The sequence below is a fragment of the Bolinopsis microptera genome, chromosome 1 (assembly GCF_026151205.1).
Source record: "Bolinopsis microptera isolate Bmic1 chromosome 1, MBARI_Bmic_1.0, whole genome shotgun sequence".
Taxonomy (NCBI): Eukaryota; Metazoa; Ctenophora; class Tentaculata; order Lobata; family Bolinopsidae; genus Bolinopsis; species Bolinopsis microptera.
This window is the reverse complement of record NC_087072.1, coordinates 8686743-9198136: the sequence shown is the minus strand read 5'-3', so window position 1 is coordinate 9198136 and position 511394 is coordinate 8686743. Positions and strand designations below refer to the sequence as shown.

General features: G+C 39.0%; 29 protein-coding genes and 5 long non-coding RNA genes across 46 annotated transcripts; 21 read left to right on the top strand and 13 right to left on the bottom strand.

The window, feature by feature from the left end:
- Positions 1-11758: 11758 nt before the first annotated feature.
- LOC134820134 (uncharacterized) lies at positions 11759-12647 on the top strand. Its single transcript, XR_010160852.1, has 2 exons — positions 11759-12298; positions 12427-12647. It is a non-coding gene; the product is annotated as an uncharacterized LOC134820134 (long non-coding RNA).
- Positions 12648-38954: 26307 nt separating this feature from the next.
- LOC134812960 (uncharacterized) lies at positions 38955-45479 on the top strand. The gene is made up of 6 exons (XM_063820631.1): positions 38955-39888; positions 40068-40074; positions 40211-41656; positions 41801-42495; positions 42631-42689; positions 45219-45479. Exons 1-6 carry the CDS (start codon positions 38955-38957, stop codon positions 45477-45479), a joined length of 3402 nt encoding a protein of 1133 aa, XP_063676701.1.
- A 7685-nt stretch (positions 45480-53164) lies between these two features.
- LOC134819563 (uncharacterized) lies at positions 53165-54053 on the top strand. Its single transcript, XR_010160785.1, has 2 exons — positions 53165-53704; positions 53833-54053. It is a non-coding gene; the product is annotated as an uncharacterized LOC134819563 (long non-coding RNA).
- A 649-nt stretch (positions 54054-54702) lies between these two features.
- LOC134811976 (ATP-binding cassette sub-family B member 6-like) lies at positions 54703-176834 on the top strand. The gene is made up of 22 exons (XM_063819148.1): positions 54703-54731; positions 123827-123940; positions 124082-124233; positions 125681-125791; positions 130396-130553; positions 130725-130935; positions 140656-140777; positions 140985-141076; positions 141223-141300; positions 142219-142327; positions 142522-142611; positions 143325-143446; positions 143594-143741; positions 143987-144144; positions 144403-144572; positions 144709-144792; positions 144927-145058; positions 174178-174251; positions 174687-174787; positions 174962-175131; positions 175400-175506; positions 175698-176834. The coding sequence occupies exons 2-22, from the start codon at positions 123910-123912 to the stop codon at positions 175801-175803; spliced, it is 2526 nt and encodes an 841-aa protein (XP_063675218.1). The 5' UTR covers positions 54703-54731; positions 123827-123909; the 3' UTR covers positions 175804-176834.
- LOC134812050 (multiple coagulation factor deficiency protein 2 homolog) lies at positions 70164-120898 on the top strand. The gene is made up of 5 exons (XM_063819240.1): positions 70164-70184; positions 119047-119155; positions 119535-119638; positions 119863-119973; positions 120174-120898. The coding sequence occupies exons 2-5, from the start codon at positions 119049-119051 to the stop codon at positions 120266-120268; spliced, it is 417 nt and encodes a 138-aa protein (XP_063675310.1). The 5' UTR covers positions 70164-70184; positions 119047-119048; the 3' UTR covers positions 120269-120898.
- Positions 72081-76115, bottom strand: LOC134812061 (uncharacterized). Of its 3 annotated transcripts, none has more exons than XR_010159888.1 (3): positions 75560-76115; positions 73435-73539; positions 72081-73272 (listed from the first exon to the last, which is right to left on the bottom strand). It is a non-coding gene; the product is annotated as an uncharacterized LOC134812061 (long non-coding RNA). The 3 variants fall into 3 exon arrangements; XR_010159889.1 differs by having other exon boundaries at positions 75780-76115; XR_010159884.1 differs by lacking the exon at positions 75560-76115 and adding an exon at positions 75134-75435.
- On the top strand, positions 111440-113987 carry LOC134812876 (juvenile hormone epoxide hydrolase-like). The gene is made up of 7 exons (XM_063820512.1): positions 111440-111470; positions 111621-111791; positions 111965-112096; positions 112220-112353; positions 112811-112836; positions 113600-113746; positions 113891-113987. Exons 1-7 carry the CDS (start codon positions 111440-111442, stop codon positions 113985-113987), a joined length of 738 nt encoding a protein of 245 aa, XP_063676582.1.
- LOC134812040 (juvenile hormone epoxide hydrolase-like) lies at positions 115077-118825 on the top strand. The gene is made up of 10 exons (XM_063819229.1): positions 115077-115173; positions 115565-115776; positions 115935-116105; positions 116271-116402; positions 116656-116789; positions 117084-117295; positions 117432-117532; positions 117701-117839; positions 118116-118262; positions 118405-118825. The coding sequence occupies exons 2-10, from the start codon at positions 115569-115571 to the stop codon at positions 118499-118501; spliced, it is 1341 nt and encodes a 446-aa protein (XP_063675299.1). The 5' UTR covers positions 115077-115173; positions 115565-115568; the 3' UTR covers positions 118502-118825.
- Positions 145789-239519, top strand: LOC134811988 (uncharacterized). 2 transcript variants are annotated; one of them, XM_063819168.1, is made up of 7 exons: positions 145789-145798; positions 236241-236396; positions 236568-236699; positions 236994-237114; positions 237368-237591; positions 237783-237962; positions 238121-239519. In XM_063819168.1, exons 2-7 carry the CDS (start codon positions 236250-236252, stop codon positions 239063-239065), a joined length of 1749 nt encoding a protein of 582 aa, XP_063675238.1. In that variant the 5' UTR covers positions 145789-145798; positions 236241-236249; the 3' UTR covers positions 239066-239519. The 2 variants fall into 2 exon arrangements, with proteins under 2 accessions (XP_063675238.1, XP_063675230.1); XM_063819160.1 differs by lacking the exon at positions 145789-145798 and having other exon boundaries at positions 234566-236396.
- LOC134816404 (uncharacterized) lies at positions 148978-161399 on the bottom strand. Its single transcript, XM_063825239.1, has 18 exons — positions 161300-161399; positions 161041-161145; positions 160710-160878; positions 159684-159806; positions 159350-159513; positions 158182-158312; positions 157885-157991; positions 155921-156023; positions 155631-155743; positions 155315-155469; positions 155090-155182; positions 154686-154826; positions 154323-154574; positions 153978-154192; positions 153666-153815; positions 150235-150406; positions 150004-150096; positions 148978-149685 (listed from the first exon to the last, which is right to left on the bottom strand). Exons 1-14 carry the CDS (start codon positions 161394-161396, stop codon positions 154119-154121), a joined length of 1827 nt encoding a protein of 608 aa, XP_063681309.1. The 5' UTR covers positions 161397-161399; the 3' UTR covers positions 148978-149685; positions 150004-150096; positions 150235-150406; positions 153666-153815; positions 153978-154118.
- LOC134821423 (solute carrier family 35 member G1-like) lies at positions 192426-195519 on the top strand. Its single transcript, XM_063832167.1, has 5 exons — positions 192426-192646; positions 192969-193158; positions 193388-193811; positions 193958-194028; positions 194736-195519. Exons 1-5 carry the CDS (start codon positions 192499-192501, stop codon positions 194986-194988), a joined length of 1086 nt encoding a protein of 361 aa, XP_063688237.1. The 5' UTR covers positions 192426-192498; the 3' UTR covers positions 194989-195519.
- LOC134821410 (thymidine phosphorylase-like) lies at positions 195472-200025 on the bottom strand. 2 transcript variants are annotated; one of them, XM_063832157.1, is made up of 10 exons: positions 199891-200025; positions 199236-199506; positions 198962-199062; positions 198648-198764; positions 198318-198470; positions 198007-198199; positions 196977-197075; positions 196694-196824; positions 196065-196193; positions 195472-195883 (listed from the first exon to the last, which is right to left on the bottom strand). In XM_063832157.1, exons 1-10 carry the CDS (start codon positions 200008-200010, stop codon positions 195830-195832), a joined length of 1368 nt encoding a protein of 455 aa, XP_063688227.1. In that variant the 5' UTR covers positions 200011-200025; the 3' UTR covers positions 195472-195829. The 2 variants fall into 2 exon arrangements, with proteins under 2 accessions (XP_063688227.1, XP_063688223.1); XM_063832153.1 differs by having other exon boundaries at positions 195734-195883; positions 198624-198764.
- Positions 202822-221940, bottom strand: LOC134812022 (uncharacterized). Of its 3 annotated transcripts, none has more exons than XM_063819202.1 (11): positions 221674-221940; positions 221090-221199; positions 207110-207215; positions 206675-206782; positions 205415-205489; positions 205017-205247; positions 204544-204720; positions 204185-204316; positions 203863-203983; positions 203611-203699; positions 202822-203456 (listed from the first exon to the last, which is right to left on the bottom strand). In XM_063819202.1, exons 1-11 carry the CDS (start codon positions 221758-221760, stop codon positions 203352-203354), a joined length of 1341 nt encoding a protein of 446 aa, XP_063675272.1. In that variant the 5' UTR covers positions 221761-221940; the 3' UTR covers positions 202822-203351. The 3 variants fall into 3 exon arrangements, with proteins under 3 accessions (XP_063675272.1, XP_063675282.1, XP_063675289.1); XM_063819212.1 differs by having other exon boundaries at positions 204577-204720; positions 221674-221939; XM_063819219.1 differs by having other exon boundaries at positions 202822-203444; positions 204577-204720; positions 221674-221938.
- Positions 226099-227713, bottom strand: LOC134812081 (uncharacterized). Its single transcript, XR_010159890.1, has 2 exons — positions 227558-227713; positions 226099-226825 (listed from the first exon to the last, which is right to left on the bottom strand). It is a non-coding gene; the product is annotated as an uncharacterized LOC134812081 (long non-coding RNA).
- Positions 239520-239696: 177 nt separating the features above from the next.
- LOC134812013 (U3 small nucleolar RNA-associated protein 18 homolog) lies at positions 239697-246124 on the top strand. Its single transcript, XM_063819190.1, has 5 exons — positions 239697-239872; positions 239974-240143; positions 240309-240977; positions 241114-241320; positions 243707-246124. The coding sequence occupies exons 1-5, from the start codon at positions 239698-239700 to the stop codon at positions 243893-243895; spliced, it is 1410 nt and encodes a 469-aa protein (XP_063675260.1). The 5' UTR covers position 239697; the 3' UTR covers positions 243896-246124.
- Positions 244254-246124, top strand: LOC134812002 (beta-catenin-like protein 1). Its single transcript, XM_063819179.1, has one exon. The coding sequence runs from the start codon at positions 244254-244256 to the stop codon at positions 245898-245900; it is 1647 nt and encodes a 548-aa protein (XP_063675249.1). The 3' UTR covers positions 245901-246124.
- A 123-nt stretch (positions 246125-246247) lies between these two features.
- On the top strand, positions 246248-252555 carry LOC134811955 (putative pre-mRNA-splicing factor ATP-dependent RNA helicase PRP1). Its single transcript, XM_063819126.1, has 13 exons — positions 246248-246356; positions 246496-246673; positions 246955-247090; positions 247323-247447; positions 247686-247850; positions 248016-248165; positions 248313-248823; positions 248952-249143; positions 249625-249747; positions 250120-250168; positions 250306-250447; positions 250555-250724; positions 251684-252555. The coding sequence occupies exons 1-13, from the start codon at positions 246259-246261 to the stop codon at positions 251793-251795; spliced, it is 2151 nt and encodes a 716-aa protein (XP_063675196.1). The 5' UTR covers positions 246248-246258; the 3' UTR covers positions 251796-252555.
- Positions 251365-266184, top strand: LOC134811965 (cyclin-J-like). Its single transcript, XM_063819137.1, has 9 exons — positions 251365-251392; positions 261721-261790; positions 261960-262128; positions 263181-263338; positions 263730-263876; positions 264924-264988; positions 265197-265275; positions 265440-265599; positions 266085-266184. The coding sequence occupies exons 3-9, from the start codon at positions 262013-262015 to the stop codon at positions 266182-266184; spliced, it is 825 nt and encodes a 274-aa protein (XP_063675207.1). The 5' UTR covers positions 251365-251392; positions 261721-261790; positions 261960-262012.
- A 1547-nt stretch (positions 266185-267731) lies between these two features.
- LOC134811947 (uncharacterized) lies at positions 267732-268373 on the top strand. The gene is made up of 2 exons (XR_010159877.1): positions 267732-268123; positions 268195-268373. It is a non-coding gene; the product is annotated as an uncharacterized LOC134811947 (long non-coding RNA).
- Positions 268374-278172: 9799 nt separating this feature from the next.
- On the top strand, positions 278173-280713 carry LOC134816519 (zinc finger protein 436-like). The gene has a single exon (XM_063825396.1). It carries the CDS (start codon positions 278197-278199, stop codon positions 280033-280035), a length of 1839 nt encoding a protein of 612 aa, XP_063681466.1. The 5' UTR covers positions 278173-278196; the 3' UTR covers positions 280036-280713.
- Positions 280714-284244: 3531 nt separating this feature from the next.
- LOC134814538 (UNC93-like protein MFSD11) lies at positions 284245-287856 on the top strand. The gene is made up of 10 exons (XM_063822704.1): positions 284245-284462; positions 284688-284765; positions 284958-285100; positions 285320-285431; positions 285590-285702; positions 285833-285965; positions 286166-286283; positions 286551-286677; positions 286810-286927; positions 287081-287856. Exons 1-10 carry the CDS (start codon positions 284327-284329, stop codon positions 287299-287301), a joined length of 1299 nt encoding a protein of 432 aa, XP_063678774.1. The 5' UTR covers positions 284245-284326; the 3' UTR covers positions 287302-287856.
- Positions 287857-287956: 100 nt separating this feature from the next.
- Positions 287957-292550, top strand: LOC134814546 (UNC93-like protein MFSD11). Its single transcript, XM_063822713.1, has 10 exons — positions 287957-288088; positions 288451-288528; positions 288732-288874; positions 289882-289993; positions 290203-290315; positions 290431-290566; positions 290781-290898; positions 291340-291466; positions 291637-291754; positions 291938-292550. Exons 1-10 carry the CDS (start codon positions 287983-287985, stop codon positions 292165-292167), a joined length of 1281 nt encoding a protein of 426 aa, XP_063678783.1. The 5' UTR covers positions 287957-287982; the 3' UTR covers positions 292168-292550.
- An 850-nt stretch (positions 292551-293400) lies between these two features.
- Positions 293401-299114, top strand: LOC134814529 (UNC93-like protein MFSD11). Its single transcript, XM_063822692.1, has 11 exons — positions 293401-293530; positions 294235-294336; positions 294569-294680; positions 294928-295070; positions 295619-295730; positions 295953-296059; positions 296895-297012; positions 297206-297323; positions 297610-297736; positions 298046-298163; positions 298304-299114. The coding sequence occupies exons 2-11, from the start codon at positions 294235-294237 to the stop codon at positions 298600-298602; spliced, it is 1356 nt and encodes a 451-aa protein (XP_063678762.1). The 5' UTR covers positions 293401-293530; the 3' UTR covers positions 298603-299114.
- Positions 299115-304387: 5273 nt separating this feature from the next.
- Positions 304388-308014, top strand: LOC134812791 (uncharacterized). Its single transcript, XM_063820396.1, has 8 exons — positions 304388-304743; positions 304859-304944; positions 305103-305298; positions 305552-305698; positions 306095-306183; positions 306370-306455; positions 306962-307066; positions 307312-308014. The coding sequence occupies exons 1-8, from the start codon at positions 304455-304457 to the stop codon at positions 307733-307735; spliced, it is 1422 nt and encodes a 473-aa protein (XP_063676466.1). The 5' UTR covers positions 304388-304454; the 3' UTR covers positions 307736-308014.
- Positions 308015-308384: 370 nt separating this feature from the next.
- Positions 308385-381555, bottom strand: LOC134811922 (chromatin complexes subunit BAP18-like). Of its 3 annotated transcripts, none has more exons than XM_063819088.1 (7): positions 381537-381555; positions 314710-314790; positions 314461-314564; positions 314107-314211; positions 309312-309381; positions 308931-309046; positions 308385-308792 (listed from the first exon to the last, which is right to left on the bottom strand). In XM_063819088.1, the coding sequence occupies exons 2-6, from the start codon at positions 314785-314787 to the stop codon at positions 308957-308959; spliced, it is 447 nt and encodes a 148-aa protein (XP_063675158.1). In that variant the 5' UTR covers positions 314788-314790; positions 381537-381555; the 3' UTR covers positions 308385-308792; positions 308931-308956. The 3 variants fall into 3 exon arrangements, with proteins under 3 accessions (XP_063675158.1, XP_063675149.1, XP_063675167.1); XM_063819079.1 differs by lacking the exon at positions 381537-381555 and adding an exon at positions 380936-380965 and having other exon boundaries at positions 314710-314795; XM_063819097.1 differs by lacking the exons at positions 314107-314211; positions 381537-381555 and adding an exon at positions 380936-380965 and having other exon boundaries at positions 314710-314795.
- LOC134811891 (X-ray repair cross-complementing protein 5-like) lies at positions 314896-380955 on the bottom strand. Of its 2 annotated transcripts, XM_063819036.1 has the most exons (2): positions 380922-380955; positions 315013-317326 (listed from the first exon to the last, which is right to left on the bottom strand). In XM_063819036.1, the coding sequence occupies exons 1-2, from the start codon at positions 380930-380932 to the stop codon at positions 315370-315372; spliced, it is 1968 nt and encodes a 655-aa protein (XP_063675106.1). In that variant the 5' UTR covers positions 380933-380955; the 3' UTR covers positions 315013-315369. The 2 variants fall into 2 exon arrangements, with proteins under 2 accessions (XP_063675098.1, XP_063675106.1); XM_063819028.1 differs by lacking the exon at positions 380922-380955 and having other exon boundaries at positions 314896-317339.
- On the bottom strand, positions 318885-319823 carry LOC134811938 (zinc finger protein 84-like; the record flags this gene model as incomplete). Its single annotated transcript, XM_063819108.1, has 1 exon — positions 318885-319823. A coding segment is annotated over one exon (885 nt), but the record flags the coding sequence as incomplete, so codon positions are not given.
- Positions 321514-322548, bottom strand: LOC134811914 (zinc finger protein 34-like). The gene has a single exon (XM_063819068.1). It carries the CDS (start codon positions 322474-322476, stop codon positions 321541-321543), a length of 936 nt encoding a protein of 311 aa, XP_063675138.1. The 5' UTR covers positions 322477-322548; the 3' UTR covers positions 321514-321540.
- Positions 322571-327820, bottom strand: LOC134811900 (E3 ubiquitin-protein ligase TRIM71-like). Of its 2 annotated transcripts, XM_063819057.1 has the most exons (9): positions 327623-327820; positions 326033-326148; positions 325711-325894; positions 324961-325513; positions 324597-324719; positions 324302-324414; positions 323933-324168; positions 323534-323753; positions 322571-323131 (listed from the first exon to the last, which is right to left on the bottom strand). In XM_063819057.1, the coding sequence occupies exons 1-9, from the start codon at positions 327774-327776 to the stop codon at positions 322935-322937; spliced, it is 1896 nt and encodes a 631-aa protein (XP_063675127.1). In that variant the 5' UTR covers positions 327777-327820; the 3' UTR covers positions 322571-322934. The 2 variants fall into 2 exon arrangements, with proteins under 2 accessions (XP_063675127.1, XP_063675119.1); XM_063819049.1 differs by lacking the exon at positions 327623-327820 and having other exon boundaries at positions 322635-323131; positions 326033-326178.
- Positions 377095-379774, top strand: LOC134821611 (uncharacterized). The gene is made up of 5 exons (XM_063832316.1): positions 377095-377977; positions 378306-378417; positions 378646-378778; positions 378986-379164; positions 379431-379774. Exons 1-5 carry the CDS (start codon positions 377233-377235, stop codon positions 379480-379482), a joined length of 1221 nt encoding a protein of 406 aa, XP_063688386.1. The 5' UTR covers positions 377095-377232; the 3' UTR covers positions 379483-379774.
- Positions 381556-382062: 507 nt separating the features above from the next.
- On the bottom strand, positions 382063-434850 carry LOC134811887 (sushi, von Willebrand factor type A, EGF and pentraxin domain-containing protein 1-like). Of its 2 annotated transcripts, XM_063819001.1 has the most exons (39): positions 433003-434850; positions 432693-432786; positions 432345-432575; positions 431784-431970; positions 431174-431353; positions 430507-430600; positions 430175-430290; positions 429842-429981; positions 429576-429652; positions 429232-429416; positions 428802-428996; positions 422017-422199; positions 421316-421507; positions 420852-421043; positions 420243-420434; positions 419664-419855; positions 407053-407232; positions 406788-406864; positions 395468-395573; positions 394878-395020; positions 394320-394401; positions 393362-393438; positions 393147-393227; positions 392746-392900; positions 392516-392637; positions 391541-391716; positions 389853-390003; positions 388039-388215; positions 387801-387880; positions 387533-387638; positions 387235-387356; positions 386872-387111; positions 386534-386688; positions 386274-386389; positions 385887-386071; positions 385582-385735; positions 385273-385394; positions 384818-384940; positions 382063-382217 (listed from the first exon to the last, which is right to left on the bottom strand). In XM_063819001.1, exons 1-38 carry the CDS (start codon positions 433134-433136, stop codon positions 384824-384826), a joined length of 5508 nt encoding a protein of 1835 aa, XP_063675071.1. In that variant the 5' UTR covers positions 433137-434850; the 3' UTR covers positions 382063-382217; positions 384818-384823. The 2 variants fall into 2 exon arrangements, with proteins under 2 accessions (XP_063675071.1, XP_063675082.1); XM_063819012.1 differs by lacking the exon at positions 384818-384940.
- Positions 407402-419510, top strand: LOC134823022 (creatine kinase, flagellar-like). Its single transcript, XM_063834339.1, has 5 exons — positions 407402-408472; positions 410890-411946; positions 416273-416305; positions 416451-416675; positions 416953-419510. Exons 1-5 carry the CDS (start codon positions 407412-407414, stop codon positions 419089-419091), a joined length of 4515 nt encoding a protein of 1504 aa, XP_063690409.1. The 5' UTR covers positions 407402-407411; the 3' UTR covers positions 419092-419510.
- A 12546-nt stretch (positions 434851-447396) lies between the features above and the next one.
- LOC134812711 (uncharacterized) lies at positions 447397-449289 on the bottom strand. The gene has a single exon (XM_063820279.1). The coding sequence runs from the start codon at positions 449287-449289 to the stop codon at positions 447397-447399; it is 1893 nt and encodes a 630-aa protein (XP_063676349.1).
- Positions 449290-456942: 7653 nt separating this feature from the next.
- LOC134818830 (uncharacterized) lies at positions 456943-510980 on the bottom strand. 2 transcript variants are annotated; one of them, XM_063828514.1, is made up of 15 exons: positions 510872-510980; positions 510685-510727; positions 510495-510544; positions 470518-470854; positions 468311-468507; positions 464932-465019; positions 464478-464630; positions 463812-463979; positions 463521-463679; positions 463290-463360; positions 461451-461561; positions 460855-461311; positions 460398-460708; positions 460190-460280; positions 456943-459995 (listed from the first exon to the last, which is right to left on the bottom strand). In XM_063828514.1, exons 2-15 carry the CDS (start codon positions 510718-510720, stop codon positions 458880-458882), a joined length of 3345 nt encoding a protein of 1114 aa, XP_063684584.1. In that variant the 5' UTR covers positions 510721-510727; positions 510872-510980; the 3' UTR covers positions 456943-458879. The 2 variants fall into 2 exon arrangements, with proteins under 2 accessions (XP_063684584.1, XP_063684592.1); XM_063828522.1 differs by lacking the exons at positions 470518-470854; positions 510495-510544; positions 510685-510727; positions 510872-510980 and adding an exon at positions 468671-468726.
- Positions 510981-511394: the final 414 nt, after the last annotated feature.

The window sequence follows — 511394 nt, the reverse complement described above, 5'->3', positions numbered from 1 at the left end:
TAAAAAGAGCGTATCTATAATTATCCATCCTGTTAGTGTTGTTAATGTTGATTAGTATAATCTGTAGCTGTTCATTAATTGATAATTAAAAAAAAACATATTTTGATTAAGCTTTGTTATTTACTTAGCCCACAATTGCATGAAAAAATACGTTCACACCGTAGCAGATGTATTTAACTAAGCGCATAAAAATTGTTATCATTATTTACTAAGCCCTAGATCGCATCTAGTGGGTACAAACGAAATGAAGTACAAGATAAATTGTTACTTAAGACATACTTGTCAATATATGGAGTACTGGGAGTAATCAAGTATATATCTTAAAGTCCTGGTACATGAAATAGGCACATGAAAAATGTCGTTTGAGCAATAGCAAAAGTATTCACCTAAGTGCATTGAAGATAATATGTGGACACGTTCATTTGAGTTTGAGAATATTGGTAAATATTAGTGGCCTTATTAAAAGGCACGGCATAGTTGAATTTGTCAACTATGAAATTATTTAAACCCTTCATGGTTAGGATAATCGTCTTATCCTCTAGGCAAACTTTGTCACATAACGATATCCTAAACAGGTGATAGGATATCGCCTAAATATGGCCGGCACGGAAATGTCTACTTTGTCACACTATAAACATGTGACGGACATAAAAATGAGTTATTATGTGGTAGTAATATGTCATTTCCTAAAAAGTTGTCTTTTCTCTTTAGGGCTGCAATCGATAGAAGAACCATCACATTATAAGTTCGAAGGGTTCGAGTACACCTCACAGTAAAAAAGAGGTATCGTATTATGAGTGTGACAAAGTTATCCAAATATTGCCGTATGACAGCTTAATCCGTGCAGTGGTGTAACCATCTTAGGGGGGGGGGGGGGGGGGGGGGGGCACAAAATCGTCGTTTGAATGTGGGATAATTTTGAAAAACTTAACTGAGGTACTAGCAAAACTGCGTGTTTTGCTGTAGAAACAGGATTTTTAGGATTTGTTCATTTTAAGGGAGAGGCGCCAAAAGGGGAAGGGGCGCCAGCAGGTGGGCGCATTTTCAAGGGGGGGGGGGGGGGGGGGGGGGTCGCTAACAAGCAACGTTACGCCACTGGATCTGTGCCCTTTAACCAATGTTATATCACAATTGTTAGATTGACTATATTTAAGACCAAGGAATGTTAATTGGGCAGCTACAGTTAACTAAGTCACAAAAATGTGACATTTAAAAAATTATAGTGCCTTACAACAATACATTTTATTTCTGAGCAGTGCACATGGGAGTATGGGTCACGTGGATAATGTTCAGAACTTCAGAGCTGGGTTAATAGATTCGAAAATTAAGTCACTATCGTCGAAAACACTCTCATTTTTGTTTACCAATATTCTCAAACTCAAATGAACGTGTCCATGTAAGTTGAACTACCAATCGACCTCCACCTATTTCAAATACCAGCACTTTGATCAGACATCCCTTCAGAGAAGCCAAGACGACAGTCAAGCTCTGATTCAACAAAAAATAATTTGCTAGGGAGATGAAGTTACCCTGTTAAAAGGGTACCTGGCAAATCAGAGTTAGAATAGTTCTAGTTTATCAGCACTTAATTTATCCAGGTAAAACTGTGGGGGGGGGGGGTGTAACCCAAAAAAACCCAAAAAAACCCAATCCCAGTATGACCTTTTTCAGGGTAGGAGTTGGGTTTTTTTGGGTTTTTTACAAATTTTTCATTTGAAGGAAATAAAATCATATAGGCACCTAGCAAAACAATTATCAGTACAACATCACTGTTGTTGTTCATCACTACAACATCACAATAGATATAATCGCTTAAATATCACCCAAAAGCAGTATTTTATTCACTGATGTGCTCAGAAGAAGTTGGCCATCCAGATATGATATCAGCCATATGTAATGCTCACTTCGATGGCCATGGCAAACTGAGTTAGTAGGGACGCAACTCACTGATGACCCCAACCCTGACCGCAACTGGTACGAGAGGAATAAAGCCTTTCTTCTCACCTTCACGATCTCTGTTTCCGTTTTCCTGATCATCCGCTTAAAGGCTTAACGAGAAACCATGCTCTATCTCCAACTGAAAGAATCTTGCAGTTACCATCAGCTGCATGATCACATGTGATATTAAGTGATATCTTCGCTTGTTTATGGCCCTGGAGTCGTTAAAATCTTGACTGGGATGGCATTCGATCTCGCCCTCCATTGAGGCAAACCTCAACAGCCGTATCATGATGCAGAGCATCACCATACACAGTTACTATTTTCGCCCATTCCTCTGATGAGTCAATATCCTCCACTTCCTCTTCTTCGTCATCTGTTTCCGCTTCGTCACTCTCTGCTCCGTCAGAAGATGGTTGGAAAGCCTTTCCTTCAAAGTTACAGTGTTCTTATCGCATCATCAACATTTTTACAAGTAGGCAGGTGGTCTTTCAATGGTTGTGTGAAGCTTAGGTGGCCCAAGGCGTCACCGCTGGATAGAAGCTGGGTGGAAGCCCTGGTCTGATGTGAGGCTCCCAGAACTTTGAAAAGGGGTATCCTGCTGGTGCCCTCTTCCAGACACTCATCGGACAGCATGATGAAAGCCACTACCTCCACGTGGTGAAGACTGGATACTGGACAGGGGGTCCAGGCTAAAGGCAGGACGGTCGACGGGAGACATTGAGCCCCGGAAGTTCAATAATTTGATCTATTGACTCCTTAACTCTTGGTCTACAAGAGGCTTTGAGACTCGTAAATCTTTACTGTGGATTGCACAGTAGCTAAAGAGGTGTTGGCTGTTACCCTGTTCAACCTAGTCTACTATGACCCAGCTAGACTGGACCACACTCTGGTAGTCAGAATACGGCTCCCTATGCCCGGGGTACCGGGTAACGAGGTAGTCAGGGGAAGGGTTAGTCCCCGCTAAAGTGTAGCTCTGTTCTCACTCTAACCTCCTTATGCTTTGGGATAAAATCGGAACGTCCCACACTGGAGCAGGTGACGATTGGGTAAGGATTACAACTGATGCTGTTTGGTAGAAAAAGGAAGTGTCACATTTGTCTTGTATAGCATATGTCCGTGCAATTACATGCTCAAGATACCCAAGATATTATGGTGAGAGTTAAAGATGGCTTTTGTTCAAGCGGATTGCCTTAACCTTTTACTCTTTTAGTGGCGCAAGAGTTAAGAACACAATCCACTGCCAATGTGCAGGGGACTGCACAGGATTGTGAGCCAACTGAAAAGTCAAGATGAATCTTATCAACAGCTTAAGGGTTAAAGCCCCTTATTTTTCTAGTGGAAGTGGTTGCGGGGGTAATTACGCTGCTATTACAGAAGCTGATAACTCGGTCTCCACAACACGACAACCTATTTCTACAGAAAGTCAAACAAGAAAACATCAAAAAAATATGAACATCAATTGTATTGTATCATGTAAAAGGACTGCTAAGGTTAGCACATTTAACATAAGAACAGCCAGAGAACAGCACAAACGCATCGAACTTGCAGAACTATTTTCTCGAATCAAACTGCACATCCTTGGCCTGCAAGAACATCATGTAGTGCATTCTGAGCCTACCAGGATAGAAAAGATGAACAAAGGGATTCATCTAGTGACCTCATCTGCGTGGAGAAACGCAGCTGGCGCTTCTAATGGGAGAGTAGGAATCATATTGACGAGGACAGCATATGAGGCTATTTAAGTCTAATAAAATCTTACAGCGCAAGGATCCTCACCATGTCTTTCAATGGAAAGCGCAGGCTCACTGTCATCACATGCTGCAGTCCTACAGAAGCCTCATCTGATGAGGAGGCAGAAAATCTCTTTTGTCTAAAACCAAGCATCTTACTGTTAATTTAGTAGAAGAGGAGCCACACACAATAACTTCTAAGGACGGACATGCCTTAGAGGAAGTTGAGGATTTTTTCTACCCAGGAGCCTGGATAAGTACAACAGAGCACGACTTTAGGGTACGCAAGGCCAAGGCATGGGCTGCCTACCACAAAATGAAGGCTATATGGAGGTCCAATTTGAGCCGAGATTTAAAGATCCGTCTGTTTCAAGGCTACAGTTGAATCAATCTTCATGTATGGAACGGAAACGTGGACAATGACAGAATCTTTGAAAAGAATAGACGGATGTTACAGTAAAATGCTTTGGATGGCCCTAAACGTGGACTGGAAGGAACATCGCACCAACAAAGAGGTCTTTAAATCACTCCCAAGAGTTAGTTCGAAGATACAGGCCAGAAGAATGAGGTCGGCTGGGCACATCCAGAGATCCAGCGATATGATGACCTGGCAGTACACCAACTTCTCCTTCGCGAACCTAGCCATGGGACCAGAGGGAGGGGCAGACCACCGCTCACTTTCATCGATAACCTAATAAGTGACACCGTACTCAAGAACACTGGGGAGATTAAGGAGCTTATGGCGGACAGAAAGCTTTGGAGACACATCATTGAGACTCGGACTCTGAAGCCGCCTTAAGTCAAGTAATTTAAGTCATGTGCTTTGACTTGCCCTTGACCTTCGTCATAGCCTCCTTCCATAATCCATGACAGGAGAACACATTTGCCACATTTGGCACATTTCCACTTTGTGCATTCATATGGATTATATCTCGATGATCGAGACATCCTGTTTGCTATCGTGATAACATACTATCAATATAAACACACTCATATACTATGTAAACTATCTATTAAGTTAAGACATGAGAACAACACGTAGGTAAGACTCAGTGGGAAATAATTCACATTCAATACAATTAATGAAATGGCTAGAATTTTGTTTAAATTTTGTTTAAAAAACCCAAAAAAACCCAAAAAAACCCAATCCCAGTATTACCTTTTCTTGGGTAGGAGTTGGGTTTTTTGGGTTACACCCCCCCAACTGTTATATATTGTATTATTACTATAATTGATATTGTTATATTTACTAATCATATTTACTAATCAATGAACTTCCCTAGCCTCTTATGGCTAGTTCCAAATAGACTGTTCCTTGTTATATCAACTGGCGACGAGGATGGCAAACAAGTTGGAGAACCTGTCACTAATGGCGGACGTGAAAAGTTGGTTAGAAAGGTTTGATTTTCACGCCCTGGCCAATTCTTGGATGGGGACAGTGCCGGACCTAGCAGAAGACAGCAGTAACGCAGCAGAGCGAACCTTGATCATAAAAAAGAATGTAGCGGTGTTCATATCTAAATGTGATGCTGAAATATTCAAGCTTTTAAAAGCTTTGTGTGCGCCGGAGAATGTAGCTGACTCGAACCATCCAAGACTGAGGAAGTTGTTATTGGACCACCTGGCACCGGCACCTACTAAATTCGCTCAAAGGCACAAATTTAGGAGTGGACGTCAGCAGTCAGATGAGTCTGGAGCCAGCTTTATATCAAGATTAAGGTCACTGGCAAATGAGTGTGAATTTGGCACAAACTATAACGAAGCTTTGCTAGATCAGATTCTGTGCGGTCTGAAGGACGAGAAACTGGTATCGGAACTGTTGGTCAAAACAGATTTGGATCTGGAAACAGCCATAAGAGAAGCGCTCAACAGAGAGCAAGCTCAGAAAGAGGCTCAAGGAATGCATGGTAGTATGTCTGCCACAGTGAACAGTGTTAAGTATAGTAAACATCCAACATTCAAGAGAACAGTAAATAACCCTTATCTGAAGAAGGGGGAGTCATCTCAAATGGACAAAAAACAATATCAGCCGGAAAATTGGGACTCAAACAACAAATCAAAAACCAAGTGTAAGAAGTGTGGTTTAAGGGGTCATGAGGCTGATAAATGTGAGGTGAGATGTTACGAATGTTCGGGACTTGGGCACATCAGTAGCAAGTGTAGGAATAATTGGAACAAGCGAGATGTCAACAATGTAGACAGCGATGCAGAACTACAAGAGTTTGACGACAACTGCAACAGCATTCTCGACGAGGAGTTTTATGGGCTTCAGTGTAACTTCATAGAAGTTAATGAGCGATCACAGTTGCATGATAATTGTTCCATAATTGTAAATTCTTTGGGGATTTGTACGATTTCTCGGTTGCATGAAAATATTGCTGATTCCAAGTTTAAATTGAATAGTGCTGAATCTAATTCTAATTCCGATAAATTGATTTATGATGTGAACCAGTTGGAAGGTAAACCGACAGTTGATGTATTGATTAACGGTAAAATCTTAAATATGGAATTTGATTCTGGTTCGGCGGTATCTGTTGTCAGTAAACGTGTCTTAGTGTCCTGTGCTGTGGTTTGTCAAGTTTAACATTACAACCCAGCAGGAAAACACTGAGAGTGGCTAGTGGACAGCAGGTGATCGTGGATGGCTATGCAGTGGTGGATGTGACAATGAATGGTAAAAAAGTTCCGGACTTGCACTTGTATGTAGCCGAGGATTTCCCAACTTTGTTAGGGAGACCCTGGATAACTAAGTTCTGTGGTGAGAACTGGCTAGACAAGCTGCTAAGTACCAGGTTGGTCAACCGTTTGGCAATTGAGACAACCCAGCGTTCTGAAGATTCTCAGCAGGTGAACAACTGTGAGAAATGTGCAGGTAGCGACGGTAGAGGGGGACCAATGATGCAAACTGATGGGACCAACGTGAAGAATGATTTAAAACTGAATGATGACTGTACCAGAGTGGATCAGTGCAGAAGTTTGGAGGAGCTCAAACTGAGTGATGTGTTAAAATCGGGACTTGGACTAGTGAAGGATGTGGAGGCGAGTTTGGTCCTGCGAGACGACTCCAAGCCTATAATGTTGAAGGCTAGAAACCTGCCGTATGCCTTGAGACACAAAGTTGAGGATGAACTTAACTCAATGGTTGAAAGCGGTATCCTGTCCAAAGTAGATGATAGCCCGTGGGGGACTCCTCTAGTTCCAGTAAAGAAAGACGGAGGTGAGTCTGTTCGAATATGTGGAGACTACAAGTCAACGTTGAACAAGTGTGTGAGCACCCGACAGTACCCTTTGCCCACAGCGGAAGAGTGCTTTAATACAGTTCGGGGTGGCCTTAAGTTTTCAAAAGTGGACATCAAGAAAGCTTACAATAACATCCAGATTAGAGAGGAGGACCGAGTCTTGACGACACTTAACACACACAAAGGACTGTACCAATGGAATAGATTACCCTATGGTATCAGTAGTTCTGCAGCAATCTTTCAGTCAATAATGGATGATACCCTATGCGGTGTGCCGATGACTTGTTGCAGAATAGATGATATCCTAATATCGGGTAAAAATGACGAAGAGCACTTGATTAACCTGAACAGAGTGATTTCTCGCTTGGAGAGACGTGGATTCAAGTGCAAACTCGAGAAAACCTGCCTTATGGAGAAAGAAGTGATTTACTTGGGACACCGAGTATCAGCAGAGGGGATACAACCGGTACAGAGTAAAGTAGACAGTTTAAAGTTGGCTCCTGAACCCAAAAACGTGGACCAACTGGTCAGTTTTCTGGGTGCAGTGAACTACTATCGACGATATTTATCGAACCTGTCATCTGTTATTGCTCCCCTAGATAGGTTAAGAGCAAAGGGAGTGCCGTGGAAGTGGTCCAATGAGGAGCATGAAGCGTTCCAAAGTTTGAAGAACTTGTTGTGTTCTCGTCGTGTGTTGACATTCTACAACCCTAAGCTACCTCTGAAACTCGATACGGATGCGTCTAAATCTGGAATAGGAGCAGTATTATCTCACATAATGCCTAATGGAGAAGAACGCCCGATCGAGTATGTGTCACGAACCTTATCGTCTGCAGAAAGGAACTATGCACAAATGGACAAAGAAGCTTTGGCAATAGTATGGTCAATAAAGAGACTGCATATCTATCTCTATGGAAGGAGATTTAAACTGGTCACGGATCACAAAGCTTTAGTTCGAATCTTTGGAGACAAACCAATTCCAGAGATGACAGCTAACCGGATAACAAGGTGGGCCTTGTTCCTGATGAACTACCAATACGACATCGAGTATCGCACCACAAAAGATCACGCAAATTGTGATATGCTGTCGAGACTACCAAAGGAGGTGAGACACCCAACTGTGGTTAAAGATGACTGTTTGGATATGTTTTCTCTGACAGTGAGTGAAGCCATGCTCAACGCCGAGTTGGTGGCTCGAGAAATGAAGAAAGATCCGATACTGAGCAAGGTTTTGTGTTATATTCTGGAAGGATGGCCAGATTACCTGAAATGTGAGGGAGAACTAGCATCTTTTTGGAGCAGGAGAGACGAGCTGACAGTGGAACTAGGCTGTGTGACCTGGGGAGCTCGAGTGGTCATCCCTGTAAAGTTGAGAGATACTGTGATACGTATATTACATTCGACCCACATTGGTATGTCAGGTATGAAGAGCTTAGCTCGTTCTTATGTATACTGGCCTTGTCTTGACACACAAATCGAGGATACTGCTCGGACGTGTGAGACGTGTGGCAAGTACGGTAAGAACCTACCCAAACTGGTAGATCATCCGTGGGCTAGAGCAACAGCACCATTCCAACGGGTCCATACGTAGACTTTGCTGGGCCTTTCTTAGGCAGTATGTGGCTCTTACTGGTAGATGCTTATAGTAAATGGCCTGAAGTAATTCAGATGAATGCTAATACAACATCTAGAGCAACAATTCGTGCATTAAGATCGATATTTGCACGAACAGGTATTCCTATGACACTAGTATCCGACAATGGACCCCAGTTTGTGTCTGAGGAAATCGAGAGTTACCTGCGCTCCAACGTTGGGGACTCACGGACCAACCTACCTGGTTGCTCCACAGGTGAAGCTGATCGAGCTGACTGCTGAGGAATAACATTTGTTGTCATGTGGTCGGAAACAGGTATATGTGACTCCGCTCTCTGTCGTCTACGTTCCAGGACCTCGTTTAGTTTTTGACCCTTCATCATTGAATATCGGTCCCCGTCCTCTGTCAACCGTCGTCTTTGACTCCCCAAACGTTAATGTGGCTCTTGCTATGTGTTGGTTCAGCCGAATTAATTATTATATAATCAAGTTTATTTTTCTCGTTAGTTGTCATCCGGCCAAACATTAAGCAACTTATATTGCAGTACCATTTATCATTTAGTACATCAAAATATGTCATTGTAACTTTGCATGGCTGAAATGTAACGCTTGATTTATATATATAATGATTAATTGAATTTTCAAATAAAAAAAATGGAGTGAAACACGTCACAGTTCCGACCTATAGCCCAAAGTCAAACGGAATTTGTGAACGCTTGGTGCAAACCTTTAAAGGAGCTTTAAAGAAAATGAATGAGTCGAGTAAAGACGTGAGTAAAAATCTATATGATTTCCTGTTAACATATAGAAACACCCTGCATTCGTCTACTGGACAAACACCAGCAGTTTTAGCTTGGAACAGATCGCTGAGGTTTAGTCTACACCAGATAAAACCAGCCGACCACATGAAGGTTCAAGCTTTACAGACAGAGAAACTGCAAAAAGTCGTAGATGAGCAAAGAAAGACACGAGAATTTATGGAGAACCAACAAGTTTTTGTACGAATGGACAATCGAGGACCGTGGGTACAAGCTCGAGTGATCAAGAGATACGGTGATAACTCAAACAACTACGCAATCCAGCACGAAGGCAGAGTGGTTAAGAAACACGCAGATGTGCTAAAACCTAGATACTCACCGGTAATTAGTATGAAGAGAGATGATGTACCCGAGAGTCAAAGACGACGTAGACGACAGAGAGCGGAGTCACATATACCTGTTTCCGACCACATGACAACAAATGTTATTCCTCAGCAGTCAGCTCGATCAGCTTCACCTGTGGAGCAACCAGGTAGGTTGCAGAACGACTCGTATTTGGAACGTAATTGTGCCTAAGCTTGGTATACGTGACTACTGTCTAAGTGTGGCCTGCCTGAAGTCTAGGATGAAGCAATCACTGCTCGTCAACCAGCATAACCATGCTGATCTTGATTGGACAAACAAAGATTTCGAATGCTCTAATCTAAATTTTGACATTAAGTCTACCCTAGGGTCCACACATCCAAAATGATTATCTTGAAATTGAAAATTAGCTGGGTGTGCATTTTCCTTTGTCTTACTAACGTGTGTGAGCGCAGTGTAGTGAGAAAGTGTTTTTAACAGATTTATTATTAGACTTAGGATTATGATTTTTAATATATTACATTGATATAAGATTTATTTTTGATAGGTACTTAATAAAGTTGATGAATTTCCCTCCCTATTAAAATTTTAAACCCATTTAGTGAAAATTGATAAACGAAGATCTAGATATTGATACATATTATAACCAACATTGCTTATATTCTGCCTTGTAAACAAAGAGCAAATTTTCTTCTTCCTGTCCTAAAACTAAAACTTCATCCTATTAAAGTAAAGGCCAGTTGTTACCACAAGCTATTATACCGTCCCTCTCAAAAATATGCCTCAGCCTCCATCAAAAACAATTTTAGTTTTCAGTCCTTCTAGTTTCCAAAAATCTACCGAGCTAGTGTTCTGGTGTGCACAAAAGCCCCTAAGCCCGTGCATTCCTTGCCCCCGTTAGCTGCCAGTCCTTGACAAACTTCCAATAGCAAAGATCAACTAGTCATTTACAAATTGAGCACTATACAATTTTAATTGTTTTAAATATTTGACTTTGTAAAATGAGCTAAAACATTGATTTATTAGTTTCATTGATTTATTAGTTTCATTGGTCCGTGAGTCCCAGTCGAGTCCGATTGTAAATAGTGAGTTAGTGTCTGGTTCGTCCGTGATTAGTAGCTCTAGGAAGGAAAACAAATTTAAATTTTGGTATTTATTAATAACAATCAAAACATATCATATCATAAAAATAAAGCCGCGCGTTGGTTGACTGCCTCAGTAAGGTGAATAATTTAAGCTTGAAGGTGCCCTGCGCATTTACAGAACCTTATGCGGCGATCACATATTTATGAGGACCTGTGAGCGCCAAAATTAATTTAAAGTTTCTAGAAATCATACATCACTAGATGAGTTACTCATGCTTTTGGATTATAAGAGTGCGGATTGTCAGGTATTTCATTCATTCATACTTAATCGGTTTAAAGCTGTATATTTAGAACTCACTATTGTTTAAACTACGAAAGCAGAACGTAGATAATGGACAATATACCGACGACAATACCAAGGACCCGAGTGCCGCATTGACTTTTCCGGATCCGTTTTTACCGAAGGCTTATCCACCAGTTACTCATGTTGCATGTATAGTCTGATAATATTTTGTCTTATCTCTAGCAAGCATGAACTGTAAATTGAAGTGTCGTATTTATTATAGAAGAGCCAGCCAACCTCCGCATTATAATCTTTTGTGTGCCAAGTTCGTTAATAAAATCTAATCATATAATAAGATTGATCCAATAGTCTAAGATGAACGGTATATCATAGCTCATCGTTATTAAAATCCGAATGGATGAATTAATCAAGCAGTTTTTTTTTCGCAGTTAATTTCTTGTCAGTTAGTCAGTACCTGTCAGTATCAATTTTAACACTGCTAACAAATAGATCAATTCATATAAAATATAAATATCGAGTGTGCATGTTAAGATATTGTTAAAGCTGTTGATTAGTTTGTATCTTACTGGAAAACTGAGTTTTAGAAACAGTTGAGCAATAACCTATATTTTGATTGTTACAGTTGGTGGAAGCTTTTTTCCAGTTCAACTAAGAGAGGTTTTGCTAAACTGTCGGCTTATTCTTCGGAATATTGACCTAGCTCCAGTTTAATCAGTTTTCTAGTAAAAATTCTAACACAGCAATTTCTCAAGAAAAACGGTATGTTTTAAAAGGGAGTTTCGGTGAAAACACCAATTTTAATCGTAAGTTATGATTTTGCAGAATTCTGCAGTATTATGGGGTACTTTGAATTTTGTAAATCTGATAATTTTTGATTCAGATGATTGAGACGGAAGTTTTAAAATGACGTGGATTTTAAACGATTTTTTAAGTAGACCTTTTTCCTTTGTGAAAGGAAAATTTTGCTTATTACTAGCAAAATTTGAGATTTAGAACGGCGCGGCGTGTTGTGCACGACAGTTCTTTTTGTATTTTGGTGGATCGGTTTTCGGGCATTTTTAAAAAATTTTAAAATTGGGATGAGTGTTATAATATATGAGTTCTAAGATTATTCTTTGTATTATAAATATATATTATAGCTAATGTGAGAAGGTGTCACGGTGAAGAAGAGGTAAAGAAGAGATCCAACGAGGAAGGAGTAACAGAAGGTGTGTTAGAGTAACAGTGCTGTGTAGAAGGTGTACCAGCCTGCGAAGTCCTTCGTGGATAGTGTAGTAGAACACCGGTAGGTTCTAGTGTAGGTTATAGTTTAGGTTTATTCTTTTATATTGATTGATGATAGTTGTAGGTTTATATATTTCTTATGTTGTAGATGATTCATATTTATTGTATTACTTAAGAATCATATTTCAGGTGTTTTTAGTGTGTGTGTGTAGTATTGTAGTGGAGTGTGGAACGAAGATAAGAAGATATAGTAAACAGTAGCTAGGAGTGTAAGTAGTAGTCAACTAGAAGAAAGAAGATAGTAACGAAGAAGTGTAATTTGTATAAACATAGTTTTAGTAATATATTTTAGTAGGAAGTAAAGACTTTTAGTTCGGATATTATTTGGTGATATTTTAGTGTAGTAGTTTTAGTTAGTAGTTAGTAGTTAGTTTATAGTGGGAATCGGGTACAGGTCTAGGGAGGTTAGTGAGTAAGTGAATTATTATAATATCTAGTGTTAATTTATTAACACCTTCTATTTCAGTTTATTTATTATAATTCCGAGTTTTATTTTGTATTAACATTCCATTTTATTGTGTATCAATTAAGGTCAGGAATAGGTTGTAACAGAAGGGTCAAAAACTAAACGAGGTCCTGGAACGTAGACGACAGAGAGCGGAGTCACATATACCTGTTTCCGACCACATATCATGACAACAAATGTTATTCCTCAGCAGTCAGCTCGATCAGCTTCACCTATGGAGCAACCAGGTAGGTCGGTCCGTGAGTCCCAGTCGAGTCCGATTGTAAATAGTGAGTTAGTGTCTGGTTCGTCCGTGATTAGTAGCTCTAGGAAGGAAAACAAATTTAAATTTTGGTATTTATTAATAACAATCAAAACATATCATATCATAAAAATAAAGCCGCGCGTTGGTTGACTGCCTCAGTAAGGTGAATAATTTAAGCTTGAAGGTGCCCTGCGCATTTACAGAACCTTATGCGGCGATCACATATTTATGAGGACCTGTGAGCGCCAAAATTAATTTAAAGTTTCTAGAAATCATACATCACTAGATGAGTTACTCATGCTTTTGGATTATAAGAGTGCGGATTGTCAGGTATTTCATTCATTCATACTTAATCGGTTTAAAGCTGTATATTTAGAACTCACTATTGTTTAAACTACGAAAGCAGAACGTAGATAATGGACAATATACCGACGACAATACCAAGGACCCGAGTGCCGCATTGACTTTTCCGGATCCGTTTTTACCGAAGGCTTATCCACCAGTTACTCATGTTGCATGTATAGTCTGATAATATTTTGTCTTATCTCTAGCAAGCATGAACTGTAAATTGAAGTGTCGTATTTATTATAGAAGAGCCAGCCAACCTCCGCATTATAATCTTTTGTGTGCCAAGTTCATTAATAAAATCTAATCATATAATAAGATTGATCCAATAGTCTAAGATGAACGGTATATCATAGCTCATCGTTATTAAAATCCGAATGGATGAATTAATCAAGTAATGTTCCCTTTCAACACAACTAAACAACAAACAAATGCTTGCTCACCAGTGGTGATGCAATCATAGGGGCATGCAGTTGGTTCTGAAATCAGATAAGGTAGAAGAAAACCCTGTCACTGCAAAATCGGATTTATGTGGAATCCCCACCCTTTCTCAGACCTTGAATGACATCCGTAATGGTCAAGATGCAGTATCAGAAAATGCTGAAGGCAAATGGTTATGTGGGAAGTGTTCAAAAGTCCTTAAGGGGAAGGATAAGGCTATTGGTTGTGAAGGTATGTGTTCCAGATGGTTCCATGATCGATGTGTGCTAAGTGAAGAGGAACAACTTAAGTTTTTTGAGGACCAGTCAACAGAACCATGGCATTGCAAAGAATGTGTACACAGACTTCAAGAATCTATAAGATGGGGCAAGATGATAGGGGAAGAGGAGATAGGAGCAAAACTTGATGAAGTATATACAGAGATGATAACTTGGCGCAGCAATTTATTTGAAGTTCCAAGAGGCAGAGCCGGGAAAGACTACATTGAGGAGGTGGCTAGGATTCTCAGTGAGTTTACGTATAACACAAAATGGAAACCCTTTTCCTTAAAGCTCGTCCATGTGTTCATGCCTTTGATGCTCCAGCGCCCAACACCAAAATCGAAACCCAAGCAGAACACCAAATATCTAAAGGAAAGGCTTAAGTTGTGGGCAGACGGTGAAATTGATGCAATTATGAAACAATGCCGTCAAATTCAGGCTCATCTGGACAAAAAGAAAAAAGACAGGGTCATGAATCATAAGAAAGCTTTCTGCAGATTGATGCTACAAGGGCGAGTCCAGAAAGCCCTTAAGTACATCAATGATGAAGAAAAACTTAGCAGTGGTGTACATAATCTTACACAAGCAGTCATTGATGAGCTTAAGAAAAAGCACCCAGAAGCTAGCCCTGAACATCCGGAGGTCATGCTAGAGGTCAAATCAGAGCTTCCTGATCAAGTAATTTATGAAAGTATTGATGCTGACCTGATTCAGAAAGTGGCAAAAGATCTAGATGGTGCAGGAGGTCCAACAAAGATAAGTGCCCATATTTTCAAGCATATGATATGCTCAAGATTCCACAGCACTGAATCAGATAAGCTTGCCCAGACAGTAGCTGATCTGACTAAAAAGCTCTGCACAGAACAAACTCCATCTAGCTACCTAAAAGAGTTTGTTGCAGGAAGACTTATACCCCTTGACAAAGAGCCTGGCTCTATAGTTCCTGCCATAAGACCTATAGGAATTGGAGAAGTCCTTCGAAGAATCGTTGCCAAAGCAGTCACAAGAATACTCAAGTTGGACATCCAAATGGCTGCTGGGAGTCTTCAAACATGTTCAGGGACAGAGTCGGGCATAGAAGCTGCTATTCACGGAATGAAAGCAGTTTTTGAGGACGAAGACTGCGAAGCAGTGTTGTTGATCGATGCCAAGAATGCTTTTAACTCCCTCAATAGAAAGGTAGCACTAAACAACATAAGAGAACTGTGTCCATCTCTTCATTGCTTCCTCCAAAACTGTTATCAAGATTCAACAGATCTATACATAGTGGATGAAAAGGGACAGCCAAGATCCATGTATCGCATGACTCGACGCAGCCAAGAGTTCTACAGCCACTGTATCGAGGATGGGGCAATAACTGGTGGGGTGAGATACAGCCTAACTTTTCGTTCAGTTAGCTTTAGAAACAGGAACTCTACATGTATCATCGGAGACTCGCATACTGGTGGTCTCAAATTCGGGCTGGACCCCAAAAAATCATTTGGGCAGTGGCTCCCCGGAAAACAGTATTTTGCTCCGGTAGTGGGGGATATAAATCCTACAGTTTCATGTGGATACAGGAATGTTCTCTTGATGTGTGGTATAAATGATATCAGGAAACCTGAGATCAAAAATACCGCTGATATAAAGAACAATGTTTTTAAACCATTTGTTCAGAAAGTAGAAATGATCCAAGCGCTTAACCCCAAAGCAAATATATTTGTGTGTCCGCTGCTGCCAACCAAACTCGTTGAGCTAAATCGTAAAGTTGCACATTATAATGAATTAATTTTTAAGGAGCTGCTCCATTCCAACTTTGGTGTGACTTTGGTACCTGGTTTTGACATGTTCTGTGATGAGGCTGGGCTCCTAAGCCAGCAATTCTCTAGGAACATTGGACGAAACCAGAGACCGGACTATTTACACCTCAATTGGAGTGGTACAGCAAAACTGGGGGTTCTTATACGTAATACAATACTTTTAAGGATGAATGGAGGGACTGATAGAAGGAAGAAGAGATCGGATAAAGTTGACAATCGCTTATACTCCCAGACGATGGGTGGTTCCTCTCCTGCTGCTGCTGCGACTCAACATGGGGAAGGTTACGTACCGTACCCATGAATAAATTGACCAAAGAGGTATGCCCTGTCTGTACAAAATTCATTTCCATTGGCCAATTCATTGCTGAATGTTGTAGGTGTGACTGTGCTATGCACCATAAATGCTATACTAAATCCAGTACAAACAAAATATATGAAGATTTTTACTGCCCTAACTGTGTACACTTAGCAAGTACTCGTTACAATCCGTTTATATATGAAGATACTGACTCTGAAAATAATAGTACTGACATTGATGAAACACTTGTAAACATCAACCGATTACTCAATAACTGTAACCCATATAGCGTTAAAGAATTTAATAAAACATTTTGCAACCAAATGAACGAGTACTCATCATTATTATTTCAAAATATCGATGGTAATAAATCTAACTTTGATACTCTGGCAATAGAACTACAGAGATATATGAAATTTTCGATCATTGCTTTAGCAGAAACAAATGAAGGCCCCGAATTAAGTGACCTTTACCAACTGACTGGATACAATAGTTTCTACCAAAACACTTTGCAAGATAAAAGAAAAGGCACTGGAGTCGCTCTTTATGTATGTGATACCCTCAGTGCTACAGTAAATGGCAATTTGTCCCATATATCTGAAAACCTAGAAACTCTATTTGTTACGATAAGCAGCAAGAATACTCCGGTCACTGTTGGTGTAGTGTATCGCCCTCCAAGTGGTGATGTAAATGTTGCATTATTAGAACTCTCAGCAATTCTCGATAATTTGCCGAAATGCAGTTACCTGGCAGGTGATTTCAACATTGATCTACATAATAAGGATAATGCGATTGTAAAACGTTATGAGGAAGTCCTGTTCAGTAGAGGATTTTTTCCCCTAATATCTCTGCCAACTCATGAGAAGCCAGGTTGTAAAGTATCGTGTATTGACAATATTATAACTAACGATGTAGAGAGTATAATAGCCTCAGGCACACTTACTGATCGTATATCCCACCACTCACCAGTCTTTCAAATATTTGAAAAGAGTATGGGATCCACTAAGAGTAACCTAAAATATAAACAATATTACGACTACTGTAAGTCTAATGTTACCTCTTTTGTAAAGGACTTGGAACATGAATTAGAGAATAAAGTAATTGACAACTTCACGGTATTTCATGATGTTTTCAAAAGTAGTATCGATAAAACGTGTAAGTTGGCAACCCCTAAGTCTTCCAAAAGAACTACACAAAATAACCCATGGATCACACCTGGGCTTATAGCCAAAATCAAGCATCAGCACCAACTCTATGACAATTGGGCTAAAGTTAGAAAGAAAAAATGTAAACTCGGTGAAACTGATTATAAAGGTGGAACATGTCAATGCTTGAAATGTTGTGAAAAACGTTCTAGATACAAAACTTATAAGGATTATAGAAGGATGGTTAAAAAAGATCGCAAAGATGTTCAAACTAAGTATTTCATGGGAAAATTTGCAGACACAAACGGTAATAGTAAGAAGACATGGGAACTGATTAATCAAATACGGGGCAAACAGAAACGGCAAATAAAACCACTGTTTACTATAAACAATGAGAAGATAACCAATCGTAGAGTAATAGCCAATGAATTTAATAAGTATTTTGTTTCTCTAGCGTCTAATTTAAACGGGGCATATAATGAAATTGGAGAACTAACTATTAACAATCTTCCTAGTTTTTATGACTACCTGCCTAGAGCAAACACGTCCAGTATTTTCATTAATGACTGTACAGCTGACGAGGTTAGAATGATTATATCTGAACTGAAGAATGGGAAGTCATCCGACATCCCAATACATGTAGTTAAAGAATCGTCTAGAGTGATCTGTCCTATACTATCTTTATTATACAGTGAATGCATGAGGAATGGAGTATTCCCAGATGATTTAAAGACTGGGAGAATCAGTCCGATCTATAAGAAGGATAATGAGGAATTGCTGGAAAACTATAGGCCAGTATCAACTTTAGCTGTTTTTGGTAAGATATTTGAAAAAATTATTTACAACAGACTGTATAGCTTCTTTCAGTCCCAGAAAATGATTTACGAGAACCAGTACGGATTTAGAAAAAATCACTCCACAAGCCATGCCCTCAACTCCTCAGTGAATTACATAGAATCCTGTCTTAGCAAAAAACTGCATGTACTTGGAATATTTATTGATCTATCTAAAGCGTTTGACACGATCTCACATGAAAAACTACTTAATAAACTAGACAACTATGGAATACGTGGAAACGCCAATAGACTCATCGCTAGTTATCTCTCTAATAGATATCAATATGTCTCTGTACTGGGCGAAGAGTCTGACAAGCTGCCTGTTCTCTTTGGAGTTCCCCAAGGCTCTTGTCTCGGACCCTTGCTATTTATAATATATGTTAACGACTTATTTAGAACAACTGATCTGGGCAAGTTCATACTATTTGCAGATGACACAAACATATTCGTAGTAGATGAATGTAGAAAAAAACTGTATGCAAGAGCAAACGAAATTCTCCGTTTGTTACACCAGTACATGAAATGCAATCTATTACATATAAATATAAAGAAATGCTGCTACATTCACTTCAATCCGTCACGTACAGCTACTGATAATGAGGCAGATAACGAATCAGAATATATACTAACTCTAAATAATACGGTAATAAAGCAAGTTAAAGAGACCAAGTTTTTAGGTGTTATTATTGACGAAAAGCTAAAATGGGATGTTCAAATAAGAGCCCTCAACTCGAAACTTAGGTGTGAGATCGGAAGACTCAGTAGAATACGACACGTTATCCCGAAAAAACACCATAAAGAATTGTACCACACGTTATTTGAGTCACACCTAAGATTTGGAATATCGGTATGGGGTGGGTCGAGTAATAATATGCTTCAACCTATCTTCATCACTCAGAAAAAATGTATCAGAATACTATTTGGTGACCTTGAAGCATATCTAGATAAATTTAGAACATGTGCCAGAACACGTTGTATAGATGAACAAATCCTAGGAAGAGAATTCTTTGAAAAAGAGCATACAAAGCCGTTGTTTAACAAGAACGGCCTTCTTACCGTCCACAACCTGTACAAATACACATGTCTATTAGAACTGTTCAAAATTGTCAGATTAGAATCTCCAATCTCACTCCTATCTTTACTCCACAGATCACCATCACAAAGACGTTCAGACCAGTTCATCACCCCGAACCCATCCTCCTCTTTCATTTATCAATCAACAAAAATGTGGAACGACTGTCGAAAAATTGACAGTATGATAAGCTTTACTAAGTCAACGAACTTAGTTAAAGTAACACTGAAAAGTGAGCTACTCAAGATACAGTCCAGGTACGAAGAATTAGAATGGACAGAATTAAACTTCGATAAGAATGAGCTTGTATTTTAAAACAGAGTCCTTTGACTTTATTATTTTGAAATTGAAGAATCGTCTGGCCATAACTCATTTCGTTCGCATTACAGATTCACATTCACTTTCATTTTCACTATCACGCACAGTACAGGGTCATACCTCAATACCAAATTATTATAGGGCACAAGAACAAATTTGTTTACAATTATCAAAATTTGTTGAGCCCAGCAGCTTACTTCCTATCCTCTCTTCCCCCGTCGTCTGGAGCGTGTGATTTTTGTTGATATCCGAGCTCTTGTTTTTATCTTTTGGTTAACTTTCTGTGATTGGACTCGGTATTTTCGTCCCCGCCGAGTGGGACGATGCTTGCTCGCCAGTTAAGCTATACTTTAGATGACACTAATTTCTACAAACCACAAAATATTAAATATAAAATGTGTCCAGTATGGCGCAAATGCATCATTTGATAATTTCTCGACGCTGTCGTCGGGGTGAGAGTTATCTGAACCAACTGCATGCCCCTACGATTGCGTCACCACTGGTGAGCAAGCATTTGTTTGTTGTTTAGTTGTGTTGGAAGGGAACATTACTTGATTAATTCATCCATTAGGATTTTAATAACGATGAGCTAAGATATACCGTTCATCTTAGACTATTGGATCAATCTTATCATATGATTAGATTTTATAAACGAACCTGGCATACAAAAGATTGTAATGCGGAGGTTGGCTGGCTCTTCTATAATAAATACGACACTCCAACTTACAGAATGCTTGCTAGAGATAAAACAAAATATTATCAGACTATACATGCAGCATGAGTAACTGGTGGATAAGCCTTCGGTAAAAACGGATCCGGAAAAGTCAATGCGGCACTCGGGTCCTTGGTATTGTCGTCGGTATATTGTCCATTATTTACGTTCTGCTTTCATAGTTCAAACAATAGTGAGCTCTAAATATACAGCTTTAAACCGATTAAGTATGAATGAATGAAATACATGACAATCCGCACTCCTATAATTCAAAAGCATGAGTAACTCGTAGTGATGTACGATTTCTAGAAAGTTTAAATTAAATTTGGCGCTCACAGGTCCTCGTGATCATGTGATCGCCGCATAATGTTCTGTAAATGCGCAGGGCACCTTCAAGCTTAAATTATTCACCATACTGAGGCAGTCAACCAACGCGCGGCTTTATTTTTATGATATGATATGTTTTGATTGTTATTAATAAATACCAAAATTTAAATTTGTTTTACTAAAATTTGTTTTACTTGAAATCATCAAGGGAGAAGATGGTTCAACCCAAGGCGACCCAGCAGCCATGGCTAAATATGCAATATCAATAAGACCATTAATGGATGACATCACCAGAAACCAAGACCATGTGTTACCCTTAGCAAAACAAGCCTGGTTTGCAGATGATGGAACAGCAGGGGGAAAACTTCTTCAGCTTAAGAAGCTCTGGGACACCTTACAACAGTTAGGACCAAAGTATGGTTATTTCCCAAATGCTACAAAGACTGTGTTAATAGTCAAGGAGCTAGTAAATCTTCCTGCAGCTAATGCTATCTTCAAAGACTCAGGGGTTCACATAAAGAGGGATGGAGACAGACACATTGGGGCTGTTATTGGATCAGAAAACTACAGAGACCTTTATGTGAAAAATAAAGTTTCATCCTGGATTGAAGATGTTAAACAACTGGCTGAGATTGCCAAAGAAGAACCTCAAATAGCATATTCTGCTTACACTAAAGGGTTGAGTCATAGATGGTCTTTTGTTCAAAGAACAATTGGAGGGATATCAGAGCTGTTTAGACCCCTCGAAGAAGCAATTAGAACAATACTTCTTCCTTCTATATTCAATCGCCCAGTAACAGACCTAGAGAGAGACATGGTCGCACTACCTCTTAGACACGGTGGCTTAGGAATTCAAAATCCTGTTCATACAGCAGACAGAGAATACGAGGCGTCACAGAAAATCACAAAACCTCTGGCTAATCTTATCTATAACCAAGATCATGATCTAGGCAAACTTGACCTCAAAGCTATTGCAAACACCAAAGCAGCACTGAAAGCTGAAAAAGAAAAAGATTTTGCAGCAGAGAGACTCAGAATAGAAAACGCAATAAGTTCTCCAGCAAAGAAAAGATCGTTTTCACTGGCTACACAAAAAGGCAGTTCATCCTGGCTATCAGCCCTTCCAATGCAGTCTTATGGTTACTGCTTGAACAAGAAGGACTTTAGAGATGGTATATGTTTGCGATATGGCTGGCCTATACAAGATATTGCTAAACACTGTGCGTGTGGAGAAAGAAACTCCGTCGATCATGCCCTTTCTTGTAAAAAAGGAGGGTATGTTTCCTTTAGACATACAGTGCTTGTAGAAACCGAAGCAGATCTACTACGTGAGGCTAAATGTAGAAACGTTTATACTGAGCCAGCTCTCTTACCAACGTCTCCAGAACTTCATCCCAAAGGAACTACTACTGACAGCGGAGCAAGGCTAGATATTGTTGCAACTGGATTATATGGCAGGAATGCCAGGACTTTCATGGATGTAAGAATAACACACCCAAATGCACCATCAAACCTTAATGTTCCCCTGGACAAGTTGTACAAGAGAAATGAGGAAGAAAAAAAAACTAAGTATAACTCACGAGTCATCAACACTGAAAGAGCGTCTTTCATTCCTCTAGTGTTTTCTACAGCAGGGACTACAGCACCAGAATGTGACAGATTTCACAAACGTCTTGCTAGATTGATATCAAAGAAGAGAAAGGAGAGCTACACAGATGTTATCAACTACATCAGGACCAAGATATGCTTTGCTATGCTTAAAAGCATAGTGGTATCAGTTCATGGTGTGAGGAGTCAAGAAGAAAAGAAAGTAACAAAAACGGTTGCTGACACAGCATTTGGACTTATACCTAGTATGACCTCTTATGAGTGCCGTTAAATTATTAACAGGAAAATTGTCTTAATTTTGGTTGATCAAATGTTTTATATCAGATGTTGATTTCTTAAAGATAGGTGTATATTTTTGCTATTATTTCTATGAAAGGGGAGGTACAGATAAAGTACCAAACCTTATTGTGTATATTTGGTTGCAACTCCGGTAAATGATGAAACATGTCTCTTATGAGAGTGATACCGTGAGTTGCTTCCTTTTTAAAAAAAAAAAAAAAAAAAAAAAAAATGCAGTTGGTTCAGATAACTCTCACCCCGACGACAGCGTCGAGAAATTATCAAATTATGCATTTGCGCCATACTGGACACATTTTATATTTAATATTTTGTGGTTTGTAGAAATTAGTGTCATCTACAGTATAGCTTAACTGGCGAGCAAGCATCGTCCCACTCGGCCGGGACGAAAATACCGAGTCCAATCACAGAAAGTTAACCAAAAGATAAAAATAAGAGCTCGGATATCAACAAACATCACACGCTCCAGACGACGGGGGAAGAGAGGAAAGGAAGTAAGCTGCTGGGCTCAACAAATTTTGATAATTGTAAACAAATTTGTTCTTGTGCCCTATAATAATTTGGTATTGAGGTATGACCCTGTACTGTGCGTGATAGTGAAAATGAAAGTGAATGTGAATCTATAATGCGAACGAAATGAGTTATGGCCAGACGATTCTTCAATTTCAAAATAATAAAGTCAAAGGACTCTGTTTTAAAATACAAGCTCATTCTTATCGAAGTTTAATTCTGTCCATTCTAATTCTTCGTACCTGGACTGTATCTTGAGTAGCTCACTTTTCAGTGTTACTTTAACTAAGTTCGTTGACTTAGTAAAGCTTATCAAACTGTCAATTTTTCGACAGTCGTTCCACATTTTTGTTGAATGATAAATGAAAGAGGAGGATGGGTTCGGGGTGATGAACTGGTCTGAACGTCTTTGTGATGGTGATCTGTGGAGTAAAGATAGAAGTGACTAGCGTAGCGTCTAACAGTCCGTCTGTAGTCCGTTCGTCTGTAGCCAGACCAGATGAAAGGCCGAGTAGAAGGGCTAAGACTAATGCACTGATAAAGATGAAAGAGATGACGTAAGGGTATTTGAGCTAAAATATGTAATATTTTGGCCTTGTAATTGTAAATAATTTTTCGGACAGATGTTATATTAAGACATTATTTTTATCGTTACCGTTTTATAGATGTTATAATAAGACAGAGAAATAATTTTACAGTTTTTTTTACTTTAATGTTTATTGTGAACCGTTTGATAATGTGAGTTTTCAATATTTGAAATGTGGAGAGTAATAGTGACAGTCAACCGAGCGCTAAGTGAGGGCCGGTATTGGACTGGAAAGAATATGTATGTAACGCGCGGACGCCAAACAGTTCTTGACTGAACAAAAGCAATAGCGCTAAACATTTAGCGATTGACTTTTGGTCGCGCGCGCCGCAGACCAGGCGAGATCAGAACTATTCGGTTAACCTAGCGAGGGGAATTGTTATATATTGTATTATTACTATAATTGATATTGTTATATTTACTAATCATATTTACTAATCAATGAACTTCCCTAGCCTCTTATGGCTAGTTCCAAATAGACTGTTCCTTGTTATATCAAAAACTGTGGAATTTTTGGCAAAGCATTCGTACAGCTACTGGCTATTATATTGATTAATGATTTTTTCAATGACAAAAAAAATGGTTTCGTGAATAAAAAGGGGGTCGCAGTAGAAAAATCAGCACACATGACACAGCTGACAGCAGTATTATTGAAATTCAAAAATAAGTTTGGTAGCAAACGACCATTTCCGTTACTTGCGTATTGTAAAGTAAAGTAAAGTAAAATTTATGACCTCAAATCATCACACATATCTACAAAATATCATCGAACATTGTGAAAAAAATATATTGTATATAATAAATATTTCCCCACCAACATTAATTATTTATCAAATGCAATATTCAAAAAAGATTTATCAAAACTTTACACTTTATCCTATTTTAAAAACCTAATCAAACTTCCCAGTGGAATAAAGATTTAAAAAACGCTTCTTTGCCACATATAAAGGATGAAACCAAAAATAATCGTTATGTTTCTTTTCGTTACAGACATAACTGGTTTCCTCAATTCTTACGAAAACTTCATTAGAAACATTCCAAAAAAAGCAATCATTTGTAATACTTTTAGAAATCATATCTTTCTTAAATCCTTTTTATTTTAATTTTAAAGCCTAAAACTGTCACAAAGTTAATGACGTCCGGAGGGAGTTTGTTCCAATATGGGATAATTTGCTCCGGGAGAAAAGACTTCAGGATATTCTGCTCTGCAGAAAAAAAAAAAAATGTATCATTTTATAAGATTTTATAAAATTATACTTTCTTTTTTGTTTTTAATAACAAATCTTGTCAAACGTTGTATGACCCGCTGCGCACGAGTGCGTGGCTCCCCTGTATCGAAAAAAGTGACGTATGCGCTACAAGAGCCGCGCGCTGATTATATTGTAAAATCTGATTATTTGATTGGAAAATCGCATAAACGCGCGTTTTACATTTTAGAGGGTTCAATTTTGTTGGTATACAACCTTCCAGGACGCGCGCCGAGTTGGACTCGTCGACGGTCGAATATATGGAACAGATATTTTACGAGTATCACCCGTTAAGTTCAATTACGCCAGGCGTTGTTTACAAACATGAAAGCCTGGTATCCCCATGTAAGTTGTTGCAATTAAACTGTGTACTCTGTTAACCATTTGCAAAAGGCGTAGTTATACTTGTATAAATCGCTTGGGATGATTTTGAAAGATAATAACAAACTCAAAAACAATATTGTCTTAATTCTTTGTAAAAAGCACAATAGTATAAATAGCTTTTGTTAAATAAAAATGTCTCGAATGTCGAAAGTAATTTTCAATTGACGATCGCGATGTCCATTCATCGCAGCTCGGTGAGGCCCAGTAGCGCATTTCACCGATCTGGTTGCGAAAAGCATAATTGAGTGCGCGGCGTGGCACAGTAACGCATCGCGCTACAAGTAATTTTAAACGATTCCCCGTTTAATTTTGGTCGATGGGCACGTCAATTTGTTACCTGGGGACCCCAGGCTATTATATTTATGTTCATAATAGAAATTCGGCCGAATGACAGGCTGAGTGCCGCCCATTAAGTCAATTTGCAAAATAAAAGAAATTATAAAACTATACTACTAGCTAATATGCATTAAATTAATTTAATGTTCTTTCATGGGAGATAAAGTGCGCGGCTATTTGCAAAATTTAGCGTCAATAACAAACAAGTATATGCTTGTTTTTTTAAAAAAAATTTGATTAACGATTTGTACCTTGGTCTTGATTGATAATGATTTATTTAATTGGGTCGCGCCGTTCATCAAATAAAGCTTTCGACATAAAACTGGAAATGTTCATGAAGTCGAGCGTGCTAAATCAATCTACAGTCGATCTTCGAGATTGTTCTTAAAGGGCCCCCGAAAGTTGATGTAGCGCAGCGAGCGTTCAGTCCAATAACAACGGAAAAGAAAAAACCCACAAAATTAATATAATTTAATATTGTTATTGTGTATTGGTGCTTTCAAAGTATTTAAAAAATTCTCATCCCAGCCTAAAGGGAAATTTGACCCACTTCCTTATAAGAAAATTTTACGCGATAATTTGCAAAGGAAGCATTTTAGCCTTATGTCTGTGAAGTCATTAACAATCAGTGTTCAAAATACGTCCATGTCGAACTAATACCAAAGGGGTATCTTCAATCCTGTTATTAAAAGATATTTGATCTTTTGGCAAGGTTCCTTCTCATTTAACACTTAATCATGGTTTTTAAATCAAGAGGCTTGCATATAATAAACATATTGACATGGGTGCAGAGTTGAGTCTGTACGGAACCTAGTAGTTTCAGTTCCTTGTTTAACTTGTCGTACAGCAAGGACATCCACTACTTTAGCCTGGCGAGGCACATAACTCACTCTACAACTCCATGTCAAATGTTTCATATATACTAGCCAAGTTCACAAGATATATCCTTGTGTTTGAGAAGCGCTCGTTAGAACTGCTTCCTTTCCCTTCAGTATCCCACATTCTCTCGAGCTTCGTAACTGCCAGAGAACCTCTGGAGGAGATTTATTGATGATGTACTTGGGGTGTGGTTAGGAACAGTCCGACAGTTCAATCTATTCGTGGAGCAACTGAACAAACTGGCAGAACCATTTGGAATCAGATTTGCTGACCAACAAATCGGTAAAACTGTTAATTTCCTTGACATCACTCTAACCTTGGATACTTACAACCAGATCCAATATAGACTCTACAGAAAGGAGACAGATGCTAGGAATTACTTGCGAACGGATAGCTTTCATCCTCACCATGTATTCGAATCTGTGGCGTTTTCCCAGATGATACGAATCATAGAAAGGAACTCGCAAGACTCAACCTGTGTAGAAGACTTAATGGAGCTGAAAGCAGATTTATCTAAAAGCGGACATAACAGCGTCAAGTTAGAGGAGATCGAGCCGAGAGCAGTTGTCAGAGTACTGGAGAACACCCACGGAGCCAACAGGTCTAAGGAGAGTGAGAACGCTGATAACTTAGTCTTTTCAGTACAACACTCTTCGGACAACATTCAGCTGAAGAAGTTGATTCACGAACTTGGACCGGACATCAGGAGGATCTGTGGAGATATACGTGTGATATTTGCCACACGAAAACATCCTTCAATCGGGAACAGGGTAGTGAAGAATCGACAACTTGGAAATAAGGCTGAATGTCCCCAAAAAACATCACAGAAGTGCTCAGCCCCTGGATGCAAGACTTGCCCGGTATTGTTTGATCTTGACTCTAAGATCATGGTCAACGGCATGGAGCTTAATCTAGACGAATCCCTCACGTGCAAAGATAAGCACATTATTTACGTTGCACAATGCCAGCAGTGTAGGGCTATTGAGGGATCTGAGGACACTTACTTTGGGCAGACGTTGACTCCATTCCACATTAGGCTCAAATGGGCACCGGAACAAGTTCAACATTGACGACCGTGCCCTCTACGAGCACTCAGCCTTATCAATGCACTGTTACGATGTACACAAGGACACTTTCAGTTTTGACTGTTTCAAATTCGGGATTGTGAAAAAGACTAAACCTTCCCTATTAGATAGGGAAGAGGCTAGATTTTGTGCAAAGTTTAGAACTAATGTTTGGGGTTTAAATAGGATGGAAATTAAAAGATAGTTTTTTTTGTGGTATTTACCAATTTCTGTAATTAATTAATTTTAACAACTTTGTGCCAATTTTGCGTCATATTTCTTTATAAATTTTATCTACCACGCTATCAGTGAAACAATTTTATCGTATTCCATTTTCTGATCGTCTTTCATGATATTCTCTAATCATGACCTTTTTATAAATTTTTGAATCTCTTTGACTGAGTATTATGATTGATTTTATCTGACTAATTTATTTCTTTTTTGTAGGCTCTAGCGATGTAATAAACGAAGTTTCCAAGCCAAATTTGTGTGTTTTCCCTTCGTGTCCAAATCAATCCTCTTAAACAATTACTAGACCCGGTGATTATAAATCAAGAGGCTTGCATATAATGAACATATTGACATGGGTGCAGAGTTGAGTCTGTAAGGAACCTAGTAGTTTCAGTTCCTTGTTTAACTTGCCGTACAGCAAGGACATCCAATACTTTAGCCCGGCGAGGCATCATTAGGATGACTCAATGGAGGAGAATGTACATAGATGTGTAATGTTTGTATCGGATTCAACGTAATGTTAAGCTTACTTCCTAGACTTAGGTAACACTTTTATTAAATCATGCACTCTCTGCCTGGGCTAAAGTTTAGTAGCGTTACTTACGAAACACATTTTTGAAATTGTATTATTATTGATTAATTGAACACATTTATTATGGGGTATAAAATAAAATCTCTGTTTTGCATTAATCAAAATAAAAATTACAATATAATGTAGTGAGTGGAAAAGCAGTGAAAGAGGGCTCATGTGGAATTCATTCCATTTAATCTCATTCCATCTCGCGAGTCATATGATTGTTCATTTTCTGTGAATTTTCTTGTGAGATGCCCAGAGATATGAAGGGCATTATTTATAATGTTATGTTTTGTGTGTGACTGTTAAAATTATTCTGGTGGTAGTACTGAGAGGACCTGTGTGTCTTGGGCATTCCAAGCAGAAGTTTGAAACTTGTTAACATGGACATAAGTGTACATATTATTGACATTTTCTTTGTTTGTTTTATGGTGCTCTGCCGATTGAATCACTATTATTGAAATTTTCGTTGCTTGGTTATTGTGCTCTACCAATCACTTGATTTAATTGAATGTTTGTAATATATATATTGGGGGGGGGGGGGGGGGGGGGGGGGGGGTTTTTCACTTTCCCTCTAAGGTTTCCCCTTGTTTTATGGAATCCAAAAAGGACCGGGGAAAAGGGGGCCCGGCCGGGCATGGGGGGAAAAGGCGGGGGAAAAGACAGACATGACGGACATTTAAACGGACATTACGGAAAATTAAATGGACAAACCCAAATTCTTTAAAAAAAATTTCAATTTTTGCTTTTTATAGGGGGTTTTAGTTTTTTTTTTTTTCCCTTCGGTACCCCATATTTTAAAAAACGGGGGCCAAAAAAAAAAGAGCCGGGCCCAAAACCCGGGCAAAAAATGGAATTAAAAAATTTTGATGCTTCCCCCTTTTCTCTTTTTTCCCCCTCCTCCCCCCTGTGTTCCCTTTCCCGTTTTTTTCCCCATTCCCCTTTTCCCCCCTCCCCCCCCCTCAGGGTTTTCCCCCTACTACTTCCCTCCCTTTCCCCCTTCCCTCCCCCTCAATTCCCTCCCAACAGCCCCCCCACCTCCAGTTCCCCCCTTCCCCCTCCCCGAGCCCCCTCCTTTGGGTTTTTCCCCCTCAAAACCCCATTCCCCCTTCCCCCCTTATTCCCCCCTTAGTCCACCTCAAATTTCCCCCTTTTCCTTCTTTTTCCCAACCCCCCCTCCCCCGGTCCCCCCTTTTTTCTCCCCCCCCCCCCTTCCATACCTTCAGCCACCTCTCCTTTCCCCCCCCCTCCTCCTCCCCCCTTCCCCCCTCCCCCTCCCCCTCCCCCCCTCCTCTCCCCCTCCTCCCCTCCTTTCCCCCTCAGTCCCCCCCTTCACCCGTCCCCCTCAGTTTTTCCTCCCCCTCCCTCCTTGCTCCCCCCCCTCCCCCCTTCCCCCCTCCTCCCCCCCTCCCCCTTCCCCTCCCCCCATTATCCTCCCCAAGGGCCCTCCCCTAGTCCTTCCCGTTCCCCCTCCCCCTCTTCATCCTCCCCCCCCTCTTCCCCCCTCGGGCCTTTAGTACTCCTCCTCGTCCCCCCAAACCCTTTTCACAGGGCCCCTTTCCCCCCCTTTTGGGCCCTCCCGTCCCCCCCTTTTCCTCCCCCTTTTTCATTTCCCCCTCCCCCCTGTCCCGCCCGTTCCCCCTCAGTCCTCCTTTTCATTTCTCCCCAAGTCCTCCTCCTGTTCCCCTCCCCCTCCCTTTTCCCCTGAGTTCCCCCTCCTGAGTCCTCCTCCTCCCCTCCCTCTCAGTCATCCTCCTCACCATCCTCCCCAGCCCCCCCCCTCAGTCCTTTCCTTCTCAGTTTTTAATTTTCAGTCCTCCTCCCTTTAGTCCCCCCTCCCCTTCCCCCCTCCTTCCCCCTGGGGGCCTCCCCCCTCCCGGGGGGCCTCCCCCTTGGGGCTTCCCGATTCCCCAGGTTCCCCCCTTTCCTCCCCCTCCTCAGCCTCCTCCCCGTTCGGTTAACCCCATAATTTTTAAAAAAGGAAAAAAAAATAGAGCGGAAAAACCCCAAAAATGGACCCAAAAAGGACAAAAAATTTTAAAGGAAATTTTTTAAGAAAAATTTTTAAAATTTCCATCCTTCCCTTTTTCCTTTCTCTTCTTCCCCCTTTTTCCCCCTCCTCCTTGGGCCTTTCCCTTTTTTTTTCCCCCAAAAGTCCTCCTTTTCCCCCCCCTTCCCCCTTTTTCCTCAGGGTTTCCTTTTCCTCCCCCTTTTTTCCTTTAAATTTTTCCCCCTCCTTTTTCCTTTGTTTCCCCCCTCCCCTCACCCTTTTTTCCCCTCCAATTCCTTCCCCAACCCTCCTAACCCCCTTTCCCCCCTCCCTTTCCCCAGTTTTTTCCTTTTTCCCCCCTTCCTAGTTCCCCTCGTCCTCCTTTTTCCCTTTCCCTCCTCCTTTGGGGCCTTCCTTCCTTCCCCCCCTTCATCCCCTCCTTTTCCTTCCCAGCCTCTCCTCCCAGTTCCTCCTCCGTTTCCCCCCCTCCTCATTTTCCCCCTTCCTTTTTTATTTCCCCTTTTTTTCACCTCCTCCCTCCCTTTCCCCCCCCCAGTTTTTCCCCCCCTCCAATTCCCCCTCCTAATTCAGTCCCTTTTCCCCCCTTTTTCCCCTTCCCGCCCCCCTCCCTCCTTTCCCCATTTTTCCTTTCCCCCTTCCTCCCCTTATCCTTTCCGCCTTTTTCCCTCCGGGTCCTCCCCCTTTTCCTTTTTTCCCCCCCCGTTCCTCCTCCTCAAGCAACCCCCTCCCAGTTTTTTCCCCCAGTTCCTTACCTCCCAGGCGGGTTTTTCCCTTTTTCCCCAAAAAACCCCCAAAAAAAATTTCCCCTTTTCCCCAAAAAATGGGGGGAAAAAGGGGCCCCAAAAAAAACCCCCCCCCAAAAATTCAATTCCCCCTTTTTAGGTCCCCTTTCCTTTCCCCCCCCCCTACCCCCTTTTTTTTTCCCCCCTCCCCCTTTGGGAAACCCCCCTTTTTCCCCCTCAGTTCCCTTCCCCCTTTTTCCCCCTCCTTTTCCAAGGTTTCCCCCCCTTTCCCCATCTTTTTTTTTCGGTTTCCACCCTTTTTCCCTTTTTCCCTCCCCCGGAAAAATTCCCACAAAAGGGTTTTTCTTTTCCCCCCTTTTCTTCCTCCTCCTGGGTCTTTCCCTTTTTTTTCCCCGGGTTTCCCCTTTTTTTCCTCCCCCCTCCCCCCCTTTACCCCCCACTTTTCCCTTTCTCCCCTTTTATCCTCCCCACATTCCCCCAAAAATTTCCCCCCTTCCCCCTTCCCCTTTTCCACCTTTTCCTTTCCCCTCCCCCCCTTCCCCATTCCCCCTCCTCTTTCCCTTCCCAAACCCCCCTTCTCCTCGGGTTTTCCCTTCTTTTACCTTTTTCAGGTTTCCCCCTTTCCCTTTCCCCCCGTCCCCCCCAGTCCCCCCCCCCCTTCTTTTCCCCCCCTCCCCCCCCCCTTTGGGGTTTTCCATTTCCCCCTTCTCTCCCCAAAGTTTTTTCCCCCTATTCCCCCCCTCCTCCTTTTCCTCCCCCAAAAAAACCCCCCTTCTTCCTCCATCCCCTCCACCATTTTCCCCAGTCCTCCCCCTGGGGCCTCCTCCCCCCCTTTTTCCCCCCCCCCTTTAATTTTTTCCTTTCTCTTCCTCCTCCGGTTCCCCCTTCCTTTCCCCCTCTTATTTCCCTTTTCATAGTTTTTCCCCCTCCTGGCTCCCGTCCCTTTCCTTTCCCCGTCCCCCCCCCTTTTTCCTCCTCCTATTTTGGGGTTTCCTCCCCCTGCTCCTCCTCCCAAATTCTTTCCCCCAATTCCTTCCCCCCCCTTTCCCCATTTCTTTCCCAAGCCTCCCCCCTTTTTTCCTTTGGTTTCCCCCTCCCTTTTCCCCTTTCCCCCCTCCGTTCCCTTTTCCCCAAAGGGCCCTCCTTCCCCCCCATCCCCTCAAGGGCCCCCCCCAGTTTTTTCCTCCTTTCCCCCCCCAGGTCCTTTTCCCTTTTTTGGGGAAAAAAAATTTTTCAAAAAATGGGTTTGGGCCCTAAGTCCCCCCAAAGTCCGGGTTTAAATTTTTCCACCAATGGTTTCCCCCGGGGGTCCGCCAAAAGTCCTTTCCCGGGGCCGTTAAAAGGGGGCCGTCCGAGTGGGCCCGCCAAAATTTTGGTTTTCCGGGCCGCCAAGTCCCCGGGCCAATGGGCCCCTCATCCCCTTTTTTGTCCGGCCCATTTGGGTTCCCCAAAAAAAAAAACCACCCCCCGTTTGGGGTTCATCGAAAAAAACCCCCCAAAAAACCTTTGGAAACCAAAGGGGAACCAAAAAACAAAAAAAAAACCCCCCTAAAACCCCCTTTAAAAAAAACCCCCCCCCCCCTTTTTTGTTTTTTAAAAACCTTTTTTGTTTTTAAAGGGAAGGGGAATAACAAATTGTTTTAGAAAAAAGTAACTTTTTTATGAAATTTTTTTTTTAGGGGTTAAATGTTTTCTTTCTGTTTTTTTACCCCTTATAGGAGGGTTTGGTTTTTTTCTTCATTCCCTTTTATTTTCTTCCCTTTGGGCCAAAAAAAAAAAAGTTTTTCCCCCGAATACAAAAACCGTTTTTAAATTTCTTTAAAGGGGAAAACCAAAAATAAATTTCCCGGGGGGTGGAAACTTGGGTTTTATTTTTGATTCAACCTCCAACAAAATTTTCTTGAGGGGTTTTGGGTTTTTAAAAGAAATTGGGGGGCCAATTACATTTTTAAAAGGAAAATTTTTTCCTGGGTTTTTGGTTTTACAATGATTGTTTGTTTTTTCTTTGGCCTATTATGGGAAACAAAAAATTTAAATTTTTGGGTCCTTAAAAAAATTTATTTGGGGTTTTTTTCCCCCATGTTAAGGAAAGGGGATTTTAAAATTAAAAAAATTTTAAAATTTTTAAAAAAGGGTTCCCCTTACCAAAATCGGGGGCTGAAAAAAAAGAAATTTGTTGTTTCCCAAATTTGGGTGAAAACCCCCCCGAACAGGTTTTCCCTTAAACAACCCGCAAAAAATTTGGGCCCAATTTTGGTGGGGAAATTACATGACAAATTCCCTTTTTATTTTTTAAAGGTTTTTAAACAATGTTTCTTTTTCAGTTTTAAAAAAAACACTTTTAAAAAACCCGGGGGTAGGTTTTTGTGGGAAAAAAAAAAAAACAGTACAAAAATTTAAATTTTCCCAAGGGGCTTTAACCCAAATTTCCCCCCAAAAAAATACAACTTATTATTTTCATTTTTCCCAAATTTAAAATGAAGGGAAAAAACCAACGAAAATTTAAATTTAAATTTCCCGTACTTTTTAAAAACCTCATGGTTTTTGGGTTTTTTTGTAATAAATTTTAAATTTTTAAACCCCGTTTTTCTTTTTTCAGGGGGGGAAAAATCCAAATTTTTCCCCTTTAATTTCAAAATGGGTTTTGGGGAAAAGGGGGAGAGAGAAAGGGGTTTCCCAATCCAAGGATTCATTTTTCATGGGGTGGCCAAGTACAGTTTTGGGGGGGAGTTCCACAAATTTAATTCCCCCAAAGCTTGGTTTTAGGGGGGGAAAGGTTTTTGAACCTGAAAATTTTTTCCGGGGGGAAATTAGGTTTTTAAAAACCCCGGGGAACAGCCCGTTTTGTTTCCCCCCGGCTTTTAGTTTTTTTTCGACCAATTTGACAAAAAAAAAACTCCGCGAAAAAAGAGTTTTGTTTAAAGGGAAAAAAAATCCGGGCGAAGGGGCAGTTTTTTTTTAAAAAAGTTTTCGTTCCCCACGGTTGGTATTTTTTTTTAACCCCGGGTTTTTGGCCCCGGGGGCCACGTGGGGGTATTTTTCTAAAATAAAATTGGGGTCCCCCGCAAACGCCCCCCCGGGTTAAAAAAAAGCTTTTTAGTTACGGGTTTTGAGTCATATCAAAAATATTTTCTCCGTGCGGGGAAAAAAAAAATTTTTTTTGAAAATTTCCCTTTCCCCTTTCACAAAAATTTTGAGGGAAAAAAATTTTTTAGGGAAATTGGGTTGCAAAAAAATGGGGGCCGGTTTGGAAAATGCCGGGTTAAACCCTTTTTAAAAAAAAAAGCATAAAAAAAATAAAATTTTCTATAAAAAGGGGCCGCCCTTTTAAAAAAACATTTTTTTTTTCTGCTAAAATTTAAGGGGTTAAAATTTTTTGATAATAATTTGAGAGGGTTTTAAAAGTTTTTAAATTTGGGGTTTTTTTGCCCCCTTCCCAAAAAGCCCTGTTTTTAGGTTTAAAACCCCCCATTTAATTTTCTTCCCAAGGGCTTTCCCGGGGCCAATTTTTTTTTAAAAGAAACCCCCCAAACCTGTTTTTTCTGGGGTAAAACCCCCTGCTGTTTGGCTTGTGCTTAAACCCTAAAACTTAATGTTTTAGCTAGGCCCAAAAAACCGGGTTCATTTTAAGGTTTTTTTCTGACCCCTTTTTTGTGTGGGAAAGTGTTTTATTTTTGGGGGTATTAAACTTTTTGGGGGTTTTTGTCATTTCGTTATTAAATTTTTTCACTGTTTATCCCTTTTTTAAAATCTTTTTTCTGAGAGGAGAAAACCCCCAGGAGATCCAGTTTAGATTAAAATCTTGGTTTTAAACTTTTGATTTTTGGGGCTCTTCAGGTTTTCAATGGGGGAGATTGGGGGGGGCAATCCCAGTGGGTTACTTTGATGACTTTACATGTATCCCGAAAGTGGTTATTGGACTTCATAATACAATGGAAATCACTTTCAAACATTGGAAATGCGGAATTTTTGATTCCAATTTTCACTGAGTTTATATTTATTTAAACTCTTTTAGTTTTATTCTTGAGTTGGAACACCTTTTTGGCAGAAGAAACTCAAATTTCAAATCTATTGTTTTCCATTTAATCCCATTATTAAAATCTGACTTGATTAGAGATGTTTTTTTGCACTCATAGATACAATGGATGACTTTTACCATCTTACAGGTTGGAGGCAAAAAAATACTTCAAACCTTGGTTGGGAGCTGTGGTTATCCCTTCCTTGGTGGTACACCACTGAAGAGGAAGAAAAGATTCATTGCACCCCAATATTTTCCCAAATTTTAGTGGGAAAGGAATGTATCGAAAAGTTGCATATTATTTTCACTTTCCGCCCCCAGATCCTTGTGTGGCTACCGGATTCCTATGGATATGGCCAAAAATGGTTTGACTCCCCAGTTTTGGACTCATTGGTTGGATAGGTAAACCTCAAAATAATACTATAAATTCTTTTAATACCATATGGAAACCAACGTTTCGAATTTTTATTTAGGAGGGAAATAAAAACAACATTTATCAAAATTTTTAAATCATTTGTTCAGTGAAAAACCACATATCCCCTGGTTACTGGTCACAAATGGATTTGAACCAAGAACATTATGGCCAATCTTAATAAAAGGAGTGAAAAAGCTTTGACTTGACAATATCCCTGTGCCCAATGATGAAAAACATTTTGGTCTGAAAGAAGTGCACTAAGCTTTCAATTGAGGTTGAATATAATAATAACTTTTCCTGTTCAGTTCGAGATTTGTGGTTTATGGAGTTTACCCAACGGATTGAACACTTGGTCTTAGAAATGTTGGAGAGAGGGAGGGTGTGCAAAATTTTGGCATGAAAATATATGCAGTAATTTGGCTATATTTTTGGGACACAAAAGAAAACGCTTTTTAAGCTCAATGAGGTACTTTCTTTAGGATTTAATAAAAATATGAACAAAAAGAATAAAAAAATCCCCGAGATTTGGATAATATAGATCTAATCTATTCCACTGTTTTCCATCACTCCTCAAACATGAACAGTTTTTTAAGACTAGAATAAATTCAAAATTACAGGATTTACCACGAATTCTACTGGAACGATTAAGGAACTATTTTTCCAAACTTGACAAAATTTCCCAAAATGTCCCCTGTTGCAATCTCTAATTTCCCTAACCGAGAGATTATTCAATTTGACCTAAATTTTGCATCATGGGACCACTCTTTCAAGAAACATCAAACAGTGAGTCGAATTATCTATGGATAATAGTAAAATTCTTAAAAATATATTTTGAATTGGCCCTCAAATTTTAAAACATTGAATTATAATTTTAAAACAATCAATTGTTTTGTCACAAAATTTTTTAAAAAATTTCTTTCTCGAAAACACAAAATCCTACTGTACTTCATTACCGTATTAAAAATAATTAAAGCAAATCGTGTGAATATATGACTACGAAATAGATCTATAGATTTGTCCATAATATATAAACCGGATTGCAGTGGCGTAACGTTGCCTGTTGGCGCCCCCTGCCGAAAAAAGCGATTACCCTGTTGGCGCCCCTTCCCCTTTTGGTTTGCCCTCCCTAAAATTGAACAAATTAGGTGATTTTAAAGAAATACGCCGGTTTTAAAAAAATCTCTAAAAAAGTGTGTATCTAGAGCAAAATGCGCAGTTTGCTAGTACTTTAGTTAAGTTTTCGAAATTGTCCACATTCAAACGGACGATTTGGCGCCCCCCTAAGAGGCGCCCCTGCACAGCGGGGTCCGCAGGGCCCTTTCGTTACGCCACTGACGTATTGGATGGTTTTGAATTTTGTATATTGAATTTTAATGTGAAGCGTTACTCTTCCCCCTCGGCAATAATAAGAAAGTTAGATTAAAATTGACAATGCTGCACATGAGTAGTAGATATAATGTCAATGTTGTAGAGTGGATTTCACGATAGTGGTCAAAGGGTCCGAAAAAAGCCGTCAGGCACTTGGGTCCTTATCCTTGTAACTAGTCCCAATTGGAATTACTTTACACAAAAATGAACGTTTACCAATTTCGACGTACACATTGGCACGATATTTATTAGAATGCAAACTGTATCAAATAATACGTGCGTGCCCGGCTAAGCCGCGCCGCCATAACTATTTATGCGTTTAGGGGTTGGAGTACGCGTGTATACCGATTAATGAATTGTTGGCATTGTCAATATTTAAATGTAGACGATATATTATGATTTATTTAATAATAAATTTTTCAAAGGGCGCTGGCTTTGGACTTAGGTTAAAATTATTAATTTATTTATTAAAAGAAAAAACCACGGATAGTTTTAAATTTTACATTAGTCGTTATAACTATAATTCAAGTTAATCCTGTTTCAGAATGCGCGGCTTTGGCGGCCAGTTATTGACTTGTTTTACATATAATTCTATTGTAATAGGAAATGTGTATGTATATTAAAAATTTAAAAACTTTCAAAACGGAGGCTTATAACTATTATTATATATGATTGTAAAATAAGGAAAAAATTTATAAATTTTGTTGCACTAAATTTGTTTCTCTCTTTTTAAATGTCCATTAAAATAAAATTGTTGTATTTTAACCTGTCAATGGTACTGTGTAAGCGCAAATATGACAAGTGGTCATGCGATCACTTAAATTTTATAATTTTTAGATCTACTGCTTCCCATTTTAGTAATTTTGGTGTTTGAATGAAACTTTTACATTACTACATAATATAACATTAATAATCATTTGATTTAAAGGAATTAAAATTCAAAGTAGCCACTGTGGGGTAAAATGTTAAAAAAATGGTTATTTGTTGAATACTCAATGCTTGGTTTTGTTGTCAGTTGTCTTTTCAACTTTAGACCTGACCTAGACCTATGATTCTAACGATGCAGCGAGCGGTGTAGGAGATGAAATGCAAACTACACAAAATTTTTTACAAGTTCTTGAGACTCCACCGAGATGTTTTAAAGTCCCCTGTTTCAAGTACAGTTGAAAAAATTTCATGTAGGCAAAAAAAACGGGCAATGCAGAATCTTTGAAAAAGAATAGACGGATGTTACAGTAAAATGCTTTGGATGGCCCTAAACGTGGACTGGAAGGAACATCGCACCAACAAAGAGGTCTTTAAATCACTCCCAAGAGTTAGTTCGAAGATACAGGCCAGAAGAATGAGGTCGGCTGGGCACATCAGAGATCCAGCGATATGATGACCTGGGCAGTACACAACTTCTCCTTCGCGAACCTAGCCATGGGACCAGAGGGAGGGGCAGACCACCGCTCACTTTCATCGATAACCTAATAAGTGACACCGTACTCAAGAACACTGGGGAGATTAAGGAGCTTATGGCGGACAGAAAGCTTTGGAGACACATCATTGAGACTCGGACTCTGAAGCCGCCTTAAGTCAAGTAATTTAAGTCCATGTGCTTTGACTTGCCCTTGACCTTCGTCATAGCCTCCTTCCATAATCCATGACAGGAGAACACATTTGCCACATTTGGCACATTTCCACTTTGTGCATTCATATGGATTATATCTCGATGATCCGAGACATCCTGTTTGCTATCGTGATAACATACTATCAATATAAACACACTCATATACTATGTAAACTATCTATTAAGTTAAGACATGAGAACAACACGTAGGTAAGACTCAGTGGGAAATAATTCACATTCAATACAATTAATGAAATGGCTAGAATTTTGTTTAAATTTTGTTTAAAAAACCCAAAAAAAACCCAAAAAAAAAACCCAATCCCAGTATTACCTTTTCTTGGGTAGGAGTTGGGTTTTTTGGGTTACACCCCCCCAACTGTTATATATTGTATTATTACTATAATTGATATTGTTATATTTACTAATCATATTTACTAATCAATGAACTTCCCTAGCCTCTTATGGCTAGTTCCAAATAGACTGTTCCTTGTTATATCAACTGGCGACGAGGATGGCAAACAAGTTGGAGAACCTGTCACTAATGGCGGACGTGAAAAGTTGGTTAGAAAGGTTTGATTTTCACGCCCTGGCCAATTCTTGGATGGGGACAGTGCCGGACCTAGCAGAAGACAGCAGTAACGCAGCAGAGCGAACCTTGATCATAAAAAAGAATGTAGCGGTGTTCATATCTAAATGTGATGCTGAAATATTCAAGCTTTTAAAAGCTTTGTGTGCGCCGGAGAATGTAGCTGACTCGAACCATCCAAGACTGAGGAAGTTGTTATTGGACCACCTGGCACCGGCACCTACTAAATTCGCTCAAAGGCACAAATTTAGGAGTGGACGTCAGCAGTCAGATGAGTCTGGAGCCAGCTTTATATCAAGATTAAGGTCACTGGCAAATGAGTGTGAATTTGGCACAAACTATAACGAAGCTTTGCTAGATCAGATTCTGTGCGGTCTGAAGGACGAGAAACTGGTATCGGAACTGTTGGTCAAAACAGATTTGGATCTGGAAACAGCCATAAGAGAAGCGCTCAACAGAGAGCAAGCTCAGAAAGAGGCTCAAGGAATGCATGGTAGTATGTCTGCCACAGTGAACAGTGTTAAGTATAGTAAACATCCAACATTCAAGAGAACAGTAAATAACCCTTATCTGAAGAAGGGGGAGTCATCTCAAATGGACAAAAAACAATATCAGCCGGAAAATTGGGACTCAAACAACAAATCAAAAACCAAGTGTAAGAAGTGTGGTTTAAGGGGTCATGAGGCTGATAAATGTGAGGTGAGATGTTACAAATGTTCGGGACTTGGGCACATCAGTAGCAAGTGTAGGAATAATTGGAACAAGCGAGATGTCAACAATGTAGACAGCGATGCAGAACTACAAGAGTTTGACGACAACTGCAACAGCATTCTCGACGAGGAGTTTTATGGGCTTCAGTGTAACTTCATAGAAGTTAATGAGCGATCACAGTTGCATGATAATTGTTCCATAATTGTAAATTCTTTGGGGATTTGTACGATTTCTCGGTTGCATGAAAATATTGCTGATTCCAAGTTTAAATTGAATAGTGCTGAATCTAATTCTAATTCTGATAAATTGATTTATGATGTGAACCAGTTGGAAGGTAAACCGACAGTTGATGTATTGATTAACGGTAAAATCTTAAATATGGAATTTGATTCTGGTTCGGCGGTATCTGTTGTCAGTAAACGTGTCTTAGTGTCCTGTGGTTTGTCAAGTTTAACATTACAACCCAGCAGGAAAACACTGAGAGTGGCTAGTGGACAGCAGGTGATCGTGGATGGCTATGCAGTGGTGGATGTGACAATGAATGGTAAAAAAGTTCCGGACTTGCACTTGTATGTAGCCGAGGATTTCCCAACTTTGTTAGGGAGACCCTGGATAACTAAGTTCTGTGGTGAGAACTGGCTAGACAAGCTGCTAAGTACCAGGTTGGTCAACCGTTTGGCAATTGAGACAACCCAGCGTTCTGAAGATTCTCAGCAGGTGAACAACTGTGAGAAATGTGCAGGTAGCGACGGTAGAGGGAGACCAATGATGCAAACTGATGGGACCAACGTGAAGAATGATTTAAAACTGAATGATGACTGTACCAGAGTGGATCAGTGCAGAAGTTTGGAGGAGCTCAAACTGAGTGATGTGTTCAAATCGGGACTTGGACTAGTGAAGGATGTGGAGGCGAGTTTGGTCCTGCGAGACGACTCCAAGCCTATAATGTTGAAGGCTAGAAACCTGCCGTATGCCTTGAGACACAAAGTTGAGGATGAACTTAACTCAATGGTTGAAAGCGGTATCCTGTCCAAAGTAGATGATAGCCCGTGGGGGACTCCTCTAGTTCCAGTAAAGAAAGACGGAGGTGAGTCTGTTCGAATATGTGGAGACTACAAGTCAACGTTGAACAAGTGTGTGAGCACCCGACAGTACCCTTTGCCCACAGCGGAAGAGTGCTTTAATACAGTTCGGGGTGGCCTTAAGTTTTCAAAAGTGGACATCAAGAAAGCTTACAATAACATCCAGATTAGAGAGGAGGACCGAGTCTTGACGACACTTAACACACACAAAGGACTGTACCAATGGAATAGATTACCCTATGGTATCAGTAGTTCTGCAGCAATCTTTCAGTCAATAATGGATGATACCCTACGCGGTGTGCCGATGACTTGTTGCAGAATAGATGATATCCTAATATCGGGTAAAAATGACGAAGAGCACTTGATTAACCTGAACAGAGTGATTTCTCGCTTGGAGAGACGTGGATTCAAGTGCAAACTCGAGAAAACCTGCCTTATGGAGAAAGAAGTGATTTACTTGGGACACCGAGTATCAGCAGAGGGGATACAACCGGTACAGAGTAAAGTAGACAGTTTAAAGTTGGCTCCTGAACCCAAAAACGTGGACCAACTGGTCAGTTTTCTGGGTGCAGTGAACTACTATCGACGATATTTATCGAACCTGTCATCTGTTATTGCTCCCCTAGATAGGTTAAGAGCAAAGGGAGTGCCGTGGAAGTGGTCCAATGAGGAGCATGAAGCGTTCCAAAGTTTGAAGAACTTGTTGTGTTCTCGTCGTGTGTTGACATTCTACAACCCTAAGCTACCTCTGAAACTCGATACGGATGCGTCTAAATCTGGAATAGGAGCAGTATTATCTCACATAATGCCTAATGGAGAAGAACGCCCGATCGAGTATGTGTCACGAACCTTATCGTCTGCAGAAAGGAACTATGCACAAATGGACAAAGAAGCTTTGGCAATAGTATGGTCAATAAAGAGACTGCATATCTATCAGTTAAACAAAAATTTCAGTTAAACCAGTTATCTCTATGGAAGGAGATTTAAACTGGTCACGGATCACAAAGCTTTAGTTCGAATCTTTGGAGACAAACCAATTCCAGAGATGACAGCTAACCGGATAACAAGGTGGGCCTTGTTCCTGATGAACTACCAATACGACATCGAGTATCGCACCACAAAAGATCACGCAAATTGTGATATGCTGTCGAGACTACCAAAGGAGGTGAGACACCCAACTGTGGTTAAAGATGACTGTTTGGATATGTTTTCTCTGACAGTGAGTGAAGCCATGCTCAACGCCGAGTTGGTGGCTCGAGAAACGAAGAAAGATCCGATACTGAGCAAGGTTTTGTGTTATATTCTGGAAGGATGGCCAGATTACCTGAAATGTGAGGGAGAACTAGCATCTTTTTGGAGCAGGAGAGACGAGCTGACAGTGGAACTAGGCTGTGTGACCTGGGGAGCTCGAGTGGTCATCCCTGTAAAGTTGAGAGATACTGTGATACGTATATTACATTCGACCCACATTGGTATGTCAGGTATGAAGAGCTTAGCTCGTTCTTATGTATACTGGCCTCGTCTTGACACACAAATCGAGGATACTGCTCGGACGTGTGAGACGTGTGGCAAGTACGGTAAGAACCTACCCAAACTGGTAGATCATCCGTGGGCTAGAGCAACAGCACCATTCCAACGGGTCCATGTAGACTTTGCTGGGCCTTTCTTAGGCAGTATGTGGCTCTTACTGGTAGATGCTTATAGTAAATGGCCTGAAGTAATTCAGATGAATGCTAATACAACATCTAGAGCAACAATTCGTGCATTAAGATCGATATTTGCACGAACAGGTATTCCTATGACACTAGTATCCGACAATGGACCCCAGTTTGTGTCTGAGGAAATCGAGAGTTACCTGCGCTCCAACGTTGGGGACTCACGGACCAACCTACCTGGTTGCTCCACAGGTGAAGCTGATCGAGCTGACTGCTGAGGAATAACATTTGTTGTCATGTGGTCGGAAACAGGTATATGTGACTCCGCTCTCTGTCGTCTACGTTCCAGGACCTCGTTTAGTTTTTGACCCTTCATCATTGAATATCGGTCCCCGTCCTCTGTCAACCGTCGTCTTTGACTCCCCAAACGTTAATGTGGCTCTTGCTATGTGTTGGTTCAGCCGAATTAATTATTATATAATCAAGTTTATTTTTCTCGTTAGTTGTCATCCGGCCAAACATTAAGCAACTTATATTGCAGTACCATTTATCATTGTAACATGATAATGTTGTAATATGTACCATATGTCATTGTAACTTTGCATGGCTGAAATGTAACGCTTGATTTATATATATAATGATTAATTGAATTTTCAAATAAAAAAAATGGAGTGAAACACGTCACAGTTCCGACCTATAGCCCAAAGTCAAACGGAATTTGTGAACGCTTGGTGCAAACCTTTAAAGGAGCTTTAAAGAAAATGAATGAGTCGAGTAAAGACGTGAGTAAAAATCTATATGATTTCCTGTTAACATATAGAAACACCCTGCATTCGTCTACTGGACAAACACCAGCAGTTTTAGCTTGGAACAGATCGCTGAGGTTTAGTCTACACCAGATAAAACCAGCCGACCACATGTAAACCGTGATTAATTGAGATGAATTTAGGGTAATATTGTGTAATATGTAGGTAGTGTAATGATTATAATAAGGCGGTCGTGGTGTCCAGTATGTGACGGTAGTATTTTGGGCATATATTAGTATACGACAGTTATTGCAGTTTAAGTGCAGAGAGGTCAGTTTAACATATGTTTGGGTCAGTACGAGGTTGAATTATGGAGGGTTTACAGAATACTAGTGTTACAATGTTGCGGCTATCGACAGGATAGTTTGAGATTCCAGGGAAATGAAGGATTGTTTAGACTATCAGGGGCGAGAGGAAAATACGATTAGCCTTTTGAGATCAGGAGTGCCAGTTTACCCGATCGAGAGGGGGGTCATTTTGATACCGGGCAGGTTCTGTAGCTAGAACCTGTTAAGGTTAGGTCGTTTGGTTAGGTAGATGGTTATAGTGGTAAGTATAAGATTGGCGGCCGTAGAATAGTGGAGCATTACGTAATTACTGTTATCAGGCTTGGTTGTGGCCGACACCAGGGGATGTCTTGACAACACTGGGCTCTGGCAGAGCGGGAGTCAGCGCTGGTTGACTTAGATAGGTAAAGCTAGACTAAGAGTAGGAGCTAGAACCGGTTAAGGTTAGGTCGTTTAGTTAGGTAGATGGTTATAGTGGTAAGTATAAGATTGGCGGCCGTAGAATAGTGGAGCATTACGTAATTACTGTTATCAGGCTTGGTTGTGGCCGACACCAGGGGATGTCTTGACAACACTGGGCTCTGGCAGAGCGGGAGTCAGCGCTGGTTGACTTAGATAGGTAAAGCTATATTAAGAGTAGGATTAACGGCAGGAAGTAGGTTGCGTAATATTTGAGGCAGTATGAATCGGAGCAATTAGGAATTTGTTGCACAGCATTTGAGGCAATATGAGTCTAAGTGACTAAGCGTTGGTTGAGCAAATATTCGATTATTCATTGTTCAGTTAAGTACCTTGGGCACCTTTATTATACCCCTTGTTTGCATTCTCACCCTATTCGATAGAGGGTCATGGTTGATACCAGACTAGTGTAAGGGACCAGGACCAGTTATGGTTGGGGCCTGGTGAGCACGGATGGAACGTGTCGTTAGAGGTTTAGAATCGACAGTGGTTATTTCAGGGCACCTAGATTAGGCAGGGTCAAGGCGAGTTGACCGTGCTATCCGTGTTTTATGTTGCAGCACTAGATCGCTGAGCGTTTATGGGCGATACGAGTCTGGTTAATTAGGATTTGAAGTAGAGGTTGTCGAATTATTCATTGTATTGTTTCATAGTTTAACTTTGTTTACCCTTTATTATCACGCTCGTTTCCATTGTCCAAACCCTTAATTAAATGCAAATAAACTTCGAACCGAGAAGCAAGTGTCCACTGCTTACAAATGGCGCGAACGGTAGGATCCTATTTTATTATAGGATAGTTTGTTTTGTATTTTAATTAAGGTAATGGAGACTATTTAGTGTGTGAGAGTGAGTCGACAGAGGTCAGGAGTATTTGTAAATATGTAACGTAAACGTAATATTATACAGTGTTGTCAGTTACCATTGTTAGACTAGTGCAGTGCAAGAGCAGTAAAGCTGTAAAGGAATGCTCGGTGAAGTGTAAGAGTTTAAATGGTATTTTTGGGGTTTCTTTCATCATGGAGGGGACAGGGGGTTAGATACCGGAGAGGCACAGGTTAGGAGGGGTTATTTTGGGAAGTATATGTCCGTCCGTTGAGGGATTGGTTCGAGAGAGTGTTTTGATGAGTTGATTCAGGGATAACCGGGTCTTATTTTAAGTTTTAAGACGGCAGACTTGACATACTTTCAGCCACCAGAGCCTCAGTGGGAGTGGCTGCCTGCTGAACCGTTCTGTAGTGTGTCAGACTTGTTTTCTTTTAGTAGCGCTACGTATTGTGATATCATGAAAGAGATAGAGGAAGAGATAGAGGAAGAGATAGAGAAAGAGATAGAGGAAGAGATAGAGAAAGAGATAGAGGAAGAGATAGAGGAAGAGATAGAGGAAGAGATAGAGGAAGAGATAGAGAAAGAGATAGAGGAAGAGATAGAGGAAGAGATATTATATAAATAAGACCCGGGTGATGCTAGCATTGGAGGTTGAAGAGAGGTTATTCTGAGAGTGGTGACGTCACTTGTAGGGAATTAGAGCGGTGTATTGATTTGAAAACTTGGAACGTTTTGAAGGGGTTTTTAAATTTGAGGGGTGCCAGGGTATGGTATTTTCTATGATGAAAGAAACTAGGACTACTTTTCTGTGAAGAGAGTGTTGAATTGACTGTCCGAATATTTGAATATGAGGAACTGACTGAGATTAAGTCATGGAGTGACGGTGTGAGACACCGATTTATCAATTAGATTAAAAACCGAGCAATAGAGAGCTGATAAGCGAGAGCTTTAATTATTACATTTGACCTGTACACTGGTTATTTTAATTATTACATTTTAATTCGTACACTGTTAAAGAGCGGGATAATATTTGCATCGTAAGTAGTACAGTGTTGAAGAGAGAGACAGTGTTTGTATTTTAATTAGTACATTGTTGAAGAGAGAGACAGTGTTTTTAATACTTTCAACACTACTATATAACAAATAATTGGAGTACAGTGGTTAGTCATGGAAGCGGTACTGAGAGAGGAATTGGCAGAGATAAAGATAGCTAATGAGGTAATGATGAGAGCGCGGCAGGAGGCTGAGCTAGCAAACGAAGAGTTAAGGACTCAATATGATGAATTGAGGCAGCAGGGAGCACAGCTAAGAAGAGATGGATTCAGAGAGGGTAAGTTAGAAGCTATGCAGGAGAATGAGACCGAAAAGAAGAGAATCAGAGAAGCGAACAGAGCAGTGGGTAAGAAATACCCATTAATGAAACCTCGGATGTTTGTGCTGGGGAAACACAGCTTTAGGACCTTCCTGAGCGGGTTTAAAATATTTGCCAATGCTGCGGACATCTTGGATGAAGACTTGGTGGACATGATCATGACGTACTTGGACCCCAAGGCACAGAGGAGAGTGGAGACCCTACGATTAACCCGGGACGAGAAGAGAAATTTAGAGGCGAGTTTGGAGAGGATGACAGAGGTGCTATGTGATGTGCATTCAAAGGCGGAGTGCAGGAAGAGACTTTTTGAGATGCGTCAGAAAGAGGAAGAGACAATTTCGGATTTTGCAGCTAGAGTCACTGACATGGCGGATGCGGCATATGCACCGGAGGAGGAGGGGATCAAGAAGACCATCAGGCTAGATGTATTTACAGCTGGGGTATTAAAGGATGAAATCGGGATCGAGTTAATCAAGTCAGAATTGGAAGATTTTGAGGCCGCGCTAAAGAGGGCAGTTAAGTTGGATGGGATCCTGGCGAGTCGTAACGCTAAACCAGTGAAGAATGAGGAGGAACTTTTGTTCCAAATCAGGGAGGATATAGAGATGGATGAGGGAGTGATAAACCGAGTGATGGAAGAGAACCGGCCGAGAAGAGACATCGGTGCTTGTTACACCTGTGGACAGCATGGACATTTCGCAAAGGAATGTAGAAAGCCCCCTACTTGTTATGGATGCGGGAGACAGAGTCATATTGCAATGGATTGTGCGCAAGGACACAGTGGCCGAGGAGGGCTTCAAAGAGAGCAAGGGAACTTCAGAAGAGGAGGAGTACAGCAAAGAAGACCAATGGGAGACAGGTGCTTCAGATGCAATAAGAGAGGACATAGAGCGGATCAATGTGTGACTTGCTTCAAGTGTGGTGTTGCTGGGCATGTAAGTACCCAGTGTAACCATGGACAGGGTAATCAGGAGGCAGGGCAGGAACGAGTGAGAGAAGGACTGCAGTCATTGAGGGGACAAGGGAACTTTAATGCCAGCCCTTATAATAACAGTTCTTTAAACTAATACACGCTCCTGAAGGTAGTGGACCCTCTCCAAGGAGGAAGACCATAGCGAGAGTCCTTCCTGAATCCTGGGGAAAGATGATGGGAAGAGAGGAGTCCCATTTAGAAGCGGTACCTGATAAACAAGAGCAAGCCGAGGAGGAGAAGAGGGGTTCTAATGTAGTAAAGCAGAAAGAGGAGAGCCAGAAAGGGGAAAAGAGGGGTTCCAGCTGGCATGGGGGTTAGCGAGAGTCCTTCCTGAAATAGAAGAGTCCCTTTTAGAAGCGTTACCTGGTAAACAAAAACAAGCCGAGGCAGATAATAGGGATTCTGATGTAGTGGAGCAGAAGGAGTGGAAGTTTCGAGTGAAACTGAAACTTCAATAGAAGAATCTGGTAATGTAGAGACCAGTAGTGGACAAGTGAAGTCAGAAAGTGTCGGTGATGATAAATGGAGACACAGAGAGCTGATAAATGGAGACACAGTACGGTCGGAGACGAGAGCTGACAAATGGAGACACAGAGCGATCGGAGACAAGTACTGATAAAGGGAGACACAGTACGATCGGAGACAAGTACTGATAAATGGAGACACAGAGGGGTCAGAGACGAAGGCTGATAAATGGAGACCAGTCTTACTTTCAACACTACTTACTATATAACCAATAATTTGAGGAGGTTCTCTCAAGATGATTTTTAATTCGAAGATTTCAAGAGCCTAAACTGTGTATGATTCGCCTCTCCAAACAGATCAAAAGAGACACAGAGTAGTCGGAGATGAAGGCTGATAAATAGAGACACAGAGTGGTCGGAGACGAGAGCTGATAAATGGAGACACAGAGAGCGGATAAATGGAAACACAGACGAGTCGGAGACGTGAGCTGATAAATGGAGACATAGACGGGTCGGAGACGAAGGCTGATAAATGGAGACGCAGAGTAGTCGGAGACGAGAGCTGATAAATGGAGACACAGAGTGGTCGAAGACGAGAGCTGATAAACGGAGACACAGAGAGCTGATAAATGGAGACACGGAGTGGTCGGAGACAAGAGCTGATAAATGGAGACACAGAGTGGTCGGAGACGAGAGCTGATAAATGGAGACACAGAGTGATCGGAGACGAGAACTGATAAATGGAGACACAGAGAGCGGATAAATGGAAACAGAGAGTGGTCGGGGACGAGTTACGGGAGAATGCGGATAGGCTGGAAGGAGATACAGAGTCAGGATGAGTCACAAAATTTATATAACAGTCAGAATGAGTCATAAGATTTATATAACTATATAACAGTAGTTATATCGAAATAACAGTGCAATATCATTGATCACAAAAATCAGACAAATCACTCTTAATCAAAAATGACTTGGAACTGAAAGAACTGTCGATATTGAAATGAAAAGTAAAACAATGTCTTAATAAATAACTATCGGAGAGTATTACCCAACAGGGGCGGTGAGGAGAAGATGGATAACATACCTGGAGTACAAGAGAGACTGTGACACTAAACCCACGAACTGAGACGCTATACATCATTTTGTATTCTGAACAGAGATAGAGAGAGAGATCCAGAGGAAAATAGTCTGGGCGAGGAGTGGAGACATAGAACAAGAGCCAGAAAAAGATATGTTGAACGACGAACGGAGACTCGAGACCGGATCCAGATGAGGATGTTCGAAACGGAGAACGAGACGGAGAGGATAAGAGACGAAAGACAATATAGACAGATGAAGTAAGCTGTTAAGTTTGATGAAACTTTATTAAATTATTATAGTGGGGCTTTAAATGCTCTCCCTGGTATTTCGGAAGGTTGAGGAAGAGCAGAAAAAGGGTTTTAGAAAGTGTGTTTTAGTATACCAGTATAGTAAAGTTTTAAGAAAGATCAAATTTTCATGATTGGGCAAGATTTTTACGAGATTTTCCATTCCGTTAGTGTACCAGCAGTATGATAGAGTTCTAAAAAAGATTAGATTTTGTAAAGTTGTGTAAGCTGTGATCGGGCAAGATTTTTACGAGATTTTCCATTAAATTATTGTACCAGTATAGTAGGGTTCTAAGAAAGATCAGATTTTGTAAAGTTGTGTAAACCGTGATTAATTGAGATGAATTTAGGGTAATATTGTGTAATATGTAGGTAGTGTAATGATTATAATAAGGCGGTCGTGGTGTCCAGTATGTGACGGTAGTATTTTGGGCATATATTAGTATACGACAGTTATTGCAGTTTAAGTGCAGAGAGGTCAGTTTAACATATGTTTGGGTCAGTACGAGGTTGAATTATGGAGGGTTTACAGAATACTAGTGTTACAATGTTGCGGCTATCGACAGGATAGTTTGAGATTCCAGGGAAATGAAGGATTGTTTAGACTATCAGGGGCGAGAGGAAAATACGATTAGCCTTTTGAGATCAGGAGTGCCAGTTTACCCGATCGAGAGGGGGGTCATTTTGATACCGGGCAGGTTCTGTAGCTAGAACCTGTTAAGGTTAGGTCGTTTGGTTAGGTAGATGGTTATAGTGGTAAGTATAAGATTGGCGGCCGTAGAATAGTGGAGCATTACGTAATTACTGTTATCAGGCTTGGTTGTGGCCGACACCAGGGGATGTCTTGACAACACTGGGCTCTGGCAGAGCGGGAGTCAGCGCTGGTTGACTTAGATAGGTAAAGCTAGACTAAGAGTAGGAGCTAGAACCGGTTAAGGTTAGGTCGTTTAGTTAGGTAGATGGTTATAGTGGTAAGTATAAGATTGGCGGCCGTAGAATAGTGGAGCATTACGTAATTACTGTTATCAGGCTTGGTTGTGGCCGACACCAGGGGATGTCTTGACAACACTGGGCTCTGGCAGAGCGGGAGTCAGCGCTGGTTGACTTAGATAGGTAAAGCTATATTAAGAGTAGGATTAACGGCAGGAAGTAGGTTGCGTAATATTTGAGGCAGTATGAATCGGAGCAATTAGGAATTTGTTGCACAGCATTTGAGGCAATATGAGTCTAAGTGACTAAGCGTTGGTTGAGCAAATATTCGATTATTCATTGTTCAGTTAAGTACCTTGGGCACCTTTATTATACCCCTTGTTTGCATTCTCACCCTATTCGATAGAGGGTCATGGTTGATACCAGACTAGTGTAAGGGACCAGGACCAGTTATGGTTGGGGCCTGGTGAGCACGGATGGAACGTGTCGTTAGAGGTTTAGAATCGACAGTGGTTATTTCAGGGCACCTAGATTAGGCACGGTCAAGGCGAGTTGACCGTGCTATCCGTGTTTTATGTTGCAGCACTAGATCGCTGAGCGTTTATGGGCGATACGAGTCTGGTTAATTAGGATTTGAAGTAGAGGTTGTCGAATTATTCATTGTATTGTTTCATAGTTTAACTTTGTTTACCCTTTATTATCACGCTCGTTTCCATTGTCCAAACCCTTAATTAAATGCAAATAAACTTCGAACCGAGAAGCAAGTGTCCACTGCTTACACACATGAAGGTTCAAGCTTTACAGACAGAGAAACTGCAAAAAGTCGTAGATGAGCAAAGAAAGACACGAGAATTTATGGAGAACCAACAAGTTTTTGTACGAATGGACAATCGAGGACCGTGGGTACAAGCTCGAGTGATCAAGAGATACGGTGATAACTCAAACAACTACGCAATCCAGCACGAAGGCAGAGTGGTTAAGAAACACGCAGATGTGCTAAAACCTAGATACTCACCGGTAATTAGTATGAAGAGAGATGATGTACCCGAGAGTCAAAGACGACGGTTGACAGAGGACGGGGACCGATATTCAATGATGAAGGGTCAAAAACTAAACGAGGTCCTGGAACGTAGACGACAGAGAGCGGAGTCACATATACCTGTTTCCGACCACATGACAACAAATGTTATTCCTCAGCAGTCAGCTCGATCAGCTTCACCTGTGGAGCAACCAGGTAGGTTGCAGAACGACTCGTATTTGGAACGTAATTGTGCCTAAGCTTGGTATACGTGACTACTGTCTAAGTGTGGCCTGCCTGAAGTCTAGGATGAAGCAATCACTGCTCGTCAACCAGCATAACCATGCTGATCTTGATTGGACAAACAAAGATTTCGAATGCTCTAATCTAAATTTTGACATTAAGTCTACCCTAGGGTCCACACATCCAAAATGATTATCTTGAAATTGAAAATTAGCTGGGTGTGCATTTTCCTTTGTCTTACTAACGTGTGTGAGCGCAGTGTAGTGAGAAAGTGTTTTTAACAGATTTATTATTAGACTTAGGATTATGATTTTTAATATATTACATTGATATAAGATTTATTTTTGATAGGTACTTAATAAAGTTGATGAATTTCCCTCCCTATTAAAATTTTAAACCCATTTAGTGAAAATTGATAAACGAAGATCTAGATATTGATACATATTATAACCAACATTGCTTATATTCTGCCTTGTAAACAAAGAGCAAATTTTCTTAATGCCTTCTTCCTGTCCTAAAACTAAAACTTCATCCTATTAAAGTAAAGGCCAGTTGTTACCACAAGCTATTATACCGTCCCTCTCAAAAATATGCCTCAGCCTCCATCAAAAACAATTTTAGTTTTCAGTCCTTCTAGTTTCCAAAAATCTACCGAGCTAGTGTTCTGGTGTGCACAAAAGCCCCTAAGCCCGTGCATTCCTTGCCCCCGTTAGCTGCCAGTCCTTGACAAACTTCCAATAGCAAAGATCAACTAGTCATTTACAAATTGAGCACTATACAATTTTAATTGTTTTAAATATTTGACTTTGTAAAATGAGCTAAAACATTGATTTATTAGTTTCATTGATTTATTAGTTTCATTGGTCCGTGAGTCCCAGTCGAGTCCGATTGTAAATAGTGAGTTAGTGTCTGGTTCGTCCGTGATTAGTAGCTCTAGGAAGGAAAACAAATTTAAATTTTGGTATTTATTAATAACAATCAAAACATATCATATCATAAAAATAAAGCCGCGCGTTGGTTGACTGGTTGGTAAGGTGAATAATTTAAGCTTGAAGGTGCCCTGCGCATTTACAGAACCTTATGCGGCGATCACATATTTATGAGGACCTGTGAGCGCCAAAATTAATTTAAAGTTTCTAGAAATCATACATCACTAGATGAGTTACTCATGCTTTTGGATTATAAGAGTGCGGATTGTCAGGTATTTCATTCATTCATACTTAATCGGTTTAAAGCTGTATATTTAGAACTCACTATTGTTTAAACTACGAAAGCAGAACGTAGATAATGGACAATATACCGACGACAATACCAAGGACCCGAGTGCCGCATTGACTTTTCCGGATCCGTTTTTACCGAAGGCTTATCCACCAGTTACTCATGTTGCATGTATAGTCTGATAATATTTTGTCTTATCTCTAGCAAGCATTCTGTAAATTGAAGTGTCGTATTTATTATAGAAGAGCCAGCCAACCTCTGCATTATAATCTTTTGTGTGCCAAGTTCATTAATAAAATCTAATCATACAATAAGATTGATCCAATAGTCTAAGATGAACGGTATATCATAGCTCATCGTTATTAAAATCCGAATGGATGAATTAATCAAGCAGTTTTTTTTTCGCAGTTAATTTCTTGTCAGTTAGTCAGTACCTGTCAGTATCAATTTTAACACTGCTAACAAATAGATCAATTCATATAAAATATAAATATCGAGTGTGCATGTTAAGATATTGTTAAAGCTGTTGATTAGTTTGTATCTTACTGGAAAACTGAGTTTTAGAAACAGTTGAGCAATAACCTATATTTTGATTGTTACAGTTGGTGGAAGCTTTTTTCCAGTTCAACTAAGAGAGGTTTTGCTAAACTGTCGGCTTATTCTTCGGAATATTGACCTAGCTCCAGTTTAATCAGTTTTCTAGTAAAAATTCTAACACAGCAATTTCTCAAGAAAAACGGTATGTTTTAAAAGGGAGTTTCGGTGAAAACACCAATTTTAATCGTAAGTTATGATTTTGCAGAATTCTGCAGTATTATGGGGTACTTTGAATTTTGTAAATCTGATAATTTTTGATTCAGATGATTGAGACGGAAGTTTTAAAATGACGTGGATTTTAAACGATTTTTTAAGTAGACCTTTTTCCTTTGTGAAAGGAAAATTTTGCTTATTACTAGCAAAATTTGAGATTTAGAACGGCGCGGCGTGTTGTGCACGACAGTTCTTTTTGTATTTTGGTGGATCGGTTTTCGGGCATTTTTAAAAAATTTTAAAATTGGGATGAGTGTTATAATATATGAGTTCTAAGATTATTCTTTGTATTATAAATATATATTATAGCTAATGTGAGAAGGTGTCACGGTGAAGAAGAGGTAAAGAAGAGATCCAACGAGGAAGGAGTAACAGAAGGTGTGTTAGAGTAACAGTGCTGTGTAGAAGGTGTACCAGCCTGCGAAGTCCTTCGTGGATAGTGTAGTAGAACACCGGTAGGTTCTAGTGTAGGTTATAGTTTAGGTTTATTCTTTTATATTGATTGATGATAGTTGTAGGTTTATATATTTCTTATGTTGTAGATGATTCATATTTATTGTATTACTTATGAATCATATTTCAGGTGTTTTTAGTGTGTGTGTGTAGTATTGTAGTGGAGTGTGGAACGAAGATAAGAAGATATAGTAAACAGTAGCTAGGAGTGTAAGTAGTAGTCAACTAGAAGAAAGAAGATAGTAACGAAGAAGTGTAATTTGTATAAACATAGTTTTAGTAATATATTTTAGTAGGAAGTAAAGACTTTTAGTTCGGATATTATTTGGTGATATTTTAGTGTAGTAGTTTTAGTTAGTAGTTAGTAGTTAGTTTATAGTGGGAATCGGGTACAGGTCTAGGGAGGTTAGTGAGTAAGTGAATTATTATAATATCTAGTGTTAATTTATTAACACCTTCTATTTCAGTTTATTTATTATAATTCCGAGTTTTATTTTGTATTAACATTCCATTTTATTGTGTATCAATTAAGGTCAGGAATAGGTTGTAACAGAAGGGTCAAAAACTAAACGAGGTCCTGGAACGTAGACGACAGAGAGCGGAGTCACATATACCTGTTTCCGACCACATGACAACAAATGTTATTCCTCAGCAGTCAGCTCGATCAGCTTCACCTGTGGAGCAACCAGGTAGGTTGGTCCGTGAGTCCCAGTTGAGTCCGATTGTAAATAGTGAGTTAGTGTCTGGTTCGTCCGTGATTAGTAGCTCTAGGAAGGAAAACAAATTTAAATTTTGGTATTTATTAATAACAATCAAAACATATCATATCATAAAAATAAAGCCGCGCGTTGGTTGACTGGTTGGTAAGGTGAATAATTTAAGCTTGAAGGTGCCCTGCGCATTTACAGAACCTTATGCGGCGATCACATATTTATGAGGACCTGTGAGCGCCAAAATTAATTTAAAGTTTCTAGAAATCATACATCAGTTTTAATACTTTCAACACTACTATATAACAAATAATTTGAGGTATGACCAAAGTAATACGAATGTAATACGAATGTAACGTTAATGGAATGGAACAAATCTCACATGTGAACTCTTCAATTTGCTTCAATTCAAATCAACAACTTAATTCAAATCATCAACTCAATATCATGGACGATTCAATGGAAACATTTTTTGGAAAACTATTGTCGGAATGTGATCAAAAATGCAAAAACTGTACTGCACTCAAATCTCATGTCAAGTTTCTCGAGCGGAAAGTGATCATCCTAGAAGACATTGTTCAAACTTCTCAGACTATAGCAGAGATTAATGGTACGTTGTTACATCAAAGTACCAATCAGTCAATAGATTATCGGGCTGTCCTGGATAGGTGTTCAGATGTTGCAGTTCAGACAGAATTTGAAAACGATCAGATTGAATATGACAGTGAATGCGAGGTGCCTGAATCTTTCATGCTAATCAATAGTGATGGCATCATTGAAGCACCAGATTCTATCATTTCCAACAACACAGAAAATCAAATCAGTGGGAGTACAGGATCTGTCAATCCATGGAGTGGCAAGTATTATGCTGAAATAGATGTAACACCCATATCTAGTGTGGCCTTAAGTGTAAATGACGAAAGCCCTGACATTATCATACCACCTGTTGAACTCATTGATCAGGCACCGTTTCAAAAATTCTCCTTAGACATCTTCCTGAGAGAATTGGATTTTAGCCACCAGTTTCAAAATAGGAAAACAGCTTACTTTGGGGACTTCCCATATGTGTATAATGGGGGAAGTCACGAGGCGAAGGAGATACCACATCAGTCCTATCTGGCTGCTATCTGTTCATATCTTGATGTGTTACTCCCGGATTATGTTTACAACAGTGCTCTCGTAAACTACTACAGTACTGGGACAGAATGCATGCCTATCCATAGTGATAATGAAGAATGCATCGATGAAAACTCTTATATTGTTACAGTTTCTCTGGGTGCCTCTAGGACGATGCAGTTCACAGAAATTCAAACAGGAAAAGTGGTGTCTGCCCTAGATCTAAAGCATGGGGATGTTTGTATCATGTCTAAAAAATCCCAGCTTCATTACAGACATGAAATCTGTACTCAACCATCTTGTACAAACAAAAGGATCAGTATCACATTCAGACTGATCAAACCTGTAGCTGTTGTCCAAAGATTAACAAGTACACCAACCAACATGTGCAATGACAATTACCATGACCCATATGAAAACATCTCCAACTCCAGCGGCTATGTACCTTATCAAGAAGACGAGTTTATAGTTCATCCATCAAGGAAAACGAATGGTGCTTATCAGCACCGACCTCTAACCCCACCCTATACATCTCCACCATCCCATCTGCATCAATCAGGGCGGCATGTTAACAGACAACAATTGTTCGAAAAGGAGACACCCAACGATGTGAGCACAGTTTATATCAGCAGCAGCATGTTTAGGCATCTGAATGAAAAACTGTTGAGCTCTTCATCTCAGAAGGCCAAAGTATTTTTCTACCCAGGGGCCAACTCAATCCAAATGTCCCAAAGACTCTTTAGCGACAGTCAGTTCAAAGCTCTCAACAAAGAAAAGGTTAAAAAGGTTGTTTTACTAACTGGTACTAACTGTGTTGATCCAATTGACCTCAACACAATGAACTTCAACAGTGCCACCAATGACATGGAAGAATTTGTTCAAAAATTGTGGGCAGAATTTAATAGTGCAAAAATATATATCTTAAATATTCTGCCTAGAGCTGTCACTAGTAAGAACATTATAGTGCAGGGACTTAATCGATACTTAGAGAATATGTGTTATAAGCATGGGCTAATATACATTAACACAGAACATGAAAACAATCTCTTTACTTTAAATTATAATAGAAAGGACAAGTATTTTGGCAGGGGCCATGACAATGTGCACCTTAATAAGTTAGGAATTGCCAGGCTTGGTAAGCATCTCAAATATGTAACTCACTTGTGTTAAACTTTATTAAAATTCTATAATCCAAGGGTATCAACATGAATAATAACAGGATTACTGTTTTATCTGGTTTAAATATGTAACTCACTTGTGTTAAAACTTCACTGAAATTTTATAATCCAATGGTATCAACATGAATATTAACAGGATTACTGTTTCATCTGGTTTAAAATGTTAGATCAGCACAAATTTTTAATAACTTAACGTTTTTATATCTCTCAAGCTATATTTATCACAAACAGAAGTGAGTTACTATTTTATGCTGTTAAATTTTATGATTTAAATTGCAGTAAGATTGCTGATCCGAAATTCAATTTAAATCATATGTATGACATGATTTGAAACTTAGTCTACTTGAGGAGACTGTATGTGGATTTGTTCCCCATTAGCATTAGTTTAACCTTATTCGTACCTCAATAAACGATAATCTCTCTCTTGGTCTATGTAATATACAGGGTGGCCTGACTAATCTGGCAAAAACTCTCGAACTACAGGAGCTAATATTTCGCGAAAAGCTTGACATAATTGGAATTAATGAGACAAACCTTAAATCTGATATAGACACTAGTACACTTAACTTCCCCTTAAACTTTGATTTTATAAGGTGTGATAGACCTAACGATAGAGGAAGAGGAGGGTGTGGTATATTGATCAACCAAAATGTTAACCACAAATTACTCAATTTAGATATAACCTACTCTGATATTTCTAAAATCGAAGCTATATGGATACAGCTCAAGGATGCCAATCTTTACATTTGCTGCTTCTACAGATCACAAAACTTTTGTCACCTAGATACTTTCCTTGATTATATGACTGAATGTATGATGAAACTTCAAGGTAAGAAAGTAATATGGATTGGCGATGTTAATGTTAACCAAAACTCTTTATCTGATCTAGATTATAAAAAGTTAGATATAACAATGAAGCTCTTTGGAATGATACAGACTGTTACGGGAATTACTAGAGTTGCAAACTTAGATGGTAGAATAACGCAGAGCACAATAGATGTTGTCATGACTAACTGTTACTCTAATTTCATAGAGTGTAAAGTACTTGATGATAGAATAGGAGATCACCAAGCTCTCAAATGTGTTCTCGACTTTAAAGTAAACAAAGCTAGTAAATTCCAGAAGGTCCTTATCAGAGACCACTCCTTAAACAATCTAAAAGCCTTAGGCTATTTTCTGGGATCCTGCAGTAACTACAGTAATATTCTAAGCTGTACTAATGTAGACCATGCCCTAGATGGACTTAATCATCACATCCAGGAATCGTATGATAATTACTGTCCACCTAAACAGATAAAATGTAATAGTAACTTTCTTTGTAATCCCTCTAAAGAACTGTTGGCAGAAATACGGAAGAAGAAGATGCTTTTCAGAAAGTATAAAAAATGTTTAGGACAATTAAACAAATCCAAGTGTAATTGTATTAATGGAATATGTAAATGCAGAAAAAGTGAACTACATAAGAAATGCTCTACTTCGTGGGATAACTATCGTCCCCAAAGAAACTATGTGACAAAATTATCCAAAGAAAACAGACGTACAAATATTGTTCAGGACCTTACTGTGAAAAGTGCAAAAAACGATTTGAAAGGTATTTGGAAAACTATCAAACATGCTTCAAACTTACCTGGAAAAATAAGTAGCTCTTCCCCAAGCAACTTAAATGTTAACGGAGTTAACCTGCATTTTGCCACAGTTGGTACAATAATACAAGAATCGATTATGGAAAAGGATTCAGACGACTTCCTAGAATATATGCCGCCTCCAACAGAGTGTAAACTCTCTGAATTCGAAGAGGTGACTGTTGAACAAGTAAAAGAATATATACTCAGTATACCATCAGATAAATCGATTAACGATATCATGCCCATTAAAGTATATAAGTATATTATTCCCCAAATCATCGATCCAGTAGCTCATATTATAAACCTTAGTATGAAAAGTGGAACAATGCCGTTGGCATGTAAAATCGCATCAGTCACTCCAATTCTTAAAACTGGTGACCCTAATGATCCAAATAACTACCGGCCAATATCCATACTCCCCCTACTTGGAAAATGCATAGAATATTTTGTTAACCAACAGCTTACAGAGTATGTTGAAACAAATAAACTGCTTACCAACCATCAGTTTGGATTTAGAAAAGATCATTCCACCACTTTTCTAATGCTTAATCTATTTGATAAAATATTTACGTCTAAGGAATCACAGAATAAACCTGCAATTGTATTCTTAGATATTAAAAAGGCCTTTGACACAGTAAGCCATAATATTTTATTAAAAAAACTTAAGTATTATGGAGTTGATGGCTTTGTCATAAAGTGGTTCAAAAGCTACCTTGGGGACAGAAAGCAGCACACCAAAATACGTGGTAATGTAAGCACATCACTCCCTGTTAAAACAGGTGTGCCACAGGGTAGCATATTAGGACCAATTCTATTTAGTTTATTCATAAATGATCTCAGTAGAAATTGCACACAATCTACTGTTTACTTATTTGCAGATGACAGTGCACTATATTTCGATAACATTTCCCGAGGCATATATGAGAATGTAATTAAGGATATGAAAATTGTGTATGAATGGCTTAGAATCAACAAGCTGAGACTAAATGCTGCAAAATCTTCATTTATTGTATTTGATAGATCACCTAATCTGGACACGTTATCAATCCCTCTGGATTTGGAAAAAGAATGCCTATTTATAGAAGAAACTAAATCTCAAAAATATTTAGGCCTCATGATAGACAATTTATTGAACTTTCAAGACCATATTGATTATGTGAAAACAAAAATTGCTAAAAGAATAGGGGCATTATACAGGTCGAAAAATCTTCTTCCACTGAAATATAGAAAAATGTTTGTAAATGCTCTTATGCTCCCCCAATTTGACTACCTGGATATAATATGGTGTAGGGCTGCCAAAACCAAACTTAATTCTCTTGATATATTATACAAGAAAGTAGCAAAAATTGCTCTGGATGTTCATTGGCAGGAACCATCAGTAAATGTATATCGAAATATGAAGTGGTTACCCTTACACTTAAGAAGACAACTCCATCTATCAACGTATATGTATAAAATTCTTAATGAGGCTGCACCATCATCATTCACAGATAAATTTTCTTATGTATCCGGAGGATCACGTGATGCTGAGAGGTGCAACCTTTATATTCACAAATCCAGAACACACAAAACCTTTACATATTTAGGTGCAAAATGCTGGAATACAATTCCAGAGAACATAAGGACTATAGAATGTAGTGTAAAATTCTCACAATGTATGAAATCTAAATTTATGTCAGATGTAATTCAAGGAGTCTCATCCTATGAAATAAACAATAGTTTCGACTATTTCTACACTCTAGCCATGTGACAACGGAAACAAATTTTATGGTGCTGGAGTTTTTGTCGGGTGGAAAGGCCCCCTGCGTTATATGACCTATTTCCAGAAGTATAGAACTTTAAACATCTCCTTTATTCGTTCCCATTTGTTATCATTGCCAATCTATTATTGTTCTATACTTCTCTGTGTATAACTGTAAATAACATTACTAACGTAATTCCAAAGTGGGCATCTATGTAATCTTAATTGTTACCTTCATGCCCACAGTTCACTGTTAAATCATATCTTATCTTACCACTCATTAATTTATTACTCATTATGTTTTACATATTTTATCCTTATGTCCCTAGAAGGGTGTTCTGCTAACAGTTTTCGACTGACTTGAATGTCCTGCACAGCAGATTGAAGCTTCTTAAATTATTTTTTATTCTTATTGTATTGCTGTGTAAATTTGATTCTAATTCTAATTCTAATTCTAATCACTAGATGAGTTACTCATGCTTTTGGATTATAAGAGTGCGGATTGTCAGGTATTTCATTCATTCATACTTAATCGGTTTAAAGCTGTATATTTAGAACTCACTATTGTTTAAACTACGAAAGCAGAACGTAGATAATGGACAATATACCGACGACAATACCAAGGACCCGAGTGCCGCATTGACTTTTCCGGATCCGTTTTTACCGAAGGCTTATCCACCAGTTACTCATGTTGCATGTATAGTCTGATAATATTTTGTCTTATCTCTAGCAAGCATTCTGTAAATTGAAGTGTCGTATTTATTATAGAAGAGCCAGCCAACCTCCGCATTATAATCTTTTGTGTGCCAAGTTCATTAATAAAATCTAATCATATAATAAGATTGATCCAATAGTCTAAGATGAACGGTATATCATAGCTCATCGTTATTAAAATCCGAATGGATGAATTAATCAAGTAATGTTCCCTTTCAACACAACTAAACAACAAACAAATGCTTGCTCACCAGTGGTGACGCAATCATAGGGGCATGCAGTTGGTTCAGATAACTCTCACCCCGACGACAGCGTCGAGAAATTATCAAATTATGCATTTGCGCCATACTGGACACATTTTATATTTAATATTTTGTGGTTTGTAGAAATTAGTGTCATCTACAGTATAGCTTAACTGGCGAGCAAGCATCGTCCCACTCGGCCGGGACGAAAATACCGAGTCCAATCACAGAAAGTTAACCAAAAGATAAAAATAAGAGCTCGGATATCAACAAACATCACACGCTCCAGACGACGGGTGAAGAGAGGAAAGGAAGTAAGCTGCTGGGCTCAACAAATTTTGATAATTGTAAACAAATTTGTTCTTGTGCCCTATAATAATTTGGTATTGAGGTATGACCCTGTACTGTGCGTGATAGTGAAAATGAAAGTGAATGTGAATCTATAATGCGAACGAAATGAGTTATGGCCAGACGATTCTTCAATTTCAAAATAATAAAGTCAAAGGACTCTGTTTTAAAATACAAGCTCATTCTTATCGAAGTTTAATTCTGTCCATTCTAATTCTTCGTACCTGGACTGTATCTTGAGTAGCTCACTTTTCAGTGTTACTTTAACTAAGTTCGTTGACTTAGTAAAGCTTATCAAACTGTCAATTTTTCGACAGTCGTTCCACATTTTTGTTGAATGATAAATGAAAGAGGAGGATGGGTTCGGGGTGATGAACTGGTCTCAACGTCTTTGTGATGGTGATCTGTGGAGTAAAGATAGAAGTGACTAGCGTAGCGTCTAACAGTCCGTCTGTAGTCCGTTCGTCTGTAGCCAGACCAGATGAAAGGCCGAGTAGAAGGGCTAAGACTAATGCACTGATAAAGATGAAAGAGATGACGTAAGGGTATTTGAGCTAAAATATGTAATATTTTGGCCTTGTAATTGTAAATAATTTTTCGGACAGATGTTATATTAAGACATTATTTTTATCGTTACCGTTTTATAGATGTTATAATAAGACAGAGAAATAATTTTACAGTTTTTTTTACTTTAATGTTTATTGTGAACCGTTTGATAATGTGAGTTTTCAATATTTGAAATGTGGAGAGTAATAGTGACAGTCAACCGAGCGCCAAGTGAGGGCCGGTATTGGACTGGAAAGAATATGTATGTAACGCGCGGACGCCAAACAGTTCTTGACTGAACAAAAGCAATAGCGCTAAACATTTAGCGATTGACTTTTGGTCGCGCGCGCCGCAGACCAGGCGAGATCAGAACTATTCGGTTAACCTAGCGAGGGGAATTGTTATATATTGTATTATTACTATAATTGATATTGTTATATTTACTAATCATATTTACTAATCAATGAACTTCCCTAGCCTCTTATGGCTAGTTCCAAATAGACTGTTCCTTGTTATATCAAAAACTGTGGAATTTTTGGCAAAGCATTCGTACAGCTACTGGCTATTATATTGATTAATGATTTTTTCAATGACAAAAAATGGTTTCGTGAATAAAAAGGGGGTCGCAGTAGAAAAATCAGCACACATGACACAGCTGACAGCAGTATTATTGAAATTCAAAAATAAGTTTGGTAGCAAACGACCATTTCCGTTACTTGCGTATTGTAAAGTAAAGTAAAGTAAAATTTATGACCTCAAATCATCACACATATTTACAAAATATCATCGAACATTGTGAAAAAAATATATAATAAATATTTCCCCACCAACATTAATTATTTATCAAATGCAATATTCAAAAAAGATTTATCAAAACTTTACACTTTATCCTATTTTAAAAACCTAATCAAACTTCCCAGTGGAATAAAGATTTAAAAAACGCTTCTTTGCCACATATAAAGATGAAACCAAAAATAATCGTTATGTTTCTTTTCGTTACAGACATAACTGGTTCCCTCAATTCTTACGAAAACTTCATTAGAAACATTCCAAAAAAAGCAATCATTTGTAATACTTTTAGAAATCATATCTTTCTTAAATCCTTTTTATTTTAATTTTAAAGCCTAAAACTGTCACAAAGTTAATGGCGTCCGGAAGGAGTTTGTTCCAATATGGGATAATTTGCTCCGGGAGAAAAGACTTCAGGATATTCTGCTCTGCAGAAAAAAAAAAAAAAAAAAATGTATCATTTTATAAGATTTTATAAAATTATACTTTCTTTTTTGTTTTAATAACAAATCTTGTCAAACGTTGTATGACCCGCTGCGCACGAGTGCGTGGCTCCCCTGTATCGAAAAAAGTGACGTATGCGCTACAAGAGCCGCGCGCTGATTATATTGTAAAATCTGATTATTTGATTGGAAAATCGCATAAACGCGCGTTTTACATTTTAGAGGGTTCAATTTTGTTGGTATACAACCTTCCAGGACGCGCGCCGAGTTGGACTCGTCGACGGTCGAATATATGGAACATATATTTTAAGAGTATCACCCGTTAAGTTCAATTACGCAGGCGTTGTTTACAAACATGATAGCCTGGTATCCCCATGCCCCACCGCGAGCTGATTACTCGTGAGGTCGAAATGGGCGCTGGGTGCGATATTTCTGAAATTTTGCCTGTTGGTTCGGTGGATGATTTTAGCCACAGCGCCTTAAAATTAGCAAGATCGCAGGTAATCACAAAAAGTTACAGCTAATTAGTGATGTAAACACTCGTCGCAATATACTGGAATTGAATCGAGCGCTTACTGCGCGTTGTTATGGTTACTAAGCGTGTGGTCATTGTGAATTGAGCGCGCATAGCGTTGATGATCGAAAATGATTGCTTATTGTTATGTGAACTCGGCGTGTTGTAAATTTATCTACACAATTGTCACATAGACCAAACTATCAGTATTATTGATTGTATTCCACAGTATAGTAAATGCAACGTATGTCAAGGCTATAATGTTCATAAACAGGACTGTAATTTTCATAAACCGAATAGAGATTTGTCAGAATTACAGGCTGATTGCCGCTCAGTAAATGTAATATAAAGCCCCCCGCAGTTGAAACCAACTTGAATCGATGCATTTTCGGACACTGATTCAGAGTCACCTTTTAAGACACAGGGTTTAAAATGCTTGCCTGAGAAAAAAAACCAGTCTAGCTACAGCTTGTTCTACAGTGTACAGTTAAACCGCAGTTATTCTATGAATATGTTTATGAACAGTGGCCAAAATTATCTGCTTTTGGGGCTCGGGGCGAAAATTCATTCATTAGTGTTAGCCAAATAGAAGAAAAAGAACAATTTAATGGGGAAGAATTCATTAGTTACTAATTCAAATTTATCAATTAAACAATTTAGATTTACTCTCACATAATATATCGTATCACTACTGACATGTGACAGTAGATCTAATTTCTCGTTCGATCTGATTTACATCTTGGTGACAGTAAAGGCCCAAACTTTGACCAGAATTGCATGTAAACCTGCCTTCTTTGAGTTTGTGAGAAAGTACGATGGAATTCACCCCAGCGCTCTTATCAATTTTAAAGTGTCGACACTCCACAAATTAGATATTGCGCACACAATCCGGTGAACGCTCTTTTTAGCCTGTACACTACTGTGTACCCCGGTTAACAGCAACAAATTTCAAACTATCCATTTTAATATTTAGTACCCTTCACTTGTATTTAATTTGTCTAAGTGAAAAACAGGGTATATATGAGGAATGAGGGTGAACTTGAGTATCAGTACACGAACATTATTGGTGTAGTACATTAGGCCCATGCCCCATATTGACGGGTTTTTCTAGTTTTTTCTAATTTAATATTCTAGTTATTACTTATTCAAATTGTTCAATTATAATGTAAATGAAAGTTGCAGCTTTCAATATGAATACAGTTTTGGGTCCCGGTCATCCCGAAAAAATGTATTGTTGTCCCGTCCTGGGTCCCGGTCCCGGTAAGATAGAAATCCCAGCAATTATTGGTCCCGGTCACGGTAATTGAATATCTCAGTCCCGGTCCCGGTCCCGGTCAAGTCACATTTTGTATCCGGTCCCGGTCCCGGTCAGGCCTAAAATCATGTCCCGGTCACCTCCTGATCTGAAGTTTGATGACTAGAAAACAGTGAATACAATTAAAGTTATTAATATTATTATCGAACTTCATATTATATTGTTATCCTAAGTAAGATCTGATAACTCTACATCAGGGATCGGTTAAACTATAAATGGAAACAATTTAAATACTGAAACATAAACTAGTGTTAACAATCTATAATACGTTAACTTAAAACTTAATTACATCAACTTGCAAGATTTAAAAAATTTTCCCTATAAAATACAGAGGCAATATCAAATATGGCACAGTTCAGTCAAATGAAAAAATCTGTTTGTTGATGGCACTGAAGAATATTTGAAAAAAGCTACGATGAAAGTTGAAGGAACAGTTAAAGGAACACTATACCAATTTCAGAATGTAAATTTCGTGTTTAAATATCATACTTTATAAGGTATACAGTTTCGTATTATTAATCAAAAGTTGGTGTAATATCACACGTAACACGTTTTAGATATTAAACAGAAGAAAGTTTTTTGTCCTAGATCAAGAGCTGCTCATTTCTCACAAGCAGTGTGGTCGGGGTTCTGTTCTTCGATTCTTGCTGCCTTTGTCTTTCGCACGCAAGTAGGAGTACCCTGAGGATTAGAGGCAATAATAATAATAACGCTTTATTTGTATACCGCTTAGGCCGTATAATCTAACCATGAATCATTTAAATTTTTATAAGTTCTACATTTGGAACCTGCCGACTTGTTTTTGCAAGTTGAATCACAATCCAGACGAATGTGTAATTTTTAAAAAGTATAGGTACACACCTGTCCGTAGTTTCTCGTACATCACACGTGACGTCCGGCTAGAGGAGTATCTCCCAGGGTCTGCTTTGTCTAGGAAGAGAGAATGGGAGATGAGAGCTGTTTGAGCTTATGACTTCACTCACAGCCAGAGGGCCATAAGCTAACTCGTCGTATATTGCGAGCTCTGGCAGGTATCCTCGGGTGATTGTCAGATCTGATTGGTGGTCCAGAGAAACTGCTGGGAGCCTGACAGAAAACCGTATTCATGCCCAGGAAAGGTGTCAGGTTTGTGACTAAGATACTGATCAAAGCTCAGGGTAGAGTCCTACACAGTGTCGCCACTTGCCGAATGCAAGGTTGATGCGACAGGGGGGGGGGGGGGGGGGTGGTATGGACACTGATTAAGTGGGAGTTGTGTCTAAGAAACAGCGTGTGGTTCGGGTGCCGGTTGAACGCATGTAATAGGGAGGGTATATCCGTAGTTCGCTGCTAGGAGGTGGGTCCCGCAGATTGCGTAGAAGATGCCCTACTTTTAACCTTCAAGAGTTTCAATAGGGTAGGTGCTAGTGATGCAGTCCTTGACACCGGTGCTAAGGCTTCCCTCCCCGATTCTGCGCTCAGTTGTGCTCCGGATGTTCTTGTGACTCTGCAGGGGTCAAGTGCAGATGAGGGACATGGCCGACCAGGAGAAAGTTGTTTTGGAGAGGTATTTTTATACAGTTTTAACTGTATCATTACCCTTGAAATCTCTCGACCAAAACGATGCAAATTCGGGCCTCCGAGCACAAGTACTTTGTAGGGGGTCAGCGAGTCATTTCATGTCTATTGTTCGATGTCGTTGAGTACAGGGGAAGTTACTGCTGTCTACTGCCGTTATTCTCCATTCTTAGAGTTCGTCTTTTGCACGTGAGTAAAGTTTCCTGGGAAAATAAATAGTCCAACCAAAAATTATTAATAATAAACATAGATGGACTTCCACAATTATAACCAGTAAATCTGACACCTGCTAGCTGGCGTAAATTAAAATTTAACACGCAGTGCGCGCGCCGCGCGCTAAAAATATCTCAAATTTGAAAACTGATGTGGTTTTTTACCGAAAATCGAATTCGCGCCAGCCGCCATCAGAAGATGCAGTAGATGAATTCATAAATTTGGAACATGGGCACATCACAGTATTGGGCCGTATTTGAGTGCTGGGAAGGCTCAGTTCGGATTTCTAAGATGAATATAGCCGTAAGCTAGGCCTAGGAACCATAAAAAGTCGTATAAAACTACCCATGGAATGACCAGAAATGAACGAAAATGAACGAAAATGAACATTCTTCTCAAAGTGCTCAGAATGGTTTAAAAATGGGTCGGAAAGGTGTTTATATTAGTCCTAGGACCACTCAACCAAGTTTGAGAATCATTTGCATGTCTAGAACCGATGTTACCAATGTTCCAAATGTCCCAATTTTGGCACAATAATCCTCCCTGAGAATCCAGAACATGGGCACATCGAAGTATTGGCTGTATTTAAGTGCTGGGAAGCCTCAATTCGGTTTTCTAAGATGGATGTAGGTAAAAACTAGGCCTAAGAGCCATCAAAAACTCAAATAACATTACCCAGGTTCATGGAATGTATGGAAAATGAACAAAAATGAAAATAGTAGTTGAGATGGTGGAAACATTTGATACAATTTTGGGAAACATGCTTTTTACAGCCGTATTTATGCTTGTACTGACTTGGACACGTTCATAAAAAGGTGGCACTAGAGATTGATTTTCACTGCCAAAATTGTGTGAAGCATTTTAAAATACTTGTATCTCAAGGAGTATGCTATGAAAGTTAACCAAATTTTAATGTGGTCCAAAAAGATTCAAATGTCACATAATAAAGTCATTCATCTCTTTATATCTGTTAATTGTGCAGACATGAGCCAGAAATCACAAAATATTCATTTCTTGCACCTCTAATGATGAATTTACATTCTGTGAGTGTGTCCTGCTTCTCAATGTGATTTATTTGAACCTTTTTGAGATAGCTGAGTGTTAAAAGTGGCAAAGAATCACCGGTTAAATGTGGAGTTACGATGCAATTATCACATACAGGGTTAATTCTGACTAAGTATTTTAGAATGATGAATGTGGATATGAATATATCAACGGAATGATTGTAACAATGAACTCTATCAATCACAATTATATCATGCTAACTAATATTAGAGAATTTAGATGGTTAAAAGTGCCATAATGAGTCAAAAACTCACATAAATGAGCATGTATTGAAATGATGCTGTATCAGGGGAAATGTACACTGTCCATTTGAACACTGTCCATTAGTACTCCGATGAAAAAGCGATGAATGTCGATTTGCCGTGATTCTAGCTTTGTGTGTTATTTGTGTGATTTCAATGCACGGCAATGAAGGTACCACGATCTGGCAGACAAACATGTCTGAACAGACATAGCGAGTCAGATCTGGTTCAGGAAATTTTATCGTTAAAGAGATATTCATATTTCATATGAATCAATACTCAGGTTTCTAATTTTGGACTCGCCCGGGGTTTGATTATGATACTTTGAGGAATGACATTTGATTTATAAGTTGATTTCAAATCCCCTATGGGTACCAGAAATACTGGTTCACCAACAACAACATCACTTTTTGGCTCTATATCAGGTTGGTATTCATAGTAAATCTGCAGTAATTTGTTGTGACACTGCACTTGTTTATGGTCATGGAGAAGTTCGTTATTAGAGTAATAGTGGAATCAATAATCACAAAACACTGAATTTTAAACTGATTAAACTAGGCAAGTACTTTTACTACTCAAGCCATGATAATTTTGTCTCCATACTGTGACAAATGAATCAATCAGTTACGTATAATACTTAATTGAATTTTTGAAATGTGATTATCGATTCATTACCTTTCTTTTCAAAATGTCATTACAACTTGAACATTACATATGATTCAATTGTCATACTTTAAAGAAAATTACATAGTTGGTAGCCAGATTTGTGTGATTTTTGAATCATTTAACCACCCAGATCAAAAATTATCGCTCAAGGCCTTCAATATGGTATAAGCTTAGACATGGATTCAAAAATCACATAATAAGAACCATAGAATGGATATATGTTGTCATATTGTGCACTTAATTTAAGGCTTACTATAGTGAGACTTAATAGCGCACCAATAACGAAAATGTGATTTTTGAATCATATTAACTGGTTTTAATACTATTTAATACTATTTTGTACCCTAAAAAATGATAGAAAGCCAATAAAAACGTAAGATGATTCAATAATCACTGCTCAAAATAGGCTCATTTCCAATGTTTAAGTTGTGATTTTTGAATCATTTTGGCACCAATAACAATTTCAGATAAGACATTTTATTCCTTACATGCATTATAGTCACCATATCAATTTTGGCGTCTTTGTGAATAGTACTTTTCAGATTATCTAGTGTTGATTCATCTTGCATTTCTAATTGTGTGATTTTTGAATCATTGGCACACAAATAACGATAACTCCTGTGATATAAGCACTACAGACTCCATGATTTCAGGATCATGAAATTTAATCGAATTTCTAAAGGTATAGATAGATATATCAACCAACAAAGAGCAATGACCATTTTTAAAACTCATTTAAAAAAAATCAATCTCTAGTGCCACCTTTTTTTGAACGTGTCCACTTGGAATCTATCTGGTATGGTAGAAGGACACATGTACTAACATTTCCAGCCACTTAGAAGTGCAAATTACTCCCCTGGTTCATGGAATGAATGAAATGAACAAAAAATGAACATTTTCCTAGAATCCCCTGAATTGGGCTAAAACAAAAAATTGGTGTGCCTAGCATGTTCAGAAAGGGCTCTGGGGCAATGTTTCTATTTTGGTTTCAGAGTAGTTGAGATGGTGGAAACAATTGACACAAACAATTGAATCATCCAGTTTCACATCGAAAGCACTATTTTCACACATCAAATTGTGACATTTTTTGTTCAACTTTAAAAAAACCTTTTTAGTGCAAAATGATCCCCTGGTTCATGAAATGAACAAAAATGAACTTTACCCTAAAATCGCCTAAACTGAGTTGAAGGCGATCAGAATCGATTGGTATCGATACCAGGAGTGTCCTTGAAAAGTTTGGTGGCCTTAGCATCCTCAGAAAAGGCTTTGTGGGCAATGTTCCATTTTGGTTTCAGAGAAGTTGGGATTCTGGAACAGAATTGAGACAAATTTGGAACAGGCTTTTTGGGCAGTAATTATGCCTTGGCTGACTTAAAATCGATCTAGTATGGTGGAGGGGTATATTAGTAGTTAATAGTTTTAATACTTTCAACGCTGCTATATAACAAATAATTTGAGGGAAAGTATGTCGTAATTCCCTCAAAGGGGTGCAGTAAGTTTACACGTTGCCTTAACAGCTGATTGTTTTGACTTTTGCTGGCTGTTTGTTTTAACGTTTGCTGAGTATGGGTGACAACAACAAGAGTAACAAGAGAGCCTCATCTATCACCAATATGTCTCGGATTCCTTCCCCTGCGGACAAAAAGGCAAAGTCCCGAATCAAGAACAACACTCCAGGACCAGAGGCGAAGGGAAAGGATGTATCTTGTGAAACTATTGTTGTAGACAGTGATGTAACACCCCCAAAGTTTGACAGTTCACACAGGGACAAGACGAAATGTCCATGTAGTAAGTCAATATCGTCATGGAAGATTGACTGTGTAAAGTGCAAGCAATATTGGCACATAGACTGTCTAACTATGAATGGACTCAACCAGAAAAATGTCAACAGCATGACCAATTGGCACTGCCCTTTTTGTTTGGTTTCACCAATCCCCACATTCGAAACTGCTGAAGATGTGTGTTATGTGTGTAGGAACACTCTGACACTTCAAAAATCTAACAGTCAGTGTGAGACTGCTATTGCCACAGAGAAGCTTAATACCATCACAGCTTTTGGTGAAAAGCTTGCAAAGGTTGACTTTGACAGTCTAAACGACAGCATTGCTGCCATCCAGAACCTTGACCTCCATATCAAGCACCTACTGGTAAGTGACAAGGGCACTGCTCCAGCATGGGTTGAAGTGATGGAAGGAGATCTAAAGCAGCTGAAAACTTCAGTTGACTCTACACTCGGAAAGGTTTCTGAGTCTGATAGTGGCCTAACAGAACAGATTAAAGTTTTGAACAAGCAACTGCAGGACTTTTCTACTCCTCAAGTAAGTGCTCAATCTTCCTCCAAGACCAACGATCTCATGGAAAAAATAGAGAAGAATCTGCAGGAGCTAAATTCCAAGCAGTCTCTGGAGACGAATCAGGAGCTAACAGCCATTAGACAGTCTTTGAACACTCTTGAGCAAAATTCTTTGGCTTCTTCTGACCATTTAAATGCCCAACTTACCAATTCTTCACTTGCCCCTGGCCCAGACCTAACAGCTAATGAGCATCTCAAATCAAGAGAAGAACCAGTTGTAGGCGCTATAGAAGAGTTTATCACCACAGAAGAGCAGGATCTTCTCCTCCTTGCCTGTCAATCACTTGACGAGGATTTTGTTGTGGAAGGAGCTCGTGCTGTGTATTCTCTGGGAGAACCATACAAGTATAATGGCTCCAAGTCACCCAATGGTCAGCTAGAGTCAACCAGCTTCTCCAAACTGATGGACAAAATCAATGGGGCATTCTGTAGTGGTGAGAAACCGAAGATCAATAGTCTGCTGATCAACCGCTTCAAAGAGGATGGCTCCCTACCAAAACATTCGGATGATGAAGCCACCATCCACCCCGAATCCGAAATTTTCACTGTGTCCATCGGAGGCCAGTGCAGCATCAAATTCTTTGACAAGAAGACGGATGATATAGTCCTTGACCACCCATGTGTTCCAAGATCCATGTATCGCATGACACGAAGTAGCCAAGAGTATTACAGCCACTGTATCATGGATGGGGCAATAACTGGTGGGGTCAGATACAGCCTAACTTTTCGTTCAGTTAGCTTCAGGAACAAGAACTCTACGTGCATCATAGGAGACAGTCATACAGGGGGGCTTAAGTTTGGGTCAGATGCCAGGAAATCGTTTGGACAATGGTTCCCTGGGAGGCAATATTTTGCACCAGTGGTTGACCAGATTGACCCATATGTCACATGTGGTTATCGTAACGTTGTTTTGATGTGTGCGATTAATGATCTTAAAAAACCTGAGATCAAGAATACAGCTGATATTAAACGAAATGTATTTATTCCCTTAATTAAAAAGATTGAGAAAATTCATGCTATTAACCCTAAGGCACATGTATATGTTTGTCCAGCCCTGCCTACAAAGCTTGCTGAACTGAATAGAAAAGTTGTTTGCTTTAACCGCCTTATTCTGACAGAGCTGATCCCTTCAAATTTTGGTGTGACTTACGTTGATGGGTTCGGTGGGTTCTGTGATGATGCTGGGCTTCTTAGCCAACAGTTCTCCAGAAACATCGGCCGAGACCAGCGACCAGATTATCTCCACCTTAACTGGAGGGGTACAGCTAAACTAGGCACTTTGATTCGTAACACAGTGCTTCTTAGAATGAATGGAGGAGTTGATAGAAGGAAAAGGAGAACAGACGAGGTTGATGGACGCTCATATCGGAACGTGTTGAGTGGGACGGGTTCTACTACTGCTGCTGAGTCTCGACACCAGGATGGTTACCAGCCATTCTGACTCCCCTGAGTAAAGAGGTATGCCTAGTCTGTGCGAAGTTCATTAACGTAGGACAATTCATTGTTGAATGCTGTGAATGCGACTGCCCAATGCACCATAAGTGCTATACCAAATCCATTAACAATGACACATTATCTGACGATTTTTACTGTCCCAAGTGCGTACATTTAGCAGTTATTCGTTACAATCCATTTCGACTTGCATGCACTAATTTAAGTGATATTGAAAGTAGTGAAGTGGATGACACTATCATAAAAGTAGATCAAATACTAAATAACTGCGTATCGTACAATGTCAAGGAATTCAACAAAGCACTAGATAATCAAATGAATGAATTTTCATCGCTTCTCTTCCAAAACATCGACGGCAATAAGTCAAATTTCGACACTTTCGCTATTGAATCCCATAGGCTCACCAAGAAATTCTCGATCATAGCCTTAGCGGAAACAAATGAAGGTCCTGAATCCAGCAGTTTGTATCAATTAACTGGATACAACAGTTTCTACCAAAACACAATACCAGATAAAAAAAAGGGCACTGGAGTGGCTCTCTATGTTTGTGACACTCTTAGTGCCAGAGTAAACGGCAATGTATCCCATATCACTGAACATTTAGAAACTCTTTTTGTGGCCGTAAGTAGTACAACTTCCCCAGTAACAGTTGGTGTAATGTACCGTCCTCCAAGTGGTAATGTCAATGTTGCACTATCTGAACTCTCTGACATCCTTGACAGTCTCCCCAAGTGTAGTTACCTAGCGGGTGATTTTAACATTGATTTACACGATAAGAATAGCACAATCGTACAACGCTATGAAGAAATACTATTAAGTAAAGGATTTTTCCCCCTAATTTCGTTAGCAACACATGAGAAACCAGGCTGCAAAGCATCCTGTATTGATAACATAATAACTAACGACGTAGAGAGTATAGTAGCTTCTGGAATACTGACTGACCGTATATCACACCACTCACCCATCTTCCAAATCTTTGATAGAAACTTGGACTCTAGCAGAATTGACCTGAAATACAAACAGTATTATGATTACAACAAACCGAATGTAAAAGCTTTTTTACAGACTCTGGAACATGATCTCAATAATAATGTTATCGACAATTTTACAACATTTCACGACATATTTAAGGACTGTATAGATAGAACTTGTAAGTTAGAAACCCCTAAATGCTCTAAAAGAACAGCACTGAACAACCCATGGATTACACCAGACCTTGTGGGCAAAATTTCATATCAGCACGAACTTTACGATAAATGGGTAAAGGTCAGAAAAGTTAAATGTAAATTTGGGGAAATTGAAAATAAAGGGGGGACATGCCAATGCCCAATATGTTGCTCAAAACATGACAAGTATAAAAAATACAGTGACTGCAGGCGGAAGGTCAAAAAGATCGCCGCAATGCTCAATCTAAGTTCTATGGTGGAAAATTTGCAGAGTTGCACGGAAACAGTAAAAAGACGTGGGAATTAATTAACCAAATACGGGGTAAACGAAAACGACAAACCAAACCTCTATTTACTATCAATAATGAAAAAATTACTAATCGTAGGGTAATAGCTAATGAGTTTAATAAGTACTTTGTCTCCCTAGCTTCTAATCTTAACGAGGCATACAATGAAATCGGCGAACTATTAATTAATGGCATCCCCAGTATCTATGACTACCTACCAAAATCCAACACGACCAGTATTTACATGCATGATTGTACAATCGATGAAGTATGTAAAATAATATCAGAATTGAAAAATGGCAAATCGTCTGATATCCCAATACATGTTGTAAAAGCGTCATCCAGAATTATCGCCCCCCTATTATCTGTACTATACAATGAATGTTTGAAGGAGGGAATATTCCCGGACGATTTAAAGATTGGCAGGATCAGTCCCATATACAAGAAAGAAAATGAAGAATTACTTGAAAACTATAGACCAGTCTCTACCTTAGCCGTATTTGGTAAGTTATTCGAGAAAATTATATATAGTAGGCTATACAGCTTTTTCCAGTCACAAAATATGATCTATGAAAATCAGTATGGATTCCGTAAAAATCACTCTACTAGTCATGCCCTGAATTTCTCAGTGAATTATATAGAATCATGCCTTAATAAAAAGCAGCACGTGCTCGGAATATTCATTGATCTAAGCAAAGCATTCGATACCATCTCAGCTGACAAATTACTGAGTAAGCTAGATAATTACGGAATTCGAGGCAATGCCAACAAACTCATTGCTAGTTATCTCTCTAATAGATATCAATACGTCTCGGTCCTAGGAGAAGAGTCTGACAAGCTTCCAGTTCTCTTTGGAGTACCCCAGGGATCTTGTCTTGGTCCGTTACTATTTATTATTTATATCAACGACCTATATAGGGCAACTGAACTAGGCAAGTTCATTCTATTTGCTGACGATACAAATATATTTGTCGCGGATGAATGTAAGATAAAGTTATATGAACGAGCAAACCAAATTCTCAAACTGGTACAACTGTATATGAAATGTAATCTCCTGCATATTAACATTAAGAAATGCTGTTACATTCACTTTAAACCAACGAATAGAAAAAGCAAGGTAGAACATAATGAAGAAGAACACGTACTTACTCTAAACAATGTAGTAATAAAGCAAGTCAAAAAGGTGAAGTTTCTTGGTGTTATTATTGATGATCAGCTTAAATGGGATGCTCATATACGGTCGCTCAACACAAAGCTGAAATGTGAAAGTGGGAAAATTTGTAGAATACGGCACATTATTCCAGAAAAACTCTACAAAGAACTGTACTACACACTATTTGAATCACACTTGCGATTTGGGATATCAGTATGGGGTGGCCTTAGTAACAACAGGCTTGAACCAATATTTATCACTCAGAAGAAATGTGTTAGAATACTATTTGGTAACCGAGAGGCGTACTTAGAAAAGTTTAGAACTTGTGCTAGAACACGAAGTAAAGACAAGCAAAAATTAGGAAGCGACTTCTATGAAAAACAGCACACAAAACCGCTATTTAAGAAAAATGGTTTACTAACCATACACAGTTTGTTCAAACACACATGTTTATTGGAAATGTTCAAAATCAATAAATTAGAATCCCCAGTCCCACTCCTAAATCTATTTAACAGATCATCAAGACGTGCTGATCGATTCATCACTCCAACCCCATCCACCTCCTTCATATATCAATCGACAAAAATGTGGAACGATTGTAGAAACACTGCTAGCAATATCAACTTCTCTACATCAACGAACCTTGTGAAATCCACAATAAAAAAGGAGTTACTCGGCATGCAGTCCAGGTACGACGAAATAGATTGGTGTGAACTGAACTTCGATTCCAACGAACTGAAATTCTAATGTCTACTCAATGAAGATATGCTGAGCGCTAAAGCCGATTGAAATGTTAATGTCTAAAGTATAAAATTTCGGCGGTCACGCCGCGCATTTTGCGCGCTGTGCCGCTATTTTTGGCCCATCTTATCAGATATTATTTACAATGTACTCGCACAGTACATGCAGGGCATGCCTCAAGATCATATTAGTGTAGGAATCATTATGTTTTCAACAATTCATTATATGTCGAATTCAGCAGTGGGTCCTCTCTTCGTCCGGTTTGTGTGTTTGTCGCCTGTCTGGACTCTCGTAGTCATGTAATTTTTAATTTTTAATTTCTAATTTGTTATTTTAATTTTAATTTTTCAATTTTCTAAATGTGTGTTCTGCTCCGGGACTCGATTACCGTATCGGCTTTCTTGAGACTGTAAATTTGGAAAGCCAACTATGCGGGGCGCCTGCCCACCGGCACTGAAGAGTGATCAAAGAATTAACTAAAATTTCCTAATATAACGATTGAATATAGAGTTGTTTAACCGGCGCGGCCATGGGTGTGTGGCCTAGCTTTGGCTGCACACCTATGACTGCGCTGTTGCTGGTGGACAGGCGCAGTTTTTGTTGTGCAGTAGTGTTGCAAGAGAATAAAACCAACTTATTATGTACTAAATGGAATCAAGATTATTATTGACTATATTTGATAACGATGAATTGTAAATTTCGATCAATTTATATTTTTCGGTCTCCAATTATTGAACTGCGGAAGCTGGTTGCCTCAACAATGTTGACTATGCATACTGAATTGTAAAAACGTGATAATTGAACGAAAAATAAATGATGAACATGATTCAAAAACTGTAAACCACCAAATGAATTATCGCTTAAATTTAAATAAGTATTTAAACAAAAACCACCATGTGCCGTTAAGCAGCAGGGCGCGGCTCATCTGGGCCACAGCAAATCGGCGAAAATGGGTTCGAAAAAGCCACTATTGGCACTCGAGTCCTTGATCTTTCCGATGGTTCACTGGGGCTTTTGAGCTGCCGTCCTTCAGCTTCTGTAAACTGAAATTACTACCAATCCAAGTTGAAGCAATCAGCCGACGCGCGGCTTTTATGGTTATATATGATATGTTTAATCTGTAATAAAGATCAAAATTCAAATTTGTTTCGTGTTAAGTGGGAGGTTAACCTCTTCTTGACACAAAATACCCAGTCGTCTCCTGAGATCTCCGACATGACAGAGGAAGCTACTGTCGAGTTCGATATTACAGCTAACCTAAGATAGTCAAACTGAGTGGGATCAATTTTAAGCATTACAAATCAGCAGTTATCAAGCAAATGTGATGAAAGAGCCATTATTGAAATGTAAGGCAGATCTAGAGCTAGGAATGTGTTTCGGGGCATCAAAGAATAAGTATCTGTGTACTGTTCTTTACCATACCATTTAAACGATTTAATACATGGAAGTATCACAATAATATACTTTTTCAAAAACATAAACACATTTAAAAAAAGGCTCGAATGGGTTATCGATATTTCCATATAATGAAGGATTGAAATAATCTGTTTGGGAGTAATACGTTCAAATTCGATCCTGATCTACAAAAGTGTAACATGATAGCAAAATCCGCTGTGCTTTTCTATACTAGAACAAGTTTTAGTAGTCTCCAGCACATCACAGCTTAAAGGCAGTAACACTAAATCGATTACATTAAATAACCTCTCAAGATCATTTAGTAATATCTGTATTTCGATGTGCAACGAAACAGCTTCTATACTACTTTACTACTTCTATACTACTTTACTATCAACTAGATATACGGTTTGAGCATTGAAGCTCTATGCTGTGAGCAGCAGCGAAAAGAGATGGGATTGCAATATATCGACTCACTTGTGAAAATAATGATTAAATCTCAAATCTCTTAATTACGATTTCTAACTGCGCGGCGTAGTGCGTACTTTGAAATCCAAATAAAAATTATTTTTGATCAAAATATTGGAAAAATTGTACGTAGCGCGATGCGTTACTGTGCCGCGCCGCGCACTCAATAAGGCTTCTCACAGCGACAGTAACGTGAATTCCAGGTTTCCAACTCCCAGCTGCTGGGAGTTGAAACTACCGGAGCGCATTTTTATTTGAATTCTATTTGGAGTCGAGCGCTACGTTATACTCTTATATATAGCTCGTTTCAAGACGAAATCCTCATTTGTTCAGTTTGTCTTTCGATTACGTTTCTACTTTTATTTTAAATCGTGCATGCGAATCTCTTTATTAATTTTATGAACCAGCTGATTTTCGTAACAGAAGAGATATCAAGAATCTATCTTTTGAGCTTTAGTTACGTTTCTTCTCAATTTTGATAGAACATGGAACAGCTGTCGTTTTAGAACTAAGAACCTGTTGTGTTTTGTAGTAATTAAGCAATCTTGGGCTTTAACCATTTAATTCATTAATTCCGTATGATCTATTACTCAGCAAATTGAAGGTCAGGAATCTTTTCATTTACATTGGGAACGGTACGATTACCAGCTTATTAAGCAAATACAGAAACTCGACTGACTTGTTTGAGTTTGTGTAAGTTAGTTCAGTTACTAGAAACTAATGTCCTCTTTTACAGTAACTTCAAAACTGTCAACGCCGGTTTAAATGCTTTTATACAGAAACTGATTTAATATATGTACATATATATATATATATATATATATATTGTATAACTATAAGGCCCATATAATAAGGGTAAGTCAAGATCACTGTCCAATTTTGATATTTCAATTTTCAATCATTGATTTATGAAGTGGTTGTTGAATGTTGAAATTGGTTTAATAGGCTTGTTCGACTATTTAGGTTCTACTTCTGAGCAGCATAGGCCGATCATAACATATTTCCCCAAAATATCGTATTTCTATATCATTAATATATGTCAAGAGATACATTACTATGTTACCAGGCCGGCTGTTTGGATTAGTATCCATTATTGCTGAGATTAATTATACATGGTGAGTATATTGACCAATACCAATCGTTTAATCGGTATTTACCTATTATCGGTGTCGTATTTTCAGCTAAATATTAAACAATCGAAACTTAAAAGGACCGTGGCCGTAATTTTGTACCCTCCTAGTCTTAGGTTATCACACCCCTATTTACCTCTTAATCACAGCCTAAATGTAGGAGTCATGCAATAACATGATTATCGCTTGGGCAAGTTACATTATATTAGCCTCCTCAGGTGAGCAGTCATGTAGATATATATTAGCTCTATTCGATTTAGGTAAGAAGTCACAGAAACTTGGAAGCTGATTTATTTGTATCTCTCCTAGTTCTGTGTAGGCTGCATTAAGGTTAGATGCTAGGGATACAAAATACTTATATTGAATTCATTAGCTATAACTCTGCGATCAGTTATCTTTTCATTGTCTATGGTAAATATAGGTCTGATATCACGTTTCTGTTTGCCACGAATTTTATTTATCAGTTCCCAGGTTTTCTTGGAGTTTCCCTGAGTTTCAAGAAACTTGTCAGAATAATATTCAGATACAGCCTTTTAACGAACCTTTTTTAGAGCCTTTCTATATTTCTATATGTAGTCATCATAACGGTATCTTTTATTACAGCAGATAGAACACAGGCATGTGCCCCCTTTTGTGTCAGTTTCGCCTTGTTTACACTTAACTTTCCTGACTTTCGCCCAGTCATCATACAGTCCATGGCAGTGGTTTACTGAGGCTATAATCCCGCCAGTAATCTAGGGGTTGTTCTGGATAGTGCGCTTAGTGGTTTTGGGTACAGCTAGTTTGCAGGTTTCGTCAATGCTGTTTTTAAAGATATCATGAAAGTTAGTAAAATCTATAATTGGTTCATTGTCTGGTTTGTATTGCATCACTTGATTTAATTGAATGAATATATACTGTTTGACACACTTCCTCTTGTCTAGTTTGTTACCCAAGACTTCAGCAAATTTATCAGTGTTTGATTTATGGACACGTTCATTTGAGTTTGAGGATATTGGTAAACAAAAATAATAGCGTTTTCGACGATAGTGGCTTAATTTTGACATCTATTAACCTAGCACGTTCAGAAGTTCAGAACATTAGCCACGTTACCCATACTCCCATATGTACTGCTCAGAAAGAAAATCTATTGTTGTTAGGCACTATAATGGTTCAAATGTCACATTTTGTGTGACTTAGTTAACTGCAGTTGTCTTATTATCATTCCTTGGTCTGAAATATAGTAGATTAGGTCAATCTAACAATTATGATACAACATTGATTAAAGGGCACGGATCGAACGGTTACAAGGCAATATTTGGGTAACTTTGTCACACTCAGAATACCATACCTCTATTCTACTGTGAGGTGTCCTCAAAACCCTTTTAACTCATTATTTGATGGTTGATATACCAATCATAGCCCTAAAATATGTTGTTTTGAATAGTTAGCTAATACAGGCACTCGGTTATTGGGAAATGATGTTAATTCTGTCACAATATATGGAATTTTAAATTTTGGGCGAATTATTTATATCTGATCTTGGTTTGAAAGGCGGAAAAACTTTATATGATGACAATGTAGTTGATGCAAGTTAAGATCAGTTGACGTTTACATTGTCACAAAAAATTATACGAAATCGTAAATAGGTTATAGAATGAAATATTCTCTTATAATAACTCTTATAATAACTGATGTGACAAAGTAAACATGTCTTGTTCCCTATTTTGAATATCTATATATTATTCTATAACTATATTAGAATTCAACAGTCTTTCAAAAAATTGGTAGAATATTGTCCAGAACATCAGAGCTCAAGTTTAACAATTTTAGGTTAAATAGTTAAATTTGTCAAAGTCACAAAAAATGTGACAAAATTAACTTTTCCTGCCCCAACAATTTCAAGATAGTGTGTAAAAATTAGCATAGGCTAAAGGCTGCTTTATTACCTATATAAATCAATCCAAACTACAAAAGAATATATGTTAATGTGATGACGATTACCTAACTCTAATAATAACTGATGTGACAAAGTAAACATGTCTTGCCCCTATTTTGAAGATCTATAACTCTATTAGAATTCAGCATTCTTTCAGAAACGATTGGTAGAATATTGTCCAGAACATAAGAGCTCAAGTTTAACAATTTTAGATTAATTTGTCAAAGACACTGAAAATGTGACAAAATTAACTTTCCCTGCCCCAACAATATTAAGATAGTGTGTTAAAATTGGCATAAGATGCTTTATTGCCTAGTTGCCTATATTAATCGATCCAAACTACGGAAAATATCTGTTAATCTGATGACGATTACTTAACTCTTATAATAACTGATGTGACAAAGTGAACATGTCTTGCCCCTATTTTGAGGAACTATACCTCTATTAGAATACTATGTAACTTTATCATCAAAAAAATTTCGATAAACTAGTTATTTTGCCAGCAAGGACCTAACAGAGTTATAATAATTTTGTTGTGACGAAATTACCCTATTTTGACCATGTTGCGGTAGTTTAATTGTGACACTGTTAACATAATACCACCTGATTATGATTTATGTGTCTGGTGCATGGTAATAGCAGTGTTGTTTGATCCATAGTACGTAATATAAGGGGTTTAAGCTGTTATATCATCATTTGTTCAATTCCACACATGTTCAGATATCATCAAGATTATGTGACAAAGTAAACTTGTTAATTGTGCCTTCGTGTTTTAATTCCCTACGACCATATGATATAATAAAAATTCCTAGCACTTCCAGACCATCAAATTAACCTACACTTCTCAGCATTGCTTATCAGGGTGCCCTAAACATTCTTCACAAATTTTCCTAAATGTGTGACAGAGTAAACCTGAGTGCACCATCTAACGAAAAAAGTCGTCAAATATGTAGGTAATGGTCATATGTACCCATCCAATCAACTGGACACTCAAAAATTTGGTCAAAAAAAGCAGCAAGGGGTCCATATTTACTCTGTCACATGTTTATAGTGTGACAATGTAACCATTTCCGTGCCGGCCGTATTTAAGCGATATCTTATCACCTGATTAAGATATCGTTATGTGACAAAGTTAGCCTAGAGGATGAGACGATTATCCTAACCATCAAGGGTTTGTGTAATTTCATAGTGTGACAAAGTCAACTACACTGTGCCTTTTAATAGGGTCACTTATATTTACCAATATCCTCAAACTCAAATGAACGTGTCCTTATAATAGTCATAATATTGAGTGTGCTTGTGAATATTTTTGTTCTTGCTAATTTCCCAGTCAAATATTGTAAATATAGGGAGGTGGTGAGATAATATGTGATCAGTTATGACATTAGGGCTGAAGTAGATAAGAAGTTGTTTTATCATTTAATAACCTGAATTTGTGTAGTCGATAAGATTTTGTTACCTTTTGTACTTTCATGCTTATTAACACTGCAGCATGAGATTAGTATCCGCTCTGAAACCATAGTGTATAGCGTGTGTATTCTACGATGTTGCCCACATAAAACAAACATACGGGAGCCCTTTCAAATCGTAGGTTGTGTTTTAGTACGGCTGAGGCATTGTGAAATGATGATCAACACGACAGAATCAGAGAAATACTCTGAAACAATTTCCTAGGTTGACATGACTTTTACGACGGCCCCAACGTTAATGTGGCTCTTGCTATGTGTTGGTTCAGCCGAATTAATTATTATATTTAATCAAGTTTATTTTTCTCGTTAGTTATCATCCGGCCAAACATTAAGCAACTTATATTGCAGTACCATTTATCATTTAGTATATCAAAATATGTCATTGTAATTTTGCATGGCTGAAATGTAACGCTTGATTTATATACATTGTATATAATGATTAATTGAATTTTCAAATAAAAAATAACTACCAAATTTGCAGGAAGTATGGTTTCTTGTCTGTTGCTGAATTGGATTTCAATTATTTCTCTCTTCTAATGATGTCGCAATCAGGCTAGACTGCAATTTTTAGGTAAGATTTTAAGTGATTTTCAGATTTAATTAATATATTTTAGCTTAGTGCAGGGTTAAAAAGGTAGAAACTCTTATTGCACTATATAATAATCATAATACTATAATATAATTAATAGGTTCATCAAAGTTTCTATCATGATTATAATCGCAATGAATTATCAATTTAGTTTAATACAAGTCTCTTCAGGTATCAAAGGGACACGCCTTAAAGAACAGTGATAACACTAGATGTATAGAAGCCTTATATAACAAGCCTACAATAACAGCTCAAAATGGTCGTATACGACGGAGCTGACTGCTAGGGAGCGAGATCTCTACTTCCAGGAGCTGTTTGGAGTAATAACTAAAGACCGAGGAGGACTCAGATGTAAACATGAGTCCTCCTCGGTGAACAAGGTAGTACAGGGCAGGTTCTTGACATGGGAGACACAACGCAATTAGACTTTATTGGAACAACCTTATCTACAACTACAAGATGAGCCCAGCTCTCCTTAAATTCCATCTAAACTCGACAAAATGATGTGGCTAATACCCCTGCTAATATGAAGCTGTGAAGCTATTCGAGGACAGGAAACTTTTGGAAGACGTGCAACATCAACCACATCCTGGCTGTCTACTGTCTGTAGTGTAGCAAGAAACTCCAAGAGATACAACTGGAGGCATGACAACGTTCTGCGTGTCATAGCTGGAGCCTTGCTAGACCAACTCAAGACTTACAATTCCGCATTTTCCACGCCCTCCGACAAATAATCGTTACGATTCAAGTTGAAGAATGGGAGCTATGATGAGCTGAAGTTGAGGAAGGAGATGCCGTTTGAGAGGGCGAATGACTGGATGCTGATCTGGGACGAGGACACGATACAACACATCTACAACACATCCGAGAGACCTGAAATTGTAGAGAGAAGTGGTTCTGATAGAACTGACTTGTGGTGACCAAGTCGTGCGTAAATAAGTAAGGTACAACAGCTAGAGCTGGCATCGACGGGTGAGTTTGGAAAGCTCAGCTCTTTACGGTAGAGATTGGGTTACCAGCTCTACTCAACTGCTTTGGACTGACGAAGAGAACGAAGAAGAAAGCACTGAATGAGGCTGCTTTGGTCGCTCTTCAATGTTCTTATGCCATTTAGTTAGCCCGTGACAGCAAGAAATGGTCTACCTTCTACGAAATCGCAAGGTAGAAGCCATAAACTGCGAAAGCTGGACCCATAAAACATGCGAAAGCTGCAACGAGGATCGCAAGTACTGGTGGAATACACGTACAGTAATGGCTTGCTGACTAGATGTATAGATGGAGTTGCTATCGAACGATACAGAACTCAGGTAAACATCTAAACCTGTTATAGTTGATTTTTCTCATACACTTTATAGCTCTTAAATTAGAAGCAAATCAAAGCCTTCATGTTGTGTAACAGTTTGGTAGGTAGGGCGTGGATCTGTGAACTAATTATACTTGGTAATGCTGTAATTTAACATATTCACAGTACATAATTCTATGCAATCATGATAGCATCGGGGGGGGGGGGGGGGGGGGGGGGGGATCATATACTTAGTACCGTGGTCATATTTTCTTCCAAAACACAGTTAGTACATGGCACATTTCCCAGAAAAACAGGTACATGGTACTAAGGGGGGTGTCCAATATTATGTCAAATGTATTTGCGACTGCTATAAGACATAACTACATCGAAATCCCGTCGACCTTCTTCAATCTAAAAATATCGTAAAATATTTCCATGATGTCCAATTTAGTTGACTCACTCAACCCCGACACCAAGGCATCCAAATCTTGTGGAAAGCAGATTTTGTGGCACTCCTGTACAATCAATTTGATAATACCCTCTGTCAAGTCATTATCGAGAAACGGCATTGATCCAAAGCTGATTTGATCCATGAGGTCTTTCAACGCTTTTTCAAAATTGTCTCTTTTGACAGTCTGAGAAAATGATCATAGTCGTAAAAATAATTCACAAATAATCTCGTCTACATATATAGGGACACCAGGTTCTAGCACATTCATAAATATTTTGTCGCTTGACAATTGGGTTTAACTGGATGGAACTAAAACAATCAGTCTTTCTTCCGTTTTAGAAAAGATATGCCTTAAACTTACCTGCGAAAGATTGAGCGACGTCTAAGTATTTTTTACGTTTCCATGGATACGGGCAATTCGGGGGTCTCCCGATAATCTGTAGATGGCTGAACTCATTCACTCTGCCGACTGCCTATATTGTCGATAATAATAATCTACATTACAATGTTTTATAGGGACATATTCACTGTATGCTACATTTCGAATCTTTTATTTGGTATTCTAGGAACCATGGAACGTTCTTTGAAAATCTCTCTAAACAGTTAAAATTGAATAGTTAGTGTGTCACTCAAATCAGTTATCTACACTCAGCTCGGAGCTGACTCAGCTCTGTACACACATTCCATTCTGTGTGTACAGAGCTGAGTCAGCTCCGAGTCAGCTCCGAGCTGCAGTAATCACCGTTGTAGCACGTGCGCGCGGCTCAGATCACGTTCTGGGTCACGGACAGAATTATACATCAGTTATAATACACCAGTTTTAATATAAAATACACTTCTTTCAGCAGTTCTTTCTAAGTTTGTCCGCGCTTCTCTTCCGGTTTTTATCACCGGCGTACTGAGGGGCCGGGGTGTTGACATATGTTACTTAATCAGCCGATGGGGCGGGGGGGGGGGGGGGGGGGGGGGGAATTAACTGTATCGTTATTTAGCTTAATTATTCAATGTGTGATTTTTTCAGGAAGCTTCCGTTAAATCTTTTGTCTCAGGATTTAAGACGGCTTGATCTTTCAGTCGTATAATATATTTCGATAATAATTAGTAATACTGACTCTGTGTTGATAACGTATTATGTGAACGGTCCATAAATCACTATAACACAACACCGGAACTTCGATATATTCATAAGTTCGTCCCGTGAATTTTCAAGTACAGACGGTAAAGTGAACTGTTTTTCGGTGGTTATTTCGCCGAAAATTTAATAAACACGAATGAAGGATGTTTACCGTTTAGAACACTTCGAATGTAGTATTAATAGTTTTAAGAGATCATATCATATACAAATGACACGTGACATGGATCAATCAATATAGCCACACACTTGTATTGGTACATACATACATACATGTTGGGGGGGATGCAACGTCAATTAATGTCAGTATTCCATAAAAACCCCAAACTGACATTGACATTAATTGACATTAATTGACATTAATTGACATTAATTGACATTAATTGACATTAATTGACATTAATTGACATTAATTGACATTAATTGACATTAATTGACATTAATTGACATTAATTTGTCTTGAAATTTGAGATTATCATTATTCGATAAATATTCAAGATATTCACGTCTATGTAAGTTAGACCGGTTCAAAAAACAAAATGTCCTTGAATAATTATGAGTATGTTCTTATCTGTTGATCCTTAGGTTCAAAGACCACAAAAAAAAATTTCAGCTTCAAACTCTTCCATCTTCGGTCCCCACCGGCCACGCCCATATTTTATTGGTTTCTTTTACAGGTAAAATATCTAGAATCGGCTTTTTTAGTATGAAGTAGTAATGCTAGCTGTTTAAGATTCGTTATTCAAATATAAATGTCATGAAGGCATTTCGTTTAATGTGGGTTTTAAGTTCTGATGATGTTGAGAACCACGCCCTTGGATGGCCACGCCCATTTAAGAAAATTAAATTTCGGAAAACCGTATTATTTTAGTTTTATTGTTTAATGATCTGAATTTTTTTCACATTTCACATTTCCATATGTGATAGTAGTGAATAAATTGATGATATAAACGTTCTAAAGTGCTAAAAATATGGTAGAACTACATAATCTCTGGTCGAAAAATATCGTGTCAATTAATGTCAGTATTCCAAAATTTTGCAAAACTGACATTGACATTAATTGACATTAATTGACATTAATTGACATTAATTGACATTAATTGACATTAATTGACATTAATTGACGTTGCATCCCCCCCTACATGTTACATGGTAAGGTCTCCTCCTAGTCGTTGGAGTGGCCTGCATCACACACATCGCGTTGGCGGCGTAACATATGTCTCCACTGTACTCGGTTGGTAGCCAAAGCTTCTGTTGTGTTGTTGTCGATGTTTTCAACACCTGTAAACTTAGCAGCATCTTCGAGTACGCAGGACTTCCAGTTCTTACGGGGTCTGCCCCTTGACCTCTTTCCATAATTTGGCTTCCAGTTCAACAGAAACCTCGGTAGTCTAGAGTCTGGCATTCTAACTACATGTCCATACCAATCGCTAGATTGTAATCGGGGGGGGGGGGGGGGGGGGGGAATCTTACACTTAGTACCGTAGGTGACGTTGGGGTGGGTCATATTTTCTTCCAAAACACAGTTATTACATGGCACATTTCCCAGAAAAACAGGCATATGGTACTAAGCCCAAAAAACCCATTTCACCTCTAATTTCAATTTTGAGTATTTTTGGGATTTTGAGTTTATTCCTGTTTTTGTAACTTTTTATTTCATCTAATTCGACTACATTGAAAACAAAACCCCTAGTGGGTATAATTTTCCCACTGTTTAATGAGCTGTTTAAAGCTGTTTATATACTAAGACACAGTTAGTACCGTGATTTCTCAACATTTAATACCACAGAAGGGTCGGTGGGTGGGTTTTTGACTAAATTCCAAAATTACACTTAGTCGATGCCACGTACAGAACTTAGTACCTGATCTAATCGATGTTTTTACGCTAAACATATTATATAAACTAATAAAGAATGGTTATGCCATAAGACCAAACGTATGGGGTAATTTTTTACATCTCTTAAATATAGATTATATTTTTAGGAGGGGATCTACAATTTGCAAAGACGATTTATTTTCGGCCAGAAATTTACGGAGTTCATTCGTCTTCAGTCTTGGTGCAGTTGTTTCTCTCACTATCAGGTATTACTATTCACTATTCAACCATGCTGCCTGGCTTGAACCCTGTTTGTTAAAACCTTCATGTATATTGCATGTTCATTATTTATTGAAAAATAAATCAGATTTGTGAACATTTCTTTCCCTCAGTGACGGTTCGAGGAGACACTGCATCGCAATGCTCGGTGAAGATACGGGGATATGAGGCTGTTATCTCTCTCTCAAAGTCCACTGCACGTCGTCACAGAGCCTCAATCCGATCAGAGCAAGCAGCAAAGATCAAAAGAGACCTAACGTCCAATGTCAGACAGAAAAATTTCGATGGAAAACTCCTGGCAGACCTCGGAGGATTTAGGAAAGTAAACAGACTGGCTGTGGTCCTAGTACAAGATGAGGAGAACAAGATACTCGCAATCTGTAAGACGAGTGACTCTACAAGGACTATGACGAAGCAGACAAAGTGAAGAAGACTCTCGACGACCGGAGCCTAGCAGATAAAATGATAGCCGTTGGATTTGATACGACATCATCCAATACTGGCGGAGTTCACAAAAGGGCATGTACTATTCTTCAGCAGCTCCTCAATCGACAATCGACAGATACTCAGGATGGCCTACCCGCCTGGAGACATCACGTCCTGGAGGCGGAGCTTGTAAGAGGATCTGCCTCCAAGCAACTGTTCGGTGACACAACATCACTCGAAATAACCCTTTTCAAGATCAAGAAGACCTCCTGGGAAGATCTCGATCTGCAGAACATCGTCCTTCCCGATATCCTTACTTGCTACAGGAACGACGTAGGATTAGGAGACCTTCTATCCTTCATTAATCACATCCGCCAACTCAACAACCAGCCCAGGAGATTACAATGAATTCCTAGAGCTTGCTAAACTAATCGAGTGAGAAAGCATAGAGATGAAGAAAGGATTCCTCCAGATACAATGACCTGGAGCTGACCACCATCCACCATGCCATATACATTATGAAGACGGCTCTTCTTCATTAGCTACCATTTCACTGGACGAAGAAGAGAAACGTGTTCACTTTGTTGTCTTCGTTTACTTGAGAGCTTGGTTCAGCGCTTCTTTCCTTGAATCTGCAGCCTCCGACGACATCCGTTTGTTACATAGTCTTCAGAAGTACAAGAGTGTAGACAGAGTATCAGCCATCACCACGACAGTCCTCAACAGGCATACATGATACCTAACTGAAGAGCAAATCCCACTATCCTTGTTTGATAAAGACCTACCTCTAGAGCTAAGAAGTCTCCTTGCAGCAAGAATAGGCCAAAAAACTCTTGGAGCAATTCAAGTTGAAACTTGAAAATTTGTTTGATTGTTATTGAGCGTTATGAACGTCAATTAAGTCTAATTGATCAAAAATTATTTAGATATGTTTTGGTTTTATGAACCTCTTTATAATGACCAGGTGGTATGACCAAATAGGGATGTTGGTATAATTTCTCGTACGGATTAGGGTTTTCAACATATGCTCTGCGCTCTAGTTTGGGTTTGGATTTTAAATAGTCAATAAGGACTACTTGAAGTACGTGTTAACTGTTAAAGTATATTATGCGTTAGTCGAGTGTTGAGTGATTAATCATCTTCGCATGTTCAGTATATAATAGACCTTGTTGTAGAAACTTACTCTTAGTACGGTGCTCCGCAGTTAATGTCATTCTGTATTATACGAAAAATGCATAGCTAGCAGTAGCATGAGGTATGATAACCTCTCGTATCGAAATCTTTGAAATATATAATCTAGTCTTATTACCTGGGGACCCTGTTTTTTAGGTTTTCATACACGTATCAATCAAGAATATTATTAAAATTGGGGGGGGGGGGGGGGGGGGGGCAACCATATTAAAGTATATTAAAGTATATCCCGGGTCAAAATCGGAAAAAAATCCTACATTTTAATATACTTAAATATACCTTACAATTAGAAGATTTATATTCTTCGTTAAGATTTACATGATGAACTATATTTTTCACTCAGATTCGCAAGATAAGCCTGTTTTAGGACTAGTACATGAATTTCCATCCAGATTGGTCAAAAATTGGCTGAGCTATGAGCTTTAAAAAGTATGCCCTATTTGGGCATACACTTTTGCCCAAATTCGCTTTTGACCAAATTCGATAAAATTTCAATATTTTTTAATGAGACTAACTCTATGTGAAAGATATAACTCAGTGTTTGTTGAATATAGTGGATACTAAGTAAAAAGACCTCCATGAACAAAATTGGGAAAATTGCACATAATATCTCGGTTCGGAATACTAGCCAAAATGACTTCATTAAAATTGAAATAACTCCATCAGTTTTCAATATTTTTTCAAGAACTTTTTGGAATAGATTAAGAATTGCATTTCAAGCTTATTTTGGGCAACAATTTTTGAAGTAGGCCTCCAAGGAGATAGGGATATTAAAGTATATTGTAGGTATATTAAAGTATATTAAAGTATATCCCCGGGTCAAAATCGGGAAAAATCCTACATTTTAATATACTTTAATATGGTTGGCCCCCCCCCCCCCCCCCCCCCCCCCCCCCCCCCCAAATTAACTTAAGTCTCATATTAATATAACGACTGTTTGAGAACACAAAGCCCGGGGTTCCCGGGTAAATTCAAAGCTAGGAATCATGATTAGTGATTTGTGTATTTGGTACTGGCCATAGCACTCTCGTAAATCTATTTGTCAATAGTTTACGAATGTCTCCATCATTGATCATGTTCTGGACCCTGGTCATTAGGAAAGTTCGCACGAGATGGACCACGTTTTTTCCAATTTAACTTTAGAAGATTGTCACAGCAACAACTTTTAAGATAGGCATATGATATTTCACAAGTCCATATTTCAACTAATTGAGCTTCGATTAATAAAATTTGTGAAGCATTTAGTCGAGGGCAAATTGAGGCTAACGAGTCATTTTACATTTTGTATTCTAATGACAGCTTCCAAGTATGTAATAAAAGTTTAAACGTGTTCAATCGATTCGTCAGATCGAACTCTTTCAGAATCCGAAGTGAAGAGGGAAATTTTTTCGCTAATTGAGAGGAAAATGAGGCTAACAAGTCATTACTAAGTTATGAATTATATTTGAATTATAACGTCTATCAGAGTATCCTCTGAACTAAAATTCATGAGATGGATGCTCTAGGTCGAAGGCTGGCCCAGCCGACCCCTTTTTTCCTTTTAATCGAGGGTAAAATGAGGCTAACAGATCATTTCTAATTTTTGAATTATTTTTGAACAATAACGTCTATCAAAGTATCCTCTAACCTAAAATACATGAGATACATTGATGCTCTAGGTCGAAGGCTGGCCCAGCCGACCCCTTTTTTCCTTCTAGTTCTAATGGAGGGTAAAGTGAGGCTGACAAATCTTTTCTAATTTTTGAATTATGTTTGAGCAATAACGTCCTTTTAAACTATCCTTTGCCCTGGTATACATTATATGGATACTTTAGGTCGATGGTAGACTCCACCTACCCTTTCTGTCTTTTGATGGAGGGTAAAATAAGGCTAACTATCAAGGTTTTGTTCATTTCTTGTTCTACTGCTTCTTCGGACTAGCCCTTCAAATTGTTTCTGTCTAACCTGTATTCATGATTAGTTGATAATCATATACTAACCTGACATGAGTTTTGAGAGGTGAGATTGAGGCTAACTCATGACACTCTTATTATAATATTTAATTTCTGAAATGTTGAGCTTGAAGAGGATGAATCAATCTTTATTGTTGACATATTAGATAGTCACAATACCGAACCTACTCAAAAATATACACAAAAATATACTTGTTAGCCTCATTTCACCCTCTCAAAAGGTGGTTAGCCTCATTTTCACCTCGAATATTTGAAGCTTAGATACCGATTAAGTATAATCCCAAGGAATTTCATGTGCAACCTTGATATCAAGTAACTTGTGAGCTGTTAACCTGTTTCCGTACATTAAAGTTAAAATGCGGTCGAATTCTTTATTAGCCTCATTTCGGCATCCTACAAGTAGACTCTGCGATTTCTGAAATGTTGAGCTTGAAGAGGATAAATCAATCTTTGTTGTTGACATATTTAAGATAGTCACAATACCGAACCTACTCGAAAATATACACAAAAGTATACTTGTTAGCCTCATTTCACCCTCTCAAAAGGTGGTTAGCCTCATTTTCACCTCGAATAGATCTCGATCAAGTATAATCACAATGGATTATACTTGCAACTTGGATATCATGGACGTTACACGAGAAAGTTATTTTTTGAAAGTGATGAGGCTAATTCGTTAGCCTCAATTGTCCCTCGCAGTTAAATCACTCCTACTGAGTCTAGTGAGTAAGCTAAGAGGTCGCCGGACATCTCATTTTAAAGCCGTATCGATTTTCTATACGCATACCAAAAATCAAATGCGTAACTAAAACAGAAATGAAATTACAGAAGTTTTAAATTTTTTGTCAAAAACCGAACTTTTAGGGGTGTTTCACTGTTTCTAATGACCAGGGTTACTGTTCTCTTTAAAGTATGTAATCAAATTATTCCCAATTATTAGAATATCTAAGTTAATATAGATTTTGTGATATGTCTACAACCTTTTTCCACTTGATTATATTTACCGGTGGACCTCGGGCTTTTGTAATCATTAACACGATTGATAGATATGGTGGAATTACATTGAATTGCATTGGTCACGTTTTTGCTGGGGAGTGCTCGGCTATAGTTTTACCGGGGTTTTACCTAATTCATCATGTTGTAATGGTAAAACCATGCAAGGACAGTCTGTTCTGTCAGGGTGCGCTAGATCGGAGAGTGAACAATTAAAATTGTGATTCTTTTGCTTTTATTCCTTGCATTGCCGCATGAATACTGATACTTGCCGCACAATAATAGTAAATACTCTGTTAAGACACATGACACAGTATAATTAAGTTCGCCTAAGCTACCACTTGTATAAAGGAAACCTTTAACATGACAATGAACACTGATAACAAGTAAAGTTGCCATTCTGTCAAAAACTGCCTTCATGAACGTTTAAAAAGTTACCGAGATGAGATTAATAATTTGTTATTATTATAATGTATTGTACAAACTTGCGCAAGGTTAATGGTCCTGTTGTCTTAAGTGTACACCCTTGCTGAGGAAAAAGTATATCATGGGTCTGAACGAATCTATTATATTACGTGTTTCTTTCGGTCGAATGTGATTACCGTCTTGAAAGCTTGCACGAAGTCGATCCTGTAAATGTATACTCCTTGTCTAGTAATTAAGTAATTTCTACAATCTCCATGTGTTTTTCCTTTTCAGACTATTATATATATATCACAGGTTACGCCAAATTATAATGACATCGGTGTGCTCAAAGAAATCATTGACATCACTGCACGAAGTCAATCCTGTGAAAGTATACTTCTTGCTTAGTAATTTCTACTATTACACGTGTGTCACGCCAAATTATAGTGATATCAGTGTGTAAAGTAATGGTTGACATCACTCCGCAACTGCGCGTCTTTTGGCGCGTATTTTGCTGGAATTCATCAATTCCTGGCTAGATCGGCGAGATGCGCTACTGTGCCGCGCCGAGCTGCCATGAATTGACATCGTCAATTAATGGAAAAAAAAATTACAACATGATTCAAATCTTGTGTAAAAAAATGTGATAAATAATATGCTGTTAAAAACTTTCGTGAAAAATTTTAAAAAGCATGATTTCCACCCGATTATGTGAAGTTATCATTTTTATGACTTTTACAGGTTATAATTTTTGTCAAGAGCTTAGCCATTTGTCAAAATTTAGGTCATGGTATCATGTTATGTGACTATACAATGAGATTATAATCCGTTGATGTATAATATCTTGGAGTTTATCAGGGGATAAAATTATTTGTAGGTTTATAAACTACCAAAACGCGCGCTGGGTTGGACTCGTTGTATAATAATAATGTATAACTATCAATACATGATACACGATAACGTAAAACTATATAAATCGCGATCGATAACATATAAGATCAAATAAACCATATAGTACCAAGTTACATTAATTGATGAAATCTTTCCATGTTTTAGAATGAAAATCCATACACAAATATTCCTAGCTTTAAGTATGACACACATTATTACATGATAACGAATTGATTTAACGCGCATATGCAAAATATATTGTAATTGTATAAGAATCGACCTTGTTTTTTAAAGATTAGTCATTTAAAGTATCGATGAGAAAATCCCTGTACAAATAGCTTCTACTTATAATCCGATAATTTATGTTGTATGATGCAATGAAAATACTCATACCGCGCGCGCAGCTTGAACTACGACATACGCAAGCGTTCAGTTGCAAATTATAAGGTCTACCGAAGTTTGTAGGGCGCGAAAAATTTTATGTTGACGTGCTCGCGCATTCTGAGTGCTGAGTAATCAGCTCGCGTTGGGCATGTAAGTTGTTGCAATTAAACGGTGTACTTTGTTAACCATTTGCAAAAGGCGTAGTTATACTTGTATGAATCGCTTGGGATGATTTTGAAAGATAATAACAAACTCAAAAACAATATTGTCTTAATTCTTTGTAAAAAGCACAATAGTATAAATAGCTTTTGTTAAATAAAAATGTCTCGAATGTCGAAAGTAATTTTCAATTGACGATCGCGATGTCCATTCATCGCAGCTCGGTGAGGCCCAGTAGCGCATTTCACCGATCTGGTTGCGAAAAGCATAATTGAGTGCGCGGCGTGGCACAGTAACGCATCGCGCTACAAGTAATTTTAAACGATTCCCCGTTTAATTTTGGTCGATGGGCACGTCAACTTGTTACCTGGGGACCCCATGCTATTATATTTATGTTCATAATAGAAATTCGGCCGAATGACAGGCTGAGTGCCGCCCAGTAAGTCAATTTGCAAAATAAAACAAATTATAAAACTATACTACTAGCTAATATGCATTAAATTAATTTAATGTTCTTTCATGGGAGATAAAGTGCGCGGCTATTTGCAAAATTTAGCGTCAATAACAAACAAGTATATGCTTTGTTTTTTTAAAAATTTGATTAACGATTTGTACCTTGGTCTTGATTGATAATGATTTATTTAATTGGGTCGCGCCGTTCATCAAATAAAGCTTTCGACATAAAACTGGAAATGTTCATGAAGTCGAGCGTGCTAAATCAATCTACAGTCGATCTTCGAGATTGTTCTTAAAGGGCCCCCGAAAGTTGATGTAGCGCAGCGATGATGATGATGATCAATGATGATGATGAAAATCTTTTAAAAATAACTGGCTACAATGAGCATTTTAATAACAATAAATAGTAGAGATCAAAAACTTTAATTTCCAATAGAGAAATTTATAGAAACACACCTAACAAATTTTACCCTGCTAACAGCTATTAAAAAACATTAATAGTTTCGTATAAAAATTATGATCTAAACAATTACTACCCTTCAAAAATTAATAAAAATGTTTATGTAACAAAATATTTGACTTTACCAGTCTCTTGACGTTTCAAAATGAAACTGAGGTTGAAGATGCAGTAACAAAAGGCCACTGGTTCTTAATGGTTACTGAAACAAACTTTATCCAAAATAAAAGTTTTAAAGCAGTCCATATCTGCTTTCCTGTGAACTGAACAGCTCAAATAGAAAAACTCATTCCCTTGTTATTAATATAACAATATTTAGTTTAAAGGTGATTGTTTTCAAATAAACATAGTCCAATAACATTATACTACACTTCAATATGCTTGGTATTTAATCCTTTATCATAATAGTAGCAAAATTAGCAAAATTAGATGCTATAATAAAGCCTTATCTTTTCGAAGGATTTATCTTCCGCTTAAGATTTAACCCCTTGCTTTCTACAATTTTAACACACACACTTATAAATATATCGTCCCTTGAGCAGTTTAGTATGATGGAGCCCTGCTCAGTTGCTAGATCGACTATGGGCCTACCACTGTTGCACAGGGTGATGATTCGTTCCGCTTGACATTGTAGATTTGTGTCCACAAGCTCACAACTTGATAGTAGGTGCAGTGCTGTTTGCTCATCCGAGCCACAGATGCACAGCGGAGAGGCCGCTGCTCTGTCAACTCTGAAGAGAAACGAGTTCAGTAGATTGTTCTTGTACATGAGACTCATAACCAATACTTCCACTTCGCGGCTCCCTCCAAAGGGGATGGGAAGGGGGTTGCAGGAGACTCTTGGAATATCAGACCATCCTTCCATAAGTAGTAGGTTTTGTAGACTTTCTTGCCAAAGTAGCTCTGTGAACTGCTGTATCATTCCCTTGGTGTACTTGTAAGTCTTTGGGGATAGTAGCAGAATGTGGTCCAGGTTTCTGTGGCTGATTTCACCGAGGTCACAGGCCTGAACTTCTGTGTTAAAATGTTCTGCTTTCCATTGTAGGAACTTCTGCACCTCTCGGAGATGACAGAGCACTGTTGGGTTCTTTTCATTTAGCTGAGTTTTCACAAAGTCATAGTGAATGTCATTTGAGTCATGGAGAACCTTGAGGTAGTGTTTGATCGAGATTATTCTTCCCAAAGTTTGGAGTGGTGGCACACCCAGAATGACTTCAAGTATGGCCCCATGGACGTTGAAAACAGCTCCAACTGCAGCTTTAGACACTCTGTACCATAGTTTGTTTATGTCTGACATATTTGAATTGTTCATCCATATGGTAGAACCATAAAACAAGGTCGAGAACAGAATTGTTTTGGTCACTCTCACTATAACTGCTTGGTTCATGCCCCAGTTCCTGTTTGCATAACGGCTCATACAAACCCAGCGATATACTAGATTGTTGTGTACATGCTTGCTATGCTGTTTGAAGGTTAACTTACTGTCCAAAATGACACCAAGAACCCTTGTCTGATCCGTTAACTGAATTGTTTTCCCTCCAAGGTTGAATGAAGTCGGGACTCCAGCATGATCATAGCAGTTGAAGCAAATAATTTCAGTCTTATTTTTGTTGCAGTTAATAACCATGCGCCAACAAGAGGTCCAATATTCAATGCTGTCCATAGCCAGGTTGAGATAGAAAAGGCACTCTTCCAAGTCTCTACCAACCACTTTCACCGTACCATCATCAGCGAATTTTAACACACTTATTTGTTGGTACACTGAACAGACTGCCTCAATATCCATAATGAAGAATTTGAACAAAATAGGAGACAGCACAGATCCTTGTGGTAACCCATAGTCCAAGCAGTCCCTAACAGGGCCAAGGAATCCATTTATTAATAGGCACACTGTGCGACCAAATAGAAAACTGTCTATAGTTTTTAGGTAACAGCCATGAACACCAGCTCTCCAGAGCTTAACAATTAGACCTTTTTTCCAGACGGAATCAAATGCCTTTTCGAAGTCGATAAACAAGCAAAGTACCGTAAGCTTCTTTATAATATCACCTTTAATACCAACAGTCAGTCGATTGAGGTATCTAATAGTATTCTTGCCTTTTGAGAATCCTTCCTGATTTACATCCGTAAGTCCCACTTTCATAAGATATATATCAAGTCGTCGTGCCAGGATTCGTTCAAACAATTTCCCTACATATGAAGATATTGAAATGGGCCTGTATGCACCTGCTTGGGAGTATGATGACTTTCCGTCTTTTTTGAGAAACACAATCTTAGAATCGTTCCACAGCCAGAGCCCATTTCGCAGGCAGAGTGTAAAAAGCTTGCTTAGTGCATGAATTGCAATCGGACCTAGTTTCTTTAGCATAGACTGATGCACTTCGTGGTTATCAAAACTGGCAGCTGTTGATTGAATGCCTTTCAGAGTAGCAGAGACCTCCCATGGTGTAACAGGGCAATAAAGGGTGGAGCTGTTGGTAAACCTATCTGCCATTGCCTCAGTTGCACTGGGTTGAAAGTTTCTGTATTTTATGTCATCATACAGTTTGTTTATATCCTGAAAGAAAGCATTATCGAATTTATCGATATTATTTTCGATGTGTTTAGCCTGGAAAAATGTTTCAAACATTTCTTTCTCAATGTCAGCATTTCCTGTAAGAATAGTTCCATCCTCCGATATAAGAGCTTCAACCATCTGATCTGATGGGGGTTTGAAAAGCTTATTAAACTCCTTCCAGAACTTTTTTGCCTGAGAAGTGTTAAGGTCATTTGTCTTTCGAAGAATAAACTGCTGACATGCCTGCTTTCTTGCTTCCTCAAATTCTTTCTTGGAAGCCTGCAGAGCTTCAAAGGCTGAGTCAGTATTTCTGGATAGATATGATTTGAGATCCAATCTGAGTCTTTCAGAGAGTAGTGATAGCTTGGGGGTCCAGTACGGTTTGCTGTGTTTGGAGACACATTTCATTTGGCAGTTTTCTTTTGTGGAAACATCAATAGCTGTGTTAATGGCCTCCAGCAGTTCCTTGATAGTCCCATCAGTAGCTAAGCTGTCAATTTTTTCAATTGCCAGGTCAAGCTCTATGTCTCTAGTCCAGTTGAACCAGTCCATTGATTTAAGGTTATACTTCTTAACATTCTCTGACCTGATTGCGACAGGTTGTACTTGGATATTGATTGAGATTGGGACATGACCTCTCAGGGGAGCCCCACTGTACAAATTAGCAAAATGATCTGCAATTGGATGATCTAGATATTTATCAAGTTGAGTGGATGTGATAAAAAAGTCGATATGACTGCTACCATTCCTTGCCAAAAATGTACTTGAGGAAGATGCATGCACACAGAACTTAGACCAGTCTAGATGTTCTTCAATATATTTTCCGTACTTATTTACCACAGTATCATTCCAAATATAATGGCGAGCATTAAAATCCCCCATAGCAATCACACCTGCACATTTGTAAAACCTACTCAGTTCATTTGCCTTATCAAGCATTACCAGCATCTCTTTGACACCTGATAGATAGTCTAGTTTCAGGTAAAGGTTCCCAATTATGTACCTCTTGCCGTTCCAAGATAATATTCCCCAAACCGAGTCAATATTGGATGAAATATGTGAGATAACAGGAAGCTGTGTGAACATGACTTCTTGTTTAACAATAATTGCACATCCTTTGTTGCTATTCTTATTTGTATCTTCAAAGGTTTTCATGTTGGTTAGTGATTTCCACTGGCTGCTACTACCAGTCTCCTGCACACCAAAAAGAAGAATGTTGTTATCAGACGCATACTTGCTTAGCATCATGTTGCTTCTTTGAGATAGACCACAGATGTTTATTGTGCAGAATTTTCCAAGCACAGTGTTATTTTCAGCATTTCCGATTGAGTTATGATTTTTGATCATAATGCATCATGGGAGAACTTAGCCAATTTCTCTTTGTACACTGCACAGTCAAAAGAACCTGCTTGATGATCTTCCTTGCAATGTGCACATTTGAAGCCACTAGTTATTGGACAGCTATTGCTTTCATGGTTTTCTGCACATTTACCGCACTTAGCTGGTTTGGTACAATATCGGTGAATATGTCCCCAACCTTGGCACTTGTTGCACTTGATTACCCTAGACTTTCTTTTGTACTCTTCAACTATGTAGCGTTGATGGCAAAACTTTATCTTGTCTGTTATAACTTTTGTCATTGCTTCTCGTGATGAAAATTCTAGTTTGATCATTCCATTGAATGATTTATCAGACCTCTTCTGTTGAAATTCACACTTAGTGATTATACCAGGGTAATTCTGCATAATATCCTTCTTCATATCATCCTCGTTGTGATCATCATACACATGCTTAACCATGGCAACAGTGTTATAGTCACCTGGTATTTTCATACCTTTGTTACCACCAAAATGACTGGTTTTCCAGTTAGACTGCACAGTTTTAGCTGTGTTTTCATCCTCAAATTCAAATGTGATGGAACCTGATGCCGTTAACCTACAATGTTTGATCACCATGCCTTGGTAATGCTGATTAAAAGCCTTACGGATATCACGACTAGTCCTTATGGTAGTATCTTCTGGTCGGATAACAACTCTGGTACGTTTGAGTCGCTCAACATCGTCAGAGTCCTGTTTAGCTTTTGAAATCGATTTCAGACCCTCCATGACCTTTTGTGGGATAGGACTATGTTTGGAGATACCGTTTGAAACAGCTGCACTGTATAATGGTCCTTTATTTGCTGCCTGTTTTAACTGTTTCACAACAGTGGTAACTTTTACGGTAATAGCATCCACTTTACGCTCCACACGCTTCAACTTGGATAGAGCACTACCATAAACTGAGTTACATGGGGGGCACAGCACCTTAATGTATGTTGGAGAATCACTAAGTGCTTTAAACAGGCTGAGACTAATGGGCTTCTCTGTGCAGTTGGTGTGAAAATACCACCCACATCCACTGCATTCAATGCCAAGACCTGATGTATCCGAGTTATTTGTAACCTCTTTACAGCAAACTGAACATGGGTACATCACCTTACCCGATTCTGATTTAGCAAAAATTCCTTTTACCGTTCCATCTACTGATTCGAAATCAACAAATGTACCTTTTTTATCAAATACTGCCAAAGTGTTATCATTATCATGGTTACCAATTCCTCTTGTGAAGACTTTGCTGCTGCGAAGAAGTTTGCGCTTTCCATCCTCGTCATAGCCCTCTGGAGCAGTCAGCTGGAATTTGGATAAAACACTATCAAGCTGAGGAGAGGTTAGTTCAGTTAAAATTAACTTTATAGGAGTAGCCATTCCGAACGCTGTCCAAAGTATGTGTTGATCCAAAGATGTCGAAACAAAATTGAGAAAGATTTAACCCACCGGAGAGGTTCCGACTTGTGGGTCGGACTCCCTTTAAAGATTTAGATGAGAAGTGAAGAAAGGTCTTCAGTGACTGGTCTGGAGGCCTTGTCTGGTCAGAGCCACCGTTATAGCTTGTTTACGATTCCACTACTTGTACATTTCACATACCTCAAATTATTTGTTATATAGTATAGCAGCGAGCGTTCAGTCCAATAACAACGGAAAAGAAAAAACCCACAAAATTAATATAATTTAATATTGTTATTGTGTATTGGTGCTTTCAAAGTATTTAAAAAATTCTCATCCCAGCCTAAAGGGAAATTTGACCCACTTCCTTATAAGAAAATTTTACGCGATAATTTGCAAAGGAAGCATTTTAGCCTTATGTCTGTGAAGTCATTAACAATCAGTGTTCAAAATACGTCCATGTCGAACTAATACCAAAGGGGTATCTTCAATCCTGTTATTAAAAGATATTTGATCTTTTGGCAAGGTTCCTTCTCATTTAACACTTAATCATGGTTTTTAAATCAAGAGGCTTGCATATAATGAACATATTGACATGGGTGCAGAGTTGAGTCTGTACGGAACCTAGTAGTTTCAGTTCCTTGTTTAACTTGCCGTACAGCAAGGACATCCACTACTTTAGCCTGGCGAGGCACATAACTCACTCTACAACTCCATGTCAAATGTTTCATATATACTAGCCAAGTTCACAAGATATATCCTTGTGTTTGAGAAGCGCTCGTTAGAACTGCTTCCTTTCCCTTCAGTATCCCACATTCTCTCGAGCTTCGTAACTGCCAGAGAACCTCTGGAGGAGATTTATTGATGATGTACTTGGGGTGTGGTTAGGAACAGTCCGACAGTTCAATCTATTCGTGGAGCAACTGAACAAACTGGCAGAACCATTTGGAATCAGATTTGCTGACCAACAAATCGGTAAAACTGTTAATTTCCTTGACATCACTCTAACCTTGGATACTTACAACCAGATCCAATATAGACTCTACAGAAAGGAGACAGATGCTAGGAATTACTTGCGAACGGATAGCTTTCATCCTCACCATGTATTCGAATCTGTGGCGTTTTCCCAGATGATACGAATCATAGAAAGGAACTCGCAAGACTCAACCTGTGTAGAAGACTTAATGGAGCTGAAAGCAGATTTATCTAAAAGCGGACATAACAGCGTCAAGTTAGAGGAGATCGAGCCGAGAGCAGTTGTCAGAGTACTGGAGAACACCCACGGAGCCAACAGGTCTAAGGAGAGTGAGAACGCTGATAACTTAGTCTTTTCAGTACAACACTCTTCGGACAACATTCAGCTGAAGAAGTTGATTCACGAACTTGGACCGGACATCAGGAGGATCTGTGGAGATATACGTGTGATATTTGCCACACGAAAACATCCTTCAATCGGGAACAGGGTAGTGAAGAATCGACAACTTGGAAATAAGGCTGAATGTCCCCAAAAAACATCACAGAAGTGCTCAGCCCCTGGATGCAAGACTTGCCCGGTATTGTTTGATCTTGACTCTAAGATCATGGTCAACGGCATGGAGCTTAATCTAGACGAATCCCTCACGTGCAAAGATAAGCACATTATTTACGTTGCACAATGCCAGCAGTGTAGGGCTATTGAGGGATCTGAGGACACTTACTTTGGGCAGACGTTGACTCCATTCCACATTAGGCTCAATGGGCACCGGAACAAGTTCAACATTGACGACCGTGCCCTCTACGAGCACTCAGCCTTATCAATGCACTGTTACGATGTACACAAGGACACTTTCAGTTTTGACTGTTTCAAATTCGGGATTGTGAAAAAGACTAAACCTTCCCTATTAGATAGGGAAGAGGCTAGATTTTGTGCAAAGTTTAGAACTAATGTTTGGGGTTTAAATAGGATGGAAATTAAAAGATAGTTTTTTTTGTGGTATTTACCAATTTCTGTAATTAATTAATTTTAACAACTTTGTGCCAATTTTGCGTCATATTTCTTTATAAATTTTATCTACCACGCTATCAGTGAAACAATTTTATCGTATTCCATTTTCTGATCGTCTTTCATGATATTCTCTAATCATGACCTTTTTATAAATTTTTGAATCTCTTTGACTGAGTATTATGATTGATTTTATCTGACTAATTTATTTCTTTTTTGTAGGCTCTAGCGATGTAATAAACGAAGTTTCCAAGCCAAATTTGTGTGTTTCCCTTCGTGTCCAAAATCAATCCTCTTAAACAATTGCTAGACCCGGTGATTATAAATCAAGAGGCTTGCATATAATGAACATATTGACATGGGTGCAGAGTTGAGTCTGTAAGGAACCTAGTAGTTTCAGTTCCTTGTTTAACTTGCCGTACAGCAAGGACATCCAATACTTTAGCCCGGCGAGGCATCATTAGGATGACTCAATGGAGGAGAATGTACATAGATGTGTAATGTTGTATCGGATTCAACGTAATGTTAAGCTTACTTCCTAGACTAGGTAACACTTTTATTTAAATCATGCACTCTCTGCCTGGGCTAAAGTTTAGTAGCGTTACTTACGAAACACATTTTTGAAATTGTATTATGATTATTAATTGAACACATTTATTATGGGTATAAAATAAAATCTCTGTTTTGCATTAATCAAAATAAAAATTACAATATAATGAGTGAGTGGAAAAGCAGTGAAAGAGGCTCATGTGGAATTCATTCCATTTAATCTCATTCCATCTCGCGAGTCATATGATTGTTCATTTTCTGTGAATTTCTTGTTGAGATGCCCAGAGAGGCATTATTTATAATGTTATGTTTGTGTGTGACTGTTAAAATTATTCTTGGTAGTACTGAGAGGACCTGTGTGTCTTGGGCATTCCAAGCAGAAGTTGAAACTTGTTAACATGGACATAAGTGTACATATTATTGACATTTTCTTTGTTTGTTTATGGTGCTCTGCCGATTGAATCACTATTATTGAAATTTTCGTTGCTTGGTTATTGTGCTCTACCAAATCACTTGATTTAATTGAATGTATTGTAATATATATATTGGGGGGGGGGGGGGGGGGGGTGTCACGTCCGTCTATGTCCGCTTGTCTCATGGAATCCAAAAAGGACAGGACATAGGCGCGGCGGACATAGGCGGACATAGGCGGACATAGACGGACATAGACGGACATAAGCGGACATTAGCGGACATTAATGGACACCTAAATTGCTAAATAAAATGTTCAATTTTCGCTGTTATAGGGGATCATGTTTTTTTTCCGTTCGGTACCCTATATTTTCAAAACGGACAAAAAATAGAGCGGACAAAAACGGACAAAAATGGAATTAACATTTAGATGCTTCCTCCTCCTACTCTTCCTCCTCCTCCTCCTGTGTCTTCCTGATCTTCCTCAGTCCTCTTCCTCCTCCCCTCCTCAGTCCTCCTACTACTCCTCCTCCTCGTCCTCAGTCCTCCTCATCAGTCCTCAACAGTCCTCCTCCTCCCCAGTCCTCATCCTCCTCCTGAGTCCTCCTCCTGGGTCCTCCTCCTCCTCTTCATCCTCCTCCTCTTCCTCCTCAGTCCTCCTCAGTCCTCCTCAGTCCTCCTCCTCATCCTTCTCCTCAGTCCTCCATCCTCCTCCTCAGTCCTCCCCCAGTCCCCCTCCTCCTCCTATTCAGTCCTCCTCCTCCTCCTCCTCCTCCTCCTCCTCCTCCTCCTCCTCCTCCTCCTCCTCCTCCTCCTCCTCCTCCTCCTCCTCCTCAGTCCTCCTCCTTCACAGTCCTCCTCAGTCCTCCTCCTCCTCCTCATGACTCCTCCTCCTCCTCCTCCTCCTCCTCCTCCTCTTCCCTCTCAGTCATCCTCCTCAGCCATCCTCCTCAGTCCTCCTCGGTCCTCCTCCTCCTCTTCATCCTCCTCCTCTTCCTCTTCCTCCTCTTCCTCCTCGGTCAGTACTCCTCCTCAGTCCTCCTCATCATTCTCATCAGTCCTCCTCCTCCTCAGTCCTCTCCCAGTCCCCCTCCTTCTCCTCCCCCTATTCAGTCCTCCTCCTCCTCGTCCTCAGTTCTCCTCAGTCCTCCTTCTCATTTCTCCTAAGTCCTCCTCCTGAGTCCTCCTCCTCCTCTTACTCCTGAGTCCTCCTCCTGAGTCCTCCTCCTCCTCCCTCTCAGTCATCCTCCTCAGCCATCCTCCTCAGCCATCCTCCTCAGTCCTCCTCCTTCTCAGTCATTGTCAGTCCTCCTCGTCAGTCCTCCTCAGTCCTCCTCCTCCTCCTGGGTCCTCCTCCTCCCGGGTCCTCCTCCTGGGTCTTCCCGATCCTCCCCAGTCCTCTTCCTCCTCCCCTCCTCAGTCCTCCTCCACCGTTCGGTAACCCTATATTTTCAAAACGGACAAAAAATAGAGCGGACAAAAATGGACAAAAACGGACAAAAATGGAAATAACATTTAGATGCTTCCTCCTCCTACTCTTCCTCCTCCTCCTCCTGGGTCTTCCTGATCTTCCTCAGTCCTCTTCCTCCTCCCCTCCTCAGTCCTCCTCTTACTCCTCAGTCCTCCTCCTACTCCTTGTCCTCGTCCTCAGTCCTCCTCATCAGTCCTCAACAGTCCTCGTCCTCCCCAGTCCTCCTCTTCCTGAGTCCTCGTCCTGGGTCCTCGTCCTGGGTCCTCGTCCGCCTCTTCATCCTCCTCCTCTTCCTCCTCAGTCCTCAGTCCTCCTCAGTCCTCCTCAGTCCTCCTCCTCATCCTTCTCCTCAGTCCTTCATCCTCCTCCTCAGTCCTCCCCCAGTCCCCCTCATCCTCCTCCTATTCAGTCCTCCTCCTCCTCCTCCTCCTCCTCCTCAGTCCTCCTCCTTCTCAGTCCTCCTTAGTCCTCCTCCTTCTCCTCCTGAGTCCTCCTCCTCCTCCTCTTCCCTCTCGGTCATCCTCCTCAGTCATCCTCCTCAGTCCTCCTCAGTCCTCCTCCTCAGTCCTCCTCCTCCTGGGTCCTCCTCCTCCTCTTCATCCTCCTCCTCTTCCTCCTCGGTACTCAGTCCTCCTCCTCAGTCCTCCTCCTCATCCTTCTCATCAGTCCTCCTCCTGCTCAGTCCTCTCCCAGTCCCCCTCCTTCTCCTCCTCCTATTCAGTCCTCCTCCTCCTCCTCCTCCTCAGTTCTCCTCAGTCCTCCTTCTCATTTCTCCTAAGTCCTCCTCCTGAGTCCTCCTCCTCCTCTTCCTCCTGAGTCCTCCTCCTCCTCCCTCTCAGTCATCCTCCTCAGCCATCCTCCTCAGCCATCCTCCTCAGTACTCCTCAGTCCTCCACCGTTCGGTACCCTATATTTTTAAAACGGACAAAAAATAGAGCGGACAAAAACGGACAAAAATGGACAAAAACGGACAAAAATGGAAATAACATTTAGATGCTTCCTCCTCCTACTCTTCCTCCTCCTCCTCCTGGGTCTTCCTGATCTTCCTCAGTCCTCTTCCTCCTCCCCTCCTCAGTCCTCCTCCTACTCCTTGTCCTCGTCCTCAGTCCTCCTCATCAGTCCTCAACAGTCCTCTTCCTCCTGGGTCCTCCTCCTCCTGAGTCCTCGTTCTGGGTCCTCCTCCTGGGTCCTCCTCCTCTTCATCCTCCTCCTCTTCCTCCTCAGTCCTCAGTCCTCCTCAGTCCTCCTCAGTCCTCCTCCTCATCCTTCTCCTCAGTCCTTCATCTTCCTCCTCAGTCCTCCCCCAGTCCCCCCCATCCTCCTCATATTCAGTCCTCCTCCTCCTCCTCGGTCCTCCTCCTCTTCAGTCCTCCTCCTTCTCAGTCCTCCTTAGTCCTCCTCCTTCTCCTCCTGATTCCTCCTCCTCCTCCTCCTCCTCCTCAGTCCTCTTCCCTCTCGGTCATCCTCCTCAGCCATTCTCCTCAGTCCTCCTCCTCAGTCCTCAGCTCCTCCTCCTGGGTCCTCCTCCTCCCCTTCATCCTCCTTCTCTTCCTCCTCGGTCCTCAGTCCTCCTCCTCATCCTTCTCATCAGTCCTCCTCCTGCTCAGTCTTCTCCCAGTCCCCCTCCTTCTCTTCCTCCTATTCAGTCCTCCTCTTGCTCCTCCTCCTCAGTTCTCCTCAGTCCTCCTTCTCATTTCTCCTAAGTCCTCCTCTTCTTCCTGAGTCCTCCTCCTCCTCCCTCTCAGTCATCCTCCTCAGCCATCCTCCTCAGCCATCCTCCTCAGTCATCCTCCTCAGTTCTCCTCCTCCTCCACCTAGGTCCTCCTTCTGGGAAAAATTCTCAAAATGTTTGTCCGCTAATGTCCACCAATGTCCGCTAATGTCCACCAATGTCCGTCCGAGTCCGCCAATGTCCGTCCGGGTCCGTAAATGTCCGTCCGAGTCCGCCAATGTCCGTCCGAGTCCGCCAATGTCCGTCCGTGTCCGCCAATGTCCCAAAAAACACGTCCGTTGTCTCATAGAATCCAAAAAGGACAGGACATAGGCGGACATAGACGGACATGACACCCCCCCCCCTATATTGTTTGAACAGCCTTTCGTTTGAAGAAGAAGGTACAAATTGTGTAGAACAGTAACTGTTTATGATTTTTCTTTAGGCTTAAATGTTCTGCTGTCTTACTCTCATAGGAGGGTTGGTTCTCTTCATCATATTCATTGTCTTCTTGGCCAAACGAAAGAAGTCTCTCAGAATACAAAACCGTGTTAATACTCTAAAGGACAAAGCAAATTCCTGGGATGAATCTGAGGTCATTGAGTTCAATCCTCGAACAAAATTGCTTGAGGATGATTTCAATGAAATGACAGGTACATTTCTAGAGAATCATCCATGATTGTGTCACAATGATTGTGTGTCTTTGCATATTCATGAAATTTAAGTTTGATCTAAAATGATAGGATTATTTCACATGTTAGATGGCATATAAGTAATATTATAATTCAAATGATCATTACCAGATCGACTGAAGAAAAGAATTGTTGTTCCCAACTTGGATGAACCCCAGAACAGTCCCTATGGAACACCAGCAACTTATGTCAATATGGTGGCAGATCACATGACAAATTCTTTTGATTTTTCTATGGTGAACAATGTGCTTTGTCAGTTTAAGCACTTTAAAACAGTGATAGGTATGTGGAATAAACAGTACAAAGTAACTTTCCAAGTAGCTTTAACAATTTCACAATAATACAACTTATTATTTACATTTCCCATTGATATGAAGAGAAGTGGCCAACGTAAATAAGTAAATACAGTACTGTATACCTCATGTTTTGGTTCTGTAATAATTCAATCTTACCCAGTTACTCTTTCAGGAGACATCAATTTGCACTTTATACACATGGTTGGAAGCGAGGAGAAGAAGTCCACTCCAATCATGTTACTTCATGGCTGGCCAAGTACAGTTTGGGAGTTCCACAAATCAATCCCAATGCTTGTTGAGGAAGGTTTGAACATGAATTTCAGGGCATAATTAGGTATTAACCCTGGTAACAGCCCAGTTCCACGGCTCAGTTTTGCGACCAGATTTGACACAAAACTCCGCGAAAAGAGTTTTGTAAGGCAAAACTCCGCGAAGGCAGTTTTGTTTACAATGTACGTTCCCACGGTTGGTATTTTTGCACGCAGATTTGCGCGCGCACGTGGGCGTATTATAATGAAATGTCCCACGCAAGCGCCCAGGTTAAAACTGCTTTCACGGAGTTTTGAGTCATATCAAAAATATTTCTCCGTGCGGAGAAATATTTTTGAATTTCATTTCCGGTCGCAAAAATGTGAGAAAAAATGTGAGCAAATCTGGTTGCAAAACTGAGCCGTGGAACTGCAGTGTAACAGTATTAAATTAGCATAAACAATAATTATCTATAAAAAGACGCATTTAATAACTTTATCTGCTAACTAAGTTAATATGATAATATCGAGAGGTTGAATGTTAAATGGTTGTGCCCTTCAAATGCCACTGTTCTTAGGTTACACCATAATTGCTCCAAGTCTTCCTGGCCATGGTTTTACAGAACCACCATCTGTTACTGGTGTAACCCCTGCTGTGATGGCTTGTGCTTACCATAAACTAATGCTTCAGCTAGGCTACAAACGATTCATTGTAAGTCTTCTGACATTAATGTGTGGATGTGTTATTTTCTGGATATTATCTGTTTGTTTATGCTCATTTCGTTATATGTACACTGTATATTCATTTTGAATCATTTACTGAGAGGAGAATCCTCAGGAGATCCAGTTTAGATTAAATCTGTTTAAACTTTGATTTGGGGCTCTTCAGGTTCATGGGGGAGATTGGGGGGCAATCATTGGGTCTTTGATGACTTACATGTATCCTGAAAGTGTTATTGGACTTCATAATACAATGAATCACTTCAAACTTGGTATGCGATATTTTGATTCATTTTCTGAGTTTTATTTATTTATCTCTTTAGTTTCTTGAGTGGAACACCTTTTGGCAGAAGAAACTCAATTTCAAATCTATTGTTTCATTTAATCCATTATTAAAATCTGACTTGATTAGAGATGTTGCACTTCATAGATACAATGGATGACTTTTCATCTTACAGGTTGGAGGCAAATACTTCAAACCTTGGTTGGAGCTGTGTTCCCTTCCTTGGTGTACACCACTGAAGAGGAGAAAAGATTCATGCACCCTATGTTCAAATTTAGTGAAAGGATGTATCGAAAAGTTGCATATTTTCACGTCCAGTCTGTGCTACCGGATTCCTATGGATATGGCATGGTTGACTCCCCAGTTGGACTCATTGGTTGGATAGGTAACCTCAACAATAATACTATAATTCTTTTAATACCATTGACCAACGTTTCGAATTTTATTTTGAGGTGAAAAAGAAAACATTTTCAAAATTTTAAATCATTTGTCAGGAACCACATATCCCCTGGTTAGCTGTCAAATGGATTTGACCAAGAACATTATGGCCAATCTTAATAAAGGAGTGACAAGCTTTGGACTTGACAATATCTGTGCCATGATAAGCATATTTTGGTCTGTAAGAAGTGCACAAGCTTCAATGAGGTGAATATAAAATACTGTTTCCTGTCAGGTTCGAGATTTGTGTTATGGAGTACCAACGGATATGACACTGTCTTAGAAATGTGGAGAGAGGGTGTGCAAAATTTTGGCATTGAAAATATATGCAGTAATTTGGCTATATTTTGGACACAAAAGAACGCTTTAAGCTCAATGAGGTACTTCTTAGGATTTAATAAAATATGAACAAAAAGAATAAAAATCCCGAGATTTGGATAATATAGATCTATTCCACTGTTTCATCCTCAAACATGAACAGTTTAGACTAGAATAATTCAAATTACAGGATTTACCACGAATTCTACTGGAACGATAAGGAACTATTTTCAAACTTGACAATTCCAAATGTCCCTGTTGCAATCTCTAATTTCCCTAACGAGATTATTCATTTGACTAAATTTGCATCATGGACCACTTTCAAGAACATCAAACAGTGAGTCGATTATCTATGGATAATAGTAAATTCTTAAAATATATTTTGAATTGCCTCAAATTTTAAAACATATGATATATTATACACATCATGTTAGTAGCACATATATTTTAAAATTAATTCAATTTAACTTGAATAAAAAACTGAAGCTAGTTTTTAAGAAATTGGAAGAAATTAAATACTGTTCTGTTATTTTTACCACTTCCAACCTTAGGTTCAACTACCATACCCACGGAGGACACTTCTCTCACATTGACAACACAGAGGCTGTTGTCGGGGATCTCACCTCTTTTATCCAGAAACTTCAGTGAACAGGCTTCTCCGGGACTTTAACCTCAAATTATCAATACCCTTATTTTATGGAGACGATTTATAGACATGATTGATGTGATATCTTTCTTTTTAGCTTGATACGATTTTTATTCATAATTACGATTTTCATTCAGAATACTTCATTACTTCAGCCGAACCAATGTGTGCAAATTATACGGCATGTTTTTAAATTCTAATGATTTTGAACTGATAAGATTTACGTTTTGATTTTAATGATTTATGATTGATTAAAATTGATTATAATATTTAATATATAGCAGATAGCTGTCGAAATGTGCAAACATTTCCAGCTTAACTTAGTAGTTTTTATAATATTGTGATGGTTTTCTTTTTGATGTTTTGTACGAATAAAGTAAAACTATTAACAATTTATTGTAGCAGTAAAAATGTTAGTTCTTACGATGTAATTTTGTGCTTTAAAAAATGGAGACAATTGTTTCAAGAGTGAAATGTGTCACACCGTTAAATTTTAAAACTTCGAAAATGAAAAAACGAGAGCCCACCTATTCCTCAACGGATTATCATAGGCATGCATAAGAGATACTCCCACAACATGCCCGAAAATGGGTAATTTGTGTTGAAGCATGTGTGTATGACCCTATTTATTTATGATAATACTTGAGCACATGTACAATGTACAGTTTATGTACTATTTACGACGGGGGGGGGGGGGGGGGGGGGGGGGGGGGGGAACCAACGGGCATTGATGGCAGTATTTTAAAATTGTGCTCAGACTGCCATTGACATTAATGCACATTAATGCCCATATTTAATAGAAAAATGTCTATGGTCTCTAAATTTCGGTAGATACGTGCCAAATCATCAGTTTAGTATGTGAGTCTAGTTTCACAGTACCCTAAAGTGACCTGAAAGTTTCAAAAGCGAATAAAAAAGTATGGGCATATTAATGGCAGTATTTTAAAATTTTGCTCAGACTGCCATTGCCATTAATGCCCATTAATGCCCATTAATGCCCATTAATGCCCGTTGGTTCCCCCCCCCCCCCTTTACGGTTAAATTCTTTAGGTTGTTGAAGTGAAATGTTCTGTTGTTCAACTCTCGTAGGAGGGTTTCTTCTCCTCATTATATTCATAGTCCTTTTGGCCAAAAGGAGGAAGTCTCTTCGACTAAAAAAACTTGTTGATGCTTTGAAGGACAAAGCAAATTCCTGGGATAAATCTGAGATCATTGAGTTTGATCCTCGAACAAAAATGCTTGAAGTTGACTTCAATGAGATGACAGGTACATTTCTATGGAATTATTCAGTTTCTGTGTGACAATGATCATTTATCGGTGCATTTTCAGGAAGATTCCTCTGAAAAAAATGTATTTCTATTGCATTAATGCTGTATAAGTACTCAATATTAAAACTTAAAATTTTATAATTACCAGATAGACTGAAGAAGAGGATTGTTATTCCCAACTTGGTTGAACCCGAGAACAGTCCCTATGGAACACCAGCGACTTATGTCAATCTCGTGGCAGATCATTTGACGAATTCTTTTGATTTTTCTATGGTGAACAATGTGCTTTGTCAGTTTAAGCACTTTAAAACAGTAATAGGTATGTAGAATAAACATTAAACAGTACAAAGTAAGTTCCTCAGTTGCTTGACAAATAATATCGCAAACTAACTAATGCTTAGAACCTCCATTGAATAGTTGTGGCTGATTTAAAAATTATACCTCAAGTTTTGATTTCATAATTAATTCAATATAAGCATGTCACTCCTCCAGGAGATATCAACTTGCACTTTATACACATGGTTGGAAGTGAGGAGAAGAAGTCCACTCCTATCATATTACTTCATGGCTGGCCAAGCACAGTTTGGGAGTTCCACAAATCAATCCCAATGCTGGTTGAACAAGGTTTGAACATTTAAACGTGTCAATCCTTGAAATTTTAAGCCCTGAGTTTGAGTTTAATAGTTCATTAAATGCTTCCTTGAATGATATGAACTGATATTATACTCTTAAAGACATTATTCTTAGGTTATACCGTAGTGATACCAAGTCTCCCTGGTCTTGGGTTTACAGAACCACCAAATGTAACCGGAGTTAGCCCTGCTGTGATGGCCTGTGCTTACCGCAAACTAATGCTGCAGCTAGGCTATAAAAGATTCGTTGTAAGTATTCTGATATAAATTATAAAAGTTAATGTGTCAATTATACTGGTTATTATCTGTAATCTGTTAGCTAATGCTTGTATTTTTGGCCACCGATAAAAAATATTTTCAAACCCAACTTTTGGTCAGATAGTTATTCAATTCTTCAGATCCATGGTGGAGATTGGGGGTCTATTATTGGGTCTCTGATGACCTATATGTATCCTGAGAGTATTATTGGACTTCACAATACTATGAATCAAGTTAAATTTGGTATGCAATATTTTCATATGTTTGTAAGTTTTGAGACTGTTTTGACCTGTTGAAATCTAATGTTTTATCGTGAAAATCATAATTTTAATTTAATTTTCCTGCCTGGCTTTCTTGAATGGGCACCTTGTTGAAAAAAAAGAAGGAATCTTACTCATTTATTGAAGATGCACTTTTATTTAAAATGAATCACTTTCCAATTTTTCAGGTTGGAGACAAATACTCCAAACCTTGGTTGGAGCAGTGTTTCCTTCTTTGGTGTACACCACTGCAAAAGAGAAAGGATTTATGCACCCTGTCTCCAAATTTGGTCAAAGGCTGTATCAAAAATTTGCATATTTTCATGTGCAGTCTGTGCTACCGGATTCCTATGGATATGGCATGGTTGACTCCCCAGTTGGACTTATTGGTTGGATAGGTAATCTCTAATAATGATATTACCATCTAGAATCTTTCTGTGGAATTTTGACTTCTCGAATAGTATTCTCGGGTGGAAAATCTTCCAAGCCTATACATTTTTTGAATTCTTATTAATTTACATACTGCTTTCAGGATCCTGTTATGCTATGGCTAGCAGTTCAAAGGATACGACTAAGAGTGCAATGGCCAATATTGAAGATGGGATAAAATGCTTTGGACTTGACAATATCTGTGCCATGATAAGCATATTTTGGTCTGTAAAAAGTGCACAAGCTTCAATGAGGTGAATATAAAATACTGTTTCCTGTCAGGTTCGAGATTTTTGTTATGGAGTGCTAGTCGGATATAGCAGTTGGCACTGACTTAGAATTGTGTAAAATGGGTGTGCAAAAATTTGGAATATGATATGACGTGCCAATTTGGCTATATTTTGATCACAAAATAACGTTTGACGTTCAACGTGGTGCTAATCATTATTTATCCTAAGATCTTTTGATTAAATCTTTAAATGCCAGAAAATATTATTTTGTTTATCAGCTATTATACTACCTTCAATCTCCATTAATTCAAATTGCAGGATTTACCACGAATTCTACTCGAACGATACAGAACTACTTTCGAGCTTGTGTATCCCAAATGTCCCTGTTGCTATTTCTAATTTCCCTAACGAGGGTATTCATTTGACTAGATTTGCAACCGGCGCCATCTTCAACAACATCAAGCAGTGAGTATAATATATTTTCAGATCACTATTGATTATCAACTCTTTAGACGTACATGTTTATTTTTGAAGCGCCTGAAATATTTTGATTTAATTCAATTATCTGACTTGAAATTGTCAAAAAAAGCTACTTTTTTTCAACCCTAGGTACAACTACCATACCCACGGAGGACACTTCTCCCACATTGACAACACAAAGGCTGTTGTCGGGGATCTGACCTCTTTTATCCAGAAAATTAAGTGAAAAATCCCTCTTCTGGACTTTATGTTCGGACGTTGAAGCCGCCCTAAGTCGAGTAAGTCGAGTGGACTTACATCAAATTATCAATACCCTTACTTTATGGAGACGATTTTTAGACATGATTGATGTGATATCTTTCTTTTTAGCTTGTAATGATTTTTATTCAGAGTATTTATAAATTAAACTGAACCATTGTGTGCTAATTTACTGTTTGTTTTTATATGATAAATGATGTTTAACAGATGAGTTTTATGTTTTTATTTACTAATTTAACATATATTACCAAATTTTATAATTAATTACGAATTACCACTTTTATCACAAGCTAATAGATATAATTTACGTTTTGATTCATCAAGTTTTATCGAAAGGCTTTAGCTATTTAAATTATCACCTACGAATGCTTAAAAGTAAGGTTCTTGATTTATTTGATTTTTATCGTGTTTTTGGTTTTACATGAAATAATTGATATGAATTGTAGTAATATTTTGACCATTTATCAAAATGATCATACATCGCGTAGTTACTCTGTTACTCTTGACACAATCTAATTAATTATTTGCGTGTTCAAATATAAAATCACACATTCATTAAATTGCCAATATCGTACTACAGTAAAACCCCGATTTACCGCGGAGTTTGGGGGAAAGGAAACAACCGCGGTAAATCGGGGTCCGCATTAAGTCGGGGTTTGTTGGGTTTACATTATGTATGTTTAGCCCTATTTGGGGGAAAGGAAATGGCCGCGGTATTTTGGGGTATGTGGTGAATCGGGGGCGCAATAAATCGGGGTTTTACTGTATATATAAAGCTAGACGATATTGGTGTATATCTGTTGCCATTTACTGACACTGCAGTATCAACTTCAATACGACTTTCCGCAAAAACTGTGAGAGATATATTATTGAAACGTTTTTGGCTGGGTCAAATGCTTTTATGGCCTTTCTATCAGTATGAAGAAATACAAAAGGTCCCAAAAATTAGACTCTCAGGTGGTGTCAAAATCGATAAATTAAAAAAATATCGTTTTTTGTTTCTTGACGAATTTTGTTCGTTTATTTCAAACTCTCAGTTACAGGTTTCAACAACATTAGTTCGCTGGATTTATAATGTTATTTACATTGGTAAATAATCATACAGTGGGGTGCTAAGACAAGAAGGCGGATTAAAGTTGATGCAGATAATTTAGGTAAACATAATTATTAATTAATACTGGAGATATTTGATTAATTAATGTTGGGAGATATTTGATTGGATGGGAGTTGATATCACCAATTTCAGGTTGAAATTTGATCTTCTTGCTTATGAGATAATTTGAAGATTAAGTTATCCCTAATGTGTTCATTGTCAATAGTATCAAATTCTATTGAGTTGCGTTGCTTTATAAATTGAATTTAACGTTTCCAGTGAACACTGAATATTTTGCTTTGATCGATAACATCACAATATTAATATGATATTTTTGAAACAATCTTTGTCAAATTGACATTTCTTAATTTACTCGACTTACAGACAAATTCCTTCTTGAAGCTTTCTGATAATCAACTTTGTTTTGCAAAATTGAACCATACCTTCTTCAGAGTGATGGAACTTTGCTACATAGTAGTGATAGTTGGGATGCCCCTTGCTGTGGCTGGACTCGTTACCTTTATGAAGAAACGCAAGATATCTGCCATGATGAAGGAAAGGAAACAAGGCTATATTGAATTGGCCGAATCCTGGAAAGATTCAGATGTTGTCGAGTTTAATCCTACTGATCTGATTACTGAGGAGTTTTTTCTCGACATGATAGGTGATTTACAATTAATGATTATTTTGTGTGATAGCAACGTCCAGGAATTTGAAACTTAATTTCATTGAAACTGTCCTATACTGTAACCCTTAAATGATGATATGTTCAGTTTTCCAATCAAGTTGTCATCCACAAATCTCACATTTTCCACAATTCAGATCGTCTGAGAAAGAGGGTTATAAACAATAACCTGGAGGACCCTGACAGCAGCCCTTACGGTGTTCCAGTTAGCTATGTTAACATGGTAGCTAATCACCTGACTGATTTCTACGAGATTGCAGATGTTAACAGTGTCCTTGATCAGTTTAAACATTTTAAAACTGTTATAGGCAAGTTGTTAGATTTTTTAACAGAGACCACTGTATTGACTACTTACTGGTTGTCAAGATTTTGTGAAATTTAACCTGCTCCATTTTCCATTTACATACTTCGTAAATAAGGTATTATTTCAAGTTTGTAGAAACAATAAATATTAACTTCCTGTTGTTTCCCAGGAGATATCAACTTGCACTTTATACACATGGTTGGAAGTGAGGAGAAGAAGTCCACTCCTATCATGTTACTTCATGGCTGGCCAAGCACAGTTTGGGAGTTCCACAAATCAATCCCAATGCTGGTTGAGCAAGGTTAGACCTCTACCCTTTTCTGTCATTTTGAGTACAGTGTTTTTTGCCCTATTTATTTTGAACCAACATAATATTGCTATACATTAATATTATACATAATATTACTTTGTACTTATTGTACATTAACATAACTAAGATAACTTAATAGATTATCACTGCTCTGTGTAAATCTCAATAATAATGATAATATTGATGATTGATATATGTATTACCACTGCCCCTGTAAATCTAATAATAGCACCATCTTCTCCAGGGTATACAGTAATAGCACCCAGTCTGCCTGGACACGGCTTTACAGAAGCTCCCACACTGCCCGGTGTTTCACCGTGTATTGTCGCTCTTACATACCACAAACTCATGGTGAAACTAGGATATCACAAATATATCGTGAGTTAGGGGACGGATCCTTTGTGTAAACATGGTTTAAATTGCGTTTACATGATATATTCAGATGTTAGTGCTGCCGTTTCTGATAAAAGTGCATAAAGACCACTCAAAAATCCGAGGTTTTCAAGTACTTTAAATACAAAAACGGGAGAGTGGGCATGTCAAACTGCTGAATAAGATATAATATAACTATATCATGAAGTTCAGTCTCTTAGGTGTGGTTATAGGACACTACATTCTAACTAGGTCCTTGAAACTGATTCTCCCGTTACTCAGTACTCTCCATTTCACCAGATACACGGTGGAGACTGGGGAGCAATAATCGGAGCTGTAATGACCCACGTGTATCCTGATCACGTGATCGGTCTGCACAACACATTGAACCACATTCACTTCGGCTGGAGACAGGTCAGTCAGCTGCTAGTTGGCTTGTTCGCTCCTAAGTTGGTTTACCAGACGCATCAGGAAGAGGCCTTTATCAACCCTATATCTGGACTAGAAGAGAGGTAACCTACCTTTGTAGTCACTGCGAATATGCAATTCTGTATTTTAATTGTAATTTAGCCCTGATATATCTATAAGTCAGCTTGTGATGTTAAAGTATTTATAAATGATATTATTGCTAAGCTCCCTCTCCCCCAGGATGTACAAGAAGTTTGCCTTCTTCCACATCCAGACAGTTATACCAGACACATTAGGATACGCTCTAGTGGACTCACCTCTCGGACTCATCTCCTGGATAGGTGAACACATGGATATGTTTTATATCTCACAACGAAGAGTTGGAAATTGTTTATAATCTGTCGACTTCTGAGCTTTATGAAATCTGCTTGCTCTAAAGCCTTGGGCTCACTTTATTTTCTGTAAATATAAAGTATGTTCTCAACCTTCACTAATTATCCTCTTTCAAGGTTCTCCTCTGGTTACAATGAGTGCTCCGAACAACGACCCTAAACAGTGGAGAAAAGGACTCATCAACTATGGTTTAGATAATGTCTGTGCAACTGTTCTTATCTTCTGGGCCATGAGGAACGCTCAGGCTTCCCTCAGGTAATTGTTTGAGATTGTTGTTATTTGCTACTTCTTCGAGTTGTAGCAACAATAAGATAGCAACAATAAGATAGATGGAACTTAAACTATTCCTTATCCGTGCAAAGACAGCTACAGGATATATCCTGGTTGAGGACAACTTTGAGTCAAAGTTGAACTTTGCTTTCAGCGTAAATAAACTGACAAACTTTCCGCTCATGTTACAGAGTGGTAGAACGTTATAAAAACAGAATATTGTGTAAAGGAATGCTGGTTGATTAATGTAATTGATTACAGGATGTATTACGACTTTTACTGGAATGACCGAGAATATCTGGAGAACTTCACAATTCCCACAGTTCCTGTTGCTATCTCCAACTTTCCTAACGAGATAATACATCTTACCAAGTTCACGTCCTGGAGAACTTTCAACAACATCAAACAGTTAGTTTATCCTTGTTTGTTCATTTTGTGAATTATTGTTAATGTTTGTGGCATTCAAGGCTCAGAAATCTGTGGCTCGTTAGACGTTATTTTTAAAGTCCAAACCGGCTATTATCACAATAATTTGAATTGTTATCCTCAGATTTACTTACCACGACCACGGAGGACATTTCTCTCATCTTGACAATACTGATGGAGTTGTGGAGGATCTCACCACTTTTATTCATAAGATCCAGTGAAGATAAAAACATAGCTTCATTTTTACAAAGAGGGCGATAATTCAGTTTATGTTACTTTCACAAGATACTGTTCTAAAAGTTCATATTAGATAAAATATTAGATGCATTAATTAATAACCGTGGTTTGAATATGTTTATAAAGTCCTGGTTTTCAGAGCTATTTTTGTTCTGTTTGAAAATATTTGACGAAGTGGATTGTCGGGAAAGCGTGACGAAGCATTATTTTATAATTTGAAACATTCTTTGAAGTATTATGTTCCCTGGAATTGTTATCCTGCAATATGTATCTCGTTGTCATTTGTACATCTTTTAAATTTATCTTTTAATTGTATTCTTAATTTTATTTAGCATAATGCTCGTAAATGGAATGTTTCATCTCACCAATCTTGAGAAAATACGCATTACAGAACAATGAATTAAGACAAAAAATATTGAGGATTTATTATCATGAGTATTCTGTGTCATAGAATCAAACATAAAAAACATCGTAATTTAATCATGTTCTCGGTTCCTACCGCTATCAAATAAACTCATATATAATACAGAAATGTCAGCTATGACCGGTATGTTGGTGTTAGTTCTACTCTTCTGTGGAGTAATGGCACACGAAAGCAAGAGTTTCGAAGTTAACCCTGATGATGAGCACATGAAAGAGTGAGTTGTAAACCCGACTTAAACCCAACGAGGTAGACACAACTTGTCAACCAGACTCAACAGTGACATGTCAAAATTTAAAGAATGGTAAATCTCCGATTGACTATATTCTGAGAAAACGGAATATTAACTAAACAAAAGACTGCTATCGCACAGATTGCAGATTAGACTATAAACAGGACTGAACTCGACAGAACTAAATCATAACCCGACACGAACGACCGCACTTTGACCGCTCACTAGGGTTTGATGGTGTGTACTGTTGTGTAAACATTTTATTAAACGTTACAAAGCTAATAATATCTAATGCTGTGGAACAGTTACAAATTATTGAGTGACAGGAAGTGATTTCTTGAATATTCACATACCACGATTACAGGCATCTACAAGAACACTTAGCTGAGATGGCAGAGGATGTGAAACTAGACACTGAAGATGATGTTTATTTTGGATACTTCAACGTTCATGACACCGATAAAGACGGTTTGTCTCTTTCAGAAATCAGAGATTTTAAGATTTTAAATGACTTTATTAGACTCGTGTTTTAAACCAAGAGAACTTACTCTGCCTTGAACTGACAGTGCTTTGCGTAGGGTTCTCACTTCTCCGTCTATTCACCGAAGGGCTCTTCAAGTGTGAGGCGAAGCCGAGTTTTAAACTTATATGTATCACAATGTTCACTAAAGTTATAAGTTAATTATATACAGGATTTATGGACGGGTTAGAACTCCTCACCTCATTTGGAGATCACAGAAGTAAGAAGATAGATGACACTTACACTGCTGAACAATATGATAAAGATTTACAAACTTATGTCGGTTAGTTCCTTTAAGTTATTATCTTATTATCTGTATATATGGTTTGCATTGAATTTCCAGTATTTCAGAATCAACTTAATCATCTCGATCTGTGTTTCCATACATAAAACCATACATAACACCTTTCTTATGTTATTTAAGTAACACAATATCATGAAATGTGCGCACTACTCCTAATATTAACGATATTTCTTTCTCAGGTATCGTAGATTTAACTTTGAAAGATTTCGACAAGAACAACGACGGCCTTGTATCATTTGCGGAGTACATCGGACAAGTTAAAAAAGCCAGTTAATTAAACTAATTTAAACACTGGTAGACAAAAGAGGCGCTGATATTTGTTGTTAAATTTAAATTGAGATTAAACCTTAAATACTAATTGATTTCAAGAATAATAGCTTGATTTTTTTGTTAAGAAATAAGAATAATTAAAGTCGAATTTTTATCGAGGGTTATACTATATTGATGAATTGGTTTTAGCTTTTTGTTGATGATGTAAGTTTCACCATGTTTTTTAGCCACTGCAAATTACCAATAGGACCAATAGGGCTACAAATTAGCTAAATAGTGATTGTATAATATGCGAACAACCTCTAAGTGGTTCAATTTGTGGTTGAATTGGTCGCATGCTGCTTTTTATTACAGCGACAGATTGATCTGAAATAGAGACGAGGTCCGATCACGAGACACTTAGCTCCTCAGTCTGAGTGAGGGAGCGGATTTGCCTCCATACCAATTACTTACCGTCCGCCCTGACAACAAATAAAGTGAGCAAAAATTTACTGTCGGACTAAAGAGAGGTTAAAATTTCATGTAATAAGGTTATTGTCGGGTGAACGGTGCTTTATAGGAAGTTCAAATAGGGCACAACATTCTGTTTCGATATGTTAATTAAGTTTAAATGTGTTCGCTTCACCCTCTCTTGGTAATGGGGGGGGGGGGGGGGGTGTCACGTCCGTCTATGTCCGCTTGTCTCATAGAACCCAAAAAAGACAGGACATAGGCGGACATAGACGGACATAGACGGACATAGGCGGACATAGGCGGACATAGGCGGACATAGACGGACATAGGCGGACATAGGCGGACATAAATGGACACCTAAATTGCTAAATAAAATGTTCAATTTTTGCTGTTATAGGGGGATCATGTTTTTTGTCCGTTCGGTACCCTATATTTTCAAAACGGACAAAAAATAGAGCGGACAAAGGTCAAAGCGGACAAAAATGGACAGAAACGGACAAAAATGGAAATAACATTTAGATGCTTCCTCCTCCTACTCTTCCTCCTCCTCCCCCTGGGTCTTCCTGATCTTCCTCAGTTCTCTTACTCCTCCCCTCCTCAGTCCTCCTCCTACTCCTCCTCCTCCTCCTCAACAGTCCTTCTCCTCCCCAGTCCTCCTCCTCCTCCTGAGTCCTCCTCCTGGGTCCTCCTCCTCCTCTTCATGATCCTCCTCTTCCTCCTCAGTCCTCAGTCCTCCTCAGTCCTCCTCCTCATCCTTCTCCTCAGTCCTCCATCCTCCTCCTCAGTCCTCCCCCAGTCCCCCTCCTCCTCCTCCTATTCAGTCCTCCTCCTCCTCCTCCTTCTCAGTCCTCCTCAGTCCTCCTCCTCCTCCTGAGTCCTCCTCCTCCTCCTCTTCCCTCTCAGTCATCCTCCTCAGCCATCCTCATCAGTCCTCCTCCTCAATCCTCCTCCTCCTCAATCCTCCTCCTCATCTTCATCCTCCTCCTCTTCCTCCTCGGTCCTCAGTCCTCCTCCTCCTGGGTCCTCCTCCTCATCCTTCTCATCAGTCCTCCTCCTCCCCAGTCCTCTCCCAGTCCCCCTCCTTCTCCTCCTCCTATTCAGTCCTCCTCCTCCTCCTCCTCCTCAGTTCTCCTCAGTCCTCCTTCTCATTTCTCCTAAGTCCTCCTCCTGAGTCCTCCTCCTGAGTCCTCCTCCTCTTCCTTCTGAGTCCTCCTCCTGAGTCCTCCTCCTCCTCCCTCTCAGTCATCCTCCTCAGTCATCCTCCTCAGCCATCCTCCCCAGCCATCCTCCTCAGCCATCCTCCTCAGTACTCCTCAGTCCTCCTCCTTCTCAGTCATCGTCAGTCCTCCTCCTCAGTCCTCCTCAGTCCTCCTCCTCCTCCTGAGTCCTCCTCCTCCTCCTCCTGGGTCCTCCTGGGTCTTCCTGATCCTCCCCAGTCCTCTTCCTCCTCTCCTCCTCAGTCCTCCTCCTACTCCTCCTCCTCGTCCTCAGTCCTCCTCATCAGTCCTCAACAGTTCTCCTCCTCCCCAGTCCTCCTCCTCCTCCTGGGTCCTCCTCCTGGGTCCTCCTCCTCCTGGGTCCTCCTTCTCCTCCTCAGTCCTTCTCCTCCTCCTCCTCAGTCCTCTTCCTCCTCTTCCTCCTCCTCCTCCCTCTCAGCCATCCTCCTCAGCCATCCTCCTCAGCCATCCTCCTCCTTCTCAGTCCTCCTCAGTCCTCCTCCTGAGTCCTCCTCCTCCTCAGTCATCCTCCTCAGTTCTCCTCCTCCTCCTCCTAGGTCCTCCTTCTGGGTCCTCCTCCTCCTGGATCTTCCTGATCCTTCTCCTCCCTCTCAGTCATCCTCCTCAGTCATCCTCCTCATTCATCCTCCTCAGCCATCCTCCTCAGCCATCCTTCTCAGCCATCCTCCTCAGTACTCTTCAGTACTCTTCAGTACTCTTCAGTCCTCAAAATGTTTGTCCGCTAATGTCCACCAATGTCCGCTAATGTCCACCAATGTCCATCCAAGTCCGCCAATGTCCGTCCGGGTCCGCCAATGTCCGTCCGAGTCCGCCAATGTCCGTCCGAGTCCGCCAATGTCCGTCCGAGTCCGCCAATGTCCGTCCGTGTCCGCCAATGTCCCAAAAAACACGTCCGTTGTCTCATAGAATCCAAAAAGGACAGGACATAGGCGGACATAGACGGACATGACACCCCCCCCCCCCGGTAATGCTTCACCCTCTCTGGTAATACTTCATATTCTGCTACTTGAAATTTTACTTTACTCATGACTCCTATTTGCTTGACAATTTTGTTGCAGTCTGATGCGGGTTTTTGACTAAGCGGGTTTATACTTTGGCACCGTTTTAACTGCGACAATGAAATCCGGTCGAAGGCAGGGTTACATAGTATTATCATAATTTGATAAGCTTATCAATACACCTGAACTGTAGAACAACAAGTTACATCTGTATTTTGGTCAAATGGTCACTGTGAGTCTTCACAGTTCTGTATATTAAATTATTGTTCATTTTTGTTCTTTGTCAGTTCTAATCTTTTAATTGCTCAATCACGCATTATTTTAATAATATATAAATTAAGCAAAATAAAGGTATATATACCTTTATTTTGCTTAATTTATATATTTTAAAATCTAATATTGCTGAATTTTCGATTGTTCCAAAATTGTATTATATGTTATCATGTTTTATGCGAAAATCGCTTTGGCTAAAAACTAAGAAAATAGCTTTTAAACATAAAGGGGTTACTTCCACTTTTCTTTTCCGTGGCGTCACGATAATTTACTATATTATAATTTTGGGTTCATAATTCATTTCATAGACTTTATTTTCCTTTCTTTGAAAGTATAATACTAGAAAATATGCAATCAAGGTTTCCAAAATTCTTTTGGACCAAAACAACTATACAAATTACACGTGCAACTATTTAAATTAATACAGCTGGTATCACATAATTTAAAATCATGATGATAGTTTAATATTGTCGTAAAGTGGACAGTAGCAAACCAACTTGTCTTATTTGTTTTGATCAGTTTAAAAGTTTAAATTACAATTCAACCAAAAATGAATAATTTGTATTAAGTTTTTAAAACAATGACAATAATCTGACTTAGTGCACGAAGGATTCAGATGGACCAATCTAGCTCGCCAACATAACACATAGCCTAACTGAGATCTTACCATCTTGAGGGAGAAAATGAGGGTACTACTGCCTAAAGACATCAATGGTGGGTTCCAGAATATTATTACGAGTATTATTTTATCCTCTTTCTTATTTGAATAATTGACTTTACCTATTAAACAGCAAATAATTTACCCTGATTCGACAAATTCGAATAAATACGATTAATTATTTGTGAACTAATCAGTGTGTCCTATCTCGATAACGCAATGGTTTGATGACGGTATAAACCCATGCATGTACGAGTTGCTATGTGCAACTCTTCTGGGAACCCTGGCGTTCTTCGGTCTCCTAGTTTCACTGATCGCCCCCAAAGAACCGATCAAACTCCCTACGTGGGTTTGTAGTTTCACTTTCACCTTCGTTTAAATAACTGATTAGTCTCTTTATGGGTCGTTCACATATTACGTAATCAGCCGAGGGGGGGGGGGTTCGAAATGATGACGCTAGTGTAATTTTGACACAATAGCTATGTATAAAATTGATTACGGATGGGGGAGAGAGGAGGGGTTAAAAATTGACCAAAAAGCGATTACGTAATATGTGAACGGTCCCTGATTGATTTGGAATGTTTGATCCGTCATTACGTCATACTTGCAAAAATTTCTCTCGACTCCTTGTTATGTGGCTGGATTGTACCATGGGTAAGGTAACACTAAGGTAACACTGAGGGAACACTGATGTAACACTAAGGTAACACTGAGGTAACACTGAGGTAACACTAAGGTAACACTGAGGTAACACTGAGGTAACACTGAGGTAACACTGAGGTAACACTGAGGTAACACTGAGGTAACACTGAGGTAACACTGAGGTAACACTAAGGTAACACTGATGTAACACTGAGGTAACACTAAGGTAACACTGAGGTAACACTGAGGTAACACTAAGGTAACACTGAGGTAACACTGAGGTAACACTGAGCTGAGGTAACACTAAGGTAACACTGAGGTAATACTGAGGTAACACTGAGGTAACACTGAGGTAACACTAAGGGAACACTAAGGGAACACTGAGGTAATACTGAGGTAACACTGAGGTAACACTGAGGTAACACTGAGGTAACACTGAGGTAACACTGAGGTAACACTGAGGTAACACCGAGGTAACACTGAGGTAACACTAAGGTAACACTGAGGTAACACTAAGGTAACACTGAGGTAACACTGAGGTAACACTGAGGTAACACCGAGGTAACACTTAGGTAACACCGAGGTAACACTGAGGTAACACTAAGGTAACACTGAGGTAACACTGAGGTAACACTGAGGTAACACTGAGGTAACACTGAGGTAACACCGAGGTAACACTGAGGTAACACTAAGGTAACACTGAGGTAACACTGAGGTAACACTGAGGTAACACTAAGGTAACACTGAGGTAACACTAAGGTAACACTGAGGTAACACTGAGGTAACACTGAGGTAACACTGAGGTAACACTGAGGTAACACTGAGGTAACACTGAGGTAACACCGAGGTAACACTGAGGTAACACTAAGGTAACACTGAGGTAACACTGAGGTAACACTGAGGTAACACTGAGGTAACACTGAGGTAACACCGATGTAACACTGAGGTAACACTAAGGTAACACTGAGGTAACACTGAGGTAACACTGAGGTAACACTAAGGTAACACTGAGGTAACACTAAGGTAACACTGAGGTAACACTGAGGTAACACTGAGGTAACACTAAGGTAACACTGAGGTAACACTAAGGTAACACTGAGGTAACGCTGAGGTAAAATCGTGGTAAAACTACAGTAACGATATTATTTCAACAGGGCAGCAGATTAAAACTGCTGTGTCACGTGGTTGTGATAGGAGTGCTGATTGCTCGGATGGTAACATACATCGTTATGCAGGGTCCTTCATACGCTTACCTCATTATTCATGTTAGTACCTAACGTTTCAGCTATAATTTGAGTTTGGTGATTATTTGAAATTCTATTACTTTCGTGTACCATTTATCAAGACATTAATTATTTCTTATGCTCTTGAGAAGAATTTGTTTGGTTTAGTTAAATTGCTGAATGAGTTGTGTTACGAATAAAATTAAAATTATATATTAAATATCAAAACGATCCAAGTATACCACATCACAACATTAATCATTCACAAAACACTGATCAATAAGAGTTTCAACAGATACATTGATTAAGAAATAAGGGGTAAACCTAGTAAAAACACCGGAAATAAATAACTAAATAATAAAACACACACAAACTCTTATATTAACAAAGTTATAAATTATGGGCTCAACTTTCATATCTGAAGAAAGGGTCGGGGTCACTTAACTGTCTCTTTCATTTTCTGATTGTAAAATTACAAGTTCCGAAAGGTTTTCGAAATCCATTCCCAAAATAAATGTTACCAATTACAATCATACTGGTGTTCCTTCTATTATTTTACCATTAGCATTTCCCGTGTTCGCTTTCGCTTTCGGTTTTCCTCCACCTGAAGAATGAACTGTTACAACACTCTGAATTAACAGTTACAGTAAGTAATTGACAACTGAGTAGAAATTTTACTGAAATTTATCAGTGTGGTAAATAAAATTAAGTCAATAAATCTCTCACCGTGTTTAGTTGACGTTCCCTCCAAATTGGCAGAAAGCCTACTGGACACTAGTGTTTTTATCGATCGGACAAAGTTTCTGAAACCATTCACAGTCAAACTATAGATGTAAAAGTTACAGATGGTATTCAGGGAAAATGATGAAGAAGCTATTCTGTAAAAAGAGGTGTGGAAGAAACTTTGGCTTTTTTCATCAACTTTGATTTGGGATTCTCCAATAAAGTACGTAACCATTGGCAAGACAGAAAGACAGTAAACCGTTGCTGTAAGAATAGTCGCGTTGATCCCTTGCCACTTCAGACTTTCTTGGCCCCTGCGAGCCACTCGCTTGGCTTTTATCAGCAAATACATTGTGTTCACTACAACCAGACACGTTGGTACTACTCCGAATATCACTGCACTTAAAGGTCGCAGCCATTTCCAAATATCAGATGAGTAACCGTATTCGATTGAATAATCTCTGTATGAAAAGAAGCTATCCTGTCGATCTACGATAGCATGAGTCAGAGGTAACCCAAAAGCAGCTAGCCAACTTGCCGCACAGATCACATGTGCTTTGTTGGATGATGTTGCGCCGAGTCGGAGGGGGTATTCTAGGAGCAGCACCTTGCTGGTGGTCATGGTACAGATAAGAAGTAAGCTTGATATCATGACATAAAGTCTCAGATAATATAAGAGGTGATACAGGAATCTGCCTAACACCCATTCACCAGCGGAAATAGAAACAACTTTCGGGAGTACCTCTGCAACTGAAACCAACAAATCACAGACCGCAATGTGCTGGATGATGACAATCATCACATTGTGCAGTTTGAAAGCCTTGTATTTTATAGATGCTATGAGAATGATTGTGTCTCCTATGAAAGATGAGCTGATGACGACCAGGTAGTATCCTGCCAAAGTGTACCGTACTGCATCACTTTTAATGCTATAAACAGTTTGGTTACTGTACTCATAATCCTGACTTGTCATGGGGATAACGAACTATGAGAGAAGATATTCTTTGGGAAGTATCGTTGTAGTTCAGCTGCAGTGATACAATTTAGAAATTGATCGAATATCCGGCTATAATAGTCAGTAGTTTAGAAGGTGCTTGGCTGGATATCATAACAATGGTTTCGGCTCATCATGATAGCATGATCAGGGTAGCATGAAACGTAGAGATAAGTGTTTTCTAGGGAAAAAAGTCAAGGGGGGGGGGGGGGGGAGGCCATGATTACGTAATATTGCTGTCAGGAGGGGGGGGGGGGGGGGGGGGCGGGGGTGGGGTCTTAATTACGGTTGATTACAGAGGGGGGTATTAATTGCTTAAATATTGATTACGTGATATTATGTGAACGACCCCTTATGTATTGAAATTATGGAACACGATATTACAGTTCGTTTTAGAAAATCAATGCGATTAGTTTATAGTTGATCCGACTATGTTGTCAGGTGCTCTCAAAACGGTGCGATTAGTTTATAGTTGCACTCCCTGTCCGGTCACAAGTTTCAAAACTTACACTTAGCATGGAGGAGAAAAAACTGGACACAAATCTGGTGCGATTATGAAAAATATGAGTGGCCATCAAAACCCAATGCAAATCTACAATCAAGATACAGATGCAATATGAAGTTACAACAACTGAAACTCTGAACTGTCAACTGTAACATGGACTACAATGGCTTCTCTGTAAGATGGATTCGGCGCTTGCGAATATTTTAATGATCAGTACAACTACAAGTTATGCTTTGACGTGTCGGCGAAGAAAAAATGTGCATATCATATTAATATAAAGCACTGCAAAACATCACCAGCAAAATCAATAATACCACCTTTCAGGTGCAGCTTGCACAGTAATCACTGCAAAATATCACCAGCAAAATCAATAATACCACCTTTCAGGTGCAGCTTGCACAACATCACCAGCAAAATCAATAATACCACCTTTCAGGTGCAGCTTGCACAGTAATCACTGCAAAACATCACCGGCAAAATCAATAATACCACCTTTCAGGTGCAGCTTGCACAGTAATCACTGCAAAACATCACCAGCAAAATCAATAATACCACCTTTCAGGTGCAGCTTGCACAGTAATCACTGCAAAATATCACCAGCAAAATCAGTAGTACCACCTTTCAGGTGCAGCTTGCACAGTAATAAGAGTAACAAGAGAAACCTAGATAGTAGACTATAATAGAAAACCTTATAGTTAGGTAGTTTCATTGCGTCTTAATATTAGAACCCCATAGTACAGTGATATCTTGATTAAGAAAACTGTAGACTGTAGAGCCTTATAAACAAAACTAGTCATGAGGTTCAGAAAAACATTAAAGTCACATAAGTGTTTACCCCACGTACATCAGGCAGAAAACGTATGAAGTCCTTATCAAACCGTTATCCGGTACAGGTGTGAAGAAAAACTGTTTCTGCTCGAAAACATCAATAAAACAAGTTATCCCCGCCCTTGTAATTGTAGAAAACATCCAAGCGAGGAGAGGGTAGATACTAGATAAGCATGACGAATTTCGAGAAGAGGAAGTGTTCGAGCCTACAGCTCACTGCTCAGAATAATAAACGCTTTAGTGTTTATTAAGCGAGACGAGAAAGTATTAGCACAAGAAAAACAAGTTCTGCGGAAGAATAAAAATCTGCGGCGGACGTAGCAAATGTTTGATTTTATCAATAGAACACACAAAGGAAGAAACCATGAACTGATGAACATACTTGTTCTAAGATAGGAACTAATATCGAAGGACAAATAGTGAATTATTTGTGCTGCTACTTCTAAGTTCGGTAGTCACATTCCAACTAAAATCAGACTGATATAAATTTTGTCGTACGACAATTAAAAATTGATTTACGACACTTAGATATAATAGATTTATAATATTTCAATACAATCTTGTGCTGATGAAAATTATGGGCATCCTTTCAGTCGCCGAGTTACTGTAATCGTCATTAGCGTACATATTTTACTCTTATATATAATAATACCATAAAAATGTATTTGTTCATTGATTTTAAGGCGTTCGCGTTAGTTTCTCGATCTACATAAGGAACATCCTAAAAAATGACACGACCACTGCACTAAACGTCTGACCATGTCAATCTTCTTGCCTGCAGAATACAACATGAACAGAAGGGGAAATGATCGGGGTACGTGGTCATCAGACCAATATCTACCAATAATTAAATCACAACTGATTAGATTCCAGGCTCTATATATAGTCGGTCCTGTTACCTTCTATTTATATTATATCTAGTACATACTACCTAGAGTTACACGTTACCATGGCCAATCTGTCATGGTATAGGGGTGAGACAAAATTATGCTTTGCGCGGTCTTCAGGTGACCGGTGACGTATGATTCTGAAGTCTTAGGAGTACAATTAGCTAAGTCAGCAAAATATCGTGCTACCGGCTGCTAATGGCTAGATGTAAAAATCTCGTTACCGTGGTTACGGCATGCTTGCTCCTTTCACACTTCTGACAACTGTGACACGCTCCAGTAACACAAGCTTAATGCAAGCCTTTCCCTCAATTAATAATAACAATTACGAAACGAAACGAAACGAAACACAGTACTTACTACCCCGCTTCTTTGCGACAAAGATATCGAATAAAATATAACTAAATAATTTAAACAATAATTACAAAGCGAAGGAAACGTAGTTAGCTGGTTCACTAACTATATAAAGCATAACAAACATCCCAAACATCATAATCTTGTGTTCATAATTTCATAATTTCCAATGCTTTGAACTTTTTAATCACACACTAATAATATGGACAATGTTTTACTAGATAATAGAAGTCACTTGACTACCTCCTCATAGTCCATACTCAAATCATCTTCATGATATTATAGTATTCTTAAAACACAACTTAATAACAAATCATTGAATTAACAATGAAATGATTACCCCTCTCCCTCTCAGATCAGTATAGACCTGATAGCCTGGATAATTACCACATCCCTCTATCTGACCAGTAAGAAGATGTTGCCCATAGTACCGTCCCTGTTCTGGTTTGGTAACCTTGCTAGGTATGCGGGCTCTTTCTCTGCTTGGAATAGTCCGCACTGGTTCTTTCAAAGGTTTGCTATTTGGACCAACCTTTTTCAATTATCTTCAAGTCAACCTGCTTTTTTGGTACTTCTTTAAAGCTTCATCCATTCATAGAGCTTATTATAGTCAAGAAGTACAATTGTTTTGACGTGAATATATTAATTTTATCTGACTGATAACAAATAAGTTACCTCCCTCAGACAAGACACATTGAACGAAGTACAGTTCTACCTGTACGTCGCGCAAGTAGCGAGTCTTCTCTACATTTGTGTGTACAGTGTGTCTTCAGTGTTTTGCACGTGCTGCTGTAGACCCTCTGATGGTGACAGAGTCCTCCTCATTAACTCTGGTAGTGGCCCTGAAGTTCCTCATCCTACCTCCTCTTCTACCCTCTTCAGCTCTGATGCACAGGTATAATCGGTGGCTATTTGGTGTCTTACATTAGGACTCTTATTGTTTGTAACGCGGGTCTTATATCTGTAAGCTTTGCTAGTGAAATGAGCACAATTTAATTACATATGATTGGGTTCAGAGGCAACATATAAGTGCGGTGGGTGCGGTTTGCAGAATTGCACTATTTACTTAATACCGCACTTTATCGCACCATCGGCCGATATTTGTTCGATCAGATTTGTGTACTTTGTACTGCTGTGTACAATGAGATAATATCGACATGCCCATAACTATGGTTAGGGTCAAAAGTTTTTCAAATGTAAAATGAAAAACACCGGAGAGAAAGTATTACTTTTAAATCAGGAAAACAGATTGTCAGATGGTAAGTTGATAATGCAGCAAGTTTTAATACTATCGATAATTGATAAAAACAAAAGAAGGTTAATCTTGGATCGTAATCCCTCAACAGATCGAAATAGAGTCGCTCAATTCACGATGAAATGTATTAGAGTTGTACTTGTAGTTAGATAATATTGCAGGCATCTTAGCTATTATATTAGCTTATCTTACTATATATAAAGCGAGACGATATATATATATATCTGTGCCATTTTACTGACACCACGGCATCAACTTTAACGCGACTTTCCGCAAAAACCGTAAAAGATATACAACTGGAACTTTTTTGGCTGGGTCAAATGCTTTAATGGCCTTCAAATCAGCATGAAAAAATAAAAAATTGGCCAAGGAATAATGATTTTAGAGCCTAAAATTTGGACCCCCAAGTGGTGTCAAAAACGCCAATTAAATAGGTAATAATTATTTTAGTATATTGAGTCTTGACACCGTTTAGGGTTATATTATACGGGTTCCTGCTAGTACACATAATGTATTGGAATCTAATGTTCAAAAGTTACAATATTGAATTATGCCCTTCGCGGCTTCGCCAGCTCAACTAGTCCCAGTCATCTTGCCCAGCTAATTGTAAAAACTTCTATGAGGATAATTCTAGAATTATACATCTTGAATTCAATTCAAGTTTCCCGACAATTCAAGTTGAATTGTAAGGAAACTCAATGTAAGACATTAACCTTATAAGTTATTTGTTATAATATTATGTTAAACTCAACAATTGTGTAATGCAACGTTATCAGTGTTTGACCTGGTCCCCGGCCCCGGCAAAAATCACAACCCCGGCTCTTCCCGGCCCCGGCCAAAATTTAGCAATTAACCGGGGGCAGGCCCCGGCCAAAATATTTACCCCGGCCCCGGCCAATAACCATACATCTGCCGAGGGCACAGCCGGGGATTTAATGAATTATTTCAGAAAATGTTATGACTATAATATATAATAAGCAATTATACACAATTTAACTGTACCTTAAATCGTAATTATAAAATATGAAACACTTAATCAAACAAAATTAGGCAAGTTTCCATAAACGATATTTTATGATCGGCGCCGATAATCGCTTATTGAGCGCTTTTTCGGCGCTTTTAAAAAAAAAACCGTTTACAATCGCTTTTTTTACGATTATATAAACGGTTCAAAAAAAATCGCTTATAATCGACTATAATTGATGTCATAATTCAAAAAAGCGCTTTTTTGAATTTAAAAGCGCTTATAAGCGCTTTTAAGCGCTTACTAGCGTCGCTGAGCGATTTGAAAGCGGTTTTCCAGTAGGATTGGCGCCAAAAACGGGTGGATAAGCGGTTGGCCGGATAAGCGATTCGTAGGCGCTTTTTTGAACCATTTATAAGCGATTATAAGCGCTTATAATTGGGGTGCAATTTAGCTGTTTGTAAAGCGCAAATAAAGCGCTTATAAGCGCTTTTAAAATTGAGTCAGGAAAAAGCTATATTACATCTTATAACCGCTTATAATCGATTATAAGCGTTTTTTAAGAAATCGCTTATTACGGCTAATTCATCGCTATTTCACCGCTTTTACCGCTTTTCCTATCATCCATGGCCAGGTGAGCAGGAATTAAAAAGCGCTTATAAGCGCTTTTTCGATGCTGCCCCTAGCCTGGTCGGAACGGGGTAGTGCCCGGAATTTAAAAGCGCTTATAAGCGATTTCTCAATTCCCCTTAACCTGGTTGGAACTTTCATGTGCTTTTCTGAGCAACCTGGGGTGCACCGGCAGAGTCAGGATTTAAAAGCGCTTATAGGCGCTTATGATCGCTTTTCTACCACTTTTCCTATCACCCATGGCATGGGTTGGCAAGAATTATAAAGCGCTTATAAGCGTTTTACAATGCTGCCCCTTACCTGGTCGGAACGGGGGAGTGCCCGGAATAAAAAAGCGCTCATAAGCGCTTTTTAAATGCTGCCCCTAACCTGGTCGGAACTGGAAATCAGAGTGCCCGCTTATAAGGGGGGGGGGGGGGGGGGGGGAGGGGGGTGACATGTCTCCAATGTCTCCAATGTCTCCAATGTCTTTTGTCTTTTTTGAAAAAATAGGGTGCAGAGACATGTCCTGGAGACATTGGAGACATTGGAGACATTGAAGACACAGCTTTTGGAGACATTGGAGACATTGGAGACATTGGGGACATTGGAGACATTGGAGACAAAGCTTTTGGAGACATTGGAGACATTGGAGACACTGGAGACGTAGATGTATGATTGGAGAAGGAGGAGGATCTAGGAGGAGGATGACCCAGGAGGAGGACTTAGGAGGAGAAGGAGGAGGATGCTGGATGAGGACTCAGGAAGAGGACCGAGAAGGAGGAGGACTGAGGAGTACTGAGGAGGATGGCTGAGGAGGATGGCTGAGGAGGATGGCCGTGGAGGATGGCTGTGGAGGATGGCTGAGGAGGATGACTGAGGAGGAGGACCTAGGAGGAGGAGGACCCAAGAGGAGGAGGACCCAGGAGGAGGACTCAGGAGGAGGAGGAGGACTCAGGAAGAGGACTGAGGAGGACAGAGAAGGAGGAAAACTGAGGAGTACTGAGGAGGATGGCTGAGGAGGATGACTGATAGGGAGGAGGAGGAGAAGAAGGACTGAGGAGAAGGAGAAGGAGGAAGACCTAGGAGGATGAGGACCCAGGAGGAGGACTCAGGAGGAAGAGGAGGAGGACTCAGGGAGGAGGACTTAGGAGGAATGAGAAGGAGGAGGACTGAATAGGAGGAGGAGGAAGACTGAATATGAGGAGGAGGAGGGGGACTGGGGAGGACTGAGGAGGAGGAGGACTGATGAGAAGGATGAGGAGGAGGACTGAGGAGGAAGACTGAGGACTGAGGAGGATGAAGAGGAGGAAGACCTAGGAGGAGGACTCAGGAAGAGGACTGAGGAGGACAGAGAAGGAGGAGGACTGAGGAGTACTGAGGAGGATGGCTGAATAGGATGACTGAGGAGGATGACTGAGAGGGAGGAGGAGGAGAAGAAGGACTGAGGAGAAGGAGAAGGAGGAGGACCTAGGAGGATGAGGACCCAGGAGGAGGACTCAGGAGGAAGAGGAGGAGGAGGACTCATGAGGACTGAAAAGGATGAGGACTGAGGAGAAATGAGGAGGAGGAGGACTGAATAGGAGGAGGAGGAGGAGGGGGACTGGGGAGGACTGAGGATGAAGAAGACTGACGAGAAGGATGAGGAGGAGGACTGAGGACTGAGGAGGATGAAGAGGAGGAAGACTCAGGAGGAGGAGGACTGAGGAGGAGGATGAGGACTGAGGAGGACTGAGGAGGATAGCTGAGGAGAATGGCTGAGGAGGATGACTGAGAGGGAGGAGGAGGAGGAAGAGGACTGAGGAGGAGGAGTAGGACTGAGGAGGAGAAGGAGGAGGACCTAGGAGGATCAGGAGGAGGACCCAGAAGGAGGACTCAGGAGGAGGAGGAGAACTCAGGAAGAAGACTGAGGAAGACTGAGAAGGAGGAGGACTGAGGAGTACTGAAGAGGATGACTGAGGAGGAGGAGCAGGATGAGAATCACTGAGGAGGAGAAGGAGAAGGTGGAGGAACTAGGAGGAGGACTCAGGAGGAAGAGGAGGAGGACTCAGGGAGGAGGACTTAGGAGGAATGAGAAGGAGGAGGACTGAATAGGAGGAGGAGGAAGACTGAATATGAGGAGGAGGAGGAGGAGGGGGACTGGGGAGGACTGAGGAGGAGGAGGACTGATGAGAAGGATGAGGAGGAGGACTGAGGAGGAAGAGGAGGAGGATGAAGAGGACCCAGGAGGAGGAGGACTGAAGAGGAGGACTGAGGATGAGGACTGAGGAGGAGGAGGAGGACTGAGGAGGACTGAGGAGGATGGCTGAGGAGGATGACTGACAGGGAGGAGGAGGAGGACTGAGGAGGAGGAGGAGAAGGACTGAGGAGGAGAAGGAGGAGGACCTAGGAGGAGGAGGACCCAGGAGGAGGACTCAGGAAAACTGAGGAGGAGGAGGAGGAGTGAATAGGAGGAGGAGGGGGACTGGGGAGGACTGAGGAGGAGGAGGACTAAGGAGAAGGATGAGGAGGAGGACTGAGGAGGAGGATGAGGACTGAGGAGGAGGACTGAGGAGTACTGAGGATGATGGCTGAGGAGGATTGCTGAGGAGGATGGCTGAGGAGGATGGCTGAGGAGGATGGCTGAGGAGGATGGCTGAGGAGGATGACTGAGGAGGATGACTGAGAGGGAGGAGGAGAAGGACTGAGGAGGAGGAGGAGGAGAAGGAGGAGGACCTAGGAGGAGGACTCAGGAAGAGGAGGAGGATTCAGGAGGAGGACTCAGGAGGAGGACTCAGGAGGAGGACTGAGAAGGAGGAGGACTGAGGAGGAGGACTGAGGACTGAGGAGGATGAAGAGGAGGAAGACCTAGGAGGAGGACTCAGGAAGAGGACTGAGGAGGACAGAGAAGGAGGAGGACTGAGGAGTACTGAGGAGGATGGCTGAATAGGATGACTGAGGAGGATGACTGAGAGGGAGGAGGAGGAGAAGAAGGACTGAGGAGAAGGAGAAGGAGGAGGACCTAGGAGGATGAGGACCCAGGAGGAGGACTCAGGAGGAAGAGGAGGAGGAGGACTCATGAGGACTGAAAAGGATGAGGACTGAGGAGAAATGAGGAGGAGGAGGACTGAATAGGAGGAGGAGGAGGAGGGGGACTGGGGAGGACTGAGGATGAAGAAGACTGACGAGAAGGATGAGGAGGAGGACTGAGGACTGAGGAGGATGAAGAGGAGGAAGACTCAGGAGGAGGAGGACTGAGGAGGAGGAGGAGGACTGAGGAGGAGGATGAGGACTGAGGAAGACTGAGGAGGATAGCTGAGGAGAATGGCTGAGGAGGATGACTGAGAGGGAGGAGGAGGAGGAAGAGGACTAAGGAGGAGGAGTAGGACTGAGGAGAAGGAGGAGGACCTAGGAGGATCAGGAGGAGGACCCAGAAGGAGGACTCAGGAGGAGGAGGAGAACTCAGGAAGAGGACTGAGGAAGACTGAGAAGGAGGAGGACTGAGGAGTACTGAAGAGGATGACTGAGGAGGAGGAGCAGGATGAGAAGGACTGAGGAGGAGAAGGAGAAGGTGGAGGAACTAGGTGGAGGATGAACCAGGAGGAGGACTCAGGAGGAAGAGGAGGAGGACTCAGGGAGGAGGACTTAGGAGGAATGAGAAGGAGGAGGACTGAATAGGAGGAGGAGGAAGACTGAATATGAGGAGGAGGAGGAGGGGGACTGGGGAGGACTGAGGAGGAGGAGGACTGATGAGAAGGATGAGGAGGAGGACTGAGGAGGAAGAGGAGGAGGATGAAGAGGACCCAGGAGGAGGAGGACTGAAGAGGAGGACTGAGGATGAGGACTGAGGAGGAGGAGGAGGACTGAGGAGGACTGAGGAGGATGGCTGAGGAGGATGACTGACAGGGAGGAGGAGGAGGACTGAGGAGGAGGAGGAGAAGGACTGAGGAGGAGAAGGAGGAGGACCTAGGAGGAGGAGGACCCAGGAGGAGGACTCAGGAGGAGGAGGAGGACTCAGGAGGAGGACTCAGGAAAACTGAGGAGGAGGAGGAGGAGTGAATAGGAGGAGGAGGGGACTGGGGAGGCCTGAGGAGGAGGAGGACTAAGGAGAAGGATGAGGAGGAGGACTGAGGAGGAGGATGAGGACTGAGGAGGAGGACTGAGGAGTACTGAGGATGATGGCTGAGGAAGATTGCTGAGGAGGATGGCTGAGGAGGATGGCTGAGGAGGATGGCTGAGGAGGATGGCTGAGGAGGATGGCTGAGGAGGATGACTGAGGAGGATGACTGAGAGGGAGGAGGAGGAGGAGGAGGAGGAGAAGGACTGAGGAGGAGGAGGAGGAGAAGGAGGAGGACCTAGGAGGAGGAGGACTCAGGAAGAGGAGGAGGATTCAGGAGGAGGACTCAGGAGGAGGACTCAGGAGGAGGACTGAGAAGGAGTAGGACTGAGGAGAACTGAGGAGGAGGAGGAGGAGGATTGAATAGGAGGAGGGGGACTGGGGGAGGACTGAGGAGGAGGGGGACTTGGGGAGGACTGAGGAGGAGGAGGACAGACGAGAAGGATGAGGAGGAGGATTAAGGAGGACTGATGATTGAGGAGGAAGAGGAGGAGGATGAAGAGGAGGAGGAGGACCCAGGAGAAGGAGGACCCAGGAGGTCAGGAGGAGGACCCAGGTCCCAGGAGGAGGACTCAGGAGGAGGAGGAGAACGACTGAGGAGGACTGAGGAGGAGGAGGAGGAGGAGGAGGAGGAGTCTCCAAAAGCTGTGTCTCCAATGTCTCCAATGCTCCTAATATCCATTTTATGTCCCTAATGTCCCCAATGTCTCCAATGTCCCCAATGTCCCCAATGTCTCCAATGTCTCCAAAAGCTGTGTCTCTAATGTCCCTAATGTCCCCAATGTCCCCAATGTCTCCAATGTCTCCAAAAGCTGTGTCTCCAATGTCCCCAATGTCTCCAATGTCTCCAATGTCTCCAAAAGCTGTGTCTCTAATGTCCCTAATGTCCCCAATGTCTCCAATGTCTCCAAAAGCTGTGTCTCCAATGTCTCCAATGTCTTTGTCTTTTTCGAAAAGATAAGGTGCGGGAGACATTGGAGACATGTCACCCCCCCCCTATATTGGAACTTTCATGTGCTTTTCTGAGCAACCTGGGGTGCACCGGCAGAGTCAGGATTAAAAAGCGCTTATGATCGCTTTTCTACCGCTTTTCCCATCACCCATGGCCTGGTTGGCAAGAATTATAAAGCGCTTATAAGCGTTTTTTCAATGCTGCCCCTAACCTGGTCGGAACGGGGGAGTGCCTGGAATTAATAAGCGCTTATAAGCGATTTCTCAATTCCCCTTAACCTGGTCGGAACTAGAAATCAGAGTGCCCGCTTATAAGTGCTTTTCTGTGCAACCTGGGGAGTGGGGTGCACCGGCAGAGTCAGGATTTAAAAGCGCTTATAAGCGCTTTCTAATTCTTGTCAACCAGGCCATGGGTGATAGGAAAAGCGGTAGAAAAGCGATCATAAGCGCTTTTAAATCCTGACTCTGCCGGTGCACCCCAGGTTGCTCAGAAAAGCACATGCAAGTGGGCACTCTCCAGTTCCGACCAGGTTAAGGGGAATTGAGAAATCGCTTATAAGCGCTTTTAAATTCCGGGCACCACCCCGTTCCGACCAGGTTAGGGGCGGCATTGAAAAAGCGCTTATAAGCGCTTTTAAATTCCGGGCACTCCCCCGTTCCGACCAGCTAAGGGGCAGCATTGAAAAACGCTTATAAGCGCTTTATAATTCTTGCCAACCCATGCCATGGGTGATAGGAAAAGTGGTAGAAAAGCGATCATAAGCGCCTATAAGCGTTTTTAAATCCTGACTCTGCCGGTGCACCCCAGGTTGCTCAGAAAAGCACATGAAAGTTCCAACCAGGTTAAGGGGAATTGAGAAATCGCTTATAAGCGCTTTTAAATTCCGGGCACTACCCCGTTCCGACCAGGCTAGGGGCAGCATCGAAAAAGCGCTTATAAGCGCTTTTTAATTCCTGCTCACCTGGCCATGGATGATAGGAAAAGCGGTAATAGCGATGAATTAGCCGTAATAAGCGATTTCTTAAAAAACGCTTATAATCGATTATAAGCGGTTATAAGATGTAATATAGCGTTTTCCTGACTCAATTTTAAAAGCGCTTATAAGCGCTTTATTTGCGCTTTACAAACAGCTAAATTGCACCCCAATTATAAGCGCTTATAATCACTTATAAATGGTTCAAAAAAGCGCCTACGAATCGCTTATCCGGCCAACCGCTTATCCACCCGTTTTTGGCGCCAATCATACTGGAAAACCGCTTTCAAATCGCTCAGCGACGCTAGTAAGCGCTTAAAAGCGCTTATAAGCGCTTTTAAATTAAAAAAAGCGCTTTTTTGAATTATGACATCAATTATAGTCGATTATAAGCGATTTTTTTTTGAACCGTTTATAATCGTAAAAAAAGCGATTGTAAACGGTTTTTTTTTAAAAAGCGCCGAAAAAGCGCTCAATAAGCGATTATCGGCGCCGATCATAAAATATCGTTTATGGAAACTTGCCCAAAATTATTATAAAATTCGAAAATTATTATAAAATTTATGCTTCAATTTCTGACTTCAGAATTGTAAGCCACCCCCGGCCCCTGCCCCAGCAAAATGGAAGATATCCCGGTCCCGGCCAAATGTCAATGGCCAACCCCGGCTAGATTGGGAATCCCCGGCCCCGGTTAAAATCCCGTCCCCGGTCGACCACTGAACGTTATAACGTTTAAATATAAGTATACTACGCTGTCAAATAATTCAACTTGATAGTACCTAAAGGCTGAAAATTTGGCGAATTGTTCTCAAGTTTAATTGCGGTGTTTTTGTCTCCGAATGTGCCGCACATAAAAATCAAGGCAGGTGCGGAATCGCATTTTTTGCTAAATATTACCGCACCTGCCACCTATATGTTGCCTCTAATTGGGTTGAGTGTGATATGAACATGGATTTGAGATTGATGAGTAATAATGAATATTGGACAGACTTCCCCCGCTTTCTGGAGGTCCTTATTTGGAGGCTCTCATTCTCATGTTGAGGTATGCCATTACCGTATTCTCGTACTATCAGGCACTCAGTTTGAGGTTTCCAATCTCGATATTAAAAATAGGAATATTGAATTAGTAAATACTAGACGCTTTAAATCCCAAAAGAGCCTCTAATCGTGTCAGTGATTTTCCAAAAAAGCACATCATTCTAGCATATACTCTTCAGTATTCTGCACAGTAAACTCTGATTTACCTTAAAAGCTTAAATCTCGATTTGCCGTACCTATTCCATTTCCCCCATAACCATGACTTCATGGCCTGCCAGGCTCGTTAAATACCCTGGCCCTATCTACCCTGATCGAGTTCTTGTCAACCACAACTCATTATTGAGAACCACAACTGTGAAAAGAGAAACCATGCGATTTGACTGTGACTCAAAAATAAAACTCCGATTTAATGTGCACCCCGAATTACCGTTCCATTTTCCTTTTTCTCAAAAAACCCTCGATTTACAATAGCATGTAAATTATTCTGAAATCATTTTAACCACACTAAAATAAGGTATGTTTACATATTCTAGAGAGTATGTCCCTATCCCCAGAGTATGTACTTCCGCCCTGACGCCCTCGTGACTGATTCCCCTTGTCTAGTGTGCCATGTTTACATACACTATAATATTATATATGCGGTGGTCAGCACCACATCAAGTGTACCCAACAAGCACTACACAGAATAATGTACTCTTTTACCAGGGACTCTTAACAAACTGTTGCAGGGACAGACAAACCCCCGGCTTCCTGGTGGACCTCGTCCTGACATCACCTCCTCATCTACCTGGTCTAACTTCTTCGTTAAAGTCATCAAACTTTTCCCTTTCGTCTGGCCTAAAGGATCCTTGTTAGTTAAAATAGTACATAATTGGTATTCTTGAACTTTGGGATTAATTATTAAAACATGGTTCAATGGTTCATACTTCATATTCGATCTTTTTATCTAGAATTAAACAAATTCTTCATAATGTTATTAAATATTATGGAGCCACGGTGTGGACTATCACTCCGGGTAAGCCTTTAGAAGTAAAATAACTACTCTCTCGCTCTTCAGAATGTTGCAGATGTTTGTACTAATATGTATTGCACTACTGGCGGCTGGACGTGCTATAAACGTGCTCCTTCCTCTGTTATACAGAGATGCTGGTAGGTTAAATGGCTAAAATTACTTGTACTTTGCAGGTGCCGCCTTGGTATTATCAACTTTTATTACCTTATAATGTTATAATGTACTTATTAATTCCTTAAGGCAGTGCCTACGTTTGTTAGGCACTGACTCCTTTACCTCCCAGTGAACGAGTTGTCAACCGGAAATTTAGCCCTCAAGACTATCTGTCTCTACTGCTTGGTTTGCGCTGCTCAGGGCACTGGTAAGTACACTATAATCCAACTAACAGTGTACACTATAATCCAACTAACAGTGGTGATTGTATAAAACTGACGCACTAAGAGCTGGTACATTTTACTGTCTTATACAATCGTAAGGATTTACGTATGTTACCTGCGTAACTTCACTGCTATTTTATCTTACTCTCTTACATCTGTCAAAATAACAGCTGCTGCAATCTGCCAACCTAACGTTATTAAATTTATTAACATACTTAAATTACTATACATTTATTAATTAAATAAATTTGATACTTCGTTTTAGTCTGAAATATAGCCTCTCTTATATTCTGAGAATCTGCAGCATCAGATCCGATATAGCAATAAATAATGTTATCAATATCATGTATTATACAATGTTATATATTCAATGTTTTCTGATCAGAAAACATTTAATACTTTAATGCAAGATCATTTAATTAATACACGGCTACAACATATTATTACAATATATTTATGACCTACTTACTCTAGAAAATATAATCACGTTTAAATCTTATTAAATTTCATTATTGATTTTGTTAAAACACAGCACACTGTAGAAGTGTGGCTCTTAACTCTATTGGGCCAGATGTTTTGTGTACTGTGTGTGTGTGGTTCTCAAATTTCTAATTAACTGAACCTGTGATAAGTAGAATTACAGCGCTGAACCTTAAATGCACATTACATGTATTGTGTATGTTCAGGTGTGTAACATGTGGTATGTTCAGGTATGTAGCATGCGGTATGCTTAGATATGTAACATGTGGTATGTTCAGGTATGTAACATGCGGTATGCTTAGGTATGTAACATGTGGTATGTTCAGGTATGTAACCTGTGGTATGTTCAGGTATGTAACATGTGGTATGTTCAGGTATGTAACATGTGGTATGTGCAGGTATGTAAAATGTGGTATGTTCAGGTATGGGTAACAGCGGGCTGCTAGGCTCTACTCGCAGTCAACTGTGGTTAAGTATTACGCAGTACACTAATAAGGAGGTTAACTGTCAGCTCTTCAGACATATTCAGGAGTAAGTGTGCAGTTTTATTTATATTGTGAAACAGTTAATTCGTATCATACTTTTGACTTTTGAGTCACTTTTTCCCTCTTAACCTGGAAAAACTAAATTTTTCTAAATTTATAATTTTCTAAATTTTTTAGTAAAATCTTAACAGTTAAGCAATGAATTTAACATGTAGTCACCACTAACCACACGTATTACAGGTTATCAATTGCCTGGCATCTGGGTCGGAAAACAGGGGAGGTGATAAGAATAGTGGACAGATCCAGCAGTGCTATCACCAACTTACTAAAGTAAGTGCACTGTACAATGTACAATGTACAATGTACAATGCACAATGTATATTAGTTGAGTTAGTATGAGTTTAAAGCTATGTCCACAACTACAATTAAATACATTTCTTGAGGACGTTACAATAAGAATTGATTTAATGTAGTCCGAGGAGTCCTTACTCTCCTCTCGTCCTAAGATGGCGTTTCTCTTGTCTCGAATATTACTAAAAAAGTTGAATTAATAAAATCAGACTGCAACAGCTAAAGTTTAGATACATTTTGAAATCAGGGCTATAGGTTCAGAAACAGTTTATTAGCCCAGTGCAGCTGAGGAGTAAGTATGCTTGCAGACAGCATTCCAACATGGGATGTTATGTAATGTTCACTAAATATGCCATTAGTGGCAATAGTGAGAGAGTGACCATGTTGGACGGTGTTTGATGAGGCTGAACTGTAAGCCCAGTAAAATAAGTCATCTAGTTCATCTATAATACTAGAAGAGTTTTTCAATATATAGCAGGAATCCTGCAGGATCCTTTGCGTTTTTTCAATCGATATAAATAGTTACTGTCCACACTCCTTTACTACTGGTTTAAGTAAGAGATCACAATTACTACTGCATAATACTATAATATCAGCAGCTCAAATTACTATTACTGCACGTGTTATCTAACTCAATCTAATTTCACAACAGTTCCCAACATTTCTCCTAATAAAATAATAACTCTCCTCAGTTATATCCTGTTCAGTATTGGACCCTGTATTATAGATCTTATGATCGCTATTGTGTACTTTATCATTGCTTTTAACATCTGGTATGGACTCATCATCTTCGTTACAATGTCTCTTTACATGGGTAAGTTGGTTTACTCCGGTCCGTTTTATATCAACTTAATAAATTATTGATTTGCATCTTGCGGTACGTTTATATCATTGAATCTTTAAATGAAACAAATACAATCTGGTTGGCAAATGAGGAAGTAAACCATTTATTGTTCCGCAGTTGCCACAATAGTTCTGACGGAATGGAGAACCCAGTTTCGACGTACAATGAACCAATGTGATAATGAAGTGAAAGCTAAAGCAGTGGATACGCTCCTCAACTTTGAAACTGTCAAATACTACGGAGCTGAAGACTTCGAGTCTAACAGGTGAATTTATTTGTAATGCCCATTTGCTGTTGTATACACTGTTATATTATGTTGGTGGTGCAAAACATCCTCAAATAAACTTTATAGATTGCAGTGTTTGTTATTTCCTTTTTCATGATTTTGATTTCGCCCGATCCGATTAATGAATCAGATTTTTTATCAATCTCTAATCTCTATTCAATGACGCATAATTTTATCTTAAATTCAATACCAGTTATCATGCCACTTTAACTAAACTATGTCAGGTATGCGAAGTCCCTAGGAGAATACCTAACAGCTCAGTACATGGCAGTCTCTACACTAAACCTCCTGAACCTGGTACAAAACATGATTATCAGTGTAGGAACTCTGGGAGGCTGCATTCTTATTGTTTACGATGTTCACGCTGGTAGACTCTCTGTTGGTATGTTTTCTTGATATCCCAGGTCCTTCCCTCTGGGTTCTATAACTGAAGTGTTGAGCAAAAATGTTGATTTTGATATCAATCGTGTTTGTTAAAGAATAGCTAACATTTTTGGGCTTTTGGCTTAATTTGGGATCAATTTTGGTATCACATCCCATATACGCTGTTTGATCAGTAAGGTTGACTATTGAGGGGAAAGATGACGTTTGGACGCTGTAGTTAAGTTAATTAGCCAGCTCTAAAAATTAAATTGTTCAGGAGATTTTGTACTGTTCGTATCGTATATCAGACAACTGTACCTCCCCTTGAACTGGTTCGGGACCTACTACCGAATGATACAGAACAACTTCATTGATATGGAGAATATGTTCGAGCTACTGGACCAACCCAAAGATGTCTCCGATCAACCTGATGCTCCTGAAATCAATGTTAATAAAATTCTCAATTTTAATTTATCTTATCTTTTCATTGCTAGAATTTATCTATAAATTTTTGATAAGTATTGACATTATTCAAAGTGCTTTTAAATCTTTTAATCCTCTTTATTCAACAACAACATCTCAGGTCACTGCGGGTAGAATTTGTTTTGATGACGTCACTTTCAAATACAGAGAGGACAAGGAGGTCCTCAACAACATTTCCTTTACTGTGAGTTTCAGTTACAGCTTCACAGCCTTCATAAATTGAATGCAATACGTCAAGAAATTACGATGATTTTTATGACTTTTCTTCGCGTGTACTTTGGCCACATTTTACATACTCAATCATGTTAACATTTCCAGGTTGAGAGTGGTAAGTCGGTGGCGATAGTTGGACCTTCTGGCCACGGCAAGTCCACGATAATGAAACTACTGTTCAGATTCTACGATATCAACTCTGGTCTTATTACTGTTGATAATCAGGATATTTCTGAGGTTTGTCTAAAGTTTTGGGTTTTTGAAATTCTATTTACTATAACGGAGAAAGAAAACACCATTTTAAAAATAAATGTTATTAAGAATATCGTGAGCAGTTCGACACATGGTTCGGTGTTTTCTCTTGTCCTCCAGTTTCCTTATTGATCTGTTGAGCTGGGGACTTCTTGGGCTAATCACTGTGATTATGCTGTCATCTGTGGTTGAGATATTTCCAGTCCTAGGAGAGCTGCAGCCGTATAACAGTAATAAAGCTGTCTCCAGAGCTGAGCGTTGTTTCCATACTCCGAGGTGTCGTTGGAGGGCTCAATGGTGAGACCCCAGAAGCCCTCCAAGCTCACCAGAAGGTTGGGAACAAAGTCGTCCTCAATGTTAATCGACACATCGTCCGGGGTCCTTGGTGTCCTTAGAGTCATTGGGGCCGTTGGCGTCGTTGGTTTCTTTATTGGGTTTGTTTTTTAAGATGCTCTGTAGATGAAAGTCTTGTAGCTGCTCCGTCAAGCAGTTCGACACATGGTCCGGGGTTTCATCTTGTCCTCCAGTCGCCAGAGCTCCAGCTCCATGACATGACTGAACTTTCCTATCGTTTTTTCTAAGTCTTTTATGTCCTTCTGGATAGTTACCGATGTTAGAATGTTGGCATAAAGCCCTCCTTGGAGCAGTAGCACTAGGGCTACTGCTTGTAGGATATCTCATGATAATCCTCCGGAGTTTTTCGTCGTATCTTCTCCATTTATTGACTGCAGTCAGGCCCTGTTTTACAAATGGTAAGATCCCAGAAGCCCTCTAGGCTCACCACAGACTTCTGGGGCTCTTATGACGGTGATGAAACCTCTATGGGAGCTACTAGTTTGTGCTTCTGGGGCTCCACTTCTAGTCGTTGTTGGAGGGCCTGACCATGTACCGATTGGAAGATCCGGGACAAGGTCACAAGGTCGTCCCCCATGCAATGTGAGTGACATGTCAATCGACACATGGTCCGGGGTCCTTGGAGTTATTGGGGCCGCTGGGGTCGTTGGTTTATTTACTGGACTCCTTTCTAAGATCTTTGTTTGGCGCTGAATGAATTGATCGATAGTGCCATCCAGTGAGCGCATTTTGTGTGGATTTGGTGTAATTTACTTTGAGTTACTTTGAGTTGGTTCGCCATGTCCTGAAGGAGGGGAGCATTTCTTGGTTTCTGATGATAATGTTTTAGTAATAGTAGCTGTAGTAGTAGTTGTTGTAGCAAAAGCTAAGCTGCTCGTGCAGGTCATTCCCAAAGTTAATCGACACATGGTCCAGGCTCTTTGGTTGGCTTGGGTTGGTCCCTCGGCTCCTTATCTCGAGGAGGTTAATCATGTCCTGGAGCCTGTGATCCAGGACATGTATGCAATTTCTTAGGGATTCTTCTATACTGTCCATCTGTTTCTCCAATTTCTTTGCCAGAAATATCATGTGGGCATATAGCCCTCCTAGAAGCAGCAGCACAAAGGCTGCTGCTCCTCCTGGAGCCCGGATCACAGTAATAAAACTGTCCACATAGCTGGGCGTAGTTTCCATACTCCATACTCCAGGACTGAGGACTCTTCTTCTGTCCTTGTGGTCATATTCCAAAAGCCCTCCAGGCTCACCACTGATCTTGGTGAACCTGGGAATCCTGGAGCCCGTATCACAGTAATGAAACTGTCCCCAGAGCTGGGCGTAGTTTCCATACTCCGGGGTGTCGTAGGAGGGCTCCAGCCGGACCATATGCCGATTGGAAGGTTGGGAACAAGGTCTTCCTCAATGGTAATCGACACATGGTCCGGGATCTTTGGTGGGCTTGGGGTGGTCCCTCGGCTCCTTATCTTGAGGGAGGAATTCATGTCCTGGAACCTGTGATCCAGGACATGAATGCAATTCCTTAGGGATTCTTCTATACTGTCCACTTTTTTCTGCAATTTCTTTTATGTGGGCATAAAGCTCTCCTAGGAGCAGTAGCAATAAGGCTTTTTCAAGTTGTTGTTGTGTTGAAATAAAGATGCACGTGTATTTACATATTTTTGTAGGCTATTGCTTAGTTACCTGCCAAGTTAGAATGCACGTGCAGTTCTGAAGTACGGCTACTATCGTGTATGATATCGCTAATTGTCGATGTTTCTTCGGTTTCAGTAACTGCCGAAAAGCGTTAGACGTACAAATTAAGTTATGACTGCGATCACCTTCGAATTGCAGTTTGCATGCCTAGTTTTTTCACCATTTCGAGGCGGAACCGGTGCAGAAGACCACCAACTATTATCAACCGGACAAAATTAGCCGGCGAAGAAAACCCATCTTTCAGAAAGTTGCTAGAAATCATTAGAATGCATATTTCTCCGCAGCCGCGATTACCGCAGACGTATTAAAAGTTTTTTTTTCAACATAGCGGTAACGCGCGTGCGTTAATTGAAAAATCTAGATTTGTAGAATCAAAATTCACGATGTGTCCGATAAACAAAATTCAACGTGTCAATGTATCTGACAGATCTTAGATGGAAACGGGTAATAATCACACTCGTATAGCCTACCTACTTCTTAAGGAAATATCACTCTGAATCGATTAACGGCAGGATTAAGATATGATGAATCCAGCACTTTTCTAACAAAGATCATTTTATCTCTGGGACGAAACCTCATCCCTCACCTGGATTCTAATGCAAACACTGAAACACTAGCGGATTTAAAAATTGTAATGGTTTTGTCTTCACACATCCGTTAACTCGATTTCTGTAATCTGAAATAAGATCAGTGGTATAGAGTAAAACAGGTCAAGACTCAAGATCACAGGATTGTTTTCCCTTGTGGCAGATATTCCTGTAATTTAATGTCCAATAGTTCCATCGTATTATTATTGCTTGTGATTTGTTGAATGTTTGATTTTTTGAAAAAATTTGGTTATGAATTTATTTATTTTAAAAATTCAGATGATTGAGCTTCAAATTAGTGAGATTTGAAATAAAACAATTACTTGTAGAAATTTACATAGAGACAGAAATAGTAAGTCCTTCTTTTTTTCTCTTACACGGGGAAGAGGACTTCTTCTTCTGAGGACTCTTCTTCTGTCCTATTGGTCATATTCCAAAAGCCCTCCAGGCTCACCACTGATCGTGGTGAACCTGGGAATCCTGGAGCCCTTATCACAGTAATAAAACTGTCCCCAGAGCTGGGTGTAGTTTCCATACTCCGGGGTGTCGTAGGAGGGCTCCAGCCGGACCATATGCCGATTGGAAGGTTGGGAACAAGGTCTTCCTCAATGGTAATCGACACATGGTCCGGGGTCTTTGGTGGGCTTGGGTGGTCCCTCGGCTCCTTATCTTGAGGGAGGAAATTCATGTCCTGGAGCCCGCGATCCAGGACATGAATGCAATTCCTTACGGACTCGTCTATACTGTCCATCTTTTTCTCCAATTTCTTGGCCAGAAAGATCATGTGTCCATATAGCCCTCCTAGAAGCAGCAGCACAAAGGCTGCTGCTCCTAGGATGATAAATGTATCTTCTTGTAACATCATTTCGTTGTATATATTTTTAAAGACGTGGTAATAGCAAAAGCTTAAATCCACGTGTAGTGGCTATCCTTTTATAGGGATTATCCTGGCTCTCTGCCAGTTCAAAATGCACGTGCAGTTTTGAAGTTTATCTATCAAGAGGAATGTGGCTTCTTGCCAAATAAATGCACGTGCAGTTTTAAAGTTGCTGTATTATAGTAATCGGTATCCAGGAACAATTGTGGACTCTCGTCATAGCTTGAAAACAGAGTCCAAAATATCACAAATCTTAGCAATCGGAGGCTGGTTTTAGCGCTTAAATTGTTAAGAAAGGATTCCAGTATGCAGGGATTATAAACTTAAACTTGAACCTAACAAACGTTCTTATGCGAAGCATGAGGAAGATATCCAATTTCTTAACAAACAAAACTTTGTAACATTTTACTGTCGGCATTATAATTAAATGTTTTTAATACAAAGTACAAAGCTCAAACTTATAATCGATTTTTCCAGAGCCAATATACATATTATATATTTTTAAATCATTTCAACAAATGACATAGTTTCCAACTTTTATGACACCTAGAGCCGAGAGCTACGTTACGAATAACTTCAAGTCTTCTCGTTTAGTAATGTAGTAGGCACTATGCACCACTGGTTTTGGCAACCAGCCAGGTTATGTAACAAATGTGCCTGATCGTGTGCTATTCAGTAATCAGTATAGTTTGTGATAGAAAGATAAGAACTACATATCAGTCAGTTTCGACGGAACTGGTAGCTTGTAACGTATATAAATTAAAATACACAAATTGCAGTTTCGCGATAGTTCAGCTAAATGAAATAAAGTTAAATAAAAAACATAAGTTCAAATGTAACTATGAAGTATAAGACGCTAGCTAGACGGCACGTAACACGTCACGTTATAGACTCTCTCAAGTTAAACACCAACTTCGCCTTTGTTTTGAATTCTGGACTCTCCAGCCCCTTGACTGTGCGTAGAACCTGATGACTTCTGGGTTATCTTGAACATTTCTTTCTGCTTGAGAGGTGGAACAAACAACACTACAAATATTTTCGGCATGAAGATCACAAGGTTCAGCGTCACCGAGATTATTGAAATTACTCCAGCTAGTAAAGAAACCTGAGATAAGATCGTTAATTAAGTATTCTCTGCAAAATTAAGTCATTTTTAAAACTTATTAATCATCAGTGAATCTATTAAACTAATAAAAACCGTCACCAAGGACGACTATATTTCTTAAGGCTCACATATGTACATGGTGATCAGGGGGGGGGGGGTCATGAGTATCAATTGGACCACATTGCAGTATTGCACTGATATGAAGAATGATTTGGTATATCACTATTTTTGAGACATTTTTGAGTATTTCCGGCGAAAATGGTCAAATTCTCAGAGTCAAAATTATACCCCCCCCCCCCCGATCAGTGAGTCAAATACCTGAGTGAATCCAGCCATGGTCAGCATTGCCGGAACGTAGACAGCAATCAGCAGGAGAGATATCAGAGATGATAAAAATATATACATCGACTCCTGTATAGTGTATAGGGTGTGCAATGTGACGTGCATGAGCATTAACCAACGCATAATATAGTCTTCGGAATTTACTATTACACACTACATAATGCATTATAATTCACTAGTTTAACATCATGCTGAGTGTCCTTCTACCTTGAAATTATCGGGGAGCTTTCTACAGTCCCATCCCAAGATAGAGGAAACCAACAACATGACACCAGCATAAACAATGCTTATCAGCATCATTGTGAAACTGAGAGGACCGCATGATTTGGTGACATTAATCGGGTGTTCCAGTGACTCCTCCACGTAATTAATGGTAAACCTGAGAAGAGGGAATTTAAAGACAGACTATCATCGTATCTAATTATCTCAAGTAAAGCTGTTAAACTTGGGTTTTAAACAATTTAAGGGGACATACACCAAAACCTTTTTTGCCGGGACCCGGGATTTGACTTCATATTATGAAAGTATAGATTACAACTGTAAGATTTGAGGCATTGAAAAATTCTTTTGAGAGTACGCACATTCGAAAAAAAATTATTTTCTTTTTCGAAAGTTTTGGAAATTTTGAGAAGTCTGTCACTGTAATACCGATATTTCAGTCATTTTAAACGATTTTTGGCTGATTTGTTTATTGAACATTATTAACAATCCGTACAAGAAGCCCTGTAAAGGATTTTATAATTAAAGAATAGATGACGAAGTTACAGACCAAACAAGGTCGAGAGAAGCAAAATTGAAATTTTTGTAAAAATCAAAGTTGTATATTTTACCATTCACCTAGGTCATAAGATATCGCTTCAAAAATTCTTGTGAGTGTAGCTGATGATCATATCCAACTTTTTGGAACAGGATTTCTCTCAATTTTGAGTTTTAAGGTATGAAATGTGGCCTCAAACGACTTAGTAAAATTCATCGTAAAAAAGGGCCAAACATGGCAGATTTAAGGCTTAAAATGCCTATAACTCAAAAAGCATCAATTTTTTTGAAATAATTTTTACAGAATCGTAATCAGCTTGAGAAGACGAATCTTTTAGTACCAAATTTATAATAGTTAAAGACACAAAATTTGTAAAAAAATGTGTACAATTTTTACAAAATTTATACAAGGGGGGACCCTTGTGTTCGAGCTGGAAAATTATTTAAGACAATTTGTCTTCTAAAATAACCTATTTGGTACTAAAAGATTCGTCTTCTCAAGCTGATTACGATTCTGTAAAAATTATTTTTAAAAAATTGATGCTTTTTGAGTTATAGGCATTTTAAGCCTTAAATCTGCCATGTTTGGCCCTTTTTTACGATGAATTTTACTAAGTCGTTTGAGGCCACATTTCATACCTTAAAACTCAAAATTGAGAGAAATCCTGTTCCAAAAAGTTGGATATGATCATCAGCTACACTCACAAGAATTTTTGAAGCGATATCTTATGACCTAGGTGAATGGTAAAATATACAACTTTGATTTTTACAAAAATTTCAATTTTGCTTCTCTCGACCTTGTTTGGTCTGTAACTTCGTCATCTATTCTTTAATTATAAAATCCTTTACAGGGCTTCTTGTACGGATTGTTAATAATGTTCAATAAACAAATCAGCCAAAAATCGTTTAAAATGACTGAAATATCGGTATTACAGTGACAGACTTCTCAAAATTTCCAAAACTTTCGAAAAAGAAAATAATTTTTTTTCGAATGTGCGTACTCTCAAAAGAATTTTTCAATGCCTCAAATCTTACAGTTGTAATCTATACTTTCATAATACTAGCAGGAACCCGTCTAACCCTAAAGTGGTGTCAAGACTCGAGAGACTAAAATAATTATTACCTATTTAATTCGCGTTTTTGACACCACTTGGGAGTCCAAATTTTGGGCACTAAAATTATTATTCCTTGGCCAATTTTTTATTTTTTCATGCTGATTTGAAGGCCATTAAAGCATTTAACCCAGTCAAAAAAGTTTCAGTTGTATATCTTTTACGGTTTTTGCGGAAAGTTGCGTTAAAGTTGATGCCGTGGTGTCAGTAAAATGGCACAGATATATATATATATATCGTCTCGCTTTATATATAGTAAGATGAAGTCAAATCCCGGGTCCCGGCAAAAAAGGTTTTGGTGTATGTCCCCTTAAGGGGGCATACACCAAATCTGTCCAGACCAAATGACCTCATAGGCAGTTCAGTGACCTTCTAGCGCACCGTTTCCATACCAACAAAAATTATTTTGAGAATTCCCATTTTTGTAATCGAGCATTTCCTGGTTGAGAGTGCAATTTTCGGAAAAAATTATTTTGTGGTTGAGACGCTATAAGTAAATAATTTCTTGCGGTATCGGGTTGAAATTTTGTTCGCCGTTTATTCACATCTATTTCAAGGTGTGTGTAAAATCTTGATATCGTATCTAAAAAGGCTGGTGTGTTATGAATTTTTAAAGTCAAAAAGCTAAAATTGTCCTTTTCAGGCTTAGTTTAACAAAAAGACAGTCAGGGAAGATCGGATTGATTTGATGCTTGACATAAAATTGTTCTCTGAATTCTGGCGCAGTTTTTGATGCCCTCAAAAACGTTTTTACTCATTCAGCTTCAGATCTATTGGACCTCAAAGCCAAACAACAAATTTAGGCACATTTTTCGGTTTTAATATTTACTGCTTTTTCTAAAATTTTGATAGGAATGTGCTAGTGACGTTTTGAAGGGTGCAAAATAACCGCAACTAGCACATTTATATATAAGTTATGAACAACAAAACACCCTAAAATGCTTCCCTTTGAAGTTATGGGAGAAAATGTGATTTTTTGGCTTTGCAGATAAAAAATTACATTTTCTCCCATAACTTCAAAGGGAAGCATTTTAGGATGTTTTGTTGTTCATAACTTATATATAAATGTGCTAGTTGCGGTTATTTTGCACCCTTCAAAAAGTCACTAGCACATTCCTATCAAAATTTTAGAAAAATCAGTAAATATTAAAACCGAAAAATGTGCCTAAATTTGTTGTTTGGCTTTGAGGTCCAATAGATCTGAAGCTGAATGAGTAAAAACGTTTTTGAGGGCATCAAAAACTGCGCCAGAATTCAGAGAACAATTTGATGTCAAGCATCAAATCAATCCGATCTTCCCTGACTGTCTTTTTGTTAAACTAAGCCTAAAAAGGACAATTTTAGCTTTTTGACTTTAAAAATTCATAACACACCAGCCTTTTTAGATACGATATCAAGATTTTACACACACCTTGAAATAGATGTGAATAAACGGCGAACAAAATTTCAACCCGATACCGCAAGAAATTATTTACTTATAGCGTCTCAACCACAAAATAATTTTTTCCGAAAATTGCACTCTCAACCAGGAAATGCTCGATTACAAAAATGGGAATTCTCAAAATAATTTTTTTTGGTGTGGAAACGGTGCGCTAGAAGGTCACTGAACTGCCTATGAGGTCATTTGGTCTGGACGGCACAAACCACTGTTTTGGTGTATGCCCCCTTAATGGGTAGAATCAGATTAAAACGGGTCTTCATCCTTGATGTGTTAAAAGTATTCGCATTTCATGAAGCTTGAGAAAATATAATGATGATGAAAGGGCTTACTTAAAGTTGAAGGAGTCATCCAGGAGGAGACCAAAAAGTAAGAATACCAACTGTGGGATCATTAGGATGAGACACTCTGCCATTGTGACCCAATCATTGACGTAGTTTCTTATCTTTCTGCCCATTTTGATAGAGAACTTGAATACCATCCTGCGCGGCGCAATGAACATTATGCGCAATATAACATGAACATTGTGGAACAATGGAAATCTTGGCACAGTGAACATTGTGCTACAATGGTTTTCAACAATAGCTGTTGGGATCATTTGTTGACGAAAGGATTAATAATATCGGGGGAAAAAGTGTGCTTACCATATTCTGAATGTTTTGACCAATAAAGGACAAACGGTCAGCATCATAAAGAAATGAGCAAGGACCTGGATGAGGATGCAAATGGTTCCAGTTGGTTCCACAGCAATAAGCAGGGATTCAATGTGCCCAATAAGGATTCCACTAAACATAACGCAGCACAGCTCCCTTTCCAGAAGAAACTATCACTCTGGATGTCCAATATTTGATGTAGATAACTGAAATTGTCATGTTTACTGGTTAAGCTGGACCTGATGGTGTTCATTATTTTTACCGATGACAATTCCTTTTCAATGAAACTATTATTTCTTTTAGAAAAGTTTTTGGAGTTGGACGAACAAGTCTTACCAATGGTGAAAATCAATACTGCAATGTTCAACGATGCAATAATCCAAATAATTATGCCAGAAGTTGTATTGAAGTTGACGCTCCCGGCTTTCTGATCACAAGCCGTCTTCTCTTCGTTCACCCACAAGAATTTCGTTTTAGATTCACATTTTTTACACGAAGGCCAGCTTCCATTCTCAGTGTAAGTGTTTCCAATACAGGGAACACAGGTCCAACAGTTAAGAAAATTGCTGGCCGGGACTCGTTTGCTCCCTATCAAGATTTTAAGTTATAAGCTCTGTTGTTACTGGTATGGCAGTATGTATGGTGATAATATAGGAAAGAAAAGGAAAAACGTAACTTACGTAGTTCAACATATTTTACCTTTAAAACAATCACGCGAGCACTCAAAATATGTATCGGGTGTTGCTGATATGATATCTGATTTAGTTTCGCTCATGAATTCTTTAAAAGTAGGATTATCTTCCCCGGAAGTCCAGATGGCGCTTTTTTTGCCGTAATGACCTAATGGAAGTTAGGAATATCCTCAGATTTGACGATTATTTCTCATTTTCATTTAATCGTCGCGTTCCAAGTGGATGGATGAATGAACAAATGGGAGGGACGACTAACTCTATAGAAAGCTAGTTTTCAAGGTGCTGACCCCATTTCCTTAGCGGTGAAAAAAAACTTGTTTGTTTTAGTTCTAGTAAAATGTTTGATATGTTGTTATATTAGATTCAGATAATTTCAAATATAATTGGTTATCGTAGTTAAGATTAGGAAACCATTCGCATCAAAGAGGACTTCATAGTCGTCTACCATTGACCCATTTGAATATCTTAAAAACGTTGTATTCTCCGGTAAATCAACGTTATTTTCTGAAAGTATGTAAATTAGCTATCATAATGTTATAAAAAGAGAATCGTGATTGACAATAGATATAGAAAATAGATGGAATGTCTAGTTAAGTTTTGTGTTATTGCACAAACCATATAATTATCGTGTCTTACCGTGAAATCCTTCGTAGATGATATCACCAACCGAGGAAGTATTGATTAAGAGATCTTGGAAGGTTCTTTTAGAGATGTCTTCAACTTGCACCTTGGTGATCTTTTCCAATGATTTCAATAATTTTCGTGTGGTGTAGTAAATTCTGTGGTTGTACCTAAAGGTGATTTAAGTTAAAAAGTCTAAATAATATATACTCTGCAGTATGCTTCCTCCGCGCTGAAGGCCCTAAATACCCCTTATAACGGTCGGGTTACAGCTAGTATTTTTACTCGTTATTGGTTTTATTATTTCAATAATGAAACTATAGATTCAAACCTTGATAAATTTGTGTTTTCTGTACAAACTTGTCCTACAGATATGCAGTTCTTATCTTCTCTTACGACACAAGGTGTCAACTTTCTATCATTTTTGTACCAGTTATCAATCACCTGAACAATGCAAAATATATTACCGTTTTTACACTGCTACCCACATCAAGTTACCCTCAAATAAAGATCTAGATTACCTTATCACCTTATGCAGGATCGACCCAAAAGAAATGGGCACTTCTACGTATTTAAAATTTAACCTTAATAACAGAATGTTTACTTTATCTAGCCACGTACCTTGCTGGCGGGTTTTAACTCTCCATTAGTGCGGGTGTAAAGATTATACCTATCAATGTAGTTAATGAGTTCTGGTGCTTTATAGACTGCTGTCTGACAGAGCCTGAAAAACTGAGGATCAACCTCTTCTCATTAAAATTGTTCTATTTTGGATCCATAATTAAAGGAATCGGTTATGAGATATATACAATGAAACGTCGCGGACCATCCAACTTCGGACCACCAAACTGCCGTAAATTTTTAGAACGTGCCCAAACTCTGATGGTAAGATTCCTGGGTGCCGGAATAAAATGTTAAGTCTTAAATTTGTCGCTGGGTAATAGATGTGGATTCTAGTGGGGAGGTGGGGCATATTTTTTTTACACGTGACAGCAATTATCCGATAAAATTCCACTAATGACCAATCAGATCCCAGAATCACTCACGTGTCAAAAAATATATCTAACTTCCCCAACAGAATCCACATCTACTACTCGGCGACAGATTTAATTCTATATACTACTACTACTACTATGTCGGAGCTAAGTCCGATCTACGCCAGAAAACCCCCTCCATATATCCCTGTCCCGCATCAGGGTTCGCAGTTCCTCTTTAGAGTTTGTCCCAACTTCCTTCAGTAACATAGACAAGTAGCTTTGTCTTGGTCGGCCTTGCTGTGCTCTACCGTGCGTAGGTTCCCATAAGACTAAATCACTGGCAAGTAGCTCAGGATGTCGGATGCAGTGTCCCGCCATTTTTAATCTCCTGCTTCGTAACTTGTTTGACAGCCTTGGGAGGCTACCATACAAAGTTATATTGCTGACCTTGTCCTTTCATGAGATACCCAGCACCATACGCAACATCTTTGTGTATGTCCGTCCAAACTTTTCTCTTGAGCCTTTGTCAGTGTCCAGGTTTCTGATCCGTAGAGCAGTACTGATTCACAAGCCGCTATGAACAATCTAATCTTTAGGCTCTTTGAGAGTTTGGATTTCCAGATATCCTTCAGTCTATGTAGGGCACCCCACGCTTTTCCCTTTCTAACCCTTATCTCCCTATCTGTGCTCTCAATCCAGGAGCCTAAGTAGATGAAATCATCTACATTTTCTATGACTTCCCCGGATCGACTTTGTAGGTCGCTAGATCGATCCTCCATATTCAGTGTCATGACCTTGGTCTTGCCTTCGTTTATGTGTAGTCCCACGCTTGCTGCCGCCGATTCTACTCTGAGCAGGAACTCGTTAGCCTTGTCCATGTCCTCAGATGTAAGTGCTATATCATCTGCAAAGTCCACATCGGTGATGATCTTGGGCCCCACTCTTCTGCTTTTTCTACGTTCGAGGGTGAGTCCAAGTCGCTCCGCATCATCGCCTTGAATTCTATATTCTATAGATGCATATCATGTTTTTATCGAAGCTGTGCTCAAAATTTCTCTTTAGCGGGCTTGTGACAACGTGGAATGACGGAATGTAGTTGTTTCTCGCGTAAATTACATTCTTAGAATCTATATCTTTAAAACAAAGACCTCGAGTTTCAGGGCACACTATGCTATTCAAGGATATAAAACTGCAGATATGCACTCATTATCAATTATCATAGCGGCAAACAAAATATTTTGTCAAACATGATTCCCGTCAATGAGAATCGAAACGGGGATCTATGCCATGGAATCCGCGCCTTAACCCAACTAGGCCATGCGGATGGGTCAAAAACAATATCTACGAAATATGTTTAATTGTATTTTGCATGTGTTTTTGTAGTTCTGGTTTTAGCAACTCGGAACAACAAAGTCACGAATTAAATATTTTAATCCCGGCCATTTATGATCCGAACCTTTTAGATACCGGAACATTTTAACTCTGGAAAAATTGCCTAACGAATGGTTCCAATCTGGTCCGGATATGGAGGTTTTGCTGTATATATCATCTTTAATTCCATCACAAAAACGAAAAATTCTACAAAGGCGGATAAAAAGCAATTTGGACCTGAAAAAGTAGACTTTCTTAGTGGTTAGGTTCTCCATCGCTGTTTGGAACTCAGGAGAAGAAAGACAACCACCGGAATCGGTAATAAAAACAACATCCGAGAGCCCCTGAACATTTAGGTTTCTTTTTACAGTGAAGAGTTTGATGATTGGTTGATTTTCAAGTCGGGCAGAATGATCGTAGGTTGAATGAAAAATTTGTGATTTTGATCAGTTGGAACTTGGATTCATATTGTAGAAATGGTTTTAACAAAACTCCCAAAACTTTAAGATCAAACTAATAAACCTAATAAATCACCTTTTGAGAGGCAAGATAGATGATAAGTTTTGCAAGGTCTTTGCTCGCCAACAACAATATTACGGTGTGTGTTCTCTGTTCTTCGACATGTGAGTGGTCTTCGTCGCTGTCTCCAGAGAGATGATTTACAACTGAAGTAATTTTATGTTGTTGTTGTTATTTTAAAACTGGTGTTTGTCAGTATCCATAATAGAGTTTGTAACGAGCATAAGGCATACACTATCTGTAATCAACAGTGGACTATTTGTAATCAACAGTGGACTATTTGTAATCAACAGTGGACTATCTGTAATCAATAGTGGACTATTTGTAATCAGTAGTGGACTATCTGTAATCAACAGTGAACTATCTGTAATCAATAGTGGACTATTTGTAATCAATAGTTGACTATTTGTTATCAACAGTGGACTATCTGTAATCAATAGTGGACTATTTCTAATCAATAGTGGACTATCTGTAATCAATAGTGGACTATCTGTAATCAATAATGGACTATCTGTAATCAACAGTGGACTATCTGTAATCAACAGTGGACTATTTGTAATCAATAGTGGACTATCTGTAATCAATAATGGACTATCTGTAATCAACAGTGGACCATCTGTAATCAATAGTGGACTATTTGTTATCAACAGTGGACTATTTGTTATCAACAGTGGACTATTTGTAATCAATAGTGGACTATTTGTAATCAACAGTGGACTATTTGTAATCAACAGTGGACTAATGCTGAATATCCCTTTTGGATGTGGTAATCTTACAAAACCATGTCAAACTTTATGTAAAAACCATGTCAAACTTTATGTAAATTCGACTGTCGATGTTAACTGTGTGTAAAAACACTACTAATACTTGGAGTAAGCAAGTAAAAAGGGTGTTAACTGTTTACTCCAGTACCCCTTTCAGCTCGGTTTAATTCACTTTAAATTAGATGAAAGTTCATGAGTTTTTGAAAAATTTTAACAATTCAAACATAAAAACGCATTTAGCAATGTTTAGGAGTAATGGAGCATACCTGTATGCTGTTAATTAGACCAATACTGGATCAATATTGGACCTACGGTGTCAACTTTCACAGTTTCTAAAGATGATTTTTGGATTCAGTATTTATACGAAAAATCAGACACTTTAGATGAAAAATTAATTATAAATCTCAGATTTATCTCACCAGCTTTGCCATCAGCAGCTCCATCTCCTGTCAACTGTTGATGATATTCCATATCTACATGGTCTTTTCTCAGATCAAGTTGCTGAGTCAGCTTACTGAACTCGAGTGACTTATCTTGGGTATAGAAGACACTCACTATATTTGTACCGAGACCATCCAATATGCTAGGCGGGATTAGATCTTAGCAAACAAAAAAAGCTTACTTTCTGGATAATGTAATTCTATTTTGCTGGATAATTTAAAATTGAACTGCAATGACTGTTAAAAAGGTATATATTATATATATTTAATTTCAAGGTAATCGATGAATGAGAATAAGAAAAACGATTGTTACCTGGGTATGGTGCCACTAATTTGCTGAGTTCTAGAAGCAGTGATCCTAGTCATAAACTCCTGGTTGTCCACCTCCAATAGTTGATCTATCTTAATGCTGATCGAGCATGTGAATGTGGGTATCCTGAAGAATGTGTTTAAACCTTTGAATTCCTTCAAGTCGTTACTTAATTTGTATTCTCTCATGATCAGTGTGTAACTGTCCATAATGTAAAAGTTGTTATCTCACTCTTGTTTACGATAATATAATGCATTAAATAGGGTTGCAATAACTGGGAGGGCAATAACTATTATTATATAACAATAAACTACATTTAGGCTGTGATTAACAGGTAAATAGGAGTGCGATAACTATTGTTATTGCCCTGGTCCATCCTTATCTCTTAAAATTGTTATAGGTCGCTGAGATGTTGCTAATTATTTTAAATTGGTAAAATAAGCTCACACTCACACAAAACTTGCCACAAAGGTTTGACTACTATACTTGTTATTGACATTCTGTAAAATTTTGAAGCAAAATATTTATCAGAACATAAGCTATACTACTATGCCACTTTCTGTTTTAAAAATAATTAGCAACATCTCAGCGAATTGTAACAATTTTAAAAGATAAGGATGTGTCCTCTAGAAAGTTTGACTCTGGAATGTTATATGTAGTAATATTATCGGTCGTTAATTTCCGATGTAAATGCTGCATTCGCTAGCATCATTTCGTAGATCATCAGAGAATGCATTTACATCACTGCCTATAATATGATAACATGATTTACACACCTCGTCAAACTCGGTATGTAACTCGTTTTTATCCAACTCGTCAAACTCGTTGGATAAAACTATTTTCACAACTCAAAGTTGTGAAAATAATGTTATCACATTATAAGCAGTGATGTAAATTTAACTGCTTATTCTCCACGCATGAAAATATGTATAGCACAAATTGTGACCCTACTGCCAACATTCAAACTATTTTTAGTCTGTTCTATTGGTTTTCCTTAAAATACGATAGTGTTTTAGAGTATTTACAAACCTGATGGAAGATACAAAGGAAGCAGATTGTATGACGTCAATGAAATTCCCCACAAACCCCACGAACGCGATTATCTTTGGGTATTCATTGAGAACCTTCAAAAGTCTGTTTACATGACTTTCATCGGGTATATTGAACCATTTAACAACCACGTAACCCACCGTGAAATCTAGGTGAATTAGGAAAAGTTTTTAAACATGATTTAATAGCAGCTTTGAGTAATTTATCAAAAACAAAAGTAATACCACATCACTTTCTAAGCACTACCTTGCGAATGAATAGTCGTTGGTTGCACAAAAGTGTGCTGCTATTATTATATCAATCTATGTACCTTTGGGCCAATATGTTTGATTCGTAACCACTGCTTGAAAAGAGAGGAGATTCTGGATGTTCTTTTGGGAGATTATTTTACTCAAGTAGCAAACTACCACGTCACCTGAATCAAAAGTAGTTATCGCACCTGTTTGAAGAATAACAGAACACTAAATTCAATTTTGGAGTCGATTTTATTCTTACTTATATTGTATCTAATAATAATAATAAACTTAAAATTGGCGTATTAAATTTAATAACTGATATGTTATCCTTACCGTCCACATGATCGATAACGGCTCCTGCTTTCCAATCATCGTCGGTGCAAATTGCCGAGAAAACAAGGAGAGTTGATAAGAGTAGCGCAACTGTCATAAACTTCCTACATTGATACTTGGTTGGGTCAATAAGTTGACACTTTACAGCTGACATAAACTTCCTACATTGATACTTGGTTAGGTCAACTGCACAGCTGACAATCTGTACCCTTGGCCTTGAAAAGGAAATTTCAAAAATCATCATATTCCTATCATATAATATATTATATTGTCAATGGGTTAAGTTATAGAAAAGTGCACTTACTCGATATACTATAACCATATGCATAGGACTTGAACGCAGTATAAGTTATTGATTCTATGAAAGAGAAATGAGTGGTGAGTGTGATTTTCGAAAGAAGAGTTTTTCAATCACGATAATATGTATGTCATACAATAATAAATATGTGATGGTATTTTTAGTAATCAGAATAGTTCAATTGCTCCACAGGATAAATGTATGCGCGATGAATTCGTTTAACCCTTGAACCAAAATCAGACATGGTAAACTTATTTCGAAACCTAAAAGTGATATGATGAACGACTAATGCAAATAATATATGAGAATTGAGAATCTTAACCTTAGAAGAAAAATGTGTAACGTACGCGATAACTTAGTCATACGATTCACGAGGTTAAAATCGAATTTAAACAGAGAAAACATCAGAGTAATCGTGGATCATTAGTAACGAATGAGTAGTCGCGGAGGCACAGTAACATTCAGTACATCTGGTGGTTTAGTAGACTGCGAGAGGTAACAGAGGTTAAAATCACAGTTTAGAATGTAGAACACCAAATCTCAATATCAGTTCACAAAGAATAAACGTACTGCAAACGTTGTATCGAATTTCACTGAGGTCTAGGTTCAATTTTAAAACCATACAATAACGTTTAGTAATCTAGAAATATTGGCACTTAGAGAATGTTAACATGCCAGAAGGAGATAAAAATAGATGAATTATAAAAACAAAGTTAAAACTTATATTTCTTCAAGATGTTTCCTGCGGATGTTTGGTACTCAGTAGCTCACGTCAAATACGTCACACTGTGGTTCCTATAAATAATAGGTGTCATTTGCAATCTTTAAACAGACTAATTATAGTGAACAAATAATTAAAAGCGGTAAGGCGTGACCTGGTGGCCACCAAGCATGCTCAACAGTACGGCTATTACAAATGTCCATTTAAACAGATAAATATTTAATCCAGCAGCTGGTTTGTTAACCGAAATGAGGGAGCCACTAGGTTGCTGGATCTACACCTGTGTCACTTGTTTATTGGCAAAACACAGATTGCTGATATTTAGCACTGGCCACTGTTACTATTGCGTCAATTTACATTAACACTGATTCTAGATCTATTTAACTAGTTTATGATCAATTATCAACAAATGAAATTAGCAACCAAAAACTAATCGCAAGTACAAGACCAATATTATACATATCATAAAATAATCTAAGTGTACAGCTTGATTCTGTAAATTTGTAATAAGTAATGAAGTTTATGAATGGTTGAATAATTTGATTTATTTTTTATTATAAATTAATCAATTTTGATTCTGATTATCCTTGTCCACGGGCATTAGAAAGATACTGAAGAAATGCGCTTAAATCAGAGTTAGATCTCAGAGTTATAAAGAGTTTCCAAAGATATAAAGTGTTCAAAAATAAGAGTCAAGAAACATTTTCATGAAATAGCATCAGGATTCTTGGATGCTTAATTATCAGTCACCAAGCAGTCAGTAAAGCAGTGTCTAGTGCCCAATCTAGCAGGCGCTACCAATAGAAGATAACAAATGGTTTAGTCAATAAATATTCAACAATTCGCTTTGTCAGGGTCTCAATACTTAACCAAATGTCGACTGTTGAGACGCTGACTCGTCAGTCATTCGCTGATATTATGAAATCGAATTTGTAATATTATATATATTATTGTCTAATTGTTGGAATAAATTTGTTCTAATTAGCCCACCCGAAACTGATAGAAGTTAAGAAGACGCGTGGCTCCAAGCGAGTCACAATTTTATGTCTTACACTTTGACTACCATGTCAGGTTATGTTAGTGTCATTGTGACTGTGAGAAAAATACCGTGATTTTCAGAACTGAGCTCCACACAAAAGTTAAATCTTGTCTAATGTCTGTGGCCAAAGTCTTTAAACGTCACTTGACTACTACATAGTATAGTACATGTGATATAAGAGATAAAATTTGGGTAGAATGAGTCGGAGAATTTGCTGTGTATGGAAAGAACAAAAGTCAAAATGTATTATTCAGTGACGAAGAGTGACAAAGAGTGACTAACGATGGGCCTCATGACTAAACCATTGAAGTTAAACGATTATAATTGTAAGCCAAGATCTTAACAAGGGCTAGACAACTGTCCTTGTACTCTTGTACATATGAAACATGAATCACTGGGTAGATACTATTACACTAAATACACTTTAACCTGATTTGTAATTCACAGACAGATGCAAATGTCGGAGTCTTCTAATCTAGCTGAGCGGTTATTTGTGAACGTTATTATACAATACAATACAAGCTAGCGCAGGTAACAAAGGAGTGTAACAGCTGCTTTCTCTCGGAGAGTTCTCACAGTTTCAACCTCGATGTGGTAATCTCCCTCATTACCTTTAATGGCTCTTAACAACAATACTAATTGTAAGAACATGCCTGTTGTTACAGCGAAATGTCCCGGCATACAGCTGGGAACAATGATAACTGGCTGTGTAACAGTAACAACATGCTAAGTCATTTCTACGTACATTGTACAGTATTTTCTCAGACATTTAACTTAATTCCACACTGATTATTTGATCTCATTCTGCTTCGAAGCAAACAAACAACAAAAATTCTCGCCACCCCAAACATTATACAAACTGTTTACCAATTCAGCAAATGAAAATCGCACAATTCGAGCCATCTAATCGCACAACTTTCATGTTTCATGACTCAGATACGCACGAATCTGACACTTCAACTTTAAGGTCATGAGAATGAGAAGGTCGGGCTGAGAAGAAAATGGAACATATTATCTATTAAAGTCACTATTGTGACTATGTAATCCGTAATATGACTCCTACATAGCTGCGATCAAGATTCACGAGTATGGAAATATAGGAAATATACCTTATCGCCCCAAAATGTGTCTAATTGGGCCACAGCTCCTCCAGATTAGCAGCTACCAAATAGATAATGCGTGTACTGAATCCTGCATATTGATGGGTGTAACAGGTCTTGTGAGTAGACATTGAATTATCATAATTACTTAATTGTGGTTGTTTTGATGGTGGTAGATACCATGATAGGTTTAAATTGTGATAACTGAGAGAGGCTAGGAGGACGAGGAATGGTTAGATTTGGAGTTTTAAATCAGCCTTTGGACTACAAATAACAGGTTTATTAAAATTGTCGTTACACTAAAAACGTAGGTGATACTGTGATAGGCAAATCAACTCAAATAGTTCCCCTACACCAGCAGCTGTGAAATTTACTAATTCAAAAACAAAGAAAGCTGAGACGTGAGCCTGAGATCGGTGCTTTGAGTTATATGCTGTGTGGTGTGTGCAGTGCAAAACAATGTGCTGGTGAGTAATAATTCTACCGCATTGAATACAGTAATCCTGATATGTGTGGGAGAATTTGAGTGGGTTATCATCACTTTCATCACCATTCACTTCCAGGCTTCTATATTCAGTATGTTAATCTGTATTCATTATAAACTTCAGGACAATGCTTTTTATGTCTAAAATTTTATAACAAAATGTCAAAGTATCGAACACTTCTGCTTTCTGGTTATTATTTTGATGTGTATAAACACTGGAATTGTGGGATCTATAGAGTTTATACTTCAACCAAGATAAAGTTAAACCCTGTCTTCGGGTGTGTCTTTTATAAATTTTAACTATGGCTGTGTAAATACAATAAAACATTCATGATATGAGATTATCAGGAAGTTATAGAAGATATGTCCTCTTAAAATCTTGGAAAGCAATTTAATATTAACAACAGAAGAGATTAAAAAACCTGTGACTGATGTTTGATAGGAGCCATAACAATCTTTGTCACGAACCGCAGTTAAATACGGTAATTAATACCACTAACTCGTTCAAGATAAATTGTTGATTTTGTTCTGATTACACTCCTTAAAGATGAAGAACGATGATAAATAATATATTATTTATAGTAATAACTGAATAATTGTCACCAGACGATATTCAGCGACATAATATTATTACTCTGTAACTGTAGTGATTAAAACAGACAGACCTGGTAATCAGTAAAAAGTATAATTATTAAATACCGAATAGTATAATGAAATCACGATCGGCTACAAATTATTGTACTTATTGAATTGTTCTGACAATGTTTGCTTTTACTTTCCATTGTATGGGATTTAGGAATCTTTTGTTCAAAGGAGGTGGATATTATATAAATTCTAACATTTTGAGGGGAACAAAAATATGCGGTTCCGATCCGCGCAAAATATACCGGACCTATATTGATTTGCAGGCATATCTAGTCTAGTGCTACAACAATACTAATCATGAGTGTAAGTTCTTGACAACACAATTATACTTAATATACAAAACGCTTGACTTAGTAGATAGATCAATTCAATCAGGATTAGTACTAAAAATAAAGCGAAAATGAAACAAAGTACGAGCCGCTCATTAAGGTCATAGTTGTGCTCGACGAATCACTCAAGTTTGAGACTCGAGCCACAGCTGCAGCAAAAGGTACAGCTGCAGCAACAGGTACAGCTGCAGCAACAGGTACAGCTGCAGCAACAGGTACAGCTGCAGCAACAGGTACAGCTGCAGCAACAGGTACAGCTGCAGCAACAGGTACTGTGAACACTGTCTCCGGAGAGTGTCTAGGTCAGGTGTCCTGGCGCTCCCCGGCTCACGTGTACCAAGAACTTGGCGCGACTAGAACTACAGCTTCCCCAGACAAGTCGTTGCCATTATTAAACCTACACGTGCACTTGTGCAGCGTGTGGTTGTCCGTTGTCTTTAATGAACCTGTCGGATAACAATGACATCGCCTGAACATCCAATCATTTTACCCCTTTATGCCTTTCCTTATGTTGAAGATGTTGAAGGTAGTAGAAGAGTTCCTGGACTGGTCGAAGAAAATGAAGGCTAAACCATCGAAGTGCCTGTCTATGTCTATGAAGTGTACTGGAGGAAAGTACAATACCTATGATGCAGAGTTTGTACAAAGCGAACAACAGGTGCCGTCCATTATCCAAGCACCAATGAAGTTCCTAGGAATGTACATGTATGTAGATCTTGAGGTGAAGGAAATTCGGTCCATGATTAAGAAGAAGTTAGAGGACCTTTTGGAAACAACGTCTAATGATGAAATCACCGGTCCAATGAAGGCGTGGGTGTATAACCACCTCATCATTAGTAAGATGTCATGGGGGTTTACTGTTTATAACCTACCCATCACATTTGTGAGAGAGCTTGAGGCACTGTGTAACAGATACCTTAAGAAGTGGCTAGGGATTGCGCATCCTTGTACCACCACCGTCCTCTACAGGAGTAGAGACCAGAAAGGATTGCAGCTGAAAAACATCTGCACTGAGTACAAAGTCATCCAACTTATTAAGGGACACCAACTTTGTAACTCAAGTGACCCCTACATCAAAAAAGTGTACTCTAACCATAAGGCTATTGCAGACACACAGAAGATGTGGTCTTATCCCAAAGAGCTGAAAGACCGTCAGCGCCAACTTTACTTCCAAGAGTTAGTTGGAAAACCTGCAGTTGGTACAACTGGCCTCGGGTATGGGACAAGATATGAGGACACATCAGAGAGGAAACTGCTAACCAACATGGTGAGGACCTTTGATGAAGAGACACTTATTTGTTCACTTTTTGACAAAAAGCGGCAAAACCTCTTTCTCACATGGGAAAATACAATGACATTTGACACCACGTGGAATAACCTGATCTATCAACTTAGTCCGGAACTGTTAAAGTTTCATGTCAATGCTATCCATGACACTGCGTCAACACCTAGCAACCTAAAGCTTTGGAATAAAGCCGTTTCAGGAAACTGTAAACTCTGCAGCAAACAAGGGACACTCAATCATATCCTCACGTTCTGCAAGGTTGCACTGAGACAGGGACGTTTCAACTGGCGCCATGATCAGGTCCTACGTGAAATCATGAAGACTGTTTCATCACAGATTGAAGAGTTTAATTCCGACATCGCCAAGGAATCGAAGAGGGCACCGTCGGTCTTTCACAAGGCAGGCAATAAGCGCGAGAAGGTTACCTTAGCTGACCCAACTCATCATAAGACCAAAAGATATTTCTTTTCAGATGCCAACGACTGGAAGATAATATTTGATGAGGATGAGAGACAGAGGAACTTCCCGCAGCACATTGCAGCTACACCACTAAGACCTGATGTAGTGATCTATTCAGATAAAGCAAAGAAGGTTTATCTAATGGAGCTGACTTGTGGAAATGAGCAGAACTTTGCTGATCAAGAGAAGCGAAAGATGAAGAGATATCAGCAGCTGACAGAAGAGATAGAAGCCAACGGATGGGCTTGCAAGCTCCAGACAGTAGAAGTGGGAGCTCGAGGCATTTACAACTATAGCCTCCCAACCTTTACGAACCACCTGAACGTAAACAACAAAGAGAAGAAGAAGGCCTGCATGAAGATCGCTGAGATCAGCCTGAGGGCATCGTATACCATCTATTTGTCCAGAAACAATACCATATGGACAGATGATTGGGAGTTAGTCAAGAGACCAGTAATAGCATAGTAGGAGCGTAGAATGTTTGGGCCCAGAAAAACATGTTTAATACCGCTATGAACCCGTCATAAGCCGGGGACTACTATGAAAATGATGATGCTGTGTTGTTGAAAGACCTTCGACCAATCAAAGATGTACCTCATCACGCCAAGCAGTTATGCTTGTAGGTGAATATACACTTATAGAGTACAACAACTTTATAACACTCCATTAATATAATGATTGAATTAAGTTTTCTTATTGTGACTGAGTTTCGGCCATAATTTTCTGTTGAATGGTTTTTCATTATTCTGCTAGGCAGTTCCATAAATGAATACCGCAAATAATACATACGATCAACGGAAGGTTACGGAGACAGCACGCTAGGAAAGTCTATTTTATCAAGAACGTCTTGATGTTCAAAACATGTCACTTACGGTGTATCTGCGGCAAATAAGATAATATGTGAATAAATTATCACAATTGAAAACACTCGTTCAGTAAATTGAATCCCAAATTGTGTCAACAGATGTCTCACTAAACACTGTCATCAGTCGTCACTAGGAGAGGAAGAACATTGAGCTGGAAATGGTTACACTAAAAGAGCAACTGTCACTAGGTAATTGTTCTCCTGCCCTTCTTACCTCTCCTATTGAGAGCAACATTTAGGTGCGGCGGTTGTGGAACTAGAATCGCACCTGTGACCGTTGACCGCAGTACGCACATATTCGCACTTTGAGCTGTTTTCCGCGCAAATTTACACTAACAGCAGTTTTCAGAACTTCCCGCACAATTGTTCACAATTTTGGATAAAAAACCGATAACCCCGCCACAATTTTGGGAAATTTTGAAACAAATTGGGAGATCTGGTTACTGCGTTATAGTTAGGGAGGAATGAGGATATGTCAGGAATATCAATGGCGTGGGATTAGTTTAGTAAAAGCAATTTGACTTCAAGAATCACTAGTTGGAAGCCTAAACTAAAGGATTTTTATAGGTGGCAATTTTTATTTTGGCGGGAACACCCATATACGGGCCACGCCCTTTTTCAGGGTTTCGCGGTCACTCGAATTTTTGTATTTCAGCCCAGGAAGGTCTTAAAGACTATTCCGATACACCAAAATGTGCCTAATAGCCACATTTATATACAACTTATGAAGCAACATATACCTTAAAATGCTTCGTTTCGGAAATATGGCCGAAAAAACGGTTTTTGGCTTGACGCAGTTCATAATTTCCGTGATTTTTGGCATTTCCACCTAGGAAGGTCGTAGAGACTATTCTGATACACTAAAATGTACATAATGGCCACATTTATATACAACTTATAAAGCAACATATACCCTAAAAGACTTATTTTCGGAAATGTGGCTGAAAAACGGATTTTTGCCGAGTGAACAATGACAATATTCACAAATGGGCTATTGAACTGTTAACTAGAAAGGTCTTAAAGACTCATGAGCAACACAGCATTTGTCACAAGATGTAAGATGACTCACTTTGTGTCCAGAAACACCTACAAAAATTGGAGAATGATCTACTTTATTGGGCATCTCTCTTAATGGGCCAGGCCAGCAGCATATTTGTGTCTTACGAAAGGGCAATTTTTCAAAATTACGGTTTCTTTAGTAAAGTTCAATGGGTCAGTTGCTAACAGCAAATTGTTCGCAATTGCCGACTCATGCACATCATATACTCAAAAACGCTCACTTTAGGAGTCGTTAATAAATAACTACTGCATGATTTGTGAAAACTCCAACAATTTTTCCTTGGCACCAATTTAAATAAAATGTGTGACGTGCCAGACCAAAATTCAACTTCAAATTTTTATTTATTCATGCCATGAAACCATGATATATGTGCCAAGAATACCGGACCTAAAATAAATCGGTACTAGATCCGGGCCAGATTGTTGCTTGACCGCTGACCAGTACCCCACTTTATAATTATGATTGATTTCGCTGCCTCGACCAATATTGGTCTGTAATTCCTGGATTGAGATCTGTTGGCCGCAGTTTAATTTAGCTAATTTCCTATAATACCGCAGTGGTTTGGTTCCCACTTCAGAATGACCCCATACTCTTTTTTTTAGTCGCATAGATTTTCCCATCGTATGATAATGTGTGTCATTCCCTCGTTTTTTAATCAAGTGGTGACTGGCTATTTCTTCTGTTATTTCAGCTGTGAGCTGCCTCGAGATCTTATCTGGGGCATGGGCACAAATACTAGAACATTGGAACTGTACATCTAGAACCTCAGATTAAGGTTACTTGGCAGAATAGCATTAGCAGGGTTCGAGATTTGACTGAGGACATTCAGGTAACATACCAGGTTCATATTACCAGTTGAGGTGAATCTTAATTTCGGCATGCAATGCCTTATATAAGTTATAAGCTTATAGAAGGATCACGGGGTTTATATAATAGAAGGTCTCAAGATGCTGATTTAGCTATTTAGGTTTCACATGTGAAATTTTTCCAGCTTTGGGTAAAGTGGATTTTAGAGCGGGGAGGGTTCTAAATGACCAAAATCTGAACGATCTCTTACTGACGGGACACTACGGGACAAGGGACGGATCTCGGGCCTAATAGCTGTTTTTTAATGAGAGGCTGGAGTCTGGACCTAGATGGTCAATGTGAGGATAGCATGAGGATTTAGGATGCTATGCCTGCCTTTCGTGGGGTCTTGTAACCCCGAAAGCTGGTATATCTTATCTAAATTAACCTTGGTTACATCCCGTTTCGAATATATATAATTAGATTTATAGGTCCAATATCAAGCAAAAGTCTGATCTACGGTACTGATGTTACACTTACATGATCTATGACGCGAGGATCTCCGAAGTCCGATCTTAAAGTTGGATCTCAGAGCCAAAAAGAGGAACCTAAGCCTTGGTTCTTCTCTTTGAGAGTCAAACAAGAAATTCGATGTTATCAACTCAAACTCGGATTTGTAGCACAATTGAAAAACCAAAGAACAAAAATCTTAATGAATTTCCCGACATCCTAAAATTAATATCAGGTCGTATTCGATTCAGTGGCCCAAACTCCAGTAGGTTACAAGACTTAAGTACAAGTCGAGGAACACTTTGATTAAGAATGATCCTTGTCTAGTTGGAGTTTTCGCATATCATGCAGTAGTTATCTACTAATCACTCCTAAACTGAGCGTTTTAGAGTCGAATATCGAACCCTGCCATTCGGCCAAGTAATCTTAATCTGAAGTTCTAGAATTACAGTTCTAATGTTCTAGTACTAATGTATTGTGCCCTAGATAAGATCTCGAGGCAGCTGTAATAACAAAAGAGCTAGCCAGTAACCACTTGATTAAAAAACGAAGGAATGACACACATTAAGACATTATCATCATACAATGGGAAAATCTATGCAAACCAAACCACTGCGGTATTACTATTATGGTAAATGAGCTAAATTAAACTGCAGCCAACAGATTTCAATCCAGGGATTACAGACCAATATTGGTCGAGGCAGTGAAGTCAATTATAATTATAAAGTGGGGTACTGGTCAGTGGTCAAGCGACAATCTGGCCCGGATCCAGTGCCGAGTTATTTTAGGTCCCGTATTCTTAGTACATATAATGGTTTCATGGAATGAATAAATCAAAAGTTGAATTTTGGTCATTACATTTTGGCTAAATTGGTGCCAAGGAAAAATTGTTGGAGTTTTCACAAATCGTGTAGTAGTTATTTATTAATGACTCCTAAAGTGAGCGTTTTTGAGTATAGTATGATGTGCAGGAGTCGGTAATTGCGAACAATTTGCTGTTAGCAACTGACCCATTCACCTTTACTAAAGAAACCGTAATTTTGAAAAATTGCCCTTTCGTAAGACACAAATATGCTGCTGGCCTGGCCCATTATGAGAGATGCCCAATAAAGTAGATCAATCTCCAATTTTTGTAGGTTTTTCTGGACAGAAAGTGAGTAATCTTACAAATGCTGTGTTGCTCATGAGTCTTTAAGATCTTTCTAGTTAACAGTCCAATAGCCCATTTGTGAATATTGTCATTGTTCGCTCGGCAAAAATCCGTTTCTCAGCCACATTTCCGAAAATAAGTCTTTTAGGGTATATGTTGCTTTATAAGTTGTATATAAATGTGGCCATTATGTACATTTTAGTGTATCAGAATAGTCTCTACGACCTTCCTAGGCGGAAATGCCAAAAATCACGGAAATTATGAACTGCGTCAAGCCAAAAACCGTTTTTCGGCCATATTTCCGAAACGAAGCATTTTAAGGTATATGTTGCTTCATAAGTTGTATATAAATGTGGCTATTAGGCACATTTTGGTGTATCGGAATAGTCTTTAAGACCTTCCTGGGCTGAAATACAAAAATTCGAGTGACCGCGAAACCCTGAAAAAGGGCGTGGCCCGTATATGGGTGTTCCCGCCAAAATAAAAATTGCCACCTATAAAAATCCTTTAGTTTAGGCTTCCAACTAGTGATTCTTGAAGTCAAATTGCTTTTACTAAACTAATCCCACGCCATTACATACCCTCCCTAACTATTATCTTATTCACTGTAATTGGATCTGCCCATTGATTATTCGACTGCTTCGCAAGATTTTGGACTTAGATCATGAATGTTGCCTCTGCTTTGAAAGGATCGTCAGTCCAGCAACCGAGACTCTTAAGACGGCACCTTTTGGGACCCATCACCAGTTCCAGAGCTACCATTAGAATTAGAACGAAAAACAAACTCATCGTATGTACTCAAAATTGTAAATGATAATATGGTTTAAGTGTAGCTGTGGTGACTTTAAGACTTTACTACCGCCCTCATCACTCATCAGATAACCATTTCACATGTGGCAGTGCAATTGTTCTATATACTAGCTCAAACTTAGCTCTCCTTCAGAGTTTCTCCAACCTTCTAACATCATCCTCCTCATCTTCCTCCTTCCCCATCTCATGCTTAAAAAGAGCAATTAGAGAGATTATTATATTATGTCCTTCTCTACTTACTACTTACTTATTGACTAATACAACCGTATTAGTGTCAATGAGTGTAAAAATAATGAATCATTTTTTCAAGGCACCTTTTGTGTAAACTGTAACTGAACTGTTTGTTCGTTCTACCGACACAATGATACAACAGTGTTAAGTCTGTGTGTTGTTACATAAACGGTCTACAATAATACAAGAGTCTATAATAGAATTTATTCTCTTTCAGAGCTCCTTTGTTTACAGATTGTTTAGAATTCAATCCCGCTTGAAACACCTCAATAGAGCGTAGATTATATGTCATATATAATTATAAATAATATATTGAAATATAGACGACGTCCTTGAAAGCACGCCAATCCGAGTCTTACCTGGAGAATACCTTTTCGGACCTTATTTGAACGGACATTAATTGGAGGTCCTAGCGTTCATCTTAATGTCCGTTCAAATAAAGTCCGTCTGTTTAAGGTCCGTCCAAGTTAAAGTCCGAGATTTTTTCCAAAATTATTCCAGTGCTGCGAGCTCATGTTTAGGATATGACAACTTTTTAATTTCAGTCAATTGTAATTTCTATCATCGGATTCGGACTAAACTATATCATTAGATCAATGAAAAACGAGTTATTATACAATTTAAATATTCTAAGTATCACATTACGGCATGATCACTTTCTTGATCTTCGGCTTCCTCGTTCACTTCTTCGAAGTTATTATTTAAGTTAAATTTGGATTTTTGATGGTTTTGAATGCCTTCGGTCGTTCATTTATTATGTCCGTTCATAATTATGTCCGTTCATTTAATGTCCGGTCAAATAAGGTCCGATAAGGTAGTCAAAAATAGGCCCCATGAAAACCGTGTCCGCACTTTGTAACAGGCTTGGTAACATCTGGCTAGTGAGAATGATTCGGTGCCAAGGATGTTTGACTGTGCAAATCCATGTATTAATACACAGAAGTAATGCGCAGTGGGACCAGCGGAAGAACCTGGTCCGAAATTTATGTGAAATTATCAGTTTTTCTGTATCAGTAAAATGCCAAATTTGCCTTACTTAATACCAGTTGTTCTAACATGAACTTAATAGCCGATTATTTTAGTTTTTATTTCCTGTTCCACTTCAGGTTACACAACAGTCTCTACGGAAAGCTATAGGTGTTGTGCCTCAAGACACAGTTCTCTTTAACGACACTATCAGGTAACGTTACTTCTTTGTTAACTTTACTTCTTTGTTTAGTGTTAACGTTACTTCTTTGTTAACGTTACTTCTTTGTTAACGTTACTTCTTTGTTAACGTTACTTCTTTGTTAACGTTACTTAATTGTTAACGTTACTTCTTTGTTAACGTTACTTCTTTGTTAACGTTACTTCTTTGTTAACGTTACTTCTTTGTTAACGTTACTTATTTGTTAACGTTACTTATTTGTTAACGTTACTTCTTTGTTAACGTTACTTCTTTGTTAACGTTACTTCTTTGTTAACGTTACTTCTTTGTTTAAAAATGAGATTTTTCTCTGAAAATGTGTGTCGCAACACTGGTGAGTTGATCACGTCCAATATGAATTGTTGTAATTCCTTTAGAGCTTTAGATAGCACCTTTGTAAAATGTGAAATAAACCGCCTCCTCCTACAGATACAATATCCGGTATGGTCGAGTAGAGAGTACCGATGTAGAAGTGGAGGAAGCTTCCAGAAACGCTGATATTTACGACTCTATTGTCTCATTCCCGGACGGTTAGTTTGGAGTAACTTGAGCCTGTGATACTTCACTTGATCATGTCATGTTTCTCTTTGAGGCATTATTTCTGGGTCTGATAGAACTCTCACATTCAAATCCTCAATAATCTGCGAACAAAATAATGTGCTGTTCGTTCTAATAATAACAATAACAAGACCACTTCCTCCCAGGATACGACACGAAGGTGGGAGAGAGAGGACTGAAGTTGTCAGGGGGAGAGAAACAGAGGGTAGCCATAGCCAGGACACTGCTCAAGTCACCTCAGATTGTGCTGTTAGACGAGGCCACCTCAGCGCTGGACACAAACACTGAACGTAACATCCAGGCTTCTCTTAACAAGGTACGAAGTGTTGGGAGAGTATAGAATAGTATTTTTACAGTGCACTACAATGTAGATGTAGTGTTGGGAGGAGACATTGAGACAGTAGGTTTATTCATTTTAATCAAAATAATTCAACAATTTGCGTGGAATCTTGCTGTTTACCAAACAGAGCACGTTTGTCATTTACCTGTCAAGCTAGCAAGTTTGATAGATGTATTTTAAAACCACTCTCTTCCATTTAAACCCCACCCTAAATATCTCTCCAGCCTAACCACCCCCTCTGCAGGTGTGTGAGGGTAAGACGTCTCTGATAATAGCTCACAGACTTTCTACCATTGTCCACTGTCACCAGATACTAGTGCTGAAGGAGGGTCGCATCGTGGAGCGGGGGACGTGAGTGACACTTCTGATAGTCATACCACTGTTGCATTATATCTGTCAGCTTTATTCTACTGTGTGTTTTTACCACACAGCTATTATATATGTGACAGATACATGCCACATGTTTCAATGTTAATCCACAACTTCCGTTCCCTATTTCCTGGCTCTGAAGATGTTGTGTTCTAAAGTAGTTATACCCGCAGGCACGAGGAACTACTTGAACAAGGTACTGTTTATTGCGAAATGTGGAACCAACAGATCTCAGGTAACGAGGAACTAGCCGACGACAGAGAGATCGAGAAACCGTAAAGGATTAGAAGAAGTCTTCACCTGCCACCATCACTTCCTTTCATAATCTGTAAAGCCGTTAATTGATATGCGTGTACAGTTATATGAATATGAACTCCTGGCTTATTGACTTTGTGTGGTTTTATTATTGTCTTTCTTGGTTATAGTAGTCAGCTAAATAGTCAGACCCCCTTTTAATGTGACCCTCTGGGTGGGACTTGTTTTAGACACACACATGTAATTGTAATGATGAAAGTAAGAGATGCCTGGTAAATGAGTGGATGTTTACGGTAACTAGGTATGTGGCTGTGCGTGGATGATAGTGCTAGTTTGCTCAACTACCCGTTTAAATGCGGTCGTATTATTACTTGCTAATATGCGATAATTTAACAGAGTATTTAATTAATTTAACAGAGTAGATAGATAGGTATAGGCCATGGGGCTGTGCCACGATCGAATTTCAAGGTTCGGTGACCCTTACCCAGACCGTTATTAACCATTTTGCCCCCCTGTCTTGTGTAACATAATTATAGATGATTGGTAGTAAGTTATTATTATGATCCTTAAATACACCTTAACCCGGATGAATCAGTAGATATTGATCGATCAATATTTATTGTCTCATCCGGGTTTTGTTGACCTGTTTATGTGTATTTATTACTCCGTGTTATGTTTTCAAGAAATGGTGCTTTGTATTTTACCGCACTGTGTACTGTGTATAGAATTTTAGTTTTCCTCAGTTTCCTGTTAGTGCAACTGTATGCTAATAGAATTTCGTTTCACTGGATTCAGTTGTGTGCCTTGGTCGTAATGTGCCCCGCACATTTCACTCTATATGTTTTTGTATATTGTGCTGTGATGTGTGAATAGACGAGGATTCTTGTGAGGAGGTACCTTTTAACACGTGACAGTGATTCCGGGGTTTGATTGGTCAATAATAGAGGCTGATTGGTTTACTGCTGTCAAGTGTAACAAATGCTGTACCTCTTCACAAGAATCCACATCTATAGTCTATATACCTCATTCTGTTAATTTTTATTAAACATTCAATTCAACGTATTTTTATTTTAAATCAGTCTTATCCTCAACAAATCAGAATAACTAGGGGCCTAGTAGATTCAGTGATTACGGTTTAGTTACCTGGACAACCTTTCTAACAGACGAGGTGTAATTCAAATCACAATGTAAGTCACAACTGTCATGATCCTCATTTCGTAACTTGAACTAGGAGCGCGTGCGCCTCAACCAAATTACTGAGTAACTAGTCATATTACTGAATAACTAGTCATACGTTCCCACCCTAATTAACCCGCATTACATGTTTCAGATAGAGCTAATTACACAATTACAATTTTACATACCTTAGTCGGTAATATTATGGGGGTCCAATTTTGTCCTTTTCGGGCCAAAGACCCATATTTATAACAGTCCATATTTTTACTCTCCATAATTTAACCCCCGAGTCAAATTTTGGTGTTCCTTTTGGTATATCAGTCATAATATGCTTAACGTTTCTTTCATCCACCTCTTTCATTCAGTATGCTTACGTTATTGTTTGCTGAATTGAAGCTAGTATATTATTATATAACTTTATTCAAATCAAAAATAGAACATAAAGAACATCTTGATGACCTGATAAGTCACCAAGAGAAAAATAACACAGAATAAACTAAATCATGCTTAACTCTCTCTATGCTTTTCTATCTGTTGCAAAAAGTCTTAAATGGTATAAATCGTCTATATTTACAAGTCTAAAGTTTCTGTCACTTAAATCGTTCAAAATAGTTTTTAACAAGTTTGACTGGTGTCGTCCGACTCTACCTCTCATCAAACTCTGACTCTCTACAGCAAAATGTAAGGCAAGCTGGGCAGGTGAGTTATTATCACTGCGGAGGATGTGACCGAGCATTCTCCACCGTGCACGAGCAACACGCTCACTTAGTGGAACAACTTCGCAGCGTTTGTATAGAGTCACATTTCGTATGATATTAGGGTAGGTCATGCCGATGATCGTACGGAGATGATTCCTGTGGCAGACATCAAGTTTTTGAAGGAGTTGTTTAGATGTTGCCCAACTGTTGCAATTATACATCAGTATTGAAACAACTTGTGCTTCATATATCTTGAGTCGAATCTTCAAGGGTATACGTCTACCTTGTTCCCAGACTTTTTTGTAGTTCTGAAAAGCAATGTTAGCAAGTATACATCGTCTCTTGACATCTTCGATAGAGCTAATTACACAATTACAATTTTACATACCTTAGTCGGTAATATTATGGGGGTCCAATTTTGTCCTTTTCGGGCCAAAGAACCATATTTATAACAGTCCATATTTTTACTCTCCATAATTTAACCCCCGAGTCAAATTTTGGTGTTCCTTTTGGTATATCAGTCATAATATGCTTAACGTTTCTTTCATCCACCTCTTTCATTCAGTATGCTTACGTTATTGTTTGCTGAATTGAAGCTAGTACTGGTTCAAAAAGTCTATTCCCCCCATCCTTTCAATTTGAGGAGTTAACTAGGAACAATTTAAATTTCAGATCAGCAACTTCAGATGAATAATACAAGTTCAGCATCAGCTGTTTCGTTGCAGTGTACAATTCGTGAGCTGTGAATATTTACACCATGCAACTGAAAACTGAATTTCAATCACCAGATTTCGATAGCAGTCATAGTCATACTCATACTCACATTCTAAAATAACGCTCCATGTGTAGCAGAACAAATGTACTTTAACACCTGATAGGGATCGGATATCTAAAGTAAAAATATTAAATTTGATGTGAAAGCGGTAATGTGGTTATAATTTCGGAAAATATTGATCAATATTTTCGATTTGAGATTTTTTCACGAAAGGAAAGTCGAAATTAAAAGTGTGGAGTGTCAAATTTGGGTATTTTCGGGCCAAATAACCATATTTATAACAGTCCATATTTTTACCCCCCATAATTTAACCCCCGAGTCAAATTTTGGTGTTCCTTTTGGTATATCAGTCATAATATGTTTAACGTTTCTTTCATCCACCTCTTTCATCAAGTATGCTTACGTTATGACTGCTACTAGCTTCAATTCAATATTTTTTTGAAGCTAGTAGCAGTCATAGTCATACTCACATTCTAAAATAAAGCCCTTAGTCGGTAATATTATGGGGGGGGGGGGGGGGGGGGTTAGCCCCCCCCCCCCCCCATAATATTACCGACTAAGGTATAACTTTTAAACGAGTCTGTGAGTGGGAATGCACCAAAGTTCTAAATTTGGATTCTCAAAAATTGATAATTGGTTCAGTCCTTGTTTTTTATTCGGACTGTTTTTGCTAATCGCCCTTTCAATTTTCATTAAGGACCAAAATTAATTTCGAAATTATAACTTGTGTACTGCTCTTATTTGAATACTTTGCCCATATTTGTTTATAATTAAGGCCATCCGTGACTTTGACTGCTTACAGTTTGGCCCGGCCAACAATTAACCGATAAAGTAAATAAACTGATACCAAATTCAAAGTAGGGTAGAGAACCGAGAACTTTCACTGGTTTCAGCCTTTATATGTTTATATGGACTAGTATAAAAAGCTCCTATTTGTTTAGTAGAGCACTTGAACCCGAGAAACAAACAATTTCGTATACAGAGAGATATATGTATATCGTCTCGCTTTGGTTAGATTTTCTTGCATACATTAGATGATCAGTAACTTACAAATTTTAGCACCGGCATTCAAATGTCAGCTGATTTCCGATTTATTAAATCGGAAATCAGCTGACATTTGAATGGAGATTTTGAGATAGGAAATAGTTAATAAGGAAATTTAAAGAACCTCGTTTTTAAACCGTAAAGGTGCCTGAGTGTTTACTGTTTAACTACAACTGTAAACGTAAGTTGGTTCCATGTTGCGAATTCTATTTCCTCTACATGATGATACGCGTTTCCTACTTCCTCCGCCAAACTATTACTAGAAGGGGATTGTTCACATAATATGGCGCGGGCGTCACATAATATGACGTAAGCTTTGTAACCCTTTTATAATTATATTCCACTCTGTTAACTTTACAGAATGGAATTGTGTCGAAATTGCAATAGTCTATAAAACCCCTCTCCCTATGCTGGCTTACGTTGTATGTAAAATATCCCTGAGTCTCTTTTTATCTTACTTTAGAATTAGAAATAGTTTTATGAGAATATTTGAGCCTCCTGATGAGTCTGTGAGTCACGAGGCTTACAAAAAAGAGCCTTGGCCTTAGTTGAATTACTTTGAAAACGTTTGCCTACACCTCCCTCACCAAATTTGGGAACAAACTCAAAGGACCACGTGACACAAAATTTCCTCATCGAATCTCATCAAGGTTTGTTGAGTAGCAACATTTAAAAAAATAGACGATAGTCTATTAGTATTACTAACTAATACTCCAACTAAATGTAGCCTATGAAAGTAAAAGAGGGCAAAACTCGCGCACTTATTACTGAAGCATCATCAACAATCAATAACTAAATTTCTACCAAATGAGTAAATTCATTATTTAAGGGGGGGGGGCCAATGGATATTTTTTTGTGAAACTTGATTTCGAGATAGCAGTTGACCAACAAACTAGGACCAGTGACCGAACTTTTGAGGGGGTCCCGGACCCTAACCGCCAAACGGTGCCTGCGGGGCAGCCACGCCCATATTTGGTCCAAATTAGGCCCAATTTAGCCAAATACCCTGAACATGCCCAAAACCCAAATTTTAGGTGCTCTACTTGTAGCTAGTGGTCTCCTGAACTCGTATATGAAATTTCATCAAGATTGGACAAAAAATGATTGAGTTATGAGCCAAAAACCATATGCCCATATTTGGGCATACGCACCAAATTTGGTAGATTTCGTCCCATAAATTGGTCAAACATCAATATTTTTCACTGAAACTTACTTTATATGAAAGGTAAGCCTAAACTACATATTCTCTGTAAGTTATAGCTTTACATCTGTTTAAATGTGGATACTAAGGCGAAAAGACCACAAAAAATGAACTAAATTGCCCATATCTTGGTTCGCGATATTCGCGGAATTGATCTCATTAAAATTGTAACAACTCAATCAGTTTTCAAAATTTTTCCATGAAATTTTCGGAATCGACTCGAAATCGCATTTCCACCTTAGTTTGAGAACAGATTTTTGATTAAGGCCTCCAAAAAAATTTGGCGGCCAAATTCCAAAATTTTCCCGGAGAAATTCAGAATTTGGCCGCCAAATTTTTTTTGAGGCCTTAATCAAAAATCTGTTCTCAAACTAAGGTGGAAATGCGATTTCGAGTCGATTCCGAAAATTTCATGGAAAAATTTTGAAAACTGATTGAGTTGTTACAATTTTAATGAGATCAATTCCGCGAATATCGCGAACCAAGATATGGGCAATTTAGTTCATTTTTTGTGGTCTTTTCGCCTTAGTATCCACATTTAAACAGATGTAAAGCTATAACTTACAGAGAATATGTAGTTTAGGCTTACCTTTCATATAAAGTAAGTTTCAGTGAAAAATATTGATATTTGACCAATTTATGGGACGAAATCTACCAAATTTGGTGCGTATGCCCAAATATGGGCATATGGTTTTTGGCTCATAACTCAGTCATTTTTTGTCCAATCTTGATGAAATTTCATATACGAGTTCAGGAGACCACTAGCTACAAGTAGAGCACCTAAAATTTGGGTTTTGGGCATGTTCAGAGTATTTGGCTAAATTGGGCCTAATTTGGACCAAATATGGGCGTGGCTGCCCCGCGGGCACCGTTTGGCGGTTGGGGTCCGGGACCCCCTCAAAAGTTCGGTCACTGGTCTTAGTTTGTTGGTCAACTGCTATCTCGAAATCCATTGCCCCCCCCCCCCCCCCCCCCCCCCTTAACGTTAGGATCAAGGGAGCATATGATCAAATTGCTTTAAAAATCCTTTACAAAACTTCTTTCATCAAATTAAATAACGATTTGATATTGGTGAATTGCAACCAATATGTTATTGATACGGAAATTGAAACGTCTTCTGCTTCTTGTAATTTCGTAATCGTGTATAACTTGACTATGTATTTGTCAGTAGCACCGCCTTCGCCTAGTAATAGTATTAGGTTGCCATACCATTTAGAACAGTCTCCACTTTTTTGAAAATGTGCATGGCTTACATCTATATTATCACGTGTGAATATTTTCGCTTGTGAAATAGCAAGTTTGACCTTATTTTGACGTATCATTCAATATTCATGTATAGTGGATAAGTATAAATATAATATATATGTACCACTACCTATAATGAATTTTACGATTAAACACAAGGTTTGCACCTTTACACTGAGCCGGTTTGTTTGACCTATTGTCTGATGAATATTGTTAATCGGACAAAAGGTGAAATTGTTCGGTACTGGGTTGATTCCGCAGCTGTAGCTCTACTTAGCTTGGTTCATGTCGCAATTAGCTCACTTCTGTATGTCAAGAGGACCTCTGTAACCAATAACCAGGTCCTGAGCCACCAACAGGTGAATGGTGATGTTATCCAGTACTGTTCCTATTCAATGTTGTGACTATTTCTTGTCTATGTTGGGTAATGATCGACCCTAGTTTGACTCTCAGAGCATGATTTTATCAAGTTCTTCTCACTTTCCTTGATACGAGAGTCGAGAACCACTCCCTTTAAAACAAATAAATATGTCTATATTGGGAATCCTTTGCTCACTATTCCCGACTATATTATAATAGTCTATTGTATCATACATGGTCACTATCTCAGACGTGACCACTTTCTCAATACAGTGACATGATCACATCTTTCTAAATATATACATATATTATAGCTTTTTCTCTTTTCGTGGATTGCAAACGTTTGATAAGTTGGTATTTTTACCACGGTTTAACCGTGTCCGTACTCCTGACAAGATAATTTCTTATTCCTGTCATCTTTGATATTGAATGTTTTGAGCTAAAAATAAACCTACTGAAGTACAACTTTCAATGAGTCTTAATGCCTGGAAAACAGTAAGGCGGTTTAGTAATACATAGTATAGAGAGTAAATAGTATAGTGAGTATAATATATATAATAGTAGGACTAGGACTAGGAGAGAGGGAGACAACGTGAGACACTATTTAGTATCACATTTTGGTCACAAAATTGAACATTTTACCACCGGCCAATTAAAAAAACTTAGGCTCTTGGACTTCGTCAGAGTTTTGTCAGCCATATACCGGAAAAACCAGCCACGTACCTCTTACCGTGTTCTTGATTATAAATCGTAAATTACCCGCGCCGCACACACACGTATTTATTGAGATTATTAATATAGATGCAGATGCTATTGTTTTGCCTGGTGCGCCTATCGCTCCCTAATCTAACTAGACTAACGAGCTTGTTAACGAATATATGACATCTAATTCTAACTTAGCTCTGCAAATACTTTACCTTTCGCCGCGAATTCGCCTAGTTTGGCTTGTCGCGGCGCCGCCATTTTTGGCCTAAATAATCGTGCCGCGATTTTCTTTTGTCCTTGAGAAGTTCTGGATGAAACAATGTGTAATGTGAGTGACGTGCGCTGATACAATATAGTGTGTAATATATAGTGCGCAACTGTTATTTGTTTTGAAACTTCCCGCCATGAGCCAGTCTGAGGTGACTCTCAATCTGTCCTCATAGTCATATACTATTACATGGTTGCAGCCCTTGCGAAAATTTTAATTATCGGTTACCAGTGTCCTCGACTTTTCGAGGAAATAATTCCCGGAAAATATTATTGTGTTATAATTATGTTCGTTATTAATCCCAATAAAACTCGTTACTCGAACATTCTAAAAGAAACGGAGCATTAATTGAATTCCGTAATGAAGTGACACTGACCCTATCTAACTTAGGCTTTCCTGAAACCTTATCAGTAATAAGTTCATTGCAGGTATCATGATGAACGAAGGGACATGTTATGTATTACTATTAGTGATTTACTTACTAAGTCTAACAGGTTTTCTCATCTAAAGAAGCCCCCCCTTCCCCCCCCCCCCCCCCCCCCCCCAAACAGGAGCATCTCTATCCAAGTTTGGACTCTCAAGTTAAATTTGGGTGGATATTGTCCTCAATAAATAGTTTCTCAATATAATAAGATACTATAATTCTAGTTAGTTTCAGTCACTTTATTATAACAGCGTGTTTTCACTTCAGGTAAATAAAATATATAAATTCTCGATGGTAGGTCTTCAATAGTAGTCCACAATGTTTTTATTTCAGCTGCATAAAAAGATAACTAAAACAAACGATTCCGTTGATTCGGTCCCCACAACAACCGGCTGTTTGAGACTGATCGTGTCACGTGACCCGCTAATCTCCATTTTCAAAAGCTCTCAAATAACTTTTATTTGTCGCATTGCAGAACAGTTACCACATTGAGTTTAATAAGCCTCTGCTATGTAGCTTACCATCAGATGCTAAGGAACAGTTTAGTTTACAGCACAGGTTTTGCAACAATAACGGCTGTAACATTTTTCAAAGTTGCTATCCATTAGTCAAAGTTACTAGTTTCCCGATTTTGTTGGTATTTCGTTCGTCGATTTTGATGATCGTACCCTCACTCAAGTACTATTTTAGTTTATTTGGCGCTGATTCTTTGGTCTCTGACCAGCTGTCCGGATAGAAACTACGCACCACGTACTAGTTTACCATAGACTACTTCGTCATCAATGCTCTGTTCTGCACCACGCACTAATTTACTATAAACTACTTTTTCCTATTATAGTGCAAGCAGGAATATATTATATAAGGTTTAATACGTGTTCTTACCCCATTAGTGTGAAATATCCTCAAAATGTGCAGTAACCAGGTGATTGAGTGTCGACCATTTGTATAGTTATATGGAAGAATTTGTTTCACTTTTCAGTCCGTGATTCACCGATCCGAACAAGCAACAACATTATGTACGAATCCTCGCATGAGAATTGTTAGAAACGTAACATAAAGATATCGATTACACAGAACCAGTCTCTTAAGCCACTTTTCTTGCGGGTGCAGCTGAGTCAGGTGAATAAACACGCGACATTTTTCAACATATAATTATTACAAAAACGTGTCATATATTTGTCCCTCATGAAGATCAACCATCAATGTTACAATGTTATTGTAATTGTTTTAAGTCACATTTTTATTGAATGTGTAAATTGTTTTGTCGCACTTTAGTTCGTGTCACGCTACAGTCCAGGTAGCGCACTGTAGTGCGACAGAGTCGATCTTGGAGGTTTCGCACTAGGGTACGTGTCGCACTAGAGTACGTGTCGCACTACAGTACGTGAACCGTATTGTTTATAGATAATATTAATACGTCTTTCAATATTATAATTATTCTTCTGATCGCTGATCTAAACTTATATTGTTTTGCAGTTAAGGACTTAACTCAAACTGGATTACATCTTGGTTGCAATTACCTTTGCTATCCGTATTACATGGGGACCTCAGGATTTTGTGTTTATAATTATAAACACACCGGTTGATATATAATGGCGGATTGACAGGCTGAGTAAGATCCGCTCTTCGGTTGGGTTTTTGAAACCCTGTCTCTATGGTTACCACTTCTTGATATATGTACATACTCTTCCAATGTTTTCAGTACGACAATTAACTTATAAAAAAAGACTTCATCCGGAGAACCATTGGAATTCTTTGTTTTAAATATCGCTCAGTAAAACTAAGTCTCCATTGTTCCAGAACTCACGATTAAGTCCCAGCAAACAGTAACTGGACAAGAGCACTGTGCCCCACATGTATTGAATTACTAATTAGTTGTCTCTTTGTTTCTCAGCTAAGTGATACATCTTGTTCTCACATATAATAACTTTTAAAGAAAATTATATTAGCCACTGTACTTCAAGAGGCACTGTGTTCTTTTCGTTCTTTGTGTTACGTACCCTCCGTAGAATCAATATTCATTTCATGTTAGTGTTAACCAAGTTATTAATTTTTTGCATTTCTCATAGAATTCGGTCAGACGATGTGAAATCACTTAATATTTTGAATCCTTTCTCACCCTTCGAATACGTAAGTGGTAAGCACATAGTTAGGACGCACTTAGTTGGTAAGCACTAAGAAAGTAAATAGTTTATAATTATAGTTATCATGTTGATGCTTGTTTTGAACCCACATAAAATTCATTTACTTATCTTATGATCGTAGTAGTTTCATAAAATGGAGACCAGCACGGAACTTCGCTCGATACAGGAGAGTAAAGAACCTAACACAATCGAATCTCAATCCTGGGACACGTAGTTTAGCGAGGCCGTCTATAAAACAAAATTACCCTGTCTCCCTGTTACTTTCTATGAGATTCGTAACGATTATGTACGCGCTGACTATTTTAATCTAACCCTGTAAATATCTTATGCACCTAATATTTAACCTGATAATTTCTTAACCGTTAAGTCCTCATAGTTATAGGTACCTAACAATTATGTTATAAGGGTCACAAAAGTACATAACACGGACGGAAAACTTGGAGCCGTGATAAATTGCGTGGCCCAAAATTTCGGCTCAAACTTCTAATCACGTAACAAAACTTAGGAAGAATCTTGTTGACTAGAAAATAGTACCCGGTAATAATAGATAATAGATAGATGTGCCAGGGGCAGTACTCCAGATTCAGCGGTGCTGAACCATCTGAACAAATCTGCAATTATTTCCACGAAGGAGCAGTACTAGTACTACTGCTCAACAATTTGATCTCTTGTCTAGTATACTGGAATAGGAATTGAACACACGTGCACAGTGCGGTACACTAATGACTCAAGGAGCATGTACATTGTACCATCTTCAAGGCAGCAGTTTAAAACTAATTACAACACTCCAAATCTATTACAAATGTGTATTGGGACTGAGATTGGAATATTTCAACTTGGTTTAAATGGTTGACTAGTTAAGTCAATCCAAAACCTGGCTGTAAAGCATGTAAGTGTAACGTTGCGTCTCATTTCTCGATGAAGAGCAAATACGCTCACTCATTTGCATCCCGGTAACTGTAAAGTCGTGTCCGTGCGGATTCCTTTATCCACTTTCAAGAAATTTATCAGCAATAAAAGAAGCACGACACGAAAATCTGATAGATCTTCTGTTCTAGCCATAACCGGATGTATTTTGTTGTTAAATTACAGATCAAACAGACTCACAGATTGATTTCAGCACGTCATTTTCTCATGTCAGAACACATGACAACACCAATGATCATGATGTCCCGGGTCCCCCTCCCTCTCTCTCCCTCTCTGGCAGCAGTACAGTTATCAGCCGTACAGCTGTCCCTGAACTAATTTTCTAGTTAATAGCCGCACTGGTTTCTTGCTCTCAGCTCTACTTGTAAGCTGTGTGCAGTAACTCCCATTTATATTACTCTCTCTAAAATTTGTGACTGCGTATTTTTACTGCGATCGTGGCAATCTGAACGGCCAGCTTAGCTGCTGCCTAGATGATGGATATGCCTGAAGGTGCGGTCAGTTCTATAGAAATAAAATGCAAACTCCGTTCCTTTGAAGGACACCAAGTTTTCTTTCTTTGTAAAAAAAGTGTGCTATTTGTTTAGGTTTACTGTCGAACGTCATTATGCTATGACGTATATTATTTAATACTACAGTTTGAAGGTGGATATTCTTTACTGCTCTATCAATCTCATGAGGTAGACACATGTTTCAATCGTAGCTTTTGTCATATTCTCATACGTTCTTTATGACCATCAAATAATGAAAAGTCACCGCCCTCTCTGGGTTAAAATTTTAACTTTAGCAGTTTAACCATTTGTTACACTTACACTAGTTTTTGTTCACTCCCTTCACGCCCAGTGTCTTTAAGTCCATTCTTTTGTCTGCTGTTGACAAAGACTAAGAGTGGACGTTTGAGGCGAGGCTATTTTCTTATTGGTAGTAAATTTGAGATGTTCGCGTTTTGTCCCAGCTTTTAAGGATATGTCGTGGTTCCAAGGTCATGATTCATTGTAGGGCTTTAATCTTTGTAGCTCAAGATGCAATCTGTTCGCCAGATTTTAATTTTACTCGATCAAACCATTACTTAGAAATAGATAGGCAAGCTGTGCTGCCGGAAGATTTCGTATTTACTGACACTCTCAGTATTATTCTTTTAAGAGTTGTGCCAGACATCTACTTTCCCATTAATGCAAACTGACTAACAAATAACAGTAATACTAATTTGACCAAAACCCATAATCATGGGTAGAGTGTACCGCTGCCAGTGTCTCTCTTTTCCAAACAAAAGGAAATGATATTAATTTGAATAACCGTCCGCAAATGCAAATTGATACCGAGAATGAAATCGGTCGCTCGCTTTTTCTAATCAATAAGCTTTATTACCAATTACAATTCGTAAGCCGTGATCGAATGGAAAAAGCGAGCGACCGATTTCATTCTCGGTATCAATTTGCATTTGCGGACGGTTATTCAAATTAATATCATTTCCTTTTGTTTGGAAAAGAGAGACACTGGCAGCGGTACACTCTACCCATGATTATGGGTTTTGGTCAAATATCATCTCTTTTTGATTATAATGTCAGGATAATTTACAAAGCCGAAATGTAAACTCATAACTTCATTAATATTTATATTAATAATTAGGAGGTAATTTCATCGATTTCGAAATTTTACCTGACTAAATATGGCACTTTTTACTCATTCAAGTTGGCATTAAATTCATATATAATTCCATTTAAATATCGCGGGAAAGCAGAATTTATTCGAAATCACGAATGAGCAAAATTCTCACCTTTCGCACGTGCAAACTTTGAGCGGACGTTGCGTGCGCATACAATATTGAATCACCGTAAATTTTTGCATAGCAGTATTTTATATATAATTTAATAAGCATGCAAAGTTTCAAAAGATTTCATATAGAACTTGGATCACAACGGGACTCCAAAGTTGATAAAAATGGTGAAAACAGCAATTTTCAGTAATTTTAGCAATTTTCTATCAATTTGGGCGTGTCCCCACGTGTGCAACTTTTCGATTTTTAACTTTAAAACTAGCCTATAACACAATTTAGACCTTTAGGAAGCACAATCGAGCTCCACAACCCAAGGGATAGCCCAACACCAGAGAATACTAATTCACAACTTTTGTATTTTTATAAAATTATTCTTCAAAAAAGCACTAACTTCAATAGCGAATATCTTTATGAAGGAGCAAGGTAGGAAAATTTTCCGGTAGATTTTCAGAATGCTTGAACAATTATCTAAGATAAAAATGTCCTCAGATTTTGAATAAAATTACTCCTTAATGGTTTAAAATCGATTTGAAAAGTTGTTATTTTGTTAAAAACCAAGTTTTAAAAACACTTAACTTGATGACGTCATCAAGTGATGATGATGACGTTAAATTATTTTTTGATATAATGGAAACTGGATTGTAAACGATTATTTTCAAGACCTGTGGTTCAAAATGACTGTATCTTTTATCCTTTTGAATCTACGGACACTTGAATGTAGGCTATAATTGACTGCAAAAGCGTCTATATATATATATATATATATATTAACAATCCAACCGTGTGTATGACGTGTCCCAGTAGCCAATCATAATATATATATATATATATACTTCACGACAATCTGTTGTAAAACAGGGGTTCCAGAAAACTCACTTCCCGATACTCCTGAAACATGAATTTTTTTTTACAGTCGATTTGGACAACGTCTAGACGCCCTGCAAAGTTTCATATCTCTAACTCAATTTTAACATGGTTTTTAAGGCACCTGAATATGGCGATTTTGGGTTTTTTACCTAATTTCGTATAACATGCTGGCGCGTATTTTGCGCAAATTTCTTAAAAACCTCCACATAACTATTTCTTATTCCTGTCATCTTTAACATTGAATTAGAATGTTTTGAACTTAAATATGCCTGCTGAACTACTTTCGATGAGTCTTAATGCCTGGAAAACAATAAAGGGGATATACTAGTATAGGGGGTAAATAGTATTGCGAATATAAGGGCGACGGTAATGCTTGCCAGCATTGTGATAGGGATTCGTAGTATAAAGTATAAATGGATTTATTTCTTTCTTAACAACTACAAACTACGTAGCGTTTTCTATACTATTCTAATTTCGAAGTCTCGGAAGTCGGAACTACTATGAAACAAAAATAATTTTCAAATAACTCGGCGAAGAGAGGGCTGTACATGTTTGTTCTCAACCCTTTACGATATAGTACACCAATGCTATGTAGTTGTACTGGTGTAAAATGTTTTAGATGATTGAGAAAAGCCGCAACATTTTCTGCATATTATCAGATGTAACGAACTACTACTAGTGCACCTCGACCGCATCGAATCATATATTCAAATACTATCACTTAGATGTCTGCCTCATTGCATACTAAATATAAGAATATGGGGCTAGTGGCCAACGATTAATCGTGTACTTAAGTACCACACCGGCATTAGTGCAATAGTTTGGATCAGATTTCGTTTTTGGAAATAGCTAGAAGAACTTAAGCTTTTACATGGTTGTCTGATAGCTATAATTCACTACTTCTTACCTGTGGACCCCAGCTATAATGCTCGGCGGAATGACAGGCTGAGCACCGCCCAGTAAACTAAATCGTGTTTAAACTTCCTCAAAGTCGACTATACTTATAGTTGACTAATCAAACCTCAATAGTCACTACACCCCCATCTCCTCACTACACCTGCATAGTTCTACCCAGAGTTACATTTATTTTTCGCAATAAGTTTCATGCTGAAGATTCTTTTTTGATAAAGGAGCACACTTTGTTGATAGCTTTTTTCATCAACTCTAAACTCTCGTAGTCGTATAACGCTTTCGGGTTTTTTTTGTTTTATTGCCGTTGATCTATTTCCAATTATAAGGATTTTGGTGTTTGCACTGGTCACGACTCAGTACTATCATTTTATTCGACGAAATAAAGAAACCCCACAGATTACTTTTGAAGTTTCTTACTTTTACGTTGCGTACGGTACAATTCAAAATTATATGTGCTAATAGCAATACTGCTTTTGTTTATTTTACGTAACAACGGCGTGATGATGTCTGATAAGTATTACTTTTTAAATTAAATGTCTTTAAGCTTCCTTGTTGGCGATACTTTAAAATAATGTGATGTGAACGAAAATTGCAAATGAAGGTTAATAATGCTATCAGTCCGTTTCAACTAATAGTAATATAATAGGTTCATTATAAAAATTATTTTAAAGAGGCGAATCCGAATAGATTCTGAAAGCTCCAAATGGACGCGCAGCCCAAAGCATAGCCCTTGTAGTTGTAGTTGTAACTGTAAAATTAATATCCCAGATTCTGGTACAATATTGGCAGTAGGCTACGCTACTTCCATTATTTGATCATTTAGCGCGGAAAAAATTCATCGGTTATATTCGATTATTATCATTATCGAATGCATTCTTAATAATTTGGTTATATTACTAGATTATAGTTTAAGTTATATTACTAGATTAGTTTTTGGTGCTACTCCTACTAAGATTATGGTTTTACTAAAAGTAGACTCTACGAGATCTAATGATAGGATATTCTAATCAATTCTTTGGTTAAAGTATTCTCTGGTTAAACTTATTACTTAAAGTTAAAGTTGTCCGCAAATCCACTTACTTTACCGTATAAAATTAAATTCCAATTGATAAGCGCAATCGTCACAAATTCATTAATATTCTCTACTCTTTTAAATAAATTTTGTGGTTAAATTTTAAAACGATTCACAATTACATTGTCATTACTGGGCGGCGCTCAGCCTGTCATTCCGCCGAATTTTTATGTTTTTGAACATTAAAGCCTGGGCCTGGGGTCCACAGGTTAACTTTTACATTGTTGCAGTACATGTCGCAGTACATGTCACACGTATTATATGTCGTATACATGTCGCACTACATGTCGCACTACAGTACGTTCGCCGGTTAAATCCACATTTTCTATTTGAGCTATTCCTCTGACTCCAAATCCAATAGGCAATAGTTACTTATTGCTAAATTTGGTAACACATACCACTAAATTGATGTCTATAGTGTTCCAAAGTATTCAGCGTTTCGTAATACGGCGGGCAAGCCAACTAAATACTTCATGTAATCTAAGCTTCAGGGTATACAGAAGCACTCAAACAGTGGACGGTCGATCTTCTTTCACTTTGACGTATGACTATGTAACAGTAAAGGTCGATATTCTAGGTCGGACATGTGAAATTTTAGTTATTTTTAGAGTGACTTTGTAAACATCACCATGTTTTGTTGTTTTCGGGTTTGAATACAGCAGTCAATACTCAGGTCTCAGAATTACTGTAAGAGTTAAGTTACTAAACTTGTTTTAGACAATTTTTCCCCTCAGTCTAATTAGCTAAACAAATGGCTGATTTTATTCCAGTCCGGTCAATTAACACGTGCTCTTGTACCAACTATCAGCTGAAGAAATAGACAGCCTTATGAATTTTATTGAGTTTTTCATGTCTGCTCTAAACAGTTTGTCATGATTTGATTGGACCTTATCGACTTCATATTTTCAACCAACCCCATTTCTTATGCCCAAAACAAACATCTTCATTCTTCACACTCTGGCTCGGCTCGTTAGTCGTAGCATTCGTTTTTTTTCTTCCTAATACGCTTTGTTCAATTAATGCTTTAATACTCCGGACAACCTAATAAAAAACATAACGTAGCTGGATATGGCAGTTCAGCGGAACTTTTTCTAAGATGTCACTTTGGATTCGAGAACGGGGCTATGTTTGAGAAGCTAAAAGATCTGGGTGATCGAGCTAAAAACGCTGCTGGGATGGAGAAGTCGCGGCCGCTGATGTCGCAGGATGCAAAGTGTTGCAGTATTATTATCCTCTCCTGCTCCTTTTTCTCCCTGAGCTCCTTGTTCACAGGTCAGTATCATTTCAAACATATTTTTTCTTCTCTCTGAACTCCTTGTTCACATGTCTGGTTCACGTAACTGTCTGGTTAACGTAACTGTAGCACCATGGTGCAAATGAATTGTATTTTATGATCCGTTTAAAAAACTATCATTCACTACTATTTTTTACCTCGATCATTCGAAATATTTTATTTCGCATTTATGACCTGGTACTGGTACGCAAGTGACAAAGTAAAAATATATCAGCGAATTGATAATCAGTAGAGATATAAGAATTAGGATTACAGTTGTTAATAAAGATCTTGGGAATTATAAACTTACCAAATCCTCAGATTTTATCGACGATGTGCCGGTAACAGAAATACTTTGGTGGAGGTTCTTCCTGTGCACCTTGACCTGCATATTCTACAACCAGTTCACCGCCCAGCCCCGTCTAGCGCTGACTGCCTGGAAAGACAAACAACTCCTCCTCTCTGCCCTGTTCGGAACTATCACCGCTTCCTGCACTGTCTTCGCACTAAGGTAACGGGTCATAACTTTGCAGAGGCAACTTATGGAACATATAAGGTGTGATTATATTTTGCAACTATACTGCGATCCCGCACCTGCTTTAAAAATGTTGTGCAGCAAGAGTGCGGATTTTTTTTTCTTCGTTAACAGTTAAGTCACAAACCACCTGGAAAAACCAAAAGTGGAATGACGGTCTCTGGTGTTATTTATCACCTAAATTCTGATATTGATGATGTTTCAGACAGTTGCCGATTGGTGAAGCCACCCTTCTCCTAACCACAGCACCAGTATTCACAGTACTCCTCTCGTCCTTCTTCCTCAAAGAACAGCTCCAAATTTCAGACTTTGCCTCCCTTCTTGTGGCCACTGGTGGGGTTATCTTCGTGGCACAGCCAGATTTCCTCTTCGGAAGCAGCGATCATGGCCCGGCCAGAACGCCAATATTCTACTTAGCAATAGCAGCTGCTCTGACGAGAGGTTTCTTCAAGGCAGCTAAGTATGTAGCGGTCAGTGTTACAAGTAATTCCACCTCTGTTCACGTGATAGTCCTTTATTTGTCTTCAATGGGTCTCACAGCCCTTACTCTCATCAACACTTACATTGCACTGTCCGCAAGCGGAGAGGGGGTTTCCAAGAGGGAATTTGTTGGTATTCCCACAAGCTCGGTTAGTGTTTCTTCCTGTTTTCTCTCATTGGAATAAGAAGAAATGTGTGGAAGTGTTTGATTAACCAATTTATAGGTTTCTGTTTAATCCAGATTGATTTCGATTAACAAATTTCACGTCTAAGTTATACAACTTCGTAATTTCAGAACTTCCTGTTTATGCTGCTTATGTCGAGCTTCTACTTCCTGCAGCAACTCTGTGTGTGCACTGCTATGAGGTGAGGATTAAAATACAAGCATTTCCAAGAGATTAAATATCTAATAATAGGCTAGATTTTGACACGTGCGGAATCGCGATTTCACCCATTCTCCGCGAAAAATCGCGATTTTTGACGTTTGCCGCGACAAATTGCGCATTTTTCCTTAAATCTGAAGACCAAATTTGCGCATCTTCCTTTAAAGTTAAACCCGAGGGCCAAATATTACGTTCTTTATAAGTATATGGAACCAATCACATCCACAGCCTTCCGAATGTAGATACGGACCAAAAAGTATTTACGGCTCAAAATGATCAGGGTAGCATGAATGATGAAACATAAATAAAAGTAGTTTCCAGAAAAATTTTGAAAACAATTTCGTCTTAGAAAATTTTCGGTCCGATTCATTCTTGAATCTTGATGGTACAAGGAAAGTGCCTCAATATGTAAGTTACTTTCCCTGTCCATTCTGCAGAAAATGTTTTCTATATAAACACGAATCTAATAATAATTCTTACATAATAATTGTAATAATTTTTTATTATCTCTTTTGTATACTGGTACATACTGGCCACTGGTGGGTCGGACTAGTCATTGATGTGTAGAATTGGGAACAATTATACTCCGTTTGTAAATGTAAATGATCCATTGATGACACGTGTCGTTTCGAACAGTGAAAAATAATAACTTAATCTAATATTTAGTATTTTAACACATCAAATATCTAGGTACGGAAAACCAGCAAAAGCGTCCTTACTTAAATATTTTGACATAGTCCTACCCTTCCTGTTCCAAGTCACGATATTCAAGCTCTATCCAAACAGATGGTCCTTATCTGGATGTGCGCTGATTATGGCTTCCATGTTAACTGTCATTATTGTGCCTCGTGGCGATGACAAAAGTCACAAAATCCTTCCCATTAACAGTACAGACTCGCCTAAGGTGGGGAAATATACCATTCTCAAAAACCAGGATGATTGATTTTTAATTTCTGGGTATTTTACTATTTTTGGATGTAATACATTTGTAAAATATTTTTAGCTTTCAGTAATCCCTTTTTCTTTGCATGCTAAGTAGGATGACCTAATGATTCTTCAAAATCAGGTTTGATTCTCTATGAATGTGAATACACGTTTTTCATTACTTTAAAGTAATTAATTACTTTAAAGTAATTAATGTGATTTGCTTGATTTTTAATTAAGATTGATGAGTGGCTTCAGTAAAAAGGTAAAAGATTCCTTACCATTCTTTTGATAATCAAGTTATATTTGAGTAAATTGGTTAATTTATTGATTTTTGTCAGCAATTTATGTATGAATGTCGCAATCTAAAATGATTTTGGACAACGAAGTGACAATGTTTGTATTCAATTTTGAATGGTGATTTAATTTTTTTGGTTATTAATGATTTTATCTAAACTTAATGGGAATTGTCAGACCTTATTTTAATCTTAGATAAGAAATATTTCGGGAAAGTGCTAATGAATGATATTTTCGGTTACTTTGTCCTAAAGTTTCGTTTCATTATCAATATTTATACGGATAAAGATTATAGGAAAACTTCATAGCCAAAAAGTATTCAGTAAATAATTTAGAAAATACTTAGACATTTTAAAGGCTGAAACAAACAATCACCAAAAATAAAAGTAAAAATTTCAGATTATGTCATGGTGTGAAGTCTTTATACTTATAGTCCGTAAGTTTAATATTATTAAATCTCAGTCTGATAGCAATATGAGCCCTTGAGGCGTAAAATTAAATTGTCCGAAATAAAGCATTAACGTTTTCTCAAAACTCAAACGCAGTATTCAGTAATTCTTTGGTCAGTGCTGATTCCTGTAAACTTCGTAATCAACAGTAGGAACATCGGGCTTCACCTGGGGACAAGCAATTATTTGAGTTTAAACATTTGAAATTGCCATGCTGTTTTCTTCAAAAATCTAGGACCATCTATGTGATCCAAAAATAAAAATGAAAGGCAAACCTTTTGATATTTTAGCAGTATTTGAGTTTCATATAGATTTAAGAATAACTAATTTTGATGTAAAGGAAACTAACAATTGCAATGACTCGTCTTATTGGAGACTTGCTTTCACCGATAAGAAAAGCTTCTTCAATCCTAGTTCTCAACATTTTGGATAGCTTGCCATTGTGGTGGATCTCAGCTAAAATATCTCCGCGTTCGACCTACGTAAGGTGTAGTTTATATTAAATTAGATATCAATATTAACACTCCAACACACACACACACACACACACACACACACACACACACACACACACACACACACACACACACACACACACACACACACACACACACACACACACACACACACACACACACACACACACACACACACACACACACACACACACACACACACACACACACACACACACACACACACACACACACACACACACACACACACACAAACACACACACACACACACACATACACACACACACACACACACACACACACACACACACACACACACACACACACACACACACACACACACACACACACACACACACACACACACACACACACACACACACACACACACACACACACACACACACACACACACACACACACACACACACACACACACACACACACACACACACACACACACACACACACACACACACACACACACACACACACACACACCTGATCTCCTTTGGATCGGATTAGTTTTATCCCCACAGCAGGGTCTATCTTATCCCCCGCTAGCTGCCTCCCTCCACCCAGTAGCACAGTAGCTGTTCCCAGCGACATCGCGTTCACAGCTTCTATAAACCCTGATCAAATATACTCGACTATTTAAACCGAACTATCTGGATTTGTGAGCCTTGTTAGACGTGAGATTATTCAAAGTGGCATGATCTTCGGAAGATCGAATCGTCCAAAGAAAGCTTTCGCTAACAAAATACGAACAATCTGTTGTGTATACCTGGCTGTTGAGCTATGATGTTTTCGACGAATTTTGGCTTTTCAAACACTTGATCATACTCTCCTTTCCTCAACAATTCTAACGTTCCTTTTTCCACTCCTAAAACAAATGTACATTTGCAAACATTTATACATAGAGGGAAATTGAAAAGGTATAAAAAAGTGATGCTATAAATGCAGTAATTTTAAGTATTGAGATAAAAAGTAACCGAACATTGAACAATCTATATAATGTAGTGAGGTTTTAAAGTGATAATGAAGGAGAAATGTTTTCTATTAAGGTAAGGTATCTATAATTTCAAGGTTGTTAAATACGTATTAGGAGGGAATACGTATTGGAATACGAATACGTATTAATCCTCGAAAATTGACGTATTACGACGTATTCTTTATTCAAAAAATTCAAAAATTCAAATATGTTGAGGGGACTGAACTTTAGAAAATGGTCTTAAACTTTGATAATTGCGAGATCGTTTTAGGAGCAGCCTCTAATCCCTAATAGTAATTAGTAATTACTGACGGCTAACAAACTGAAAAATTAATTCCCAGACCGGAGTAGCGCACTGTGAAGCTGACTGATCTTGACGAACTCCTCGCTCTCTGAACATCAAAATCATTAAATATGTATTAATATGTAATTGATAATTTCGCAAAAAATGTTAGCTTATCGGATTATCCATGAAATTTGATTACAAATTTAAGTTATCTGTATCATGTATAACTGCACTCCTTTAATGCATGATCAATGATGAGGGTGGCGCGCAGCTGTAATGTTTAATTTTGACAGATCAGCGTATTACGGCGTATTATGGCGTATTCGTGGACGTATTTAACAATCCATAGAAATTACCGTATTACGGCGTATTACGACGTATTCTTTATTAAAACCGAATACGTCGTATTCTTTCACGAAAATTTGACGTATTTAACAACCTTGTATAATTTAGCCTACTGTCAAGTAATTTTGGCTCAGATACAACCAAGTTGTGAAGGTGAAACGGGTAGAAGCAGTAAATCCGTGTTTTACCCACCTTGGTTTCCTAAGATTTGAAGGAATTTTTCAAGGGCTGTTCCGTCTCTGAACGTTTGCAAGATCATTTTTTCTCCTTGTTCCTGAGTAGAAGCAATGCCTGCGTCACAGAGGAGTATAGCTCCCTGGACTGCCACTATAATTTCCAGATCAGCTGGTCCGTTCCCTTTCATGCACTCTAACGACTCAATCATCTGAAACAACCACCATCATCTTATAACACTCCGATAAAAATTTCATAACTACAATGTCTGTAAAATCCTTGCACTACAACGTAACACCTTTAAACCTGAAACTGCAAGTTTTCACTACCTCCAGTGAGTTGCCGATAGTGTAGCCGATAGGAGTGTTCATCTCCGTCAGCACTGCAGTTGTGTTGACTCCCATACCGTGCCCTATATCCACCATCATCCGGGCTAGCCACTCTGCCTGCTCGTGACTGTCTGTTGTTGAGGCTACTCCTGACTGGGTTTGTGGGTTTACCAGACTTAGTTTTGTAAAGAATAGGCATCATGAGTTTACTTTAATGTTTAATGCTGACCAAACAATCCAAGGTTTTGTGTTTCTTTATTGGAAGTTAGATAGTGAACCTCGTTAGATAGTGAATCTAGGACTAACCTTTACATCCAGCACAAGACTAACCTTTACATCCAGCACAAGACTCCCCAGTCCCTCCGCAAGCTTTTTGCTCATGATACTTGAGCAACTTAAAGGAGCGTAACATACAGTGGAGGTGATGTCTCTGATAGAGTAGAGGATCTAGGGAGAGCAACGAATCAGGAGATGTTAAGCAGGGTCAGGAAAACAAACATGTGATGCAAGAACTAAAACTTAGTGGGAAATGCCAATTTTAAACCCTCAACACCAGTACAGTGAAGATCAGGTAAGATTGAGGGTAAGTAATAAATATTGAAGTATTATGCTATCAGATTGTGACGGTATCTTGTTGATTGTACCTTATCAGCAGGAGCAATGTTCCCAAACTGGGTAGTCACATAACACCCCACATCTCTTAGTGTCCTCATCATGTGTTCCTCCGTTAGGGATATCTTAAAACCTGGTCAGGGAGGGAGCTTGATCGGTTATTATTATCTGTTTGTTACTGCAGCAGATGCTTTGTTTATTAAGCTTTAGTGTGACTCAGCGTGACCTCTCACACTGATTGTGCACGAGTGATCCACGGTGTAATTCATTTAGTTTGTGTAACCAGAAAGATATTTCGATTCGAACCTGGTATAGACTCAAGTTTATCAGCAGTTCCGCCAGTGTGTCCTAGTCCCCTGCCAGATACCATGGGCATCTTGAGCCCGAACAGTGGAACCGCTGCCACTAGCGGGAAGGTTACTTTATCTCCCACCCCGCCAGTGCTGTGTTTGTCCACCATCTTCCAGGAGGGGTCCCACTGTTGAACCGTCCCACTGTTCATCATAGACTTGGTTAACGTTACGGTCTCTTTAGTAGTCAGACCTTGCAGACAAAACGCCATCAGCATTGCACCAATCTGATAAATTATATGTCAGTCACGTTTCAGATTATTTAGTTTTCGGGATTCGCTCAAATGTTTTCAAAAACCCCGAAAACTTTTAACTGCTGCCGGGGAAATACATTTTTCCAACCAAAAATAAAATCGCGATTTTCAGGAAAAATATGTCAAGAAAAGTGTGGTTAAGTGGTCATAAGAAGCAGACAAGGTGGTTTATCGCGGGTTAACTATCGCTAGACGTGTGAATACACGAAGATTACCCGGCGCGTACTCCGCAAGCATTTGTTTCATTTCTTCTCGCATATCTGTGATAGAAGCTAGGAATAGACTAGCAACCTAGGTAAACATGAAGAACGGTCTGAATAGTTACGAACCATACCAAATTAATTTTAAAAATGTTACCTGACTTCTATCGATTTCTTCATTACAGACACACTCAATAAAATACTCCAGTTCCCCATCTTGTAGCTCATCCCCTTGTCGCTTCTTTGACAGAATCTCTGGGACTGACAGAATAACCATTGTAACAGGTAACTGAAGTTAATAAATTAGCTCCGGTTGGGACTCCGGTTTAAAATTAAACCGGAAAGTATCTATTTTTGATTTTTTGCTAAACCCTCTCTACCTTATATATAATAATATTGAGTTTTGGCACATTTTAAAGTTTACTACGGAAAAATTACTTGAAATTTTCAAAAACTCTAATGTCTTATCGGCCCAAATTTGGTCAATTAAGGGGGCATCTACTTAGACGTCCGCCAAAATTCAAAGAGTTGAAATAAATGTAACTTTTTCGTTAATTCTGCCAAAATTTCCGGACGTCCGGATTTTCAGAAACCAACCCCTTCCCCCTGTCCGGGTTTGTCCGAAATTCCAAAACTACCGGCCTCCCCTCCCTATTAGTATTTTCCGGACGTCCTAAGTAGATAGAGTCTAAGAAGTTTGTCCGGCCGGCCTAAGGATGGCCACAAACTGATTTTTTGGGAAATGGGTTTTTTACTAAGCAGCCCCCATCCCCCCTCCCCCATCCGTAATCAGTTTTACACATGACTATAGTTTCAAAATTACACTAGTGTATAATCATTTGGAAATCCCCGGCCCCCTCCCCAGTCCCCTCTCGGCTGGGGGGGGGGGGGGGTAGAAATTGTTCAAAAAGTGATTACGTAATATGTGAACGACCCCAAACTTACAAAATCCATAGTCGTGAATTTAGCATTTTCGGTCAATTTGGCCTTGGGGCCATTCTGGGGTGGCCGTGCGTGATAAACTTTCCTATTTTTAATTTTTCAACTTTTCGGTGTCCAGCCCTAATTTGGCTTGCTTAGAGTTAGAAATCGGTCCAGTCTTAAGATTAAGTATGGCCACAGGATCTGAACTATCCCAAGCTAGAAGTAGAACTGATAAGGTAATCAATCGAGTAAAACTAAAACACTTAAATTCGCAAGATTATAAATATTTAATATTGTTTGGATGACAAGCCGATAGAAGTGGGAAACGCGATATAGTTTCTACATAAGGAGGAACTATATGCTATAGTTAGCGCAAAGAATGCTCCTGCTTGAGACCTATTAACGAGGGTGCTAACTTTTCTAACTCCAAACATGAACAATCCTCGAATTTACTGACACTGGGGCACAGATCTTTCTTTAAAATTTACTGAGCAAACCACACACCAATTTTAAATTCCATGAAACATCGCGTTATCACAGTTGTTTTGTTGATAAAGGAGACTAAAGTGGTTACCAGGTTACTCACGATTAAAATTTCTTTGGGACACGTACACTTTTCTGAAGACTTTCCCCGTAATCTCAAGATATCTAATAGTAATACGTGATCTGGTGAGCCTGATGTTCAAAACAAAGGTTAACACTAAACATAATGCTATATCGTTGACGAGAATCAGAAACTAAGATAATTGTAAGCAGTAAGTTACAAGAAGTAAATAATCAAATTATCCATCGTACATTTAGAAGGCAAATTATCTTGCCGGTCATATTGGGAGTAACACATTATGAAAATGCGGCATCAGGCGAAGATTATCTCTAACCTGGGACTAACTTGGTTAACAACTTTAAATGAAAGTAAAGAGGGGAAACGAGCACCGGAAAGAGTAAGTACTCAGTAAGATTAGAACGTTGTTGAATTCTTTATCATCAATAACCTTATAACGAAAAAAATCGGTTCAATATTTTGTGAATTCAAATAAAGGTCCGGGAAATAATTTTGGTAGAGTTATAATGGTAGTTACCAGTGCCTAGGGCTAGACAGAACTATAAGGATGGCCAACTTCTACAAAACTTCCTGGAATAAACAAAAAACCAGACAGAACAACCGCTGAAATGCAATTTGTATCATTTTCTAGATAAAAGTGTGGACTATTGTTCAATTTTAGGTAGAGAAATGAACTTCTAGTTGGGAGGTGAAGTGGATATTACTGATTACAAGAATGGTTTATAAACACTTACAATAATTATTCGCCATTCTAATGTTCAGTGTATGTTTTACCTTACAATTACAAGTTTTATAAACAATGGCTATTCTAGAATTTGGAACCATCTAATCCATTGAGCTTTCTGTGAACTGACTTGCTTGGTTTTTATGGTACTAGTATAAAGTCTTACGGGGAAATCGGTGCTTTTCTGATGAATTAATTGTGCCGGAAATAACGTTAGTTTCTCGTAGTAATAGATGTCCTGAAACGAAATCCATTGAGAAATACAAAATAGCCAATTTGTGCTTCCTATGAACTGCTAGTAACCGCCATTTTGGGTAATTTTGGTGTAGTTATGCAACTTTAACTCCGTATCCTTCCATTTAGTTTTACTGATTTATGCCCGGAAGCCAGACTGAGAGTAATTTACTGCATAGCATAGCATAGTGTTGTGTTAAATATGATTCTGCTTACCCTTACGTAAAGGTGTCCGTTACTCAGTTACTGTTTTGTATAATTATATGGTCTTCAGTCTTCACGAAATTATCATAAGTCCTTCAGGACAATCGGATTTTAAACTGTCTTACCATCAATATCTTAATCGATCATCAAACGCACATGCTTCATAATGTAAGCATTTTCCAAAATCCTCAACCTTCAAAGCAGATCATTAATTGGTGATGAAAGGTTATCTTTTTGTTATTTATTTCGAAATAGAAACTTTAAAATTCTTCCAGATGAATTACCAGTAGTCTTGTTTGCATTTTATGTAATAGAATAGATCAAAAATACACAGCTGTTATACTGAAAAGTTAACAATAAATTACAAAACAATCTAAAAAATCTATTTACAATTCAATCTAATTACAATATTACTTAATAATAGAATACTGATACATACATTGACAGGGAAATTTTCAAAATGCAAGATCACTCGTTTATAAGGTCCCTTATCAACTCAAAATCATATCAGCTATAACTTATAAGTAAGTAAAGTCCAATAATCCCAAAACCTTAAATCATTCTTGCGATCAGTTGCAACTCAAAAAAATACGATAAATAGAAAGTGAATTACACGATATTTAGTCGCGTTTATTTATCGACTCACGGAACCCGATTATCCTTCTAGACGATTGTATCAGCTATCGAGTATTTAAATAGTCTCTTTTTCGTTAAAATATTGATCTGTTGGACCTCAAAGTAAGTATTGGACCGGGTTCATATGGCCGGATACAAAATATCATGTTGTGCTTGAATGCTTGATGCTTTAGTTTGTATAAGTATTAATTGAAGGCGTGTAGATGGTGTAGTGCAGTTCATTGAAGATGTTTAGAATGTAGATTGGGCAAGCTGGTGGTGACTGGTGACGGGCGCGGCGCGTCACGCCACGTGCTTTTACATCTCACCACTTCAACTAGAGACAGTCAGATCGTCACAAAAGGTCGGTAGAAGAGACTAAGTCGTCAAATGAGAAAGTACTGTCACTGGAGCCCACATACGATGTCACATAGTCGTTCACGTCCTTCTGTAATAACTTCTGAATGAAATCTCATGAACATTGAGATAAAAACAGAGAGTAGAATGAGCAGAGGGTGGTTAATAATTGTTACTGCAGTGAAACTGAAAATGAGGAGATAATGAAACTGAATGTAAGGGGATAGTGAAAGAGAAATAGAAATGGTGTACAATACCTCTGCTGTAAGCTCCTCGTCTAGGACGCTGTTCTCCAAGTCCCCCCAGAACTTGTACACACACAAGTACTCCAAAAAGGCCAAATTCTCTGAAGGAAAAGATTAATAACTAACGGATATTACATTTTTCCATTGAGTTTTCCGACAAAAAATTCATGAAATAATTTATAATTTTATAAATTTTATAAGAGCCAGCAAAGTTGAAAGCTGACCGTTGGATATTGAAGTGCATATTGTGAAAGTGAAACTAACCGTTAGGGTTACAGTTGACAAGGGTAAGTATGGATTCCATTAGAGGAGGAGTTATCAGCAGTTTAGAAATACTGTTGATTATATTTCCGATTGTAGCGTTACCTAACTCCATGTGCTGGCGCTGGAATATGTTTAATTATAATTGTCAAGTATTTCATTAAGATAATTTATAATGATAAGGTGAGACAAACTAATCAGACTTATAAAGTGACATCGATTCAGAAAGGACAAGTCAAGCTTCAAACTGGTGTTCCCAATTGAGTGAACTGAAACCTTGCCGAATATTAAAAATAAATTTACCCTTAATTAATTAATTAATTACCCTTAATGATTTGAGTTTGTTTTCTAACTTCGTGTAATCCACATCTGACTCTTTATAGAGGTGTGCACTGAGGCTGGAAACTACGATGAACTCCTTGATGTCCACAATACCGTCTTTGTTTATATCTATAACCTGGAATTATCAAATTCGATATCGTAGAATTTTGGATCTGAATGAAGTTGAACCAAGTTACAATTCAATAAGTACCACAGGTCGAAAGGGACTATATACTATTAACTATGTACTATTAACTATGTACTATTAACTATTAAACTCTGCTGAATTATTAAATTATCCATTAGATAATAAGGTTAATTAGTTTTTATAAATCCCCCCGTAATTGTTAAACCACTCCCCACCTGGACAGCAAGAGAAGGATCAGGTGCACTAACCTGGACAGCAAGAGAAGGATCAGGTGCACTAGAAACCAATTCCTCTGCTAGACTGTAGGGAAGAGTGTCAGCCTGCAGTGAAGTTGCTCTGAACTTCCTGCTTAGCTCCAATACCGTGTCCTTACCAAGCAGACTGCACGGCGACTAAAGGGACCGGGACATATTACTGACAAATCAAACATCAACTATAACAGCTGTAGAAATGTGTTTCTTGTAAAGATGCTAACAATAACCACGACAGCGTTTTCATTGCCAGCATAGAGTATTTATAATATAAGAAATGTGATGGCCTGTAGTTGGTGCAGTACTACATAATACATTAATACAGTATATTCTAAAGTTCAACCATGAATTAATATCAGATTATGAAAACATAGCGGTTCATTAATTAACTGCGACACAATAAGTTAACAACAACTGAAACTTAATAAATATCTCACCCGATAGTTAGGGCACTTCCTCACAGTGATCTCATCCATGACAATAGGCTGCTGATCGAGTGTTGACTGAGTTAGGAACGCCTCTGAAGTGACACTCCCATTTCGTGGTACCGAAGTAGAGCTGTATTTCCTACTCTGGGAGGAACTTCTCTCCCCCTCCTGAACTAAGCTGGGTTGAGGAGGCATGATTGTGAGGGGAGTGGCAACTGCAGGTAGGGAGAGTAGACCGTTCTGTGGAGGTATGAAGTGTGGGATCGGGATTTAAGATGTTCAAAGTCCAAACAATTATAATTTTTATCGGTAAGAATTTTTGGAAATGGATAAGATTAGCCAGACATCAGAGGATGTCCATGATATTTGGCGACTCTGGATTATCATATTATACAGTATACACTTACCGAAGAACGGTGCTGTAACTTGACTGGAAAGCCAGCCATAAGGTAGGGTTGTTCTGATCTGTGTGGCACCACTTGCTGAAAGTAGGCAATACTGTTATCAAAAACGATTAAACATACTGATTAGGGATAACAAAAACATGAAATATCAGCGAGATTAATCAGCGATGACATTTGCGCGGCGTAGAAATCGAACAGATAGTCACACTGAGTGCATCTTGAGATCCTTACAACAAATATTTGCAATCGCGCGTTCCAAATAACACACTATCAACCGCCAAAAACTCCACTTTGAAGTTTGACTGCTTAATCAATCGCACTAAATTATTTATTTACACTCCTCGTGACTCAAAGAAGAATAATCGGTATGCAACTTGGTGACGTGTGTTCCATTTTAGAAGTTCTCCGACTTCAAGAACCGAGCTTGGCTTCAGTTTAACAAATTACACGTGCAAATTACACGTGCAATTACACGTGCAAATACATCGATTATCTTGAGTTGGTCAGATTGTCGTAAGAGGTGGGCGGGATTTATAATAAGCAAGTAGTAACGCTTGCGTGCTATTCCATTATCCTCCAATCTATTTATAAATCTCTTTCACCTTTTGTCGACGCGACTTAAGTGTTGCTTATAAAGCGACGTCGCTGAAAATATCGCATCCTAACTGTTTATACCCTTTGCGGGCAACATTCAGAAGCTGAAAATTTGCACCCAGGCAGCCTCAAATGTTGAATGCAGAAATACTGAATGAAAAGCATGCTAGCAAGTGTATAGACACCGAGTCGGATTGGAACTATTTTTAATGCATAACATTGCCAACATACTTACATAAGAAGATAACGTACAATGCCAATTACATGAAGCTCCGGTTGCGCCGTCTCAAACAGCCAAACAACATGCAGAAACCGAGATTTTAAAACTATCCGTATTACAATTTGCAGTGAAACGAGAAAATTGTTTAGTGTGAAATGAGGGCGCCACACCATGTTTTGGCTCGTATTTAATATTATATTTAATATTTCTCAAATAAATAGTTTCCTTGACATAACTTGAGTAAATGTAAATATATGACATCCCATCTAATTTTAGAAGAATATAAAATGTTGAATTGCAGTGTCAAGTGAGTGATATCATTTCTCGGCAAGTTAAGCGCTAATTTTAGTGCTAGTTACTGAGTGAGAATAAACATACATATAGGGAAAAATGTTTATGAATTTTAGATACAATCTGAATTATTAATGATTTGTAAGAACCCCCCTTACCATAGATTTCCTTAACCGCTCCTTGGCTAAAAGTAACAAGTCATTCTCCACACGCAATCTGTCTCGTGGGCTTAGCTCCTGACTAGATCTTAATCTTCCCTCGGTTGGCTGAAATAGAGGGAAATAGAGGGAACACTATATAACAGTTCCAAATCATCCGAACTAACCAACCAGCGACTTCGATGCATATCACGTGACCAAAATGTTTTCGAGGACGATTTGGGGTTCAATTTGCTTCACATAAATACGGTATGCAGCGTAATTTCATAAACGGGTCGATTAGAATGCATACCACCGGGCACCGATTCATTATTATATAATGGTATCTAAATATCTGTTAGCTAAAACAACAAGTAATAACGGTGCTCTATGAACTGAAGAATGTCAACAATTTAGTGACCGTAGTAACTAATAACAGTAACCATGGTAACTCACCACAAATCTGTTGGAAGCAACAGGTCGCTTCATGAAGCCCCTAGCTGGAACGTAGAAATCGTTGTGTAGTGAGGGCAAGGTTACTGATAGGACTTGGGTTCTTGTACTGAAAAGGTGAGAGCGTTATAGCAAAATTGTAGCAAGTTCATAGGAAATAAGAGGTTACGTTGTAGCAAATTTTTAGTTGATATGTCATAAATTATGTGGTGCGATTCTTGGTGATTTTACAATTTTGCCCATATTATCCAATAGATCGCATCCCGCTGGATAGAAAATTGTGTTCAGATACCTTAAATCTGACATGTCCAAAATTAGGACCTTTACTGATAGTTGAAATTCGACATATGACGTCATCTAGCGTCATCTAGCGTCATCTAGCGTGAAATATCGCCAGATAGATAGCGACATTCGAAAGGTGCCGTGCACTTAGCGACAATGTCGCTAATTGGCGTCATCTAGCGTCATCTAGCGTCATCTAGCGTCATCTATCATCATCTGGCGATATTTCACGCTAGATGACGCTAGATGACGCTAGATGACGTCATATGTCGAATTTCAACTATCAGTAAAGGTCCCAAAATTATACTGATCTTAGCTCAACTTAATGTTTAATTCTTAATTCTTATAGTCTCCTTGAAATACTCAGACTTAATTGTCAACGGGGAATTTAGATGGGAATTTAGCCGTCCTATTTATATCATAAAATATCTGGTACGTTTTCTACATGAACTGCAGTAAAGTTAAACATAAGATCTTCTTTTTTGGCTGAGCTTGCCATCTTGACACATTCTATTGCAAATTAAGCGTGCACAAAAATCGTGTAGATCTAAATTATGCATATTTCATACGGGCGCTTATTTCTAGTTGTAAGTTCGAACTGTATAACATATTCACAGAGGTTAAACCTTAAAAGAAGAGGAGGAGTGGCTGATTAATGATATCGTAGATAGATTGCCTGTGTGGCTGAGATGAAATTAGAATAATCAGTTCAAGAAGCTGATTTCTATAAAACACCCACTCTGATACTCCTTCATAATACCGTGTTACACTTATCTTATTATCAATAGTAGTGTCAGTTTCAAAACTCATGTTCGCAACAGTTCCTACCATTACATGATAAGGTTACATAACTTTTGACATGTAACTGACATTATGTGGAATATCCGACATAAATTACAAAATTAATGTTTCATGAATTAAGTGGAGAATTAAGTGAAGAGTGAAGACTCAATAGTCAATACCAGCAGACTACTCTCCCTATACCCGAATTGTTACGTCATTCCGGAAACACGAGTACTGCAATGTTAACTTGCTGTCTTTTGCACGTGCAAGGGTTCGGTATCATTTGCACGTGGAGCACAGTCTCAAGAATATTTTGATATGATGAATATCTTACCATGTTATTATACGTGAAGAATCTCTACCGAGACAAGGTAGTGTTGGTGATTCGCTTTACAATTACATAATCTCTTATTCGCACAGACAATCATTATCAGTGCAATAGAAATCGGTCTCCACGTTCGATTACAATATGACTTGTTGCCTTGACAAAGGCATCCATCACTACTATCAACTCTATTGTTAGTTGCTCATTCATTTCCGGATGAAAATAATGTAGCCAGTAGTTCATTCCAAATCGGTATCACAATTTCTAGTTAATTTCTAATCGTTTCACGTACAAACAGAACTATTTAAGTATTTAAGCTCAACGATTTTAGATCAAAGTTCAAACTTGTTTGAGCTCGGCCATGTTTTTCTTGTTTTGGTCGGTAGTGGCACTACCACTAGCAAGATGTCTTCTTCACTCCGGACATTGTCCTCTCAAGATAATACAAAGTCACGTGAGGCACACGTGTCAAGATATCCTCAACTCAACTCGAACCATCTACGAATGTTTCGAGGCTCCAGGTTTCTTAATTTGTACTTATTTTTTAAATTTGCTACTTAGTAACAATATCTTACTTATCTTGTTTTTTATCCTCTGTGGAATGTAGGAATTAATGGCGATAGTCGATGGAAATGAGCTCTTTTAAGAAAAAAACTGGCTGAATCAGAAGACATTCTTCTGGTGCAGGATACAGTTTTTTTCTACTAAAAGAATTTACAGAACAAAGTATTCTGACCCAAGAACATTAAATTCCTAAAACAGAGTGCCACATTCCCAGGACAATACTACACAGCATCGTACGGTGAAGGAGGGGACTGCTATTTCCAGGGTCTAAGAGAGGGGACCTGCACTGGAGAGCAGTACGGGTATCATCTGTGTGGGTGTCGGGGGACGGCAATCCGGGACGGCAGGTCACATTCCTTCCTAGGGATTTACCATTTCTTTAACATTCCTTTTGTATGCTGGAATTTATTTTTGACAGGCAATGAAAAAAGAAACTTCGGAGATATACAATCCGTATTTCAGATGTGAGAAGGAGGATTTGTTCTGTGTACATTCTGAGATATCAGCTCACCCTAACCTGTATGCGGCAGTGTCACAGGAACACATCTGTGATGGAGACAAACACTGTAGAAATAATGAGGACGAGGAACACTGCCAAGGAGGTAGTTGACTTTCACTTTCACTTTCACTTTATACCAGGGTACAAATGGAACGGTGAGATTGGGACTCTAACTGATTTTCGAGTTATCGTTGAAAATAATAGTTTGTTGTGGTTTGACCCTAAATTGAGCGGTTTATTAAACAATAAAGCTAAAGCGTTTGTGTGGCCGATTAAAGGGGGTGGTTGCTTGTCATCTTATTAAAAGTAACAACATTATAATATAAGCCGTTACCATTATGATTTATGTTAGATCACTGCCCACAGCTATTGGGGAGCATGTTAATATCATGACTTCAAAGAGGAGGTAACCTCAGAGCAAGTCAGGCATACTCTTTTAGAAAGAAACTAAAACAACTAAACATATGCCATTTCTAGATCAAAATAGCACCTCTCACTTTTTGGCGTGCTGCTTTGAAATAACAGACAATGGAAAATATCCTTTGAATGTTTTCAACATCACGAGTGGTAGACCACAGGGAAACTATACAGGGCAACTATACAGGGCTATCATACCACTATACATACTCCATTTCTACCTAGAAGCTATATCATCGCGATGGATGACGACTAACCGGCAAATTTATTTCACTTTTACTTTCTCCCCTGAAAGTACATATATATCATTACAGGTGTAGTGTGTGCCCAAGTGTTATCCCATGGTTACAGTGACAGTGTTAAATGGCTCCCTGACAAGAACATTTGTGACGGAGTCCAACACTGCAAAGATAATAGTGACGAGGATGAGATTAGGTAATTTATCTTTGTGACGCTTTACTGCGCACTATTTTCTTTATCAAAACTTGGTATTTGCACACTATCTACGTAATCGTGAACTTGTTGCATGTTCCAGACTTTGTGATTATATGCAATCCTTTGAGCCATGATTTATAAAACCTGCTGTGAGCTAGGTGCGGAGGAAAGTGCGAGAAATTGCTGACAAGACTGACAGAAGATCTGAAGTTTATAGAGATAGAGGACAGGTGCCAGGTCATAGCTCTGGACTTCATGACAGAGTATATCAGGTATTTCTTATGGGTGGTAACAGATAATATTCTTAATAGAACAGGTATACAGGCGGCATGTGTAATAATAGGCATAATCTACATATCATTAAATAATGATAGGCGGCCTTGATGGTTCTTCTTCACAAATAATCAGTTGGAAATGAGACACTAAAATATATATAGAAGTCCCCATACATCGTGGTCCGTTAGTTTCATTGCGTCTTAATATATATATATGTATCTATAATAATTATAACCTTACTAATGTTACTAAATGTTCTCCTAAACCCCGTAGATGGAACTGCAGTTCAGTCACCGGAGTAACATGCCAGTACCGTAACATGAGCGTCTCCCTTCCAGAGGTACTTTCACTATCACTTTCACTTTCACTTTCACTATCAGTACCGAAACATGAGCGTCTCCCTTCCAGAAGTACTTTCACTTTCACTTTCACATCGACAGGTGTTCGTATGTAACGGGTGTCACGAGTGTGATGACCACAGCGACGAGTCCAACTGTACTGCCTCCCGTGACAAGAGCGAGGAAGGAGTTGGGGACGATATGGGACTAGTTGGGGACGACACGGGACGGGAAGGGGACGATTTGAGGTGCCCAACTGATACTGGTATGTCATCGTGGGTTAATGTTTCATGACATAGTGACATTAGTTGAAATTAAAAGGCCAATAAGGAAATCATGTGTCTAAATAAACAGATTATTGATCCTGCCCAGTATGATAATGCACGAGCTAACCAATACACTTTCACTTTCACTTTCACTTTCAGGGCTACTTATTTCACTAGCCCGAGATAAGGTGTGTCAGGGAGAAGCTGATGGTCGATGTGTTGACAACTTGGACTCAGCTCTCTGTGAGGACCTTTCTCAGGAATGCTTGCGGAGAAACAAGACATCAACTGATCACCCCCACTTTCGACACATCCACAAACATCAGATTTGCGATGGAATTTCTGATTGTCTAGGTAAAGCCTCATTTTCACTTTCACTCTTAAGAATTGAAGACAGGCGCTTTACAATTTACATGCTCGATTTATAGTGCAGTAATATAAAATATTATTAATATTTCGCTTAAATTACTTAAATGTACATCTTCTTTGGGTATACTTTTAATCTCGAAGCGTATAATAAATGTTAGAATCTAATATTCAAATGTTATATCGGCTGAGTAACTCGATATAACGACAGTGGACTACATATTAGCAGTCAATAAAGTAGGCTAAATATTTTATAAAATTACGAGTATACGACAACTCGTAATATCCCTGTAAAAACTTGTATATTTTATACATTTAGTATTTCGCTCCCGAACATATGTCGAATATTGTGATGAATTCATTTCCCGGTGTTTTACACTCTATATTGTCAAAGATAACGAGTTTACTAAGACATACGAACCTCATCCTGTCAGGTGGAATAGACGAGGCGGAAGTTTGTGATAAGAAAGTAAAGTGTTCGGAAAGTTCTAGAACATTTACCGGCTCAGTTAGCTATGTGCCTGAGCTCTGGCTGTGTGACGGGGTAAGCTACTACTTTATTATACTGTTATTATTGGGTTCAGAACCAATACTCCAGTGCATTAATATCAAATTATTATTCGGGCACTGTGAGAGAGTGGTATGTGTAGTGTGTGTGTGTGCGTGTGACTAAGCGGTGGTAGATTCAAAGGCTTGTTTAATGTGTTGGGGGTTTTGTTCATCTCACTAGTTTACTGAGTTTGATAATAAATAAGCTCATTTTAGTCGCCATACATTTACTGATATTAGCTCTGAAGTCAAGAATAACACTATTTGGCACTATGCAACGCTATATGTATTAATATAACACAATGTTTCACAATGTTACACAATGTTACACAATGTTACACAATGTTACACAATGTTACACAATGTTACACAATGTTACACAGTGTTTCACAATGTTACACAGTGTTTCACAATGTTACACAATGTTACACAATGTTACACAATGTTACACAATGTTACACAATGTTACACAATGTTACACAATGTTACACAATGTTACACAATGTTACACAATGTTACACAATGTTACACAATGTTACACAATGTTACACAATGTTACACAATGTTACACAATGTTACACAATGTTACACAATGTTACACAATGTTACACAATGTTACACAATGTTACACAATGTTACACAATGTTACACAATGTTACACAATGTTACACAATGTTACACAGTGTTTCACAATGTTACACAATGTTACACAGTGTTACACAATGTTACACAATGTTACACAATGTTACACAATGTTACACAATGTTACACAATGTTACACAATGTTACACAGTGTTACACAATGTTACACAGTGTTACACAATGTTACACAGTGTAACTAATATATCGTCTGGATCACAGGTAGACGATTGTCTGGACGGCTCTGATGAGGATGAGACATTGTGGTACCAGTGTAATGACAAGTCAAGATGTTACACAGCATTGTCACACTGTGACGGTATCTCAGATTGTAGGGACGGCACTGACGAGCTCCAGTGTACTGAACACGAAGGTTTGTCCGTCCGTCCGTCCGTCCCTAACCATCTGTGATCATCTGTGATCTGATTGTTATTATGTTATTGTTTATTTACCCCTTAGCAGTTGACATTTCAACTCGTATCGTATTTCAAAACGATTTCATGGTAAATTTTTGCTACGTCAATATTTTATGAGTTTAAACGATCGCCTGTTATGACGTTAGTTGTAATTCGTTCAAACAAATTTGAAGTTAGTTGTTTAAACAAATTATAATTCGTCGAAAGAAGCGTGAACTGGATTTCAAGAGTTTTGTAGAATTCTACAGAATATCCACAATATTCCAGATGACGTCAATATGATTCTAGTTCTAAACTAATATGATTAGTTTCCTTTGATCATGTTACGGTCGATAATTTAATTTGCAGACTTTTGAAGTCATAATCTTATCTAAAAAATGGATGCAGATTGCAGATTTATTAGCCACTTTTGGTATTGTTTTCATTGACATCTAACAATTCTCAGTTATCTAAGGAATCTTCTGACGTCACTCCTGACATTGTTAAATTCACTAATTTTACACTTTATCAATCACATCACAGAAGTCAAAAAAGAATGCTAATTTTAGTATTTCATTTAGAGGTTGTTTATCGGTCTTTACTGATAAGACTGAATCAGATTACAGCAATGACTTCATTTCTTCATATTACCATTGTTAAGATTGATCAAGCACACACCAACGTAATATGTACAGCCTAATTCTTGAACCATATACAAACCTTCTACAGTAACCGTCCCTTTCAAATTCCCGACAAATTCCTGATTAATCCCAGTTAAATTTCCTGGTGAAATAATTTAATTCCGCTTTGTTCGAAAGTTCGAGCAATCCGATAACTGAAGAAGAAAGTGACGTCCGCACAACTTTTGTCCATCATTGCTTGACTAAATGTAGTATGAGTAGTATAATACTGACCTTATACTACACATGATAATCACACCAGTTTCCAGTGTGTAATACCACTATCACCCGTTATAATAACCGAATAGTGAGTAGCGGGTTCTTGGTGTCGTCATCAACTTTGTGATGACGTCATCACTTCAACAAGTCTACACATACACGACACACGTACTTTTCAGAAAAACACTGTAGCTGGTGAAACAAGACAGATTTGAGATAACAAAAATCGATTCTTTCAGTATATTTCAAGTTTTCCAAACATATTTTGCAGGGTTCAAGTGTTCGCTGGGAGAAGCCAAGGTTCTGTCCAGAGACCTGCTGTGTGACGGACTCAAGAACTGTCTCAGTGGTATAGATGAGTCGCACTGTGGTCCGAGTACGCGGCGTGCACTTTGGGACCACGTGAGAGATGATAGCGCGCACTGTACAAAGGATGGTTCCACGGACATCCACAGAGAGCTTACTGACTGCGTGGTGAGTAGTTCGCTTTAAAAGGCTTGTTTTTGCAGGCTGCTGATTTAATTCTAATTTAATATAGTATGATCATATACTAATATTAGACAGGGCATTTGCAAACTGATAACTTGCGGATCTCACCAATCAACGCTAAACAATTAACGTCTGTGATTCTGTCACGTATTAACCAACATCGACTAAGTTTAATGATTTTTCTTCGTGGACAAATTGAAACAACCATTTGCAGAAGTCAGATTGATGTGCAATACGTAATTTAACAGGATTATGATTTTTGATAATGGCTGAGTTAAGTTATTAAATACGCACAACTGTGGAGTTCTTAAAGAAAGGTGATGACTGTTCTAGGTGAAGTGTTTAAGCAGAAATATTCACAAGTTAGTTAAAGATTTTATATTGAACATTGAAAATATTTCCTTGCGTTTTAACAGAGCGTGGAAGTGGACTATCTATCAAGCGAGCTGTCGACTGATAGACAATCCTATTTATTCAAATCAAAGCCCCTACGTGATTGTAGAAGTGCATTTGGAGCTGAATACACATTACTAGGACACTTAGGTTGGTAATTATTTAACTTAACTGCTCATAATTTATAGCATTATTATTTAATTCATTTGACTGATATCTTACGTCTTACTTTCCATTTTTATCATCCCAATTATCAAATTAAGCTCATTTTCGCTGATTACAGCTAATTATAACTAATTACCGCCCACTTGGCAGGGTTGTGCGAGCAGGAGAAGGCTAATACCCGGCTACTCAAGCCAGTAGAAGATCTGGATTGCAGGAACGAGGATCTAGCAGTCAGTCTGAGAGAATGGGACCACACACTACAGGTGTTCACCAGGATCTCACCTGCTGATACTTATCATAATTTGGTCAGTTTTGTTCATCTTTCTTCTTTTAAACAAATATCTAATTACATTTGTAAACCGCGGTAAATCAGAGTTTTACTGTACCCTATACATACTAGTCGCTCTATTCTACTCACTACATTATCGTGTAAAACAGTCAGATTTTTATGCACGGGAACATTTATAACTGACAATCAAAATGGATAGGTCGTTGATGGCCTGACGACGAGAAGTTATTTATAATGTTACTTTCTCACTCTTGTTATAATATGTTCCAACCCATTAAATTGGGCAAAATGTAGCCATTTTAGCGCTGAACAACTCAAGAATAACACCCCAAAGTCAAGCCAAATATTCACAGTAACAGAGTGTTGAGTAATCATTTTACAGTAGTATCATTAAAGCTACAATCAGTGGATACTTTTGACAGTTATTAGAGAATGCTGCTCGACACTATTACCATTCATCAGACACAATACTAGTGGTCTAAATATAGCAGACCAGGAAATATTTCGCAACTCATGCGATGACGATAATATCACCGTTAATATCATTATCAGGGACCGCTTTTCTTATTTCTACAACCACTCGTAAGTCTGTCTGCTGTCAATATCGGGTTGATTCATAAGGGGTCTCTCATAATGAGGCTACGTCACATTCAGGCTGCTTGTAATGATGTGCTTAACGGCTGGGAGGTCATCAGCTGAATTTAGAAGCAATCCAACATATTGTGTTCAGGACATGTAAACACACGTGCAAATAACGTGACACGTGCAAATAACGAGACACGTGCAAATAACGAGACACGTGACACTGATCGTATTAATCATTCTAAGTAGGTAAATTAGAATGAACACTCAACGGTGATATCATGAATTCCTCCCATTCCGCATACTCACCAGATTCATAAAACTATAGAGAATTTATCACGTATAACTATTAAAGTATTAAATATTTGGAATTTTTTCTTGAAAGTATTTAGAATATCTAGTGCATTGTGAGGGTACACACCTGATACAGTGCGTGATTATACCATCTGTGAAGCCCTAATTATAGAGAGATTATGCTCAAAATAAACCAGGCCGAAAATAAACTCAGAGTAAACCATGTATATTTCGTGATACTAACCTCCCACGTGTTAAAATAGAAGTTATACTGAATATTAGCGGAGCAATTACACTAATTCCAATACATATTTACTAAACACGCGTATATTATGTACAGTGAAATTACTTTGCCAAAGCAGCATATATGTATTACAGCTGACTATTCTTTGAGAAAAGCATGCCATATTTTACATCGGGATAAGTCTTACACACACGCACTTTACACGCAATATTAACACTTGTTTGGACGAGTGTATATCGTTTACAGTTGATCATTAATACTACTGTTAGCTGATATGTAGCCATCAGCAGACACTTTGATGACGTCACGCTATGACGTCACGCTATGACGTCACGCTATGACGTCACGCTATGAAGTGATTACTCTCCAATCACAAGAAATGCTGTTTCTTGACAGGTTATGTAAAAAAATGAATTTTATTATCACAGAATACACAGTCAGTGAATACATTGGAGTATTTAGTGTTTTGGTATGGGTTATGGCCTATACCAGCTGATGTTAACAGATTCATATGTTCTTGTACAAAAGTGAACGTCGACAAACATTTGGTGGATGTTGATAAACAATATTGGCCCGACCAAAATGTGAATATATACAAATGTTATTTACAAAGGATACATAAGGATTGTTGGACTATAATCTATATATAGTTCAGTAATCCTTATGTACATTGTACCCTGAATCATATCAGGACAAAATGTGAACAAATGAAAGTGAAAGTGAAATTAAACAATTGTAAATTGGAGAAATGAAAGAGAAAGAGAAACTAATCTGAACAATACAGGTTTACCAGTGTACAGATAAGAGATGTATAACTGCAGAGCAAGTGTGTGACCTTCTGAACGACTGTGGGCACTGGGAGGATGAGGAGAACTGTGTTAACCATTTCAAATGTGCTTCCACTCCTGTCAAGTACATCAGATTCGAACAGGTTTGCAACTTCCCTTTCACTTCCACTTTCAATCTCAATATTCAAGCACGGCAATATCAACGTTCGATAAAACCTGGCCTTATAATATTATCCATAATTTACAGCCTGATGATGAAACACCCAAAGATTTTTTTGGGCCTTGAACAGATTTTGTTGGCCTTTTTTGGGCCATAAAGGTAAACAAGGCAAATAGGAGTAGGAATGTAAGTTCAACTGTTCTGTATTACCAGGTATGTGACGGTGTGGCAGACTGCCCTGACTCAAGTGACGAGTGTGGGGTAGGGTGTAACCAGACAACATTCCTATCCACTGAGTTCTACATATTTGGGAGTGAGCAAGTGGAGACCCTGATCATCATCGCGGGGGCGCTCAGCATCATCATTAACATCCTCACATTCTTCTACCTCACCTACCAGCATTCCTCTGACTACTTCAAATACCCCACCAAAACTACCAACCTGCTCCTCCTGAGGGGAGGAATGCTTGTTTCTGCCGGTGTTGGATCGTATGTGTTCTTGTTAAGCTGGCGGGTACGCGCAGACCACAAAAACGCGCTCCCCCACTATTGTTACAGCAGGGACTCGTGGACAAGGTCTGACACATGCAGTCATCTTGGTATTTTGAGCACAGGATCTCTTCTCTCAGTTGTAACATTGTCTGCTTTGTCTAACTTTGCCTCATCTCGTTACAAGCTCACTCGCTCCATCCCCCCACTGGAACCAGTTCCACGCAACACTGCTTGCAGTCCCGCAAACACAACTATCACTCTGGTTATCCTGATCTACTTCTTATCGTTTACCTACGCGTATCTTCCTCACAGTCACATGGTTCATGACTTGTTTGCAGGAGAAGTTAGATATGATCTCTTTCCTCTGAGTAACGGGAGCAGGGCGCACGTTCAGGAACTAGTGAGTGAGTATTATGGGGGAAACGAGGAGCCGCGCACATGGACACAGATCAACAAGCTAGTCGGGGAAATGTTTGTGGGACACCACCAGGAGCTCTCAGTAACCTACAACACACTACACGGTTCCACAGACATCTGTATACTTTCCCTGCTGGTGGAGGAGCTCACTTCCCCCAGATCAATCTACCAACTCTTAACACTCGGATACCTCTCACTCCTGCAGCTCCTTAACATTCTCCTTATTCTCCTTAACAAGATATACCCCCTGACCGTTAAAACAGACTTCCCCCACGATCTAGTGCAACTCTGTACAGGTCTCTGCGTCCTCACCACCACTCCTCTCCTTGTTATTAGCATAGCACACAATACGCGGCTCATCAGCATTGCGTACTACTATTCAGCGCTTGCACTTTGTTCGCTTGTAGCGCTTGCGCTAAGCAACCTGGTCCTCCTCAGTTACATGGTCTATAAGCGGTGTTGGAAACTAAGGTATAGAGTGAGGAGGTACCCTAGTGTAAGTCACAGCGTGGGACATGGTGTAGGACATGGTGTAGGACAGGGGTGTAGGAAGCGGGGGGGCAGGGGGGGCCATCGCCCCCCCATGAAATCTGGGCAAGGGGCCAAAAAGGGCCAACTTTTTAATTTAGGTTTCTAAAAATTTTTTCCCCGAAAATTTATTTAGTCAAAAATTTTTTAAGTCAAAATTTTTCAAAGTTTTTCTGAAAACTACTTTTGTTCATGTTTCATGCTACCCTGATCATTATGAGCCAAAAATATTTTTTTTGGTTTTCGAAGTTCGATGTATGATTTTGGACTCGAGGGTTCCCCTTTGTGATGCGATCTCGGAAGGCAGGCATCCCCTTCGCAATACGAGCTCATAAGCGGGAGCTCTGCTTTCAGAGGTACGTATCGAGAATGACTCGGACCGAAAATTTTCAAAGTCAAAATTTTTCAAAGTTTTTCTGGAAACTACTTTTGTTCATGTTTCATGCTACCCTGATCATTATGAGCCAAAAATATTTTTTTCGGTTTTCGAAGTTCGATGTATGTTTTTGGACTCGAGGGTTCCCCTTTGTAATGCGATCTCGGAAGGCAGGCCTCCCCTTCGCAATACGAGCTTGGAAGCGGGAGCTCTGCTTTCAGAGGTACGTATCGAGAATGACTCGGACCGAAAATTTTCTAAGTCAAAATTTTTCAAAGTTTTTCTGGAAACTACTTTTGTTCATGTTTCATGCTACCTTGATCATTCTGAGCCGAAAATATATTTTTCTGTTTTCGGTTTTTTGAAGTCCGTGCCTACATTCGGAAGGTTGTGGATGCGATACTGATTGGTTTCATATACCTACTAATTATAGAAAACGCGAATTTGGTCCGTAGATTTAAAGGAAAATGCGCAATTTGACGCGGAGAACTGAAAAAAATCGCGATTTGTCGTGAGGCCAGAATCTGAAAAATCGCGATTTGTCGCGGCAAACGTGAAAAATCGCGATACCGCACATGCTGCAATTTCCTTTTGCCCTTACCCTCGAAATTCAGGATTTGGCGCGAAGCGCCAAAAAATATTTTGAATTTGGCCCCCCCATGACGAAAATCATTCCTACACCCCTGGTGTAGGACATGGTGTAGGGCAGTACAAGGGGTTTGGAGAGCCTTTTAAAAGAACACGGCTCTCTCAAGAATCTAGTGACTATTTCCCTAATTCTTCATTGAGTAGTGGTTTCAGTAACAACTTGTTGTAACCATTTTAACTTAGTGATTTTTGACGATTAATTCTACAATCTACATGACAATATGGTTGATAATTTTAGATTTTCGAGAACAATAAAGCTTTTAATAAAATTGATCTAGATATTCTAAAACAATCTATTTTAGTTACAAAGTAACCCGCTTAACCACTCCAGAAACTCGTGAGCTCAATAATTGTTTGGTAATACTAATAGTTTAAAGATAACACTTTATTTTGTATGGAACGTATCTTTACTTGTGGTAAACTTGTAGACTATCAGACAATACAAGTTGGTCTAAGAAATGTAATCTTAACGGAGCACTTTGTTTGGCAAGAGCACCGCTCTAACCATGGACCATTGTAATTGTGTAAATTCGCACGTCACAAACCAGATATCAGTCTGAGTGGTTTGAATACTTGGTGATTGGCTAGTAGCCCGAATACAGCCCTGTGATTGGCTAGTGTGTGTCGAGAGGTCCGAATACAGCCCTGTGATTGGCTAGTGTGTGTCGAGTGGTCCGAATAAAGCCCTGTGATTGGCTAGTGTGTGTCGAGCAGTCCGAAATCGGCTCTGTTAGGGATCGTTCGCAGAATACTAATAGTTCTAATTGCTTCAATCATCTGTTTTAAACAAATTATTATTTTCATTCCATTTTGTTTTTACCTTAGCAGCTAAACCTACTCAAGAGTTGAACATTTTAAACACAGAAACTTCTTAGTCTTGTAGAATTCCAACTTTAAAACACAGTTTTGTTATTAGTTAAGCTAATATGTTTTGTATTCTTAAGTTTAGCTTGTTTATTTTGTTTTCATCAAAGAATTGTGTAAGATCTTCTAAACTTTCTCAATAATTCCTGCATGGTATTTAGTTGACAGTTAGAAAGACGTTAAATAGAAACAGATAATAACAAACGAGGAAAATAAAGAAACCTGAAGAAGCCACCAACTGATCCGGGTGTAACGTATCTGGAGGAGGGGTCGAACTGGATATCATCTTGTAGTTGTATTGGGGAGCCAGGGAGAGGGCTTACTGGAACCACCTGAGATACAAAGGGGGCGTGAAACTAGCTGATTTGTCGTATGAAGTGTGGCTGATGTACCATGTAGTGGTCCGTCCTTGCTATCATATTCTTTATTCTTAACTTGAGATATTTGTAGTCTGGACATGTTGTTCTCACAGTAATTTAAAGCGTGTGTTATGCCTCATATTGACGCAAACACCCGCTCAGAGATGCTATGTTAGGAATTCAGAGAATCAAACACCAAGGAATGTCCTAAAGTTCGCGATTTGAGAATAGAATTTGGGAGAATAAGATTTGGGAATTTGTGCACGGTTGTCAGTAAGGTGGTCTGTATGTGGTGGGCGGTGGTCGGAATGTAAGTGTTGCACAATACAAGGACATGCAATTGGCATATTATGTGATTTTCATTTTCACAACAAGCACAAAGACAGCGCAGACATAAAAGTAATGACAACAAAATTAATGATGATGCAGTAAAAGTGACAGGCTGACCTTCTTGATGGGTGAGAGTCGAGCACCTCTGAATGTGTTAGCGGAGTGACAGGGCCCCGCAAGAGCCTCCATACCTAGAACAGGCATGATATTTTCACAGGAGCAACTAAAGAATACAACACGCACACATACTAAAGCTCAAATCGTAGTAACTGGAGAGTGAGAGAGAGAGTGAGATGTACAACCTGTGTCGACCTCCCAATCAGCGAAGAGTATTGTGATCACGTGACGCAAACTAGCCGATCAGAAAGCGCGGATCAGTGCTTGCGGACCCAGTGCTGCAGTGCTGTGAGGAGACAAGGTAGACCGCTCAACTGTTAAAAAGGTCCAGTTACTGAGTTATCAGTACTATCAGCCACTGTTCTACTTCTTGTTTTTATTACTACAGAGAGTCAGGACGGCATGTGATTGGTGGGATTTTATCACGTGGTCAAGGTAACGGTGTCCAATTGGACAGTAGGAGCGCCTTGCGGTAGAGATCGACAGATATGTGACCAGGTTGCTTAGGAACGTGATTTCATTACAGTTAAAATATGTACCAGGGAATGATACTCTTATCGGATTTCATTTTAAATATTCATTCCCATTGAAATGCTGCTAATATCCATTCTGTTTGTGGTAATTATGATTCAATCTGAGAACCAAGTCATAACATTTACTTGAAACGATCGATGTCAAGCAACAATTGTTTCAAGTATGATGATACCCAATTATGTTATTATCCAAATATAGCAATGCCCAAATATGGCCATACCCAAATACGATACCTCGTTACTTATCATACCTTTGTTCTGTAATGACTAATGAGTGAGTTGTTTCGAGCCTTGAGGTATACAAGAGACATTCATTACCGCAAACCAGTAACATCAGGTATTAATTATCGCACTAAGCTCCTAGTTGATAAGGAACTGTAATTTAAATTAAAGTACTTGGACTTGGTATTACTTGATTTCCAGTCTATGTCATAGTCGGCATCTCACGAAATCTTCATAATTTGCCATCTTCCGACTTCCACTCGGTATCCCGTATCTCACAAAAACTTGATCATTTGCCATCTTTCACTCGGCATCCCACAAAAACTTGATCATTTGCCATCTTTTACTCGGCATCTCACAAAAACTTGATGATTTGCCATCTTTCACGCGGCATCCCACAAAAACTTGATAATTTGCCATCATTCACTCGGCATCTCATGAAAACTTAATAATTTGCCATCTTTCACTCGGCATCTCATGAAAACTTAATAATTTGCCATCTTTCACTCGGCATCTCACAAAAACTTGATAATTTGCCATCATTCACTCGGCATCTCATGAAAACTTAATAATTTGCCATCTTTCACTCGGCATATCATAAAAACTTAATAATTTGCCATCTTTCACTCGGCATCTCATAAAAACTTGATAATTTGCCATCTTTCACACGGCACCTCACAAAAACTTGATAATTTGCCATCTTTCACTCGGCATCTCATAAAACTTGATAATTTGCCATCTTTCACTCGGCATCTCACGAAAACTTGATAATTTGCCATCTTTCACTCGACATCTCACAAAAACTTGATAATTTGCCATCTTTCACTCGGCATCTCATAAAAACTTAATAATTTGCCATCTTTCACTCGACATCTCACAACCACGTAATGCCTGCCCAGAACTTCAAAGTCTTGAGAGAATTGGGAGAATTTTTCGATCCATATTATTATTGACATTTTATATATCTGAACTCCTCCGAAAGTCACAAGATGAACTTCGTGGACGATCACCAACACCGCATCCTGTTAAAACTTCACGACATTTAATTCGAAATTGTGGACGACAAGATGTCTTATACTATAATTCACCACAAAGTCCGACACCCACCACTTCAACGATTCTCGAATCAAATTAAATTTATAATGACTCGGAGTAGATCATTAAAGATAGATAAAGACGCGAGGGTTGAAGTGAGTTTATTAAACACTCTCATTTCAATAAAACAGCACTTTTAGTTAAAAATATTCCTTATAAGGTGACTTACAGATTTTTGGTCTTTATTAATAGTTCTCCGATCTTTATGTTAGACTAATTAGTTTATGTTTTGCGTAGGAGGTTAAACGAATAAACTGACTTTTTTTATATGTTTAGTATTTACACTCTATACTTTCAAAATCTTCATGATTTCTCAGTTTCAGGAAAGCTTTAACTTCAAACCAACTTTCAAACGTTTTAACATGCACAAGAACCATTTTTTGGCCAGGTCGCCAAGCGTTTCAAAGATGGAACCACTGCAATAATTATCTAACGCTAACCAAAGGCCAGTTTATAAGACTAGAAAACTACTCTGATTCTAGAAGAGTTGAAATAGTTGAAATATTTTCAACAACTCAACAACTAGCCAAGCCGCTATAACCGGAACATTATGCGAATTACTCAACAACAGATCTCTAACAGACCTTTAACAGGACGTAACGAATGCTAATAACATACCGGAGGAAATAAACAATGAGAGAGAGAGAGAGAGCAATGATAGAATCTAATCAGAAAATATACCATGCAGGTGAGAGCAGTTCCTCCTGATACAGCCAGATCATTGCCCTCCAGTAGGACGACATGCACCACCCACCATATTATTAGATTATTCAACATATTCTAGGATATGTTTTTTTGACGCGGCCAGCTAAGATTGTTAGCGGTTTTTGCAGAAAATGACTAAACTTGACCGTTCCGTTCTTAGATATGTTGTAACTTTAAACGTATGTTAATTTTACAAATCATACATGATGCAAGCTTACTAAAGCTTACCGATCAATCTAGATCTTTTATTTATGGTCGTTTTATGAGAAAGTATTATTAGAAATTATTATTGGAAATTATTATTAGAAAGTATTGTTGGAAATTATTATTGGAAATCTGTTTGAGATGGAACCTAAAGGTTTACCTTGAGCACATGGATATTATGTGGATAGTTTGTTCAATTTGTAATTACCCTTACCTCAACCACCTTACCGCTGAAAATGACCGAAAGTAGCCTCTGATCAATTCCTTACAGGTATGTATACTGTATAGTGTATAGTGTATACTGTATAGTCATACAGGTATGTATACTGTATAGTGTATACTGTATAGTCATACAAGTATGTATATTCCTCATTCAGTACATTCTGAGCTGCTGGCCAGTGATCTTGTCTTATGGAAACCAGGAAACCTGTACAAATCCTAAAGAGGAACTGTGAACCCTGATGCGGGACAGGGATATATGGATATGGTTATAATATCGCGTAGATCAGACTTAGTTCTGTCCTATTAGTAACCTGTAACGTTCCGGTACCGGGTGCTCTTCAAAAAGGGCAGATGCGCATGCTAAGTGCTGATGGACAAGAATTTTACCCAAAGTTTAGTGCATCAAGAAATTTATTGTGGAAATGCCCAAATACAGTAATGCCTAAATATTGTCAGTGGTTACCAGATAATTAGAATGCTCTAATGTCTTACAGAAGTAGAAGAGTAGAATGGAACACCAGAATGGAGTCTCCCTAAAGGACCTGCTCTAAGCTCGATATACTTGTGCAGAAAACCACTGCGACTTGTACTGGACATGTCCTCTCCCCCATAACCCCCGAACTGCCCCAAATCTCGCATCTAATTTATAAAGAATATATAAAGATAGCACGATTCTCATAAAGAAATTCTGTATGGCAATTTTAGACTCATAAAGTAATAAAGTCATAAAATTGCCATTATGAAATCATAAAATTACCGTTGCGTTTACTGCAACTCGTAGCATGAAGAATCGGACACATGTTTGATTCATCACAACTCAAAAACTGGACAACTGGACACAAAATATCGCAAAAACGCATTATCTACATGAAAGTCACGGTCGAAGAGACAAAATGAAACATCATCAGCTCAGGGGACATATGAAGTACGTTAAAAGTGACTACTAATTGAAAAATATACACATGAACTGTAACACAGGTGGCTGTAAACGTGATCAAATCCGATCAACAGAATGAAGACGCGTTGTGTAGGTTATGTAACGTATTATTCTTGCTGGACACTACAATTTTACAACTGGGCTGATAACGTGCAAGCGATGGGATAAACTGTGTAAAGTCATCCTGCTCGTCGCTTGTCGATATTTCATTTGTTCATGTTACATGAATCCCAATGAATTCTCAGAGCAAACTCTCGTTTTAAAGTACAACGACGAAAGCTTTTAACTCGGCGCAGACTTCTCTTTGAACAACTAAGTGAACTGCTCGATTTATCTTCTTTTAATTATATCTCCATTTCAAGGTTGTAGGTTTATAACTTACCTACCTGCGTGCCGGGTATCATCCTTAAATTTCAAGGATGTGTAAATTAGTTTCTTTCTGAATAGTTTTCAAGAGTCAAAGTGGGAGTTAAACATTTAGGTGATACAAAATTAAGGACACGTATATCATTTTTTGATAAACCAAAAAGAGCATTTATCTACTAATGAATATTACAGTTAGTCATATCGTTGTAAGAAATCTAAGATAAACTGGCACATTAAACAATCACAGTTTTTCTGCTGGAAAAAGTTTGTGGTCATCAAAAATCTTGATAAAAATACAAAAATGCGACCTTCAATGGACGATTCACTAGATTGTACTTTAAAGTGCTCACTATAAATTCATGAGTCATTCTTTTAAACCGCAAACAACAAACAAAAACAAACAGCACTGTTATGGCTAGTATTTAAAAATACTAATACATCGAAGTCTTTGCGGAGTAACACTTAAGTTAAGTCCTAAGTTCCTTGGTAAATATCACTGAAGACTATAAATCACTTGTCATTCTCTTCAACCGACCATACACATCGTTTGGTTGTTTTAGGTGATAGTGTCCCCATGTAGCAACACCTTATATGGTGTCTTGAGTTCAATAAATTCACTTTATCTCTCACTTAGGCTCTAGTCTCTCAATTTTCGTCTTAAAAACCTTAAAAATCACTCGTCCCGGACATTCCATGACACAGAGATTTAGTGGCACTGGACTTTGACACTGAGATTTAGTTTTTCTGAAATAGTGGATGTTGTAGAGGGGTGATGTTAAGTTTTAGCTTTGATCTCGGGACAGGTTTCCGCTGACGTGCCTTCCTCCGACGAGATAGTTGTTGTCTCCAGTATTGGCCCTATGATATCCTGAAATGAATTTCAACTTTAGCATTCAACAATCAGATCAATATAATTGTCTAATTATACCAAACAACAAATTGTATACTATCTTTTTGGAAATGTGCTAGCCAGGAAGATACAGGGTGGGCCAAAAGTAACGTTACATACGTTGGCCTTTATAGCTCAGTCACCTGTGCCCGATTTGGTAATTCTTTTTGGTATGACTTAGTATTACCGCTCATTCGAGGAATATGTTAATTCAAAGAATATTCATGTTCATTTTTGTTCGAATGAAGGTTTATTATCGCATGTATTTAAAAGTTCTGATAATTGGATCGAGCCAAATTTTATTGCATTGTGTTTGGCCATTCGAATTACGTTTGTCCTGAAAAAATGAGAATTTTAGCTTCTAAGATGACTGAGATACGAAGCATAACGAGCTTATTCATTACGTATGATCAGGTGATTGGCTTACCTGATCACGTGATTAGGTGACCAGTTAAATTGTGAATGCAGCCCAGTTAAGGTGTCGTGTCACATAATCACCCAATCAATTTTGTTAACGATATACACAAAATACTTGATAACTTGTATCCGTTTTGCCTCATTTTTTCAGATCAGATGCAGCAATTAATTATCTACAGTAATTTGCAAAAATCTAGCATGTTTGTATGTAATGTTACTTTTGACCCACGTCCCACACTGTATAATACGTGGTATTTATGTTCAGAATATCTGATAAATCCTACAGTAACTTACAGGCATGATGCTTTGTTCTGGTAGGGCATTGCGACGAGCAAACCTCTCACACTCCTTGAACTCTACCAGTTTGTCAGGTGTGGCACTCATTTTATCAGAAGTCATTCAACCTAACAATAACTTTAATGAATCTGTCACCTTCACAAGTTTTCAAGTAATATTGTTAGTTAATCAGGTCATGTGAAAGTCATAGAATGGAACACTTATTTAAAATATAAACAATTTGATTAAATCCAGAGACTCAAGCCTAGAGCTTTCTTTGTAAAGTCATTATTATGCTCATTGCTCAAACCAAGCAATTCAAACTGAAGTTTAAGCAAAATACCTACATTTAAATTAGATTTACTTATTTTGCTTGGTAGCATGATGGTAAGATGAATATCATATTTGTAATAGTATTTGCAACATGATCATTGGTCAAGATAGCACTGATTCAGCTCTGCTTAAAACAAGTTCTACACGCTTGATTTCTTGCAACATAGTTAATATATGATTAGAAAAATACCACTTGTTCCCCACCCTGGTAATGATTCCAGACAGGTAGCCGTGATACAGGTTCAACTGACTAATTAGCTGTCTTTATTTCTAAAGTTATTTATCAATGACAGGAAGTGAAACTAAAAGTTTAGCAACAATTTAAGACTGCTGCACTACATTGAGAGAGATTAAATCCTAACCCTATGAATGGAAACTGGTACTATCATTCTACCATTTTAAATCAGAAAAATATCAAGGATCGAAAGTGTAGTATGGGGGAAACGAAAAGTGCACGGTATAGAAAATACCCAGCATAGAGGTTCTCATGATGCCAATTCCCAGTATTTGTAGCCTCTCAAACAACCAGTGAAGCGTCTCATATACCCCATTAGGACTTTGAATGCACGTATTGTATCGTATTGTGGATGGAATATGTACTCGAATTACCACTAAATACGATATGAGCTATGATAAATCACATTTCTTGCACAAAAGAAGCTATTCAACTAAACGTTTGGGGAAATGAGAGGCCCAATACATTATTAATTGAGCTACCCGGTGTAGATAGGCACAGTAAATAAAGGTTTATTGCATATCTAAACACTGCATTTGTAGATAGCAACCTAGGACACATAAAACGAACATGTATACAGTATAATGAATAAACATGGTGTTTTGAAGGAAGCCTAATACATAGTATGGTTATCACTCTTTAACTAATTTAGACAAAGGTTGACACTTATCCTCGCACTAAATGGAATCCTAGTGAAATTTTTATGTGAACACATTTTTTTACGGTTAAGAAAGGTTTGGGATTTCGCGAACGGAATAAAACTAGTACATGATAGTTTAACGGGTGATACTCTTAAAATATCTGTTCCTTCGACGAGTCCAACTCGGCGCGCGTCCTGGTAGGTTGTAAACCTACAAATGATAGTGTGCTGGGGCATTAATAATGTTACAGCCTTGAGCCTACTGCTGCAAACAAAAAATGTATTTACTATTGAAATGAATATGATGATTAATTTGTGAATCTGATTTGTTGTAGTTTTAGTCTAAAGCTAGAATATTTGTAGCGCGATGCACTACTGGGCCGCGCCGCGCATCTTCTCGCAACCAGAGATCAGCAATATGCACCACTGGGCCTCGCCGAGCTGGGAAGGATTGACATCGTGAATCAACTAGAATATAGAAATTTTAATTTTAATATCTTTTAACCCTTATAAAACAAAATGTAATATTAAAACATGTAAAATAATAATTTATTTTCATACATATTTAGCTTGAAAAGCTAATTCATAATTGGATGTTTCAAATATAAGCAAAAAATAGAAAAACTGGTCGGGTATTGTTTAACATAATTAAGTAAAACAAAAACTATAAATTTGTAATCTAATCTCGACAGTCTGTCTATTGTGTCATCAATTTTACCTAAGTTAAGTCAGAATTCACACACCACATGTACCTCAAATAGCCCACTGGCAAAATCATTTTTCTACAGAACCCATATACTGTGGAATGGACTCCCTTTACAGGTAAGACAGATTGTGTCTACTAGTCTTTTCAAAGCTGAGGTCACTAAGCATCTATGGAAATGTTTATTGGATAGTGAAACAACAGTCTAGCCTAGTCTCTTTGCTCCCCATATTATTATTATTTTTGTTTTATTAATTTTTTTATCTACCTTCCTATACTTTCAACATCATATCACACTTCACCCGCACACCTTCTCACACATTAATGACCATTTCAGACCTGTATCTAATGTATCTGGAATTTTACGTATTGAAATACAAATTTTGACTCTATATCCACAGTTATTCACCATGGATTTGTTTGTTATTAAATAGTTTTTCATAAATTTTTGGATTTAGATTAATTCGATGTAATGGGTCCAAGTTACTGCGGACATAGTTCACTATGTGTTACCGTGTTTGGGTGCCCATCATATTTTACAGATGGGGGCGATATTTTGAACGATTCTATTTTATATTCATCTATTGCTGTACTCTGTAAAATTTGAAAAGTATTTAATAATAAAAAAATCGACCGCAACCCACAACCCGCGCGCCAAGCTAAATTTCTTATTTGAAACAAATAATTGCAGTTATCATTTTATTGTAACACACTTTGTAGGTTTACAACCTACCAGGACGCGCGCCGAACAGATATTTTACGAGTATCACCCGTTAAAACACACTTCACTACTGAACCGCGCCGCGCATAAAATAATGCTTATCGCGCCTGTATGCTGTAGAAAATATTATTTGTAAACAAATGTAATTATTAAACTTGCGATCGCAAGCCTAGCTTAGCGCGGACCAATTTTGAATTTTTATTGTATCTATAGTTAGATCTTCATAATTATTTAAATATTTTTACATATATCAATTAGAAAAGTAACACATAAGACCTAGTAAACAAATTATGTGGTGTAAAAACAGCGCCCAGCGCCGCTTATAGGTTTATAACCTACCAAGACGCGCTCCGACCGTGCATGGTGCAAGTCGTGCCAAAAATGGAAAAAGACGTGACAAAGTTGAACAAAAGACAAATAAATATATTATACACGCTGTATTTACCAAATAAATTTGGTTTTCATGCATTTTATCTCGCACACAGGTGAAAATGCATTTTTCATTTGTATAATTTAAAATTTCTTTTGGTTAAAAATGTCATTCCATACTATTTTAGCAATCAGTTAGTAATATTATAAAACGGTCCTTGGTATAAGTGATAAGTACTTTTGATGCTTCGACTATGTTTTCCGTACTGTTTAATTGTGTTTCTGATCATGATCTGTGGAATTGATCTCACTTAAATTTGAATTAACTTTAAGTTTCATTTAGGCGTCCTCTAGTATGATACCATGTAATACTCCTTTAGCTCAGCCATACGTCTAACCTACTACATCTTTGTTTATCCTATAGGTATTAAATTTCTTTTGCGTATACAGTAAACATGTGTTTTGTTAAAATGTTTTTAAAAAATAAATTATTGACCTAGCAATGAATTGTGCTCTGCCAATTGCAACACTAAAAATTTGATTGTGCTCTGCCAATCACTTGATTTATTTGAACGTATAATGTATATATACTGTTTGACACACTTTTCCTATACAGTTTAAAACATTAATCAATTATCGATTAACGGTATAACCTAATCTTCTTTTGTAATTGATACATTTCTATAAGCTGTTATTCTGTGTTTGCATATTATGTGACTCTTAGTGATGTAGTTGTGCAGTTTATAATCTGTAATCGGAAGGTTCCAGGTGAGAGCCCGTACAGTTCTATCAGTTAATACGATGAGCTAAGAACTTCGTTAGGGCTCTGCTAAGGTCTACTAAGCCGAATGACCGAGAAACTGTGATTAAGGGTCTAGTGAAGAGGGACTTGCCAAATCAACAGGGTACCCTTCAAATTCACATGTAGTGCACTGTAAACCATAATAGCAAAAAACTATGTTAACAAAGCGAGAGGACTGTCTCTGATTAAGGTCCTTCGTACTGTCTCTGATTGAGGTGGTAACCCACACTCAGCACAACTCGACCAGTATGACTGTAACACATGGTTATTAGTGGTGAGTTGAGCCATATGATTCGTTTGGCATTGATTTATGATTTGATTATCAGAAAAATATGGCCCAACTCCCAGCTCAAGTTTATAAGTGGTCACTTTTTTCTAATCTTTAATGTACAATGAATGATTTTATAATTATCTTTAATTGAGTCATGTGATATGACATTAATGGTTGCATGACCACTACTCCCACAGCAATCTCATGTCGTTAACCAAAGTTAAACCAGTGACCAGACAAGGACTGTCGTTCTGTGATTCAGGTATTTCTCTAGAAGATTCAAGGCCCCCTTCCTTACATTTTTTGTAACAATGCTTCTTATTCAGAACTTGTTTTTGACATCATTATTGTTAATGCATGGCAAGTTTTCTTACTTCGGCAACAGACATTAATATTTGGTGCTGACAGTTCATCCACATAGAAGTTTCAATTGTGTCTAAATGTGCCTTTGTTTAAATGACTCCACCCTTAAAGGTGGTCACCAAGGATAACAGACTCCAGTTCTTTGATGTGTTCTGAAAAGATGGTAACAGAAATGGAACTTTCCAACAGATTTTCGAGGTATGTTGTAACTATTTCACATCCACTGCACCGTTCTTTTGATTTAATGAAATAAGGACTACAAGACAGTATGTCAGTACACTGAAATATATTAGGTTAGATTTAGTAGAGTGCTTCTTAGTTGACTTTTAAGAAAGTCTTGCTGGAATAGCAGATACGATACCTATGCTTTATTACTGTTGATACATAAAAATGATATTTCTATAATTGTCGTGGATCATCATGTATCTTACAGAACATGGAGACCACATTTATTAACTATACAAGACCTTAAGTGAAACAAAATTGTTTATCTATATACTGTTCTTTCTGAATGGAGTGTTCTTTTTGAACATATCAAACACAGCACATACTTTATTACCTGAACGCTTATGCTAAAAACACTGTTCTTTCAGATTATAGATCGTGAATAGATATGTAATATTGACATTTGCTACAGCATGAAGGGTAAATACAGGGAAATGCAACAACTTTAGAATGAACCCAGTTTATATTGAGATGGACTGCCCGTAATAAATAGCTCTTTGAGATGTTCTCAGCTGACCTAAAATTATTCATTGGACTTCGCTATCTTGAATTAGGACTCAAGTACAAATATATAACATTCCTGAAAATCTAGCATATTGCCTGACCTGGATTACAAACGTTAATATTGATTGAACTCATTTTAGGCCCCTGTCAATATCACAAAATGCTGCCTCTGCAATGGTGTGTACTCCCTGTAGAGTAATTATTGTACAGGGTGGCCCATAAAAGACTACCCATCCTTATCTCTTAAAATTGTAACAGGTCGCTGAGATCTTGCTAATTATTTTATTTCAGAATGGAAAAGCGCCATAACTTATGTTCTGATTAATATTTTTGCTTCAAATTTTTAGAGAATGCCAATCATAATTAGACACAACTTCGTGCCAAGTTTTGTGTGAGTCTGAGCTTGTCTGACAAAGTTAGCTCCTGAGGGTGCTAGCTTTAATTTCTCACCCAGAACTGTTTACATGTTGGTTAATAGGAACCACCAAAAAAAATCCTGGGTAAAAAAATTAAAAAACCACCATTTATTTATGTTTTACCAATTCTATTCACCATGATGCATCGCACATTCCATGTGAGAAGAACGATATAAACAAGCAGGAAGCGTCATCTGTGAAAGTCCTTATCAGTTAAAATATAGAGAGAATGGAATGTCGATGGATCATGGTGAATAGAATTGTTAAAACGTGAATAAATCGCTGGTTTTTTGATTTTTTTACCCAGGATTTTTTTGGTGGTTCCTATTAACCTATGTAAACAGTTCTGGGTGAGAAATTCAAGCTAGCTCGCTCAGGGGCTAAATTGGTCAAATAAGCGCAGTGAAGCTCGCACTTACACAAAACTTGCCACAAAGGTTTAGCTACTTGTTATTAACATTCTGTGAAATTTAGAAGCAAAAATATTTATCAGAACATAAGTTATGCCACTTTTTGTTTTTAAAATAATTATCAAGATCTCAACGACCTGTTACAATTTTAAGAGATAAGGATGGGTAGTCTTTTATGGGCCACCCTGTATCATAAATATATGAGCTACCTCCCAATGGCATATGTGTACAGTTTGAGTATTCCATAATTCCTAGAGTGAATATCAATATTTAATATACTATTTTGCCATTTCACTGTTACAAGATCTTACTCTGGATTTGGGCTCTCTGTCTACAAAGGTAACGTTTTAGTTTTGAAAATAGGATATCATTGTATTTCATTGTGACTAACTGCATGGCTGTAGAGTAGATAAGCATCAACTGACAAGCATATAATCTGTAGAAACTGTCAATGTTTTCATAGGGTGACTATAAGAAACACAAAATTACTTATTTAGTTGAATCAAATTTTCACATTTAATGTCAGAAACATGCTCTTAAGATAAGTGCCTAAGATAAAATGCCATGCAGTTAGTCTATGTACTTAAAACAGAGCAGTAAATATACAAATTTAGACTGTAGGTTTTAAGTTTTGCTACTAACATTCAATGCAAATCCCTTCAGCAATCCTCTTGACATATCTACCGTCCAAAAACGAAGTATTTACAACATAATGCAAAACATTTAAATATGGTTTGCTAGACATCTGTAAAAAGGGGACAAATTTGAAACCAAGTTACTCCACATGTAAAAGCTGTAAAAGCATTTTAACCTGCCTTATCCTGAGAAGAAAGTGAAGCAGACGGAACAGTGCAACACGTTTACTGTCAACTACTGAATTCAGATCGGAATCGTTTGTACCAGAAAGCATTTACAGTACTGTGTTATTAGAAATGTGAGAGTATTAAAGTTGATTTCTACGACTGAAGTGTACAGGGTAACACAGAGGTTATATTATTTTTTTAAAGCAACACAATGTCACTGGGTAAAACACCTTGGTTTGGGTAAAATCATCGAACGCCTACAGTGATACATTTGGTAAATAACTAGGCTCCTGGTTCCTAGCCTCAGATAAGGTGGCTTTTCAGTTTCCTCTGCAAAACAGCCAATATTTCCGTATGCGTATGCAGTGTTGTTTCATTGGGAAATAAGATTAATTTCCTACAAGTAAGAGTTTCATATCATCAAAACATCCTGACTGAGTGTAACATGTTGCTAGTGGCCTTGTTATTTGATGATATAATGATACTATTTGATATAACTTGTATACTAGAAGTACATATCAAGCTCTGCACTGAAGAGATATCACATTTATACCTGTTCTAGCGGATTCCATTCTACAGAAAGAAAAAAGATACTCTCATCAATCGAATGGGAATACAAATTTGAATTCGAAGTTATCCAAGTTTAGAACTTTAGAAGCTCAGAACATATTTTAAGAAATAGAAATTAAAAGGTTCCTGACTGGGCCAAATCTCTGAATGGTCACTGGCCAGCATGAATATCAAGATACTGTGACCTCTCCATCCAAACTTGTTTCCTATCGATATTCCAACATTAGTCAGGTAAAAAACCAGCAAAATAATAATGTATACACGAATACATGAGATAATTTTATATAGCTACATCTAGATATAGAGCAGTATCACTGTTTAAGCAACAGTTGCATCACCCAGGCATAGATAACATCTTAATATAGATGGAATATTTGTATCTAGTTTTCTCAGTGCAATGCTGAGTTTCTGTCACGAGACCAGAGACCATGAATATCTGTTCGTTAATATTCTTATGTATCGTATTCTATGCAGAATGTAAATGATATGGAACTGTAATCTGTATTCTGAAAACTATATTTTACCTTGTTAAATATCCAATTTGTTTGTATTGATAATAACTTACTGAAGTTTTCATGTGAATCGAATTTAAGCAATGATGTCGATTACAGAACCGAGTAGATGCTACTTATCATTATATATGATATTACATTTCTTTGTCAAGATAATTTCACACTCTTGCTATTCAACTCGTTTATTGAACTCGTAAATTTACGTAATTACGTACAGATATTGCATATCAATTATGCGCAAAATTGTATAAATGTTTAATCGAATTTGGGGTTGTAACAATTTGGTGTTGGCAAATGGTACGCATAATTTTCGATTAATCAATGTGCTTATGAGTATCGAGTATGAATGTGCTGATAACACATCCATATGAATTCGTCACGGTGTAAACACACATGTAGACATGATCTGATACACACAAACTTAATCCTCGGTCTTAACTACATTACAAACAATGCAATACTCTAATTTAATGAAGCTATAATACTCAGCAATCCTTATAAAAATGCGCTTACAAGAAGAACAGCACTCCTTCATCTACGTCCAGAAAATTACCATGTGTTCATTTATGGACCGGTGCTGTTTTAAGACACAATATAACAGTATATAACTATAAGCACTGCATATGTAATCGAAATTCTATATCATTTAACGATATCACGGAAGTGTACTATTTGCTGAAGCTTGTAAGTTACTAAGCTGGTTACTAAGCTGGTTACTACCCAGTAGCTACCTGATAACAGCAAGGAACTAACATAGCGCTATTTAGTGCTATTTAGTGCTATTTAGTGCACTATTTATATTGCTTTTAACATAGCGCTATTTAGCTCAAGACATGTCCGACACCCAATCTCGAGACCGTGGTCGCCGCAGTGATGTTGATAACCGTGGAGAACGTGGCAGTGATTCACGCGAAGAGCGCAAACGCCCCTGGAGGAGCGAGGCAGGCGACAGAGACGGAAGAGAGGATCGGGGTTTCAAGGTGAGGAAAAAACTGGTGGGGTAAAACTAACTATAGCATAGTTACTAGTTAGTTAGCCAAAGATAAAGTACTAACTTGCTGTTTTCCTAACGTTACCCGAGATATACGTTAAAAAATATTGGTTATTGGTTCTGTGTAACAATACCACTCTTTAACGAGGGGACATTTCAGCAAATGAAGCCAGGAGCAATCGGAATGAAGGTTCTGGTACCTAACTCTCTTGTGGGAGCAATCATAGGCAAGGGAGGCGAAGAAATGAAGAAACTAAAAGAAGAAAGCAGTTGTTTCATCAGACTCTCTCAGGTAATCATCCATGCTATCCGGATTATGTGATATTTCCTTCAGCTGATGGTAAAATGCATAATAATATATGTATCATATTATATATAATGATAATAATATTAGTTTCTTTTGACTATTCAAGATTTTGTTCACTGAATCCTTCACATGTGATGATTTAAATTGCTTTTGACAGAGAAAATTGGCGCAGAATGCAAGTTTTATAATTCTGTTTTATAATTAGATACCAGCGTTTTGTTTACACTATCTGTTAGTTAGAACTTTAGTATATAAATCCTTCACCTTTTTTCCTCTCAGAACGACAAATATTTCCCAAACACCAACGAGAGACCTTGCTACATTGAGGGTGTCCCAGAGGACATTGTCAAAGCTATACAGACCATTCAGGAGAAGTTAGCCAACGATAACCCCAGACGAGGTTAGTATCCACTTCATAGGTGTCACCACCTACACTTCATGAGTTTTATTTGTTATCATACTGTCATATCCTCATTCCTCAATAACTGTCATATCCTCAATTATTGATGAAAAATACTATAATATAATATAGCCATAGCCACATTAAACTAATTCTAAGCGAGATGGGTAGTATAAGTTAGTAAGTAAGTTTAGTCAGCTCAATAGAATTACCTTCTCTAAACACACTCACTAAACCCACCATTGTACCCTAGGTCCGAGTATAGACGAGACAAGAAAGAAGCAGTGTAAAATAGTAGTGGGAGCTAACGCAGCAGGAAAGTGTATCGGTAAAGGTGGTGAGAACGTGAAACGGCTGAAGAGCGAGTTTAGTGTTTGGATCAAAGTTATGGGCAGAGACGACTCTATCCCTGGGTTAGAGGAGAGGACCATCACGGTGTCTGGAGACAACGACAACACTCTCAAAGCTATCAAGGATGTGAGTATAACTGAACTTGTGAACCACTTCAGAAAAGTATTTGATATTTCATTGCAATGTAAAACAAGCGTTCAATTGTGTCTTGTTCCTGGTTGTGTCTTGTTCCTGGTTGACTCCCCCCCCCCCCTCCCCCCGGCCCCCCCGCCCCCCCCCCCCCTGGTTGACTGCGTCACTAATCTGTATATTTGTAGATCCTGGAGATGTCAGTGCAACTGAACAATGGTGGAACTGACAAGAACTTAGACTACGACAACTTCATGAGTGGCGCACCTGCTGCTGCTCCAGCTGGTAACCAAGGTGGTTATAACCAGGGTGGTGGTTATCAGAACAACCAGGGTAACTTCAACAACCAGGGCGGCGGCCAAGGAGGGGTAAGATATTTGTTTTTTTTTAATATTTATTTGTTCGGTCTTATTTTAACAATGATTCCTAAAATTACATCTCAACGAGATCCCGATATTTGTCTTAATGAGACTCAGGCATATGTCTTCTTGGTGATTTTGTATATATTTTATCTGCACTTTTTCAGTACAACAATCAGATGGGAGGAGGAGGAACATACGGAGCTAGAGCTGGAAGTCAGGGCGCTCCAGCCCCTAACGTAGCACCAGTCGGCAGATCTGGCAGTCAGGGTCCTCCTGGCCCAGTCAACAACATGGGCGGCTTCAACAACATGGGTGGACCTGGCCCTAACAACATGGGTGGACCCGGACCCAACAACAACATGGGAGGACCTGGCCCCAATGCCCCAATTGGTGGACCTGGACCTAACATGGGTGGAAACATGGGAGGAAACTTCAACAACCCTACTCCGCCTGTGCAACAATACGGTAGCAACGCAGCAACTCAACAGTTTGGTCAGCCCGGACAATTCCAAGGCAACATTCAGCAGTATCCCAACAACAACAGCAGCAATCCCAGCAATATCCCAATTCAGCAATACCCAGGCAGTGACAGTCAGAGTAGTGGCTATGGAAGCAACCCCGGCACTGGTGGTGGTGGTTACAATAACCCCAACCAAGGAGGTGGATATAACCAGGGCAGTCAAGGTGGATACAACCAAGGTGGACAAGGCGGCTACAATCAGACACCAGCTAGTGGTAATCCAGGCCAAGGTGGATATAACCAAGGGTACAACCAGGGTGGTAGTGGAGGAAGTGGTGGTGGTTACCAGGGTGGTAGCCAAGGTGGATTCCAAGGTGGAAACCAAAGTGCACCTTATCAGGGTGGCAATCAGAGAGGTGGTTTCCAGCCAAGTGACAGCCAAGGCGGAGGTTACCAAGGAGGCAACTTACAGGGTGGTCGTGGCGGTTTCCAGAGTAGTCGTGGAGGGAACCAAGGCGGTGGAAGAGGTGGATTCAACAGCCGCGGAGCTGGAGGTAGAGGTGGTGCCCCAAGTGGTGGTGCTGGTGGAGACCGTGGTAACGCTAGAGGAAGAGGGGGAAGCCGTGGACGAGGTGGACCAAGAAATTAACTGTGACTTTAAAAACAAAAACACCCTCATAACACATAAAACACTTGACTGAACATGAGGGACTTGTTGTTGAAATGTACCTTTTATTGGTTACCAGCCTTAAGTCTTTTAATGACGATGTTACTTGATACATATTTGTTTGAATGTTAAGATTTATGATAGCAGCTGATTTACCCACCAACCCACTAATGTAAGCCCACGTGCTGCTAGGTCACGTGTTAGTCCACGTGCTGCTTGAGTGCTTGACAATGTTTACATTTCATGGAAAGGTGCACTTTTGAGTTCTGCTTTCTCACAGAGCTGCTTTCCGATCATCTGCCTGAATCACATATATTTGTTTAAGTGTCGACTGCCGAAGATATTATTTATAATTTTACAGTAATAAACTGTATTTAATTTTCAATATAATCCGTATTGATAATTTTAAAAACAGCAGTTTATTTTTATATATAAACTTTTGTCATTACTTGAAATTGTACTGAAAATCTATGGTCTCCAAACGTGCCTAAGAACAGGACTCCTTCAACACAATAAAATGTAACAACTGAAATTACCAACAACAAAAAAGATCTGCTATGAATGAGATATTTGTTGTGAATTAAATAAACTCAATGAAATAACCACAAGTAGAAATGTTACGTCGAGGTGCAAATGGTGGGGTTAGGAAACAACCTGTTATACCAACTGAATCATACGAGATATCCACCACAACCCCTGATCTGCAGACAGAAACTGAGCAGCTAGAAAATGAACTGTTCGGTGATATCGAGAAGCAGTTTGTTAACAAGGCTCCATCAACGTCACATGGTGAGACTTCATTGTGATGACTTTTTTACCAGTTATTCTGTTTCGGAACTCTGATAATTATAAGAAATCACCGCATCCCACTGACACTGTTTTGTTTCCAGATGATGCGCTGTTTGTGATAGACAGAGGAGAAAAGCGTGCAGTGTGGAGTGACGAGGAGGAGTGTGACAGAGAGATCAGTCTGGGTGACAGGAACATCACCAAGAAGCTCAGGACGGGAGATGGTGACACCATGTCAGGGAGGCAGCTGGAGGTCAAGCTCAGGAGTCAGGTAAGCAGGAACGGTCCTATTAAAGCGGGAAATTTCGATATTTCGAGGAAAATAAATTATCTTTATTAACAACAATTTTTCTTAAAATCCCCATAATTTTATTCTGATGATTTTGGTCAGACCATTGAACGGAAAATCAAAAAATTAACCCACTTTTCACCTCAGTTCAAAAAGATCCACGGCACTCCAAACTGGACGACTGGTGACAAGACTTCCCAATCCTCAATCCTGGCCTCAACAGGTCACATGACCCAGCCCAGTAAATCTCTCCCTGTAAAGAAGTTATCCGTAACCCGGTGTAAGAACCTCAACTCTCGGAAAGGAGCTAAATGTGTTGTTAAATCTCTTGAGTTTCATCCTGCCGCTACTATTGGCTTTGTTGCGGGCTACTCCAAATCTTTAGACTTGTTTGAAGTTGACGGGGAAAATAACAAGCACCTTCATAGACACCATTTCGCAAACTTTCCTATAGACTGTGCTAAGTTTACAGCCGATGGCAGTGAGGTTATTTTGGGATCAAAGCGACCGCATTTTTACACGTTTGATCTTAACAAGTGTACCGCAATCAAAATGGCTGGAATCAGAAATCGGCCGGATGTTCACTACAAAAACTTTGTGCTGTCAGAAAATGGAGAATATCTGGGGTTTCAGGGCAATGATGGATTGTTTTCAGTTTTTAGTGCTAAAGATAAGCAACTTGTGAAGTGTATTACTCATCGCACGCGGATTAATTGCAGTTCATTTTTGACTGATAATATCATATTAACCGCGGGACATGGTGGTTTTTGTTCTCTGTGGGATATGAGAACATGGAAAATTATCAACGAATTTCAGGTCAGTTTCATTTAATTCGTTGTCCTTTTTTGGTCTAAACGTTTATGGAATTACTAAAATTCCTTGAATTTATTACCTCCGAAAAATTGATAAACATCAGCTCTAATAGCAAACAAATAAAATGCAATTCATCTAGGACGACGGCGCATTGCACGTGACCTCGATAGGACATTCGTCACGTCACGTAGCAGTAGGAAGTGACAGTGGAGTGGTCAACATCTACAACAAGGACGATATCTATAAAACTAGCAGTAAACCTCTGCGTGTTCTCATGAACTTGACTACTGAGGTTGACAGGACTGTTTTCAACTCCACTGGAGAATTGCTCGCTATCTCTAGCAAGGTTTGTGTTCTTAACTCAGTGCCCAGTGGATGTCCTGCTTCTTTAGAGTTGATTTAAAGGACCAGTTAACTGAAAAAAAAGTTATCCTCATATTTTGACAGAATGTGACAAATAGCAAACTAAGCAACGAGTCGAAATTCCTAAATCTCTAACTGCTCTCTAACGCGTGTAAATAGCGTTTGTATTATTTTGGCGATGACGTCATAAAGTCCCTTGCGCGCGCAGAGGAGCTCGTTAGACTGTATTTTACAGGTAGAAAATGGACATAATACAATCTTTTCCCCCGAATAACTCGAAAAGTAAGTAATTTAGGGTACATTTTGCTTCATAAGTTGTATATAAACATGGCCATTCTGCACAATTTACACACATTCAAAAACCTTTAGGGCCTTCATAGCCCAATTTACCAGATACCCATAGTTTTGCATGATTTCTGGAACCGAAAATCAGTTTTTCGCCAATAACTGAAAAAGTAAGCACTTTAAGGCATATGTTTGTTCGTAAGTCATATATTAATATGCTAATTGCGGTTCTTTTGCACCCTGTCTAAAGACTATCACGATCCGATCGAAAATGGGCTCAGCACCACGCCCAAAATGGTTTTAGGCGAATTTATCGAAAAGTATGGATTTTAGGCCATGTGTTGCTCAATAACTCCTATATAAACATGCATATGCGGCTTCGTTTAAGCCTATTTTGAAGTCTCTACGACCTTCAGAAGCAAGGGGTCGGTTATGTTATTGGGTCAATATGGGCGTGGCCCTCCTGGGTTTTCTCCACGGTCAAAAAAATGTCTCCAAACGAAAATCGTTTATTCATAACTTCGGGAAGGTCTGTGCAAAGTTTCGTGAGTATTAGAACATTTGCAGGTTCATTTCCATAAATGTCCATAAATGACTGGACTACACAACTTTAGAGTTAACTTTAGAGAAACTCATAAGTCATTTATCTCAAATTAAGCTGTTAGTGTCCATGATCAACCTGTGGCGACAATGTTTTACATGAAATGTAAAAATCAGGAGTAATATAAAAAGTGTATTTTTATATTAAAGTGCTAGCTCATAGTTTTAGAATTGTATAGATTAACGTTGGTCGTTTAGCCATCTAACAATCGATCGTGCCGTATTATATGGCCAGAGAATAATAGGGTCTTGGAGATTCTATAGTTGTTAAGTGGGTCGATTGACTGAACACGTTTGCACTTGGTATTTAAACTTACCAGTAGTTTATTTATGTTATGTACCGATGATAATGCAATTAGGATAACAACTAGGTAAGCCGTAAGTCTAATTCAAAACACACCTCACACCGTACACTCCAATCAGTATTACTATTTGGTAGACCGGGTATTTTGGCGGGAATTCTGTTCCCACGGCACTGTTGAGTGACTGTTCTGATAGAAGCTACTTCTACTAATGGTCCCAGAGGAACGGCCGTAAAGTAGCCAGACTTCTTGTCTCCTGTACTGGCTGACACATTCGGATTAAAGTTAGAAATTTCGCTATGCTATAAATATAATTGCTCTCGGAATTGAACAAACTCCTACTTATCTAGATCCTTTCTAAATTCGTTAGAGTTTCATGGACTGGGGAAAAATAATCGGTAAAGTCTCCCTGCTTGTGTAATTAAGCAATGAAATCAATCCACAATTATCACATATGACATAAGTTGTAATAGCAGAAACTTTCTAACCGTACATTCACCCGCCACTGTTCAAGAACCTATATCACTGTTTATAATCATGACGTGAGCACTGTACAGCCAATCAGCTATTCCTTTAGTTAGGATGATAGCCAAAACTATAAGGATTTTGGAGAACTAGGGTAATAGTCATAATTCTAAAATTTGAGTGAGTTACACGTGTTTTATTGACGATGATAAACATTTGCAATGTATTACGCTATATGCAAGCGCGCACTGAGGGACTTTATGACGTCACGAGGCCACAGCTTATTATTGCAATAACACGCGTTACACGTACGCTAGAGAGTTGGTTCTTTCGGCGATACGATTCTTTACCAGTTTGTCACAGCTGATTTAAATCTTAGCCAAATTGGAGACTATTTTTCAGTTAACTGGTCCTTTAACTGAATTATATCGGCGTTCGATCTACATCATCTGATTGGCTCTATTTAATTTACTTTAATTGGCTTTAGACAGGAACTAATTTGATGAATGAGTCGGAAAATATCCAACTGTGACCCCTGTGACCTAAGAATGGACTGGCATGCGAATTGGCATTCCATGCATACAATGAATGTATTTTTTAATAAGCCTGCTTGTTGATAAAGAATGAACATAGTGACTTGAGCGTGCCGGACAGTGTTGACTAAAGCAAAAAATTAACCAATTCTTCATATGATTTAATTAAATAATCCCTCCCCAGGAATTGAAACACTCGCTCCGTCTGATAAACCTCCACTCTCTTCAATGTGTTCCAAACTGGCCCACCTCCAACACACCCCTAGCCCACGTATCAGATATGCACTTTTCTCCTAACTCTGGTTATATTGGTGTCGGGACCACCAAGGGGAAAGCTCTTCTTTACAGACTCACACACTATCCGTCTTATTGAGATTTGGAACTGTTTTTAGACTTTTTACTGAGGGTAATTTATTAAAGTTGACGAGATGGAATTTGTTTAGTATATTCTGACTGTATGTTTTTGTTTGATTTTAACTAGAATTTTAACTAGTGCTAAATCAGTGTCCAAGTCTTTGTAATTTCGGTGTGGATAATAGTAGTGATGGTCACTTCTCAAAAAAAGTTGTAAACTTTTATCTTTTAATCGTTGATAACCTAAATAAATAATTGTGAGTTGAATATTTTAATTATAAACTAAATTCCAAGTTTTCCCTAAATTATGATATTTTTGAACGATATATAAGTGGTAATATATTTACCTCCCGTATGCCATCAGGTAGATCCTACAGATGGATATAGACGAATTACTAGACTTCCAACCAGCCCGTACGTTGAAACGTGCCCCTGATGGTGATGGAGATGGAGACTTCGAGGGCATGTTCAAACGCAAAGCAGTGGAGGCACCACAGAAGAAGAACTACGAAGACATGACGGATGAAGAACGTCTGGCTTTGGTGATGGAGCTGGACGAAGACAAAACAGCAGAGATGGACGACGGAACAGTGAAGAGAATGATCCTGAATCTGGAGAAGAAGTACACAAAGAACCAGGAATTGCGCATCAAGCACACGGAACAGCCGGAAAAGTTCATGGAGAGTGAGATAGAACTTCATGTGGAGGTGGGAAAGTGTCTGACTATAGCGACACAGCCCCAGCTGTTCCCTGTACTGGTACAGTGCAAAGGAGTGAAGCTTATCGTGTCCCTTCTTGGGCATCCTAACTCTGATATCGTGTTAGGAGTGGTTGATCTCCTTCACGAACTAACTGACACTGATGTTATCAACGAAGCTATTGATGATGCTTTGGAGCTTGTTGAAGCTCTTGTCCAAAACCAGATTATGTCAGTTCTTGTTCAAGTTCTCGAGGCTCTCGACGAGAAAAACGAGGATGAAGCCAAAGGTCTCCACAACATTCTGGGTATTGCTGAAAATTTAGTGGAAGCAGATCCGGAACTAGCAGATCACGCCTTCACACAAGGTCTCCTAGCCTGGATCCTTAACAGACTCAAGGTACGATCATTCGATCAGAACAAGTTGTATTGTTCTGAGTTGCTTGCTATCCTTTTGCAATCCTCTGTCTCTAATAGGACCCAACTAGGGAACATAGAGGGTATAGACACCATGTTGCAAGCCCTGGCGCTCTACAAGAGACGTAACCCTCAAATAGCTGAAGAGCAGGAAATGATGCACAACTTGTTTGATAGTCTCTGTCTCTCCTTGCTAGCTTCAGAAAACAGGGATATCTTCCTAAAGGGTGAGGGTGTAGAGCTGATGATCCTCATGTTACGAGAGAAAAAGATGTCCCGACCTCCTGCCCTCAAAGTGCTCAACTTTGCCCTCCAAGGAGATGAGGGTATTAATTGTTGCGCAAAGTTTATAGATGTATACGGACTACGATCTCTCTTTCCTTGCTTCATGAAAACTCCTGGTAAGAAGGTTAAACGTGGTGGTTTCAGTGAACAAGAGTGGGTGGAACATGTCACCTCCATCATATCACATCTGCTGAGAAACTTATCAGGCTCCCAACTCCAGAGACTCATGAATAAGTTTGTTGAGGATGATCATCTCAAAGTAGACAGGCTTGTTGAACTTCATCTCTTCTATCTGTACCGAGCCAAGGCTGTGGACAGAGATATCGAAGAGGAGAAATTACAATTGGAGGATGTAGATGAGGAGAAGGAGAATGAGTTTTATATGAAGAGACTCGACGTTGGACTCTTCACACTTCAGAGACTAAACTATATAATTCTCAGTATAGGAACTGCTGGTATTAGCACCGTTTTTGATAGAGTGAGACAACTGTTAAATCTGAAGGGGGAGACATTAGAGCCAGTTAGGGAGATTATGCAGGAGTATGCTGACAGTTTGGGCGATGATAAGAATAAGGCTAACGAAGAAAAGTTGAACATTAATCACATGATAAATCAGCTGACTTGAAGAATGTTGTTTTAAGAGGGTGATTACTAGTTTTATCACCGTTTTTACAGTTTAACATTTCATGTGATGGTTCTAAGAGAGTTGAAAGATGATCGAATATAGCAATAAATATTTGACCAGTGTGGAAATAAAGTTTTCAGATTCAAATACTATGCAATAACTTTAAATTATTTGTGATGGATGTTTTGTGTGGTTTTTCACGTTTTACAGATGACAAGTTGCTATCTTAAATTCTTTTTATTATTCTCTAAATAATTAAAAATCCAACCAATTCCAAAGATTATTTACGTGAACATGCTTTACTTCTTAATTCGACTGATCACTTTAACTCACGGTTAATGATACTGTAGGAGGCAGAATGTCAAAGCGTCCTAACATGGAGAACGGTACACCAGCTACATCCACAGGACGCAAACGGAGACTTGACATGGGCCCACTGGGAAACACTCTTAAACCGTCAGTATTAGTTCCCTCTGTTCAACCTTCTAGATACTCGCCGATACAGCGTTTTATTCCTTCGCTAGATTGGATTCACCGATGATATTTAATTGCTGATAATATCTATCCTGATCATGAAAGTAAGTATTTGTTTCAGAACACGTGACTCCATGAACCCGTACACCAAGCTGCCGTACACTGCCAAATACCACAAACTGTTAGATAAAAGAATGGACCTGCCTGTTTGGGAACACAAGGCCAAGTTCATGGAGCTGATCACTAATAACCAGGTTGTGGTGTTGGTGGGTGAGACCGGCTCAGGGAAAACAACTCAGGTCAGTTTGGTAGTGTTGAGACTTCTCACGAATATTTTTCTAGCTCTCATTTTCCATGTTTTCTGCCTCATCTAGGAGATATTGTGGTTCTTTTGTAAATGTGACTGTAATACATTGAATTATTTGAATTTTGAAATAAAAATTAACCAGGACTTCTGTTTTTAGATTCAGGAATGTTTTTAGAGGTTTCTTATTAAAAATAGAACTCTACATTCTCCGTCATTATTTCGTTCCAATAATTAGATGACATAGTCCTGGTTTATAAACAATGTGCCCGGCAGATCCCCCAGTGGTGTGTGGATGTTCTACCCGAGTTAAACGGAAAGAAGCAGAACTCTGTAGCCTGTACCCAACCCAGGAGGGTAGCCGCTATGAGCGTAGCTACACGTGTCGCTGAGGAAATGGACGTTAAACTCGGTACGGTTTGTAACTTGCTCAGGTGTATCTTCTAGACGAACTTCTTTCAAGAAATGAATAAGTTCAAGTCGCATCAACCATCACACTTATTTTTGCTTTGAAATAAATTTATTGGTTAATTAAACATCTCCAATGATCTTGTGATAACCAAGAATTTAAACTGAATAGAACGTTTTTAATCTGCCTTTATTTCTCTTTAAAAAGCCGTATTAATTTTTTAAAACTTGATCAGGAAATGAGGTGGGCTACACGATCAGGTTTGAAGATGTGACAGGGCCCAACACGTGCCTTAAGTACATGACTGATGGTATGTTGCTGAGGGAGGCTATGACCAACCCAATGCTGGAAGCTTACAAGGTCAGTTTTGAGGGTGCTACGCTATATTGTTTTTCTTAAAGTTGTGGGTATTTCTTTCAGCTGTTTTGGCAGTGTTACTGTGTAAGCCTTAAAGTTTCTGGTTTTTATTCTGGGTTTTTCCAAAAATTCATCATATAACATGGCAAACGTTATTGATTAGTTTCTTCTTCTAACATAATGATCCTAACAAATTTACACTTGAGTCCTAATAAACATAGATGATAACTTTTCTCGTCAGGTAATAATGATGGACGAAGCGCACGAACGGACTCTGGCGACTGATATACTGATGGGAGTGCTGAAGGAAGTGATCAAACGTAGACCTGACCTCAAAGTGGTTGTCATGTCTGCTACACTGGATGCTGGAAAATTCCAGAAATACTTTGATAAGGCTCCTCTTATGGTATTTTTCTCAGGAGACTTCTGATGTTGTTTTTAATATAATGCTGTGATCTTTGTATGTTTTTATTGATTTTACTTTATTAAATGTTAGACGACGAGAATATTATGTATAAATCCTTAAATTTTCTTCCTTCTATAATCTATAACAGTTGATTGTGTATTTCAGTCCATCCCGGGACGTACACATCCAGTAGAGATATTCTTCACACCTGAGCCGGAGAGAGATTACCTTGAAGCTGCTATACGTACAGTCCTGCAGATCCACATGTGCGAGGAAGAGGCCGGGGATATTCTGCTGTTTCTTACTGGGCAGAAGGTAAGGGTAACCTCTGAGATTTATATTGGGTAATCATATAATTATAATTATGGTCAGTACTCAATGATACAATTAAGATAATGCCTTGCTTGTGGTGGTTAATAATCATAACATGCATTTTATAATTTCTAAATTGGATAATTGCAGGAGATAGATGAAGCGTGTAAGCGTATGAAGAAGGAATTGGATAACTTAGGAAATGACGTAGGAATGCTTACCTGTATACCTCTGTACTCCACCCTCCCTCCTGCTATGCAGCAGAAGATATTTGACCCTGCTCCGCCTCCACGTAACGGCAAGGTCGGCCGTAAGGTCGTTGTTGCAACCAACATTGCTGAAACCTCCCTGACAATAGACGGAGTCGTGTTCGTGATTGATCCTGGATTTTCCAAGCAGAAGGTTTACAACCCCCGTATCAGAGTTGAGTCCCTGCTGGTAACTGCTATTTCTCAAGCTAGTGCGCAACAGCGCGCGGGTCGAGCTGGACGTACTCGTCCTGGCAAGTGTTTCAGACTGTACACTGAGAAGGCGTATCAGAAGGAAATGCAGCCGAATACCTACCCGGAGATCCTGAGGAGTAATTTAGGGAGTGTTGTTCTGCAGCTGAAGAAGATGGGTATTGATGATCTGGTCCACTTCGACTTCATGGACCCTCCCGGTATGTACTTCATCCCTAGCCACTTATTCCTAACGCACTATTTCATCCTACTTTTATTTCTGACTAATTTCACTGACTGTTTTTTCCGCAAAACACCCTGCAAATGTTTACATTCTAACATTCCTCAGCACCGGAAACCCTGATGAGAGCTCTGGAGCTGTTGAACTACCTACAGGCTCTAAGTGAGGAAGGAGAAATGACGGATTTGGGCGGCATGATGGCAGAGTTCCCTCTGGACCCATCCCTTTCCAAGATGAGCATCACTAGTACCGAATACAACTGTTCTAACGAGATTCTTAGCATTGTTGCTATGCTCAATGGTATGACATGCTACGAGTAGGAGTATGTTTGTAATCTTTAAGTCATTCTTAGATCTGATTGATGATCATTTCTCTATAACAAATTAGTTAAGGGTTGCATTAATTAAATGTTTGATTATATTGTGTTATGGGTAAGATAGTGATTGTTAAGATTGTTGTATTTTGAAGTGCACTTTGTGCAAGTGTCATACTCAGTGGTTGATGGAATGTCTCCGGGTGTGGTGCTTACTGACGCGGTGCTTACAAGCACAGTGCTGATCCGCGTGGTGCTTGCGTGTTTTACTTAATGAGCTTTTTAAAACTAGCAAGTAATTACCCGAGATGATGAAACCTTATTTAAATCCATATGTGTGTCTCATGACGCTGCACTCGTTTTGCGCTGCGCCAGCCTCAGCACCGCGCGAGGAGACAGCACTCTGACTGCTGGGTAACACTGGGTGTTCCCTTAGAATCTCTAACTACCGAACCCTCTGCGCGACAGTTCCACAGTGGTTCCTGCGGCCCAACGAGGCTAGGAAGCAGGCTGACGAGGCTAAGAGGAGGTTTGCTCACATCGACGGAGATCATCTCACTATGCTGAATGTCTACCATGCTTACAAACAAAGTGAGCGCCTATTATTTTTGTCTTGAAATTATAGATTAAGCCTTGCAATTCTGTAAATGAGAACAAAATTTTTAAAATTAGAATTAGAATTATAATCAAATTTACACAGCAATACAATAAGAACAAAAAATAATTTAAGAAGCTTCAATCTGCTGTGCAGGACATTCAAGTCAGTCGAAAACTGTTAGCAGAACACCCTTCTAGGGACATAAAGATCTAGCATGTAAAACATAATAAGTAATAAATTAATGAGTGATAAAATAAGATATGATTTAACAGTGAACTGTGGGCATGGAGGTAAATGCCAAGTGCAAGTGAATTTTAAAAACTTTTATTTTCACATTTGACTCACTTTTATTCTTCCCTTTTCAGATAACGAGTCAATGCAATGGTGTTTTGATAACTTTATCCAGCAAAGAGCGTGAGTATTTAATATTTGGCCAAATGAGGAGTTGTTTACACTTGATAGTTTCCAGTAAGTATTCAGTAAGTTATCTTACAATTAGACTGTATATTATCGTACTAACAATTTCTTGTGATGTATCTTTATACCCCTAGTTTGAAGCAAGCAGACAGCGTGAGAGATCAGTTGTCCAGAATTATGGATAGGTTCAACTTAAAACGGGTTTCTACAGACTTTACAAGCAAGGAATACTACCTAAACATCAGAAAAGCTCTTTGTACCGGCTTTTTCATGCAGGTACCCACTTATGCTAGCCTGCTTTGCTTTACAATGTATTCGATTGTAATGTGCAATTACTGTCTAACTTTATTGTTCCCTTTTAACTTAAATTTACAACTTTTCAGGTGGCACATTTGGAAAGAACAGGTCACTACTTAACGGTTAAAGATAATCAGGTGGTTCAGCTTCATCCCAGCGCATGTTTAGATCACAAGCCCCAATGGGTGCTGTATCACGAGTTCGTACTTACGAGCAAGAACTATATCAGAACATGCACTGACATCAGACCCGATTGGTAAGCTATTTATTCAATAATGATCTTGTTACTGACCCTCGTGAATCGTGATCTATCACTAATTTGTCATGCCGATGTCCCCGTCACAATGTAGTGGCTAAATGCCAACTGAAACTGCACGCGCGAAGTCGTTTTCATGAATTGAAGCTCATATAACTCACTCCTTCTAGCTGACTTTGTGCGCCGCGCAATGCCATATTCGGGCATACCTTTGTGTAAGCGTGGGAAAGTTAAAGCAAATCTTGGCTCAATCTGGTAATAGATAACAAATACGCAAACCAATATAATTCAGTTAACGAAACCATTTTAACCTTTTAAAACTAGATAGTCATCGAGTTGCAACTCTGTGAAAACATATAGATGGTTGTTCAACCGACTACCGAGTGAAATTTGAAGTCTTGCTAGTATGTAGTAGTTTTTGTGTCCCTCCACAATTTGATCCAACATCAGATATATTGAATATAATCTCTACCAGGAAATAAAATGTTTAATAATCTGCAATTCCCGCTGTACCTACATTAATTTGAGCGCTATAAACTAGACTTGAAATCCGTTACGACAAAATATTACGCTGTTAGTGACAAGTTAGGAGATAACACTGTAAAGCAATTACAGCCGTCAAAGCAACTAATTACAACACTACAAATCTATTACATTTATTGAGAATTGTATAATGTAACGTGATGGAAATATTTTAAACGGGCATATCCTGCCCAAACCCAGGATGCACTACATGAAGAATTCGTTGTAACTTTGTTTGAAAATCATTAATAAGACCGGACCGGTATATATACTGGATTATTAATTGAGTACATGGCGCAGAACATGATCGTCATTGAACGGTCTTAACAATGTACCGTCAGGCGTACAGTAATATAACAATAAGCTCGAAACGGCAATTTTAAGATTCGCGTTCGTACCAGTGTAATAGTTATTTTTAATCAGCTCGATTAATTTAGGTTACTGAAGATCGCCCCCAATTACTACAACCTGAAGAATTTCCCGAATTGTGAAGCTAAGCGCGAATTGGAGAAACTATACGAGAGGGTGGCAAGGGGCATGAGGAAATAGACTGACATTTTGTCATGCTTATGAGCAAGTTAATTATTATTGAAAAGTTATAATTTTCCTGCTACTATTTTAAAATACTCAAAATGATTTATGTTGCTATATAATGAGAATTATTGTAACTTTCAGAAAGGCAAAGTTAGAAGTTGGTTGCCATGTTAAAATATTTAGCATCAAGATATTAATCCAACTCCTCGACTTATATCCCTTTATTTTCATGAAATTGATATTTTCAACTTTGATATATTGATAGCAAGAGCTGGTCTTGGTCATTTAATTTATTGCTTCCACTTGACATAACTACATTCTTAAATACTGATCAGTAGATTGTGATCTTCAACGATTCAGATATTACGTAATCACTGTTATCCTCGGCCTCCCCCCTCCGTAATCAATCCTTTCCGTTTTTAAACTCTCCGGTTATGCATTGAATGACCATACGTGACAATTAAATTAATAGGTGATATTTAAAATCTAGAATCCTTTTCAATAGACTGGTTGTCTGAAGTAAAAACGAGTGTTAATTTAAATCACTTTTTAAAGAAACGGAGCTTATCTGATAGTATTAGTAGCACCTATTGTTATTAAGAATGAGCCGGGTTTTTTTCTGCTTTTGATAATATGTGATGTAAGGTTGATTCTCAATCTGAACTGGGAGACGAAACTTTTCCATGAAAATGGTACTTCGGAAACAGAATACGTGGCCTCTTCAGCTTAAAACTGCTGTATATTAGTTCTCTGTTTGGAATTTTATTTTGATTCAGATGTTGCTTCACTTGCTCCATGCTAACGTGCCGCGCTCGTCTTACAAAGCCGGGCGTACGTTACGCCACTGCAAGCGCTTTGGTTTGAGAAAATCGTATCGAATTATTAGTAACGTAATAATAATGTGCGTCTTTGATCAAATTGAATTTGATACACACTGTCAAGACAAATATCTCCGAGATATTTCTTATCTAGACAGTTGAAGCCCTACTGTACCGATGTATTTTCGAACGCTGATTCCGGTTCTATTCCCAATTCGCTCGCCCAAAAATTTCACGTGACTTTGGTTTTTATGGTTTTGCAGCCGTACAAAACGGTTTTACATAAACCCCTAATCCTAACCCCGAAGCTATCCATAACCCTTACCACAAACCCTAACCCGAGCGCTAAACAATCGAATTCATGTTTTACTAGCATGTCACGTGACCAAACCTTGTCATACGTTGAAAGACACGAGTGCGCGGCTCCCCCTGTATCGTCGAAACTCTACTATAGTGAAGCGACCGTGGGGGTCACCACGTGATACAAACCAAACCGGCTTTTTGCCCATAACTCTCCAGGGAAGCATTTTTATCCTACTTCGTGGGGGGTGATTCGGAATCAGCGTCCAAAAATACACCCATTTAGATCAATCTCATAGGGCCTTTTCACAAGAATTTTCTTAAAATTTGGGCGAGTGATTTAGTACATAGTAGGTGGTACATGGTAGGAGCGCACCCCAACCCCACATGATCATGACCGGGTTAAAATGGTCCCTGGCGTGATTATATTATATCTGCGAAAACCCGTCTCGGATCTCCATCAAGTGTGACTTTCGCCCGATACACTAAATGAAATGACAATGAAGGTCACGACGTGATACAAATACAAAAGCGGCTTACGTGATGCGCTTCTTTCAAGATCGTCGGCGCGCGTCTTGATAGATTATAAACCAGTACAAGTATCAAAAATAAAAATAGAATTTGATGACATCTTCACGATTCGCCATTGAAATTATACGTACATTTATGATTTAACAAAGCGCATCTAACCCTTTTCATGCGCGGCGCTCTTTTCGGACTTTTTGCATGAATTGAATAGGCAACCGTTGATTCACGATATCAATCTTTTGCGGCCGAGGGCTCAATGAGGCATTTCGCCGATCTATAAACGGCCCAGTAGTACATATATGCATCGCGCAACAAAAAAAACCATAATATCAAATATAAAGCGTTCGAGATTAGGAAGCTAAATAACAAATAAATAATTATATCATATTATATTGACATACTTACTTGATACTTGATACAGATAAGGTCTCCTCAATCATTCGAGTGGCCTGCACCAAGGAATTGCCGCTTATGTCGTATCATCTCTCTCCAGTGCTTTCGGTTTCCTGCCAACTCTCGGACCTTATCAAATACAATGTCTGGATCTCCTGTGAATGTTACTGCGTCTTCTAGGACACAGGTTCGCCAATTCTTTTTTGGCCGCCCACGTGATCTTCGGCCGTGAGCAGGTGTCCAATCAAATAGATACTTTGGTAGCCTGGTGTCCGGCATTCTAGAAACATGTCCAAACCAGCGAAGACGGTTGGCACTGATGTAGGTTATAACCGGGTTTATTCTTGCCCGCTCCAACACTTGAACATTGCTCGTCCGGTGGAACCACTTAATTCGAAGGATTCTCCTCAAACAGTTTTGATGAAAAACTTCGAAGCGATGTAGTTGCTTTGAAGTAGTGTTCCAGACTTCGCTTCCATAAAGTAATATTGTTAGAACCGCTGCAACATATATCCGTATTTTGGTGTTAGTTTGGATATTGCGATTCTTCCAAATATTACCGAGCTGATTGAATGCTCCTGAGGCTTTCTGGATCCGTGCAGACAACTCCCGGTCAATAGTCCCATCACTTGATATAATCGACCCAAGGTAAGTGAAGTTGCTGACTTGCTGGATAGCCGTGTCTCCTACTGTAATGTCCACTGTTGATGCTTCAGTATATGGCCTCTGTGATGTATTCTTGCCGATGGCCATAACCTCTGTTTTCTTCGCATTGATTCTGAGGCCAGCCTGAGCCGCATACTTGCATAAAAGATCAGTCGTCTCCTGGAGACCGTCCTTGGTGTTGTCCATGATAGCCAAATCATCTGCATAGTCAGTATCCAGGACGACTGTATCCTGACCAGAGCTGGTGGTAGCTCTCTGCAGCACTGCCCCGTGTGACAACACTTTGTTATCCTCAGCCCGCTGCGCAGGCAGGTTGATGCAAACATTAAAGATAGGTGGACCCTGAATATCCCCCTGCCCAGAACCAGATGTAACGTCAAACCACTCAGAGAGCTCGCCATTATGTCTGACAGCGCTGACGGTGCCGCAAAAGAATGCTTGCATTATGCGAATTTATTTACAAGGCAAGCCATAATGACTGAAAGCTTTCCAGATAAACTCCCGATTAAGTGAATCGAATGCCGCTTTAAAGTCAACAAAATTTATGTAAAGGGGGAGATTAAACTCAATGCTGTTGTGAATAATAGTACGGAGCGAATAAATCTGATCTATGAAAGACCTGTTTTTCCTGAACCCGCACTGATTCTCTCGGAGCAGTTCTTCAAGCCCCGCATTCATCCGTCGCAACACTATTATCTGATAGAGTTTTGATGCCGTGGAGCGTAGGGTAATGCCCCTGTTGTTCGAGCAGTATGATGTATCACCCTTTTTCGGGACAATAACAATGATACCCTTAACCCAATCCTCTGGCACATTCTCTGTCTCCCATACACGTGCAAACAGTTTCTCAAGCCTGTCTAAAAGACCAGGAGCCCCATACTTCAGCTGTTCGTTGGAAATTTCATCAATTCCAGGGCTCTTGTGATTCTTCAGACTCTTTAAAGCTTCAGAGATCTCTGTTCTGCTAGGGGGTATATCACTATCACTCAGATACGGAAAACATTGTGCGACCTCTAGACTGTCTAGGTCTGAAAGGTCCACGTCTCCTATCTGCAGGTTTAGTAGTTCAGCGAAGTGCTCACCCCATCGTTTTCGTTGAGCAGCGGGGTCAGAAATCAACTTCTCGGTTTTATCTCTGACAGCAGTTGACTTCCGACTTTTCTTGCCTGACAAGGACTTGATCATCTGCCAGACCTCCCTCTGCTGACCGTGTGAAGAAGCTGTTTCCAGATCGGCTGCAACCCGTAAAGCCCAGTTCTCATCGTCCTTCTTGCAGCTCTTCTTAACACGCTTATTAGCAAGAGAATACTCAGATCTATTGAATCCATCACTTGGGCATTTCTGCTTGACCTTACTCCGCTCCGTGATGAGATCCTTTGTCTCTTGTGACAAGTGCTGCTTCTTCCTCCGGCGCGGGCGTTGACCCAAAACCTCCAAAGAAACCTCCCTGATGCCCTCCTTGACCAACTCCCACTCTCCATCCAGACTCTCTTCCACCGGCAGACCACTGAATCGGTTATGCAGTGCGATGCAATACTCCTGCACCTTAGATTGGTCACGCAGAAGCTCGATAGCTGGTGCTTTTCTATGTGACCCTTGTATCTTTTGATTCCCATCAGTTTGATCCTCATAGGACTCTTGACCAAGTAGTGATCAGAGCCTATGTCTGCACCTCTATAAGTTCGAACATCAAGAAGAGAGTGACTCCACTTGGTAGAGATACAAACATGATCTATCTGATTGACAGTACGGCCATTGGGAGACCTCCAGGTGCCTTTATGGATGTCCTTGTGTTGAAACAATGTTCCCCCAACTGTCAACTGATACATGGCACAGAAATCCAACAGTCGAAGTCCGTTATTACTTGACGTCTCATGTAAGGACTCTCCTCCAATTACCCCAGACCAAGATGAGTTGTCGCGACCAATCTTCAATCTTGGCGTTGAAGTCACCAAGAAGAATCTTCACGTCGTGACTAGGTAGGCTGTCGAATGATCCACCCAACTGCTGATAAAAATCGTCCCTTAACGCTATCCTGCGCATCCTCCGTAGGAGCATAGGCCACCACAACAGAAATATTGATGTGCCGACTATGTAGTCTAGCTGCTAGGATACGCTCCGACATAGGGGTGTAAGAGATAAGCGAATTCTTGACGGTTTTTGACAAAACCAACCCAACACCCTGCCTCCTATGCCCATCCGATCTCCCTGAATAAATGAACAATGACCCATTATCCAGCATTTCCTCACCAGTATGTGTTTCCGTAAGACCCAAAACATCCAACTTGTACTTAGAAACATTCTGTGACAATTCATAAAGCTTCGATGTGCTGCTTTCCAGAGACAGAACATTCCACGTCCCCAAGTTAAGTCTGTTTTTTATAAAATTGGAAGGGGATGATCTCCCTTTTTCGGCGTTCACGTTGGTGATGTGTGAACTAATAACACTGTGGCAATAAGGTGACCTCTTCGTTCTCATCTGCGTCCTGGGGTCCTTGCAGCTTTGCCCAGACCGCTTCATACTGGAATCACCATTCCTTGCATTCCGAGAATCACTCCTATCACGGTTTTCCTTGTTGTTTCTGTAGCGTTGTTATTTGAGGTGGAAGGGATGCTGGCCCTTCGCACCCGATGAACCGCATGCAGTCCTAACGAGACAGATGTCCCGGTTATATTTTTCGACCTGTACTGGTCTAGAGCCGCAGTGTTCTGTTACCGTTGACAAAGCTAGCTATAATTTTTTTGAAGGATAATTGTTTATTTTTGATATGTAAATTTTGTTCAGTGCCGCGCCGTCGGAGTAATTTATTTATTTTCCCTAAATTTTAAGTTTAAATATTTGCACTTCAACTTTGAAGAACTCCGATGTCCGATGCGCCGCGCACATTATCGATCATGCTTGCTTCGCTACGAATGTGGCAAAGCAAGCACGACTGTAGTAGTAAAGCTAACAAGAATTGCGCCCGTTGTTTCGTTGTCAGTTGTGGGGGACGCTAGATTTCCATTCACTTCAACTACAATACAAGCTCTAATCAACTGATCACTTCATAATATGAACATTATGTTTTAAATAGGGAAACACTTGTGATTGAATTCAATTGCCGCAGAACTTAATTTGTATTTGTAATTCAAGAAATTGTAAGCAAAAATTGAACTATACTCATGTTTTACAATTTTACACATCAGTACACTATACTACGCATGTCACATACAAATTGGGCGTATATTGCCTAATACTAGGAGGTGCACGATAAAAATAAACTTGCTCGGATTTTAAAAATTTTTGTACCACTGTTTTCTAGAGATTGTGAGAATTTCCCCAATACCAAATTTGTCATACCTTTTTGGAAAGATCAGTGAGTTTCGCCTAGGTGCCATATTTGATGGTGCGCGGCTTTTGGAGCAAAAGTAGCTGTAAAAGTCGCGTAATTTGACCCAAATTCGTCTAAATTTGACCATTTTTGTCGTATTATTCGGATTTATCTTCAGTTCCTTAAATGAGATCATTCTGGAAATTGGCGACGACCTTCCAATAGGGCTTTCACAACTGTCCGAAAAATTTGGTGGATATCGGAGTTGATATAGTAATCAAAATGGGGCAAAATACGCTACTTTTAGCTGTAACATAATGTCTGATGGTTGGATATGCTTTAAATTTTTCGGACACTTTCCTTGTAAGTTTTTAAGTAAGCCTACCAATTTTTGTTGCAATTGGAGGTCGGGAAGGATACTCAATATCTATTTGTTTGAAGAAAATTGTGCTGGCCGAAATTAGCGCTAAAAAACCATCCTACAGTCGGCACGCGCGGCTCACTGTCGATGGCGCACTACCTACTAATACATTATAAAATACACTCGCGCCGCGCATACACTGTCTACAGGATAATATATATACATTACATCTTCGCAATTAGCTACCCTTGCGCGCCATACGCGCGTGTAGTTGACTAACGAAAGGAAGGCCGTAATGACAACATATTCAGACCCCCCTACCGCTATCTCCAAAATCCACGTTTTTCTGCAAAAACGACCATTCGTAACCCTTCACTTTTGCCTTTTTATAAAAGAGTGTGAACGGAAAAAATTGTAGCGCGATGGACTACTGGGCCACGCTGCGCATCCAATAATGCTTCTCGCAACCACATATTCGCTAGATCGGCGATATGCACCACTGGGCCTGATTGCCGAGCTGTGAAGGATTGACATCGTGAATCGCTAAAAAATTAACGTATTTTAAATAAATACATGGAAAGAGCATTTTTTGATGTAAGAGTGTTTCACGCTCCTGCTCCAACCAACGCCGCTAAACCAATTCCTATGATGTATTTGGCTCACGAGACTGAGAAGAAAAGACCATATAATGCAAGGGTCCTAGAAGTGGAAAAAGCTACCTTTACACCTTTAGTTTTCTCCACAACAGGAGGCATGGGAGTCGAAGCGCAACGCTTGATTTAATTTTAAAGCTCGCACAAAAGATGGAATCTCCAACGGGTCAGCGTTATTCAGACTCAGTTACATATTTTAGAAAGCGCTTGCGCTTTGAGGTATTAAAGACAACGGTTATTTCGATAAGGGGGGACAGAGGGCCCAAGTTGCGATATAAACCAGACAATATTGAAGATTTAGATTTAAATATTGAGCCCTTTGGCTAGAGAATACTTTCTTGCATATTTTCGATAGTTTTTAATATTGGTAATATTAATGAATTGTAATTGATTGATATGTAATATTTAGGCCCGTGGCCAGTTTTCACAAAGATTTAATGTTGTTCATTCATTGTGTAAATTTGTATGTAATTGATCGATTTAAAAGATTTAAATAAATACAATTTCTTTTAACTTAAATTATTTTAGGATTATACCATTTTACTTGATTGTGTATCATACTATTGTATCAGTACTGTACTATTATACTATAATGAATAGTTTTCCACTATTGTGTCTCTGTATCCTTGGCGCAATATGATAATTGAAGTGTTGGTCGCACAGATGTAGCTGCGGCTTTGTTTAAATTCCTTTGCAACAGTACTCAAGATTTCTGTGTCTCTACTCTCTGAATGAATTGCGTCTTGTATAACCTCCACTTTTGCATGACAAGGTATGGTTGATGTTGGTTGGTTCTTCCACCGACACTTCAAGGAATTTTACAGTTCTCTTCTTCTACAACTGCATGTATTGTATAGTAGTAGTGTTTTGTAAACAATACATAGTACTTAAATGTACTTAGTTTGTACAGCCGTGCTACCAATCTTAGTATGTATTATGCCCAGACTAGGTTAATTTATGGCTCTCAGCCGCTGCCAGTGTCTCTTTGGTTTACTCAGCCGAATGATCGGAGAATGATTCGTACAGCCGTGCCACCAATCTTAGTATGTATTATGCCCAGACTAGGTTAATTTATGGCTCTCAGCCGCTGCCAGTGTCTCTTTGGTTTACTCAGCCGAATGATCGGAGAATGATTCGTACAGCCGTGCCACCAATCTTAGTATGTATTATGCCCAGACTAGGTTAATTTATGGCTCTCAGCCGCTGCCAGTGTCTCCATACTCAGCCGACTGATCGGAGAACCAGGATTGAGAACTGGACCTGCCCAAAGGACCACAAAACTTTTTAGTGTACTTCTTCAGTACATGTTCATTATACATTGTAGTTTGTGTATATATTTGATAGTTTAAAGTTCAGAAGTAAAGTAAAATCATTAGTGGCGTAACAAAAGGCCCGGAGGAGTGGGGGGGGGGGGGGGGGGCTAACAGGCAATTTTACGCTACCGAAAGTAATTAAGTGTTATTTGCTCTGCCAATTGCATCACTTGATTTAATTGAATGTATATATTGTTTTGAATGATCTTTTTACGTACATTGTACGGGGGGGGGGGGGGGGGGGGGGGGGGGGGGGGGGATCAGGTACCAAGTGCCGGACATCACGTCGACTAAGTGTAGTTTTGGATATTTTTCACTAGACCCACCTACCCCCTTTGCGGTACTAACTGTTTTTTTGGACAATACGTAAGACACCCACCCCTTTTGCCGCCTTTTGCGGTACTAACTGTCGAAAAATCGTGGTACTAACTGTTTTTAGGTATATAGAATAAGATACCCACCCATAAATTGCTTTAAACAGCTCATTAAACATTGGAAATGGGAAAATTATACCCACTATTTTGTAGGGGTTTTGTTTTCAATGTAGTCGAATTAGATAAAACGTTACACAGAAAATTTTAAAATTACAAAAAACCCAAAAAAAACTCACAAAAAAAAATTTGAGTACCATGTACTAACTGTGTTTTTGGGAGAAAAAATGACCCACCCACCAACGTCATGTCCGGTACTAAGTGTATGATCCCCCCGCATTGTAGTGTACTACATAGTCAAGGCTCAACTAGGATCCCATCTCACTGTCCTCTTGCTGTGCGTCAAACCGTCGTTTGAATGTGGGGCAATTTTGTAAAACTTAACTGAGGTACTATCAAAACTGCGCATTTTGCTCTAGAAACACACTTTTTTTAGAGATTTTACCGGCTTAAATAACTTAAAATGTCCAATTTTACGCTTCTACTTTAAGAGAGGAGGGGGCACTTTTTCAGCGGGGTGCCAACAGGCAACGTTACGCCACTAGTTAAGTAAAACAAAAGGCAGCGTTATCGAGTATGCAGCAGTGTTTTATATTAACTGTACTGCAGAGTCGCGATCCAAGAGATTCAATCTCTCCTCCAGGGTTCTCTATTTTTTGAGGTTCACCCTTTTTGTCGATTTCATCTTTGCCCGTGATGTTAAAATGAATGAACTCTGTTTGTCTTTGTTGACAAATAAGTGCCACTCCTCAGTCCTCCAGGATCTCTTTAACTAATATAAGTCGTTTTGAGAGTTTTTTAGGAATCAAAAATCGCAGGGGCTGCAGTCAGTAGGAGGGTCCTCTACCAAAACACCCTGGTCCTTTGAAAACGTCCATCCTTCCCCACAAGCTACTTCTGTTGACCATATCTTAAATTTATATTACTAGGGAGTAGCTAAGGATCCATTGAATCTATGCGATCCCCTTGGTCGACTCAGCCGAATGATAGGAAACTTAATTGAGGGTTAAATGAGGAGGGGTACCTGTTAAAAGTTCAAGAAACTTCTATACTATAACTATTAACTATTAATTATTATGTAAACAGTAAAAGACTGATCTGCTGCAGTCAACTTATCGCAGCAATACCATTTAAAATTTTAATTAATTAATATTGGTTACAGATAGGAAGAAGCCAATGAATATGTAATATTGTTTTTTCCACTCTGTCAAACCATCCAGCCCTGTGAACTGGAGGGTAAGTAATTCATGATTATTTTTTATTGTCTTGTTAAATTTATTGTTATAAGTAAATGTTTCGTTTTGTTTCGTTTCGTTACCTTGAAATCTGTAATAATTATTAGTTTAAACCCTATGTAGTTTTGCATTCAACTTTGAGCTTCCTTCCTAATAACAGTGTGTTGCAGTTTGTGTTGGAAAGGGTGATGTAAAGGGCAGTACGAACATTACAGAGACTGCAATGTGGTTGGCATGGTACAGAGAATCACTGGCTCCTGATAACCATGATGCTCTCAGGCTAAAGGAGGCAAAACTTCCCAAGATAACTGGTTCCTCTCCGCAACTTCACAAACGAAGGTTTGTAAAATTCATGTTTAACATTGTTCTGTTTTTGTCTCATTTTGGTGATGTTGAAATGACTAATTGGCCACTCTTCATCTCCTCATACTTCATTAGTTCATTTTTGCCCTCATCGGTTAAAAATTGAGCCAAAACAGTGAAATTTGGGCTGCGGAAAGCTGAAATCTGAAAATGTCCTACCGGTAGCGGTAGGACATTTTCATAATTTTCCTTTCATTAATCTTTTCTTCGGATATTCGGCTTCTAGTACCTCGATGGTGACTTCTGTCACTCACACTGACCTCACTGATTGGTCTCTGGTAAAAATTCAGCTAAAACTGTGAAATTTTGGTCAAGGAAACGGCAGAAAAGCTTCCATTCAAAAATCTGCCAAAACGTTTCTTTCTATTCTTCAGATGATTTTCCGTTTATCAAAGCTTTCTTTGATAATCAAACTTTCAGTACCTTAATTGTTTGCTGTGCCATCCACAGTGAACTCATTATTGTTAATTGAAGAAAAGTTGAGTCAAAACAGTGAAATGTGGGCTGGGCGGCGGAAAGCTTAAATCTGAAAATGTTCTACCGGAAGGACATTTTCATAATTTTCCTTTCATAAAATTTTTCTCCGGATATTTGGCTATCAATACCTCCCATACCTGGATGGTGACTTTCGTCACTCACATTGACATCACTGATTGGTCGTTGGTAAAATATTTGGTACTGGAAAATTCATGTTTTGGTTATGTTGCAATGACTAATTGTCCACTGACCAAGGTCCGCTTGCACTCCACATCTTTACATCTCTTTATACTTCATAGTTTATTACTTCAGTTTTGTCCAACTGTAAAATTCGCGGAAATTGAAATTTCATATTTGGTCCCATTCCACGGGAATTTAATTTTATCTCATTTCATACTACCTTTTAATCTCTAAACTGGGAGTTCTCTGAATTAAATATGAAGGTATAAAAGGTGAGGCTGTTCTCTAACAGGAAGTAAGCTGTACATATTGGTACAGTTAATCTATTAATAGCAACCATTTCCTGAAACTAACAGTCTAACTTGATCCAGGTACCTAGTCGACTGGGTGGCAACTATTTGCGAGCGCTGTGACATAGCTTCAGAGACTCTTCATCTGGCGATCACATGTCTAGACCACTTCATGGATAAATACAGTATAGAGGACGCTCAATTACATCTCATAGCACTCTGCTGTCTTCTTATTGCTGGTAGTTATTAAATTTAGCATTTTAGAAAGTATTCAATGAAGAAATTGATTGGCTCGGTGATCTGTAATTCTTCAGTTTTTTAAGTTCTGCAGTCTTACTGTTTGAAACTATTGAGTCATCAACTTCTCTTCTGGGAACCCCTTCAAGGACATCGTCGAAGGGGAAGACCACATCTCACATACATTGACATCCTTCGGAAGGACACGGGGCTTGACGACAGCAAAGAGATTAACAAACTCATGCTGGATAGACAGATTTGGAAGAAGACTATTTCTGTTCGGACGCTGAAGCCGCCCTAAGTCGAGTCGAGTGTTTGAATCTTAGAATTTATGTAACTGACCAAAAGTTTGTGATTACCATTTATTTTAAAACTACAGCCCCCTTTCTGCAGCTAAGTTTGAAGAATGCGACGTAAAGATTCCTCGAATACAAACTCTCAACTACTTTGTACAGAACGCATTCCTTACCAATGAGTTCCGGCAAATGGAACTGCTCCTGCTGGAATTCTTCTGTTGGAATCTCGTCTTGCCTACTTCTGGTAATTTTAATATCGTTTTGTAAACATAAAGAACACCTGAGTATGATTTCTATCAAATGTCGGTGGATATAATTTTATAGGCCCTAAAACTTCCAAAAAAAGTATTTTTTCTAGAAGAAATTTATTGGAATAAAATTCTTCTTTTGGGCTTATATTTCCCTGACGAATATCCTTACAAGCATTGTTTGATAGTTGAATCCTTTACTAGGAAGGTTTATTCAAGTTTTAGATTTATCAGGGAATACATCTAAAACTTGAAACAAAAAATATAGTATTGCGTTAGAAGTTACGCTCAGTAAAATTACTCCCGTGTCCCAGTAAAAACGGGTGCTAATATTAATTAAAATTTCCTACACTTACAATTGACAATAGAGTTATTTAACCGCTGCCGCCGCCATGGGCGTGTGGCTTAGCAGTTAGCTCTGGCTGGACCCTGTACCCCTATGGCCGCGTCGTTGCCGGTGGGCAGTAGTGTTGGAAAAGAATAAAATTAACTTGTTAATCGAATATTATTGATTAATATATTTTATGACGATGAATTATGAATTTCGATTAATTTACATTTATTTGGTCTCCTATTATTAAACTGCAGAAGCTGGTTGCCTCAACACCGTAGTATGACTGAATGGTCCAGCCGTGATTAGTAAAAAGGAAACAAAATATAACCTATAATTTATAACCTGATAACCATCAACTGAATAATCGTTTAAATTAATAAGTATTAAAACACAAACCATCATGTGCCGTTTAGCAGTAGGGTGTGGCTCACTAGGACCACTGGGCCAATCGGCGAAAAGGGGTTCGGAAAAGCCATTATTGGCACTCGAATACTTGATCTTGTCGATGGTGCACTGGGCCTTTTGAGCTGCCATCCTTCAGCTTTTATCGATTGAAATTGTTATTAATCCAAGTTGAGGCAATCAGACGACGCGCGGCTTTTTATTTATGGTTATCTATGGTTATTTATGATATGTTCAATCTGTAATAAAGATCAAAATTCAAATTTGTATTTTTTTTAAACGATCTTAATCAGATATTATGTTTCAGCTCACTATATTGAGTATTACAAGATGGCAGCTCTGAGCAGAGATGATAATCTGAACGGAGAAAAGGTACGTGTTTTTTGCAGCTTTATCGGGTCAAATCGTCTCCCAAAATGAAGCGTTATGTTATAACGAATAAACGCTGCTTGTCATACATTAAAACGAGTAAAACTACCGTAAAAACGCGTTCCCCATCTTTTTTAGCGACTTGAAATTGTCTAACGAATTTTACTAAACTGATATCGTATATTGAATCTTTATATTAATCTTGTTCTAGGTGACGGTTAACATGGAGGCGAAGATCATGAAATACATAGCAAAATACTGCAAATATTTTCTAGACATTTCGCTCCAAGGTTTGTTATGAAATAAGATCACGTCCTTAATGTTCTGTTGTCATGGTAACTAATACTCTAAACTGATTTGCTCTATATCATGACTTGCTCTATTACGTTGAGTTTCTCAGTCTCGCAGCAACACAGCACATTAACTATTGATGCTAACGTAACTCATATTTCAGATTTCGCGTTTTCGCAGTTAGCACCATCATTGGTCGCTGCAGGAGCCATCGCCTCTTCAAGGCACTGTTTAGGGCTGATTCCATCCTGGACCCCTCAATTGCGTGAGGTGACTGGATTTACAGTATCACAAGTGCAGCCAGTCGCTCTAGCTCTTATCAGGTAATCCACTGAAAGAAGTGATTTATCTTATGATTCTATTCCATGTTGGGTTTATTGAAATATCGCTTCGGACAAAATTCACTCATGCTATGTAGCAGTGTTAATATTGTAAACAACAGCATCGTAAATATCGTTGTTTTGAAATTTGGCGCGTCGATAGACTAAATGTAACGCGCAAATATAGTGTTACTATGTCACTACGGTTGTGGCAAGTATTGCTTGGGAATTTGCGCACGCGCGCGATATATGTTCCGGCCGTGCGCGCGCGCGTGTGGACTACTTAATTTGATTTATTTCAACAGCCCGCTTCAACGGGGGTTCTCGAAATAGAGTCTAATTTTGTAGACCTCCCGTAACAAGTGTTAAATTAGTAAGCCAGAATTCGGCCCTTCTATGCCTTCAACAAATATGTCATAAATATTGAATTTGAATTCTTTGTGTGTACTATCATTAACTCTAATCCCTAGTGTGTACTATCATTATAGAGCGAGGGATGCCGAGGCCGAGAATGTGGAGGTCCCCTCTGATATGATGTCCAAGATTCAGACCTCTGCAGATGGTCCAGAACAGTCAGTCTTAGCCTGACCGGTGAGCCTTTGCTCCTTCAATTGTGATTATTAGTAATGTACATAATGTGGAATTCTGTCTCTTACAATTACAATGTACAGTACATTGTAATTGTAAGAGACAGAATTCCACACTATCCAAGAAACAAAACCAATAAAAATTTTGTTACATGTTTTTGACCCTGTGCTTGATTAAATTTTCGGCACGATCCCACACTCCACCCTTACGTCCTTTTACCTTACTAAAATATTCCACGCAACACTCTATTAACACAATTGATATACGAGACTGGAGTATTATCACAAGGATAGTTATTTATAAATGTATTGTTGTAATAGGACAATGTTGCTTTCACGCCGGTGGGTGTTTGTTATTTTTTTGTTGTTTTCGTTTCCAGAATTTGGGTTGACATTTCGCAAAAAAGCGTGATTTGAGATTAATCATTCCTGGGTTTTTGTAAAATATTGCGTGTAAATTCAGATGCTTATTTTTTCTAGATGTGTAAAATACTATAGGCTGTCTAAAAATGGGCTGGAAAGTTCAGTATTTCCATTGATCGTCGTCACTATTTGTTAATTTCTGTACTCTAAAATCATCATGCTATGATTGTTACTTTTGTTAGGCTTTTCCTTCTGGTCTTGAAAATGATGGCGATCTTTTTGATCCTAAAAAGGGCCATTTAACTCTTCAATAGAGACTTGATGTTTCAGTGATGTCGAACTAGATGGTGTGTTTAATGTTTTGAACTTACCCCCTCTAGCTCTCGTAGTGACGACGAAGAATGTAGATACTGCGCTTTAAGATCTTTAGATATTAAATATGTTAATGACAAGCTTTGATACTGGATCAACTATAAAATATGATGGAGTAGGATTAGATCTGAAACCTTATCGGTGATGATTCAAATGGTTATAATAGTGAGAGACAGAGAATGGCAAATTATGACTATTTGACTGGCTCAGCGCAGAAAAATACCGATGGATTGAAGCTGAAAGTTTCGACTTCGAAGATTTGCGTTAGGGATCGTTCACATATTACGTAATCAATATTTTAGCAATTTTTACCCCCCTCCCCCCTTCCGTAATCAACCGTAATCAAGACCCAACCCCCCCCCCCTCCTGATAGCAATATTACGTAATCATGGACCTGAACCCCCCCGCACCCCCCCCCCCCCCCCCCCCCCCCCCCCCCCCCCCCCCCCCCCCCCCCCCCCCCCCCCCCCCCCCCCCCCCCCCCCCCCCCCCCCCCCCCCCCCCCCCCCCCCCCCCCCCCCTTGACTTTTTTCCTAGAAAACACTTTTCTCTACGTTTCATGCTACCCTGATCATGCTATCATGATGAGCCGAAATCATTGTTATGATATCCGGCCAGGCACCTTCTAAACTACTTACTATTATAGCCGGATATTCGATCAATTTCTAAATTTTATCACTATCAGAGTGAAATTGAGTGGAATTTGAATTAAAATATTGTCAAATTATTATTATTCTAGAGGGTAAAAAACAAAATTTTTATTACGTAATCAACGACCGAAACCCCCCTCCCCCCCCCCCCCGTAATCAACCGTAAGCATTTGGAAACCCCCCCTCCCCCCTCAGCTGATTACATAATATGTGAACGACCCCTTACCATTGAAACTTTTCAAATATAAGGCAAATAAAGTTAAATAGTTGGAGACAACTTTTTCAAGTTTTGAAAGCTATTCAGCATTCGGTGAAAGTAGCTTTTTTGTTTATTTGATATTATACCTTATTAATAATCACAGTGTCGGGATGAGATGCAAGTTTTAAAAAGTGGCGCCTAAAGATGCATGCTTTGTGTTCCATTGATACTATCAAAGCCGGACATAGAGAATCCTCTTGTATGACTATGAGAAGATTTATAAAAACCGTTGAGTGTTTAGGGAGAGTTCACATAATTCGTCAGCATTCTTGGGAACAAAGTTCGAAAAGTTTTCCGTAATCTTAACATAATTTTTAGTAGTAAATCTTTCAAAGTACGAAATATCTTTTTAAAAAGAGCATCCTAGGCACCTTATAGATAATTTTTAACCACGTAAAAATTACTGGAGTCTGAAAATTGCCAATTATTTGATATTGCTGACGTAATATGTGGATAATTCTTGTTGCAGTGTGGTATATTCGTTATGCTTATGTAATGTTATATGCTAAATAAACTTGTGAAATAACTTATATTTATGAGATTAAATTTGTTCTTTGTTTTGTTAAAAAGAATAGGGGCCGTTGACAAATTACGTATGACTTATGCCTTCTAGTCCTCGAGGTGATATATGGGGTAATAAGAAACGCCCTCGGTTACATTATCAATTATATTTTGTAGGTTTACAACCTACCAGGACGCGCGCAGAGTTGGACTCGTCGACGGTCCTAATATATGGAACAGATATTTTACGAGTATCACCCGTTAAATTATCAATTATATTATGCTTTGCGTGCGTAACCACAAAACTATAAATCTTTTTCGGGAATGGAAAATTATCCTCTCAGGATAGGTTTATAACGAGCGTGCTAAATCACTGACACTCTACAGTCGATCTTCGAGATTGTTCTAAAAGGGCCTCCGACAGTTGAAACCAACTTCATTCGATGTACCCCCCCCCCCCCCCCCCCCCCATGACATAGTTTTAAAATGCTCCCCTGACGAGATATTGGCGAAAAACTGTCTCGATCACGTGATAATGATATGATTGACGGATGTTACTCGTCTAAATTTCTTCGAAGTAGCGCGTGCCGCTTTCTTCTCGAAATCGTAGCCCGATGGCACGAGCTACGAAGTAGCGCGCGCCGGGCCAGATCATTAACAATAGTCAATGATATGACCCCCCTGTATCGTAGAAACTCTATCATAGTGAAACGACCGTGGGGATCACGACGTGATACAACATACAAGGATCCCCCGCTCCTAAATTTTAAGAAAATTCTTGTGAAAAGGCCCTTAGGGTGTTGGGTATGAAATTGATCTATATCGGTGTATTTTTGAACGCTGATTCCGAATCACCCCGCCCAAGGCCCCATATATGACGTAAAGTAAAAATGCTTCCCTGGCGAGAGTTATGGGCAAAAAACCGTTTTGGTCACGTGACAGGCTAGTAAAACATGAATTAGATTATTTAGGGCTCAGGTTAAGGTTGTGGTAAGGGCTATGATCAATACCTTTGGGGTTAATTCATAATTGACGATGTCAATTCATCGCAGCTCGGCGCGGCACAGTAGCGCATCTCGCCGATCTAGCGAGAGAAGCCTCATTGAGTGCGCGGCGCAGTAACGCATCGCGAGCTACAACTTTGGGGTTATGCTTAGGTTAACGGGTGATACTCGTAAAATATCTGAGTCCAACTCGGCGCGCGTCCTGGTAGGTTGTAAACCTACAATGCTTAGGGATGGGGTTGGGATTAGGGTTTATGTAAAACTGTTTTTACGGCTGCAAAACCATAAAAAGCAAATTCATGTGAAATTTTTGGGCGAGCGAATTAGTAAGAGCCGGTGTCCCTATGTATGATGTACGTAGCTAGTACCCGTTCGTTAAGCATATTATTGCCATATTATATGCTTTTGATCATTGATCGCTGTTCAAATATAACGATGAATTACTGTATACTTATACTGTAATATGTACTAACTGACTACTGGATCGCATCAAATAATGCTTAGCTCTCCACTACACGAAAATTTATACGCCATATATATATATTAATACCAAATTTATGCAAACTTATTTGTGCTAATTGTCCATTGTTAATGGATTATAAACCCGTCGCGCACTTGTATCACGTCGTGACTTACTGGGCGGCGCTCAGCCTGTAATTCCGCCGAATCTTTATTTTATGTTTATGAACATAATAGCCTGGGGTCCCCAGGTAAGTCGTGACACCCACGGTCGTTTCACTATAGTAGAGTTTCTACGATACATGTGGAGCCGCGCACTCGTGCGCGGCGGGTCATACAACGTATGGCAATACAAATTGGGATGATGATTAATCACTCTACACTCGACTGTCACGTAACTTTTTCAACCCGTTCTCTCATCTCTAGCTGGTCCTGAACGATTATTTGGAACCCTAACCCTCTAATCTGATCCAAACCCTAACCCTAACCCAATCCTTAACAAAAACATATGCTGAAACCTTAACCCTAACGAGAAATTAGACAAACTTCCTTAAACGGTCATATCACGTGATCGAGACAGTTTTTCGTCAATTTCTCGTCAGGGAAGCATTTTAACCCTATTTAAGGGGGGGGGGGGGGGGTGATTTGGAATGAGCGTTCGAAAATACATCGATTGAGGTTGGTTTCAACTGTCGGGGGCCCTTTTAAAACAATCTCGAAGATCGACTGTAGAGTGATTTAGCACGCTCGTGAAAATCGAGCGCTACATAAAAATTATTGTTTTCTTGGAAGTTTCGTAGATACAATTAATGTTGGTGGGGAAATATTTATTATATATTTGTTCACATATTGCGATGATATTTTGTAGACATATGTGATGATGTGATGTCATAAATTTTACTTTACTTTACTTTTACAATGTATTATACAACATAAAAATCATTTGGGTAATGATGATGAAAATCTAAATATTATAGGCTAGATGTAGTAAGAGTGTAACTAAAGTGAAGAATCTTCAGTCCTCTTTTCTTCCGGTACATAGTCATAAGAACTTCCGGTACATAGTCATAAGAACTTCCGGTACATAGTCATAAGAACAGATTTTCATCTCTCCTGAAATCTGTTGGTGACTATCCAGTTCTTGCTGACGTTCTGATATCACATCTGCTGTGGGCTGACGATCTTGTCCTTCTTGCTCTAACTCCCAAGGCCTTGCAAGTCAATATCAACATTCTATTTGATTTCTGTAACTCCATGGGCCTTCAAGTAAATATTAAGAAAACCAAGATTGTAATATTCAGCCCTAGCATCTTCCACCTAGATAACTCAGCACGCTCAGACATAGGGGTATCTAGTTACTCTGTTTGTAGAGGGTATCTTTGGACATCATACTGCGTGGCCAGCTGATAATTGGTATGCCCTCTGCTCCTATACCCCCTCCTAGAACTCGAAAAGAAGAACTCGATAGAAGAACTCGAAAAGAAGAACTTGTTAGAAGAACTCAAATAGAAGAATATATCAAATCGGAAAGACTGAAATCAGATAAGGTAGAAGAAAACCCTGTCACTGCCAAATCGGATTTATGTGGAATCCCCACCCTTTCTCAGATCTTGAATGACATCCGTAATGGTCAAGATGCAGAATCAGAAAATGCTGAAGGCAAATGGTTATGTGGGAAGTGTTCGAAAGTCCTTAAGGGGAAGGATAAGGCTATTGGTTGTGAAGGTATGTGTTCCAGATGGTTCCATGATCGATGTGTGCTAAGTGAAGAGGAACAACTTAAGTTTTTTGAGGACCAGTCAACAGAACCATGGCATTGCAAAGAATGTGTACACAGACTTCAAGAATCTATAAGATGGGGCAAGATGATAGGGGAAGAGGAGATAGGAGCAAAACTTGATGAAGTATATACAGAGATGATAACTTGGCGCAGCAATTTATTTGAAGTTCCAAGATGCAGAGCCGGGAAAGACTACATTGAGGAGGTGGCTAGGATTCTCAGTGAGTTTACGTATAACACAAAATAGAAACCCTTTTCCTTAAAGCTTGTCCATGTGTTCATGCCTTTGATGCTCCAGCGCCCAACACCAAAATCGAAACCCAAGCAGAACACCAAATATCTAAAGGAAAGGCTTAAGTTGTGGGCAGACGGTGAAATTGATGCAATTATGAAACAATGCCGTCAAATTCAGGCTCATCTGGACAAAAAGAAAAAAGACAGGGTCATGAATCATAAGAAAGCTTTCTGCAGATTGATGCTACAAGGGCGAGTCCAGAAAGCCTTTAAGTACATCAATGATGAAGAAAAACTTAGCAGTGGTGTACATAATCTTACACAAGCAGTCATTGATGAGCTAAAGAAAAAGCACCCAGAAGCTAGCCCTGAACATCCGGAGGTCATGCTAGAGGTCAAATCAGAGCTTCCTGATCAAGTAATTTATGAAAGTATTGATGCTGACCTGATTCAGAAAGTGGCAAAAGATCTAGATGGGGCAGGAGGTCCAACAAAGATAAGTGCCCATATTTTCAAGCATATGATATGCTCAAGATTCCACAGCACTGAATCAGATAAGCTTGCCCAGACAGTAGCTGATCTGACTAAAAAGCTCTGCACAGAACAAACTCCATCTAGCTACCTAAAAGAGTTTGTTGCAGGAAGACTTATACCCCTTGACAAAGAGCCTGGCTCTATAGTTCCTGCCATAAGACCTATAGGAATTGGAGAAGTCCTTCGAAGAATCGTTGCCAAAGCAGTCACAAGAATACTCAAGTTGGACATCCAAATGGCTGCTGGGAGTCTTCAAACATGTTCAGGGACAGAGTCGGGCATAGAAGCTGCTATTCTTTTTTTTTTTTATCTAGACACTTATTTTACTTCGGTGTATTCCAACAGCCACAATGTTACACAAGTGCAACCAGCCAATTACAGGAAGCCGAAGGATCTTTTTGGCCAGTGACGGTTAAGGTAGTGTGTACCATACTTTCTTCGTCCGAGACTTTGCTGCAATGTGCAGCTCCTCATTTAACCCTCACACCCGATTTCTCGAGTATTCGGCTGAGTAGACCAGGGGGCTGCATAGACCACTCATTATCCTTAGCTGAACGTCGACGACGCTCACCCCACGACCAGGCAGTCAGTGGGTTTCGAACTCGCAACCTAACGATTGTAAGACAGGCGTTCTAACCAACTGCGCTACCTGGCCACGGAATGAAAGCAGTTTTTGAGGACGAAGACTGCGAAGCAGTGTTGTTGATCGATGCCAAGAATGCTTTTAACTCCCTCAATAGAAAGGTAGCACTAAACAACATAAGAGAACTGTGTCCATCTCTTCATTGCTTCCTCCAAAACTGTTATCAAGATTCAACAGATCTATACATAGTGGATGAAAAGGGACAGCTTGAAATCATCAAGGCGACCCAGCAGCCATGGCTAAATATGCAATATCAATAAGACCATTAATGGATGACATCACCAGAAACCAAGACCATGTGTTACCCTTAGCAAAACAAGCCTGGTTTGCAGATGATGGAACAGCAGGGGGAAAACTTCTTCAGCTTAAGAAGCTCTGGGACACCTTACAACAGTTAGGACCAAAGTATGGTTATTTCCCAAATGCTACAAAGACTGTGTTAATAGTCAAGGACCTAGTAAATCTTCCTGCAGCTAATGCTATCTTCAAAGACTCAGGGGTTCACATAAAGAGGGATGGAGACAGACACCTTGGGGCTGTTATTGGATCAGAAAACTACAGAGACCTTTATGTGAAAAATAAAGTTTCATCCTGGATTGAAGATGTTAAACAACTGGCTGCGATTGCCAAAGAAGAACCTCAAATAGCATATTCTGCTTACACTAAAGGGTTGAGTCATAGATGGTCTTTTGTTCAAAGAACAATTGGAGGGATATCAGAGCTGTTTAGACCCCTCGAAGAAGCAATTAGAACAATACTTCTTCCTTCTATATTCAATCGCCCAGTAACAGACCTAGAGAGAGACATGGTTGCACTACCTCTTAGACACGGTGGCTTAGGAATTCAAAATCCTGTTCATACAGCAGACAGAGAATACGAGGCGTCACAGAAAATCACAAAACCTCTGGCTAATCTTATCTATAACCAAGATCATGATCTAGGCAAACTTGACCTCAAAGCTATTGCAAACACCAAAGCAGCACTGAAAGCTGAAAAAGAAAAAGATTTTGCAGCAGAGAGACTCAGAATAGAAAACGCAATAAGTTCTCCAGCAAAGAAAAGATCGTTTTCACTGGCTACACAAAAAGGCAGTTCATCCTGGCTGTCAGCCCTCCCAATGCAGTCTTATGGTTACTGCTTGAACAAGAAGGACTTTAGAGATGGTATATGTTTATTGTTTGCGATATGGCTGGCCTATACAAGATATTGCTAAACACTGTGCGTGTGGAGAAAGAAACTCTGTCGATCATGCCCTTTCTTGTAAAAAAGGAGGGTATGTTTCCTTTAGACATACAGTGCTTGTAGAAACCGAAGCAGATCTACTACGTGAGGCTAAATGTAGAAACGTTTATACTGAGCCAGCTCTCTTACCAACGTCTCCAGAACTTCATCCCAAAGGAACTACTACTGACAGCGGAGCAAGGCTAGATATTGTTGCAACTGGATTATATGGCAGGAATGCCAGGACTTTCATGGATGTAAGAATAACACACCCAAATGCACCATCAAACCTTAATGTTCCCCTGGACAAGTTGTACAAGAGAAATGAGGAAGAAAAAAAAACTAAGTATAACTCACGAGTCATCAACACTGAAAGAGCGTCTTTCATTCCTCTAGTGTTTTCTACAGCAGGGACTACAGCACCAGAATGTGACAGATTTCACGAGAAGCTTTTATTCAAATTAAATAATTACGGAATTAGGGGCAACGCACTGAATTTGATAAAAAGTTACCTGTCAAACCGGAGCCAATATGTTCACGTCTTAAATGAAAACTCCGATAAACTTCCTGTTGAGTGGGGAGTTCCCCAAGGCTCTGTTCTTGGTCCCTTACTATTCCTCCTGTATATAAATGACCTATGCAACGTATCTAATAAAGGCAAGTTTATCTTATTTGCTGACGACACTAACCTATTCGTTTCTGCAGACTCGAAAAAAGACGTTTATAATGTAGCTAACGATATTCTTTCGTCTATTTCTAGATACATGAAATGTAATCTACTACATATTAACGCTAAGAAGAGCTGTTATATGTATTTCTCCCCAAACAAACGTGTAAATGAATCATCTACATGCAGTACACCCGATGATTTAAATCTCTCCATAGACGGCTCCATAATAATACGTGTTAAAACAACTAAGTTCCTAGGTGTGCTGATTGATGATAAACTGAACTGGAAACCTCACATCGAATCACTAAATAAGAAACTAAGAAGTGCTTGTGGACGTATTTACCGCATAAAAAACTGTCTACCTATAAAACTGCACAAGCAGATATACCACACACTATTTGAATCACACCTTACGTTCGCCATCTCAGTATGGGGTGGTGTCTCTAACCAAGTTATCAACCCTGTATTCTTAACACAGAAGAGATGTATCAGAATAATTTTTGGAGATGCAAACTCATACCAAAACAAATTCAAAACATGTGCTCGTTCTAGACCTATTCAATGTAAAATACTGGGTAAATGAGTCTAATGAGTCTAATGTTAATAACTCTGTTAATCCACGTATTAAACCATCTGCAAAGTGTGTCCGCTCTAAATCGGTTGTTCATAATAAACTTGTTAGACCCTTATGTTGTCAAAAACTAGGAGCTGAATTCTATTCCAAGGAATCAACCAAACCATTATAATTATTTAACAGTCATAAACTCCTTACTGTTCATAATCTTTACAAACTTCGTACTATAACTGAACTTTTTAAAATAGTGAAATATAGGGTACCCATATCTCTCTACTCTTTACTTAACATGTCTGAACTGAGGGATGACCGTCTAATACCACCAAAGCCAAGCCATAACTTTATTTATAAATCTTCTTGGCTTTGGAATCAATTCAAGGACTCCAATCCACAGAATAAACCTGACTTTGTGAACACATCCTGTAACTCAATCAAATCAAGGCTAAACCGATCTCTTCTAGATGCCCAAAGCAGGTTCGATAATGAGTGGCATAATGACAACTTTAACAGTTTTGGACCATGCTAGATTATTGATAAAAACGTGGAATTTATGTAAACAAATACTTAATTACTTAAATATTGCCGTTTCCGTACGGCGCTATACGTAATATATGTTAAAAGCGCGCCGCAGCTACTCCCTACCTCAACATTTGCGCGGGTTTCTTAAGCGCGCACGTACGTTTATTCTTGGCCATTAATCAGACCCATGACATAACGCTATAGGTGGCAGTGACTGTAATTTTCTTCAACAATTACTGAATTATCCATCCATAAAGTGATTTACAAAATGACACCTAAACCTCGTGTTTCGGTGTTCACTTAAACGGTACTTGGCGGCTGAACTGTGGTGTCTGACGTTTGCAGCTAGATCGGACTCTGCATGATATTGTATTAGCAAATTTGTATAGTGTATAATTGTTTAGTGTTTATAATACTCTGCAACCTGGTAGCACGGCTGACACAAAAACAAAATGTTGGCCTGACTTGTGCATAACCAAGTAAATAACACGCACTCCGATAAAAGCCGTCTGGAGAAACTCCGCAAAATGTTCATTGTAGTCAACGGGCACAAAGAAGCACTACTAGCAATTGTGTCCTTTACCCTCCTACATAATTTGAACATTTTTGTGGCTAACTCATTGAACAACATCTGAATTAAAATGTGTCTAGTATTAAAAGATTCAGTAAGTAATTTTTTCATGTACGCTGTACACTGTAGTTAGTAAATCACATCAAACTTTTTCGACCGGCCGCGCGCTGAACCAGTGTTGCACTAGGTAAAAATTGTGTATATTTTGTTCATTTTTGAGTGTAAATTAATTTATTAATTTATCACAAATTATTTTATTATGATATAACCACTTATGTGAAATGGTTATTTTGACTTTAAATATTTGAACTAAATATGAATTGATTGTGGGTATAAAATAAAATTTGTTTTACTAAAAAAAAAAAAAAATTTGTTTTACTTCACAAACGTCTTGCTAGATTGATATCAAAGAAGAGAAAGGAGAGCTACACAGATGTTATCAACTACATCAGGACCAAGATATGCTTTGCTATGCTCAAAAGCATAGTGGTATCAGTTCATGGTGTGAGGAGTCAAGAAGAAAAGAAAGTAACAAAAACGGTTGCTGACACAGCATTTGGACTTATACCTAGTATGACCTCTTATGAGTGCCGTTAAATTATTAACAGGAAAATTGTCTTAATTTTGGTTGATCAAATGTTTTATATCAGATGTTGATTTCTTAAAGATAGGTGTATATTTTTGCTATTATTTCTATGAAAGGGGAGGTACAGATAAAGTACCAAACCTTATTGTGTATATTTGGTTGCAACTCCGGTAAATGATGAAACATGTCTCTTATGAGAGTGATACCGTGAGTTGCTTCCTTTTTTTCTTTTTTTTTAAAATATTATAGGCTATAATGAGCATTTTAGTAACAAATAGTGTGATAGATCTGAAATTTAAAAAATAAAAACCCTAAAAATATTTACACCCCAAGTTAAAAATATAAATACTTTATTTTAAAAAACACTATCAAATAAGGTGGTTGATCAGTCACTTGTGTCATTACGACAACGTCGTTATATGGGTAAAAAAAACGACATAAGGTAGCACGTAGGGTGAAAAGTGTTTTTAAAAACCACTCTTTGCATTCGCCAGTCACAAAAGGATGTCTCTGAATTTTTGGCCTTAGTATGATATCTGACCTTGAGTACGTAAATACTCCTGCCAAGCAACCAGAATCCGAAGTGGATTCTGGTGGTTTATATACTATTACACTGTTGTGTCTAATGATTTGTTAGGTCACTAAATATGTAGCAGACAGCTTCAACTGATGCTCTGATTCATCTAGAATAATCTTTCTAGTACGCTTATAGTCCTGTTAGTGATATCATTCCTACTACAAATATTTGATAACACGGAATTGCTTTTGTTGCAGACTCACAATTCCCTCGATTCTCAAATGAATTGACATGATCATAAAGATTGTTTATGATTTTGTATTGAGTTGATTTACATAAAATGGATGTTACAATTGTTTGGAATGGTTACTTGAATATTTTTTCGATTTGAGAGGATGATTCTATTAAATGTTTGTCTTCTATCTTTCCAGTTTTTATTCATAATGACTTGTATATTCAATTGAAATCCTCCATGACACACCCTAACATCAATTTTTCCATTAACTGTATGCAGATAACAGCACTTTTTCAGGAGTCAAGCATTCAGTGCTTGTTAATGAGTAGTTCATCAAAAAATGTGGTGCCAATACAGCCAAGTTGTAAACCAACACGCAACATTCTACCTATGGGATTTAATGGGACTATTGTTTCGACATCAATTGGTAAAAATCAAAATTTAGCCTCTGGCAGTTCAGGTGTAACACCATCAGGAAACGTTTGTATTGTGCTGAATTTAGTTCCTTTACCAGCAAGCCCATCTACAGCTAGAAGACCCAGACTTCTTCCTCGTCCCCCTAGGCCAGTAGGCAGTTTCACTAATAATTCTGTATATAGTCAACAACTTTCCAGAGCTAGTAAGAAACCAATGAATGGACAACAACCTGATATAGATTCCTCTAAACCCCATGTTTGTGAAGAGTGTGGCAAAGGATTCTCAAGAAAATCTGATCTAAAACGACACACATCCACTCACAGTGGTGAAAGACCTTACACATGCATGCAGTGTGATTTCAAGACTAGTAGAAAAGATTTCTTAAAAGTTCATGAGAGAAAAAAGCATGATTCAGAGTTTGTGAAGCCTATCTTATGTTCCAATTGTGGGAAACGATTTGCACTCAATTCTCAGTTGAAAATTCACATGCGAGTTCACAGTGGGGATCATCCATTTGCTTGTACTGAATGTAATTATACTACAACTCAGAAAGGTAATTTGAAAACTCATATTCTATCCAAGCATCCACATTTAGATTTAGGGTTTTGCTTGCAGGGTCTTGCTGATGAAAATGACATGCAACCAGACAAAATTCACTCTTGCAACATTTGTAGTAAAAGTTTTTCTCGAAAGTCGGATTTAAAAAGACATGAGGCTACTCATAGTGGTGAGCGACCTTTTAGCTGTGATCAGTGTGATTTCAAAACTGGAAGGAAAGACTTTCTGAAACATCATCAGCAAACCAAGCACCAATCAGACTTTGTAAAACCCATATCCTGCTCCTCCTGTGGAAAGCGATTTTCACTAAATTCTCAGCTTAAGATCCATATGAGGATACATACAGGTGAGCATCCTTTTGAATGTGACCTATGTGACTATACAACTACACAAAAAGGTAATCTCAAAACTCATATGAGATTGAAGCATCCATCCGTGCAGTCAGATGTGATCAAAGCAAAACCATATGAGTGCTCAACTTGCAGTAAACGCTTTTTGAATAAAGCAAGCCTCAAAGCGCACATAGTTGTTCATACTGGACAGTGGCCATATGCGTGCAGCATGTGTCCAAATAAATATAAATATGCAGAATCCCTCAAAAGGCATGAAAAAGTAAATCATTCTGAACTCCTTCCTGAAGCTTTGAAACCTCATTCATGTGATGTGTGCAACAAGCGGTTCTACAGTGCCAGTAAATTGAACGTTCATAAAATGGTTCACAGTGGTGAGCAACCCTTCTGTTGTGATCGGTGTGATTTCAAAACTGCATGGAAACGAAGTCTTACAAAACACCAGCATGTTAAGCATGGAATACCAGACAACAGTGGACATGTTAGTCAGATCGCTATGAACAGACATGTCAGGGAGATGGTGCCTAGTTTAAGCGATCTTACTCCAAGTTTACAAATGCACATGGCACCAACTATGCATCATATGCCCCAGTCAATACCAAGTATGAGGGATTTGTCATCAAATTTGCGTGACATAACGACAAATATCAACCCCATGCGAGATCATATCATGACTTCTAATCAGATACCTAACATGAGAGATCTGACATCTAACATGAATGGCTGTGATGCTCTTCATGTCCCAATACCCCATCCTCATGATTATAATAGATTGTTTTTTCACATGAATCCGATGGGTCCTAACTTAGGTCATGCTATGATGGAAAAGAAATAGCGCACTAAATTATTTTTTCATAATATGTTAAAAGCAATTTTAAATTTTGAATGTGTGACATAATTTGTTATCGAGTGTTGGGCTATAAATTATGGTTTTATAATTTTTGATTGGCAAAATTAATATTTGAGCAGCAGTACCGAATGCAAACAGTAAACTCTTGCAACTTATCAATTTTATATGTATTAATTTTACTGTATTCTACTTTAGAATAATTTGATGAGTGAAATTTTAAGTTTGCTTTTTTACTCACACAGTTAAGATCTTGATAATGATGTATCATGATATGTTTAATGGTTGACTACTAAAACGACTTTGATTACTATGAAGTATATTATAACTTGGCATCAATTATAAAATGATTTGCTGTTTTCAGTTTTATGATTTCATCATCTCCTGGCATCTTTTGTCCATAACTTAATTAGAATAGTTGCAGTCTCTGAGTAGCGTATTTATGTGCCTACTTTCTCCCCTTTTTTATCTAAGTGTTAGAAGTAACATGAGTTGCTATGTATCGAACAAATTATAATGTAATTTAGTTTAGTATTGTAGCATAAATAAAGTAGCATGAGCATTATTTAGTAATAGCATTGCTAGCATTATTCATTAATGATTTTGTTAATTTCCTTAGAAGATTTATTACGGTTGTAGTGTATCATATCAAAATCACTCTGATTTCATAATACTATCGTTTTTCATTGTATCCAGGTTACAATTATTGAACTTTCCAGCATCAAGATAATCATTGAACTGGATAAGACGATTCAAATTCTCTACTGTCTAATATGATTGAGCAATGTTATGTTCTCTATGTAATGTTCTTTGCTCTAGGTTGTATGTTTAATGATGCTGACATTTAAGTATGAAATTAAATACACCTGATTTATATTCAGCATGACAAACCATACGTTTGATCCGTCTACACTTTTCTGCCCTGTTTGGTGCTGGAAGGGATGTCATCTGGACTGCTAACGGAGAGGTTTGTATGTTGGTGGGTGACTGAGTGTGTGTGTGTCTAATTTTGTTTCATACTTTGTCAGCCTTGTTTAGTACGAGAAAGGAACTCAGTAAGAGTTGTGTTCAATAGCTGAGTAGCTCTGTCCTGACAAGGTGACACCAAAGCTAAAATACCTACATTTGCTGGTTTTGGTTCAACACAAGCATGCTGCCCTGAAATGTGTTTCTCTACTTTTACATAGGTTAGTCATCTTCAATTTTGTTGTCGCAGACATGAAAAATGACCATATCATGATCCCAACCGTCTGAAAACTGATTTGTGCATATGGGTAAAAAATTCAGTAGCGATTCCATGGATAGAAATTTGGATCTTTATACAGTTCAATGTAAATTTTGATTTTGCCCGACCGTGATAATTATTGTTGTTCAACATGTCAAATAAAACGACAGATATTAAAATGCAAGGCAATTAATGATAAATTGCAATTTTACGAATTGTTAAGGGCAAACTAAGACATGTTAGTTTACACAGTACACGCACCACATGTCTTCTGGCAGTACTCCTCAGCAATGTAGTCCCCTTCTTTGCACCATTCAACGTGGCAGGCTGGATGAGTATCTTTGCAGCCAGGCTCAGGGGGTGAAGTTTTTCATCGTCGGATCGTAGAAGTACTTCAACAGTACACGCACCACATGTCTTCTGGCAGTACTCCTCAGCAATGTAGTCCCCTTCTTTGCACCATTCAACGTGGCAGGCTGGATGAGTATCTTTGCAGCCAGGCTCAGGGGGTGAAGGTTTGTCATCGTCGGATCGTAGAAGTACTTCAACAGTACACGCACCACATGTCTTCTGGCAGTACTCCTCAGCAATGTAGTCCCCTTCTTTGCACCATTCAACGTGGCAGGCTGGATGAGTATCTTTGCAGCCAGGCTCAGGGGGTGAAAGTTTTTCATCGTCGGATCGTAGAAGTACTTCAACAGTACACGCACCACATGTCTTCTGGCAGTACTCCTCAGCAATGTAGTCCCCTTCTTTGCACCATTCAACGTGGCAGGCTGGATGAGTATCTTTGCAGCCAGGAGTGGACTCCTCAGCCATAGTAGCTCCGACAAGGAATAGGACGAAGAAGATCTTCATTTTGTCTGTAAGTTTGTGTTGGTCTGTAATGATACCTCATGATCTAGCTCGGCCCTTAAATAATATGTTCCCTGATCCAGTCAGATGGACTACTAATCAAGCAATTCTCACTGAAGAACAATGCAAGGGTGTTAGGTCCATTGACGTCTACTGGGTTTTATTCCTTAAACCACATTAACACAATACTTAATATGTTTCCATTGCATTATGATATGCTAATAGTATGACTAATATTTCGAACTAAGGGGTTGTAAAGTTAAAATAGAATTTCCCCGCTGTAGTAACTGTGTCTTCACTAAAAAAAGACGCACAGAAACAGCTGTCAGCCGTGTCAAATTGGTTTACAGCAGTTCTATAATTTAATTTAGAGTAGCTGAGTATAATAAGAAGGCTCCTTTCAAATGGAGGTAGTATTTACAGCCAATATAACACTATTTTCTAACTACAACTTTACACCACCCATGCAAAAAAAGTCTCAATTTGGGTCCCCCGGGAATCGGGATATTAAATTTTAAAAGCGATGCTAATCATTCTTCAATTTGATGTTAGCATAATTGAACTGGTGTTAAGTTCGATGTTATAGTAAAGATGTTCACCGATTTTGGCTGAATTTCACATATTATCGTAAGTAAAAGTATAAACAAGAACCCGAAGAGTGGCGTTATACATTACCAGATGTACTTGCCAAATGTATCATCTACTCACGTCTGCACAAGGATCATGGTTCATCTTTTAACAGTTAAAATAATAATATTCAAACCTAATTAAACATTTGGTAATAAATTACTACTTAAATGCGTGCTGATAAATTGCCCAATTTATCAACACACATATAAGAGTAAAAGAATACCTTATCACTGCTAATCGAGTAATTTTGACAAGTGATTATTAACAAACTTATAACTTACCGATCTTTATCATATGCACAGCAGTCTTGAAAATGAAGTTGGGAGAACCGTATACTTTTAATTTCTTGGTCTTGAAATACTCCACGTTGTCTCGGTTATTCACCATGGACTCTGTCAACTTCACTCCGTTAATGAGGACTTCGTAGTGATGCTCTGTGACTTGTATGAGGATTGTCATATCTAGATCATCTTCCAGATCCATCGGGAAACGACAATACGTTCTATTCCAAACATCATTGTACTTGCTCGAGAGTGTTATGTAATCTAACTCCCCTTTGTAAGTTTCTTCTGTCTCATTAAACCTTAGTTGGAAATGGAACAGCCGATTATTTGCTAAATCAGACAGCTTCATCGTTGCTTTTTCATTACTGGAGGGATTTTCACTAGTTTCTTTGTCCCTACTGGAGGGTGCACTCCTATAAACTCCGGTGAACAGGAAGACTGTTCCCACATGAACAGGGAATATTGACTGTGTCATGTCAATCAGCAATGGGACTTTCAGAAAACGTGCTGATTCTCCCAGACCAATAAACGCACATAATACAACTGATAGTAACATTGGTGTCACAGATTTATGCTTAGCAAAACAACATACCAATACTAAAACCATCGGGCCGAAATTTGGTGGTGCTATTATGAAATAATTCCTTAAATACATAGTTCAGTACTTTTGTTTGCTAGTTCAGTACGAGGGTTCTTATAATTAAAACACACCGTGCCTGGCAATTTATTGCCATCTTATCATCATTAGATGACGCTCTCCCTTTCATTATCCGTCTCCGTGGTAATAAACTGTCCAGGAATCATTGTTGTTAGTCCCGTGATGATTAACAACAGTGCTGCCGCGGGGATATAATTAACACTTAATTAGAGCTGGTACAGGTGGATGTGGACCTTGTCTTATCTTTAGTCGCGAGTTAGGGACATCAGCCAGTAGACTCTATTCTTAGAGCAAACTGTTCGATTAACGAAATGAAACGACCTCGTACAACAATTTTTTTCTTCTTCGTCATATTGTTATAATATATTATGTAAGTATATTTCTGTATAATTAATATAATATTGTGTATGTTTTTAAAGACTTGACAATGAAATTTCTTCAGACTTAAAATATCGTATTATTGTTTATAATTGTGCAATCCTGAAGTACAAAAATGAATTGAACAATCACTAATGCTATGAAGTTATCATAATTTATACCATTACATCTAATACATATAAGTAATATGTAATCAAAGAAATGACATATTCTAACTGTTCATTTTTTGACAAAAAAACCCAACTATAGATGAACAAGAATCTCTACAATATTCACATCCTTGGGGTGGGTTTTATGTTCGTATTCTCTGCGTTCATAACTGCCTCCTTCATTGAATCTATTGTCTTTAAAGACTTCGACAAGAATGGGATCGGAGGCAAAACAGGTAATCTTCTCACTCCTGTCTGATTTTGTTTTTATCACTGAAACTTGAAGTTTATAATCTGAAGTTAGGTGGACCCTGAGGTTAAGAATTCACAATCTCCTCAATTCTAATCTGTTTATGAAAACACAAATTCGCCATAAGTCCATCCTCAATCAGCTATTATTGCTTATCATTCAAGTCAAAATGATTGACAATTAATATAATTTTTAATTACTCACTATGCAGGGTTTTACAGCTTGGCTATTATCTACGTCTGTCTTGGTCTAGCTAACTGGTTTTCTCCTGCAATCGTCAACAAACTCGGTTTGTCATCATTAACTTCACTTCTAACTACTTATTTTACACATATTTGGTTATAATATTATCATTCCTCCAAATTCTATCTTGCTGATATCTCAAGAACACATTTATACTCCTATCCCCACCGTTTGCAATGTAATTATTGTGTTTTGTATCTAAGTATCCCTGAATCATCTTGAGATCCACTCACTTCAGGTTGTAAGATGTCTCTGTTCCTGTCTGCTGTACCATACACCGGGTTTATATTCTCCATGATAAACCCCTACCTTTGGTCTGTCTACACGTTTTCTGCCCTACTGGGTGCTGGAGGGGGTGTCATCTGGACTGCTAATGGAGAGGTTAGTTTCGTTGATTTTTGTTTGTTAAACTTCATAAACATATTATGGTTAGTTGTATTTAGAGGTCAATAAATATTCTTCCGACAGTTTTCTATAGTCCGAGATTAATACTATAATTTGAATGGATAAAATATATAAAGCTAGATTTCATGCATAGAGCGGTATATAATGCACTTTCAACAACCCACCAAATGACCACACAGATGATCTTCTTTTCAGGTGATAGCAAAGAACTCACCAGGTGACACCAAGGCTAAAAACACCGGAATTTTCTGGTCTTGGTTCAACTCAAGCATGTTGTTGGGAAACATCTTTCTCTACTTTTACCTAGGTTAGAAAACGTTAATTCCTGTAAAAATTGTACACGTTTGGTGAAAAAATGATGCTAGTTAACATTCCTTCAAGCGTTTAGAAAATTATAACGAAAAGTACTGAATGCTTTATAAATTTAACGTTTGGGGCACAATTGAATACAAATGTTATCACCAGGAAACTCTGAGAAGATAAGTGATGCTCAACGTCACGTGATATACCTGGTGCTAGGAGTGTTCTGTGCTATTGGAATGTGTTGTTTCCTCTTGTTAGCTCCCTCTGGAACTGAGGTTAGCATCTCATTTCACTAACTTTGATATGATCACATGTTTTACATATTTGCATAAACAATTTTAACTTCTTTAACAATGTCTTGTTTGCTGTGAAGTTCAACAATCATGAACCGTATTTTCCTCAAAGTCAGAAGTCGAAGAGGAGGCAGAAGACGAGTTGGTCGTAGAGTCACAATCCATCCTTCGTCCGATAATTGATGCTGTCAAATTCTGCAAAACATGGCAAATGGGATTCCTGTACGGACCCATCATTTTCACAGGTTAGTTTTCTGAGAAATGGTAAATCTATGGATTTAACAAATAGTACAATTACTGATTGTTCAACAATGAACATGTATAAGAAGGTTTCTAGGGAACACCTGGGCCCCCTCTCTTCTTAGTAAAACTTTCTTACTTAGCTGCAATTTTGAGAATGGCTTTATTTTCAACCTATGTTTTAGTTACCAATAAATTTCCCAAGGAGTGTCTCTTAATTTCTGGAGTTCGGTGTTTATCACAGTTATTGGCAATGTGTTTCCCAATCGTAGTTACCTTGCACTGGGTGGAATCTGCACTGGAATCGGGGAAATCAGCGCTGGGTATGACATTTATTACAATCTTTTGTTATAACAATTTTATCAATTTTGTCAATGTACATAAGTACATAGTAGCTCAGACACTTGACCTGCCAAAGTGTAAAGGTTCAATTATGATGAGGAAAAATGAAATGGCTTTACTGTCCAATCGTCATCTCGCTACATTGCGAAATTTCTCAAATAACTTTAAACATACGCGAATAAAGCTTTGCATTTCTATACTTGTTACAGTTCTTATCACACAATTTTTTAATTTTTGTTCTATTACAGGTTTATCTGGGGGAGATTGACGAGTAAGATAGGGAGACACGGAGTCATAATGTGCAGTACTGTTATCAACTGTTGTCTGTACTATCTCGCCTTTATCAGCTTCCCATTCGATGCAGCTACTACCACAGTCAGTCTCATTCTACTTTCAATTTTATTCACACGTAGAGGATTCACTCATCAATCCCTGAGAAATGCTGGTCCTTTTCGGAATACCGAAGTAAAGAAAGTATGACAAACATTTGATCTACTGTTTTCCCAGGCTTCAGTAGCAGAGGAAAACCCGATAATCCCTAGCAACATTTACCTGACCCTTGCTATGGGAGTTATGTTGGGCCTAGGAGATGGAGGATTCAATGTCTCTATCTACACTGCTCTAGGTTAGTATTTTTAATACTTTTCCAACTGGCTGAATATGGGCCGTGTGTTAAGTTCGAAGACTCAATAACATTCATTGCCTATTTGAGTCGTATAGCAGGTAGTTGTAGATGTATCGACTGATCCTTCACATATATAATGTGAAAACTTTACAGGTACAATATTTGAGGAGAAACCAGCGCCCGCTTTTGCAGTCTTCAAGTTCGTACAAAGCATGATAGGAGCAGCCGCGTTCCTGTATTGTGGTCACCTACTGCTACCCTTCCAACTAGGGATCCTAGCAGTGACCTGTCTTGTGGGTTGTGTGTGCTTCATCATTCTGGAGAGGTATCCGTCTCAAGTACTCCTGGTTAACGCTGAGGATGACCAGGATTAGTAGAACCAAGGGAAAAGTAAACGGGAAGTTTGGACGTTTTTAAGTTGATCTTGGATCACTGTGAACTGTGCTTGCCAGTTATGATTTCGACAGGTCAAAGAATTTGTGTTATGCAGTCCTACAAATTATTCATGATCTGAGATTCGTTGAATAGTAGTTATGTTAATTTTGTGCTTTTATTTTTCAGCTTTTATGTAAAATATTTTTTGGACTTCTGTTTTAAGGTTATATAGTATTGTAAATTGGTATGTTATGTGCTCAAATTAAAGTCTGATACAGTTGAACTGTTTTTATGGAATTGTGTTAACTAATTATTGAAGTTTTGATTTAAGACAGAACTGTTTAATTAAGCATGTAATAGTTTTGGGGCATGCTGAAAAGACTTTTTATTAGTTTGCCCTACATTAACAAAAAGAGGTCCGATATGTTTTTTTGTTTGGTGAGGTGTTTTTACTGCTGACTTCTTAATATGTAGATTTTACAATTTTTGTGTAATGATAAATAATTTATTTTGTTAGATAATTAAAATAATACTGTATTTTCTTGTCATTTTATAAACAAAAAAATCTGTGGATCTATTTCGTAAAGTAAACAGGTGTGTCTATCAAAGAAATATAATTTATCTAATTGTTAAACACTCGGCTGTACTAGATGCACAAGAACCTCTACAATATCCATATCATGGGGGTGGGCTTCATGTTCATCTTCTCCGCCACCTTTACAGCCTCCTTCATTGAGGTCATTGTCTTCAAGGACTTCAACAGGCATGGCATTGACGGCAAAACAGGTGACTTCCGTATAAAACAGAAACTTGTCCTGATTACACGTTATTAATTGAAATTGAATAAATCTGAAAAAGTATAAAATATATCGTGGTCACAATTAAGATTATGAAATACTACAAGTCTGTGGCTCGCCTTTTTACAATGAAAAATGGTAACTTCGTCACCAAGAACAAGATGGGGAAATGACCAAGAAACCTGGTCACTCCACAGTTGCCGAAAAGTAATCGGTCCGATCTCATTTAGTCAACTTAAACAATTTAGCTTGCCTGTAATTTGGTTCTAGTACACTATTCCTTTACATTCTTGATATACCTAAGTTGTTAAACATCTTTCACAAACGTTCAGAAATACTAATACTGCGCAGGGTTCTACGCTCTGTCCCTTACCTACGGTTGCTTGGGTCTAGCTAACTGGTTCGCTCCAGCTGTCGTCAATAAACTAGGTTTGTTAAAACCTGTTAAATAAATCAAATTAGAAGATATGAATCTCCTTTTTTATTTCAAGATCAACAAATTGCAATATCTGATACACTCTATCATAACCAATTATTGGTTCTATTTTCTAAGGTAAAATATACAATTTACATGTAGCACCTAGGTAAATGAGAATTATGTGTAAATGGTATAACCATCTTCCGTTCAACAGGCTGTAGAATTTCCCTTTTCCTGTCCGCAATTCCATACATTGCGATCTTGTTCTCCTTAGTAAACCCTTATCTCTGGTCTTTGTTTACTTTGACTGTTCTAGTGGGTGCTGGGGGAGGTGTTCTCTGGACTGCCAATGGAGAGGTTTGTCTGTTTGTTCATAAATATCTGTGTCTACCCGCATATTTGTGATGCTCTTACTATTGTGAAATGGTAATAAGTAATAACCATACATTCTCACAGAATACAAAGTCTTTGATTGCAGAATCTCCAATCCAACTGTTAAGGGGGCCGGGGGGGGGGTCTTCATCAAAATTCTCTCGAAATCGACTTTATAGTTGTTTCTGATAGAGGGGAGTGATATCTATCAGCTGCTTTTGGTCCCATGGAAAAATATTGTTCCTAGCCGAAATTATCGCTGGTCAAAGGTCAGCGCTTATGTGTAATTGTATTGCACGAGCGATTTTCAATCGCGCGGTCTGAAAATCGAGTCTAAAAATCTAACTTCTACATTTTTTGAGCAATCACCCTCAAACTTTCAGGATATGTTGTTTGGATCAGTAAGAAGAGAACTCTAGAGCCAGAATTTTGAGATAGGCCTTTAAAGATTTTTAATCCGATTTTGAAATTCTTGGACCTCTAAAAATTAAGGTCCAAGAATTTCAAAATCGAATTAAAAATCTTTAAAGGCCTATCTCAAAATTCTGGCTCTAGAGTTCTCTTCTTACTGATCCTAAGAACATATCCTGAAAGTTTGAGGGTGATTGCTCAAAAAATGTAGGAGGAGATAGATTTTTAGACTCGATTTTCAGAACGCGCGATTGAAAATCGCTCGCGCAATACAATTACACATAAGTGCTGACCTTTGACCAGCGATAATTTCGGCTAGGAACAATATTTTTCCATGGGACCAAAAGCAGCTGAAAGATATCACTCCCCTCTATCAGAAACAACTATAAAGTCGATTTCGAGAGAATTTTGATGAAGACCCCCCCCGGCCCCCTTAAGGCGTCGACATTGGGGAGGGGGGGGGGGGTCAACGTTTAGCTGGCTGTTGGGAGTCTAAGCTTTTTCTCTTCTGTTTAAAGGATCAAGAGCATTTGACCCACAATTTGCCTCCCGTATGATCATACCAACATCACCTTTTCCAGGTGATAGCAAAGAACTCACCAGGTGACACCAAGGCTAAAAACACCGGAATTTTCTGGTCTTGGTACTGCACTAGCATGTTGTTGGGAAACTTCTTCCTCTACTTTTACCTAGGTTAGATAACGTTGATTCCTGTAAAAATTGTACACGTTTGGAGAAAAAGGATGCTAGTTAACGATTTCTTCAAGCGTTTAGAAAATTAGAATTAAAGTTACTGACTCTTCTTGTGCATCTTAATTAATTCTAATCTAATTAATTTCCATTTTCGTATGTGTTATTCATAAACTCTTGATTTTATAGCTCTTACAAGGTTTTATCACCAGGAAACTCTGAGAAGATAAGTGATGCTCAACGTCACGTGATATATCTGGTGCTAGGAGTGTTCTGTGCTATTGGAATGTGTTGTTTCCTCTTGTTAGCTCCCTCTGGAACTCCGGTAACTCATCTTTTACTTATCCTCATATTAGCTTGCCTTGTGTATCATTTTAAACAAATAAGTTAGATTGTTTAAAATGTCCAGTCATTGATCTGTGATTTAACGTTGACATCAGCAGGTGGAAGACAAAGAGGAGTCTAGTTATGGAGTAGTGACAGAGCCACAGTCTGTTCTTCAGCCTATCATTAATGCTGCCAAATTCTGCAAAACATGGCAGATGGGCTTTCTCTACGCACCTATCATTTTTGCGGGTAATTTAAACGAATTTGTTTATTTAAGTAGGGGTTAATACTTAATATCCATACATGGTCATGATACTCCAACAAAAGTTATTATCATGCCAACTCTGTATGTCTTCAACTTAATGTCTTTCTTTATCTCTTTAAATCAAACACACTCTGAGCAGAACGGCACTACTATCTTTGGATCATTCAAAATATATCAGTTTCTCTCAGTTTCTCTCAGGGGTTTCCGAGAATTTCTGGACCTCAGTGTTTACCACTGTTATTGGAAACGTATATCCTGATAGGAGTTACATGGCACTGGGTGGAATGTGTACCGGTATAGGAGAAATCAGTGCAGGGTAGGTTGTCGGTTCCGTCTTGGGTTTCATTTGATTAATTTAAGTGGCAAAACATTTTATTGTTATAATAAAGTTTAAAACAGAGTGTTTTTTAAATATTGCTAGATGGTACTTGAAGTATCATTTCGATGATGGATGTTACAAAGAAACAGTGCAGCAATGAGATTAAATTCTCGTGTAATTGTGTTCGAATTAGCAATAAAACATTTATGATGTATAATTCGAATTCAGGTTCACATTGTTTGTCTGATTGTTCTTTGAACACGTCCTGACCACTCACCTGACGATTCGTCATTTACAATAGTTGAGTTTTCTATAGTTGAGTTTACTATAGTTGAGTTTGCTATAGTTAAGTTTACTATAGTTGAGTTTACTATAGTTGAGTTTGCTATAGTTGAGTTTGCTATAGTTGAGTTTGCTATAGTAGAGTCCATATTACAGGTTTATCTGGGGGAGATTGACGAGTAACATAGGGAGACACGGAGTAATAATGTGCAGTACTGTTATCAACTGTTGTCTGTACTATCTCGCCTTTATCAGCTTCCCATTCGATGCAGCTACTACCACAGTCAGTCTCATTTCACGTTCACCTTCACCATTTCAATAAATACTGAAATGTTATTTTCTCTACCCAGCGCCGTTGGAACAGAAATAGAGTATTATTCATTACTGAGTCAAAACGTTTTTTATAGGATACATTTAAATAAAATAAATATTGAACGTGCCGATTTCACCCAGGCTTCAATAGCAGCAGATAACCCGATAATCCCTAGCAACATTTACCTCACCATGGCGATGGGGGTTATGCTAGGTCTAGGAGACGGTGGATTCTGTGTCTCTATTTACGCTGCTCTCAGTAAGTTTATCGTGCAGAATTTTGGCGTGGAAAGATTTGTGAAATATGACCCCATACGCACCCAAAAAGAATTAAAAATATCGTCCGCAGAACCGATTGGAATGTAACCTGGCAGACATTTCAATATATTCCTTTAGAATTGCACCCTAATATGCTTGAAATTAAATTGCTATCATTTCACAGGTACCATATTTGAGGAGAACCCGGCACCAGCGTTTGGAGTTTATAATTTTGTAAAGTGCACAACAAGCGCAGTCGCGTTCCTGTATTGTGGTCACCTACTGCTACCCTTCCAACTAGGGATCCTAGCAGTGACCTGTCTTGTGGGTTGTGTGTGCTTCATCACTCTGGAGAGGTATCCGTCTCAAGTACTCCTGGTTAACGCTGAGGATTCACGCTTATGGAGGATATAACCGATTGTTGAATCATAAAGCTATGAAAATGTACTTTGATTAATGTACTTTGATTAATGTTTGGGATGTTTTTTAATTAATGGTGTTTAAGTTTATAATATGCAATTCATTAGTCTTAATTTTTTATTCGAAATCTTAGTTTAGGAACCTTTTTGTATAAACTGATCTTTGAAACTGTGTGTAAATTGAATCTTATTTTTTGATTTGATTTATATGGAATTTTATAAGTTTCCCGTCAGATAAATTTATATGAGCTATTCATGGATAATTTTTAATCTATATAAATGACGCTGCCTTTTAATTTGATTCAAATAAAAAACTTTGTGAACTATGTTTTTATAAGAAAACATAGTTCAAGAAATTTATCTTGTCATATTTAATCCAATGATAATGTTGTTTTTCCTTGGTATCAAAGAATTCTTAACCTTAACAGTAAGCATATTCATCATTAGTTTACAGTTAGCAAACTCACTTGATGGTTGTCCGAAACACTAATGTACAGAACTATATGACCGTAATTGAACAACAATAACCTCTACCAGAGGTACCCGCTTGAAGGATTACTAAACACCGTGACTATGATCTGTCTTTAACCCAATTTCAGGAGGTGCAGATACTTGACAGCAGGATAAATACTGAATCACAGGGAGCTACTCAAAGAGATTGTCAAGTGTAAATTTGCGACTTTTTCCAAAATACTCTAAACTTGGATGGTATGCAGCTAGGCCTGGCATTACCGCCGCATATTACGGGGTATATTTATTACATTTCTCCAAAATGCGGCTAGGTTGCAGAATAGCATGTACGGCATGTGTTGTGTAAATACAACTGATTTTAATCGCTCATAACAGTTACGTTTCTGTTTATCTAAAAACCGTCAAACTTATCATCGGATTTAAACCATTACATTTAATCTAGCACGATCAGTGTTCACTGTTTACTTTCGTTCTGTAAACCGTTGTATTTCAACGCTTGCGAATGTGTGCTTTCGTGAATAATGTTTAATGTCTATGTGTAGACACACCTGCATCCGTTCTACGAAGATAAGCATTAACCACTTTTTATTTTCCAATTAATAACTAAGCTGTTACAAATTTTCGCGTATGTTTTCGACTGTGGCACTTGTTTTTGGAGTTTTGTAGCAGTTCAAGCTTTGCAATTATTAAATGACTATTAGTTTAACTTCATTCCCTTATCACTACAACACCTCTTTACTAGTTAAAATATATCAAAAGAGGGTTAATGGTAAACTATTGTACAGTCGGAGGTTGTAACAACTGTGAGAGCAAAGAGACCAGTGGCAGGAGAAGCTTTCTGGTTTTTCATTCCGTCCCAACAGATCGAAAACGTTGAGCACTTTAATGTAGGTCGACGCTATTAGTTAAAAGTTAATTTCATTAATATAATTATATTTAATCTCACTAAGTTGATAAGTGCCATTACAGGAAACCAATCAATATCAAGTAATTTGAGATATATTCAATTTTCCCTATCCTTTAAGTACTAATTATGTAGTTATTGGCCAATTAAGATCATAATATAAAAACTAATTCACCCATTTCTGAATTGTGTTACAGTTTATACTGTACTGTGGTTTACAATGTAGAGTTCACATTCACTTTTCCTTTGTTTATTATAAGGTGCTTGCTTTTAGTTTAGCTTTACATGAGCATAATATCCGCATATTTTTGTCTTATCTTTGAAATTCTACCCGACTTGCAATATTAATGATATTAATTCATTAACCTGACTACGCAGTAGACAATATTGTTATGTTGCCTTTTGATTTTTTATTTGCGTTAAACTATACTGCTAATACTGCCTCAATTTGATAAACATCATTTTAAAGTAATCGCACGACGTTCACTGCAAAATAATTTGAAACACGTTTAATACGATACTTATCTTAAAACGTCTAATAACAGAATCAACTTCTGAATGGTGTTGCTACATATAATTTGATTGACTACGTTGCTTGTCATGCTTTTTATTAAAGTGTTCTAAAGTTGCTCTCTGTCTATAAATAACAACTTGCTACCTTCCCCTGTACTCCATTTTTATCACCAGATGAACGTCAACTTGTGGAATATCAATATTCTGGGAGTGGGGTTCATGCTCATCTTCTCCGCTTTCAATGCTGCTAGCTTTATGGAGAGTATTGTGTTCAAGGTGAGCTGCTTCTAATTCTAGGGTTATTATAGTGTACTTGCTTAGAGTACTTAGGTTATAATGTATTTAATGTAAATTATACAATGAAATATCAGGTTTAATACTGAGAAAGCAGACAAATTAGCCCAAATCATAGTAGTCAGTCTAACCGAGTCTAACCCGTAGTATAGGTTTTATAAAGCAGTTTTCCTGCAAATTTAGCAAGCCGACATTAGAACTATCCCTTCTTCAGGACTATGCAAAACACGGCATCACTATAGAGACAGGGTTCCACAGTCTAGCAGTTATATACGGTGTCTTGGGCTTGTCTAACTGGTTCGCTCCTGCTATCGTCAACAAACTAGGTCAGCTTTAAACTTTCACTTTCACTTTCACTTTAATTCCTGGTTCTATTTGTAGTTGTCAATTAACTACCACGACCATTACATTAAACTCAAGTTGTAATTAAACATTATTATTGACGTTTGTAATGATCAATTACATCTGACATATTGACACCAACCGATCAATAATATGTTGAAGATAAGTTTATAATCTGTTTTTAATGATTGATCAGGGATATTTCCAAATAATATTAACCCCAAATTTCAGGCAGCAAACTGTCTCTGATTTTGTCGGTGATACCAAACATTTGTTTCATTTTCTCGATGTACGAGCCTTATCAGTGGTCTATCTACCTCTGTTCAGCCCTCCTCGGAACGGGAGGTGGCATTCTGTGGACTGCTAACGGAGAGGTTTGTTCGTCCGTTTTTTCGTTTGTTTGTCTGATTTTGATATTGTTCTTGCTGTTGAGTTGGTGTCCACTTTCTGTCGTCTGCAGTTCTCTGACTTCACGAAATGACAAGGTGCACTTTAGTTGCCATGGTTACACAATTCTATAAATTGAATGGTTGGGCGATTGTTTATTGATCATTGAACATAAAAACCATTAAATAAACCATTATATTTGAATAACGAATCTTAAACAGCTAACATTACTCCTTCATACTAAAAAAGCCGATTCTAGATATTTTACCTGTATAAGAAACCCATAAAATATGGGCGTGGCCGGAGGGGACCGAAGATGGAAGAGTTGGAAGTTGAAATTTTTTTTCGTGGTCTTTGAACCTAAGGATCAACAGATAAGAACATGTAACGCATAATTATTCAAGGACATTTTGTTTTTTTGAACCGGCCTAATTGTTTAATAGCCGCGTAGAATATGTTGAGTGTTGATTATATCTGCTAGCAGCTTGACTGTTGAACAATTAATACAACACCTTTAAAATTATTCCGTTACCAGGTGATAGCGAAGAACTCACCCGGTGACACAAAACCCAGGAACACCGGTATATTCTGGTCCTGGTTCAATATGAGCGCTTTAGTGGGCAACACCTTCCTGTACTTTCAACTAGGTCCGTATGTCAGAGTTGTTACCTTTACCATGATAGTTCAATGATTAATTGATAAACATTTTCCTATGAAGTGTTTTTATTTTATTTTTAGACTTCTAATTGTGTTCTGAACGACTCACTAAAGATACCTATTACAAATAGTTATTATTATCACCTATATCATATATATTACCTATTACATAAAACCTATAAGTTACTCACTAAAGTAAACTGAACACCCAGGTAACTCAGAGACGATATCAGACGATACCAGACACACGATATACCTGGTACTAGGCGGGTTCAGTGTTGCTGGCCTTCTCTCTTTTGTACTACTGAAACCTAACGAGGTGAGAGTTACTCTGGTTACTGTCCTAAGTAACCTGGTTACTTTCCTAAGTAATCATGGTTACTGTCCTAAGTAATCATGGTTACTGTCCTAAGTAATCATGGTTACTGGTTGCGATTTATATTCACTTGAAATGTTTGTTTACATTCTGTAGTTACTGTTTAGTGCTTACCAGTGCAGCATTAACTGCAGATTTTATATTAAGCAGTCACTGATAGATTTCACATTTGTGTGCAAGTTATTTCCTGTAACTGTTCTGCCTCAATTCACTCGCAAGCTTGAACTTAGTAACTCGATATAGTAGAGTAATAAAATATACATTAATTAATCTACCACAATACATATCAATATGCAGTGTGAGTAATCTAATGTACATTACACACTAGTGGTTTGTATTCGTGTTTATTTATAGTCCCTGTACAGACTGAATATAATGTGCTGTTCATTATGCACAATGAGTATGAAATATTAATTATTGAAAAGTTGTATAATATACATATAATAGGTACTAATGCTTATTGCTTATTCTTAAATACATTTGTATTCCTGGTACTTTATAGACCCTGTACACACTGAATATGCACAATGAGTATGAACCATTGGAACTGTAATATGATATATATATATAATATATATAATAGGTACTAGTACATAGTTAATATATGCTTAATCTTAAATACACCAAATCTCAACACTCAAATTTCCAGTTTCATTAACAATTAACATAACAACAGTTAATAATAATACATAACATAATTACTCTTACCTAGATATATGTGACTTGACTATAGGTATACTATAATTTCCCTCAAACGATGACATATCATGTTCTTCAGACGCCGCTGGATGAGTGTGAGATAGACGAACAATCAGCATGGCAACCAATTAAAGACGGAATGAGATTTGCTGTTTCGCCCAACATGGGGCTGCTTTACGGAGCATTCATTTTCACTGGTGAGTAACTTTCGAATAAAACCTTCAAACGCAGTTAACATTTTCATTGCATGGTGAGTAACTTTCGAAGAAAACCTTCAAACGTAGTTAACATTTTCACAAAATTTGGCTTATTAGGAAACCTAAAATACTGACAGAGGTCAGAGAGGTATGCTGAAAGTGAAATATTTTGTCATAACTTAAAAATTCATAGGATTGTCCCTGAATTTCTGGAGTTCAGTGTACATAGTGATAATAGGAAACGTGTTCCCCAAGAGAAACTACTTAGCTCTGGCTGGTATCTGTGTCGGAATCGGTCAGGTCTCTTCTGGGTAAGTTATTTCTTTGCAGTAATATTTATCAATGTTTTAAAATGTTCTTTCCTTTTTTTTCTACATCCGTTATATTTTTATTTTGTCGTAATAGTACACAGTACGCATCTGATATATATACCGAAATCTATAAGCCCTTATATTATACCTTTCTCAACACTTGCGTAATACACTCCGGTTCTCACATGATATTACATTATAACAGCCGGCTCTATGAGGTACACACTCCTTACAAACTTCCTACCTTAATAAGTTAATAACCAGACAACTTATTGTATATTATCAGGTTTGTATGGAGCGTGCTGACCTATAAGATAGGAAGGAAAGGTGTGCTGATGTGTACCACCCTGGTTTACTGCATTGCTCTTACTCTGGTCTACCTCGCATTCCCTTCTGATGCTGCTACTACAGCGGTAAGTACACTTACACACAAATACACATACTCGTTCACAACTTTACCCTTTCACACTCACGTTACCAATAATAATCCATCACAGCAGTAAGTGAGCCCACCTAGTTTATAATATATCCCACACAGTCACACACCCCCCTAGCATATGGCCTGACGATTTATTTCATAGCATGTGACTTCATATCTCACTAATAATATGTACCTCTAAGTTATCGGTCATTAACTAGAGCATGCCCTTCCACTTATCACAATTACCATGAAACTATACTCATTACTCAGTAACCATGTTAACTAAGACATCACTGAACAGGAGGTGAGAGCACAAGGAGTCCCGATAATAGCTAGCAATATCTACCTTTCTCTGTTCATAGCTTTACTAATTGGGCTCGGTGACGGGGGTTTCAATGTTACTATCTACGCAACTCTTGGTGGGTTTTTGACACTTTCTACTTTCTTGTTGAATAATCTACTTCTAATACGACAGATGTTAGTACATATGACATAATGCACATGTTATTACCTTATTAAACTCGATATTACAGAATTAATTTGTACTAACTCAATTCAGGACAACTATGGGAAGAAACTCCAGCGCCAGCGTTTGCAGTGTTTAAGTTCGTGCAGGGGATGCTAGCTACTGTAGCATTCCTTTACTGCGGTGTTCTCCTGCTGCCTTATCAGCTACTGATACTAGCGCTCACCTGTGTTATAGGCAGTTTCTGCTTCCTGATATTGGACTACAAGTGCGCTAGACAGGCTGAGTACGAGGAGCTTCCTGATAGGCGTGATCTTGATAGACGCGATGTTTCCGGTAATAACCAGTTTTACGAGGAACTCGAGCAACCTTTGTTGCAGGGTGACGGTTAACATAAACTATTTTTGTTCAAGCGACACGCCCCATGAAAAGTGAGAAATGAAAGAAAATCAGAACATAATGAGAGATGTAAGCTATGATGATCTGAAACGCTTGAAAGCTTGCTTAGTTTTTAAGGGGAGACAGTTGTATGTAAGGTGATGGTAAACTGTAATGATTTGGCCACTTTACTTTAATTTTGTTTCTTGATAGTTGAAATATTCCTTTAAGAAGAGATTGGACGTTCCCAAAATTGCTTAATATTCCCAATATAATATAGAGGTATTCTGTTCAGAAATTTGTTTAAAACGAATTGGGTGCAATATTTTAATTCAACTATTTGATATCCGAAAAATCTCATAGTTTTAATGTTCTACTTTGTTTACTGAACACATCACGCCTAAGTTATTGTTTTTTATGAAAAATTTAAATGAATTACTAACTCGCTTTCCAGAAGAATGTTTGAAACTTCTGTATCACATTACAGTGAATATTTATATCAATGATTCGAATCTTCAATAAATCACATACTTGTCTCTCTTTTCTTTAACAGATATATTTCGTATTCAGCTTGAACATGTTGGATGAAGAATTGGACGAGTTTTTGAAAAGTTTAGATGAAGAAGTTGATGTAAGGCCTCAGAAACAGTCTCCGAAACCGAAACCAAACCAACAAATGCCTGACGATTTAGATGACATACTCAATGACCCTGCGTTTTCAACAGAACAACGGGAAACAAAAAAGCCAGCAAAACTGAAAAATGCGCGATCAAAAAAGTGTACTGTTGTTTATGTCGGTCAAAGTGAATCATCCATGGGACAAACATCGTGTCCAAATATGAGATGTATGAAATGTGATTGTGGGGTTGTTTGTTTCAATGACTTTGAGTGGGTTGGAGATATCGAGTATCTGTTCTTACGGAACAACTATCCAGATTTCGAGAGACTAGAATCTAAGCTGAAACCAATAAAGGGATCATCTGCATATGCATGCCAATGTAATTCAGTATCAGTTAAGAGACAGGGACGTATTAATAATGTGAAAAACTCACTGAAGTGGTTTTGTGGTTCTCATTAAAAGTTTGTTTATTTGAAAGATCTGATCAGATTTGCATCACTTACCACGTTACTACCGAGCACGTTATTACTAAGCACGAGGTTGAATTGTTGTTGACAACGACTGGCGAATTGCCAACATCGGTCACAGTTTTAATCGCTAAGAGGGGAGTCTCACGGAGACGCAATGCTAGTTTTTGTTGATATATTCGCGCAAAACACGTGAGTTCTTGTCATGTCATGCATTTTGTAAATAGTATTTGGTGCAATCAATGCTAGAACTGTGCTGAGTCAAAACACCGCATTTTAAAATTGTAAATAGTTAAACCAGAAGAACGTGCGAGCTGGCCTCGTTGAATTTACTCTGAAAATTGTTTCTATTTATCCTGTGTTTTATTTATTTTCATACCTACCTATTGAACCTATTGATAGGTTTAGAAGTAGGCATCTTCACGGCCATCACGCAATCTGCGGACCACCTCCTTGACTGCACCAGTCTATTATCGAGTTAGAGTTTTCTGCACTGTATCCAGGAGTAGGGGGCTTGTCTGGAAGGGTGTCTAGGAAGTTTCCAAGAGATGTCTTGAAGCTTGTCAAAGTCCTTTGAGTATTGACAATTTTGGGGAGAACATTCCAGAGTCTTCCAGCTCTCACTGCGAATGAATGGTCGTAGGTGGAGCGTGCAGCAGCTGATGCTTTTTTTGTGAGAGAAGGGAGTATAACTTTAACTCCCAGTCTGGCATTCCCTCTGAACTGTACATCTAGGTCATTTGGACATATACCCTGGAGAACTTTCCACAGATGTATGATGGTGTAGCGTTCTCGGCGTCTTTGTAGTGATGCAAGTTTCAGTTCCTTCAGTCTATTCCAATAATCGGTGTCTCTCAGCCCTAGAATTCTTCTAGTGAACTGGCGTTGTATGCTCTCGATAGACTGGATATCATAGATCTTGTTTGGATTCCAAAGCGGGCAGCAGTACTCCACTCTGGACCTTATCAGGGATTTGTAGAGCTGGAGCATAACAGGTGTTGTCCTGTCTTTGAATACTCCAAGAACCCAAGATGCCATCTGACGTGCCTTGTCAACCATGATGTTGATATGTGGTGTCCAGGAGTAATCATCGGACATGTTGACTCCTAGGTCACGCACTAATGGGCTTCTTTCTATGACTGATCCATTTGGAGTGGTGTAGTTTGTGATGTCACTCATAAATGGCAGCTCCTCTGAAAGTGATTTAGAGGCCGGTGTTCTATAGCAAACAAGTTCAAACTTGTATAATATTACTATTTTTCCAGAGTAGTTACTGAATGGGACAACTGTACTTTGTCTATCGTCAGAATGTTTAGAGTAATCTTGTCATGGTTATTAATTAAATTATTGTATTATAGTATTGATTGATTTGTAAAGATTATGATAGATTAATTGCCGATATGTCACATTAATTCTATGAAGTTATATGGATGTTTTAATTAGTTCTGACCAACAAAGATGTAAAACAAAGAAGAAAATTTGCAGATGAGATATCACAAATGTGAGAGTAATTTCGTAGCTTCACACCAGGAACTACACTGTCTCTTGTGATGGAATTTGGATGGAACTACAATTTCCGTGTAAATTTCCATGGAATGCTCGATATTTTAATGCCAATAGGGGTTATAGTTACCACATACGTACCAGCTCAATCGGACCCAGTCGTCTTACCCCAGGATACTTCTGCATGTGTGTAATTCTATTTGGAATTATCGGGAATTGGAATTATTGGATTTATCAGGAAACTCGGTGTAAGACATTTGCCTTGTAAGTTGCACGTTCTTGGTTGTCTGAAACTCAACAATCATTTGATACAACGTTGTATACCTGCTCAACGGTCCAACCAGATAGAACCTCATTTGATTTGTGTGCGACGAATTTGGCAGAATATGTGGTAGAAGTACTGGCCTGTAAACTTATTTTCCCAGCGATACAAAACAAGAATTACGTCTTATTAAATTTTTCCTAGACAATATCGGTGAACTTGAAATATTGTCAACAAATTATAGAGTGATGCCTTTGGCTAATTATATAGCAACATTCGAAGCGCACATTTAAGTTCAACATCATTAGAAGTAGTTATCGAAATTGTGTTTTAAACTTGTAGGTTTTCAAAACGTTTCAGCAGACTTTGTCGGTTCATTAACTTAATAAATCGAGTGATTATCTTCCATCCCCGAATTTCTAATAATTTTGAGAAAACAATCTCACTTAATTGCATCTTTCAGTTTAAAATTTCAATTAAACTTTGTCGGTTCATCAATTTAATAAATCGAGTGATTATCTGACATCCCTAAATGTTTAATTATTTTGAGAAAAAAAAATGCTCGCCTAATTTCATCTTTCGGTTCACACTTACAGTTACAGTTATTTACCTGGGGACCCCAGGCTATAATGTTTACAAACATACACCGAATAGAGATTCGGCGGAATTATGACAGGCTGAGCGCCGCCCAGTAAACAGTTACAATAATGTTAGCCTCAAATTTGCCTACTTTAAAAAAATAATTACCCGTTGAAGTTACGGCATAATATGTGAAACATACCTAACAATTCATACTGAAACTCAGAGCTATTACACTTACCACTGAAAGCTTTCTGATCCGCGAAAGTCAGGAATAAAAAGAAGGGAATCTCGTAACTTGTGCTCACAATGACACACAATCAGCCAACAAAACCACACAATCCCGAGAACAATAATCAGGATAAGCCTCCTTTGTTCCAACTAATGTAGCTTTTCCTGGTTTCTTGAATGATATATTGTTTGTTTGCTACATTCAGAACAGCTGTATTTTCCCTTCTTATTTAGTATTCAGATGGGGTGGATTTGTTCTCGATAGTTCTGCTCAGACGCCTTGTCCTTGTATCTGAACCATCATGTTTAGTGTTTACCTATACTACTGAAATTTAAGTAGACATCTGGGTTTGTAAATGATATACTTAAAATGAAATGCCAATTTTAGATCAGAAAATTATCTCATTTACATTTTTGCTTCGACGGTTCCTTTTCGCATGCTCTCAGCGCCATTGACAATGGCACTTAGAGCATGCAAAAAGGGCCATTGTGACCTTCTGAAGCTCATTTATTTTCAAACTCATAATTATCAACACTGACAAACTTTGCATTTATAGATTCTGATCGCTAACTCCACCGGCCACTCTCCTATCAAAACCATGACTAGACTCTATCATAAATCGTGTTTTGTCTTCTTGGTTGTACGAAACTTTAAAACACAACCAGCAATTCATTCAATGGTGGTAAAGTTTAATAAAGACAAGAGTTTTATATAAAACTCGTTCATTGTTGGCGATTGTTCCCGATTAGATTTAACAGTTTTTGTTGACCACTGTATCTCACTCTCAGATACTGTGTGCTGGTTAGTTATTTGCCGTCATGTGGTACCGATACTACGATTTTATTGGAAATTTGTTCTTTCGTTGGAATTCACGACGTAATTTCAGCAGTAGCAGAAATTAGTAGTAGCCCCCAGAGTCCCAGACCACGTGCAATACTCGAGCAATTCGATCCCAATTTACGAGAGACTGTTCAAATTGGATGTGTAATGGGATCTCATAGAGTGGCCCTCTCAAAATACTGCGTACTGTGTTAAGTTGATGAAAAAACACGTTAAACTACGGCTTATTAATTAAATATGCGCTCTCTCTGCTTTTATTTTACAACAAAAGTATTGCACAACATTTCATTATATTTAAAAACTAATCAAATAGATTGATTTCACTTGGTTGGAACTATGCTCAACTTTAAACGTAGTTTCCGTCAGTGCATCTTGATATATCCCTCATATCCCTCATATCCCTGGTCTCTGATTGGCTGGTTTGAGTCACGTGTTGTGAATACTGTGCTCTGATTGGCTGGTTTGGTGGTTTGTATCACGTGTGTGATACTTGCTGGATGGTTGTTGATTATGATGTACTTCTATATATATTTCTGCCATCTGATCAAAAGCGCTCTCAAGTCGACCTCTTCGGTATATTTACTTTGCCACCTGCCCCACATATATGTATATATGGATCCTCAAATAATACTGAATATCGCATGTTGTAGTTTGTTCAAATTTCGCTGCTCTGTTGTTTTAAAAACAAGTCTCCATTATTTGTGACAGGAGAACACTAATTGTTAATGAGTCTCACTGTGTTAACTGCTTCTAAACTAATTCTACTTAATTACTGCGTTTATATAAACAACATACCCGTCATGTAACCCTGACTGTACTGCTTTGCACTTTGCACGATAAAGAACACCATATAGCGCAAAATACGTGTTTATTTAGACCAAGTCGAGCCTAATTTGGTAATTGATCTAATTGATCTAATTGGTTGTTAAACTTTGCATACGACCCGCTACTTAATTTGAATGAACATAATGTTAATGCCAAACGATTTGCATAAACTAAATCCAATGAAACCCCTGAGGGTGTGAAGTGTCCTGAAAGGAATAACAGCAGCTGTCTAATCGCGATGGAACTACGAAATTTGATTGATGTAGTTCTGTTTTCTTGCTTCTCCTGCAATCATCACTTACTGAACCCTCAATCGCGCACTTGACAGTGCCAAGTGCGAAATGAGCTGGGGAATCGCCTCATGTCCATCACACACCTCTGATACATTACTTACTATAAAAACACTGAATTAGCGCTCCGCTTTTCATTCAGAAATTTTGTGTGTGATCTGCTATTGTAGGGACAGAATTGGTAAAATAAATCTTTGAGTTTGACCCTCTCCCACAACCCCAGAAACACACCCCAGACGGAATGTAACCATGGACATGAACATTACGGACGCAGCCCTATCACGAGCTCCCCACAGTTACCAGTACGAGGTAGCAGATGAGCTGACTCCTGGAGAGGGGGGAGACCAGCTTTACAGTTGCCATGGTCACGTTATCTCCAGCAGAGGCAAATCTGCTCTTGTTATCTTGATTCCTCTGTTCCTAGGAGCGGTTGCTTCTAATTCATGTGTAGTGTATGTCTTGCGGAGGTTTGGAGCTGTTATTGGCAAGGTTACTTGTCATTTCATCACCCTCTTTATGGTCACTGATCTTATGAAAGGTAAGAGTGTAATTCAAACTTTACATCAAAAATTGAACTATTCATGTTCTACATTAATATAAAACTGAACGTGATGTTATATAGTAAAAGTGAACCAGACTTCCTTTATTCGCAGTGTTTCTGGTGATCCTGCCGTCCATAATCAGGATATGCAACCTCGAGGTACGACACAAAATCCTTACAGTTACTTTTAACGGAAGGGTAAGCTAGGATTCAAAAATGTGTGTGCATAGGTTGATCTTTACTAGGCACAAAAGCGATCAAACAGCTCATTTTACATTTTACATGCCTCAAAAGACTATGAGTTATATGACGATAATATCTAAATTTGTTTCACTTATTCACAATGGTTCGCGCAGGTTTTATCAGGTTCCATGTGTCATGCGGGTTACTGGATAAACTTATTCCTACTCCAATCCTCCTTTATGACCCTGGGACTCTCTGCCTACGACAGAGTCATGGTTCTGAGGAAAAGTGAGAGTTATGGGCCGAACAAGAGCAGGTTGAAGAACACTCTACTCTTCAGCGTCCTTATCCCTCTTTCTTACGCCGTTTGTAAGTGAAATGTGTGAGCAAATGTTTAGTTATAGTATTAACCATGAGGAACCTGACATTCTACTCCTAACCTGTCCAGAGTTTTGCCACTTGTTTTCCTGACATGGACAAATGATTTGTGCCCGAATAAGGGACTCGTTGGAACGGGCCATGAACCTTGTTTCATGTTGAAGCAGTTGTCAAATACAGTTTCTGTCAGTGGTTCACGACGTATCAGGTGGTGAAAAACGCCTCTGACACTCTTTTTTCACAGTTGACGTAGCCTACACGAAGATATACGAAGCTAAGAACTCTGACATAGCCCACGTTTCTGAACAGAGCTCTATTTGTTACGATCAAAAGCTGGGCTGGTGCATGACCAAAGCTGCGCCTCACGAGCATGAGAAACAAAGTGACAAAGGTCAGAGCACGTGACCCCCACAAAGTTTACCCCACATTACCGTATTCTATTAGGTTGTAGGGTTTATATGTGCTGGTGCTACGGTTCCGATTTTGGTCTGAACTCTGGAGCTATTAATATTGATTAGCAATTAGGTTTGAGATCGCGGTTAACGTTGGGAGGTACAAATCGAGGAGTAAAAATTATTGCAATCATTTTATTATGAACAACAGCCCTGGCCGGCTCTGGTCCTTTTTAATTTGAGCAGTAAAGCCATTTGGTTAGCTAACTTAACTGTTTTTGTGTTTTTACGGGCATGTTTTCAACATTTGTTAGCTAAAAGTACTATACATATTTACATAATGGCTGCAGTATCTCGTTTACTGTTATGTATCAAATCAGATCGAGTGATTTCAGATTTGTCAGGTTCGAAACGATCAGGAGTATTTATCTGTCAAGCTCAAGTTATTACAGTCCTAATTCTAATCGGACAGCTTACACTGCAGGTATAGATCAAGTTTAAAGATTTAAGTTATTTCTTAAACATGACCGTAATTATATTCAAAATTGTTCACATGTTTGTCGGAATCATGTTCATCTGTAATACAACTGAACTATCCCTGATGAGTAAAAAATGCTCATAATAAACATAATACTATATTACCTTAATAATTTGATTGATTCCGTGACAGAGCGGGCATTCCAACTACAAGAAACTGTTTAATGACGAGTCCAGAGAAGGGAAATACTTCACCCTCATGTTCGGGTTAACCACGTGGTAAGTTTCAGTAAAACCAGTCTCTCTGTTCTTTAATACGACTGGTCAGATAAAAGCAGCATCTGTTTTAAGACAACATTACTGGGCGGCGCTCAGTCTGTCATTCCGCCCTGACATCATACGTTTGTTTATGAACACTAAGCTTGGGTCCCCAGGTAAATACAACATAGAAAGTTTAATAATAACACAATGGCCACCATATTTTAATATAACAACGAAGTCACAAAAGGCTTAAAGTTTTCGAGTGTAGCGTTAACCATTCAATTGTTATTAACATAGTTATTAACAATATGGGGTCCTTTCGAATATTACTCAATCACTATTCGGCTAATTTTTACCCCCTCCCCCTCCGTAGTCAGTTTTACATAACTATAGTGTCAGAATTATACTAGCGTAAATATTTAAAAACTCCCTGATCTCTCACCCTCAATAACATGTGAACGACCCCATATTGTTAATAACTGTGAGTGTCAAACAATGAAATTTATAACTCTACCTTATCTTAGGTTGTACCTGCCGTCCATGCTGGTTACCCTGATGGATACATTTACATCTACAGTCTTCCCCAACGCGTACTACGAAGAGTTCTACATATACATTTACATGTTGCAGTGAGTATAAATACTGTGTGACGTCGTGTCATGCGGTGGGAACTGTGACGTCGTGTCATGTGGTGTGAACTGTGACGTCATGTCATGTGGTGTGACTTAATGTCGGGGATGAAGACAAATAACGACTTTAAAGTATAGTTATTCATTATCTGAAGGTCCCTCAAAATTCAACAGACAACTATAATTATCATGACGATTATGTGCTACTTAAATAATTCTGCCCTACCACTAACTATTCCCCTCAGGCTGATGCCGAGTATGTGCAACGCTTACCCCCTCCTACTATCCTACAAAGAGTACATATTTCCCACTCTAGTCGCCAGTCCTGCCCACTACACCCCGGTAAAACCCGACACCTCCGCCACCGCCGACTCTACCACGGAGGATCGCCGAGAACAGATCTACAGACGACTCTCCCGTCTCCAACTGCCCACGAGAGACCTGCTCAGCTGTCACAGTAGCTCCGCCAGTAAGACTCTTACTGGCGGAACTCTTACTAAGAGTCCTGATCTCACAACTGCACGACACGACCCTGGGTCTCCGGTGAGAGGGGCCAGTAAGGCTGGGGGTAGAGATAAGGACTACTTCGATACCATGGTTCTGAGAGGGTTGGGCGGGGAAAGGGATGTTATTGCTAACCTCCAAGCTATCGAGCGGACTGACGTATAGCTCTTGGTCAGGTGTAATTGCTTGGTTTCTGATATGAAGATGGTCGGTCAAAAAATAGTGTAAATTATGGCCGTTGTGCGGTGTAATTAGAAGCGTTATGCATGGCGGGATAATCAGTCATGTTGTAGTGTATTTTATGGTGCATGGATGAGATTTCCCGAAGGGTTGACCCAGAACTAAAGCTACCCAGATTTACTATTATCTGATTTCAGAGTATTTTCTCGTGTTTCATTATTGCTTATTTAACATTATTTTGTGATCCTGTATTTGTTCGATTTGAAAATAAGCGTATTAATTTCTGGAATTTTTTATGAGGGATCACTCACATACAAAATTACTCGGTGCATTTTTGGGCACAGGCATCGCCTACGTACGCCAGTAAAATTATGAATTCTGAGCATTAAGAAGAGACACAATCCCTAACGATCATTGCATTTTTAAGCTGATAGTCCAAAATCATGGTGACATTATTTATCTTTCCAGAATACGATGCGAAGCAGAAAATGTTTCAACTATGAGCCATAAAACAGAATCCGCAAGGCATGTCACTAACCGACGCCGTCGGTCAAACGGAGGAGTTGTAAACGAATAATTGTAAGTTACATTTTATTTGAACGGTCTTTAAGATGAGTAAATTGAAAAGCATATCTTTGTTATTTCCGATATAATAGAACTGCACTTACAGTAAGGAATAAAGTTAGATCAAATACTCGAAACGGAATTAAATTTGAAATTATTAAAACTTTGCTGGCAAACAAGTCGCTTAACTTCACCACATTGACCGTGACATAAAACAGAGGTCATTTCAACTGCAAATCAGGATCAAAACAGTTTCCAATATATAAATAACAACTGGTCAACACACTTGATTTTTTAGTTTATAGTTAATACCATCAGAAGTCCTTTGTTTGCAGACTATCGAGTCACTATGTAAAGAATGATGATAGTACATGTACATAATATATAGTTGTGTTGTTAGTCACAGCATCCCGCCACCCAGCCACATCAACAAGTCTCAACTTCTCAATAAATCGTTAGTTGGTGGTTCTCTGCAGCACTGAAAGATCTTGGTATCAGTCATTTATTCTACACTTACTGAATTGAAAGTCCTCGGAAGTTTACCACCAAATATCACATTAGGAAATACAAAAAGGGTCACAAAAACAACTACAAAGAGAAGCACGGGATTGCTCACGTTTGGTCGAGCATGGCGGTGGGTGATTATCCGTGTCTACCGGAACTGTGTTCCTTACACGTTCTCTGTCTGGCTGCTCTTTCTTCACTTTCTTTGGGCGGTGATTTGCTGTACTCCTGTTAGAGAAAGAGGAGTTAAATTACTAAGTTTCTAACTCTTTCGTGTTGCATTTATATAAAATCTGAAGATTTGTTGTATATGCTTGCGATTGCATAGGACCACTGGGCTAAAGCAGATAAATAGTTCAAGTGGGAAAAATCATGCATTAAGCTTATTACGAAAATCGATGTATGTATTCGAGTACGCCGGTTAAAACAAAATTAATGATTAAATGTCTACAATTCTAAAATTTCCGTAATCATTGTGACTTTGATAACTAACCGATTCTTCGAACAAGCTTGTCCTCTTGCTGGCTAGATTCTCACTTCGTATCATGTCTCTGACTTGTGCTCTGAAAGGTTCTTACGATAAGCTCAGAAACGCTTTGACAGATCAATATCTTGTCAAACTGCGGACATGTCATATGACCCAGATGAGTATCATGAGTTTATGTTTGTTGTTCAACTTTGGCCAGGAAAACAAATAAGGCGGCACATTGAGAGAGAAAAGCATACAGCGCGCGTGATTTTAGCGCGTGTTTGATACTAACGCTTCATTTAAAATGAATTCGGATTTCGCGACATTGTGGACATGAGCAATAGTATTCTTATCGCTACGGACAGCAGTAACATACATAAAGTGAATAGACCTCCTGACAATATAGTCAATAGACATGACATCCTCACACAATAAAATGTTCAGTTAGAATCAAGATTCGAGGCGACCCAAATCAAAAGGTAAGTAACCGATATGGGAGTCTTAAAAAACCACAATGAAACCACATGACCAATCATGGCCATGGTACTCTTTGAGTCCTTTGTAACAATTTGACAATTTTCGAAAAACATTGATGTAGGCGTAACCGTTCACACTATGTATTTATTAACACATATTATGGCTCCCATCAAGTTCAACAGATCTAGAAAAAAGCTTTGCCACGTCACCCCTGCAGATTTCGTCGATTTCAGGTGCCGACAGGAACTTAAAAATTAAAAGCAAACTTACATTTTTCCCCCTAAAATCGAGCGCTTTCTGCGCAAAAAATTGACCTCAACAGAAACAAGAATTGCGCCCGTTGTTTCGTTTTGGCGGACGCTAGATTTCCATCTCACTATAACTATTAATATAAGCTCTAATCAGCTCACCTTAATAATAATCATATTGAAACATCAGTAGACTACGCGTGCCACATTCAAGTTGGGCTTATTACAAAATACTATACATTACTAGTATACATTAAAATACGCTAGTGCCGCGCATTCATTGACCACATACTAGCTATACACCACATCTCCGCAAGCAATCCCCGTGCGCGTGCGCGTGGCAAGTTGACATGGAAACGAACGGAAGCAAGTAAGGAACACGACATATATTTGACCCACCTACCGCTATTTCCAAAATCCACGTTTTTCTGCAAAAACATCCATTCGTAACCTTTCACTATTGCCTTTTTTCAAAAGGGTGAAAAGGAAAAAATTAAACATGGCTTCAAATCCAAATTTGAACCAGAGATTTTTCACTTCCTCTCGATAAACTCAATTTTCAACCCAAAATAAAGTCTCAAAGGGGGAAATTACTCAGGTCAGGATTGTAGGCAATGATTATGCCAAACTATACATTTTTGTAAATTCATTAAACTTTCAATTTAGCCTAAAACACCCTATTTCGCAAAATTTTTCCGGGGGGCTGCGCCCCCTAGCCCTCGCCAATGGGGTCCGCCCCTGGAACCCGCTGGGGGCTGCGCCCCAGACCCCTGCCACAGCTTCGCTCGCCGACAGCCCCCCCAAAGAAAAATCCTGGCTACGTGCCTAGGAGCAAAATATAGGTTTAGGGCTTTTCAGATGATTTGGCTCATCAACAGATACCGACGTACATAACGGTCAATATGTAGTTTAGGTTTACCTGGCCCGTAGGTTACGAATGTGCCCGAGGAGAAAAAAAAAGCAAACTTAAGAAGATTTCTCGGGAACTTAAAAGTTCACCTCAAAACGAAATCTGCACCTATGTGCCACGTAACTCCTCTTTTCTTCTAATAATCCAGAAACTGCCCTTAGCTTTAGGGGTAAAAAGCTATTTGTTCTATTTTTAGACAAATAGTAAGCCCGCCTGGCAGACGATCTAACATATACTATAAAGGTTTTATTAAACCTATAAGTTTGCTTTAAAACATGACATCAGGGTGGCCCAAAAGTGACTACCCACACGCAACCTTTTAATAACTCACGTAATTCGTCTTCAAATTGCACCAAAATTTCAGAGATTATAGATATGGGTCAAACTTAGATTTCCTGAAAGTTTCGTAAGCCACGCCCAATTACAGTGGGCGTGGCGTGACACTCCCTCTTTTTCACTATTGTCCTTCATAAAATGAGAACACTTTAAGCTAAGAACTCCAAATTTTTTGCACACATTTGGCTTGATAATTTAAAACCTTTCCCAAAGTTTCAAGTTCATTGTTCAATCCTAAAGCGAGATCTTTCTAACCGGGCCTATCGGATCACAAAGAAAAACCAACTTTTAGACCGTGATTCCTGATTTTCCTGAAAAGGTCACGATCTGGTGCGCCATCAGTTCTCGTGGAATCCTAGGACCTTACTTTTACGAAGAATTTGGTGTTTTCCTGTCTAGCAAAGACAGGTATCCAATCAATCATGATCAGGTCGTCATCTCCTCAGTATGTTTGGTAAAGCCTAATGAACCTCATTAATACAGCTAACGCCTTACTCTTGATCAGATTGGGTGACGAGATCACTGATTGAGTGCAGAGATCACTGACTGAGTGCTCGGATCACGTTTCCGATGAATTTTGAAATGGTCATAACTCAGCCAAATTTTGAACAATGAACTTGAAACTTTGGGAAAGGTTTTAAATTATCAAGGCAAATGTGTGCCAAAAATTTGGAGTTCTTAGCTTAAAGCTTTCTCATTTTATGAAGACAATAGTGAAAAAGAGGGAGTGTCACGCCACGCCCACTGTAATTGGGCGTGGCTTACGAAACTTTCAGGAAATCTAAGTTTGACCCATATCTATAATCTCTGAAATTTTGGTGCAATTTGGAGACGAATTACGTGAGTTATTAAGAGGTTGCGTGTGGGTAGTCACTTTTGGGCCACCCTGTATGTGCCAATAATTTAAAATATCAGCAATGAGCTATCAGGCCTCAAACTATAGTTCAAACTTTGAACAATGATTTACAACTTTATAAGTTTAAATTGTGCAATAGAAATAGTTATCCGCGTTATCTCAATGTTTGACTATCCGTTAAATTTAAAGTTTTTTCTAATAGTTTCTTTTGTTATCAAAAATAATATTACAAAGCACTTTATCTGTAAAAAGAATTGTGGATCCATAATGTGGCAATATAATACAAGCTTTGACAATAAATAAATTTATTAAAGGGAAATCTTAGGTTACTCGGCTCGCCTAGTTAAATGATGAATATCTAACTATTATATTTGCCGAAAAGGTGTCGGTAATCTTGCCTTCATAATGTGTAACAATGTCTTCTCTTAAAACATTTTCTAACAAATATTTAAACAACAATAAGGATGTCACTAAACCTGAAGTGGCCTCAAAGAGCCTTTAGACACAATACGTTAGCGTGCCTTGCCACGTAGCGGTCCCCTTTTCCCAGGATTATTATATAAAGAGCTCCATTTTGGTATTTACTTTACTTTATTATTTACTGAACAGCTCCAATTCGTTAAGGTTATTCGATAAGATGAAGTTTTTGTTGGTCGGTGTTTTTGTTCTTCTAGTGTGTGGGGCTTTGGCTCTCGGGCGTAACGGGGTTAGGAAGCCCGTTTCGTTTAGATTCCGGAGGCAAATTGTGAAAGAACATATGAAAATGCGTAGAGTGCATCAAAACACAACGGCGCTTGTGTGGGATACTGAACTGGCAGAGTTCGCTCAGGATTGGTGTACCTATCTGTCGGAAAATGGAGGCAAGTTGTTGCACAGCAAGGACAGTGGGTACGGGGAGAACCTTTACGGGTCCATGAGTACAGCTCCTCATTCCGGTATTGGAATCGACGCAGTACAAAAGTGGTACGCGGAGATAAAGGACTACGATTGGAATAACCCAGTATTCGCCGATGCAACAGGCCACTTCACACAGGTGACCTTAATATGATAGTTATAAGTCGGAATCTCGTTAAAACGCATTCGCTTATAATTGATGAAACCGCAGGTAACACCCAAACCAAAAATCGTTAAGGTGAAACTTTTAGGCATATGATTTTAAGTTATAACTTGATGATCATAAATACATGACATACATGACATTGACCGAGTATCATATATTTCTACTAGGTTGTGTGGAAGGGCTCAAAGAAACTTGGATGCGGGTTTGCCTCAGCGCCATCTGGGAAGTACACAAAAACGCTGGTGTGCTGTAACTATTCCCCACCGGGTAACTGGGACGGACAGTTCGAGGCTAACGTGCTCAAGCGCAATAAACCTTACGTCGAAACCTCAGACTAGAAACTTCAGACTAGAAACCTCAGACTAGAAACCTGACCAAACGGAGAAAAGGGCACTTTAGAAAAGAGTGTGTAGTTTTCATTGTGATGTGTAATGTTTTCAGTAGCAAATATATTTCACTTAAATTAGTTAAGCTTATTTGGTGTGGGTTAATAAATTAGTCAATTATTTAAGTTTTGTAAATTAAGTTCTTGCAGAAGGAAATTTCAAAATAGTTTGTTTCACTGCCTCAGCATCATGGTTCGAAGATTTAACTTCAATGATGAAATAAGAAATATTCCCTTCTTATTACAAGCTTATTATGTAATTTTAAATAAATGTCAAAATCTCATAACTCTATCTACTACACCTACCTGCTATTCTAGTACATATTATGATATTCATTATTCAACATACCAAGGTTGTAATTAACAGACTTGGGTCCCGAGATTGATGCTACTTCTGTTGCACAGGGGAGCCAGGAAAATAGTGAATATAACGTGCACTGCATTGCTACTCTACTACTACCATTAGTAAGCTGGTTATCATAGCTAACTTAGTTCTGAGGAAATCAGGCTACTAACTAGACGAAATCAAGGAAATCAAGGAACTTACACGGTACGCGATTTGATCTGGTCGCTTATTGTATCAATATCGTCAGAAAATCTAACAAGAGCGTCTTTCAACAGTTTAAGTTCATCATGTGTCCACCTTGAACCACTGTAATTTTAATAACTTCAATAAAATGTAAAAAGGAATTGAATATCGTCAATTTCAAGCCATATATGGCAAGTGTTCGATTAAATTACAGTGATTTAAGGAAGAACAGATGAGAATTCAGGGCGCATTAATCTCTAATCAAATTAAGACATTTAATGAAATTACATCATCGTCTGTAGCATTATTTAATATTTATCGGTTTCCAGGACATTTTTGGGTGCCCTCCTTAGATTATATTTTTAAAGAAACCTTGCTTTTGCAGCGTTGTCAGGATCTTGAATTTTGTGCAATCTGGCAGTCAACTCAGCCAGTCTGCTGAAACTTTTTCCTGCTGTAGCGTAGATCTCAGCAACCTGAGATTAATTAGCCAATTAGTTGATTGGGTAACTAATTTGTGAAGATTAAAAAGAAGTAAGAACGCCTGATTTTTTTGCGTATAAATATTAAATACAGGAGCGAGATTTGTTCATATAAAATGATAACATGAATTTTGCTAACTAGGTCTGGTGTTGGTTTAAGAAGTCCAGATTGTTTCTCAGAAGAGGGAACATCGAACAAGTTACTTCTGTCAGCCATCCTCTACTATTTTAGTTAGAAAAATCAATAATATGATTAGTCAATAAGTTAATAAATCACACTATCAATGCTAACTTTAGGTAGTCAAAGAAACGACAAATTATAAATAGCAGACAGAAGTTCACATTTAAGTTTAATTGGACCTGTGGGTAGGCTGCCCAATAGAACCCCATTAACTTTATTTGAATATTTTATTTATTTAACTAAAAATCAAAAGTATGATAGGAGAAAACTGGCCAACACAAATTTTAAAATGTTAAATCTTGATTTGGGCACACTATAGAGTATAAGGCGACACTTAGTTAATAGAAATAACCTTATGAATCAGCATTCAAAATATCATCATATTTTACATTCGACAATTTTATTTTAACATAGTAGAATTTACTTTTTTAAACAAACAATGAATAAATTAACTGTAAATAAAAACTATATAATATAAAGCTAAAAATCAGTACAACAAGTCAAGGAGCTTTGGGGGGAGCTTTAAAAACGAAACTGCATCTAAGTCACTACAATAATTGTGAATATCGAACTATGAACTTCATTAGGTTATAAACCAACAAATAGTTAATTAATAGTTTATAAATCATCAAGTAGATCATCATCATCATCCTCCTCCATCGCTTGCAACAACTCGTCACCTCTAATGAAACACTCAGACTCTACCTCCGATATCGGACTACTTCCACATTCACCTTTGTGAATCAGGGAAAGTGCTTGCTCTTTACAGATCTTCTGAACAGTCTCCGATTTAAATGCCTTCTTCAGAAAGTCGTTAAACAGATCAAACAGTCCCTCCCGTACGCAGCAGGCTCTAACACTCCACAAGCAATCTGTGATGTGATCTCCCTGATGTTCAACTAGCTGATAGATCACATCACACATCATCATGCAAGCAGGTTGAGTTCCCAACTTGGAACAAGCTAACTTGAAATCTTGTACTGGCATGGTGGTTCCTATATTTACACCTGAACCTAAAAGCTCGTCAAATGAAATGTCCTCCTTTTTCACTTTCTTGATGTCATTGCTGATGTCCACATTATCAGTGGTGAACATTTCTCCTGCTGTTCTTTTCTTGGGCTTGGTCTCCACTATTTTTATGTTAAAATGTTTGTGACACTCCTTGACTGCATCACTAACTGTGCTCTCAAAGGTGGGAATTGAAAAGAAGTGGGAGATGTCCACCTCTGGAAGTGGCTTTTCAGGGTGGAGAATGCGGTGGGTGACACACTGATATCGTCTCTGTATGTTGGGGTTACTTATTTCACTGGCTTTGAAATCAGGCTTGGTGGTGAGGTCCATGCATTCAATGAGCTTATCAATAGCAGACACCTGATCAGGTTGGGGGGAAGTTTTGAGTTTTGGAAACTCTGCTTTTTTGATATCATTAGAGAAAGGCAGTTCCACCATCATGAGTGTTGCACAATAACTTTTGACATTGGGAAACAAGCAGCACAGCTTTGGTGGTGTATCTGCTTTCTTAACATACCTGCAAACAGCCACCATATCTAGATCTCTGAGCGCAGTGGCAAAGGCAGCCATCCCGGTGCCACCTGGAGTATCAGTTGGGGGTGGTATCACACTGTACGCATATTTCCCACACAACTCCTCCCTTCTGATGTTGGACCGTTTTGTGGTGCAGATCAAAACAAGCTCCTTTTCCGTTTCTGTCGTCATCAAGCTGGCATCCACTTTCGAGATAGGAATGTGAGATTTACCGTACCTGTATCCCTTGTTCATGCAATCAGGATCTATCTGAGTCTGATTTTCGTCCTTGAGATGGTACACCCTGTCTCGCACCACAGCCTCACCCCCGCTACCACACATCTTTAGACTTTGCTGATGTGATGTTGGGGTTATCTTGTTGATAATATGTACTGGAAACTGAGTACCACCACCAATTTCAAGACATCCTTTAAAAGCGGCAGTCTGACGAACTTTCTTTGTTTTGTAAAGACGAGTTATTGTTAGAGCGTCGTCAATGCTTAGTCCTTCCCCTTGCTCCACAACTGAACAAAACTCGTACATTGATCTCATGTTTCCAGATAAATTTTGGGAATTTTCTAGGTCAGGTCCAATAAGTTTGAATACTATCTGAGGCTTTATTCCATTCATTTCTGTAGCAACAGAGGTGGGATCTGAAGAGAAATCTCCATGCTCATCCGTAAATAACATTATCCTATTTTCACTCATCCAATGGGTTTTTGTTTTCTCTTGATGGAACAGACGGATTGCAACTTCCAGTCCCTCAACCAGGTCAACTCTTGTGTTATCAGTCCCATATTGGTCAGGTAAGTCCTGGATCAAGCCAAGAAGTGACTTATCCCCTGGTATAAGTGGCTTTGCAACAGTGATGTTGTTGAAGTTTGCTACATTTCCATTGATAAGGGACACGTCAGTGTTGAGAGTTCCTACTAGGATTACAGCAACAAGGTTCTCAGGGTAATTATAGAGTCGCTGAGTGATGTACTGTGACATTACAGACACTGCCATCTGTAGGGTGTTACTGCAAACATCTACCACCAACACTATCTTACTCTTCGACATCCTGTAATACGATGTAAATTACTGTATATTATATATATATATATATATTGTATAATCATCACTAGACACTGACGTAAAAAACAATTGTTTTATTTCATCAGTTTAAACTGCATCCGCGTAAGAATTGTGGACCATTTATACCGTTTACCAGGGAAACAAACCAAATTGAAACCAATTTATGAAAATATGGATTGAATCTTTTTTAGTCCAAATCGTATCAATCAAGAAATTTTTGCAGCATAGTTTACCGAAAATTATTGATAATATTCTTTCAACAAACAAAGGCATTTAAAAGCCTAGGAATAGGTCAAATATAGTAAAACCCTGATTTACTGCGTACTTTAAGAAAGGAAAATACCGCGGTAATACAGAATTTGCAGTGAATTGGGGTTTTGGTTTTTTGGGGTCCGAAATTGGTCAACAAATTGCATAGAGCCTGGAATCCATATTCCATAGTTGTGATATTTTTCATGATCTAACGAATATACTTACCAATTCAATAATATTAAACTACAAGAAACTAAATTGAATCCTTGCATAAATATTGTACATCATATTAAAAACATGTACTGTAAATATCACATGTTCTTAAAATTGTAGATCGGTAAGATCATATAATTATTAAATATTCCTCCAGTATAAGTAGCACGAATCGATACTTCTCAAACCCATTGGTACCCTGTCATAGTTTAGTAACTTGTCATCCGACCACAAGTTATGCAACTTATAATGTTATATTGCAATCCCAGTGGCATAAAGAGAGGAATTTAAGAATATAATTCCTAGCCATAATATTTCCACAGCCACCAACTGATTTTTGTTAATTAGTTAATATTTAAATTCAATTAAAATCAGTCACTCTCGATCTCAGGGGTTCTTATTTCTTAAGACGTTCGAATCGAGCGCATTACATAATATATGAGATCTAGCTAGATTCCTGTTGATTCCTTGGACAAAAAACGCGCAAAAGAAAACGCGCTGCATATATTCCTGGTTATTCTTGATTCCCAGGAATCTGTTAGAATCTAATACTACTTCTAGTAGTCGACAATAAAAACCGACTACTTTTTTAGTTGCAGGAACGTGAAAAAACGTCCTGTAGATTATATTCAGATATATATAAATATAACATTGTAGTACATGAATTCGTGGCCTAACTGGCTAATGCGCCAGGTCTACATCAGCAGATTGCAAGTTGGAGACCAGCTGAGAGTGATTTTCTCCCCCACTTTTTTATGGCAATTATGAATAACTAATGAATAACTAATAATACCTCTGTATAATTAGCAAAGTGAAATGAAATCGTCATCCGGCCGCTGATCAGCCGAAAAATGTATAGTCGTTTTACAAATTTATTATAGCCGTTCTTTTTCTTTCCAGACTGGATTCATAGCCACTTTAAAATTTATGCCACTGGGATTGCAATACCATTGTATTGTAGTAATACTTGATTTTAATATATAATAATTGTTGATTGAATTCACAATCTAAACATTGCATTGTTTTTATTTTATCAGAAAAAAAGTAAGAAAAAAGAAAGGCTAACGGACAGACAGAATTATAAACAATAAGATATAAAATTGGTTTGACACAATGGTTAGTCAGTCACAAGTGTGTTTCCTTTGATGCTGGGTTAGACATTCTTTCCTAGAACAAGCATAGTCACAATCTAAACATTTAAATGGTTTCTCACCGGTATGTGTCCTTTGATGCCTGATTAGAACTGATTTCGAAGTAGCAGCATAGGCACAATCTAAACATTTATAAGGTTTTTCACCGGTATGTGTCCTTTGATGCCTGATTAGATCTGATTTCGAAGTAGCAGCAGAGGCACAATCTAAACATTTATATGGTTTTTCACCGGTATGACGTGTCCTTTGATGCACAACAAGGGTTGATTTCCTAGCAGTGGCAAAGTCACAATCTAAACATTTATAAGGTTTTTCACCGGTATGTGTCCTTTGATGCCTGATTAGATCTGATTTCGAAGTAGCAGCATAGGCACAATCTAAACATTTATATGGTTTTTCACCGGTATGACGTGTCCTTTGATGCACAACAAGGGTTGATTTCCTAGCAGTGGCAAAGTCACAATCTAAACATTCATAAGGTTTTTCACCGGTATGTTTCCTTTGATGCTGGGTTAGATTTGATTTCCGATCAGCAACATAGTCACAATCGAAACATTTAAATGGTTTGTCACCGGTATGTGTCCTTTGATGCCTGATTAGACCTGATTCCGAAGTAGCAGCATAGGCACAATCTAAACATTTATAAGGTTTTTCACCAGTATGTTTCCTTTGATGCCTGGTTAGATTTGAATTCCGATTAGCAATATAGTCACAATCTTCACATTTAAATGGTTTGTCACCGGTATGTGTCCTTTGATGCCTGATTAGACCTGATTCCGAAGTAGCAGCATAGTCACAATCTGAACATTTAAATGGTTTGTTGCCAGTATGTTTCCTTTGGTGGATAGTAAGATTTGATTTTTACTGGTAGCATATTTAAAGCAAACAGTGTTTTTGAATCGCTTAACATTAGTTGGGGCTTTCTGACACTCGAGAGACTCACCAGGAACATTGTCACAAGGTGCCCATTCCTCTTTATCAGATATCTGCTGTGTTGACTGTGCTCTGTCTGGATGATCAGCATTATTGAGTGTGGGGTAAGATGTTCTCTCTTGTATTACTGGATTAGGATCATTTTCATCATGTTGCATCATATTATTATTATGGGACGGACAATGTTGCTCTTTGATGTGCTCCAAGAAATACTCTTCATAAAAGCAATGTTCTGTACATTCAGGACAGATAAAGCCCCCTGTCTTGCCTTGTAATTCTTCTTCTTCAGTCTTTATCTCAGTTTTTATTTCAGTTTTTATTTCTGTTTTTATCTCTGTTTTGATGTGATTACACTGTTGACCAGATTCCCTATCAGTACTGTCCATATCGCTGGTATCTTTCTTTATTCTTTCACACAACTCTTTTGTCATAAACCTAGAATTAGTTCAAATTTTAGCAAACTACATCCAGAAAAGAGGGAGGATTATGATGCTATTCAAGGTGGACAAAATGGTATATTTTTATAATGATTCAAACCATTATTGATTAACTTCTGGTGTCAAATATAACAAACAATAGATTAATTGTCAATAATTTCATTGTGAAATACAATAATCATTATATAATATCATATAACCAGGGACGTAGCCAGGATTTTTCTTTGAGGGGGGCTGTCGGCAAATTTTTGCGAAACAGGGTGTTTTAGACGACATTTGGCATTAAAGAAATTTGTAGGACAGCAATAAACTGGGATTGAAAAGAATCAAGTACTCACGTAAATTTGGTAACTTCACAACAGCAATCTGCATTCTCCAATCAGAATTTACGACTTACTCAGGCCTCATCGTCTTAAGATTTTTACATTTCCTACGGTCTAGGGGACACTATTGACTATTTATAGAAGTCTTCTAGAATGTTTGCTTGGATGTTATGACAGATATTTACTAATCCACAGTTCAAATCTTTGACTGACTGCAGTCATAAACACAGCCCAGTTACCAGGCGACCATGGGGACTAGGGGGCTTATCTTTTTTCTGGGGTCCCCTAGCCCCCCCCTGTCTACATGCCTGCATATAACATTCAAAATGTGAACAGAGTGAAGTTAAATAGTTCCATTTAAACTAAACAATTTTCGTTTTATTTGAATGAACAATACATACTTAAACCTGATGCTTTAAAAATTTGCCCACTATTAAAAGACTTATAAAGAAAAAGTAACAAAAATGGTTCACTAACATAATTTACTACTGTTCTACATTCTACAATACTTACAGACCTATTTACTTTGATGAAAGTTCTCTATTCATTAAAAAAGAGATAAATATCCATCTTGGGAATGGACAGTCTTGTTAGCTGAAAATCAATTTCTCTCCAATTGAGGAATTATCTTAAAAGCTATAGGCGCTCTTTTAAGATTTGATGCCTATCGATAATATGAGAACTTACATGGTTTTTCATCTGAATGAGTTCTCTAATGTTGAGTTTTTTATGAGTTTAAAAAGAGTCTATACAAGTAGCAGCAGAGTCACAATATGAACATTTAAATGGTTAGTTACCGGTATGTTTCCTTTGATGGATGGTAAGACTTAATTTCCTAACAGCAGCATAGTCACAATCTAAACATTTAAAAGGTTTTTCTCAGGTATGTTTCCTTTGGTGGATGGAAAAATCTGATTTCCTAGCAGTAGCATAGTCACAATCGAAGCATTTAAATGGTTTGTCACCAGTATGTCCCCTTTGGTGGATGGTAAGATGCAATTTCTGAGCAGCAACAGAGTCACAATCTGAACATTTAAATGGTTTGTTACCGGTATGTTTCCTTTGATGCCTGATGAGATCTGATTTCGCAGAAGCAGCATAGTCACAATCTAAACATTTGAATGGTTTTTCTCCGGTATGTTTCCTTAGATGCATGGTAAGTTTTGATCTCCTAGGAGCAGCATAGTCACAATCTAAACATTTGTATGGTTTTTCTCCAGTATGCTTCCTTTGATGCCTAATTAGATCTGATTTCGAAGTAGCAGCATAGTCACAATCTAAACATTTATAAGGTTTTTCTCCGGTATGTCTCCTTTGATGGATGGTAAGATTTGATTTTTTACTGGTAGCATAAAAGCAAACAGTGCATTTGAATCGCTTAACATTTGCATTAGTTGGGGCTTTCTGACACTCAAGAGACTCACCAAGAACATTGTCACAAGGTGACCATTCCTCTTTATCAGATATCTGCTGTGCTCTGTCTGGATGATCAGCATTATTGAGTGTGGGGTAAGATGTTCTCTCTTGTATTACTGGATTATGATCATTTTCATCATGTTGCATCATATTATTATTATGGGACGGACAATGTTGCTCTTTGATGTGCTCCAAGAAATACTCTTCATAAAAGTAATGTTCTGAACATCCAGGACAGATAAAGCCCCCTGTCTTGCCTTGTAATTCTTCTTCTTCAGTCTTTATCTCAGTTTTTATTTCAGTCTTTATTTCTGTTTTTATTTCAGTCTTTATTTCTGTTTTTATCTCTGTTTTGATGTGATTACACTGTTGACCAGATTCCCTATCAGTACTGTCCATATCGCTGGTATCTTTCTTTATTCTTTCACACAACTCTTATGTCATAAACCTAGAATTAGTTTAAATTTTAGCAAATTACATCATGAAAAGAGGGAAGATTATGATGCTATTCAAGGTGGACAAAATGGTATATTTTTATAATGAGACAAATCATTATTGATAAACTTCTGATGTCAAATATAACAAACAATAGATATAATTATTGTCAATAGTTTCAGTATGAAATAATCATTCTATCCTGTATCATTTAAAATGGCGAACATACCAAAGTTAAATAGTTTGATTTAAAGTTAACAATTTTCGTTTCATTTAAATAAATAATAGATACTGAAACCTGATGCTACAAAATTTGTCAATCAAAAAAACATATAGAAATTTAAGCAAAAAACCCTATGAAATAAACAGAAAACATTCCAGTTACTCCTCATTTTGAGATTTAGGAGATCAATTATGCAATGTTATTCAACAAACAAACTATTAACATAGACATTCTCAGAATCAGCAACCAGGATATTCCCAGACAAATCCTCCTTCCCTGCTGAACCAGGTGATTTGATCCAGATCAGATGTCGAGGAACTGTAACATTAACTAGATTCAGAGATCCAATCACAGTATTGTCATTTTCCAAACAGATAAACTGTATCCTCTTGTTTCCTGGGGATTGACTTTGAATGAGTGCCAATTTTTTAAGTACATTCTAAAAAATCAGAGCATATGATTGTTTGTTGTGCAACAATGGGTGGTCATGGGTTAAAAATACCAGCCTATTTTAAATATTATGTTCAACGTAATTGTGAATAAGAGCATAGTTAATTATAATAATCTTAAGAACTGATAAACAACAAATATTAACTGTGCACACTTTACATAGTTGATAATAGTTAATAGCACTATGTTTACAGTACGAACTGAAGGGGTATCCTAGAAAGTTTCTTGAACTTTTAACTTTTACATAACTTTTACATCGAAATAAATAAATGAAAATAAAACAAATTAAAAAATACAGTTACGCAAATACTGTATAGCAAAAAACAGTACTTTTAATGAAACTCATACCTTTCTCTAGTACAACCAACACTGTTTCAGAAAGTACCAATGCACAGGGTTCAACAAACTCTTGTAACTTAGAGCCCTTACAACCAATACTTTTCAGATAACAACCTTCATGGTTAAATACCACTATACGGTGATTGTCTGTGTCTGCTACATACACGTGATCTTGAGCATCTATCGCGAGAGCACTTGGGTTGCTCAGTGAGTACTCATTTGCACAACTCTGTAAATGATAATTAGATATTTCAACATGATGCTATTGGAATTTAAGATTGTTAGAGCTATCATTATTGAAGATATTATATAAAATAATACAGTAGCTGCAAGTTGAAATTCAACAAGTGCACAGGTACAGGTACGGTATGTTTAAAAGTACACATAGTTTATCATGGAATATCTTACATTTTTACTGGATGTCCCAAAACAGAGAATGAACTCCCCTTCAGAAGAAAACATTGAAACTCTATTCAGAACATAGTCAGCCACCAAAATATTCCCAACAGAGCTAAATGCTACACTGGATATTCCTTGTAATTGTCCAGGGTAGTTTCCCTGTTTTCCAAACTTGTATGACTTTTTCGTAGCACTGTTCACTAGAATAACTTCATGCCCAATTCCGACTGCTAGCATTTTGTTGTCTGGGAATATTGTATTGTATTTACTACTTTAAAATTATAGATGTTGCTAATATCACTTCAACCGGGGGTTACTACCCAGCTCTAAGATTAAATCATTAGTTCTTCCCTGAGTCAATTGACGCAACATACTAACCATTTGATGCAATAACAGGACTTATCATGTCAGACAAAGATGAACATGACTTTGAGCATGCCCACACATCAGCGATAACCTTTCCTTGGATGGAAACTTTTCGCACACGCAATCTGTGAAAAGAATACATTAAAGACTAGATTATTACATTATGCTGCAAAATGTGGTAGGTATGTATGTGAGCAACTGGTAAATTGTATGACATATTTTAAAATTGAAGTATCTAAACAAGTTTTACTCAATCATGACGTGAGGTGAGGACTGACAGCTACAGGTCAGGTAAAATAAAACTCACTTTTGTTTTTGGGCCTTCCACAGAGATTCAATAACATATACATGGTTTTCCTGATTTGCTTTACTCAAACCCATTGGAGTCTGTAATTCATAACTCCAATTTTGGAACGAGGTTTTGCTAGCACTGAAATGCATTTAATATAAACTGGTGCATTAATTTAAACTGCGGACTATTGAAGATAGTTCTATTGATGTTTATTGAGAACAATATCATCACCTGCATTAAAATCGGATTATTTATAATAGGTCTTCCATCGCAGCCCTATTTTGATATTAAAGTGATAATATAATCACCATAATCTAAATGCTTATATAATGAGATGATAATTAGTATGTGTTCAAACGATCTGAAATGAAAACTGTACTTTAGAGAAGCTTTAGTTATCTGAACATCACCATATTCTTCAATAAGAGGCAAGATGGTCTCACAGACTTTGTCAGTCCATGAAATTGAGTCAAGTTTTAGACTTGAGCTGTTCTGTTTAATCCTATTTTCTTCCATAATTTGATATAATCTTTGATTAAGCAATGGTTTCAATTGCAGTAATGCATTGTTAACAGGCATTTTTCTCCATTCCTCACAAATTTCAAGAAACTTTGTAACCTTTTCCATACTCTTTTTGGTACAATCAATTTGTTGTTCAATAAGAGAGGTATTGTCATCTACAGCAAGATCAATTTGTTCGCAAATTAATTTTTCTCTACTTTGTAACATTGAGATGATATAATTTGTTCTTTGATGCACCTCACGTTTAAGATTAATACCATGGTCTTTTTCTTGTTTTCTTTGCAAAGTGTAGTTATTTTTCACAACATCTAAGGAATCAAGAACTTTGTTGAGTTTCATCTGACCTCCAAGTAGAAGCGTTTCTTTAAAAGATTTGCAGGCATCAGATGTTGAGACAATGTGATGACTTCCTGTAAAACCACAAGTTAATTGTCAATTTAAACATGTTGACGTCAATTCAATTAAAATTTGTGATATTTAGAGATTGGAGTTTAACAAAGTGTTTAGTTACAATAAGCTGACAAATTTAATAAATTGTCAACCTATCCTATGTTGGACATTCCAGTAATTTGAAAACAGCAAAGATGAACAATGAACATAAACTTACTTTGGTCACATGAAGTGCACTGATTACACAAGAGTTTCTCACATTCCAAGCAATAATAATCAAGAATTTTTGATTCATGAAGTTCACATGTCATCAACTTGGGATTACATTTAGTTGGTTGCAATAAATGATTTCTTGTCACTTTCATTTTTTCATGCACATTGCAACATGCTGCACAGTAATCCTAAGAGAATCAAATATATTGTGTCTTGGGATAACAATATAACTTCTCAGCAAAAATGATTCCTAAGATCAATACTGGATCTGACTTTATATTCCACAAGTTCTTAGCAAAATCTATTCACTCAAAGAAGAAACTTACATCATCGCAGTCAATGCAGAACATAGCAGCAGGCTGGTTACAAACTGAGCAAGTCCGTTCTTTGGTGGTACTATTCGCATTGTGGAAATACAATGGGTGATAAGGAAGTTGCCTGACTGGTATTGGACACATTTTATCGGAAAAGTTTCAGACCATTTTCTTCAAGTAAAGTAAAGTAAAATACATCTTTTCTAATACTCTTTGAAAAGTACAGGGTGGCCCATAAGTGACTACCCACACGCAACCTCTTAATAACTCACGTAATTCGTCTCCAAATTGCACCAAAATTTCAGAGATTATAGATATGGGTCAAACTTAGATTTCCTGAAAGTTTCGTAAGCCACGCCCAATTACAGTGGGCGTGGCGTGACACTCCCTCCTTTTCACTATTGTCTTCATAAAATGAGAACGCTTTAAGCTAAGAACTCGAAATTTTTTGCACACATTTGGCTTGATAATTGAAAACTTTTCCCAAAGTTTCAAGTTCATTGGTTAAAATATCGCTAAGTTATGACCATTTTAAAATCCATCGGATATGTGATCCGAGCACTCAGTCAGTGATATTTGCACTCAATTAGTGATCTCGTCACCCAATCTGATCAAGAGTAAGGCGTTAGCGTGTATTAATGAGGTTCATTAGGCTTTGATTGGATACCGATGATGACTTTGCTAGAAAGGGAAACACAAATTTTTAGGATAAAAACCAGATCGTGACTTTTCAGGAAAAGCCGTTCTCTCCACCACTTCATCCGGTCTAGTAGAGCCCCAGTGAATTGCATTCTGGGAGTTGACATATCCGTTTACTTGGCCTTGTTGCTGTACCAGATTTCGTCCTCAAAGTAGGGATCCACATTCTGGAATGTGTTGGCGAAATCTATCCTCGATTGGAAATCACGGTCCAAAAGTTTGTGTTTCTTTGTGATTCGGTAGGCCCGGTTCGATGATTCAATGGATGGTTCATTTCTTTTTATTGATTGTAAGGAACCTGTGACTAGCAGGGCTAACAAGCCCTGAAATGGTGACACCACCATAAATTCGTGTGATAGCGTTTTAGGTGCAGTCAGCTGTATAGGCCGGCCCATAAGCAGGCTGCAACCAATCAAGCGGTGCATGTGAGCCAAACAGGCCATTAACCAAGTGACGAGATCACTGACTGTGTGCTCGGATCACGTATCCGATCAGTTTTGAAATGGTCATAACTTAGCCATATTTTAACCAATGAACTTGAAACTTTGGGAAAGGTTTTCAATTATCAAGCCAAATGTGTGCAAAAAATTTTGAGTTCTTAGCTTAAAGCGTTCTCATTTTATGAAGACAATAGTGAAAAAGAGGGAGTGTCACGCCACGCCCACTGTAATTGGGCGTGGCTTACAAAACTTTCAGGAAATCTAAGTTTGATCCATATCTATAATCTCTGAAATTTTGGTGCAATTTGGAGACGAATTACGTGAGTTATTAAGAGGTTGCGTGTGGGTAGTCACTTATGGGCCACCCTGTACCATAACATGTACTGCTTCTTGAGTTCAACAAGCAGAAATATTAATACAATTGAATCTATTCTGTATAAAAGGAGGACCAACAAAGATTAACCTGATGTAAAAAATGTTTCTTCTCCACATATAGAGCAGTTGACTTTGCCATTTACTTGCACACTTTCAATACAGCATTGACAAAAGTAGTGAAGACAGTTCAAGAGACGTGGAATCAAATAAGAATCACAGCAAATTGCACATTGGCTATCCATGTCTGCAATTGAAATCAATAATAATTATATTTTGATTTGGGTATAAAAAAAGTAAACACAATCATCATAAATTGTGCCAGAGCCACATCCATGCATAATGATTAAAAGGACACCTAGTATAAATGCAGCGGAGATTCTATGTTATACAAAATAACAGAAGTAAACAAAAGAAAAAAAAAAGAAAAAAGGGGGACCGCCAACCCATGAAGCTGAGACACCTCACAGCAAGTAGACCAAGTAAAATACAATTTTTAAAAGTAAAATACAATTTTTATTTTCCACAGAAGAATCAATACATATTGAATTATAAATATCCGATAATTCCATTAATAATCATTAAAAGTTGCTTTGTCATTTGTAAAATCAAAAACGAAAAAAAAACGACCAAAGTGGCGAAAAAAAACGACCAAAGTGGCTCTTGCTGTGAAAACTGGCCACGGGCCTAAATATTACATATCAATCAATTACAATTCATTAATATTACCAATATTAAAAACTATCGAAAATATTCAAGAAAGTATTCTCTAGCCAAAGGGCTCAATATTTAAATCTAAATCTTCAATATTGTCTGGTTTATATCGCAACTTGGGCCCTCTGTCCCCCCTTATCGAAATAACCGTTGTCTTTAATACCTCAAAGCGCAAGCGCTTTCTAAGATATGTAACTGAGTCTGAATAACGCTGACCCGTTGGAGATTCCATCTTTTGTGCAAGCTTTTTAATCAAGCGTTGCGCTTCGACTCCCATGCCTCCTGTTGTGGAGAAAACTAAAGGTGTAAAGGTAGCTTTTTCCACTTCTAGGACCCTTGCATTATATGCTCTTTTCTTCTCAGTCTCGTGAGCCAAGTGGCTCTTGCTTGTAAAAGGTGTATCAACTACCCGCCGAAGCGGTGGGTTTGGAGTCCCCCCTGGGATTATATCGTCCGTAAAATTTTACACAATACAAAAGCTACAATAAATTATCTAACAATAAAATTTACATAAACAAACTTAAGAGACCTCATAGCTCGTCTTCTGAGGTATGAGATTGAAGGATACATCATCCTTCAGAAGAAGTAAACAAAAGAATACACCTTATCAAGGCACCCAACGTCAAGGCACCCAAAACCGTCCGCAAATAACAAATTGTTCTCTAATTCCTTTTTTTTCGTCCGTCAGATGAATGCGATACAGTTTCAAACAACCACATCTGATTTCAGATTCTCCTGTCTGACAGGCTCCATTTGTTTTCGCGAAATTTTTATTTTCTTGAAAAACCATCTCATAATTGATGTAGAAGTGGCGATTAGAATTATTATTATAACAACAGTCATAGCTCTTAGAGGAGAGAGAGGGTTAAAAAGTAGTAGTGCAGTAAAAATAGCAGAATTAGATATAAATTTGGAGCCAGTTCTTTAAACTGGCTTACTTATACTACTTAAAGGGTGTTTATTTAGTTTTCTATTGAATTTATATTGAATTTTTATATAGGGTAATTGTTATATTATGTGTATATTGTTTGAATAATCTTTTATCACGTTTTCGACTCTGCGTAGTAGGTTGTCATACGTCGTATGACCCGCCACGCACGAGTGCGCGGCTCCCCTGTATCATAGAAACTCTACGGGGGTGAAACGACTGTGAGGGTCACGACGCGATACAAGTAATAAGTACATAAATAAATGGTAAGAATGATGAATGAAAACAATTTTATCTAAATATCAACATATTCAGATGGTGCAACATGTTGTAAAACTACTTTCCTGATCAGGAGTTGTGAGCAAAATTAAGTTTAGGTATAGGAGGTGCACAATAAAATTGAACTTGGTCGAATAAAAAAAAAATGTTGTACTGTCAGGCTATATATTTCCAGTCCTATATATTACACCTTTAGTTTATATTAGAGGACCTTTGGCTTATATACTGTTACCTTAACTTTGTTATCTCTCAGGATATATTGTTAACTACATGTGCTTGTGTTAATCCTTTGAACACTCTTTTACTATACCCAGTGGAGTATCATTGCCTCGGAACACAGGCCGACAGTACCACAACTGCACAAATAGTTTTGATAAGAATGTAAAATTTTTCACGATACCAAATTATGCAGCGTGTCTCAAAAAGAGTTTCTCTCTTGCCCCAGATGGCAAGTTCGGGTTAATGTCATGTCCTCCCTTGTCAGTATTTAGAAAGAATATCCATTTCTCTCCCAAACGAACCTTTGAATTCTTCCAATCAAACTCAGTGCTGGAAAATTGACTTAAGAAATCTCTACCCAAGATAACCATTTCTTGGTTGGTACTAAGGTTGGTTTCATGCAGCCATACCCTGTAGTTCTGGCTTTTGTCAGAGGAGAATCTTATGTTGTATTGTGTCTTCGGACCAATCAACTGTCTGCCCCCAATCCCCTGCACGGAAGTACTGCTCCCATTTTCAATCAGCACTTTATTAGTAGAAATGATAGAGATTTCTGCCCCACTATCTACAAGAAACTGTCTAGGATGCCAGCTCTCACCTAACTCAATCTGTCCTTCAACTTTGCTGTCATATAGTCATCTTCTGTCATGGTTGTTCCGCTTTGGAGGGAACTTCTTATTCCTAGAGGTTCTCTTGGAGGGGCAACTCTCCTCAGCGTGTCCTTTTCCACCACAACAGCTACAGACTCTTTGATAACATGTTGCTTTAAGGTGACCTGTCTTCTTACAGATATCACATATTGGTCTGTCTTCTTTTTCAAACTTACGATCTGACTGGACAGCATACATTTCAGTATCCTCCTCATCTGTCACTTCTAACCGTGAACGAAGCTGATCGGGCTCATAAAAGCTTAACAGCGCCTGGGTCCGTTCACCAACTGTGCTAATGTGAGTGGCAGTGTGGTAAGACCCATTTTTAACAGCGTGAATATTTAAATACAAGCGCGCTAGCTGCTAGCATACTTGTTTCATTTAATTTTAAATCAAATTTATTCGGATATATATTTATTGATTATGTATTGAATTGGTGATAAATAATTTAAAAAAATTGTCTTTTCTCGATCCACCTCCTTCAGTAACTCCCGAGCCCATTGAGGTACCTGCTCTTCTTGCTCTACCGGGAACGCAAATGTTTCACTAGTCGAAGCCTCTGAACTTGCTGAATTCTTTTGAAGCTTTTCCATACAGTCTTTGAAAAAGCTGGCTACACCGGCTGCATCTAGTTCGCTTTTGATTTTATCTTTCTTACACTCAAACAGCTTCTTCCCCCCGGGTACGTTTGTCAGAAACCGCATGATGAAGACATCAGATGGGATCTTAGCACGCCTGGCTAACTCGTCCAGTTGGAAGAAATAAGACCGTATCCCATCCATCGAAGTATTAACCGGCAGCAAGTTGAAAAATGTCATGCTTTCGGTGAACTGACATGGTGGGCCATCAATGAGATCTTCAAGGAACTTAAAAGCTGTTTTCACATCTTCCTCTTCTGATGCAGTGAATGCGAGCTGCTTCTCTCCCTCAGTCCGGTGAATATAAACTGGTAAACATGCAAGCTGCTGTTCAGGTTTAAGGGTTGCTGTAGCCGCTAAGAAAACCTTCTGAAACTGTGCGATTTTCTGGCCTTTAGCCAGATGAGGAATTTCAATTGCTGTAATCATTCTTTGAGGATATAATGTCGGCCTGTGTTCCGAGGCAATGATACTCCACTGGGTATAGTAAAAGAGTGTTCAAAGGATTAACACAAGCACATGTAGTTAACAATATATCCTGAAAGATAACAAAGTTAAGGTAACAGTATATATTGTTAACTACATGTGCTTGTGTTAATCCTTTGAACACTCTTTTACTATACCCAGTGGAGTATCATTGCCTCGGAACACAGGCCGACAGTACCACAACTGCACAAATAGTTTTGATAAGAATGTAAAATTTTTCACGATACCAAATTATGCAGCGTGTCTCAAAAAGCAGCTGATCACGCTACTTTGAAGAAATTTAGAGTATCAGCCGTCGCGTCATTACCTGGGGACCCCAAACTGATAGTGTCATAGAAGCTGCGGCGAAATGACAAACTGAGCGGTTCACTAAGCCATGAGTCTGATCTACGTTTCCAATATTAGAATTTATGATATGTATTGATTGAATAATTGGTAATAAATTTAACTTTTGTTTTATTAACTTTTGTTTTATTACGCGTACTATATACGTGACGCGCTTATTTCTGTAGTTGCGCGCTACTGCTATGCAAGCTATGCAAGCGAGAGGGCTCTGGTTAGAGCAAGCTGAGCGCCACTCAATAACATCTGTCACCATTGAAGTGGCAGCGGAATAACAAGCTGAGTGCCGCACAATAAAATTTTAAAATACTTTTTGGAATTATGAACAATGAGTCTATTTTTGTTTTTGTGCCATATTATTACGCGTGGCTTTTGGCGGCTGGAGCTGGAAAAGCAGCTAATTTGAGTTGTGAGTTTTAAAATAATGTTTGGTGAATGGATATCAAATCATTGTAGCGCGATGCACTACTTGGCCGTGCCGCGCATCCAATAATGCTTCTCGCAACCACAAATCGGCGAGATGTGAAGGCAGAAGGATTGACATCGTGAATCAAATCAAATCACAAATGCAAATATGACCTTGACGGTCTGACGGATGTTACTCGTCTAAATTTCTCCGAAGTAGCATGCGTCTTACTGGGCCGCGCTCAGCGCCTCAGCCTGTCATTCCGCCGAATCTCTATTCGCTATTACATATTATGTTTATAAACATGATAGCCTGAGGTCCCCAGGTAACATGCGCCGCGTTACTGGGTCGCGCTCAGCCTGTCATTCCGCCGAATCTCTATTCGCTATTATGTTTATGAACATAATAGCCTGCGGTCCCCAGGTAAGCGCCGCGCCGCTTTCTTTTTGAAATGTTAGCCGAAATGGCCCGATGGCAAGTGCTACGAAGTAGCGCGCGCCGGGCCAGATCATTAACAATGGTCAATCGATAAATATAACCCAGTAAAGCTTATTTTATTATAGTCCATACTCAATGATAGTCAGACGCAACTTTTGGTACAAAAATTATAATAATATTTGAAAGACAAAATTTCAAAATTTGTCCAAAATTTCACACAAGGGGGAACCCTTATAGGCGAGAAAGCTGAGAGTTCATAGTTCAGCTGCAAAAGAAAGCAGAAGGAAGGGGGGGGGGGAGTGGAAGGGGGGGGGGGGGGTTGCAGGGAGGTAAGGGAATGTTTTGCGATATAAGACTCATAATTTCGGCGGAAAATGTATGAAGTTTTAAAAGTCGATTTTGAGGGCGAAGATCGCGTTTTTACCTACCCATCCAGGAGTCCCCTTTCTTGTTGGCGAAATTCTCTACTTTCTTTTGATATTTTAAAATTGAAATTTGACTTGATTGGTGGAGAGTTATGGTTTGTCAAAGTGAACGTTTTAAAATGAAGTGCAAATTCTTTTAAACGCGCCTAGGTTCTATTATAGGCGAGAAAGCTGAGAGTTCATAGTTCAGCTGCAAAAGAAAGCAGAAGGAAGGGGGGGGGGGAGTGGAAGGGGGGGGGGGGGGTTGCAGGGAGGTAAGGGAATGTTTTGCGATATAAGACTCATAATTTCGGCGGAAAATGTATGAAGTTTTAAAAGTCGATTTTGAGGGCGAAGATCGCGTTTTTACCTACCCATCCAGGAGTCCCCTTTCTTGTTGGCGAAATTCTCTACTTTCTTTTGATATTTTAAAATTGAAATTTGACTTGATTGGTGGAGAGTTATGGTTTGTCAAAGTGAACGTTTTAAAATGAAGTGCAAATTCTTTTAAACGCGCCTAGGTTCTATTATAGGCGAGAAAGCTGAGAGTTCATAGTTCAGCTGCAAAAGAAAGCAGAAGGAAGGGGGGGGGGGGAGGGGAAGGGGGGGGGGGGGGGGTTGCAGGGAGGTAAGGGAATGTTTTGCGATATAAGACTCATAATTTCGGCGGAAAATGTATGAAGTTTTAAAAGTCGATTTTGAGGGCGAAGATCGCGTTTTTACCTACCCATCCAGGAGTCCCCTTTCTTGTTGGCGAAATTCTCTACTTTCTTTTGATATTTTAAAATTGAAATTTGACTTGATTGGTGGAGAGTTATGGTTTGTCAAAGTGAACGTTTTAAAATGAAGTGCAAATTCTTTTAAACGCGCCTAGGTTCTATTATAGGCGAGAAAGCTGAGAGTTCATAGTTCAGCTGCAAAAGAAAGCAGAAGGAAGGGGGGGGGAGTGGAAGGGGGGGGGGGGGGGTTGCAGGGAGGTAAGGGAATGTTTTGCGATATAAGACTCATAATTTCGGCGGAAAATGTATGAAGTTTTAAAAGTCGATTTTGAGGGCGAAGATCGCGTTTTTACCTACCCATCCAGGAGTCCCCTTTCTTGTTGGCGAAATTCTCTACTTTCTTTTGATATTTTAAAATTGAAATTTGACTTGATTGGTGGAGAGTTATGGTTTGTCAAAGTGAACGTTTTAAAATGAAGTGCAAATTCTTTTAAACGCGCCTAGGTTCTATTATAGGCGAGAAAGCTGAGAGTTCATAGTTCAGCTGCAAAAGAAAGCAGAAGGAAGGGGGGGGGAGTGGAAGGGGGGGGGGGGGGGTTGCAGGGAGGTAAGGGAATGTTTTGCGATATAAGACTCATAATTTCGGCGGAAAATGTATGAAGTTTTAAAAGTCGATTTTGAGGGCGAAGATCGCGTTTTTACCTACCCATCCAGGAGTCCCCTTTCTTGTTGGCGAAATTCTCTACTTTCTTTTGATATTTTAAAATTGAAATTTGACTTGATTGGTGGAGAGTTATGGTTTGTCAAAGTGAACGTTTTAAAATGAAGTGCAAATTCTTTTAAACGCGCCTAGGTTCTATTATAGGCGAGAAAGCTGAGAGTTCATAGTTCAGCTGCAAAAGAAAGCAGAAGGAAGGGGGGGGGAGTGGAAGGGGGGGGGGGGGGTTGCAGGGAGGTAAGGGAATGTTTTGCGATATAAGACTCATAATTTCGGCGGAAAATGTATGAAGTTTTAAAAGTCGATTTTGAGGGCGAAGATCGCGTTTTTACCTACCCATCCAGGAGTCCCCTTTCTTGTTGGCGAAATTCTCTACTTTCTTTTGATATTTTAAAATTGAAATTTGACTTGATTGGTGGAGAGTTATGGTTTGTCAAAGTGAACGTTTTAAAATGAAGTGCAAATTCTTTTAAACGCGCCTAGGTTCTATTATAGGCGAGAAAGCTGAGAGTTCATAGTTCAGCTGCAAAAGAAAGCAGAAGGAAGGGGGGGGAGTGGAAGGGGGGGGGGGGGGGGGTTGCAGGGAGGTAAGGGAATGTTTTGCGATATAAGACTCATAATTTCGGCGGAAAATGTATGAAGTTTTAAAAGTCGATTTTGAGGGCGAAGATCGCGTTTTTACCTACCCATCCAGGAGTCCCCTTTCTTGTTGGCGAAATTCTCTACTTTCTTTTGATATTTTAAAATTGAAATTTGACTTGATTGGTGGAGAGTTATGGTTTGTCAAAGTGAACGTTTTAAAATGAAGTGCAAATTCTTTTAAACGCGCCTAGGTTCTATACCCAGGAACCCTGACCGGATGGGGCTTAACTTTGAAAGTAAAAGAGTTGGAGACTTCCGGTTTTTTGTAACATGTTCCTCTTTTAAAAGTAACGTTACCTCTCCAGGAGGAAAATTCAAGACAACGTAATTGTTGAGTTATCTCAAAATCTCCAGAAAAGTCCCCTTTCAGGCCGATCAAAAGTTTGTAACTTTAACTTTGCGGATTCCTGTACTCTGGTTGGCTGAATTGTGTCACGTGGTAGCTGCCTGAACATTGGAATCGCCACGCGTGCAAATCATGCTTGTTCATTGTTGTCGCGCGCGAGGTCAAGCCGTCTGTTTAAATTAAACCAACTCTAGTACCACCACCAGCCGGTAACTTTTCCTGGGTAGGCGAGAAAGCTGAGAGTTCATAGTTCAGCTGCAAAAGAAAGCAGAAGGAAGGGGGGGGGGGAGTGGAAGGGGGGGGGGGGTTGCAGGGAGGTAAGGGAATGTTTTGCGATATAAGACTCATAATTTCGGCGGAAAATGTATGAAGTTTTAAAAGTCGATTTTGAGGGCGAAGATCGCGTTTTTACCTACCCATCCAGGAGTCCCCTTTCTTGTTGGCGAAATTCTCTACTTTCTTTTGATATTTTAAAATTGAAATTTGACTTGATTGGTGGAGAGTTATGGTTTGTCAAAGTGAACGTTTTAAAATGAAGTGCAAATTCTTTTAAACGCGCCTAGGTTCTATTATAGGCGAGAAAGCTGAGAGTTCATAGTTCAGCTGCAAAAGAAAGCAGAAGGAAGGGGGGGGGGGAGTGGAAGGGGGGGGGGGGGGGGGTTGCAGGGAGGTAAGGGAATGTTTTGCGATATAAGACTCATAATTTCGGCGGAAAATGTATGAAGTTTTAAAAGTCGATTTTGAGGGCGAAGATCGCGTTTTTACCTACCCATCCAGGAGTCCCCTTTCTTGTTGGCGAAATTCTCTACTTTCTTTTGATATTTTAAAATTGAAATTTGACTTGATTGGTGGAGAGTTATGGTTTGTCAAAGTGAACGTTTTAAAATGAAGTGCAAATTCTTTTAAACGCGCCTAGGTTCTATTATAGGCGAGAAAGCTGAGAGTTCATAGTTCAGCTGCAAAAGAAAGCAGAAGGAAGGGGGGGGGAGTGGAAGGGGGGGGGGGGGGGGGTTGCAGGGAGGTAAGGGAATGTTTTGCGATATAAGACTCATAATTTCGGCGGAAAATGTATGAAGTTTTAAAAGTCGATTTTGAGGGCGAAGATCGCGTTTTTACCTACCCATCCAGGAGTCCCCTTTCTTGTTGGCGAAATTCTCTACTTTCTTTTGATATTTTAAAATTGAAATTTGACTTGATTGGTGGAGAGTTATGGTTTGTCAAAGTGAACGTTTTAAAATGAAGTGCAAATTCTTTTAAACGCGCCTAGGTTCTATTATAGGCGAGAAAGCTGAGAGTTCATAGTTCAGCTGCAAAAGAAAGCAGAAGGAAGGGGGGGGAGTGGAAGGGGGGGGGGGGGGGGGGGTTGCAGGGAGGTAAGGGAATGTTTTGCGATATAAGACTCATAATTTCGGCGGAAAATGTATGAAGTTTTAAAAGTCGATTTTGAGGGCGAAGATCGCGTTTTTACCTACCCATCCAGGAGTCCCCTTTCTTGTTGGCGAAATTCTCTACTTTCTTTTGATATTTTAAAATTGAAATTTGACTTGATTGGTGGAGAGTTATGGTTTGTCAAAGTGAACGTTTTAAAATGAAGTGCAAATTCTTTTAAACGCGCCTAGGTTCTATACCCAGGAACCCTGACCGGATGGGGCTTAACTTTGAAAGTAAAAGAGTTGGAGACTTCCGGTTTTTTGTAACATGTTCCTCTTTTAAAAGTAACGTTACCTCTCCAGGAGGAAAATTCAAGACAACGTAATTGTTGAGTTATCTCAAAATCTCCAGAAAAGTCCCCTTTCAGGCCGATCAAAAGTTTGTAACTTTAACTTTGCGGATTCCTGTACTCTGGTTGGCTGAATTGTGTCACGTGGTAGCTGCCTGAACATTGGAATCGCCACGCGTGCAAATCATGCTTGTTCATTGTTGTCGCGCGCGAGGTCAAGCCGTCTGTTTAAATTAAACCAACTCTAGTACCACCACCAGCCGGTAACTTTTCCTGGGTAGGCGAGAAAGCTGAGAGTTCATAGTTCAGCTGCAAAAGAAAGCAGAAGGAAGGGGGGGGGGGAGTGGAAGGGGGGGGGGGGTTGCAGGGAGGTAAGGGAATGTTTTGCGATATAAGACTCATAATTTCGGCGGAAAATGTATGAAGTTTTAAAAGTCGATTTTGAGGGCGAAGATCGCGTTTTTACCTACCCATCCAGGAGTCCCCTTTCTTGTTGGCGAAATTCTCTACTTTCTTTTGATATTTTAAAATTGAAATTTGACTTGATTGGTGGAGAGTTATGGTTTGTCAAAGTGAACGTTTTAAAATGAAGTGCAAATTCTTTTAAACGCGCCTAGGTTCTATTATAGGCGAGAAAGCTGAGAGTTCATAGTTCAGCTGCAAAAGAAAGCAGAAGGAAGGGGGGGGGGGGAGTGGAAGGGGGGGGGGGGGGGGGGGTTGCAGGGAGGTAAGGGAATGTTTTGCGATATAAGACTCATAATTTCGGCGGAAAATGTATGAAGTTTTAAAAGTCGATTTTGAGGGCGAAGATCGCGTTTTTACCTACCCATCCAGGAGTCCCCTTTCTTGTTGGCGAAATTCTCTACTTTCTTTTGATATTTTAAAATTGAAATTTGACTTGATTGGTGGAGAGTTATGGTTTGTCAAAGTGAACGTTTTAAAATGAAGTGCAAATTCTTTTAAACGCGCCTAGGTTCTATTATAGGCGAGAAAGCTGAGAGTTCATAGTTCAGCTGCAAAAGAAAGCAGAAGGAAGGGGGGGGAGTGGAAGGGGGGGGGGGGGGGGGGGGTTGCAGGGAGGTAAGGGAATGTTTTGCGATATAAGACTCATAATTTCGGCGGAAAATGTATGAAGTTTTAAAAGTCGATTTTGAGGGCGAAGATCGCGTTTTTACCTACCCATCCAGGAGTCCCCTTTCTTGTTGGCGAAATTCTCTACTTTCTTTTGATATTTTAAAATTGAAATTTGACTTGATTGGTGGAGAGTTATGGTTTGTCAAAGTGAACGTTTTAAAATGAAGTGCAAATTCTTTTAAACGCGCCTAGGTTCTATACCCAGGAACCCTGACCGGATGGGGCTTAACTTTGAAAGTAAAAGAGTTGGAGACTTCCGGTTTTTTGTAACATGTTCCTCTTTTAAAAGTAACGTTACCTCTCCAGGAGGAAAATTCAAGACAACGTAATTGTTGAGTTATCTCAAAATCTCCAGAAAAGTCCCCTTTCAGGCCGATCAAAAGTTTGTAACTTTAACTTTGCGGATTCCTGTACTCTGGTTGGCTGAATTGTGTCACGTGGTAGCTGCCTGAACATTGGAATCGCCACGCGTGCAAATCATGCTTGTTCATTGTTGTCGCGCGCGAGGTCAAGCCGTCTGTTTAAATTAAACCAACTCTAGTACCACCACCAGCCGGTAACTTTTCCTGGGTAGGCGAGAAAGCTGAGAGTTCATAGTTCAGCTGCAAAAGAAAGCAGAAGGAAGGGGGGGGGGGAGTGGAAGGGGGGGGGGGGGTTGCAGGGAGGTAAGGGAATGTTTTGCGATATAAGACTCATAATTTCGGCGGAAAATGTATGAAGTTTTAAAAGTCGATTTTGAGGGCGAAGATCGCGTTTTTACCTACCCATCCAGGAGTCCCCTTTCTTGTTGGCGAAATTCTCTACTTTCTTTTGATATTTTAAAATTGAAATTTGACTTGATTGGTGGAGAGTTATGGTTTGTCAAAGTGAACGTTTTAAAATGAAGTGCAAATTCTTTTAAACGCGCCTAGGTTCTATTATAGGCGAGAAAGCTGAGAGTTCATAGTTCAGCTGCAAAAGAAAGCAGAAGGAAGGGGGGGGGGAGTGGAAGGGGGGGGGGGGGGGGGTTGCAGGGAGGTAAGGGAATGTTTTGCGATATAAGACTCATAATTTCGGCGGAAAATGTATGAAGTTTTAAAAGTCGATTTTGAGGGCGAAGATCGCGTTTTTACCTACCCATCCAGGAGTCCCCTTTCTTGTTGGCGAAATTCTCTACTTTCTTTTGATATTTTAAAATTGAAATTTGACTTGATTGGTGGAGAGTTATGGTTTGTCAAAGTGAACGTTTTAAAATGAAGTGCAAATTCTTTTAAACGCGCCTAGGTTCTATTATAGGCGAGAAAGCTGAGAGTTCATAGTTCAGCTGCAAAAGAAAGCAGAAGGAAGGGGGGGGGAGTGGAAGGGGGGGGGGGGGGGGTTGCAGGGAGGTAAGGGAATGTTTTGCGATATAAGACTCATAATTTCGGCGGAAAATGTATGAAGTTTTAAAAGTCGATTTTGAGGGCGAAGATCGCGTTTTTACCTACCCATCCAGGAGTCCCCTTTCTTGTTGGCGAAATTCTCTACTTTCTTTTGATATTTTAAAATTGAAATTTGACTTGATTGGTGGAGAGTTATGGTTTGTCAAAGTGAACGTTTTAAAATGAAGTGCAAATTCTTTTAAACGCGCCTAGGTTCTATTATAGGCGAGAAAGCTGAGAGTTCATAGTTCAGCTGCAAAAGAAAGCAGAAGGAAGGGGGGGGGGAGTGGAAGGGGGGGGGGGGGGGGGTTGCAGGGAGGTAAGGGAATGTTTTGCGATATAAGACTCATAATTTCGGCGGAAAATGTATGAAGTTTTAAAAGTCGATTTTGAGGGCGAAGATCGCGTTTTTACCTACCCATCCAGGAGTCCCCTTTCTTGTTGGCGAAATTCTCTACTTTCTTTTGATATTTTAAAATTGAAATTTGACTTGATTGGTGGAGAGTTATGGTTTGTCAAAGTGAACGTTTTAAAATGAAGTGCAAATTCTTTTAAACGCGCCTAGGTTCTATTATAGGCGAGAAAGCTGAGAGTTCATAGTTCAGCTGCAAAAGAAAGCAGAAGGAAGGGGGGGGGAGTGGAAGGGGGGGGGGGGGGGGGGTTGCAGGGAGGTAAGGGAATGTTTTGCGATATAAGACTCATAATTTCGGCGGAAAATGTATGAAGTTTTAAAAGTCGATTTTGAGGGCGAAGATCGCGTTTTTACCTACCCATCCAGGAGTCCCCTTTCTTGTTGGCGAAATTCTCTACTTTCTTTTGATATTTTAAAATTGAAATTTGACTTGATTGGTGGAGAGTTATGGTTTGTCAAAGTGAACGTTTTAAAATGAAGTGCAAATTCTTTTAAACGCGCCTAGGTTCTATTATAGGCGAGAAAGCTGAGAGTTCATAGTTCAGCTGCAAAAGAAAGCAGAAGGAAGGGGGGGGGAGTGGAAGGGGGGGGGGGGGGGGTTGCAGGGAGGTAAGGGAATGTTTTGCGATATAAGACTCATAATTTCGGCGGAAAATGTATGAAGTTTTAAAAGTCGATTTTGAGGGCGAAGATCGCGTTTTTACCTACCCATCCAGGAGTCCCCTTTCTTGTTGGCGAAATTCTCTACTTTCTTTTGATATTTTAAAATTGAAATTTGACTTGATTGGTGGAGAGTTATGGTTTGTCAAAGTGAACGTTTTAAAATGAAGTGCAAATTCTTTTAAACGCGCCTAGGTTCTATTATAGGCGAGAAAGCTGAGAGTTCATAGTTCAGCTGCAAAAGAAAGCAGAAGGAAGGGGGGGGGAGTGGAAGGGGGGGGGGGGGGGGGTTGCAGGGAGGTAAGGGAATGTTTTGCGATATAAGACTCATAATTTCGGCGGAAAATGTATGAAGTTTTAAAAGTCGATTTTGAGGGCGAAGATCGCGTTTTTACCTACCCATCCAGGAGTCCCCTTTCTTGTTGGCGAAATTCTCTACTTTCTTTTGATATTTTAAAATTGAAATTTGACTTGATTGGTGGAGAGTTATGGTTTGTCAAAGTGAACGTTTTAAAATGAAGTGCAAATTCTTTTAAACGCGCCTAGGTTCTATTATAGGCGAGAAAGCTGAGAGTTCATAGTTCAGCTGCAAAAGAAAGCAGAAGGAAGGGGGGGGGGAGTGGAAGGGGGGGGGGGGGGGGTTGCAGGGAGGTAAGGGAATGTTTTGCGATATAAGACTCATAATTTCGGCGGAAAATGTATGAAGTTTTAAAAGTCGATTTTGAGGGCGAAGATCGCGTTTTTACCTACCCATCCAGGAGTCCCCTTTCTTGTTGGCGAAATTCTCTACTTTCTTTTGATATTTTAAAATTGAAATTTGACTTGATTGGTGGAGAGTTATGGTTTGTCAAAGTGAACGTTTTAAAATGAAGTGCAAATTCTTTTAAACGCGCCTAGGTTCTATTATAGGCGAGAAAGCTGAGAGTTCATAGTTCAGCTGCAAAAGAAAGCAGAAGGAAGGGGGGGGAGTGGAAGGGGGGGGGGGGGGGGGGTTGCAGGGAGGTAAGGGAATGTTTTGCGATATAAGACTCATAATTTCGGCGGAAAATGTATGAAGTTTTAAAAGTCGATTTTGAGGGCGAAGATCGCGTTTTTACCTACCCATCCAGGAGTCCCCTTTCTTGTTGGCGAAATTCTCTACTTTCTTTTGATATTTTAAAATTGAAATTTGACTTGATTGGTGGAGAGTTATGGTTTGTCAAAGTGAACGTTTTAAAATGAAGTGCAAATTCTTTTAAACGCGCCTAGGTTCTATACCCAGGAACCCTGACCGGATGGGGCTTAACTTTGAAAGTAAAAGAGTTGGAGACTTCCGGTTTTTTGTAACATGTTCCTCTTTTAAAAGTAACGTTACCTCTCCAGGAGGAAAATTCAAGACAACGTAATTGTTGAGTTATCTCAAAATCTCCAGAAAAGTCCCCTTTCAGGCCGATCAAAAGTTTGTAACTTTAACTTTGCGGATTCCTGTACTCTGGTTGGCTGAATTGTGTCACGTGGTAGCTGCCTGAACATTGGAATCGCCACGCGTGCAAATCATGCTTGTTCATTGTTGTCGCGCGCGAGGTCAAGCCGTCTGTTTAAATTAAACCAACTCTAGTACCACCACCAGCCGGTAACTTTTCCTGGGTAGGCGAGAAAGCTGAGAGTTCATAGTTCAGCTGCAAAAGAAAGCAGAAGGAAGGGGGGGGGGAGTGGAAGGGGGGGGGGGGGGGTTGCAGGGAGGTAAGGGAATGTTTTGCGATATAAGACTCATAATTTCGGCGGAAAATGTATGAAGTTTTAAAAGTCGATTTTGAGGGCGAAGATCGCGTTTTTACCTACCCATCCAGGAGTCCCCTTTCTTGTTGGCGAAATTCTCTACTTTCTTTTGATATTTTAAAATTGAAATTTGACTTGATTGGTGGAGAGTTATGGTTTGTCAAAGTGAACGTTTTAAAATGAAGTGCAAATTCTTTTAAACGCGCCTAGGTTCTATTATAGGCGAGAAAGCTGAGAGTTCATAGTTCAGCTGCAAAAGAAAGCAGAAGGAAGGGGGGGGAGTGGAAGGGGGGGGGGGGGGGGGGGGGTTGCAGGGAGGTAAGGGAATGTTTTGCGATATAAGACTCATAATTTCGGCGGAAAATGTATGAAGTTTTAAAAGTCGATTTTGAGGGCGAAGATCGCGTTTTTACCTACCCATCCAGGAGTCCCCTTTCTTGTTGGCGAAATTCTCTACTTTCTTTTGATATTTTAAAATTGAAATTTGACTTGATTGGTGGAGAGTTATGGTTTGTCAAAGTGAACGTTTTAAAATGAAGTGCAAATTCTTTTAAACGCGCCTAGGTTCTATTATAGGCGAGAAAGCTGAGAGTTCATAGTTCAGCTGCAAAAGAAAGCAGAAGGAAGGGGGGGGAGTGGAAGGGGGGGGGGGGGGGGGGGTTGCAGGGAGGTAAGGGAATGTTTTGCGATATAAGACTCATAATTTCGGCGGAAAATGTATGAAGTTTTAAAAGTCGATTTTGAGGGCGAAGATCGCGTTTTTACCTACCCATCCAGGAGTCCCCTTTCTTGTTGGCGAAATTCTCTACTTTCTTTTGATATTTTAAAATTGAAATTTGACTTGATTGGTGGAGAGTTATGGTTTGTCAAAGTGAACGTTTTAAAATGAAGTGCAAATTCTTTTAAACGCGCCTAGGTTCTATACCCAGGAACCCTGACCGGATGGGGCTTAACTTTGAAAGTAAAAGAGTTGGAGACTTCCGGTTTTTTGTAACATGTTCCTCTTTTAAAAGTAACGTTACCTCTCCAGGAGGAAAATTCAAGACAACGTAATTGTTGAGTTATCTCAAAATCTCCAGAAAAGTCCCCTTTCAGGCCGATCAAAAGTTTGTAACTTTAACTTTGCGGATTCCTGTACTCTGGTTGGCTGAATTGTGTCACGTGGTAGCTGCCTGAACATTGGAATCGCCACGCGTGCAAATCATGCTTGTTCATTGTTGTCGCGCGCGAGGTCAAGCCGTCTGTTTAAATTAAACCAACTCTAGTACCACCACCAGCCGGTAACTTTTCCTGGGTTGTGTCCAGGTTTTAAATATGTGAAAATAATGTTCCTTTATATATTGTGATATTAGTACTAAAAGTTTCGTTTCGATGATATGAGCTGATTGCGATTCCAAAACAATTATTCCGTAATAACCAAAACTGTGAAAGTTTTAATTGACGATGTCAATTCTTCGCAGCTCGGCGAGGCCTAGTAGCGCATTCCGCTGATCTAACGAAGAGAAGTTGCGAGAAGCATTATTGGATGCGCGGCGCGGTTTAGTAACGCATGGCGCTACAATGAAAGTTATAGGCCAAAAACTAAAAATTTGCGCCAAAAAAGCACTCGTGGTGCAGCATTTTTATCAACAATTGTTACACAGTGTAAGTAAGTAAGTACGTAAGTTGTACCGCAATGCGCTACTGTGCTGCACCGAGCTGCGATGAATTGAAATCGTCAATTAAGTAAGTAAGTAAAAATTATGACATCACATCATTGATCATGCTACTTCGAAGATGGAAGAAATTTAGACGAGTAACATCCGTCAAATTTTCTTTGGTGTTGGGCCATGTCTTGGGTTGTAGAGCTCAGTTAAGTCTATATTGTGCATTAGGCTAGTTGAAAATCGAAAAGTTGCACATAACACGTGGGGACACGCCCAAATTGATAGAAAATTGCTAAAATCACTGAAAATTGTTATTTTCACCATTTTCTGTCAACTTTGGACTCCCGTTGTGATCTAAGTCCTTTGTGAAATCTTTTAAAATATTGTATGCGCACGCAACGTCCGCTCAAAAGTTTGCACGTGCGCAAGGTGAAAATTTTGCTCATTCGTGATTTCGAAAAAATTTTGTTTTCCCATGACAGTTAAATGCATGGCATTATAAATGAATTTAATGCCAACATGAATGAGTAAAAAGTGCCATATTCCGTCAGTTATCGACAAATGTACCTACCTAGCTAAACACAAGGAAATTTTTTCAAAGGTAAAATTTCGAAATCGTTGAAATAACTTCCTTCATCCTTATTAGTGAATTTATGAGTTTACATTTCGACTTTTTAAAGTACCCTGACATTATAATAAAAAAAGATGATATTTGACCAAAACCCCTGATTTGACCAAAACCCCTGATCATGGGAGATTGGACTGCTGCCAGTGTCTCTCTTTCCCAAACAAAAGGAAATGATATTCATTTGAATAATCGTCCGCAAATGCAAAATGATACCGAGAATGAAATCGGTCGCTCGCTTTTCCCATTCATTTACAATTGTAATAGATTAATAAAAAGAACTACCCGAACTATTCGTATGAGAGCCTCTGACATAACAGTTGAATCGATATATTTTCGGACACTGATTCCGAATCAGGCCCACATATGGCTTATGCTCCCCTGGCGAGATATTGGCAAAAAACTGTCTCGATCACTTGATAATGATATGAGCGCATAAGGAATTTGGTCTAATTTCTCGTTAGGGTTAGGTTTTCAGCAAATAATTTTGTTAGAGAATCAGAGATTGGGTTAGGGTTGGGATCATTAATTAGAATTAGATTAGAGGGTTATGGTTTCGAATAGTTGTTCATATCGAAGGGCCAGGCTACAGAACAGCATAAAAATTCACGTGACAGTCGAGTGTAGATTAATTGACGATGGCAATTCATCTCAGCTCGGCGCGGCACAGTAGCGCATCTCACCGATCTAGAGAGGCAGACCAGATCTACACACTGATCTGTAACACTGAAGGAAACACTCTGAAACTCAGCAAGAGTACAGGAAACTTACTCTTAGCTGTGGCTGAAATTGTGGTAACAGGAGAATTGGGTAAGAGCAATAACAAAAATAAATGTGTTTATAAAATTATTTTATTTGATTGGCGAGGAACTCTCCTGAAAAACAATATTTTGGAAACTTCAAAACACACAGAAATCCAGTAAACTTATAATACTAATATCGTATGAATCATAACGAAATGAACTTTAGCTTCAGAGTGCAACAGCTTTGATAGTTCAGCATTCTCTGGAGTAGCAGACTTAACACCAGAGTTACCAGTACCAGTAGGAACTGTTCTTACAGTGAGATTTGAGAAACCTAGCAGATTTGCAATCGTGTCCGGGGATAAGACTCTGACTTGTGAATTAGGTTAGTTAATTAATGAAGAATAATAATATCTTAAATAGTAAATACAGTGAATAGACTAAGAACTATCCTTTTTAAATTAATATTGAAACAAAATATTTGTCATTCCTAGAAGCTTTAGAACTTTAAAATGATCTAGTGATCTTTTTCAGGGTCAGTGTTTTCCTATACATTCCTGCCAAAATGTGTGCTTATAGGTAAGAAGTGAATATTTTCTGTTTATCAAAGACATTGAATGATACCAGGGCATCGATCGATGTCTTTGTATGAGCAGGAATGTGTGTTGAAGTTTAAAATATTTTATTATGATCTCGGAGAAACATTCATGGAGAATTAAACAGCTGCCATAACTATATTATGGGAAATGGTGCAATATCCTTGCCAATACATAAAACTTAGCTCTGAGCACTTTTCATGAGAACTTGATAATTGAAAAGGTTATGTAGTGGAAATAGTTTAATATTCTTGTTAATTCTTGAAACTAATTTTGGGGATGGGGAGGTTTCAACACCTGATTACAGAAGCTGAGAAGCAGATAAAGCTGACTTAAAGATAGCACACACATCGAGGACTGTATCGTGTTGGTCTCGATAAATCCTCAATTTCTACCCTTAACAGGTACTTGCTTACTTGGATGTTATGGACTATTAAAAAGAGTTTAGTAGTTTTACTGGGAAATACACCAGCATGCATTCTTCACTGATTAAGGCCAGATGGGGGGGGGGGGGGGGGGAAATGGCAATTTTCTAGTTTTCACATATTTGATAATAGCTGTTGGAGACAAACAAGAAGAAAAAAACCGGATCAAAATCTGACCTTGCGCTTCTGAGCTATCGCGCGCTAAATTTTGAGGTTTACCTGTAATTACATGTTAAACTGGATCTTTAAACGGCTGTAACTTTTTTGACCTTTCGATTCCTTAGTTGAGAAAACCGGCCACTCCCTGATCTTGAGGTTTGGTACAGTGGTTCCTTGGACATTTATCCTCATTTATGGTGCAGCGATCTTTTTTATTTGACTCGGTTCTCGAATTATGAGGTTAACCATGTCAAAAATTCGGAAAATTTAATTGGTTAACCTCATAAATCGAGAAACGAGTCGAATAAAAAAATCGCTGCACCTAATATCTAGATACTTGTCCAAGAAACCACTGTACCAAATCACAATATCAGAGGGTGGCTGGTCTTCTCAACTAAGGAATCGAAAGGAACTGAAAGTCACAAAATGTGTTTTGAGATAGATGCAATTTAGTGTTTTCAAAATTTTGAATATTCACTGGAATGTATCACAGTTCGTTAGTTAGGACTTTCTATACACTTAACAACGTTTGCTTGATCAGACCTAGCCATCCCCTTAATGATTTTAGCCACTTTCAGTAGTTGATGTCCTTGTTTTGTAAAAAATGAGGTTAACCAAGACTTCTTGTAAACACTTACTGCTTAAAAGTAGTAAAAAATTGGTTGTTAACCTCGCTTTAGACCATATAATACTGGGATTGGTTTATTAATATGTTATTATATATGTAGTAAAACATTTCCACAGTGTAACGATTAAGTTTTTGAGGTTAACATGTATTTGACTGGTCAGATATTCAAAAAATGAGAGGTTAACCTCATTTTTTAGCCATTTACGGATAAAATCTTCTACTAAAATATAGTCAGTTCAAATCACCTTTGTCACGTGATTATAGTTGTAGGCATTGCGATACCAAAAGATACCTCACTGCGATATTGTGGTACATTACATAAGTAAGAATCGTATGTGTATTCCCTACGGCCCGGTACCAAAATGTGATAGTTAACCTCATTTTTTCATTTTCCCAAGATAAAAGAAAGTCAATAAACACGTCATCTATTTAGAAATATGTATACCGTAAACTAACGATGAAAATAATAGCTCTACCATTTGATCTGTTTGTTTAGGGACCGGTTTTTTATACCCGGCCAATGTTTACAAAATAATATAATACATAACAATATAATTTTATTTAATATGCGTGAATATGAAAATTGAAAATGTTGATTACGTCTATTCATTAAAAACAAAAACAGAAACTTTAAAAATTAAAACTTGTATATCATGATTTATTAACATATAGTGACAAATAATTTGATTTGATACGACAGATGATCACACGCACTGTTTTATAAGCTACTTGAGGTTAAAACAAAAAAGAATAACTGAGCCCATGTCTTATCAGCACCTGCTAGCGCTATCTATATGATGCTATTAATATGACAGTGAATGGGCAGTGAAAAAAGTGGCATATGGTTGATAGTGACTAGTGTGCTAACCGTCTGGTTTTATTTATTCCTTAGTTTATTCTCGGTAGTTGATTTGTTGTGTGCCTGATCTTGTCGATTTACGTAGCCCGGGTAAATTATGTAACAGAAAAGGTGGCCATTCTTCATCGTTTCCTGAGCTTTGTAGTTCTATCATTACACGCTTCGCTGATTTCTTATATATGCTTATTGAGAAAATGCTAGATGGGCAAGTTATGCGACTAATGTTGTGCTCGGTAATAGCTAATATAGGACCTTTATACAGAACACTAGCGCGTAGATCTGGTTGAGAGAACGTTTTTAGCCAGTCGATATTGTCGTCATAAGACGTGCCATACTTTGGTATATCGGGAGGAAATAAGTCTTTTATCGACGACGGCAGAAGGCCAGGCATGTAAGTTATCTTGTGCATCAGAGTCAGAGCATTTTTTATGATGACCCCGTGTACAGATAATATTTCGTACTCTTTAAACGTAGTTTTAGTATGATCCGGAAGCTTACCGTCCTTGTAATAGTAATTCACGTAGCCCGGCATAACTGCTCGTATTCCCTGCTTTTGTTTAGTGAACAGTGATTCGATATGGGATTTTGCAGCAAAGCCCCAAACTAGTGAACAGAAATTTAAGTGAGATTGTACAAAACTTTGGAAGATCTGTAAGCGTGCTTTGATTGGTAATTTGCGTTTTATTTTGAACATAATACCTATAAACCGTGACATTTTTGATTTGACGGCTCGGATGTGGCTGGCCCATTTTAGTTTGTCGTCGACGATAACTCCTAAAAACCTGGCCTCCGTTTTGCGTTCTATAGGAGAGTTGTCGATACTTACTTGTAGAGACGATAGATCTACCCGTCTTTTTGAAAATACCATATAGCAAGTCTTCTTCAGATTAAGAGCTAGGCCGTTCGAGTTAACCCATTTTATCAACACGTCAGTGAGGTGGTTTACTTTGGATATAATGTCTTGTACATTTGATCCGGTGATAATAATGTTCCGGTGATAATAATGTTTGTGTCGTCTGCGTATAATATAAATTTAGCTAGGTTACTGATTCCTGGTAAGTCATTGATATATATGACAAAGAGCAGGGGGCCTAATATGCTCCCTTGTGGAACACCGTATATCATAGATTCTAATGATGAATTGGAGCCGTTTAGGGAAACAAATTGACTGCGACCACTGAGGTATGACTCGAACCATTTCAACGCAATGCCACGAATACCGTAATGCTCAAGTTTCCTGAGTAATGTCGCGTGATCTAGGACGTCAAATGCCTTGCTATAGTCTAAAAGTAATAAAAGTGCTATTTGGTTCTTATTTAGAGAATGCAGAATAGAGCTCTGAGCATTGAGAAGCGCGTGCTCACATGATCTTCCTGGTCGGAATCCGTACTGATTCTCGAATAGAGAGTTATTCTTGTCGAGAAATTCTAAAACGCGTCTGTGCATTAGTTTTTCATAAATTTTTGAGAACGAGCCCAGAAGCGAAATAGGTCTATAATTCGCTACGTCGAGTTTACAACCTCCTTTGTGTATAGGTGTAACTTTTGCCGTTTTCAAAGCTTTAGGGAAAGCTCCCTCTACAAAAGATGTGTTAACTACTTTTGCTAAGGCGCATTTTCAAGGGCTCAATCTTTGAATCGAGAGTTGCCTTATTTTTTAGGCCAATAATAATTCTATGAATCTCGGTGGGCCCAGTAGGTTCGAGGTAGATAGACATTGGACATGACCCGGTCAGATACTCCTGGAACCCCCCAGGATCGAAGGTCTGTCGGGAACTGATCTGAGACTTGATGTTGGCTGCGATGCTGGAAAAGTAGCCATTGAACTTTTCAGCGACTGCCGAGTTAGTACTCAAGATCGTCCCGTCAGTATCCCTCAATCTGATTTGATCAGATCCCCGTCTTTTTCTGTTTAGCAGGCCGTTGATTATCTCCCATTGTTTTTTGGAACAGTCCTGATATTTTTCAAATTGTTTTTTGTAATACCGCTCCTTGGCAATGTTAACGTGTTTACTGCAAAATAGTTTCATTTTATCGTATGCAGCTATGTTTTCATCAGTAGGCTCTGTGATATTAAGATGGTATAATTGCTGTTTACGTGCACAAGCTGTTTCGAGCCATGGAAGTATCCACGGCTTCGGATCAGACTGTTCATTTTCACGACGATTACGATTACTCTTAACGGGGTATGCAGTGTTGTAATGTTTCATGTAGATTTCTGAGAACTTGTCATACTGTTCACTCGCACTGCCTGATTCCCGCGCTACCTCCCACGTCTCCCCTTCCAATAGCTCCTTGAACATAGCATTGCTGGCTTCATTCATAGTACGTGTTTCACGGTATTTTGTGGTATCGGTCCTATTTGAGTGTGTGGTGTGCTTTTGTGATACTGCACGTAACTTTATAGTGGTCAACGTTGCAAGATGATCGGAGATGTCGAGTGTTAACACGTTGCTACTTAATGTGTTTTCAATATTATTTGTGTACACATGGTCAATAAGGGTGGCACTGTGGTCAGTGACTCGTGTTGGTTTTGAAACAGTTTGAACAAAACCATATTTTGCCAGTGTGTCAATGAGGTTCTGGCTTGAGGAATCAGTGTCATATTTAATAAGATCAATATTTGCATCGCCATGAAACATAACGTGTTTGCGTGAGTGTCTATCTAGTCTATTAAGTACGTGATCGAGTAAGCTAATGAACTTATTTGTATCTCTTGACGGTGATCTGTATAAATTTACTATAACCTTGGTTTTGTTAAAACCTTTGCAATTATGAATTTTGACTAGTTGGAACTCGCCACTCATGTCTTCAGGATCCAGAGCTAAGTCAAGACGTTCAATTTTATCAAAATCGCACACACGTTTGTTTATATAGATTGCTAACCCACCTCCTCTCCCCGATTTTCGTAAAGGTGCTTGTATAACAGGTTCGTGAAAACCCTCGATTGTGATATCATCAATACCATTAGGCAGCTTATCAATGTTACAGTTAGTTTCATTAAAGCATAACACATCACATTTTGAGAAGGTGTGGATTTCTTCTCTAAGATATGTTATGTTTTTTGCTAGTGATCGTATATTTAATGAAAAAACTTTCAACTCGTCTTTGGCGGAGTTTGTGACGTTTTTAGGTTCTTGATATTTGCACTTGGTTAAGATTTCGCTTATTTCATTCCAGTATTCGTTGTTCATGTCACTATTCTGATCTAAACTATTGCCGATGGAATTTATTACGTGCGAGCGATCATATGGATTGAAACTAAGACGTGATGCGTGAAGGTGGTCGAACTTATCATAGAGATCGAATGTCTCTACATTGTAACCTGGAATCATTGATTCGCAACATCTGATGCAACCTAACGTTTCCTGGAAACATTTCCTATGCACATGGCCCTCGCACCATGCACAAGTACGCAAGTTAGACTTAGAGTAACACCAGCCCGGACAGGCCGTGCATTTGATTTTAATTTTTTGACTATTGCTAACTTCACCGTTTGTGTTCATGATGTTTTTAAATTTCGTTGTGAATTGATTAATCAAAATAAATGTTTATGATAAGGTATATAAGAATATATATGAAAGTCAGACCTGCTTCGCGAAAACTAACAGTTTTGTGAGCTAACAGATCCTGACTGATACTAATTTACACTAACTGATTAATAATCTTAACTATCTAAAACTAACTATCTAGCGAGTGTGCTAGTAGAGCAGCTTAACTTTGACTGTACTGTACTAAAACGTGTAACTTTAACTTGACTGTAGCAGGTAGCTTAACCTCAACTGTACGAAAACTTGCTTAGTTTGGAACTTGTAAGACCTCGCCTACAATTGCACTCCGCATTACCCGTCCGTTAACAAACAAAAAACAAAACAAAAAAACTTTCATTAGGTGTGTTGATGTGTAATCAAAGTATTATGTCAAAGATTTGTGATGAATATGAGAGTTGGACGATATATGTGTATGACTGCTAAGTACTAAAATTGTCTTTGATTAAAATTTCGTAGCTGAATAATGGAGATAGTGGTAAAATGAAAATCTTATCTGTAGTATTGCTATTTTAGGGGTGGCAGATAAGAAGTGGGCCCATTTATGCATCTGATTGTTTCTGATTGTTTAGTCGTGAGAGCTTATTTGTGACACAATTAAATTGAATTAAATTAAAACAGCACGTGATTACATGTGCCGTATCGTGGCCAGGAGTTGACTCGTACATATATCACCAACAGAATCTCCTACCAAAACTAAACTAAAAATTCTCCAGCGTGTGATCTATCCTCAGTCAAAATATGACTAGCATAACACTTGATCTACAGATCATAACATTTCATTTCCCGATAACAAAAACTGTCTCAGTCGCAAGAGTTGACCGATCGCAACCACTGACGCAGTGGCCAGGTCCAGTTCCTAAGGCCGTATCCCCTGCACTTGCCAGTTTGGCGGCCATCTAGCAGTTCTATGGCGAGCACGAGTTGGCTAGAAATCATCCTCTTGGCTGCTAGGGTTAGGTGCGTGCCTCTGCCGTCTGATCTGTCCAGAACCTGATCCACATGCTTCGAGATGCGGTCGCGTGTGAGTGCTGCATGTGAGTCAAAAAACTCGAGATTTGGGATAACACATGCCAACTGGTACATTATTCGATTGAAGTTGTTGACTTCACAGTTTAACCAGCCACGGCGTGTGTGAAGTATCGAATTCACGACGAAAGTCGAGTGTGAGTATCTGGAGCAGTAGTACTTAAGCTTTTTAGAAGCCCATTGAGCGAGTGTTAGGCCAGACATTTGAGGATTGCGACTATCTTTATGCGTGCTTAGGTCGTTGATTCCCATCGCTAGAATAACATACTTCGAGTACTCAAACTCATGCTCAAAGTTTGGCAGATCTGTGAGGTAGTAGTTCTTTTTCCTGATGCAGCGGTGACCGCTAATTCTGCCAAAGATGTGCTCCGGGGTTGAACTGAGGATGGAATCGGTGACAAAGAGTATGCGATGCTTATTTGTTGCAGTTTGTGGCGGTGGCTCGTGCTGCATGGGGGGTGCGGGAGGTTTCATGGGAGGGTCAACGATGTGACGGAAGGTGAAGGATATCCGTGGTTCCTGTACGGCTGGGTCAAAAAGAAGCTCATGGCTCCAATCATTCTGTGATTGAGCACTCATGACATGGATAGAACCGTGCTTTAACTTAACTCTGTGCTCAGATAGGGGTCCAACTCTGTTTACAAATTCGAGTTCCCTAGTGGCCCCCACAGATATAGTGTATATCTGGCTGTCACTCTTGATGTTGGTTTCATTATCTGAATGAGCAGGGATGGTCGCACGACCGTCTGGGTAGTATGTTAGGAGACAGGAGTAGGTATCAGTGTTGAAATGTTGTACCTTCGATTTCAAACTGTCGATGACGGACGTCATGATGGTGCAGTCGGGGTAGTCGTTTGGGTCGTGGTGAGTATTTCCGTAGTTATACCCCCGCTTGCCAAAGTAGGTCACCTTACGGCCATGGCTGCTGGGCTCTGTTATCGGGATTTGATGGAGGATTTCGCTGACGGATAATTCTTCAAAATTAAAGTCTTCAACAAAAGAACATACCGATTCAGGGAGGATGTCACCTGTCCAGTCGCTCTCTCTGTTCAAGTTTTCCAAGTCTCCGTCATCCGAGTACGGGACTCCTTTACCAAGGACTGGGGGCCAGTCTTTGACACGTGCGTTCAGAGCAACAAGTTCGTCAACTTGTTTCTGTGCTTCTTCCACGAGACATGAAAAGTGTGACAAGGTTAGGTCATGAGACGTGGCAGCGGCTTCAAAATCTATACACATATTGTCTGCCAAGTTAGATTTTAAGTCGAGATTAATCTGCGACAGATATGTGGCTTTTAGATTCGGGTTAAATCTAGCTTGTCGTTTGTGAGACAGAGATCGTAGGTAATTTGCCTCGAACTGAATCTGCTCAACAGACAAATTGCCAGCGATCAGGAGTTCGTTACATGTTTTGCTCGAAAAAGAGTTAACACAGTAACTTAAAGTCTGGGTAGAAGAGTCAATCATCTTCTTACCTTCGAGAGATGGCGAGTTGGAGGTGTAGGAGTTGTCCCCTTTCCCAGGTGTAGCGCCGGGAGAAGAGGACGGGTGGCCCACCTCCGAAACCAGAGCTGGAGACAGTGACTCAGGCTCATTAAAGGAAACGAAAAAAGCACAAGAAGCCTCCGATTTCTGCTGGCCCCCAGTCATGCTGTACAAATATAGGCAAGGTCGTATACAAGCGCGATTCAAGCAAGCATTAGCAAATTGATACGAAAGTTAGATAGATAAAGCTACACTGTGATAGATAAAGCTACACTGTCTATTCTCGCTATATCTAAAAAAAGAGGTTAACCTCATTTAATCACGTTTGGAAATTACTTTTTCTGATAATTATGAACCTAAAATTTAGAGTTAACATTTGCTGACCGAAATAACAAAAAATTATGGAGTGTAATAAAATATTAACCTCAATTTTATTAACCTCAATGTTGTATACTCAATTTTGTGAAAATCAGTCAAGCTCAATTATTAAAAAAAGTTAAGCAGCTACAAATACGTGAATAGCAGCAATGTTTTTGTCATCAAAAATTATATTGATTTAGAAAATAATATTTTGGTCGATGTTTTTGACCCCTTACCCCCCCCCCCCCTCTGGCCTTAAGTGCAATTAGTGTATTAAACGATTAATTAGTAGCTCATTAATACCCACTAACACTGACTATAATTAATGTACAACCATCCGACAGGATAGTTCTCCCATGTTTGGTTTGAAATTCCTAAGACAAGGATTCAGTCGGTGATATCTCACAATTATCAAAGTAGGTCTTTTTGCTTGTATTTAGAATTATATATTGTCTGAATTATAATATTTTCGAGGAAGATAATCGATCAATGATTGGCTTGATACTTTCACTCCCACATTAACTCTCCTTTTTCTCTAATTCTCTCTTTACCAGATAAATAACAGATCGAACGAGAGGTTTTATCTAAACTATCTGACTATGGAACATTAAAGTTTTGTAGATATTATCGATCACTTCAAAGACTCCTCTGGGGGAGGGGATACAGCGGACATTGTTGGTCCATTGTTGCATTCATTAATTTGAAACCATTAATTTGGAAATAATTTTCGCAATTTTGTTCAAGACCTAACAATTTATGCCGCAAAATTAATTTTTTCTGACTTATGTTTTCATCAACTGAGTGCCCACGTTATTAATACGTTTTTTAATCCCCCCTGATCAACTGAGCATGCTCCCAATTTCTAATCTTATATCATTTAAAAGTTGAAAAGCGATCTCATTCTGGGTCTTACACCACGATTTATATTAATTTATTTGTGTGAAATGGTAGAGTTAAAGTAAGAAATCACTTGGAATATTATATTTTGCTGCTGGAAGGTATTTTCACAAGTATATTATAATAACAGCTAACACATTTTAAAACCGGTAAAGTTACGACTCAGTTGATTACAGTACAAGTTTAAATTGGCTGCTGTGACAAAATTGTAGAAACGAAGAGCTTCTTCATTTTACTGATAAACATATTATTATCATGACGTTAAAAATGTGTTTTTACTGAATTTGTTATAATGTTTATATTTATTATAATTTGTAATCAGACTTTCATTTCTGATTTCTTAACGCATACATTTGTGTATAATTTTTATAAACATAAATAAAAAAGAAAGTGCGAACGAAGACCAAACCAAAGCCTATCATTAAATTTTGAAATTTTATACAAAATAAATACAGAGACTCAATTGCAAATATTAGTAAACTATTTGAATTTTTAGCATTATTGGAACAAACCTGTTTATACATTAAACTTTCTCAAAGTGTTCGTTTCCATAGTAGAAAATGCTAGAGAAGCCTGTAAATAAATAAGATGCTCTTGACTTTTCACCATTCGGTATTCACAGTTACAGAATTACAGAGTTATCTCTTTAGATTTGTTTGGAGAGGCGAACCATACACAGTTTAGGCTCTTCGAGTAAAATATCATCTTTAGAGAACCTCCTAAAATTATTTGTTATACAGTAGTGTTGAAAGTACTAGTTGAAGGTACTTAGTTATCTCTTCTCACTCTGCTCATTTAATTAAAAGCTCTTAATGATTGTTATGATCATGGTATTAATTTATTATATTTAAGGTTGGGTGGTTAAATCCCATATCGTACAGGTTGGTGGTATCATCTAGAGTAGAGAGTGACCTAAAGATTCTGATGATCAGATACTTAAATACAACATTGAACATCTGCCTGACTTCTCCTCGGTTGACTCATCCGGAACTGTGATTAAGGCCTAAATGAGCAACTGCCAGCAATAACCACTAATAGCTAACCAGCATTATTCGAATAACAATGGCTGTTAAAAATTAAATATTCAAGTTCCCTGGGATGCATTGTTAGTCAATTCTAATGAAGACAAGGCTACACGAATAATTCAAAAGGCAACTATTTCTCGTGTTGGGGTTTAAAATTTGATCATTTAAATTTCAATTGTAAAGCCAAAGGCTCTGCCCAGACGTCAAGACATTTTGTGGTATTGCAATATACTCTATACCCAACAAGACACGCAGAACTATGGTCATACAAATATTCAAAAGATAATTACTCAGCTTAGCCATTCCGTCCGTGGTTGGTTTGGTTATGAGGGCAGGGCTTTATGAATGATCCATAAGGAAACTATTAGTCGTATTGAGGTGCTCTCTGTAGAGGCAAACTAGCTCACATTTATCGTTTCAAGCATTGGTTTTGTGGCACTGGTTCAGTTTATCTTAAACTTTATCAGTACATAGTACGAGATAAGGCAGTTTCAGCGCGCCATGATGCTAAAATTGACACAGTTTGTTATCGTGATGGTGTGGATTGTTCTCGGTGGTTCAGAATTTAGGAACCGACCGGATATCCGGCTGAATCCGGATCCGGTCGGATATCCGGCTTCAATATCCGGTTCCGGCTCCAGTCCGGTTTCAGAAAATTTTGCCGCATTTTTGCCGGATATTTCTTCAAAAAATGTATTTCTAAAATGTATATTTTTTTTCCCTTTTTAACTCGAATCTTTAAAAAAATCAAAAATGATTATCCGCATTACCAGGGGGAAGCCTCGAGTCCCCCCCTGTGCCCTGAATCGGGTACTACTAGTACTGTGTCGCTTAATTGGAACTAACCAGTGATTAAGTGTGCCTGCATGCTAAAAAGGTACAGTTGTGTCGTGAATCGGGAACTATTGTGCTTTGATACTCAGGCCTGCATGACAAAAAGGGAACAACTGTGTTTCACACGCGCAATCGCGCTCAAGGCGTCTGGTAGGATAAGCCAATTGCATGTCATTCTAGATAATAACTTGTCTACTCTTGTTACATCTTGTCTGCTCTCGTAATTCGTTGCTACGTACTGCTTGTAGATCGTCGACTCCAAAACCTATGTAGTATAGAGGAGAACCGAACCTTATTACGAAAAGTAGCTCTAGTAATGCTCTTTATCACATTTTATTATTATGATCCAGTTTTGGCTCCGAGTTTTGGGAAACACTGGCAACGGTCCACTCTACCCAATTATGGGTTTTGGTAAAATACATATATAATAATATGCTACAACATGCAAGTTTAATTACTCATAATTAATGTACGTGCGACGAGCGGGCTACAGACATAACTTTTAATTGCTTATTACTTTATTATTATAGTTATAGAGAGATGAAAACAATGCATGTGCAAAGCGAGCATGTGTTGCAGACCTCTACGATCTGGAAGGGTCAATCAACAGTTATCACTGTAATCACTGCCTAGTGCCTAACTCAAGCTGTGGTGCGTGGGCAGCTGTTCTTAACTCTTTAAGATCTTAAACCCTTGGGAAATTCATTCGCCAATAATAAATTATTTGTAGGCCGTGAATGAATGGGAAAAGCGAGCGAGCGATGTTAGTCCGCTAATTAACAATAAAAGTGATTATACTTATAAATATCTTAAGTAATAATCTCAATAAATCTGTGTGTGTGTGGGAAATCTATAATTAAATTCTACTGAAGGATCACATCATTATTTATACGTCACTAATTGGTGACATGATCTGATCACCGAGGGACTCCTAATAATTGGGGGTCCCCTAAGTCGTGCAGCCCAATAGCGCTCTAGGGGTCTGGCAGGATATACCAATTGCATATCATTTCTGATAATAACTTGTCTACTCTTGTTACTACTTGTTTACTCTGGTTACAACGTACTGCTTGTTGATTTGATATTTGACCTATGTGAATGTCTACTGCTAGGCCTAAACAGGAAATATCATCGGTGTGGTTGTATTAAATTGCTCTTAGGAATGCAGAACTTATCGTGTAATTACAAACTATGGCTTAGTAGAATTAATATCATAGTTGATAATGACAAAAGCCCAATAATAAGGATTAATTTAAATTTTCCGGCAAGTTCCGGCAGCCTTATAATTGCCCTTCCTAACAACCGGTTCCGGTCGGACAAAATCCGGCTAACCGGATAATAGATTGATATCCGGCAAAATCCGGTCCGGCAGCCAAAAGCCTATTCCGGTCGGTTCCTAGTTCAGATGGTGAATTTACAAAGAGTAGGTCCATTATTACCAATTCATATATAACATTAATCATAAACTAATTACAACACTACAAACCTATTACATTTATTGAGTATTATGTATCGGGTGGGCGACAATTGACCCCCCGACAATAATTGACCCCCCGACAGTTGACCCCTCGACAATTGACCCCCCGACAATTGACCCCCCGACAATTGACCCCCGACAATATAATTTAATACAATTAAACCCTGACCCTGACCCTGACCCTGACCCTGACCCTGACCCTGACCCCGACCCCGACCCTGACCCTGACCCTGACCCTGACCCTGACCCTGACCCTGACCCTGACCCTGACCCTGACCCTGACCCTGACCCTGACCCTGACCCTGACCCTGACCCTGACCCTGACCCTGACCCTGACCCTGACCCTGACCCTGACCCTGACCCTGACCCTGACCCTGACCCTGACCCTGACCCTGACCCTGACCCTGACCCTGACCCTGACCCTGACCCTGACCCTGACCCTGACCCTGACCCTGACCCTGACCCTGACCCTGACCCTGACCCTGACCCTGACCCTGACCCTGACCCTGACCCTGACCCTGACCCTGACCCTGACCCTGACCCTGACCCTGACCCTGACCCTGACCCTGACCCTGACCCTGACCCTGACCCTGACCCTGACCCTGACCCTGACCCTGACCCTGACCCTGACCCTGACCCTGACCCTGACCCTGACCCTGACCCTGACCCTGACCCTGACCCTGACCCTGACCCTGACCCTGACCCTGACCCTGACCCTGACCCTGACCCTGACCCTGACCCTGACCCTGACCCTGACCCTGACCCTGACCCTGACCCTGACCCTGACCCTGACCCTGACCCTGACCCTGACCCTGACCCTGACCCTGACCCTGACCCTGACCCTGACCCTGACCCTGACCCTGACCCTGACCCTGACCCTGACCCTGACCCTGACCCTGACCCTGACCCTGACCCTGACCCTGACCCTGACCCTGACCCTGACCCTGACCCTGACCCTGACCCTGACCCTGACCCTGACCCTGACCCTGACCCTGACCCTGACCCTGACCCTGACCCTGACCCTGACCCTGACCCTGACCCTGACCCTGACCCTGACCCTGACCCTGACCCTGACCCTGACCCTGACCCTGACCCTGACCCTGACCCTGACCCTGACCCTGACCCTGACCCTGACCCTGACCCTGACCCTGACCCTGACCCTGACCCTGACCCTGACCCTGACCCTGACCCTGACCCTGACCCTGACCCTGACCCTGACCCTGACCCTGACCCTGACCCTGACCCTGACCCTGACCCTGACCCTGACCCTGACCCTGACCCTGACCCTGACCCTGACCCTGACCCTGACCCTGACCCTGACCCTGACCCTGACCCTGACCCTGACCCTGACCCTGACCCTGACCCTGACCCTGACCCTGACCCTGACCCTGACCCTGACCCTGACCCTGACCCTGACCCTGACCCTGACCCTGACCCTGACCCTGACCCTGACCCTGACCCTGACCCTGACCCTGACCCTGACCCTGACCCTGACCCTGACCCTGACCCTGACCCTGACCCTGACCCTGACCCTGACCCTGACCCTGACCCTGACCCTGACCCTGACCCTGACCCTGACCCTGACCCTGACCCTGACCCTGACCCTGACCCTGACCCTGACCCTGACCCTGACCCTGACCCTGACCCTGACCCTGACCCTGACCCTGACCCTGACCCTGACCCTGACCCTGACCCTGACCCTGACCCTGACCCTGACCCTGACCCTGACCCTGACCCTGACCCTGACCCTGACCCTGACCCTGACCCTGACCCTGACCCTGACCCTGACCCTGACCCTGACCCTGACCCTGACCCTGACCCTGACCCTGACCCTGACCCTGACCCTGACCCTGACCCTGACCCTGACCCTGACCCTGACCCTGACCCTGACCCTGACCCTGACCCTGACCCTGACCCTGACCCTGACCCTGACCCTGACCCTGACCCTGACCCTGACCCTGACCCTGACCCTGACCCTGACCCTGACCCTGACCCTGACCCTGACCCTGACCCTGACCCTGACCCTGACCCTGACCCTGACCCTGACCCTGACCCTGACCCTGACCCTGACCCTGACCCTGACCCTGACCCTGACCCTGACCCTGACCCTGACCCTGACCCTGACCCAGGACCCTGACCCAGGACCCTGACCCAGGACCCGACCCTGACCCATGACTCTGACCCTGACCCTAACCCGATCAATTGACCCCAGTGAAATTACATGGGGGTTAATTGTCGGGGGGTTAATTGTCGGGGGGTCAATTGTCGGGGGGTCAATTGTCGTACTAAACCCTAGATTTCGCGACAATTGACCTCAGTGTAATTACATAGGGGGTCAATTGTCGGGGGGTCAATTGTCGGGGGGTCAATTGTCGCGGTACCTATGTATCGCGATTGAAATATTATAAGCGGGTAATATCCTGTCCAAACCCAGGATATATAACATGAACTTGAAGACTTTGTTGTAACTTGTATGAAAAGCATTGATAGTTAATACAAATTAAATCATATATATATTATGATATACATATTGCACGTTTCTATTCTTTAACTTCAACCGTCAACCATGATTAGCCTGTTATCATTCCATAATGTTCATAAAAAGATGGTTCTATTAATTAAGAAACTGTTTACACCATTAAAATATTCAAAGCCCCTAAAAGAAATCAAGTCATCCTAAAATGGTGATCAGTACAGATCAAGACAGCTAGAGTAAAAATTTGTTTCTCCAAGCAACTCTATCATCGGCTAATATCTTAAGCTTATTAAGATCATTCAAAGAGTTAAGTTTTAAACCTCTACAGGTCAAATCTTGAACAATAATCTTGAACAAATTCTTACAATGCGCACCGACACGCCCTTTACAGTTTGTTGTGACAGCAAACTTTAACGCTAATGCTGCGGGGGAGTCATCAGCACTACGCAAGATATGACCTAGGAGCTTCCACATTGCTTTAGGGACACGATCTGATAGCTTTACTGAGTTACATCTTAGGTATAAGTTTGCATTAGATATTGTTCCATGAGGCCAATAAATGTTCAGTAATGTTGTAAGGTGTTTTCTATGGCAAATGTCTAGTTTTTCTAGTGACTTTGCAGTAGGACAACAACTACTGCAATTATACACGATGATTGATACAATTTGGGCTTCGTATACTGCTATCTTTCTGGTAACGGAGATATTCTGCTGAGACCAGGTCCATTAAGTCAAGGTTTTCAGCAATTAGCAGTCAATAGGGCAACATTTTGAAAATGAGAAGTCATGAAGTGTACGAATTATAATATTTCAGTTCGAAAGGTAAAGATGGCAGAGATAACTCCTACAAGAGTTACACAATGTGGGGGTCGCCCATCGATTTTAAATGCCTAAATCTATATGCCAACTGTCAGATCTTGTAGCCAACAATTTTCCCTACACGGGGATACCAAAGTTTTCAAAATTGGTCAATGTTTAGGCATGTTGAAGTTCTGATAACTAAGCTCACTTCATCGCATTATAATCGCGTAATTTGAGACGATTGCGGGGAGCCAAACATATAAGCTGGGTCAAGCAGCAGTACTGAAATTATTACAGATTCTATGCATTATGCAAATTAGACCTCAAATAATGATAAATTAGATTTAACAGCAAAGTTTTTTGAGAAAATATCGGTCATCTCATTAATTTTGGCCACCCATGCATCACTCAGCAACCGTGGACTGAAAATGAAGTTTACCAGATCGCCTAGCGCCAAAATATGTATTTCGCGTTGGATAAAGTTTTCACTATAATAGGGAACACGTGGGCGCTTTAGTTTGTTGCTTTCAACGAACACTGCAAACCTCAGTTCCGTGCATTGAAGGTATATAAGGTAGCTTGGAGTAAAAGTTATCGTTGTGGGTGAGGTGACATTAAAGTCCTGATAATGATCCCGTGCAACAAGAAGTTTAATGAGATCACGTGACTAACTCAGTGTGTAGTGGTAAGTGGGTGTGTGTGCGCGTGGTTGTTATTATGATGCGTTGAGATCAGCTACGTTGATGATATGTGAATGTGGGTGTTGTGCGTGTTGTGCTGATAAGGCTTTAATTGAGCGACGGCTTAACGTTCAACTGAGCGTTGTGTCTTACTCTTACAGGGTAAGAGCACTAATAACTTTTAAAGATTTCGATTCAAACTTCAATCCAAAACTTGATATTTAAGTTTACTACTGCGAATACAGGTCGATATTTTTCTACAAATTTGCTGCAAAGTTACACAGGTGATTACATTTTGATATCCTTATAATACTTTGTAAAACAAAAGGTGCTGAACTGTACGTATTTTTTACGACTTTTGTACGAACTGACTATGCTCCGTGCAAAACATTGCATTTCGATATTTCCTGAAGGTAAGAGCACTATATAATACTACTAGGTGTGTTCCTTTGTCCAGTCAGGTCTATTCTTTGTACTCAGTCTTCTTTACTGCACTTGGAAAATGTCAGCCTCTTCCTCAAGGAATCATAATACATCGGGTGGGGCGCTGATTTAGACTTGAGAATCCGTGCAAGAGGCGATCAATATTCTCTATGCCACGTTCTGACCCTGACCCTGACCCGATGCCCTGCCTAAGAATAATGATCTGTCACACGGAGTCACGTTGACAGATCATTCGAGTATAACAACAACACTGATATCGTTAAGAATTCTGATCCAAACCAATCCTGACTCAGGATTTGTCTTGTTTAGTTAGTTCGACAGCTGGTTGGCTTAGCTAGGTCACGTAGCTTGAGGGTAACCCGTGAGTGCCCAGTTTATTTAATGCGTGATACTCGCGCGTCTAGGTAGGTTATAAGCCTACGCAACCTGATGATGAGCTCAGTTTCTCAACGGTCACATAAAATTTGATGCTCTCTCTCCCTCCTTCTTTGTCAGCAAAACCATTTTTAAAAGTTTGACCCATCCCTGGCCCAGTGGCCATTTCACATCATATGGTCTCGTATCTATCTGGTGTAGAAACTTATACACCACAACGCTTTCTTTTGCCGAAGTTCCTCAATTCGTTATATAGGTGAGGTACATCAAGAAATTTTGTAATCCTTGCCATTCTTTGTTTAAGCAATTTTACCAAAACCCATAATCATGGGTAGAGTGGACCGCTGCCAGTGTCTCTCTTTCCCAAACAAAAGGAAATGATATTAATCTGATTGACCGTTCTCAAATGCAAAATGATACCGAGAATGAAATCGGTCGCTCGCTTTTCCCCCACAGATGCCTTTGGGTAGTTCTTCTTAATCTATTACAATTGTAAATGAATGGGAAAAGCGAGGGACCGATTTCATTCTCGGTATCATTTTGCATTTGAGAACGGTCAATCAGATTAATATCATTTCCTTTTGTTTGGGAAAGAGAGACACTGGCAGCGGTCCACTCTACCCATGATTATGGGTTTTGGTAAAATATCATCTCTTTTTGATTATAATGTCAGGGTACTTTATAACGTCGAAATATAAACTGATATCTTCATTAATATTAATAAGGAGGAAGTTTCCACGATTTAGAAATTTTTCCTTTAAAAACATTTCCTTGTGTTTAGGTAAGCATATCGGTCGATCACTGACTGAATATGCCACTTTATACTCATTCAAGTTGGCATTAAATTCATATATAATGACATTAAAAAGCAGAATTTGTTGGAAATCACGAATGAGCAAAATTCTCACTTTTCGCACGTGGAAACTTTGAGCGGACGTTGCGTGCGCATCCAATATTGAATCGCCGTAAATTTTTGCGTGTAATTGTTTTATATATAGCTTGATAAGCATGCAAAGTTTCAAAGTATTTCAAGAAGAACTGTAATCACAACGGCACTCTAAAGTTGACAGAAAATGACGAAAACAGCAATTTTCAGTGATTTTAGCAATTTTCTATCAATTTGGGCGTGTCCCCACGTGTGCAACTTTTTGATTTTCAACTTTAAAACTAGCCTAATGCACAATTTATACCTATAGGAAGCAGAACTGAGCTCCACAACCCAAGGCATGGCCCAATACCAGAGAATACTAAATCGCAAAATTGACGTTTTTATAAAATAATTCTTCAAAAAAGCACAAACTTCAATCACGAATATCTTTATGAAGGAGCAAGCTAGAAAAACTTTCCGGTAGATTTTCAGAATGCTTGAACAATTATCTAAGATAGAAAATTCCTCAGATTTTGAATACAATTACTTTTTAATGGTGTAAAATCATTTTTAAAAGTTATTACTTTGTCAAAAATCAAGTTTTAAAAACGGTTAACTTGATGACGTCATCAAGGGGTGTTCATGACGTCAAATAATTTGTTTATACAATGTAAACTAAAGTGTAAACAATTATTTTCAAGACCTGTGGTCGGAAATTGCTGTATCTTTTATACTTTTGAATCTATGGACAATTTAAAACAGGCTACATTTGACTGACAAAGCGTCTATCCCTGAATATATGTATATAGGTATGTATGTATGTATCACGACAATCTATCGTAAAACAGGGGTTCTAGAAAACCCATTTCCCGATGATCCTGAGACCTGAAACTTTTTTTGCAGTCGATTTGGTCAACGTCTAGACGCTCTGAAAAATTTCAGATCTCTAACTCGATTTTAACATGGTTATTAAGGCTCCTGAATATGGCGATTTTGGGTTATTTACCGAATTTCGTATAACAGTGCTGGCGAGTATTTTATGCAAATTTCTTAAAAATCTCAACATAACTATTTTTTATTCCTGTCATCTTTGACATCAAATTAGAATGTTTTGAACTAAAATTAAATCTGCTGAACGACTTCCGATGAGTCTTAATGCCTGAAAAACTCCTGCCGGAGGCGGCGGCCTTCGGCCGCCTCCTCCGGCCGGAGTGCACGCTTCGCGTGCACGAAAGAGGCTTGTAACGTGTACCAAAGGGGGTATAATAGTAAAGGGGGTATAATAGTAAAGGGGGTACATAGTATACCCACAATAAATGCACCGGTCGTGCTTGCCAGCACTGTGATACCACTCTGTGTAACTCATCTCAGTTCGCTATATTTCCTTTAAACAACACTGTGTGTTCCTTTGTTCAGGCGGGTTTAATCGGTCTTCATAACTGCACATGCACTCAGACAATTTCAGCCTCTTCCTCAATAAATCGGGAGGGGGGGGGGGCGCTACTGACTGGAGGATCCCTGGAAGAGGCGTTCAAGATTCTCGACGCCGGTCCTGATCACTTAATGGGCCGAATGTAGTGAATAGAATGACGCGGTTATATAGGAAACAATTAAAACTCACATAGAATCTCTTGTGTGCTCCCTTGGTAGGTTATAAGCCTACAACCATGTGATGAGCTTAGTTTCTCAACGGTCACATAACATTTGCTGCTCTCTATCTCCCTTCCTCCTTCTCTGTCAGCAATGCCATGTCATGTTGTGGTCTAATGTCTATTTACTGTAGAAACTAAAATACCAATGGCCGAATTTCCTCAATTCGTTTTTCGAAAAACCAATTAACTGAGGCACAAATAAGCATTCCTGCAACCTCAAAACGATTTCGGGACATCGTTGGCGTTGTATAGTTATAAGTGCAACCCTCCAACTATACTTCAGTAATATTCCTTATCCAGTTTGTAAATTTTGATGCTGGTATTTCTTTTCCAGGAAAATAATATTCGACATTTTCATTCATTTTGATGAAAGTTATAATTCTAAATTCTTAAGTTCTCTATCTGAAATATAATTTTGTTACTGTTAGCTTCCTTACTATGATTACAATATAAATCATGATAGCGTGAATGCCATATGGATCACATCACAAATGATAGGTCACTGATTGGGCCATGTTATGTGATACCTGTGGGAGCCCGGAATGAGAGGTTCTTAGGTGTCGGTCACCGTATGTTATCCCCATTTCATAAGAGGACCATTTTTGTTAAATAGTATAATTGTTATACCGAAAATTTACTGAAATAAACTGAAAACAACTGAATTGAATGAAGCTAACTGAATTAACAAAAAACTGTATCGAAATTAATGTCTAGATATAGTTGTTATGAGTAGAATGTGAGCTTTGTTTTTAAACGTATCATTTTAAAATTGCTATGTGAAATTTAAACTTTAAGCTAACTCAAATTGAAAATAATTATTTCTACAGAGAAATGTTGATATTTCTTCTACTAACGCTTCACCTACTCTTCTCTCCTGCTCAATGTGGTAGGTTTCATATAGGTTATTGCTCTTAAATGACTATTTTCACACTTTTTTATTTGAAACTTGATTTCGAGATAGCAGTTGACCAACAAATTAGGAAGTGACCGAACTTTTGAGGGGGTCCCGGACCCCAACCGCCAAACGGTACCCGCAGGGCAGCCACGCCCATATTTGGTCCAAAGTAGGCCGAATTTAGCCAAATACCCTGAACATGCCCATACCCATATTTTATGTGCTCTACTTGTAGCTATTGGTCTCCTGAACTCGTATATGAAATTTCATCAAGATTGGACAAAAATGACTGAGTTATGAGCAAAATACCATATGCCCATATTTGGTCATACGCACCAAATTTGGTAGATTTTGTCCTATAAATTGGGCAAATATCAATATTTTTGAATGAACCTTACTTTTTATGAAAGGTAAGCCTTCACTAAGTATTCTCTGTAAGTTATAGCTTTATATCTGTTTAAATGTGGATACTAAGGCGAAAAAACCACAAAAAATGAACTAAATCGTTCGTATCTTGGTTCGCGATATGTTTAACTTATGAGTGTTTTAAAATATTCGATTTAATTGTGCAATATTTATTACTGTGCGAGAGGTGTACAGATAAAGGATGACATACACATCTCTGTAACATGCACATATCTTTATAACATAATATATAAGTCTAGACGGAAGACAGTTTATTAATAATCGAAAGAGCAACTTACCGTAGACACAAGGGGGAGTATTTGATGGCCTTCAAATCAGCATAAAAAATAAAAATTGGCCAAGAAATAAGAATTTTAGTGCCCAAAATTTGGACTCCCAAGTGGTGTCAAAAACGCAAATTAAATAGGTAATATTTATTTTAGTCTCTCAATGCTCAAGTCTTGACACCACTATAGGGTTAGACGGGTTGCTGCTAGTTACAGTAATGCACTCTCTCAATACCATCAGGCTAGCTCAAATTATTCGTAATATAATTATTGAAACTATTAAAACTGTTTTGTAACATTAACTTTAGTGCTCGTACGGTAGCCAGTTAAAAATATCGCTAGTTACATATTGTAAAGGTACTGTATAAGTAATACGTGTTATTGCAGCTAGGGCAGCTAAGAGAGAAAGACTGGATGGTGAGATAGTCCCAGTCAGTGCTGCACAGTCCCACACGTTAGGTGATAACGAGGAGAAGTACGCTGCTCACCACGTTATAGACCTTAACCTGGAGACTTACTCCTCCACAGCACCTGGTGAAGACGGTAAACGTTGGTTAAAGATAACACTAGACCAGGTTCACTGTGTTGAACAAGTGATACGGCTTAGTAGTAGTGGTAATCCTCACAACACCTGGACCTGCTCTATTAGAGACTGTAGTACCTGTGAGGGTGGCTCCTGTAGCAGCTTCACCCTCACAGTGTACACAGAGGGAGCAGCAGAATCCAGCTGCAAATACGGAGATACGGTGAAGCTAGAGGCGAGAGGTAACTTTGCTGTGTACGAGATAGTGATAATCGCGAAACAAGGTGAGACTACTCATTGTAAAATTTATTATATTTTGGCAGCTATGATATGTTCACGGTGTACATTAGAGTGAAATATGTGTGAAAACACACAATGAACCTTTTTTAAGTTTCTTTATATCCCACAACTGATTCATTGGAGTAATCTAAAAAAGTTTTTATCAGATGATAGCCCTAACCGAACATCTTTATTTCAGGATGTTTAAAACTTTCGGTTGCAGAGCAAAAAATGTGTACCCATGCACTTCGCGCGCACTGTAAACACTGACATGATATGATCTCGGAGTTATAACCACTAACCAGAATACCAGATATAATAATTATTAACTAAGATATCTTTTGTTTCTTTGTATAAAGCCAGTAGGATGAACACTGTGAAATTTAAGATCAACTATACAAATTTTAGCAGTTAATATTATGAGACGCCGGTTTTAAGCTCAACGAACAAATATACTCGACCGTTAACTCGTTAAGTGTTTGCGGGGAATTATTAGAGGGGATTTCTATCGAGGGTCACAAGTAAGTAAACTTAAAGTGATGACTGTATCCTCATCGCGAGAACCCAATTCCTGATTGCCATAATTGACAAAAATAAGGGATAACTTCATTTACAAGTTTCATGTTTTCATCTAATAGCTCGACCGTGTCTCAACCGTGCCTTATGTAACCCTTGTTCCCTAGCCGTGCCTTAACTGTGCCGTAGTTAACCATTTGTATGTTTATATGTTATATTTCCCCAACCGTGCGTTAACCGTGCGTTAACCGTGCCTTAAGCGACCATAATGGTTGCTTTTGGGCAGTTTGTGCCTTAACCGTGCGTTAACCGTGCGTTAACCGTGCCTTAAGAACCGTGCCTTATGTAACCCTTGTGCCTTAACCGTGCCTTAACCGTGCCTTAAATGTGCCTTAACTGTGCTTTAACCGTGCCTTAACCGTGCGTTAACCGTGTTATGCCACACTACTGAATTGCCGAGTTCAATATTCTTTCATTTACTGCAATTAATATGAGCGATGTTTCTTGTATAATTGGGCACTTACTCTCTTCCCCGATTCCTTTGTTTGCCGTTCCTCTCTTCCCCGATTCTTTCTTCTGTTAGTTTTAACGAACTAATAATTAATATACTTATATAAGTAGCGTTGTTTAATTAGTATTATATTAGTTGTGTTAGTTAACATTATATTATACTAGTGCATTTACTGCAATTAATATGAGTGATGTTTCTTGTATAATTGGGCACTTACTCCCTTCCCCGATTCCTTTGTTTGCCGTTCCTCTCTTCCCTGATTCTTTCTTCTGTTAGTTTTAACGAACTTATATACTTATATAAATAGCGTTGTTTAATTAATAATATATTAGTTGTGTTACTTAACATTATATTAGCTGTGCATTAACTGCAATTAATATGATTATGAGCGATGTTCCTTGTATAATTGGGCACTTACTCCCTTTCCCGATTCCTTTGTTTGCCGTTTCTCTGGCTACCGGACAACTTCACCCAATTTATACTTTTCCTTAACTGGGTAGCTTGGGAAATTAATTATAAACCCAATCAGTTTACCTAGTTAGCTTTGAAACGACAACTTCAAACTTCACACCCCAATCATCACTAGAAATTTAGAGATCACTTAAACATTAGACTGGTTTCCAAAAGGTTTTTATAGCTGCTGCCTGGTTTCACTGCAATAATTTTGGAGTCAAGACAGAGACAATGTTTCATTTATGTAAATTTTAAAAGGTTATTGCAATATTATAATTATATGGACACGTTCATTCGAGTTTGAGAATATTGGTAAACAAAAATAATAGCGTTTTCGACGATAGTGGCTTAATTTTGGCATCTTATCTATCTATTAACCCATTAGGGACGATAGGGTCGTTTACGACCCACCTTTTCTAGAGGCTATAGAGGACAAACCATAATACTAAACGCAACGAATCTTTCGCACATATGCTCAAAATTTATTGGGCTAAATTATTGACTTTCCAGTCGAGACCCAATTAATTACTAACAACTAAATAATTAGGCTAATTAGTCGTCATAATTGGAAAATATTTCACTTTACTTCTTGCCTTGATTGGGACATTAAAACTTTATGTAGGCTTATTTTGTTGAGGACAAAATAGTTGCGGGCAACGATTTCCTTGAGACATATGAAAAGCCCGTGATAATCAGATGTTCACAAACAGAGCTAGACGCTGTTTACTAACTGCGGTCGCATACGACCCACTCGTCCGGGTCGCAAACGACCCATCACGGTTTTTCGGCTTCTGAAACAAAGACGTTAGGATAAAATAAAAACTGTAGCATAAGTTAAAAACATATGGTCAATACTGTGTAACTCTAACCTTTTAAAAATAAAGAATTTGGGTCATTAACGACCCACTCGGCTCACTTGCTTATTACTACATATGTCCATGTAACTTCTTGAATTCAGCCTAAAGCATGACATCATAAGTTCAAAATCGCCTCTCAGCAAGTGATAATCATCATAAACTGCGAAAAATCGGTTAAATGGGTCATTAGCGACCCACTAGGACCACAAAATTGATTAATTAAATATAATGTTGTCAAACTTTTACAAATATTAGTATAAAAACATGTTATATCTTGGTCATTACTCCTGTACGTTGATTTAACTTTTAAAATCGATCAACTGGGTCAATAACGACCCACTCGGAAGTTGAACCACCTCATCAATTATTATCAGTATCATGCTGTTCCACCATCAAGAAAGACACTCGTAGGTCTTAATTCCACGCAAACCACGGGTGGCTGACTACTAGCCCTTCTGAGATCCAGGGCCAACTGAAGGGCCGTCATCACTCATCAAAGAGCTGCGAGAATAACACTACTGCATATGCCTGGAGTTGCGTCCTGACTATAATACTATGGTGCGTGGAAATCTGTACCGAAAGGACCGTGGCCGTGCCGCAAAAGAAAAGGAATCGGCCCTCGTTCCTAACTTGCTAGGTAATAGCCATGCTGTTGTTGTTGCTTATTAGATTCTGTTACCTTTTTCGTCAATTTCGAATCTTGGTAAACGACCTGCTACAACCCACCGCTTGAGACCCAGGGTCCCACGGTGATCAGATCATGTCACTCAAGAAAAATCCCCTGAACGAAGTATACGAGATATCATGTAACCTTGGGTAAATACTGAAAGACGAGTGGTCAAATTGCATATTCTAATCCAACATGCCAATATGTTTTTTTCATTCCTAGAAAGTACGAGAATAACTAAACAACTGCTGCATTCAGATGGCTACATCTACACTCTACAGCTCTGTGAAGAAGGACAAGGAAAAAGCCCCCCCCCCCCCCCCCCCCCCATTTGGCTGGCGGTGCTGCAACCTGCAATCTCTCAGACAACTACCTCGTTTTGGGTAACAAACCCCGCAACAACGAGGCAGCTTTCAAAACGAAAACAAGTATTACGTAATCGGCCGAGAGGGAGGGGAGTTTCCAAATGATTAAGCTTGTGTAATTTTGACATAATAGCTATGTGGTGGGGGGGGGGGGGGGGGCGTAAAAATTGTCCAATAAGTGATTACGTAATATATGAACGGCCCCAAAGAAGTAAAGAAAGGGAGCTGCGAAGAGAGTAGATGCAGCCATCTGAAATCTGAATCCAGCAGTTGTATAGTTCTTCTTGGACGTTCTAGGAATCGGGAAAAGATAGGCATGTTGTTTGCTGTCTCACGACATTACGGTCGTGTACTAACAGCTGATAAACTCACCTACCTATCAATCCAATTCTGCCCATTATTCGTCAGTCATTGGGTGACGTGATCTGCAGATTACCGTGAGACTCCAGATCTCAGAAGGGCTAGTAGTCAGCCACCCGTGGTTTGCGTGGAATTAAGACCTACGAGTGTCTTTCTTGATGGTAGAACAACATGATACTGATAATTAATGTCGTGGTTCAACTTCCGAGTGGGTCGTTATTGACCCAGTTGATCGATTTTAAAATTTAAATCAACGTACAGGAGTAATGACCAAGATATAACATGTTTTTATACTAATATTTGTAAAAGTTTGACAACATTATATTTAATTAATCAATTTTGTGGTCTTAGTGGGTCGCTAATGACCCATTTAACCGATTTTTCGCAGTTTATGATGATTATCACTTGCTGAGAGGCGATTTTGAACTTATGATGTCATGCTTTAGGCTGAATTCAAGAAGTTACATGGACATATGTAGTAATAAGCAAGTGAGCCGAGTGGGTCGTTAATGACCCAAATTCTTTATTTTTAAAAAGTTAGAGTCACACAGTATTGACCATATGTTTTTAACTTATGCTTTTTATTTTATTTTATCCTAAAGTCTTTGTTTCAGAAGTTAAAGCCGAAAAACCGTGATGGGTCGTTTGCGACCCGGACGAGTGGGTCGTATGCGACCATAGCTGTATCTTTTAAAGTAAACGAGATACAGATTAGCTTTTTTGGATATCTCATTTTTGCTGTAAAGTGACCTAGTGTGTTAAACGGCATCAAAATCGGCAAACTTTAAAACTCGTCGTCCCTAATGGGTTAACATAGCATGTTCAGAATCAGTGTTCACAGTTCAGAAGTTCTGAACATTAGCCACGTGACCCATACTCCCATATGCACTGCTCAGAAATAAAATTTGTTGTTGTTAGACACTATAATGTTTAAATGTCACATTTCTGTGACTTAGTTAACTGTAGCTGCCCAATTAACATTCCTTGGTCTGAAATATAGTAGATTAGGTCAATCTAACAATTATAATACACCATTAGTTAAAGGGCACGGATCCAATGGTTCCGTATACGGCAATATTTGGATAACTTTGTCACACTCATAATACGATACCTCTTTTCTACTGTGAGGTGTCCTCAAAACTCTTTTAACTCATTGTGTGACGGTTCTTCTATCGATCACAGCCCTAAAATATGCTGTTTTGAATGGTTGCCTAATAATAATACACACACTTGGTTATTGTGAAATGAGGTTAATTATGTCACATTTTATGGAATTTTCAATTTTGGGAGCATTGCCGAAATCATTTTTATCTGATTTTGGTTTGAAAAGCGGGAAAACTCCATATAAGGAGTATGGACGATACAGTTGTTTCAAGATATGGCAGTTGATATTAAAATTGTCACAAAAATGATGTGACGAAGTTAACATTTCTTGTCCCTATTCTGAAGAACTATACCTCTATTAGAATTTCAGAACTAATTGGTAATTATTGTCCAGCACATCAGAGCTCAAGTTTAACAATGTTAAGTTAAATTTTGATTAGTCACTAAAAATGTGACAAATTAAAATTTTGTGCCCCTAACAATATAAATTTAATACGGAAAACTGGTATGGGCTGCTATATTTCTTGTATTAATCAATTCCGTGAACCATAATGAGAAATATCGATGTGAATGAAAAATTATCAAACTTTTACAACAACTTATGTGACGAAATTAACATTGTATGCCCTATTTTGAAGTTCGCCATACCTCTATTAGAATTAAATATAATTTTGTCATCATACAAATTTCGATAAACTAGTTATTTTCCAGCAAGGAGGAAACAGAGTTATAATATTTTTGTGACGAAATTAACCCGTTTTTTACCATTTTGTTTCAATTGTGACACTGTAAACATATTACTAGGTTGTTGTAATAGTGCCGATTGATCCAGTACGTGATATACCTTACAAGACTTTTTTGTGGCGGACCAATTTGCGACGACCGAAATTTTGGCGGTCCGAAAATATGGCGAAATTGAACAAAAACCGTCACATTTCGGACGTCACAGAAAATAAGGGTATTTTTCATCATTTTGTTTTCTGACACAAAGGAAATTCCAAATTTTCTAAAAATCGGTAAAATCATGTTGAAACAAAATGAAACTTATAAATCGATTTCTTCATCTTCCTCTAATGGGTCCGGCTCGACTCTTTCAGTTTCACGCTGTTCTCCAGTGTACTCACAGGAGTAAGATTCTCGGATAAGCTGCTTCATCTTGTACACGATGTCTCCGAGGCCTTTGAAAGTAAGTTTCAACTTGACTTCCAATCCACCGGAGGGTATAGGGGAACGACGGTGTCTGCTATCCTCAACAACTCCATTAATTTCCCCACCGTGGCACATGAAATAGTGACAATGTTTACTAACTTCTAACGGAATATGTCCGACGGTTACCAAATGTGGAACAAGCAAAGCTCTTCCGTCCTTTATCCGCTTCACGGCACACGCATACCGATCATGTTGAAGAGACACATCGTTAGTTTCCCGATGGATAGTAACCTTCTCACCATCGTAGATATCAGTCCATGTGGTTACTTTTCCGGAACAAGATCCTTTTTAAATTGACTTGAGTAATAAGATGATTACTGATTAGTGCTGATTTTAGTATTTCAATCTAAAATCTAAATTTTACTCTACTGATCAATAACAGTATATCTGCATCACATGACTTATTGAGTTTGGTATTAAATTGTTTATCTTGACTTAGTCTCTTATAAGACGTTTATGTTAGCACATAAATGTAATTTATTGTAAATTTAAAACGTATTACTTGACATTAAATTCATCATGGCATATTGTGTTTATTTGTCCCACCATCATATCACTAACTTTTCAAGAACAAAATGAATCGATGAAGCCACAATTATTGGAATAAGCTAAAAATAATGCGACGGATTCTATTACGACGACCGAAATTTTGGCGGTCCGAAAATATGTCGAAATTTCGGGAAAAACCGTCGCATTTCGTACGTTATGAAAAAGTCTTGTAAGGTAGGGTGTTTAAGCTGGTATATCAATGTTTGCTCAATTTCGCACATGCAATGTTCAGGAGTGAGATGATTGCGGAGGAGTAAGATGATTGCGGAGGGTGGTATGATTGCGGAGGGGTGGTATGATTGCGGAGGGGTGGTATGATTGCGAAGGGGTGGTATGATTGCGGAGGGGTGGTATGATTGCGGAGGAGTGAGATGATTGCGGAGGGGTGGTATGATTGCGGAGGTGTGAGATGATTGCGGAGGGGCGGTATGATTGCGGAGGGGTGGTATGATTGTGGAGGGGTGGTATGATTGCGGAGGAGTAAGATGATTGCGGAGGGGTGGTATGATTGCGGAGGAGTGAGATGATTGCGGAGGGGTGGTATGATTGCGGAGGAGTAAGATGATTGCGGAGGAGTGAGATGATTGCGGAGGGGTGGTATAATATAGTGCGTCACATGTATCATATCCATTTAGCTGATGATAATCTAAATGTCGGAGATGAGAAAGCAAGGTCGAATGTGTTATGCTATGTTTATCATGATCGTACCTCTATCAGTAGCTTACGCAAAGGTACCTAACTCCAACCTTCCTCGGCCTCAAGGTTAGCACTTTGCTTCACATAATATTATTTGTTTACTTGGAACGATATGAGCATTTCTCTTCAAAACGAATTGAAGCTTGAGCGATAGGTTATTTACAGCGAAGAGTTTAAATGATAATTATTATTTTCCTGCTCAGGCTGGGAAGCGCCAGTAGAATTGAAGAAGTATCCACTAAGTCAAGGTCAGACTCTAATCATTAGAGGAGCACGTGATATTGAGCGGGAAAGGATAAATCCTAAGTTTGTGTTCTCAGATGGAACTGCGTCTACGTTCACATTCTACAAAGATAGAAGTAAAAAGTGGCAGTACAAAGTAGAGTTCTGCGATGCAGTGCAACCACTCCGACAGGTCCCGTTCGGCCCCAAGATCTTGAGACTGTCTCTCACACCGACTAGCTTGGTTCTGGAGTGCAACGGAAAAACTCTTCTTAATTTTAACTTCGCTGCAGATAGGCGCGGTGATACGTGTGAAAAGAATTGGACTAACAAAGAAATATTATTTCTAACGTTCGACGAGAGAAAAAACTTTTTCATCAGACCTGAAGGTTAGTGAAGTTAACCTAAACACCTTTCCCCTGTTTCATTCACTTATCATACCCCCCCCCCCCCCCCCACCATATAAGCCTAGTAAAGCTCAAACAAATAAACACTTCAGAGAGCATCTGTGTATACAAGGATACTATATATAAGACAGGAGATAAGATAAGCTTCGCATGTCGTCCTGGAATGAATAACTATGGGGACAGTCAGGGAACATGTGTAGTAGCTGACCAGTACACCTTTATACAAGGAAACCTAACTGTAAATCTGGTAAGTGCAGGCACAACAGTGTCTTAGTTTGTGTCGGCAAAGTGAACGGAAAACTTTGATACATGATCTAAATGAGTGGATAAGTTGGTTAGCAAAGGGTAAAAGTAAGGAATGTACATTAAATAACATTATTAACAGTCTTGTAAGACACTTCGATTCTTTTCAGTGTAAACTAAATATATGTAATGAGGCATTTACCTACTGAAGGAAAATAAGTATCTAGATCATGCAATTTTAAAATCATCCATCACATCGCCTTAATCTCTTAATGATCATACCTAAATAAAACGTTTATTTTGCGTTTCTTTATTATTTATAGTTATTTCGAACATTTCATTAATTCTAAAATTCATTCCAACTTTGTAAAAAAAAATGATTGTTTTCGTAGGACAGAAGAATTCTCATAAATCTCCTTGCAGTTTCCAGGACCTGGACAAACTGGTCACATCCAGGATCAAACGGAGCGAAGATAACTAAATCCTGTCCTAAAGGGTTCTACATAGTCGACATGGCTTGGCTCTACCGATCGGGACATGGACTCATCGATCTTGCGTTAAGATGTCACGATCCGGATAGAAGGGCAAGCCAGTTTGTAGAGTTTGTTGGATACGAGCGATTGAGGGAAGATGGATTAACAGACAGAGAACGACCTGATAGCAGTAGTATCTGGAGCTGGTTCACCAGCTTTGCAGTTATGCTTGATATTTCAGGACCTAAAGCTATCGATTATGTTAACCAACCACAATCAGAGTGGTCCAATGAAAAACTTTCCGAAGGGGTGAAATGCTCTGGGAAAGGTGGAATTGACTCTTTCTTGGGACATAGCCAGAGCTGCTGCGGTCTGGTGAACGCTAGCTTCAGATGCACTGATGGTTACTCATGGCATGACTCTGGAACAAACTGGAATGGGAATAAAAACAACATGATCCAGTGTCCTACAGGACAAGCATTTGTGGGAGCTCAAGTGATGTACGGAGCGATATCACATTTAAAAAAAGTTTTCAAAAACGATCATCAAGGCATCATAAATGTACGCTTCCAGTGTGAAGAGTCAAAATATCCGCCAGTCGCAGTTTGTGAAGGATTACCTTTTGGTTGGAAGTCCGTGATAACCTCCGCAAGCTTTCCTGTTGAGATTGGACAAGTTATCCAAGTGTCCTGCTCACGAGACTACATTAATACAGGGGACAGAGAAGTGACCTGCCTGAAGAAGGATCAGTTCTCCTACACAGAGGAGCCTTTCTGTAAAGACGGTAAGATTTCCTCAGACAAGGTGATTCGGTTATTTGTCGGACGACACTGAAGGCACACTTGAGGCACGGATTACACACAAAAAACAAATTTCAGAAGTTGGATAAGGCACGTATAACACACACGCAAACTTAAGGGGGTTCCAAAAAAACCCCTTCCCGATACTCCTGATACTTGAAACTATTTTGCAGTCGACACAAAATTGATTTCCAAGAGATCATTAACTCAATATACCAAGGGCCCTTAATAGCTGATAAATAAGATGAACTATCTTTGATGTTTGGAGGCTGATCATGTAGTACTTCTAAAAATAAAGATCTCCTTTTTCAGCTGGTCTTATCGATAATTCCCACTTTTCGGCTTCACAAAGCGGTTCAAGAAGTGTTGGTGGAGCACCTGAGCGAGCCATTGACGGAAATACGAATGGAGAATTCAGCAGCAAGTGAGTGACACAGTGAATGGATGAAACATATTATTGTTCTATTCTGCCTTCCCAAACTCAAGACAACCAAGATCAGATAACCATGATTTAAAGTAGAGTTCAAAGTTTCAATAAGGAGTCAACCTTCAATGTTCCTCCTTTTTGCTTTTTTGTCGTGTGAGTTTGCAAGTCACGCATATTATAGTTAAACTCATCACTTCACAATCATAGCTGGAATTTATTTTTCAGCTCCTGTACAATTACAGCAGGTTCAGTCCCCCAATGGTGGAAGCTTGACCTCGCAGCAGGTTACGAGGTTTCCAGGGTAGCAATCTACAACATAGCGGAAAATGGTCAAGACAGAATGATCGATGGAGCTCAGGTTTGTCTTAACTCATATACAAGTAAATAATTGATAGTCAGATTTCATACCATTAGGCAGACTGTGTAACTGTAAACTATCAAATTTTGGACGAGATTGGTGAGTACATTTTAATATTTATAAATAAAATCTACAAAAAAGGACCCATCTCATTACTTGTCACTTTTTGCACTTGTAAGATATTTTCTACTTATCTACAGCCTACAGGTATTTACTCTGTCTGGAGGAACTAAGAAAAAGTGTGGTGAACGACTAACTTTTCTAAAGGGTAAACGTGTGTATGAGGTCGAGTGTGGGCATGTTATCGCAGATCAGATCACAATAGAAATTCAGCGTGGGATCTTAACTCTATGCGAGGTTGAAATATACAGTGACAAAGTGAAAAGGTAATCGAAAATTTGTATCATGCTTGATTATTTGCATTTTCAAGCAGAAGGAATGAAGGGATTGTAAAAATAGAAATATCTGTTTATTTATGGAGCAAATTTTGAAAATAAATTGCTATGGAGGAGTGTTATACGGTAGTACTAGTTCAACTATATTCTGTTTCTGAACACTTAAGATAATCAAGTTATTACTGCTTCAACACAATTGTTAAGTATCATCAAATATCAACAATACTCATTATCATACCCTAAATTCTCAATTTTAGGGATAGGGCCAGGTGGAACACGCAAAACAACAACAATAGCCAAGAAAGCTAAACCGTTACCTCACTAGGAGAACAGCACATGGACGAAGATATGATAACGTTAACTATTACAGCTAAAGGGGCATGATATTTGAGTATTTGGGATTCATGATTTAAGGTTATGGCAAAGGATGAAATAGTCCGGAACAATTTTTAGATACTCATACACAGTTTTAGCATGTATGAAGAATTTGAACAGGGAATTGTTTACTTTTGGGTTTCGTAATTATCTAATTTTTCTTCTTATCAAATTGAAGTTAGCGTGTAGAATGTTAGAATGTTGATTTTTAAACCATTGCGTAAAATTTAATTTTTAATTAGAAACCATCTCCATTATTAAAGTCGATTTCGGGTTAAGGAGAGGGGCAAGATTTACGTGATGAGCTAGCCAAATTTGCACGTTCGTTGGCATCTGAATACATTGATTCATATTTAGTTGAAAAATGGACCAAAATAATCAACAGATTATCAGATTTTGGTCAATCCCAGCCACAGGCACAAGCAGCTTATGCAGCATTCAATTTCACTCATGGAATTAGGCACAAAATGACATATTTCATGAGAACAATTGAAGGACCAGGTCTAGATCAATACTTGCAATCTCTTGACATTCTTATCGATGAGATATACATTGAAAATATTATCATATCAACAAAAAAACAATTTTGTAATAAAAGTTTCATAAAAATCAAAATTTATTACAAATCAACTAAATCAAGGACAAGTACAACTACAACAAAAAATCGATATTTTTAACCGCGATGGAATTCAAAGTAACAACATCCTAAAATTGATCGTCTGACAAAATTGTAAGTAGACGGCAATATTTTAGGGAAATTGAAGCCTACAACTTACAACATAGCAAACACCGCATTTTGGCTGCCTCAAATTAAGTTAGATTTAAATATTATCTGAAAAGGAAAACAGTGTCAAAAATGTGACTGAATGAGGGTTGGTCCATTTCCGATAGGATGTTTCAAGTTTCAACATCACTGTTGATAGGGTTGATTCACTGAGGAGTCATTAGCAACTAATAGTCTCCCATCTCATGTAAATTTGCAGTGGCCCATGATCAATTATTCCTGGGCAGAGGCAACATATAAGTGCGGTGGGTGAAAAATCGCACTATTAACCGTATACCGAACTTTCTGCACCATCTGCCGATAATATTATTCGTTCTATCAGATTTGTGCACTTGGTACTGCTGTGTACAAATCAATAAGAAAATATCGACATGCCCATAACTATTTAGTATTTAGTATGATTAGGTTCAAACGTTTTTCGTAACATCAAATACATCAGAAAGAGAGTATCGCTTTTAGTTTTAAAAATCAGGAAAAACACATATAGAACAATTGACAGTTTTTGGGTTTTCCAAATAGTTTCTGATTATTCTGATTTGCGACAAATGATATTGCACTGTTAGGATAAACGACGTTTCAAAGTAACAACTTCTTATTCATGCTCAAATTATTTGTTATATAGTAGTGTTGAAAGTATTAACACATATTATATAGAACAATTTTCCTCCAAAAATGTTCCAAGAATGTTCAATATTAAAAGCTTCTAATTATCGATAGTCGAAAAAACGAAATAGGATGAATTTTGGCAAATAAATAACTCCACAAGCTGGATCGCAGTCCCTAAAAAGATTGAAATTGAGTTACGTTTAGATAATCATAATATAATTTGCAGCCATTTTAGCTTTTACAATATAAGATATAGTATTACTATTAGTTATACAAACGATGTTGTAAAATTACAATATTGACTTTGAGTACTTGTCTCAATTGAGCCCATCGTCAGCTCAAGTAACCCCAGTTGTCTTAAACACATCTCATTGTAAAACTAAAAGCTTCTATGAGGGTGCTTCTAGAATTTTATATCTTGAATTGTCAGGAAACTCGGTGTAATACATTAACGTTGTGAGCTTGAGTGACTTGATGGGTTAAACTAAGCAATCGTGTATTGCAATGTTATATTACTTAGACAAGAGGAACGCGCCATTGTTGGACGCGAGGAGAGTGAGGATTCCTCAAACTACATTAAATTAATTCCTTCTGTAACGTCTTTAATAAATGTAATAGATTTGTACTGTTGTAATTAGTATAGTATAAAATACTACGATGTTGAATAATCCAACTTGAGAAGACCACTACCTAAAGGCTGCAAATTTGGCGAATTGTTTAGCTTAATCGCGGTGTTTTTTCCCCTTAAAAATAAAATCTGACGCACATAAAATAATTGTAGGCAGGAGTGGGATCACACTTTTTGCATAATTTTACCGCACCAATATGTTTCCTCTGTTCCTAGGGGCAGTGAACAGAATGGACACAGGACAATTCTGTCGCATGTTTGAATGAAACTCTGCTCTGCAATAAATCTTCACTATATTTACAAACAAAATCTAAAATTATTAAATCAAATTCTGTAGAGCAAAAAATATCAATTCTCTTTTAAGTCTAACAAGTAACAACATTAGCCAAGGTTGTGCATTTGATTTGTAGCAGTAAATCTTGATAAAAATCCAACCATCGACTTATAACTATAAACGCTACAAAACACAAGTTTCTGCAGTTAAAAAAATTAAAAATCTGTCCGGTTTGGTCCTTGATCAGGACAGCAAATTAACATCTATATGTTCTGCGTTTCTGCGGTATCGTATACGTTTTCTGAAAACCCATTGTTTCCTGATACGGGTGCTTTGTTGTCTGTTTTTCTCACAGCATGGTTCTGGTCAGATGAGTACTAGGGGGAATAATTGTTAAAATTATCGTCCGTGATAAATTCTTAGTGTAGTGCGGGATTCTCGATTAATTCTCGCATGGATTATATGTTTACTGTTTGAATTGTGTGAAACCCTTTTATAGGGTTATTCTTTACAGCTGTACTTAATACAATAAATGCAATATTAAATACACGCTTAACACTCAGATATTGATGCAACAGGGTGAGGACGATATCAAATTAGCATTCAGAATGCCCATGCTTGCTAACTAATTTTAAAAATGCTTCCAATGCATTACCGTTTAAGATGAATTGAACAAGTATACGAAGACTTATAACAATGACAAACATGAAACTGTAAAACATAAAGACACGGTCACTTACGCAGGAGTTCCTGGCGGCTAGTTTAGCCACCCAATTGGTTGGATCGGTACACGTACTCCAGTTCGACAAACCCTTAAGTTCGACTCTGCCGAACCTGGACTCTTGTTTGGCACATACTAAAGTCCGACACAAACTAAAGCTCGACAAGATAATTTCGCCTGTCGAACTAGAGTTTTGAAACCTCCGATCTCAAGCGACGTCCTTTACGAACTTGAAGTCTATTCGTTCGTTTGTATTCCACTTGTCTTATGCTGTTCGACTATGTGTGGATGTAATCTTAATGGGAGCTGATTCCAATAATCACTCAGACTCCATTGTTATGGAGGAGGCTGCATCATGACGCCCCGGTAACTCGTACTGCGTTTGTATAATATCTAGATTGCAGACTGTAGATCACGCTATATTGATTGACCACACACATTAATATAAGTATAAATATAATGTGGAGATAAACTGATATATAATTATGTATCAGTTCATTTCCATCTCGTCACCTTCTCTTATTAGCTCCTCACTAACCTTAATTTTCTTTTAATCGAGTGACTTGTCGACCAACTCTCCCATATTTGTAGTTGAAAGTTACTAGACTACGTTTAAAATAGGTAGACGGTGTATTCAGAACTCGCATATTCTCCTACTGTCTTAAAACTTATTCGAGTGGATGGCTACTTAAGTACTTAAATGTAACTGTGCTAAACTTGTTCGACACTAATTAATGTATTATTGTCTATTTTAAGTAACTACACATTTTATTAACAATGAATTTGAGATGATTTTATTTGTACTCTTAAAAGTAGCTGGAAATCCGGACGTCCGGGGGAGAGGGGGGGGGGGGGTGGCTTTGAAAATTCGGACACACCCTGACAGGGGGAGGGGGTGGTCTAAAAATCTGCGATTTTGGCGGACGTCCTAAGTAGATGGCCTCTTAACTTAATATGAGTGACCAATTGTCGAAAAAGAGAAACAGGAAGGTAGTGATGATCAGATAATAATGATGCTGTTGGAGAGAACGATCACGTAATAACGTTGTGACACCGTCCTAGATTACTTTTAAATAACCAAAGGTATCGACCAGAACTCTATTCATCAAAGTTCGATCACGATGCGGTTCTTTCTGTTTCTCATTGTCGTGTTGGCCTGTGTTACCTTCACTACTTCACTACAAGTGAAAAATCTAAGTTAAAATCAAGTTGCAAGAAGTTTGAGAAGATTACTATAAGATCACTATAAGGGGTTTAAGGATTATTCTTTAAAATCTCTCGAAGGTTGCAAGATAGGAGGTAGAACTTTAAAGAAAAAGCCGCTAAACTATGTCGAACTGTGGAAGAGCAGGTCATCGCTGAAGGTTGCGGCATTAAAACCAGCACGAGCACCACAACCAGAACCTCAACTAGAACCACAACTAGAACCACAACCACAACCAACTGAGAGGCCAGATGTAATGGAACCACCCAGGAACCCAAGAACAGTAACCGATGATATACACAACCGGACTCCGACCGGTGGAACTTCTTGGACAGTCTGTTAGAAACTTAAAAATCAAGATGCATGAGGACAGTAACATGTCTAAAGATTTTATTATGATATAGGTTGAGGAATTTTGTTGTCAAAGAATAAAATATAGTTCGTCTTTTTTCCTAAATTGATCATTGATCAAGCAACAAAAAATATAAATATATTTGAAAAATCCTTATCGGGTGAACTGTGAATGAACATACAGCATTTTTTTTTCATGCAACGAGTGTGGGACATTTTCACTTCATGAGTTTGAAGAAAAACAAGTTACAGTAAAATAATGTGATATGGGGCATTGTTGTATTGCACGAGGATTTAGTACTACCATTTAGGGTCCTACAAACCACAATCCAAAGTTCGTTTACAGCTACAAACGCATACTGGGAATATAATATAATACATCTAATCTATTTAATTTGAGGCGCTCTAATCTCCTCCTTCTTTTACTCGTATCTTGTAACATTAAAATACTTCACATAAACATGACAGCGTACACGTGTTGTGAAGCAGCACAGATACCTTATTCATCAGCGATGCAAGATGTTACACCAAAGGAACTTTGTAAGATAGATGAAGCGATTTAATGACTTGTAGAAAAACAAATAATGGAATTTAGAAATATCCACTGTGCTATAAGTTTGACATCGAACATTGAAGACACACAGAAGAGAGCTGTTCAGCTCAGAGCGGCTATAATAGCACACGTTAAACAGCAAACTTACTTAAACCTAAATTCTAGTATCGTAATCATTATCCCCATTTTCACTTCCATTTCCATGGCCATTAGTAGGAGCCTTCTTATTGACCAGAACAGTTGCAGTTTCAGGGCCACGCCCTACCCTCTTCTAGAATTGAGAGTAAATCAACAATCAACATGCAAACTAAAGGAGTGCGATTCTATGTTAATGTTAGATCAACATTTGGCTAATCCTACATTTATAATAGAGTTCTAACTCAGTCACTCTGTCGGTAATTCATCAATTCTGAGTATGAAATCAGATTGATTTTAATAATCAATAATCATGAATAATAACTGTGCGCAATACATTCATCCATGCCATTCAATCTTTCAATTAAATGCAATCTAATTAAATGCAATTAAATGCAATCTAATGCAAATCAGTCAATCTCAGTTACAAATTCCAGTAATGAAATAAAATTTTAATCAAGTTCTTACCAAGTTTCTCTTTCTGATGAAGAATGCAGCAATCACTCCGGCTGCTAGCACGACAAGGACCACCACAACCACGACTATGATCACTGTTGTGGAGCCTCCACCATCACTTACTTGATCTGTCTCTATTGAACATATCAGTGTTAATCCAGAAGAATACCATGCCTCCTTGATCGGAGGCGTAAATTAATAAACGAGGCACATGTATACTTGCATATTTCGGGCCAGTTACTTCAGATTTGCCCTACCCTCACCGTGGACACTAATTCTTTAATTTGCAGAGATACGAAATTATTGAACCAAGTTTCTTACCTCCATCTTCCTTGCAAGTAGGAACTATGCCGGTACTACATTCAAACTTCTCTTCTCCCGTGTGCAGAACGAACCCAATGTCGCAAGTCATCTTGATGAGTGTGTTGGGAGCTACGTTGTATCCTGTTGGAGGAGACATGCTGCCGTGTGTGACCTGAGAAAAGGTTCGTCAAACTGAGATCCCTAACTAAAATATCCGGAAATTTCATACTTCGAGTTTTTCGGTTCATTTCAATGAACTTTTCGCGGGTATTCGATAGTGAAAAGTTTCAGAAGAATAAACAATTCTCCCCATATAAACTCACCCCAGGAACCTTACAGAGTTTCTTACAATCCCCACTGGTGGTGCTACCTTTACCATAAGTAGTGGAGCCACTGGTACACTTCTCACAGCCCACAGAGTTGGGAGCCGTACTGTAGGTTCCCACCGCACATGCGTTACAGACCGGGATATCTCCCCCCGGGATGTGGTGTCCCGCCGGACACGTGACTGAAAATGAAACGAATTAGGAGGTTTAAATGGATCATCGTTCAATTCATATTTTTATATTGAAGAGGCTTTTACAGCAAGATTAGACAAATGTAATGAATCAATAATGCAACAAATCTTATCTTCACAGAGGTTTAAGACTGATGAAATGGTACTGGTAGGTTGATAACACTTAACACTATTCTACTATTAAATCACTCACTGCATGAACCCGAGATTTGAGCAAACCCAGCCTCACAAGCCGTTTTCACGTTCCCGGTATAACTGCCGTCCTCAGCTGTGAATCTCGTAGTCTCTCTCTTCTTTGATGTTGTTACTCTGAGAAAAGTCTTGAATTTAGAATTATGTCCAAAATTATCAAACTATTTTTGTTATGGCAATCGGTTCAATGAAATCCCCTGATATGCCACACTTTAAATACTACATTCATTTCAAAGTTTAAATATCCTTCTCAAAACTCACTCAAAAGTCATGGCTTCGGTGCTGACAAGCTCCTTGAGCCTTGAATCTGAGGAAGTAAGAGTGGAGGCGTCTTCTGAAGAGAGGTCTTCAGTCTGCAGAAGCTCAAAGCTCACTACACTCGATCCATCACTATTCTTACAGCTGGTATTTTGTACCTGATAAGTGTTCAGATGATTTAATTTTATCGTATAAACAATGACGTTTACACGTGGGTGATAATCAAATTTAGAGGAACAGTCTTAATGTAATCATGATAAGGTGGGTCAGGAGTTATCATGTTGAAACTGATCTTCTCAAACTAGTCCACTAATTGCAGAGTTATTGAAAGAGAAACTAACCGTGCATTTAGAGCCAGTAAGACAGGGCACAGCCGCAGAACCAGACTTGATGTAAGTTTCAAAGGCAGCAACCACAGCTGATTTCTCTGGATCTGTCTTACAGTAATCCACGTCCAGGTAAAGTTCTGCTTCTAAGACACGGGACTTGGGGGTCTCCTGTTTAGCACATGCGGCAAAGTTTCCCTGACTGTTAGTAAAGGACTGGTGGCTCCACCGTAGGTCTTCTTGACAGGTCACTTTCTGTAGGATAACAGATGTCAGGAAAATTGTATATTAATATTTTTTAATATAATTACGTTTTACGATGGAGGTATTAATGAACAGCTTGGCACGGGAACACAAGGAGTTGTGGTTAATGTTTACCTTAATTTCGCTCAGATAAATGTATCCTGAGTTACATGAGACAGTGCACGTATCTTTAATGTTACTTCCAGTACATGAGGTACTTCCGTGCACAGGGGCCTTTAGTCCCGGACATGTTCCCTCTGTTCGGGGGGAAACTCTTGTTAGTAAGAATTTTAGATTCCGGTAGTAATCTGATCTACGATATCACGAAGGCCCCTGTAATAAGGTGGAATCGCTCTTATCACTGGTTAACAAAAAATCGTTATTTTTCATACTAAGAATATTTTCCGCGACAAAATCACAAGTAATTAATTACCATTGTAAACGCAATTTTGAGCATCTGTTTTCCATCCTGCATCCTCACATACGCGGGGGTTGGTTCCGTTGAGGTTGTAACCGTAATCACATTCCACACTGACGCTCTAGTGAGGGAGTGTAATTAGTTTGATGAGAGGTTACACAAGTGCGCGTGTGAATTATTTCAACAGATGTTTACCTTTCTAGGATGAGAACTTTCTAGATTACCGCAATTAAGATGAAATAGGATCTCATGATTATCGATCCTTATCAGTATGTCTTATCACCTCAGTAGTAACGAATGAGCCGGATGATTTGTCCACCTTGCCGTGGTTCACTTCGTATGGCAGGCACTTCGCGTTAACAGCTGATTGAGTGGGTTGTTTTAACTTTTAATTTTTTTACTTCATTATTTTAAACTTTCCTCTGAATAATCAATCAATTCGAACTAACTGGTGAGAGTTGTCAATATACAGTTGATACAAGTTCGTTACTTCCTCACGCCCTAACTGTAACATATCTTACTTTTGCAAAGAGGAGCGGCGTTACTCCACGCTCGGTTGTTACACGTCAGCTCACTGTTTCCCACCAACTTGAACCCATCATTGCACTTGTAGCTGACCTTCTCTCCCTGCTCGTAGGGCGCTGTAGCTCCGGACATTACTCCGTTCTCTATAGCCAGATCCGCCGATTTGCACTGCACTAGAGTTCAGGGTCAGATTAAATAGTTCCGACATGGTCATGTGACTATACCTATTTGACCAGCTCGTTAAAATCATAAAGAAACTCGTACATGCTAACTTTGTACATATGGTTCGTCGAGCTAGAAGTTTATAATTTTCTGGTTCACCCGCTGTACTTGTAGAGCACTATGAGCACAATTTTAGACAAAATTCTCGGTATTTTTTTCTCTCTCTTAGAGAAAAATATTGTCTGGAAAAATAATTTATTGACTCGGTTGCACGACCATAAGAGTCAACTAACTTAACCACTGTAAAATTAAAACGAGGTAAGTTTATAATTTGAATTTTGTACAAAACGATTTTGAATGGTGCTTCACTGTCACATTAAAAAACCCCATGCCTAACGAAGGTAAGGTGTACATGATATTAACCATGCATAATGTTATTCGTGCACAATTTGAACCTTGCAAATTACAACCGGTTAGGTGAACATTTATTACATCTATATTACGGAGTCTGGAAACCGCTCCGAGCGTCTTTGCTTTAAGTCTCTTAAAATTTCTTCGGTCAAAAGTGGGCTATATAATGACAATCCTCTTCTAATATGCCCATGAAGAGTCAACACAGTACGTTAATATTCTTATCAATGATTACTGATGCTATAAAATTACTGATTGATATCTAGGTATGTTATACGCATTATCTTCCAGGGCATTAATACTGATCATCAAAATGCGACCCATATAAGAGCATGAATGGACGACTTTTTCGTAGCGATCTTCTTCAGATTAATTGAAAATTCTACAAACATTTGCACATCTGGCATCGCCCCGCAACTGTCGGGCGGTGGGAACAACCTGTTGGATAGCTACACCACGTTAATTATTTTTACCTGAGGACCTCAGGCTGGATCCGCCCAGTAAAATATCGAGATAAAAAATCTAATTATTCGCACATTTAATTTATTTGACGTCACATGCTGCCTTTTAAAATTCATTATTAGGACCTGAATAATCCAGAGTATAGAGCTATATAGGGTGTAATTAGATAATCTAATTTAGTGGGGAGAATGTGATAGAGGCATTTTGTAGACAGCTTTTATGTTTATTATACATGTGTATACCTTGAATATGATCCTATTACATTTTTAAAACAGATCCTTCAAAATGTTTGCATACTAAATGCCGCATTTTTTCTATATTATTATATCACTATACTCAATTTTATTATGCGATCTGCCTTATACAGGGCCTGTATAGGCATTTTGGCTAGTTCAGCAGCCACTGATATTGTCATGAAATACGATAATTTGATAAACTGATGAGCTAATGCAATGTAGGTGAGGGTATGGTATTCATTGATAAATAAGTTTATCGTTATTGGTTAAATTCATTGCTAATCCTATTGTGAGCTGTCGATAGCGATATTTTACTGTACAGTGTAAGCTGTGCTTACTTCGTAGTTTCAAGTATCGTTCGAAATCTTTCATTTCTAATTCACTTAACACATAATGTGTTCTTTTGACTCATTGTCCGTAATTTTCACGTGTCAAATATCTCTCTTTTCATATTAAAAATTCATTCTACTGAAATTCATTCTCCCTAAATTAAATTAACTCTACCGTAAAAAAGTACCTTAAAAGGTAAAGGAACTTACTTTGTGCGATGCACTTGTGAGTTTCAGCCGAGTAACTTGAACACTGGAAGGAAGCAACACTGGCAGTGTAAGTCTCGTCACATGTCAGGGTCAGGGTGTAGGTCGGCTCCACTTTGAACCCAGCCTCCTGGTTCAGGGACCCGACTGCTATCTGGGGTAGGGTGTGGTTAGTGACGTATTAATGACGTATTAGTGACGTATTAGTGTCATATCTCTCACCGTGACGAGGTGTTAGGTACCATGTACCTAGTGCTCTAGTGATGGTACTTATGCTTATCAGTAATGTTCCCGTTCATTTGCTGGTTCACTTGTCTTTAGTTCTTGTAGGTAAAGCGACCAAGCCATGGCCTACATAATATTGTTAAATGAACAGGATTGCTTTAATAGCTTGACTGTAGGGGAGTTGATACATACAGGGTGGGCCAAAAGTCAGTACCCATACGTTGGCCTTTATAGCTCAGTCACTGAGTGCCCAATTTAAATACTTCTTTCTGGTATGACTTAGTACCACCACTGGTTCGAGGAATTTGTCAACTCGAAAAATATTCGCGTTCATTTTTTTCAAATGGAGGTTCATTTTCACATTTATTTGATAGTTTGGATAATTGGATCAAGCTAAATGTTATTGAATTGTGTTTGGCCATTCGAATTACGTTTGTCCTGAAAGAATTAGAACTGTAGCTTCTCAGATGACCGAGATATGAAGCATAACGAGTTTATTCATTACGTGTGATCAGGTGATTGGTTTACTTAATCACGTGATAAGGTGCCCCCGTTAACTACCCCGTTAAACATTATGGGAATTGTTAAGGGTGCCCAATTAAGTTGTCGTGTCACTGTGTCACATAATCACCCAGTCAATATTGTTAACGAGATACAGAAAATGCTTGATAATTTCGTCATTTCTAATCCGTTTTGCCTCATGTTTTCAGATCATATGCAACATTTAATAATCTACCGTCTCTAAAAACATTAGGCGTTCAGCATGTTCAGAGAAAACAATATAGGTGTTTTAATATTGAATGGGCGTGGTCTAAAATATTCGAATTTTCAAATTTTGACGACGGAATCCTCGAACCAGTAAGTACAGTTTGCCATCTGCAAAGCAACAGCTCTCAAATATAAAACACGGCGGAGCTATTAAGGCCAACGTATGGGTACTGACTTTTAGCCCACCCTGTATATTCTGACACGTGACAACGATTGACCAATCAACTTTAGGTAAAATTGTTGATCGCCGTCGGTGTGCGAATAATATCATCCAACTCTCAGCCAGTAGTGAAGTCTTATTTGTTCAACCTCGGAAATCAAACTAGGAATAATCGACCTGCGTCACATCTGCACTATTACAACCGTTGATTTCAATGGGATATGGTATAATTACAGTAAATATTTCGTATAATTGTTCTTGTAGCCTCCGAAATAGTCTAAATAATTGAAATTGCAATTTGAATCTCGCTTTGATGTTGATAAAAAATAGCCTCCATTGCCAACATTTCTTGTTAGTAGGTTGTAGGTTGCTGTAGCTGTATATAACAGTAGCTGAGTAGCTGTATAAGTAGCTGTAATAAGTTGTAGGTAGTAAGGTACGAACAGTTGCTGGACTACGGTGCCCGAGTCCCGACCACCAACAACTATGCTGCCAACTTCTAAGTGAACCCAGATCACGAGGCTCTTACAATACTCACTTCAGGTACGGTGCAGAGTTCATAACACTCGTCAGCTTTAGTAGACCCTGTACCGTAGGTGGTCTTGGTTCCATCACACGCTATACACTCTGTAGCTCCCTCGGCTGCGTTGTAGGTTCCTATCTCACACGCTTCACAAGCCCCGTCCACTGTCTTGTAACCGGCAGGGCATTTCACTGCGGGTAAAGAGGTTTAAAACAGGGCATTTTACTGAGGGTAAAATGTTTTAAAAGCACGGTGGTTTTACTTAAGGCACAGTTAAAATGAACGATAAGTTCTCAGACTGTTTAAACGGAGTTTGTCGGTACAGCTGTTTAGTGCCTTATGACCAGCCAAAAAGTATGTAGAAACCATCACACAACTACGTGAATAGTTCAGATAATTTAATGCCCGCAAATCTACATAAAATACTTCATCTGGTTGTCTGGGCTACACTGTATTTGAAATTGTGGTCGCAAGCAACAGCGATTTAGGAAATTACCTTTCCCTAGCTGCTGACGTGTCAACACACATTGTTTACTTAGTACTTTAATATTCCGGTGGGAAACCGTTCTAATTCATTAAGTTTTTGTTATTTTGTCACGTATATTCGAAAGTTTGCCGGATCATACACGTTGTACACGAAGGCCGAAGGTCCAGGTCTGATTTTAACACTTTAGTTGAGTGGACTATTTGCTGCGGTGTTTGGTTCTTATGTTGGAGTATTGGAGTCTGGTGGCGGTGCGAAGTGTTGTGAACATTTGGTTCTGGCAAAGTTTGACATGGAGGGACTTATCGTCCGCCTTTCTTTACGACACAACTTGAATTGGGTTTTATTTACACAAATTCCAGGCCAAATTCCAGGCCTTACTTTTGTTTTGTAGTGTGTTAACAACTTTCGCTTTTCAGAAGACAACTAAACAGCACATTGCTATGGTCAATACAGCTCAGTGGTATAATTGTACCGGTGAATTATTCCAACACAGTTACACGTACCACAGACTCCGTCCTCAACAACCTCATCGTCTTCGCAGGTCACCTCGTCCACCGTCTCCAGAGAGTCTGCTTCTGCTGACAGGGTCGTTGCTCTCTTCTTCCTCCTCTTGCTGTCATCGATACTGAAATTGTTTTCATTTCAGTAAGATCATTCTTCCTCCGTACCAAAAAAGAAGCTTATCAATTTGACCGAAATTAAACATTCTTTTGAAGTATAGATTGTACTTTACCTCAAGGTGAACGTTTCTGCCTTCACACTTTTCGTAACCTTAGTTTTGACCTCTTTAAGGATAGTTTTGTCCAACATGTCCTGTGTCTGCTTCACGGTGAATGTCAGCTGGATATTCTGTTTGCTAGATTTGTACTGACAGTCCACTGAGTCCATCTGAGAGGGGAAGGTGTGATCACGTGATCACAATCAGCAAATCACACAGCTGAAGTTTAGAGCTGTAGCTCTCGCCCCTACTCAATCCATAATTTGACCATATTTTAGGTGAGGCAGTTAACGGGAATTTTAAAAAGAGCAAGAGGCAGTGTCACATTTCATTACTGTTTAAACATAGTGAGTAGGTAACGTTTTCTATCCTTTTATGTTGACTTCTATTTTTCTATTATACGTACGAAAACTCACCTCGCATTTTCCATCGGTAAGACATGCGATATAGAGGTCGTCTTTCAGGAAACTTTCCACAGCCTTCCCCATCAGTACTTTCTGAAACATTCCCCAGTTATCTTTGCTAAAATTGTTGGCATTGGAAAGTATGAAACTGTTTATAACATTCTTTGCGTTTAAAAAGATCTGTAGAACTTTGATAAATTTTAAAGCTGACATAAAATAGGTCTAACCTGACTCTCATTTTCACAGTACACAGCTCCGATTGTTACTTGGTTTTTTAGCTTCTTAGCTTTCGGTGCAATCATTTCTGAAAAGAGAAGAATTAACAAAAAGAAAGATTTCGGCACTGTCCAAGAGGCCTGGAACATCTACGGAATCCAACACATTCCTTATCCTAACCTTGATCTTTACCCTAATTAACTGTATTATTTTTCTATGTTCTGTAGAAGTCCACTGTCGAATTCTAAGTCGGGCTTCGTTGATAGTGCCAAAATTTCTATAGAATGAAGGAGAAGCCTGCCATTCCTAAATATTGACCACGTTTAACTAGGTTTTTTGCAAATATTGGCAGATGAGGGTCTGTTTAACAGCTCTAGAAAATTCCTCAGACTCGAAGTACTCTTGTACACTAATTAACCAACTTTGAAACCCTTGGACGGAACTTTTTAACCGTTTCTGCAACAATATGAACAGGAATTTCCTGTTCATATTCACGCCTGCCACGCATTCTAACACCGAAACTGTTAAAAGAGGGAGTCAAGACAGAGTCAAGGCCTTTATAAACTGAACGCGAGAGCAATATGTTTTGTCTTGTTATTTTTTCTGCTGCAGCTGCACATTTTCAAATAGTCGACTGTCCTAACGAATAGTTTAAGTTGGTTCACAGTCCTCCACCACCATTCCTCAGAACCCGCCTCAGCAAGGTGGTGTTTGGGATGGTTCCATCTAGAACTAGTTGCCAGCTCTGAGTTTGGTGTCTGGTTGTGGTGTGACATGGACGACATAACAGTGGGTGCTAAATTGCTGACCTCCACATTTTTCCTCCAAATTGCTCGGAGAATGTGTTGATAGGTCCGAGCCTTGTTATAGATCTAAAAATAGCAGCGTCTGTGTAGAAGAGTAATGGTGAAGAGTGATCAATTATAGATTTATAAAGAAACAGTCCACTGGGATGATTAATTACTGTACCTGTGCAGGGAGGGAATGTTCCTTTAGTGTTTTTCTTATTCTGGTGCGTCCACAGGAAGGACTTGTCTCTGCAGGTAGTTTCCTGAAACATGTTTAGGACTTAATAAACTGTTGTGACCTGTCATCAAGGCCATGTCACGTGACCTTTGCTAGGAAGCCTGTCATCTCCAGCAACAAGCCCCGTGACACATTCCAACCAACAGAATCCACCAGCGGCCTGTCAGCTAGTTTCTGGAACTACAGATTTGTTTTGCAGAACTCACAAAACAGCACAATTATGGCTTGCGAGGACATTTTTTACCGTGCTCGCGAAGGCTTGTTGTTTTTTATTTTCCTAAAGAGTTTGTTTACTACCTAAAGTTGTGCATTTCTATTCCTTCTGAGTCTTATTCCATAGTTCTAATGATAAATCCTTTTTGACTTTGGTAAATAAAACGAATGAGAGTCTCTATATTATTTTCCATAAATCATGTTAGTGATGAGATTGGTGAAACGAATACGAGTACCTTAGAATACCTTAGAATACCTTAGAATACCAAAAACGTAAAATAGACTTACAGTAACCGCTCCACGAACAGGCTGGAAACTAGTATCGCACCCCACGGTACATATTGTGTCGGCTACATTCTTGCCATTATCATCGCCGGTACAAGAGATAGTACCGTCACGGGGTGCACTCAACGTCTTACACTGTCCACCATCTGCCAGGGAGAAGTAAGGTTAGCATTCGTTAGATAGAACAGAGAGTTACGCCAGTTTACTACATTAGTGAAGTTTGGTAAATGTAAATAGAACAGAGAGTGACCACATTAGACTGTTTGAGAGCTTGTTAGGGGTACAAAGAGGACTGGTTATAAGCACTAACTAAGGAGTGGGGTTGAAATTATGAGACTAAAGATGACAGACGTCACAAGATGTGGTGAGGTTGCTGTGTTTGTAGGAAACGTTACTTCTTAGTGTCAACTATTGTCCCTCAAAATAATTATCGAATAGGGATTCTAAGGAGTATCATATGGGATCGTTCACATATTCATAATGTATAAGCCTTTTGATTAGGGGCAAGTGATTGCTACAATACCCTAAGCTTTAATAAACCCCTGGTCCCCCCCCCCCCCCTACGTTTTGGTGACCGGTCCCTACTCCCTTACCGTCTTTAGTACAAGTAGGTGCGTCTCTCGCCCAACTCTGGGCCACACACTTCCTAGGGTTGGTACCGCTGAGGATGAAGTCTGTGTCACATGTCACCTTTACTCTCTGAGGAAAAGTGTGTGCGTTATAATTGTAGCAAATAGGTGGCTGGTGGTGAAATCTAAATTTTGATACATTACTTTCAAATTGTCGTGATTTAATTCTATGCTTAACAAGCATGTACTATCATATTATTCTCTCATTCTCTTTTATTCGAAATTTCTTGATTCCTGGATTAAAATCATCGTCATTCTGTTTCTCGGTAGAATAACTAACTCTGTTGCGATAGTGCCCTAAACCCACCCTAAGTCAGGGCTATTATACGAGCATGCAACACACAGGTTTAATTACCGTCCCTGTAAGACCTTTCAACGTTCTACAAAATAATAAAGCCCTTCCATTACAGGCCGATAAGGCTTTATACATTATACAAGACTGTACAAAGCTTTGCCCTCATATTCTGGAATATTCTCCCAGAGCGGAATATCCAAAATATGATTCTACCCAAATTATACTACACTCAACTAATAGCCCTTACTCCTCTCTCTCTCTCAGTGTAGCGTGGTGGTTTCCGGGTTATCATTACACAAGGTTACTGCACGTACACGCTGGCTCTCATCACTAGACATAGTGTGGTTTACATGGCAGTTGGTGCACTCACCGGTGACGTGGCTGTATGAATTATAGTGGCTTTAGTTTTTAGTTTTTATCGTACAAATTCGGTTGTATTTTCCTGAAGTCCCTTAAAATGGGAGGGACGATTTGTTGGGATAAATATGAGGGAAGCAGTGACCATTTTGTTGTCCTGCTGACATTAGATAGCTCTCTCTGCAGCAGGGACAAAAGGATTTCGCGGTTATTTTGGCCAAAAATCGCGGCACCGCGACAAGCCAAACTAGGCTAATTCGCGGCTAATTCGCGGCGGGAATTTCGAAAATCGCGGAATATTCGCGGCAAAAAAATCGAAAAATCGCGGCAAAAAATAATGTATTTACAGTGCTTAGTTAGAGTTCACATATTCTTTGACTATTCTATTTGATCAGCTCATGTCCCATGAGGATGTGATCTCATCATACAAGGAATACAAGGAATACAAGGAATACAAATTTAAAATCTTGAGCTACAATAGTAACTGTTAAGATAATAACAATATCATAAGATTTGAATTTATTATATTAATATAACTTAACTAAAGTGAAAAATAAAGATTTGACATAAAATATTTTGTTTTCAGTCGCCTTGGTAATGCTGTAATGCTTGAGCCAGGTCACTTTGCAGTTTGCACTCGTCGTTGCGCGAAAAGAAACAAAAGCGGGTACAGTGATTTTCAGTGTTCACTGTTCATGTACTGGCCAGAGAGTCAACAAATTTCTTGCGGTTGTTAAAACACGTAGTGGCAAACCTAGCAACGACTCTCGTGAGGTGGACTTGACTTTCGTTCGTGATAAGTTCAATGATTTCACTGTTGTTGCTGATGAATTTGAGGACGTTTGCTCCAGGGATGACATTGTGAACAGAATAAGATGTCGCAGACGGTTTGATTGGATTTGATATGAGTGACTGGATCTTGTCTAGGACTTTTCGCCTCGATGCAGCGTTAAGATCACAATGGTTAAGGAAGTGGTCTTCATTCTCAATAATACCAGAACCTAAGACTATATTGCACCAGGAGCATATTCGCTCGTCACGTGGAGTTTGATTATATCGGCCAAGTTCAATTTCGAGTCGATGTGCACTGATCCGCAGTCTTGTGATATTAGCACGGTCTGCATATTTAATGACACTATCTAGGTAATACTCTTTGTTAAATTTGGATTTTAGGTCACGATAGAATTCTAATTTCCGAGAAGTGTTGATACAGGACCCCCAATATTCTCTAAAGTTACATTTCAAAGTTTTAGTAATGACGTGTGGTGTGAATATTTTACTCCCGATGGGTTGTGTTGATTGAGGAGGAATTCGTTTCTTGAAACCGTTGTGAATAAGAAAGTCCTCTTTTGGTGGTTTTGCGATACTCGGGTTTCTTTCGAAAAGTAACTTGGAGTGATTGTTTTTGAGTGTGCGGTAGGCTGTGACATGATCGGTAGAGAAACATGGGTCTAGCGCGAGGACAGGCTCCAAACCCCTGTACCAGTCCAATTTCATGTTCATCTGTTCTTTGAAAGCTAAGGAGACAAGGGAGTTATCTTTGAGATTTTTCAAACGTTGGCTATATTTGAGAGTGAGGTTAATACATTCATAGATTAATGGGTAGCGGCCTGACTCACCCCAGACGCCTGCGTTGCTGGCTTTACGATTTACCCCCAGTGACCATTTAAGAAAGTGAAGGTGAACTTTTTCGCTGTTCAGAAGGCTAATTTTCTTGAGGATACTAGTTTGAAATTTTGTTTTTGTGTCGGCATCCATATTGAGATCGACTTGTTTTGTTATGTGTTTTATGATAGCCATGTTAGGTGTGTAAATAGGCGCTCCGTAAAGAACGATAGGTTTAATAAGACCATCAAAGAGTGTTGTTAGAGAGCGGAATGATAATTTGGATTTGTTTACTGAGCTTTTCATGGCATAAAGTGCACGCATGGCTTTCTTTTTGAGCTCAGTTCGGGCATTTGTGAATGTGCCGGATTTGTGTATTTCGATTCCTAGATAGCAGTATGACTCGACTTCTTCTAACAAGTGATCACCAATTTTGAGGGGAACCGGCTGATAAGTATCAAAACGGGCATTAAATTTCATGAGTTTAGTTTTATCTGCATTAATTTCGACGCCCCATTCCAAGCAGAAATTGTTCAAAGCATCGAGTTGCTTTTGGAGGGTTTTGGGGTCCAGTGCCAAGAGTATCAGATCATCTGCCCATAGTAAGTGACTGATAAGTTGGTTCATTAGTTTCGGACAGTTATCATATTCTAGTCGAGGGGAAAGATCTCTGATGTATATCTTAAATAGATCAGGGGAAAGTGGATGACCCTGTTCAGTTCCTTTATTGATATCAAATTTTTCGCTGACAAATCCAGATAGTTTTATCTGGCCAGTGGAATTTTTATACATATGTTTAAGAACATTAAATGTTTTGCCAGTGATACCTAGTTTAGCTAATTTTAAGAAAAGAGCTTCACGGCAAACAGAGTCGAAGGCCTTCCGGAAGTCCACAAAAACAGCATAGACGGGAACCTTGAGCTTTTTGTATTTAGACGTAATGGTGTTGAGTGTGAGTATGTGGTCATATGTTTGAGCTCCTTTAGCGAAGCCAAGTTGATTTATGGGGTCCGGGTTGTATTCATTTTTGAACTTGATTATCCTGTTTAACATGATGGTCGAAAATAGTTTTCCGATTGTACTACTCACAGCAACTGCTCTGTAATTGTCTGGATTATCTTTGTCGCCTTTTTTGTGTAGGGGTGTAATAATGCTGTTGTTCCATGGGTAAGTTCCAGTGTCCAAACAGCGGTTAAAGACTTTGCAAAGGAGTTGTGTGTTTGTTGTGGACAAGGTCTTCAGTATTTCATTACATATCATATCCTCCGAGGAACTTTTGCCGTTTTTGAGTGAAGAGATCGCAGTAGATATTTCGTCCACAGAGATCTGGCCATTGAGTATTGATTGTGCAGGGGATGGTTGGAAATTATTGTTAATAGCCTCTGCATTTTGAAGCATTTCTTCCTTATTCTCTACAGTTATGGTGCTATGTGCATTGGCATAAAGTTTACCAAAGAATTTTTGAAAGTTGTCCATGTCATGGCAATCAAATTTGTCAACTCTTCCTTTAAATTTTTTCAGTTTTTTGAATTGTTTCCAGTTAAGAATTTTACCAGATTCAATATCTGTATTCAATTTGTCAAGATATTTGTTTTTTGTACGGTCAATTAAACTTTTGTACGTATTTTTTACTTGGTAAAAATTTTTTCGAAGATAATCGCTATTGGGGAAATCAGAAACAATTTGAGCTGCACGAGTACAAGATATTTTAGCTTCTCTGGTGGCTTGTGTGAACCAGGGTTGTTTATTTATTGATCCCTTTTTGGTTATTTTGGGATGTTTGGTCTTTTGGAGACATTTGTCTGCTATTTTGTTCAAGTGTACTGTGATATCTTCGTTTAATTTGTATGTACCTAGGAGATCTTCGGGATAATCTGTTTCTAAGAGGCTTTTGGAACATTCTTCCACAAGTGGGTCCATCATTGTATCCCGTAAGCTTGAAAGGCTATCAGGAGTTATTTTGTAACGAAGTGGGGCTCGAGCGTAAGTTTTATGGAGTGCCTTTGTGTTTACAAGAGTGTTGGAAGGAGAGAAGTTGAGTGCCAGGAGTAGTGGTTTATGATCAGAAAAGCAAGTGAACGGCTGGATTGTCATATGACTTAGATACTTACTGCAGTTTGGTGATATAATAAAGTAGTCAACAACGCTGGCACCGCTGGTCTGAATACAAGTGAAGTCACCATATGAGTCTCCTAAAGTTCTCCCATTGAGAATATGGAGTTCATTATTGACAAGCATTTCTAGAAAGGGTCTTTTGTAATTGTTCGACTTTTTGTCTTTGAGTTCCTGGTTGGAAGTTCTTGTGGGGTGTAGTCTTCTGGCAGGGGAATGAAGCTCTCGTAGCCACATTTGTCCTCTTTGATAAAGTCAATGTCATGGCCGATACGCGAGTTGAAGTCACCACAAGTAATGACATCACCTTTACTTAAAAGAACATTGAGAAATTGGTCCAGTTCACGGATGGTGTCAAAGCCCGAAATATTTGAGTTTTTAGAGGAAGTGTTAGCTGGCTTAATGTATGAGTTAACAATGAATATATCATTATCTACGCCAAAGTAATTTTTGTCAAGTTTACAGGCAACAACATCTTCAATTGTGGATTTTTCAAGTTTAACGCCTTTGGATATTTCGTTTTGGACCATTATGCATACGCCACCATGTTTTTTGTCCCGGCGGGTTTTATTGAAGGACCTGTAACCCGAGTGTTTGACAGGTTGTCTTATTTCTTGAAGGCAGACAATAGGAAACTTGTCAAAGACGGCACAAAATTGAGGGTCATCAAACTTAGAGCCAAAAGTTGTATTTGTTGATTGGATGTTCCAGCTTATAATTTTGGATTGTAAATTCATAGTATTTTTTCAAGAGGTTGGGTTGGTGGTCATGATTTGAAGACTAAAATTTAGACTGGAAGCTCAAACTCCCTGAAGATCTTGTCGAGGGTGTCTCTCATGGTGTTGGTGATTGCATGCATTCCTCTTTCTGATAGATGGAGATTATCGCGGAAGTACATCAAGTTCTGCTTAGAAGTGGACTGAGTGTTAATGAAGAACTTATCATTTCTCTGAAGGAAAATCCTTTTTGTTTTAGGGTCCTCGTCTTGCTGCTGATTGACCAATAAGGACAGGGATCTCCTCAAGGAAAAGACGTGTCGGTTCTGGTAGGTGTTTCCGTTCAGTAGGGGGCAAGAGATGACCAGTCTGGTGGTGGGAGATACTAGTTCTAGCATTTCATTAAAGATCTTGAAGTTGTCGATGATTTTGGTAATGTCCTCTCCTTTGTGTATATCATTGATGCCGAGATGTACATATATTAGTTGAGGCTTCTCTGTTGGTATTTTGCTCCCCATCATGTATTCACCGGTCAGTGATTCACTACATGTAAAGTCAATTCTTTTGAAATTCAACCTATATTTCCTAAATTCCAAGCATGACTCATCAATGTGTCTCATAATTGAATCGGTAACAAGCCAAACGTTGATGGGTTGCCCACTTTCGACCAAGACTTTCAGGGAGGGCTTTATTGGATCGGGGAAACCAAATTTGGGCGAAGGCGAGGCTAGGTTCGGTTGGTCTCCTAACGCTGCTATTTCTTTTATCAAAGGGTCAGTTTGAATTGCGACCTCGCACATTTGGTGTGTTACATACGCGTGGATGTCTTTAATGTGCTCCCTTGTTTCATCGCAGAAGACACTATTGTAGTAGCTCCCCATGTCTTCCACCGATTTCTTCATGATATCTACTCCATTTTGACTAAGGTCGTTCAGAATCTTCCTCATTGACTGAAGGTCATCTTTTGTGCCGTTTATGTTCTCCACAAGGTCATCAATTTTACCATTGCACTCCTTTATCGTTTGTGTAAAAACATTTGTCTTGCTCAGATTGTCGATTCTGTTGTTGCAATCACTCACTGCACTTTTCAAATCACTTATCGCATCCAAAACATCGGTGTTGCTGGTTGGGTGAGGCGAGATTTCTTTTTGAGTTTGTTGTTTGGTCGCTTCCTGGAGAGTTGCTACATTCGCCTTGACAGATACGATGGAATCCACAACATGCTTTAGAGAGTTCTCCACACATTTTTGAGCATTACGCACTGATGCAATGTCATCTTTCATTTCCACGTCTTCGATCCTCGGGGAGTCACATCGTGAGAAGTTCATGCCGTGAGACATCGAGTTATTGGCTGCTGACATGGAGAGTTCCCCGATTGACATGCACATTTTGTTCTGAAGTCTTGTCCGCTTTTCAGATAAAGATCCTGCAGTTGAGACTTGACTTCTTATGAGCTCCTTATCTACCGTTCCCTCATCCATCTTCCCTACAACTGCACTGATCGTTGATGCAAGCAGGAGTCCTCCATCTGCTTCATAATCCAGGTTGTCTGCTACAGACGTTACTCGAACAACAGTGGGGGGAGTCTTAAGGAGGGGGAAGTTCATTTCTTCAGCCTGTTCCGTGGTGATGTCTGACTGAGGGTTCTTCTGCGGACCTTTGAGGGCGCTGTCAGTTTCTGTTGGACATTTCTGTTCAAATATCAGGAAGTACTGTTCTTCTACTTTTCCCCAACCTCTAGGTATCGAGCGTTTGTATCTCAACTCTGTCTTGCCACTGAGTACGCACAACGTGCCAGACATAAGGGCCGCTTTGTGGGTTACTTGACTCCCAGCTTGGGTCTTGATGTACATGGGGCGTGGATCCTTCAGACCAAGTGCCAACACTGCAACTACTGGAGAGAAATTGCTGTTTTCCTGGCTAGTGTTGCCGTATGGAATACTGTGTGAGGGGTCACTCATCCGATAAATAGTGGTCTTGTCAAACTTAACATCCAACTGAAAAACGTCCTCAACCGTTTTGTTGATACGATCCTGGTGGCATTTGACAAAAGAGCAAAGTTCAGACGGTTCGTCCAGGTTTACGGATAGTTCAGACATTTTAGGGGTTGCGGTCTTCTTAAGCTTCTTTGCCCCCTTTTTTAGATCAACATCTGTCAGTTTGGTCTCCACACCATGTTTGAGGACGATTTTGTACCTATCTTTGTTGCTTGGTGTGCAGAGTTTCCCAACAGTAGCAGTGAGTTCTGCACAAAGGTTAGCATTGCTCTCAGTACTGATGTAGTCGCTTATGTAACCAAGCTTGCAGGACTTCCCTTTGTCAAGAAATATCTCACCGTCATCTCTGATCCACACTGTGCTCCGCCTGTTTGTATCACTCTTTGTCTGTGAACCTGAAAGACTTGACTCAGATCCAGCATCATCACTTGTTTCAGTGTTACCCCAGCTCACGTTACTTAGACGTCTGTTGAGCTTCTTGGCGGGAGTTTCCTGGCAAGATGATAGCACATTGTTGGTCGGCTTCAGGAGACCTTCAGTGGCACTTACTTCAGTAATATCAGTGTCGTTATCCTCTGTTTCACTTGATTCTTTAGCCTCGTCTGTTTTCCCAGAGCCGTTCGCCATCATCACTGTTGCATTAGTCAGCCAAGGTGGTGGAAACAAACTACCAAGTTTCAAAGCAGAGAAATCAAAAATTGAGTTGGAAAAACAACCGGGTTGAGAGATCTGTTTACACGAGGTTTTACTAGAACTAAGACATTGGTTTTCTACTTCTTCACTGACGTAAACAGGAACGGTAGGGGCCAGTGGTCTGCTTCTGAGTTCCCTAAGTAAAAGCAGCAAAGTAACGGCTATGAGCGTCGCAACAAGGAAGCAGAGGCTCAGAAGGACAACTACAGCTATCTGAAACCAGTCCCCAGCTCGCAAAGACCGGTCACTACCTAATCTGTCACACTGTGCACTGTGAGTGGGATTGTGAGGAGTGTATGTGGGGGAGTTGCTATGCTGAAAGACAAGTACACTCAGTTGAGACGCGGTTCGCGACGCATGCGGAGACAAGGCGCGAGGAGGCGGAGCTCTACTGGTGGGCTCTGGCTGGGAAAGACCAGCGGGCGCGGAACGAAACCTAGAAGAGGCGTGCAGCAGTGACATGGCTGAGCAAGAGGACCGTAACATACTCGTCATAAAACCGTCATTAAGTTCATTCATAACATTAGAGATATATCTGCTGCATATGTTATAAATTAAATTGCTGTTTAAACGCTCGAAACTATAACTCACATTCCAAAACCACACTATAAAGTCATGTCCTTGTCTACCCCATACATCAAAATAATACATGCACGTTCCTACAATATTCATCAATGCTTTAAAGCAGGACTGCAATAACTCCAGGAATATTAGCTCGAAAAGTCTTGTGCAATGTACAATTACAATCCTAATGTGTTCTATTGCGTGTAATGTACTTTTACAAATAGTTGTCCTTATCTCTTTGTACGACTGATAAGGGCCATTACAGCAATCATTTAAAGTGTCCAAACCATTTCTAGAGTAGTATATAGTGTTCGGTGTCTGTTCGATGTTTGTTGAGTTTCTGTTCTGTTTAGTGTTGCAGTTCCAATCTATTCCGCCATCTGAGATGTTGCTGCCAGGATCGTACGTTAGACTAAGTACAGGAGCGGTAGCAGTCGGGACTGTGCCAGGACCATAAGTTAGACCATAAGTTAGACCAAGGGGTGGATCAGGAGCGATCGGGACTGATCATATGATCTGATACAGGCTGATGGGGGTCCATAACAACAAGAGCTGCCATAACTTTTGACATGATCTCAAATGTTGCAATGTCATACGTACTGTATGACATAATAATCTCGTTATCGATACTATATAACTTTCAACAGACGACAGGAGACATCATCATTCGACCATCTACACTTCACAACTATAGCAATGGAATACTACGAACTTTTCAATCCAATTCCCATATCCTAGTTTATCCCCATCTAGTATCCAACCTCTACCCCTTGAAGCTTACATCAACCTGGACGACATCCTTACCCCGGCCCCCTGCACGAACCTTTTAGATTTTCTAACCACATCCCGAGCGAAGCCCATGATTGTTCCTTATGTGGTCTACGACGAGATTACATGCTCTACAAAATAGCTTCCCATTGTCAGCATAAAACGATGATTTGCCAAATTCAGCCACTCTCGTGGAAGCTGTTACATTGCCCTGTTTAGCCTGTTTCGAGCATTTGCTAGACGAAGGTCCAGCCGGTTTGTCGGCAGGCCGTTTCACAAAGCGGTCCATTATAACAAGCGAATACAATACCAAGCGAATAACGATGACGAAATATCTGACAAGTGACGATTCAATAACAACACTGATTTAACATACAGTTCGATTTCTTAATCCATTGTATGTCTTCTGGTCAACTTTATGTCGTTTGGTCAAGTTTTTTATGTCTACTGGTCAACTTTATGTCGTCTGGTCAACTTTATGTCGTTTGGTCAAGTTTTATATGTCGTTTGGTCAACTTTATGTCGTCTGGTCAAGTTTTATATGTCTACTGGTCAACTTTATGTCGTCTGGTCAAGTTTTATACGTCTACTGGTCAACTTTATGTCGTCTGGTCAAGTTTTATATGTCTACTGGTCAACTTCCATATACGATCTCGGAAGGCAGACCTCCCCTTCGCAATACGAGCTCGGAAGCGGGAGCTCCGCCTTCAGAGGTACGTATCGAGAATGACTCGGACAGAAAATTTTCTAAGTCAAAATTTTTCAAAGTTTTTCTGGAAACTACTTTTGTTCATGTTTCATGCTACCCTGATCATTATGAGCCGAAAATATTTTTTCGGTTTTCAAAGGTCACATACCCTTCGATACACGATTTTGGACTCGAGGGCTCCCCTTGTAATGCGAATTCAGAAGGCAGGCCTCCCCTTCGCAATACGAGCTCGGAAGCGGGAGCTCCGCCTTCAGAGGTACATATCGAGAATGACTCGGACAGAAAATTTTCTAAGTCAAAATTTTTCAAAGTTTTTCTGGAAACTACTTTTGTTCATTTTTCATGCTATCCTGCTCATTATGAGCCGAAAATATTTTTTCGGTTTTCAAAGTTCACACGCGCATACCCTTCGATACACGATTTTGGACTCGAGGGCTCCCCTTGTAATGCGATCTCGGAATACGAGCTCGGAAGCGGGAGCTCCGCCTTCAGAGATATGTATCGAGAATGACTCGGACCGAAAATCTTTTAAGTCAAAATTTTTCAAAGTTTTTCTGGAAACTACTTTTTTTCATGTTTCATGCTACCCTGATCATTATGAGCCGAAAATATTTTTTTCGGTTTTCAAAGGTCACACATACGCTTCGATACACGATTTTGGACTCGAGGGCTCCCCTTGTAATGCGAATTCAGAAGGCAGGCCTTCCCTTCGCAATACGATCTCGGAAGCTCCGGAAGCTCGGAAGCTCCGCCTTCAGAGGTACGTATCGAGAATGTACCTACAATCGGAACTCACGGAAGGCTGTAAATGTAATTAGTTTCATATACTTAATACTTGTAGAAAACGTGACATTTGGCCCGCAGATTTTATGGAAAATACGCAAACTGGTCCTCAGTTTTAAAGGAAAATGCGCAAATTTGGTCTTCAGATTTAAAGGAAAATGCGCGATTTTTCGCGGAGGACTGAAAAAATCGCGATTTGTCGCGGAGAATGGGAAATTTCGCGATCTGTCGCGGAAAACGTAAAAAATCGCGATTTGTCGCGGAGAATGGGAAATTTCGCGGTTTCGTACATGCCGCGAAATCCTTTTGTCCCTGCTCTGCAGGGGGTACATCACAGCCGAACAAAGTGTATTGAATATATAAAGTGTTGAAGCATATAACTAGCGGCCCATTATCCCTTATTCGTCCTGTGCAGATGTTCAATGATGAGGCATAGTCAGCAGCTCTCTCTCTCTCTCTCTCACTCTCCATCTCGTATTTACCACAGAGGTTGGCTATTATTTACGTGGCGGCTTTCTGTGATCCGGAGCTTTATACAGGCTTTTATGTATCCACGATTTTATAGCTTTTAGGGTTCTTGTTCCGATTCGATGTGCATTACACATAAGATATGATGATGATTTTATTAGATTTTACTTTTTTCCATACTTATAATTTATAGTAATACGTTAAAAAGTCAACTTACATCATTGGTAAAGTAGGGGTGCTTATTGCTGAGTTTTCCGTTTTGTACAGTGAATTCGTTACAGTTTGTGTTAACGGCTGAAAATTACAAATTGTATGGGTCGTTATTAATGTTTACAAGTGCAAGATAACAATTATGTGCATATAAAAAATTGATGAATCATTTATATTACAGTATCATAGAAGGGTCGGTAAATTTTGTGATATTATTTTCTGCACCCAGAAAATTGTTTATGTTATCATCAAATATTCCCTAAAAACCAAACCTATGCACGTAGGAACTGCGCTGCTGAACTTAGATCCTTTGCAGACTATAAAATCGTTTCCCTCCATAACGAAGTTGCTGTTACATTGGTACACAATTTTGTCTCCAAAAACGTAGCTTGCTTTTTCTCCAGATGCGATCGTTCCATCTGTAATAACAGCTTTTGCCGTGTTGCACGTATCTGAAATTAAGTTTTTGTTAATGAAAGTACAACGGGGTTATTTTTATAATATTAATAGTTATATTTGAAATAACCAAATTACTATGCAGTTTATTCTTGACTAACTACAATTACTATGATTAACACCATATTGATAATTCAACCAGTTCTAAAATCTCTAACCAAAATATTCCTTCAGGATGTCCACTTTCCCGGAAATCAAGTCTACCCACTCCTTGGTGGCAAAGCACGTCACTAAAGAAGTATGGGACAAGCTTTGTGACCACAGGACCGCTACCTCCGGCGTCAATCTGGCTCAGTGCATCGCTTGTGCCACCTCTTTTGACAACCAACATTGTGGTATCTATGCTGGTGACTGGGACTGCTACAAAGATTTCGCCGCAGTCTTCGATCCTATCATCCAGGAATACCATGGAATTACCGCTGATGCTAGGCACACATCTGACATGGATGTCTCCAAGCTGGTAGGAAATGTTAACCCAGATGCCCCAGTCAAATCCACTCGTATCAGAGTTGGTCGATCTATCGATGGCTTCGGACTGTCTCCCGGAATCACCAAACAGCAAAGATTAGATGTGGAGGCCCTTTTCAAGAGTGCTAGCAAAAAACTGGAAGGTAATCTGTCAGGAACCTACTACGCTCTCACCGGGATGGAAGAGTCTGTTCGCCAACAGCTTGTTGATGATCACTTCCTCTTCGTGTCTGGTGACCCAAATCTCAAAGTTTCTGGTATGGAGCGTGACTGGCCCGAGGGACGTGGAATCTTCCACAACAAAGAAAAGACCTTCTTGGTGTGGGTAAACGAAGAGGACCAGTTCCGAATCATTTCCATGCAACAAGGTGGTGATGTTAAGGGAGTCTTCGCAAGACTTGTCGATGGAATCGGAGCCGTCGGCAAATCTGTCAAAGATGAGAGTGGCAAAGATTTCATGTTGGATGAGAAATACGGATATGTCCATTCTTGCCCAACCAATCTTGGAACTGGCATGAGGGCTTCTGTCCACATTGACCTCCCAGGCTGGACCAAGGAAGGAGTAGATAAGCTGAAGGCTAAATGCGAAGAGCTGTCTCTGCAGCCAAGAGGTACCCGAGGAGAATCTGGTGGACAAACTGGACACACCTACGATATCTCCAACAAACACAGGTTGGGATACTCTGAGGTCCAACTTGTCCAAACCATGATTGACGGAGTCAACAAGCTGTACGAAATCGACTTGGAGCTCCAGAAGAAACACGGCATGTAAATCTTTCGGAGATTAGGATATGGATTTAATTTATGTTTTCTATCTCATTGAAGAATCCATTCAAACTTCTTTCACCTAGATTTACAAGTGGGAAAATCACCTAGGCATTAAAATCTTGTTTATAAATAGTGGTCCCATTTTTTCTGTGCCTTATCTTCTTAATTAAGTGCTGCTTTCTCCATGACATTCATGACCGACGTTCCGCACTTAATTTATCGTTTATTGGATCCTATCCGTTTTTGGAAATATTAATAATGTTTAATAATTGTTGACAATATAATGATTGAATTGGAAAGAAAAATGAAGCATTCTCTATTGTCGATCGCGAAGGAAACGAAAATTAACATCGGGATCTTTATAAAATTGATTAAGTTCAAGGTTTGTGCAGGTAATAAAGTAATAGTGATATCGTGCAATCAAATGTTTCATGAGGTACTCTTTGGTAGTTAATCCTAGAAAAGATGAGAATTGATAAAGGGTCGCACAATTTGGCCTTACAATACCCTTTTAATACAACCTTTTTAGTTTTATAGCCTCTAACTCTAAGAGTGCGGGACTTTTTGAGCCTGGATGATCGATAAACTTTCTGCTGACGCCTACTAAAAACAAAAACTGGATTGTTTAGTGGTGGAGTTGATCAAATGCATATAATTTGCAGTATATTGACATCACGTTTATTATATAACTTTATTCAAATCAAAAATAGAACATAAATGAACATCTTAAAGATCTGATAAGTAGCCAGAAAAAAAGAAATACCGATACTCAAGCTATAACAATTTCTTCCATCCCGCTCTATCAGAGGCTAAAAGTCTTAAATTGTACAAATCGTCTGTATTTACAAATGGAATGTTCCTACTAACTAAATCAAATTTAATAGTCCTAAGCAAGTTCGACTGGTGTCTGCCTACTCTACCCTTTTTAGTACTCTGACTCTCTACTGCAAAGTGTAATGCAAACTGTACGGGTGAGTTGTTATCACTGCCAAGGACATATCCGAGCATCCTCCATCGTGCACATGCAACACGCTCACTGAGTGGAACCACTTCATATCTCTTGTAAAGGGTGTCGTTTTTGATTATATTAGGGTAAGTCATTTTGATGATTTGCCTCAGATGCTTTCTGTGGCAAATATCCAGTTTATTCAATAGCTGCATACTATTTTAAACCAGTATCCGTGGATTCTCACAAGTTTTTAAAGCAGCTGCTCCAACGTAAATCTGTTCAGGTCAGAAGCTACACTCTCAGTTACCTCAGAACCTAGTGCCCCCAATCTGTATAGCTTTAGAATATGGTACCCCAACCGTTCCTCCGGTTTCAAAAGGAAACATACGTCACTTTCCTCCCAGAGTGAAATACGTATAATACGTATGGACATTGGAAGTAAGCTATAATTATAGACGGTATAGGTACCACTAGCCAGACATGAAGAACTATTGAGTCATCAACTTCTCTTCTGGGAACCCCTTCAAGGACATCGTCGAAGGGGAAGACCACATCTCACATACATTGACATCCTTCGGAAGGACACAGGGCTTGACGACAGCAAAGAGATTAACAAACTCATGCTGGATAGACAGATTTGGAAGAAGACTATTTCTGTTCGGACGCTGAAGCCGCCCTAAGTCGAAGTCGAGTAAGTCGATAGGTACCACTAAGGCCAGGGACACAATGTTCTTGAAAACAGTACTTTGGGGCCGGATATGATGTCTTAGAAATAAGATTCTGGGGCATGACTTCCTGGTCCTTGACTGTGGTTAGTGTTACTAATAAATACAGCTTTGTCCCACAAGTTCGAGATAAATTTAACTTAATATATTTTGTGGGCAGACCGACGCGTTCACTAACACTAACAGTACCACTTAGGGTTGCCGCTGTAGTCTAAACTCTCAAGGAAAAAGAAATATTCGTTATATGGTCTCATATGAACAGGGTCTAGCCAATAAAATATGATTAATACTCGGTGCAGCCAATGGCCCATCTCACATGTTGATTATAAACGGTTGGGTCCGGAAAAAGCTTTTGTCGCTCAGCCTGAGGCCCGTTTTGTTGCTTTGCCGAAATTCGATTGAACTCGAGAGATAATCTTATTTCCGAAAACTTGTGAACAACCCCTGCAGCAGAGTTGTTGTAAAGAACCACTTATTCAATTTTAGGTGGCTGTTGTGTGCAGTTCCTTGTATTGCACTCTTTTAGTTTTAGCACTGTGATGTGTAGAAAAAACAGTATATAGTGCGTATTGACAAAATATTTGACGATTAATGAAGCTGTCGTACATAATAGTTCATCTAAACGTATGAATGAACCACTAACAAATGAATAATGTACAATTTCCTTCAAGTCGTTTACAAATTATAAAAAGTAACTGGTTGTACATTTTCGTTTACCCACTTTCCTAACCAAATACGCTCAGGATGTCTGCACCGTTCCCGACAATACAGTCAACACACTCCCTTGTGGCCAAACACGTCACCAAGGCAAAATGGGACAAGTTGTCAGGAATAACAACGAAGACTGCTGGATTCACCCTAGCAAAAGCGATCGCTTGTGCTGTTGAGTTTGACAACCAACATTGTGGAATCTATGCTGGTGATTGGGATTCCTACAAAGATTTTGCTGATGTTTTCGATCCTATTATTCAGGAATACCATGGAATTAGCAGTGATGCCAGGCACACTTCCGATATGGACTTCTCAAAGATCAAAGGCAATGTGAATCCAGCGGCACCAGTGCACTCCACCCGAATTCGAGTTGGACGTTCCATCGATGGCTTTGGACTTTCTCCAGGAATTACAAGAGACCAGAGAGTCGGTGTTGAAAAGCTATTCAAAACTGCCAGCGCCAATTTCAAAGATGAGCTTGCAGGAACATACTACCCCCTCACTGGAATGGAAGAGTCTGTTCGCCAGCAGCTCGTTGATGATCACTTCCTCTTCGTGTCTGGTGATCGTAACCTGACTGTCGCTGGTATGGAAAGAGACTGGCCTGAAGGACGTGGAATCTTCCACAACAAAGAAAAGACTTTCTTAGTCTGGGTCAACGAAGAGGACCAGCTCCGAATCATCTCCATGGAAAAGGGCGGAGACGTACTTGGAGTCATCAAACGACTGGCCAAAGGTATCAAGGCTGTTGGGGACTCTGTCAAGGCTGAGAGCGGAAAAGATTTCTGTTTAGACGAGAAGTACGGATATATCCATTCCTGCCCTACCAACCTTGGAACCGGTATGAGAGCGTCTGTTCACATTGACTTGCCAGGATGGACCGCTCATGGTGTAGATAAGCTGAAGGCTAGGTGCGAAGAGCTTTCTCTGCAGCCAAGAGGTACCCGAGGAGAATCTGGTGGACAAACTGGGCACACTTACGATATCTCCAACAAACACAGGTTGGGATACTCTGAGGTCCAACTTGTTCAAACCATGATCGACGGAGTTAACACTCTTTACAAGGAAGACTTGGAGTTCCAGAAGAAATAATGTGATTTTGATTAGGAACATAACTAATTATCTGACAGCAATAATTATTTGTATCGGTTTATGTTTTGCTATACAATTATAATATCCATTACAATTCTTAGTCTTACGACTGCAAAAAAGACTTTTATTTATAATCACAAATTCAATTCAATCTACCCTTCCAGTAGAATGTTATATGAGTATAACCTTGATCTAGACTCTTGTCGTACAGGAAGTAAATCAATCGCTTTTCTGAGATCATCAAGCTAAATTGCTAAATTTTGAAAAACCGCTTGATCAAAACTTTGGTTCAAATACAAATTTGATCGAAATTGTCCTGTTATGTAAATATCTTTGAATCATTCAATTTCATGATGCGCTAGTTACAACTCACACATTTAAAATTCAGTACCACTACCATAGCTAACGTAGGGATTTGTTCTTATATTATGTTACTAGTTGGAGGAAAAACTTTGTTTTGCGTCAGAGATGTTTTAAACAAGTAACCAGTGAGCTAGTTTTTGATAAATATGCAGTATGTACTGATGTATAGGCGACCTGGCTAGAATGACAGAATCTTATACCGCTTCAAGTTCGAGTGATTGCTTGGTAATGATGGACGGACAATTTGCGGAGACACTTTTATTTCATATTAAACTCACCATGGAGGTGATTTACACAAGAACACCTGAACAGGAGCGAACGCGACAATTTCCAGCTCCATTTCCGACGCTTTTGAAAACCTTGTTAAAGATCAGCTAATTTTAGAATTAGAGAATAATGTTATTGTTTTAATCATTCGGCTCTTGCGAAGATCTCAACAGTATTTTGATACAATACCGGTGACATGACTTATTACATTGATGAATAGTAAATTGATATCGGTATATTAGGTATACAACCTGCATATTGTGTACAGCCTATAGAATACGCCAAAAAGACTTTACCTGACACGCCACGTACAATTTTCACTGAATAGGATTAAACATGGGAAACTTGTGGAGTGTAAAGATCATGAGTGTGTAACGTGGCAACGATTTTATCATGCATTTTGTAGCTTCTGCATTGCATGCAGTCCTTGCAAGCAGATATTCAACGTGCACATTCTACTCACATTGTAAGTAAAAGAAGCTAAAACTCAAAGGTGGACAGTCTTCCGATCAATATATTTGTTTAACATAATGCTTTGCTTGAAATCGCAGCGCGATCTGAATTTCTTTAATTATCCATTTTTACAATTTGTCATTTTGGACGTGTTTTATTAACATCTGCACTAGATGTTCGTCAGTGCTAATGAATACAGCCCCAGTCCGAAAGTGTAATTTCAAAATTAACCAGCTTTCTCAAGCACTCAACTTCAAGTTGATTGTAACATTATGAGCAGTCAAGGATTTGATTGTGTTTGGCATTTTTAAGTTGTGGTGGGTACAGCCTTGCGCTTGTCAATTAATAATAATAACAGCATTAATCTTGTTTTGTCGCTAATTTTACTTTCAATTTGTGTATTTAAATCAATAATTGGGACTATAATTAACAAATTTTACTGGCTGTCAAGTGATAATCTAGAAAGTTCCAGTTAATTATCGATTCATTGTACCTACAGTACAGAGAACCCGCTAAATGAATTTATTAATAATATCCAGCGAAAAGGAAGTATACAATTAAACTACTGTATCTGAGTAATTTCAGCTATAAGTATAATACTATCAAACGTTATGCCCCAAGCAAAGTTGCGATGACCGCAGGCCTAGGCCTTACTAATAAGCTTTTAAGACTGATGTGATTGTGACATCTTTGATCTTTATTTTACCAATAAGCGGCCATCGCCTGAAACTCGTTTGTACAGCAACAGCACGAGTGTAAAAATAAGAGGGCTGGTGGTGAAGCCAACTAATCTTATTACCTCTCCGGACATCCGGCGACACAGTAAAAGTATATCAAAGTTTGCAGTTTGTATAGCAAAGAAATACGTCTCTCAGTAACCTTGGTATGGTTAGATTGCATGGTTTATACTTTATTTATTTATTCCTTCTTTCTACAAGTACAAAAGTGAAAGAATACACGAAAGCGCACAATCGCCCTTACTTCTTAGGCCTTATCATTTTGTGATTCTTTTATCTTTTGAAGTTGCTTAGAAATTAATAGCTGCAAGAATTAGAAACTGCGATCCTACAACTAAAATCGTTATTCTCCTCTTATTTCTATCTCGAGAGTAGGACGAAGGCATTGGATACTTAAAAAGCAAGCTTGAGGACATTACCAATTAGATATAGAATTAGATAGCAATATTTTCATCAAAATTATGGGAACAGCGCGCGTTCTTTACCTAGATTTGGATTCGACCTAAAATAAAACCATAAAAAGACAGTCTGTAAATTTCTATCGACAGTTTAAGACGTTTTAGGAGGGCCAAGCTGACCCACTCTTTCCAAATCCAATATCGTCAGTTACAAAGAATCAATTTCCTGTCAATATCGATGCCATCGAACTTAGATTAAATTTGAATGTTGCTTCCTTAAAACTTAACCACGTTAACTTGCCGATTCTGACTCGATTCATCACAAGTCATGTGACTGCAGACTTTTGATATTATCCCAATGAAGCCTACTGTCCATCTGCAAAGCAACTCCACCTTCGTTCCATCTATTATGACTTTACTTGGGAATGTACTCTATGGAAGTAATAATTAGCACTTAGGAAAAGCTCCGTCCTGAGGCTTCAATATTTACACTTGACTCATGGGGCAGGATGAGGTAGGAAGCCATTCTTCTCCCGCTTTTCTGACCTTGGTTTATTTCATTGCAAACACTTGCCCGTTTTGACATACTGTTAAGTTGATCAACTGTTTACAAACACTATATTTGTAATTTTGCCGGCTCATCGCGTCAAATTTTTCATAGGTCAAGGCCGTGTCATTGTCGCAGGGCGACTAACTCAATAAACAGCCCAGGCCATGTTCAATTTTTGTTTGACTCTAGTTCAAATGCTTTCAGATATTGGTTCGGTAAATTGAATTTCCCCCGGCTCAACTTTCTAACTTTAAGCTCATTCATCGCACTCATCCATTTAATAAAGCAAAGTGATTTTTTTATAATCCCTAAGTTTCCATCAAAGCTAAGACATTTACCAATTTCAACGGACAAATTATAAGTTACAATTTTGGATTCGTCCTGTAAGTGTATATTGCTTATCGTTTTGATACGTTTTCAGTTTTCATGCTTTGTACTTTCAGTGGCATAAAATTCGATTGTTGAGGCACTAATATAGTAATATGCTACTGAATCACCAAATAGCACCGGTAATTAATGATTTCATTGGATTAAAGCAGAGATTTCTAAATGGTGTCATACCATTATCACGTCGCCATGGCAACTGTTATAGGACACCGAATATAACCTGAGACACATAATGTGACGTGAGGGAAGGATGGTAGTCATAGTAACCAACAAATTTTGTAAACATGCCCGGGGATTTCGTTTATTACTCACTTGAGCTAGTAGTGGTCGATGTTGTGAATAGTAACTGTTTTCTGTGAAGTGTGGGATATATTACATCTTTCTCAGACTTAAGTAATTGATAGCAATTTGGGGTGGCATGTTTAGGACAATATGTGGATGGCCCACAAGTAACACTTGTCAATGTTGCTATGGCAACCATTTCCAATAACAAACGTAATTTTGTTGTAGTATTCTTTACTATAAATATAATAATACGAGCGTGACTCGTGAGCCGATTCTTGATGTTGGAAGTTGGCCCACGTGTTACCGGTCGCTTAGCACTACCGCGCATTTGCGCGCGTGATGCACGTGTAACTGTTCACCGTGATTTGCGCTGTACTTCCGTTTGCTGCGCGGGCACTAGTTTTCGAGTTAAATTTGTGACGACGCACACTTTTGACGTTTAGTTGGTACGACGATATAATAGAATTCTTTTACGTGTAAAGGACCTTTTCTTATATTTAGTCGGTAAGCTTAGACTACACCTCTTAGACCACTTAATAGATTTTAAAAAACCGTATATATAATGCCATTCGACAGTTATTCCAAGATTTATATGCTTTTAGAGTTTTCTGAACTCAAACAAATTGCTATTAAAACTTGCAATTCAGTTACTCGCTATTATATTTGCGTCTTAAGCTCAAGTTGTGAAGTTGTGGCTTTAAGTTTGAAACGCCATTAGTACAACTTGTACTAATGGCGTTTTAAACTTAAAGCCACAACTTGAGCTTAAGACGCAAATATAATAGCGATTAACTGACAACAAGTTATACAATTTTTGAATGCTTTTCTGAAAAATATCGCATCGTTCATTGCTTAATTAAATGTTTTACCTATTTAGGTGTAAACCATGGGGTGCGGATCGTCTCAAGCAGCATCGGTGAGTTTGCAAACCAAATTTTTGTATACAATTATTTATTACAATATACAATCCTCGTGTTTATGGTCACATTTGCTTTTTTCATCAGTGGATCTTTATCACAATCACATTAAACAGTGCCGAGAATGACCGACTTAAATTCAAGGCACTTAAAAAGAAGGACAGCACAGCGACTGCAAACAAAAATCCGACAGATAATTCGACAGATGAACAGAGTACGCCAAAAAAATTAGACAGTACACCAGTAATTGAAAAGAAATCTGATATTTTATACCAAAATGACGAAGTAGATGTTCCTGACATCATAACCACTGCACCATCTACAATGGACTTTGGAGACTTAGATATTGAAGGGGATCTTTACAAAGAGGTTCCATTCAACTTCTAATGAAATTACTGTTGGCTTATTGGTATAGGTCGGAGACAAAAATACATAGTACTAGAAATCTTGCATTTGATTGGTTATAAATTCCAATTGATGAGTAAAGATATGAGTCAAAGCAAATAATTTTGCCTCATTCACAAAAACAATCCCGACGAAGTACATGACTCGACAGTTCGATTTGTTCACTCATTCAACTCAATTGGTGACATCTTTAGAGGATCACTTATCGAAATTATCGATAACTTAACATGAATTATTTCAGGGTCAAAGTGCGAACGGAGGACTCTCCTCGTTCCCCGATATCAAATCGAAACACTCCCTTGTTGCAAAGCATGTCACGAAAGAAATATGGGACAAGCTTCATGAGCACAAAACTGCTACCTCAGGGTTCACCCTAGCAAAGGCAATCGCTTGCGCTGTTGAGTTTGACAACCAACATTGTGGTATCTATGCTGGTGATTGGGACTCTTACAAAGATTTCGCTGATGTCTTCGATCCCATCATTCAGGAATATCATGGAATTAGCGCTGATGCCAAGCACACTTCCGATATGGACTTCTCCAAGATCACTGGTAATGTGAATCCAGACGCACCAGTTCACTCCACTCGAATTCGAGTTGGACGTTCCATCGATGGCTTTGGACTCTCCCCAGGAATAACACAAGAGCAGAGAGTTGGTGTTGAAAATCTATTTAAAATTGCCAGCGCCAATTTCAAAGATGAGCTTGCAGGAACATACTACCCCCTCGCTGGTATGGAAGAGTCTGTTCGCCAACAGCTCGTTGATGATCACTTCCTCTTCGTGTCTGGTGATCGTAACCTGACTGTCGCTGGTATGGAAAGAGACTGGCCTGAAGGACGTGGAATCTTCCACAACAAAGAAAAGACTTTCTTAGTCTGGGTCAACGAAGAGGACCAGCTCCGAATCATCTCCATGGAAAAGGGTGGAGACGTACTTGGAGTCTTCAAACGATTGGCTGGTGGTATCGAGGCTGTTAAGGATTCTGTCAAGGCTGAGAGCGGAAAAGATTTCTGTTTGGACGAGAAGTACGGATATATCCATTCCTGCCCTACCAACCTTGGAACCGGTATGAGAGCTTCTGTTCACATTGACTTGCCAGGATGGACCGCTCATGGTGTAGATAAGCTGAAGGCTAGGTGCGAAGAGCTTTCTCTGCAGCCAAGAGGTACCCGAGGAGAATCTGGTGGACAAACTGGACACACCTACGATATCTCCAACAAACACAGGTTGGGATACTCTGAGGTCCAACTTGTCCAAACCATGATCGATGGAGTCAACGCTCTTTACGATGAAGATTTGGCACTCCAAAAGAAGCAGCTTGAATTTCCCACCATCCAGTCCACTCACTCTTTGGTAGCTAAGCATGTCACTAAGGAAAAATGGAATAAACTGTGCAAAATCAGTACTAAGACTTCTGGTTTCACCCTAGCAAAAGCAATCGCTTGCGCTGTTGAGTTTGACAACCAACATTGTGGAATCTATGCTGGTGATTGGGATTCTTACAAAGATTTCGCTGATGTCTTCGATCCCATCATTCAGGAATACCATGGAATTAGCGCTGATGCCAAGCACACTTCCGACATGGACTTCTCCAAGATCACTGGTAATGTGAATCCAGAGGCCCCAGTGCACTCCACTCGAATTCGAGTTGGACGTTCCATCGATGGCTTTGGACTTTCTCCTGGAATTACAAGAGAACAAAGAGTCGGTGTTGAAAATCTATTCAAAACTGCCAGTGCCAATTTCAAAGATGAGCTTGCAGGAACATACTACCCCCTCGCTGGTATGGAAGAGTCTGTTCGCCAACAGCTCGTTGATGATCACTTCCTCTTCGTGTCTGGTGATCGTAACCTGACTGTCGCTGGTATGGAAAGAGACTGGCCTGAAGGACGTGGAATCTTCCACAACAAAGAAAAGACTTTCTTAGTCTGGGTTAACGAAGAGGACCAGCTCCGAATCATCTCCATGGAAAAGGGTGGAGACGTACTTGGAGTCTTCAAACGATTGGCTGGTGGTATCCAGGCTGTTGGGGACTCTGTCAAGGCTGAGAGCGGAAAAGATTTCTGTTTGGATGAGAAGTACGGATACGTCCATTCCTGCCCTACCAACCTTGGAACCGGTATGAGAGCTTCTGTTCACATTGACTTGCCAGGATGGACCGCTCATAGTGTAGATAAGCTGAAGGCTAGGTGCGAAGAGCTTTCTCTGCAGCCAAGAGGTACTCGAGGAGAATCTGGTGGACAAACTGGACACACCTACGATATCTCCAACAAACACAGGTTGGGATACTCTGAGGTCCAACTTGTCCAAACCATGATCGATGGAGTCAACACTCTTTACAAGGAAGACTTGGAATTCCAAGCAGCACAGAAGGCATAATAATGAACTGATCATGAATTAGTTTTCTCTCATTTTTTGCGTTTCATCCTCAATGTTTATTTGCGTTTATCTAGGGGATTGTTAAGTAAAGAAACAAACTGAGAGACACTGAAACAGATAGGACGCTATTTCAAGCCTGAAATTTCTTATTAGGATGTTTCTTTTTTTGAGATACCAGATAAAAGTTGGGACAGTCACTGCAAAATGAAAAAATAGTTGAACCATATTTTTCCAGTAGGTTTACCATGAACATTTTTCATGTGACCCACAAAATTAGACATTTACCAAAGCTCAAAGTTGTCATCTTTGATGTTAGGAAATACATTGGTTTGTAAATATCTTTTGTTACTATTTTGATTGAAATTTTCATCAGTAATATAATATGTGAAACGTATTTATATAGCAAGCTAATTTGTAGATCTACATGTTTTACTTGTTGTACCTGTGGACATTATTCTCCCAACATTTTTAAAAATAAGTATCTTATGACTGTAAAATATTGGGTGAGACGTAAAAGTACAACTACAAATGCCAAAAAATAGGTTGAATAATTTGTTGTCGAATAAAGTTACCTTCTTCACAGGTTGGTGCACTTGAGAGCACTGCTGTAGAGCCATCCTTCGAGCAAGTCATTTTAGCCACTCCATTTAGCGTGTGGTGATCATTACAAGTCACCGTGTAGAACTCTCCAATATCGATCTCTGAGTCTGCTGGAGTAACCGCCCCACCATTTACCACTGGCTTGGAGCACACTAGCGCTGCGTCTGCAATATTATATACAGCAATTTTAGGTTGGATTGTTCAGTTAGAAATCAGCCTGTATTATAACAATTTCAAATTGGTCATTTGCTTCAGCTTTCGAGGCTAAGCTCCCATATCAAGGTTTCGTCAAGTAAATCTCCCCCTCCCTCTAAAACGCAGAAAAATCATGCACGCAGGAGCTATTATATGCATTATAGAGACGGTAGAGGTAAAAAGGATAAGAATTTGAAAATGTTCATTCCAACATTGTACACTGTACAGCCACAGTGACACGTTATAAAATAAGAGGGGGACTACTGTACACGAACTTTCTTAATATAATTGAGGGCCTATGCTGTATGAAGCTGATCACAACCCCTGTATTCAATATTCAAACGTATAATAATTACCTTGTTCGCATGTTGGAAGGGCAGAGAGTTCAGCTGCCCCATTATTGTCAGTACAGGTGACGGTGGCGGATCCCTTTATAGTGAACCCACCACTACAGGTAACTGAGTAACTAGATCCAGTAGAGATAGAGCCACTTGGGGAGACTGCGCCGTCAGATATTGTAGGTGCCGCGCACTTTGACTCTACTGCATCTGAAAGATGTTTGTTATTTCATCTGATGAGATTTGACCAGTGGCTGTCCTGTTTAAAACAAGAGCCTGAGAACTGGCGAGTCTTAAAAGCAACGATTTTGAATTTATTTCATTTCATAACTTTCTTTTTAAAAGTTGATCTGAGTAATCATAATTATAAGTGAGATCAATCCAAAGATTTTTGTAATTTGTTGGTGTTTAACTAGGTAATTAGTGATCGGATTCGATAAAATAACCATTTATTCACGGAAATATATTTATTAATAAATTACAATAGTCAATAGTACTAACTAATAGTATTTTTTTTTTTTTTTTTTTTTTTTTTAATTTTTTTTTAATTTTTTAAACTAACTAATAGTATTAACTTTCATGCGATAATGATGGAACTATTCGATTTAAAAAAAAGGATGAAATAACCTTGTTCGCATGTTGGAAGGGCAGAGAGTTCAGCTGCCCCATTATTGTCAGTACAGGTGACGGTGGCGGATCCTTTTATAGTGAACCCACCACTACAGGTAACTGAGTAACTAGATCCAGTAGAGATAGAGCCACTTGGGGAGACTGTGCCGTCAGCTATAGTAGGAGCCGAGCATTTCGCCTCTACTGCGTCTAAAATATTATGTTCATATGAGATTACAAATTCAGATGATGACTGTCATGTGGACCAGTCTTGTTATATTTTAAACTTTGAAATAAGTGCTGTCAGGAAATCAGAATTTTAAATGTTAAAGCAGTATTGTAAAAATCTTTAAAAATAAATTGATGTAATTTAAGTTGATCCATGTATTCTGAATTATAAAATTTAACGGTTTCTCATGTAATTTAGTCATAATAATAATATCACACCAACCTATTCGATTCCAAAAAAATATAGTAATTACCTTGTTCGCATGTTGGAAGGGCAGAGAGTTCAGCTGCCCCATTATTGTCAGTACAGGTGACGGTGGCGGATCCCTTTATAGTGAACCCACCACTACAGGTAACTGAGTAACTAGATCCAGTAGAGATAGAGCCACTTGGTGAGACTGTGCCGTCAGCTATAGTAGGAGCCGCGCACTTCGCCTCTACTGCATCTAAAAGATACATGTTATTTCTAATACTATTAGTATTACTGTTAGATTCCAGGTGATTACTGCTCCCAGCTCCGGTATATAGATTAGACCCGTAAAATACCGGTAGAAGTCATATTGAGAGCGGTAATACAACGTCAACAGTCTTTTAATCAATCTTACTAACTCTGCTGTTTGATTATAAATTTTACGGGAAATAAATTTTCGAAGATCGTTACTATTCTGTTTTCAATAAGACTTCGTCCGCTTTTCTACGGAATTTCGCCAGTTGTCCAGTTTAACGAGACCAGTCATTCTAATTCCTATAATTTTAGCTACCATTTGTAATATAGAATAGTACAATATCTCGTATATATTTGGTACTTACTATTCAGTATAACGCCAGAAAATGTAGTGGAAAAACTCGAAAAAGTATCTGTTTACAAATTAAGAGGAAGTAGTTAAATTATATTTACATCATAAAACTGGTTGATTTTTTGGAGGAAAAGATAAGAAATATGTAAACGACAAACCTTGTTCGCATGTTGGAAGGGCAGAGAGTTCAGCTGCCCCATTATTATCAGTACAGGTGACGGTGGCGGATCCCTTTATAGTGAACCCACCACTACAGGTAACTGAGTAACTAGATCCAGTAGAGATAGAGCCACTTGGGGAGACTGTGCCGTCTGATATCGTAGGAGCCGCGCACTTTGGATCTGAAAAGATTGCATGGTTGAACAGACATTTTTGTAGGAGTCGACAAAAGAGCTGTGACCTACAAATCTTATATAATACAGGTGTCAATAACTGAAAAAAGAGCAGGATTTACATATTGTGATTTTGATTATCTATAGGATTCATTTTAGTTATACATTCTATTTCATAAAATGTTAAATCCTCCCAGTCGATTGCCTCCCCCTAAATTCTTCTTCTGCTCTAAAAGACAAAAAGGTCAGGGCTTCTAAAAATTTCTTCTGCACAAAATTACCTCTCCAACCCAAAATTTCCTCGCAGTCAGACTGCCGTGTTCCTGGATGTGGGTCAATCAGATTGGGTTGCATCAACGGGCATACCAAAATGATTTAAACGCGTTTTTCATAAGGTCATTACTTTACCGTAGTAAGGCCATTTATTAGATTTAAAATGAGCAAAAAAAATACAACTAAAAGTCACAAAGCCGGCATAAAAGAACCGCCAGAATACGTTGGGTAGCAATTAAAACAAATTATACTTTCAGCTCTTTTATCACAAGTAGGCAGAGAAGAAAGTTGTCCATCATTGCAGGTTATTTCTGCAGCCCCTGATATAGTGTGTCCATCCTTACACTCAACAGTGTATTTGGATCCGGAGTCGATAGAAGCATCAGCAGGGGTAATAGTTGATTCATCAATTGTTGGTTTGGAACACTGTTGAAGGCATGTTGGACTAGTCGAAAGCTGTCCATCATTGCAGGTTATTTCTGCAGCCCCTGATATAGTGTATCCATTTCCGCACTCAACAGTGTATTTGGATCCAGAGTTGATGGAAGCATCAGAAGGTGCAATGGTGGCATGATCGATAGTTGGTTTAACACAATTTTCAGAGTTCTTAACACAAGTTGGACTAGTGGAAAGTTGTCCATCATTGCAGGTTATTTCTGCAGCCCCTGATATAGTGTGTCCTTCCTTACACTCAACAGTGTATTTGGATCCAGAGTCGATAGAAGCATCAGTAGGGGTGATAGTTGCTTTATCAATGGTCGGTTTGGAACACTGTTGAAGGCATGTTGGACTAGTCGAAAGTTGTCCATCATTGCAGGTTATTTCTGCAGCCCCTGATATAGTGTGTCCTTCCTTACACTCTACAGTGTACTTGGATCCAGAGTCGATAGAAGCATCAGCAGGGGTGATAGTTGCTTCATCAATGGTCGGTTTGGAACACTGTTGAAGGCATGTTGGACTAGTGGAAAGTTGTCCATCATTGCAGGTTATTTCTGCAGCCCCTGATATAGTGTGTCCTTCCTTACACTCAACAGTGTACTTGGATCCAGAGTCGATAGAAGCATCAGCAGGGGTGATAGTTGCTTCATCAATTGTTGGTTTAGAACACTGTTGAAGGCATGTTGGACTAGTCGAAAGTTGTCCATCATTGCAGGTTATTTCTGCAGCCCCTGATATAGTGTGTCCTTCCTTACACTCAACAGTGTATTTGGATCCGGAGTCGATAGAAGCATCAGCAGGGGTGATAATTGAATCATCAATTGTTGGTTTGGAACACTGTTGAAGGCATGTTGGACTAGTCGAAAGCTGTCCATCATTGCAGGTTATTTCTGCAGCCCCTGATATAGTGTGTCCCTCCTTACACTCAACAGTGTATTTGGATCCAGAGTCGATAGAAGCAACAGCAGGGGTGATAGTTGCTTCATCAATGGTAGGTTTAGAACACTGTTGAAGGCATGTTGGACTAGTCGAAAGCTGTCCATCATTGCAGGTTATTTCTGCAGCCCCTGATATAGTGTATCCATTCCCGCACTCAACAGTGTATTTGGATCCAGAGTTGATGGAAGCATCAGCAGGTGTAATGGTGGCATGATCGATAGTTGGTTTAACACAATTTTCAGAGTTCTTAACACAAGTTGGACTAGTGGAAAGTTGTCCATCATTGCAGGTTATTTCTGCAGCCCCTGATATAGTGTGTCCCTCCTTACACTCAACAGTGTATTTGGATCCAGAGTCGATAGAAGCAACAGCAGGGGTGATAGTTGCTTCATCAATGGTAGGTTTAGAACACTGTTGAAGGCATGTTGGACTAGTCGAAAGCTGTCCATCATTGCAGGTTATTTTTGCAGCCCCTGATATAGTGTATCCATTCCCGCACTCAACAGTGTATTTGGATCCAGAGTTGATGGAAGCATCAGCAGGTGTAATGGTGGCATGATCGATAGTTGGTTTAACACAATTTTCAGAGTTCTTAACACAAGTTGGACTAGTGGAAAGTTGTCCATCATTGCAGGTTATTTCTGCAGCCCCTGATATAGTGTGTCCTTCCTTACACTCAATAGTGTATTTGGATCCGGAGTCGATAGAAGCATCAGCAGGGGTGATAGTTGCTTCATCAATGGTCGGTTTGGAACACTGTTGAAGGCATGTTGGACTAGTTGAAAGTTGTCCATCATTGCAGGTTATTTCTGCAGCCCCTGATATAGTGTGTCCTTCCTTACACTCAACAGTGTACTTGGATCCAGAGTTGATGGAAGCATCAGAAGGTTCAATGGTGGCATGATCGATAGTTGGTTTAACACAATTTTCAGAGTTCTTAACACAAGTTGGACTAGTGGAAAGTTGTCCATCATTGCAGGTTATTTCTGCAGCCCCTGATATAGTGTGTCCTTCCTTACACTCAATAGTGTATTTGGATCCAGAGTCGATAGAAGCATCAGCAGGGGTGATAGTTGCTTCATCAATGGTCGGTTTGGAACACTGTTGAAGGCATGTTGGACTAGTGGAAAGTTGTCCATCATTGCAGGTTATTTCTGCAGCCCCTGATATAGTGTGTCCTTCCTTACACTCAACAGTGTATTTGGATCCAGAGTCGATAGAAGCAACAGCAGGGGTGATAGTTGCTTCATCAATGGTCGGTTTGGAACACTGTTGAAGGCATGTTGGACTAGTCGAAAGCTGTCCATCATTGCAGGTTATTTCTGCAGCTCCTGATATAGTGTGTCCTTCCTTACACTCAACAGTGTATTTGGATCCAGAGTCGATAGAAGCAACAGCAGGGGTGATAGTTGCTTCATCAATGGTCGGTTTGGAACACTGTTGAAGGCATGTTGGACTAGTCGAAAGTTGTCCATCATTGCAGGTTATTTCTGCAGCCCCTGATAAAGTGTGTCCTTCCTTACACTCAACAGTGTATTTGGATCCAGAGTCGATAGAAGCATCAGCAGGGGTGATAGTTGCTTCATCAATGGTCGGTTTGGAACACTGTTGAAGGCATGTTGGACTAGTCGAAAGTTGTCCATCATTGCAGGTTATTTCTGCAGCTCCTGATATAGTGTGTCCTTCCTTACACTCAACAGTGTATTTGGATCCAGAGTCGATAGAAGCAACAGCAGGGGTGATAGTTGCTTCATCAATGGTCGGTTTGGAACACTGTTGAAGGCATGTTGGACTAGTCGAAAGCTGTCCATCATTGCAGGTTATTTCTGCAGCCCCTGATATTGTGTGTCCCTCCTTACACTCAACAGTGTATTTGGATCCAGAGTCGATAGAAGCATCAGCAGGGGTGATAGTTGATTTATCAATTGTTGGTTTGGAACACTGTTGAAGGCATGTTGGACTAGTCGAAAGCTGTCCATCATTGCAGGTTATTTTTGCAGCCCCTGATATAGTGTATCCATTCCCGCACTCAACAGTGTATTTGGATCCAGAGTTGATGGAAGCATCAGCAGGTGTAATGGTGGCATGATCGATAGTTGGTTTAACACAATTTTCAGAGTTCTTAACACAAGTTGGACTAGTGGAAAGTTGTCCATCATTGCAGGTTATTTCTGCAGCCCCTGATATAGTGTGTCCTTCCTTACACTCAATAGTGTATTTGGATCCGGAGTCGATAGAAGCATCAGCAGGGGTGATAGTTGCTTCATCAATGGTCGGTTTGGAACACTGTTGAAGGCATGTTGGACTAGTTGAAAGTTGTCCATCATTGCAGGTTATTTCTGCAGCCCCTGATATAGTGTGTCCTTCCTTACACTCAACAGTGTACTTGGATCCAGAGTTGATGGAAGCATCAGAAGGTTCAATGGTGGCATGATCGATAGTTGGTTTAACACAATTTTCAGAGTTCTTAACACAAGTTGGACTAGTGGAAAGTTGTCCATCATTGCAGATTATTTCTGCAGCCCCTGATATAGTGTGTCCCTCCTTACACTCAACAGTGTACTTGGATCCAGAGTCGATAGAAGCATCAGCAGGGGTGATAGTTGCTTCATCAATGGTCGGTTTGGAACACTGTTGAAGGCATGTTGGACTAGTTGAAAGTTGTCCATCATTGCAGGTTATTTCTGCAGCCCCTGATATAGTGTGTCCTTCCTTACACTCAACAGTGTACTTGGATCCAGAGTCGATAGAAGCATCAGCAGGGGTGATAGTTGCTTCATCAATGGTCGGTTTGGAACACTGTTGAAGGCATGTTGGACTAGTGGAAAGTTGTCCATCATTGCAGGTTATTTCTGCAGCCCCTGATATAGTGTGTCCCTCCTTACACTCAACAGTGTATTTGGATCCAGAGTCGATAGAAGCATCAGCAGGGGTGATAGTTGCTTCATCAATGGTCGGTTTGGAGCACTGTTGAAGGCATGTTGGACTAGTCGAAAGTTGTCCATCATTGCAGGTTATTTCTGCAGCCCCTGATATAGTGTGTCCCTCCTTACACTCAACAGTGTATTTGGATCCAGAGTCGATAGAAGCATCGGCAGGGGTGATAGTTGCTTCATCAATGGTCGGTTTGGAACACTGTTGAAGGCATGTTGGACTAGTCGAAAGTTGTCCATCATTGCAGATTATTTCTGCAGCCCCTGATATAGTGTGTCCTTCCTTACACTCAACAGTGTATTTGGATCCGGAGTCGATAGAAGCATCAGCAGGGGTGATAGTTGCTTCATCAATGGTCGGTTTGGAACACTGTTGAAGGCATGTTGGACTAGTCGAAAGTTGTCCATCATTGCAGGTTATTTCTGCAGCCCCTGATATAGTGTGTCCCTCCTTACACTCAACAGTGTATTTGGATCCAGAGTCGATAGAAGCATCAGCAGGTGTAATGGTGGCATGATCGATAGTTGGTTTGTCACAGCCTGAAATTGAGGTATTAAGTTTTCTGAGGAAGGTAAGAAGATTCTTTGATTTATCAAGACTAGATAATCATTCTTAATCATCGAACAGTTATCGTGTGCTGTCTTGGATACCAACTTTTAAAAAGTAGCTACTGATTTAACCGACTCAAGGTAAAATGTTTTGGGCACGATTTACCTGCCACACATGTAGGCAAATCTGACAGCTTGCCTGCTGTGCAGGTAATCTTAGAGTTCCCAGACAGAGAATACCCAGATTTACAAGACACGGTATAGTGCGAACCAGAGGCAACTGTCTCAGTTGTGGGGTCAAATACACCGTTCTCTAGTGTAGGCTGCTTGCAGGCTGTGTCTGCTGAAAGTTAATCGCTATGATGCAGGCTGTAATTGATCGTATAACAGCGCAGCTGGTCCGACTGAACCATAAGGCAGGGCATTAGCACAATATTTAGTAATTTCTCAATTTCTCAATTTCTCAATTTGGTAATTTTTAAATTTATCAATTTGTCGGGCTTGTGTAATTTTGTTGACGGGACAGATGGAACTGCAATGGACCAAGGTTTGCATTACTTAGGTTCTCAATCGTGCACTGTGTGCAAATTAGGGTATCCTTATGGTAACCGCATGTTATTGTTTTCGTAATGCATATAAGCAATGATCAGACTTTTGTAATAATAAAAAGAAATTACAACTAAGTCTGTCAAAAGTCAATTTATTCGTCGATTTAGTCTGCGCCTCGTCGACAATGTTCTGTCTGTACATTTCTGTTTACTTGTAAATTTCTGTCAACTTATCAATCGAATCTCTGTCCATCACAGATGTACCATTGCAATTTGCATTGAAACTTTTGACTAGGTGATTGTAATTTTTTTCTGTTTGGTATGCTTCGAAGTTAGGCTAAAGCCCTCGCTGCTTCATTCGATTGAAATCACAACGATTAACAATTTTTTAAACAAACATATTGAACTGAAACATAGCGAGAATAACTTACTTGACCGTTTCCAAGGGTTTATTCTTCAGATAGATTTAAGATTCCTTTACATGGATTTCCGCGGTCAAACAGATAACTTTCTTTATATTCACAGCCACAGGTACAGTGTGCTTCATCTTTTTCTCTATTCTTTGAGAATCGTAGCTAAAGAAATCTAACACACACTAACAGCGGCACTTCTTGAAACTTCAAATAAAAGAAACAAGCCAACAAATTTTCTCAGCAAACGTCACGAGCAAAAACTAGCGATTACACATTAGCGACAAAGCAATTTTCCAATATCGTAGGAATGACATCTAAAGATATTAAAGTTTTAGTCATGTCCCCACGATATATCAATAAATCAAGCCTAGAAATCAAAATATGAAAATTCCATAAACAGTAGGAACGTGGGAAATAAGTTGAGGCTTTCAACCCTTCGCCGAACAGCATAAGAATATGATATCGTGGCATTTTTGTTTTCACAAACCTAAAAAAGTATGATCATACAAAACACAAACCTGCATCACCACCATCCTTAGCACAGGTAGGAAGATCCTTATTCCATAGACCACCAACACAAGCAATGGTGGTTGCGTCACTGATAGTGTAGCCACTGTCACACTTGGGAGTTGCCACTGTACCCTCGGTCAGTTTCTCTCTGTCAAAGGTAACGTCTCCGTTCTCCACTGCACTGCTGATGTCCCAGCAAGTCACTGCGAACAAGTATGTATCAATACATAATTATGTGATTGATAACGTAATTATAGTTAAATTATCAATTATAATTGATCGATTACAATTTTTTTAAATCGATTACTGATCAAAACAGCGTAATAATAAGATAATAGAAGGAAATAAAACAAACCTTTCATGATTCCGTTTAATTCAGCATTTTACATTATAATTTCGTATTATCATTATATTTCATATTATATAAATAAATCAAACCTGCCCTGCCGCACACCCCCCTATGTGTTGCGGTATCTGAACTCTTCATCGCGTAAAAACCAGAGTTCTTATTGATTGTTCCGTATTTTTTGCCCCAGTTAAAGATGTCGTGGTTTGATATGTTCGCATAGTTTACCGGAATGAAATTGTCTGTCCACTCCAGAGCTGATGTCTTTGTCAGGTCTCTGGAGGAGTGTTGTGGTACGTCAGTAGAAATATACTAGTGATGTTGATAACGGTTATGGATTAACCCTAATAAGATATATATATATAAACGGGACCATAGTATTATTTATAATTGTTTTACTATTGTCACTTGAAGAGAAACATTTTTTATCACTCACTGCAGCCCCATCCAGAAATAGTTGAACTTATCGTCAGTTTTTACTCCCGGGTATTCTGCTAATATCAGATCCACCACCTGTGGAATCACTAATTAGGACAAATTAAACTAAGTTTAATTAACAGAGGAAACAATCAATCGATGCGGGTCAATAGCCTATTATGTGTGGATCATCATTGAGAATTCTGACTGCAAACCTGATACGATCAACTTAAACCCCACGCAAAGGAAAAATACATAAATAGTGAAAGAGTAAAAGTTGGTAACCTTCTGGTTGTGATATCTTGTCGGTATGGAAGCCAGCGTCCACCCAGTTTCTGTTCCCGCTACATTCTTATCTTCGCAGGATTTCAAGCACACAGACCGAGTTACCAGCTTCTTATCTCCACAGAAGTCATACTGCATCTCTGTGGGATGAGGAGTTCACAGTTAATAAGGGAGGAGATAGATTGGCATACTGTATTTCATTATTGAATGGCTTTTCCATGCCATAGTTAATATTATGGTAATGTAAAGTTGGATAGAGATGTTTAAAAAATATCGCCAATGCAGCACAAGGCAAACAAGTTTCAATAATCCACTGAAATTCTATTTTCTCACCCCTTCTGTATGTAGCGGTAAATATGTAACCATTTTCAAAGAATCTGCAGGAAGGCATGTTAAAGGATCCCCGCTTGTAGTTTATGTAACCGCCGAGTCCAAAAGATGGTCCGTAGCTGGAAATATTTAGCTTTTAGTAACCGTTAGGGAAAATTATAAAGGATATAGTAAAGATATATGTAGGCATATATTACAGATATATGTAGACATATGTAGGCAATAGGCATATGTGGAGCGCATACCCTTAGCTCATAGACTGCGCTATAAGTGGGGTTGCTACAAATATTATCTCCTCACGAGAGGTAAAGTACAATTTGAAAGTACAATGTTACCTAGCCTTCACTCTCAAGTACGTAGCGGTGTATCCGACCATCAACATTGAGTGAGCCAGCGGTTGTGAAGCACACAAAGCGTCGTCATATAAACCTGCCAGAAAGTTTCAACATTAAGAGGGAAGTTTAATGTTTTATTATCATTTATTTTTAATATTACTTATAAGTTACTACTGTATAAATAACTGAGTTCAATATTATGAGTTGATATCTTATCTTCTTCTTCTTATGAGGATTCGTTGCGACGCAACAAGGCCATCGAATGAGTCGACCACCTTTGTTATTTTACTTCGGTAAACCAGCACTTTCAAGGAAGAGCTTTACAAGAAGCCGAAGGATCGTTCCTAAGGCCAGCAACGGTTAAGGCACTATGCCACACTTTCTTCGCCCGAGGCTTCGCTGTGTTGATCAAGCACAGCTCCTCATTTAACCCTCACACCCGATTTCTCGAGCATTCGGCTGAGTGAACCGTGGGGCTACATAGACCACTCGGGATCCTTAGCAGAGCGTCAACGACGCTCACCCCACGACTAGGCAGGCAGTGGGATTCGAACTCGCAATCTTACGATTACAAATCTGATGATCAACCAACTACGCTACCTGATGATCAACCAACTACGCTATGTTTCAGGAGACATTTTAAGTCTATTCTGAAAAAAGAACCCACCTCCAGAGTACCCGAAGATTGCGTCGGAGATGTAAGACCCGAAAGCTATTGGGGATATATGCAGTTTCGTCAAAAAACTCTCCTCATTCTTTCCAAGCGGCACATAATCCTGACCCCATATCTTCGTCATAGCATTGTTCCGATCGTTTCGAATGTCCATCGTAAACGCACATGGCTGATCTAAAGGAGACGTTATTGAGTTTAAAAATGATAAATTGGCATGGCAACATTCCACCTTATGGAATATTCAATCAAACAATCAGTTATTTATTAGCATAGCTTGTAGCTAAACAAGCCTTTCATTTCCTTATCAGTCATTCTCACCTGCTATGTCAACAAATGATTCTACTCATAATTTATTATAACTTCACATAGAATTTTAAACCCCCACTCAATGCCCGCTTATGATGCTTCTCTACATTCACGCATTTAAATTTTAAAATCTAACTGTGTTCAATTCCTGCTCTCGGCACACTTCACCCCGACTTTTGACGAAAAGTTCTACCTTACTGCCTTCATTCAGTGAGCTACATGATTTGGACAATGCTGGCCTACCCGGTGAAAAATATAATTTAAAATTTAAAACAGGGTTTCTAAACCCCAGACTTACAATCAGCTGTGTATGGCCACTGTTCTGCAGACATCAGGTACTGCCTCATCATAGTGATTTTGTAGCCCTCGTTCACAGTTCCTCCAGCGCAGCCGGAGTAGGAAAACGTGCAGTCAACGAAGTACTGTTCAGAAAACTTCATTTTCTCGCCCGACAACCTCGTGTTCAGAGCTTCAAACGTGCCAACCTGTTCAGCAGCTCGTGTTGTTAAATGTGTGAAGGTGATTAAGTTTATCTCTCATCAAATCGTTTCGTTTATTGTAAAGACCAGACTTTAATGTCGATAGGATAATAAAGTACGTTCCACCTTAAACAATGATCATATGCTTATGATGAGGGTTGTCCAATGGTTGTAGACAGCCTCATAAACGTAAGCTTCTGCTTACGTTACGAAAATAAATAAGCTTAACTACGAAAATCGTCGTACAACCGCGATAGCGAAGGAAAATATGATAACGGACTGATATATTTTAAACAAAAAAAGTCATGGCGGGACGATCAGTGAATGCTGGGAAAAACAGATGAGAGAGACAATAGACGTGCTCACTGCTCACTACTCACATTGGGAAAACTCCAGCACGACCCACACGACGCCTGGTCGCCTGGAGTTGAAAGAGTCACTCCTTCCTCCCAAAACGTTAACTCCTCCGGTAACCCATAATCTCGCTTGCTTCTCTTATGTCTCCTCGTGACGGGGTGATTTTCAACCTCCTCATCAGTGAACAGCGGTTCCGAGAAGTTGAGACTGTTTTCCATGAGAGGCTTGACAATCATGTCGTACTCAAAGTCGTTCTGAGAGGAGGTGTGTTTGAGTGATAAAATGAAAAGGTTGAGTTTCAAGCGCAGGGATTAATTAATAGAGATAAAAGTTACAAGAACCATGAACAACAGAAAACAAGGTTTACTTACAAGAACCGTGAATTTGTTGAGACTCTCCAGAAAAACCTCGCTCGTTGTTTCTTCCACTGATTTCTTCATTTTCACAAATCTGTTCCACCGCTCACTGAACAATTTAATGTTTTCGGGTTCAAAATGACAAAAGACACTACTTATGCAAGCCTGTAAAAACATGTTCAATACTGATCAAGACGGAGCAGTTCATATTTCCTTTTTAATTTTCAGCAAATTATTTGCTAACACTACCAAGCATTTTGAAAAAAAAACTTCCTATTCTCCGTACATGCATGTATCAAGCACATAAACAGTAACACTAACTCACAGTCTGTCTTTGTCGTGGGTCGGGTTGATTTGCCATCGTTTGAGGGTGTTTTGAAAGAGCTTGGTGGCAGGGAGAGTAATCGAGGCCAGGACGCAGGGCACGAGTACCAGGAAACACAGCAGTGGTTTTGTCATGAGCCTGGTAAAATCTATTAAACAATAAAATATTTGAAGTTATTAATAATTGGGGATTTACACCGCTCAACCCTATGACCTAAGACGCAAGTATTTCGAGCCTCAAATTTCTAGTCCCATCCCCACAACTTGGCGTGGAACACTGAAAACAAAGAACCAAGACGTCCTTTCCAGACAATTCCTGAGTCGTAACCTACATTTTTTTCTTCATAACCGTAACCTAAACTATGACGCAGGTCGCAGCAGGTATGTGGACCGAGGTCAATGCGTGGCGCCGCGGATGTCATTGGTTCCAGTGATGCTAAGGTACTGAGGTATAAGATCACTGGGATGGATGACGATCAACCCAATTCCTAGTTTGAGTAGAGCACATACAGCAATAAGGAGGGATTGTTTGGAGAAGCTTAATTTCCCCAGTCCCCTCTATTATAGGGGGAGGCCGGAGGAGTCTAAAGTGACCAAAAAAGTAATCAAACAATAATCTGTGATCGATCCATTAGTTGCACAGATCAATGATGAATGGTTATTGATCTATAGACTTTTATCTAGAAGAAGAACAAAAGGCCACTAACATTTTTCATGTTCCACAATATAGTAAACAAACGTTAACAGGTGAAAAAGTAATGGTAACAAGTAGCAAATTAAATAAAAAGTGAAGCCGCAATCGGTCAGTAAATCACCTGCCGAACCACGAGCCATACAGAGGTAATACACATGACATTTTTAAATGATCACACACAAAGGTGGTGCAGTAATACGGCCTGACGGCCAGCTAATAAGATTCACAGACAGAATATCGTAAAAAACTTTAAAACACAATGAAAAAGCTTGTGAATTAGGACAGAAAGTCGTGCAGAGGACCGAACTCTTCCAGAGTCCCACAAAAAAAAGATGTAGTGACGTTTTCATACAGCAATCTAGTCATAATGTCGTGTTGAGGTTAGCTCAGAGAAAAGGGAACACCTTGCCCCCTGCCTTGTTCTGGACGACTGATTCCAGTTTTGGCTCGTGCCTCAAACAAGCAGGCGATGAGCTATTGAATATTGATAAGTGATATGTCGACATTATATTCAACATTAACAGCTGGTTTCGTTATTTTGAAAGATAGCCGTCATCTTGGCTCTGGTAACTCCGGATTCACACGGAAAAGCCAACTTGAGCCACCCTGTAGTCGCTTGCAGTTGATATAGACAACTCACGACACTTTCTCATATTTAGTGATAACATGCATGCGTGGGAAGCAAGGGAATTATAAAGTAGAAAAATACGATCACTTCGAGTTCTTCAAATCGTATATATATATCATAGGTCCGTGTAGGCCTTACACTGTGCTTTCAGCAATACTTATAGGTAAGTAAGTTACAGCGAACTCTACTACAGTACTGCGGATGTAGGGTACTGGGTAGCTACTGTCAATTCTGGTGTTATACTCACGTGGCCAACCTGACAGTTGCATAGATTAATCACAAAATTAGCAGGAAAATTTTAACTGATTCAATTCAAACTGTAAGCGTAAACAAACACTGAATAACTATAGAAGTAAGAACAAACTTTACGGTCATTGTATGGTTTAACTGGTATACTGAATAAATAATCGGACTCTGAATGGACAGCATTGAAGCGTGGCTGCAAGCTGATTTAATAATCGATGTGTCAAACAAACTAACAAATTTACAAATCTTCCTACGTAGTGGCTTTTTAGTTTATCGTCAGAATAGAATTTATTTTACTTGGAAACATGAAGACTGAATAGAAGATCTAATCAGAAGCTCGTAATTGAGAATGATAGCACTCAATTCAATTACATGATCACTTATGTGATGTGATTGTCTGAATTGTTCATGCTAGTATCATATTCACTGGTAGTGGGGCAACAGATAAATAAATTATAAAAAGACTCTGTATTGATGAAATAATACAGCAGCTTGGCGCCGATTCAGCGATTGAAGCCGAGCTTTCTTTTCCATTGTCAGCATTTCTGGAGGAGGAGATCAGGGCTGAACACCTGATCAGATCAGAAACTAGATTACAACAACTTGCAATCGAGTAATAAAAGCACTCAACCTATTTACATCACCACTAATATGATGCGATTGGGAGGATAGTACATCCTCATATCTAATATACTCAACGCACAATATTCGTATTAATATTCATATCATGTCGAAATATATTCAATCCGGATGAAAATATGGAGGAAAAATCAAAATATAAATATATTTCAGTCTACACCTAGGATTTTGCACGGAGTTCTAACAAAATTATTTCCGTTCTCGCTGTAACTAATAGAAACCATGTGAGATTAACGAGCTTGTAAATGGATCTTACAGAATATATAAGTTTTAAAATATAAGCATTAGCAGGGACTAGAAATCTATGCTCATATTATGTAAGAGCACGCTCCATTCCGTAGGTGTCAACTCTGATAAGAAGCAATGACATGATGTCCCATGTGCCCGATTGTTGCAGCTCTTGCCCTCATCATCATCATGTATCAGTAATGAGAAGTCAGCTCCCAGCCCCTGACACCAGCATGACCCGACAAGCTGACACACTGGAAGCACGCTGGAAGCACGCTGGAAGAACGCTGCAGATGACACAACGTTGTGAGCACGCTCCTACAGAACGTGTGCTGATTGGCTCACCACGAATCAGATCCGTCTGATGTAATTTCGACTGTGGTCTAGTGATCTGTTTAGTTTTGTTGTCATGGCGGTTTATTCCTGCAGGACTCTGTGTAAATTTTTAGAATGACCGTCATGAAGCTCAACAATCTATTTGAAGTGTTACTTCCACTTTTCAAAGTAATTTCTGTCGATTCAATCTTACAAAGAATACAAACATAACATTAAGGTATAGATTGGGGGTATGATCCAAAATTTGTGGAACTAATAATAATTCAAACATGACAATTGACAGCCTGTGTAAAAACATTGAAGCTCATGCAACGATTGCACCAGTTTGTGTGATGGTTTCACTCCATAAACTTGGCACCTAAATGTAATCAAAACGTCAACTTGAATCTAAGAGTTGTGGGTTTATTACCCATGAGAATGATTTGTTTAATGTTTTTAAGTAGTAAAAATATGATGTGTTTTATATAATTGTAGTAATTTTGATGATGTGTTTTACATAATTGTAGTAATTTTCCAAATTATAGGATCGGGAGAAGACAAAAGAATGAACCAATAATTGTTTGCTGCGAATAAAGAGAACTAGAGTCTGGTACTAACAAATTATTTTCTCGTATCTCTTACTCTCCATAGGGGAACCACTAAACGTGGTAGTAATGATTAAGGGGCTGATTAATCACCAATGATGAATGAGGCTCAATTACGTAGTATTCAATATCACTAGCCTCAGACAAAGTGATAAGAGCAAATAATCAATGTCTGAAGAATTAAGGTGATAATGATATCGGCTCTTAAAATAGTATTTTACATATAAATGAAATTCGTGGATTAGGTTAAAAGTAAATACGATTGATGGTTTAGATGATTTTCGTCACAATATAATTATAAACTGATAAACGACAAAGAATGAGTTCTAAATATCATTGTCAAGGGGCCGTTAAATTACCTAGTTTGATTGGAGCATAATGTTAAATCAAATCACAATTATTCACAGTTAAGCTTATTATATTAATAGACAACTCTAATTAACCCAAATTTAGAGCTCAGGGCAAAGTTCTGTATCACAGTACGACGGCAATATAGAACTTTAAAGATTTGCACAAATCTATGACCACATCGCATGTTTTTATAAAAGTATAAAGTAGTCAAGCCCAATCTCAAAGTCAAAGAGATTGTTCATCATATTCATTATAGTCGAGCCAACTGCATCGTCTTCAGATTTAAGCCCACCTTCACCGTTCTCCGAGATGAAAGTAGATCATGGTATCACTTTACAGTTTACAGTGAACTTACTTCTCGATACTACTCAAAGAAATATTATAATATAGTACGCGTGATCGTGGTGTAACCTAGAATAAAAGTTGAACTTGAAACGGCATAAATATATTCAAACGGTAGCCTTTAAAATGCTGGGGCGGTTGGGATCGTCCTAAACAATGAGTGGCTCACAGACTGTCTGGACGTGAAGTTTTAAGATACTGCACCCATAAGCGTGCTCAGATGCCGCAATTGAGCCAGAAAATAGGCTAAAATTAGCCTAATGTCTCCTAATTATATCGAGACAATGTCTGTTTTGTATAAAATGTACATAGAAGATCCCCTAGGTTGTCCTGGATACGCATCATAACTCCAAACAGTACACTAATATCAAAGACGTTACTGCGACCTGTCAACTCTCTAATCCTAACCTACAATCCTTCAGAACACACACAGCCTGGTTAGTGGTTACTTGTGATGTATCCATGATGTGGTCGCTAAGTTAGCCTGGATATTTTTAGTTGGTTTTGGTTTAGGGAGCAAACCTGGCACATAGGTCCAGGATCGAGATCAAAGTAAACATGGTGGCCGAGAGTAAATGACAGTGAACAGTCTGTATACCGGACAGGCAGGGTGCTACTGCTAGGATATGGGACACACTCCCGCCCCTATCCCTAAGAAAACTGGGGAGTCGAAAAGTCTTCACAAAGAAATTTGAACAGTGTGTGAACCACTGCCTGACTGATATGTGGAATGTGGATAGAGTTCGCCATATTCTATAAGGCCTGGGTAACTGACTTACTGTGAGCAGGTTAGTTCTAATCACCTGTAGACAATTTGGGATTATTGATATCGAATATAAATCCCGGTTAAGTTTATTCGTTATCTTTCAGTACAATTTCGCACAAAACTCAAAAGTTTGCTGAAAGGTGCCGCAGCGACCTGGATTACCCAGCGACCTGGGTTACCGCAGTAATGACTGATAAGACCTGGCTACTCTGACTCATACCAGCAGTTTTTAATCTTTATTTTATCTGAATATATGACATCAACATCAAGCATATTCAGAGTAAACTTGCAAGTGTCACTGTTATTGAGAAAAACTTAAAGTTAAACTATGTACAAACGTTTAAACAACTATTACTAGCCGTCAGAAGTCTAGACTCAAGTGAGGGCAGTTAAATATTCTTCAGAAAACAACAAAAGACAGACGCTTACTTATACAAGCTAGTTGTTGAGGGAGTAGTCGGTGCAGAGTGCAGACTGTTATCATAATGGGAGAGTAAAGATCTAGTTGACGTAGTCGAATACAATAAACACATCATAGAATGAAGTAAAGTGGACTTATCTCTCAATGATCCAAATATATAGATTTGAGATACTGGAGTTAACATTGCGGAGCTGATAAGTGGAGAAATACTCAGCCACTAAGGAGTTTTGATAAAGATATTAATTTACGGTTTATGTACAGCTTTCGCAAATACAAGTCTGGATATAATTCACATATAAATGCGTGCAATGTATTCTCTGATCGTTTAGTTTTACTATAGTTCAACCATTTTCGTAATTCTATCTGCGATTTCACTGAGGAGAGTGTAAACGTCTGTCTCTATAAAATCGCACACCATTGGGCGAGATGTGCGCAAAGTAGTAGCATCATTATACCTGCTCAAGCTTTACAACACACATAAAGACATAACGCCGGCACGCAGAGGGGTATAATTTCAACTTATCCCGTGGCGTGCGGGATATTAAGTAGATAACAATCCAGAGTGCGTAGCACGAGGTGGAATTGAAGAAGAAAGAGACGTACATTACTAAACTAGAGTACGCAACCTGGACTTTAGTTAGACACGTACTGAAGTTCGACAGGAGAACTTCGACTGTCGAACTATGGTACGCTACCTGGACTCTAGTTCTAGTTCGACACGAGTTTGAACAAAACCAATCAATACAAAGTATCGATGGCTGGTATTTTTAATTAGTATAGCATTGATTATTCCATGATTATACCATGAAACTATCCGTTTGTCAGCCTAGGTATTTCGAGTGTTTTTCTTATATGATATAATATAAGGAATTAAGGATAGTATAATACCAGCACCGAACAAAAGTCATGAAATCATGTTCATTGATTCTGATTGTGCGTTTTTACCGTACAAATTAAATTGTTTCTCGTGGGAAAATGACTAGACTAAATCAAAGACGAGATATCACTCAACAAATCGAACTGAGTTGAGTGAGATTATTTAAAACTGTTCAGGAAAAAACCGCGGGATTGATTAAAATAACTCTGCCACTTACTTTCTATCCCGTCCCAGCATCCCGGAGCAGTTAATCTAAATTATTATTTCTCATTTTGATGGACCGAATAATGAAAATGGGCGTCCCTTTTCTGATAATAATTACCGAAAAAATTGCTTTAAATGACGTCAAAATAACTCAAAGCTATCACTATAAGTATGTGATAAAAGTTTGGCGGATACGGGATATGCTAACAGAACTAGACAGAACTGGACTCTAAGAACAAAACTAGACTCTTAAAAAGCAATTTGCCTCATCAGACCACATATTAGGCTCATATCATGTATATATGAACATAAAGAATTTGGTTTAACTTGTTTGTATGAAAAGCATCAATATGAACATATTAACGCTTAACGAAAGACTGAAAGAATTATAATAGCTTTGAGAACCTGTTCTGTACTGTTAAAATACAACCTTAATATAATATACAAGACTGGAGAATAGAAATTATGAAATATCGTAAAGAAAGGGGACGATCTGTATCTATCACAGCCTCAAAATGCTGATTACAAGTCATGATGGTAAGTATTTTTATAGCATTGATTATAATATACTGATATACCATGATTATACCATGAAATTCATTACAAGTCCTGAAATTTGACCTAACTGATAATCGATAGTGATAAGGAGGAAGTACGTGGTTAGGCGGTTAATGCCCACAATCCCGTACACGGTGTAGCTGTGTAGCTGTACAATGCACTCTGCTAACCACAAGTCTCCACTTTAATAAGAGCACTGGTAAAGCCATTACAAGGCATTATATCGTTAAACATATTAAAGATGATCCGCATTAACATTTCTTGGAGCACGACGGTGTACTATGTACTAAGCTTGCATTTAATTATAATGGCGTTTTTAATTATTGAGACAGTCTCAAGATCTAAAAAAAGTAACAATAACTAATTGCTAAGAATATTAGTATAAGACTATCTATACTTAAGCAACATCTAAAGGCATGAATATCATGGTACATTCAAATTATTTGTATAGCTTAAGATAACAAACATTGTACAGTCATTGATTGACGGACAAAAATAATCGCCTAGTTATATGGTTACTAATTGAAGAGAACTGAAGAGAATGAAGATGATGAACTGGTCATTATTCCTAGTCATAATATGAAAAAGCTTACACAATGCACATATGGTTAGCGTAGCAACGGCAAACAAAACAATAAAAAGACTACCTACACCCGTTTTTAGCTTAGTAAGCAGTTAACAACAGTTAACTGTGTGTTTTATATACCGACACGTGCTTAGTTCTTGTCAATATCCTAGGTGTATCGGTACAGGTACAATACATTGGTGAATAATGATTAGGCCTGTTTGGTGAATAGAGAGATCATTTTGGTGAATAGAGAGACCTACGTGTGATATAAGTTCCCCCCATTTTTACACAGTCTAATTTCAGCACTTTACCAGGTTTCCCTGTACTGGTCGTGTAGCCACAAGATTAGAGGATAGAGGTAAGCTAACACATTGTCTGTGGTGTTAGTGTTGACAGTTCATGTATCACAGGTAAAGTGGTAAACCGTAGCATAAGGCATGTAGTGAGACATACGAAAATTTCACCACAGCCAGTCCAAATAAACTCCGAAAATTAGCTATCAATATAACTATACAAATTAGCAAATTTTTTCCTCACAGAGCAACTGAGCAATTAGTTGGATCACTCAGTAATGAACAACAAGTAATGGTCAATTATCAAGGTGATTATAATTAATTGTAATAATTGCTTTGTTGGCTTGCATATTACAATAATTCACTCTTGATTCTTGAAGTGTCAAACATGTTTGACGAATGCTGATCCAATAGACAATGATTTTAAAACTATGACAAACTATGACAAACTATGACAAACTATGACAAACCATGAAATATAACAAATTTGTAACATCCACTATACCTACTAATCAGGAGATGGCTATCTAGTATCCTTCAGGTAACAAGATGAGAAGGAACACTTGTAGGGGTAGTTTCGGTACCTACACTAACGATCAGTACATTGCTCATATAATAGAGATAAGGCTCTTGTACACTATTCTGCAGATAATGAATTGGCAAATTGTACTGCTCCTGTACGAGACCCATTTCTTTTAAAAGCAAAACAATAGGACTTATCGGTATCCTACTCCATTATTCAACTGAATTAATGAAAATAGCAAATGTGAAGAACGCAATCAGTAAAAATGAATGTTCCAGCCCCATGCCTTCAAAGCTAAAAGTTACAAATGTGTGAATCTGTACCAGACGGAATATCTAGATAGTAGAAATACATGTTTATACGGAAAGCTACTACAATCCAGAATACTAGAATACCACCACTACACCGACTGAGTAATGCAGATATAGAAGTAGCACAAGTGTGTAAGACATGACTCATATTCTAAGGAAATGATGAGTAGCAGCTTATAAAGTGATCTGAAACACATTGCGTGCTTGACAGTAAGAACTGATCGATTTGTCAGATCATGTACTCCTATGAAGTGTGCTATGAAGTGTGCTATGAAGTGCACTGGCGGACTGAACGTGCAGATTACTGAGGTTACTGTGGTTACTGTGGTTACTGTGGTTACTTTGTGATCACGAGGGATCTTTTCAAAAGTTCCCTCAAAAGTTACCATGGTTTACTGAGAACCTTGGCCCGAAAGAAATCAATTTCTCTGCACTGATTATACAACATGATGACCTTCAATAAACTACATGTCCTGAACATCCTGACGCCCTTGAACGTGTTGCTCATAGTGAGGTGGTGGTATTGTTAAGCAAACTAGAAGGTTAAGTTTGATGAGGGATATTGTATTATTCGAGAAGAGTGGATCTAACTTTTAATGAAGTAATAAGGCAATAAAGCTACACGTGGTAAATGTGGTGCTTTGTCATATTGTTGTGACTTACACTTTGTTGTAAAGTTTAGTTATGACAATAATTATAGCCGTTATTGATTTTACTATACAGCGGAACTGACGACCAAAGTTTGAGATAATGAGTCAAGCTGATACTGCAAATAAGTAAGTTTCAAGTTCTCTAATTGTCCAGGAAACCAAATAAGTGACCCTTCACGTATTGCATAAGCCAACCTGGGGAAGGGTTTGGAAAAGCTTTGTAATTTCTACGTAACAGTGGTTTACGGGTCAGGGGAGGTCTAAAATGGCTGACATTTCGCTTACATAATATTATGTGTCCACACTGTGAATCATTTGTTAGAAACATAAAACATTACAGCGGTCAACCTATACTTTCAATAAACACAATATCATAGAGTTAAAACATCAACCAAACACTGACTCAACTCAGTGTTGTGACTTTGGACTCTGACGTGGGTTAGTTGACAATAATAACTCACACTGCCCGGCTCTAACCTATTATATTGTTTAGTCGCTAGTTGTTGCCTTTAGGGCTATAGCAACCACACCAAACTGTATACAGAACAGATCTGCTATACATCGGGCTAATTGTTAGCTAGTTTCAGGGTGAATTTCCTGGCCGATACAATAGATCTATGAATATATGTACGTAGAGTAGAGACAGCTAGAGCAATACGGGTAGACTACTAGACTATAGTAAGATAGACTAGTAGTGACTAGTGGACTAGTGGTATAAACTATACCACTACGGACACGTACAGACCCAGATTCGTGAATAAGATGAATAAAAATTAAGGTTAGGCCTAGGCCCATGGTTATTAAACAGCTGTTTGATACTTGCTGTACACTTCTGTGGAAGCGGACTGATTCAGACTGACATGTAGAATTCCTCTAGCATGCTCAATCTCGTATAATCAATTTGACAGGAGTTGCGAATGTGACATGGGAACGGTTGTGAATTTGGTAAATGAAGTACAAAATCATCATAAGCATCTTAAACGATGTTCCAGTCCTGCAGGAACCTATATCTAGGCCAGCACACTCAACATTTGAATCAGAATGAGGCGAGAGCTGCGAAATCACATTCGAGTTGCTATAAGTTTAGCTGCTTTTCAACTGAACTAGTTAAAGCTTCACCTTCAAAACCGAGATCACCCAATAAAATCGTTGAGATCTCTGGCTAGGTAGGCTTGCATGCCTCATCATTCAGAGAGGAATGAAGGGTTTAGTCGAAGTTAAATAGCATTTCAAATTACTAACAGACGACTCAATGCACCTAAATTACATAATCAAATTCGTCTACGACGTATAATGTTTGCAAATTTCATTTCAGATAAACAGATAATATGAAAACCCAGCATAATGTCAATGATAGAATTATATTCCAGATCTCTGAGCCTGTAATTCAATTTAATTGTTGCATATCATATCTCGTGAATGGGTTCTTCCTGGTATCTTATGCCAACAGGTGCTTGACCGATTGCTTTTCCTATAATATTAATCGTTAAAGCAGTACGTTCCTACCCTTGTGTAGACCTCAGCGGGGTGCGGGGTGGGGGGATTGGGGGAAATCAGGTAATAACCGACCTCAGGGTAAAGATTTTAATCTAATTTCACAACTACAAACAATTCAGCTTATATGTCATGTGTTGAAACGAAATGGCTAGGGCTTACAAGAAAACATGTTTATTATATGTAACGGAAGATTTTGCCAATAAAACTTTAAGCAATAACCACAAAAAACATGTGTGTGCAATTGAACAAAGATCTGACATTTCAATTTACATATAGATAACAGGCACATGTACACATTATGCTCTGGCGACGTCTTGGCTCAACAAATTACTATGAGGTTATCGGTTACGCGGTCAGCGGGCAATGATCGAGTACATCGTCTCAGCAGCGTGGCACCGCTGCAATCCCTAATAAATATGCAGGCTCCCGGGCTCGAACAACAATGACCAGAACCCTAGATAACAGTAGATAGATAACAGTGGCAAGATATGTCAAGAAAAATGAGACTTACATCCTGCCATATTGTGTTAAAAGCTGAGCACATTGGCCATGTGAGAAATATTACCAAATTGCTCACATACAGTATAACAAAGAAACGAAAGATAAACTTGTCTTCGGAAGCGGTGGGACCCAGCAAAGGACGACTGATCCAGGACAAGCAATACGTCGCACAGCTGCACTTTCGTGCGACCGTATGAGCGACTATTGCTCCAAAACTGCAAAACAAACACCACAAAGCAAGCAACGCTTTCAGACAGTCTTTGGTTTAAGTCCCGAACAATGAACCGGAGGTTGAAGGAAGTTACTTCGTTACATATTGTACAACTACAGACCTACAACACAAACAAAGCAGTTATAATAATGGGTTTGTTGTTGTAACTTGTAATATGAGGCATCGGTTGTAAAACCAAAACTGTCGGTTATTGGCTAAATTTATTGAAATATCCGGATTGGAACAATATACATATATTCTATTAGTCGAACTTTCGGATGTTATGTTGAATTTTCGAAAATCTAAAAACCATTATTAGATCACAATATGCGTCATTTATGACTGATATTTTCTTTCTAAGCTTTCAGTTTATAACTGTTGAATTTCACAAATCATTCTTCAGCTCTCTAATTATCAGGCCTTAATAAAACTAGTGTATACTAAGCAATGAACTGGAGTAAGCAACTTCGTTACATCCTGTACAACTACAACTAACAACACAAACAAAGCACTCTTAATAATGGGGTTGTTGTTTTAATTTGTAATACGAGGCATCATTTTTTGGTAGGAAGTTTAAAGTCAATCATCAGAAAAGTTATTGGTCGAATTTCGTAAATTAAATTTTCTAAACTATTCTCTTGTTCTATGAATATAAGGCCCTGATAAAATTAGTGTAATAGGTCCACAGAGAACAGGGGGACGATGAACAAATGGAGTTGCTTCAAATAACATCTATATGTGAATTTCGTTCTTGCTGTTGGATAGCCGCTTCATTGTTTGAATATGTCCGGATATCCAGATTCCAGCTAATCATTTTAACAAAAATAGTTAATGTAACAATAGAAAACATAACGAGTGCGAACTATTCGAGAGAAATGCACGTGCATGGACAGTGAAACGTGCACGCTGAGGTAAAATAACAACAGAAAATCTGTAATCTCAGTTTTTCGTACGTTTCAGATTCTGGAGTAGTCTGCTTTCAGCTGTATGTAGTCTGCTACCAGTTCAGATAGTAAGATAATACCGCGACTTAGTACTAACCAATCTATATTCTGAAACATGCAGGCTGAACATTTACAAGCTATCAGTGAGTACTGCAATGTCTAGACAGCTTATTATCTTTGCTATAGAAACATTCTTGTTTTATTTCTAAAACATGGAAACTATATCTGCTACTAATCTACGATATTATTGCTGTACTACTATACTGCAGGGGCTGATAGTATTTACGTTAATTAAGCGAAATATGGCAGAAGTTTGAAATCCCAACTCGAATCGAAATGTCTAAGGAATTATAATAAATGACTAATCCTAGACATCCAAATCTGTTATCATAATATGCTTGCATAATTCCTTAATCGATAGACAGTCGGGTCATATTGCATACAAAATCATAGGCAGTAAGAAAATCATTAATTACTTCAAGTTGAATCCTCAGAACTAAAAATCTCAGTAAAATGGAACGTCGCTGCGACCGTACACATAATGACAAACAGAATATCATAATTAGCGGTATCATTTACACTTTGTGACGAAACCCCAAGTCACTATCCGTCCATCATTAGTATTTGAGAGTACAGTGAAAAAGATCTTCTTTATGAAAATGACAAAAAATATAGGAACTTTTTCAAGTGGCTAACATATTTATATAATGTATACAGTATATTCACTTACACAGTATACACTCAATACCAATTCATTATGGGTTATTATTGTTGTGGAAGTAACAATCGCACAGGTTAATGGAGGTATTTCGTTACAAGTCTCAAGTAAAATTACGCGACATGATATGATCATAATATCGTCATTAAGAAATCGAAACAACACAACATTTCATGACATTAGCAAGAAATGTTTTGAGTTACTCAAGGAGATTGTCTAGCATTGACCGATCGAGAACTGACAAATGCAAGTTTGAGTAAATGAGTTTTCCGCAGACATGTTTTATATCAGTGGTCAACACTCAACAGCTGGATTACTGTACTTCCGACTAATTATAGTTCATAATGATAATGACCGCTAAGCGATTACTTCGCATGGATCTCATACTTCTCTGTACTGTGCATAAGTGACTTATTTAGGTTTATGTGCACAGGCTGTCCAATTCAATCATTCATGACAAATATCCAATGTCTGGAGTAGGAGCCTATCATTGGTACTCTGGGTCAGTACAATGCAAGGTATCACAACAACAAGAAGAGTATGCTCTCTTAAGAGAATCAAATAGAGATCTTATCAATGTTCAAGTACAGACTGTCCTGTTCTTATATAAAATAGTTCAGTTCCCAAGCTTAAGAGATTTTATAGAACCATGTTGCCTAATTGTTGATTCATTCATGCCAAGGTAAACACAAGGTGCGGTCACCTTTCCAATCTAGTTATCAAGCCACCGACTTATGGACTTACACCCTCCTTGCATAATCAGAATTTTTATTCGGTTATGTAACCCAAACATCATTTGCGCTGCCTTTTTCATCAAGCTGTCCATAGTAGTACTTTGACCATACAATGGCTATTCATATAGGTAACAATCCTGCAAAGATGATCGTCTGCGATCTTCTCGCAACATCCTCTATTGCAGGCCTGAAGTGAACTCGACAGTCCGATAGATAAATTCTGACATATAGTCATCGTCTGATATAGTCAATACAGATAAATAAAATGTACGGGCAAAGTGTATTTGCATTTCTTATGGAATGGAATATCAAAACTTTTTAACAAACATGCATGAGTGGAATATTTAGTTTGTCAGTATATATAACCTAATGACGCATATGGCTTTGCAGTATACTCATAATGCTTTCAATATCTTCATGACATGCCATCTATTGACACGATCACGAAACGCCGTTATTCGATATAATGAAAACCATGTGCAGCATTCGTATATTGGGTCTAGCACTCCATAAATTAACGTGAGCAGAATGTGCGATGTTGTGAGCGCAGGTTAAAGCATTCGGTTTGTCCTTAAAATCTAAGACTCGGCTTCATCCTGTTCAGCAACATTTTGTTCAGAGTTTTACTGACTATCGATGTCAGAGATATTCCTCTGTAGTTGTCGGTCTTAGTGAGGTCCCCTTTCTTTGGCACAGGAACAATATTACTGAGCTTCCATTGATCGGGCATGAGACCATCACATAGTGCATCGTTGCAGAACTTCAGGATGACGTCATCAATGTCCACCCTCTTCATCACTTCAGGTGAGATACCATCATCACCATAAGCTTTACCTTCTACTATCTGCTTTTTGGCAAGACGTAGTTCCTCAATGGTGAACGGGCCATCCTCTATATTCAGTGGAGGGTGTATATTCCTGATCGGAATACTATTGTCAGGGACTGTGGGTGGCTGTCCAAGTAATCCAGAGAAGTGCTTCCTCCAGTTCTCGAGACGTTCTGTTGAGCTGCCCCCTTCAACGAGTCCACAGCTGGGATTTGTCCTCCCTGAAATATCGTTGACAAGCTTCCAGCTTTCCTTGTTCTTACAACGATCAGCAGTATCCTCAACTTTCCTGATCTTTCCTTTCAGGATCTCCTCCTCTACCTCTTTGTAGCAGGCCTTTAACAAATCCTTCTTAGTGGCGACTTCCTCTCTCTTCTCCTCGCAAGGCTCCTGATGGTATTGGTCCTTGGCCAAGAAAAGTCCCCTCCTTGCACTGTCCACTCTTGGGTCACTTGAGGGGTCAATCTGCTTTTGTCGGGTCTTCTTTGGCAGAAGGCTCTTGTTTGCCGCCTCAATAGCAACCATAAGCTTCCCGTAGCTTTCAGTGGCCCCATCATCCTCCTCTACCAGGCCAGAGAATCTATTCCGAACTTCAATTGCATACTTTTTTTGAAGCTCACCATCCGACTTCAGGGCACTATATTCATAGTTAACTTTTTTCGGAGGCCTGTGTCCTTTCCTAAAGCTAACTTTGATCTTACACACTACAACTCTGTGATCAGATCCCAACGACTGAAAAGTGTTGTAAACTTCAGTGTTCTTTAAAGAGTTTTTCCACTTCCGCCGTATGAAGATATAGTCAATCTGACCTTTGTTAAGTGTCCCATCGGATAAGAAGGTCCACCTCTTGTTGACCTTCTTTCTGAAGCGGATATTGGTAATTTCCATATCGCACTCCAGGGCAGTGTCTCTCAGTAGCTCTCCATTCCGATTGGTACGAGTATGAAAGTACCAACGGGAATCTTCTTCACTCACCTTTCCAAGCCGGGCGTTCATATCTCCCTCTGTGATCAGCAGGTGGTGCGCTGGCACATCGTTCATAGCCTGTCTAAGGGTGTTATGAAAATCCTCCGCTTCTTCAACTAGTGCTGCCTCGGTCGGACTATAAGCAGTTATAGTTGTGAGTCTGGGATTCCCGTTGAAAGAGATAGTCAGCACCCTTGAGCCATAGGGTTTAATGAGGCTAATTGCGCTGTATGCTCTTCTAGTCAGCAGAAAGCCCACTCCACCAGTGGCTGCTCCTGCTCCATTCCTCCATGCTGAGACAGTTACCAAGCTAACCCCCTCCTTGAACTTTTCAATCTTGATCGGCTCCTGGTGGACAATCCTATGTTCTTGGATCCCAAGGATCTCCATGCCACTCTCCAGAAACTGAGTCACGAGTTCAAGGCGCTTGTAACCTTCTCTAGCAGTTCGAACATTAAATGTCCCTACTAGAGCTACCTCACTACAAGAAACCAATGCATCCCCATCCTTTTTTTGGTGTTTTATGTTGTTTTTTGTGCCGGGTGAAGGAGCCGGCATATCATCTGTCACCCCTCTCCTAGGGAGTTTTAGGGTGAGAGAGTCATCATTCCGGTCCCCTCCGACATCTAAATCAGTGGTAGGGACTTTAACCCTAGTGTTATTATAAGACATCATCATACTTTTCAATGGCTGGTGTCTCATGCGCAGTCCCCTGCACATCAGGCAAAGTGAGACACCTACTTAACGCCGGGCGCCACTTGAGCGTTAAATGACTTATCCATCTTGGCCACGAGAGTAACAACTTCCGCTAGAACATGTATGTTGCTACCAATCAGTAAGAGTGGGTTTTGTGATGATGCCCTGTCGTTGTATTATTTCTTCTTTCTTCACCAATTCCAATAAATTGGAATCAGCTGTAAATATTTGTATTTTGAATAATTAAGAATTTGGAAGTGGAAACTGGAATATTTAATAAACACTGAGTTTAAACTGAACAAGGTGTATTTAATAATTTGACTTCTGACTTTTGATCTCATAAGTTGACATTAAAATTATTACAGAATTCTCTGAAAAAAATGTATACCCCCGAGTTAAGAGAGCAATGAGTACGGGTGTAAACATAGAGCACCAGCCATAATTCAGGGATCCAGCAGCTATCTTTCCAGCACAATTATAGTCATAATGATAATTACCAGTCTAACGTTCATTCGACAGTAGAGTGCAATACTCATTCTCAAAGACTGTGCGGTAATATCCGGTGCACTTATTAACATTTCAATAGTGCACAGGAACCCTGGATCCTGTACGCAAATTCGAATCCATCCACTGACAAAAGATATCCGAATTGTCTCGAGACAGCTGGAGCCTACCATCTGGGACCTGGGTGCAGGTACAATTGAAAGGATCCACACAAGCGGAGCCAAGAGCTAGACGTATGCTCTCTTAAGAGTTATCAATAGATCTTTATCAAATGGTAAAGTACAGAGCAGGGGCTGGGGTTGCTTATACAACTAAAAATAGTATCAGTTCAATTTCAAGATAAGAAAGGGATATTTATAGCTAACACTATAGTTGTCTAATTGGTTGATCAATGTCACATGACATGCGTGAACTGCAGAGGATGCGAGATTAATTTGCCTTTAAATCTTTATCGTCATATCAGAGTCACTCGTTTTTTCTCTGATGGATTTTAACCTCCATTAATCACGGATTTTTTTCGGGTTTTAACCATAAAGCATGCATTTTTGCGTGTCTTAACTTTTGTTGTTAACAACGGCCATTGTATTACTGTTGATCATAACAGCATGCATATTTCATTGTAACAATTAAAGAGTGATCGTTCATGATTTAAAACCAATCAATACTTCAATTTTCAGCCTAATTCCAGATTCTCGACCAGTCGTTTTATAGATTAAGATTCTGGAGCAGTCAGCTTATGTTCACTGCGGCATCTTCTGTTATATCAAGAATTACAGATTAAAGATAAAATGATCGAATTGATGCTAATAGTAATATTTTGATTTTTGCTTTATGGAAATGGCAAAATATACAACAACTTTTTCAACACAATGGCAATGGCATGAAGTGGACGTATGTTTTATTCAGTATAATACACTGAATGAATTATGTGTTAGTTTTGCAGTGGCACTAACTATCATCAATGACTAATCGAAGTATTTCATTACATGTCTCAAGTAAAACTATTTGACAGTGATCACGAAATGATCGTTAATGTTAATCCGCCATCATAAAATTGGAACAACAGAACTGTTTCATAGCAAGAGCAAGAAATGTTTCGTATAACTTAGACAGATCGTTTAGCATTATAACGGATAAATAACAGTTTGAGTAAATTGTGTGCTCTGGAGACGAGTTCAATATTATGTTATTAGCGGTCATCATGATGCTTGGAATGCTAAAATCAGATGTAAAGAGTAAAAGTAACAAGATTTCGGCAGTGTAATACTATTAGTGTATACTATTAGTGTATTTACACTAATAGTGTATTTACACTATTAGTGTTTATATTATTTTGCGGGAATTTTTTCCCCGAAAAGTCGTGGACACTGGTAAAAGTCGTGGACACTGGTGAAAGTCGTGGACACTGCACTGGTAAAGAAGACGTTGACACTGGTACTCTGATAATTACCGATAATTTCACGCAAGGGTTGCCTGAATATTATGAGGACAGACTGCGAGTCACCTCAGACTGGCTGGCGGGAAGTTTCAAAACAAATAACAGTGGCGCACTATACATATATACATATTACAATGTGTAAATTTATACACTGTTTATAAATACTGAGAATATAAAAATACCGAGAAGGTCTCAGTGAAAGTTTCTTTTATGATATTTACTCTGAAAGTATTTTAGATTAATCCCGCAAATACGTCTAAAACGTCCCAAGGATAAGGAACACACCATCCGAAGTTAAAGCAGCCGACAGCTACATATCCTGCACAATTGTAAAGAGCTGTGAATAATGTGACAGCTCATAATGACAAACTAGATATAATACAAGCCTTGCGATAACCATATTCAACAGGGTACGGGACTGTAAGCAGTCTAATTCTTCTAATAGAACCGCTGACAAAAGGGATCCGGATACTCGTAAGATAGCTGGAGCCGAGAACACTTATCGTCTTCGTGCAATAAATCAGGGCAAATTAGGGCAACAAGTCAAGAGTGGGTATTTGGTTGGTTTTGGTTTTGGTTTAAAGAGCAAACTTGGTTTTGGTTTAGGGAGCAAACTTGCCACATAGGGCCAGGATCGAGAACAAAGTATATGGGGTGGCCCAGAGTAATCAACCGCCCTGTAAACCGGACAATTAGACAGAGTGCTAGGATATAAGACACACATACTGCTCCTATTCTCAAAGAAAGCTAGGGAGTCCAAAAATCTCCCTAAACAGAGATTTCAACCAAGAATGTGAACCACTGCCTGACTGACCTGTTCAGTGGCGTAACGTTGCCTGTTGGCGCCCCCCTGCCGAAAAGGCGCCCCCCTGTTGGCGCCCCCTCCCCTTTTGGTGCCCCTCCCTAAAATTGAACAAATTAGGTGATTTTAGAAGATACGCCGGTAAAAATCTCTAAAAAAGTGTGTATCTAGAGCAAAACGCGCAGTTTTGCTAGTACTTTAGTTAAGTTTTCGAAATTGTCCCACATTCAAACGACGATTTGGCGCCCCCCCCTAAGACGGCGCCCCCCTGCACAGCGGGGTCAGCAGGGCCCTTCGTTACGCCACTGGACCTGTTGATCAAGAGTAGAAGAGTGGGTAACTGACATGCTAAAAATTAGTGTTAATTTCAAGATAAGAGGCAGATCACAGAACGAGATGGTATTGGGCAAGTTAGTAACACATATTATACTGAATTATATCCGAACAGCACACCGCGTGTGTGGTGCAGTTTACTAGAAGTTGATGTAGCGCGTGCTGCGCGTGCAATGGTCACGTGACATGCGTGAACTGAAGAGGACGCGTGATAAATTTGATAATAAGTATGGTAGTAAACTGTAAACTGTATAGTGAATTGATACTGTATTCTGATGCTTGAACGGCATTTCACAGTCACCACTCCTGGAGCTGACAACATTGAGTATAGAGATCACTTCAAAACACCATCGACAAGTGACAACATCCCCAGTGAGACAATCACCTGTTACTGCACAGACGGGTCACGCACAGACTCAGGTAGCGGGGCTCGCTATATCATCACCACTGACAATAACAACACTAACCTAGAGGAAAGATCATTCAAGCTTCCTGATTATTGCACTGTTTATCAAACAGAGCTCACCGCCATCATCAAAAATATTAACATTACACTCAACAACAACAGACAAAATTACAGAACTGCAGTGCACCTCATCACGGGACATTGTGGCCTAAACAAACACCTCCATACCATTCGCAAATCAAGCACAAGTGCTTGTCCTATGTGCGGCGACGAAGAGGAGACTGTCTCACACTTTCTTGGACAATGCCCGGGTATTGCCCAAATAAGAGGGCAATATTTCCGGGACTACTACCTCTCCGTCAATGACATACCTTACTCGGGAATATTATAACCGGGATAAAGTGGTGGGTTTTGGAAGATTCCGCCATATTTTTCCCGGTCAAAAATTTTACCAGTCATAAAAAAACCCGCCGACTCAGATTATGGGGTTCCAAGGGGGTGGTGATCATCATATTTTACCTGAAGTCTCATATGTGCTAGAGTGTAGAGAAGACTTTTGAAGCAGTGGATGGAGGGCTGTAACTTTATTTGCGGTTGCTACCATAATTTCGTTATAAAAATCACAATTTGGTTATAGAAATCAGATTTCAGGGTGGATCGTGATTCTCACTTCTCTTGCCCATGAATCAGTGAATCGTAAAGAGTAATATCAATAACTGTAATATCAATAATAATATAACTGTAAATTGAAATAACTTCTTTAACAAGTAACAAAAACAGAAATTTCGGTTGAAAATTTGTTGACCTCTGAAAAAAAACTTGAAAGGTCGGCCACCGGTAAATACATGACCGGGATAATTTGGTCGGTTTTTGGGAAAGTCCGCCATATTTTTCCCGGTCATTATTTTTCCCAGTCATAAATTAACCCGCTATAATATTCCCGAGTAAGGTATTCGACAACCAACACATCTCCACAATCGTCAAATTCGCAAACCACACTAAACGCTTAAATGTGCCAGAGGAGCTGCAGACCAGACTGGTGTAACATATCGACTACTCACACGTTGTCTTAGTTCACCTCTCTCTTCCACACCCAGCTACCACTTAAGCGTTCATTTATGATACATCTCACAACACATACCATCATCCTACATTACACATTCTGATTCCACCGGCATCCTCCCATAGGACTACCATACCCCAGAGGTAGGCAAAGCATCCACATGCTATCCTCTCGTGGGCCACCCAGGCCCAGCCTCTCCACAAAAAAGGAGTAAATGTACTAAGCCAAATTAACTGAATAGAACTAGAAGATAGGGATCTTAATTTTTACATAATATGACTCAAAGTTGAATAAATCGCAACAATGAAATTCATAAAGTTAATGGACAAAAAGCAACTCAGAATTCTTAATTTGCTCCTTCGCTGATTGTGCATCTATTTAAAAAAAGGGCGTTATTTCTTGATATTATTTTTTGATTAAGTTACATGTTTTTCCCACATAGCACATCAAATTGATTAAATATTGAGGTCAGTCTGATTACCTGATTCGCTGGCCACCGCCGAAGAGTGTTATAACAGTATTTAAAGAAATCACAGTGCAGACCGACTTATGATTTGTTCCCATTTCAGTCTGTCCCATCATCAGAGCCCCTGAGTCACGTGCTCTGATGAAGAAATTGAATCGCTGTTAAACCATCATAAATCATGCAGTTAAGGTTATGTTAAATCTTTCAGGCGTCAAACTTTCAAATTCAATGCGATTGAAAAACTTAATATTTGCATCAGCTGTTATGATCATCGGTGGTCTTTAACTTAAACACACGAAACAACCATCGATCATATAACAACTTATGCAAATTTCACAAAACTGAAAGCTCGTAGTCATACAGATATAAAACCGATCCATATTCAATTTTCGACCAGTTTTTATCTACCGAAAGGTACACTTCTGCAGAAACTTGATTTTGACAGTCGGTTTGTCCTGCAGTTATTATAATCATTACAAATACAATATTAAAATAATATTATCATAATGCACGTAGAGCTGTATGAGTGTATTCCTTAGGCTTAACCAACAATTGAGGTTTACTTATGTCAGTAGATTAGCCTTAGGGGCGTAGTCAAGCAAGTAACACATCAACCATCAACCATATTATATATAGTGTTGGTTTTTGATTTTTGCTTTGAATAGTTCACTGTCTAACTTTGCTAAGCATAAAACAGCCGATAATTAAAAGTGGTTGTAAGTTAAAAACAACCGGCCGTACGTGCGCTGCATCTAGTGCTGATGTGCCACAATGCTTACTATGGCTTTGTATTTGCGGTAGATCAGGAAGACAGTCAGCCGGCTCAAACATAAGCTAACCATGATCTCGTACATGGTACAATGATCGATACACTGTAACTTTTAGTTGTATAGTTATAATAGAAGTCTGCAAATTGCATTTCGGGTCGTTTATGATTATTAACTGGACGTCATCTCGATTCTCGCACAACTCTTTAAACTACTTAATAAAAATAGATGCTGGCCATGTGAAAATGCATGCAGCCTTCCAGTTCCAGAGGCAGACATATTGATTGGGTGGCCGGTTCCGGTTTACTGGGCCGCGCTCAGCCTGTCATTCCGCCTAGCCCTAATCTCTATGTTTATGAACATGATAGCCTGAGGTCCCCAGGTAAGTTCCGGTTATAGGAGAAGTGTCGTACGTCACCTTAAGATCATGTAATATAACATGGAGCTGTCCAGGCCAAAACACAGTTAATTGATTGGGTCTGAGGTGACGTGATTATGAGCCTGAGTGCTGAGGTGACGTGATTATGCAATGACGTCACCAGGGCTTGTTCTCCGTTTACTATACTATACCGCTCATTGGACCAGGTTAGGTGAGCTCATATGCTTATAAGTGCAAGTGTACTATAATGTAGACGTAGTGTATTTTTATACTTACCCGGACCTCTATACTATAGAATTAGAAACCCAGATTTATTTTCTGGCAGAAAGCTATAAAAATTAGAAATTTACCAAAATATCGACTTTGATTCATACTTAAAATTGCACAAAAATCGATTAAAAACCTGCCTAATTATGCTTCTTTATGCCTTGTTTATTGTTGATAGGCATTAATTGGGCTGACCCGGCGCGCGCAACTTCGAATGTCGAAGCTTCGTGCCATAATATTTCGAGAAGAAAGCGCGGCACGCGCTACTTCAAAGAAATTTAGCTTAAAATTAAATATCATCTGTCAACCTTATGCCCTAAAAGTAAAATTCATGTTCAATGTTTACCAATGCAATACCATTATACGTCATACGATTAACAATAACATTTTGCATTTGATACTGTAGTCCAACTCCAACTTATTGATATTCATTATTATATTTCAAATATAGACTGATATGAGACATAGTTATGCGGCAGACAACCTCAAACTCAATACAAAGTAGAAATAGGATCGAGCTAGGTCAAGGTGCACAATAAAAATAAACTTGCTCGTATTTAAAAAATTGTTGTACCATTGTTTTCTAAAGCCATGACAGGGCCGGCTACTTTTAAGAGTACAAATAAAACCAACTCAAATTCATTGAGTAATTATTACTCAAAGTCAAACAAGTGTCAAAGAGTTGGACTCAATGGGACTTTTTCGTTAATTCTGCCTAAATTTCCGGACGTCCGGATTTTCAGAAACCACCCCCTCTCCCTGTCCGAAATTCCAAAACCTTCCCCTCCCTATTTAATTTGCCGGACGTCCTAAGTAGATGGCCCCTTTTCACAGCGTCAGCACAAAATTTGTCATACATTTTTGGAATGATCTCGATCAGTGAGTTTCGCCGCGCACGAGTTGCGAGTGCGCGGTGCAGGTCTACAACGTATGACAAGTTTCGCCTAGGTGCCATATTTAATGATCCGCGGCTTTGTGAGCTCCAGTAAGTGTAAAATGTAAAAGTCGCGTTAATGGTTAATTAATAGTTTGACGAAGTCTTTACCTGGGGTCCCCAGGCTATTATGTATTATGTTTATAAACATAAAGATTCGGCGGAATGACAGGCTGAGCGCCGCCCAGTAACGAAGTCTAAGATTTACAAAGTATCTGGCAATATGGTCCTGCCAGTTTTGATGCTGTTCAAAATAAAACGAACAAAATGTAAGGCGATCAAGCAAGCGATACAGTTCAGATTTAACACAGCTCATTAATAACACAAAAAAACGAAAATTTGTCGATAAAACCATGAAAAGCACGTATTTTCCCAACAATTCATCTTTATAATTATATTAACATTTTTTATAAGTTTATCAGTATATTACTCTCCGAACAAGGCTTGTGAACTGGGTGCTGAACAAATAAATCGGCTAAAAATACATTTTTCAAAGAAAAAACAACGCCAAATAACACATGCTACCTAAAGTACGAGTATTAGTAACAATAATTAAATTATCATTTCTACAAATCCAAAAAACAAATACTATTTTAAACATCTTTTCTAATGACTGACAAAAATTCCGATCTTAGGCTAATATCTAATTCGTATCATCTGCATATAATATTGAGCAATAATCAGAACAAATAAATTAATCAAATATTTCAAATCATCAAATTAATAACAATTAATATTTTCCATGTGTAATACATCATATTAGATCACTGAATCAATACTTTATCACTTTGCCGAAATCATTTAAGTTTGAAATTATCTGATTAATAGGTTACCAATGTTAGTGTTGCAATCACAATTACAATAAATACGCGTTAAAAATATTACGAAAATGAAAACTAAAAGCACATTCCCAGAAGGTTGTGGATGCCAATTAAAATCATTCTGTGATGCTTTAATTTTAAAATGATTATATTATAAAGAACTAAAGGCAAAATATGACATAAGCTACAGAGCAGGTAAAATAAGTAGCACTGGGTCTGATTTCCGATATTTGCACGTGTGATATTTGCACGCGTGATATTTGCACGTGTGATGTTTGCACGTGTGAAGCTGGAAGTTTCACGGTTTTGTCCCCGTCTGCTCGGGTACCTGCTCTGTAGGCAAAAGTAACGTATACTCAGGAAACTTCAAACTTGAACATTAGTAGTGACATTATCAGGCATGAGTACAATTCTATCTAAAGGAAATAACCAAGGCTTCAAAATAGCATTCAAAATATAATGGTAACTAATCAATAGCTAAACAAATCTAATATCAAGTCTCGGTTCAAAGCAAGACTGTTAAGACTGGAAAATGAAGTATAATAAATAAGTTCCATGCGCTAAATGGTTTCTCTCGTCGTTTCTCGACTGTATAGGGGACAAATTCACGATTCAAATAGTTACATACCCTGGTCAGTGACAATAAATAAACACAACACACTAATTTTAATCGGATTAAAAACGTATTCAAATAATTATTATATATCATCTTGCCCAGCAAGCGACAGAGAGAAATGAAAATTTAAATCAAAGTAAAAATAAGATGAAATTTCACAAAAAAATTACTAAATTAACAACATCATTACTCATTTCAGCATCATTGCATTATTGTGTGCATATTATTATCATAGGGGGTATTATAATTATATATTGCTCCATTTATTAATCACCTTTAGCACCTTTATCATTATTGTTCAGCGTGCTCAATACACAACGTTATTATTTCAACATAGCAATCTCACTACCCGTTATATAACTACTATTTAAATACTCAAGGTCTAAGTAACAATTCAAGCGCGAATCTTCTGGGGAGGAGTTTAAAAGAAAACAGAGCATAGAGTCTTGAACGGGGGTGTCCTTGTTTAATGAACATTGTTCTTGATTGAGTCTATCAGTGCGGTGGTGTGTTCAGGGTCTCTCTCAGAACTCATCCCGCACCCGCGCCCAGGACTACTTAAGCACAGTTCATATTATTATCAAGTTATAATTAGTAAAGATTTAACCCGCTTTAAAAGATGTCACCGTAATGTGTCTCTGAATGAATAACATTGAGATACTAAGCAGTTGTTTGGGCGACGTGCGCAGAACACAATATTAGATCCTACAGAAAACTAACTTTAGGGGACCAGAGATCCGGGGGCCCGGTAACTTATCAGGGGTCACGTGTCATTCCCATCCCGGGGACTCGCAGTAGCTGGAGTAAAACTCGTCCCTCTCAGAATCATACTCACTGTCGTGATCCTCCTCGTTTTCAGGTGACAGAACAACTTTGCTTTCCACCGCACTAACCTCCGCCTCGAAACCTGGTCCTTTTGGAGGGTCCTCTAGGAGGAAAATATCGGGCTTTGGCGATGCGCAGAGCTTTTTACACTCTGACTCCATTGGAGATTTAGCCCCCAACGTCTCAGTTGTCTCGGCTTCTTCTCCGCCGTCACCATTCTCATAAACTTTGTGCACGACCTCTGGTTGGCAGTTCTCGACACAATTGAGAGCAACATTCGAGTCCTCAACAGCTGGCGTCTCCTTGTCTGCCTCGTTGAGGCAATTCTCTGGCAGATGACAGTCCTCGTCCACATGAGCTATGTCATTAGCCAGTACGTGATCAAGATCATTTTGTGGACGTAGATCGTTCGATACTTCATTCTCAACAACACAGTTTGTCAGAGTTTCTTCAACACAGTTTGTTATGCTATCGATCAGGAAATCATCATCCTGGAAATCGTCATCATCATCGAACCAGTTTATAGCAGCTTTGAAAGGCGTGTTCTCTAGAGTGATTATATCTTTAGGTGTCGTCAGATTATCTGATTCCTTCTCTTCAATCGTCGAATTAGAAGGACCTGAATCGACTTCAGTAGGGGCCCCCGCCGGGAAAACCGGCTCAGAAATATCCAGGTCATTTAACTTGGTCTCAAGTTTGTAAACATTTTTCAAGTTAACAGCCTTAGGTTTAGGACTCCTGTACGTTGATTTAGTCCAGACTGTTTCCTCAATCTCACTCTTGACCACCTCGTTCTTTGGAGTGGTAGGACTCTGAGCACTGTAATCACTTGACTCAGATCTTCTGGACACGGTAACGTGATCAGGCGGTGACGTAACGTTTGACGAGTTTTGCTGAGCTGTGATTACTTCGGAAAATGTTTTTCTGTAGGCCTTGTTAGAGTCCTCTTCGCTTGAGGAATCAGCATTTCCGTTACAAACGGGGCCAGGGGACGGGTCAGACTCGTTACCTGAACTTTTAGCAGCCATCTCCGAGTAGGACGGACGGTTGGAGAAATCCTCCTGAAAAACATCAAAATGTAGGGTTTAGACGTTTAATGGACAGTGTATCTGAAACCCTTAGATAATTGTTTTTTAGGGAAACAAAAAAACAAACAAAAAACATCGTGACTTTTGGGATATTTTCGGGACAGCTGCCATTTATAACGAATAAAATTCATAGTTTAAAGTATCAAGTGTGATCATTTTAAACTTACAGTGGAAACCGCCTTAATGTTAATATCAGGAACAAAATCTGTCTCTCTTCTTTCAGAGCTTTTGTTTGACCTCCTCATTGGGCGCATCGCTCTGAGAATAGTTCACAGCTTTACAATGAGCTAAAAGAATATGCAGCTTTTCTCCAGAACTCAATGTTCATCATGGTACAATGAGTGACCAACAATATTAGATGATATTGAATGTTACCTGGAGGGTTTAGAGCCCTGACTACTGCGTCTCCAGTTGATGGAAGTATCAGCAGACACGTGATTCTCTACCACCCTCCGGGTACCCCGGTTATAGTAACTATCAGCCCTGAACTGACCAGTTCTGGGACCATATTTAGCTCCCCTAGCTGCGGTACCTCCGCCTCTACTAGTCATCTGATTTCTGGTAGGGGATAACGGGCCGGAAACTCGAGGAGGCGTTGAAGAAGAGCTGTTATCTGATTTGGGGGAGATGGGTTCGGCGGGCTTATCGTTCCTCTTACACCATGCCGTACTCACTTTGACAACATCCTGAAAAGATAACAGTTCTAGATAATACATTATCACACTGCACTTGTCGCATGATGAGATTAGCTAAATTTAAAATAATAGGCTTAAATCAAAGCAGTGTTTATCAATTAGATTCCACATCAATCAAGTGAGATAAGTCCACTTACACTGCCAGGATTTGATGATAAGGGCGGGAACTGCGAGGGCTCTAGATCGATATGTTTTTCTGGAGGCTTGTTAATTGGAACCTTCGTTTGTATCTTCAAGGGGACTATATCCTTCTCCAGAGCAGGGGGTTGAGGCTGCTGCTGCTGTTTTACAGCTGCTTTCTTGTGATTATGTAGGGTTTGTCTATTAGAATTAAACTGATGAGGAGGTTTGTTCTGAGCGTTAGATTTGTTTTGGAGGTGTTTGCCGGAGGAGGGGGTCTGCTTGTTGTTAGCCTGGGAAGCACTACGTTTAGCAGTGCTGTTGTTGTTGGGGACAGCAGCAGGACTCTTGTTGAGTGCGCCATGTTTTGTGGGTGGTGGAACATTGTAGGAGCTTGCGGAGGACACTGTGCTGCTGTCGTCACTGTCGTTCCGCTTGTGGCGGTGATACGTGTTGTTGTTCGAGCGTGAATACCTGTAAAAATGGCATATTATTGACTCTTGACATATATTGTCAAATAAAGATATAGATTCCAGACCACAAGGTTCAACCCCTAAAATTAAAAGTTCTCCAATAATCATCTTTAAATATATTGTAAATCTTGATATCCTACCTATCTCTGTTGTTAACATCAGAGTGCCTCCAGCTTCCACCAGATCTGCTGCTGTTATTGCGACGAGGCTTCCTTCTGTTTGTGTAGTTTGCTGAGTCAGCACTTCGTACCCTGAACAAAGTCTACATTAGGTATCAGGGTTGTTTTACTTACTATACCTTAGTGAGTTACCTTAGTTAGTGACCTTACCATGGTCCCTAATAAACATCAATATTTTATATCGGAACCCCGAAATAACCAAATGTTTTGACATCATGTGAGCTGTGGTCAGCGGTGGTGAAATTACAAGAAATGAGTAATTTCCTACAGTTCTTGAAAATAGTAATTATAAGTTACAAATAGCTTTTAAGGGGGGGGGGGGGGGGGGGGGGGTTCACCCTGATTTTTTTGTGAAACTTGGTTTCGAGATAGCAGTTGACCAACAAACTAGGACCAGTGACCGAACTTTTGAGGGGGTCCCGGACCCCAACCGCCAAACGGTGCCCGCGGGGCAGCCACGCCCATATTTGGTCCAAATTAGGCCCAATTTAGCCAAATACCCTGAACATGCCCAAAATCCAGATTTTAGGTGCTTTACTTGTAGCTAGTGGCGGCCAAATTTTGGAATTTGGCCGCCAAATTTTTTAAAAGGCCTAACTCAAAATTCCAATACAAAACTTAAGGTCGAAATGCGATTCTACGTTGATTCTGAAAATTTCATGTAAAAATATTGAAACCCTATTGAGTTCTATTGTTTTGAGCGAAGTCAGTTTTGCAAATATCGCGAACTGAGATATGGGCAATTTTGTTCATTTTTTGCGATTATTTGAACACAGAATCCACAGTTAGGTAGAGAATGAGCTTATAATCACAGATAATGTGTAGTATAGGCTTATTAAATGTCTATGCGATCTGTGAGTTCCAGAAGAATAGTGGAAATAAATAGTTAGAGAATGAAGTAACCTATGGAGCTGAACGGTTACATAGTAGCTAAAGTGGTGAAATAAAAATTGAGAATGATTGACAAATTAGGAGTTATCCAGTTGTTCTACCCTTTCATCATTTCTTTCAGTACGAAATCTACTTCTAGTTCCTGGCAGGATAAATATGACTAGTTTGCCAGCTCACTACCAATGGGTATAGAGCGAATAAGAAGTAGCACGGGTTTCACAGCTATCAATGATTACCAGGCACATGACTAAACAAATCATCCAATAAGGAGCTGGCATGTAATCTCCCTTAAGGTAACATGGCGAACAGTATAAGTAGTCCAATGATGATACAGAGTTATGTCACGTGAAGTTGTCTCCTAAACCAAGGATCGACAGGAGTCAAAAAGAGCTCAAATTGACCGCTGTTTTGTAAAGGGGTGTAATAATAACATTTTATTACCCTAGTAATAATTTCTCGGGCCTTCGGCCCACAAACGTTTTACCAGGGTAATAGCTTTACCTCCACGGTTGTAAAATAGTGGCCAAGTTGGGTGGGATATTGACAAAGTTTGTCAGGTTGAAAGTGCACTCGGAAGGCTAATTGAATCTCGTATCTGGTATCGGTGACGGTATATTCTAGAATAACTAAAATATCAAACAGATTTCGCACATATAATTTGACAGGTATGTCAATATATTACAAAGCCGATATAATATTCGGTATTGGTGGCGATGGGGGCGTCGTTGCCGTTTATTTTGGTTATTTTGGAATACAAATTGCATTAATATAAAACTTTCTGAATTATGTATAATATTCATGTAAAAAATGCGACATTTTTGGGATAAGTGGCTGACGCTTCCCTTCTTCATGAGATTACTAGAAAAGTACACATGTTACTACTTTTAGAAATAGTAGAAGTTAACAAACCTGTAGCGGTGGTCCTCCAAATCCTGGTGGTCTGGTACGTTATTTGGGTACCCTCCTTGAGCCGGGTAGTTCTGAAAAAGATTTGATATAGAAAAATGCGCGCAATTAATATATTGCGCCCATATTAATACATTTATTTGATATCATGTTAAACTCAAGTACTAATTGATGGCTAATTTGAGAATATAAAAAGGAAACCAGGCCTAGGTGGGCGAAAGGAAGGACACTCACCACATGGTCCATGGGTACCATGCCAGAAGGAGGCATCCACATCATGGGTAACATGGCGGGGTAACATGGCATACTTCCTTGATACAGAGCGGAGTTGTACGCCACTGGGTTGGAGTCTGTCGGAGAACTTCTCTGTATTGGTTTTGCTTTTATACGAACCTGAGTAATAAATTATATAAGTTATTTCTAAAGGCGAATGTATAAGTTAATTCGGCATTTTCTCTCACACGCGGAAGTAGTAGTAGTTCTTGTACCACCAGAATCATTACATTTAGCCCGTTAGTAATATACCTTGATGAGGTCCCCGTGAAAGTAATGAGGGTGTTCCCGGAAATAAGAGTAAGCCTGGAGAGCCTCGTGTTCTGTCCGGAACTCCACAAACCAGCTGTTGTTGTGAGCAAAGGTACACTTAATACTGGGAGGACAGTCGGACGAGTTGTTAAACAGCCCTGCTATCTCCTGAGGAAAGTAAGTGAGTTTAGTGGTCGTCCTACGTCATAATCGCCACAAAGTCTGACAAAGTGATTGCGTGATATGTGAACTTAGGAAGATGGCTTGTTGTCAACTTTTTTTCTGATTCAAGCGAAGTCATTGAAGTGCTGTTGAGAAAACAAAAAACTTTTGATTGAATCAGTTATCACCACACCATGAGACTGTAATTTGATGAAAAAGGACTTTACTACATCTCCTCATATTGATTGGTTTGAGACAAGTCCATATAAATCATGGAATTGCAACCCATTCTCCACGTGCTTTTATTCTCAGAAATCAGAGGATCGTACGAAAAAAGCGCATAAAATCTCGTGCACTGCATGTTCAAACGATGATGAATTGGAAAGAAAGCGCAATTCGTCCAGCAATAAGTAAATTTCACAGAAGTCTAACCACACGCGTAAAATGTAACCTGACATGTCATGACAGAGAATGAGAGTGGACCTCTGTCGCTCCATAACTAACCTGAGCTGTGGCGTGCTGGGAAATGTCTCGGAGAATTAGAGTGCACCTCTTGATAACAGGCCTGACTTTGCTTCCTGTACTGTCAATCTGCACCTCCGTGGAACTGTGTAGTGCCTCCTTTATTACTTCTATGTCTGTTGTCAGCTTCTTTACCTGAACAGCAGAAAATATTAGCGAGAATTTATTAATATTTATCAAGTATTAAAGTATTAACATGAGTAGACAGCGAATCTGTCACGTTACTCTTGTAAAATCACGAGAAAATAATATGTAAAATAAGTCACTGCCATTAGTAAGTTTATCAATATTCGAGTCTTATAAAGAGGGCCTACCGAGCAAGAAAGTCAAAATCATGATCCTCAACAAAAGTTTCAGTTAGACAACGACATAATGTCGAAAATATTCTAATAAATACACTCGTTTCAAAAATAATACATATTTTATGTTCACTTACAGCATTAAAGTTAGCGACGGTCCAAATGGGGACAAACTGGTCACCGTCCATTTGCGATATCAAGTACTGATCTGACGACAGGTTCTCTCTGAAAAGAGTAACTCACTGAGCAACAATGAGCAACTCACTGAGCAACAATGAGTAACTCACTGAGCAACAATGACAATTATAATGAACAGGGCAGGGCCTGCAAGCCAAGATCGGTAATTAGAGTTGGTTGTTGCGTATAACCACACACAGAGATCAGTGCACGCCTCAAAACAAGAACTCTACCTAAGTGACACTGTGACATCATTTTTAATTACGTTGTAGGACATATTATATTACGTTATAGGGTAAAGCACATAATTTTGTCATTTTTTGGCAATTTTCCGACTGCCTGATATAAACCATGGGTTTTAACCTCGTCTGAAATTCCGATTTAGATGAAACCTCCACCATGTTATAGTAGACAGTCTAGGCAAGTTCTAACACAAAAATGATCGAAATTGCTGGGGTTGAAGATGTTAAAAAAAATTATTTTGAAAAAATGACAAAATTAGGTGACTTTACTTAATTTTGTCACCCCGAACCTAATTTTGTCACTTGAAGATTGTGCAAAAAGTAACCGTTTCTCGGTATTTTAGACTACCTGGATGCATCATTCGAGCGCTTTTTTACCAACATTGACCTCAAAAATCCCAAAGATATGATGTTTTCATAGTTTTGTAGCTTGATGAAAAGATGACACTTTTTGGGTATCTAATCTTAGAAAATAGCCCCAAATGCCCCTGAAACCACTGGCATCTTGAAAAACGATTGGTTCTAGGCCTAGGTTGAAATTTTCATGTCTGTAGATAGATCACTTGCTTAGTAATTTCATCAAATATTTTTTTAGTCATTTTAGATTGAAAAAATCAGATTATCCACCTAATATTTCTCGGCGAAAATATGCTATTATAAGTGTTATGCTATTATTTAAGTGCCTTATACATATCCTATGGGCAAAAAAACTTCAGAATAGTTGTTTAAGGCCATTTTCAACACAATCTGTGATTTACAAGAAATTTGAGAAAGGTCGATTTTTTTGACAAAATTAGGTACTTCTGGCAAAATCGAACCTAATCTTGTCACCCTCTGTAACTTGAACAATAATTGCGCTAGAGACTTGAAAATTTGTACGTATACTTCTGCTGTAGAAGATATTTGAAATATGCAATGGCATGAAGCTAGCTCAATTACTTTTGAAATAGCAATAAATCAAAATTTTGAAAATTCCTTAAGAAAACCTTAAGGATCTTATTTATTTTTCGGGTTAACAGTTTCGCCTTCATTTTTGACACAGATGCAAAAGAGCTAGAAACTTAAACTTTGTACGAGCAGTTTCAGCAAAGTCTAAGCTTTCTTTTTATACACAATCCTTTTCTTTCAAGCTGAAATTCCGAGCCGAGGCAGTTTTTCAGAGCAAAATGACAAAATTAGGTACCCTGACAAAATTATGTGCCTTACCCTATTCATATTATTTCCATATTAAGTCTCGTTTTTATTAAGTTATTATATCTAATGCTGTGATAGTGTAAAGTTTAAATCGTAGGGTAAAATATTTAACGAATAAATGTGACAGTCTTGATCTCTGCAAAAACTGCTGAAAATCATGATTAAGTTTGCTTTTATTCACATAAAGTAATACCGTGATTATGTACCTACATATATTGGGCAATAGATCAGTTAAGCGACAAATCATAACGCACTTGCAGGTTTAACGTACTTGCAGGATGCAGATTTTCCCACAATGTAGGCGTGTTGTGCAACGTTGCCGGCTTAGAGTGCAGTACAGTTGTGCGAGGCCAATTAGCCTTCAGAAGAATGCAGGGGATTGCGGGCGAAATTAATGAAAGGCCTCCAGATTGAAAATTGTCGCATCTTCGACTTGGTACTGACCTAATAACTTACGCTTCATAGCTTTATAGTCCAGTGACTTGAGATTGTTAATTAACCTAAAAGAATAGTTTTCTGGAACTATCAACAAACAGAAGAATGTAAATCAAAATAAATTCAACATAGCTTATTAAGCTCTGCTATTAGAACTAACTCTATCGACGATTAACACATGTCATGAAGGTAATTACGGCGACATATTTGGGAAACGAATGTCTTCAAAAATTGAGTTACTTGGTAAATCATATTCAACGTTCACAGGACATAAATATACGCTGTAATGAACGCTTTACGTACATTTTAATATATTGAGACGCGACGTCATGTCGGCTGGTTAGTTATGCAAAATGTACATTTACTAGTTAGTAGAGAGCTGAAAATGTTTTTGGCCCCTCCAAGGTCTATAGGACCGAACAAAATTGGTAGCCCAAAAATTCAGACTGGAAACATCGTTTTGAAAAATGTCGAATTTGGGGTAAAGTTAACCTCATACCTCGAGAACAGAGGCAAATATCAAAATTCTGTGCAATAGAATTGTGGGTGACAGCCCAAGGAACAACTGTGCCAAGTTTCAGCTTCTGGATGTGGCCAGTATTCTCAACTAAGGGACTTTTAACTTTTTACAGTTTAAGTTAAAGTTTTACATGTAATTACATGTAAACCTCAATATTTGGCGCGCGATATCTTAAAAACGCAAGGTCAGATTTCGATCCGGTTTTTTTCTTCTTGTTTGTCTCCAGCAGCTCTGAACAAATATGTGAAAACTGGAAAATCGACTTTTACCCCCCCCCCCTCTGGCCTTAACATTTTACAGACCTCTTACCATGAAAATGCAGGCAAATGTGTATTTTGCAAAACTGACCACACTGTTTATTATATTAATCAAAGTGCACTTTTCAGTTTTAAGACTGGCACGGCCAGGTAGCGCAGTTGGTTAGAACGCCTGTCTTACAATCGTTAGGTTGCGAGTTCGAAACCCACTGACTGCCTGGTCGTGGGGTGAGCGTCGTCGACGTTCAGCTAAGGATCATGAGTGGTCTATGCAGCCCCCCGGTCTACTCAGCCGAATACTCGAGAAATCGGGTGTGAGGGTTAAATGAGGAGCTGCACATTGCAGCAAAGTCTCGGACGAAGAAAGTATGGTACACACTACCTTAACCGTCACTGGCCAAAAAGATCCTTCGGCTTCCTGTAATTGGCTGGTTGCACTTGTGTAACATTGTGGCTGTTGGAATACACCGAAGTAAAATAAGTGTCTAGATAAAAAAAAAAAAAAGAGGCCAATTTAACATGTAACAGCTTGTTCGCTCTTGAACAGCAAACTATTTAGTTTGACCTACTTAATATCAAATCAGCAACCTTCTGACGTCCCAACTCTCAATACTTTGGTTGCTTGAAACAAAATATGATGGATGGAACGTTGTATATTTTGAACTCGAACATGATACGAATGAAAACTTACAGTGAGAAGTAGTACTCTAGCTGTTTTCTAACACGTGACACCAAGGAGTCTTCCTGGAGGTTATCAGAGTCAGAGTGAAGCGCGCTGTCCTCACTGCACGTGCTCTGCAACTCATGTTTCCATGGTGACGTGGCCGTGGGAGGGGGTGATAAGTCCGAGAGTCCTCCGATGGGATAACCCCGAACCTCTGGTGAACTCTGTGGGGAGGATATGGGGTCAGTAATCGGGTGGAGTTATTCATAGCAACACAAAACACTTAATAAAAACTATTAAAAAATGAAGTTGTATAAGAAGGATATTACGTCATTATTCATTCCATTTAATTCACGAAATTTCATTATAACTCAGAATTAAGCAAACCATCAACCCAAAGGGAACATTCCTCAGTCTTCTAGAAGTTCATAACCTACAATTATAAAGATAGCTCATTTAGGCGGAATATCTTAATATAAAATGTACTGTGTACCGAAAGTACAACGAAAGAACACAATGTTATGTGAGAAATAGACCGTACGACCGTATAATATCATAATAAGCGTCTGAGTAGCAATAGCATGAATTGAGAAACAAATGTTGCAACTTAATACCAGCTAAGCGAACATCTGCATCTGGATATATATTATACGAGTCTTGAGTCGCATTCACTAGCCTTCGCTAATAATAATTGTTCTCGAATCTTGAGTACAACATAATGTACGCGTTACAGAAAGGAGGAAAAATAAATAGGAGCAAAGGAGCAACTTTAGCTACACTGGTTTATCAGGGACGGTAATCAGGGACTCTAAAATTGCATAATTTAACGTGCCGGCAACTGTAAACCAGATGAGGACTGCAGCGAGGAGCACTTGTTCCCTAGTTTTAGTGTCAAACCCAGTTATTAGGTGCGACGAAGGTCACTTATATAACTTATATTATATAATATATAACTTACATAACATATTATATTCTTTATATATAACAACAACTACACTAAATTTAAAGCTAAATATTTAGTGCGTGACCAAGAGTTGGACTTCGATAATTTATGAAATTACTTGTCAATGATGGGCCCCAGTAACTGTCCCAACCTATATTAATACGGGGCCTAGTAAATGTTCAAACCTACGTGATACATGTAACATGTTATAAAATAATATAATCCATGTTACGATCTGATGCGGGTCAGGTTTCGATCATTTCCTCAGGCTCAGACATTGTGATAAAAGTTGAGAAACTTTGTACATTAAAATGTTTAAAAGAATTCAGGCGATACAGAAACAAAACATTACAAAACAGTGCAATTATAATTATTAACGTGTCCTTTGTTTGTATATAACAGCACACACAGTACAGCTTACAGCACACACAAGTACACACAAGTACTTTAAATAGTGCCAGACAAAACACCGAGGCTAGGCCGAGTGGCTCAGGTGTGTTTAACTTTAACCGGTGCCACAACGGACATTATATTGAAATTGGCAAGGAGTTAAAATCCTGTCAAACATGTCTGCCAAAGAGGAAATGAGCGATTGACGTTATTCACAATTTATATATGTCAACGTTCCGAGACATACATCATTGACATCATCGAGGCGGTCAATATTTAATGCATCTTTAAGCTTTTAAGTAATCAGATTTGGGACGAAAGTTTGTGCCTAAAATAGGTAAGAGGTGACAGGGAAAGACACGTTCTCATGATTATGATTGATTACGTCAATGCCGAACGAACTTGTCAAACGTTTCGCAACAAACGTTTTCGTTGCCATTTATGTTCACATCAAAGCCACTGGTACCGCAAAGAGCTTCCTGCTAAACGATTTCATGTCGCAGCATAATTGAGGTAATGGTGGAAGTATAAATCGGGAACACTCTAGGATTAATAGTAACAAATTGAGCAACAACATATTTTCGCTATAGTGAAAATTAACAAAATTTGCGACTGTGACGATTAATTTTACATTCCCACCCCTCCTCGTGATATTCGGCGTTATCAATTATATTGTCAAGAATGTCATAGAAGTTATATTGAAGTTGAACTGACGAATATCAAGTATTTGGAATTAATATTAATATGTCAAATCCCTACAATTCAATAATTAAGAATGTCTGATCTCGAATTTGAATGCACCCTGCAAAACAAGCATAACAAAAAACAAGAAGACTCTACAAAGAACAAAAAAACAAGAAGACTCTACAAAGAACAATAAAATAAGAACAACCTCACTAACCTGTGCGGAGAAGTTGGAAGGATAAGTAGCGCAGAGTGAGAGTGTAGGATAGTGTTGAGGGGCAGGTAGAGACATCTGCTCCGTCTCGTACACCGTATCAGGTTCATACGGGATACCCGGCTCAAACCCCATCACTCCAGGATCTAAGTAGGGAGGAGGAGGAGGAAGAGGAGGGGGAGGAGGGATGTACTGAGGTGGTGGCGGCAGCCCCTCTCCTCCTCCTCCTCCTCCTCCTCCTCCGCCGTCGTACTGGTGGTCCTCGTTAGGGCCGTACTGTTCACAGTCACTCATCATTGTGCATGATCCCTCTCCTGTGTACTTACCATACAGCGGCGTGCTAGGGGCAGGGAAATGGTTAGATTTACTTTTACAGTTTCAGGCTAAAATTAAGAGAAATTAAGAAAATACATATATATATATAATACATTCATTTAAAACCTACTTATAGCGGTAGGTATACAAATAAAGCGTTATTATTATTATTATATCGGGTCTCAATAAGAGGTCTCGACTGCCTAGGCATCAAACCTTGGCAATCGGTATATTATTATTATTATATACTATGACAATTTAAGACCATGGCCTGGATTGGATATACTTCGCAATTAATCCAGGCTTGGAATTTTCTGGTTTTTACTGAAATTTCCGTCGTAGGTACCCACGCGAGAGTATTCTTTAATTTATCATTATACAAGACCGATACGATAGAACATGATCACATCAAAAAAGAGTTCAATCTAAAAATAAATAAATTAACCGAGTATACATACATGTAACATATTAGGCTATAATAATATGTAGAAGGACTTTATATTTAGCTGATGAAAAAAAATTCCGATTTTAATAAATGCTCGAAGAGGATAGCCGATACTCGCGATTTATATCGGAATTGCACACGAAAGGATAACGATGGCTCTAAATCTGAATCATGACTCAACATTACAGCTAGTCCGATAAGGGGAGTTGAGCTCCAATAATATACGTTCAGTGCCCATGTTCTTGCAGCTTTAATATTATTAAACTCAGTGCTCAGCACCACACTGCCAGCACTGCTTGCTTGCGCAACCGGTTTATGACAGCTGGTTGCAAGACCTGACGGGTGGTGTCATCAATGATTAGCCGGAAGTCGAGGAAGTGGCTGCTGCAGAGCACGAGTACTGAGTGGGAGATCTGGCTATTAGCATGGTTCTCTGTCAAGGACTTCGTTACAATCTTATAAATATGGTATGCTTATTATTATAATATACTTGCTTAGGATATTTAGGAGAGAATTGTAGCTTCCTCTACTTGATCGAATAATAATCTGTAAACGATTTAAGAAATGCTGATAGCTTTGCTTTAAACAGTAATGGGTCTTCAGTGGCGTGAAGATATGACAGGATAATGTCCCATAAACGTGACCCCATTACCGCAAATGAACCATCATATAATGACTGTTAGTGTTGAGTTTGAGTAGGTACTGGTCTTGAGGAGACTTGATTGGAGTGAAAAACGGATCCCCAAGTCGTTTGCGAAAATACTCACTATATAAAGATATAAGGGCTGGAGAGTGCTGGGCCGTGAGGGTTGATGTTTCCCTGCCAACCTGTTCATTACAAGTACGACATACCCAGATTTGCAGGATGTTTCTACTATAAGTATAAAACACGCCTGTAATATCAGACAATGTGTCCAGAACAGATCTGCTGTCTAGAAGTTCCTTTAGAAAGAAATGCGAGGGAAATTTACTGATCAGTATTCACCAAATTAAATCCTGATTCAAGGACTGCACAATAAGACCGATGGGCGAGACAATTATACCAGTAAACCTAAATGATTCGAGATTCGTATCAATGATATTCAACGTAGCTTAATATATGAGGGACACAAAGAATAAAAATGTTATTCGGCCATATTCAGTTCACCAAAGTAAAGGTGTCAATGAACCTATGCAAGTATGCGTTTTGTTGGACGAGTTCCGATCGATACCTATAATATCTAGGGGTAAAATGAATGAAGCAATTTGTTTTAATGACGATTTGTAGGGTGGTAACCCCGGTCCCCGCCGTCCATTATGATAAACTGTTCTTATCCGCGTATAATGCAAATGGCAGCATGAAATGACGAAATGGGCATAATAATTAATAAAGATATTAATGATCAGAACTGGAACACCCCCACCACGGGAGTGGAAACTATCTTTCAAATAATTGACGAAGTTAAGTACCATGGTTAGTTATCAATCAGGTTCATATCTGTGACAACACTTAACAGTCACCAATGATAGTTAAAATGAGCTATTATTTATAGCAAGATCCAGATATTACCACGATGACAATCGCAGAGCGTCTTCGAGAGACATATATTAGTATTGCATATTTATAACCATATATAAGCAACGTCAAAAGGTAAAGGCTAACACATAACGAAAATCTCTCTCTCCCTCTCTCCCTTCCTCTCTCTCTCTCTCTCCCTCTCTCTCTCTTGACTTCCTGTCACATTTCAAGCACGCTATTATGTTCAGAGATGACAGGAAAATTGCCCATTTAGGAAACGATTTTAATGAGACCTACTGACTGCATGTCAAATGTAATATAATGCAGAGTGAGGTATCAAACATACACTGAGCCGCGCGCGTGCTCATTGTAAAACGTGCCAGGGACAACTGGGGAACACACCATGAAGTATTCCAACGTAGACACAATATCGTCAAAGGAATATAAGTGAAACAAGTCTTTGAAATCCAATTTCCGGTCCAGAAAATATTATGTTGATCACTGAATGATTCTTTCTCCAATTTGAGGGATTATGAACCAATAAAAGGTCCACGCTGCTTCAGTGGCGATGGGTTATAAAAATGTTTTAAATCCTTTACCTCAAAAAGCACTCTAAAATGATATGGTTATTTCGGGTTGTTTGAGGACTGACGACAGGGTAGCTTATGAGATTGAGAAACACGTGAAACTACTGCAGAAAGAGAACAGTTATAGTAATGTCTTATGAGATTTCGTACAAAAGCGAATTTCTTCACGATAATTTTTATCAGTTTCCTGTTTTTCTGCTACTGACGACAAACGTTGCCCCCTCAACGATAAACGAATAATTAAATTATTAAACCGGGACCATGGCAGAAGTAATAGCAATCACGTGACCGAGTTAAGCTGCTCTTTGACATTTTCTCACACAATGTAATTTTAACGCTAATCTGATGATATGGCCTATATTCTTTAAAAAATTTAAGTCAGCCGATAACCAAATGCAGATCTATAAATTGAACGGCGCAAAATCGAAAAGTAACCATCCTTTAAACGAAAAATGTAAAAAAGATCTTGAAAATTAATGATTTCGTTTAAATTTTACCGCAGAAGACAGAGGTTTTTCTGGCACCATAGTCATACTTCATAATTCAAAGGTTCAAATCTTCTGCTCGATCGGCTTGGTTTTAATCAGCAGAAAATACTTTAAATGACTCTCCTTTACAAGATATATATATATATATTATATATATATATGATATAATAATAGAAAATCAGAATTCTGAGGAAGAGTTTGTATCCAGTATTTGGTATCGGATTAGCAATACCACACTGTCTGGTAGGATAACCGGATACGATGTAGTTATGAGGCAAACCTTTTTATGACGTGTTAATTTAAGGAAGTCTTTATCTGTTAAATAAGTGGAACAAACAGTTGTCATGGTATCACGTGATATCACGAACTCGCTTTCCGGGTACGTATCCATAAGAAAACATACCGAGCAAAATGGTGATAAAAGAAATATATAATATCTCGGAGGCTCCTTCAACTTAAAAATGCATGACAGTATAATGATGCTGGAGTATGGAGTATACACTTAGCGAATCTTCCTTAACATTTATGTGCTTCTAGATAATTTGACCAAAAAAGCCAAACCAACCGAGCAAAAATGTCATATCTTTAGCACCGCAATGATTTGACAACTGTCGAGTATCGAGCAGTTGCTTATTACTAAGTACCGTACATAGTGATAGTTGCTTCAGCTATTATTTCACTTCCACATATTTTAACCACGAAGACCACGCACGAATAAAATTATCACTATCATAAGCAGCTATTCACAAGTCCTAGTTCGAGCCAGTATTAATGAAAATGAATCGAGATAGCTAAATTAGTACTATTATTCGTTGGAGGTGCGTATCAAATCATGGTTTGAGCGCTACTTAACGTTTTCTCGAAGAAATTCAATATATTATATGTACCAACTATTTATCTGCATTCCTCGGTGCTTCATAGCTCACAATTTGAAACGAGACAAATTATATCAAGCAAAGTGACACTTCACAGAGCTGAGGGTAAATTCACATTGAGACAATTCCACTTCTGAACATTTCGATTAACTATTTGTCAAAGGAAAGAGATGGAGAATTGGACGGCTGGGTCATAGCGCAAATTACATTCTAGATACCGTGATCATCTGCTTAACTTGCAGGAGATTAGTAAGACTTGAGGAGAAAATGAGTTATGGTAACAGTGCACCCTCATCTCAACAAATAGTGGTTAAAATAAACTTCAACAAGCAATCACATCATCCAAAGTAGAGACCCTTAAATGGGCACGGCTAATAAGTGAGATGTCGGACACAAAACTTATTTAGTCAACAAGACCATTAAATCACTGAGCAAAGCTCTCTAACAAGTCAAACACCGGTTTAATAGTCGTGGGGATGACTCATGTGAGAGAAATAGGGGGGGGGGGGGGGAGAGATAGAGGGAATGAGGGAGGGGGAGATAGAGAGAGGGAGGGAGGGAGAGATAGAAGGAGGGAGGGAGGGAGAGGGGGCCGGGGGAGATAGAGGGAGGGAGGGAGGGGAAGAGAGAGGAGGGTTGGCTTACTGAGAAAGGCGTGGCCCACACATCACACGGAGCCATCATCCCACCTCCACGCTGCTCAGCTCAATCTTGCAATAATTTACAACCTCCTATCAACAGTCAACACCTTACCCATGGGAACATAATTACGTGCCGGATAGAAACTTACCACAGCCTCAAGGAAAGAACACTTATAAAGTTGTAATGGAGGCAGATCACTGACTAGTCGCACCCCGCATGTGTTGAAATCAAAATTATTTTGTGTGTCATATAATCTGAGGGATCAACAGCTTGGTGCCGGTCCTATCAACCATATTAGAGCCTTTCATTTATCAAGGATTGTGGGATAAATTAAGGCACATGTGTAAGAGTTCGAGGGTTTTAAGTCAGTAAACTTGTGGCTAATTTTAGAACTTACAGAGTAACGAGTCCGCATGGAGAATGGAGATAGATGCCAAATGCGAGGATATAGTAATAGAACACTTCTCCCCTGCACGAGACTATAAGTAATGAATTCACACAATTGAGATTGGTTTGACGAAACTATTTCGCAACACCAGATGTTTGAACATCTCTACTATAATTCAGAGCATTATTTCTGTTGTATGTACGACCGCCCACGTGCAAATTAGACGAAAAAATATGAACTTGCGTAGTAACCATGGTAACGAGGGTTATGACACGTACGTGCACGTGCAATGATTGTTTAAACGTCATTTTGATCGGTTTTGTTTAGTACGAGCAACAATTTATTTTTAATTGGCTGTATCTTCGGTTGTGTACGATATTTTTTGACGGGTTTTAAACTTACTAACATAAAATACTATTAGCTTCCCTGTGACCACGGGTTTTCTAGTCTCTACTATAATTCAAAGAATTATTTATGTAGAATGTATGTACGACCGCCCACGTGCAAAACAAACGAAAAATATGAACTTGCGTAGAAACCATGGTAACGAGGGTTGTTACACGCACGTGCACGTGCAAAGATTGTTAAAACGGCATTTTTTATCGGTTTTGTTGATATTACGTTGTGTTTAGTGCGAGCAACATTTTAATCGGCTGTATATTCGGTTTGTTTAGGATATTTTTTGACGCGATTTAAACTTACTAACAAAAAATACTATTAGCTTCTTCCCTGTGACCACGGGTTTTCTAGTCTTTCTTATAATTCAAATAATTATTTATGCTGTCTGTAGAATGTAGAATGTATGTACGACCGCCCACGTGCAAATTAGATGAAAATAAGTAGTTGCATAGTAACCATGGTAACGAGGGTTGTTACACGCACGTGCACGTGCAAAGATTGTTAAAACGGCATTTTTATCGGTTTTGTTGATATTACGTTGTGTTTACTGTTTAGTGCGAACAACATTTTAATCGGCTGTATCTTCGGTTGTGACGGATGTTTTTTAATACGATAAAAACTGACTACAAAATAATACTATTAGCTTCCTCCCTGTGACCACAGATTTTCTAGTATAAATTATATTTTTGTACACAGTAGCTGCTTAATTCAAAGGACCAGCACAATGATTCTATTTATAGCATATTATATATACATATCTATTTATTTATTCATAAATGAATAAATAAATAAATTCTAACATTTATTTAATTACACGCTTCAACATTAAAATATACCCAACAAAGATGTACATTTAAATCATTCAAGAGAGACTTAGAATGGAAATATCAAGATTGACGATTGTGCACTTCTATATCGGTTCAGAAATTATGGACAAATATTAGGAATATCATTAAAAGCTAGGCGGAAATAAAATGCTTTAGGGCATTTTAAAAACATTGTACCGTTCTCACTTAGTAGTGAGTAAGGTAGTTCATTTCAAATTTTTGGTTCACAAATCATTTATAAATGATTCTAATAATTCATTCTGAAATTAACATTATATATGCGATATTATTTTTCATTAGCTTGATAGCATTAGAAAACATTGTGTAGGATAACGGAAGTCCTAATTCGGTTGTTCGCTATTAGAACTACGTGTAAGATCAGTACAGGGGAAAAAGCTTAGCAAAATACCAAAGTAAAGGGTGAATTAGATCTGGAGTAATGTAAAACATAGAATCGCTACCTAGGATACGATACATCTTCTGGTGTCACAGGCGGTAAAGTTTCATGTCGGATGGTAAAGCGACATTCGACAGGCGTATAAATAGTCTGCGTCCATTATCATCATGTTATGCTAAAGTTTTATGACAAGTTAGTTTTTAAGTTTTTGTGAAACTGAGCTTGTAACATTAAACTAGGAAAGTATGGTTAGGGAAGATTGTGTCACAAAAGAAAGTACATCTATCAAAAGAACTGAATAAAGTATTTTCAAGAGTCAGATAGTGTTGATATGAATTAGAGGGGACTTTGTGGTGCTGGTTCTAAGTCAGGATCTTTTCTCTGTGATCCCATGTTATTTAAATAGTATGAAAATTGAAGACTCTACCAATCCTTGATGAGGCAAATGAGGAGGGGCCATATCGCGGGGCGGCATAAATTACTGAATCTCATATCTTCATTGGTTTTTGGTAGGCCAACACATCTCTTTAAGAGAACTATATATCTTAAGGTAGATCTAATAAATGTTTCCATCAGTACATTTTCTCGAAATGTATATTGATTAGTCACTAGGCAGTAAATAGAATGGAATTTTAGCGCCCGCTTCGTTCCAAGAATTTGGGAGATCAACAAGCGTACATAGAGTCGGATTGCCGGACCACTCCAGTCTAGGTAAACTATAGGTAAAAATATAATATTAATCATAAGCTAAAATGTACTAATCTTTGTATTCTAAATGGGGAAAAAGAAGAAACATTGTCAGTCAGTCGAGAAAATTGTCAGTCAGGCTATATGGCAGCTTTGTAGATGTTGTGACTATGCTAGTAGTGGTCCCAGGCTTGCGACTGGAATTGCGGTGTTAAATCGATTTAATGGTATACCAACGATCCACCTCCCACTTGTTGTTTGGTACTTAGCATTAATAGTGTTAGCTGTAGCCATGTAGTTTCAGAATTTGTTCAGTTTAGCAGAGTTAGTACCCGTGTTTCAATAAATCAAAAGATATCAGGGGAGTTCTTTAATAATGTTATGGTCATCTAGAATACCGAACTTCCTGAAAACGTTATCATATTTCCTCAGACAACGTTTAATGCCTTTAATCAGGCTATCACGGCTATATCCTCTATCAATTAGAATTTTGAATATTTTGTGAAGATGGGAGGTAAAGATATCCAATCTAGTGCAAACATTACCATATCTAAGAACTTGACTTGAAAAAACGTTGTAGCCAACCTCGGTTGGGATGTTACTGTGAGGAAATGTAAGGGATACAGCATGAAAATTAAAATCATCGGTTTTGTTATACACTGATATTTCTAGTCCTTCTGTGGAAATATTAATATTTAAATCAAGGTAGTTAATGATTTTATTATTGGAACCAGCTCGCTCCATCTCCAATGAATTAGGATAAATATCTTTAATCAATTGATGAAAGTAAAGGTAGTTAATAATAGATAAATCGTCAACATATCGTTTATTATTGGATTCGCATCAGCTGTGCTTTGGAGTTCGAAGTTTCGATCACATGGATTATTCATATATTTCCCATCAACAGAAAGGGTCGACTTGACACGTTACCTTCTCGTGATATCCCCACGTGATAACCCTGTACTATAATGTCGAGAAGCACTCTTGAGAGATAAAAAAGTACCCACGTGCATTATGTAAAAGCTACCAAGTACCAGCCACATGACCTGATCTAATAGGCCCCACTCAACTTATGGATTCTAAAGTCGCAGGGGAATACCAGATGAACGCCCTGACTTAAGATTTTGTTAAGCATTATATAGTAAAATCGTTCCCATGGATGATATAAAAATAACTGAACAGGTGTTTCTGAAGTCTGAACCAAATAACACCGTGTCAACGTTATTTGGAAATAACAAGAAATGCGGCCGCTTTTCTTTTGTGGATGGCCGCTCAATTTCCCGATCCGGGATGAAGTATTCTATCATATTCCATACCAGTACCACCTGGGGACCCCAGTCTTTGCTGTTTATAAGCATGCAGATATGGCGGAGTGACAGGCCGAGCGCCGCCCAGTTGATATAATTCTATATTGAATTTGAAAATCGTGTATATTTCTATGTAATTGTAACTATATGTTTATTGTTTATGCAACCTGACACGGATCTGTGCAAAATAGTAATACTAACTCAAAATAATAATACAATGCTATCAATTAGTCCCTATCGGGATGCGTACATGGTAAAATTAACAATGTACTTGAACATTTCAGCACCGCGCGCCAACAATTGTTTAATTCAGATGATCGCGCAAAATAACTTTGCGCAGGCAGACACGTGGGCGATAACTAGACTGGGGGCGAGGGCACGCACGCACGGTCGCAAAGCTACCATATACAAAAAAAAAACCTCGATCGCTAACCCTTGTCCTTGACTCTTTTGTGCCTTCGGCACTTTGAGTCATGGATCGGGAAAAAATATTGGACTGTGAAATATGGTGAGGGAGTTACTGGTTGGGTGCCATGCTATCATCTTTGCGGCAAGTACCAATCGATCGAGCTACTATGTATATACCCATTTTAATTAATTGTATTGTGATGAGAAGTGCCGCGCGCGGCTTAATTGGATATATATGCAATGATCGATTCAAATAAAATTAATCGCGCGCGTGAAGTTTGCTTTATTCTTGCCACACAGTATTTCATCGCGCGTTCCAATAGGTAGCAAAATTTATATTTTGGCAGAAGGTTTGTTATGTTGGAACTTAGGAAGCAAAAAATGGGAGGCGCAAAAGTGAGCGGTTATACGATAATGCCCTACATTGAGATAATTAGCATAATAACAACTAACATCTGGTGTACAAACACCACACAGTACACTGTTGTTGTGATAATTTAACTACACTTCACTTTAAAGGCCTTGTCATTTTTACATGAGTGAGATAGTTCCAATTGTTATACAGAAATGGTTCGTGAACAAATTAAAAATACTAGGCCGTTGGTTCTGATTTTCTTTACTGAATAAGAAGTGGGGAATTCCTATTTTCAGCGAGCATATTGGAAAAGATTAAAGAAGGCGCATTAAATCGTAAATCAACTAAATTGTGAAGATTGGTTATCGAGACTTCAATTTGACTTTTTTACATCTTTGAACATCTGTTTACGTAAAATATAATAATATATACGCGGCATCATCTTTCAAACAACACATTAAATTTGCGGCATCACTTTGAATCCGCCTACTTTACAAGATGTCAAGGAAAAGGTAGGATGCGTAAACGGTGTTTTACAGAAGGTAAGAAAATGTCTTCCCTCGCGAATTAGGTGATTACCCAATAATGGAACACAAGAAAACGCCAATTTGTTTCAGCTGACCTTTGTAAAGGTCACTAAGTGCATTGCTTCCCGGCTGAATATTGGGATATTTATTCACTAGTAGAGTTTCTCATTGAAGAGTCAAAAGACAACATCGACAAAGCTGGAAACGTCGTTAAGGGTGATGCAATAATAAAGAATTTGAATGAATCAATGAATAATGCTGCTTCAAGTCGATTTTATACTTAAAACAACATAAACCTTAGACAATCAAGACAATTGAAGCCATTATAAATATTCAGCGATCAACGTCCTGTTTGGACGTGAGAGCAGATGTCTTACAAAGGGAGAACCTTGTAAACAATGTGTCCCAAGCTACAGCATCTCACGAGTGAACGCATGAGCAAACTCTCTGTATAATAGGCACTCCCCGTATACAGGAAACTTCTCAAGTAGATGTAATATACATAATACATTATACATGGGCCGGTACTAATACCAACCAATCTCCCTAATACCGTGGCCCTGTTTCTTCACGCAATACGGCAAACATTTCACACTGTTATTTCACTACCGTCAGTAGCACACTATTTAGAGGCTCCCTCTCTCTCTCTCTCTCTCTCTCTCTCTCTCTCTCTCTCTCTCTCTCTCTCTCTCCCTCCCTCCCTCCCTCCCTCCCTCCCTCCCTCCCTCCCTCCCTCCCTCCCTCCCTCCCTCCCTCCCTCCCTCCCTCCCTCCCTCCCTCCCTCCCTCCCTCCCTCCCTCCCTCCCTCCCTCCCTCCCTCCCTCCCTCCCTCCCTCGCTCGCTCGCTCGCTCGCTCGCTCGCTCCTCCCTCCCTCCCTCCCTCCCTCCCTCCCTCCCTCCCTCCCTCCCTCCCTCCCTCCCTCCCTCCCTCCCTCCCTCCCTCCCTCCCTCCCTCCCTCCCTCCCTCCCTCCCTCCCTCCCTCCCTCCCTCCCTCCCTCCCTCCCTCCCTCCCTCCCTCCCTCCCTCCCTCCCTCCCTCCCTCCCTCCCTCCCTCCCTCCCTCCCTCCCTCCCTCCCTCCCTCCCTCCCTCCCTCCCTCCCTCCCTCCCTCCCTCCCTCCCTCCCTCCCTCCCTCCCTCCCTCCCTCCCTCCCTCCCTCCCTCCCTCCCTCCCTCCCCCCCCTCCCTCCCTCCCTCCCTCCCTCCCTCCCTCCCTCCCTCCCTCCCTCCCTCCCTCCCTCCCTCCCTCCCTCCCTCCCTCCCTCCCTCCCTCCCTCCCTCCCTCCCTCCCTCCCTCCCTCCCTCCCTCCCTCCCTCCCTCCCTCCCTCCCTCCCTCCCTCCCTCCCTCCCTCCCTCCCTCCCTCCCTCCCTCCCTCCCTCCCTCCCTCCCTCCCTCCCTCCCTCCCTCCCTCCCTCCCTCCCTCCCTCTCTCTCTCTCTCTCTCTCTCTCTCTCTCTCTCTCTCTCTCTCTCTCTCTCTACAGCCCTTTCTGGATGCACCTGCTCACACACTTATTACCGCTTGTAATCTTGCTGCTCCAGTCGTTATATATATCACGTTATAATGTACATGTGCATCAGTTTGGAAAATGTTCTAGAAGATCCTGTTCTTGAAGATCCTGTTTTTGAAGATCCTGTTCTAGAGTTCTAGAAGACATGGGATTATTTTGAGAGAATCCATTCTGGACAAGGAGTAATGCTCATCACAAGGATGAGCAATAATCCGAAGCACAAAAAATAGGTTGAATTAGAATACAATTTACCAGACTGCTCATGGTATGAACCAAAAGCAATCATTTATCCAACTTAGCGGAGCATGGCGAAAGATAGGTTCTTTAGTCAAACTCTAGGAGTATTTAGATAAGAAATATTGCCTTGTTAAGTTTACGGATCATCGATTTTCGTGCTACTGGATAGTGGAAAGACCTTTATTTAAGGTCTTGACCGAGAAATGAGACGCAGGTCAGGCGTCTCCGGTGTTAACTACTGTGATGGACAAGATTAACAGATACTAAGTGTGGGTAGTACACAGATACAATTACCTAAACGTAACTTTTGCAGCAATTTAATGATACGATATTCCTATTATTTATCAATCTCATGACTCATACCATTGGACATTCACTCGGTCATCTTGACACATAATCTAATGTCTATCATCTTAAGGTTATCAACAAAGTACTTTATATTTAACTTTGATAGGATTGTAGATAGGAAGGGCACCATCCATCAGGCCAACGCCCAAAAATATAAATCATTTGATAGATAAGGTATAAACCGCCATCTTTAAGCTGTCGCTACTTTCTTGACCTTAACAATATATTAACAACGTAGATTGACATTAGCTGCCAGTACCAATTAACTTCTTATACACCACATAACTCCATCTCTTAATCACTGTACGCGTCAAAATTACTGACACGTTAATACGAATTTAAGCAGCTACGTGCTAATGCACCACCGCGCCGCTAAAATTATTCCAGATTTAGATAAAATCCACTTTAACCGGAATTTGACACATTTCGCAAACACCTAAAAGGTGGCATGATCCAGGCTAAGTGCCAAGAATATACTAGATGTTTCCAACTATATAGTATGGTGCATGTGCCTTTCTCCTATTATGTTTCATGCACGAAAATAAACTGTAGGGCCCATTGTTATCTCTAATATTCCAAACATTTAACTATTTATAATAAGACACGGAGAAAATATAAATTAAAAACTCACAAGTTTTTAATTGTAAAAGCTTGAAGAAAGAGTAGGTTTCTAAACCAGCTATTAAACAAAATAGTACTGGAAAATAAATAAATTGAAGAAAAAGTATGTGAGTATTGAGGTTTCTTGAACAGTGGTATATAAATTATAAATGCAAACCACAATCTATAATAATTTATGGTAATCACTCTTTATAAAGGGTACTACTCTCCTACTATTACCAATTAAAATTTAAAAGGCAAGGAAACATTTAATATCCCCCTCCCTAAACAGCAAACACACTGAAACGATACCCCGAATTATCACTACACTTATCCACACTCCCCAGCCAAGTTTCTCATCTGAATTGCACAATAAACCAGAGTTGCAACACCCAGTATTGTTAGGAAGGGAAGGGCCCAGTTCTAACAACACAACTTACAACACAATACCACTCAGTGGAATGACCTAGTAGCGCTCTGTCAGCAGTTTAATCTCTACAATAGAGCCAGGCAACCTGCAACTAGATTTGGAGGATCATGATGACTCTTTTGAAAAGATATATATTAAGATATGCAATATGATGTACATTGAGTAATAGCTCATCAGCTCATTAGTATTGTTGCGTAAACTCCCAATTGATTGTCGCGGAGACAACTGAATAGTTCAAATAGCATTGAAATAGCATTGCAACTCTCCTCTATTATAGGATACAGCATGAGAGCGTGTGTACACATCATTTAGTGGTAACTAATAACCAGATAATGGGTTAACAGTAGGACAGTATGTAAAGAATGCTGCTCTCACACATGTAGCCACTCCACAATAACATACCGGTCATCATGATGAATGATGATGATGTGGTTGAATATCGCGATATGCTCTCATAGTGATTCCGGTTAAATATAGAACACAGGTATGATCATGGTCCTATAAATACTCTCCAGATATGCTATATCGGGGTGCAGTAATCAGTAACAGTGGTATGGTTTACAAGTATAATGCCCGGTATTGAATTATTCGTTACTTGGCTTATACCGTGAGGTATTTCCCAAGAAAACACACCCAGATATATCTCTTAATAGGGCCCTCACAACTAGACCCAGTTCCCTGGCCCTCACAGCTACGCCGAGTTCACTGGCCCTCACAACTAGCCCCAGTTCCCTGCCCCCCTCAGCTAGGCCCAGTTCCCTGGCCCCCTCAGCTAGGCCCAGTTCCCTGGCCCTCACAGCTAGACCCAGTTCCCTGGCCCTCACAGCTAGGCCCAGTTCACTGGCCCTCACAACTAGCCCCAGTTCCCTGCCCCCCTCAGCTAGGCCCAGTTCCCTGGCCCCCTCAGCTAGGCCCAGTTCCCTGGCCCTCACAGCTAGGCCCGGTTCCCTGGCCCCCTCAGCTAGGCCCAGTTCCCTGGCCCCCTCAGCTAGGCCCAGTTCCCTGGCCTCTTCAGCTAGGCCCAGTTCCCTGGCCCCCTCAGCTAGGCCCAGTTCCCTGGCCCCCTCAGCTAGGCCCAGTTCCCTGGCCCCCTCAGCTAGGCACAGTTCCCTGGCCCCCCTCAGCTAGGCCCAGTTCCCTGGCCCCCTCAGCTAGCCCCAGTTCCCTGGCCCCCTCAGCTAGGCCCAGTTCCCTGGCTATCACAACTAGGCCCAGTTCCCTGGCCCCCTCAGCTAGGCCCAGTTCCCTGGCCCTTACAGCTAGGCCCAGTTCCCTGGCTATCACAACTAGGCCCAGTTCCCTGGCCCTCACAACTAGGCCCAGTTCCCTGGCCCTCACAACTAGGCCCAGTTCCCTGTCCCTCACAACTAGCCCCAGTTCCCTGGCCCTCACAACTAGGCCCAGTTCCCTGGCCCCCTCAGCTAGGCCCAGTTCCCTGGCCCCTCAGCTAGGCCCAGTTCCCTGGCCCCCTCGGCCCTCAGTTAGGACCAGTTCCCTGTCCCCCTCAGCTAGGCCCAGTTCCAGCTGCTACACTTTACTGTTTGTGATGAGGTCTGGATGTATGGGGATATAAATCATGAGCACAACACCATGCCATTATCATCACCGTCATAATATATAATAGGTTGGTACGTTTCGGTAAAATTGGTTAACTGTGCTATTCTCGGAGAATTTATCTTCGGGATCTTGCCAAAAGATGGATTGCTATAATAAATGGAAGTGGACGTACTGGAATTAAAATGGCTTTTTCTATTAAGAATTTCATTAGAATTTAATCAAATAAGTAATATGTTCTGCGCCGAGTATTGTTAACTGATAACACAATCTATACCTCGCTAAGGCTCGTGAGTCATCCTTATTCGATAAGATGATATTATAATAATGATTATCTATGTATCAATAAGCTTATGAGAAACTGAAGCAAAACTGCTCACTTCGAACACAATAATTGACCTTGTCATACACGCACACACGCACAGCATTAATGCTGTTAATGACCGTGATGATGCTAATCTAGTAATCCCTGATTACTAATTATAAATTATGTTTAATCAGTTCAACTTATGAATATGAATTATGAAGAGAGTAAAAGAAGGAGATAAGAGGCTTCGTTACTCTAGATCTTTTGCCATGTTGTAGATATTTCATTATATCTGCTAATTATGATTAAATTAACATTTTACAGCCCTTCAGTATTTTTATGTAAATATCACAGTCTCATGAGATTATCTTTTGTGAATCTACAATTAATATCAAGATTTCTCTGTCTGCTGTTTTACTACTTGAAGGTCTCGTACAAACTACAATTATGATTGAGGAATTAATTGTTAAACCCACATAAAAATAATTTGATAACATGCATAAAATGAGTATTAAGTTAAGCAGTTCCTAGACAATAATAATCATAAATTTTGATCCATTTTTACCAAACCTATTAACCAAACTTGGGGTCGGAACTCGCACTACCAGTTTATAAATGTCACGCTTACAAAAATATAAGGATATCCCGCGCACCTGACATACAACCAGCCTTATCATTACATAAATAACATCCAACCTCCCAACAGTATTATTACTCGAGGTTGCGGTATAATATATCATTACTGTCAGAGGAAATACAGACTTCCTCCCAAACCACGCCGGCACTCCTCCACCAACCTCCCTTACTCTCGTGACAGAGAGGCATGTTATTATTATCAATACAAACTGCTACTTAGCACTGAGCTACCTAACATCATAATGTTATATATTATATGTGTAATATTTTGGGTAGACTAAGTTGCGAATAGGGATAGTGGATACTTATCCGTTAAGTGACTGTTAAGTGTTAAGTAACTGTTAAGTGACTGTTAAGCACTGGCCACGTAATGACAGTTCCACATAATTTCCAGCCCAGCTCAGTTGGGATCGTGGGAGTTAGATTTCCGAGACAGGGAGTTGCAGTGGACGCATATGTTAATGTGGCATATTTAATTATCTTAGGTATGGGAAATGGTTGGGGTGGACTATTGTGTATATATATGGGGATAACAGATGTAATCGGACATTACTTACTAAATGTAGATGTGGAGGAATATAATTAATAATACTTGCTGTAGAACGCCCTTATATGCATCAAAGAGTGATTAGTGATGCAAGAACGCCTTACTGTTGGATTATATTTGAGTTTTTCATATAATGAGCAGTTCTGCAGAGAGATATTGTAAAGTTGTAATAATAGATCGTTAATAGCTAGAACAGTACAATTAGTCCACAGTTTGTAATGTCTAATATAAATGGTCACATACAGAAATATGTGAAATTTTTAGGTTTTATTATAAACTTGCACTGATAGATATCGTTTGCCCATCATTTATTCGTATATTATGAGATCGTTTAATTTAGTTAAAAGCACATAAGATCGGAAAACTTAACAACAGCTTGTAGGTTATAATAGCACTCCGATCAAAGAAAAGAGAAGATAATTTATATACGCATCAACAAAAGCAAGGCAACGAGCCTTGCCTGCCTTGGTCTAGACCATTCTGATATATATGATGGGAAAGTGGTATATGAGACTTTTATATAATGTTATATTATATAATAGAGTCTAGAACGAGTATAACAGATAACAGACCGGAGCGAAAGATATAATCTTTTAAAATCTATTGTGAAGTTTCAGAAGTGGAATATCAATTGTTATCCGCATTGTTCAGTGTTCACAGCAAAATGAATGTGATGTGCTGCGACACTGGACGTATTGAAATTGAAATGTTGAGACTTGAGTGTTTTAATACTTTCAACACTACTATATAACAAATAATTAGAGGATGTTACTGAAGATAGTAATGAAAATGTTTTAACACCTCAAGTACTGTGTTTTACTACAGCTCAACCTGCTCAGTCTGACTATTTGGGAATTTAAACTCTTGAGACTTGAGTGTTTTGGTTTCTTTTACTGCAAAAACTTGTTGCGATATCGTGGTAAAGAAACTTCCTGCAGACTATAATTATTTGCATCTATTGTGGGAATACTAACTTAATGATTTATAATTGTACTGTATACATTCGGATTTATCTATTTATTACTTGATTATCTAATTTTTAATCAATTTTTACTTCGCGCATAAAATAATTTAAAATAGCACAAAATAACAGAAAATGACATAAGATAACATAAAGGGAATAATACAACATAACATAAAATTACGTAACAAAATATAAAATAACTTAAAATAAAATAAAATAACATAACACAAAAGGAATAACATAACAAGTGCCCTGTGTACAATAACCCCGCCATCTGGCTTATAATGATTTACAGGACAGTGTGTCCAACTAGCTAGATATGCCTGCTTGTACTGAGAGAGGACAAAACCTAGACAAATAATGCAGTACTGATGACCAGGTCAAACATAAACGGTGCAGAACGCCTCCCCACAAGCTACCAAGTACAGCTAATTAGTCAGTTAATTGACAGTGTTAAACGTGAAGACTTTACTAGTAAAGCTATGTTGTGAGAGGTGAAACATGGGAGGTTAGGTATAAGAGAGTTGAACTGGCAAAGTGCCAGAGAACACTCATACCACCATCGTGCTGGGAAATATGAAATCTACATTTCCAGCATAATTTACCAATTTTAAATCCATTTGGGTAAAGCTAGAGCCAGGCTGGGAGTGGAAGCGCAAGCTGTTGAAAATAAACCACTACCAGTTAATAATCTCAGAAGCGGCGAGCACGTTCATTTAACTTTGATAAACAGAGGCGAAAGCGCCCAAGCGTGGAGGTAAATACCAGCTGCAGGGAGCCTGGCTAAATGAAGGAGCAGAGTGGGGCTGTTAGCGGGGAGCTGGCAGTTCAACATGTCATACAGACGTCCAGGCACACTTGTACTTACTCTAGTGTAACAAACAAAGACACCACCTAGATGCTAAACAGACGTAAAGTACCTCTCCTACTGATGTACTGTTTACCACCGCCTGGACTGCTCCTCAATGTACACCGTTACGAGACTATAAAACTATAGAGCTAGAGAGAGAGAGAGAGGGGGCCAATATTATATGTAATATAGTATGTGTGTGTGTGTGTGTGTGTGTGTGTGTGTGTGTGTGTGTGTGTGTGTGTGTGTGTGTGTGTGTGTGTGTGTGTGTGTGTGTGTGTGTGTGTGTGTGTGTGTGTGTGTGTGTGTGTGTGTGTGTGTGTGTGTGTGTGTGTGTGTGTGTGTGTGTGTGTGTGTGTGTGTGTGGGCTTTACTCAGAACTTTATAATTGTACTTAATACTAAGATGATGGTGGTTTGACCTCGTTCGTCTGATTATAATGGTGAGCTGTCAGCCACCACCACCCCACGACAAGTTCCCATTACTTGTAGTACCAGATAAAATGTAAACATTTTGTTGAGTAGCCTCACGCAGGTGCTGGTAAGTCTGAGATCGGGTGGCCACAGAAAATACAGAGAAAATCAAAGATCATGTTTTTGATCTGAAGTTGTACCCTTTTTTTTTATGGTTTTGTACCCCTTGAAAATGAATATTTGCATGCTTACATGCTTATTCGGTATTATAAACTTAGAAAATATTTCGTTTTTGATATAATTGTTTGACTGACGATAATCGAACTGTGGACAAATCAGTAGCTTAAACTTATCAAGAAAAATTATAAACTTCATAGTTCATAGCAGAATTTATTCGGGGCGGCGTTTAAAAAAATCAGATCAATCATAACAAGAGGAACAGCTGTGACCAATCAGGGAACTTGAGAAGACTAAATATGTCGAGCATGGACATTGGACAGTGCAGTAGACTATCACAATACAAAAGCAGAGGATACAGGTTTGTCAGGTTTAAACACGATATATATTATACAGGGTCCTCGTTTTTACACTTCCGTACTTTTTAAATGCATCCGGTATACGTTAATTTCATTCCAAAGAACTACTAAAGAAGTCAAATTTGGTAATCCCTTTATCTTCGTGGGTTCCCGGACGGTTAAAATGTCTCTTAAAATGTAGACAAACATTAAATAAGTCATAAGATAAGTTAAGTGGTCTGAGTAAAACTAAACTAATACACAGGTATATCGAAACTTATACAGTACTTCTTTAAAAAAGAATTCTTTAAAATATTTTTACACTTCAAAGAGCGGAAATGACTGAATCACTGGGCCTCGGGTTAGATATTTCTCAAGGTCTTAAACGCTTTTATCGTCGGACGTCGTGGGGTTCCACACGTTTTAATTTTCCCAAATTTAAGTTCTAACTAACTGACTGCTGACTTCTGAGTAATAAACTCTGTAATTTATTGACTATCTCAATGCACTAAACTTCTAAACTTGAACATAACTTGAGGAATACTGAGAAAACCACATTTTAACGGTGATACTACAACCCAGGAATCAACTACGAGGCTGTCATTGCTCAATAATTGGTTTAGTATCGATGATATATGTGATATATTTTTCATTTCCGACCTTACAGTTGACTACATCAGTATAGCAACCAGGGAATTAACTCACGTTTCACAAGAAACGTGAGTACCTAGGACAGTGAATACATCACTCAGTTTGTAATATTCCAGTACATTGTTCAAAAATTTGGGATAAATTTAAAATGTGGGAGCATGCAGGACACGCAGGGGTCGATATTAGAAGAGTGAAAACTACACTATACAATTTTGGGGCAGACGTTTGTCACACGAATCTGGCAGTATTCCTGAAATTGAATCAAGGGTTATCGTGACCAGTGTCTCCGTAAAATTTGAGTGCAAGTACCACTGTCCACTAATTTGATATCGATCCAAAGTACTAAACATTCTAGCAGAATAATTGTGACTGCAGTTTTACAGAAGTCAGAATGCTTAATGAATATCCTTGCAGATACCACCCGTATTTACACTCAACCCTTGAGCTGGATCATTTCCAGATACGAGATTGGGGACAGGTTCTATAAACAAACAAACGAACATATAACACCCTTGCCCAGTGGTACTCAACATGGACTGCAGATGACTGATGAGGGTAGAGTCGCCCTCGCCCCTCACACCACACCAATAATAATAAGCACACCTTGTAGTTGTGCACTACACTCCCCTCTGACAGCTACACCGAAAACGTGGGGCTCCTCTCTCAATCTCTCTCTCAGAGAGAAGAACAAGCTTTTCCCTGGCCTGATTAAACCAAATATGGGGCGGATGACCGGTTGATTGGACAGTCAGGCACCACGCAGCTCTATCTTTCTCTTTCCCTGTAACACACAGTGACACCTCCTTACTTCCCTCAGTCAGGCACCACGCAGCTCTATCTTTCTCTTTCCCTGTAACACACAGTGACACCTTTTAAATTCCCCCTTGGATCGTTCTGAGAAACTTCGATTAGATATTAAAACTCCTTGGAAATCTGTGGTGCTACTAAAAGTGTGGAGGCTTGGAACTGGAACGAATGCTGTGCCGTTTTATTAGGGGTAATAATGCCTCATGATGTTGGTAGTGGTACTACCACTGTCACTAGTGTGATTTTAGCTGGTATTTCAACCTGTCGTGGTATAAGGAGATTGACATGTCTCACTTAATCACATGGATTAATGTAACCATTTTGACTAAATTTGCAATAAACCCCTAAACTGGTTTTAGGGACTATTTAACAGAACTGAGAACCTTGAAGTAGTAATTATGTTGTGACTGGTAAAAGCATAATATAAAGATATAATAGGTTGCTCCTTGCCCAACAAACAGACATGATAACAAATCAACAACATATCTTTTACTGTATTATATAACTCAAATATTTTTATCGCTTGCATCAACCAAGACCCTAACAGATGGTGCAGTAATATTTAACGGGGGACCCCGAGAGAAATAGTGGCCACTTATTCTTTCAGCACATGCCTCCCCACATTAGTCACCACACATCTCCACTGCTACTATTTAGGAGAATGCCGTCTTATTGAACCTGTAATTAGTGTTTAGCAACCCTCATCTCAGATATTGCACTTACAGTGCGTACTTGTGGACCTCGAAAGTTGGGAAATAGGGCGAGGAATTTTGGGTGGTATGTCCATCAATTTACCACTCAAGCTTGGCATTCAAATGAAAATTAATATTTTGTGCCAAAATCATTATTACATTATCTTATCGAACAAATTATGGGCACGAAGCAGACAGTGGCGTGATAAGTGTGCTATGATAATTTATAATCAAAGTTCAGTTACAGTTTCCGTTTTGCACCCAGACCGCTTTAATAAGTAAACCCAGAACAGGTAAATTAGATTTGTATAAATGATAATTTTTGTAGAGTCTTTATTAATTCGGCGTCGTGCCGGTTTTAAGTCCCCCTTTCCGGGGATAATGTGAATTAAGATAAGAAAGTGCAAGGATAGTAGATTAGAAAACAGCTGTGGACATAGTAATTTTAACTGTTACTTATGCAGCGAGTTTCTTATTGAATTGACACGAGAAAACGTCTAAAGAGTTCTATCTTCCGGCTCCGTTAGAAAAAGGAAGTATGAATCTCAAAATATCACGATAAGACCATTAACAATTATTTCCGGCTCTTAAAAATGATTTCAACACGGAAAATGATAGTATGCAATATAGATGTTCAATGATAAAGGCTGTATATCTGCAGGTCCTTGTGACGAGGGACAGGGGTAGATGGTTCAATACAATACAGACTGCTCCTTTCATTGTTCTATGAAGTCAGAAAATAAAGGAATCTAAGATAAGAACAGAACAATGGCCTGGTGCAGTATGTTGTTGGGTATCGTTAAACGATCTTCAGGTGTAAAGAATGGTAAAAGGCAATTGTATTCCAAGACGTTAAACCCTTCTAGTGTACGTGCTATCTAGAATATAGTAGTATATTATAGTGTAGATAGCAGGTCAGTTTATAAATAGGTCGTTGCCAAACCGTCAAAAGGATAGTATAATATTTCCATATCGGGAGGGAAACTTATGGGGGAACTTAATGGACACCCGGCAAACAGTCTCTCCATCTCCCGGGGAGCCAAGAAACCAGTCACCACGCAAAAATAGCAGCTACTCTGGCCGGAATGATCATAATGATATTATGCGCATAACACGATCTTATATTCAAAGGAGATGGTTACACAGCTTTGCAACATGCCCAACTAAAACGCTTTATAATTATTATAAAATTGAAAGATTTTAGCAGCGCACCGTCGATATTCATACATTTTATAACTTTTACTGGGTTAAACGTTACTAGCGAGGTTGATATGAACGTTAAACCAGCTGAAGATATTATAATAAACTTATAATTCTATTTAACCAGTTGATTACTGAATATTCTGTGGTCCTCACAGAGTAAGTAGATTCCCAACAACCCTCTCACGTAAATTAAAGTTCTCCAGGGCAGAGTTTTGTTGTGGGACCTCAAACTAATTAACTACGAATAAAAGGGTGCAGCAGCAGCAGAGGCTGTTACATACCACTGCTTTGTATTCACATTACTCACTGCTGTGTAACAAGCCATTAAATGGAAACATAAAGTGGACACGATGGTCGGGAGAATTAGCGAGGGTCTTTACTGTTTGCTGTGTAGAGATTAGGAGGGTGACTACAAGTATCACCTCCTTGTAACCTTACGCTACTTTAAAGCTGTGACATTTTAAATCTCCCTCAATCGGGTCTAATGACTTGACACATGTCCTTAGTCTGCTCTTGGGAGTTAAGTAGTGGGAGGGCCACAGATAGGCCTGAAAAGAACAGTACATGGTATTTGTCAAATCCCTATGAACTAAGAAAATGAGAAAAAGGGAACAAAGGAGGAAAAGGGAACAAAGGGGAACAGCGTGCATACTGCATGGTTCAGAGAGTTGGCTAGATTTTTGTTGAACAAAGGGGAAAAAAGGTGGACAAAGGGGGACAGGGTACAGAGTTCAGAGAATTGGCTAAATACTTGTGGAAGAGAGGTAGAACAAAAGGGGAGGAGGTGCATGAGTTGTGGAACAATGATAAGATACGTTGAAGTGAGAAATGTATAAGTGGCGTGCCAACCACAACAAACCTTGGGTAGCTTGAGGTAAAATCTCTAAAATCTACCTGCTCTACTGCAGCAGAGAGAGAGAGAGAGAGAGAGAGAGAGAGAGAGAGAGAGAGAGAGAGAGAGAGAGAGGAGAGAGAGAGAGAGAGAGAGAGAGAGAGAGATAGATAGACTGACTTAAATTTGATTAATATGCGTCAAACCAGTCTAGTTCTCTCCAGTAGAGCAGCAGGCAGAGAGGGAGCTCTTTATGAAGTCAGCTTATTCTACTGACATTCTGTGCGCAATGGGGGGCATTTTAAACTGACATTTAGATATTATATCCACCCCGGGGACAGGTCGGCTGGTTGAGGTTTAAGAACATTCCGTGATTAAAACATGAAAATAAAATGGAGTTGGATCGTGACTAGGCAGGAATGACACGGAACTTAAGGAGTAGTTTGGGTGACAGGTCTAACAAATAAGCTAGCACAGTATTATAGACTAATAGAGTCCTCGGAAGCCTGTCAAAAACCGAAATGTTGAAATTATCAGAAAAATTACTTCTGTACTTCGTTGCTAGGGAACCAGCTGTAGTTGCTATGGTGGTTATGGTAACCTCAGAATGTTAGAAGCCGTCATTACCTTACCTTACCTTTGATCTGCTTAAACTTAAATAAGCTTAAACTTTGGATATACTAATAAATTTATTTATTTATTATAATAATTTCAAATTAACAAAGACGATGTATTGACTAATTTAAGTATAAGATCCTGCCTCCTGAAGAGGTTCGCTGTTTACCAGTATCATGATAAAATAATGATTATATATATATCATTTAGATACTTGCATATCCTATGTTTACATTTTTAGTGATTGTAATTTTATCCTAACAATAATTTTAATTTTAGCCTGATGAAAGTGTAGCACACTGAAAGCTCGCGTTTCCTCCTAAACAGTAGTTTCATTTGTCCTACCTAGTCTCTACTACAAGATATTATCCCTGGAATCAATTTAAGTATACTTATGGGAGAGGTGGGCCATATCTTCCTGACACCAGACAGCGACAATCTGCTTACAACGGCAACCAATCAAATCACGCCACTAATTTTAACCAAGGCTATTGAATATTATTATTTATTAAAGCTCAATATAGCTTATTATTTATAGCTTTAATCATATTTATACCATAAATTAAACTGAAACATAAATGAATCCCCATAGCTCAGTTCAAGGATGATTATTAACTAGAATTTTAAAATGACGATATCTTCCACAGAAGAAAATACGTCACGTTTAAAAGTTATATAAGTCTGACCTAACAAAAGTTTAAAGAGGCTGATTCCTAACTGATTCCTAAGTCGAGGATAATTCATAATAATAATAAGTAGAACTGTTGCGAAGATCAGACTAAATTAAATGATTGAGTGATAGGTTACTACTTAGACACGCAAATATTGATAAGATCAGACTACAGTATGACATGGTGAGATGAATAGGGGGTTGCAAGATTAAGCACCATTTCCGTCTTCTGCATTGATCTCAGTTGCAGTAATACATCGTAAATGATACCGGATATGATGATACCGGAGAGTTGAGACATTTGTTTTGAACAATGTTCGGTTGAAAACAAAAGATTCTTTGAATCATAAAGACTGCAATACAACCATCGGTTCATACTGAGCTGATCGAGCGGGCTCTACCTCTAGAGAAACCATACTGACGAGACTGGACAATTTCAGATGTTTAGCCGGAATTTAAAGCCGTTAAAATGAAGGAGCCTGTGAACACTATTTTCGTGAAAGCAGAAATGAACTCGAAATGACGATAGCTAGAGTTTATTTTAAATGCAAAAATTAAAGAAAATAAATCGAGATCGAGAGTTCAGAATCTGCAAAGTGATATTTGGTCAATCTAAGAAGGTAAGCATTTCTGCGAATACGATTTATGAGAACAGAGATTGTACTGAGAAATAGTACAATACTTAGTATTGTATATACCACTACAAATGACTTGTTGCTTGTAGCATATATCATATGCACATTCGAGCGAATCAATTTGATACAAATCGTTATAACATTATCGATAGGTCATCATTTATCAAAAATCATTTTCTTAATTATTTTAACAAATAAGTTATAATCATGGTGAGGTTTAATAAGTGATCACTTGCAGTTGGGATCTTGTAAAAAGTGAGCCAAGTTATCTATACTACTATTGTTTAAATTTAATTTGATCTGTTTTTCAAAATATTGTCATTGATGCCAGATTTTAGTACTAGTAGCACTATTTCGCTGTAGTTTTAATTGTGATACTGACGATCTAGTAAATACGGGCATAAATCTGTCTCGATTTCTGCAAACAAAATTCGTCGTTTCTCTCACATTTCTGATTACAAGCCTTTTTCGGCCGCGTTTTAGAACTGTGACTTGTCGTAGTAGGTCAGAATTTCAAGTATTGTTATAATGTTGATTAATACATTGCATTATCATACCTGGGTAAAACTCATCAAAAGTGCCATAAAAAGTCAATTTTGGATTCATAATAATATTTATTCAGGCTTACATAGGTTAACTATACTAGGATGTGAATTACATACATAGTTTTACTGTAACAGATTGAGAATAGTACATTACATATATATATGTAAAGATATATCTTTATTATACTATAATAATACATTAGAAATCTGGTTTGGATATCATGTAACAGATGATAATTTGTTGGCTTATCTCTGAGCTTATCTCTTCATTGTTTTTCTATTGCTTATATTTTTGATAACACCACATTCTCCTAACAATTTTGAAGCTAACTGTACAAAAATGAACTACAAATTTGAAAAAATAAGGTCGGTGCAATGTTTTCAAAAAATGATTTTGTAAATGGCACTTTTGATGAGTTTTACCCACCTATAGTTTTAATACCATCCCAAATTTTTGGAATAATTATAACATAAATGTTAGCTAAGCCTCCATCTCCATTGTTCAAGTACAAGGCGTCCAGTACCTAAGCTAAAAACAACAACCAGAAGATAATTAAGAATTTAATTTAGTGAGGCAACGAATAATTAAGGTCATAATTGTGCTCAAGGTTTTACTTCAATAGCAGGGCAGAAAGTTAAACAGTTTTAAACAGGACTCGCTTTACACATTTTCATCAGAACACACCACACGTCTCAATATATCACACAGCCGAGCCAATAGATAAAAATTGAACCGTTTCTCCAATTTCATGATAAAAACGCTCTCAAGCCCGCACTATATCATTGGACAGATATAGAGAGGGGGCTGTTGATGAGGGATAAGAAAATGAAAAACATTGCTGGGATGATGAGGGGTCCCTGTTGTACCGGGCCAGTTAAAAAGTAAAACATTTTTCGTTGGTGGACACACCGGGTGCTTGGGACTGATTAATGAAATGGCAGCCTCCGTATCTGGGGGTCACATGATCTTACAGATATCTGGGGTCACGTGACCTCACAGATAACTCTCACACAGACCAATTAGAGATATGGTATTGTTTGTGAACACATACGAGAAGACTTTCTTTAATATGAAATATGGGATATTGCTTAGAGCTATTGTTTGCTGATATATCCTCTATAAAGAAGAATATCACGACCCCCACACGCACGACAAGGTTGGGGGACAGTGAGACATGAGTGCGCGGGGCCGGGGGATATTATTATAAGAGTTGAAAAGCACGTGGGCAGATTAAGCAGGGGTAGGTACTCGGTATGTGTGTAATTACATATTATACGCTAAATATAGCAGCTACTACTCTGTTGTAGAGATAGGGAAAGTTAGTGAACAGCATTGTTTTGCTTTTGGGAGGGACGGTTGCCGTGGTAACAAGGCACACTGCATGCAGCAGATGTTACAAACATACTCGTCTTTATACCCCCTTTATAATTACACTGACAATAATTAAGATGCAGGTTCATGACTCAAAACTCCTTTTAATTGGCGACAACCTCATAGTGTTGTTTCAATTATAAGGAAGAGGCCTCTATCTACATAGTATATACCCAGAAAACAGACGTCATGTTATAAAGAAGCATGCAGATGCAGCACTTCAACACGCATTTCACAACACAACACAAGAATTCTCTCATCACAATAATGTGACACACAACTGCAGGGGGAAACAACACCAGTAACGGCCCACATAGCTAATATATACGATAATAATATGTTATGCAATAGTAATGAGAGCTAATGGGCTGATCTGTAAACCATTACAATTAGTGGCTAGGGAGGGGGCTGTAAAGATACAAGCTGTGAGGACACCTGGTGCAGGTCGATATAGCATGTCACACTGTACTAGATATATCTCCTACCACTTGTAGAGCGGACTGCACTAGATATATCTCCTACCACTTGTAGAGCGGACTGCACAAGATATATCTCCTACTACTTGTAGAGCGGACTGCACTAGATATATCTCCTACTACTTGTAGAGTGGACTGCACTAGATATATCTCCTACCACTTGTAGAGCGGACTGCACTAGATATATCTCCTACCACTTGTAGAGCGGACTGCACTAGATATATCTCCTACCACTTGTAGAGCGGACTGCACTAGATATATCTCCTACCACTTGTAGAGCGGACTGCACTAGATATAGATATATCTCCTACCACTTGTAGAGTGGACTGCACTAGATATATCTCCTACCACTTGTAGAGCGGACTGCACTAGATATATATCCTACCACTTGTAGGGCGGACTGCACTAGATATATCTCCTACCACTTGTAGAGCGGACTGCACTAGATATATCTCCTACCACTTGTAGAGCGGACTGCACTAGATATATCTCCTACCACTTGTAGAGCGGACTGCACTAGATATATCTCCTACCACTTGTAGAGCGGACTGCACTAGATATATCTCCTACCACTTGTAGAGTGGACTGCACTAGATATATCTCCTACCACTTGTAGGGCGGACTGCACTAGATATATATCCTACCACTTGTAGAGCGGACTGCACTAGATATATCTCCTACCACTTGTAGGGCGGACTGCACTAGATATATCTCCTACCACTTGTAGAGCGGACTGCACTAGATATATCTCCTACCACTTGTAGAGCGGACTGCACTAGATATATCTCCTACCACTTGTAGGGTGGACTGCACTAGATATATCTCCTACCACTTGTAGAGCGGACTGCACTAGATATATATCCTACCACTTGTAGGGCGGACTGCACTAGATATATCTCCTACCACTTGTAGGGTGGACTGCACTAGATATATCTCCTACCACTTGTAGAGCGGACTGCACTAGATATATCTCCTACCACTTGTAGAGCGGACTGCACTAGATATATCTCCTACCACTTGTAGAGTGGACTGCACTAGATATATCTCCTACCACTTGTAGAGCGGACTGCACTAGATATATCTCCTATCACTTGTAGAGTGGACTGCACTAGATATATCTCCTACCACTTGTAGAGTGGACTGCACTAGATATTTCTCCTACCACTTGTAGGGTGGACTGCACTAGATATATCTCCTACCACTTGTAGGGTGGACTGCACTAGATATATCTCCTACCACTTGTAGAGCGGACTGCACTAGATATATCTCCTACCACTTGTAGGGTGGACTGCACTAGATATATCTCCTACCACTTGTAGAGTGGACTGCACTAGATATATCTCCTACCACTTGTAGAGCGGACTGCACTAGATATATCTCCTACCACTTGTAGAGCGGACTGCACTAGATATATCTCCTACCACTTGTAGAGTGGACTGCACTAGATATATCTCCTACCACTTGTAGAGTGGACTGCACTAGATATATCTCCTACTACTTGTAGAGTGGACTGCACTAGATATATCTCCTACTACTTGTAGAGTGGACTGCACTAGATATATCTCCTACCACTTGTAGAGTGGACTGCACTAGATATATATCTCCTACTACTTGTAGAGTGGACTGCACTAGATATATCACCTACCGCTTGTAGAGTGGACTGCACTAGATAATATATCTCCTAGACAAATTTCCCAACCACCATATTATTATGAAGTGGTGGCCTCATAATATAGAGGAATCTAAAAATAAATTATTTAGCCCCTATTACGGGTATATGGCCCCCAGAATATAGGTGGCCCCCAAAATATAGGTCATGTTAGTGGATACAGTTCTAACCAAGATAAGCGATACTAATGGGATCTGTTACTGCTATGTTGGAGTAAAACATGTAACTAATGTTTCTGGATAAAAATTTTTGACCTACATGAGGTATTTTGGTATATTTGGTCATGACATACATACATGTTACATGGCGAGATCTCCATCCAAAAGGATTAGTCTGCGTCATCTGCGTCATTACTTTGTATTATACAACTTCGGCGGGTAATATTTCTCCATCCTTTTCGATCTGCAGCCAATCTTCTCATACAATCAATCGTGAGTCCATTACGATCCAATCTCTGCTCAGCATCTTCAATAAATACATCATTTAAGCTCTTCCTAGGCCTGCCTCTTGATCGTTTCCCATGCTTGGGTTTCCATTCAAGTAGATAGTTAGGTAACCGATCTTCAGGCATTCTACTGACATGTCCAAACCAACGTAGCCGTTTTGATGCTATTATGTCAGTAAGAGCAGTTATTGAAGCCCTTCTTAAAACATCTTCATTTCTTACTCGATGGAACCACCTCACTCTCAGGATTCTGCGTAAGCAGTACTGATGGAAAGACTCTAATCTTCTTGTCTGCACTTGAGTCGTGTTCCATATCTCACTTCCATAGGTCAGAATGGTAAGAACAGCTGCGATGTAGATTCGCACTTTGTTGTTAATGCTTATGTTCTTATTCTTCCAAATGTTATTGAGTTGGTTAAAAGCTCCGGTTGCTTTTCCAATCCTGACACTTATTTCTTTATCGATCTTGCCATCCGATGTAATTTTGGCACCCAAATAAGTGAATTGAGTGACCTGCTTTGCAGAGTTTCCATCGACAGTAATATCTATGGTCCTATTCTCTGGGAGTGGGTGCTGCGACGTATCTTTCCCAATTACCATGATCTCTGTTTTCTTTGCGTTCATCTTTAAACCCCCAAGCCCACAGTATTTCGCAATATTGTCCGTTGTTTCTTGCAGTCCCTCGACAGCGAAAGATTTAAACGATGTTGTCATTTTCTAGAGGGGTAAATATGGCGAAAAATTGTCATGACAAAAATCTGTCCAACACATGCCATTAAGACTACTGGTATGAGTATAAGTATTATTTTAAGCTATCTTTTCATCGAGACATCTGCAAACTGACAATTTGGAAAAAAGTTATGGCCACCACAATTTTACGGGCCCCCAGAATATAGGTCTATACGACCCCCAGAATATAGGTTGGTCAAAAACCCTGAACATGCCCAAAACCATGCTTTGGGATGCTCTACTTGTAGCTACTAGTCTCCTGAACCCACATATCAAGTTTTATCAAAATTGGATAAAAATTGGCCGAGTTATGGGATAAAAACAAAAACCATATGCCCATATTTGGGCATACGCACCAAATTTGATCGATTTTGGTCCATAAATTGGTCAAATATCAATATTTTTGAATGAAACCAACTTTATATGGAAGGTAAGCATATATTACACATTCTCTATGATTATCAGCTCAATATCTACCTAACTGTGGATTCTGTGTTCAAATAATCGCAAAAAATGAACAAAATCGCCCATATCTCAAACTGACTTCGCTCAAAACAATAGAACTCAATAGGGTTTCAATATTTTCACATGAAATTTTCAGAATCAACGTAGAATTGTCTCATGACCTTAAGTTTTGGGACAGAATTTTGAGTTAGGCCTTTAAAAAAATTTGGCGGCCAAAAATGTCTGATTTACAGTCATTGAGGTGCACATTGTATTGATACAGATAAAAACAGCCCCCCTCAATCATATCTAGGGACACTCCTTCAATCTTATTTAAGTATTTAGTTAAGATCCCTACTAAATGAGTGCATGAAAGCTTTTTAACTAGTAAAATTAAAGATTTTACTCATTACGGGTATATGGCCCCCAGAATATAGGTTTTTAAAAAAAAATAGCGACCAAGATTCTGCATTTTCTCTGTCACCCTGAGCATTAAGGAATGTGGGGTAGTGATGAGAAACAGTTAAAGAACATATGCTGAAGAGATGGCATCATCAAAATGTATGAAGGTGGAGTATTTGAGGACGATTTTTGCATACCTATATTCTGGGGGCCGTAGTTTTTGATTTTTTGCTATTAAGTATACTCTAAACCATTTCAATTTAGTATTTGGAGCCATTGGCATCATCAATACAGTCTCAGCAACATATTCTGACTGCATATAACTGTCTGTGACAATTTTAGAACAACTTAGGAACAGATGTTTGGACCTATATTCTGGGGGCCCTGTTAAAAAATGGTATTTTTACAGGTGAAAAAAAAGTACACTTAAAAACCTAATAATTATTTTCAACTACCCAAGAAACATTTAAAGGGTTATTATGTACATATTTACAGCCCTAAACATGCTTAGAAGTAGTTTTAACACCTGTTTCTAAGTGCTCAAAAAACGACCTATATTCTGGGGGCCATATACCCGTAACACATCTTTTAACCTCACTCGACTACTCGAAACAATCAAAAAAATAATCAACGAAGCGTAAACAATTGGAATAAAGCATGTAACGCACCTGCATGTCAGCAATTTGTGACCTTTAGACCCCCCACGTAGCGCATACTCATCTATTATTGACTGTCACTCCATTGACATTCGGAATTTATCAGCTAACAGGATATCCAATCGAAGTTGCCCAATACATCCGAATACAGAAACGGTAGCGACAACTTCACCAACGTCATACGAATGCGTAAAAAAAGTCTTGCGAATCTGTGAAGGGTCAACATTTATATAAAAATATAAATCACCAAGTAGTAAGAAGAGCTCTGGTCCAGTTGGTTCTTGGTTCTTGGTCCTCCATCTGGCTAACTCGAGTTTCTTTCTATAGAACCCCTCGTTTCCAAGAACCTACCTCACTTCCAAATGGTGTGTGTTCCTCAAGCTGTTCAATTATGCTACTACGTGTCTTCAGTAAACCCTTGAAGCCTATAATTAGGTAGGACAAGTGAAAGTACTGTTTAGGAGGAAACGCGTCCTATCTAGTCTCGATTACTGGATATTTTCCCAAAATCATTATCTTATCATGAGACTGATAAACAGCGAACCTCTCCAAAATCTTATATTTCTTGAAGCCTATGTTTTACACTTTAGATAACATAAAGTTAAACTAATTACAACACTACAAATCTATTACATTTACTGAGTATTATGTAACGCGATGGAAATATTTTAAGCGGGTAATAGCCTGTCCAAACCCAGGATACATAACATGAAGACTTTGTTGTAACTTTGTATGAAAAGCATTAATAATCTTATTTAATATGATGGTTATACACTTAAAACTCGGATGTTAAGGTCAGTTTAGTCAGAATTATAGCGCATTTGAGTTTAAGACTTAAGTCAATACCTACCTGCTACTATACAGACAACTGACTCATTAGAAGTATGTATATCGAAGCAAGCTTAACTGTGTTATAACACATAAATTCTGCAGAATTCTGGTATTAATTATAAATAATTAATACCAGAATTCTGCAGAATTTATTCATAATTTATTTATACATGATGTAGTCCTGCTACATGGTGCACTGTATAATAACGCTATAACTAGGGAGGTGGTATTATCCTACCGGGGTATTATACCCGAGATAATGTACAACAGGTGAAGGAGTCATCAGAGCGCATAATTTACACTATATTATTATATTATTATCGTCTGGTAGAACTCACCAGGCTTGCTAGTTCTTACTGGACCCTTCGTGCCTCTTATTACCATCTTTAAATTAAGAGTGCGAGTGCCTGATTTATTTCTCCCGAAATATAACATAATAAATGTATAATTATACAATCAATTTCGTCTTTACATTTCAAAGATCTACTTAACCCCAATGCTCGAAGTAGGGCACAGTAGTTAGGGTGTTTAAATACGGGTTTAAACGCCGGCTATTATCGTAAATAGCCGGCGGCTCAGTTGGCCTGCATTTTCCATTACCCGATTGAACAGGTTATATAAAACACTAAACAGTAGGTCCGAGCCAACCAGTTGGTGTACGTGACACGGGTATGTAAAAATAAGAGGAAGAAAAGTTGACGTCACGTACACGAAAACGTAGATACGATATGGAATCGTTTAAAATGGATTGAAGACTGACACTTAGAATGAGCACGTACAGAATAAAATGTTAAAATCTTAGCAAAGTCCATTCAAAACCCAGTTTGAATTTCATAAAACACATATGAGACCAAAACGATTATGAATACCGGTATAATGTGTCGCATAATACCGGTATAATGAGTCGCATAATTCCGGTATTATGTCGCATAATTCCGGTTAAAGGTACATTTAACCTAAAAATGCGGAGGCGTTTTGTGCTGAATTCGCGAATGCGTATAATTGTTTTGAAGACCCGAGGGTCACCCATAAGGGCTTTGAAACCGGTTTATTGAATACAATATAATATAAAAATAAACTGCAATAATATCGTAACATTCATGTCGATACTAACTGAAATAATATAACCTGTAGGTAAAATAATAATACTGTCACATAATTAAGATATATATATATATAATATGATATAATAACAAAAATATCTCTTTTATTTCCACACTAATTCTAACACCAAGCTTTAATTCACACACCAAATATATACGTCTCTTATCTCTAGTTAAGGCCTAAGGGGGGTTCAGTGTTCACCCTGATTTTTTTTGTGAAACTTGGTTTCGAGATAGCAACAAACTAAGACTGTTGACCTTTCACAATATATAAGCTTTATTTCGTTGAGTTTTGAAATCAGAGTTTGAAATCAAAGAGTTTGAAATCAAAGTTTTGATATCAGAGCTGCACTTTTGTAATGCTACTTGATTGTTAACTGTCAGATTATGATTATTTTTAACTCCTTCTTGTATTGACTGTTTCTGATCCATTTTAGATGATGAAATTAATTCAATCTGAAACATTGTCATTTTGTAAGGCTTTTCGGTGTCATTTTGTGAGGCATTTTGATCAAAATTGATGATCAAACAAACACATTTAGGCTCATCATAAGCTTACTGGGTTTTAGAATACCAATAATTAGGCAAGGGGCATCCAATATAAATATGCCATCTTTGTATCATAAAATAAAACTGTCATTTTGTGAGGCATAACACTGTCATTTTGTGAGGCTAGGTCATTTTTTTGTCATTTTTTCTACCTAAGTCACTAAATCATTTTTTTATTTGAGCAGAGTAGTCTTTGATTGACATAACTCATAAGTCATGGTAGTACCTGGTTTCCTGGGGTTAAATTCTAAACTTTGGTCTCCATTCTGGGTAACAGTTAGGCGGGGCAATGACTGAACAGCAAAAACGTCCATATTTATGAAAGAAATATAGATTCTATGTCATTTTCTATATCATTCCTTGGGAAGTGTTAATTAATGCTTTTTTCTTTCATACAGTAAAAGGAATAGGGTTCAATGTATAGGTAACCTAAGCTACAGCATGGTCTATGTGGACTATCATTTTGTGAGGCCTGTCATTTTGTAAGGCCGATGCCTGTAACTCAAAATTCCAATACAAAACTTAAGGTTGAAATGCGATTCTACGTTGATTCTGAAAATTTCATGTAAAAATATTGAAACCCTATTGAGTTCTATTGTTTTGAGCGAAATCAGTTTCGCAAATATCGCGAACTGAGATATGGGCGATTTTGTTCATTTTTTTGCGATTATTTGAACACAGAATCCATGTAGTTAGGTAGATACTGAGCTGATAATCATAGAGTATGTGTAGTATAGGCTTACTTTCCATATAAAGTTGGTTTCATTCAAAAATATTGATCAAATTTGGTGCGTATGCCCAAATATGGTCATATGGTTTTTGGCTCATAACTCAGTCATTTTTTGTCTAATCTTGATGAAAATTCATATAATACGAGTTCAGGGGACCACTAGCTACAAGTAGAGCTGGTTTTTGGGCATGTTCAGGCTAAATTGGGCCTAATTTGGAGACCAAATATGGGCGTGGCTGCCCGCGGGCACCGTTTGGCGGTTGGGGTTCGGGACCCCCTCAAAAGTTCGGTCACCGGTCCTAGTTTGTTGGTCAACTGCTATTCAGTTCACCCTGACTCAAAAATCAGGGTGAACCCCCCCCCCCCCCCCCCCCCCCCCCCCCCCCCCCCCCCCCCCCCCCCCCTTAAAAAGAATGGTATCAGGCAAAGAAATGAGCTATTAGATAATGCTCTTTTCCTTCTTCAAGACTAAACGTAGTACATCAGTAGAAGCGTTTTCAAATAATGTTGGTCTTCTCAGTTATAACGTGGATTGCAATTTAATATTACATTTTTAAACGGCCAAGTTTTAAAGGATGTTCATCAAATTTTTCCATAGATGCTACGTTTAAACAAGAGCCTTTTAAGTCCTCTGACAGAGTCACGCTTGAATGACTTAACTCTATGATCATGATTCATAGGGCGTAAAATTATGTCGAAGTGAACAATTTAAGGCTACAATTTATTTCATTATAGAAATGTCGCAAGTTTTACCTTTTTACATCATTATGAGTAAAATTACAACAGCTGAATTTTGTGGCTTACCGTCTAGGTAAATATCTAATTTGCTGTAATTTTTGCACCGTACATAGACTCTCTCCGAAATTAAAGTGTTCCCCTTCATACAATTTTAAAGTATGATTAAGCTGACCTGTAACTAGTATACTAGCCACTACTTTCTGCACAAGTACTAATCAACTCAGAGCACGAGATCTGATGAACTGTTAGCAGATTGACAGTAAAAGATGATGACACTACACTAACGAGACCAGCTGACTACACCGGCTTCTCCTTAATTGATTTCGTAACAAACTCTCTGTAAGGCTGATAATAAGCCACGTACAAGATCTGACGGATAAATAGTCCAGCAGGTTTGTTAGCAAGTTTGCTGGACAGATCTCTGTAAACATGATAGTTAAATTGAAGGAAGGACACACCCATGAGCCATGAGGGGATCACCAATAAACCTCACGTACTCGTGAGTCACATCTGCTTTATTAGTCAGATCATGCTACTTAATAATTTCAGGGAATAAGATATGACGGACGTGCAATTTAATACCCACGCGCCCGCAACACGTACAATTTATGAACTTTTGGAGCACGTTCAATACTACGCAGTACATACAATGTCAGAAGTTTACCGTAAAACCTACTGTACACCAAAAAAGCTATAAATATAGCTGTAATAATTATAAAGTAGATCTTGTGCTATCTTACACACACGTCACACAACGTCTCACATGCAACATTAATTACAAAATTATTAGATTATCTCGACTAATTAACACACCCTCTTATTCCTTCAAATCACCCATCACAGCATCCTCTCAGGCAGTGTGGCATAATGGGAATTTAGCAGACGGAACTTTTAATATTGAAGATTTGGTAAATGCTGCCAAACTAGAAGCTCGTAATTAGCTTTAATATACAGGTGGACGACAGTTATTATAATAATATCGGACATATGTAATAATGTACATAGTAATGATGCCGACAATTAGCTAATAAACAGGTCATGTGACAGGATGGTCGATGTGCCGCTACACTATAACTTTCTCGCGGCAGTGAGAACATGTTTCTCACGTTTAATGGAGCCTGTAATAAACGTACACACCGTGCTCCTCCTTCTTCGACAGACAGACACCCCACATACATGACAGCGTGGTGTGGGGCAGTAGCAGCGGCCATTTGACACTTTAGTTAGAGCTAAAAAGGAGCACAAAGCTAGGTCGCAAAAATAAAAGATGACAATTGTAAAAGTTTTATTATCACGTCGCCCCACTATAAAACATGTGTGCAATATATGTCAAATATATAGATTATATATTTATATATAATATGAGTATATTTTTAGATAGCAGAGACGGTCAATGAATTTCAAGCCTGTCCAAGGATCAAGCTCCTTATATGGCTTAAATGTAATGAAAGCATTGTCAAAGAATCCGGTGTCAGTGGTAACCTCACAGTATTGAGCTGTTTTATGATCATAGCGCTCGGTTCGATAAGTTGATATGTTTCTTTGAATAGAAAGAGAGAGAGGGAGAGAGAGGGAGAGAGAGAGAGAGAGAAAGAGAGAGAGAGAGAGAGAGAGAGAGAGAGAGAGAGAGAGAGAGAGAGAGAGAGAGAGGAGAGGAGAGAGAGAGAGGGAGAGGGAGAGGGAGAGGAGAGGAGAGGGAGAGGGAGAGGGAGAGGGAGAGGGAGAGGGAGAGGGAGAGGGAGAGGGAGAGGGAGAGGGAGAGGGAGAGGGAGAGGGAGAGGGAGAGGGAGAGGGAGAGGGAGAGGGAGAGGGAGAGGGAGAGGGAGAGGGAGAGGGAGAGGGACTAAAACAACTGATCACAAAACTGCGTGGGTTGTTAAGTGGACCGTTTACCAGCAGTTAGTGGTAAGCAAAATCGCTCCAGTTTATATCGAGGTTGACAGGTCAAAATAAAACCAGTACTTTGGGAGAACTAATTAATATTCGCCCGGTGCCGATTCGAAGAAGATGGATATTAAAAAAGAGTTACTCCAATTTATGGTATTGTTAAGGAGCCCAACAGCGCAAGAACATCAAGTTTGATTCATAACTTATCCCGATTGCCTCTCTCAATCTTCGTCGCATTACAATCATATCTATTTTAAACCTTCCATAAACAGACCAGTGGGGACCAGTATTTACAATGCAGTGGACCTTATTTTAAGTAGCTGCCTCTTTTAGAAGTAAACGGATCCCTCATAAAATCGGTAATATTGCCAAGATAAACATGGTTTGCTTACTTTTCAGGAATCAACATACTCAATGCTAAGATACTTGAACAAAAGTATTTAAGAACGTGACGTGTACTCGAGATTTTGGGGTTAAATATATCGGTATAAAATAAAATTCTGGTGGACTTTTGATGTAATTCTTGCCTTTAAAACTAAAAGATCTCTTAAAATAATCATTTCAGATATATAATATAATATTATGTAAAAAAAGCGACAAGTAGTAGTACAGTACGTTCCATTTAAAATAAATACTGAAATAAAATAAAATTCGGCATATTTAACGGTTGGATACTCACAATATAATACAGTTTATGAATGGAGCTCAGATCATTTTGAGAACGTCGGGATGGTTTGAAAGAGGGACAGACTGGGGAGTAATGAACTTTTACGTCAGGGTAAAAGTAATGCATTAATGGTAAGTTGGTTAAGACGAATATTATTTTACGTGGCAAAAGCAAGTTGTAATATTGTGGTCACACTTGTAGTAAAGTGAAGAGTCTTACTTATGAGTACTCACAATTAAAGAAATATTCTAGGAAATATGGAATAATTTATTTGAATGCTTTCAAACAGAACAAACACTGAATATGCTTAAAATTCGAGCATACAGATCATTTCTACATTCTTTTTCGTGTTTTGTTATTCTAGAAATTCTCATAACTACAATCTGCCCATCTTTGGGCATTTGGTAGATCCTCCAAAGCCTAAGTGGAGGGCCTTTCATACTTTCAGATAAGGTCCGTAACAAACAGTATTTTCTTGAAATACAACTCTCTCTCTCTCTCTCTCTCTCTCTCTCTCTCTCTCTCTCTCTCTCTCTCTCTCTCTCTCTCTCTCTCTCTCTCTCTCTCTCTCTCTCTCTCTCTCTCTCTCTCTCTCTCTCTCTCTCTCTCTCTCTCTCTCCTCTCTCTCTCTCTCTCTCTCTCTCTCTCTCTCTCTCTCTCTCTCTCTCTCTCTCTCTCTCTCTCTCTCTCTCTCTCTCTCTCTCTCTCTCTCTCTCTCTCTCTCTCTCTCTCTCTCTCTCTCTCTCTCTCTCTCTCTCTCTCTCTCTCTCTCTCTCTCTCTCTCTCTCTCTCTCTCTCTCTCTCTCTCTCTCTCTCTCTCTCTCCTCTCTCTCTCTCTCTCTCTCTCTCTCTCTCTCTCTCTCTCTCTCTCTCTCTCTCTCTCTCTCTCTCTCTCTCTCTCTCTCTCTCTCGATTAGCTGATAATTCGTGACTACAGTTTTTAAAACTATTATATAATATACATATTATAATATAGATCCAACCATATAAACGGATTTAATAGATTTATTAGGTGGTATTAACATAATTCGTACGGACTGAAAGATATCTATAATATCCGTATGAATGATAACATCGGTTACTGTGACTAACAAAATAACTCCTCTTTCAATTAGCATGCAATCGGTTTTATGTGGTATTTATTGTACAGATCAAAGTTAGAGCTTTAGGCTCCATAAGTTTCATGACTCCATTATTCACTGAACTTGAGATGTATTTCACAAATTATCAGTCTTAAGCGTGCAGGAGACATGGTATAGCTCAGAGCATGTTTAACATTTTAGAGCCTGGATCAGATCATATTTGCGCAAAATTACAGCAATTTCCAAGGTTCTACTATTCCAAAACAACGTATTATGAGCTATTGAAAATAGTATTATAACGTTGAGCCCAAATTTGAAGACATTTTTGTACCATAAATTTCAAAATCCGGGAAACTAAATTAATTATGTTTACCACTTACAAATATTATATATATTATGATCACCTTATGATTATGTGCAATTTGAATAAAAGTAACGTTAAAAAGTTACGCAGCCTTTTCATCAATTACAGATTTGAATAAAAACAAAATTACCTGTAAGATATGAAGGTAGCAGCATTAGGGTTTAGTGTCAGTGTGGTAGACTGAAAAATAGAAAAGCATCAGAACATGATTTGAGGTATTACTATTATATAACATAATAGTATGTAATACTTAAGTCATAAAAACTAGTAATATGTTAGCTAGAAAATATATATATATTTTAAATCTACTAGAAACTTACATTGTTTAAAATGTCAGCACTTGAGCTTTCTTTCATTGATTATCTGAAAAGTAGAAGTGGGTAAACCTTTTGTTTTGCTTTAATGGATAAATCCAACACTATTAAGAAAGAAACCAACATTTACAGTTTAGGTGCAGAACAAGTTATATTCATTCAGCAAATCAAGAATAATAATGTATCAACTTACATGGGCAGAAGCTTGTAGCTTGCACTGACTATAGTCTTCAAACTGTAACTAAAGTTTTCCATACAGAAATTTCAGCAAACATGCTATGTCGATTGATGACTGATCAACTAAGAAAATTGAAGAGTGAGAAAATTAACAAAAATTGGACTGGGTATAATGAAAATTGTGAACGGGGGTATGCAGCTAACTTAGGTAAAGTTAAATAAGTAAATCCACACTGTTTCTTTTCTTCAGATGATCCTGAATCTGTGCACCCACTAGTGTGAGTCCAGTAACCGACTTTTCTGTCTCATAGTCCAAAAAGACAAGTGGCAAAGCCAAATTGACAAAATTCTTAAAACAATCTTCTATACGATCTAGGGAATCCTCCTCAAACACATCAGAGAGCTGCTTCCTGGACGAGTTATCTTGAAGGTATGAATCATCCCTGCCATCGACCTGTCACGGTGGGTGGCGCCACTATTCAGTGAGCTGTTATCTAACAAACTCTTTTTACACCTCCACAGTCCGCAATCATCTGACC

Bases quoted from the DNA above. Each gene is read 5' to 3' on its own strand.
- LOC134812960 (XM_063820631.1), top strand. From the start codon at position 38,955: ATGGCAAACAAGTTGGAGAACCTGTCACTAATGGCGGACGTGAAAAGT. The intron at 41,657-41,800 runs GTATGTGTCACG...TCTCTATGGAAG, and splicing joins GGAGAAGAACGCCCGATCGA to GAGATTTAAACTGGTCACGG. The intron at 42,496-42,630 runs GTATGTGGCTCT...CTATGACACTAG, and splicing joins TGCTGGGCCTTTCTTAGGCA to TATCCGACAATGGACCCCAG.
- LOC134812876 (XM_063820512.1), top strand. From the start codon at position 111,440: ATGCTTGAAGTTGACTTCAATGAGATGACAG. The intron at 112,097-112,219 runs GTTTGAACATTT...CATTATTCTTAG, and splicing joins CCCAATGCTGGTTGAACAAG to GTTATACCGTAGTGATACCA. The intron at 112,354-112,810 runs GTAAGTATTCTG...CCAATTTTTCAG, and splicing joins TAGGCTATAAAAGATTCGTT to GTTGGAGACAAATACTCCAA.
- LOC134812040 (XM_063819229.1), top strand. From the start codon at position 115,569: ATGGAACTTTGCTACATAGTAGTGATAGTTGGGATGCCCCTTGCTGTG. The intron at 116,106-116,270 runs GCAAGTTGTTAG...GTTGTTTCCCAG, and splicing joins ACATTTTAAAACTGTTATAG to GAGATATCAACTTGCACTTT. The intron at 117,533-117,700 runs GTGAACACATGG...TCCTCTTTCAAG, and splicing joins CGGACTCATCTCCTGGATAG to GTTCTCCTCTGGTTACAATG.
- LOC134812050 (XM_063819240.1), top strand. From the start codon at position 119,049: ATGTCAGCTATGACCGGTATGTTGGTGTTAGTTCTACTCTTCTGTGGA. The intron at 119,156-119,534 runs GTGAGTTGTAAA...CCACGATTACAG, and splicing joins GATGATGAGCACATGAAAGA to GCATCTACAAGAACACTTAG. The intron at 119,974-120,173 runs GTTAGTTCCTTT...TTTCTTTCTCAG, and splicing joins AGATTTACAAACTTATGTCG to GTATCGTAGATTTAACTTTG.
- LOC134811976 (XM_063819148.1), top strand. From the start codon at position 123,910: ATGAGGGTACTACTGCCTAAAGACATCAATG. The intron at 141,301-142,218 runs GTAAGTACACTA...TGGTATGTTCAG, and splicing joins TTGCGCTGCTCAGGGCACTG to GTATGGGTAACAGCGGGCTG. The intron at 143,447-143,593 runs GTAAGTTGGTTT...ATTGTTCCGCAG, and splicing joins TACAATGTCTCTTTACATGG to TTGCCACAATAGTTCTGACG.
- LOC134816404 (XM_063825239.1), bottom strand. From the start codon at position 161,396: ATGACAGTTGCGCTACTCTTATCAACTCTCCTTGTTTTCTCGGCAATT. The intron at 159,807-160,709 runs GTTTGTAAATAC...CACATTCTTCAG, and splicing joins TCCTTTGTATCTTCCATCAG to GATACCCACATTCACATGCT. The intron at 154,193-154,322 runs GTAAGACTTGTT...TGACAATTTCAG, and splicing joins AGTATTGATTTTCACCATTG to TTATCTACATCAAATATTGG.
- LOC134821423 (XM_063832167.1), top strand. From the start codon at position 192,499: ATGTTTGAGAAGCTAAAAGATCTGGGTGATCGAGCTAAAAACGCTGCT. The intron at 192,647-192,968 runs GTCAGTATCATT...CCAAATCCTCAG, and splicing joins CCTGAGCTCCTTGTTCACAG to ATTTTATCGACGATGTGCCG. The intron at 194,029-194,735 runs GTGAGGATTAAA...TCAAATATCTAG, and splicing joins TGTGTGTGCACTGCTATGAG to GTACGGAAAACCAGCAAAAG.
- LOC134821410 (XM_063832153.1), bottom strand. From the start codon at position 200,010: ATGGTTATTCTGTCAGTCCCAGAGATTCTGTCAAAGAAGCGACAAGGG. The intron at 198,471-198,623 runs GTTAGTCCTAGA...CCACAAACCCAG, and splicing joins GTCTTGTGCTGGATGTAAAG to TCAGGAGTAGCCTCAACAAC. The intron at 196,194-196,693 runs GTGTGTGTGTGT...CACCTTACGTAG, and splicing joins TCCGATCCAAAGGAGATCAG to GTCGAACGCGGAGATATTTT.
- LOC134812022 (XM_063819202.1), bottom strand. From the start codon at position 221,760: ATGCCTGTTCTAGGTATGGAGGCTCTTGCGGGGCCCTGTCACTCCGCT. The intron at 204,721-205,016 runs GTGAGATATTTA...CGGTCCCTTTAG, and splicing joins GGAAGTGCCCTAACTATCGG to TCGCCGTGCAGTCTGCTTGG. The intron at 203,984-204,184 runs GTAATTAATTAA...AACATATTCCAG, and splicing joins ACAAACTCAAATCATTAAGG to CGCCAGCACATGGAGTTAGG.
- LOC134811988 (XM_063819168.1), top strand. From the start codon at position 236,250: ATGTCCGACACCCAATCTCGAGACCGTGGTCGCCGCAGTGATGTTGAT. The intron at 236,700-236,993 runs GTAATCATCCAT...TTTTCCTCTCAG, and splicing joins GTTTCATCAGACTCTCTCAG to AACGACAAATATTTCCCAAA. The intron at 237,963-238,120 runs GTAAGATATTTG...GCACTTTTTCAG, and splicing joins AGGGCGGCGGCCAAGGAGGG to TACAACAATCAGATGGGAGG.
- LOC134812013 (XM_063819190.1), top strand. From the start codon at position 239,698: ATGTTACGTCGAGGTGCAAATGGTGGGGTTAGGAAACAACCTGTTATA. The intron at 240,978-241,113 runs GTCAGTTTCATT...CAATTCATCTAG, and splicing joins AAATTATCAACGAATTTCAG to GACGACGGCGCATTGCACGT. The intron at 241,321-243,706 runs GTTTGTGTTCTT...ATCCCTCCCCAG, and splicing joins TGCTCGCTATCTCTAGCAAG to GAATTGAAACACTCGCTCCG.
- LOC134812002 (XM_063819179.1), top strand. From the start codon at position 244,254: ATGGATATAGACGAATTACTAGACTTCCAACCAGCCCGTACGTTGAAA.
- LOC134811955 (XM_063819126.1), top strand. From the start codon at position 246,259: ATGTCAAAGCGTCCTAACATGGAGAACGGTACACCAGCTACATCCACA. The intron at 248,166-248,312 runs GTAAGGGTAACC...GGATAATTGCAG, and splicing joins TGTTTCTTACTGGGCAGAAG to GAGATAGATGAAGCGTGTAA. The intron at 250,448-250,554 runs GTACCCACTTAT...ACAACTTTTCAG, and splicing joins GTACCGGCTTTTTCATGCAG to GTGGCACATTTGGAAAGAAC.
- LOC134811965 (XM_063819137.1), top strand. From the start codon at position 262,013: ATGTGGTTGGCATGGTACAGAGAATCACTGGCTCCTGATAACCATGAT. The intron at 262,129-263,180 runs GTTTGTAAAATT...AACTTGATCCAG, and splicing joins CCGCAACTTCACAAACGAAG to GTACCTAGTCGACTGGGTGG. The intron at 263,339-263,729 runs GTAGTTATTAAA...CCCTTTCTGCAG, and splicing joins CTGCTGTCTTCTTATTGCTG to CTAAGTTTGAAGAATGCGAC.
- LOC134816519 (XM_063825396.1), top strand. From the start codon at position 278,197: ATGAGTAGTTCATCAAAAAATGTGGTGCCAATACAGCCAAGTTGTAAA.
- LOC134814538 (XM_063822704.1), top strand. From the start codon at position 284,327: ATGAACAAGAATCTCTACAATATTCACATCCTTGGGGTGGGTTTTATG. The intron at 285,703-285,832 runs GTTAGCATCTCA...TTTTCCTCAAAG, and splicing joins TAGCTCCCTCTGGAACTGAG to TCAGAAGTCGAAGAGGAGGC. The intron at 286,928-287,080 runs GTTAGTATTTTT...AAAACTTTACAG, and splicing joins CTCTATCTACACTGCTCTAG to GTACAATATTTGAGGAGAAA.
- LOC134814546 (XM_063822713.1), top strand. From the start codon at position 287,983: ATGGGGGTGGGCTTCATGTTCATCTTCTCCGCCACCTTTACAGCCTCC. The intron at 289,994-290,202 runs GTTAGATAACGT...TTTTATCACCAG, and splicing joins CTTCCTCTACTTTTACCTAG to GAAACTCTGAGAAGATAAGT. The intron at 291,755-291,937 runs GTAAGTTTATCG...ATCATTTCACAG, and splicing joins CTCTATTTACGCTGCTCTCA to GTACCATATTTGAGGAGAAC.
- LOC134814529 (XM_063822692.1), top strand. From the start codon at position 294,235: ATGAACGTCAACTTGTGGAATATCAATATTCTGGGAGTGGGGTTCATG. The intron at 297,737-298,045 runs GTAAGTACACTT...ATCACTGAACAG, and splicing joins CTGATGCTGCTACTACAGCG to GAGGTGAGAGCACAAGGAGT. The intron at 298,164-298,303 runs GTGGGTTTTTGA...AACTCAATTCAG, and splicing joins TACTATCTACGCAACTCTTG to GACAACTATGGGAAGAAACT.
- LOC134812791 (XM_063820396.1), top strand. From the start codon at position 304,455: ATGGACATGAACATTACGGACGCAGCCCTATCACGAGCTCCCCACAGT. The intron at 306,184-306,369 runs GTATAGATCAAG...ATTCCGTGACAG, and splicing joins TCGGACAGCTTACACTGCAG to AGCGGGCATTCCAACTACAA. The intron at 307,067-307,311 runs GTGAGTATAAAT...TATTCCCCTCAG, and splicing joins ATATACATTTACATGTTGCA to GCTGATGCCGAGTATGTGCA.
- LOC134811922 (XM_063819088.1), bottom strand. From the start codon at position 314,787: ATGGCTGACAGAAGTAACTTGTTCGATGTTCCCTCTTCTGAGAAACAA. The intron at 309,382-314,106 runs GTAAGTTCCTTG...AGAACCTTTCAG, and splicing joins CAGATCAAATCGCGTACCGT to AGCACAAGTCAGAGACATGA. The intron at 309,047-309,311 runs GTTAGTTATCAA...TTTCTCTAACAG, and splicing joins CAAGCTTGTTCGAAGAATCG to GAGTACAGCAAATCACCGCC.
- LOC134811914 (XM_063819068.1), bottom strand. From the start codon at position 322,476: ATGGACAGTACTGATAGGGAATCTGGTCAACAGTGTAATCACATCAAA.
- LOC134811900 (XM_063819057.1), bottom strand. From the start codon at position 327,776: ATGGATAGCCAATGTGCAATTTGCTGTGATTCTTATTTGATTCCACGT. The intron at 325,895-326,032 runs GTAAGTTTCTTC...TGATTCTCTTAG, and splicing joins TCTGCATTGACTGCGATGAT to GATTACTGTGCAGCATGTTG. The intron at 323,132-323,533 runs GTATGAGTTTCA...GTCAATCCCCAG, and splicing joins GTTGGTTGTACTAGAGAAAG to GAAACAAGAGGATACAGTTT.
- LOC134821611 (XM_063832316.1), top strand. From the start codon at position 377,233: ATGGCTTGGCTCTACCGATCGGGACATGGACTCATCGATCTTGCGTTA. The intron at 377,978-378,305 runs GTAAGATTTCCT...CTCCTTTTTCAG, and splicing joins GGAGCCTTTCTGTAAAGACG to CTGGTCTTATCGATAATTCC. The intron at 378,418-378,645 runs GTGAGTGACACA...TTTATTTTTCAG, and splicing joins AATGGAGAATTCAGCAGCAA to CTCCTGTACAATTACAGCAG.
- LOC134823022 (XM_063834339.1), top strand. From the start codon at position 407,412: ATGTCCACTTTCCCGGAAATCAAGTCTACCCACTCCTTGGTGGCAAAG. The intron at 411,947-416,272 runs TAATGTGATTTT...ATTTAGGTGTAA, and splicing joins ACTTGGAGTTCCAGAAGAAA to ACCATGGGGTGCGGATCGTC. The intron at 416,676-416,952 runs GTTCCATTCAAC...GAATTATTTCAG, and splicing joins AAGGGGATCTTTACAAAGAG to GGTCAAAGTGCGAACGGAGG.
- LOC134811887 (XM_063819001.1), bottom strand. From the start codon at position 433,136: ATGACAAAACCACTGCTGTGTTTCCTGGTACTCGTGCCCTGCGTCCTG. The intron at 432,787-433,002 runs GTGAGTTAGTGT...TAAATTGTTCAG, and splicing joins ACCCACGACAAAGACAGACT to TGAGCGGTGGAACAGATTTG. The intron at 387,357-387,532 runs GTAATTAATTAC...CCCCCCGAACAG, and splicing joins TCAAAATTGCGTTTACAATG to AGGGAACATGTCCGGGACTA.
- LOC134812711 (XM_063820279.1), bottom strand. From the start codon at position 449,289: ATGTCTTATAATAACACTAGGGTTAAAGTCCCTACCACTGATTTAGAT.
- LOC134818830 (XM_063828514.1), bottom strand. From the start codon at position 510,720: ATGAAAGAAAGCTCAAGTGCTGACATTTTAAACAAT. The intron at 468,508-470,517 runs GTTAGTGAGGTT...TCCTCCCCACAG, and splicing joins CTTCCAACTTCTCCGCACAG to AGTTCACCAGAGGTTCGGGG. The intron at 459,996-460,189 runs GTAAGTTTAAAA...GATGTTTTTCAG, and splicing joins ACATTAAGGCGGTTTCCACT to GAGGATTTCTCCAACCGTCC.